Genomic DNA, 556,374 nt, shown 5'->3' with positions numbered 1-556,374 from the left:
TGTAGGAATTAATGAACATAATGAAAACGTGATTATCTGATGTTTAGCCTGGAGCTCAATATGAAAACAAAATTCAAACGTTTCCGGCTTGAAACCTATAGAACAAATAAAAAAGTCTCAACTTTGATCAAGTTAATGTTATTTTTCCCCATAAGCCAGCGCAGGTTTACATGTGTTTGTATTTCCACAGACCTTTCCCACAGCATCTTACTCCCACTGTTTGTACAGGAAGTGAAGGACGTCTGTAGAAACTATCATTGCCTTGGCATTGAGATATTTCAGGAATATCACGTTTACAGTGAGATAAGAGATAAGATAAGATAAGACTTTATTACCCGGAATGGGAATTCTTTTTACATTCACTTGCTCACAGAAGTAACAAATGTACAGCAGTTTCTCGGAACACAACACACATATAAATATAAATATGAATATAAAAAGTAATTATGACATTAAGATGATTAATTGAGATCATATTGTGACATTAAAATGGTATATATATTGTAATAACTTATTTATCACAGGTGCTATTTAAAAGTTTAATACAACTTGGAATAAAGGAATTTGTGGCACGGTTGGTTTTAAGTTTGGGAATCAGAAATCGGCGGCCGGAAGGTAAAAGGGAATAGTATGAGTTTAATGGGTGTGTTTCATCAGCGATAATCTTATGTGCAAGGGACAGAACACGGGTTTCATATGAGGAAGATAGATTTACAAGGGGAGTGTTTGCAATCTTCGAGGCGATGTTAGTAACTTTTATCAGTTTGTTTTTGTTTTTAAGGGAGAGGGATCTGTACCAGCACTGAATACCAAACGATAAAACAGAGTGAACAAAACAAGAATAAAAAAGTGATAACAGTTTGACATCGACATTAAAAGATCTAAATTTCCTCATGAAATATAATCGCTGTTGACACTTCTTGTAGATAGAGTCCGTATTATTGTTCCAGTTCAAGTACCCCATTAAGGGCTGGCATCAGTCGATATCCCATAGATGCAACTTTGTGATAGTCAGGTCTGTGTCAAGACCCAGAGATTATTTTTATAACACAGAGTATAGCATGAAAACAGCATTCCTTTCCCTCCCAGCATTGTCTCAGATCAGAGAAGTATTCTGGGAATTAGTATTGGATCAATGCATTTTGCCATTCCAGCATACATCCTGTAAAATCAGGAAATGTTTGATGGTGCCAAAGTATGATCTCATGATAAGTATAGTAGGTCATTACAAGAGAGTGTACCATTAAAAAAGTAAGCGATACTTCAATTAACGAGCATACCACTAGCCAATGAAAATGCATGTGAGAAAGAGTAATATATTATGTACACGTATACAAATGAAACCCTTCCAAAGGAGTGGAATTACGTGTCACATCTTCCCTTCATTTCTCTTCATCATCTGTTTCCTCCTTGCTTCATCATTTGCCTTTTATCAAGTTTGTAAATCCCACATCACCTGCTTTCTTAATGGTATATTACAGTGAGGAAGTGGAATAACGAGCAGTGTTATTGCGGGACAGTTGTATGGTATTTTCTGTTTGAAAAATGTGCAATAGAGAGAGAGGGAGAGTTAGGGTGAGAGAGAGAGAGTTGTTTGAGAGTACATTTACCATTGAGCTTTCAGGTTTTGACATCAAGTCATCCATCAAATGTAACTGTCATGTCCTATTTCAGTGTTTTGAAATTACTTTACACTTTTCTAGACATGTCAATTCCCCTTCTTCCATTTCAGCATGTATATAACAATGTCTCCTCACGGGATTGTCACAGCCTGTTTATTATAAGTATTTTACAGCTTTTGTTTTTAGTTTTTCCGACTATGCATGAAATGGCTGCATTAACTTACAGACGATTTTATCTGACTTTTAATACCAGTCGACAAACACTGTTGATGTTCTTATATTTTTGAGTCACACAATTTGCTTGTGTTTGTGGGGAATATTATCAAGCAATATCAGATGGTTGTGATTTGGTTGGTCACAACAGCTTAATTATTTCTGATGCAGGCAAGACTGGGATTTACTTTTAGGTTATATTAATGCAATTATCACAAGACACAAATAATGTGTATTATTATCACATGTACCTGTAGCCGTGTGTTGTTTTCACCCTGTTGAAAAAACATAAAAGTGTGGTATTATTTTTACATTGCTGGCAAATCTCACTTCATGCATATTTTAGTACATAACAAAACAAAATAAAAACCAGCAAAACATACACAATATAATTTTTGAAATATTAAATTACCTTGGGTGCCTGTTGAGTTCAGGAATAGAACCATATTATGTCATGTCTTTGTCTGGTTGGTTTATTAACACTGGCCACCATCTTGGATTTTCTAATTTTCATCTTTTACAAAATCACTTAAATTCTTCTTTTTCATCTCCATATCCACTTCCTTTTTATTATTTACCTGCCACTGATTGGCTTCTTAATACCAAACAATTGTATTCCTGGCTGCTCCTGTTGCTCACCTGTACATTGTCTCCCAATGTGTACCTGTCCCTCGCTGGGAGTCATTCTCTTTCTATACAGATGAGTCAACTCTTTCAATATTTCATTCAAAACACCAGTTATTTTAATCTGTTACAAGTTGAAATAAACGACTATGTCCATGTGCTTGATGTCAGCCGTGACAGTTGTTCCATAGCATAAGACATACTTGGCACATTTACAGTACTGTACTGTTAAATAGCTAATGCAATATCTATATTGACATACTGTCACTAGATATTTATGTTGGCCACATTGCGAAATGTTTTGTGCAGATGTTGTTAAATTTGATTAATATTGAGTGTGTACCTGTTACTGGGAATCATTCTCTTTCCCTCATCACCCTCCATTCAATAAAATAATTACATTGCTGGTTGTTGTTGACCATCTTTCTGGCAGTATCCAGCGACCGAATCCTCTCTACTCTGGATCACGGTTTCATACATTTAATCAGTGACCTCTGAGAGAGAAAAACATCTCAAGCAAGATTCTAATTCAATCAATCTGAACTGAGAAAAGTTTATAGCTTACCCATGAAGATTTCAGTTAGAATTGGTTTTCAGATACTCTTTCTTGTCATAAGAGGGGACTAACAGGACTAACACTTCAATCACTGTGAAAACTTCCAAAGGCCACCACTAATGTTTCAAAGTACCCATGAATATTGATGTTGGAACTGGTTTTCCGTAACTTGTGCTTGTAGTAAGAGGTAACTAACAGGAGAGGATGGTCAGACTGTCTGGCCTGGGTGTTATCGTATCTCTCTTGTGTAGATTAATTGATGCACATGCTGTTGATCACTGGATTTTCTGTTCCAGGCTGTTATTTACAGACTGCCATCTTGTCGCTGGAATATAGCTGAGGGTGAAACTTTTAAAATGTTATGAAATTTAGTGGTTCTCGGGTTCCTTTGTGTATTTTTTCATGTTCTTAACCTTTGCCTCAGTAAACTTAACTTGCCATACTGAGGAAGCTAAACTGTGACTTGTATACTTCTGATGATGACATTTATGTTGTGTGTATATTTTTATGTTTAAATACATCTGTCTGTATTTATGCACCAAATATTAATGTCAATGGTGGCCACATGTTTGTGTTGTGTGGCTGTTTTTTTGTTGCTGAAACAATCCCCAGGAACTATATTTAACTCACTTGTTTCTGACCAAATAAATACTGTAACACCACATCCTATTGATGGGTGAATAATATATTATGTTCATTAAAATGTGTGTTTCAGGTTTGTTAACTTTTCTGTTCCTCCTTTGTTGTGTGAATCAATGAATTGTGTGAACTTTTGAGACAATCAGTTGCTAGGCAACACAGTCATGGGGAGACAACTGATGACAAATGCTGATGACTAGACAAATTACAGCAATCACAAATCAACACCAGTGTTGTACAAATCATAATGGTCTGACTTTCCACTGAAATTTTGAAGTGTCAGCCTCTGTATTTTGTTCACCTCTAACACTCTAAGTGGGCTGAAACTTTAGCCTATGTGACACAGATATGTGAAATTATCAACTAGTCAAACAGCAGTCTGGTGGGCTAGCTGGAACCAGATAGTTTAACTGGACCATGCAGTCTTTACTCCTACACACGACAATCAACATCCACTTCCGGTTGCAATACGGGGGTACAGCAAGAAGTATATAAAACACTTGGCTTTACTGAAAACAAAAAATAATTAACATTTACGAAAAGAATCATTAAATATGGACTACACCACAAGTACCTGGGCTTCCTACAAAATGGTGTTTACAAATGTTCAATATAGAAGCAATTTTACCGATGGCACCTTTGCAGTCTTACTTTTTCCCCATATTTTTTTTTCTTTTACTGCAAAGAAATGTGTGTGTAATACCAGTTTAGCCAATCAGAATGTAGGAATTAATGAACATAATGAAAACGTGATTATCTGATGTTTAGCCTGGAGCTCAATATGAAAACAAAATTCAAACGTTTCCGGCTTGAAACCTATAGAACAAATAAAAAAGTCTCAACTTTGATCAAGTTAATGTTATTTTTCCCCATAAGCCAGCGCAGGTTTACATGTGTTTGTATTTCCACAGACCTTTCCCACAGCATCTTACTCCCACTGTTTGTACAGGAAGTGAAGGACGTCTGTAGAAACTATCATTGCCTTGGCATTGAGATATTTCAGGAATATCACGTTTACAGTGAGATAAGAGATAAGATAAGATAAGACTTTATTACCCGGAATGGGAATTCTTTTTACATTCACTTGCTCACAGAAGTAACAAATGTACAGCAGTTTCTCGGAACACAACACACATATAAATATAAATATGAATATAAAAAGTAATTATGACATTAAGATGATTAATTGAGATCATATTGTGACATTAAAATGGTATATATATTGTAATAACTTATTTATCACAGATGCTATTTAAAAGTTTAATACTACTTGGAATAAAGGAACTTTTGTCACGGTTGGTTTTAAGTTTGGGAATCAGAAATCGGCGGCCGGAAGGTAAAAGGGAATAGTATGAGTTTAATGGGTGTGTTTCATCAACGATAATCTTATGTGCAAGGGACAGAACACGGGTTTCATATGAGGAAGATAGATTTACAAGGGGAGTGTTTGCAATCTTTGAGGCGATGTTAGTAACTTTTATCAGTTTGTTTTTGTTTTGAAGGGAGAGGGATCCCTACCAGCACTGAATACCAAACGATAAAACAGAGTGAACAAAACAAGAATAAAAAAGTGATAACAGTTTGACATCGACATTAAAAGATCTAAATTTCCTCATGAAATATAATCGCTGTTGAGACCTCTTGTAGATAGAGTCCGTATTATTGTTCCAGTTCAAGTACCTCATTAAGGGCTGGCATCAGTCGATATCCCATAGATGCAACTTTGTGATAGTCAGGTCTGTGTCAAGACCCAGAGATTATTTTTATAATACAGAGTTTAGCATAATGAAAACAGCATTCCTTTCCCTCCCAGCATTGTCTCAGATCAGAGAAGTATTCTGGGAATTAGTATTGGATCAATACATATTGCCATTCCAGCATACATCCTGTAAAATCTGTAAATGTTTGATGGTGCCAAAGTATGATCTCATGATAAGTATAGTAGGTCATTACAAGAGAGTGTACCATTAAAAAAATAAGCGATACTTCAATTAACGAGCATACCACTAGCCAATGAAAATACATGTGAGAAAGAGTAATATATTATGTACACGTATACAAATGAAACACTTCCAAAGGAGTGGAATTACGTGTCACATCTTCCCTTCATTTCTCTTCATCATCTGTTTCCTCCTTGCTTCATCATTTGCCTTTTATCAAGTTTGTAAATCCCACATCACCTGCTTTCTTAATGGTATATTACAGCGACGAAGTGGAATAACGGGTGGTGTTATTGTGATCTGACTTGCCAGCAGCTTTTTGTTTGTTCGTGAGTGCGAGGCTTTGATACAGATTATTGTACCGGTGTCAAGCAGGGATGCTGGAAGAAAAAGAAGTTGCCATCCAAAGTTTGTTATATGTTGTACTTCTCAACTTCCAAAATGTCATTAAATGAATTAAACGAAGATGTGAATGTTTCTGAAAGCAACAACGGAATATAATGTCAATGGTCTGATCATTGTTTTGCCATAACAAGTCCTGGTGAGAAAACCTGTACCTGGTAAATCACTTCGCCATGACAAATCCAGGTGTTGTCGACAGTTGTGTTTGTGTAAGTGGGTCACCAAATGAGTACAAATAGGTGGATATTGCAGGTGTCGTCGAAATGTAGAACCATTTGAGCTAACTGCATCCACTGGCTCGTGTCCCGTCGTATGCGTCGCACCGTCTCACAACAAACACATTCTATTGGGCAGAGGTCTGGGGATAACAATGAAGCTTTGTCCTGCTGTCTCAAAATGTCAGTCAAATGGCAGCGCCTGGTCGGACATTATTCTGCAATGTGAGGGAACGTCCTTGCATTTACACAAACTGTAGAGCGTGATCTCCAGTTATATGGGCCAGCAACCTCAAGCTAAATTACCGCTTGAAATATGAATTGTCTCTTCATGCCATTACACATCCACCTCAAAACTAACAACCTCATCGCAATCGCCGTTGAACACCTTAATTACGATCTGTGATCTCCTGTAGAGCCTTGCACGACACTCGTTGAGTGAGTGAGTATAGTTTTGCAACGGTTTTGGCAATATTATGGCGGAGGACACCAGAAATAAGCTTCACACATTGTACCCATGTGCGGAATCGAACCTGGGCAAAGGCTTATCCACAAGGTTACCCAACCACTCGGTCGGAACTAACACCTTTGAACGTATTGTTCCGATGAACGTTTAGGATCTTCGAGATTCGACTCGCACCACGTCTGTTGACAGTATAAACGGTAATTTGGTGTGTTTCATGTTGAAAAACAATGCCACTCATAAACACGCAAAAATCCAGCCTCTGGGTCATGAATGAACATGCATATGTAAATTGTTAACGCATTAAAGTCTTTTTTCAATATTTTCAATATCCAGACAAATTCGTGGTTGGTTGAATCTACCGCAGCGAAATCGAAATATCACATACGGATCACGGATAAACGTTACACTCAGCCTTGCACCCTGCTTTGGTTGAAAGATAGACTAACACTATTTTCTGCAATGAACATATTTTACTGATATCATCAATGTGAATAAAACCCCTAAAATTAATACACAAAGTAACTGAACACTTACCAGCACTTATCCATACTCATCTTTATATGTGTATGGATATCAGTGTAGGCTTGTTGGACCCAGGATCGTATTATTTTCAGCAATACAAGCCCCTGTGTATATAGCAGGGAGTGGAGTCAAGCCACAGATGACATCCTTACCTTGTCAACTTGCTGATGGTGTTAACTAACCTCTTTGGTCATGTGGACAAGGAGTACAATGACAAGGAGCCAATTTCTGGTGTTCTCCGCCGTGATATTACTGGAATAATGCTAAAATCGTTGTAAACCTAAACTCACGCATTCACTCGGGTTTCATCAATCTCATTTCGTAGTAGCAGCAGCTATATTTTTAGCCTAACCGGGTTTGATTTTACATGGTACCGAGTCAAAATGGCGGCAACTTCGAAGGCAGCCAAGTTGGGAAAATGTTTCAAGGAGAAACTTGATGTTAGTTGATGTCAATCATGTACTCTTAGGGGCATCAGTGACAGTTTTGGGTAGACATTGATATTTGGTGGGTGTGTATATGAAAATGAATGAAGAAATCTATTTTGATTTTGTTGTCGGTGTAATCAAGACCTGTCAAAACATGTCATTTCAATTTGCTCAGGCTGTCCATTAAGTTCAATAAAGTATTTTCTAAATCAAGGGGCAATGTCCAGGGATTCAGGCAATTTATTGATTATAAAGAGGTGTATGTACTCAGTAGCTACTTCTCGCAATGGAGATAAGATAAATCTTGTGACAATTTATGAGCTTCACTCTTTCTCGTTAACTGGTAATTTTATGGTTATAAATACATACAAAAGGGAATCATGATTACTTCACAATTTCAGATTTCATCATCATCAACCCTATTAAGTATACATTCATTTGCAGTGATCTGTCAGTAAAACAAGTCTTGGGCTGTGTGCTGGTGTGGTTATGGGACAAATTGTATACAGATTTCAGTGCTAATAACTTGTTTGAAAAAACCCCAAAAGTAATCAGTGATCAGTACTGTCTGAGTAAATAGGAAATGAATACAAGTAAACCATTCTCTCCCAGTATTTTTTGTGTGTTCTTCAGTGTTTTTGCATGCACACTGCAATTTGTTTCTTGTATCATATTTAGTCAATTTATCTTCAACTGGAAAATTATTGATCTCTAATTGTCAGTCATCAATGAAATTGATTATATGGAACAACACTAGTAATGTGCTGTTTAATACCACAATAGATATATACATGACTGTGGTAATAACAGAGTAATAGCATGGCTTCATTATGAGTTTCCTCCCTTTCCCTCCCAGCAACTTGGCTGCCCATTCACAGAGGGTGTTGATGAAACTTGGATTACAGAGCCTCTCTTCAAACCTGGAGAACCAAGAATAAGGTTGCTACAGTGGCTGTTCTCAAAGTAAGTTTCCTTACCTCATGTGTCTTAAAAAAGGTATGCTTGTTGTTATCAGAAAATTGATCTAGAAGGAGTTCAGGCTCATACCTAAATGCAGTTCTCCTAAGTTTGCTTCAAGTGTGTTACTCCCACATGTTCTGTGGAGAATGTTTGAAATTGGACATAGTCACTAGTTTGCATGTCTTTTGTAGGTGTATTGGATTGTGATAAATACATGATATGCAGTGTCATTTGCTTTTGTTATGGGACCAAGGTTTCTTTGCAGAATAAAAAGCTGTCTGTGTCAGTATGAATACTCAAGTCAGATTGATTCCATAGAATTTTTTAGATGGCATCATCACATTATCCATCCTCCATTTTCATAACTTCACTCAGAATGTCTCATGTGTATGGTTTGTGTTAACAACCCCTCATTTTATATTGCTTTGTCCTCTCAATGGGCTCTCAGCTGAATATATTTAATAGGTTTAAGTTAATCATAAGATTATAAGAGGATGTTTATAACTGTTCATACACTGAAGTGGGCATCAATGTGCTGCATGATGTTCCCAGTCCTTCCCAGACAATGTAAGATAAAATATAGCCAAATGATATTGATATCTATTTCACTTGTGTAAGAACTTGAGAAATTATTATATGGCTATTTTCAGTGTCACGTGATGCAGACTGAAGTGAAACAGAACCTGTGGTAGATAAGTGATGTTTTTTTTGCAAGAACTAACCCAGAAACATCACTGTTGACAATACAGAAGTTTTTATTCATAGAATATTTCCTGGACATGAATTCTTTTGTTATTGCTGGTTTCCACATTGTTGCAGGTTTGATTCAAAGTTAGCTGAGGTTCTGGATCCAGATTATGCCCCAGTTGGATCCAAGATGGACTCAAGAATACAAAGTCAGTGTTCATACCAATCGTAGCATCTCAAACCAGGGTTTTCCTTGAAGCAAATCTGTCATTTACCTACCCAAGCTGATAAAATGGAAAAGTATTTCCTTTGAGTGATTGTATGATCACATATCATATGAAAGTACTTGGTAGAAATTACTACTTATTTGATTTCATACAAAAACTTTGCACTGAATAATTCTATGTATTCTTATCCTTATTGTTACCAAGATGTGTATATAAAATATACATTTGTATAGCTTATGAAACATTTGACACACTTAGAGTATCATATAAACAGATATAAATTAGAAGCTGCCTGAAACACCATGTTATGTAGAAAACAACTGTTGACTTATGAGGTTTCCTTAAACAATAGACCCTTAGGAGTAATGTAGCAGGGCGTGAAGTCATCCCACAGATGACATCCTTACCTTGTCAGCTTACTGATGAGGTTAACGTCTTTGGTCATGTGGACAAGGCGTCCAACTTTGGATCGGAATGTCCGTCATTCGAATCCCAGCATGGGACTCGGAAATTTTGTGGCCACTACAGTTATTAAATGCCCACAAAGAGGGGGGAGGGGTTTAAGCCACTGTGACTGATAACCTGTGCGTGAATACTCATCACCCAAAAATTTATTATTAATTCATTAGATTAATGAGAAGTGTTATTTTAACAAAGAGTATATGCCTAAAATATTGTGTGAGACCACCATCATGAGTTCCTTGGGGGCACACATGTCTCTGTTGCCTGGTGCTCCTTATTCGTTGTGTAGAGTAGTGTCCCTTGAGTACAGTAGAAACCTATCGATGATGAGGGGCACAAAACTCAGTCTGGGCCTATGGTATCTGTCAACTTTGTGATGGGTTTGGACTTTCCTTCCAAAATAGTATCACATGCAGTTATGCAAATTACATAGTGTTGAAAACAGTATTTGACCCTTACAGTGTTAGAAGTTTCCTAGAATTTCCAGCATACTTAGCATTGTTTTCCAGATCAGCACGTGCATCTTTTGTCTTTCCACAATGAACTTGGTCCTAAATGTTTGCTTGAAGTTGAAACAGACAAATGTGTCCTTCCTAAGATTCAGTGTAAGCATCCATTTATCATTGTGTTCTTGTAGGACTGCTTGATGTAGCCAGCACACTGGGACTTTGTAGATACGATGATGTTGACCTCATCAGGGTGAGTACTAAATGATTTGTAGATACATGGCATCCTAAAGATATTTATGTATGGTGTTTTATTTTCTACCTTAAACATAAGAAAAGTAAGATTTCAGGATGTCAACTTCTTTATTGTGAGTACTACATAGTGTATGCTTGCTCTTTCATCAGGTTTGTTGGCAGACTTAAGCTGACTTAAGGACAAGTATGTTGAAATATAATTTACTGGTCTTCAGACTAATGGATCAAATTACAAACTGTAGTTATTCAGTTGTTAGGAGGTTGGATACAAAATGTCAAAAAGTGAGTGAGTGAGTTTAGTTTTACGCCACACTCAGCAATATTCCAGCTATATGGCGGCAGTCTGTAAATAATCGAGCCTGGACCAGACAATCCAGTGATCAGCAACATGAGCATCGATCTGCGCAATTGGGAACCGATGACATGTGCCAACCAAGTCAGCGAGCCTGACCACCCGATCCCGTTAGTCGCCTCTTAAGACAAGCTGAGTCGCCTCTTATGGTAAGCATGGGATGTCAAAAAGTAGCTAAGTGTGGTATCATTGTGTAGAAAAAAAAGGATCCCAAAACTATTTACGTAATGAAAATAGCAAGTCACCACAGTGTCTATTTGACAGGTTGTACCATTGAAAGTATACTGTATTAAAAGTATACCGTTTACTTTTATTATGTAATGTATGTTTTTTATGGAGATATTTCATTATTGATATGAACTGTGGCAGGAAATCCATTTTCATGGCGTATGTAGGATTTTTCACATTAATGAACTTTTTAAAGAAAAACCAGGAATTTAAAAAAAAATCTTGATTCATCAATGAATGAAAAGATTTTTATAAGATTTTTTATAGAATGAATTTTCATACAGTAAATTCACACAGGATTAATGTTAAAAAATAAAAAAGATATGTTACCAGGGGATGTTGTACAACATTATCTCCAATTATAACAACATGTCTAAATTAAATTTGATAAGAGGAGATAAATACTTGTGGGGCCAAATTATCATGAAGTATGATTAGAGGCAAAATAAGGGGGAGCTAAAGGGTATATGCTCCTGCTGTTACATACAGTTTTACATACAGTATCTGCACAAACAAAGGTATCCAACCCCTCCAAGAAGATGTATATGTGAATATCGAAGTGGTCATGTGGAAAATGATGAGTATTCTGTCCATTCAGGGCGTCACATCCGTCTCCAAACAGGCATCTTTCATGACCCAACTCATAGACATGGTCAGCATCATTGATGCCTCAGAGGAGACAACTATGGCTGCCCTGCAGAGTCCAGGAGTAGTCAGGTACAAATAGTTGAATGTTAACTTTGTCAGAGAATACATGCATGGTTTTTTTTTTACATTTGCTATGATTTATAGTATATTTTAAATGTCAGAAATGAACTTGTCTGCTTTGTCAAGTCACTCATTGATTCTTTTTGGCACATAATCACAAATTTGATATACTTTTAAATCAGATTGAGTCATCTTTATATTAGCACACCTTTGCAACAATAAAAGTTTTTATATTCACATCAAATGCAGTGGCAGTACTGTATGTTATTTCACATGGAAATATCTGTACTTCATTTTCATAATAAAAAAAACACAATGCTACTGGAAAATATTTCAAAACTGACAGCATTTATATAAACAGCCCAAGCACTGGGTTGACAGAGCAGTTTGGTGCCGATTGTCTCCTGATGGATAGGCTGGCAAATCAGGAGAAGACAGAAGTCCTGTTCAACAGCCGTGTGAGTCTGCTACCATTAGACCTGCAGCGTAAACTGGAAGTCCAGTGGGTGGAGAAAGGATTCAACAAGGACAGGTATGTGGACAGTCACAAAGTATGCAACCTGTGCAGATTTGTGGACAGTTACAAAACCTTTCACCTGTACAGGTATGTGGACAGTCCCAAAACGGGTCAACTGTACAAATGTGGGCAGTTGCAAAATGTGTCACCTGTACAGCTATTTGCTTGGTATAGTATCTTCATCACCTGCAGGGCACCCGTGGCGAGCCACCTCCTCGTGGTGGGTGCTGGGTAACGCCAAGAGCTCGCCGACATCCCCGTAGTGGACCCGGGAGGATATTTGGTCCACCAACCCGTTTGCCGTGGGTTGCAGCCCTGTGTCGGCGGAGGAGGGGATCCTGGTGGTTGAGAGCAATAGGAGCTTGCAACCGTGTTCCTGTTGCTCAATACACCACTTCGGCCCTGACTTCGCCTAGACGGGTGGTCGAATAGGCCCGGTTCGACCAATCGGCTGGTCATGCCAAGCCCTGTGCATGGGGCATTATTATATTTATCAATGCACATATATCATTTGGAATCGTTGTAAATTTGGACTTGACTATATAATCTAAAACATTTTGAATTTGAAGTATGTTGTTCTGTAATTTGCCTAGAGTCCTATGCCAGAAGGCGGTGGCTCATGGGCCAATCTGGTAGAATTATTAATCTCTTAATTCTTCTGCTGGAGTATATCATCCGGGTATCCTTGGTGCTGCAAGCTGGAGGCCCGCTTGCTTTAGCATTGTCCTTGTGATACTCCATGGTGGGTGGGGAGCTCGGATGATGAATCATATGACACCAATCATGGCTTATGAAATACCCCCCAAAAAAACCAAACGTCCACTTGAAATTGATCCCGTTGATACTTCTCATAGACCGTCTCTATCGATTGAGTATTGGCCACGTTTCCTCGTTATTGAGACTCCGGACAAGACACCATTGAAGTTGAACCCTTTCGCAGTATCTAAGGGCATTCAAGGTATTGCTGGGGATGTCAAGAACATTAGACGCTTGCGTTCGGGTGCATTACTAATAGAGTGTGGCAAGAAACAGCAGACAACCAATCTGATGAACATTGAATCTTTTGTGGGCATTCCGGTCACGGTCTCTGCTCACAAGACCTTGAACACAAGTATAGGTATCGTCAGAGATCGTGATCGGTTGTTTGCTGACATGTCCGAGCTTGATATAGCATGCGAAATGAAGGATCAAGGTGTGCTGTATGTGAAGCGCTTTTCCACCCGAAAAAACAATGAAACAATCCAAACAAATACCTATCTGTTTTCTTTTTCATTGCCAAATGCTCCCAAATCAGTAAAGGCGGGTTACTGCAATATCCAAGTTGAAACCTACATCCCCAACCCGCTCAGGTGTTTTAAATGTCAGAAATATGGACACGGTGTATCTACCTGCACATTGTCTGTTGTGTGTGCTCACTGTGGTGAGAAGACACACACAACAGAAGATTGTGACAGTGACTTTAAAAAATGCACTAACTGCTCTGGCGACCATTCATCTTCGTCAAAACAGTGTCCAATATGGAAAGAGCAAATGGCGATTAACAAAATAAAGTTCACCCAAAATATCTCTTTTTCTGAGGCAAAGAAACTGGTGAAGAGATCTGACCTTCTAGAAAGTTATGCTACAGTAGCAAAATCATCATCTGAATCCAACTCTAAAATAACAAAATCATCCACAGGATGCCAAACTACCTTGACTTGGGTCAGTTCCGACTCCCCACAGGTTTTATACCCTGCTATATCATCCCAGACTGAGGAATCACTTCCTACTACATCAAAGTCCTCTGATCATAAGTCATCTTCACAGTCATGCTCTGAGTCTCATTCAACAGCTGATAGACAACAAATTGTTAAAACTAAACCCAAACCTAAGTCTGATGCTTCAAAGCAACAAAGTGGCAGAGCTCCTAAGGGGTCACAAAATAAAATTCAATTGTTTAATAAATATGGGTCTCTTGAAGATATGGACGTTTCTGAAAACGTCCATTCTAGGGCACATAGCTTGTCGCCCTCCAAAAGAGTGCGGGGTACATCCCCAAAAAATCCCCCCAAAAGATAGTTTATTCCAACAATATTGTACAATGGAACTGCAGAGGTTTGAGGACTAATTTACATGAATTACAGCTATTAGTCCAAGATTTCACACCTTCAGCGTTATGTCTCCAAGAGACATATTTAAAACAAACAGATGCATTTGACCTTCGCCATTTTAATGCATATCATTCTTTTTCACCTCCGGGTGATAGAGCCACTGGCGGGTCATCCGTTCTAGTCAGACAAAACGTTATTCAAAGCCCTGTATCACTTAATACTAATATGCAGGCTGTTGCTGTGAGAATTACTTTACATGTAGCGTTTACGCTATGCTCGCTGTATATTTCGCTGTCTTCAACGTTTGCCAAAACTGATCTGCAAGCTCTCTATGACCAACTCCCGAAGCCCTGTATTATAATGGGAGATTTAAATGGGCACAACCCTCTCTGGGGTAGTGTAAATATAAACGCTAAAGGTAAGTTGTTGGAGGACTTCTGTTCTGACAACGATTTATGTATTTATAATGATGGTTCCAATACGTATTTACACCCTGGGACAGGGACCTATTCTGCTCTTGACCTGTCACTCACAAATTCAGAACTACTTAATGAATTCGAATGGTCAGTCCATGATGACCTCTGTGGAAGTGACCATTTTCCTACTATATTAAAATCTGTAACTCCATCTGATGTTCCTCCATCATCAAGACGGAATTTTAAAGAGGCTAACTGGACTTTATATGAAACACTGTGTGCTGAAAAGCTTAAACCTGAACGTTTTACTGACGTTCCTGATGCTATTAAATGTTTTTCTGATGAATTGAACTCCATAGCTGATGAGTGTATACCAAAGTCCTCTGCAGTTCCACACATAAGAAAACCATGGTTCAATGATGAATGCAAACAAGCTAGGAAGGCAAAAAAAAGCAGAACATTATTTCCGTCGCCATCCTATGGTGCATAATTTGAATAAATTTAAAATTTTAAATGCTAAAGCACGGCGTACTTTTAAACAGAACAAACGCCAATCTTGGCAAAATTATGTATCTAAAATAAATTCTCGGACACCCATGTCCAAGGTATGGAATATGGTCCAGAAAATTAAAGGTAAAGGTACTAAATCTACTGTCAATCATCTTAAACATGGAGATCAAGTACTTACCGATAAATCAGATATCGCAAATAAACTGGGTGAAACCCTTGCTAAACACTCTTCCTCTTCTAATTATTTACCTAAATTCCAGCAGTATCAAAAACAACAAGAAAAGAAAACTATTAATTTCAACTCAGATAATGGGGAAGATTATAATGAAACTTTTTCTATTCATGAGCTCCATACTGCTCTTGATCAAGCTCATGATACTGCTACAGGAGCTGATAACATACATTATCAACTCCTGAAGCACTTACCAGAATCCTGCCTAGAAACTCTCCTAAATATTTTTGATGATATTTGGACATCGGGTAACTTTCCTTCATCATGGCGTGACGCCATAGTAGTACCCATACCTAAACCTGGACGTGATCATACCGATCCATCCAATTATCGTCCGATTTCGTTAACTAGCTGTGTTTGCAAGACCATGGAACGCATGATAAATAATCGACTTGTTTGGTACTTGGAAACAAATAACCTTATAACTGATATACAGTGTGGTTTCCATAAAAACAGAAGTACTGTCGATCACTTAGTGCGACTGGAATCATTTGTTAAAAATGCACTGATTAATAATCAACATGCTGTGTCTATCTTTTTTGATCTTGAGAAGGCATATGACACAACCTGGAAATATGGTATTTTAAGAGATTTACATGACTTCGGCTTGCGAGGTCGTTTGCCTCAATTTATTGCCAACTTTTTAAATAACAGACAGTTTCAAGTTCGAGTGGGTTCTACCCTGTCTGATCATTACAATCAGGATCAGGGTGTTCCACAAGGCAGTATTCTGTCTGTCACACTTTTTAGCATCAAGATAAATAGTTTATCAAAAGTTTTAAACGATTCAATTGATGGATCGTTATTTGTGGATGATTTTAATATTTCTTGTCGTGGGAAAAATATGCATACCATTGAACGGCAACTGCAGCTTTGTTTAAACAAAATAAATAAATGGTGTCTTGAAAACGGCTTCAAATTTTCTAAATCGAAAACTAACTGCATACATTTTTGTCGTAGATATAAACCCCATAAAGATCCTGAACTGTCTCTAGATGGGACGCCCATTAAAGTTGTGAAGGAAGCCAAGTTCTTGGGTCTAATCTTTGATTCACATTTAACTTTTTTACCACATATTAAATCACTTAAAACTAAATGCCTGAAAGCACTTGACTTGTTGAAAGTTGTTTCAAATTCAAAATGGGGAGGGGATCAAGCTACCCTTCTCCATCTCTATCGATCACTAGTTCGTTCTAAACTTGATTATGGCTCAATCGTTTACGGGGGAGCCTGCAAAAGCAATCTTAAACTTCTTGATCCTGTCCATCATCAAGGTCTGAGACTTTGTCTTGGATCTTTTAGAACTTCACCTATTGAGAGTCTCTATGTTGAAGCTGATGAACCTTCTCTTGAGCAGCGCCGTATAAAGTTAGCTTTACAATACATTACTAAATTATACTCTAATCATTCTAACCCTGCATATAACTGTGTTTTCAATCCCCTTTATGAGGATTTATACAACAAAAAGTCTTCTCTTGTCCCGCCTCTGGGACATAGAATTACACCTTTTCTTTCTGCTGCTGGGATTCAGCTGGAAAACATAGCTCCCTCCCGTCTTCTTTCTTCTACTCCCTGGCAGTTGGTCAGGCCTCAAGTAGACCTAACATTGACCACATTTAAAAAATCAGAGACTAATGAATTACAATATAAGCAAAAATATAATCAATTAAAACATAAATATAGCAATTATAAATCCTTATTTACAGATGGGTCCAAGGATGGTGGCGCTGTGGCTTGTGCCACTGTCATTGGATCCAGAACAATATCTTCTAGATTACCAGTTAGTAGTTCTATTTTTACAGCTGAAGCTAACGCCATATTAACAGCTCTCAAATATATTCAAAGACACCCTAAACGTAAACAATATATAATCTATTCAGACTCTCTTTCTTGTCTCCAGGCGATTAAAAATTTATCATGTAAACATCCACTTTTAATTGACATTATTGAATTGTATAATAATCTTGCTACTGGCCAATACGACATCGTCTTCTGTTGGTTACCCAGCCATGTAGGCATTTCAGGGAACACAATGGCCGATCTTGCTGCCAAGGCAGCACTCAACAAATCTGTGACACCGCTTCTTATTCCCTACAGTGATTACAAAGCCACCATTAGATCTTACATCCGTGATCTGATGCAAAAGAAGTGGGACACCCAAGTGGGTATAAATAAATTACATGAGATAAAACTTTACATTGGTTATACCCACTTGGGTTGTCAATCCAGATTTGAAGAGGTCATACTACGATGATGTCGTGTTGGCCACACTAGATATACTCATGCATACCTGTTGAAAGGTGAGGATCCTCGATTTTGCATCCCTTGTGATGAGAGAGTCACGGTCAAGCATATTCTGCTTGACTGTGTTGAATTCTCCATCACAAGGGATAAATATTTTACAGTTAAAACAATGAAGGATCTTTTTACCAACATTAATTCTCATTTTATTATAGGTTTTTTAAAAGAAATTGATTTTTTGGGTGAATTTTGAATAGTATGTTTCTGTAAATAGATGTATTTTAATGATTGGTAGTTTGAATTAGTAACTTGAATTGTTGGCGGCTGTACCCTCAAAGGGGGTTGAAGTATTGTAAAATTATTGTCCTCCTGAGAGGGTACGTAAGTCCACAAACATTCACAGTAAATTTAAGTCTGCCAGGTTTTTAATCGTAGTATTCATGTTGTTTTAATTTTGGCTAACCTTTCGTACAATCGCCAGCAGCTGAGGGGATGATGTAAATCCAACTAGGGTCCATGCAGGTAGCAAAGGTACTGTAAGTCCCCATGGTCCCTAGTGTGGTGATCTACCTTCAGTTGTTGGCGATCTATAGTCTGTTTTTATTATGTATTGTCTAAATAGTGCTATTAGTTTTAACTTTCCATACTAGTTTTACTTAAAACTGTGATATGCTAGTTGTTTTACTGTCCTCCGTTGACAGATTTTTCCATATGCATATATTTAATTTAAATGTTCTCGTCACAATATGGCTGAGATATTGCCGATGTGACGTTAAACATTAACTCACTCACTCACTCACTCATCACCTGCAGAGATATGTTGAGTGTATATATATTGTACCCATGTAACCGTTTAAATATATCATTTCGGAGTCCAATATTTCTGTGGATCATGTCTCTCTTGTAAAATCTTATTGATTTGGGCTTCACTTCACACTATTCAAGTAATGTCCATGTGTGCTTGCAGTCCTCCAGCCCCTGACCTGCCTGCCCTCACAGACCTGGCCACTCAGGTCACCAAGGACCTCCATCGCCAAACTGAAATACTCACAGACTTCAGGCAGAATGTAAGCATTTGTTTGTTTGTTTTACACTGCACCGAAGTAATCCTGCTGCATAACAGCTGCAGGTATGTATATCAGTCCCATGTAAGCAGTGATCAACTGATAAGCTTTATTGGTTTGACAGACTACATTTTATCTGTCGTGCATCATTCAATGCACATTTTGTGCAGATTTCCCTTTTCACCCTTGAATTTTAGAGACAGTCGTAATTCTGTGAAAATATTGTGGCATGCACTTTTCAACAACTAACAAATCAACTTATTTTACCTCACAAGTAAATGATGCTGTCTGATTGGCTGAGCACTCTTCTGTTATTTTCAGTGAACCCCATGTACAAGTGAGGTGCACTGCAATACACCCTGCTGCCAATAACTTATTTAGTACTTTGTGGTAGTTACAATTTTATCTCGAATAACATTAAATTATGCAAGATGCATGGAAATTACCAATACATGACAATTTTATGGATAGCAACTTCTTGGGTTATTTTCACGACATTTCAGGGCTTATCCTAGCCCCTTCATCAGGTTGAGCTGAACTAATGAACTGTTCATCTGAACAGTTCAGCTCAACCTGATGAGGGGGCTAGGATAAGCCAAAAAAAACACCGTGAAAATAAACCCAAGAAGTTGCTATCCATAAAATTGTCATGTATTACTATGCCAACTTCTAAATGCCTTTGAAGAATCACAGAAATTACAGATGTTTTGCAAATGGAAATCGATGAAAGGGAGACAAATCTAAATGTTTTTCTTGTGTCATCCACAAAATCAAGCAATTGCTATGCAAGCATCTGACCCTCTTTCTAATAACTTTGAACGTTCAAATGTAGTCCCTGTGAATATTACGAAGGGGAATTACATCACTGCGACTTTACTAAGAAGTGTAGGATCCGATAGCCATGGTGCAAACAGTTCAAAATATACATTGAAGTGTTTGGTAAGACAGATACATTGTTCAATAGTCCCTTGGGGACCATGTGTTAAGGTACCCTTGATCTTTGTGTTCCCCTCACCCCTGAGGTACCCTCGTGACCGGTGAAAAAATTATAATGTCCATAGGCTTTTAACTAGTTCAGAGCATGTTATGGTCACTCTAATAGAGAAATAAAGAGACCATTCATAATTTGTGGCTACGGGATGTGATGATGATTTTTATGGAGTTGCATATACAATAAGATTTACACACACACCCTAAATAATGTACACAATAACTGACCCCAACCCTCCCTGTCATGTACAAAAGAAATTAACCCCCCTTCAGAACGTGTATGAAATTCATTAACCCCTCCCCCACTTCCCTCTGAAAATCACCACCACCACTCCTAGCCATAGATTATTTACAGTCCCTAATTAGAAACAAGCTATGCCTTTGAAGTCCATCAAGTGCCCGTACATGGAGTACTAGTCCTAGCAGTATATCAGGTCATAAACAACTGATGCATGTATGCAAAACCTTCACTACATTGTTTACCTACTTCTGAGGAATAGGACCTGTGAAAGTCCCAGGGTAGAATAGGCTTTCAGCAACCCATGCTTGCTATAAAAGACAACTAGCTTGTCGTAAGAGGAGACTTAACGGGAGTGGGTGGTCAGGTTCACTGACTTGGTTGACACAGGTCATCGGTTCCTAATTGCGCCGAATGCTCATGTTGTTGATTACTGGATTGTCTGGTCCAGACTCCATTATTTACATACCGCCGCCATATAGCTTAAATATTGATGAATGCTGTGTAAAACTAAACTCACTCACTCACTCACACTCTGAGGAATATTTTTCTGTGTGCAGCACAAACACCAAGCCAGTACCGAGAATGACCAGTTGGACACTATGAGTCGGACATTGACTGTTGTGCTCTCAGAGTTGTCCCAGCTGATGGTCAGTTTCACCTACTGCTATGAGAACGAGATGCGACACTGGTGCAACAAGACTCCCCCGTCCCTCACAGGCCTTGGCAAGGCCTTCAAGAGAGTACACACTATCCTACACCAGTTTCACGAGGTGGGTTGTCCTTGTACAACATTTTGGGACCAAAGATTCAGATTATACAATAACGCACACTTTGATATTTGACCATTGCACTTTGTATATAGATCAATGCCAGCTAAGCAGCCCTTGATCTCGTTTCAGCTGCTGAGGAGCATCAGCCAAATCCGCATCACATACACACAACTTGGACAGGAGTCCATTGACACAGAGACTGACCACAAAGTGAACAGCTTAGGTACCATCACTGTTTATTCAATTGTATGTTCATGGCATCTCAAATACATGATTACTTACCTTATTAGAGGTATACTTCTAGCAATATGACGACCCTCGAGGAGAGAGGAATGGCTTTTAACTGGCAATAACACAGCGTATGACCTGTTCTTTGTATAAATTTAACGATGAATCAATAACACTGTCCCTGAGTTTTAGAGAATATGTGTTAATAATTGGCCAATCTTTTCTTCAGAAAAGAAATATTTATCAGCTGCCATAACGTATTTAATTCTCTGCGGTCAATCATTGATTTGCATGCAGTGGTATGCTAATATGAAACAATTACCTCACATATTACAGTATGCAAGATTTGTGTGTAAGATGATTAGTACACCATTTCATAATTTTCTCTTACCAAGTACTACATCTTACATACCCATTCGCTCAATTTTTTTCAGTTATATAGAGTAATTGGAATTTTCACCAAGTTAACAAATATGTGGTTGATGTGTGCACCGTTAGGAGGAAATCATGAACTGGTCTTAATGCAGTGAAAATGTATGGTGGAACAAGTCCCCTGATCAAACAAATGTAAACTGAACCTTTAACAAGAAATAATAACTTCTGTGTATCTTTACACACACAGGCAAGTGCGTTTGTGAGGGTTGGGTGTGATCTTGTCATCTGAATGTATGGCACCTGCCCTAATGAAACCGCTGAAGTTAGTCCTGAATACCCTTTTTCAGTATGTGCCAGCCAGTCTGCTAGAGACAAGTTCCAGGAGTACATCAGCATCCTGGAAGAGTCCCTTCAACGCCAGGAATCCTAGTCTTCATTCCTCTATGTTATCTACTCCTCACAAGATGTAAATACTAGCCATAAGCTGTTATTGTACATTCCTCGGCATCCTTGCAAAATGAAATATATATTAAATCTATTTTGCTTATATATCCATGAAATAAATGTTACCTCTGTCATCTATAACTCTTCATACTTCTCTTTAACAAAAATAATAAAATGGAGACAATAATGGACAAAGGTAATTAATTTTCCATTGTTGCTGGGCAACTGATAACACCATTATACTCATTTCTTTGCACCATCAGCCAGCACTGCTTTACTGTAGTAGGAAACCGCTGCAACACATATTGTTAATAGAATACAAACAGAATTAGATAATGAGAGGTTTGTGCACACAGGCAACTTCTGAATCTTAGATACTTGGACTGTACTGAAAAGTCTTATTGCCAAGCATAAAAAATTGAAAGCCATGTCCATCAAAAGTACGAACATGTAGTTCTTGTGTGACTTTGGTCGGTTATCATAAATTACAATGGCACAAGTGATGACAAGTCCATAACTGCATCAAGATTCTTTGATTGGGCCTATGCATCAGGTGTGTTTTGATCAAAAAACATTACCACAATGTTTTAAATATTCATGGTGATCTAAGCAATACAGAAAAATGTCTATGCAAATACAAAATCATGTTTGCAACACCTTCAGTTTTAACCTTGAGAGACGTTACTGCTTTGGCTAAAGAAAACTTTTCATTTCAACCCCATTGACTGGGTAAGACGTCCGCCTGTATCACCCCTAAATTTTGACAATGAGAAAACGTTTCTTTGCGTGGCATTTTCAGAAGTCTTTCATTATGTTAACATACGCCGCACTCAGCAATATTCCAGCTATATGGCGGACATACGATAAAAGAAACATGTTAAAACTCATTGTTATCAAATGAGAAGTATATATTCATGTGATATGATTGGACTTGACTGGAATTTCAGGGGGGACACAGGCGAAGTCTTTCCATTGTTTGAACTAAAGTTATAGCTACTTAAATGACACTCAAGACCAGTGTTACCTCCTGTCCACAGAGTGAATGACCCAGGTGGTCACTCGAACCCATGTCCGTAGCGGGACAGTGAACAGCTGCTGGCTCAGCAGGTATCTCGAGTGCTGAAAAGGAAAAACTCAACAGTAATAAGTAGTTCAGAACATGACAACAAACATATAATCTCATTCCAACATCATTTTATATACATAAAAGAAAAGCTTAACCAATGACAAACATTCACATCCATTGGGTTCACCATTCTTTACTACACATGTTAAGATCACAAAACAACCAATGTCTCATACATTATCACAGTGGTGATGATTGATCTTTAAATATTTATAGTTCTGTTGAGAAATGAAAGGTCCATAATAGATCTTCTTGCATCATACTCCTTTCAAATGTTTTGGTTTACTGAAAATGTTCTCAAATGATGAAAGGCTTCTGAAGCATTCATGAAAGAGTACTCTATCTTAAAATGTTACTTCCATGATCATATCACTAACGTAAAAGCAGAATAAAATCTTAAAATACATGATTGGTAGCAGACTGAAATGACTTATGACAATAATGAATCTTGTTTCTGCTTTAGGTTCCTGTTTTCCTCCTTTAGCAATTCCAATTCTTTTAGTAGACTCGACAGATGGTTTGTAGATTGTGGATTCACACTGACGTTCTGAGGTAATTCTGGGTTACACAATCCTGGTGATTTTGGTACATGTTTTGCTGGTGACAATGTATCGGCGTTCCTTTGCATTTTTTGCATCCTCTCCTCGAAACCGGAAACTTTCTCTTCCATGGACAATATTTCCTCAACGAGTTCATCCTTGGATAATTTCGACAGTTCTTCTGCTCTCAGCTGATTGTAAAATGACTCAAAGTCATTTGCCATATACTGCGTTGAAGTCAAATGCATATTACAGAGTTCGGTTTCCCAGGCACATGGACGAGGACTTGTGCAATCGCATTCAGAACGAGGAGATCCCTGGGCACTTCCTTTTGATGTGTCCTCATCATACATCAACATTTCATCACACCTTGAGAAGTCGAAAATGTGTTCACTGCTAACCAAACAATGATGCTGATCGTCCATTATAAACTGTGTTGAATTATGGGGAGCTTTGGGACTATACCTTGGTCTCACATAAAATCTTCTCCCTTTCACACTTTTTGTGTCCATGTCTGCACTGAAGGAAGATTCGGCCATTTCGTCAAAATTCTTCTCACCTCGCCTGGTCCGACGACCACATCGCTTTCCTCTACGGGTTTTCTTCGTTTTTACTTCTTCGGTATCAGCCATTTCTTCTATGATCTGCATAGCGTTGAGTTGGAGAAGATTAAATGATTAAAGGATCTACACGTCCTTCTTTCTCCCGCTGTCGTTTTTTCTCGAATGAACACAAACGTTGTTGCCACGCATTATATATAGCCACGTGGTCGTTACTACGTCAGCAGATTGTTTCCATATATAGAACCAATCAAAAGCCTTTGCTCTGTCACGTGGCCTATCGTCGTTTCTACGTTTTGTGCAACATAGTACTTCCCCAAAGACTTGTATTACTGAAGATTACGTACACAAACCAGAACTTAGACATTACGTTGGAAATATAGGGAGGATTAAATAACGCGTAATTAATCAAAATAGCCCCGAGGCTCATAAACACATTCAAACACGTTTCAGCTTCCACAGAACTGTTTACAAAGATACTCACTTCAGTGGAACATGCATTTGAGCAAGCTGTTCCCTTATGTTCGTGGGCTGACCATGATCATCTTGTACGGCGTTTTAGTCTGTGCTTTGAGAAATCGACAATGTATCACGGTCTTCTCTCTCCTTCAAGTGTGAAAAAAACATATTAATTATTCCCAAGGAGAATCTTAGACCATGTACCATTCTGTTAATGATTGATATCTTAGCATTCCCGTTGAAACAAGACTGCTGAGCGGTAGCGAGAATTAATATTCGTGTTCAGTGATAGTGTTATTTCATCCCGACTTTTACAGTCAGGAAACAGGTAGCTCAACTCATTTATTACTTAGGAAAACGCCAAAATGGCACACTGCCAGGGATAATCTACAACATCTCCGAGTTTTTTTTCTCATGTACACTTTATCTGCCATTGATTTAGTCAACATGTGTAAGTGTGTGATATATCTGTTAAACTATGTTCGGCCTAACTGCAGTCGCAATGGTAGGGAGAGAGGAAACGTAAATAAGGGACATGTAGTAAGGATACGGCTAGTATATATATCTCTCTGTGTGTGTGTGTAAGAAGTATTTTCCGAAATTCCGAAATGATAACACCACACAGATATTCTACGTGTTTCAGTCGTGTATCTTCACGATATGAACCAAACCCTTGATTTCTGTGGAAATTTACCTTTTCTTAGATAAAAAGTCAAAATTTTGACGAGGGAAAATTCATGCACATTTGCAGAGTCAAAGTTGCATTTAATCTAATTTGAAAAATATTAACGAAGAAACGATGAGAAATGGTGACAGCTACGTACATTATTGCCCACTACAACGTTTTGTTTTCCTAATGTACGTGTTTACATTGCTCATCTACCCATATACACACACAGATATATATATATATATAGAGAGAGAGAGATCCAGATGAGACTCGTATTTGCTTAGTTTACTCAATAAAATCACATTTACTCAATTAATAACAAATCTGGGAGTAAAATAAACACATTAGAATCAGTTTAAACCCAACTGGTGTATAATTTCTTGCGTATATTACTCAATTAACGGAACTGGCTTGCGTATGATTCGTCGTGGCGCACTAACTCAGTTGAAACTCAACTCTACAACAGCATTTCTCATCGTTTCTTCATTTATATTTTTTTCAAATTAGATTAAATGCAACTTTGACTCTTCAAATGTGCATGAATTTTCACACGTCAAAGTTTTGACTTTTTATCGGGGAAAATGTAATGACTGTCATTGAAAGTGATTTCGTGGGAAAATCTCCAATTAGTTGTTAAACACATAGTATGCGATAGTTTCCCCGCTACGTTACGTATGAGGCATGTGACCTCAAGTGAAATTCGTGAAAATTATTTAAAATGTTATACCATCCAGTATTCAATTAGCGTTTTATGGTATTGAGAAAAGGAAAGTTATTGGGTATGTATTTGTAAATTAAACACGTGTTTACATAGACAAACCTTATGACGTCACAAACATTACCACGGTTCTAAAGTTGGCAAATCTATCCCATCGTCCAATGGTATCCTCCACTCAGGTTGTGTGCCGGACGTCATGGAACAAGGTAAACCTATATATAGATTATTAGTGCAATCGCATTGCACTGCGCTATCTGACAATGTCCATGTGGTCACGTCAAAATTCTCTAGATACAACAATCTGTTACCATTTGGATTTTCATATATGTCGTTTTATGGGTATAGGTAATCGTAGAACTAATTGGCGGTTTAGAAAAATAGGAAAATAATGCCGAAGAACAAGAAAAAGGGTAAGTATGTGATGTCGAAACGCCCTTCTTATGTATGTACGCGGGAAGAGCCATGTGATTCATCCAAACATGGGTTGCCCTGTTGTGGCGATCGGTAACATACGGATGTTAAATATTTTTCTGATGATGGACTGTGACAATTCGAAACATAGTAATATTGTGTAATTTCTTGATCTCCCAATTTTAACAAACTCGCTTATGCTGTAATTACGCGAAAGAAATGATCAACCTGGGTAACGTTAGTGAATCGAGAAACCTGTTGAAATGGCACGTGTGAACCGCGTGAGCCACAACTGAAAATGTTCCTTTGATCCTTCAAGTTTTATCATTTCAGTATTTTCACACGTTTTACAGTGTCAGTCTTGTTTTACATGTTTGTGTGTTGGACCGTATAAGTAGATTTTTCGACATATCCCACTGCACAGCCATACAAGGCCCGACAGCTGTCACATAATATGTTAGTAAACAACAGGACACATCGAGAAAGGAAATATCAAAGCGTCATTTAAATTGTAATACAAACATCTGCATGGGTTACTTGGTATCGTCGTGGGTCAGTGTTCCTGTTTGGGAATGATGTCACCAATAAGTCAACTTTACAGATGGGATTAACACTGGATATGTCAGATTTAGATTTATTTTATCACATAAGTCCATATGTTATGATATTGATCTAAACTGTTGTGTAATAGTTTTGCTGAGTTTTCATTCTTAGTAAAGCTTCAATTGAACTGCATGTTATTTCCTCAAAATGGACATCATTTCATGTTCAGTTTCTGTATAATGTTTTGGGCAGTTTAGAGCTTGATAGAAGAATGGGTAAGGTGAGGTCAGTCTTCACCATAAGTTATTGTTTCAACCTTCTGAAAATGCTGGTCAGTGTTTCATTATTTCAGTGAATTATGACAGTACTGCCAACCAATCGCTATCTTTATTTTGTTTCACAAAATGCTGACAAGTGTTTTTTTCCATCACCTCACTATTCTTTATTGAAGGTTGATATCCTGTAATAAATGATGATGATTGGTTTGTCAGGTGGGTTGAAAGGTGCCGATAAGAGTCGGCAAGGTTCACGACCTCCCACTGATGATGAGTGTGATACTGGCGACAACTGGAGCACTGCCAGTGTCCTGTCAGAGGATGCAAACAGCCTACCTGAGTCAGGTAAAAAAAAGTCTTTTGTTGATTTATGGGTGTGTGATCACCCATGTAAAGAGGTTCACACTCTGAAGACAAAATTTGTTGGCTTATTTTTAGTGCTGCAATGATTCACCTAGACCTTGATTAGTTTGATTTTCGATATTGGACCTACAATTCGATCTTTTTCGATTTAACTTTTCATACAAGTAAAAACATCAGATTTCATTTAACTCTCGTATTGTTCAAATAAGTCGGCTTCTTTAGAGTGAAATCCATAATGTTCTTGGCAATGTCTACTAACAACAATTCTCAACAATAATTGGCCTGGGGTTAACCAGTCGTGTTTCTCTTTCTTCAGCATTTGAAACTGCTTGAGATGGAGTCAAAATTTTGTTGTGAATGTGTGGAAATAATTTGAATATTCAGTCAAAATTTTGATAGTGGTTATCAAAAATCGAAACTAAGGTGTCAGATTCGATTTTCAATGAATCAGACTGAATCGTTACAATCTTACTTATAAGGGTAAGAGCCATGTGAGTTAATTTCACCTATGTGACGAGGGTTTTGAGGATGTTTGTCACTAATGTCAGTATTTAGTTAATCTGATATGTGTCATAGTTCGTATGTGATAGTGGTGTTAGTTGTACATGTGTACATACATTCATATTTGTTTTTCTACAATTTTTATGTCACTCTTGCATACCTAAAAAGATTTTCATTGATAAAAGCATGTTCATGTTTTCACTGCCATACAACTGCCAACCTCATTTTGCAAAATTTTCTGTGGGAAAGCATAGTTGTTAAAAAATTCACTCGTAATGCTATACCCGTGAAGGTCCAGTGCAGAGTAGACCTTCAGCAACCCATGCTTGCCATAACTCTGCTTGTAGTAAGAGGCGACAAACAGGATCCGATGGTCAGGCTTGTTGACATGGTTGGCACATGTCATCGGTTCCCAATTGCACAGATCGACGCTCATGCTATTGATCACTGCATGGTCTGGTCCAGACGCGATTAGTTACATTGTGCTGCCATATAGCTGGAATATTGCTGAGCGCAGCGTAAAGCCAACTCACTCACTTTGCTCTACAGACCCAGGTTTAGTTCCCTACTTTTGTTCCTCAAATGGGAAGGTGATACAAGTGCATATGTACTGAATCGCTCTACCTTAACATCTTTCAAATAGTACCATTTGAAATGGAAGGTGTTAACTATGTCATCAAGTCGGACAGTTACAACAGGTCAGGGTGCATTTACTCCAAGTGTTGGATGTCAGAATGGCTGATGTGACGTTTTTCAAAGCTTGTAATAAGCTTGTGCCAGTTTTAAGCACAATGTTCATATCTTTCAGAGGTGATGATAAGGATGTGTCAAATAGATTTGGGGATTAAATTCATATATTGATGTAGACCGTCAGTGCCAGTCTAGACACGGATTATGTCGATAGTTCTGGTATTGATTTTTTCATGTGGATGCAATATATAGCTATTGTATTCATGAAAGAGCATGCAGTCAACATGGTCAAACTCTGACTTTTTCATATCTTGACTGAAATGATGAGCTGAAGCTGAAGGCCCAGGTTCTATTTCCCACATGGGCACAATGCGTAAAGCCAATTTACCATGTCTTCTACCGTGATATTGCTGGAATATTACTAAAAGCTGTATAAAAACATGCTGACATAGACACTCACTCACTCATTAATACAGTCTTATACAAATCTGTCAACATCAAAATGTCATGACTGACCTCCTGTCCAGCGCAAAAGATGTGTAACATGTAAACGACTCATTAAAATTTTACATTTCTGAAGTTATTTTGAGCTACAACCTAAGAAACGATATAGGGAGGGGTGTAGACTAATCTGATATTTCTGCCACCAGGTGGAGATGTCGAGTCGGAGGACACCAATACCCAGGAAGACTTTGAAGACAAACTCAAAGAGTGTATAGAAGGCACACTGTCTAAGAGGTAGGTTCAGACACTCCTGAAGCATGTTTTTTATTGTAGATAAAAGTGTTCATGGAATGTACTACGTACAATATTTCAAAACTGTAATTAAGGAATTAATAGATAGCAAAATAAATGGGGAGGACTTTGGTTCTTACCATTACAACTTACTTAGTTGTGAAACGCAGGCATAATGTGGGATTGGCAGAATTGTCAATAACTGTTCCCAGTGTGTTTAAATCTAAAACATTGTTAACTGTAAGCTGTCATTGGCAGATTCTCTTGTCTTCAAATTGAGATTACATATTACAAATTTCATATCAAATTACTCTATTTACTAATAAGCAACCCACGCTTGTCATGAAAGGGACTATGCCTGTCATAAGAGGTGACTAACGGGAATGGATGGTCACTCGCTGACTTGGTTGACACAGGTCATGGGTTCCCAGTTGTGCAGATCGATGCTCATGTTGTTTATCACTGAATTGTCTGGTCCAGAATCGTTTATTTACAGACCGCTGCCATTTAGCTGGAATATTGCTGAGTGCAGCATAAAACTCATCTTACTCACTCACTATTTACAAATAGTGTTGACTGATTTGATTTCTCTTGTTTATAAGGTTATCCATAAACAGATTGTTTAAGTGAAATTCTTTTGTCATTTCCTGTTCAGTGCTGTGACGAGAAAGAATTGCTTGGAGGGAATTCAGAAATCATTCAGTAAAAAGTACATCCTGGATTTCCTCGGAGACAGGTGTGTGTTGGTGTTGTATGCAGACAAGGAATAACAGATCATGCAGCTTTGTTAAGGAGTGATATCTGTTATTATTACACTAGTCTGTATCACATGTAGTTTAGCCAGTGGCACCTTCACAGATTATTGGTAGAGACAATGTACTGATGACAGCTATCAATACTTGTAAATAGTTTTTATGCACCAATAATTTTTACTCAGAGTTTTTGCATGTATCTTGATTTAGAAATTTAGAAAATGACTCCCCAAATCATTCTGACCAATCAGGATTTCTCTTTGCTTTGATGCTGAAAAGTTTCTTCACTTCAGATTTGAATAAAAATATGTATCTTTTGTTTTTATTTCTCAATTAAGGCTCTGCTTCTATTTCTTCTGGTTTATCACAACTAGTTGTCCATGACTTGATAGTAACCATGTTCCACAGGAAGGAGACAGTTGCTGACTGTTTGACCAAGTGTCTACGTAAGGGCAAGGGTGATGAGCAGGCCCTGGCTGCCTCATGTATAGCACTCCTCATCACACAGCTTGGGGAAGAGGCAGAGACATTGTTTGTAGAGTTGCGTCCCTTTATGCTCACCATCATGGCTGACAAGTCAACATCTGTTAAAGCAAGAGGAAAGGTGGGTAAAGTGATCTGTAGCATATGTCTACAACATGTTCCATTTACTTCCTTGATCTTTTTACAGTGGTTTGTTCTGAAAGTTGCCAGTGACACATTTCCCAAGATTGTCATTTAATAATTACTTTATCTTACGAAAGTCATGCTTTGAAGGTGTGAATTGACAAGTGTGGAACATTTTGATCATAAACAAAATTAGCTATAATATTGATTCTGCCAGGTTCTCTCTTTTTTTTTTTTTTTTTTTCTGTCGTTGTGGTTGTTTGGCATATAGTCTTGTAATCATAAAAGAACGGCTTACCATTTATTTGTGAGTCACATATGCTACATGCTTAATGCAATGTTTTCATAAACAAATATGCTGTCAACTAAAACTTCAAATGTTCAAAGTTTCTGTTTATTGTATGATATTGAAGTTTGTTAAATAATTGAGTGCTACATATATCTCACAACGCTATTGAGAGTTTCTAGGTTACTGTGCTTTGGTTAAATTGACTATCTTTTTAATCAAAACTGTTGGCCTAAATTCAGCCACATCTAAATTCAGTCTGTCATTGACCTTTGCGCACATTTTTCTATTGGTATTCTGGTTTCATGTTGAGTCAGTATTGTTCATATTGCAAAGTGTAAACGTCTGTTCTGGTTATATGTATAGTCAGTATTGTTCATATTGCCCTGTGTAGAAAAGTCTGTTCTGGTTACATGTGGAGTCAGTATTGTTCATATTGCTCTGAGTAAAAGTCTGTTCTGGTTATATGTGGAGTCAGTATTGTCCTGTGTAAAGGTCAGTCTGTCTGTTGTAGTGTGCCAATGCCTTGGCGATATGCAGCTTCCTGGCAGGGGAGGACCTTGAGGTGAGTGTCTCAAACATACGTAATCCTCAACTGCCTAAAATCATCCTTTTGGTGTAGCATAGTAGTATTGGTAACACTTCTGGCTTACACAATCAGTGGTTTCGTGAACATATGTGGTATTGTTGTACATAGGAAACATTGTTACTGTTAAAAGCAAAGCGATCTTGTGACAGTATTGCCTCTATGTTTTCAGCATGTTCGTAATGTGATGACTGCTCTAGAGGACATCTTTAAAGCATCATATGTGAAGGGAGATAACTCCTCACCTTCTCACTCTCCTGAGGTGTGTGCGATGCATTCCAAGGCTCTCTCTGGGTGGTGTCTTCTCCTCTCCATTGCACCATCCTTCCTTGTAGAAGAGATGGTTTCAAGGTACTGCAGAGTTTTGGTCAAAGTGCTGTTTTTACTGAAATTACATACTCATACTCCTGTTTGTTTAATACCTGTGATGATTCTGGTCAGAATTGGTCCTCCACAACCATGCTTGGTGAAGGTTTGGTGGTCAGATTGACTGTCCACCTAGATGTCTGAAATTGTACAGAGCTTCACAATACAGTTAAGATCGTAAACTCTCAGACTAACAGGTAAGTGCATGTTTCCATCCACTATGATGATAGGGATGTATTGTTAAATTGATTGTTTGTTTCTTCAGTCACCTTGATCGCATGACAGGACTCTTGCGGAGCTCGGACGTTGATCTGCGAATCACAGCAGGGGAGGCTATAGCCCTTATGTATGAACTGAGTCGAGAGGAAGATGAGGTACGTTAAATTCATATCATATCTCTGTAGAGCTATATCTCTATAGCTAGCTGGATATTGGTTATTTATGTGTCATTGTATCCTAGTGTTGAGGACTTGTTTATTTAGTCTATCAGTTATTTATCTACTTAATGCTGACTGTGGCATAAAGTTTTCAGTCTCAGGGATTTAAATACAAATCAAACAATCATGGACCCTGTTTGATTTTCAACTGAAATCACTTTCACCTGTTGCCCTCCCTGCAGTCTGTAGAATGAATACTGTCTGATTATAACAATGCCAAAACTCAACACAAGTATTGTAATGTCGACTTCAGTGACTGGGGATTTCCTATATTTTGTAGACAGATGTTCTTTTGTCGTAATTACTCAAGTGTATGATGACCTGATGAGGTATTGGCATTACAATATATTGGTAGAATCTGGTCTCTGTACATCACTTGTTTTAATTTCTTGTAACAGGAATTTGAAGGACCAAAAATGCAAGAATTATGTGAGTTATTAAAACAGCTGGCAACAGATTCAAATAAATTCCGTGCCAAGAAAGATCGTCGGCAGCAACGATCGAGTTTCCGTGACATCCTGCGTACTATTGAGGTAAATGTTTTTGCAGCAATGCCATTCACCAAAGTCACCTATTTCAGTACTGTGAAGAAATTGTGAAGCAATTTAAAATTGTGAATTATTTTGACAAGAATGGATAATATTTAAAAACTTTGTGTTTTGGATGTTTTGCAGCTTGAAGTAAAGGACTATATTGATGTTATAAGCAGTGCTTGGGTGGTAGGCTAGCTCAGTGGTTAAGTCGTTCACTCGCCATGCCAAAGGCCTGGGTTCGCTTTCCCACATTGGTACTATACGTGAAGTCTATTTCTGGTGTCCCCCACTGTGATATTGCTGGAATATTGCTAAAAGCAGCATAAAACCAAACTCACTCACTAAAGCAGTGCTCAGTCTATCTAATTAAAATGTTAAGCTTCGAAATCTAAACCACTGGAGATGAACCAATGAACAGCCATTGTCTAAGATGAATTCCAGCTGACATTTGTAACTAATGATTGGTATAAAGAGAATCTGTTGCCATGTTACAGGATTGGGATGCCCCTGATGTGTCGATCAAGTTTGGGGTTGAAGGACTACATCTTGACACGTGGGTCAGGAAAAAGCAGTATGACACCTTCTGTGATCTCCTTGGGTCAGGGATCTACCAGCACCTCCAGGTAACACTAACACATGTCAGTCTTCTTGTTGAGGGCAGTGGGGTAGCCTAGTGGTTGATGCATCACTCTGCTTCGGGTTCAAATTCCCACATGGGTACAATATGTGAAGCCCATATATGATGTTCCCTGCTGTAGCATTGCTTGAATATTGTTAAAGGCATTGTAAGACTAAGCTCCCTCTTGCTGGGGTGTTTGAGAAAACTGCTTTGGACTACAGCAGTCTCATGGTGTACATTTTTATTTAAACATAATGTTGTCAGTGAAATCTGTAGCCTGTAAGCACCTGCCATGTATTCTAAAGATGTGTTTTTCTTTCCAGGAGAATACACTTATTAGAGAGATCTTTGGCCTGGGAGCACCAAGGCCCATTGGAGCAAAACCACCTCAAAAACTGACCAAGTTTGAAAGGGTAAGCATTATTTTTCAGGTAAACAAATCATACATGTCATTAAATACATGTATTTACATATGCTAGATTATGCTCATGAACAAATAAACGTCCTATAAGAATCTTGCATAATGTTGTCATATTACTTCTAGATCAAGATGAAAGCATACCCACATTGACAGAAGAGAGTAGTTTGAATCTTGTTCACCTTGTGTTTTCAGAACATGTACAATGCGGCTGCATTCAAGGCTCGGACAAAGCTTCGTCAAAAGCATCGGGACAAGCGGTCTGTCAGTGTCAATGGGGTTTGATGACACTGTTCTCTAGCTTTTGTGTTTTGTACATCACATGTGGTGCAGTGTGATGGTAGCATTGTTATGGCCGTAGGAGTGACACTCAATGGAACATTTATGCTCAGCAAATAATGTATGTTTGAAACATATAGCCTAGATGGCTTCAAAGTCAAAGGAAGACAATATGATGACGCTAAACGATGTCTAAGTTTTAGTGAATATTTCCTTGCCAGGTGCTGCCTTAATTTCATTCCATCCTTAAGATCCGGGTTGTCACGTGTAGTCAAGGTCACCGTCAAGTTTATTTCTCGCCTCCATGAGGGTTACAAACTCTGCAGGGAGTATTACAAGGTTGTTGTGAGAAAATATACAGAATGTTACAAATGTCAAAAAAATGAAACATGGCAAGTCTATTTATATCTGTATATGGTTTTCTTAAGGCATGTTATTTGCCAATCTGGATGTATGTGAACATCAATGTTGATGAGTGGACTAGTGTTTATGCATAAAACTGCCTGCATTACTAGGGGCATTATAACCAGTGATCAGAGTTGGTGCATTATATTCATGTTGTTGTTTAGATTAAAGATAAAACCGTTTCAGCAACACGAAATATTGAAAACAAAACACTCTAGAAAAAAAGAAACAAAGTTAGCCAGGTAATGTAAGTTTAACACATAGCATATACAAGTGTGTTAGGATACATTTGTGTAGAGCATTTATGAATACTTGTTACTATTTGTTTGTTTTGTGTCAAGACTATATTTACTAACATATTTTCTTTATCCAGTAACAGGGTTTTCCCCCATGAGGTTCAATTCCCCATGAAACTTGTGAAACTATTGTCTGCAGTATTGCCATAACAACCATACACTGTCAGCCATGCTTACCTTATTGGTTATGTATATATATGTATTTATTGAGCTGCAAAGCAAAAGACCATGTTGATGTCGTGACTATATTGTACATCCGTACATTGCCTCTCCTCAGTATGAGTGACAATACAGACTGTTGGCTGTGATAGTGTATGTATCCTATACAAGAATTGTATTTCATATGCATTGATACTCGTCTTTTACAACCAGCTATGGGACTTTTTAAGGCAAAGCCCATTAGTACAATCAAGTGAAATATGTAGAATTTTGTCAAAACACATTGTCCATAACAATCTGTCTAAACAGTAATTGTATTTATACAGTCAGTAATCAATAGATAATTACATGGTTTGTAGATTTTCAGAAATGTCTGTGAATCATTTTCTGCAAAACCAGTCTTACATGCCATGTTGCGATAACTAGTTTACTTAAAGATACTTTTATTAGAAGCCAGTTACTGTGAGATTACCAATGGGTATTAGGTTGTTCTTATATCATGCTTGAGATTGTTATCTCATTGAAAAACTTCATCAATTCAGTAGCTGGAGAGATGTCATACTTTCATGGGATTAGTGGAAATGTTGTTCCATATTTCCTTAGATAGCTGCAAAGTGTCATTATTTTCTCATTATATGTACATTGTATGTCAGATCCTCTGCAGTCAATGCACATATCCTAAACATTCAACAGTGTCTGTATTGTACAGCAGCAACATGTCAGTACAGCTGCCTGAGTCACATCTGGGGTCCCTCCTATGGCTTGATGATTGCACTGATTGTTTTTACCTGCCTTGTGTTGTTGTTTACAGCTGTGAAGCTCACCTGTGACATAGTCGCTACGTCTGTGATGTTTGATAACGTAGACTTCCATCAGAACTAGACTGTTATGCAGGGAGGGGTAATGATAATGATGATAAGGGAATATATTTTCATATCTTCTTGCCTTCATCATCCCTTTAAAGTTAGTAAACAGATGTTGCTGGCACTCCGTTATGTACCTGGCTCTCTTTTTACTGTCACCATGGTTACCACAAGTACCCAGATCCAGCAAATTCATTCAAATATTTCATCTAGATCCAGATCCAGATCCAGATAATTCATTCAAATATTTCATCTTAAATTGAGCTTGATTATTAGAGTTAAGGACATCCAGTGGAATATCTTCAGCTGTTGAAGTCACCTTTTCTCAATAGTCAGGGTAATACTGTGCTCAGTTAATTCAGTAAAAACCCATAGAATTGTTTGTGATTATGAATGAACAAGCATAGATCTTGATTGAATATTGGAAGTTCTAGTTTCATCAGCTGGTATAGGATCAGCTTAACAATGTGTGGATATTATATTACTTTGGGTTTATTCTGTAATGTTTGTTTTGATTGGTTTGTGCATGCCTCAGAAGGATCACTGTTCAAATAATGGCAACAGTTACTTGCTATTTAAGTAATTTGATGTGAAAATTACTTTGTTGTGACTACTTCCTGTGAATCAATGCAAATATGGTGAAGTGCATTCTTCACCTACTTTGGGAATTGGGAACAAGGTCAGCATCTAGAAATTTGTTTTTGTTGATAAATGGTGCAGTTTTCCCTTCTATGCCAATGTTGACCAGACTCCAGTCATCAAGCTGTACCTGATATGGAGATTTTTTATTCCACGAGCATTAGATTTTTGTACTTCAATACTAGTAAAAAGTCATAGTCTTGAAAGGGAATCGGGTTGTTGTTGAGATGCTGCAACCTTCAAACCATGAAACATGCACAAGATTCCTACCAAGCTTGCTTTTTCAAATGGTGGAACTAGTAAATACACAGTATTCTTGGTTTGGAGGTGGAATACATTTGTAGTCCTGGACTGGTTGATTTACATCATTTCCTTATATTATGTGGAGGGCTACTCATGATTTAGAAGAATTTGGTTCCAATATTGTTGTTATTTGCTTGTCTTATAAATATATATTTTTCCATGAGAAGATAGTTTGTTGCTGCTACTGATTTCTTTGAAGAACTGCAGAGTTCCTTTGAGGATATTTCATCTTGTTATTTTTGGAAAAGGCATAATGATATCTTTTCATACTGATTGCTTATGGTGTGGGGACTTGTAAGAAAAGTCTTTATGTATATAGAATGGAAATGTTGTTTTAATCAAGGTGATTGATAACAAAGGGTCTTTTGTTCCGATAAATACCATTTGTGTGTCTATGTGATTGTTTCCCATGGAAAAGTGTATCACAAAATACAAATAAGATCTCACTAAACTTATGGGAGTGTAGAATTGTAAAATAATTTTATCCTGAAGGATTTAATTGTACATATTGAAACAATTGTTTTACATAAGCAACATTTTCTGGTTTATATACATATACATATAAAACCCTTGTCTTTTCAAATGCTCCATCTTTGACGTGTGACCCCCTGTAGGACAGTGCTAGTCATTATGACCTCCTACAGGACGCTTCATCTCCACAGGCGTCTTTACACAATTTTTAGCATTTGTAAAACTTTTAGCGGAACATGGGATAAGATGTACGCTTGTGTATTTCATTCTTTTAAGTTTGTTTTATTCATAGTGTATGGCAAACAAAATAAATAAAACTATCAATTGCTACAAATTCAAGTTATGTGGTGTGTTATGTGTGGAAGGAGAGTTACAAGAACTATTACTACAACTGCTAACAGCACAACCAAATCCCATATGATATAAGATTTAATTAGTTTTGTCTTGATTGTGGTTGAACTCAGCATTCCGCGGAGTGGCAGCAATCCTTAAATAATTGAAACTGGAACAGACAATCCAGTGATCAACAACATGAGCATCGATCAATGTAAATATGATACGATTACATGTGTCGACCAAGGCAGCAAGCCCGATATATCTGCTGTATACCAAACTCCTGATGCTGCTGCAGGTGCAAATACATGTCCTTACTGCTGCTGAACCTATTACTGAGTGGCTATAACCATCACAACACATGCAGCAGTTACTTCTACAGACTGCCTCAGCTGTCCAGTCGATACAGGGTCTGAAAATGTCAGCGGTTCAATCCCACCGAGTCAAACATAATGACCCTAAAACGTCTTACTTAATACTCTGATTGGCCCTCGTATTAAACACCGACTTTGTGACATCTCGTCAGTGTACGTGTCTGACTAAATTCAGGGAATACATATGCTATATCTTCGGTTACACTTCTTCAGTGAAGTGCAAAGTTTAGAACGTTTCGCGGCTGAATCCTATCTGGGATTCGAGAGCCACCGATTTAACTCACTCTGCCATCCACATGTGTACTGGACATTATGTATTTATATACATGCTGATGACAAGGTATAAAGAAACTTTAAAGAGGTAACAGACCATTTGGCCAAGCTACAGACCCATGCTAAAAAGTATTCGGACACTTGACGTAATTTCCTTGGACTTGCATGTTAATTTTGTGTAGCATAAATAATTTTCATGAAATTAATTTTCGTAGGATCCAAATCAAATTTTGAACATTTATGGGGAATCATCTTACCTACAATCACATAATTTCTGTTTAATTTTCCGTTGCTTATTTATCGAATGACGACAAGTTAATCAAGATGTGTACAGTGCCGTGAACTCTTAAACGCGGGACCCGTCAAGGTCCCGGGGTAGAATAGGCCTTCAGCAACCCATGCTTGCCACAAAAGGCGACTATGCTTGTCGTAGGAGGCGACTAACGGGATCGGGTGGTCAGACTCGCTGACTTGGTTGGCACATGTCATCGGTTCCCAATTGCGCAGATCGATGCTCATGTTGCTGATCACTGGATTGTCTGGTCCAGACTCGATTATTTACAGACCGCCGCCATATGGTTGGAATATTGCTGAGTGCGGCGTAATACTAAACTCACTCACTCACTCACTCTTTAACGCGGCGATCTATTGGATTGTGGAACCATGCATAAGTTGATAAATGTGACGTCATTAGTTAAATAGTGCTCTGGAAAATGAACTGAAATGATGATCGCAGAGCAAAGATGATTTCCAATGGGCCAGTCAAGTTTTACAAATATATACCCTAAACTCACTTCATGAAAATTATTTATGCTACACTGAAATAACATGTAAGTCTATGGAAATGACGTCAAATGTCCGAATACTCTTTGCATGGGTCTGTAGACTGGCACATGACTATACTCCTTAGCGCCCTGGGCCCTTATTCTCGAAACGTTCGTAGCACTAAGAATTCTTAACTTATCGTAACCAGTGTGTTAAGAAAGGACTTAAGAACTTCGTAGGGCTACGAACGTTTCAAGAATAAGGGCCCAGGTATCACTAACATTTGGCTGTTTCGCTTGTGCAGGCAGCTTGATTATAACCCTCGTTGCCTATTGTGATGTGTCAATATGTGAAATACTACGGTAGTACAAGTCAAGTTGTCAGCGGAAGCGCTACAGCCAGGTTTGGCGATAACTGGTCGCTAGCCAGTACAGGAGCAATTGTGTTGAGTACGTTGAACTAACGGATCTCACTTCAGTGTCGATGCTTTTCGAGTGTGACAGCTGAGGTATGAAAGTTGTTTTGCTCGTAGACTTATATTTAAGTAAGAAGGAATGTTGATACAGCATGTGACTCACGATGGATACACACCGAGGAGTGAAAGAAAGGCATGGAGGGGATCAGAAAATGACTGCTAGTGGCCATCCTGCTGGGAAAGTATTGTGGCATCTACTCAGAAACAATCGGAAGAACTTTGGTTTGGAATTTTTTGTATAAGCATAAAGTTGTTGAGCATATACATTTAAAGAGCTACAGAATGTGAACTATTCAGATGTGATCAGTGGGATTGCCGTGGGTCAGATATTTATATCCTACACAATAGTAAGTAAGAAATCGTGTACGTTCACCACTGTCTCGTCGTCATTCAGCAACATCTGCAATAGTGATGATATCATGCTGAGCAAAATCCACTCCCTTCGACGGATATCCTAGAGTGAGGAGAATGGACCACATAGCTTATACCACTAGAAGACATCACGTAGCCAAAGTGGCTGAATTGAACAGCACTGGTACGTGCACATATCTCGGTCTCATTTTGATCATCCTCTTGCTCCGCGCTCCAAATGATTTTCATCAGCTTTTGGATCCCATGTGCTTGGCGTCAGGGCCTTCGAAGCTTTTTTAGCGCTAAGAAAGTTGTAAGTTAATGTATGCCTCTTGCGACTGTGTCTCAAGTACTCTGCCTGTACCGAGAGTTCATCAAAGGTATGCAGGATCGGACTGTGTTACGTGTCATCATACACCGAGTCGGGGCTACAGTTCACGCTGTCAGTCATTGGATTTCCAGGTCCATTTTGTCCGTCTTGTTCCGACTCTTACATCACACCCACGATTTGTTCCAATGAAGGAGATTTGACAATGTAAAACATGGATTATCTATCACAATCTTGCTCCATCAACTGCGCGCAATACTCCACCAACTGTTCTCTTTTGTCATGCCGTTGTGCCCAGACCTGTTAGGGGTCAATGTCAAATGCACCAGCTTTGGCGAGGTGACAAGTACCTTGTGGAGACTAAGTACGATGGAAACCTAAGGAACATGGTGTGTTGTAGAGGTAGCCGAAGACAACCCTTTACGTACCCATAAGATGAAACAAGATGTACGATGTTCTCCTCTGGATATAAAGGGAATGAGGTCCGTTGACGGAGAAGCCCAACAGAGCAGCGTTAATCACCGTGACAGCTACACATTAGATGATGCTAGACAAATGTTCTTGGGGATGATGAGTGGAATATGGTCTGTTTACCAATACTTCTGCCGTTACACATTGCTTGTACACTTCCCAGTCTGCTCGCACCACCAGGTCGCCCTGTAGCCTTTCGTCACTTGGGTATGGAGACACCTGCATACAAATATACATGTATCAGGTAGTTGGTACAGAAGCTCACCTTGGGACACCCAAAATTCCCACAACATATTTATACAGCAGAACCCGGAAAACAACGTCAGGACGGAGACAAATGACAGCGGTCTCTCGTTCCCATTTTGAGCGTTAAACACAACTTACTCACATACTCACTCCATTTGGCTAGTCTGTCGTACAGACCCTGAAGTATATATATCCAAGAAAGTCTAGAAAATGGGGCAAGTAGATTTCCATAGCTTCAGGCTTCTGAAAATGAAGAGAGTCTCAGGGCTCCATTTCATTATATTATTTTTTTTCACTATGGACGTTTTTTTTTCAGTAAAATATGTTCTTTTCAGAGACTAGCTGTTAGTCTATCCATTTGGCATACCTGGGTCTTGAGTCGCCTGAGCAGCGCTGGTGGACAGTGGTCAAGGTAGAAGCGTTTGTTGATCATCAGACACTCGACGCCATTGCTCACAAGGCTGAGACTCGGCTGGTCACCAAGGACAACCTGCTCTAGGCCCTGTGTGCAATAGTAAAAAACGCGAGTGGTGAAGTTATTTGAATGAGAACCATAGGGTATCTGAAAGCACGAAACACCGTATCGTAGCGATGTAACACATTACCGATGCATTACAACTGTATAGAGAGACGGCTATGTAGTGTTCCCATGACATGAAGAAGGAACGAGATGACCCACAGCCGAGACAGAAGCAGATGTTCAGCTTAGTGGCCAACGCGCTTTCCTCGTCACGAGGATGGACCTACTTTGATACAATATCGCGTGTGAGTGAGTGAGTTTAGTGTTATGCTGCTTTTAGCAATATTCCAGCAATATTCCAGCAACATGACACCAGAAATGGGCTTCATACATTGCATCCATGTGGGGAATCAAGCCCGGATCTTCGCCGTGACGAGCGAACGCTTTAACCACTAGGCTACCCCGCCGTCCCTTAAAAACACCAACCCTGTACAATATGTGAAGTGCATGGCACATGAGGCGGCGATCGGTAGCCCAGTGGTTCAAGAATTTTCTCATTTCGATGAAGGTCCTGAGTTCGATTTCTCAAATGGGTACTATGCATGGCGCGTATTTCTAGTAAACAGATACATATTCGCTTACCTACTTGAACAGCGTGTCTTACGTAACAGGTCAGTTGTCCATAATATTTAGTGCTCTGAAATAATACTGCTTAAGTTCCAGCAATACTGAGCCTCTATGGAAGAGGTTTAATAACATACTCACAAACACCTGGCCCTTGGTGAGAGTCTGGACCAGCACGAACTCCGGGTTCTCATCTGCTTCTGTTACTGCTAATGGCTGAAGTAATTACACATATACATGAATCTATTGTGGCCAATATCAGAAGGCGCCAAGAGCAGAGCCAAGAATGAGTTTGATGAATCAGTATAAGGAATCAATGAAGCTCTTTACTCTGCTTCTTTGTGTGACGCCTAAGTCAGAAACAGTGGAGCTTTATTGTGGCAAACTGTAAACGGTTGATTTGGGTTAAACTCGTGATTGACATCATGATCATGAATAGAAAGGAGACAGGTTTTCAACAAGTCACCTAGTTTGAGCCCGGACAGCCGTCCCCTTGACAAGCAAAGTTACCGTGCGCCTGTATATTAATCCAGAACAAACGATGATGTATTGTGGAAACATTCCATCTGTAGGCCTCATAAATGGAAGCGACAAACCTCTTTCCACATTCATAAGAAATCTTTGCCCAAAACAGAGTCGATTGTACAATTATGATTATATCATGAGCATATATTTGATTAAGCAGTATTTCAGCTGTATGATGTTGTTTGTATACGAGTAGAGTCTGAACAATTCAGTGATTGCCGCCATGCGATGGCACGACAGAGCATGTGCTTATCACAATGAAACAGAGATGATACCAGGTGTTCGCTAAAAGCTTAGTGTATCCTGCCGAGCCGGAGGCACCCTTCAAAATCATATGCGAAGTCAGTCATTTGTGGAGAACTTGTGGTACAAGTCAAAATACGAAACTGCATCGGACATCATTTTGTCATTGATGCATCAAATTTGGAAATTTGTGGAAATCTCCACATGTCTACCATGAAATTTCTTGAAAGGTTTACTGGGGCTTTGAATGTTTTCACCTTGATGAAATAACGTCTGAGCAAGAGTCACGTGACTGTATTAATAACTCCTGATAGAAACAGCCTTCTCGATTGTACCACAAAAGTTGTGAAACGTAAACACCAAAGGCTGGAGCTGTCGATATATTGTTAATGTGTAGAACACGACTAGTATCAAGATGAGGATGACGTTACTGAAACATACGTATGAGACAACAGGGAGGAGTTTGGACATATCTGTCTGCACATAAAGCTGTGTCGTCGGTGGTTGATGATAAACCATAACTGTAGACAAAGATCCGAAATAGCAGTACAGTGGAATCTGTCTATTACGGACTGGGAACCGGATTGTTAACTCTTGTCCGTTAACGTGTTCACTACCACGATGACTTACCCCACTTTGTTAAGGACAACCAACAACTTGAACATCCATTTTTCATTTCTACGAAATATTGTATTTATACTTTCATTGGAAACAGTTCACATGAATTGCTTCTGCCTCTGTAAATTGCCACGTAATACAATGTATTAAATCAGTAACCATTGCCAACAGTAGTAACAGGGATGTTTTCCAACGTTATTTTTGTCAGCTGCGACCAGATTACGCAGAGCAATTTAACTGTCGGGGATGTTATTTTAGTGTGTAACTCGTAATTATGACAGTCCAGATTACAAAGCCGAGTTTAATAAAATATTAAAAACTGTGTAAAGTGTTTTATGCAAAAGGAAACCCTTTCAATATTTTTCTCACGAAACCAAAGTCTGATCTTTCATGACTGACCTTTGAGGAGACTCCACCGTCGAGGTCGTCTAGAAAGGTTCGGATCCTTCCTCTCTGACTGTCGACGTGGGCGTTGCCGTCATCGTTGGGGCCAGCTACACCACTGTCATCTGGGCAACCCAGGGGAAATTATTGAATGGCACAATATCACTACCCTCTTTTGCCGTGGGAGCTTTAGATTGAATAGCATGCAAATATATAATTGAGATACATTCAGAGGAAAACATGTTTAGCTCTGGTCTTAGGAGCTTATTGTTGAGAGAGTTATCAATGGCGATAATGGTGTCGACTTGTTATTTTATTAATTCATTGCTAATTGTTCACAACAATGTCAAACGTATCTGATTGGATTGGGGCTGTTTGCACATGCGCTGACGTCAAAATTATCTCAAGGCATCAATAGTTCTCAACTATGGATGAGCTGTGTTCCTTTGGAAATATGGTCAATTGATCAAGACTTGATCAGCGCAAACTTATATGTGCAGGATTTGAGTCTCATGTAACGTTCCGTACTTAAACTTTACAACGAACTGTTGAGAAAATGTATATCTGAGCACTAGATACTAGATTTGCCTAAATTTAAGAAATAATCAAGATAAAAAACCAAACAAAAATAACCAAACAAAACAAAATGAGAAAGATGATCAGTTACACACCTAGGACATAACCTCTAATATACCCTCTCATCCACAGGTGTGCAATGCAATATTCTTCTAGTCTGTCTTGTTATGCAAGACACCGCCCATACGTGGGTCGCTGCCCCCCATCGACGTCATAGTGAGGCACCGCGAGGCAGACAGCCATGCGATTGCACCAGACAAGCACTGCTCGTGGAGCGTTACGTCGTCATCACGACATGCAGCTGTGCAGATGAAACTGTATATGCTCCCATTAACATCTAATGGCTGCTCACTCCGGGTTGTGAACTCGTGGGGTCACACAATGATTAACTCATCTTCTCGAGCAGCCTATATCCTATATGTCCTATGTCCAGTAGCCTATATCCAAATCCTTCTTTTTTGATAAAACCAGACTTTGACATAAACTATAGTGGACACCATCTTGCTTCGGGAAGAAGTGTGGTATTTTGAAGTCTTTCCAATTGATTACCTCTCTGTTTGTGTCCTTTAGAAGATTTAACGACACGAGAGTGAACATAATTTGTCGCCACTGTTTATCAGAAATAGGCTTCATTGTACCCATATGGGGAATCGACCCCGGGCCTTCGGCGTGACGAGCGAACGCTCTAACCACCAGGCTACCCCACCGCCCCTTAAAGACACCAAGGCCACTGATGACACTAGCACACGGTCAGGGACAAGGGATTTGTTGGCATCTTTCGTTCTACAACAATAATATCAGCAGAACAGGCGATGAAGACCAACAGATGAGGTATTGTGTGTTAGTTCCTGCTTGTACTATCGTTGCATCGTCAACTCCTATCTTGACTTGAACCGTATAGGGCAGAATATGTCGGAGCTATTCGAGAAGGATGTGCCAAAATACAAGTCTGGTAAGCTTGGATGTTAATCACTGTGCTTCGATAGCATTATATTCTCATACCGTGATCCATACATGGAATGGTGTACAACAATACGTAGTGTTGACGGAGGTTGAGACGTTTTGTTTTTGAAATATTGTGCCATATGCTAGAAATTTCAGTAGATTGTTTCCGTAGATGCTGAAGCGCGGGAGACTGTTCTGTGTGTACAACTGTACCACCGGGAACTGTGAAGAGAATATCATTTCCAAATGGCTGATTGTACCAACATAAGAGCACATGTAGATCTTTGACGACATGACACTGTGATTCGTAATGATCCGATTTAGAATTCGTTTCCTGAAGCCCATGCTTGCAACTGTCGACGAACGGGATCGGTTGGTCATGGTCGCTGACTTGGCTGGGGCATGTCATGCAACCTTGATCGATGCAACTGCGTCATGCAACTGCGTAGATCGATGTTCATCAAGCATGCCATCCAACCTTAACTGCGTAGATCGATGTTCATCAAGTATGCCATCCAACCTTAACTGCTTAGATCGATGTTCACCAAGCATGCCACCCAACCTCAACTACGTAGATCGATGTTCACCAAGCATGCCATCCAACCTCAACTGCGTAGATCGATGTTCACCAAGCATGCCATCCAACCTTAACTGCGTAGATCGATGTTCACCAAACATGCCATCCAACCTCAACTGCGTAGATCGATGTTCACCAAGCATGCCACCCAACCTTAACTGCGTAGATCGATGTTCACCAAGCATGCCATCCAACCTCAACTGCGTAGATCGATGTTCATCAAGCATGCCATCGAACCTTAACTGCGTAGATCGATGTTCATCAAGCATGCCATCCAACCTCAACTGCGTAGATCGATGTTCACCAAGCATGGCATCCAACCTTAACTGCGTAGATCCATGTTCACCAAGCATGCCATCCAACCTTAACTGCGTAGATCGATGTTCATCAAGCATGCCATCCAACCTTAACTGCGTAGATCGATGTTCACCAAGCATGCCATCCAACCTCAACTGCGTAGATCGATGTTCACCAAGCATGCCATCCAACCTTAACTGCGTAGATCGATGTTCACCAAGCATGCCATCCAACCTTAACTGCGTAGATCGATGTTCATTAAGCATGCCATCCAACCTTAACTGGGTAGATTGATGTTCACCAAGCATGCCATCCAACCTCAACTGCGTAGATCGATGTTCACCAAGCATGCCATCCAACCTCAACTGCGTAGATCGATGTTCACCAAGCATGCCATCCAACCTTAACTGCGTAGATCGCTGTTCACCAAGCATGCCATCCAACCTTAACTGCGTAGATCGATGTTCACCAAGCATGCCACCCAACCTTAACTGCGTAGATCGATGTTCACCAAGCATGCCATCCAACCTCAACTGCGTAGATCGATGTTCACCAAGCATGCCATCCAACCTTAACTGCGTAGATCCATGTTCACCAAGCATGCCATCCAACCTCAACTGCGTAGATCCATGTTCATTAAGCATGCCATTCAACCTTAACTGCGTAGATCGATGTTCACCAAGCATGCCATCCAACCTCAACTGCGTAGATCGATGTTCACCAAGCATGCCACCCAACCTTAACTGCGTAGATCGATGTTCACCAAGCATGCCATCCAACCTTAACTGCGTAGATCGATGTTCACCAAGCATGCCATCCAACCTCAACTGCGTAGATCGATGTTCACCAAGCATGCCATCCAACCTCAACTGCATAGATCGATGTTCACCAAGCATGCCATCCAACCTTAACTGCGTAGATCGATGTTCACCAAGCATGCCATCCAACCTTAACTGCGTAGATCGATGTTCACCAAGCATGCCATCCAACCTTAACTGCGTAGATCGATGTTCACCAAGCATGCCATCCAACCTTAACTGCGTAGATCGATGTTCATCAAGCATGCCATCCAACCTTAACTGCGTAGATCGATGTTCATCAAGCATGCCATCTAACCTTAACTGCGTAGATCGATGTTCATCAAGCATGCCATCCAACCTTAACTGCGTAGATCGATGTTCATCAAGCATGCCATCCAACCTTAACTGCGTAGATCGATGTTCATCAAGCATGCCATCCAACCTTAATTGCGTAGATCGATGTTCATTAAGCATGCCATCCAACCTCAACTGCGTAGATCGATGTTCATCAAGCATGCCATCCAACCTTAACTGCGTAGATCGATGTTCATTAAGCATGCCATCGAACCTAAACTGCGTAGATCGATGTTCATCAAGCATGCCATCCAACCTTAACTGCGTAGATCGATGTTCACCAAGCATGCCATCCAACCTTAACTGCGTAGATCGATGTTCATCAAGCATGCCATCCAACCTTAACTGCGTAGATCGATGTTCACCAAGCATGCCATCCAACCTTAACTGCGTAGATCGATGTTCACCAAGCATGCCATCCAACCTTAACTGCGTAGATCGATGTTCATCAAGCATGCCATCCAACCTTAACTGCGTAGATCGATGTTCATCAAGCATGCCATCGAACCTTAACTGCGTAGATCGATGTTCATCAAGCATGCCATCCAACCTTAACTGCGTAGATCGATGTTCATCAAGCATGCCATCCAACCTTAACTGCGTAGATCGATGTTCATCAAGCATGCCATCCAACCTTAACTGCGTAGATCGATGTTCATCAAGCATGCCATCCAACCTTAACTGCGTAGATCGATGTTCATCAAGCATGCCATCCAACCTTAACTGCGTAGATCGATGTTCATCAAGCATGCCATCCAACCTTAACTGCGTAGATCGATGTTCATCAAGCATGCCATCCAACCTTAACTGCGTAGATCGATGTTCATCAAGCATGCCATCCAACCTTAACTGCGTAGATCGATGTTCATTAAGCATGCCATCCAACCTCAACTGCGTAGATCGATGTTCATCAAGCATGCCATCCAACCTTAACTGCGTAGATCGATGTTCATTAAGCATGCCATCGAACCTTAACTGCGTAGATCGATGTTCATCAAGCATGCCATCCAACCTTAACTGCGTAGATCGATGTTCATCAAGCATGCCATCGAACCTTAACTGCGTAGATCGATGTTCACCAAGCATGCCATCCAACCTTAACTGCGTAGATCGATGTTCACCAAGCATGTCATCCAACCTTAACTGCGTAGATCGATGTTCATCAAGCATGCCATCCAACCTTAACTGCGTAGATCGATGTTCACCAAGCATGCCATCCAACCTTAACTGCGTAGATCGATGTTCACCAAGCATGCCATCCAACCTTAACTGCGTAGATCGATGTTCATCAAGCATGCCATCCAACCTTAACTGCGTAGATCGATGTTCATCAAGCATGCCATCGAACCTTAACTGCGTAGATCGATGTTCATCAAGCATGCCATCCAACCTTAACTGCGTAGATCGATGTTCATCAAGCATGCCATCCAACCTTAACTGCGTAGATCGATGTTCATCAAGCATGCCATCGAACCTTAACTGCGTAGATCGATGTTCATCAAGCATGGCATCCAACCTTAACTGCGTAGATCGATGTTCATCAAGCATGCCATCGAACCTTAACTGCGTAGATCGATGTTCACCAAGCATGCCATCCAACCTTAACTGCGTAGATCGATGTTCATCAAGCATGCCATCCAACCTTAACTGCGTAGATCGATGTTCACCAAGCATGCCATCCAACCTTAACTGCGTAGATCGATGTTCACCAAGCATGCCATCCAACCTTAACTGCGTAGATCGATGTTCATCAAGCATGCCATCCAACCTTAACTGCGTAGATCGATGTTCATCAAGCATGCCATCCAACCTTAACTGCGTAGATCGATGTTCATCAAGCATGCCATCCAACCTTAACTGCGTAGATCGATGTTCATCAAGCATGCCATCCAACCTTAACTGCGTAGATCGATGTTCATCAAGCATGCCATCCAACCTTAACTGCGTAGATCGATGTTCACCAAGCATGCCATCCAACCTTAACTGCGTAGATCGATGTTCACCAAGCATGCCATCCAACCTTAACTGCGTAGATCGATGTTCACCAAGCATGCCATCCAACCTTAACTGCGTAGATCGATGTTCATCAAGCATGCCATCCAACCTTAACTGCGTAGATCGATGTTCATCAAGCATGCCATCCAACCTTAACTGCGTAGATCGATGTTCATCAAGCATGCCATCGAACCTTAACTGCGTAGATCGATGTTCATCAAGCATGCCATCCAACCTTAACTGCGTAGATCGATGTTCACCAAGCATGCCATCCAACCTTAACTGCGTAGATCGATGTTCATCAAGCATGCCATCCAACCTTAACTGCGTAGATCGATGTTCATCAAGCATGCCATCCAACCTTAACTGTGTAGATCGATGTTCATCAAGCATGCCATCGAACCTTAACTGCGTAGATCGATGTTCATCAAGCATGCCATCCAACCTTAACTGCGTAGATCGATGTTCACCAAGCATGCCATCCAACCTTAACTGCGTAGATCGATGTTCATTAAGCATGCCATCGAACATTTAATTGCGTAGATCGATGTTCATAATGTCAGTCACTGGACAGACTGGTCCAGAACAGATTATTTACAAGTTGCCGTAATTGCCAAAACATAATAATAAAATAATTAAATAAGAATATAAAACAAAATACCACTCTGGATATAGGAACAAATTCACTGAGACCCTTCCCTAATATATAGAGCAATTACCCACTGCTGTTGGCTCGAATATCACCGACTGTATTGTCCTTGGACATATAACTGTATTTTGCGATATGATATTGTTCATTGACTGACGTGTGTACGGTTATTTCCTGATATCACAATTCTGGCCTATATATCATAATTTCTACTATAAACAGTGTTGATTTGCAAATCACAAGGCAGCACTAATTTCTCTCATTACGTCCTAGCTGCAGAATGAATCATTACAAGGTAAGAATTCACATTAAAACGATATTCACTGTCATTTACGGTACTTAAGAATCATTATGAACTGAAAATCATCTAGCATTGGAGGATCCAGAGCAGATCCATTCCATTTTGTCCTGTAAGTTTATTAAATGACCACTGAAACTCCCGCAGGTGAAAATAATCTGTGCAGCCCCTTCCCCATTTCTCAAACAGTTGTATCCGTTCCTGTCTAGGTTTTGTTTGACATAAGAGACTCAACCGCCACGGACCTGTTATGGTAGTTGATGTCGGCGTTGATGCGTTTGAAATCGTCTCGGCACTCCTTGTCTGAAAAAAAATGTACAGAGCATGTTAGTCCTGGGACTAAGTTGGATCTATTGATCTATAATCATGGGCGAATCTGAGATTTACATCCAGGGTCACAGGATACGACACACATGAGACACGTCACTCTGACGTTCACTTCCGGTGCTCCTAACACATTAAACGTATGTGCAGTGATATATGACTGAATTATTGAAGGCGGAGGATATCCAGCTTGTGAAAGGGTCGAAAAGCCCATTTCTAGAGTCCCCATTATATTGCTGGCTTGCTTGGAAGAGGCGTGAAGACAAATACTTATATCCAACCTTCCTCTTCTGCACCCGACAGACAGCGGACTTGGACATCCGGGGACCGCTAGCTACTTCTAGCTTCCTTTGAGGGGAACATGTCATTGGCCGATTGACTCGCGTGGCACGTCGGAGAAAGCCGTCAACATCATCAGTGACGTCACTGGATTGTGTGACATCAGAGTCCGTGGTAAAACTTGAGTTGAGCGACAGAGAAAGAGGTGATGGCAATGTTCTGTTGTTGTAAGCGAGGTAACGGGAGTATGCGATGACGTTGCTTTGAAAGGCCAGGTAACCACTGGTATGGGCGACTTGGTGATACCGTCCTGTTTTCTTGTTCAGGGTTGGTTGAGCTTTGACGAGTTTCTTTAACACAGTCACTGAACCCTGCATCAATAATACACACAATATGAACCACACGACGCAGAGATTACCTTATATGGGCATGGTCTTGTCGCGGAGTATCCCTCGTTAAACAGCAGAATTGTGCCTAACACGGAGGTACGGAGTCTTTGAACGGAAGTATTGTCTTGCTTTCATAAAGATCCTAAAGACACACTAACTATGACAAAAGTAAAATTACAAATTACAGTAAATTATGTCCTGTCAGTAGAAAGTGTTGATAATGTTCAGCAGCAACTGATGATGTCAGTGACAAAATTATTGGGACAAAATGATATCTGCATTTGGTGGCTTGTCACATATACACATTTTACAATATGGCGTTTCAAAGTTCACCTGGATTTATCATGAAGATGAGGCTAGCAAAATAATACATGAATGCTTACCGACTTCACTACAAAAATCCAGTCAGAGGCGTTGCTGTCCTTCACCATGACGGTCTTGCACCTGTAGCACCAAAACAATGTTCACATACACATTTCTGAGCGAGAAATAGTGGGATTGTGCGAGATTTCACATAAATGGAGTGACATTTGGTGAAGATTACCTATGGCCGCAAGGGGTGTACTTCGACACATTATTTCACGTCATTGAGCTTGCACTAGCTAATTTAAGTCATCTCGATCGAGGCTGGTAACAATATGCATTCATTTCAGGGCAGGAATATCATGATTATCAACTGTTGGTTCCAAAGCGAAAGCAACAAACACTTATAATCGCAAAATATATTTTTGGGTGTTTATATTACGATGTATATTGCACAGATGGCACCGCACAGGTGGTCGTATGTACACGTGGAACTGGTGGTTACCGGAAGTAGCAGAATGTGACGAGCTTAGCATCCGCGCCTGTCAGCAGCTCTAATGGCCAGTCCTGGAGAAACGCCAGATTTCTGAAAATAAGTTAAAGTCATACCAGTGGATGTTTTAACAAAACTTCACAATCAAGTCAGAACCGACATTTTGTGTTGCTGCAGATATTTGTTCTCGTTCACCGTTATCAGGGCAAAAGCGCGTTAATTCAATAGATATTCCAAATACGGGATCATATATAGTCATGGAAACAAATATGGGAACACACAAGAGTACAAGTGTTCCCTTTGAATTTAAATTTTCACCCACAGGACAATATATGCCTTGTGAAGAAACCTGGAAATGAATATAGGAATACTTGTACTTTGATGTGTTCCCTTATTTGTTTCCATAAGCATATATACTCAGGAGTACTCATCGTCCGACGCACAACGATCGCGCTATAAGAAGGTGCAGGGCGTCACGCTTACCCTAGGAACTCCAGGTGGTCGGGGTCGTGAAGGCTCCGTATGCCTCCCACCATGAAGATACGTCTGTAGTTCTGTTATAGGAAATACTAGTACTCTTAGATACACACACTGGAGATACAATTCCAAAACACGCACTAGAAGGTATAGTAGAATATACATGCGAGAATACTGGAAGGATGGCACTCACATGCTTATATACGTGAACGCACGAGTATTATTGCATTATTGAATGAACGCACTGAAGAATATACTCGAATAAACGCACTCAAGAACATACATAAAACCCTGAAATTTACACTCGCCCAATGGTACATTCAGAGAAGCACACACCAAAGTACACTCAGGCAAGCACACTCAAGAGTACCCTCAGACACATTCAATACCTACCTCCTCGGTGACCGCGAGGAGCTCCACAGGAGTCTTGGTGATGATGGATGATTGTCTGGTGGTGCCACTCATGATAGCCAGTTCCTGACACACAATCACACGTAACACTTCACAACAAACGAGAATACTAAACACCATTATATATCTCTGTTTCGAAAATGATTCTCATTGAAGTGGTCTGGACCGTTCTACGAAATGAACTTTGTTATAACTGTTCGTAACTCCCATACTTTAACGATATCCTTCGGCAAAGAAGAGGTCTAGAATTTAAGGCATTATTATAGAAATCGAAACCCTTTTTAAATGAAGACTGACACTGTACATTTGTATTTGTTCCGAAGTGTTAAAGCAGCGTCAGCACTGAAGACATATGTAATTTGTTTACACGAATGAAATATGCCCCTACCCCAAAGCTGTGTCCTCGGGTGAGTTCCACCGCCGTCTTGGCGTATCCACTCTCCTGCAGGACGGCTACCATCACTGCGAAGCGCAAACACAAAACAGTTGTGTTATAAACGTCAGTGTGTTTGGTGTGGCCACTATGTACTCTTATAAAAGGCCAAAACCACTAAATGAGCCAATGTTAAACGTAGTTTCTAAGTTTGGATGTGTGCATGTGAGTGCAACTGCAGTTGTTTTCCTCTGTGTGTGTGTGCTGCGTGCGTGTGTGCGTGTGTGATGCAAGTATGTGGTATACCTGTGCCAAGAAGCAGGAAGTAGAAAAATTCGGGCTGGCGATGCTGCTTGACAATCATCCGTTTGGAACCAAATCTACAAGAAATATACTGGATCAAACATCAATCCATGAATGGAATATAACTGTCCAAAATGAAATTTCTTACAATTTTAGCCTTATGTCATTGCCCTTACAGTGTTTCACAATGTTTGTGTGGCCGACAGCCTTTCATTTCTCTTTCATTCCATCAGAAGGCTGTTTCTCCACTGTCCCATATAGGGAGTTGTACGTGCTACCCGTATTTGGCTCACCACCCAAATCACGGGCTTCTAAACCTGACTTCACATTCAGTTGCCATCAGTCATCCATCACACATGCATGGCTGACACATCTTTCTAATGTGACGGGTGAGCACTATCTCTATCTTTCTTTCTTTTTTTTCTATTATGTTAAACATCTAATTATCATTCAGCAAACATGTATATTTTAAACGATCGCGCATAAAATACACATATCTATCGCGTATCACTTTCTAACTTAAGCACGTTCCTCTTTTTCAGTAAGTTATGAGTTGGCCATGTGTCCTTCCAAATCAATAATAATCAGTAATCGCTAGAACAATTCTACAATAAGGAAATGTCTAATAAACTGCAAACGGTCGTAAGTAAGTATCACAATAATCTAACTCACGATTGAAAAGTACTGTATCTCGCAAGGTGTTTCTGCATCCTGATTGGCAGGTCTTCTATTGCCCTGATGCCCCGCAGTGCTATCATCACCTGAAGGTTGGGGTTAAAGATAAAGGGTGGTATAAGTGTTATAGTGCAGGGCCTTCTTTCATGGTGGACTAAGATGATCGCAAGTCACTATGCTTACTTTAGTGCAATGTAAAAGAATTGGACATAAGGTTATCCCTAGTAAAGTTTTGCTTCGTTAAAGGAACTCCAGGGATGTAGACAGGAAGCCATAAAACATACGGGATGACACAGACCTTGCAATGTGACGAAGGGGTGCTTACAGCAGGTGCAACAACTGCATAACAACGGATACTACACGATATATATTCGTTCAGAGGTACCTGTTACCCCCAGACGAATGTTTATCAGGCGTCAGCATGCTCTCTAGACTGATCGCCCGTTTGTTAGGCCTAGACTCGGACAGCCGGCAGTTAGCTGTAATAAAACTTGTACACAACCACGCGCATAGTGTCTCACAATATCGATCACTGGATTGTCGGGTCCAGATTTTGTTATCTACATGCTTGGACACATTTGAGTCATACGCTGAGTAACAAACAAAGAGATAACTGCAATAAATTGTTTAGACCGCTTATCCCTCCAAAATGTGTAAAGGCTAACATCAAAACCCATCTTTTCATATTGTACTCTTGAGGGGAGTCGTTCCAGGTCCTCAAAGTAACTCGTGAACCTTTCCATTTGATAGCACACCTCCCTCAATCGCACACTGAAACATCCATGTAAGGATGTCCAGTCTTGACTTGACATGGTCATTGTCCATTACAGAGTTAGTATACCTACATGGTGGATCTCCTCCTCTGTCCTGTCGTCTGGAGGCTTGGACAAAATCCTCTGACCATCTCTGGACATGCGCATCTGACAAACACAATGTTCATTACATATCCAAAGATTTTCTAGAGCTATCTTCGCCACTACAAAGCACATGTGATCTTACATGCTCTCAAGTGTTATGAGATTCCATCGTGTTTGTCCATCATCCTTAAACACAGACGGTCGCTTTGCAGTGTAGGCACGAGTTGAGGTTTACGCCATACTCAGCAATATTAAAGTGGCGGTTTGTTCTTAATAGAGTCTGGACCATGCAAATGCCGTGATCGACAGCATCAGCATCGCTCTTCGCAATTTTGATAGGATGACGTGTGTGAACCAAGAGAGTGAACCTGACAACAAGATCCTGTTAGTAGCCTCTTACGACAAGCACGGGGTACTGAGGGTCAGTTCTGATACCCGGCCCTGGTGCCGACGAAAGTGAACCGATGCGAGATCATCCCACATCGAACCACACAAAGCAGAATGTTTCGAGACGGACTTTGTTTGCAGTATTTATCATAACCTTAAGGTATTTGGTCTCTACATTGCTTTAATGGCAGGTAAATGAACGTGTTGATGTACGGAATAGTGATGAGTGACTGAGTATGATTTTACGCCGCTTTTAGCAATATTCGTCATCACACAGCTTCGTCCTGTGGAAATCAAAAAAGGTCACTCTGCGCGATGGGCGAACGCTTTAACCCCTAGGATGGTCGTCTGGCACCTATAGCTGTTCAAAGTCGCATCTCATGGGATGATAGAAAATAGTTACTTGTCCCGTTTATGCAAAGGGGGAAGCTTTGATATACCAACCTGAGTATTGGCCTTATAATCAGCGGGGTCAAAGAAGATGTAGTGATTCTTGTCAATGCCCAGCGAGGTCTTCTCGATGGTGTCCAACTGGGAATAGTAGGGGCTGTCGCTGCTGCGGGAGGAGAATACATGCAGTAAACTATCTGTATACTATATTCTTAACCCAGTCATGAGGGCATTGTTCACAAAACGGCAACCGTAGTATCAAAATGATTGGAAAAGTACCTGCCTCTCTAGGGCACTGCATCTTCTGAACAGGTTGCAGAATGCTTGGACCACGCGAGCCCACATCCTGAACTTTCCAAGCAGCTTCTGTAGGAGCGGTAGTTGAAGAAGATTAGTTATCCTGGTCTGGTCGCCCTAATCACGGTAGGTATGGTGAAACAGGACTAAGTGCGGCGTTAACTGACTCTAACGGTGACGGGAATGCAAGTACGTCGTGTCTAACTAAGCACTTCATTCACCCAGTGCCCAAAGAATAACCCCCATGTCTGTCTTAAGGCTGCCCGTCTGACCTTTCGTCTCCTCACCGGCAGTGGGGTATCTTAGTGGTTAAAACGTTGGCTCCTCACGCCCAAGATCCAGGTTCGATTCTCTACAAGGGTGTGAAACCCGTTTCTGGTGTCCCGCTGTGATTTTGTTTGATTACGGCTACAAACGATAAAACTAAACTTACTCACCCCTGCCACTATGACATTTACACACCCACACCCACACCCACACCCACACCCACACCCACACCCACACCCACACCCACACCCACACCATCTACCTTCGCCCTCTCCGCCTCCTCAGCCTCAGTGAGTCTGTCCTGGGGATGCGGCCTTCTCATCCACTGCCTCGTTCCAACCGACCCAAGGGGTAGTGAGTTTCTTTTCAGTGACCCACGGGAACCCCTCCTCGTTGATCCAGCCCCCCTCCAATCAGACGCACTGATGACACTAGACCCTGAGAGGCTTTGGCTGGATGACCCCCTCCTAATGGGTAACGCCTGGGGTATAGACAGCTGCTGTTTTGACATGGTCAGTCCGACTGCAGAGTGTAGCACCTGCCGGCTCACCTGTCGGTGTCTGTCCTCGTGCTCCTTATCTGCAAGTGTAACATGTAATAACCGCTCAGTCATATATCTGGAACAATGTTTGATGATCACTGCTACATCACATACCTGTAACTAACGTCTGATGATGATCAACCCTACGTCGTGCACCTGTAACTAATGTCTGATCATGATCAACCCTACGTCACGCACCTGTAACTAACGTCTGATGATCATCAACCCTACGTCGTGCACCTGTAACTAACGTCTGATGATCATCAACACTACGTCACACACCTGTAACTAACGTCTGATGATGATCAACCCTACGTCACACACCAGTGCCTAACGTCTGATGATGATCAACACTACGTCACACACCTGCACCTAACGTCTGATGATGATCAACCCTACGTCACACACCAGTACCTAACGTCTCATGATGATCAACCCTACATCACACACCTGTACCTAACGTCTGATGTAAAACTGTAACTAATGTAGGGCGGTGACAACTACTTGATCACGCACCTGGATGCAGATCCTGGCGTAAGCGTTGACGTGATGGCAGTATATTAGGCAAGGTAGATCTCTCCCGCAGATTCCCGTTAGAACGCCGTATAGCTGATCACAGAAAGTACCGAATTAATACGACACAAACATAAACCAGCAAATTAGAAATGGGAGGGGTGGTATTTCAATATGTGGGACAGTATCTATATTATTCAAGAGTATACATCTAGCGTTTAACTACCAGCTGTGGGCTGAATGAGAGTGGATTTTGAAATGGCAAAATCAAATCAAGAAATTAATAGTGTCATTTCAGTTCTTGTTACCTGTACTTACAAATAGAAAGTTCAGTAAAACAGATCAGGTCTCAGACTCGCCTTGTTTTGTGATGTATCGCTTTTCTTTCAAAGAAAGGTAAATACAGAATGCTATATTTTTTCATAGGAAGTTACTTTGAGAATTGATTTAAGAGTACAATAAAGAACATTACAGGAGAGCAGGGCACAGAGTATGGCTGTGTTACTAGAGCGAGGAGTCCTTGTGCCATGAACCCTCCCTCTGTTCAGTAACATACCGAGTCTGTGAGAATGTTATGGAGACGTACTGAATCACAACTTTAAAAAGAAATGCTTCTTCACGTCACTTATTTTGATACACCATTTAAGTGATTCAAAAATAATATGTTACTAAATATCTCCTTTAACATGTTATATTTCAGCGAAACCCTTGTAATCAGAACGATAAGGGTTTTTGTAAAACTTCATGTAAATGTTGAAGTAAAGAGCTACCGACAAAAAATATATTATCGGTGTACATTTTGTCTTAATCAAGGAACCGCCAGCATAAAACGTCTTTGTGTATATTTTGACATTCTACAACGTTCCGTAAGCGTGGTATCACTGCAAACGCATGAAGAAACTTTAAACAATAACGAAAATACAAATAATGAAAATATCAAAATAATTGTCCAAATATGTTCTCATATAGTCATGCATATAGCAAATGAACTTATAACCCAGTCAACGGGACAACGCATACTGATTCTCAGCTCCCTGGGAATCATGCAATATTGTCATGTTCAGTCGTAACTAACAAACATGAAGTTCATGTAGTTTGGTCAAACTTTTCAATACTTAGGAACATAGTGATCCACGCGCTACTAACCTACCTGTAAGATATATAACGCTCGTATATTCATAAATCCATCAAACTGCCCCGTAACCGTAGTTGATAATGACCGTTGTTCCCACCTGACCTGACTTCCAGTAACCCATAAATACCCCTACCACAGGTAGTCCTGCTTAATTAGTTTATTGATATCGTGACCTGGCTCAGGTAAGTATTTCACATACACTTACACCTTTATTGTCCGGAACGTGAGCTAGCAGTCACGCCAAGGATACCCTTGTATCACATTATGCTTAACAATCACTCCTACCGAATGTCTATTGTCCAAAACTATGTTTTTTCGCTATGCAAGAAGGCAAAATTAATTTCGATTTGGGCCATTTTTTTCGCTATAACGGTAAATTCGTTTTCAGAAAAACCTATAAATAATAAACAGATTTACAGTTTACCAAACTTTATAAATAATAAGTAATTACCTTGCATGTTGTCAGGCTGAACCGTTCATCTAGTTAGGTCAAGTCGAGTCGTTGTTTCAGGGATGTAATAACACGCAGTAGTGTCCACATCGAAATGTAAAAATCTCAGCCCCCGGCTTCTGCTACATCACAAAACAACTCAAAACGTAATATGCAGGATAAACGTTAAATTCAATTTGACCATGAAACCCCGTTCAACGAACAATGAGCCAGTAATCCATTTTCCCCTTAGCTTCTTAGACAGTTCATTTTCTTCAGAGTGAACATAGTAGCAATTTATGTTTCTGATTAGACTATTTGTCGGCTTATCATTCAATAATCTATGATCTCCCGAGCAATGTAACTAACTCTCGGAGTAAATAGAGACAAAGAACAAAACAAAACGGTGTTCATGGTTAAACGTTCATTGGGTTAAGTATATTTGTTCCCCGAGCCTCGACAGATACTATCTGAAGTGCAAAGTTGCTCTTTGAGATATGTGTGAGTTACACAGACGTACGTCAAGCTTTATGAACTTCGTGACAAATGGTCCCTTGCATAGCGGACAGATCACAGGAGAGTGAGAGAATGACTTGGGTTTTACGCCGCTTTTGGCAAAGTTACAGCAATATCAAGGAGGAGAACCCCAGAGTAAGACTTTCCACGTTGTAACCATGTGTGGAATCGAACCTTCGTCTTCGTCGAGACGAGTGAACGCTTAGCCACCCCACTGATCCAGCATACAAGAGATCAGAAGTTGAGTAACATCGGTGGCATAGAATAGCTAGATGAGGCCTGAACCGATTTGGCGAACTAGGAACTTATTCACCCAGCAGGAACATTGGGTACCCGTTAGGGTGAGATGGTATAGTGAGTGCTAACCACCACGGGCCTGTCAAGGCAACTTAGGTTGTATTATTCCGAGGGAGTCGAATGAAAATGCAGTGCAGATTTATCTCTAGACCGATATATATGCATAGTGTGTTGAGCATTTACATTGCGTATGGACACTGACCCTGGCCTTGTCATGACGCCGTCGGATTTCTGCGCGTCTGTAAATGTTGTCGCACTTACATCTTTCAGTCTTCACTAAGAAGGTGTTTTACTATACAGTCCAGCGTTCATTCCAAAAGTGGTCTCAGCGTTACACCGAGTGACAGGGGCGAATGTAATAAGGGTCCTATCATATACATACTGTTACACTGGTGTACCAAACTTAAGTTCATCGACTAACAAATTATTATTCATATGATTCAATTAACTGGACTGCTAATTGACCCGAGCCTAGGTTGAATTTATTGTTAGCCATTGGAGAGCCATTTCATGAATGGATGTGTACTTGTATCGGATTGGTAACGTGCTTAATCTCTTAATGAAAATCTCGTTTCGTAGAGATTAATTCATACGGTTTCATCAACGTTTTGCTTGTTACGCCCAATGAGGTCTGGTTCAGTTTATGATCGAGACTAGTTATTTTATGTCGTATATGTTATAGGTTTTAAGCAACTAGAGAAGATGCAAGCGGGAGCAACAAACCGGGCAGTGATTAATCATTCGGAGAACATGCACGTGTCACAACATTATTCGGAGAACATGCACGTGTCCGTGACAAGCCGTGTAACGTTTCCTGGGAGCATACATTTCAAAGCGAGGTGTATAGAGTTTATGTTAACCGAAAACATGCACGTGTCACAAGATTATTCGGAGAACATGCACGTGTCCGCGACAAGCCGTGTAGCATTTCCTGGGAGCATACATTTCAAAGCGAGTTGTACAGAGTTTATGTTAACAGAGAACACGCACGTGTCACAACATTATTCGGAGAACATGCACGTGTCCGCGACAAGCCGTGTAGCATTTCCTGGGAGCATACATTTCAAAGCGAGGTGTATGTTAACAGAGAACACGCACGTGTCATAACATGAAGTGAGTTGTTTAAGCTTTAAGAACGTACACCTGTTCACAACAAGACGTGTAGTGTTTTATTTACTAGAGAACAAGAATGTTTGATTGGCATGTGGTCTTTAAGCATCCCCTGAACATGCACATGTCCACAGCAACGCGGGTAGTAAATATGTCATAAAAGAACACGCACTTGGCCTCAAAAAGACGGGTAGTTTTTATATTATGTAACAGACCAAAACATGTACGTGTCCACAACAAGGCGGGTAGTGATTAAGTGAGCATGAGGCTGTAACTCCACGTAACTTAGAGGGAAAAGCACACATGTCATTCTATCCACCCGGATTCGATGCTGGGCAGGACGAGGAAATCCTCAGAGATCTCTAGGGTAAATGTTGTCATTGACATAACTCGGTCTCGCAGCTGGGAAGACATGTTTACCCCGCAGCTTACAGACGTTCTCTGCGGCTACCCAGCTAAAGCCCCTCTTTAATTAACCGCTTAGCAGACTTGTCAGCATATATAACAACACAGGTACTCACTTGGAGAACCTGTTTTCTTTAGATATTCCTGAATTTTTCAAATCGATTAGGAAGTGTTTTGTTATGAGTTCACTTCCTACCATGAGAACCAGAGTGTATGTTGAAAGGCAATTAGCATCTGAACCATAGTTGATGAATTCATGCAAGCTACTGGGAATGTTATGTAAGTGAGTGAGTTTAGTTTTACGCCACACTCAGCAATATTCCAGTTGTGTGGCGGTGATCTGTAAATAATGGAGTCTGGACCAGACTATACAGTGATCAACAGCATTAACATCGATCTGCGCAATTGAGAACCAATGAATATGTCAGCGAGCCTGACCACCCGATCCCGTTAGTCGCCTTTTACGACAAATATAGTCCCGTTTCGTGGCAAAGCATGGGTTGTTGAAGGCCTATTCTACCCCGGATCTGTTATTCTAGTAGCACCGGTCGCAAATGTAATCGTAAAAACTACGCGGTTATAATGGAAACAGGTACCCCTGTGTTTTACAGTATGCTGTATCGCATCGTATCATGCTATATCATTATTATCATATTACATTATATCATATGTTATTAACTATATATAAACTGAGTAAAACAATACACACAACAACGACATAGGGCAACACACCAACAGGGGAAAATGTAAATATACATATACATATACACCATGCACGAGCTATTTTCAGCCATGTACCTGTTACCACGCTCGCGACTTTACACGTAATCGTGTTTGTCAGTGTCATCGAATAACAACAGCATTAGATCGGCGAATAACTAGATTTGTCTTTTACGCGCACCTATCTGTTATTGCCATTTAAGTACCTACTGATCAATACTTTAATGTATTGATACCTCTCTAACCACATTAGATCCTTTTTTGAGAGATGCCGGTAACGCTTCATATTAACTGAAATCTCTGTTATATATTATGTACTATTCATAGGTCTCAATTATTTACGTAATAATGGCAAATGAATTATTATTTGGATTTTATGTAAACGTTCGCACCTGTGCTAACAGTCTGCTGACAAGGGGTATATCTGATACAGCGAAATCTGTGAATGTTGATGAGATATGAGACACGCTATATCAGGTAGGTACAGTTCCGGTATAGTTTACTGTCCATACATACATTCGGTTAGAAGTACCTGAGGAAATCCAGGTAACGTATTCAAACTTACCCGACCATCACGTTTGGTGAATGTCACGAAACAATCTACATCCAAATCCAACTTTCAGACAAGAGTTTGATAATTTGGTATGAAAGCACTTATGTGTACTCAGACATCGGACTCTTTGTTTCAGTGCTACACAAATGTAAGGTATGTAAGTTCCACCTTCTTCATATCTCTTAAATCCTACAGTTGACAAAAGCATGATATTGAGATCAGTAGACGGAGCCAAGTTGCACGCTTACAGTTGAGTGCACGTGCTGCATGGCCGCCGTTCTGTCATGCGCAATCCAGCGGTAACTAGGGTGCGGCCAAGTGGTGAAGTGTGAACTGCCCCCTGCGTTCGATGAGTGTTTCAAACCTGGCACTCATATATCATCGTATCAATAGATTGTAATAACGATGGAGCTGACAAAGTGCTTTGAGGATTTACGGCTCTTGGTTTCGCTGATAAAACTTGGCGTGTAAATATATTCATCTGAGCACACATACACAAGAAGTCCCAAGGGTAAAACATCTAGACGGGGAACTGCAGCCCGGGAGACGCACAAAAGTAATGCCAGTCAGATAAGCAAATCCCATTTAAGTCATAAATAGTGGGTACAGACGTACACAACGTTTTGGAAAATAGAGGGTGCTTTCAGTGAACATAAGTTCAGATACAAGCGATAAATAAATGTAGGTTTCTTTTAGAGTTGACAGTCGTATCCAGCAATGTTCCAGATATCTGAGACGGCGGTGTGGCAGCCTACCGGTTAGAGCGCTAACTCGAGACGCCGAAGATCCTGGTTCGATTCCCCACATGGGTACAATTTGTTAAGCTCATTTTTTGGTGTCCCCACCATGATATTAGTGACTGAGCATGAAATGGGAAACGATCTTCTTAGTAGTATAGCCTTTTCCTATGCCCCAGGAGCCAGGACATTAGGTGTAATAGATAAAGGGCCTGTCCGGAGAGGCGATAGTTCGATCCCCTGGTAGCGTCAACAGTAGTTACAAGGTGGCCTGATGTTCGGCTTTAAGGAATGCAACTAAGGATTTGAGTCACTGTTTTGTGTCTGAGTTTGGTTTCCCTGTTACTTGCGATACGGCACATCCAGGGGTTCAAAAATGCCAAGTGCCGGGATAAGTCAGTTTTCATTTCGGGCAATGAAATAATGGTATCTTAATTGTCCGTGGACTACTAGACTTATATCTTCAAACTACAAATAATCTTGGATTTCATTTCATATCTGCTCATAATGAATCTAATAAAGTACTCAATAATAATGAAGTAGAGCTAGTAAAGAGTGAAACGATCACTCATCAATAAATAGTACAGTAACCATTGACTTCACGCATTGTGTCATAAAATCAGGACAAGAGGAAAACGTGACAAGTGACTTTTCAAAATATTTTTGAACCCCTGCACATCATGGAGAAACAGAAACAGCAAATGAGTTTATACCTAAGGCCATAGAAATGTGACCATTTATATGGTAAGACTGAATACGTGCTTGTGTACGTGTACATGAGTGAGGCTGGTACACAACTCAAGTCTGTGGCTGTACTACAGTACAACGCCGCAAACTGACATTGATACCCCTTTCTGATACACTCTGCTGACTTCGAGCCGATCAGTCCTTGATCTATTCCTCGAATGTCGAGAACAAGGCAGGACAGCAACAATTTCTCATCTTTTAAAGTCTTTCGGTATGAGGACACCAGGGTTCAAGTCAACAACATTCCAATACGCCTTATCGACTTGACAATACGGGTGATTTGTAGTGAGCAGTCATGATTGTTTGATCCGCTACATTATATTTGACAGTTGATCAGATGGTTTGATATGCAAAGTTACACCCGACAGTTGATTAGGTGGTTTGATATGCTAGGTTTTATCCGACAGTTGATCAAGTCGTTTGATCCGCCAGATTATACCCGACCGCTGATCAGATGGCTTGATATGCTAGTTTTACCCGACAGTTGATTATGTGGTTCGACCCGCCAGATTATACCCGATCGCTGATCAGGTGGTTTGATATGCTAAGTCATACCCGACAGTTGATCAAATGGTTTGATCTGCTAGTTAATACCCGACCGCTGATCAGGCGGTTTGATCACCAACTTATAATTGACAGTTGATCAGGTGGTTTGATATGCTAAGGTATACCCGACCGTTCATCAGGTGGTTTGATCCCCCAAGTTATAATCGACAGCTGATCAGGTGGTTCCATCCTCAATAGCATACAGTTACACTTTTATCCGGTCAGTGATACCAGACAAGTGTCCGTGTGCTCCCCGCTCAGAGCAACCTTGGCTGTCCTAGTCTCGTTTTAGTTACATTTGGTAACATTGACAGTGTTAGATACCACGTAAGATTAGGGCATATTGAGATTGACATTCCAAGACACGTTACGTTTTGTATTTTACAAACTGCATTTTAACAAGTTTAACACAATCAGTGGTTTATTTTGGATATAAATATGTTCATTTAATATGAACACACTCTTTTCACCTGAATCTTTAAGAAGACTTGCACATGCAACCTACCTTCTGGGTTACCTCTAGATCCTCCCCTTCACACTCTCCCTACACGCACCTAGCGTCATCGTATACGGCGACTGTTCAGAGCAGATCTGACTTATCCGACCCTGCAGCACACACTATTAGCTGCCTTGTTGGCCTTGCGCTAACAGTTCATAGTGAACGCACGCCTCAAACCCAGGGCGAACCTAGGCAAACACTCATTGAATGCCTCAATCACGGGGGTTGAATAACTGTTTGATAACTAAATATGTATTCGTTTCAAAAACATCGTGTTTCTTGGTGCTCTTTAGCAATGGCATGTAACTGCCACTGTAGGGAGTTAATTTATGAAGTATCGTGTGAATGTTCACTATCGAGGGTAAGGTTTAAGTAGCAGGGTTGCTGGGTACTGTTTTTTTTTGTATATGCGCAGGACGACACATCGAGGACAACAAGGACAGAAACACTCTCGGTTTGCCAAAATATGGACTTTATTCTTTGACAGGTGTGTGACAGGGTTTTGGTATAACAAAATGTACAATGAGAAAAAAAGGTAAATGGGCGCTGTCATTTAGGTAGTAGTGTGGAATTTGAAACAACAGCGTTAAATACAAAATGTCGAACACACTGTTAAAAGCTGTCTATACAACCTTGGTTACGTTATACACCATTTGATATCATCATATAACGTAGGTGAAGTAGCTCTCTTCAAACACGATTATTGGTGTTAAAACCTGTGTTCGTGGCACGTTTCTTAAGTCAAGAAGTTAAAACGTTTTGCTCTTTACGTCGAAGTCTCGCAATTCATCTCGTGGTCACAACCTCTGACGCCAACGTCCTCCCGACGTGATATTGTTGGAAGATTGTCAATTTCCTGTTTAAACCAGGCTTAAAACAGATACTGGAGAGGAAAAGAAACGCAACTGTCTTTTGTCAAGTTCTTAAATAGATGACATAAACACGAACGTTTACTTTAATGAGATTTCATTTTTTTTGTCCTGCAAGGAGATATTCACGATAAAGTATTCACTCTAAATGAAAGTGGGTAGATGTCTCTGTTTAATTTCCGTTGCTTCGTATTTTGCCCGCACATAACCACAAATCCACTTGTCTGAAGGTCAAGGCCACTGAAACCGATGTGGAGAATATGGTGAAAGTTCAAAATATCACAGTTCTGCCCACTAGAATAAGTTGCAGAGGCCACCGGGTGTTCGTGGGAGGCTGGGCGTGACCATTGAACACCGTGAAATGAGGTTAGCAACAATAGGCCGTTAAAGAGAGATTTCTTTGTGTGGCATTGTAGAAGTTGCTGGTATAGGGATGACACAGCTTTATGGATGATCAGCATTTTTATTTTATCAATGGCGACGTTTCGGTATAGGTTCTTGTACCGCTTTCAAGCATATTCCAGCGGTATAGGACACTCGATAAATTGGCAATACCGTTACTGTTTCAGTCACGCTATGATAAATGAACAGGTGCATGGGCCATCTTCTCCTGATTGTATATATGTTTAACAAAACATAGGACACGTAATCAGCTCAAAGTGCACAACAGGGCCCACTTGCACAAAGCAATCTTAGCGCTACAATGATTGTAACTTCCATTCTCCAACGTAGGTTTAAGATAGTCGTAGCGCTAAGGTAGCTTTGTGCAAGTGGGCCCAGGTTGGAATGCGTATGTCATACATAAGCAGTAAAACCGAAGTACGATTCAGTCAGACCCGTCTGTTCTGCTTTCTGAGTAGAACAGGGTTAATTTTCAAATGGTTGTATTGAGCAATTCAACATTACACACAAATACACGTGTTACCTTTATGCTGTCGTTGTAACTCGCAATTGTAACTCGTTTATCAATATTCAAAGTGTTTTAGTGATGTTTCGTCATTAATAAAATCCTGATTTCTTAATCTATGCCGTTCAGTTTCGAGTCTTCCAACAAACAGCAAATGATGTTTGTGTAGATGATATACACAAATGCCCTCCTACCCATCCAGCGTTAAGTATGTGATAAAATGTAGTTAAACAGAAGATTCGAAGGACACATGTGACACATATGACACATTGGAGTGAGCTGTGCTACGTGACAGGTTTCCTAGGGACGCCCCCGCGCTCATCTGAAACAACAAAAGATTTTAACTTGAATACACTCGTAGTGTTAGAGGTGGATCGTGAGTGACTGAATATGGTTTTACGTCGCTTTTCGCAATGTTCCAGCAATATCATGGCGGGGAACACCAGAAATGGGCTTCACACATTGTTCCCATCCTGTGAATCAAATCCAGGTCTTCGGCGTGACGAGCGGGCTCTTTAACCACTACCCCGTACCCTGACGAGCAAGTAACGCTCTAAGTAAGACATGACGTCATGGCGGTATTCGTGATGGTTATTGACCAATGAAATGGATCTATATAAGTTATTATCTTCGTATGACCGACGGACGAGTTTCAAGTTACTATGTGTAATATTGAAACGTGGCAAAAGTATTGGTTCGCAGGCTCTTTATGGGAAATTGGTACTCCAGGACTGGACTTTGTGATTTAAAATAGCCAACATACCATGATAACAGGAGAGAAGAACTTACTCTGGACATGCTGTTCGTCCGGGAGCTGGAGTCAAAGCCTGGATTCTGAAAGCCAAGTTTGGCCTTCTCCGCCATTGGATCGATGACGAAACCCTGGACGTACTTGATCAGTTTTCTGTGTTTGACCAGCGCTGGACCCCACGAACGAGTCGGTATGACTAACAACTTCAGCTTCTGAAATGAGTGAGCGAGTATTTTTACATTTCCATGTAGCACTGACTGTAGCAACAATGAGGAATATCGAACCTGTGATACGGGTAAACACCATTAACACAAACATGCTGGCCCCACTATGTGCTATGGACTGTTAGCCTATGGCCAACTAGGTAGCAGATAGTCTGGGAACTGGTCCGTATATCCGAGGTTTCGGAGTAGACACTGTATATACCTCTATCAGTGAGTCTTCCTCGTCCTCCTTGTTGACTTTGTAGATCATCACGACCGGGATGATAAGGATGGACAGCAAAGCCATCATCCACCCCAGCGCCTCAGCCCACGCCGGGTAGGTGTAGGCGTCGTACCTCGCCGGGCTGTACTCGATCAGGGAAAATACGAAGATGAACTGAAATGAAATCATGTGATAGTGCACGGGTTATTGTCCAGATGTCCTGGCGCAATCGGTGCAAATTTCAACATCACCCACACGGTTATTGGTCAACTTGTCAGGGGGTGGTGAAGTAAAGGATCTCCCAGACCTGAGGGAAGACCAATGACTATGTTGACCGATTCCGATTCCAAATTCGTCAGACAATCCCATGATACATGCTGAAGAACTGCGCTAGCTATGTAGTGTCTGAGGCTGACTCATGCATAGATGATTTCAGGTTTTTCTATATTCCTCTCTGATTGCAAATACAATGATAGCAAATATAATTTTAGCTTTGTTTTTGTTTTAATCGGAGTGAAATATGCTACAGTTGCCATTTGAATGTGCTTAATTTGGTTTTCACACTCTGTATAACCATGGAAATATCACAACGAAGAGACGTCTGCTGTAACACACGTTGTCGTCTGCTTACCACAATGGCGCCTGGACTGAGGCCCATCCAGCAGATCTTCCACCAAATGGAGGGCGGCTTTCCCATCATGATCTCAAGGTCCTTGAAAAACCGGTTGATACCTGAGAGAATGTAATGACAGCTGTATACGTTGACGGAGATATCACTGCACCGCATCCCATTTGTTCGGACTGTGTTTCAGTGTCTGTATTTCCTAACGTAAACCATATAACACCCATTCAGTGCGCCGAACCGTACCCCGGTGTATTCTGGTTCAGTATTTTGTTGTGTTGAGGGATAAAATGAGAAATATATGTTTCTTTAACTCATGACATATGGTGTGCATCTGTACTAAGTCTCTGTTTGGCCGAAATACCGATGCGACTCCACATTTTACTCACATCACCGTTACACACTGGCACAAGTCATGAATTGTATCATGTGAACATGTAGACATCAATTCGTCATTGTTATTGTGAGAAAGTGCCTGATTCATAATCCAGCAATAATAATGGGGTGACACCAGAAACGGGATTCCAACCTGACCCTAAACGTGACGAGCTGATGCTTAAACCATAAGGCTACTCATGCCATTTTGTAACTGGACAACGAGTACTCTTATCTGAAAGTCTACGAAAGGTGTTGACAAAACAGACTAGTATACGAACCATATATGTAAACGATGGCGACATTCTCAGTGAGGCAGATCACCAACAGCGACCAAGATGCGGCGTAGTGATCCATCAGCTGCAGCCAGTACATCCCGCCCTGAACACACAAGGTCAAGGTCAAATACTGCCATGATGACGAAGGTTGTCCACGTGCAGCGGAATATAGAATATTACTAGGCGATAATGTGATTAAAATCATATTTGATTCTACTGCTGCAAAAAGATCTTTCCCGAACTTTGACCGATTAGTGAAGGCAGTTAGAAAGCAGTCTTCTTGAGGTTTTAATGGCGACTATCATTCCAGACAGTTGGGAATGTACTGAGCATAGATTGAACAAATGACACAATCCCACTTTCGCGGCCCTACGAACTTCTTAAGATCATTCTTAAAACATCGGCTACGATCAAAGTCTACAATTCGTAAGGCCACCAACGTTTCGAGAATATAGCCCCTGATCAGCTAAGGTACTCTTTGACTGATCAGGTGAAAAGTCGGACCAGCGAAAGTCACATTATATACGTGCTGGATGGAAAAACGGAGGACCCTCAATACTTGCTGGCGTGACATGTGTGTCACGCAACACTTACTGAAGTGAGACACACAATTCCTACAAGAAATACTAAAGTGACGAGCGAAAGTCAAGCACAACTTACAGGAGTGACAAGCGGAAGCCACACAACACTTACAGGTATGACAAGTGGAAGCCACACAAAACTTACAGGCGTGACAAGCGGAAGTCGCACAACACTTACAGGAGTAACAAGTGGAAGTCACACAACACTTACAGGAGTGACAAACGGAAGTCACACAACACTTACAGGAGTGACAAGTGGAAGTCACACAAAACTCACAGGAGTGACAAGCGGAAGTCACACAAGACTTACAGGAGTGACAAGCGGAAGTCACACAAAACTCACAGGAGTGACAAGCGGAAGTCACACAACACTTACTGGAGTGACAAGCGGAAGTCACACAAAACTCACAGGACTGACAAGCGGAAGTCACACAAAACTCACAGGAGTGACAAGCGGAAGTCACACAACACTTACTGGAGTGACAAGTGGAAGTCACACAAAACTCACAGGAGTGACAAGCGGAAGTCACACAACACTTACAGGAGTGACAAGTGGAAGTCACACAAAACTCACAGGAGTGACAAGCGGAAGTCACACAACACTTACAGGAGTGACAAGTGGAAGTCACACAAAACTCACAGGAGTGACAAGCGGAAGTCACACAACACTTACAGGAGTGACAAGTGGAAGTCACACAACACTTACAGGAGTGACAAGCGGAAGTCACACAAAACTCACAGGAGTGACAAGCGGAAGTCACACAACACTTACAGGAGTGACAAGTGGAAGTCACACAAAACTCACAGGAGTGACAAGCGGAAGTCACACAACACTTACAGGAGTGACAAGTGGAAGTCACACAAAACTCACAGGAGTGACAAGCGGAAGTCACACAAAACTCACAGGAGTGACAAGCGGAAGCCACACAACACTTACTGGAGTGACAAGTGGAAGCCACACAAAACTTACAGGAGTGACAAGCGGAAGTCACACAACACTTACAGGAGTGACAAGCGGAAGTCACACAAAACTCACAGGAGTGACAAACGGAAGTCACACAACACTTACTGGAGTGACAAGCGGAAGTCACACAAAACTCACAGGAGTGACAAGTGGAAGTCACACAACACTTACTGGAGTGACAAGCGGAAGTCACACAACACTTACAGGAGTGACAAGCGGAAGCCACACAACACTTACTGGAGTGACAAGTGGAAGCCACACAAAACTCACAGGAGTGACAAGCGGAAGTCACACAACACTTACAGGAGTGACAAGCGGAAGTCACACAAAACTCACAGGAGTGACAAACGGAAGTCACACAACACTTACAGGAGTGACAAGCGGAAGTCACACAAAACTCACAGGAGTGACAAGCGGAAGTCACACAACACTTACTGGAGTGACAAGCGGAAGTCACACAAGACTTACAGGAGTGACAAGCGGAAGTCACACAAAACTCACAGGAGTGACAAGCGGAAGTCACACAAAACTCACAGGAGTGACAAGCGGAAGTCCAAGGAGAAACATGGCGCTGCAAATAATGAGAATGACGAACGTCTTGCGGGCTCTCAGATGAGGGAACAGATCCAGTGTCCCTGTCAGAACTGTCTCCACCTGAGCAAACTGAAAACGTGAGAGCAAAGTTCAAAGTCCATTGGAACTTATAAAACTTAAAATAACAGATAAATGGCTTTTACCGTTATAAAGTGTTAACATTTGATCACTTAGTTTTAGCTACTACTGAAGAAGGAAGTGACTTTATCAGAGCAGCAAAGAGTTACATTTATGAAATCTATTACTGAATTTTACACATGCACACGAAAGCCACTGTATTTCCCTGTAGATGCCGCGATATACACGGAGGGAGGACAGAACTTGCCTGACTGTCAAGTCCCAAGGTGATAAGCATGCAGAAGAACAAGATGGCCCACAAGGGTGGAGCCGGCAGCGACGCAACTGCTTCCGGGTACACTATGAATGCAAGGCCAGCCCCTGGTGCACAAAATTTTTACTTGTAATTGCCCAGCTAGACATTTCATAACATGTAAAGAAGTATTATTTTTTTTAAGGTATTACAGACCAGAGACAAGTCCTCTATGGTCCCCGTTTTCAACTTTCATGACAAGTAGGAACAGGGTATAGTTATAACGGGTTATTTGGGTGACAATACAGGAACATACGTAGGAACATATCGCCTTCAACCAATATAACGTGGCTACATACTTTATGTATGGCCTGCTGGGGTTAATGCCGTCTCAGTCCTTATATGATCATATGATCCTGGACTGGAACAGAAAACTATTCAGAATGATCTCTATCTTAGTCTTTCCTTTCAAGTCATGGCGATAGGGTAGCCCAGAGGTTAAAACGTTCGCTCGTCACGAGTAAGATCCGGATTCGATTCCCAACATCAGTAGAAAGTGTGAAGCCCAATGGGGCATTATGGTGTTGCTGGAATATTGCCAAAAGCGGCGTAAAACAAGTTGACGCGCAATAATATGACTGAAATAGTGCTACATTAAACAAGCCTATCTCGCTCTGTATTGTGTATCTACTGGCAACCTATTGTCTACAGTCAGTAACACACCTACCGCTTTTCACGACATTTTCAATGCTGACATTCAGTTTTCCGGCCATGTATCCCAGATACGAAAATATAACAAAACCTCCGAATATACTTGTGAGACTGTCCCCCAATGATACGATCAGAGAATCACTGAAAATATACACAGGGCGGCAACATGATACGACTGACATTACGACTCATTACAATTAATGCAGCAATCATGAATTATGCAAGAAGAAATACGATCAATACTGAAAACTGTCACAAAAAGATGCAGATACTTATGATATTCGTTTTCAGATTCTGTGACTAGAAACAAAAACCTGTTCATCGACATCCACCTACGTGAGCGCGTTGTTGTGGAACCTGTTGTAACTGGACAGCGCAATGAGACCACCCCATCCGGGCCCCATCGAGTAGAAGATCTGGACGGCCGCATCTCTCCATACCTGCATTTACATAAGAGGAAGAAATTCTGCTTGAAGGTGTTCTGAATTGTGAACATCACGTCTATTGGTGGAAAAGGATTATTCTTGAAATCAGTACCGCTGCAGATTTGCCGTTTGTGTTAATCATGTACGATGTAAGCCTTAACCCATGCCATCAAGGTTTCAACCTGTCCCCTTTCTGCACACTCTCTCCCTCTGAACTGTCGTGCCACCTTCCCCGGAAAACGTTTTCTTTCATGAAGAATCACTCCCTTGATACTGTCATATCCTGCATCAACACATCTCCAGAACAACCTCCAACACCCCCTGGTTCACCCCTCTGCGGAAGGACAGCATCTCCTGACACATTCCTGAAAACGCCCTCTCCTGACTCACCTTGCCGTCAGCTAGCCTCTCCCAGCGAGGTACAATGTAGAAGTAGATGCCCTCCCACGCGTTTTCCAACGTTACCCCACGGAAGAACAGGATGATGAGGACGACATAGGGGAAGAGAGCTGTGAAGTACACCACCTGGTCGCAACAAACACCGAATTTATGGCCATGCGTGTACAAGAATGACCACGGTAAGCAAAGCGTTAATTGTCTGCATCCAATTATATTACACTGGTGGTACCATTACGCACGATCTATACCTAAAAGAGAGTTACCTACCTTGCCTGCTTCATTGATACCCTTGATGAGACAGTCAAACAACGACCCGAACTGATAGCAAGGTCAAGGTTAACGTTCACTGTGGACTGACAAGGTCCTCAACCACATGATCACCATCTCATGGAGAATTACCTACCTTACCAGTGGTCTTGATGCCTTTGATAAGACACAGAAAAACAACGATCCAAGCTAATAGCAAGGTCAAGGTCAACGCCCATCGTGGACTGCCAAGGTCCTCAACCCCACTGCTTAAACCCAAGACGTAGTTGCTGCAAAGGAAAGTGAAAGAATGTATTCATGATTGTTTTCATTTAATCATGTCTCTACTGTAATTTGTTTATGACAACAACTCGGAGAGGAGAATTCTGAAGGTTCGTTTGGAAATGTGTGCTTAATGGGAGCACAAAGCCGCCCTGAATTCTTACTTCCAGTATTCCTCGGACGGCGAGGTTCTTTTGAGGCCGGCTTTGGTGAACAAGGAGTTGTTCCACACTCCGCTGTAGGTGCCGTCCGTGTAGCAGGTGCCGTTGCTGTATCGTGTCCCCTGCTCTTTGCAAGACGTCAATGGGTGGTTCAGGCTGCAGTCTGTAATAGTTGTATGTGTGAGTGAGTGGGTTAACTTGTACGCCAGTTTTAGCGATATCACGGAGGGACAACACAAATGGACTTTGCTCATTGTGCCCATGTGTGGAATCGAACCCGGGCCCCAATATTTGTATGACAAGTATGACATCGTCAACCAGGTAGTGATGACTATGTAAGCCAGATTGGGTAGGGTGTTCAGGCTAGGTTTCTTTGTCATCGACGGAGTGGGACGGTGCTCAGACTATCCGCCACTGGTTTGTGCAGTTCCATTATAAACAAGCCATCCTGAGACAGCTTGAATATTGCCGGGAGAGACGTTTGTCACTTTGGCCAAAGGGCCAATGGTGATGTCAAACCAGGGAACATTTTCAGAGTAGTCATGGATTCCAACCGAGTATGTTCACGGGCTTAGGAGTTACCAAAGGGACGCAACTCGACACAATGAACAGATGTTTCTAAATTGACTTCACCACAGGGTGTATTTTTGATTACTGTTCGAACAGTCAAACAAACAGTTTGGATTTATTTCAGTCACGTGACTAAACAGTAATAATGAACTAAAGCACTGTGATCTCAAGCCAGGAAACAAACCCCTCCTTGAAGGTGGTAAACGTGACTTGGGCCTCCTTTCAGGAAGCAACCTTACCTAAGGTTAACCTTAACTCCCATTCTCTAACACTGCACTAAGGTTACTTAAGTCTAGGGTAACTTAAGTGCAATGTTAAAGAATGGGAGTCAAGGTTAACCTTAGTAAAGGTTGCTTCGTGAAAGGAGCCCCTGGACTACAGAGCTAACAGCCTGGATCCACAGGTGGAATATTTCACAGTTCATGTGTAATGGACAAGAAGGTGTATCGGGTTGTACCATGTGTGATCTGTGTGTTTCGTGCCCTGGCAACATTATTTACAGACTACCGTGATCAGCTGCAACACATCTGACGGCGACGTCATCTGCCACTACTACAGTATCTGTGACGTATGAATCTGCATCTCCTTACCATCAGTGTTCCAGTCGTTCCCGCAGCTTGTCCAAGGGAGACTACTCGTAAATGATGCAAACAGGTAGAAGAAAGAGTAGGTGAGTATGACATTGTAGTAGATGCTGACAAGACCCGAGCAGATCAACATGCCGAACCCAACACCTGCGGGGGAAAAGGAATTATTGCATTCTCTTCAACTGAACTGACAACGCCAGTCTTTTCACTTGACAATATCGTGTATATTGGATACAGTTGCAGGTTACCGTATTCTTCTGCCAAAATCTCTTCTGGTCAGGCTCGCTGCCTTGGTTGACACGTTGTCGTATACTACTAGTATTTGCATGGATCGATGTTCATGTGGTTGATCACAGAATTGTCAGACCTAGACTCGATTATTTATAAACTGCAGCTATATAGTTGGAATACTGAGGAGTACCGCGATAACCAACAAACACACAATAGCATCCTACCTACCTTTGAACAAAGGAGCAAAGTTCCAACACGTAGTCGGACCACAGCTGGTGAACTGTCCCAGACACACCTCCATGAAGAACAACGGCATGCCGACTATAGCCAACATGAGGATAAATGGGATGAGGAAGGCACCCCCTCCGTTCCTGTAACACAGGTAGGGGAAGCGCCAGATATTGCCCAACCCCACGGCGTACCCAAGCATGGACAACACGAAGTCCATCCGCCCACTCCAGTTGCCCCGTTCCTCGTTCTCGTCAACTCCATACACGATTCTCGGTTCCATGGTCTCGGAGGACACCCCGGACTTCACCGACAGCGTCTTTGGTGTGTCCTGTTGGGAAATGAAAGTGTAGGATGTTTAACGTCATGTCTGAGCCTTTGTGTATATATTGTTTTATCCAATTCTCCATAAATATTATGTATGTGTATATTTAGTAACTTCATCGAAAATATTTGTTTGATAATATGCAAGTAATATTTCTCCACACATGCAATACCCGTCAGCACCACCAACCGCATTTATTTAATATACAAAACAGCAAAAACAAAAACAAAATGAAAGCTCACACAAGTACGCGATTGTGTTTGTCTTCTATATAAAAACTTGATAAAAACAGTTGCGTTTCTTTTGCTGTTCAGTATATTAGCGATTATAGTGTCCAATTAGTTGTTTAACAGTTTTTTGCCTGTATTTCGATGTAGGTAGTTGAAAGTTTGCAAAAATACTACTCCTGAATAAAGAGCAAAGTTACAATTAAAATACCGAAAGATAACTTATTTTTGTTGTCTTGAAGATGAACATTATTTTCTGTATTATTCACCACAGCATACGTACAATTTTATAAGAATCGTTCCAAAATATTTTTGAAGAGATATAGAATTTCGTGTCTAATTTTGTAGTTTGCTTTTGACGGTGGATTAAAAGAAAATCTCAATGAAATCTAAGGCATGATAAATATCTAAAATTCCTTAATCTATAAAGTTGGGAACAAATTTCCCAATATGATAATAACGTTCACTTTTATCTTTCCTGATGAATATGTTAATATACATTTAGAGACAAATTGGTCTCATATAGATTAAATGTGATATATGTAAATTATAGATACTCCTGAGTCTTAGTCGTAGAAAACATGTCACGATCGACCTGCTGAGTTATCATTCTGAGTTAAGACATAGTCCACCCTAGAGAACTCTACTGTACATTGTCATACCTTGTCATACACCGACGATGACATGGATGACGTGTCTGTGACGTAAACATCGCGACCACGTGGGTTGCCGCTCACAGGAGGCTGGTCGCTTATCGTGTACATGGTCCACGTGCGTATAGCTCACTCGGTTGTCACTATGTCAAGATGAGTAGTTCTTGCAGATGAGAGCATGGTGTTGTTTGCTGCAAGTAGAAACATGGCTACTTGTCCACATGTAGAAAAACTACATACTGACAAGATAAGCTTAACAGAGTACGAACCATAAATGTAAAACTATCTAATTGTGCGTGGGCTACTATTAGGGGCATGGGAGGAGGTGTTAAAATATTCAAACCCCTCTTTTGAAATATGAAAAGAAATAGCATATGCCTCAAATAGTGGAATGAATATATAGCGTGACATTTTCTAGCTGGTACGTATTTAAAAAATACAGCCATTATTTTTATAGTTGAAATAATTCAGCTAAAAGTTAGAAACTTATAACCTGAAATAATTCTGATCCCAAACCAAATCCTGTCTTGAAACCTTAATTTTGTTGAAGAAAGGACTATGCCATTCGTACGTCTGTGATATAGTACGATGGGTCATAAATGGTTGCTCTACGACAGGAAGGGTACTTGTGAGATAAGGCTATTCATCCACGTTTGCGGTTCTTTCGCTTGTGATTTAAGACCGGTGACGGTCTTTCAAAGCAGAACGCGATCGTAGTCAGTAGTGAGTGAATTTGAGCCAATAGCGAGTTTCTGATAATTGCAGCTATATGGCGACGTATTTGTGTGTGTAGTTGGTAATACTAACACAGGGTCTGAACTAATGTCAGCGTCTTTCTGAAATACAATGCCCCAGTTTAACATGGATATAAGACTCAGTATGCTGACTCCGAGCAGACAGTAGTGACCAATGAGCTACTTTGTCAGGATAGGGGCGGCCAGTAGGGTGAACAACGAGCTACCCGTCAGGGTAGAGGCGGCCAACAGGGTGAAGAACGAGGTACCGTGTCAGGATAGAAGCCACCAGTAGGGTCAACAACGAGCTATCCTGTCGGGGTAGAAGAGGCCAAGAGGTGAGCAATGAGCCACCCTGCCAGGATAGAAGAGGTAAATGAGGTCAACAACGAACTTCCCTATCACGATGGAAGTGGTCAATAGGGTGAACAACGAACTGCACTGTCAGGATAGATGCAGTTATTATGAGGAACAACACGCTACCCTGTCAGGATAGATACGGTTATTATGAAGAACATCAAGCTACCCTGTAAGGATAGAAGCGGCCAATAGGGTCAACAACGAGCTACCCTGTCAGGATAGATACGGTTATTATGAGGAACAACAAGCAGTCCGGAAAGGATAGAACAGGTCAATAGGGTGAACAGCGAGCCACCCAGTCAGGATAGAAGCGGCCTGTAGGGTGAACGCGCTACTTTGTCAGGATAGAAGAGGTCAGTAGGGTGAACACCGAGCTACCCTGTCAGGATAGAAGCGGCCTATAGGGTGAACGCGCTACTTTGTCAGAATAGGAGAGGTCAGTAGGGTTAACACCGAGCTACCCTGTCAGGATAGAAGCGGCCTATAGGGTGAACGAGCTACTTTGTCAGGATAGAAGAGGTCAGTAGGGTGAACACCGAGCTACCCTGTCAGGATAGAAGTCGATACTACCAGCTGATACCATTCCAGACGACACAAGGGATGTGATGAAGGTAATATTTACTTGGACTACCAAACTGCAGTAATTACTAAGCTACTTTGGTGCACTGCGTCAGATGTTCTTCACATTCGGGACGTTGTTACAGTTCGCTCTCCAGTTCAAAGGACGGTAGAATTTTACGTCATAAGAGTGTTGCTTTCAGTTCTGACATAACGCCCGAGGCTTGTGTTTCACGGGTATACTGGCATCCGAATACAGTTCTATAAAAATCCCTCAAATATGTTGGTAATGTTCAGTCAGCGACTCATCAGCACAGTGGTGAGAAGGGTGTTAACTTCTACATAAAAAAAATTTCATAACAAGCTATTATAGAAAGCATTGCTATTTGTACAGAGAATTCTGATAAATCATCAAAGTTCATTTGAAATGACCCCGCTACATTGGGCGTACCCGGAACTGCTTATATCCGTAGACATATCGATTTTAGGACAGGCATATTCTTAAATTTTGACATGGGACGCCCTTTTCCCGACTGGTTGGTTATACCAATGAATTAGTCACTGCTGAAACATCGACTATCACAGCTTCGAGGTGTAGTCTCACTTGCCAGCTTGCCACCTGAAACTATCTTGACACGGACGAGTAGGTAACTACAACAGACGACCTTGCAACCGAATGTGAGAAAATTGCTTTTGGGTTACAGTGAGACCAGACATGGAACAAGCTGCTAACATTAGAAACAATAACCTGGTTTGATTCTCCGAAAGCTTTCCACATGAGATATTTGCAACCAGGCGATCAATTCAACTGTAAAATGAACAGGTCTTTTTTAGGGTACATTTTTTGTAAATCTGCACGTCACGATTGCTCATATCCTCGATATGACATAAGACATCGGCACATTTCGGCTTCTCCCAACTATCACCCATATCAGATTTTCCTGAACCATGTTATCAGCGTTGCCTGGAATGTAATGAAGCGGTCATCTGATACCGTTTCATCTCTTAACACAGGTGAGACTGTGTGTCCCACCGTGGGAATATCACAGATCGAGCGAGCCAAATATGTATATCAGTCCGATTGGGGTTATAGAGAATATCCACCTACCTGGGTTATAAGGTGTACTGAAGGTATATCACCTTGACCACCCCATCTCGCTTGTATTTGATGCACCGAGCCTTCTAAATACAGAAAAAAACGTTATTTACACTATCGACATTTCAAATGTCGTTCGTCTCGGCTGGGTACGTCACGGTTCAGCAGTCGGGGAACATCTCAAAAAGTGTTCGTCAGTGAGGCTATTCTTTTCCACACGTCGCCTTCCGTCACCTCTGACCGCGTGTGATTTGAACTACAGTCTGAGTGGGACTAACCACTTGGTCACCATGCCTCCAGTATAATCGACAATTTTTAACGCTGTCTTCCCTTATGTTTGGAACATAACCAATTACTTAGTGATAAAATAATGATATGTATATGCTAATTGCTCAGAGTTTAAAAATCAATTATAGTTACTTAAATAATTTAAGAATGCCAGCACGTGGGACGTACTTGAACCACATCCAATATCCGTAGTCGAAAAATATATTATGGTTGCCTTTAAGAAGATAAAAAACAAGTCCCAATAGAGCCATAGAATACGACAAATTCCACATCCGTATTGTTTTGAACAGACGGTTAATGTTTTTCTTTTTCCTTTTGATTTTAAGAAGAAACAAGTTCATTGACAAATCCAGTCACACGCTTCGTATAGTCATTCTGAATAAGTGCTCGCGGGTGTGAAAAATGGTGCAAGAACTGCATGTCTGCTGGCTGTCCCCTCTCATGGCTGACACTATTGGACATTCAAGTCCTCTATTTTAAAGCGACGTCAAGCGGTATCGACACACGGGGCAAGGACAGCCTTGCGCCCCCTACCAGCACAATTACTCACAAGAATATATTTTATTGGTACTTCTAACAAACATGCTTAATATGCATTTTCCAGAAAGAAATACTTTTATTTCAGTAAACTATAGCGTTTTACCTGCTACAAATGTACAGCGTAACCATGCTCAAAGACAACCTTGGATGTACATGCAGCAAAGATCTGCAGTCATCAAGCCGCAACACTAAGGTGGAATGATGACGAACAAGCTTTATGGATTGACAACTTCTTTGATGCAATAGAAGTGACGTCTGGTGCAGATGCTACAACTAGCACTGTTCTCAAGCAAGTGATACCCAGTACAAGAGAATAAATTCACGATTTGATTTTACACATTGACTGTAACATATATACATGAAGGATATTTGAAGAGGTTGATGACCACATTTAATACTAAAAGTGTTGTGTTTATTGATGGTTAAGGGTAGGAGAGGGCTGCTGTTGATCAGCCCTCATTGGATGACTGTTAAAAAAGAGGACCTTTATGACTGTTAGGTTCGGGTGGAGGAATTTGGTTGATTGCCTCTAACAGTTTTCTGCCCTCTTGTCAGACAACTCTTTCTTGGGATGTTATGGACAGGCTTTGCTGTAATCAGATATGACTGACATAGTGTCTCTTTTTACTCCACGGACGCCCGATGTTCCTTGATTCTAGTGGTTAGGGTTGTTTCACCTACATTAAAAATGTCACAGAAATCTTACATTATCCTCTGCAGTCTCGCTCACCCCCCATGTGATAAACTCCAACAAGTCTGTAACATCGACCTCAAGGGCCTGACAATGTTGTGGAGCTTGACTACTGCAGGGTAAAAGGGTGCAGTAGTGTTGGTTTTATGTAGAATTTATCCAGTTGTTTTTTTTTTTTTTGTAGTGCTGCATCACTAAAATACCATATTTACTGAGTAATTGCAACTACCCTAAGAAGGAAACAAACAAAATCAACCCAAATGGTTCATACCCTTTATTAAAATGGATGGTATCGTTTATATTATCTTGCAAATACACACTGGGATCACAGACTGCACCACTGAATAAACATACCAAGGTCAAAGATGGGGGACTGTTAACACACTGATCTTGATCTCCAATCTGATCCTGGTTCCTCAGAGTGCATAGTCTGTAGCATTGTACAAGAATTTTATTCCAAGCAGTAAATCGTCAAGTCTGCAGGCATGACCTTGAATCATTGAGATAAATCCAGCCTGTGTATACTGTGTAGTGCTTTCCAGTGTTCAGGGACATCACATCCATTCTAGCTACACAGGTACAGAGTCAAAATGGAATGACCCGGACCTGTCACACTACAACTGTGTCAAAGATGTGGTAGTTGACACCGCTGCTGCATGTGTAGGCAGCAATACAACATTCGACCCAAGGCTTGTCACCAATGTGGATGTCTGCTGGACAAATCTGGCTCAAAGCATCCTTGACTTCTGTGAAGGCTGCTGGCTGACTCAGCGCTTCTTCTGGTGAAACGTCCTTCAAGAATTTTGTCTGGAATAGAATGAACATCCCTTAAATGTTGTGTACAATCACCTCAGGACTGGATGAAACAAGAACCAAGATACCTAAGCTCACCTTTACTGTTGCATAGTAGGTGGGTTTTATACAGGTTTGATGATGACACAAAAATTTATAACAATCATCTACATAGGACAAGATGCTCCTGTACTTACTGCCTCTCCCCGCCAGAGATTAGCCACCAGCCATCCACTCCCATCATGCAGCAGCAGGCGAAGCACGTATGTCAGCTCAAGGTCACCCACATGATCAGCTGAGAAATCCACAAAAATATTCAACATTGGTTATTTCATAAGCAACACAACTGCTTTGTCTCTGAAGCCATGTGATGCTTCGATCACACAAAGCACAAACTGCACTGAATGATTTATCTCATTCTTGCGAGACATCTATCTGAACTGCCATTAATAACATGGTGTTCCTCAAATCAGACACAAATGAGAGATATGAATATTTCAAAAGTACCTTTCACTCCAGAATGGGGGTACATTACACTGATTACAGGGGTAGATACAGGATTTTGGAAATGGGGGTTCACATAACTCCCAGGGGAGAAGGGTATGTGTGTATCCCCACTCTGGATCTGCCCCTAGAAGTGTCAATGATACTGACACACAACCTGTCCCTTATGATTATTTCCATGGTTCCAAGTTCCAGGGGACAGAAATACCAGTAACTGAAACTCTGAACTGAAACTCCACTATCGAGGTCAACTCCATCACAAGCTGAAACTGTGAGGAGTTATCCACTATCGAGGTCAGCTCTATCACAAGCTGAAACTGTGAGGAGTTATCCATTATCGAGGTCAGCTCTGTCGCAACAAGTTGAAGCTGTCAGGAGTTATCTACTATTGAGGTCAGGTCTGTCACAACAAGCTGAAGCTGTGAGGAGTTACCCATTATCGAGGTCAGCTCTGTCACAACAAGCAGAACCTGAGGAGTTACCCACTATCGAGGCCAGTTCTGTCACAACAAGATGAAGCTGTGAAGAGTTACCCACTATCAACATCAGCTCTGTCACAAGCTGAAACATAAGGAGGTTATCCACTATTGAGGTCAGCTCTACTGCAACTCTGAGGAGTTGCCCACTATTGAGGTCAGCAACTACTGAGGTCTATCACCTCAATATGCTTGGCTCACTAGGCAGTTCAGACTCAGAGTGTCATACATGTATTACTATTAGAGTATTGTTATAATGGTTACCTGATTTTTCTGTACATCGAGGACACGTTCTGGAATAATCTGTCTCAAGATTCAGTGACCTGGAGAGAAAACTTTGACAAATCATCCGCTAAACTACATCCAACCAGCCCCAAGAACATCAGCTAAATTACACTCTAGCAACCTAGGACCATCTGCTCAGGAACAACCCATAAAATACAGATACAGTGCAATACAATGAGCTCCAACATGGACACATCACCAAGTAAATTTCTCAGTCTGACTGATTAAGGCCTTTCAGAACCATAGCCTTGCTTCTAGACTTCACCAAAGTGGTCAGTATCTCAAATATGATCCAGGTACTGAAAAATGCATCCAACTCATACATTTCAGACATTGGATATAGATGGAAGGAATCAATCAAAGTTTCCTAACTGGCTTCTTTGCCTCTTGTTTAATGCCTCAGTAATACAATTATATGACAGACCAGAGTTTCCTTGGACAGTTGAGTGAGTTGTGATTTACATCGCCTTTTGCAGTATTCCAGCCAAATCACGGAGAGGGACACCAGAAATGGGCTCCATTCCTTATAAACCAATCCTTTTGTACAGGACGAGGGTAATGGTGGTTAGTGAACAGGCACCCTGATACCAATAAACAGTCACTGGAGGGACTATATGTCACTTTACCACCATGTGAAGCCATCTTGTAAGACACACTGACCTGTCCTGTCTGCCATCACTGCAGCTTTCATCTCCAATCCTGTCCCTCATCTCTGCCTCGTACTCAGCCACATTGCACCTGTGTTGACAGAAACCACCAATCTTACCAAACTCCTTCACTGATAGTGAAAACATATCTCAGAACTATGATGATTCACTCTCCATTGTATCAGAAGTGTTCAGAGCTCCAGGTGAGTTTTAACACAACATATGCAAAACAAGTCACCATTACCCAAGTATGAGACCTCAGGTAAATAAATTACCCAGTGTTGCCTTTTCAGTTTGCTTTTACAACATCAGAATTTATCTGAATTTTGTGAGCTTATTAGACCACATAATCCTAGATGACATAAGTTTTTAAAAGCGGATTCAGGAAGAGATTAATAAAGGTTGCTTTGGAAAAAGCCCTATGCAAATGCTCTGTTTGTAAAACTGTTAAAATCTAAATATGCTAGATATTTAAATACTTACCTTACCATAGGTCTATAGCATATTACCTCATGCTTTTCTTAGTAGGAGATCTGACGGAGTTGAATTGCTATTCAATCTAGAATAGCTACCTCGCAATGGACGACTGTCATGATACGGAAGTATCTACATCTCCCCACTGTGCATGCGTGCAGACTCCACGAGAAACTTCACTTTTACTTCTCGGTCTGTAGAGTCCGTAGTGGGGAGGAAGTGAACTTCTCCCGAAGTTGGGAGAGAGTGAACCCCCTATGGTAAGGTAATTATTTAAATATCGAAATTATTTTGATTTTAACAAATTTTTTACTTACCTTACCATAGGTCTATAGCATATGGATACAACAGTCAGGACGGTGGTGTAGGACTCCAGAGGACCGTCAGCGTCTAAGATCCCACATATGTCTCGAGGCAGCCGGACCACTACTGATTCCCTCTGTATGCCAGTCTGCCACAACAATCTCTCGTGAAGGTCACTGGAACCAGAATCAGAGTAGTAAGTCACGACTAACCACCGGAGGGGTACGGTACATTATCTCATGTAAGTACAAGACCCCTATAGACCAAGGTAAGTAAGATCAATCCTTATAGGGCAGAAGGATGTGTGAGTTGCTGCGCAACTACTAATGGTCTGAAAGACTGCAGCCCCTCCACTGCTAAGTCCCGCAAGTAATGGCTCGCAAATACTGTCGAGGACCGCCAGAAAAATGTACAGTTCATGTGTAGGGCCATAGTCCTCTGGTCCGATAATAGCAGTAAGGGGCAGATGGTGAATAATCTGTCTGCTTCGCCTGGCAGCTGGTTCTTCGCCAGGAAATCCCAGAGGAGGCCGAAGTGTACAGCAACATGTCTGGATTGTTCCAACCGGACTCTGGTCACATCCACATCGCTGCTGTAGCTAACGCCAACCGAAACACTATTTTCCTAGTTAGGTTGTCAAACGATGCCCTGTCCAGCGGCTCGTAAGGGCGACCTTTCAGGTGCTGTAGCACAACGTTCAGGTCCCACACTGGCGGCTGGAACTTATCTTTTTGGTCCTCCAACTTGAACGCTTTTAACACAGCAACTGATTCAGGGATCTTTGAGACCTTCCTGACAGCTAACACTGAATTCAGTGCTGATAGGTAGGTCCCAATGGTACTGCCCCTGTGCTTCCTCAAGCACCGCAAGTAATGTAAAAACTCCGCCAAGAATTAGGGTGATGCTAATAGCAGAACTTCTCAAATGTAGCCCACTTATCATCGCAGAGTGATCGGGTGGAAACTGTGCGCCCAGGCAATGATCTTATCACTTGAGATGAGTATCCCTCAAAGTCCTTTGCAAATGGTCCAGGAGCAGTATCCAACTGTGGGGATGGCGCAGCAACTAATCCCACTCTGGAAGCTGGGACAGATTTCTTTCTGCGAGGCGGCACAACTCTGGGAGCCACGTCCTTGCTGGCTAACAGGGCGTGACCAAAAGCAGTCGGATCCTTATCGTGAGTTTGAGTTTCGCCACTACCGCTGGTACTAGCACTGGCGGCGGGAAGGCATACGCGTCTAGTCCCTCCCAAGACATCGACAGAGCGTTGACTGCCCAAACTGCTGGGTCTGGTATCGGAGGCACGTATACTGGAAGCTGAGCGTTGAACTGCGTTGCAAATAGGTCTATCAGTTGGCACCCGTGATTTTGACATATGAACTGAATATCTCTGGGTGAAGCATCCTCTCGGTCAGGGATGGCTTCCCTGGTCGCGAGAGCGCATCAGCTAGTATGTTTCTGCAACCTGGAATATGATGAGCTCTGGCTTCGATTCTTTTGTGTCTAAGATGTTGGCTAGGCGAAACATCTGATCCAGTAGGGACTTGGATCTGGTTGTCCCGTTTCAAAATCAGCCACACCACCATCGCGTTGTCTGTGACAATCAGTAGGTTGGAGTGGCGTAGCAGTGACTTACAGCTAGAATCACTGCTTCCAGCTCGAGATTGTTGATGTGCCAGTTTGCTTCTGCGTCAGACAGCCCTGAGGCTGTTTGATTGTTTAGGTGTGCACCCCAACCCTGGAGCGAAGTGTCGACAAATAGTTTGTGGTCCTGCACAAACTTGGTCAAACAAACTCGCAGACGTTCGACTTGATCGTCCACCAGTGCAGGTATTAGTGCAGATGTACTGGAAGCAACAGGTGCGTCGTAACATCGTTTGCCTGTATGTACGGGAGGAGGTATCTCCATAACGGACGTAGCATCAGACGCCCCCTGCGTTTTCAGTCCTGCGCAGACGTCATAAGGCCCAACAGAGACTGCCACTCTCTGAGAAGCAACAGTTCTGACAGTCCCCTCGCTACGAACTGAAAGATCTTTTCCCATCGGACGTGGGGGGTCCGAACACGGTGGTACTGTGTCTGGAACAGGCCTCCAATAAACACCAATCCTGCGAAGGCTGCAAATGCAACTTTTCTCTGTTGATCATCCACCCTAACTGTTCTAGGAGACGTTTGTTAATTCAGCATGTTCCTTGTAAACCTCTGAAATGGCATTCCCGACGAGGCCTGTGAGGAGAAAGGAGTTCTAATCAGCATCGTTTAAACTCTTCCTGCCATGAACATGTATCCAGAAATCCCATCCTGTGCACGACTGTCATCATCGCCAGTGCTGTCCGGACATGTCCTAATAGGTCATGCAGCACTTTGCTTTGCCATAGGAATAGAAATGACAGATGTTCCAATTGGGACTCGTTAGGCTCCATTAAGTCCACAGCGCTGGTGCAGTAGCTGATGCTAACACTGAGACACGTTTTAGGATGCGCCGCAACTCCGTGTCAGTGGCCTGTAATTTGGAGTCCTGAACCTTATAAGAGGTGGAGGAAGACAGTCTTTTGATGGCTTCGTCCAACATCACCCTGGAATCCGCAAAATCAAGACTATGCACCTTGTAGTCTTGCTTCTTTGACTTGGGCGCTCTGATTGTAGCATTCAAAGATAGCTTAGTAAAGTCATTATTCAATGAAGAAATGGCGTCAGCCACCATAGGATGTGGTGGGGTCATCAGTTCGGGTTCCACCCCAATAGCCCTGGTGCTGTCTACCCCTGATGTCGGAGGCACTCCAGGAGCCTATCAGCTATCCAATCGTAAATAGCAGACAATGGCAGGTACAATCCTTCTTCCTCTTCCAGTTGTGCAGGGTCCTCCTCATAATCTAGAGAGAAGTATTGTTCGTCATCAGTATTCCACAAAATGGTTGACTTGCGCTCCAGCGCCTGTGTTGACTGTCTGACACGAGGGGGTGATGCTGATTGGGACCACAAACGCCAACTCTTGCGTCTGCAGTGGAGGGATCTGCCCCTACGATCCGGTGACCTGGACGGCGAACGACGGCGCCGACAAACACTCGATGAACTACTCTGAGGACTTCTGGACTGAGACCTTCTGATGCCTGAACAACCTGTTTTCAATCTATCCCCAGACAAAGTCACACGGCCCCATGGCGCTCCAAACGCTAGTGCGCCCATCCCTGGTGCAGACTTCTCTAAGCTCGATGTGACAAGAGCTTGGGGTGTGTCCACAGGCGTCAGTGCTGGCAAACGGGTGTGCTCTGCCCTCTGTGTCGTCCCTGTAATATCCGGCATTAGCGGAGGAGCTGTAGTCGGAGGTGCCGCCTGTTCCGTTGCACCTCCGGGTGCGCCAGAGCGTCAGGTCTCCCCAAATTCACCCAACCTCCTGGCTGGGTGGTAGGCATCGGCATCGGTATCAGCATAGACGTCGGCGTTGGTATAGGCATAGGCGCAGGCGTCGGTATCTGCGTCGACATCAAAAGCGCTGAATGATTCTGGTTCAGTGATGGCTCCACTCAAGTCGCAGTGTCCAACGCCGCTCCAGGTATCTCCAAAGTTGACTGAATCTCTGGTGTACAAGGTAGAGATACCTTCGAACAAGACGAGGATGCAGGAGACCGTGACACTTTCTTCTTAATTTCTGTGTCCTCCTCTTTCTCACCACCGCCAAGTACGCCTTGAATTCGGGAATAGATAGTCTCGAGCACACTGCAAAACGCTGCAGGAGGGTGCAGGACACAGCAGCACAGTCCTGCCTGACTTCAGACCTTTACAAACTTCACAAACGTGAAACCCTGAAAGGAATCAGTGTAAAGGCATAGTAAAGTTTAAACTTTATTGGTTCTGAAAAAACTTTTAGCAACCCAAACACGTCTAGATCAGACGACGCTTGAAGTAAAAGTTAAGTTTCTCGTGGAGTGGGGAGATGTAGATACTTCCGTATGACAGTCGTCCATTGCGAGGTAGCCATTCAAGACTGAATAGCAATTCAACTCCGTCAGATCTCCTACTAAGCGAAGCATGAGGTAATATGCTATAGACTTATGGTAAGGTAAGTAAAAAATATGATTAACTGATTTTTAAGAGGTTTTTAATCACATTATTTTACTGCAAACTTTTAGCTTCCCATATTTGTTCAATCACTTCAGTTTTCATTCAGTTTTTCCTTCTTTTCAGAAGAATACATGTCAAGAACTAATGTTATTCTGTTAACTGCATAAATATATAGTTCATGTGCCTATATGTCTACAAATCATGCTACCAATTCTATAGAACATAACAGATGAAAACAAGGACAGCACAAAGGTTCAAAAACTATCTGGAGATATCTGAGGCTTTGACATTTAACCCATATACACATCAAACTTACATTTGCATGTTTCTAGTGTGAGGAGTTTTGATTCATCTGCAATACACCTGTATCATCGTGTGAGCCTGGGAGGATATGGTACAGATGGTTACCATGATATGAAAACATATGTATAGGTACACAGACAAAAGATCACCGGTTTCTTGTGCACCAAAGGGAGGTAACTCTGATAAAAAACTGCAGCAGCTACCATGGACATCAGGATGATGACTGACCACTTTAACCACTTAGCTACCCCACCCACCCACACCTTCTGAAGTCAACACAAGTGAATAACACGCTTTTGGTATTTCATTCTTCAGTGTAAAACTCACATAAAATGACAAGAGTTGCAATAAATGCAGACAAGGTCTGTGGCTTTGGTTGGTGTGGGCCTGCAGTCCACAACCTGAGCCTTCACACGGAACTTGAACGGGACAGTGTGCGTGAGTACGTCTTGTATCCGGGTCTGTTTCACATGGGGATGGTTCAGTATCACTGGAAAGAGGTAGAGTGAACATGTCCAGGAGGGCCAACCTTTTAACATGGATGATTACTGATGACTTCTGCCGCCAAAAAAAACTGACACTTTAAAGAGACATCACGGTTCTGTATCCCAGGCATCAAGCGTTCCTGTAGATTATTAAAGTGTGATGTTGTTTCACTAATGAAATACCAAATCTTTATATTTCTGTGCCATGTGAGTGATCTTGTGAGTGTGCTATTTCTTAATAATACATAATTGTATTTTGCAGAGGCTTAGAGGATGGGATGTACATAAACTTGGACAATTATGCATTGCAATTAAGATATTGAAAGTTTTAATCTTATTCTTGTGGGATCTGCACACTGACTTCCTTACTTAATTACTAGTCCACAAATTATGTGAGGCACCGGGCATTTAGGAAGGCAGTACAGTTAGGTACATTGGTGGTGATAAGCAGGCATTGGGAAAGGCAGGGGACATGTGCCATTTCGCACATTAGAATAAAAAATGGCCCATTAATAGCTAATAATCCTGAAAATGGTCCACTGTCAAAGTTCTGTTTCCCAACCCCTGGATAAGTAAAACTATCTGACACTTGAGTGAATTTTAACTGGCAAATCAAAATGACCATGTTCTTTGGGAAGTGATTTTAACCAAGAAGTGGCTGCTTGCTACCGTTTGAACAACAAAGCCTGGATGACAGAAATCCAGATATTCGGATATTTTGTTATCCAGATGATTTTCACAAAATGAAATGTGTCCAGATATCCAAGGTCTCACTGTAAATAGTAATTGATGTTTTCAAGTACTTATATTTTCTGAACAACAATCTGTAACTTTTGACAATTCTTATAAAAACTTTCATGTTTAAGTTTCCTCCCTTACCGGTAGCTGTCTCCTGCATACATCGTGACTCATCACACACTTGAGCTGACAAAGCATCACACGACAGTTGAATGGCAGACATGTAACATTCACCCTCTACACTGTCATCTGATTGGTTGCCATATCTGGATGTCTTGGCTCTGTCCCCTGCATTACGAGAATAACTGATTCCTTCCTGTGTCAGCCCCACATCAATCCCCTCATCAACATCTGCCCACGATGCATGATGCTGCATAGCTCCATCGCTAGAATTATTCCCCACTCCATTCCGAGTGGGTGTTGAGTCAAGTTGTCTCCCTTTATTCTGCTCACTTGAGGGCAGCTGTGGACCAGTAGGAACAATAACATTCAACTTATCTTGCAGAATTTTCACATCCCGTGATTGTTCATGTAGAATTAATAACCCCCTGCCATACATTGTCCCGCGATGTAACACAAGTTCAATTGTTGGGAGGGCCGACAGGCTGTCACAGTTGTCCCCGCTTTTGTACTCGGCAGCATGGAGGTTGTAGAACTTCAGAAACATGCCTGGCTGCAAGTGAATAAACATCAGATGGACATCCTCACAGCAAAACTGGTACACAGAAGACATCAAAGTGACAAGATCAGCATCACTAAATGCTAAATGATACATGACAACCTTGAGATATCACCTTCACATTCTATAAAACATTAGATCTTTGTCAGAGACACAATGAAAGATATCACAATGCCATGGTACAATCCTCTAGATATGAGATATAGCATACTTGCAACAGAACGGAAATAAAGGGTATCTACTACAGATTGGTGATATCGTATATATCCTACAGACAGAAGATATATTATCTAGCCTCATGTAAGAATGTTGAGTTTTGATTGGTCCACATGACTGATAAAATACCATGTACATCCATCATAAAAGTCGTATACTCCCACTGCGAAAGTGAGAAAAGTGTGCATCGACAAGCCTTTAGTAACGTGCGGTGCATTGAGGTCAAACAATCAGCTGGTGTCAACATGGCAGCCAGTCGATTCGATGCGTGTTGTCTTGTTTTGATTTAGTGAAAACATTCAGCTAGATAAATGCGTTATCACATAGTGTCAAGGGAAATACAGGGTTTTATCGGTCCCTCGTATGGTTGTATTCAACCTTACTCGGGACTGATAAAACCCCGTATTTCCCTCGACACGATGTGATAACTTATATCATATCTACTACATACAAGAGATATAGTGCATCTACTACAGACATGAGATATAATGGACATACATATGCACGCACGCACGCACGCACGCACTAGTGAGTACTACACACAGTAGATACAGAGTATCTACTACAGATATGCAAGCAAGTCCTGATCTAACCTGTGCCCTGATGGCCGTACTGAAGTGGTCATCAAACACACAGACATCGTACAGATATCCGTCTGCTCTCTGTAGCAGACATGGATCTGAGGTCACATCACGCTCATTTCCTTCAGTGTCCAACTCACGTACAGGGCTGGAATGGAAATCACAGTGTTTCACGTTCTACGGAGAAAAGGTGTGAAGATTCCCCACAGAATTCACACCAAGTGGATTGACACAGACAATGCTATACACTTTATCAATTCATTGATTTGTGTCTACAATATCAAGTTTCAAACCATCATGTGAAGGAAGTGTTGTAATACGCCAGTCTGATAACCATTACATGCATTTACAAAATCAGATCCGTCTTCACATTTCATAAATGCCGTGAAACCTTCCCACTAGACATGCTAGAAGTAGCCTTTCTGAACCATTCGAACTTCGCTGAAACCGGTGATGGCTGACCACACATTGTCTGTGTATTTCAGGGCCCATGTACTCTGACAGTCAAAAACTTTGAGTTAACAACTAGCAGAAACTTAAACCCAAAAGTGTAAGATCCAGAATGTGTTCTGAGCTCCAGATAATTATATTTTTTCAAGCAATTGGGTATTTACTCCCTTGTCTGTTTTATCTATGAGTAATTGCATTTTGTAAGTAGTAACTAGCATTTTGTCTACTCTCACTAGTTTAAAGAAATGAGTACTTTTGCTCAGAGAGGATATTATCCTTATTGGGTACTTAACTTCCCTAAATGTATAATAGACTAAATGTTTTCAGTAATTGTTATGCTGCCAAATATTTGGCAGCCATGTTTAAATATTCAACATGGAAGCCACGTGACAATTAGATTAAACTCCGGACAGTAGCTATGGCTATAATAGCATATGTACATATAGGCATCGCCTACCATTGAGTAAGTATGCAAAGTATTACACTTACAGACCTATTGAATTTTAAATCATTCGTATGCACTTTTACTCCCATATTTGTAAATGAGATTTTATTGAGTAAAATATACACATACGCGCATATCTGGAGCTCAAGTGTTCTGATGAAAATTGTGTGAAATTTTCACTAATTTCTAAAGATGAAAACACAAACACCTACTAGATGGGTTTGGTTCCATCCCACACCCTCAGCAAGAAGCAGACACCATCTTCAATGACGCAGGTGGAGACCACCTGAAACAAGAAACACAAATGTCACAACAAATTTAACATGATAGGTTTCTTGGTTCATACTGCTGCAAAATTCCCACTACATGATGAAGGCCTGCAAAGAATTTAGTCTGGATCAGACAATCAAGTGACTGATGTTATGACAAATGTTCCCTCATTTCACAGCCATGTTCTACATCAAGACAGTAATGTTACTTCTTCACTGGAAGTTCAAGCACACTATGTATTTAGTGTGGAGTAAAATATGTTTGACCTTCCATATTAAATAAGCTGGAAATAATAGCAAGATACTTAGTTTTTTTATTTGAATCAACCTAGCTTCATTCCATACTTTTGCACTTCTGAAAGACCCTCATTATCAAACCTAGGAAATGCATAAATAAAGACTATGAGTACAGTTCGACCGCCCAGTAAATAACCCATTTATATCATTGACAGGCACTGGCTGTAGGGGACCTGTTGTAACGTAGAATCCCCTTTTTAACTTGCCACAGTACAAAGCTTAATTGTAGAAATGTTTTTGATATGTCCAAAAAATATAAGTAAACAAGTAGTTGTCACTATGGTGACATAATCCCCTTTCGCAAATTATCAAATCAAACTTAAAAAGTAATGAAAGTGAAGTTTGTTGTTTAAGATGAAGTTAAATGTCAACAAAAACATGACAAGTCAACCTCTCCTGATATCTTACTCTGTAGCTGTTCAAACATAAACATTTTCAAGACTCACTCTGACCTTGAATCAACATGATTACTTTTAAAAAAAAGTGTTGAATGTCAATGAAGAAAATTCAATTCTTGAGCTATCTTAACATGCTGAAATCTTCGAACTGCTGCGTGTCCTTGAAAACTATGTGAAGGTCTCCAGAATCAACTGGGCCCTGCACATGAAGTTTGGTGTCAAATGTGAAGAAAATCAAGTGAATGGTTCTTGACGTATCTCGCTGACAAACTTAACTTGCAGGTTCACATGCTGAAATCTTCAGTGTTGCTGTGACCTTGAAAATTATATGAAGGTCACCAAAATCTGCTGCGACCTGTGCCTTCTCTAGATGGAGCTTGGCGTCAGTAATGAAGAAAATTCAGTGGACGGTTCTTGAGATAACTTGCTGAGAAGCTTAACATGTAGGTTAACATTCTGAAGTTTTGTTTGAAATTTAGCTGAAGGTCACCAAAATCGACTGGGCTCTGCACCCTCTTTAGATGAAGGTTGGTATCAAATCTAAGAAAATCCAGTGAATGAGATATTTTGCTGACAAAGGTAAAATGACCTTGAAATGAAGATAAAAGTCACCAAACCTGCCTGGGTCCTAACATAAATTGTGATGAAAACAAGTAACAAGTATGAAAAGAATCGAATCTACGGTTCTTAAGATATTCCACTTTGCACACTTGTGCCTAATACTATATCACCCACTTCTCGCTAAAGACATGGAAGGTAATAACAAGCATAATTCAAAGGAATTTCTATAGTTCTGCAGGATCACAGATATGGCATGAGAAATATACCATTTGTTGCCTAGTAGTGAACCAAGTGAGTCTTCTAATGGATATGAGAATACCATCACCACTTAGCTCCAGTCCTCCCCTCAAGAAAAACATTTGGTTATATGTTACAGATGTGGTACTCACCAGCACATTGGGCTCAAGGAGGACCTTTCCTGTGAATAATACAGTTGATTTTAAAAACAAAAGACCAACTTGGACAAAACATACCTGGCAGGTGAGGTTGAAGTAGCCATTGACAGCAATGTCTGAAAGTGTCGCTGCTGCATCCACCACAGGTGCATCACGGGAGCTGGACCAGTCAAACAGTTGCTTTACCTGACAAACAAAACAACACAATTCTCCTTATCCTTTTCTAGGCATATCGTAGAAGTTGAGAGAGGATAATATGGACACAATCCATGGATATTAACTTCTGTATTGATATCCTATCAAGCAAGGTGAGTAAGTGAGCGAGCGAGCATTGCTTAATGCTGCATCAGCAATATTGCAGCTATTTGTGCATACAGGATAGATGATTTGGAACACATATTGCGCAATGACTAGCAATGACATCATAACAGACTTATGGGATGAAATAGATTGTTAATTGAACGTACGGTGCAGTGAATCTACTGCTCAGCAAGGTCCCTCCAAGAGATGCTTTAGCAAATCAAAATGTAAGGACTGAAAGACACCATTAGGTGGCACATTTAACTTTATGCTATCAGACGATCAGCTTAAATAATCACCCTCTTCTTGTTTTCCTCGGAGTATGTGTAGTTAGGGGAGGAAGACTGAGGTGTTGACTCGGGTGTGTTGAAGACGAGCCAAGAAAACCCTGCTGATGTACCACCCTGCAGCTCCCCCTGGTGGGTCCCGATCTGTAACACGACATACAAGTAATCCATAACACATGATGGAGGTACAGTTCCGAACACAAACACATATTCTGTCCAAAAATGAATACATGACAAGGTCTAGTTCAATATGTTGAGGGCAAGTATTCCTCAGACATACTCAATTTAATTATTTTTTTAACTTGTGTATAATTCTGTCCCTTGTGGTTAAACATTACCTTCCCCCACTTATCCAGTCAACTGAGCACCTACCAGGAGATGATGAAAGCTGATGACACTGTCGACCTCCACTTGACATGTTCTAAACAGTCTCCTGTTACTAAGCACCTACTTGACATGATGAAAGAGTATGGCACTGTTGGCCTTTACTTGAGGTGTTCTGAACAGTCGTCTAACACTTGGGCACCTACCTTGAGACGATGAAAGCGTACAACACTGCCAACCTCCACTTCAGGCACATTGTTGGGTTTGAGAAACAGTACACACTTTAACTTCTGCTCTTGTTCAAACAACGTCTCATCTACGAGACTCAGGATCATGATGAGGTCTGGAACCAAGAACACACGTTAGACAACCTGCTACACAGTGTTGCCAATTGACAGCTTACTACCAACAGTGTATACCACTGCAGCTGAGACTTTCGGTGTTCATGCTAACCATGGTACAGAGAACCTGTGTCAGTGGGTATGCACTAGCACTGACAAAAAGTACAGTAGTATAGGGAATGATAGTTCTGGACCACTTTCAAGAAATGTCTCTACAAAGCCTTATTTACTAAATAAGGCTTTGGTTGGGTCATTAGCTCTTGCTACTGTATTACCCCTACTACAAAAAAGTTGGCGGTAATTACTGTGCCTTGGTAGGAGGTAACACTGTGCCGTACGGTACGATTAATAATTCTTCTCTTACAAATCCCCTACCCGGCCCATCCCTCAAGTAGTACAAGTTAGGTTCGTCGGCTTTCATATCCACTTTATCTATGTTGTAAGTTTTGACTGACCATATAGGATCGGTGGCTCGCTTACGGCTATCGCCCTCGTGTTCCCCCGGCTGGTATAGATACCTCACTAGGGCCCTATCTGGTATTTGTTTCTCCTTCCCACGCAATGGAGCGGCCGACTCTGCAACTATTGATTTTAGTTTGATAGCGTCTGCCGGTTTCTTACCGGTGAGACGGGTGACTTCATGGTTGATTGCCGACACCACCTTGGGTAACCTCGTGACCCATTCAGTCGATCGTTTTCCAGGGGTGGTCATCTCCCTAGCATACTGATAGCCGAACAAGCGCTCAGCCAAAGTCCTATTAAATCTCTCAACTATGGCTTGGCTGCGATGGGCTCCGGCCGTGCCACGCCTGACCTTTGTATCGTGTTTGGTTAGCAGTTGTGACACGGCACCCATGAACTCCCGTCCGGGGTCAACTTGCAGCTCTGTTGGCCACGTCAGCGGACTGCGTTTGTATATGCGTTCGAATCCTCTGGCTACCTGGGCCGAATCTTTCGTGGTCAAGGGTTCGGCTTCCTTGTAACGACTGGCTACGTCCACTACGGTTAAGGCATACTTGTACCTCTTGTCGTGGGGTAGGAACAGTAGGTCTGCCTGGTGAACGCTATTAGGTATGTTAATACCGAACCTCCTTCTAGGCACGTAGCGTGGTGCCGGCAAATAGATCTGCCACAGGGCTTGTTTTTCAAGCCACGCTTTGGCTTCCTCCGGGGGTACTCGCGCTATTTTAGCTAGCTTATCTACTGCGCTAGCTCCTTTCCAGTACCCACGCGGGCTGTAGTAAATAGCCTCAAATTTTTTCATGTCCATATGCATATGTGTTTATCCCATCAATAGCTATCCAACGTTTCGTGTCCATAGGCGACAGGGACGTCTTGTTTATAGTCAGTCCGTATATCTTATGTCCATCACTTCTAAGTGTGTTCATTTTATGCCTAAAGGTACGGGTCTTGAACAGGGCTTCCTTGAATCTGGCGTGTTTGATGTGTTGTTTCACCACATACTTCTTAACCCCCTTAGCCTTCCGGATCTCACTATTGTCGGCTTTCAGTATGGAGTACATCTTCGGTCTCAACCCTATGTACTCGGCTATGGGCGTGCCAGCACACTCGTCCTTCATCTTACCTAGGACCTTTTTATTTACAGTACTGTGTATGGCATGGGTCTTAGGGTAGTCGCTGGTGTCGTATAAATCGAGGTGTTTTTTCATGTCCTCGTACACGTCCTCGGTTCGAATCTCCATCAGCAGGGAATCCGTGTCAGTGTACAGCACTTCACACCTGTCGCCGTACTGTTTCTTGAGCTCGTTGTAGTAAAAGTCGTACATCAGGTGTTTGGATAAATCGAGGATGCTCATCCCCACGTAAACAGGCCGGTTGAATTTTATGTGACTTTTCTTCATGTGTAGGGCAACCAGGTTGTCTGTGAATATCTTACTACGGTTGAATGCCGGACTGGCTATCAATCTCCTGAGCTTGTCTTCCTCACTCGACCGAACCAGCTTCACGGTCACGCGTTTCCTCAGGTTCTCCATAGTCTTACCAAACACCGAGTTGTTCATGAGCTTGTAGAGATTTTTCTCAAAATCACTGGTGGCTTTTTTTCGTAGGTCTGTGTTCATTCTGATGTAGGGCTCCATCCATGGACTCTGGTCGAACATGAGCACCCTGTGTATTTTGGTCAGCCTCATACCCAACGACAGGTACAGCTGTAGGTTGCGATAGTGAACGATGTACTTGGTCTTATTCATTAAGTTAGGCACGAGTTTTTCAACGTCTGTCACACGCCCACCTGACAAGTTATGTTGGTACTCAGACATCCAGTCTGGGTTAACCCTCATACGTTCGGGGGCCAGGGGGTAGCTGTTGTGTGATGTGTGTAATTCCTTGGGATACTCTAAGTCAACCTCGAGGATATAACCTTTGTTCGAATCTGGTGCAACCTCCATAACATCAACGTGGGGTACCCATTCGAATCCCCCTGTAGGTAGATACTGACTCATGGCCCAGCCGTACAGGTTGTTTGCGTCGAGGTAGAGAATGTGATTGGTTGGTTTGTTAGGATCGTAACCTTTCACGTATTGATTATTTGCTTTCGCGTATCGTTTGGATGCCATGGAAATCCCACCTCGCAAGCCTTTCTCAATGAATAGGTGCATGTCGTAATCTGTGAGCAATTCCAAATTAACTCCGGTCTTTTTAAGCAAGGCGTCCCACGACAGACCTGGGCTGGTGTAATACCATGCGGGGTCGAGTTTATACTGCTTTAAACAAGTCCGCCTGAACGTTTCAAACACGTCGGCTAACAGCAGTACATCTGTCCTCAAGTACAGGTCGTGATAATCACCCAGGTTCTTACAACCCAGTTTATTCCATACGTTAGTCGCGTGCGAGTAATCATCTCGTGAGACGGACGCCTCATTCAGCTTGCTATAAAAGCAGTCAATAGGGGGTAGTCTGGTCTCGGTGAACTTGGCCCAACTATCCATGTACTCATAGGGGTACACACCCTTCCTCATAAGCAGGGGTCTAGTCTCGGCGTCTGTGTATCGATCGGTGATAGGGAAGGTATTGTTGGCCTTGACCAGACTGTCGAGTGACGACAGGAGGAACTGAAACGAGTCAATGAACCTAAGTCCGTTTAAGCTGAAGGAGATGTATCTCTCCATGTTGTTGGGGATGCACGTTATATTACCATCGATTTTCGCGATGGCCTGCATGATCAAGTGTGAGTCGTACCCTCTCAAGTTGTGAAAGACAACGGGGATGTTTATTGTCTTAGGGTTGATTTTAAGCTTGAGGTTGCACGCGTTGTGAGCGGCGCCTCTATACTTACCAGTTATGTGGCAGTGATCTCTCACCGAATCACCGTTAAGTGGTGAGTCGCACACGTGACAGTTAGTGCTACTAGCGTGAGCTAGCCTGTCGGCTCGGGTCATACGCATGGGAGCGATTCTATACAATGCATTCCTAATAATTTTTTCTTCCTCCTGCAAACACTTTAGAAACCTTTCAGCCGCGTCAGGGCCCCTATACACTACCGGAGCTTTCGTTTCCCCGTCACAACGGACGACAATGTATCCAAACGAACAGGCTTTATGCTCTTGTGTCTTGTGGGTGAAGCTACCCCCACTAGGGGGTGTGGGGGAATCCCCACCCACAACTAAGGCTTCGAAGTCGGCGTATATAATATAAGGTACAGACATTTGGTTCTTGTGGTTACTGAATTTTAGGATATTTTCACCTTCCTTAGGCATGTCGACTCGTATGGCCGTCTGCCCCACACCTTGGCAATCATCCCGGTGGGATTCTAATAAATCAGCTCGACTGAAACCGTGTAGGCATCATACACAAAAGTGTTTTTCCCCAACGTGTTTCGACTGGTCGTGCAACAACCGGCTGAGATGTTTTATCCACGTGTAGTGATACTTCTCACCTCGCTGGATCATGAATATATTGATAACTTGGTGATCCTTCACCGGGCTGACCCTGTGTACTATTGTTGTGTTACCTTCGTACCCAAAGACATTTATAGCCAGATTATTCTGTTTTTCTACTTTAGTGATCTGGGATATGGGGGTGGGTTCATCTATACCATCCCAGTTGAGCCCATCGTCTTGGGGATAGCTAGAAAGCCTATCTGAATGAGTGCCAGCTGGAAATAAGGCTGACCTGATAGCTAACCTCAGGCAATCGTTTCCTCTATTCTTAACGTTTACTATGGCATGTTTGTTCCTATAGTAGGGAGGCAAGGCTAGGTATGACCCGCCTCTGAACGGCACGTAGTTAGCTATGTCTAGATAGACATTATCGATTTTATCTACAACCCACCCGGACCCCAAGTGTGTATAGCGTTCTAGGTATTCTCGTATCTGCTGAAAACTTGTATCGATTGATGCGTCAATGGTCTCTGCATGTGTGACGACCTCTTGTTGACCTCGGAAGTAAGACTGAACATACTCAGTGGTACTCCCAACCTGCTTATCGAGCGACATTTTCACTGTGATCTGAAACTTGATACTTCCTAGATTATTTAGTTCCTGGTTGACCTTATCAGCTATCAGAGGCTTGATATCCGTAATGTCTATGTTTCTATCAACGTGCATGCGCCAACCTCCCAAATAGTTGCCTACGGCGTGCTTAGTGCGCACGAACTGTAGGTCAATAGCTCTATTCTGTCGTAATAATTCTACAAGCTGTGGTTTTCTCATACGGGAATACCCGCCTAAACCCAAATCGTGTGCCTCGGCTTTCAGTTGTTTTACAGTGGGACGTGCTACGGGGGCATGTGATAACAATGCGGTTAACCCGGCTCTCCCCAGGTTTGAATAACCCGTGTGTCCAAGCTGTTTTGCTTGAGCTTTTAATTGTTTTACCGTAGGAGGGGCTTCTAAACCTAGTAATCTCAACAATGCTGACTTCCGCATTCTAGAATACCCGATGACACCTCTCTGTTTTGCGGCCCGCTTGAGCTCGCTTACAGTAGACATCGTGTTTACACCTAAGAGAACCAATGTCTAATTGGTTCACAGTAAGGGGAGGTAACCCTTAAGTGGCTATCTTGAGCAGTCGCCTACGTTCTTTTATGTAGCCTTTTTTATTCTCGTAGATGAGTTGATGTCTGCCTACGTTCGCTCCGTGAGCTTTACATAGACAGTAGTGTCCTTTAACCCCGATACCACACACAGAACACGTGTAGTTAGGACTTCCCATATGGAAACAACAGAACCCCTGATTCCTGCATTTCCTACCACAGGCCTCGGTCTTCCCCATAAGTATGTATTCGCATCGGTATGGAGCGGGTCTCATGTTTACTTATATAGGTATTTTAATTTAATTGCTTCGCAACCAACGCAGTAGCTGCTATACCCAACACTATGAAGCCCAGTTCACGATTCATTTGTCCCTTGGATGGTGTGTAGTACTGAGCGAGTGTGGGTTTATTGAGCGGTTCCAATTGTTTACCAGTTAGTAGGTAGTATTCTTTCATTGCTTCATCGACATCGTTGAATGTTTGAACGGCATGGTTTTCACGCTGGAGTTGTTCATTAATAAAATCGATCCTCTGGAGGCGTTTTTTAGCGTACTCGGCCTGTGCTCTTTGTAATTTCTCAGTAGCGAGATCGTGCCGCTTCCTTTCTTCCTGTATTTCAGCCGCGTGATCATCTCGTAGTTTCGAGAAGAGGAAATTACTCCCGGAAAATGCCAGGGCATTCACTAACGCCCCACCAACCATCATAGCTATCGTGGCCATCCCTATATTTATTTCATTATATTATCAGGTATTATTCCTTGTTTTACTAGGATGTCTTTTGTGGCCATCGCCATACCAAGGTTCATTATGAGCATACCCATATCCTGCAGGTTGAAATCTAGCTTGATAGTTGGTTGTTTAAGCACCATTTTAGTCAACCGAGCGTACCCTACGGCTAGACTGGCGACCACTGTGGCGTGGTATGCGTCGTTGACGAACGTTTTCCCCTCAGACATTATGTATATGATATAAAATATTAAAATTATAACATGATATGCGGGTCTACCGTGGGGGTGGGGGGCTCACTGTTGGGTGGTGGCTCACTGTGGGAGGGTACCCCCACGTATAACCACGAGATAGCCAAGGCAGCAGTTACACCTACAGCCAACAACAGTCGGGGGTTGGTCACTTTATGTTGGTTACACCACCGTTTTTTACCGGCAGCTACTCTCTTAGGATTCTTCTGTCTGGTTACTGTTGGGGGTACCCCCACTGGGGTCACTGGTTCCTGTGAAGGGGTCTCCACCGTCACCTCGGGACTCACTGGTTCCTGTGTCACTTCCGTCACCTCGGACATCTATACTATTATTATTATTCTTTCTCTCAAATTGACAATGTTTTGCCGTGATAATCGCCGCCGTCACTGGAGCCAACAACATACCATATTTGTGGTACAGCCCGCAGCTGATAGAGCTCACGGCGTGTTCGATAAAAGGGTCTTTCTCGAGGTCCTCCCACAGGTAAAGTCGGCGCTCTGGTGGAATGGGAAAGAAGTATGACACAATACCGGTGCATATCTGGGTCATAGCCGATCCTATTGTTTTTGTCATTTCTGCTCCGAGCCGGGACTCGTATCTAGCGTACAGCTTATCGATTTCTTCGGCTGACATTTTGTTAATTTTATCCGGAGTGTAGTCTCCAAAGTAATGTTTGGCTTTGCCGCCAACAGCCAACGCCACCAGTTTCTCTCGCTTGTCATCAGTGGGGCCTGCGGGCGGCGTGGGGGAACCCTCCAACGACAATTGTTCGAGCAATTCCTCACACTCCATCTTATAATATAACAAGTAAGATTTAGTTTTAACTATATAATACCCGATACAGGCAAAACACAGAGAAATGAAGGTTAAGTTGCACACGACAAATACTTCAAATATCATAGCTTTGCTTAGCTTTTGCTTAGCTTTGCTTAGCTTTGCTTAGCTTTGCTTAGCATACTATATATGCTACTGGTTGGTCGGTTTTTAGAACGAGCTTAGCGTGTTTAGTTTCAGCGAGCTGTTTCTTCACCCGTTCCCGTTCTAATTTGCTCATCACATCGTTCTCTCTCAAACACTCCTCAAACGAATCCCTGTCCTTGCAGTGAAATAAGGCCACCCATCGCGTCTGCTCCCTGAGGTCTTTCAACACCGAGTTGAACTTCTGCGTTAGCACCCAGACGCTGTGATTTGCATGCCGGCCGGAGAAGGCCAGGTACGATAGCATGTCTCTCTTTTTTGTTATCTCGCGATTAGCGCTGCAGTCGTCCAGTATGAACAGCGTCGGTTCCCCTTTAAATTTCTCGTGAAGAGCTTTCAACCAGTCCTGCAGGCGTGTTCCAGGGTCGATTTTGTGTACGTCCGGGTCCGTCATCACCCAAGGTCGCGCGTACGTTTTATTCATGCTCAGAGTAGGGCACATGATAACGATGTTATCGAACACATCCTTGTAGTAACCCTCCAACATATCCAACACGAAAACGGTCTTCCCACAGCCAGTCTGCCCGCACACTATGGCGCAGTGTGGGTCAGTGGGTAGTTGTGGGTACCCCTGGGGGTCTACCCCACTAGTAGATGGCTTGCACGAATCTCCCATTGTCTATATTAAGTTGCGCGTCCATAATAACGTACAGATATAATTTCAACTTACCAGCGGTTTGAGCCTTCTTAGTAATCTGGATGGTTATCCCTTCGCTGCCGTTATCTATACGGCGCCCGCTACCGTGCAGTTTATCATCATGCGATCCACGGATTCGTTTTCTTGATGATAGCTCGACCCACGTTCCGCACTAGCTCGCGTTTGTCGTTGTCGGAGGTCAACGTGATATTGAACGCCAGTCGAACAGTGCCTGGTACAATGAGGTCATTCTCACCAAGGTTTGGAAATCTAACCAGCAGAGTTTGATTCTGGTCTATCTTGCTGGGATTGTTGGTGATAGTCACCGACTGGCGCACGGCTCTGGCTCCTAATGGCTCTCTCAATTTTCTGAAAGGATCTAATTTTCTGCCGTACATTGTTATATAAAAGAAATATATTTTTAATACTAATGGATGAAGACATACCTATGGATGAGATGCCGGGCGCTAGTGCCCAGGCATTCGATGAGCAGGAGACCTCATTTACTAGTTCACCATTGAACCAAGAACTCTTGGAAACAACGGTAAATGATTATTACGAAAGTTTAAGAAGAGATAAAAACTACGTTGAACCACAGGGTCGATACCATAAGAATTTTTTTATTGATACAAAGGGTGTTCTACGCCTTAAGTCTGACCCAGGGGTTGACCTCTTTAACAAGAGCAATAAAAAACCACTGGCCTTGTCAACTCTAGCCAGCCGCCATGGTGTCGAATTTATTCGTAAAAATCTAAACATGAATTATTACGGTGGTGCAATACCTAAGGCCGTTAAAGAAGATCTGCAAGCTACCAGATCCCACCTCACCACTAGAGATGAAATGACACCACAGCGTGCTACAGAAGCCTCAGACAGCATAGAAAAACTGTTGAGCACCTACTGGGACAAACCGTTACCGGGGTTTGACTTTCCGGTAAGGGAACTGCGCGGCTTAGACGAAGCCGTGAAACGCGTGCGTGAAGAACTCGTGAACAACATGGGGAAACTGAACGAAATCGACGAGCACATCGCTAGGGAAAAAACCAAACTCAACGAAACTGAAAACGATGATATGAAGCGTCGTATCAATGAACGACTACGCGATTTAGAAGACGAGAGACGTACACGATTGGAATCCGCTTCCTCGAATCGTGAACAGCTTCGATCCCAGATCAGTCGTATTCGGGAAACAATCGATAGAATACTGAATGAGGATACAACTTTAGCCAACAGGATTCGGATATTGTTCCGGGAGCAAGGGATCACCATCGCCAGCATTCTGACTGCATTGGGTTTCATCATATCAACCCTGGTGGTGTCACTGACAGGGGGAACCCCCACACCTGCCGGCGGGGGAACTCCCACAGGCGGTGGTGTTAAAGACTGGATAAAAAAACTCGGGGAAGGCCTAGCTAAACTGGCTGGTAAAGCCGCCGAAGCCCTTCCCGGCATCCTGGGTAGCATCGTCTCGTGGTTGTTGAGCGCTCTGTCTAAAACTGTCATGTGGCTCAGTCAAAACCTGTGGGCAGCCATCGTCGCCGTGGCGGGTCTGGTGTACGTAGCGGCTAAGAAATCTTTAACCAAATAAGTCCCAAAGTTACCCCACCAACCACCAGGGCCGTTTTATTATCGATGTGATTGGAGGTCTGAATATGGGGGTGTGTGGGGGGTACCCCCACATGAACTTTAGGCTCCGGGGGTGGCGTCACTATACCCTTTTCACGTGGTGGGATGTGTGGGATATAGGCGGTGTTAATATCGGGGTTGATACCCAACTTTTGATCCGCCGTGGCTATGACTATTTTGTTGTTATAACCCACCACTTTTTTTACTCTCAGTTGCATATCACTCGGAGCCATGTACAGCCCCACACCGAACACGTAATTGACTTTCGATCTGGCGTATTCTAACACGTTTTGGTAACGGTCGATGGCCCTCGGGAGATCAACTGGAGAATTGATAGCATCCTCAACGTTGGAAACGAACTGTTTCTGAGCGTCGTAAGCAGTTCCCTTACCGAGGATGTTGGAACGCGTCATAGACTGCGCACCCAACAGCGCCCACACGTACGTTCTAATCGAGTCGTTCAACCTGACTACCCCGGCACGAGTGAATCCTTTCGACGTGTCCAGCATGAACATTTTCCACCCGTCTGCGGTTGACTGCTCCACTTTCTGGACTGTGAAAGCAACACCACCTTTAAAGTTCATACGATCATCCCTCCATTCATTACTCGACAAAGCAAAGTCCTGGCGTAGTATATCTCGTTTCAGTAAATCATCACTGACTTCTTTCACTGATCGCGCGCCATCATAAGGAATACCCAACCCGTGGTTCGGCCCCGGCAAACGCCAATCCGTCTTCGGGTTTATTTCGAATTCATTGCAAATACGTTCGTAGACCCGTCTATCGTACGGGTTGTTTGTTGCGTCCCACGCTTTGTCCTGTGGGAGGGGGGCGCTGATCTCTTTAAGGATACGTCTGACCTGGTAGTACACGTGGAACTTGAACACAGACTGACTCAGCGGTCCACGCCGAGTGTCGGCCAATGTCACACCACACCCCGTTGTAGCGCACCACACGGCAAAGTTGAATTGATTCTGCCAGAACTGCATAGGGTTGTTGAACCAAGCGTGGACTGCCTCAATGTTAGTCACCGAAAGCTTATACTTATCGAACACATCTAAAAGCTGGGCATTGAAATACAACTCAGGAGCAACCACGATCTTCATGGGGGAGAAATCTACGTCCAGTTTAGGGTAAAACACACCAGGGGAATACATTTTAAAACTATTATATAATAAATATATATGTAATATGTACATAACACTTCCAGGAATAACGAGCGGTGAGGCCGTTCAGCTGACGCACGCGATCGATAACACGTCAGGTCAACTCGAAGTCGCACTCTGCGATATCACCTACCTACCGCAATGGACTAACATCAACGTCAGCAACAATAAGCTGTTCGTCAGTGGAACTCGCAGCCAGATAACTGACGGCTACTACAGCGTGTGCTCTCTAAACGACGAGGTCTTCAAACCCCTGGGAGCCGAACTCAAGATGAACGACTCAAACGGTACAGTGGTGTTAATCAACAACGGAAGAACCTCCTTGAGGCTCGGCCGACCATTAGCTAGGATACTCGGTATGTCTCCTGACGAGATAAAACCAACAACAACCGTCACAGGCACGAAGTTACCCGACCTAGTACCGTACCGAGAGCTGTACATTCATCTCGGTCAGGTGAGCACAACGTATAACATTCAAGGAGGTCACCCTTCCACTATACTGAGAGCAGTGCCGGTGAAAACTGAGAAATTCAACGACGGTAGAACCGAGTCGTTTTCACCACGGCAGTATAAGAGATTAACCCAGGGCAACATACCTGAGCTGACAATATCGGTGTTAGATATAAATCATAATCCTGTAAATATAGGATACCTCAGCTTAACACTTCATGTAACATGACCAGCGCACAAGGGCCCGGAGTGAAAAAATGCGTCAATATCGGGATCTCCGACCTCGGAGACACACGCGGTTTCGACGCTCCCGGAGTAGATGGTAAATCGTATGCCTTGCAACTGAAAAACAACATTTACAAACGCGTTGAAATCCCCTCCGGTGGAACCCTAAGTGATATAGTAGATACCACAAGAGCAACAGTCAACACTAAGTACACCCTTGTCAACACCGGTGATAATAATTGGGTAATATACCCATCGTTCGGAGGTAAACTGTTCGACTTAGACGATGTTGAGAGCACTACCGTCGCCCGAAACAAGCCATATATGCTCGTCTTCACCGAAGATGACAAGTGGGTGTTGTTACCCGATAACAACTGGTTTATCAATATTAGACTCGTCTCCCCCTACGTGTTCACTGATAACAAAGACAACCACCTAAACAAAGTCGTGAACAATGGAACCCTGCTCGTGGCTTACGTCCCAACTCAGAGACGTAGCTTAGTCGTCAGCCCAGTCAACACTATAGCAGCCCACATGCTATCGAGTAAACCGGCCATGCAAAACGTGAAATTGCAGTTGGTGTCTGAATTCGAAGGTGTGGTCAAGATACTAGAGAGTCTACCGGCAAACTCAACATTGATCATCAAAGTCTACCTAGGGGAACCATCGGTGAATGAGGTCGAGATCGTGAAGGGGATCAAACTCGGGTGGGTGAAACGACACCAGTATCAAGTTTGCAACGTTTACGTGCGGGTGGGTGTCGGCTCCAACACCAGTCTGCAGGGGGTCAATGTGATCGTGGAAAACAAGATATCACTAATCAATATCTTCCTGCCTGACAATATACACTTCATGGGTATGAAGTTAACCCCTGAATTATTATCAGAAAACCAGTTGGAAATTATATCGTAATAGTATAATAATGACCAGTCATCATCCCAACACTACACTTAACGACCTGGGAGATACGGAGGGATTCGATCAGCCTGGTGAGGAAGATGAATTATACATCCTGCAATTCAAAGACAACGTGTACAGACGGGTGCCGTTACCAGATTTTAAAAAGCCTAAATGGCTGATCAACTTAACACTCACCTCACCTTATATCACATTAACTGAATTGGGGCGTATTTCTAAGATTAGGAATAACGGTATCTGGCCCGGGGATTTCATTCCGGAGAGGGGATTAATAAGAACTAGCAAAAATGGGTTATCGGCTCCATTCGAAAATAAATTAACATTTAGTAATCCTGAAATAATATTCCCCCCTTTCACACTCATCATAGAAGTCTTCTTTGAGTATTCAGACAATGGAGACCCCCCAATAATACACAAAATTTTACCCGAGGTGTATATACACTGGTTTAGCATACACAAAGGCAAATATTGTCGTATTGTTATACAACAGGATACCACTGGTCCTATAAACCACTTAATAAGCCTCAGTGGGGTTTTTATTACAACAGGAAAGTCTATTAGCCTCTCACCTATTACCCTGACTAATAGTCTAGAAATTGTAGACTTCAAATTCATTGATAGACTTTTAACTGAAACCCAATTAAAATATCTTTCAAAATATATATTATAGGATGGGTCTGTACCCAGTCGTAGAGGAAGTAGCGAAGACGCTGGAAACCGTAGATGGGTTCCGCTTGAGGCAGTTATGTGATGTGAAACGTCAACTAGAACAAGACCGTGACACGCGGAAAGCACTATGTAAAAAATATAATAGAGCTTTCAATATCGTGGACGGGGCTGACACTACCCTTATGGCAACCAGCATGGGACTAGGGGCGGCAGGCGTTGGGTTGTTAGCTACCATCGTGGCCGCACCTATAGTGCTAGGTATTGAAATAACGGCAGGGGTGGCAGGGTTGGCAGGATTGGCGCTTAAGTTAGTATCACGCAGACTTAATCGTAAGGCATTGAAACACGACGAGATCAGGGTTCTGGCCGAAGCAAAGCTGAACACAGTGAGTGAGCGTATTTCCACGGCACTCTCTGACAGTAAGATCTCAGAAGAGGAGTTTCGTTCAATCCTCTCTGAACTCAAAAAATATAACGGAATGAAACAAGATATTCGATCCAAGTCTCGTAAGTCTGCTATCAGCGAGGACGAGAAAAAAAAGTACATAGAACAGGGGATACAAAAAGCCCAGCAAGCCTTTATTATGAACACCAAAGAGATCGTAGGCGGTACACGTTAAACTGTTTCATCGATATAAACATGACATAGGGGAACACGAGGGCGATAGCCGTAAGCGAGCCACCGATCCTATATGGTCAGTCAAAACTTACAACATAGATAAAGTGGATATGAAAGCCGACGAACCTAACTTGTACTACTTGAGGGATGGGCCGGGTAGGGGATTTGTAAGAGAAGAATTATTGATCGTACCGTACGGCACAGTGTTACCTCCTACCAAGGCACAGTAATTACCGCCAACTTTTTTGTAGTAGGGGTAATAGTAGCAAGAGCTAAGGGCCCAACCAAAGCCTTATTTACTAAATAAGGCTTTGTAGAGACATTTCTTGAAAGTGGTCCAGAACTATCATTCCCTATACTACTAGTACCATTGCATACTTTTTATTGTGAATGGTGCAATGGCACTTGCCTGTCTGAAATAATGGTATGACAACAAATGAACAGCTTCATACGCAGAGAAACTATAATGATTTTCTTAAACATCTTCGGAGGAGACTAGTTTGTACCAGACTGTAGTAAAACACCCAGTTCACTACAATGACAAATCATATCTGCCTCTTGAACTGTTGAAGACTTCACATTGTTTTGGGGACTGTGTTCTGGTTTTCTGATGGGTTATCTACCTCTTGCAGAGACCTAATTCAGTGTCTAACTGAACTGTTAACAATGAATTATGCGGTACTTTTTGCGAAATATTAGGTAGAACTATACCATGGAAAAATAACATAGTTTTACATAGTATATCATTTCTTCCATGTGTTTGTTTGGGTGGCTTGGGGAACTTGACTACACCAAACACACCCACGAGTTTTCAACTCGCCTGTTCTACGTGTTCGTTTGGGTGGCCTGAGGAACTTAACAACACCAAACACAACCACTACTGTTGGACTCACTTGTTCTACATGTTTGTGTGGGTGGCTCGAGGAACTTGACAACACCAAACACAACCACTACTGTTGGACTCACCTGTTCCACGTGTTTGTTTGGGTGGCCTGACGAACTTGACTACACCAAACACAACCACTACTGTTGGACTCACCTGTTCCACGTGTTTGTTTGGGTGGCTTGAGGAACTTGACAACACCAAACACAACCACCAGTGCTGGACTCACCTGTTCCACGTGTTTGTTTGGGTGGTTCGAGGAACTTGACAACACCAAACACAACCACTACTGTTGGACTCACCTGTTCCACGTGTTTGTTTGGGTGGCTTTAGGAACTTGACAACACCAAACACAACCACTACTGTTGGACTCACCTGTTCCACGTGTTTGTTTGGGTGGCTTGAGGAACTTGACTACACCAAACACATCCACCACAGTGTTGGTCTGCACATCTCCTAGTTTTGTGTAGAGGTATTTCCTCAACTGACAATTGAAAATAAAGAAATCCTGTAACCAGCAATGATGTACAGATTTGGTTCACAGAAAAACATATCACATGACAGTAATGGGTTGTCGTCCTAACCCTAACATTAAAATCTCAATACTAAATTCAAATACAGGCAGCAGTAATCTTCAAGGAACTGAGGGCTTTTCAATTTGACGTGGCATTTCATGTATGCCAGCTCATCAGTACAACTGCATGTAATGACTGATTGAGTGAGTTAAGTTTCATGTTGCTCTCAACATTATTCCAGCTGTGTGACAGGGGTTTGTAAATAATTGTGTCTGAAAAATGCCCACTTGCACAAAGTGATCTTAGCGCTACCACTATCTTAGGCATATGTTGGAGAATGAGAGTTAAAATCATTGTAGCGATGACACAATGACACTTTGATGTCATGAAAGTCAGCTAGTCTGACCATCTAAACCCATCAGTCACCTCTTATGACAAGCATGAGATGCTTAGGCTCAATTTTAACCAGAATGATTACAGGTACCTGCATCTAACCTCAGTAACTCAGGCATAGACCATGGTTTGGAGAATTTCTTTCAGTCTATAAAATAAGCATCTTCTAAAGGTAAATGATTATTGTATACTTATCCACTGCACCTACACAAGTGGAGGAAAGTGTTTGTTGGTGAGATTTTCCATATGAACGTAACATGGATTGTTTCCACTATATAACATAAACATAAAAATATGGTACACTTGACTTATGAAAGGGGAAAGAGAGGGGAAAAAATTCTAAGAACATCTGTACATTATCTTTGCTTTATACAATGAATACAGTACCCTTTGTCAGCCACGCTACTGGCTTAGACGTTTCAGTAAATATCTTTGCTCAGCTGGTGAAGAAAACAGATTTCATTCCTAAGCTTCAGTATACCTACATTTTCTCTACAGGGGAATCAGTCAGAGAAAATGTCAAAAGTCATTACCTTTGCCTTGGTGCCAGTGTTGGCTGTGGCCATTGCTGGCACTCGTACCCTGGAATGTAGATGAATAACAAGTGAAGTTCAAGGATACATCATACAATATTCCCAATTATCACCCAGGGCCCAAGAGTTCAACACACAATACTCATCTGAGAAATCAAACGCGAGTCACTACCGTAATTGCCCGTACTTAAGCCCTCTCAAAATCACACTCATGGGCTTCAAAATGGGATGTTTTCCCATTAAGCCCATGGGCCTAAATTTAGATTTCAATTTATACTGTTTAGAGTAACATCCCTTTGCAAAAACACATGGCAAATTGCCAATTATCAGCATATATAACATTTGTATTGCAGTTAGGGGTTTTCATGTGAATAGAACATCCTTAAACATTGCAAGTTTTGGAACTTTATACTTTTGTTAATGGTTGTTCATGTGTCAGGTGTTCTGTTAGTATTCTGTTAAAAGTTCATTCTATTTTACTATCTCAGAATCATTTTCTTCAGTTACAAGCATTTCCCGAATTTAGGGCCGGGCTTAATTATCAGGTTCGCATTAATTAATGAGCTGGGTCATTTTCTGTTATTAAGCCCAGGCCTTAAATCAGGGAAATTTTGGTACTGTGATGAGAAACTGGTTCAGCAACTAGCCTACACCGAGGGTGGAGTGAGTGAGTGAGTTTAGTTTTATGCCAAACTCGGCAATATTCCAGCTACATGTATATGGTGGCAGTCTGTAAATAATCGAGTCTGGATCACACAATCCAGTGATCAACAGCACAAGCATCGATCTGTACAACTGGGAACCGATGACATGTGTCAAACAAGTCAGCATCAAGACCATCCGATCCCCTTAGTTGCCTCTTGCGACAAGCATAGTCTCCTTTCATGGCAAGGATGGGTTTGCTGAAGGCCTGTTTTACCACGGACCTTCACGGGTCCAGCGGGAGGAATGTCCACAAACATGTATGCACTCTTGCCAGTACACTGTATAATGACCTGGAGTCTGTTATTCAGATTGTGAGAACAATGCTAGTTATAGTCATCAACAGACGACCAATGGCTTGACAGAACACGCAAAATTCCATTCCATTGCACAATCAGCCATATCACTGATTGTAACCAATCAACTCTCATTTTAGTGGTACCCATGGTAACATAGATACCTTTTCTGATGCATAAAATCACAGGATAATTGTGTGAGGGAACTGTTCCTGGCAGTGCTGACTTCCACTTGCTAAAGGGAATCCCTATCCTAAGGGATAGACAAAGTATATGTGATCTTTAGACTAACTGTTGTCAGACTTTCAATTTGTCAGATTTGCAACGGTGGTTGAGTGGGACCATCCTCTATATCTCCAGGGTATACGTTCCGATAAGTCTCTATGAATCTCGCATCTCCTATACATGAACATAAACTTACAACTGTTGTAGTGTTAAGATAGCTTTGTGAAACAGAACCAGGCACACAATGTCAGGAACCTGTCCCACTCCATCCTCAATATCTCCAGGGTATACGTTCCTATAAGTCTCCACTATACCCTGGACGCATCTACGGCTCTGCCAGATAAATTTATTACCTCCCTTGACTGTCTTTTGATCCAATAAGGTGTCTACGCTGGGAAGTTGAGCGAACCAATCACAACTCACTTTCGTTTTTTTAATTATCTAACCGATTATACTTGGCAACAGAAACAATGCAGAGGTTATCTGGAAGAGGTAGAAGGAGTTCTTGCATATGTTGTATTAAAGTTTCGGACCTGTGAATTTGTTTGTATGATTTCCCAAAAATCTGAGTCGCACTGCGAGCAAACCTTAGCAGTTGCGACCGCTACCTTTGTTGACACTGGCAAGCTCGGTTATAACGGCGGCCTAGCTGATTGGCTACTGTGAGAAGGCGGAGCCAGCCAAGGGAGGTAATAAATTTATCTGGCAGAGCCGTAGATGCGTCCAGGGTATAGTGGAAACTTATAGGAACGTATACCCTGGAGATATTGAGGATGGAGTGGGACAGGTTCCTGACATTGTGTGCTTGGTTCTGTTTCACAAAGCTATCTTAACACTACAACAGTTGTAAGTTTATGTTCATGTATAGGAGATGCGAGATTCATAGAGCAATGATTGCTTTTATGGAAACTTGTTACAGCAATGTTTAGTAGCTGACGGCACAATATAGTCAGTTACAGATACCTCGTGCACACTTCTGTTCAAATTTATTTCATTCATATTTGTTACAGAATAGAATGTATGTCAGCTCCATGGGTCAAGTACCTTGCAAATCTAGCAAACAGATATCATGCAATTTGAGTATTATCAGTCACTGATGATGAAAATCTAGCAAACAGATATCATGCAATTTGAGTATTATCAATCACTGATGACGATGATGATGATGATGATGATGATGATGATGATAAACATTACAGTAGTACTATCAGCTCAGGGAAATGGAGCAGTTCCGCTGAAGGGGTTGTTGTTGTGCTGTTGTACTACAGATGTGTACCCTAAGCATGTTTCTATATAAACATACCCTAGCCAAAATCAGAATACAGAAACATACCCAAGGATGATTCCATTCTGTACTGTGCAGTTTTCTTGATCAGAAATGTCATGCTGTTGTACTGGATGTATAATGGATTGCATCATAAAAAAAATGACCACACACAGTAACAAATATTTTTACAGTTCACAGTTGAACGGGGCCAACGACATGGTTTCGGTTTATATGGCTTGCGGAATATCGACTTGTAAGTGATGTAGGGTACAGGGTATGCTTCTGTATTTTGACGTTGTCTAGGGAGCATTTGTGCATACTGGGGTAAATATCCGTATTGCCCGTGCTGATGGCCCCTCCAGTGTCAGTTCTGCACAGCCCTTTTGTTTATTATCATTCTTTGCCTATGAATAGATTTTTTTCCCCATAAAAACCCTTACCCCTTGTAATAAGTAGGTGTTACGGGTGGAACTCTTGGCAATTGTTATGTGCTATTTCCGCAATAATATGATCTGGAAATGGCCCCATGCCCATGGTGCTCTGGTCTTGTTCTGTCTCCTCTCATGTCACTTAACATATCTTAATCGGCGCTCTCTGTCAATCAGTGTTTAGGACGAGTCATCAGTGGCGGGCTTGGCATTTATATCTGAAATTCCGAATAGAATGAACAGGAGTTAATGCGTAAAGACATTCTATAATTGAGACTTTGACTCGTAACAGGTCGAATTCTTATCACTATCAGCTGTTTTGACGTTTTGTAATATGGCGCTAAACTATACACTCTCAAAACATGGTGTTTTAGGATAATTACAAAAGTAACGAACTATTTTACATCAGCAATCATGAATTAAATTGATATTTATAATAATTACTAACACAAATTCCAAGATTCCTGTTTCTTCTTCTTTCGCTTATATATACAGACACATGGGCTGCCAAACTTTGCATTGCGAGTTTTGTTGATAGCATATGCATGACAACTAGTTTGAAAACGTATTCTGATTTGTGGACTGATAGTCAGAACGGGTCTCGACCCACTTCATTATTTGAGAAACAGCAAACCCACAAAAATAGATTAATATTCTTATTACTGTGACTTTTATTCGTTGTTTTTTTATTTTTTGGTACAATGTACTGTTAGCTCACGCAGCGTCTATGCGACTGGGTCGGTATTAACAATGCGATCTCTGGTAGAGTTCTTTGAACATGCATTGTATAGTTTTCAACCACAGATTTTGAAAACAGGTGTTCGCACTACATTTCATACATTTGTTAGGGCGAAATGCGTTGTTTTATCTCTGTCCGTGAAGAACTTCATACATGTTTTGTCCCTGTTGGTGTAAAATGCCATACATATGTTGTTTTGTCGATATTGGTGTAAAATGTACCTTTGTTACAAAGATATGTCTTCTAAAAAAGGACATACAAACTGCTATATATTTCAAATGTTTTATTATATTGCATCATAATGTTTTAAGAATGGCCCTTTCACCTGTTCCCGTCTGACTGCATTACAGCGTCCCTAGACTGTCCGTATACACATAACAGAGCGTCCTTCGTTTGTCCGTCCCTCCAAAGAGCAATGTGTTCTTAATATGTTCCTCCTCAGAACAGAGTGTACTTACATTAGCCTATCCGACCACAGAACAGGGTGTACATGTATTTGCTTTAGACTATCGGACCACAGAACAGGGTGTACTTGCTTTAGACTATCCGACAGCAGGGTGTACTTACATTAGACCATCCGACCACAGAATAGGGTGTTTTTGCTTTAGACAATCCGATCACAGGACAGGGTGTACTTACATTAGCCTATCCGATGACAGAGCAAGGCGTCTTTACATTAGTCCGTCCATGAAAGAGTCCGTCCCTGGTCAATCCTTCAGCACCAAAATATTTACGTCAAATGCTATGATTCGTCTCCGGAGACAAACTGTGTATAGTACTGTCAGAAAGAGAAAAACACTCTGCTTTTTTCGCATTGATATCTATAGCATACATGCTTAACATATGAAAGTGTGAAATATTTGTTACACTAAGTTCGACCTACCTACCGTCTCAGGGGTAGGGAGATCGGAAAAGTAGAGAGATGTTCGTAGCAGCAGCGTTCATTGTCATACCTAAGGTATCACATATACGTCTTTGCACTATCGATCTGAATAACAAAACTGTATGTCATTCTCGAGAGGTCTACATGTTGTCATAACCAATGAAACTAGTTCGTCGGGAACTAGTACATCAGTACAAGCATGGCCGACGTACAAGACGATCAAGCTGTGGAAGAAACAGCTTCAAAAGAAGATGCCCCTGTGAACGGCGTCGAAGATGATGCTGACAACGAAGGAGGGTCATCGGAACAAGCCAAGAAGAAGAAAAAGCGGAAGAAGAAGAAAAAGACAGGTGCGGCATTTCGTTTCAGTCCCAACTGTAATGACTCTTAAAAATGTTTCTTTGGAGTGTTGTAGCACAGGTTTAGGCATATCAGTTCGCATTGCTTGTGTCTAAATATAGACGAATGTTAGCAAATGTATTTGGAGGATGAAAATGCTATACATGTACATGTATGGCAAAATAATTCACCCATACACTTACTGGTAAGATATCTTATATACTTGTTCCGACCTTAGTCTGAACTGGCTCGCGACCAGTTATCGCCATGTTTAAGAGGTTTTTAACGATTTGCTCCATTATTTCGTAACAGAATGAAACAAAATGTATCATGATGATAGATCAGCTATTCACCGATGTTTTCCATTTGTTTACAGTCGTCGATCGTGTTTCTCCGAAACAGGGTCAACAGGAAGCATGGTAGTGTAGATTGTGCTTTCCCTGTAACTAACAAGACCAATTATCGCCATTTCAGAAGTTTTTATGCTATTCACCTAGTTTGACGTAAACTTGGTAATGAAACTATTGTGTTTCAAACCTTGACATATTGAAGAAATTTCATAATTGGAATTTGTTTAGAAAAAGAAGTTTAAAAGAACAAAACTCGCTCTCATTGTGAAAGTTGATGGATGCTGATTTTAGCTGATGGGAATATGGAGATGTCACCTTGGTCACCACAGGGTTGAACTTATCAAACTTGACATTTTGAGTCGTTTGCAGTTTTGGCAATGTTTGTTTTCTCGGGAGAAAAACATACAGATAAAGGTGAGAATTGACAGTTACATTTTGTCAGTATCGTCTGCATGGTATCTATAAAACGGAGATGGAAATTTAGGTCAATTCAAAGTTAAGTGATTGACTGTTGGCATTATGGGTATGTTCAGACAAATTAAAATCTGCTCCGTTGTGGACTGAATTGTTAAGTCATAGATTCACAACACAGCCAGGATGATTTTCATTCAGTTCTCATCATTTATGATTCATGAAATTTCATGTCAACACTAATGGTCACATGACATACCCCCCAATGTGTTTGGGTGTCTTCTTCCCAGGGATTCATATTTGTAATGGCTACAATGTAAAATGCTCTCAGTAATTCTAACTCTTGTAACCTTTGTTTTATTGGATGTGTCAACATGGTCAATGTGTGAAATACTATAGAAATACAAGAAAAACTGTCTGCTCAAGCACTACAGCCAGGTGTTGGCGATAACTGGTACACGGCGATAACTGGTTGCTAGCCAGTAGTTTCCGATCAACTGTTCATTATGTAACTTTAAGTTGTTAGAATATGGTTTTTGTGTGACATAACCAAATCTTTTTTTAATTTATTACATTTCTAACAGACTGCATTCTCTTCCCACAGTGGTTACTTGTCACATCTTCTTACGTAACCTCTGTTCTAATACAACCCTTTCATGGTGTGAGTGTTCAAGACTCATGATCGGAGGCAATCCGATTTAGTAGTGCAATCAGCGACCTTGTTTCAAAAGCGATCGTTCGAAAGATCTTGGTAATTTCCGGATGCATTGTGAAAACTAGAACCTCTTCCCAAGCGCCATACTCAAATGTTTCTTCTAGACAGAACTCAGTCATGTCATTTTTGTTTCTCCACATTGCTTGCATTTGTCATGTTGAATCTAAGTCGATGTAACACGTGTTCTGATTGCACAGAAAAAAGGGAGACAAATCTGCTGCCATTTTTTGCTGCTAGGGGATTTTATGAGAACCGAGAAATATGGCTGTATTAGAACAGAGTTTCATAGGAAGATATGACAAGTAACCTCTGTGGCAAGAGAATGAACAGACTAAAGCATGAGTCAGATCTGTTAGCATGCCATAACCACCTGCAAAATTTCATACATTGTACATGTTCTTTGGTTGTAATGAATATCCACTGATTGATTTGCTGCTTCTCATGTGATTTGATATGTTGATGTTAGGGTCAGTCTCATAATATCTTTCAGTATTTCGTTTCCATGCGACCCGTGAAGGTCCCGGGGTAGAATAGGCCTTCAGCAACCCATGCTTGCCATAACAGGCGACTCAGCTTGTCGTAAGAGGCGACTAATGGGATCGGGTGGTCAGACTCGCTGACTTGGTTGACACATGTCATCGGTTCCCAATTACGCAGATCGATGCTCATGTTGTTGATCACTGGATTATCTGGTCCAGACTCGATTATTTACAGACCGCCGCCATATAGCTGGAATATTGCTGAGTGCGGCGTTAAACTAAAACTCACTCACTCACTCACTCACTCGTTTCCATGCTGTCAAAATGTCTGAAGCAGACATAGCTGCATCTACCAGTGGCCTTGCATAATTCCATCAGGCTCCACACACTTGTGACACAATCATCGTGGGTTGAAGTGGCCATTTGTTGAATTTGATTATTCTCTCAGACAATATGACTAAGTTGAATTTGGCATATCGATTTGATGGGCCAACCCATGTGAGTCCGCATTAAGAGAGAAGAAAAACGGGAATAGATGCTTGTCTAGTCATAGGTTGTCAGTCAGAATGCATTAAGTTTGTTATCAGTATAATGTAACACGTAAGAAAAGTACCTAAAACCATATGGAAACATATTTTTGCAATGCGAATAAACTTGTACAGATGTAAATTGTAATGTAAAGAACTTGTGAGACGGCCATTTGACTGGAATGTTGTTGAGTACAGATTGATGCAACTTTGGCTGAACATGTTGTCAGGGAAGGTAGACCACTGAATCCTTCTGTTAGCATATTGCATGATACATAGCATCATATACTGTTGTAGGAGGTGAAGGGGATGGAGCAGTTGACGGTGAAGATGGCGATGAGGTTAACCTGAAAGAGGTTACAGAGAAGATTGAACATGCAAACTTAGATGATGACCAAGATGAAGGAGAAGGTAGAAAACTCATTGCAGGGATCTAAATTATGCTTTTTTCAAGTGTACCTCGTAGGCATTGTCATGATAATTTAAGTGTGCCATTTCAATTTTAGGTGTGCCATAGATTCATGGTCTGTTGAAGTGAACTTCAAAACATTACATGATTTGAAGTGAATGTTCAAGGTAATATTATATTGTAACATTCAAAATTAAATCATGCGTAATAAAACAATGCTAGGTATGTATTTTTGTATATTTACTGACCTCAAACTTTGAAAAGACATTCATGATTAGTGGCTGTCTGACCTGTAAACTTTATCATTAGTCATTATTCATAATGTCACTTTGAGTCATGAAAGATAGTAATGATGAAAACATACTTTAATGCACTTTGGCAAACAAATCATGTGTGCCATAAGGGCACGCTGGTAAGAATTTAACCATGCTATTTGAATTTTAGCAGTGTCTTCAGTGCAATGGCACGAATAATTTCAGTCCCTGTGTTGACTTGAAACATGTAACCTGTGTAATTGCCTGACTGGTGTATTTGTAATACTTCTTAAACTGGTGTGTTTGCTTGTGATTCCAACTGAAAATACAGTTAAGCAATGTTGTGTGGAACTCTCATAACTCTATATCGGGGAAAACGGTTTTCAAAGTGTCCAGATTTGACAGATTCCACTGTACCCATATGCATGCAACCTTTGTATCTGCCCAACGCATGAAACTTCAGTATTTGTATATTTGTTCATGTTTGTGTTGAGAATAAATAATTTTTCAATAGAGCAGATATATTCTGCACATCATGTCAAGGTACACCAGGAATGTGCTTACCACATTGTAGTCATGTAGTGAAACCTGCTCTAACCATAAGACTACCCCAATGTCCTGATTAGGAAATATTTGTTTTGTAGGTGAAACAACAGCTGTTGGGAAGAAGAAGAAGAAAAAGAAGAAGAAGAAAGGTGAGATAATTAATTTAATGATATCAGAATGTTATGAAGATAATTGTTGCTTGTTTCCTATATTTGGAAGTGCTGTATCATGTTTGCTGAAGGTTACTTATTGTGTGAAATTTTGTTGAATAAATTTCTGATAAGTAGATGCATAGTATATCCCGTTTGATAATTAAAGCTATTATATGGAATTAGTAGACTTTAAATACATGTCATTGTTATAAGTCTTTTTAATAGTGATATTTTAGGGCTTGATTTTTATGGATAAGCATGTACAGTGTGAATGGAACCACCCACACACCCACGCCACTGACTTTATGTATATAGTCATGTCGTGTCATGTATAAATGGCCCACCCCTCCCTAATGTTTTAATGTTAATGTGAAAAATTTCTGACACCATCTTTTACACCATCCAATTTAACACCAACATTCACTGACAAACTCATATGTTGATGTAGGTCCGAAACAGCAGACAGTGCCCCCATCCATCCCTATCTGTGAGCTGTTTATAGAGGACAACTACCCAGAGGGACAGATCATGGAGTACCCCATCCTTCAGGACAAGTATGTTGTTCTGTGTCATTATGGGGAGTGACACCAAGGTGTTTCTCACAGTTTAGAGCATAGAGATGCAAAGGCATCAATTGTTATACGTCTCGAAGGTATCCAAATGACTGTGTCTCTCATCTCCTGTGTCATTAGATGTATCAGTAGTATTGATGTATCATGTTACTATTGTACTTGGTAAATGCAAGTGTCATGCAGTATCTATATGGCTACTTTCAAACTGATAAACATAAAGTACATTCTTCAGAAGGTTCAGAGAAAGTATTAAAACAGTATGAGATTTTGAGAAAATGGTAAGTATTTTCATGCAGCAGACTGACGCTCAATGGTTATATACCAACAGATCCTATGTCCCGCTCACTCACTTACTCGCTCACTCGTCCCGTGAAGGTCTGGGGTAGAAAAGGCCTTCAGCAACCCATACTTGCCATAAAAGGTGACTATGCTTGTCGCAGGAGGAGACTAACGGGATTGGGTGGTCAGACTCGCTGATTTGGTTGGCATCGGTTCCCAGCTGTGCAGATCGATGCTAATGCTGTTGATCACTGGATTGTCTGGTCCAGACTCGTTTATTTACAGACCGCTGCCCCATAGCAGGAATGTTGATGAGTACGGCGTAAAACTAAACTCACTCACTCACTCACTCTTTCACTCACTCACTCACCGTTAGTCTAACTTTGCTCGTTTGTTCTGTTTATAATGTAGTCGTACTGCCAAGGATAGGTTCAGCAGTGAGGAAAAGAAAGCTTTGGACCAGGCTCATACGTCCCTGTACCAGGAAGTCCGCCAGGCAGCAGAAGCTCACAGACAGGTCAGTCACATGTTTTATTGATGGCATGGATACAATCCAACTTTTAGGCTGTCAAACTCCAAGTCCATTCTTGTAAAAGTTCACAGAAGAATGCATGTAACATTATTCTTGTAGATGGCAGAAAGAATGGTTTATTTGTCAGTTAACTGAGCTGGAATATGTTACATATTCTTTTGTAAGTATCCAGTAATATCGCAGCAGTGAGTGCATTCCTTAGGTTATCAGATAAATGACTAATAAGAGGATGCTTTGTGGTCTCTCATGCAGTACTGAATTGTAGGCATTTGGTTTTGCCATATTTGTTAGCACTCACTTACAGATCTTTCACACAACATGGTTGGTATACAATGTTTTTGTTCTCAGACAAGGCAGTACATGAGGGATTTCATAAAGCCCGGGATGAAGATGTTCGATATCTGGTGAGTACAGTGTCCCCTTCATCTAAGGTATCATTGAGGTCCTGATTAGAGAACTGATCTTCAGTAACCTGTGCTTGTTGTAAGCGGCGAATAAAGGGACTGGGTGGTCAGGCTTACTGACATGGCTGACACATGTCGTCGATACCCCGATGTGCAGATTGATGCTTATGCTTTTGATCACTAGATTGTCTTTCCCAGTCTTGATTATTTACAGACTGCCACCATATAGCTGGAATATTTCCCAGTGCGGAGTTACGCTAAACTCAGTGGGTCACTCAAAGTTTCTTAAAGCCTCTCACCAGTCCACATACAAATACTGTTCATACGATGTCTACTACTTCCACTTAGTGCGACTGATATACGACTGAAATCTTGACTCTCTTGGGATGTGTCTCTCACAATAAACATTTGCTGGTTGTCAATTGCATAGGTTATTGTGTAGGTTAATACTTGTGGTTCAGACTGAATTATGTTTGGCCCACTGGCTTATATATATATATATATATAAGGAAAGTTTCTAAGATCAGAACAATAAACAAAGGCTTGCTGCTTCCCCTAACCTGTTCAGAGAATTTACATACTATTGCAGTATTTGTACTTGATCAACTCCTATACTTACCAATGTATTAGCACTTCAGAACAGATAGAAACTGTAAAGATGAAAAGATGCGAAAATGGGAATGAGTAGTTAAGAGCATAATCAAATGTGCGATGCATGTTCTGTATGAAAAGACCAGTTATAGCTAGTGACCAACCCTGAAGACCAAAAGACCATAAGCCATTACCTGCGCCAAGTGTTTCTGTCCTTTATGGAATGTTGTCTTTTTCCAGGCACAGCATTATTGATGATTATAATGTGTGCATGTGTATATTTTACACAACACCCTGGTACCAATTTGAGCACAGTTTTGGCAATCTCATCTCTTTCTTACACTTGATATGACTCTTGTGTTATTTCACCTGTGTGATGGCAATATGTGAACCTATTGAGCAAGAATCATCACAGTTGGGGTACTAGGAGATGAATCAACCAAACTTATCCCGTTCATCACCTCTACAATCATGGGTTGGTGAAGATCAATTTTAATGCTGATATTTGCAGACATTATTTGTGCCATCACATCTTTGGAATACAGCATGACAATTCTGTTTCAGTGAAACCCTAGAAGGCATTGCCAGGAAGCTGATCAGGGAGAATGGTTTGGAGGCGGGGTTGGCGTTCCCCACTGGGTGTTCCCTGAACCACTGCGCTGCCCATTACACACCCAATGCTGGGGACCAGACTGTCCTGCAGTACGATGATGTCTGCAAGATTGACTTTGGAACTCACATAAATGGTACTTGCTTTACTTCTGAGAATGGTTTGGCTGAATTGCCAAAAAGGGTATGGACAAGGGGCATGCCTGGACACGTCGAATAAGATGGGTTGGATGTGTTGTAGACAAGAAGCGTGGCAGGTGTGGCTTGAATAAGATGGCATTACATTTGTATTTCGATACAGGGATTTCTTGTAGACTGTTCGGGTTCTACATTTGATGGCATGATTTGCAATAATTAAGTTAAGGCCTTGCTGTTATGCAGTATTTTGTTGGTGAGTGTCACATGTATCTTCTCTTTGGAGAATATTCGACACATTCTTATTTTGAATGTATAAAATGACAACCTTCACTGTTTTTCCTGCAGGTCACCTGGTAGACTGCGCTTTCACGTTGACGTTTAATGATAAGTACGACAAACTACTTCAGGCTGTGAAAGATGCAACAAATACGGGTATACGGGTGAGTGATGAAGATGAAAGTGTTCAAGCAGTTTACTGAGAAGAAATCTTGTGGAACATGGTTCTAGTTTGACTGCAGTGCTAGGATGAATTGTCAGGGTAAATGGAGGTGTCAGGTAAATGGAGGTGTCAGGGTAAGTGGAGGTGGTAAAAGGAGGTGTCAGGATAGGTGGTGTCCGGTAATGGAGGTTTCAGAGTAAATGGAAGTGTGAGGGAGGGGTGTCTTTGTGGATGTTGGATAAATAGGGGTGTCTGTGTGGGTGTCAGGGTAAATTGAAGTGTGAGGGAGGGGTATCTGTGGGTGTCCGGGTAAAATGAAAGTGTGAGGGGTGTCTGTGGGTGTTCATGTAAATGAAAGTGTGAGGGGTGTCGATGTGTATGTCAGGGTAAATGGAAGTGTGAGGGAGGGGTATCTGTGGGTGTCCGGGTAAAATGAAAGTGTGAGGGGTATCTGTGGGTGTCCGTGTAAATGAAAGTGTGAGGGGTGTCTGTGTGTATGTCAGGGTAAATGAAAGTATGAGGGGTGTCTGTGTGGGTGTCAGGGTAAATGGAAGTGTAAGGGGTGTCGATGTGTATGTCAGGGTAAATGAAAGTGTGAGGGGTGTGTGTGGGGGTGTCAGGGTAAATGGAAGTGTGAGGGAGGGTGTCTGTTTGGGTGTCAGGGTAAATGGGAGTGTGAGGGAGGGGTATCTGCGGGTGTCCGGGTAAAATGAAAGTGTGAGGGGTATCTGTGGGTGTCCATGTAAATGAAAGTGTGAGGGGTGTCTGTGTGTATGTCAGGGTAAATGAAAGTATGAGGGGTGTCTGTGTGGGTGTCAGGGTAAATGGAAGTGTAAGGGGTGTCGATGTGTATGTCAGGGTAAATGAAAGTGTGAGGGGTGTCTGTGTGTATGTCAGGGTAAATGGAAGTGTGAGGGAGGGGTATCTGCGGGTGTCTGGGTAGATGAAAGTGTGAGGTATGTGTATGTCAGAGTAAATGGAAGAGTGAATGAAGGGTGTCAATGTGGGTGTTAGGGTAAATGGAGTTTTGGAGAGGTGCCGATGATATATGGTGATGGTGGTAAACGATGGTGTTGGGAGAGGTGACAGTGTTGGTGTTGGTAAATGATTAATGAAGGTATCAGAAGGGGGTGACGGTGTGGGTATGAGGGTAAATGGAAGTATCAGAAAGGGGTTTCAGGGTAACTGGAAGTGTCGGGTTCAGGGTATATTGAGATGTATCATGTCATATAGGGGTGTTGGTGTGTGTGTCAAAGTAATTCAAGGTGTCTGGGTAGGTCTTGTCTGAGTGTGGAGATGTCAGATTGTGGTGTCACAGATTGGGGTTTTAGTGTGAGAGGGCAAGAAGGATGACTTTGCCATGTTTCTTTGTGAACGATGATCAGATATGTTTTCTTTGCTCAGGTAACAATTCTCGTCATCTACATGCATATATAATGTGGCCAGGTTGAGCTTACCTTTCTGGCACACAATGACACAAAGACCAGAACAGAATGACCTTTAGTAACAAACACTCACAGTTCATGGTTCTGAGGACTGAGGTCATGTAAATGTGGAGACTGGATTAAATGCAGGTAGATTTCTGAAGTCGAAGGCAGGAAATGCATGTGCTGGGAAGTGAGTGGCTAAATTTGTTGAACTGATGCAAGACGAGCATGCTGGAGTTGAACTTAATTTGTCAAAGTTAGTGTATGATGTACTGAAGGAGAAAGCAACGGTTGAATTTGTTTGAAACTATATGTATCAGCCACCATGTGGGGAGGGGAGTTGTGTGGGGTGAGAAATGTTATACACACGTGTACATGTTAAATTATATTTGAATGTATAAGCGATTGGCCTTTGGTCTAAATAAACATTCATCATCATGATAATATTTGTTTTGATGGTAGGAATCTGGCATAGATGTACGTCTGTGTGATGTGGGCGAACGAATACAGGAAGTTATGGAGTCATATGAGGTGGAACTTGATGGCAAGACATATCCAGGTATGTTGTTGTCGAACGTTACATTGGTCAACATATGGTTAAATTGGTCAATATCCCGACATATTGGAAGGTACCCAGCTGCAATGGTGATACTGCTGGCTGCATAACATTTAGTATAACTGTTTCACTGAAAACCAAGACTGGTGAGTTGAAATATTTGTGACCCGTAATTAGATTTGACTCAGTTGCATTGTAGTAGAAACCTCTATTGTGAATCGTAGTATTTGGCTCTTGTCTGCTCAGTACATGATATTGAATATTTTAGACTTATCTTTGTTATATTTTGCTGGTTCATCGGGGATTTCTTATACCTTTTGTCACGGCAAATTATTAACTTTAGCACAAGTTACATTGGTATTTATGATTGGTATCAAGCTACATTGGTTGATATCCAGTTAAATCTGATGATGTCAAGGTACATAGGTTGATGTCAAGATGCATTGGTCAATATCCAATCGCACTGGTTGATATCCAGGTATGCTGTTTGATATCATTCTACATTGGTTGATAGGTTTATGTACCCTCGATGTTTTTTTTTTCCCTGAGCCGAAGGGACCAGTGAACAACTTATTATATCAAGTTACACCAGTCCATATCCACTTACTTTGATTGATATCAAGGTCACTGGTCAATATCCACTTACGCTTGTTGATATCAGGGTTCACTGGAAGATATCCAGCTGCATTTGTCGATGTCCAGTTACATCGGTTGAAATGCAGCTGCATTGGCCGATATTTTAGTTATTGTGATCGTGTGGAGCATTCTTTATTAAAAGCCAACCCATCATGACATAGTGTAAGACTTGAACAAAGTCTTTACGATTTTGTCCTAAAACAAGGAATCAACAGCTGACTGTCAGTGGCTGCTGAAGGGACAATGTATGATTGTTTCAGTGAAGTCTATCCGGAATCTCAATGGTCACTCAGTCTCCCAGTACCGGATCCACGCTGGAAAGACCGTGCCGATTGTGAAGGGAGGAGATGCCACAAAGATGGAGGTATCTGCATCAAACATTGTGTTTTATCATGTGTAATTGTGATTATTATGAAAACTGGTAAACTTTTTTATGTAGATTTTATGAGGCAAAGTTGTTTATAACATCCATCATATTGGGAACAATTTAAGCATCGTGACTGTTGTATTATTGATGACTGTTCTGTGCCACGTTGCACAAAGTGATAGCTCATGTCTGACTTGTCTTCCAGGAGGGGGAGTTCTATGCCATTGAGACATTTGGCAGCACAGGAAAAGGCGTGGTCCATGATGATATGGAGGTGTCACATTACATGAAGAATTTTGAAGTTGGACATATTCCACTCAGGTTAGAAACAGTGGAGCCTTGACGGGCATGTAATTTCTAACTAGGTGATTGAGGTAGTGGTGATGAGAGTTAGTGATTAACCTAGGGTTGTAGCCATTGGATGTCTTTGGTACCTGAGTACAGAGGGGTAGCCTTATGGTCAAAGCATTCACTCATCACTGAAGACCTGGGTTTGATTCCCAACATGATTTCAGTGTGTGAAGCCCATTCCTAGTTCCCCTGCTGGAACATTGCTGGATTATTGCTAAAACTGGCATTAAACCATCCTCACTGACCTAGGTGATAACTGTTGTTACCTGGTGTTGGCAAGAAATAGAACTGGAATTGATGGAGTTATCTCCCCTAAGGTGTTGGAGCACCTTTTGAAGGAGGGTATGGGTGTATTGTAATAAGGGATTGGCACTGTATTCTTTGTCTTTAGTTTTGAAAAAGTTGAGGTTTGAAAAGTCAGCAAACAGAAATAATATTTTGAAATATAAGAAACTTCAGCTGCAGAGCTGTTTGGCAGTTTGTTGTAGAGTATTGTGTATGGTTCGTAGAGGTGAGGATAGATATGTAGTCAGTACGTATTAAGATGCCTACGGCATCTACATGTTCAGCCCATGTAGTAGTTCCAGTGGTATCGTCATGCATATCTCATAAAAAGAGGGCGGTGGGGTAGCCTAGCTGTTAAAGCATACGCACATGAGGCCAAAGACCTGGGTTTTATTTACCACATGGGTCCAGTGTGTCGAGCCCATTTCTGGTGTTCTCTGACGTGATATTGCTGGAATATTGCTTAAAGAGATGCAAAACTAAACCCACCCACTCACTCACTCATCACAAGGTCTCATGCCTTGCCCAGGAACTGTCCCTAACATGGCTAGACACAATTGATCCAGCCATCTTGCATTGTTGTAAGGATGGAAACTTTTCTGATGACATGTTTCTGATGGTCCGGACAATTTTCCAGACACTGATTTTCATTGTCTGCGCTGCTTATATACAGACCTGATTTAAATAAGACGTTACCCATGGTAGCATTCAGTCTAACACTCTAATACATTGATTGATAATGGGAAATAACTGGAAACATATTAATAACAGGAAAAATGTTAATGATTATTGATGTGAAGATTGTGTTATCAATCATATTGTACATTAATGTTTGTGATGGAGAAAAGTTTTAATTTTCTCACACAGTATACAAAAGCTTCTAATTTATGTTCAGGATGCCGATTTGGTAATACTATTAACTGGAAATATTTTGTGCCTTGAATACGTTGAATACATTGCGTCAATGTACTACCAGCCTGTTCTGCGACCTATTATTTTAGAGTAGAAGACATTGCAACATAGCTAACTAAAACAACATTGCTTCTTAATTCATAATATATCATCACTGTTTCGATATAATAATTAAACAAATTGGAAAAACTGAAAAATAAAATCAATTACAGTACTCATTAAAGTTGTTAAATGCACATCATTACAACTTACTATTTCATGCTCGGACACAATGTTTAATGCTAAAATATGTGCAAGAAGCAACCTAGCACAATATGTCTACTTCCATAATATACTATTGGTGGTGATTATGTATGCAGAACGATCAGAATAGCATGTTTTTATCAAAATCTTTTGTCTGCATCTAAAGGCTTTTCCCTGTTGTATCCCGTTACCGAGCGGAAAGACCTTGATATTATTAAATAGACGACCATGCATATCGTCTGAGAAATCAGTTTGTAATAAGTAAAGGCAACAGGTTGACTGGCATTGAAAGAGTGAATGTTACTGTACCAAATATTGTATTTTTTGCATGGGGAAGAGAAGCGCAAAATATAAACTGAAGCAGAATATTTCCGGTTACATTAATCCATGCAAAAACATGTCAGTTCTCACCAGTGATGAGAAATATGTTCATATATTTCATACTTTTTTGTCTTTTCTTGCTAAAAGTTGCGTCTATTGGTATTTATTTATGATCAGTCAATATTCAGTTAACAATTATTGATGTCTATGAACTATATCGATAGCGAGACCTAGTTCAGTTCTAGACTCGTTGATGGAGTGATTCAGTGTTTTTCTCTACACAGGTTGACGAAGTCCAAGCAACTGCTGAACGTTATCAACCAGAACTTTGGAACATTAGCGTTCTGTCGTCGCTGGTTGGACCGTCTGAACCAGACCAAGTACTTGATGGGTCTGAAGAACTTGTGTGATGTGGGGATAATTGACCCCTACCCTCCTCTCTGTGACATTAAGGGCTGCTACACAGCACAGTTTGAGCACACCATCATCCTCAGACCTACCTGTAAAGAAGTTGTAACAAGGGGAGACGACTACTGAGTGATGAGAATTCTCCACAGAGGAGGCAGCAATGTTGTAAATGACCAGAACACATGGTCACCACAGTCGTCAACAAAGATGAACTTGAAGTATGCATCAACTGTGAGCTGGTTATAGGTTTATTGGAGCAAAATGATGCTGTGAAGTTTTTCCCATAACAGTCTTGAAATTGACATTTATGAATGAAGAATTCTGACACAATTTCTGTCAACGATTTGTATCTAAATGTAACGGATGCAGCAGAGCCGTAGACTTCAGTACTGTGATCATCAGAATATCTCTACCCATGTTGTTTTCATAGGAGACTTATACTGTTAATGTGTTGATTAAATCAAAGGGTGACAGTTTTTGAAATTGATATCTTTCAAATGGATTATGTCCATGCAGAGTAAGAATGTCCATATCTTTATCACCAGAGATGATTCCTCATTGTGAATGGTACCATAGTTACTACTGTACTGTTACCATTGGTATTGCATCATTCAGACTTTGTCCCGATAGTGTGGAGACTGTCGAACATTTTGGAAATATAACTATCACTGATGTTTGAGTTGCGGGTTCTTACAGAATGCACCCACACAAGGGGAGATACTTTATGGATGAGGATGAAAATCCTTCATTTCTGCACCAGACATCTTGAAATGCGAGAAATAACTGCTTCCAAAATACAAAATGGTGTATGTATATATGTGAGCTCTTTACAGGTGGTGTAGTTTATGATTTGTAATCAGAAGTTACTAAATTACATGTTCGTTATCTTTTTTTGCATCCTTTATGAGTCACTGGGTCCTATCTCCATTCTATTATGAAAGTTGCCCTGCTCTGAAATGCTACCTTGGCATTGTTTTTGAATTAACTCTGGATTTATTAACTTACTGAAACAAGACATGTTCAAAATACACTGTTCTTTCATAATCCCAGCACATCTTGGCATCACTGGTGTCTGTACCCATGATGATTTGGGTTAGAGGTGGTCTTCAGCAACAACTACTTTGATTGGGAGGCAGGCTTGTTGACTATTTCACACATCTCTATGTATACAAATTATGTCGATCGTTGCTCAAGATGCATACTCGATATCTCCAGGGTATACGTTCCGATAAGCCTACACTATACCCTGGATGCATCTACGACTGCCTGTTAAATTTAATACCTCCTTGGCTTTTAATCCAATCAGGTGTCTACGCTCGGAAGTTGAGCGAACCAATCACAACTCACTTTCGCTTTTTAAATTATCTAACCGATTAAACTTGGCAATACAAACCATGCGGAGGTTCTCTGAAAGAGATAGAGGGAGTTTGTGCATACATTTCGGTTTAAAGTTTCGGATCTAACAGTTTGTCTGTATGATTTCCCACAAATCTGAGTGGCACTGCCAACAAAACTCTGCAGCTGAGACCACTACATTTGTTGACACTGGCAAGCTCGGTTGTGATAGCAGCTCAACTGATTGGCTATTGTGAAAATGCAGATCCTGCAAAGGGAGGTAATAAATGTATCGGGTCGATCTGTAGATGCATCCAGGGTATAGTAAAGACTTGTAGAGAATTGTATCTGGTTGAGTGTAAAACAAAGACCTCTTAATGTCACTCCATGGAATATAAAAGTCGTTACCTAGTCAAGGTTACTATATAATAGAATGGAGATAATGTACCTTTGATAGTCAAGGATGTCGTTCTTGTTTTTTTCACAAAGGGTTGATTGTAAAATGTTCTGCTTGAAGAAAACCTATTGTATTTCACAGTTCTGCAAGACACATTTTCAGGCAAGCCCAACAAGGGCAGATAACTCTAGAGGCATTAATTAACATAGTTACACGTATATATGTGATAAATTGTTCTTGAATAACAATTTGTCATCCATTTTAGAAAACAAACTCTCTTCACACTGATATTTCTCAAATTTGCTAGAAATGGAAATATTGTTCAGGTTTTGTTTTTCATTCATATGTGATAGTATGAAATATGGATTTTGTACTGCCTGTTGACAAAATAGAACATGTACTGGTGAGTTCATGTTGTTGGTTGCAAAATATTGTTGGAGTTAAAGATTTACACCTGAGCAAGTGCTATTATGGATGTACAGTGCTTTGCAGTATTGGGGTTGTACAAAGTGTGAATATTTTGTCAATGAGTTTGTTGTGATCTTTTGCTGAATCTCCTTCTCAAGTTTCATGTTGGCGAATAACTCGTATGATTCTTTTTCCATTCATCTTTTAAGATAATTCAAGTTTGATAACTTGTCAGAAATACTGAGATTGTGGTAGGATGTATATTTTAGACTGTGGGCAAATTCAGTACATCGATGATTCACTAGTAAAGACCCACTCTCTGTATTAGTCAGTAGCTTGGTGGTTAAAGTGTTTGCTAATCACGCCAAGTTCGATACCCCACATGGGTAGAGTGTATGAAACCTATCTCAGGTAGTCTCTTGCCATGATATTCCTGGGATATTGCTAAAAGTAACACTCAGTATGGGTACAGGGGTACAACCTGTGATTCCCATCCTGCTTTTGCTCTCTTCAATATGATACAAAACCATTCTCCTTGATTGACTAATATGGATTGACACATTTGGAATTTGCATTAAGACGCTAACGATGATGATGTTGGTGTACCTGGCTTCTCCAGGTGTTGCTGATGAAAGTGTGTTCTCTAATAGAGCATCAGAATACTATTGAAAGTCTGATGGTCTGAAATTATTTTGTATCATGTGACTTTCCACAGTGTTTTGTACTCACAGGATTGTACCTGAATACACTGTGTACCTTGTTCACAGTTGTGTTAGGGTACTGATATAGGAGGATACAATTAGCCAGTAATGTATTGGGATGCCTGATTTGGATCCCTGATGTACCACTACCAAAGTGCATAGTGTATTGGGATAAAAGATACATCTGGATCCCAAATGTACTAAGGTGCACATTGTATCGGGATACTTGATACATCTGCATCTCAGATTTAGAGTGATCTCCCTTCCATCGCTTTCCAATCACAAAACATCGGTAGTTTCCATGCCTGATGCGTGATTCAATGTTATTCAAGGCAAAGAAGTACTACCATGAAGAACCAGAAGAGTTCAGACTTCCCAGCGGTGTACACTGAAAATAATACATCGCCTGTAAGCGGAGTACATTGAAAATAATAGAATAGCACTTAGCCAATCAGAAAGCGACATTCATGTGTGAGGTAAGATAAAATGTATTGGGATACTTGTACAGCTGGTTTCCTGCTGTATCATGATAACAATGTATTGGGTCATGATTCATCAGGATCCCTGATGTACCAGGGTACCCAGCAGGGCAGACACTTCAGTAGTTGTGTGTGGAATAGCAGCACAATTACTATTTACCAGTCATTGTTCATTAAACTCTTCAAACTTTGCAAGTATGGAGAATGTATTTTGTGGAGAATGTATTTTTGAATGCAATATTTAAGTTCTGAATACATACACAAGTCTGTGAATTGTGAGATGACAACATAATCAGTGAGGACATGTAACTGTAAGGCATCTCCATTTGCTATAAGATAACCTATCGTAACTGTACACTTGACAAATGAATGACATAGAGCCACAACCACTCTTTGGATTGGCCCCAGAACTGATGCACATACAAGATACTGAGTAAAAATCATGATTACACTGTGCCATTTAGAAAGTGGTAAAATGCAACGTCAATGATATTTTGATATAAAACAAACACCTAACCATTTGTTTGGCTTTGAGACAAGCCCTCATTCTAAGAATCTGAGGTTTTTGCAAATCAAAGTTGCCATTAAAAATATTTGTCATTATCATATATGTGAATTAGCTGATCGTCAGTAATGTAGATCATTGGTGTATTGGTGCAGTCTCTATCTTAAGTAGAGATGTTTCTGTTTGGTAAGCTCATCAGCAACCTTCACAAAATATGAGCTTCGTTACTGACAAAGAGGCTGTTGATGAAAGTGTTTTAGTTTTGTGACTACAGTAACTCTCCGGTGGACTTGCAGTTGTCATGAGACAGGGATCTGGAGTTGGTCTGTCAGTAACAGTTTGCCTGGTCATGAAACCCTCTTCCAATGCGCACACTATTGTTGAGATTGACATGGAATGAAGACGGAATAAACTGTTCAATATATTCTCAGGAATGACTTGTTTTTGAAGGTGCTGAGAGTATGAGCATAAATAATATCACTGTACACCATTCACAGTTACGAGGGTATTAGTGGAGATGATGCATATGTAAAGTTTGCATGTTTGATTTTGTGTCACATATAGCATTAGATGAAAAATAGTCCAAATGCTGATAGGTCCAAATTTACTTGTTTGGTGGAATTAAATCATATTCCACCTGCCTGCACTGCTTGTTTTCTGGGAGAAATCTGCAATATCAACAATAAAATACGGCTTGTCCTTGGAAATACACTTTTTGTATGGGCCCACACAGAGATTGGTCTGAAAGCTGATGAGAGAGAGCATTCACTGAAATGGAAAGCACCTATGTTCCATAAGCTGAGGGTCAACAAACTGTTTTCAACACAACTATCATGTTATAGGACATAATTACCCTGCATTACTGGGATCACCAGCTTCACTAGGATGTCATTACTTGTCTATTTGTATAGGGCTGTTGGAGGCGTAGTGGAATGCGAGTGACAGCTTTAAGTTCCGATACATTTAATAGTAGTTCATTACTTATATATTTGTATGGGGCTGTTGGAAGCGAGGTGGAATGTGAGTGACAGCTTTAAGTACTGGTACATTTAGTAGCATGTCATTCACTGTTGCTGTTTGTGGTGCTTTCATCCATGAAAACAAACTAAATTTGTTGGAGCCTTGACACAATACCTTTGCGTTAATGTAGATGTGGAAAATGAAGACTGAAATGATGGATTATGTAAAACTTAGTAGTCATGGTAGGGTCAAAACTACAATATTATTCTGTAAGTTGGCTCTGATTTGATCATACTACTGACAGAAATGGGGAAACTGATGGCTCAGCATTGGAACTGTGGATGAAGTTCCGTCGTCTGGGAGCAACAGCTTCAATTGTCAAGGCTAAAGATTGAGTTTACTGAAGAAATTGTTGAAACTTGCCTGACTAAATTGTTCTTACTCATGCATTGATTTGTAGGGAAATAAAAAGTGTGCCCTGTAACTGCATGAAGAGTATATTGAAAAATATGATATATAAAAGGAACACCTGTTTGAATAAAAGATGGGCTTCAAAACATCCAAACTAGATATGCTGATCTTCAACCAAAGTCCTGAAAATCAAAAGGTTGCTCTACAGTTTGATGTATACCTTTAATGACTATGCTCAGCTGAAAAGCTTTTGTTCTGTTTGTTGGTTAATGCCACATCAAGCAATATTACAGCTATAGGTTAGTGAACTCTAAATAACTGAGCCTGGACCAGACAATCCAGTGATCAATGTCATGGGCATAGATCTCGGTGAGCCTGCCCATCTGACCCCACTAGTCACCATTTATGCATGGTTTCCCAAAGACCCATTCAGGCCCAGAACTTCTCAGGTCATGTGGAAAAGCATGACAAGTATGTAATTCATTGTGGAAAATGTACTTTATCTCACAATTTACATTCACAAAATGAATTACAAAAAACGTTCTACAGAATGTAGTGTTTTTCTCTCACCACTTGTCCGTATTTCTGGAACAAGTTATTAATCTGCTGATTCATCTTCAAGCACTGATTCACAACATATTCAAGTAAATTTGAACAGCTGTCATGCAGGAGTCTTGCTCTGTCCAGTGACTTCATGATTGTGATTGTCCAGAGCAAGACATATGCTAATCATGCTACAAGGCATGTATGCAGATTAACAGCTTGTCAGTACAGTCGGTAGTGCCAACAAATGTTCAGGAGTCAGTGTACTTCCACAAACAGTACATGGTGTCAATCTCCCTAAAATGCCACACCTACACTTACCAAAACAACATGTAAAACGTTATCACCATGTTTGTACAAATCAACTGTCAAGCACAACTGAACAGGTCATACTGGATCTGTGTCTAATTTCCACAAGTAGATGCTAGTTATCCCGAACCACACGCTACACAGTGCAGCAGTGAGTGTTAAGGGCTGTGGAGAGAACAGCTTCTTGAAGCGCTAACTCTCCACACTAAACAACATCTGAGTTTCACGATCAAAAGTGTTCAAACAATGACAAGATGTCCACTCATGGATCCACAGGCGCTTGTATTGCTGAAAATAAAACATCCTGGGTCCAACAAATCTACACTGATATCCATATACATATAAAGGACCGTTCTTTATATGTATATGGATATCAGTGTAGGCTTGTTGGACCCAGGATCTTATAAAGAAGGACCTTCTTTATATGTATATGGATTGCCATGTATGTAGGATGTTTTATTTTCAGCAATACAAGCCCCTGCGCATGGATCTAGAGGAGTGCTTCAGTGGATGTGAATCCCTGACTTTTCTGACGCCATACATTATGTCTTTGGCCAAGTCAAACAAGTATTGTGCACACACATTTCAATATCCTCCATCTGCATATGTTAGAGTGTACCATAAATGGGCTCCCATTATTTTACCCAGGAAAGAATTCATAAATGGAACGACAAGCAAGTGTCTACCATGGCAACGAACCTGCATGATCTTTTTGCCAAAAACTGAAAGAACAGCTGAAAACTCATCTCACTCACTCACTCTCTCACCCCTTGTGTTCAGTGTTGACAGTGAGGACAGGATACAAATGTACAAAAATCTGTTCCTTGACATTTAAACATGGTTCACATAACAGGGAAAATATATGGATGTCAACTTCTATATTATGAGGAACACAGTGTTTCGGAGTATGTTCATACCCTTTGAGAAGGACAAACAAAGCAGATGACCTCCATAAATGGCCCTACTGAAACACCTGCTCTGGCTAAATGTTGTGGACTAAAGGTCCTGCTGCCCCAGTCTTACTTCCATGTTCCATCGTGCAGCACAAGGGTAGGTATGCATGTGTGTGAAGCTATACATTACTGTATAAAATCAACATTAAGATAATGTGGTGAGGTACACTCAGAAATACTCTCGCTGTATGGCACTGTCTTCTAAATGAGGGACTGTTCGTAACTTATGGCTTAGGGTGTGATGATGATGATTATGGATTCTTATTTTAATGTGAATGACACGCATATAATGTACAAAAAAACACACACACTTCCCACAATTTTTAAGCCTTGTTCTTATAAATGTCCTGGTATGTACAAAATTGATTATCAATAATAACCCCCTACCTCCCTGAAACAAAATGGTGACAAGCTTACCATGAAACCAACTCCCTAACAGGGAATGGGCACATTTGATTACATGAGTACCGTGTAGCAGACGTACCTAAAAGAGTGTCTCATGTCCACCAGTCTCCAACAAGCAATAACAGACTTTGGATCTTATTTTGGTATTTTTAACAGTACTGAATTTATATCATGCTTGTCAGCATAACATAGCAGGTGGACAACACATGAAGTGATGGTAGATAGTATGTTTTCATTTATTATGCCCAACAATACAAGTCATAGCACAGCATCAATGGTAACAGTGAATATTTTAGCTTATCAATAATATATTACCATCAGGTCACTGGCAACAGTGAATATCTTATCAATAATACATGTATATTACCACTAGGTCATCGACAACTGTCATGCTTCCACTGACAATTGACATGCATCAACAGTTCCATCATCATCATCATCATCATCATCATCATCATCATCATCATCATCACCATCATAGTGAAATGGGCAACTCATAATAGACTGTCTTTCAATAATATACAAATTGCAACATGTTTTCATCTCAATAAAGATGTATCTAAGTTGTTGCTTAACTTTGTGTAGCAGCACAAAGATGTTATCTTAAAATGTATAAAGAAACAATTTGTAGTAATGATCTTTTAAGCCAGTTGGCTCATTGAAAAACTTCAGCTGTCCTACATGGCTTGGATTTGATATAGCATTACTTACTGCAAGATTACGAGATATTGCTTTTCATACATTTGTGACGTTATCAATTACTATAGTGTCAATGACTTTACTCAAGTCTCTACCACTTAAGATATGAGAAAGTTGGAACTACTTGGAATGCCAATAGAATTTCACCACTGTGTCTTTTGACATCCAATATATCAACCTTCATCGAGAGAGTTTAAAACTCCTCCACAAACCTCAGTGTGTGTTATGTGTTTTATCACCTTGTGTTAACATGTGCCATGCCAGATGACAATGAAGTGGAATTCTCTATACATCCCTTTGTACAGGCTAAACAATTCAAACAAATCTCAAAGAGGGAAAATTTGTAAGTTCAGTTTTGCATAAAGTAACAATACATACTACCCATCAAAAGGTTACACACATTTAAACCACTCACTATATGTCATGTATATATGGTTACACTGAAGATGAATGAATTGCACAAGGATCATGCATGACTTTGATGAAAAGTATGTGCAGATATCTTGCATGTGAATGGCTGTGTGTTGGTGTAGAGTGTTTGTATAGAATTCTCCAATTTTCACAGAGTTTCATCACTTACTAAACTCATGACAATAAAACGTTAGAACGTTACCAATTTGTTTTACAACATATTGGTTCATGTGTAAACAATACTTTTAAACAGTATGGAATATTTTGCAAAATCTAGAAAAGCTGACTGAATTAAGTGGCGACATTTACTGTAGTGAGTGTAAACTTTTGATGGGTATATTTGATAATTTTCACAGAAAAATACGACTAGTTTAGGTCATAACAATTCTGAAATATTTTAAAGCTCTTACATACAGTGATGAAGTCATACTATTACATAGCAACCTCATGTTTACAACATCAAACTAACAATCTGACATAAAAGATAAAATTTCATAGTCTGTAACAATTAACAATTAACACTTTTCACTTTCAGTGTTTGAGCATTGAGTATTCATTACACAGATTACAAAAGTACATCATTTTGACAGACTGCACATTAGTCTCAGGTGAACCATTGTTACGACATTTCTAAATGAAATTTACATATCAGTTTCATTTGGGCGGCACTGAAATAACAACATTGTAGGCTTGATTGTCAACATAATCTGAAATGCTCATCCTTAATCTAGATAGTTATGTTATTTTTTTGCATGATAGTAAAATAATACATTTGTCAAAAAATTATTGAACTTAACCTTCACAGATTCTTTCTAATCAGTCAGGACAAATTTTACACTTTACCACTAAAACTTTCTTTGATTAGACTCATATAATGGTATTCTGAAGATTAAGTCGGGATAAGAATTACTGTTTGTATATAATAAACAGATTGCATTACAGTATGACTCAGTAAGAGTGACTGACAATGAAGACGGCCTACTCCCAGTCATCTTCAGCTTCTGCTGCACCGTCTCCAGGTTTGGGTGGGGGAGGAATCATTGAGGAGATCTTGTCCATCACTCCTCCCCCTCCTCCATTAGAAGAAGACTCCGCCTTCTCTCCCCCACCACCTCCAGCTGCCTTTCCTGTTCCTGAGATGCCTTTACGTCGCATGGTCAGTTTGGCAAACAGGTCTGACATGAGGTCACCACCTCCTCCTCCTCCCCCGCCGCCTCCTGTCGACTTCTCCTCTTGTTTCTTCTTCTTGGACTCCTTTTTTTTGTCTTTTACATTCTTTAGTTTAGCCTTCCCTGCACCTCCAGCTTTGCGTATGGAATCCAGCAGACTTGCTCGTCCATCAGAAGGGGCAGCCACTTCAGGTGGAGCAGAACTAAGGTCAGAGCTTGGAGGGGGTGGAGGTGGGGGTGGTGGGGGAGGAGGAGGAGCACCACCACCATCACTTGGTGGGGGTGGTGGGGGTGGCGGAGGTGGTGCTGATGGCGGAGGTCCTGGCGGTGGTGGTCCTGGGGGGGGTGGCCCTGGTGGTGCAGGGGGTGGAGGCGGGGCTTCATTCCCCAGGGCAGCTGGTCCAGGTGGTACGGCCTCAGGTAGGTCCACAGAGGGCAGTTCAGGAATGTTTGAGCCCAGAACAGACGGAGCAATTGATGGACCCTGGTCAGCACTGAATGAGAGATCATCAGCAACACCTAAAACATAAAACATGTTATGTTCTTTATTTTGTTACAGCGCTGTGAGCCATCAGCCTTATGTACAACATGGTCCATACATTATAAGTAACATATGCAGGTAGAGCAAGGGGGAGATTTAGGTCATGAAGGATAGACCAAGTTATCTGGTAATACAAAGCTTATACATGTACATCGAAGTATACCAGTCTATACAGAGATACATCTGATTTTACATAGCACTTATAAAAGTGTATCACTAGTCTAAAGGCAGTGATGCATAAGTTTACACTGTACCATACAAGTACACGTTATTTCATTTCATTTTTAACTGCATGAATGAGTAATCTCTCATAAATCTGTCACTATCTTCGTCCTTATGATGCAAGAGATCACTAATAAATTGAAAGCCCTAAGGCATAATTCGAAGCAATCATGGTCAATGATCGTTCTATATCAAATTAATCATGGTCAATGACTGTTTGATATCAAATTAGTCCATTGAGCAAAGGGAAGCCCTAAATGAAGGGTAATTCATCTTTGTAGGGAACATTTTGTGTCAAGTCAAGCAACAACAATACATCGTAATCAGTGGAACCATACCCAGGAGATTTGGTAGGAAATCTGGTACAGCTATTTCTGGGACAGTGCCGATATCTGGGATATAGAAGAAGTTTTCAGCAGCCTGTCTCTGCAGCTCCTCACGCTGTACGATAGTACTGGGAGCTTCTGCTAGTCCTGCCTCCTCTTCCTCAATGGCTGCCCGTGTTTTGGTCACCACACCAAGAGGGTCTAGCATCACATATTTCTTGTACCTTCAAAAGCAGGATCACATATTGAATGATTTTGCTTTGTTAAAGAACTAGCATGAAGTATTCTGCCAAGAGTCTGAACAAGATGGGACAAGGTCCCTAATTACATAGGGTCCTTTTCTAAAGTTAAAGGACCACATTGAGACAACTCATACAGATCTTAAAACCTCATATCTTTTTGGAGGAGCTTACATATGTGACAACAATAAAAAACAAATTTGACTGATTCTGACTGTATTGTTTCGGAGATGTAGCCAATGAAAGGCACTTACAGTAAATTGAGACACAAAAAACTAAGAAAAATCAGGATGTGTACAATCGATAATTGAAGTACAGGGTTAGAAATACAGTCAAGTTTCATTTATCAAACATCGTCTGTTAAACAGCAAATTGTCAGAAATGAGTGTTGTGTCATATGTAGGACTGACTTCCAGAAAGCTATACTCTAAAACTGACAAAGAATCACAGAATCATGTGTATTATTTTAGCATTTTAGTCATGCTACCAGGACACACCCAAAATATTTCATTTGTGCCATTTTGGACCTTCACTGCTCTGATGAACATATGCTAGTGCTACTATGTTTTCTGACATCCATGATGCTTAATCTGTGACTAACCCATATCTACTGTCATCCATTCTCTTCCCTGAGGTTACTCTAGTTATATCTGTCTATGTAACCTCTGTTCCGATACGTCCATATTTCTTGCTTCTCGTAAAATCCCCCAGCAGCCAAAATCACAACACAAATTATCCCCCTTTTTTCTTTCCAATCTGATCACTTGTTACCTGGCAACCCATATGGTGATTGCCATGATCAACGTGCAAAGGATAGATATTTCTTGTTTAACTGAAAAGAAGGTTCTAGTTTTCCCAAAGCATATGGAAATTACTGAGACTTTTCAAATGATCACTTTTGGAAAAATGTTGCTGATTGCACAACTAAATCTGATAGCAGGCAATCATGGATACAGAACACTCGCACCCTAAAAAGGCTGTAGTATAACACAGGTTACGCAGGAAGATATAACAAAAATAACCTCGGTGGGAAGAGAATGATTATCATCAGGAAGTGTAAATTTTACTTTGAGAATTTTTCAGAATGTGAATACAATTTGTTTTCCTAAGACATATTTCTTAATATATCCTGTATGCTTGTTTTAAATGAGATATATACTAGATACTGATTTTCACAACTGAACATAAGGAAATTCACATGAAAAATCTCACCAAGATCAAATGACCTAATAATCAACAATTTCCATTCCTCCATCTCTTGTGCAAACAAATGCTGGAAGATCACAACAACTTACGGATTTTCTGAGGTATTAAAGAGAAGAAGAGAACTGATGGAGGGCAGGACTCTTGGCAATCCACCAAGTCCTTCTTCCTTATCTTCTCCACTTTTCTTTTTCCGCTTCAAGTCCAAGTGAACATTGTAGTACTGTAGCTTCTCTCGGATAACCCGATCATCCACAACTTGATGTTTTCCTTGTAATCTGTAGTGGCTGCGTTTGGGATCCTTCAGACCAGGCGTGCCTTCAAATACTGATTTATAGTCCTCAATTCGGTCCCCTGCTGGGTACTTAGCACATGCAAACACCTTAGTGGCCTTATTGCTGCCTTTCAGTTTCTCAACTCTGGCATGTGCCAAGTTCACTCGGTCATTTACCTTTAGCAATCTTGCTTTGTTGTCTGCTACACGACTGTTAATCCTGCTAAAGATGTCATTTGCTACCTTGTCTAAATAGTCCAGAGAATCTGCTATTTGCATAACAGTTTCTTCACGCCGCAGGTCGGGTGGAATTCCCGGGACGTTGAAGCTGTTATTATTCATGATCGTCATCTATACACATGTAAAGCAACGCAACTAAATATGATACATAGATATCACTGTGCTCCTACACATCTGAAAATAAAATGAAAAAAAAACAACATTACTTACGTATACATTCAATTTCAAGTGAATACGATGCTCGGCATTGACAATTATTCATTAGGCATTGTTTGTACACATTTTCATATACTTTCTCGAAATGGAATATTCTAGGCCAAAATGAATCACATTCAGTAAAAGAAAAATCCAAATGACCTTATTCCAGCAAACTGAATTTTAGTGAATTATGCCACTGCATAACTTGTCTTGAGGTAAATCTTACACTGCACTCAGCAAACTTCAGGCTAACTGGTGCCACTCTATAAGTAATTGAGTTTTGACCACACAACCCACTGATCAACAACATGAGCACTGATCTATGTAATTGTGTCACAAGCCTCAAGCCTGATTACCCAATCTCACTATTGCCTCTAACAACAAGCATAGCTGCTGAAACCAGTTCTAATCCCCATCTTCATCCGTACACAAGCTCAGTATACCAGTAAGCTGTAATGTAATGCACATAGGCAAAGACATAAGTCTGAGTGATCACGGGATGCCCATTCGAGTCAGCCACCCAAAAAATGGTTTTAGACCAGCAAGGGAATACCTCACTGAAGACAAAGTGCATACCGTTGAATTTTCATATTTGATCGGATTATACCTTCAAATACTTAAATCATCCAAAACTGTCTTCCAAAGGCGATATCGCTTGTGTGAGATCAGACTATATCTCTTAGGAGATATATTTGATACTGATATATTTGATATCAGTAAACACCTGGGTGAGATTCTCTATGTATAAATGTGTAAATACATGTGTGTAGTCATTGAGTTAAGTACTTCAACATGCAGCAATTACTTGTGCATAGCATTTTTGTAGCAATGAGGTTTAACTAATTCACTCGAAAGAGGCAAAATGCATATAAAACTCATTACAGCCTTCTTATCATCCATAATTTATCACATAAAACCCACACTTGTGTATTTGTGTTCAGTCACTTATTCTTCAGTTAAGACTCTATTACAAGTTGTAATTAAACTGGGATATATGCAAAATACTAAACAGAGTTCGCGTCTGTCTCTGAGAGTGTCTAGGATGTGTAACAGCTAGTGGTTCACATTTGATATTTCTTATGTCTGGTGTAATCATTCAATCTACAACTGGATCTTAATAACGTTTCACTCGTGAATGAGTGAGTGAGTGAGTTTAGTTTTACGCTGCACTCAGCAATATTCCAGCTATATGGCGGTGGTCTGTAAATAATCAAGTCTGGACCAGACAATCCAACTACATGAGCATCGATGTGCACATCTGGGAACCAATGACATGTTCCAACCAAATCAGCGAGCCTGACCACCCGATCCCGTTTGTCACCTCTTACAACAAGCACAGTCACCTTTCATGGCAAACATGGGTTGCTGTAGGCCTATTCTACCCCATCCTCGATATCTCCAGGGTATACGTTCCGATAAGTCTCCACTACACCCTGGACGCATCTACGGCTCTGCCCGATAAATTTATTACCTCCCTTTCCTGGCTCCGCCTTCTCACAGTAGCCAATCAGCTAGGCCGCCGTTATAACCGAGCTTGCCAGTGTCAACAACGGTAGCGGTCGCAACTGCGAAGGTTTGCTCGGAGTGCGTCTAAGATTTTAGGGAAATCATACAAACAAATTGACAGGTCCGAAACTTTCAAACAACATATGCAAGAACGCCTTATTCCTCTTCCAGAGAACCTCTGCATGGTTTCTGTTGCCAAGTACAATTGGTTAGCTAATTCAAAAAATGAAAGTGAGTTGTGATTGGTTCGCTCAGCTTCCCAATGTAGACACCTGACTGGTCAAGGGAGAATGAAGATTTTTATGGATATCAACTTCTTTATGAGAGAACACAACGTTTCGGAGTTAATGCTTAATCCTTCATCAGGTGATTGGGAAAGGGATACAGAGGTGTATTTATATGTACAGGTAAAACAATAACAAAGTAACAAGTGGAATGAGTTAACGAAGGCTAGTATAAACAAGCACTGATAGGAAGCCGATAGTTAAGATAACAATGATGGAAGCCAATGGTAATGCATTACAGTTGATTGGATATGTTTACATAACACAGATACGGGGTAAGGACGATGTACATGATTGGGGATAAGGATGGAAGCCAATGGTCCTTTACCGTTGGCTTTTAGGTAGGTCAACGGTAAAGGACCCAGCTGTGAACACCCTAACCCGAGAGGATGCATCTACCAGATCCCTTGCAACTGTGGCGACCTATACATTGGAGAAACGCTGAGACCAATCAACACCAGAATGAAGGAACATCAGACCTCAGTCAGGAAACTCGACCAGAAATCGGCCATCTCTGAACACATTCTCAAGAACCCTGAACACTCAATTCGATGGGAGGACACTAGGATACTATCTATCAACAACAACAACTGGCGCCAAAGGAAACTGCAAGAGGCCATCGAGATCCGGAGACAGAAACCAGCCATCAACCGCGACCAAGGAGTGTACCTACCAAGTGCCTGGGACTTATTGATAAATTAATCTCATCTACCTGTGTACATTCTATCTATGTAATTCATGTATAGCCAATCTACCCGAGTACATCCTTACCTACTTGTGTTTGTACATCATCAACCCTCATGTAAACATGCTCACCCCCTATCGTGTGTTATGTACATCATCCTATCATGCATAATGTATCACCATTGGCTTCCATCCTTATCCCCAATCATGTACATCGTCCTTACCCCGTATCTGTGTTATGTAAACATATACAATCAACTGTAATGCATTACCATTGGCTTCCATCATTGTTATCTTAACTATCGGCTTCCTATCAGTGCTTGTTTATACTAGCTTTCGTTAACTCATTCCACTTGTTACTTTGTTATTGTTTTACCTGTACATATAAATACACCTCTGTATCCCTTTCCCAATCACCTGATGCAGGAGTAAGCATTAACTCCGAAACGTTGTGTTCTCTCATAAAGAAGTTGATATCCATAAAAATCTTCATTCTTATGTATTTTCACTTCTAAATGACATTCAAAGACTTGGTCAAGGGAGGTAACAAATTTATCTGGCAGAGCCGTAGATGCATCCAGGGTATAGTGGAGACTTATCGGAACGTATACCCTGAAGATATCCAGGATGATTCTACCCTGGGACCTTCACAGGTCCACTCGTAAATATATTAAGTGGCATGTAACATGCCTACAGCTTCGATTAAAGGATCAACTAGTTACACATTCATTGATTTATCACTGTTATCTTGCATGGCATAATTTTTCAAAGTGTTTATAAATGTAGGTATACTAATCCAGACCATTTTCTTTAGCAACAATCCAGCAATACCAGGGCAGGGACACCAGAAATGGACCTAACACATTGTACTCATGTGGGGAATTGAACCTGGGTCTTTGGCTTGACAACTCTGGTCTTTAACACAGATGTCACATCAAATTTCACATAATATTCACATTTTTTTCTATTATCCTTGAAGGGATAATGTCTGCATTTTTTTCATTGTGGATAATACTTATGTTCACCACTAGCCTCTATGCTTTTGTGAACAACAAAAACCTATATGAGTTTGGCAGAATCTCTTTATCGATAGGTGTGTGCGTCTTGTTCCCCTCTAAAGATCTCATCACACCAATGACAACATCTCATTGTCTTGGCTTATCCAACTAACAGAATAAGTTTGTACATTAACATCCTTTATCTTTCCTGTGTCAAAATGAAACATGACAAGAAAATACTAATAATGTATTTCACATATATCTACTAAACATCATCTAGTCTTCTACAAGGGGCGTTGTACAAAGTACTTCCAGATGGAAATGTAACGGTAAAAAAATACTAATAAATTTTGCTTCCCACGTAAACAGACGTGTTCGGTAAACCTATTAGTTCACGTGGATGTTGCAGTTCAATAGACCGTTGAAAAGACAGCTCACAAACTGTTCGTGTTTGATAAAGTATTATTTTGTTTCACTAATAAATACTCACACTGCATACGACGCCATCTTTAGACTTTTGTGTCATGTGACTTATCACGTGAGTGTTTTTTTTCCCATTTGTATTGATTAATGTGAATGCTGAAGAAGGCGACATGCATAGTGTGGTGGTGTGTGCTTTATACTGAGCGAAAGCTGTTAAAATTTGAAATCATAAGTACTATTCCTTTCAAAATGCTTCAGACAAGAGCAACAATTACGTCACCCTTTAGGGAGCATTCATTGCAATATTTTGCCTGTCACAATGTTATGAGTAATTCTTAAGTTTAACTTCAGTCCGTACTGACAGCAAACAGTACTAAACAAGCAAGTAGCACAAACATATTTATCAAAATATATTTTACATGTGAAACAACGCATAACCTCAAAGAAGGAGAGCATAATTACAAAACACAGAGTTCTCCGTTTGTTCATCTGTAAAACTGATGAACAATTAACATTTGTGGAACAATATGTGTTATTGTAGCAGAACATATTTCCTCAAATGGTGTATGTATAGTAGCTGGCCACAAGTAAGTTATCATAAGTGAAAATTCCCATAGACTTTCAAGACAATATTCTGCCAGCTCACTGACTTTATCAGCTGACTGCCTAGCCAGATATGTTAATTATGAGGGTTTTTTATCCTGTCGATGTGTATTTGTTACGGGGCGGTGGGGTAGCCTTTAAAGCCTTAATTTGATTGTCACGCAAGAAGGCTTGGGTTCGGTTCCCCTTAATGATGTCCAGCCCATATCTGGTGCCCCCCGCCGTGATATTGCTGAATAATTGCTAAAAGCGGTGTTAATCTAAACTCACTCATTCGTTATGCTACATTCCTGCTTCATAACAGTAAAAGCACCTGTATCGTAACGTCGCACTCTCGAAATATAAGAAGTCGTTATCTATAAGGTTTGTTTCTAAGTGATCAATATTTGTATGTACCATCAATAACTATACTTGGTTAATGGTATTGACGTCCACATCCGAAGGATATACATTAAAAAAAGATGAAAAGTAGTTAACCTTCAGTGAAAAGTTCATAAGGAACCATGAGTCTCATTAACCTATTCAGATAATGACCTACTTTTCATTCAGCCTATCCGAATTTTCTCTTGTGAAAGTACGTGGTTGTGAAAGACTCTATACAAACAACTCTGGTTACACCGAATTCCGATTCCTTGTTTCATAAGAAATGGCATTGACAAATGAATTTTAATTTTACACTTTGATAACACTGTCTATCAATACCTTATGTCTTGGTTTGGGCAGCATACCTTCGGTATGGGAAAAAACACGCCTCCGAGGTTTTTGTAAAACCGGATGGGGAAGGACTTCTCGGATCCTGGTCAAAATGGCCACACGACAGAATGGCCACAAAACTTCGAAGGCAAAATGGCTACAGAAAAGTCAAAATGGCCACCAACTCTTAGTCAAAATGGCCATACTAAAAAGTCAAAATAGCCACACAAAAAAGTAAAAATGGCCATTCAATATTTTATTATATTTTAATACTCATAACATTTGTATTGTTTGATACCAAGGTGTAAAAATTGGAAAAGAAGTTATAGCAAACAAAACTTGATGTTTATTACACATAAACAAATCATTTTAAACAAATAACAAATAACAAATATGTATGTATGTATGTATGTATGTATGTATGTATGTATGTATGTATGTATGTATGTATGTATGTATGTATATGTGTGTGTGTGTGTGTGTGTGTGTGTGTGTGTGTGTGTGTGTGTGTGTGTGTTCTTTATTCAGGTCCAAGCACTTTTTTATTGTTTATTCTTACTGTTTATTAATTACACATAGTCAAAATCTTGATCTTCTAGCAGTCCAGTCAGCTGTTGAGCCTAGTCAAAAACTTGATCATTCCAATAGTCCTCCTGGAGATTGGCCATGGCTGCTTCCTTCACCTAAAAAGTATAGGAAGAATTACAAAAGACACAAGGATTAACAATTACTTGAACAATGGCATCTGGTTAACGAGGCACCTCTAGATTCACATATTAATTAAGGTTACACAATGTATGTAATCTTGTGTTGATGAGTAATTAACGAGCCAATGAGAGGATAAGTGGACTGATCTCTTGAAGACTACAAATAAACTTAATAAATATTATATAATTTACATTTCATTACAACGTATTTATACAGTTATATACATAGGTGTATCCACTAGACTCCATTAGTAGAGGTTCCCCTTCTGTGAGCCGGTCTCAAGAAGGGTGAACTTCTCTTCCAACTCAGTGGCAATCACAAAGTAAAATAGTGTATGACCATTGTGACTGTTTGGGTGGCCATTTTGACTTTGTGGTATGGCCATTATGACTAGGGGTTTGGGCCATTTTGACTTTTTGGTGTGGCCATTTTGACTAGGGTCAGTGTGGCCATTTTGACCTCTTCTCGGATTTCGTTACCTCGATGGAAGTGCGGTAGAGCGTCTGCCTACGAATCTGAGAGTTCCAGTCTCGCCAGGGAAAACGTTTGAACTCTGAGCTTAATCTTAAACCATATTTTTCAATTGATTTAAAAAACTTATGCATGTCATTTGAATGCTGATGTCCATGTAACGTTGGGAAAAGTAAAACATGGTAAGAGGTCTTACTAACGAAAAGTAAAACGTGGGAAGAGGCATTTCTGGCGAAAAGTAAAACCTGTCCCTCCAAAAATAAAATCTTCAAATGCGGTTATTCCTTGGAAACGAGATGAAATAATATATAGTGAGAAGCGCACTTCAAGTTTATATCTAAGAAATCACAGACTGCCCCTGTTTGATGAGGTCGTAAAATGATTTACAATATATCTGACTCACTGGTTACACCTGTTATGTGTGTTTGCACTTATTCATTGTGGCTCTGTAACGTACAGTGAGATTGATATGATACAATTCCGTACCAGACTGCCAAAGATGTCAAGCGACAGAACCTCGTTTTGAGATTTCACGAATGCCTGGTTTCTGTTTGTCAGAGCTCGCTGTACGACGATATTAGACTGAAAATTGTGGACTGGTTACCGCACTTAGTTGCACAATAGCAATAGGACGCACGCAACCCAGTATACAGGAAACCAGAGAGTTCTGTATAGTCAGTGTTTTGACATGACCCAGCATGTTCACGCGAAAGAGTGCTTTAGTGAAAAGACTGCTGGAATGTCGAAGTGAAAAGGGGCATATTGTTAAATATTTGGCGTCAGGGTTATTGCAACCATTGTCACCCATTCCCATGTTAAATGGAATCGTGAATGACGATTATATTAATCAGCTATTCATTTACAAGTAGAGGGACGTGAAATTTTAATTTGGACAGAAAGTATGCACCTTAACAAACTTTTCAAGGCTGGGTGGACTGTGACACATAGTCACAGTACCTTGTTAGTTTACTGCGAGTTACTGTACTCGCAACTATATATATGTGTTTGCAAGTCGTCATGTGATTCGCACAGGGTTGTGTACTGCATACTAGGGGATGTGACAACACTGGAAGGGTGTGCACGAATAGCTGACTCCAAGGTTTCCACACCTGATCACAGGTGGGCTGCTCTATTCCGGTGCCTCAAGCTCGGTGGATCATCTCAAGCACCTGGGGCCTTAGATAGTTCGCCCACCGTGCCCCAGCTATTACAAACATACAACGGTGGAATGGCAGGAAGGATGTTCAAACAGAGCATGTTTGACAGGCGCTTTTTCTGCGGCCATACAAATATAAGACAACCAAGTACAAACGGTAAAGTTATTTTTATTTGAAGAAAAATAAGAGAACAAGTCGAGAGACTTGTATATATACGAAGAAGCAATAATAATAATAATAAATAATTTTTAAAAATACATAAATAATTTCATATATAACCCTCTGGATGCCTAAATACGTTTCTTAAGAACACGATGACATGTTGCGCTTGTACGGAACACCGGAGCTATAAGGATCAAATATATTTCATTAATTACTGATTTAAACACATTTGAAACTCTTAGCTTTGTTGAAAAAAACTGACAATGCTGGGCACTGGCGACATAAGACATCCAAGGAATAGGGCTTCGCCTGAACACATTGGCTGAATTTCTAAGCAGCTGCTGTATGTACAGTTATGAAAACGGTTTTGAAAATGATAACAGAATATGTTCATGCATTTGACAAATTTATCCTGGCAACATGGTGGATGAGCTATCACCATCAACTCCGGGATGTCAGGATCTGAGCCAACAACAATGTTTGATTACATCAACTCCATGAAACAGAAACCTCATGAATTCTTGCTCAGCAGAAGTGCTTCTGTGTACCTCTCACGATGCATGGTGCTACAAAATTACTCACATAAATGTCGTTTTTATTGGCTGAACGCTCGTATTATTTTCAATATATCCCGCTTACAAACCAGTACCATTTTTATGTACCCCGTTGGGAATGGCGAACTCATTTGGAACTCTATGGTAGCAATTTGTATCTCGAATAGCATTGAATCACGTGTGATGTATGGAAATTACCAATGTTTTGCGAATGCAAAATCGATGGAACGAAGATAACTCTAAATTTGTTTTTCTTGATGTCTGCAAATTCTACCGGTGGTTACAAAAGTATTTGTATTGGTTCTTCAAAACAATTCAATTAAAAAGTAACTCTGAGGTGCTTGGTAAAATAAATGCGTTGTTCACTGGTCCTCCGGGGCCCATGTCCCCACCGTGACCAGTGGATAACTTCTATTATCTTACCTCACACATATATGTCGTTTTCTGAATGGCATTTTCCTGCTTACAGTGCAGTAACATTTCAATGTACCCGACTGCGAATGCTGAACTCACGTGTTACTTCGTGGTAGTAATTCTTTATCTCATACAGGAATTTTGAAAGAGATGGGGGGAGGATCCGCCAACGCAAAGAAATAGAGGGGAGAGAAAGCAAATCGATTGAAGGGGGACAACTCCGTGTAAGCCATATTTACCACACACACGCACACGCACACGCACACACGCGCGCGCGCACACACGCACACACACATACATGTATATGTCTGCGATATTCTTGATAGAATTCTGTTCATCATGGCTTGTCTGCATGAGTTGTTCTTTCATGTCAATTTACAGCAGGATGCTTTCACGTAGGAAACTTTATGTAGTCATGGTATAAGGTAACACACAATTGTTAGCTTTTTGACCCACATATTTACATGTATGCAATCATGCCAAAATCCGTCACCACAAAGAATGCTGGCATGGGGATATTTGGGCTTCACTAAGTTGTCAACAGGTTCAAGCGTTTGCATACACTTTAATGATCAAGCTCATGGTGACACAAGGTGTCCTTACTTCATATGGTATGAGAATAAACCCAACAAAAGATTGAGAAGACTTTTTAAAAAGTAGAGGTAAGTGTTAATTAGATGAAAAACATATTGGAATGAGAAGCAGTTATGCTTTGAGCATGTATGCAAGACAAGGGAATGCTGTGTACAAAGAAACATGTTGTATTTAAAACTGTTTTGTATATATTACGGTAACTATCTGTTTTGTAATTCGGTTGCTCGACCAGTGTTGACGAAAGCCTAACCACGGAAGTTCTCGTAGACAGTGTTGTTAGTCTTCTGGTATTCTTTAATCATCCTGTAGCAGAACTGGTACTGGACCTGTACACAGAGGGACGAACAGATATTAGCTTCATGTTCCTTCTTTATATCTGAGTAGCAGATATATTCATGTCAGGAAGCTGGGAAAGAATGCAGATGTCAGGATTCTGGGTGTGATTATGATTGAACAATCTGATTGTCAAGTAGTTACATCAGAAGTCAGGAAGATGGGTGTGATTGCAACAATCTGACTGTCAAGTATTTACATCACAAGTCAGGAAGATGGGTCTGATTGCAACAATCTGACTGTCAAGTATTTACATCACAAGTCAGGAAGATGGGTCTGATTGCAACAATCTGACTGTCAAGTATTTACATCACAAGTCAGGAAGATGGGTCTGATTGCAACAATCTGAATGTCAAGTATTTACATCACAAGTCAGGAAGATGGGTGTGATTGCAACAATCTGACTGGCAAGTACTAACACCGGAGGTCAGGAAGATGGGTGTGATTGCAACAATTTGTCTGTCAAGTACAAGCACCGGAAGTCGGGAAGCTATCCCTGAATCCAACAATCTGACTGTAAAGTACTAACAATGAAATTCAGGGAGCTGAGTCTGTCAGTCTGCATCAGTCTCCCTATCGTGTATTTACAAAGGAAGTCATTTAACAGTAATACTGTCCTGAGGGACGTTAGAACCACATTACTGACTCATGCGACGTATGCCCGTCAATCTGTCAATCTGTCAATCTGTCAATCTAATACTTACAAAGGAAGTCACGAAGCTTGGTCTGACTGTCTGCAGCAACCTGACTGTCAGATAAACGTCTATCTCCTGGTCTTGCTTCAGCCGTTGGATAATATTCAGCACAGCACACAGCAGTCCACACTTGCTAGCACCATCCCTGGAACAGAAGGCAACATCAACAGCCAGTGCGTTCATCTTCAACTCATTAACCTTCAGTGACATTAAATACAAGCTACGCCTCAATAACAAAACGTGCCCCCCCTCCCACTCCCGCCCGTTCCTGCATACAATATTACTTGTCAATTTAAACCAAAGTTTGGACTTATTTGATGGTGAGGGAAGGAACCTACATGCACATGACAGCGATGTTGTCGGATACGATTCTGGCGTCGAGGTCGTTGATGAGACACAGGAACTGTGACGTGTTTGTAGGCGTATCCACACCCTCCTCCCAGTCACTGACAAACATCAGCATGACTTCCCTTTTGGTGCTCTCATCAGTGTCCTGTGGGAACAAGGTGTATAACATTGTGAAATGTACGTTGTACAGTTCAGATCAGGTTAGTGGTTTGACTTGAGTTCTGATCCAGAAAGAGTTTCTGGATACCAAAGAAAATGATACGAGGGGATGTCAATAAGTTTTGAGCCTTGAGCATTTTTCATACCCAGGTGTCACAGCCTATGGTACGACATTGAACCTTGGGGTGTTGCTGATGTGATATGTAAGTTTTGGTATCCTACTCTCAGAAATTATTGAACAGCTCACATTGACAGAAAGAGACTCCCCTCACGGCAGTGAAAATGAATAAAATTGAGTATAGAGCAGTAATTAAGTTTTTCGTTCTTGAAGGAAACTCGCCGAAGAACATTGAAGAAAGGCTTTCAGCAGTTTATAGTAAGTCTTCCCCTTCATCTGCTACCATCAAACGATGGGTCAATGAATTTATAAGCATGGTGGAGAGAGTCTTGAAGATGACCCCCGTCCAGGTCGCCCAACAACAAGCACTAGTCAGGAAAACATTGACAGAGTGCATAGACTTGTGCTGGATAATCGTCGAATCACACTCCACGAGTTAGAGGAGACCACAGGCATTTCACACGGATCCATCGAGACAATTCTTCATGAACATCTCGTCATGTCTAAGGTGTGCGCAAGATGGGTGCCAAGAATGCTTACAGATGAAATGAAGCAAACAAGGGTCACCATAAGCAACTCCATGCTAACCAGATACAACAAGAATATAGAAGATTTTAGGCTAGTAACCTGTGATGAAACCTGGATCCACCACTATGATCCTGAGAGCAAACACGAATCCATGGAATGGAAACATGTCACTTCTCCCAGGACCAAAAAGTTCAAAGCCTCCAGCGCAGAAGGTAATGGCGACGGTCTTCTGGGATAGCAAAGGCGTCTTCCACATAGATTACTTACCAAAAGGAAGAACAATGAATGGGGAATATTACGCTAACTTGTTGAGGCAAGTGCGACAGTCAATCAAGGAGAAGCGCCGGGGCAAGATCAGACGTGGTATTCTTCTACATCAAGACAATACTCCCGTACACGCACACTTCTCGCGTTGCAGCCGCTGCTGTCCAGGAATGCGGGTACGAAATCTTGCTGCATTCCCCCTACTCTCCAGAGTGATTACCATCTGTTCCCAAATCTCAAGAAACACTTGCTTGGTCGTAGATTTCAGGATGATAATGAGCTTATTGCTGCTACGGAGGCTTGGTTTGAGGACCAAAATGGCGCTTTCTACAGAGATGGCATCAGCGACTGGCAGAAAAGATGGAACAAGTGTCTTGCCTCACAAGGGGACTATGTTGAAAAATAAATGTGGTTCATACCAATATTTTGTGTTTTTCTATGCAAGGCTCAAAACGTATTGACATCCCCTCGTATCTCAGCAACGGGATCGGCATCTGTGAGGAAAAGAGTCAAAAAGCAACGTGACAGTGGGGATGTTACAATCACATGCATGTGCGCCTATTTGATTCCTAAGTTTCCACTTTGTCACCACAACACTAATACCCTAGAGATAAACTGCGTACCTTTAACGAGACTTTCAGTGTTATAGCCTTGTTCTTTGGTTCCGACTTCTCGACACGAAAGGGTCCACACTCCAAAACCTTATTTGTCTTCGGCCAAAACAGGGCTTCATCAACCTGTCATTAGGTACATAACAAGTGTTAATGTATTCTTTTACAAAATGTTGATAAAGATTTACATGCCAGAATAGTTTATTGGAGAATGTAGGGTCAGTCTGGTATGCCTGTACTTGTGATATTTATCGCCATTGCTGATTCCTAGTTGACATTCCATCAAATTAACGTAAATAGCAATTTGCCTTCAAATGAAACTGTGGCATATTCACTGCGCAGTGAGAACGCAATAGTTTCATTCTAACCCCTGCATCTGTCTATGTATGATTCGTCATAGATAAAACAGAATACTGTATCAACATGAACTTGTATTAACACGAGCAGCCGGGGTGTGGGTGAGTTGGGGGTGTGGTGGGAGTAGTTAGTGTAGAGACGCACGGACATTGTCCCGAGCTCTCAATCACACTCTTTGACGATGATTACCCGTGTCCGCTACAGAAAAGCTTTATGTACGGAAGGCACAGCGGCACAAGTAACGTATAGAGATAAATCTTGAATCAAAGCGAGAAAGTAATGTTATTTTGTCTCACGAACGTAATGGTTAAATTAGCTAAGAGGCATCCATACAGCCTCGGGAGACAATGACCTGATTACCTGTGATGAGCATTCCTCTGAGACGAGAGACACGACGGTCTGGACTTTGTGGTCAAACACCATCCTCCAGAAGTCCACCACAGTCCACGGCAGAGGCAGCTGTGTAGCCAGTAAACTTTTCTGGCGGGTCTCCGTCTAGATACAGACAGTCCAGAGACGTTAGAATAGGATGAAATGTCTGTTCTGTTGGGGTAAAGAGACGTTAAAATGTGTGTTGTGGTAATGAGACATTGGGATCTGTGTTGGGGTGAGAAGACGTTGAGATGTGTCTCGGAGTAAGGAGACATTGGGATGTGTGTTGGGGTGAGAAGACGTTGAGATGTGTCTTGGAGTAAGGAGACATTGGGATGTGTGTTGGGGTGAGAAGACGTTGAGATGTGTCTTGGAGTAAGGAGACATTGGGATGTGTGTTGGGGTGAGAAGACGTTTGAATGTGTCGTGGAATAAGGAGACACTGAAAAACGTGATGACATAAGGAGATATTGAAATGCATGTTGGAGTGTGGAGATGCTGAAATACGTGTTGGAGAAAGGAGATGTTCAAATATTTGGGGGAAAGTGCTGCAGAAGCGATACCTAGATACACGTTAGGTTTCATTGATGGAGTGAGGAGCCTCTGAGCATTAGTGAGTGAGTGAGTGAATACTTCTGAACGCCGCGTCAGCAGTTTTGCAACTAATCGCAGCGTGTTGTCGATGAAAATTACGGGGACTAGTAAGAGAAGGAAGACGTTCATGCATACATGGGAGCACTTTTAAAGCTGGGCACAAATGTGAACGTAAAGAGACACTGGGACCTCCGATACTATCAGAAGTCAGTATGAAAGACTTTGTGAAATAAAGTGAGTCACATAAAGCGGGGAATTAGGGAGATATCATCCTGTCTGGTCGAGAACGGAAACTTCAAAGTATGTGTCACAACTTAGCATCTTAATTACTTCGATGCTGAACAATACATTTTTATCATTTTATCGGTTATTTCAAAACAGTTTAAAATTTAATTTTGACATTTTATGAGATTTGATATTACATGTAAATACATTGCCTCATCTTAAGGATATCATTCAAATTCATCCACATCCTTACAATAATATATAAGATACCAACTGAATCTACAGGTTTCAACAGAATCATTCTCTAGAGAATGGTACTTACAGGCACAAATACTGCGTTGATATAATCGTTACTTTCAGCAACTGGCAGAGTTAAAATCGGCCTGTGTGTATCAGCTGAAACAGTTATCACATTTGAAAACGTAAAAGGAAATTTAAACTTTCAAAGTTTTATGATTGATAATGAATTTACTCAACCAAAGTGGAAACAACTTGTCTTGTCTGGGTGTCTCGCTTGCGTTCGGTGGCGACGATAAAAAAATCTAATATAATAATCTGCGTCCAAAGTTTATCAAAGTCAGTTAGCAGTAGTCTTGCCATTGAAAGCAATCAGGTATATATATCTGAAAGACGACCTTAACATATATCAAGGTTATTGAAAATCAGAAGCCAAATAAGTTTTGGAACTACGAAATTGTTAGCCACAAAGTCTAGAGACTCTTGAAGAAAACAGGCAAACATGGATGTAACGTTCTTGAGGAACAACAACTTCCTATATGCAATATAGAAGCAACTGCAAATACCAGCCAAGCAGGAACAACAGCCACGGGAACAGTCTACCACCCCACATGGACTTGTGGGCTGGTTTATGAAGACGAAACGTCAAGACCACAGAGACTACCAAATTTCAGTTTGTAAATCTGACTCCACATCATCCCTATCGGACAACATTCGAGAAAATGCCGACCACATTATCCACAGAATCAGAGTCCAAACCCGAAGGAAATTCCAAGGTTATTTTCATACCTCCTGTATACTATCAACTCATCCAAGACCGCCTTCAGTCATAATCCCTTTGCCTTGTGAAGAGCGATCACATGCACGCTTCTTTCAAAGAACATGTTTCGGGTTCAGTGCTTAGGCACGGGTGGACGATGGAAAACTCATAACATAACATCACTTAGAAATGCACACCTGAAACTTCCTAAACCCATGGAATACCCAAACCAAACCAAACCAAACCAAACAATAAACCCCCAACAACTCAGCCATAGCATGTTCAACATTTGGCATCTCAGATGGATGGTATCAATGTTTAAAACACGACATGATACACACTTGTAGTGGGAGACATGGTACCTGGCAGAATGACCTTGCTACGGTTTTTCCGCGAGTTTTCTGACAGAAGAGCTCCCTCTGTTTCAGAGGCATTCAGTTGTTCCTTCAGTTCAACGAGTTTCTGAAAAAATGTAAGCATGCTAACGTATATTAATATCTGTTATCGAAAGGACAAACAGTATTATATATTATTTGTCTTGATATTCCATTACTCAGACACGGATTTATAATTATAACCATTCAAACTTGGTTATCAGATTTTAAGGAAATCACAGGGCTGTAAAATGTTAAACCAGGTGTCACACACAAAATTTCAAAACATGTTTTTTACAGCCGAAATGGCCACTGTTTTAAAAAGCCATTCACTGAGGTAAAGGGAAGTCTCTTTGCAAGCCAGAACTTCCCACGGTAGGATGGATTGCAAATTTGGGTATAGCTTAAAGGTAAATACGTCACCTCCCATTCTTTTTTCAAGATGGCTTCCTCTGATGCCGAAGCAAGGTTATCGGTGCAGAATCGGCTGTCAAACATGGTGGGCGTCATGTGCGTCATGTCGCTGTACAGTGCCTCCAGCACCACCTGGTGGAGAAACAGGTACTGCTCCTGGAAGTAGAAATCGACATTCAGCCGTAGTGTAGTACATGATTGATATATTTGGGAAAAGTGAGGCTATATAGAAGTGCTATGTTCAGAATAGGTGTCGAGGAGACACGTCTTTGGTGAATCAACCATGATGACCATGGAGAATGTTACTTACGCCCCTTGACAACTGATGCACATGTGGCCATGGGCAATCTTATTTTGTTAATATTCTGAATTCATTTTTTCACTGACTATCAGCAATAACTGGAGACACCATGGTTGCTCTCTGACCTTTGTTTGCACCATGCTGACCCGGTCTGCCCTCATCTTGAGGACGAATTCATGAACGTCCACCACTCCTTCACGTCGAGCTCGCTCCATCAGGGCCTCCAGAGCAATGAACGTCCCGGTTCTCCCAACTCCAGCACTGAAAATATGCACATTTCCGAGCCAGAATGGATATAAGGCTGCATAAAAAATACTTAATGTTTCTCCTGCACATTTGTTTCAAGGTATGTTGTTTATAAAAAAGGCAAGTGACGAGGGAGGAACACATTTATATTTTTTCTCTCAGAAGTACAGCTTGGAACGTTTAACACGCGTTAATAAGTTTAGATTCAGCCACACTCGTTCTTACAGACGTTAATTCTTAAAGTGGACACAATGAATGATCTGCACTGATGATCTGAATTTTTTTAATGTGGCACTAAAAGTTGTTAAGCGCACAAATAAAAGTGACGCGCCGATGCCCGAGAAACATTTCACTTTTTGTATTTAGCCTATTATAGTAATGTACCTCACCTGAGTGCCATTAAGATAGTCAGGGCTGTGCATTACTAAACTATGGTTAGAAGTTTTAAATAATCGAAGTCACTTCGGAGCATTACAACGGTTTTCATGACACACACATCTCAGTAGAATTGGATAAGTTGTTATCTACAGGGATGTGCACCCTTTTGTCTTAAAGTTTATTTAATGACCATTGAAACTCTCCTGAAATCGGGTGAAAATGAACTGTGCACACCCTTTGCTAAAAAAATGCATCAGCCCTACTGCAGTAGTTAAGGATGAACGCAATAAACCGTCGCAATAATATATTATTGTTTTCAACATTCCAGTTGAAGTGACCCATTTCATCTTGGCGTAAAACAGAGTGATCATGAATGATTATTAAAGAAATCATGATTACAGATAGTCAACTCTGGAATTTGTCACCCGAGTGTCTGTGGAGTGAAATACCCTACATGCATTCAAATCATCCCTGATCTCAGGTGGGTTTAATCCAGTTTTTACAGATCACGCTGAGAAGATGAGGAGGGTGAATTTGTCAACCTGCAGTGGACGACGACGGGAGCCTTGCTGTCCGACACCATGGACCGGAACACCTTCCAGAACCGGACAAGCGGAGGGCATGACGGAACGTCATGATCAGGCCATGTGACATAGTGCAGGTGCATCACTTGACGGCGTTCGTTCAGCTGTAAGAGAAAGTACGCTTCCTATTCAGATAATATGTCCCCTTGAATAGATACTGAACTCCTATATGTATGAATGTTACGTGCAGGTCTAAAGGGGAGGGGGTAATGCATAAGATGATGCACAATCCCGTTACGCATGAAGTACAAGGGCCTGATCTACAGGTCAGGGTTCATGTAATGTAATGTGAGAGATGATACACAGCCAGGTCACACAGGAGGTGCAAGGACCTGATCTACAGGTCAGGGTTAATGTACAAGATTATACACAGTCAGGTCACATATGAGGTACAAGGACCTGATCTACGGGTCAGGGTTAATGTATAAGATTATACACAGCCAGGTCACACAGGAGGTGCAAGGACCTGATCTACAGGTCGGGGTTAATGTATAAGATTATACACAGCCAGGTCACACAGGAGGTACAAGGACCTGATCTACAGGTCGGGGTTAATGTATAAGATTATACACAGCCAGGTCACACAGGAGGTGCAAGGACATGATCTACAGGTCGGGGATAATGTATAAGATTATACACAGCCAGGTCACACAGGAGGTACAAGGACCTGATCTACAGGTCGGGGTTAATGTATAGGATTATACACAGCCAGGTCACACATGAGGTACAAGGACCTGATCTGTAGTAGTGGGGTAATGTATAAGATGAACCAGACAGATCACACATGGGTTCCAAGAATCAGATGAACACAGGTGAGGTTAATGTTTTGGTTGATACATATTCCCGTCATGCATGTGGTACAAGGACCTGATCTACAGGTCGGGGTTAATGTATAAGATTATACACAGCCAGGTCACACAGGAGGTGCAAGGACATGATCTACAGGTCGGGGATAATGTATAAGATTATACACAGCCAGGTCACACAGGAGGTACAAGGACCTGATCTACAGGTCGGGGTTAATGTATAGGATTATACACAGCCAGGTCACACATGAGGTACAAGGACCTGATCTGTAGTAGTGGGGTAATGTATAAGATGAACCAGACAGATCACACATGGGTTCCAAGAATCAGATGAACACAGGTGAGGTTAATGTTTTGGTTGATACATATTCCCGTCATGCATGTGGTACAAGGACCTGATCTACATGGGTTGAGGTAATGCATGAAATTGATACTCAGTGGGGTCAGATATCCTGGCCTGAGTATCCTCTAGTCAATATGAACAGTATACAAAAACCAGTTGTTATATGTGAACCTTCTTATGCTGTATGGTAATCTGTGTGATGCAGTAGTCAGGTCTCTCGGTGACCCCATCGTTTGTGATGGTCATGTCTCCAAGTTTCAGAGGGGTCTTCTCCTCGGGCCAGTACTTCTCGCACTTCACCTGAACATACAGAAACATCGATCGATATTCACAACATACACATATTCACTGATATTCACAACATTTATTCAAAGCAGCATACAAACATTCTCAGTCGTGACCCTAGTATGTCTCATGCTGTGTTTCGAGGGACACACATCCACCATTGCATGATGAAAAAAGAAGACCTGGTCATCAGTATTTCCTGCCACATTGTTTTGTTATGATGGTACAAAGATGTTTCTTATAAAGATGAGAAGAAAGAGATATACTGTTCCTGTATTTTTGTTATAAATCCACTACGATGTTCATGTTCTGAAAACAGGTAACACATATGTATGTATGTATGTATGTATGTATGTATGTATGTATGTATGTATGTATGTATGTATGTATGTATGTATGTATGTATGCATGTATGTCTGTGTGTGTGTGTGCGTGCGTGCGTGTGTGCGTATGTATGTATGTTTGTGTGTGTATGTATGTATGTATGTATGTATGTATGTATGTATGTACGTACGTATGCATGCATGCATGCGTGTGTGTGTGTGTATGTATGTATGTATGCATGTATGTATGTGTATCTGCGTATGAGTGTGTGTGTGTCTGTGTGCGTGTGTGTGTGTGCGTGTGCGTGTATACATATGTAAATTAATTAGTATAATTATATATAATCAATTAGTAAAATTCTAAAGATAAGAAGAAAGAGATATATGGATGTTTGAGGTGCAGCATCACCTTTATTCCCTCCTTGAGTCTGGTGAGCATGACGATGATGTCGGTCTCTTCCTGCCAGACCATCCTCCAGAAGTCGCCCACAGTCCTGGGCATAGGACCTTGTGAACATACGTAACAATGTTAGTGTCGATGCTGACATAACAACTCCTAACAAGACATTCTAAAGGTCCCATTGTAGTTATTATATCACAGAATAACGTATTGACGCAAATGAACAGACAGGGGTCGCCATTTTAATTTCAGAGTTAACTTTGGGCTTTGATAATAGAACATTGTTTCAAAATTGACAGGAAGGTGAGATACCTCGACAGTTAGCAAAGTAACGACATATCTACAATATTCTGGTCATACTGCGAATCAGTTAGTAATGACAGGTGTTTTTACCTTACCTTGAGTGGCAATAAAGGCCTTCTTCCTCGCGTAGGTCTGTTGACAAGTGTGCAATCATTATGTTTTAAAACAGACTGTCAATGACTGTCGTATTGAGCAGCTTTGGTTTTATCATAGTTACTATTTAGTTTTAGTTTATAATGATTAACATGAGAAAATGACCCATAAAGTAAACATTGTGTCAACTGAGCGGGTTATAGTCATCTGTTTGAGGGACAAACACAAGCTCTGGTTACAAACAATGAGGGAGTAATCCACAAAGGCCTAACATTTTCATGTTCTTCCAACTTCTAAATGGCTATCAGAGACACACTGACTTATAACAGTACATGAATCCTGCTGAAACCCAAACACAACTTTCTATATGACGATACTACTTCACACGCTTATTGCTTGAGACATTTCAGACGTGCGACAATATGTACTGCGCATGCGTTCAGGATAAGAGAGACGTACGTCGATGTAGTTGGCGTTGATGTAGTCAGAGTGCTTGTCCCCTGGCGTCTTCTGCAGGACAACGCGGGAGTGGTCATCTGGAAAATATCATTACAAAGTGTATATATGAAGCATTATTTTACGCTGCGTTTAGCAATATTCCAGCAATATAAATGAGGGGGACACCAGAAATGGGTTCACACGTTGCGCCCATGTGGAGAATTGAACCTGGGTTTTCCACGTGACGAACAAACGCTTCAAACACTAGACTACCTCACTGCCCAAACAATACAAAGAGAGTGCTACTATAATAATACTATTACTGTTAAATTGTAAAGCATCAGTGGGTTTCATACACGTGCTACTGGCGGTGGGGTGATTTGTTGTTCTATTTCACCATGAAAGGTCAAAATATATATTTTCGTGGCATTTTACAGTATCTACCGTACGCCGTTGAACAAATTAAAAACAGGACTCGTACAGGGATACATGGCTTTGAATCTGTTCTTCGGCTTGTGTTCCGGGGTGGTGGCAGCTGTGTGAGGGTGGATCAGACCTCGTGGTACTCTCTGGAAATACAGATCAATAGTAAATACTTCTTTAAAAAATAAAGGCACCATATCACACCACACTTCTCTAAAAGCAAACAATGCATTTCTGTCACTAATACTGACTAGCTGCCCTCCAGGAAGCTACCATATATTTTACTCCCCTCAAAAGTATATATTTAGATAAGAATATCAAACAAAAACAATTAAAATAATTATAATAATAAAATGTATTAACGCAACATTGCACTAAATCAACCCATACGCCCTCTACGGGCTGAAAAAAATATTCCAATCGAAGGCCACAGACCATTCCATTCCAGACAGTTCCATTGGAACGCTCTTTACCAATATTCTACGGACAACATGTGATTGAAACCATGGCCAGTTCGGCAAACACGCACAACACTGCCCAACACAGTTTCCGATGTACTGATCAATTATTTACATTTCATATAAGAAGACAAAGTCATTAATATCCCCAGCAACGACAAAATACCCTTCATTAATATGTCTACAAGCAATAAAAATGGCAAATGTTTAGATGTGTATGTAGAAAAGTAGAGAGGGCGCAATTTACTAATACCAGCAATTTCAGTCTATCTGTCAGTCAGTCTAGGTCTATCTAAGTGGCAGGTCTGGTGAAGAAACACTGAACAGTTTTAGAGTTCTGCTCCGGGAAAGAGAACTACCAGCAATTTCAGTCAAACTTTCAGTCGCCATGGAAACAAACAAAAAATGTTTTATTCCGAAATCCAGAAAAAACAGGCACCAGTACATTACTAGGTCTGTCTATGTGCCAAGTATGGTGAAAAAAACATTGAACGGTTTGAAAGTTATGTTCCGGAAAAGACAAATGTGCACGGACGCACGGAGGGTGTGCATTTTAATACCCCACCAAAACGCGCTGCGGGGTGCAACAAGAGTTCCTTGTTTGGTGCTGTTCGCCTTGAAGTTTCAGTTATCGATTTCAGGCAAGTCGTAAGGCATAACAAGTCATTTATTGCATCAGCAGAAAGCTTAAGTGAGTGTATATACTCCAATATATAACAAAGGCCAGAATATTGTCGAAAATGCGAGGCAATATGCTTTTAGCATGTAGAACATATACAGATGTACGATGAAATAACGGCATGGCCCAGTACATACGTAGCTCAAAACACGAGGTCGTCAAAGTGTGCATTACATCAACTAAACTTCCATCAAGATTTGAGACTTACTTTGGACAGTGTCTGCTAATAGCCGGATGCAACATGTAGGTACCCATATTGACAGTAAGGAAATGCTCGACTACTCGAATCCATTATGTCCAGTGGATGCAGCAGGATATGGGACTATCACTAAATAATGCTGCAGATACCACTATTTATTTTGGAGTAAGTAAATGTTAGTTTTAGCGGAAATATACGCGACTAAAATATATAAAAGACACCTTACTTAGAAAATAATAGAATAGAAAAGGTACTGTTCTACGTACCCCATACTCTGACACAAACTTGTCCTCTCTCCTGGCAATGTATTCTCTAAGCTCAGCTACCTTCACTTTGGTCAGCTCCACATTGACATAAATGCCGTCGTCATCCCCTTCTTCCGACAAGCCCCTATCACCTTAAGAATCACAGAATATCACCGTGATCTACAGGATAGTAGGTGTTCAGAAAATATTTTGGTTATACCTTTCAGCAGAGGCAGCATGCAGTCAAAGTTTGATCCATGCAGTTGATAGTTCGGACACATTCATCAGGATTGTACGAGGTTGTACTGTTACATGACTATTCTCAGAGGTTCAGGAGCCATTCATTAGTGTTGTACGGGATTGTACTGTTACATGACTATCGTCAGAGGTTTAGGACATATTCATCAGTGTTGTACAGGATTGTACTGTTACATGACTATCGTCAGAGGTTTAGGAAACATTCATCAGTGTTGTACGGGATTGTACTGTTACATGACTATCGTCAGAGGTTTAAGAAACATTCATCAGTGTTGTACAGGATTGTACTGTTACGTGACTATCGTCAGAGGTTTAGGAAACATTCATCAGTGTTGTACAGGATTGTACTGTTACATGACTATCGTCAGAGGTTCAGGACACATTCATCAGGGGTTATACGAGGTTGTATGGTTACATGACTATCGTCAGGGGTTTAGGACACATTCATCAGGGGTGTACTAGGTTGTACTGTTATATGACTGTCGTCAGCGGTCCAGGATCGGAGGCATTGTCATAAATAAGTTAGTGAGCATGGTTGCTTTTAGCAATATTCCAGCAAAAGCACAGCGGGGATACTAGAAATCGGCTCAACGCATTTTACACATGGCTAATCAAACCCGGGTCGTAAGCGTGACGATTTAACCATTTGGCTACCCCACCATCCCGTGTCAAAAATGAGGGCGATCGCTTTCTGAAGGTTAATCAGCAAACAGTATTGGAAATAGTGGAAATAGTGTTTACATCAAAGTAAAGATTTGTGGCAAAACAGTACAAAGAATAACAGACAACCCGATCTTCATGCATCTGGGGCAATCACCACAAATCTAACAATGAACTGTGCACATACGATGTACAGAAATTGACGCATCAGTGACAGAAATGTTGTCTGATGCAGTTTTGATTGTACCTTACGTTCCCTTGTTTCATTCTTGGTGAACACTTCCTATGTGGTTGTAGTGGCCACCACAGGAGGAACGGGAACGCCTGGAACCTTTGGTACCTTCTTTGGAAACTGAGCTTTCTTGAAATACAGAACGTTTTTCTGTTTTTCTTTTATTGCAAATGTATTTATACTTACCTGGATATGTTGGATTTATGACGACATCGGGAGAAGATGCAGCATCCTCAGCGGTCGGCTTCATTTGTCTCCGTCTGTGCAAAGTGATCAAAGTGTTTTCAGATCACATTATCGTTAGCGTTACTCAACAAAAAGAACCGCAACATGTTCAAGTACAAAACGTACCATTTATAGATGAAAACTTCTTGTTTATTCTTACACCGTTATAAACAATAAACAGGAAGTTGTCATCCATAAAGAAAATGAACAAAAGGACTGTAACATTCCTGTACTGTTGCAGTAGCAATGAATGGCTTTTAGACTCTCGCACAAGGTTGTATTTCAATTTTGACTCACCAACTTTTAGAATGCCAATTAAACAATTACAAACTATACCTATTCCTACAGCAACAGATAAAATTTAAGACCATGTAACATTCTTTTACTACAGCACTATAACAGCATTAAGACGGTCGTACAAAGTTGTATTCCATTTGTGACTCACCAGCTTGTAGAATGTCGAGCAAACAGTTACAAAATATATCCACATCTGCATACATCTTAAGTGAAGTTTTGTAATACAATAAAGTGACATGTTTTGCAATGCAGTGAACTGACGTGTTTTGTAATACAAACAACTCACGTTATGTAATACAGGAAACTGACATGTTTTGTAATACAGGAAACTGACATGTTTTGTAATACAGGAAACTGACATGTTTTGTATTACAAGAAATTGACATGTTTTGCAATACAGTGAACTGGCATTTTCGTCAGATATTAAGCTGTGATTATATGCTTTAGCATTTTTGGTCAATGTGTTAATCTTTGCAACACAGCCATGCATAGTGTTGTAAGCTCATAGTCTTGTGTATTCAGGTGTTGTGATACATCTGTTTTGTGAAGTGAACTAAAATTTCAATTACCTCCTCAGGAAATACATCGCAATGATCATCGCCACGAGAAGGACAGCAACAAGCGTGTACGCCACACCTGCACCGACCTGACCAATTAAGTTCGAGGGTTCTGAAATAATACTTTTTCTGTAGATTTACAGTCGTTATTACTCTTGAGGAAGAATCAAACGAATCACACCCTCTGTGGTCTACACACCACTAACGTACACATACGTACATACTCTAGAAAAAGAACCGGACAAATTGCACAATCTCCGCAGTCTACACACAACTAACAAATACATACATAGTCTAGAAGAACAGCCAGGCAAGTCATCTGCACATTCTCTATAGTCCATGCACAACTAGGAAATGCGTACCTACTCCGTTAGAACAACCAGACAAGTCATCTGCACATTCCCTATAGCCTAAACACAACCAATCCAACCCAACTAACCAACTCTTGAACAAATACACACTGTTACCAGCTGATTCCGCGAAAGAAAAAAATCAATACTATTTACCTGGCATTGTACACGTCGCACCGACATATTTGGGTCTGCACCCACGGGGACACTCGCCTGTGATAGGGTCACACAACTCCTCGACGCACATTCCACATGTCTCGTTGCAGTTGTGGCCGTAGAAGCCGGTTCCGTTGCAGTCTGAGGAAAATACACATTATGAATCATCAATCATCCCTGATTCATCACAGGTACCACAAACTGGTGGGTTCTGAAAATTCGGACCGAATCGATGTATAAACAAAGCTCAAGAACAATTAAACAGATGTCGCATTACAGTGCAGTGTTGATTTCATTAACTGATCTAATGACAGGGCTGTAGTCCTTGATCGTTCCTCGTTCTGAACATCACACCTACAACTGTATGTGCAATCGTGATGTGACAACCCACCTGTTAAACACTGAAGCCCCTTCCATCCTCTCTCACACCAGGACCCTAGACACACCCCTGTCTCCTTGTCACACACCTGTCCACCCAGACACTGTCCACACTGTTCGCGGCATGCCTTACCGAAGGTACCGTCTGGACATGCTACATGTGAAAAATAAAAGATTGAATTTACACATTCACACTTGTTTTTTTCCAGTCAAGTCAAGGGTAAAAAACGTAAAAGATCTAACCTGAAAAAGCAAATGAATTTACGGGTCAAAAATGAAATAAATGACATGCCTGGCTTATGTTGGGTACGCTCCCAAATGTATACTTGCCTGTCTCGTCATCTGTATATAGTGAACAATCCATGTTATCGGAGATACTCATCAATGCTGTGGACATCGTGTGCCACTGCAGCAAGGAACTGGATCGGTCAGGTTAACAAAAAGAGTGTTTACTGAATATCAGCACTCGTCTGGTGCAGAAAAGTACATGTGTGTTTCAGTCGATCTAACCATAGCCATTCCAAGATTTGGTCGTCAAATAAGTTGTGAATAAGAATCACGGGTGGCTATCGTGACAAAACATCTCTAGTTGACATAGCTCAGGCTATTTCGAAAATTCATGCCTAAAGTTACACGTTAGAACATAAAACGAGGTCCAACAGTATTTGGGATTTGAATTGCAAACGAGTATATCGCAACCCGCACGCACGCCAATCGCAGAGGCACCAGAAGCTCACGACTGAATCCCCTCTGCAATTCTGGGGTCACATACATTGCTGAAACCCGCAGACCCCACAATAAAATACTGAAAGAACAACAAATCTGCTATTTCTGAGCTCATCAACAAAATCCAGGACCATGCCATCATTCGGGAATGAAAGACCTACAACATCAACTACTTGCGTCACAAGACATAGACTTCATTACTATTGTTGTTTCTCATGTACATATATACCAAAGGAACAATTCGACTTATCCGAATGTTCGACTCATCCATCAGCATAGCAATAATGATGAATATAAGGAAATCGATTGGGATCGAGAGATGAGTTCGACACAACAGAGAATTTGTTTCAACTGAGTTTGAGACATTAGGGGTCGACTGTAGGTGTCTGTTTCGTAGTCTTTCACTGAAACACTCTAAACGACTAACTAAATAATAACGAACTTAAAGAATTAAAGAATCACAGGCACACAACAAGGAACCTTACTACACACACTAACTGGCGAAATCCCGTTAAAACTAGGATGACACAAGTTTATCATAAATTTCTGAGCATCGACACAAACAATCTTCTTAAACAAATCTCAAATACAAATATAGCACAAACTGCAAGCGCTTTCTCGCAAAGTAACACTTCTAACTCCGATCTCGCAATGCATAACAAACCTCATTTCTGAACACAATCTAAGAAATCTAAACATAAACACGATCCCATTAAGTATCTTCAGACCTAAACTAACAATTCCTGAAAGAAACACAAATCTCTGCACCGAAATCAATAAACAAACCCAAACATCACAAAAATACCCACAACACCAAGAACCAATACATTTTTACGGCAGATCTAATACCCATGGTAGTAGCACACCATGACATCTCCACCTCGTTCACCCTCCCTGACATGACACTTGCCTACGTCACATCTCCACGGTGTTCACCCTTCCTGACATAACACTTGCCTACGTCATATCTCCACCGCGTTCACCCTCCATTAAAACACTTACCAGCGTCACATCTCACCTTGTTCACTCTCCTTGACATATCGACGTAACATCTCCACCATGTTCTCCCCTTGTGACTTCATGTCATTTACCTACCTTGTTCACCCTTCCTAACAACCTTTACCCTCGTCACATCTCTGTTCACTTCCCTTGTTAACACTTACCAACGTAACGTTTCCATCTTATTCATCCTCACCGACCACTCTTACTTGCCTCATATCCCTTAGTAACTGCGCTTACCTTCGTCTCCAGTTTGTTCATCTTTCTTTACTACAGGTTACCTTCGTCACATCTCTGCCCTGTCCATCCATCACGACATCCTTCCTGATCACATGATCCATTAACAGGGCCGCACTTCCCTGCACACCGACCACAAGCCTTAGCACACCCGTCGCCATATCTGCCTTCATCACATTCTGTCAAAAAACGTTTAGTTTTAGTGTCTTAAATCTAAATCTCCTCCAAGACGATCCAGCTAAGCAAATCTCACCATGCAAGTAGATTGCATGTATGAAATGCCTTCTACAAATACCATCAGGTAGCATGGGCTGTTATACCTTCCTACCGGACATTTGGAACTTGTCACGATGCAAACTATCTCGTTTCCATAACAGGTATAGTACAAACAACTTTAAATTGTATATGCGTGGGGGGTAGGCATACCAGCGCACAGAAGCATCTATAAATACCCCATAATATTGTACCAACATTGTTTGAAGCAAATTACTTTTCTTTAAGAGAAAGTGAAAGATTTGGTTACCTTGGTGACACGTCATCCCTTGCCATCCTTGTTCACATCCATCAGGGCACTCGCCTGACACGTTGTTGCAGTTGGCGTTGTCACGGCAATGGCCACATGTAGAACTGCATTGTTCCCCATAGAAGTAGTCCTCACACACTGCATGACAGACAATTACTTAACATTATGGAGGTAGTACACTCTGACGAAATTTGGTGTACTACCACAAACTGAGTTCGTGGTCTGATTGTTAAAAGTATATTGTAAATACTATCCTGCAGTATTGGTGCAATTTATTCCTAGCTCCTCACCTTGACAAAACGGTGGTTTGAATCCACGAGCACAAGTTTCACACTCTCCTCCTATTTTGGCACATGGCTGTCCACCCTGACACCTTCCACACCTGCCTGTACAGTTGAAGCCGTAGGTTCCGTCCTGGCACTCTGTGAAAATACACCAGCATGTCCGTGAAGGGACGATAAAATATTGCAGGTGCAAAAGGTAGGTGATAATCAAAATATACTGACGTTTCTGATCCGTCGGTTACAGGTTTATGATTTTATCCTGTGGAGTTAGCGTGAAATATCAAAGATATCATTTTGCTTTCTGCAGAATGTTGGTGAATCGCCTGTCAATCCGATGAAGGTCACAAAAGCATATTCATAGTACCTAGTCACGAAAGGTTTTGTACACGAAACTGTCTTCCGTGAATAAAATGCATTTAGTATGAAACTAGCTTCCAAATATTTTAGGTATTTCACCTTTATAGTTATGGTTGCAATTGGTATTGAGTTAAGGACTAAATTTATTTGTCAAGTCGCCTATACACTGGGGTTTGTATGTACCCATTTTCTGAAGTACTGCTAGTCAGTTATGAACTCTTAGATGAGATAACTTCATTAAGAGGCATTTCCGACATTTCGCCCTACTCTTCAAATAACAAATTACCAAATCAGTGTACATCAACTATTGTATAAATTCATTCTGCGTGTTTTAATCACTATTTCTGTGTACATCAACCTACTCTGCTCAAATTACGGATTAGCAATCCAATTTATACCATAAAATAGCAGAGGTTATTCCATTTTGCGAGCATATTACTAGCCAATGCCAATGCATACGAAAAAAGGAGAGAAGACCTGATTTTTAGTCAGTTGCTGTTATTAATCACACACTTATGCATCAGTATAATTTGTAATCTAATGAATCGCATTATGTACTGTCGTTCATGAGTAGTAGTCGATGTATTGTATTGTGTGGTATCGATAAACCAGTTAAGTGTCCTCGTACTTGAAGTATGATATTTCAGGGCAAAAGTGCACTTTTTACACTATACATGGTGGTAGGACAAACTATATTTCTCTTTTAAGGTGCCAAATGTAATACTTTCTCAAGTTCACTATGATTAATATGCTAATTTAACATGCCTTTCTCAGGCCTTTCCCAGTGTCATACACGGGTTGTCTCCCAATAGTTGCCCGTGCTATTAGGTAGACAATTTGAAATTGTCAATTGTTACACAGCTAGATTAGAGCGATACCCCGGGTCTTAATAGTCCCTTCCACACTGATGAGCAGGTGGAAGAGTAGTACCCAAGACAACTCATGCAATGAAGATAAGATAAGATAAGATAAGATAAGATAAGATAAGATAAGATAAGATAAGATCGTGTCAAAGAGCAATACAGTTTAGATCCATTGAATCCTTGCTCGTGAACAACGGCGAGCTACGCATATAGACAATCATATTATTATTATGTTTTACATATTAGAATGTAAATGCAGCAGAGAGGGTTCGGGTGACCCTGCCACAGTCAGGCTGGTAAGCCTCATTATCAGCCCAGGGACCTTGTCCCCTCTACACGCAGCCCAGCTTTATCAGAAAGGACAAGATCAGACTTGTTGCCTGGAATTCGTCTAATGCTGTGTATGGTCCCATTCCAGAGAAGTTTGAAAGAATCATTTTCCATGTCACCCTGGACATGCTCAGGGTCGTACCATAGATGGAACTCGGGGTCAAAGTTACAGGCATGGCGAAGAAGGTAGTAAAATCAGCGAGTCATCCCATCATGTCTTTTCAGATATGCTGTTTGTGCCAAGGAAGGGCATTTACTGACAAGGTGTTGGACAGTCTCTGTGAATTCATTGCAAGGACGACATTTCATATTGATATTTTCTTTAAGAATCACATTCTGACGATTGCAAGTGGGAAGTGACTGGTCCTGAGCAGCAATAGGGAAGCTCACAGATTCACATTTGGGACCAGCCGACTTCATCCAGACGACAGAGTCGGCTGGATTGCTGTCCTGTACACACTGCATGTACACACGATGTAATGGCTTTTTAGACAGCTTCTCCACAAAGGACCGAGTCTGAGCAGACTTGTTGAATGACTTCATCTGGTTTATTCCCATCACTGTACTGTCCAGCAAGTACATCGCCATCAACAAAATCAACTTCAAATTTCAGATTGTGTTCAACAAACTTGGCATGCTTAAAATAAATTTGGAGTTCCTTGTTTTCATGCGTCTTCACATGCATAATGATTACAAGAGGATCATCCGATAAATAAATGTGCAAAAGTACACAATAACAATCTTTCATGAAGAGGCTTGACATTAATGAAACTCCTAAATCCAGAAATGATAGGCATATATAAACGATTGAAAAAGGAACGAGGGCGGTGGGCTCTTTCATCAGACATGATCCTTATGGTCAGACGGTCAAGACTGTGGGTGTCGTTTTGTACAGTCAGCTACTCCAAAGGAATTGGAAAGGACTGATACAGCAAAAGCTTTGGTGGTTGTGACTTTGTTTCGAGCAATAAGCTCTGAACTCCACATTCTTTAAACGAGATTTATACTCGGCCCGAAGTTTACCTTGCATCTGGGTATTCTGAAGCATTCATGAAGAGATAGGTGTAGGCCTGATCTTCCCCAGAATGCACAAAAACTAAAATAAATGTGTGTGTGTGTGTGTGTGTGTGTGTGTGTGTGTGTGTGTGTGTGTGTGCAAGTATTTACAAGTATATATACAAATGTGATGATAACGGGTTAAGAGATAAAGCAGATTACAAGTATAATCATGGTAGCCGGTGGAAGCCAGTGATACACAGGGCGTGGGGTATTTTCAAGAAAAACAATGTGATCATAGATTACGGGGATATACACAGAAGCCTGTGAGGCACATACCAAGATTGTTTCTAGAGGAGACAGAAGAATTGATAGATTGAGCTCACTGGAAGCAGTGGGGATGAAGAAACTTTGATCGCTGTTAATCTGGGGTCGGTATTGTTTGAAATTGATTCTCTCCCGCTCCTTGATGCTGGTTTTGATGGGTCTGGATGCTTCGCCTATGTATGAGTACCCACAATTACAGTCCATTTTATAGCTTACACCTTCGGGGTTGGGTTTCATAACTTGTGGGTATTTTCTTCCACTGGCCTGCATGAGGTTGTTGATGGTGGCGGAGGTCGAAAAACTGTCTATGCCTGCTTGCTGCTTAAGAAGCCTGCTGATCTGGTATTATAGTTTACTGATGTATGGGATGGAGATCTTCATGGGAGCAGATTAAGATCGAGGAGGATTGGTAGCAGGTGGCTGTGATAGTCCGGTTCACTAAATGGGGTGGGTAGTGGTTGAGGTTGTCATATACAACTTTGAGGTGGTCAATTTTTTCATGAAGATTTGTGGAGCATATGTTCTTTGCCCTTCTGGTTTGGTATAGGGTAGGTTCTCAGGTATGCAGTGCAGTTGTCTTGAAGTTGGTTGGAATCGGAGCGGGATACAAGGACGTATAGGAATGGTATCTGGTTGTTGATTTCTGTCTTCTTGGTGATTTGACTCTCGGTCTAGCAGCTCAGGAGGGTCATCGTTGGGTTTCAGCACAACAAATGTGTCGTCCACCTTCCGGTACCAGCACATAGGTTGGAAAGGTGATGTGAGAAGGGCTTTCTCTTCTAGGTCTGTCAAACATATTTCAGTGAGGATAGGTGACAGTGGTGAGCCCACAGGTAATCCATGTATCTGTTCATGCATGTCGTCACCCCATATGAAGAAAGTGGAGTCAGTACAGGATGAGGTGGCATGCTCTTTCAAACTGGTATCTACTTTGGCAAGGAGCTCGATATCATCCATGTAGAGGAGATGAGTAAGAGGTGTTGGGAATCTGTGCTGATGAGGTCAAGGGTGGTAACCCTCCTCCCTAATGAACAGAAAACTCAAAGGATTTAAAGACAGACAAAAAAAGCAAAGGACTGAAAGAATCCCCTGAAACATTCCCCTTCTAACTGGAATAGATTCCGAAGTCTCCACCTGTCCTGGTGAGTACATCTCAAAGTTGAGTCGACCAGCATCTCATTAAAGACTTGAGTAAATCAAGAAGTCGCTCAGGGACGTCACTCCATTCATGAGAGACTGTGTCACGCGGTGGTACGTTTTAGCCTCTTCCAACATCATTTTCTGTACAAGAACTTGATCTTTGCATCCCCAACATCCCTTTCTCGCCCCCTTCTGCTCTCTATAAATTACTTCATTAGAAGAGCAGTATGACGACACGAGATTTGTCAAACATCGTGTCAATATTTTGTATTGCTTGTTTAAACATGTTTTCCAGAACCTTTCACATTCATCTGTGTGAGGTCGCTGATCTTGCTCACCACCACCGTCTGTTTTCAGTTGCCTGTTTTTCTTTGTTTCTAAAAGGTTTATTCTGTTCGATAAACTTATTTAGGAATGAGATTAGATAAGCATTTATTTGTAAAGTTGTTTGAATAAGGATACGTGTAACTAATGGGAGGATACACGCCCCCAGTAAAGTACTGATAAAGCACAGTCGGCGCCTTTGATCTTGAAGCAAATCTTCTAAGTACTGTTAGTTACAGTCCTTAATGTTTAGTGTGTATACGCATATTCCAGAACAACTATTCACTGGATATACTAAACATAAATAATATGACATCGCAGTCGGATATTAAATATACTTTAAAATTTATTTTCCCTCCATGCCTCACTCAAGTTTGCAACCTACACAGCCTACGTGTACAGTAAATGTGTCTGACAGTTGGCGGTGATCTCAATGACCACGGTACTCACGTGTATGACAGTCCAGTCCCGTCCACCCGTCTTCACATCCAGAGTCACACTGACCTGTCCTCTTGTCACACACTTCATATATGTCCTTGCATCTACACTCCCTGTCACACTGGTCCCTGAACCAGAAGTCACTGCACTCTGGAACATCACACAGCAGTCAACAGTCCACGCCAGTACATTTGGCACCATGAAGTCTATTTTCCAAGTTTTTTTATACCAAAAACAGTATAAAAGAGTTACAGGTTCGTGTGTATTTGACAATAATTATTCAACTATTCCACAATGGTACATAGAGATTACTAAACGAGTGTCTGTCAGATACCATTTATCTTACAACGAGCTGTTCCAAAACGTATCTAACGAGCGAAAGAGAGTTGTAAGATAACTGGTATCTGACAGACACGAGTAGAGTAATCTGTTTCTTACACACCTAAAATCTTACTACGTTGGATCAACTCGATGTATATTTCGCCATTTCTCTGACTGTAGTGGCGCATTGATACATAACGCATCGTCATGAAAGAGTGACGTCACTGGGCAGACTACTAACACCATATACATTTGTAACCCTCCACAAGAAAGAATCAGTCATACTTGTGCATTTTAAGGCAACAGCGATTATGCAAACAAGAAAAAATCAAACAACTTTTATTTAACACTTAAAGACCATGACTTTGCAACTGTAAGTGGTTCTCTCTCTAGTGAAATTACATTTCAACATGTGCTAGGTTACGCTCATTCAATTTGTACACAGTCGACATCGGAGGATGTCTTCGCAAAAGGGTGGACTTGCACTTCCGTAAAAGTTAATGTTGAATGTCCCACCATACACCGGAGCTGAAAATATTGAGGAAAGTTTGTCATCCAACCTAACCTTTGTGCTGCAGTTATTTACACCTTGTAGGTTACCGTGACCTGATATCTGCATAATATGAGTTGGAGGAATATTTTCATCGGAGAGTGTTTGGACAAGGAATTTTCTAGTTGAATGGTTCGTGAAGTGTCGATTTTCGAAACCAACACTTTTGGACATTCTTTTCATGACTGAACTCTGTTTATTAATACCTACCGGTTGTCGTTTAAACCAGGGACATTTGCAAGATGGTTCCTTGGCGTTAGTGGCAATGTAGAATGGAGTATCTGGACCGGAGTACCCTGCAGGACGGAGGCTCGAGTACAGCTTGTACATGGATACTGGACAACGCTCACCATTAGTTGCCCATGCTTTAGGCTGAATTTTACGGATACCTAAAGGATTATCCCCTTGGCATGTTTTCGACTGCCTGTCTGTGAATTCAAGATATTCTCTACCGTTGGAGTCAATTTTAAGTGCAACATCACCCCATCTCATGTCACTGTGTGGTTTAACACTACGGATTCCAAAATGAGTGGTGTTGTTCCGCCACATGGTGTTCAAAATCGATTCGGGATCGTGAGGACCAAGTTGTTTTGTTTCATACAGCTTGTTGATGTCATCGTCAGTGAGCGATTCAGCACGGCGAGGTAGGTGACCAATTCCATCAGTTTTTAGAACTTTTTCTTTAGTTTTGATAACAGTGGTCAACTTTTCGAATTCATCGATCATTGATGAGTGATGAACAGTAGTGTTTTGACTTAAGGTACCTGTCAAAGCTGGACAACATCCCACGAACTGTTGATGGTTCATAATTGCTACCATCTTCCTTTCTGAGGGAAATAAAAATGTACACACAATGTCACAAAGTTCTGTTGGTTGAATGGACGCGATAGGACGCGTGTCGCCATTTGCAATCATGAACCCTTGCAACCGCCTTTATGTTGTACATTGTTGTACGTTGTGTGTTTCTGTTCTGATTGTCTTGAACGAATTTGTCAATTTGCGAATGATCATATAGTTCTTTAGGGTTTGGGGGTCGATCCGTATCGTTACAAGCACCAGGTTCATCGGTGAAAAAATCACGCTTCATCCGCTCATCAATTAAGTCAGTAGGGAAATCGATCTCCCCAGATACTGGCACTGACGTTACCGTGTCAGGTAGTTTCGCAAGACGATACCTTGAAACCTGTCGCATCTCTCCTGCATAAGTTCTAATGTTGTTACAATGCAATCACACAATTAAGGTAGGCGACAGCTATACAGAGTTTTAAAGTATTGGTCACGAGTAACAGGTCTGCATTCGACTGAAGCACGAGAAACTTAGCAATGAAGTTTTATCAAGAAAGTAGTCCGTCATAACTTGACCTTAGGCCATCGCCATGGAGAAGCCAATCACGGGATTGGAAATCGATCTCACACATATGTGTGATACCAGTTATCTCACATGGGTTTCTCACCCACGGATGTGTAAGAATAAATGTAAAGGGTCAAAAGGAAATATTTGTCTCATATATACATCTAATTTGTGGATGTGGAGTTTGTAGATAAAAGAGAGATAATCAGTTATGGGAAACACATTTGAGTGGTATAATGGGTTATGTTAAGTGGCGACTGTGCGTGTTTTCGCCAACTAGCCTGTTTTTACAGAAATACCAAGTGCTGTCGTGGTCCAATTTGAACCAAAGTCGACTGTGTCAGTGGAACCGTTTTCGACCGGAACCTCTCTTGTTGTTTGCATCCAGTCTACATTGTACTATTCTACATTGAAAATATAGTTCATACCGATTAGTTATAGGGCGTGTTAGTTCTACAACCATGTATGTGCACCATAGAAACCTTGATACAAACCTTTACACAATGTTCCATTCCAGTTGTCCTGACAGCCAAGTGTACAATGCCCATCTACCTTGTGGCACTTCTGATCTCCCCCAGCACAATGTCCACACGTCTCCATACAGCCAGAACCATAGTGTCCCTCAGGACAAGCTGTAACGACATTGCATAGGATGAGCCATTTGGCTGAGAGCACGGTTACATGGAAACATGGATAGTATATCACAAAAAAGATAATAAATTTCATCTTTAACACACCTGATTTGTAAATCAATTTTTCATCGTGTCGTGTTGGACTACCAGTATATATATATATTGGTATTTAATGTGTAGTCTGTATACCCATATCAATAAAGGAAAATGAAACAAATTTTAAACCAAGCAGTACAACAATATGACGTCACACCGTCGCTCATTCTATTCCAAAATATATAACGTCATAGTTAGATTTAAAGACACCATTAACACTTTCTGTGTAACTTAAACACGACGCATATTGTCAAGCTGTGTTTTCAATGTATCTGTAGGATTAACGGATGTCGTTTTATGTGATCATTGGACACAAGATGTTAGTACTCAGCAGCTTTATGCATATCAAAATAGTATACTTACGCACATGTTAAGTCCTGACCGCGTGTTTCACAGCTACTTATTAAGCAACTACTTAATACATACACTAAAATTAAACTGGAGTCCGCATATTAATAATACATCATTTCAACCCAGTAGATATGACCTCATAGTCAGTATATTCAGTGGAGCCTTTTTCCTAAGTTCATTTCTGTCCTTGAAATATTCTATGTCCTGAATTAGTAAGTGTAACCTCATTCCAGCCTGCAACTTTCTTGTCTGTAACCTAAACAACATGCGTGTATAATAGTTGGGTCTAACAGCTGACGGTGACCACCACGACTGCGCTACTCACGTGTATGACAGTCCAGTCCTGTCCACCCGTCTTCACATCCAGAGTCACACTGACCTGTCCTCTTGTCACACACGTCATACCTGTCCTTGCATCTACACTCCCTGTCACACTGGTCACCAAACCTGTGGTCACTGCACTCTGGAACATCACACACCAGCTAAAAAGTCTGCCTTTTATCCTCAGGAAGGTAGTGTTTCACGTGTCCAACCCAAATATCATTACAAAAGAGTTACAGGTTCGTGTGTATTGCCAAATACTTGTTTAATGGACATTCTAGAAGTTGGTGAGTCAGAAATGAAACATACAGCTTTAAGGATTACAACTTGTTGTTTATTATGTTGAGTGACGTTTCGATGTAGATTCTGACAGTGTTATCAAGCTAAATGTGAATACAACCAAATAGTGAGAAGCTTTATATACATGGCATGTTGTGACAAACAGCGGATTAAAATTAACCACAGCATGTAATAGAATAAACAGGTGGTACATAATTGGGAGAGACCAGTAGGGAGGTAAACCAACAAATAGTGCTAGTGATCCATCTATCCTAGTCAAGAGGACCATCTCCACCAGGCTCCAGGACAAACCCAAACTGACCAAGCAAGAAACCGCCCCAATTAGAATTACCCTTCCTTATATTTGCAACACCCCTGTCAAATCAGCAAACGTCTAAAACACCAAGCAGGCATCGTCACCATCTTCTTTGACTCTCCAACCCTCGGGGCCATCCACCAAGCCAATGGCCGTAACCCACCCTCCAGCATGCAGCCCCCACAAGGAGTGATTTACAAGATCAACAGTGAATATGGTGATTCATATATAGGTGAACCTCCCGACCCGTTGACACTCGCATAAAAGAACACAAAACCTCTACAGCCAAGGCAGACAGCAAATACGCCCTCACAGACCATCAACAAAAATTCCCCACGCATCGAATCAAGTTTGAAGGATTCGAAGTCCTGTCACCCAAACTCCAGGACTTCACAAAAAGGAAATTGTTGCCAACAACAGTCGCTGCCACAAGAGTTTTAACGGTTATTGACAATAAGTGATGTTGAAATTGTGATCTTTTTTTGTAGATTAAGTTATTAAGTGAAATTTCATAAAGTGACTGAATTATATTGGTTGTTGTTACACAAAATGACACGAAATGACTAAACCTCTTAGTCATTCATGAAAATGACTGATTTCACAATCTGATAGTAACATATACACATCTAATTTGTTTTAGATTAAATAAAGTATACTTTTTTTCGCAGCTCCTTACCTTTACAAAACGGTGGCTTGAATCCCCGAGCACATGTTTGACACTCTCCTCCTATTTTGTCACATGGCTGTCCACCCTGACACCTCCCACATTGGCCTGTACAGTTGAAGCCGTAGGTCCCGTCCTGGCATGCTGAAAAATTACATCAGCATATCCGTGGAGGAAGAAGCATTTAGTATAAAACAGTTTCAAATACATTAAGGTATTTCACCAGTGCTTGGTAATGCTAGGTACTCCTTTAACTGACCAAGTATATTTTGTGAAGACGCCTTTGAATTGCTGTTTGTATATACATTTACCCATTTTCTGAAATGATCATAATCCATTGTCATCTCTTCATTCGATGTGATGTCAGTGTGATGTGAACTCGGTATAAAGTTAGAGTGACAGGTTAGTCACTGACGCCATTGAACCTTAAGTATACTTGAAGGTGTATGTAGGTATTTCATGAATGGAATCAATCTTCCATTATTAATTATTGATTCTAAGAGATTAGTTTATTATATATAGTTGATTACCTACACACACACACACACGCGCGCCCGCGAGCACACACACACATACACACACACACACAGTATTTGGAGTTAAGTGTATATATACCTGTGAAACCTACACAACATACATGTATAATAAATGGGCCTGACCACAATGACCAAGCTACTCACGTGTATGACAGTCCAGTCCTGTCCACCCGTCTTCACATCCAGAGTCACACTGACCTGTCCTCTTGTCACACACGTCATACCTGTCCTTGCATCTACACTCCCTGTCACACTGGTCACCGAACCTGTGGTCAATGCACTCTGGAACATCACAAGAGTTTTCATAATACTTTCTGTTCATCCCATGAATGGATGTCCACATGAAGAATCATCCAATCAACGTAGCCACAATGTGAATGGTAAATCTGTCACGACATATACCATTTTGTTTTCATTATGACAGATGAAAAGGGAGACACAGTCAATTATTTCCGCTGGTTATTTTGTAGGGAGTGGAGACCAGGTTTCTATGTGGTAGCTGGTGTAGAACTACCAAGTGCTGCTGAACAGCACCGCCGTCAAATGTGCCAATGCGTCGTTTGGGCCGTACGCCCCTGGATGGAATGACTTCTAGCAGGCTGGTTACAGCCTTACAAGAGCAACAATACGGAGATTTTGAAAATTAAGATCTCAGTGCCTACATGTAAACACTGAATCCGAGCCAGTTTTCAACGCCATTCCTGATTCAGGAACGGATGCCGATCTCCTTGACCATGAAGGTATTCATCATTGTCAGTATTCTGGAAGGTCGGTTATTCACATATACCAGTGCTTGGGCCTCTTACTGCTGCTGAGGATTATTTCAGATATATTTGTGATACTGATCCGAACTTGTTACTTGTTAAACACTGGTTTGCAGATTATAATTTGAGCGTATGTGGTCATATGCTACATGAACAATTTACAGAGGAACCTGTCAAAACCGGCATCTGTCCAATCCGCAAGGTGTCAACACCACCATAAAATCTCAGTCGGGTCTGTGGCTTGAACATTTATCATTAGCTCTACAATCCGGCACGTTGTCTAAACTGGATTATTTCCCCAGTCCTCGTGAGTGCCGGTTTAACCAGCTTCCACTGTATATATGTGCAATCAGATTACTGGTTAAGCATCACCTCTACTCAACAATACACTCGGTAATATAACATGGTTCCCGGCTACAGATACTAGTATGAGCACCGTTGCAGAACGACTTACTTACTAGTGTACGAGTTCAGCAATAGCAAAGGCATGTGTTCATGAATTACTATTAAAGATATGTTTACAAATAGGTAAACGCACCCTGGCCAAGGAACATGAAAAAATCACTGGTGGAAAGATACACATAAATCTTAGTACAAACCTTTACACAATGTTCCGCCCCAGTTGTCCTGACAACCAACTGTACAGTTCCCGTCTATCTCATAGCAGTTCTGATTTCCCCCAGAACAATGTCCACACGTCTTCATACAGCCAGAACCATAGCGTCCCCGAGGACAAGCTGTAACGGTATTTGTAGCATCTTGTTTTGAGGTTTTGTCCTCAAATAAGAAACCTCAGAATTGATTGTGACTAAATCATGATAGAATATAGGCTATTTGTTTCAAAAGTAAAGCAGAAAGCACATGCTTACAGAAGATATTTGGTAGAACTTGTTCCTGCATCCTGTCAGTCATGAGTATAATTTATGTTCTTTAAAGAAATTGTATAGGCTGGACCATTTGTTGAGATCATGATGAAATGAAAACGTACTTTATCACAATACAAGGTAACTAATTTCATCTCTCATACGTCCTATTTAATATGTTTGACAAAGTACACCGGTTATTGGCTGGTGTCCAGGTCATCATGGACTTACTTTCCTGACATCCCATCCCAGTGTATCCATCCTCACAGCCACTCTCACAGTGTCCAGTGGTTTTGTCGCACACCTCAGATGTGTTGCTACAGTAGCACCAGGAAGTGCAGCCAGGCCCGAAACGTCCGTCGCCACACACTAGGTTTCACAGAAAACAAATGCCTTTCCTAAAATACATACACCGACAGTAGCTCCATGCCAACATTACCTCTATGTCACCAGTCTACTTAAAGACTTACTTAAATACTCTACTTATTGTCAGTAATGACAACCTGTTATCCATTAGGAGGTCCGAGTGTTGTTTTCATCAACGGTTCACATCCTTCGAAACATTTTCTTAATACGGAAACATTGGTAAGTGTAATAAATGCTTATTTCCTATATGCCTTTCAAATCACCATTACTTCTACGATTCAAACATTATATTCCAGTGAAACGTGTGAACCGTTACCAAGATTAACGAAGTCAATGTGGCTTTCATGTGTAAGGACCGGGATACTGACTAGACAGTGGCTGATTGTTAACATTGAGTTTCATATTAGTTACTGAACAGTATGCCTATTTATTCTGTGGTACAGTTTTACACCCGAGGTATTCACAAAGTTACAAGGATACAACAGGTCATATGGACACTCTCACATTTCTTTGTCTCACAAGTTGTGAAGGTGATGCTGTCATTATCTATATGGAGTATCGAATGTAGGGGGCGCTGGGATCTGATTTGGAATCACATTGTGTAGCTTATCATCTTTGCAATGTTAGCCATTATTCCATTCGCGATATTCGAAGATTCTACAAACTGGATCAGTTTAAGGTAAAATATTCATGAAGGCCATTCAAAGACCACAATACTCATCCTCTTTGCTAGGACCAGCCATTGTGAAACGTGAACTCAGGGACCTTAACCCTGGTGTTGAACACAAATGCATGTTCCTGTGTCAGTATTTTCATTCAAAAACATCAACACCGTGCCAACAAGCATCATGACAATGTCAAGACCCGTGTTTGGTTAGTTATTCTTTGCAATGAAAAGAAAATATAAGGATAAATCTTTGTTACAATAACACAAGAATTATTATGTGATTCTTAAAGTAAATCCTTGCTTGAGAACACATCAAACATAATGCAAAATCTGTTGGAAATGACACTCTTAAAGCATTTCTCCCAGCATGAGATCGCCACGTCCCGAACTGAAAGATCGGGTGTAAAGCTTGCCGACTCGGTTGACACGTCATAGTAACCCAAGTTTGTAGATCGATGTTCATGCTGATAATCACCGGACTGTTTGGTCCAGACTCGATTGTTTACTTACCGGAATACCTGTAATGCTGCTGAATGTGGCGTTAAAAACAACCAACCAACCAAGGCTTTAAGCATTTGTAATGTGATCTCCATCACATATGCCACGTCCTTCCATATATACATGTTAAACTGGTGATTGTCCTGAGATATCCTTGAGCTCGTTTGTGACTTCCAGGACGTTTTTCCCTTGTGGGAGAACCAACATGGAAACATTCATATCCATTTTTTGTTAGCTTTAAAATATCCAAACCCATGCTACTACTCGTAAGGAAAACTGTGTAGTATTAAGTAAATCTTTCAGAAAAAAAACAGACCTAACTCTTTCAAGTGCAAAACTCAATCATTTGACTCTGAAGACGTATCTACTCACGTCTCTGACAGTCAGCCCCAGTACGGCCGTCAGTACACCCACTGTCACAGTGTCCAGTGGTTTTGTCGCACACCTCAGATATGTTCCTACAGTAGCACCAGGAAGTGCAGCCAGGCCCGAAACTCCCGTCTGCACACTCTGAAAAGAAACCAACAGACATTAACTGGTATTATTAACTGGTATCATTAACTGGTATTATTAATGGTGAACGTATTATAGTATCATAGTAAATGTATTGTAATCTAATAATAATTTTACGATTATTGTAGAAGTACCATCAGGTTACTGTGACACATATTATCCTAATCGGATATATATATATATATATATATATATATATATATATATATATATATATATATATATATATATATATATATATATATATATATATATAGTTAACATAGAACTCTTAGTAGTGGACAATGTACACAGACAGAAATTACTTTACATTATCACTCCACATTACAAAAATCGTGTTGTTATTGGCTGATAATCGTGGAAACTTTCGAGTACTTTGCTGACAGCCCGTCCATGCACTTTAATAAAATGTATGTATCTGTTTTGAACAGACGTCTCACATTTTGGACTAATGCCTATGACAAACTTGTGGAATCACGGGCCGGATTTCGTCAGGGATATTCTACCACTGACAATATTTGTATTTTACAATCAGTCATTCAACGGTATTTAGCAAAGAAAAGGGGAAATCTTTATGCCTTATTTGTAGATTTTTCAAAAGCTTTTGATTTAGTGAATAGGTTGAAATTATGGATGGTTTTACTAAAGAGAGGGGTTTCTCCAAAAATGTACGAGTACGTTCATGTGTCAAGTCTAATAATATGTATTTGGATATGTTTGAATGTGATCTGGGTGTACGTCAGGGTTGCGTCCTTAGCCCTTATTTATTCTCAATGTTTATTAATGAACTAGCACAGAAAATTGAATCCACGTGCAAACCTGGTTACTGTTTGCCGACGATGTCATTTTGAAATCTGACACAATATTTGGTCTGCAGAAAAGAATCGACACTCTGGAATCATATTTTAATAATTATCAGCTAAAAGTTATTTTGGATAAAACTAAAGTGGTTGTTTTCAAGAATGGTGGTATTCTCTCGAAAAGGGAAAATGGTATTACAGAGACGAACGTCTTGAATGCGTGCCATTCTACAAATATTTATCGCTTTTACTAAAACACTGTCGCGGGATAAACATACCAAAAGTGCAGCTACCGAGCTAGAAAAGTTCTGTTAGGCACATTAAGGACATCACACAGATTTAAACCAATTCCGTATGAATTATTTTTAGGGTATTTGACACGAAAATCACGCCTATTCTTCTGTGGATGAGGTGTGGGGGTTAGATAGTGTACGTAATATAGAAACCATTCATATGTTTGCATGTAAACGCTTCCTTGGAGTGAAGGCATCGACGCCAATTTACACAGTGCTGGGTGAATGTGGCAGATATCCCTTGTATATTTTTGCATCTAAACGCTCAATAAAATTCTGGATGAGATTGTTACCTATGGTTAATGCAAAATACCCCCAAAAGTGTTATAACATGCTTTTACAGACAACTGATAATGGTAAAAGTAATTGGGTTTCCAAAATGAAGTACTTATAGTTTTGACTTGGATTTGGTGATATGTGGGAGTCACAAACAATAATTAGTAAAGAATCCTTCATTACGGAAGTTATGGTAAGATTAAAATGTTCGTTTGAACAGGACTGGCACTACTCGCTATTCAATAGCTCTAAAACAAGAAATTATACTTTTTTAAAGGTACATTTGGAACAGTGTTATATCTCAAACGATTAACAATTGCAAAATTCAGCATGGCCATGGCACAATTCCGCTGCAGTTCTCATGGACTTGAAATAGAAACAGGCAGATATGTGAATACTCCTACAGATGAAAGGGTGTGCACTGTCTGTCATGAAGGATACATCGAAGATGAGTGCCATTTTTTATGGTTTGTGTACGGTATAAAATATTGCGCTAAAAGTATTTACCTACTAAATTTATATCATATCCTATGCGTGATAAATTTAACATGCCTTTCGGATCAGAGGATGTTAATATCGTTAGAAAGTTGGCCATGTATATCTATCATGCAAACTGTCTCAGAATAACCTGCTGATTAATTATTACTCCCTCTTCATTATGGGTATGTATGTATGGGTGTATATGTACATATGTATATGTATATGTTTAATTTATGTACATGTATATGGATAAGCATGAGTATATGTATATGTGCAAGTATGTGTATATGTTTAAGTGTATATATAAGTATATGCATATGTATGTGGATGTGTATGTGTATTAGTGTATGTATATGTATATGTATATGTATATGTATATGTATATGTATATGTAATGCCGTACACAACACACGATGTATGCTGACTTACCACATGTATATGTGAACATGGGCCTGGAGCCTACATTCTTCTTGAATAAAGATGTTAACATCCATCACAGCAGCCACTCACACAGTATCCAATGAGAAAAAAATATCAGCATGCATTATTTACCATATATTTCCACCTCACACAGATTGAGAATGTACTCCGAGTCGTCCAGTGTTGGCAGCTCTACAGTGACATATTGTCCACGTGTGGGTGGGTCACAGCTGATGTTGACGGGGGAAGTGGGACGGTAGGGCTGACTCTGTCGGTAGCAAAGGTGACTGTCAACATGTACCAAGAAACCTTTCATTCGTCCTAGAATTAAACAGAAACACAATGTAAATGAAGACGTCAATGTGGGAGGAAAACATGATGAATCAGATCTAGGCTGGTGAATGAACGATCTAGGTGTACAGTCAAGGCGCCGTAGTCTCAGCTTGCACAGTGGATAGTGAAAATATCTATATTTATTCAGACTGATATTTGACTGGAATGATCTAAGGCAATTTGGGTAGATTATTTACACAATCATGACAATGTCACCATTTGTGAAAGTATTTCTAAGGCAAAATGTATGAAATACTTAGATTCACTGAATACATGGTATTAACTGGGCCGGCATCGTATATGTAACACAATGATGTGAACAATGTGTGTCATAACATCGGAATACTTCAGATCTAACTGGTTCATCAGTTCACTGGCCGTTCGATGGACCGCTCCAAAAATGTACAGATTGATCATACCTCCTTTTACCAACGAAGACCATACTTCGGGCAAAGTATTAGTTGCCAGTATTGAAATAATATATTCCTAAAATCTTTGCACAGGTATTAACCACACTGACGATAACAGTATTTCTATGCAACTTGGTGTTATAAGATTAACACTCAGATGATGTGTTCATTGAGTAGTGAGTAATGGTTCATTACTGTAAAGTCTATTCATAATACTTGCCTGGATTTGAGAAGAATATACCAAGACTGGTGATGAGGTGAGTTTCTCCCAGGTCCACTCTCCACCAGGCGGATATCTGGCCTGTTGAGGTGTGTGTACAAGCCCCTGACCAGTAGTCGCTGCTGACCACACCGTCCACCGCCAGGGAGGAAGTCTTGTCTCCACACACCTTTTCCTTGGCCTCTGTGTACGCCCACTTACAGTCATTTTCAGTGCTGCTTTGTATTGTTGGTCTGTTCAGAGCTATGTTTCCTGGTAACAGACATATTACATTTGTTATATTATTTCAGCTAGGAAGTTATCATATTCTGCCTAGTCAGTCAGACCTATTCAATGATAAACTATAACAAAATACCTAATCTGACGTTTTACGACAGATAATTATTGTAACTTGACAATAGTCGCGAATGAAATACAAGTCCGTGACTGCTCATAAGACAACAACTATAAAAGGCATTGGGAGTTTTGTTCCCGTTATGCTGACTTAGCGTCTCATCCGCTACCTCCGTGTGAACGGTATCGTGTAGGTGTAGACATATGCATTGAGTGTCATCCCTTACATTCATTTTCCATGCATGCTACACGAAAAGGAACTGGTGTGATTCCTTCGATGAAACACGACAAAGCAAAAACTGACAAATAGTATGCCTGACGTCATGAATCACAGAATGGGTACCAGATATCTGCAACATCTGAAAATCTCCATGAAAGATATCAGAACCCAACCCACAACCCCAAACGGACTTGCACAGTATGTAGGTTGAGCACGTACCTTCAATCTACAATCAGAATCTGGAGTGTCCACAACACAAGTGTATGCTAATAGTAGTAGCCGCGCAAATGTTTAATTCCGGGTAACAACATGATCGTAGCATAGCTACACAACAAGCAACAGACATGGTGTTCTACTCACGTCTCTGACAGGTGGGGCCTGACCAACCCTGGAGACACTCACTAGAACACCGGACGTCGACATCACATCCCGTTGTACAGTGACACTCACGCACTAAAACAACAATGAAGGGTTACTGGATGAAACGGTTATATACAAACAAATGAATCAACTACAGTGCAAGACAGAACGTGCATTGACAGGACATATTGCACATGCTTTTAATCACAATGTATTGCGCAAATGTATTGAGAATCTCTGGTCAGTTTGCTAATAAGTGAAATGTCTATTGATATAGTTACGGTATAATTTACCTTAAGTTTCAAGAATTCTTGAAATGGGTCAGTGTTTCATAATAAACATGACATTCATCCATGTTGTGTCAGCTACAAACTGACAAAAGTCACAAAACCATTTTCAAATCCATGATGGAAGCGACAAGACCCTTCCATACCCAATATAGAAATGTCAAAACCCTTTCGCATCATAAAAGAAGCGACAAAAACCTTATAACACCTATAATAGAAGCGACTAAGCCACTTCAATAACAAATCTCTGCAATAAACTGAATTGATTGTACGATTGAGACTAAATTGACATGTGATAGAGTATATGTTATTTGTTCCAACAGTAAAGCAGAAAGAAATTGTTTAGAAAAGATATTTAGTACACCGTGTTCCTGCATCATGTCAGTTATGGGTACTGTTTATGTTTCTTAAAGAACGTTATACAGATGGTGCTCAGGAAAGAACTACAAACCTTTACACAATGTCCCATTCCAGTATTTCTGGCAGCCATGTGTACAAGTCCCGTCCACGCTGTGACAGAACTGATCTCCCAAAGCACAATGTCCACATGTCTCCATACAGCCAGAACCATAGCGTCCCCGAGGACAACCTGAAAGGACATTTGTACTATCTTGGGGTTTTATCCTTCACCCACACATAGCATTACAGTGGCTCCTGAAACTACAGCCGACTAAGTGTTCGTCAGCATGCTCTATATTTAAACACTAAATGAGCATATTTTTCTAAATTATGTGATAAACTGTGCCAATTTCAACTTTTAGTCTACACTGAAACGCAAAAAACGTCACTCCCTTTTAGAAATTGTAATCAGTTTACTTCAAACACATGTAATATAGATAATATTTGTCGGAAAGATTTCAAAATGGACATGTTTGATTATCAATACTTAAAGACAAATTTCAGACAGTGTGGTTAGAAATTCGATAACGTGTATGGCCTCCTTGGGCGTTGACAACAGCGTTACACCGTCTGTACGTGGAGTGGATGGGACAGTTGATGAAGGCCACAGGAACTTGCGCCCAGCCTCGGTGATACGTCTGGTTGGTTGGTTGGTTGGTTGAAGGTAGGTAGGTAGGTAGGTAGGTAAGTAGGTAGGTAGGTAGGTAGGTAGGTAGGTTGGTAGGTAGGTAGGTAGGTAGGTAGGTAGGTTGGTAGGTAGGTAGGTAGGTAGGTAGGTAGGTAGGTAGGTAGGTAGGTTGGTAGGTAGGTAGGTAGGTAGGTAGGTAGGTAGGTAGGTAGGTATGGGCAGTGAACATACCCGGAGTATGAGGTCTTGAGCAGTAGTCTAGTCTTGGTTGTGTACATAAACTAGTAAATAATCTACTCGTTACATAAAAAAAACTTTGTAAGCAGCATCTGACGCAGAGAAAACACAAAGTCTGGTTTACTGACACCTGTATGTCTGCCTGCCTAGCTGTCTGCTGTAAAGACAATATGCAATACACAGATTTTAGTGTGAATACATATCATTGGCCACATGCAATTTGAACTTAACACCTATCAGGCTATACGCCATAAACAAAATAAATTGATTTATGACTCGTGCACCCGAGTCTTGTCTCTGTCACTTTATGTAATTAGGCAGTTGTGACAGTTGTACATGTGACATGTTTTTATGTCTATGGGATGGAAACAAACTACACCCCTTTTTCTTTGGTGCCAGTGTAGCAGGGCGTGGAGTCATCCCAAAGATGACATCCTTACCTTGTCAGCTTGCTGTGGACAGGGCGTCCGACTCCGGATCAGAGGGTCCGTGGTTCGAATCCCAGCACGGGACTCGGAAATTTGGTGGCCGCTACACCTGGATCTGACGGAAACTGGCGCAAACTCTGGTCAGTTTCAAGTCCTGCTTTGTACTCGGACAAATGTCACTTTCCAGCCACGAACCATCTCCACTGAGATGATTTTGATTGGATCGAACGCAAAGAGAACGTGTATTTACAAAATCCAACATCTCCATACATATTCTTTATGGATAACAACTTCTTCTAGTGTTTATGATTTTGTCTGACAACGGTATATGAATCCATACTGAGACAACATATTAAGTACAATAAAAGAATTTGTTATCCATAAAGAATCTTACTTTCTTGTGACTCGTCATGCTTCTAAAATGCCCATCAAACAGATCATCTTTCCGAACACACTATGAGCCCTCAGCGTATCAGCAAATGAACCAGCCAATCGGAAGCCGTCGTTACACTTCGGTGCACCCCCAACCCGATAGACAGACAGACAGACAGACAATAGTTTATTTGTGTCTCACTTCTGTACAACATGATATACAACAGATATAAAACATATGTAAAAGTACAGAACCACTCAATGTGAGTTATGAGAGACAGTAGTCGTTTCAAATCGTAAAACCTATAAGCATATATAAGATGTAGTAAAAACATACAACTGGTAAAACATTATGAGTATAAAAGACGTTTCCGTCTCTGTAATATTAAAAAGCAGGTTTTGGCAAAATAATAAAAAATATCGGCACTTTGACATATCAGCATTTTTGCAGTATTTGTTAAATCATAAAAGTCCTCATCACGGGAATAGCAAAACGAGAAAAGTTTTTCTCTAATATCCTTATATACATCACAGTGAAACAGTACATGAAACTCGTCTTCGACACGATCGGCACAATTGAAACATTTCCTATCTGTAACAGGTAGGTTTTCATATCGCCCAGTTTCCATTCTTATTGGGGCTACACCACACCTAAATTTGGCCATAGCTGATCGGTAACACCTAGGCATATTACAGGTAACAAAGGGTTCAGGGTAAAAGTCATGTTTAAAAAGCCTGTATGTTCTTAGCTTGTTTAAACCCCTTCGGCCTTCTTCGAGATTTAACAGATATTTCCAATTTAAAATAATTATACTCTTCCATACATTTAGTTTTTACTTCTGTACAAATCAGGTTTTTACTTGGGCTATAGGATGGATTTAAAACATACCCCATATCAAGGTCACTGAGCTTTTTTCTAAGTCTAAAATTCCAATTTCTAATACTCATTCCCGCTTTAACTTCAGCCCACTTAAAAACAAAGCTGTTAATTCTGTCAGGCATGTGTTTAAAACGAATCCATTGCCTAGCAACACTTGTCCATTGTCTAACACTGGGTGGTATCCAACCCATATCCCCGTTGATGGCTACATTAGGGGCAAACTTTCCCAAGCCAAGGAAAAATTTAATGGCTCTATTCTGTACAGCGTTAACAGCCGAAACATCATAGGTACCCCATATGGCGGAGCCATAATCAAGAACAGACCATACCATACTGTCATACAGTTTGGTATATGTATCATAGTGCATACCGCCCAATAACTTAAACCTTGATATAAGTAAGCCGAGTGCTCTGCTAGCAGATTTGGCCGCTGTACCTGCCATTGCCTTAAAATCTAAATTTTCAGTTAAAAGGAGTCCAAGGTAGGTATAACGGTTGACAACTTCTAATATTTCTGGCCCAGTATTAAAGACAAACTTCGTCCTGTGTTGGGACGGGTTCCTAAAATGTACAATTTTTGACTTTTCACTGTTAATGTTAAGTTTATTTTCCAAACACCAGGTATGAAGAATATCTAATAACACATTAAGGTCATTTTCATTTTCCGCCAGGAGTGCTAAGTCATCAGCATATGCTAGTGAGGCTATCTTGGCATTATTTATGTCAACGCCGATATCACTGTCATTTAGCAAATTGAGGAGGTCATTAATGAAAAAGTTAAAAAGCACAGGGGAGAGTAAGCAGCCTTGTTTCAATCCTCGATTCACACCAAACCATGGCGTTAGATGCCCATTTAGCCTCACACAGCACTGTACGTCTTTGTACAGGGATTGTAGGGCATTTATCATCTTCCCACCAACGCCAGCAGTTACAACCTTGTCCCAGAGGATATTTCTATCGATACAGTCATAAGCTTTTCTGAAGTCAATGAACGCCACAAACGTTGACTGTTTGCGGGCTTTACGAGTTTCTATAATAGATGTGAGGGTCTGTACATGGTCTACGGTTGATCGTTTCTTGCGGAAACCATTTTGGGAGTCGTTGAGTATATTATTTGATTCTGTCCATAACTGCAGCCTGTTATTTAACACACCACAGTAGAGTTTATATACTGAAGTTGTGAGAGTAATAGCTCTGTATGATAAAGGATCCTTAGGGTCCAACGTAGAATTCTTCGGAATCGGGTTGATGATTCCCTTAGACCAGATATTTGGTATTTTTCCACTGGAAAAACAAACATTAAAAACCTTATGTAGTGCAGTAGCAATAATTTCAGATTTTAACACTTCCATAGGGATATTGTCGTACCCTGGCGCCTTACCCTTGTTAGCGTTATAGATAGCAGTTCTTACCTCAAACATACTGATTTTGTCATTAAACAAAACATGGTTACCTCCAGCTGTCAGTATGTTGTCATTAGTTACATTGTTTTCCCGTGAGTCACCATTTAAAAGTACACTATAGTCGTGTTTCCATTTCTCCAGTACGTCATCAATGACGTCAGACTCCGAACCATCTTCCATAGTTACGCACACTGGGATACTTTTGTGTCTTTCGCCACCAACACCGATTTGTCCGATTCGTTTCCAAAACTCATTGTCTTTTGATGCACACATTTCTTCCAGGTCATTTAAAGTGTCCTTTACGAATAATCGTTTAGCCTTCTGAACTCTTTTATCAAAATACTTCAGTTTGACCTTATAGTCATGTTTGAGTGACTGTCTGTTGGCCCTGGTTTTGCATTTACACCATGTCCTCTCCGCTTCACATACGGAATTCCACAGTTTTGTAAGGCAATCGTTCCACCATGGCTTTTTCGTTCTCCTACGCTTGTTTGATGAATGGGAATTGAGCAAGTAAGCTTTGCCCATAAGCTTTTCATTCATTTCATGCTTTATCAAATCAATCAAATGGTCTGAGGCTGCGTTAAGGTCCAGCTGGGATTGCTGGGAGTTCTGCAGGCGGTGAAGCCGATCACTTAGATCAGCTTGGCACTGTGTTGAGCTCATGAAATCACCGGGAATATCTGATGTAAAGTATTTCGTAACTTTAACAGGCTGCATCCCTACAGGTTTGTCATGTGTTCCTACAGCAACATCAATAGTACAGGTCCACTGTAACAAGGAGTGGTCAAGCTTGGTGACCAAATGTCCATCCACTTTGCCTATAGTACCTGTTTTGTCTATCACTGCTTTCGAGCGGTGTACTTTAAAGTCACTCACCTTTGACATTGATTCATGGGGGACAATACAATAATCCACCACAGATAGCCCTTTCGATGATACGCATGTAAAATCATTTTGTACACAATTTCTACCATTTAGGATACAGTAATTTGCATCAATTAAAAACTCAATAAAACGCCGTCCATGAGAATTACAGTTAAGGTCAATCACATTTCGTCTTGGTAGTTTGTCAACACCTTCAATGTAATCATCCAGCTCCCCACACCGACTGTTAAAATCACCACATATATACAGTATTTCACCACTAGCTTGGTATTCTAAAATCTGAGACAGCAATACATCGAAAAACTCAGAAGCATTTATGTTTCTTGTCGAGTGTTCAGGGGGTAAATAGCACACACAGGCATACACGTTTGACTGGTCCTGCCTGTTACACAACTGGATCCACAGTATACCTTCATGCGTATTATCTAACACGTTTATATCAAAAGAGTTCAATAGCCAGCATTTAACAAAAAAACCAACTCCCCCTGATCCATGTTTTGCTCGGACATGCAAAGAAGAACGGTTATGCCCGAACCACTCATAACCGTGGAGGTTAAGACCTTCGTTGCCACGGAGGTGGGTCTCCGCCACACCAATAATGTCGAAGTCCAAGAACTGCACTGCCTCACTGCGGATTATGGAGTTTTCAGAATCATGTATATTCGACCATCCTGCCACGTTCCAAAACCCGCAAATTACCTATCTCCTTCCTCGGCCGCCCCAACCTGTACCCCTTGACAACCGTGAACTCCTGTCCTCGCTCCGTATGTTGTCACCCCTCCGGCTTGGACGTTGAGTCTCCCAGCCTTCGCCGTCTGCACGTGCATTTTGTTCATTTCTCCTGTTGTTGTCTGTTTCAGAGTGGCCCACTTCCTCTCTGTGTCGGTCGAGGTAGCCTCGACCTCGTGTCAACTCTAAACGTGACCCTCTCATCTTCACTCTATCTTCTCCCAATACTGCTGCGATTGTTTTGAGATTTGTCTCATTCAGCCTTTGTTGGTACGACTTGTCGCCCACGATGTATACATCCTTAAAGTTCCTTGCATTTTGTAGTTTTGACTTTGTTTTCAGGATCTTTACCTTGTCCTCAACTGATCTGCACGTGGCTATGATGACACCGGCAAAGCGTGAATTTCCTGCTGGCTTTCTCTCTGCTTTTACAATATCTACATCACGAAGTTTAAGTCCATCTCGTATAACTCCAAGAACCTTGTTTTTTACATTTTCTCCCTGAGTTTCATTTTCTCCCTTCTTCTTTATTCGAGAGATCGGCCTTCATACCCAGGAGTTGTTTGTTTACATCGTCAAGTTCGGCATAGTGTTTATTTTCTATCTCATTGATGCGTTCCTCGAGTTCATTGTCCATGCTATCCCTAACTTCTCTAATCTTAGTGTTGAAGCTTTCTTCCATCTTCCTAATCACAGATTGTTCCAAGGTGTCTATACGACTTGTCAAAACATTTGAAAGTGAGTTCATGGGTTTCACTAAGTCCGCTATGCTAGAGTCGGGCGAAAAAAAAGCGGTAGCCCCAACCGATTCACTCTCACCTCTAGTTTTCTTGCACCTTGTATCCGTGTTAGGATCTTCTGATGTAAGAGATCGCTTTCTTCTCTGACTTATGTCGGTCACAGGTGAGAAAGCCGTGGTCGCCATTACCGCTGTCACAAAATCTTTACAAGTGGTCATCTCTAGGTCTTTTTCTGCCACCTCTGTCATTTTCTCGACTCTTCAGCCCACTGTAGGTCTTTATTTCACTTCTTGGTAGATCCAAGGCGCGATCTGCGGATGTTGGGGGTTCTCTTGCTCTTTTTCCCTTTTCTTTCTCTCTCAGATTTTGGATTTTGGATTCCGTCTCCCGAGGGCTTCGTTTCGAGGGATGTAAGCCCAAGTACAAAATATTGCACTTTTGAATCGCGATTGTACGCTTATAATTGTGTTTATTTGTTTTCTAACAAGCAGCAATGTATTTATATGTCATGAATAAGTGATAATTGTGTTTTAATTATGTTTGATTTTGGGGTTGCGTGTGACCTTTAACAGCATTTGGTGACATTTGCTTGTTTACGAGCTCCGATAAGTCATGAGAAATCGAGGGTTGTGTTAAAGTCCATGGAACTGTTTTAGGCAGAGACTGAGCAGCATTCAACTGAAGATTGTTCAGCTTGTACTGTGATGCAAAGATACGCCTGAGACAGTTTAGCTGCAGTTGTCGGCCTTGGTCGCATATCATTGAGCCTCCTCTGAATCTTTTTCCAAAAGTGTTCTATCGGGTTTCAGACTGGAATGAAGGCAGGCCATTGAAGAGTTTGTATGCCGCGGGGACGGAGAAAGTCTCCAGTTGGTCTGGCAGTACTGGCACGCGAATTGCCACGCTGGGAAGACGTGGTGTCCATGACGACCAAAATGTGGCCCGACAAACGGTATCGGCACTTGATCACTGAAGCGGGCAGATGTCACACCATTTCCTGTACCAAGACCAATATTCTGGAATAGCATACGGCCTAGTTTGTGACTGAGAGCAATAGGAACCAACACCATTATGTTCGGACCTGCCCAAAAGTCTCTGTCCAGGACAGAATCATCAGCAAAACGGCCCCCGCGCTGTTGCCACATTCTCACTCTGTCATCAGACGTCAAGACGCAATACCGACATGTGCCAACCAAGTCAGCGAGCCTGACCACCCGATCTCGTAAGCCGCCTCTTGCGACAAGCATAGTCGCCATTATGGCAAGCATGGGTTGCTGAAGGCCTATTCTACCCCGGGACCTTCACGGGTCTTTTTTTTTTTTTGTATCAAGTATATAATCTGAAACCATATTTTCTTGTACACTGGCTATACAAACCAGGTCTGGTTAACATATTAAGAAAAGTGAAAAAATAATTAAAACTAAGATGAAACATATCTGAAACTTTTGGTAGGATGCCGTTTATTTTGAGGTTCAGTATATTTCACCAGCGACCCATCAGAGAGGATTCGAAACTGTCAAAACGTTTTAGCACGGAAGTAAATACACATACGTTTATTTTAAAAAAAATAATGGTGATCTAGATAAACTTAATGCAGCAAGACGCAGAAGCCAGAAGTCAGAAGCAATTGGATTATCAACCATTTAAACACATATAAAGTCACAAAGCTTGAGTGCCACCAAAAGCGAACACACAACAGTTTGCAGCACAGAGAGTTACTGGTGAGTGCTTCTACCGAGCTACCTAATTATAATGTAAACAAAAACATCTGCAACTCACCATGATGTCAGTTATTACATACTATAAAATTCATGTAGATTCCAAACGTTTGGTGAAATGTAGATGGTGAAGAGACACCAACAGACAAAATCAAGGCAAATGGATACTCGAACCCTGTAACGGATTACGGGCGACTCCAAGGGACGCAACTCTTCGGGATGGATCTTTAATTTTTATAAGAGAGAAGGAGGACGATGGTTAAAGAATTAAAGACAAATTAGAGACAATGTACGTTTAAGTTTACCTCAACTGCACAACTAAATGAGAAAATATTAGAGAAAGTATGTTGTAAATCTGACATATTCTATGTGTGTGAAAAAAGGACGTACGGGCCAATGTCTGCTTTGTGGTTTTAAGGTTTCTTTCAGCAAGTTTTTTGACACAACCCCCACCCCACACAAATATTTTCTATTGTATTTATTTTTCATTTAGTGTGATAAAAACATTGCCCCAGTGTATGGTTCAATATCCAAAGATGACCCTTCAGCTACACTCCATTGCTGTAAGTTTCGGATTTAATTAAGATTTGGAAATTACTATTATTCAGTTAAGGAGAGACCATTCGTATCGTATCGTGATTTGTATTGTATCACCATGTTTACATCCGTCTACGTGTAGTCCTGTCCACCAGGTATGGTATAGAGAGTACACTTCTATGACGCTATCATGTACGCACATTCCACGAAATTGACCCGAAAATGAGTAGATTGAAGTTTATCAATAGAAGACGATGAGCATGTAATCATCTCCATGGCGATTTTGGTGTGAACGGAGAAGACTGAAACTGGGACTCCACCGAGGAGAAGCTGATGCATTTTCAGACTTGTATATATCTTCTTCAATAGGAGATGTTCATTTTTGTATTTACGATTAATATTGATATCATATTGTTGAATGTTTTGAGAGTGCATCACCAATTGCACTTCCTTACAACCATAGTTATTTGGAATGTAGTCGCTTTTGAAAGATGATTGGTGTATGACATGTAATTTGCATGCATACGATTTTCATTTTAAAACAAACGACTAGAAACATACTCTAACAAATGTGTGATGCAAGATGGGTGTCAAAATTAATATTCTGGAAAGTAATTTCCCGACCTTCTTGAAAAAACATCAAAATCATGCGCCTGTATGGGGCTACTGCGTTGTGCACGTGCACATCATTCGTTGTGTTGCGGGGTGGTAATTGAGGGAAATGGTGGTGCGTTCATAAGATGTCTGTCCTTGAAACGTTCGTTAATGTTTACACTTCCTATCCAAATTGAAAGTTCATTATCCCCTAATTTTTTGGAAGAGTATATACCATCATGGAGTTTGAAATCCATCTTTGGAGGGTGAGAATCGGGTGTTTCTCCGTTCGTGGCAAGCGACCTCGTTCATTTTGTCGCGGTACACAGGTACCTGATCGTTTACAGATACAGGTCTCCGCATATTGTCTGTTTGCAGTGAAAAGGTACAGGTCAAATACAGGTCAAAACTTAAGAATTAACAAAACACAGTGAAATTAAGATTGCGAATCGTTTTAATTCTACTTTGCTGATTGTCATGTTAAGTACCTCAGTAGCGACATTTTGCAAAGATATGTTGGTAGAATATCTCTTGTTGATTCATCAAAATGTCAATGCAGCTGTACACAAGCTCAGAGATAAAATTATTTTAAAATGTGGAAAGCCAACTGGTGCCATTTCCACTGAATTTATACTGAAGAAAATACACCAGCCTCCATAGTTTGATAAGGAGTGAGATGATTTGTTTAGGTCGCAGAAATACAGTTATTGAAACAAAGTATGGACCCGCAAAAGTGATTCTAACCTAATGGAATATATTACCCCACAAATATATAGAAGAATAGTTGCAAGCAGACGAAAAATAACTATCACTTACAGTTAAATGAGGAAATCAATTTTACAGTAAACACTTTTGGAAGACCCCCAGCTTGTTTTTGATTTTGCACGATCTCATTCATGTGCTACTTTAATTATGATGATGTACCCATTTCGAGTTAGCTTTTCTCGGATAAGATGACGGAACGTGAGATGAAACTATTTAATACTTTAGTTCTATACGCCCAAGGAAGTTGAGACTGATAATATGACGTGCCGTTGAGACTAACATCCAATGTCGAGGGAAACAATGCGCGCGCCCTGAGCAAGCACTTTGGTGTGGATTTGTGCGCTATATTAATATCCTGTAATGATTATGAAAGCAAAGCTACTGGCCACCAGAATTCCTTAAACTATCTGGTGATGTTTTTGTTTCATGCTTGAATGTGTTGTTTAATAATATAATATTAGATACATGCTTATTTCCAGAATCGTGGAGAATAAATATGAACATTTCGCTCTCTAAGTCTGGGTCACTATGCGATCTTAATAACTATTGAAGGATTTCACTACTAAATGTTACAGGAAAACTCTTCCCGTCCATCACTGAAAAACGACCCAGAACGTGGAAGCAAGTAAATGATTTACTGTACCGAAGTACTCGACTGTTAATAAATATAGGTTATCACGCTCGTGTGTTTGGGGATGGTTAATATCCTGCATTAGGAATATACATTGTATTTAGCGAGCATGATAACCTATTTATCATATAATGTCATTCTTACTTTCTAATTTAAAAAAAAAATGCGATTTTATTTGCCGCAGATCATGAAACAAAATTTCGTGGGATATGCCTGCATATCTATGACGTCACAAATATTTGCGTAGTGATACGTGACGTCACAAGCTCGGTGACGCAAGTTTGTACTGATCATTCATTTGGGCACGTTACCTAGTTCCCAGTAAGCTTTTATGATAAAGAGCGCATTGCTGTCAACAAATCTTAGCTTACGTTTGAAAAATAACGGAAAACCTCGTGTGGAATTTCAGAAAATTTCAATTACCCTTTTGAACACCAAATGCACTTTAATGTTCGCATGATATTGTGCACCTGGATTCCCATGCCGTCCTCTTGCTAACACTGACAGTCGGTCGGGAAACTGTCTTTGGCCCCTTCGGAAGTCAATGGATTTCTATCTTCGCTTCATAATCATAACCAGGCACGAATGTCCTGGGATCAAAGGACTGACAGTAACCACAGCCGCCAATCCGGACACGATCACCGATCCTTGACGCCATGTTTGTTTATATAAGTAGTCCCTAAAATGTGCTTATGACCTGTCATATTTACATCGGTATCCTATATATATGACCCCAAAGGATACCGAAAACATCCGTTGACTTTTATCCCGCCGAGAGCACTATCCATTGTATGATAATTTGTTTTACATGTTTTTTGTTCTAAATATCTGTGCAAAAGCAAAAGTCATATAGCTGGAATATTGCTGAGAGCGGCGTTACACAACACTTAGCCAACATCTATAAATACACCCGTAATGGGGTTCGTCTCTTGGTCAGCCTCCACTTACCTCTCTGACAGCCCGTCCCAGTGTATCCATCAGGGCATCCACTCTCACAGTGTCCAGTGGTTTTGTCACACACCTCAGACGTGTTTCTACAGTAGCACCAGGAACTGCAGTCAGGTCCGAATCTCCCGTCTGCACACTCTGAAAAGACACGAAAACATATATTCGTAGTTTCACTGATCAATATTACAATCACATATTATATCATAATCGGGATTAGTGTAACAGTAAACCTCATCTTTCATTCAACACACGTTACATATGTGAAGTGTAGTATACAGGAGCAGATTGTGGTCGACCATTTTGTTTTCATGACATCACATGGGTGTATGACCTGTGTGTGACCTAATCGATGTCGAACCCTAAGGTCCGCCCATGTAGATGAGTCCCCCATTCCGGACCAGGTGTGTGTATGACCTTTGGGTCGTAATAACCGCTAGTCTGTTTTTTTCTTGCTTTTTCTTCACACAGTTCAGAAGCGTACCTGTCATTAGGCACGTGCCTACACAAATGTATTTCTGCAATATTTTTGTACATTTATTGTGTTATGGACTTGAATGTGTTATTTTAAAATAACATATTAGACACATGCTTATTTCTAGAATCGTGGAGTATAAATATGAACATTTCGCTCTCTAAGTCTGGGTCACTATGCGATCTCAATAACTATTGAGGGATTTCACTGCTAAATGTTGCAGGAAAACTCTTCACGTCAATCACTAAAAAACGACTCAGAACATGGAAGCAAGTAAATGATTTAGTCTGAGTCGCAACCCGGTTTCCTTCCGAAGTACTCGATTGTTAATAATTTGTTTTACATGCTTTTTGTTCTAAATATACGTGCAAAAGTAAAAGTCATATAGCTGGAATTTTGCTGAGAGCGGCGTTACACAACACCTAGCCAACATCTATAAATACACCCGTAATGGGGTTCGTCTCTTGGTCAGCCTCCACTTACCTCTCTGACAGCCCGTCCCAGTGTATCCATCAGGGCATCCACTCTCACAGTGTCCAGTGGTTTTGTCACACACCTCAGACGTGTTCCTACAGTTGCACCAGGAACTGCAGTTAGGTCCGAAACTCCCGTCTGCACACTCTGAAAAGACACGAAAACACATATTGATAGTTTCACTGATCAATATTACAATCACATATTATATCATAATCGGGATTAGTGTAACAGTGAACCTCATCTTTCATTCAACACACGTTACGTATGTGAAGTGTAGTATACAGGAGCAGATTGTGGTCGACCATTTTGTTTTCATGACGTCACATGGGTGTATGACCTGTGTGTGACCTAATCGATGTTGGACCCCTAAGGTCCACCCATGTTGATGAGTCCCCCATTCCGGACCAGGTGTGTGTATGATCTTTGGGTCGTAATATCCGCTAGTTTGTTTGTTTTTTTTCACAGTTCAGAAGCGTACCTGTCATTAGGCACGTGCCTACACAAATGTATTTCTGCAATATTATTGTACATTTATTGTGCTATGGACTTATGTTTTTTATAGAGTAGTCTCCCTTTCCCGTGCTACCTTGATGCCAACATGGCGTCTTGCACTTCGACAACTCCCCAGAATACAGACTTTCATTTCGTATTCATCTACTTTGTTAGTCATTGTTAAAATCACATTTATACCCTGCCGTCTCCATTTTCGACGTTCTCTTTAGCATTTTTAACAAAATTATTTGTATATCAGTACACAGCATTTTATGGTAATGACTTTTGCTGATATAGCTGTTTTGTCACTGCTTCAATATGTTATAAAATATTTGTCAGAATACTAGAATAATGAGCTGAGTAATTTCCCTGTATTACTGAAATATGCATTTTATGAAATGACTTCGAATACGCTTTTTCAAGGAAATATAGCTGTCTACAAATGGCCCCTCCCCCAAGTCCCCCCATTCATTCCTAGATAAGAGACAATGAGGCTCCATCACCCCATCCCCCCACGACTCAGTATTAAGTGGTTCATTCAGAAATTCTGTTTTCAGTTATGTTTGCCGACTGCAGACTTCACAATATCTCGTAATATCCTTTAGTTTGCTTTATCACATAGATATACAGCGTGTGGCCAGATTATTACGTACAAACATGGCGGACCGACTGTTGACGACAAACTTACGCGAAAGTTCAAAGTGTCGTAACTCGTTAAATATAAACAGTCTTACCTCAATATTTTGTGATGTGTCCCTTGATACTTATTATTTTCAACATCCGCCTTGGAATCGATGAATAAAGACTTCTGATGAAATTGACGGGAATATTTTCCCAGATGTCCCGTACTTCGTGTTTCAAGTCTGCAGCCGACTGGATGTTTCTTCGGCGTCTCTGAAGTCTATTCTGCAGGTAGAGCCAACAGTTCTCAATGTTATTTGCGTCTGGACTCTGTGCAGGCCACAACATTCCAGTTATGCCATTCTGTCGCTTGTAATCTTGAACGACACGGGCCCGATGTATAGGGACGTTGTCATCTTGAAAGATATAGCGGATTCCGGGAAAATGTCTGGCTACATGCAACGGGCCATAGCATATCATCGAGGATTTGTGTGTATTTATGAGCATTTATGTTGCCATCAACAACACACATGGTACCAACACCATGCCAGGTGATGCAGCCCCACACCATCAAACTGACGAGTGTCTGTCGTCCCGGACAAAGGCATCACGGGAGGTATTCTTCTCCGAGCTGTCTCCAAACAAAAACACGATTGTTTTCCACAATGATAATTTTACACTCGTCAGAAAAGATTACTCGATTTTAGTAATTGTTCACTGTGCGATATCGTTGTCCCCTTGCCCAGGCTAAACGACATTATAGTCACGAATTCGGATGTTCTTTCTAACAACACGCCTGTGAAATTTATAATCGCCTCCTTACTGTCCTCGTCGATACAGATGTAGCCCTATTGTTGTTAAAGTTATCAGTTATTTCTCCCAAAGGTGAAATCCGATTGCCTCTGACCAACCTTAAAAGTTTACGATTGTCCCGAAGAGTCAGTTTCCTCATACGGCCTGTTCGGGGCGCATTTTCATCCACGTTGAATAAACCGCTTTACCACCGTATACACACTGCTTCGGGCATTCTAAAGAATCTTGCAATGGTAGAATATTTTTCGCCGCTTTGAAACTTTTGTACGATTCATTTCTTAAGTGACTCCGACAAATCAGCAGATTTCCCCATTGTTGCCGGAAATACTCAGAATATGTAGCAGACGACAAGTGGATTAAAAATAGAATCGCGTGAAAGACACGTGACATCGTGGTCGATCATGTGACAAAATATGGCGACTATATGATGTGTCGTTTTTGACCTACAGTATATTGAAAACGAGCATCGCTATACACGATGTTGACGCCATTACAATTGTACGTAATAATATGGCCATGCGCTGTATGTTCTTTTCTAGGTGTCTGAGCAAAATGTGCTCCCATTCCCCTTGACTCAATATTAGAGGGCCATTCACACATTAGTTTTCAGAGTTTGCCGAGCGTTCACAAATCTGTTGTGATTTTATACACCATGAACAATGGCTGTGAACAATACATGACAGCACTATCATGCGCTATGGCCGAGATCACCTCTGAGCCGGTCCGACGAGACGTGTACTTGTTTCATCAAATTTACCCCCATCCAGTCATTAACACAATTTTAAGTATTTTGTGCTACCATTCACCAAAACTTCTGCGTGTTTGTGTGTGAGTGGCTTCTCGTGGTCGCAAAGTTTGACCAGCAATATAAAGTTTGACCAGACTGTAATTATGAACATGACTGTTGATAATGTGATGGTGCTGTCACAAGTGGTTAGCCTCCGTTAAGTAGGGAGAGATCAGTGTCTGACCAGAACGACCGGAAATAGTAATTAATCAATTGATGGTCAGTGAATATCGCGTGGCAAGTGGGTGTACACGTAGCTGGACAGTGGACATTTGCCGTATTACGGAAAACAAACTTACATGTTGAAATCTCTCAAACATAAAAATTGCTATATTTCCCTGAGTACACTATATAACACTTACTGACATGTTGTTAACCGCCCACAGACAGTATAAATGAAATACTGGTGTAAACTTCATGTGTTGTGTGGGGTATGCAGACCCCATGCTGTAAAGAATTGTATTCTGTATATCCAGTTAAACTGGGTTGAAACTGGTATTCTGTAACCAAGAATTGTTGCAGTTGGCATTTTGTCAGTAAATAATCGAGTCTGGACCAGACAGCCCAGTGATCACCAGCATGAGCATCAACCTGTGCAATTGGGAACTGATGGCATGTGTCAGCCAAGCCTGAACACCCGATCCCATTTGTCTCTAATAGGCATGGGCTACTGTTCATGTACAGCTGTCGTTTCTCATCCAAAACGTCTATATTCAGCTCACGTGTAAGTGAATACATTTCTCTCATACCTTGCTCTTCAAGATCAGCCATCAACCATCATATTATCCTGCTGTCTGTGGCATCGCTTAAGGATTTACCATCATCATCACCATCATCATCATCATCATCATCATCATCATCCATTTCAGGACATTGTTTATCGTGTAAATGCATATGTCTTTGTAAGTTATGGTTATTGCTAAACACTCGGGCACAAAATCTGTCATCATATCTCAACAATCTCTCAGTTTCTGCCATTGTTGTTTGGATACCCTTAGCTGTAGGCACCACTCTTCCCAGTTCTTCATGTTTCCCCCACTGTCGGAGATTCACATCATTACCATCCAAGGTAGCATACATCTTCCCTCCAACATGTGCGTAGGAACCTGGTTGACCAGACTTCATGGCATCCTCAACTTACTGAACGCACTGGGACGTTCTAACCTGTGCTTTAGAGTTAACATAATGCCGTTATCGGTTGGCATCTGAGCAATCTGAAAGTACTTTCCTGACAGACTATCCCAGAGTATCCACCACGAAACCCAGTCACACATAATCCACACACGAGTACCTCGTACCCCACACAAGTGTCATGACCTGTGTCGCAACGACCTGACCTGAGATTTGACTGGATAACCGATGACCTCTCAGTTACGTCACGTTGTGACGGAATTACTTGAATTCATCCACAACTGACATGCATCGTGGGAATGTAAACACTGAGAAAGTTGCCATGTCGCTGATTAACTGTGCATTCTCTCGGTCAAATACAATAGGAATAACACTCGTTTCGCATAATTCGTATATGGTGTAATATTGTTTGTAGATCTCTTATTAGAAATTGACTGTATTAACAGATATGAAATATCAGCATGCATTATTTACCATATATTTCCACCTCACACAGATTGAGAATGTACTCCGAGCCGGCCAGTGTTGGCTGATGGACAGTGACATATCGTCCACGTGCGGGTGGGTCACAGCTGATGCTGACGGATGAAGTGGGACGGTCGGGCTGACTCTGTCGGTAGCAGAGATGACGGTCAACACGTACGAAGAAACCTTTCATCCGTCCTAGAATTAAACAGAAACACAATTTAAATAAAGACGTCAATGTGGGAAGAAATAACGACGACCGTCAACCCTCAACAGGAATTCGATCTAGAAACATACAGGGAAGTGTAAACGGTATAATGTAAGCGGTCGGTTCACAAGACAATTTCCAGTGTAAGTATTGGGTATGAAACCACGTGAAATAACGTCATTAGCATCAATGATGGTAAATAAGGTATGATGCCTGTGATACCTGAGGTAGAGTGTGTAATGACAACTGCACCATCTGCGTGAAAACTAAAAATCAGGTTCAATTTAATTCCCATTAGCGCAATCAGAACATACGGTTGGAAATTAATACACAACAGAAACTACACATAGCCGTCATTAATTGTTTAGTAAATTGTCAGTATAATATTCAAACTTCAGACCTGTTCCACACGAAATAATAAACATACTGACGTTATGCGTCAACGCTGCAGAATAACAACTCCCAGATATCCGCCCACACAAATTACTTTGGGTCCAAATTGGCAAATGGTTTGAAAATTATATGTATAGATCACTGGGAATAAGCGATGACACCGGGTGTTCACGTACCTCGCCCTACCGACTGGAACAACCACTCTCAATATTTCCATAAAACAAAAGTTGTTTGTTTTCTTACGATGTACATTATAAATCTTTACAAACGGAATATAATATTTCAGTTCTAATTTTTGTTGTCTAATTATCCTAGAGATAAAGCATTCCTGAAGTGGTCAGTCGCGAGTTATAACGGTACATTGTGTTTATGTTACTTGCCTGGATTTGAGAGGAATATGCGTAGACTGGTGATGAGGTGAGTTTCTCCTAGGTCCACTCTCCACCAGGCGCGTCTCCTACCTGATACCGTGTGTGTACAAGTCCCTGACCAGTAGTCGCTGCTGACCACACCGTCCACAGCAAGGGAGGAAGACTTGTCTCCACACACCTTTTTCTTGGTCACCGTGTACGCCCACTTACAGTCATTTTCAGTGCTGCTCTGTTGTGTTGTTTTGTTCAGAGCTATGTTGTCTGGCAAAAGAACACATTGTTTGTGATTTTCATTCCTTAATGGTTTACATCCGGGTCACTTTTATACACATACATACATAAAATCCTTGCAAAAGTGAATGTTCGCGTTTTTAAGATCACAAAGTGAGTTTAGTTTTATGCCGCCTTCACAAATAGTACAACACTATCACACCGGGAGACACCAGTTATGGACTTCACATACTATGCCCATGTGAGGGAATCGAACCCGGGTGTTCAGCGAGACGAGCGACTGCTTTAACCTCCAGGCTACCCCACTGCCTCCCACATACTAATTGAAATTTAGCGCTTTTCTACATCCAATTTTGACATTCCATGATACTCCCGCATTTGGCAACATATCAGTTATATGCCGGCTACATGTGAAGAATTAGCTGTGGACCAGGCAATTCCCTGACTGAGATCGTTGCCACTTCTAACTAACCAGAAGTTCTTTTTTATATTTTCTTGCGAATTGCATGGGCTGACTGTGAAGAGGTCGTGTTTTCTCTCTTGAGGGACGGTCTTCCCTCTTGGTTAGTTTACATTTATGTCTGTTTTATTACGTAGGGAATTATAGCGTTTTGATAAAACTACACGTTTGATAACATACAACAGCATCCAACTCTGATACCGACATAGCTGCTTGACCAAACAGGATAAACATTGTAAAATTTTATTTTATTAGAAATGCTACTTTTGTCTTACTTGACTTTTTGCAAATGTAGCTGTAATATTGAGCGACAATGTCATAGATGGGGTCTGCCATAAACTCATCAGAGTCAGCTAAGGAGCAGGTGGAGTACAGGATGGTTTGATCTTGGGTTTCAATGCTAAAATCAACTAAGGTAAAACCTATACTATTATACTGGCTCGCCGAATTACTGGGCGTAGGGCTGAGTAAATATTGAGTCGTGACGTTCACCCCGACACATCTGAACAACCGTTTCTCGATGAATCTTCACATGATGGTAATGAAAAAAGGATTAGAATCTTAAATAAGGGGGTACTACCGTGGGGCTTTTTGTAATTCTTTCAAGTAGTACAAGTTAGGCTTGTTGTCTTTGATGTCGACTCGGTCAACGTGGTACAGTTTCATGGACCATATGGGACTGGTGGGGTGTTTTCTGCTGTCTTCCTCGTATCAGTTAATTGTGTTTCTGAACAATGGGATGGCTTCAACAGTTTTTTTTGTCCACGAGTCTGGTGACTTCATTGTTGTTGGCATCCACCAAGTGGTAAGTGCACGACATACTCCGCATTTCTGTTGGAGGATGAGTTAAATCCAGCGCATACTTGTGTGAGAACAGGCGTTCGGTCGAATTTTCTCCTGGGCATGGTCTGAGGTGCTGGTAGGTAAACATTTTACAGAACCTGTTTTTGGAACCAGGCTTTGGCTTTCTGTTCCCGGACTCGAGCGGCTTTGGCGAGTTTCGTTGAGGGTGTTGGCGTAGATGTTATGATTATGACTGAGGAGCTGATTCATTCGACTGAACGTTTTACTCTTGAACAGGGTTTGTTTGTAGTGGTAATGTTTTGTCATTTCATGACATATTTCTTCACCCCTTTGACTACTTTTTAATTTCGCCGTTGTCAGATTTTATGAAGGAATACATTTGGATCATATGCCAACGTATTCCGCGATACCCGTGTCCACGCATTCGCCTTTCATTCTGCCGGGGACATTTTGTCGTTCCTTTGACTGTGTAGGGTGTGATCTGAGGGGTAATCAGGTGGATGTGTTTTGCCATGTCCTCATGTATGTCCTCGGTGCGAATTTCCATCAGCATGGAGGTGGTGTCGGTGTACACGAGTTCACACCTTTTGCCTTATTGTGTCTTTATTATAATAAATGTCATACACCAGGTACTCCGACAGATCAAAGATACTCATCCCCACGTACACCGGTTGGTAAAGCTTGATATGGCTTTTAGTCATGAGCAGCACTGCCAAGTCATTATCGAATAGCTTGCTTCGGTTAGAGGCCGTCCTTAGTTTTCCTCCTGGTGTGATTGGACTAATTTCATGCTGAAATCATTCCTTGCATTCTTCTTGTGTTTCTATCAAAATAACGATTTGTTCATTACTTAGCAGTTCTTCTTAAAGTCGCTGGTTCTCACATCTCGGTGTTTATTCCGATATAGAATTCTATCCAGTCTCAATGAATTTTGGTAAGACCATTAGTCTTCCAGGAGTGAGCAGATAGCTATTGTGAGACTCGGGTTGCAGATGGTGTCGGAATTTTACAGCATGGTTCTTGTCCTGAAATTCCACGGCGAATTCCACACTGATCACCCAGGTTTATCTCGGCAAAACACCGACTGCCAACACTGACGTCAAAATCGTGAAAGAGATCAAACCCCACGACAACAAAACCTTGTTTACTCCGTTTACGTGCAGGTGAAGCACAATGCATACACCAGTCTGCAAAGAGTTATCGTCACACCGGAAGACAGGGTATTGCTCACCAACATTTTCGCACCAGAAAACATACATCTCATGGATGTCTGTCTGTGAAATGTCTGTGAAATTATCAGAAAACAGTTGGAAACTATTTTGTAATTTACATACACGATGAACCATCAACCCAACGTCACACTCGGTGATCTGAGGGACAAGGAAGGATTCGATCTGCCCAGCGAGGAAAACATCTTGTATGTCCTGCACTTCAGAGACACCGTGTACGAGCCCGACTGGTTGCTCAACACCACCTCCCCCTCACCCTACCTTTTCTTGAAAAATGAAATATGAAATTATGAACCATGGGATCCTTCTCACGTCTTTTAGTCCATCAAAAAATAGTGTCATACAAGTATGGCGAATACTCGGTCACCGATTCAATATGTTAGCTCTAGTCAACAATTATGCAACTCTTGTCATGCACGATGTATCCGATTAACAACATTATTTTACAGATTGAAATTATGGCATCAAATTACACACCAACTTCGTCATAGCAGTATATCTGAAGTCTATGAAATTCCATGGTGGAATGATACCTCATGAACGCTTCAACGTCACAATCACTTTTGAATGGACTGTCCACAGACTGGAACTACAGACACCAGCATCAATGTTGTCGTATTATCTTACGATCGGGATCAACACTCTTAGCAGGCTCAATGGGATATGTGTTATAGTAGAAATTTCGATTCATGTCTTGACTTATTATTTGTACAAAGATCTCAACTTTATCAGCCTCAACCCCATCAATCAAAGATTAACCGACAACAAATAAAAAAAACCTTCCATAATACAGTATCATCATGGGTGACGTGTAAACCCTGAGTCGAAGCGCCACCATTGTGTCCTCTGATCTCGGGGACACACAGTGATTCGATCAACTCGGAATAGCCATAAGGTATATGCCATGCATTTACAAAGCAACGTGTACAAGTGACAAAAGGTGATACAAGGAGTTGGCTTGTTTATTAACATTGTATTTATTTACCCCTATATCAGTTTAGATATGTCTTTGAAGTAAAAAATATAGGGATTATTTGGATGACTTCCACTCCAGCACTTAATTTTATACAGCGTTTGCGAATACCAGTTCATACGGTAGCTCTATGTTAGCCCCCAACAATAAACAGGACACATTAATATTTAACACGTCACAATTTAATTCTGGACTCACAAAAGTCCAGAAACTCTCAGCACTCTGGCCACGCTCTCACAAGGGATTTGGCAAAATTAAACAGGCAGTTGTTATGTATATGTGCTAAGGATGAAAAAATGAAAAAAATATTTTTCGAAAACTCAAAATTTAAACTCGCTCGCCCATGGGCACACCCATGGGCGAACAGTGGCCAATGGGTAGGCCCATGGGCAGGCCCATGGGCGAAAGAGTATAATTTCATCCAGAATAAATGTTTTGGAGGTTGTAAATGAATGTAAAAATGATAATAAGTATCATGACACAAATTTCAGCTTGTTGTGACTTGACTCTGCTAACTGACAGCGATTTTAAAAAATCTCGCCCATGGGTGAAAAACATATTGGCCCATGGAAGAGAATAATTAATTTCATTGAAACTACATGTTTTTTCCAGGCTTTGCAGTTTTTCAATAAATGAGCGTGTATTTATTATTGTCTTGGCACGAAATTAAGCTTATTTTGACTTAATTCGGCTAATTTAGAGTGATTTTTCAAAAAGTCTCGCCCATGGGCGAAAACCATTTGGCCCATGGGTGAGAATATTTACTTTTACTCAAAACACACCTTTTCCCATGTTTTGGAGGTTGTGAATGGATGAAAGTATGTTCATAAGTATCATGTCACAAAATTCAACTCATTTTGAATTAATTCCATTAATTTAGAGATATTGAACAAAATCTCACCCATGGGCAAAAAACATTTCCTTTTACCCCAAACACTTCTTTTCCAATATTTGGAGGATGTAAATGAATGAAAGTACATTTATGAGTATCATGACAGAAATTTCAACTCATTTTTACTTAATTCCTCTAAATGAGAGCAATTTTGAAAACTGTCGCCCATGGGAGAAAGACATTTTGGCCCATGGGCGAGAATATTTGCCTTCACTCAAAATACATCTTTTCCTGTGGTTTGGAGGTTGTAAATGAATGAGGATATATTTATGAGTATCATGGAACAAAATCCAACTCATTATGACTTAATTCTGTTAATTGAGACCGATTTTCAAAAACATCTCGCCCATGGGCGAAAAACATTAGGCCAATGAGCGAGAATATTTCCTTTTCACTCCAAATACAACATTTCTAATGTTTTGGAGGATGTAAATGAATGAAAGTGCCATTATGAGTATCACGACACCAAATTTAATTGATTTTGACTTACTTTTGCGAATTCAGGAAGATTTTTTAAAAATATGCCAGAATAATTACTTTTACTCAAAATACATCTTTTCCTGTGTTTTGGAGGTTGTAAATGAATGAAGATATATTTGTAAGTATCATGGCACAAACTTCAACTCATTTTGACTTAATTCTGCTAGTTTGTAACAAGTACAAGAATTTTTTTATTGTCTTGGAAGTTGTAAATTTATGAATGAAAGTGTGTTTATAAGTATCATGACAAAAAAAATGAAATCATTCCGGTCTTAATTCGACTAATCTCGCTCGTGGACGAAAATATTTTCGTTTGCTTGTTTTCGTTATTTTGCAAACATGTGGTTTAAAAATAGATGAAATTCTAGTGACAATTCAGTTTAATTTCGTGTTTAGTTTTATGTCGCACTCAGCAATATCCCAGCAATATGATGGCGGTTTGTAGAAAATCGAGTTTGGATCAGACAATCCAGTGATCAACAGCATGAGCATCGACCTGCACAATTGGGAACTGATGACATGTGTCAGCCAAGTCAGCGAGCCTGACCACCCGATCCCGTTAGTCACCTCTTACGACAAGCATAGTCGCCTTTTATGGCAAGCATGAGTTGTTGAAGCCCTCTTCTACTCCAGATCTTCACGGGTCCCGAACAGAGCTTTAATTCCAGCAACATATACAGCACACTTAGAATACTAAGCCTGGAGATTCTTTTGAATTTATCTATTCTATAAATGTAACAAAATTCAACCTATAGCTATGAAGTTGAAGTTATTTGTGAAAGCCCTAATCAAGAGTGACCAAACTCCAGTGACTATGCTGGGACACATTAATAAACGGTGTTGTGAGATCTTTAAACTGTATTGAAATATGTCTTGTCAATTCCACTGACATTCACCAAATGTACCTACCTAGTAGTTTTAAGTGTACCTACCCAGTTTAGCATGTTTCGTTTTAATAGTGTGGTCTCCATTTTTAGTAATTCCCATTTGCCCGTCCCGGCTTTTCTTCGTCCGAGGTTTTATGGGGTATTCTCCTATTTGTCAGACCAGAAATAACCTACAACAGGGGTAGGTCGCTCGCTTGTTTTCTTTACCATTTGTACTAATTAGTATGCGCCTCGTCATGCTCCAATGCACAAAGTGACCCAATTCGTTTCCATCGCAACTTAGGCTGCGTTTAGCAGTACTTCAGCCAGTTTACTGTATCAGTCGAAATCTTACAATGAATGAATGAATGAATGAAGAGCAAGGAGTATATGTGAATGAATGAAAGAAATGATAAAAGAAAGAAGTTCATAAGTGAATGAATGAGAAAGATATAATAAAAGAAAGAAGTACATTGTGAATGAATGAAAGAATAAATGATACACCACGGCCATCCCTTCCAAAACATGCTAAAGAACGCAAAACTATCGTTAGATCACATGTGTTAACATCAGCTTGTTATTGTCTCCCTGGTCAGACGTAACAATTGTCAGACAGGTTAAAACAACAAACTGTCTGGTTGACAGCTGCCTGTTGACGCAGTATACCCACATCACCTTCTTTTCCTGCGTAATCTTCATCTACATCACCATCCTTAATATATTGAGCAGAGAGCACAGAAGGTCGTATAGATGTAACCACTGAACCGTGGCGTCTCTCTACTCCCAAGTTCCCAATTGGGGGTGTCCTTTTCTACCTCTTCCATTAATCTTTAAAACATCTAACAAGCTGAACGCATGCAACTTTTTACTGAAATGTGATGTTATACATATCATAAGAGTATTTTGCATGTATTATTCAGTTGATAAATTATTATTTCATGATCCATATATGTCCCATATTTTGCTTTGATTCTGTAACTACCCACATTATCACATTGAGACCATTCTGGTGTATCGAGTAAAATACGATTGTATAGTTTTGAGTTTGAATCTTGGCATATTTTACCGGTTTGCCACTTTTGCACTCTACCTTTTAAAAGGGGGCGTGCATATTTTGGTGGTTTTTAGTATTCCATCTATTCATTTGGATTTATTAATTTATTTGTTTTTGTTTTGTTTTGTCTTCTACTGCTAGTGGGCCTGTTAATCTGCTTTGATAACTGTACATTTATTCTGACGTTTGACGAGCGGAACATGAAGTGTTGTTGTCATGTATGTTATGTAATTAAATTATTGGTATGGAGCGGCATTGATATGTATGTTTATGCTTGCCAATCCAGTCCCGATTACTTGAGGAGATTGGTTTAAACTATAGATTAACGTATTCATACTATTAATGTGTAATCATTATATCGGGCTATGAGGAATACGTAATATAATCAAGATTGACTTTGCGTTTACTTTTCTATTTTTTTAATAAATTTTCACTATTTTTGCTACACTCGAAAAGATTTACTTTGGCTTTCGTGATTGTGGTCTCTAAGTATTTCAGAAATTATGTTGTTGAGACAACTGGAACTGTTGATCTGCAGTCTTTCAAAATTCATTTTCACAAGATATATTCTCCCTTTTTACCATTTCTCAAAATGAACATATAACCGTTTACACAAAGGTATCTTCCCGTAAAATAAGTAGGAAGAAACGTGAAGCATAGCAGTGCATTTGCCATATCTGAAGTTGTTAAAATAATCCTGAAAACTGTCATTTCCAACCTTTACCTTGCAAGCAATTTTATCAAGAAACTAAATAACTCATTACTAATGGAAGGAGTGAACTGAAAGCCCATTTTATTAACTGAAGTCACTGACTGAACTCGCTAACATCGATTCACTTACATTCTGGTACACGTGTCTTATTTCGTTTCCTGCGGACACACATTTTACTTTTTTTTATAGAAAATCCGTGTCTAATCCCATAAAACAACACCGTTGTCACTACACCAAACGATTTTGATCTCGACCCAAAACAAAGGTTTAACTTACAGGACTCTCCTGTAGATATCCCTTTCTTGATAACGAGTTTAACAGCTACGCCGAAATGCTGCTTACCCTATAAGAAGTTGTATATCCATAGAACTTTCGTTTTTTTTTCAAATGATCATGACCTGAAAAGATATTACTTTGTCAGAGACTTCATAAGTGATTTTCAAGTTCTAATCCACACACTGATTTCCACTTTTTCATCATTTTGACTTTTATCTCAGTTTGTTGAGTATCTCAGCATAACTCGCAAAGACAGTGGAAACTGAGCGGAACGATGACGCTTTGTTTCTTCCGCGTTCACTTACGTAATTTCCGCAAAGCGCCTACGACAATTTGCGCCGAAAACGTCATGTCTCGTCCGCTGGTCTTGTTTATTGGAGTAAAACAGCTGCCGCTTTCAAGTGTATTTTACTTGTCATATACAAAATTCATCCATGGATCACATTAGGTCATTAGGGGACACCAGCTTTGAAATGAACAGGTGTTCGTGAGTATATATGGATGAAAAAAACTGATTGCGCAAGACGCGCAGCCAAATATCTCACGTTCAAAGGAAATCTCGAATTGATTGTTTTATAAGGCGTCGAGCTGACCAGTTGGTTTTGGTGTTGTGTATAAACCTCCTTGGCAAGAACTTTGTCAAGCATACCTGCTTTGTCCTTTTGCAAGACCTGCACATATTAGTCTTTGAAAGACATTGACATTTATGTGCATGTCCTTTAAAAAAACCTTGTCCGGCACGATATTCTTCCAATTTAGTTATTGTGTGCATGCTGCATTTCAATTTTGGAAATGTGCTTAAAACATATTTTGATTCTCAAAGAATGTGGTTCGTTTAGCAAGCAAAATATTGCTTTGATTAACACTTCACCAGTACTATACAATATTACAGAATACACAAAACCGGATACACAAAAGGAGTCCCTTTTTATCCACCGAGACAAGTCCTACACGCCCTGGTGGGGTGTGGATTCGGGGGAGGGGGTAACGGAGGAGACGACCAAGACACACGTACTCCATACGCTATCATGGTCTTCCTTACTGCTTGAAGATCGACATTTCTCACTGTGGTCTATGATGACTTCGGTGAACGGAAAAGAACTTATTCACTGTGAAAACCAGAAAACAGTTGAATCCTAAGCTTGATATTTAATTTTTAACAGGAAACTAATTAACTTGTCAAAAACCTTCTCGCAAATGTTCAGTGTTTCTACAAAGAGCTAGTCAGACACAACAAACCATATACAACTTATATGAGTTGTATTTGATGTAATGATATGTATGCATATGTTATTATATGATAGTTCATATGGATGACGACACATGCTTCATTTATATTGTATTATATGCTGTATGGGTGAGGTACTGTAAAGCTTGTTCACCAGTCCCAATCAGAGTTACAAAACACACAAATATACAACAACATGGAGATGTGTGGAGAAAATAAAGACCTATGGAGAACATTAATGTCATAACTGAACAGAAATCATTCCGTCTATAGGTGAAGGCCGTGTGAGATTAGTTAAACAAAGAAATCTAGTCGACCATGCCTCCTAATCCTCTTACTCCTTAAACAATCAACTTGCCTGGGCTGTCTAAAATTGAATTGAAAATTTTGTAAATTCGATGTTTCGGGGATTACGTATGGAGGTAATCAGGTGTCAACACTCTGGCGTTCGACGCTCCGGACATAAAGGAAAACCAAATACGTTATAAAGTACAGTAATGTGGTCACTATGAGCGAGGCAGACAGTCTGATGAGCACAGCTCATTACGGAAATCTCTTGTCTTTGGAGCTGCTCGTTGAGACGCTGAAGCCTTGTCAAGTTTTTCTGTATTCCTTATTGTGGCCACTGTGTCACAATATGCAGTTTACATTGCTCACAGACCCTCGATTCACGATGACGCCAGCTTTCTCGACTACTGTTCGTATCATTCAGGAATTGGTTCCACAGCTCATTCTTTCACCGATGTCTTTGTGTATGTGTTTTAGATCGTTAATTAGCGAAGAGACGAGTCTTCTGCTTTTCTCGGGCACAAGTTCTCCAAGGCAGTCGACGCTCCGGGTGTCATTAGAACAGAGTTGAGCACTGTCACACTCCACTGCTTTTCCACAGTCCTGTTGTGTATTTGATAAAACATTCAACAATCCGGGTGTGAACCAAAAGAGGATACCACCATTCTCATCGGTGGATGAAATGGGATGAAGAAAACCCGCATACTCTTCATCACATTGCTACAAAGTATTTACCATAACGAATGTTTAAATATCACTTTATGTAAATAGAGCATCAAAACAAGCTGAAACCATGTATTATATTAACATGGTACTAACTATAGTCGATTCGAACCACTGCTTTACAGTTCACTGACTGCCGTGGATGCAGGCTTTTCCCACGTGGCGGGGAAAAACTTAATGATCTATTCTCCCTCGCAAGGCCACGTGAACCAATCAGAAATGGACATTCTTAAATGGGGTAGGAGAAATGTGCCCTGTACGTTCTTATGAACCTTGATCTTTCAGGTACATTTCATCATTTGTGTACAAATACTGGTCTAGTATAATGTTTCAAACAATTTAATACGTATTGATGCAGGGGCTCCATATATGTTCTTGTTTACGTCCCGCTCGTCAAACGTCAGAATAAATTTACAGGTATCAAAGCAGACTCACTCGCTAGGCCACTAGCAGTGAAAAAAACCAAACAAAGCAAAAACAGATAAATCAATTAATTTAAACAAATAGATGGAATACTAAAAACCACCTAAATATTAGTATGCACGCCCCATTTAAAAAGATAGAGCGCAAAAGTGGCAAGATTCAAACTCAAAACTATTCAATCGTATTTTACTCGATAAATCAAAATGGTCTCAATGTCATAATGTGGGTAGTTACAGAATCAAAGCAAAATATTTTACATGTTTATGTACGATTTATTTAGCAACGCCAGAAAAATCCCCGACAAACACGGTCGCTTCTCCTCAATATATGGGTTTGTGAGAGTGAGGGTTCTCCCTACAAGGCTCACTCCCATTTTATGTATTTTTTACTCGATAGGTACGGAAAATTAATTAGGCGATGTGGGTATGTCATGACTGGTTGATCTCTCAGGATTAGGTGAATTGGGTATGGGAGAGTCGATATACTATGATCATAGGGGATTTAGCAACCATGTTGGAGTGAAGGAATGACAAACTCTGTGATAGATTAATGAGTGTCTTTTTTAAGCATTATGAAAATGGTAAATTAAATGGGAATGGTAAATTAACACAAAATGCCCTAGACCTGTCCAGGTCTCAATGTGATAATGTGGATAGGTACAGAATCAAAGCAAAATATGGTACATATATGGATCATGAAATAATGATTTATCAACTGATTAATACATAAAAATACTCTTATGATTATGTATAACATCACATTTTAATAAAAAAGATGCATGCATTGAGCTTGTTAGATGTTTTAAAGATTAATGGAAGAGGTAGAGAAGGACACCCCCAATTGGGAACTTGAGAGCAGAGAGACGCCACGGTTCAATGGTTACAGCTATACGGCCTTCTGTGCTCTCTGCTCAATATATTAAGGATGGCGATGTAGATGAAGGTTACGCAGGAAAAAAGGTGATGTGGGTATACTACGTCAACAGGCAGCTGTGCAGTCAACCAGATAGTTTGTTGTTTTAACCTGTCTGACAATTGTTACGTCTGACCAGGGAGACAATAACAAGCTGATGTTAACACATGTGATCTAACGATAGTTTTGCGTTCTTTAGTATGTTTTGGAAGGGATGACCGTGGTGTATCATTTATTCTTTCATTCATTCACAATGTACTTCTTTCTTTTATTATATCTTTCTCATTCATTCACTTATGAACTTCTTTCTTTTATCATTTCTTTCATTCATTCACATATACTTCTTGCTCTTCATTCATTCATTCATTGTAAGATTTCGACTGATACAGTAAACTGGCTGAAGTACTGCTAAACGCAGCCTAAGTTGCGATGGAAACGAATTGGGTCACTTTGTGCATTGGAGCATGACGAGGCGCATACTAATTAGTACAAATTTTGTTATCTTTTATAGAATAGATAAATTCAAAAGAATCTCCAGGCTTAGTATTCTAAGTGTACTGTACATGTTGCTGGAATTAAAGGGCTTCAACAACCCATGCTTGCCATGAAAGGCGACTAACGGGATCGAGTGGTCAGGCTCGCTGACTTGGCTGACACATGTCATCAGTTCCCAATTGTGCAGGTCGATGCTCATGCTGCTGATCACTGGATTGTCTGATCCAAACTCGATTATCTACAAACCGCCGCCATATTGCTGGGATATTGCTGAGTGCGACATAAAACTAAACTCACGAAATTAAACTGAATTGTCATTAGAATTTCATCTATTTTTAAACCATATGTTTGCAAAATAACGAAAACAAGCAAACGAAATATTTTCGTCCACGAGCGAGATTAGTCGAATTAAGACCGGAATGATTTCATTTTTTTTGTCATGATACTTATAAACACACTTTCATTCATATATTTACAACCTCCAAGACAATAAAAAAAACTATGAAAATTTAAGTGGAAGTCCAGATTCTTGTACTTGTTACAAATTAGCAGAATTAAGTCAAAATGAATTGGATTTTGTGCCATGATACTTACAAACATATCCTCATTCATTTACAACCTCCAAAACACAGGAAAAGATGTATTTTGAGTAAAAGTAATTATTCTGGCATATTTTAAAAAAATCTTCCTGAATTCGCAAAAGTAAGTCAAAATCAATTGAATTTGGTGTCATGCTACACATAATGGCACTTTCATTCATTTACATCCTCCAAAACATTAGAAAAGATGTATTTGGAGTGAAAAGGAAATATTCTCGCTCATGGGCCTAATGTTTTTCGCCCATGGGCAAGATGTTTTTGAAAATCGGTCTCATTTAACAGAATTAAGTTATAATGAGTTGGATTTTGTTCCATGATACTCATAAATATATCCTCATTCATTTACAACCTCCAAACCACAGGAAAAGATGTATTTTGAGTGAAGGCAAATATTCTCGCCCATGGGCCAAAATGTCTTTCTCCCATGGGCGACAGTTTTCAAAATTGCTCTCATTTAGAGGAATTAAGTAAAAATGAGTTGAAATTTCTGTCATGATACTCATAAATGTACTTTCATTCATTTACATCCTCCAAATATTGGAAAAGATGTGTTTGGGGTAAAAGGAAATATTCTCGCCCATGGGCCAAAATGTTTTTTGCCCATGGGTGAGATTTTGTTAAACAGCTCTAAATTAACGGAATTAATTCAAAATGAGTTGAATTTTGTGACATGACACTTATGAACATACTTTCATCCATTCACAACCTCCAAAACATGGGAAAAGGTGTATTTTGAGTAAAAGTGAACATTCTCACCCATGGGCAAAAAACATTTTGGCCCATGGGCGAGACGTTTTGAAAAATCACTCTAAATTAGCCGAATTAAGTCAAAATAAGCTTAATTTCGCGTCACGACACTTATAAATACACGCTTATTTATTGAAAAACTTCAAAGCCTGGAAAAAACATGTAGTTTCAATGAAATTAATTATTCTCGTCCATGGGCCAATATGTTTTTCACCCATGGGCGAGATTTTTAAAAATCGCTGTCAGTTAGCAGAGTCAAGTCACAACAAGCTGAAATTTGTGTCATGATATTTATTATCATTTTTTCATTCATTTACAACCTCCAAAACATTTATTCTGGATGAAATTATACTCTTTCGCCCATGGGCCTGCCCATGGGCCTACCCATTGGCCACTGTTCGCCCATGGGTGTGCCCATGGGCGAGCGAGTTTAAATTTTGAGTTTTCGAAAACATTTTTTTTTCATTTTTTCATCCTTAGCACATATACATAACAGCTGCCTGTTTAATTTTGCCAAATCCTTTGTGAGAGCGTGGCCAGAGTGCTGAGAGTTTCTGGACTTTTGTGAGTCCAGAATTAAATTGTGACGTGTTATTTGGTATTCCTGCATATCGCTGGGGTAAAGAGCACAAACATCAACGTTATCGCATTTACATACAACCAAGTACAGTTCCCATGATCAGCGTCATGGGAGGTTTTGTTTCTATTCCAGAAAATACCAAACCCCTTATACTACCAAGGGTTTATTTATATGGCAATCTCAACCACATTAGCTATAAACATATCAATCAAAGATTGAGGGAAAACCAATTAAATATTATTTCCTAAACTTCTACATATGTTTTCAAGATGAAATTGTATCAAGTCATGGACGTAGTCTCTCAAACGCGCAAAACCCTGGATGGTTTTCGCTTGTGTTACAGTTAAGAATTTGCCGTGACAAACGATGTAAGAAACCCCCTGTGAACCAGCAAAACAGAACAAAGTCTGAAACATTCATATGTTTGATCACAAGATTGAATCCTTGCAAAGTCAAAGTCCACCTCATAAGTCTCTGTTTCTTGTTCTTCATTTTGTGAAGAAAAGTCAAGAGATTTTGATCAGTAAAAACTTCAATTGGCCTCGACCTCCTAACGTGCTCAACTGCTTGAGCCACAGAGGACTGAAGGTAAAACTTAGTGCTTATGCTGGAAAGCCCATCTTTCTTGACCCGTGAAAGTCCGGGATAGAATAGGCATTCAGCAACCCATGCTTGCCATAAAAGGTGACTATGCTTGTCGTAGGAGGCGACTAACGAGTTCGGGTGGTCAGGCTCCCTGGGGTTGCGCTGCATAGTCTATGACAATTGGGGCAGCGAAGCCTTATTTATTGAGCTGTTAATATGGAAGTAAGATTCTGTTGATTGGCACTTTTTTATCATGAGACATCACATAAAGCAGTATGGGAAACTGTGGACTGGCAATGCTTAAAGGTCACGTGGAACCAAAAAGATCACACATAACTAAAACACAGTTATCACTTATTCATGATATATAAAATGCATTGCTGATTATGACAAAGCGAGTAAACAAATGTATCAGCGTATAATCGCAAATCAAAAGTGTAATATTTATACTTAGGTTTACCTCCCTCTAAGCGAAGTAGCCGCTATACCGAGATACCGAACCCAGTCAGAGTTGGTGGGTGTGCACTCAAATGTAACGAAGCGTTTGTCATTGGCCATTGGTTCATTTGCAGTAATTGAATGAAGTTGTGCATTGCGTCACAATCAACATGTTTTGGGGGTTTGGGTTTTTCATGTAACGAGTAGATTATTTACTTGTAAGTGTACACAACCAAGATTAGACTACTGCTCACAACCTCATACTCAAGTTTTTAGTACCTATTCACTGCGCGTTCGTTATGAGCGCAGAATAACTGTTGAAACCACTTTTTCCCCAGCGCTTAGGGAAAATCAGTGAATCGTTTGAACTCCGATTTAGCGGGCTTTTATTTCATCGTGTTTTCCAACTTTATGAGCTGAAGGGGCATTTGCCATGATTTGTTTCGGTAAGGTATCAGAATCTGCAAAGTTGTGTTTTACGGTGCATGTGACCTTTAAGCAAGATGTTGACAGGTTATATATCCATTATTGCGTGATATATGCAGATTTGACCGCAAATGAGGGCGGTTTCCTGATTTAAAGGTAAAACGTGAAATATTTTCATTGAATTGTAGGGTCTTATTTAATAAGTTTAAACGGAAACAAGTTTTCAGATTTTGCAGAAATGCAAAGGCTCAAATTATTTATCTACAAGATGTTCGCTTTACAGCCGACCAGGGACAGCTGTAAGAAACAATGGGGCTATGGTGAATTTATGTCCATATACAAGTAATACAAGGGGGTAGTAATAATATTTAACAACAAATTTCAGGTTATGCAGGCAATAACTGAAACAATGGTGGCATAGATAGAGATCGTTCATTGGACCTAGGGGCTCCCGTCGGTATACATACTATTATAATGACAAGGTATGGACATTGTAAATAGTGGAAAACATCATAACATTGTTGAATTAGTTAACAGGGAAAATCAGACACTTCCTTAACGACAGCGAATGTATTAAACAGGGCTAATTTTACATGATGGTAACTTCTGAAGGAAAACTTCTAAAACGGTGACACAATTCTGTAAAATATACCCCTTTCTTTAATCGGCACAAGCATCAAATATGAAACAAACAGATGATATTCGTCTTCGATATCCGCCATACAGACAGGGCAAAATCACAGATGTTTGACCAGTGACTGTTTACGACCAGCATTGATCATTAGATCTGTCAAACCAACTTTAAATTTAATAACTGCATTTTTAAGTTTCTTGCTTGTAATGTTTAATAATATCTTTCAGGTTCGATGTTTTAAAGGATCTATGTACCTCAAATCCAGTACCTGAAAACGATCCAATTCTGCCCAAACATATCAGTGGCTCTTTGACGAAATTCGTTCACAAACAGCTACTCGTTAGAAACACTTTGGAAAATCCAAACATAGGACTGAACAAACTTTCTTCCTTCATACCCAATGGGCACTCAAAACAGTCGGTGAATCCCTATTGCTACGCACACAAGCATGTTAGCTGGCATAAATACCTTAAGTTGTAACATAAATAAATTTTCCCATCACATGCCACCCGCGTTAAACAAGACCATAATTTCTGTCGACTCATTGAGTCAAAAGCTTTCGTAACGTCAATAAACGCTACTTGTAATTCACGTTTTCTTCTCATAATTATGTAAATTTGTTAATAGCATACAACTCAAAAGTATGGTCAGACATAGAGTAACCTGTCTCTGTGTTTCTGGAATTTTATCATTAATATTTGCGCAAATGTTTAATGTTTTGTTGACGATAGATACAAACAACTTAGCAATACTACTCGACATAGATATGCATCTGTAATTATCAGGGTTATTATTGATAATTTTCAGTTTCAGTTTGTAAATATATACAATGGGTGTGATTATCAATAGTAAGATTTATTACTCGCCAGATGAAGATACTGCAGTGTAATATTTTTTACGGCAATGTTGCACTAGTGTAATACTTGACTCGCGGAAAGCTGAGAGTGATCACACTGTAGGGAATTTTGCGGCAGTTTCTGTCAATTTATGCTGGCGAGTAATAAACTGAATACTAAACTCGCTTCCGTGAAATATCATTTTTATTAAACTCGTTAAAGATTAAATATCAAACTCGCTTTCGCTCGCTTGATACCAAATCATTAACTCGTTTAATAAAAATGGTATTACACGGAAGGTCGTTTAGTATCCTCTATATATACTTTGAGTAACTCTTAAATGCCAGATTCCGATAAACAAGCCTCATAAAGACGATCAGAGAAACAGCTGAAGAATTAACGGGGAAAAAAAATTCATATACGGTGATTGGAATTCGGTGATTAATCCTGATAATTATACTTTTAATTAGAAGCTTATACATACCCCTAAAGCAAGGCAAGAATTGTTAGAGACAATAGATTTCCCGGATCTAAAAGACCCGAGAAGTGCATCCTTCAGCGAGCAGGCGACAACCAACACCACGAAATCAAGCTCGATTAGACTATTTTTAATTTTCCCCATAATCTTCTCAGTTCTGTAGAGGAAAGAGATACTCAATCAACCATTACTTCAGATCACTAGATAGTGCCTCTCACAATCACACGGTTTCGAATATACAAGGAGGGCACTGCTTCTGGAAGTTCAATAGCTTGCTGCTGATGGGTGATAAATATGCTGAAATATTTTTTACAAAGACATAATACGCGATACTCGACAACAATATGAAGACAAAACGATAGAAGATGAAACAGTTAATTATCCCCCACCGAGTGGTGAGCGCGAAGCGGGGAATATAGTTACTGTATTATTCTCTACCTTTAGAACCTCTGACTAGATTCTTTTCGTATTTGGTACCTTGGTTTACCACAATACGAAAGGTCCAAGTCAGTTTTGGTGACCTTGACCTTCATCTAAGGTCACAAGGGGACTTTTCACCCTTGTCAGTGAAATATCTCAAGCACTGTTCATTTCATTTCTTCGTATTTGACACCTAGGTTCACTCGGGTAAGGCATAGGGTCGAGTGGAGTAAAGTGACATTCAAGTAATTTTCAAGGTCACAGTGACACTTGATTTCAGCATGTTATCCTGCATGTTAAGATTGTCAGCAAGATATTTCGAGGACAACTCACTGGATTTTCTTTATAGACTTTCAAGACTTCTCTTTGATGTTTATAATATATTTATCTTACCTCACTTTCTGATTGGCTGAGCGCACTTCTGTCGCTTACGAGGGAGGTACTTTGAATTTATATATCCCGCTGCCAATAGCAACAGTTGAACTCATTCGGTACCTCGTGGTTGTTACTTTTTCTTTCTCGAATAACATTAAATGACGCATGGTAAATGAAAATTACCGATATTTTGCAAATGGAAATCGATGGTAGGGAGATAACTCTAAATATGTCTTTCTTGTGTCCTCCGCACAATCTAGCGATAGCTACGGACACATTTGACTGTCTTTCTAATAAATAAATTTGGACAAAACGTTCAAATGTTGTCCCTGTGAATATCAAGAAGGGGAACTACATCGCGGCGACTTTATTAAGACTATGCCCGTGAGGGAAAGATGCAAGATTCGAATCGTTCGATTCACACAGGTTGGCTAAAGTGTACGATCCGATACCCATGCTTCAGACATTTCAAAATCAACATTGATGCCTTCGGTGAGATAAATACGTTTTTCATTGGTCCCTCGGGGACCATGGGTTGAGGTACCTTGAATGTTTGTTTATCTTCCCTGAGCCCGAAGGGCTATATGTAAACAAGCATCGAGGATACCTTAACCCATGATCCCTTGTGTCCAGTGAACAACTTATACTATCTATACATATCACGAGTGGTTGAGTGGTCCTGTTTTTGTTGACATTTATTTCCATCTTAAACTTCACTTTCATTACTTTTTAAATTTTGATTTGATAATTTGAGGCAGGGGATAACCTTAGTGGCAATGCTTGGGATCAATTACCTTTGGAAATCTTCCTGTTAAACACAGGAAACACAGAGTCATTTTTTTCATCTACTCGTAAAAAGAAAATCTACCAATGGGATCAGAATTATGAAATGAATTAAACCAATTTGTGAGTAAGCTGGAGACCCAGTGTTGATAAGGAGACAGGGTATATAATCGAACATTATAAATCACTTGAACTTGAATAAACACAAATTAAGAACTAAAGGTTCCTTTCTAAGATCGAACATGGTTGAAACCTTCAAACTACTACCTCCAATTACAATACAGAAACTTTCTAATTCCAACCATCCCAATTCCGACAAGGGGATGGAGCAAAAGTTTTTTTTAAAAAACGTAAAATTATGCAGAGCTAAGAATTATATGTGAGATGTTTATGGACATGAGGAGTTGAAAGGTAACATAACAACGTATGGTATTGACTTACAACTTCTTTGTATTTACAAGTCGACACTCCTGGGATCCATCTTGCCCCTTCATCACATGAAAGAATCAAGTGACGTGTTGTAAATATAAAGACGTTGTAATCCCAGTCATACGTTGCTAAGCACATGTGTGTAAATATTTACAAAGCAGACAGATATTCTATCTAATTTCTCAGATGAATTTGTCTAAATAGTAATAGTATTCCGAAAAGGCAGAAACCTTGCAGTTAGAGAAAAAAGGACTTTTTGGAGATAATTAACTTAATCATACAATGGGTAGTGTTCTCGGCAGGATAAAGCGAACGAATATTTTCGGTATCCGTTGGGGTCATATACGGATACCGATGCAAATTAGAGAGGTCATATGAAGATTGTAGGGACTACTTTCACACTGTAAACAAACATCGTGGCGAAATGGGTAGGCGAACATGTCCAGCCGTAGTTACGGTACTATCAGTGCTTTGAGTCCAGACAATTCATGCCTGGTTATGCTAGATGGAGTAGATCACAAAGCGACAATAGATCTAGAACTGTACAGGTTTACGAAGATACGAGCATCAGTTCCCTGGCTGTCAGTGTTAGCGAGAGAACGGCACAGAAATCCAGGTGCAGAATGTCACGCGAACATTAAAGTGTTTTTCTTCTTCAAAAACTTACTTTATAAAGGTTACTGAGGTTCCACACGAGTTCGTTTATTATTTTTTCAAACGAAAACTAACATTTATTGAGAACAATACGTGCTTTAACATAATACCTTACTGGGAACAAGATGACCTGACGCAGTCAGCTGAGTGTTCAAAACAAAATTATGTCACCAGGCTAGCTATTCTCGAACGTTCGTAACCCTACGTACTTCTTAAACCCATTCTTAACACATTGGCTACGATCAAAGTTAAGAATTCGTGGGGCTACGAACGTTTCGAGAATAAGGGCCCTAACTTGTGATGTAACTATGGGTAAGTTAGGAAGACAATACAATATTCTACATGATAGCGATAGAATGTGAAACTGGGATTCTAATGTTACGAATAGTTTATGTACACAGTGATTTATGTTTGTGTGTTTAAGCAAAGGATGAAAACTATGTTCATAATAAAGTAGATAGAATGCCCAAGTTATAGAATTAGAATAATTCTAAAAGCATCTTTAAACCGGAAAGGTTTATCAATGTAAGTCGTTTAAATAAAGTTTTTAAAAAAACGGAGCGGTACTCTTCCAAAAATATGTAACTCGGTATAAAGGGTTTTCGCCTATGTAAGACGAAAAGTTGAATTCTATTTAAATTTATTATATTATCATTCAGGGCTTAAATTTTACTACACTTGGGCGATAAAAGATATACTGATCTATTTCACCCAAAATTATCAAGTGTTTCCTACAAAAATTGTGATGATGACATCGTATCGGCTAAACTGTTGCCCGCTCTCCACATCCAGGGATTTGGTGTGGGTTTTGGACAAGAGTCATACTTTTCTCTCTGTACTGCGGGGGAGTGTTGTGATCAGGTGGCTTCCTGTTTATATATACACAAAGAAAAAAGTTAAGCACCCCCGTTATTTACATGAATTCCAGCCTCTGAAAAATCGCAATAGTTAAAATTACAATTAAAAGTAAAATTGTGAGAAGAATAGGAATCGAACGATGCGTTGTAACCAGTGATGTGTGACAGCCGTGTAGGCATCGCCTGTGACGTGCACGTGCATCATGCTACCCTCGAGGATCACAAAAAGCTGTACGGAGCAAGTGAATTTGTAGGTATTTAAGGTGGTGCCAACTGGGTATTTGAGCATAATCATTGAACATGGCACGGAGACGATTGTCGTTGGAGATCAGAAATCAGATTATTGGCATGCATTCGGCAGGAATGCCCTTTAAGGCGATAGGACGAAATCTGGGCTACCATTACACTGTTGTTAGCCGCTTAGTCCGGAAGCATGCACAGACCGGAAGTGCAGTGGATCGTCCAAGGTCGGGAAGACCTCCTGTCACAACACTACGTGAAGACAGGCAACTGTTGCGACTTGTCCGACGAGAACCCTTCAGTACAAGTCCTCAGCTGAAAAGAATGTGGTTACCAAATCGACCAGTCAGCACCAGAACAGTTCGAAACCGTCTCAAAGCAGCAGGGTTAAAGGACAGAAGAGTCGTTAAGCGTCCCTTGTTAAGATACCACCATAAACGTGACCGTTTGGCATGGTGTTTGGCCATACGTAACCGGAATCTGAGGACCTGGAGGAAAATTCATTGGTAAGATGAAAGTCGATTTTTACTTCACGTTACTGATAGACGTACACGTGTTTGGAGACAGAAGAACACTGTCTATACCCCCAGGAACATTCAGCCGACTGTAGCGGATTGGGGTGGCTCTGGTACGGTGTGGGGATGCCTGTCCCATTATTGTAAGCTGGATTTGGTCACCATCACAGGCAACTTAAATGGAGGCACCCGTGGCGAGCCACCTCCTCGTGGTGGGTGCTGGGTAACGCAAAGAGCTCGCCGACACACCCTTTGTGGACCCGGGGGGATATTTGGTCCACCAACCCGTTTGCCGTGAGTTGAGTCCCGTGTCGGTGGAGGACGGTAGTCTGGTGGTTGAGGGCAGCAGGAGTCTGGAACCGCGCTCCTATTGCTCAACACACCACTTCGGCCCTAATTTCACCTAGACGGGTGGTAGAATCGGCCCGATTCTATCAATCGGCTGGTCACGCCAAGCCCTGTGCATGGTGACTGTATTTTGCACATTTTAACTATTATTGGATATTGGCCGTTTCTATGTCAAATATATACACTATTTATTGATTGAACTGCCTAGAGTCCTATGCCAGAAGGCGGTGGCTCATGGGCCAATCTGGCACTATTGACCTCCAGGTTCAAATTGTCATCAAATAAATGTAGGGTCTGAACCAACCTGACTTTTATTCTGTTTGGCAATATTTGCTACCTGTGTTGATATTGCTTGAGTATAACATCCTTGTAGCCCTAGTGTTTGTCGTTGGTTTCCACTACAGCACTGTCCTCGTTGACACTCGATAGCGGGTGGGGAGCAGGGATGTCGAATGTTTACCTTCAACATGGCTTCCCCACAAATCACTGGTTCTCGATACTCAACTAAAAGGCGTCATATATGATATAGACACTATTTCGTCTTCTGATGATGAAAGTTCTGTTTTAAAGGTAGAGTCATGGCCACGATTTCTGGTTGTGGAAGGTGCTAAGGGTCTCCCCCTTAAGATAAACCCTTTTGTTGTCTCTAAGGCTGTGGAAGGAATATGTGGCACTGTGCAAAATATTACTCGTCTCCGTTCTGGCTCTTTGTTGATTGAATGTGCTAAAAGGCAGCAGTCTCTAAATTTGCTCAAAGCAACCCATTTTGCTGATACTGAGATTGTAGTATCTGTCCACAAGACATTAAATTCGTGTCGAGGCATTGTTCGAGATCGTTCAAAATGTTTATCTGACATGTCAGAAGAGGAGATTGTGGCAGAACTCAAGACTCAAGGGGTGACATCCGTGAAACGTTTCACTAGAAAGGTTAATGACAGGGTTGTCCCTCCTACCACCTATCTGTTTACTTTTGCGCTATCCAAACTACCCAAATCCATCAAAGCTGGATATCTTAACATCGGTGTGGATACATATATCCCAAATCCACTCCGTTGTTTTAAATGTCAGCATTTTGGTCATGGGGCAAGTTCTTGTAACAACTCCCCAATTTGTTCCCGCTGCAGTGGAAATCATGAGAACACTGATTGTACAAATGCCATGAAATGTGCAAACTGTAGTGGTGAGCATATGTCTTACTCTAAGCAATGTCCAGTGTTTGAGAAAGAATCTAGGATTATTAAAATCAAATATTCAAACAACATTTCTTTCTCTGAGGCCAAAAAATTAGTTGCCGACCAGACACAAAACAACAATTTAACAAAACCATATTCTGCCGCAGTTTCTTCTTCTATCCAAAACGTGGATAGTATGTGCCAGACAGCCATTAGCTGGGTCACCGATCAGCAAACACTCCTCTACTCGGTCAGTGCAGTAACTTCAACAACTGACACGCAGACTGATGTACCATCTACCCCCCAGTCTCAAACAGTTGATCGTAGACCAGAATCTGTGCCAGAACCCCATACTGGGAAAAAAACTGAACCAAACAAAACTGTCTTTTCCAAAGCAGAAAGAAAACAACATAAAAGAAAAGAAGCAAAAGCTCTTAAGCACCTTGACGTATCTTTGAACGATTCTGTCGAGGTTCGTAACAGCTTTGAACCTCTGGATATGGAAACCTCTCATTCACGATCTCCTGTTAAACCACCATGACTTCCTCCACCTGTTTATTACAATGGAATGTTAGAGGACTTCGGAACAATTATAATGACCTCCAGCTATTAATCCAGGATTACAAACCATCAGCTTTTTGTTTACAAGAAACCTTCCTCAAGACAACTGATACATTAAATTTAAGACAGTACGACTCGTACCATTACTTTTCACCTGCAGGTGACAAAGCAACCGGAGGTGCTTCTGTTCTGGTACGACAGGGGGTAATTCACAGTCCAGTTTCTCTGAACACCCCTCTCCAAGCTGTTGCAGTACGTTTGACACTGAATATTGTTTTCACCTTGTGTTCTTTGTATATCCCACCGTCCTATTCTCTTCACCAGTCTGATCTTCAGGCACTTTACGACCAACTTCCCAAACCCTGTGTAATAATGGGTGATTTGAACGGTCATAACCCACTTTGGGGCGGTAATGACACTAATGCAAAAGGAAAATTACTTGAAGATTTTTTCTCAAATAACAATTTATGCCTTTTTAATGATGGTACTAAAACCTATCTACACCCTGGAACTGGCTCGTATTCCTGCTTGGACCTATCAGCTGTTGATTCCAATTTACTCAATGAATTCGAATGGTCAGTTCATGATGACCTCTGTGGTAGCGATCATTTTCCTACTGTATTAAAGTCAATTACACCATCTGATGTTCCTCCGTCTTCGAGATGGAATTTTGCTAAAGCAGACTGGGCTCGCTATGAAACTCTTTGTTCAGAAAAGCTAACACCAGATGTTTTCATTGATGTTCCCGACTCTATACAGCACTTTTCCGATAGGCTTCACAAAATAGCTGATGAATGTATTCCGAAATCCTCTATCATTCCCCACATACGTAAACCTTGGTTTACTGCAGACTGCAAACAAGCTAGGAAGGCACGGAAGAAGGCTGAGCAATATTTCCGTCGTCATCCAATGGTCCATAATTTGAATAAATTTAAAATACTCAATGCAAAAGCCCGGCGTACTTTTAAGCAAAACAAGCGCCAATCATGGCGAAATTATGTCTCGAAGATAAATTTACGAACGCCAATGTCAAAGGTATGGAACATGATCCAGAAGATTAAAGGTAAGGGTAGCAAATCAAGCATACACCATCTCAAATGCGGAGATGAACTGCTGACGGATAAATCTGATATCGCAAATAAACTGGGTGAAACACTTGCGAAACATTCTTCCTCAGCTAACTATATTCCTCAATTTCAGACATACCAGAAACAGCAGGAAAAGAGTATTCTCAATTTTCATTCAGATAATGGGGAAGATTATAACGAAATCTTTTCTATTCATGAGCTTCATACTGCTCTTGACCAATCCCATAATACTGCTACAGGAACTGATTGTATACATTATCAGCTCCTAAAACACTTACCAGAATCCTGTTTAGAGACACTATTGAATATTTTCGATGACATTTGGACATCAGGTAAATTTCCTCCATCCTGGCGTGATGCCATAGTTATACCTATTCCCAAACCTGGACGTGACCATACCGATCCATCAAATTATAGGCCCATTTCTTTGACTAGCTGTGTTTGCAAAACCATGGAACGCATGGTCAATAACAGATTAACTTGGTACCTGGAATCTAATAATTTAATCACAAATATCCAATGTGGTTTTCGTAAAAATCGCAGTACCGTTGACCATTTAGTTCGACTGGAGTCATTTGTCAAGAATGCCTTTATCAGCAAGCAACATGCAGTGTCGATCTTTTTCGATTTAGAAAAGGCTTATGATACCACCTGGAAGCACGGCATCTTAAAAGACTTACATGACTTTGGTTTACGGGGCCGTATGCCTCAGTTTATATCACAGTTTTTAACTGACAGGCAGTTTCAAGTCCGAGTGGATTCTACACTATCTGATCATTACCATCAGGATCAGGGTGTCCCACAAGGTAGTATTTTGTCTGTCACTGTATTTAGTATCAAGATCAATAGTTTAGCTAAAGTTTTAAATGATTCAGTTGATGGTTCACTTTTTGTGGATGATTTTAATATGTCTTGTCGTGGGAAAAATATGCATACTATTGAACGGCAATTGCAACTGTGCTTAAACAAAATAAACAAATGGTGTCTTGAAAACGGCTTTAAATTTTCTCAATCAGCAACCAATTGTATACATTTCTGCCGCAAATATAAACCACACAAGGACCCAGAACTCTTCTTAAATGGCACTCCCATCAAAGTTGTCAAGGAGGCCAAGTTCTTAGGTCTGATTTTCGACTCACATTTAACTTTTCTGCCGCATATCAAATCCCTCAAAACTAAATGCCTGAAGGCACTCGATTTATTGAAGGTCGTGCCCAATTCAAAGTGGGGAGGTGATCAAGCTACCCTTCTACATCTATATAGATCACTTATCCGTTCGAAGCTTGATTATGGCTCAATTGTATATGGTGGAGCCTGCAAGAGCAACTTAAAATTATTAGATTCCGTCCATCATCAAGGTCTAAGACTTTGTCTTGGCTCCTTTCGTACTTCACCCGTTGACAGCCTGTATGTCGAGGCTCATGAACCATCTCTTGAGCAGCGCCGTATAAAATTAGCCTTACAGTATATAACAAAACTACATTCCAATGAGTCAAACCCTGCATATAACTGTGTTTTCAATCCTCTGTATGAGGATTTATACAATAAGAAATCTCTTGTTCCACCTCTTGGTTTAAGAATAAAACCGTTTATTTCTGCTGCCGGCATTGATCTGGCTACTATAGCTCCTTCCCACCTTCCTTCTTCTCCTCCTTGGCAGTTGGTTAGGCCACAAGTGGACATAACATTGACCACATTTAAAAAATCAGACACGAATGAACTACAATATAAACAAGAATTTAATCAATTACATACTAAATATAAGGCATATAAATCCTTGTTTACAGATGGGTCCAAGGACGGTGGCGCAGTTGCTTGTGCCAGTGTCACTGGATCCAGAACAATATCTTCTAGATTGCCAGATAACAGCTCTATTTTTACTGCCGAAGCTAACGCCATCTTAATGGCTCTTAAGTATATTAAAAGACACTATAAACATAAACAGTATATAATCTATTCAGATTCTCTTTCTTGCCTTCAGGCTCTTCAAAATATTTGTTGCAAACATCCACTTTTAATTGAAATTATTGAATTGCATAATGATCTTGCTACTGGCCAATACGACATCGTCTTTTGTTGGTTACCCAGCCATGTAGGCATTTTCGGGAACACAATGGCTGATCTTGCTGCCAAGGCAGCTCTCAACAAATCTGTGACACCACTTCTTATTCCATACACTGATTATAAAGCTTCCATTAGATGTTATATCCATGATCTGATGCAGAAGAAGTGGGACACCCAAGTGGGCATTAATAAATTACATGCAATAAAACCTTCTATTGGTTATACCTATTTGGGTTGCCAGTCAAGATTTGAAGAGGTCATCATGCGGCGATGTCGTATTGGCCATACGAGATATACACATGAATATTTATTGAAAGGTGAGGATCCTCCATTTTGTATCCCTTGTGATGAAATAATCACAGTCAAGCATGTCTTGCTTGACTGTGTCGAATATTCCATCACAAGGGATAAATATTTCAAATCACCAACTATGAAAGATCTTTTTAGTAACATAAGTTCTCGTTTAATTTTTGCATTTTTAAAAGAATTGGATTTGCTAACGGATTTGTAAATAGATAAATATTTTATGATCGGAGGTTTAAATTGATAACAAAGATTGTTAGTGGCTGTATCCTCGAGGGGGGTTAAAGTAGTGTAAAATTATTGTCCTCCTGAGAGGGTACGTAAGCCCACAAACATTCCAAGTAAATTCAAACTCTCTGCTATTTTAATCGTAATATATGTGTCCTTTTAAATGCATGGCTAGACGTGCCTAAATTGCTAACAACTGAGGGGATGGTGTAAATCCAGCTAGGAACCATGCAGGTAGCTAAAGTAATGTAAGTCCCCATGGCCCCTAGAGTGGTGATCTACCTTCGGTTGTTGGCAATCTATAGTCCATTTTTATGTTGTATTGTCCTCTATAATTAAACTGTTTTATAACTCCTTACTAGTCTTAGATGGATATCTGTGATATATACTAGTGGTTTTACTGTTCTTCGTTAACAGGGTTTTAGTTTCTTATATTCTTTCATTCCACAATGTCATTCTTACTTGTTCCCGTCACGATATGGCTGCAATATTGCCGATGTGACGATAAAATTTAACTCACTCACTCACTTAAATGGAGCTCAGTACATCCGCGACGTTCTGCAGCCAGTTGTTGTTCCACATTTCGACAACCATCCACTTGCTACTCGTCCTCTGTTCATGGACGACAACACCTGGCCTCACCGATCACGTGGCGTATTGGCTTTCTTGAGGGCCAATGCAGTGACAACTCTACCCTGGCCAGCATTAAGCCCAGATCTGAACCCTTTGGAGCATGTTTGGGACATTATAGGGCGTCGAATCCAGGCACGGAACCCCCAAGTACAGAATTTACTCCAGTTGGAAGCAGCTCTGCACGACGAGTGGAAGTTATTGACCCGAGAACAGATCAGACGCCTAACTGGAGGCATGACACGTAGGGTGGAGAGTGTCATCCGGGTACGTGGCGGCTCCACCCGATACTGATCATTCATTCCATAAGACATAGCCTAGTGTCTTCTGGGAACATTTTTATGTGACATTAACAATGTTGACGTCTTTTCTGTGACCTGTATCCCCATAATTTGGAGAGCTTTGTTTCATGGTAAAAACAGTACTTGGAATAACATGATGTAATCTTTATTAAATAACAGTCATAGCTAGGCCTTGTTGTGTTTTCCTCTTACCAGAGGATTGTTCTTGCAGATGACATCAGCATTTTCGGGGATTTCATGGCCATTGTGGACAATAAGTGCTTTTCTCATTCGACAATGCAAAAATATCATGGGGTGCTTAACTTTTTTCTTTGTGTATATTTCCTGTCACTAGCAAATGACTGATCTTACCGAATTTGTTTTTGTTTCATAGATCATAGACAAATGATTTTGCATTTGAAGGGGTATTAACGACCTCGGGGAAATAGTATTAATGTTTGTTTGTTTCTAAATTTGTTATTAACTTATCATTCTGATATCCATTGTCACCAAAGCTCCTCATGACTGCCACTGGTCAACCGCCCTACCGATGAAACTGCTTGTGCACTCCGATCGCGTATGTACTTCCTGATATAGCGCGAACAAAGCGATCGTCGAAATCACCAGAACGTCGAATTCAGCTCGTTTTGGAGTACAAAATCCACCAATGCAACAGTTTGCACTTCTAACATTCTGTTACAGCTCTGATACAATACCAAATGTATCTCTATGTACCATGCCTGAAGGACTACGGAAACGTTTTGAACATCAGGAGCACGCACTCACTTCCGGTTTATTTTGTTGAATACAGAAGTACTGGGAAACCTGTTTAGACTACTGAATGGAATTCAAAGGAGTACCAGTAACCTTGTGTTTTGTATCCCGTATCCACCACAAAATTGCTACTCCTGTGTAAGCAGGTCCAAGAACAATAAAACTATACGTTTTCAGACAAAAACGTCTGTACATGAAGACAGAACACCATTGCTGTGGTGCGCATCTGCTACATTTTATAAATATTTCCTAGTACCGTATCGTGACAAGCATATTTTTATCCGTACATAGCCAATTATTTGGCTGTCTGAATGCTGTACCTACATCGAAACTGAAGCATGTACGAGAAGCATAAGCTATCTTCATAACATAAAGGAAGTGTCCTCCGCGGAGTGTGTGAGTGTGTGTGCTTGGTGAACTGCGGGCAAACATAAGAGCAACATAAATTGATTGGCAAACAATCCAGGTACTGAATACAGACATAGACTATTAGTGTTCTACTCACGTATCTGACAAGTGGGACCTGACCAGCCCGTGAGACATCCACTAGAACACCGGAAGTCGCCGTCACATCCGCTCCTACAGTGACACTCCCGCAACACTGATGCTGAAATATGGAATTGTATTACAGGTTGTGTTAAGGTATAGTCTACGCTTTGTAGACAAAAACACTTGTAAACATTTTTTTCGGTTATGACGTCGCCGAAATGTGCCTCTTACGTCTCTAGTATTTCGAAGCAAATGGAAACATTCATGTTTCATGTGTTAGATAAAATATCATAAGGCTTCAAGTGATATAACCAATCTCTATAGATGGTATCGCGACTGTCGAAGTACATTGCCCATGGAGTTGAGAACATGAAAACCGACTGAAACCCACAGCACAGACTATATGCCAGTGAGCCTAATGCATATTGCAAGGCAGCAGTGTATCATGACCTTGTCATTATTATAGTGGATGACTTTGTGAAGCAGGTATTCTTAATGATACACCCCTCGTCAGGTTGTGTTCAAATATTCAAATGCATATTTTGGTTCAAAAGTGTGGACAGTCCTCATAAATGCACGCCATATTCATATTCATTGATGTGGATATACACGGTGTATATGGTATATCACATCATCACATGAAAAACATCTGAATGTGGCTTTATTCATACAATGGTAGGCACAGCGTAATTGTGGTTCCATGATACAACAGAGAACGGACAGAAGGGCTTATTATACAAATATGTTATACCGTCCTACAGACATTTGACAGGGGGATGCACGCTACGATTCTCAGATCTTGAAATAAGATAAAAGTAAATAACTTACCGTGTTGAGAAAGATAAGCATGAAGGAAACAGACCAGCAACAGATACAGTATGCACGGAGCATTAGCCGTCGCCATGTCTCCGCCCAACACAAACACACACAAGGAAGTAGATTTACAAAGAGGATGCATGCATACAGCATTGTCAGTCGCTGGGCACTTGATAACATATTCCACGGGAGTTTGTGATATTGTTTTTTTTAAAAACAAATCTGAACGTGTACGAATCCGGGTCGCTCCTATATGTATTCAGGTTTGCTAGCACCATACCTTAGTCCACTCTTGGGTTCTCACAACTATTAACTGTCTTACTACGGCATGTGAAATATCTGGAACACTCCATTCAATACAAGTAATGATTTTTAAAAGAATGAGGTTTTACGCCGCATTAATGTACGGAGTAATGAAGGAATTGGAATTAACATGTAACATCATATATAAATATATTTGTCATCAACTCAGTGGATGAGTGTGTGCATGAATGAGTTTACTTTTATGCTGCCAATATTCCAGCGATATCACGGTAGAGGACACAAGATAATAAACCGGCTGTACATTGCACCCATGTAGGGAATGGAACCCAGGTTTTTGGCGTGACATGCGAAGGCTTTAAAAACTAGGTACCCCGCGTATTTTGAAACCGTTTCAAAGCTAACAAAAAGTGGATCCAGTAAATAGTTTTACTACAAACAAACATTTGGTGTCAAGACTGAAGCATGGAGACTATGTTTCCACAAACTTGCAGGATTCTGCTACAGATTTACAACATAATTACCTTGTGAAGTCGAAATAATACCAACTTTGTAAATAAGGAAATAAAGCGAAGTCAAATAACGCAAGTCATACTGTAACAGTTGGAAGACGTGTTATTCTAACGTGGGCAAAACAAACCTTACGCAACACTCGTCACTCTGTTGAGATCTGCATTATTTGACGCCTGTGTCATTTCACTTCTTCAATAGTTGACATTTGCAATACTTAGTCTAGTATTTGATGTTTGAATGCTTGCACTGTTTTATATCTGCTTTATATGATGATTTCACTTCTGCATTGTTTGACGTCTGCGTCATTCCACTTCTGCAATATTTGACGTCTGCGTCATTTCAATTCTGCAATATTTGACGTCTGCGTCATTTCACTTCTGCATTATATGATGTCTGCGTCATTTCACTTCTGCATTATTTGACGTCTGCGTCAATTTAATTCTGCATTATTTGACGTCTGCATCACTTCACTTCTGCATTATATGATGTCTGCGTCATTTCACTACTGCAATATTTGACGTCTGCGTCATTTCACTTCAACATTATTTGACTTCTGCGTTATTTTACTTCTGCATTATTTGACATCTGCATCATTTCACTTCCATTTCACGTCTGCATTATAAAACACTAATGTCCTTTTCGAAACAATGTCAGCATGTTGCAACCGAAAAGAAAGCATCATTCAAACAATGAAACAAGAGAGACAGTTCATGTCTATCACTGAGGGCTAAAGAGCAAGAGGTTCTATTGTACACGGACTAGGTATGTATGCTTATGCGTTATGCAAGACCTGCCCAGTCGACCCTTGCCTCACTCAGTGTGAGATGTGTATGATACTCTAATTCGTAACTGTAACCGACTGTTTTTCGATCCGCGATAGGAACTGAATTGCGATATGTAGAAACGCCCAGATTTTAGTATCCCTTGTCGGCTTGAATGACCTCGACAAGGCAGATGTTCTGATAAAAACTACATTCTATGCTTAAAGCAGGACAACTGATAACAACCGGGATGGAAGAATGTGAGTCAAAAAGTATAGTTTTACGCCCCTTTTAGCAATGTTCACAGCTTTGTACCATGTAGAGAATCGACCATGGTGCTTTAGCATCATGAACGACGCTATAGCCATAAGACTCCTCGGCTGGAAGATTTGTTGCGGTGGTCGCGTGAAATAGGAATGGGATGGAGACGGACGCCCAGTCGTCAACGACGCGATTTTCTGTGAAGAGTTAATACTTTTGACCTTCCATAAAACCGCGACTCGTTGTTGTTTCTTAGAGGTTTGCCAGTGCCCTACAGGTACTTGTTGCTTTCCTCGGAATACTTCCGACTTCGGCTTTGTCCACCGAATGCAGTTCAAAGTTAAGTGATCTGCATTCTGACAGCTCACCTATTCCTTCATTCAGTATAAATATGCTTGTGTTCAAATGGCTGTACTTCATGTGGACAATGTGAGAACCAACGTTGTGTTATATCTCAGTAGCTAAAAGTTAAGTTTTACACTTTATATTAATCATTGTCAAATGCCATACGATACATGTATACATCGCCAGCAGAACGTTCACCCGGAAGTAAATGTATTTCGCATGAATATACCGACAGTAACGTCATTCCCGAACAAAAGGACCCTCAACCATGTTACTTCTTCCGCTAATTTGTGGATGGGAAGCATCTGCGTCGTTATTATTTAAAAGCAAAGTGTGCTTGTGACGACCCAGCTTGATGTTACTGTCGGAGAGTATGGAGCAAGGCGCAATATTGCCTCTCACTGCATGTCCTGGTTAAAGTGTTGTGTAGAACGTACAGGACATCCTGGTCTAATTCAGGAAGACATGCTTGTATCGCATAATATGATAGAGAAAAAAACATTGCCTCCGTACTTTTTTGTGTATACACTAACAGTGGAGTGATCCTTGTCGTGACGTTTTTCTTTGTTTGTTTCGTATAACCAAAGAGTGATGTTTTACACCGCTTTTATCAATATTCCAGCAGTATCAGTGCGGGGCACACACGAAATAGGTATAAATAACGAAACTATCAAGTTCAACATTTTGTTGAATGCAGATCATTTACGCTTCTGATCAGCAGCGATATAATGAACTTTTTGAGGCATTCTAGAAACTGCTGAGCTGAGCGTTGAAGGAACAAATTATATGGATGATCAACTTCTATATTTTCACAATAGCGACGTTTCGGTATGGATTCCTATACCGTTTTCAAGCAAAACGGTATGAAAACGGTATAAGAATCCATACCGAAACGTATTGTGAAAATAAAGAAGTTGATCATCCATTCATCCATAAAATTTGTTCCTTCACCCTCAGTGATATGATGGCTTGTATAACAGTTCACTTTTGCCACTTGACAGCGAATGGCTGTAATGAGAACCGGATAGACGAGTTTACAATGTTTCCTATCCCTGTGCCCTCATGGATGAGTGTGGCTGACATACACATCACACGCCACCAATGCTCCAACACAATCTCATTCTGAAACGGACCACACATAGTTACAATTTGCGTCGTCATTCACTGACAGTGAGTTCGATGTTGTTTATGCCCAGCCACAACGTGACATAAGGGCATATATATATATATATATATATATATATATATATATATATATATATATATATATATATATATATATATATATATATATATACAGTATGGTTCAAAATTATTGAGAATAGCTAAAGCATTTCATATTATTAAACGAGAACAAATCAGATAATATTGAATGTATTGTGAAAGTGAACTGACCTTTTCATGTTGTGTAGGTAACAATTTAATATTTTATCAAGTCTCCTTGAGCTTCACGGCACAGTCTAAGACGGGTAGGCATACTTCCTATCAGAGAGGTTAGTGTCTCGTGAGTTATGCTGTCCCAGTATCGGACCACTTCTCTCTTCATGTCTTCAATTTTTGTCAACCCCTTTTGATTCACACATTCCTTCATCATCCCCCAAATGTTCTCAATGGGATTTAAGTCAGGACTATAGGCAGGAAATGGTAATGCAGTCACATTTTTCTCCTGAAACCACTGCTTGGCATGTTTTGTGGTGTGTTTAGGATCATTATCTTGCTGCAAAATCCAGTCATTTCCATAAAACACATGTGCACTTGGAAGGAGAAAATTATCTAATATGTTAGTGTAGCGTTGACTTGTCAGATTTCCCTCAAACACACACAGCGGGGTCGTTCCTAATAAGGATATCCCTCCCCATACATGAAACTTTGGGCTGTATTTAGGTCGTCGATACAACGGTGCTGACGCAGACTTTGTCCATATTTTCACATTATTGGGATATACCCATATTGAGCTTTCATCAGTAAAAATCACATTTTCCCAGTCATAGTTTTCATGTGCCAAACACCACTCAACACGCCTGTCTTTATGTTCTTGTTTCATGAGAGGAGAAGGAATTCCAGTCTTTTTCTCCCATCCAAGATCAATCAAATTTCTTCTAACTGTAAATTTTGATACAACTGTTGATCCCCTTTCTATCATTTCATACCTGATGTTGGAGATGTTTGCCCTTTGCTTTTTAGACGCTAAAATTCCCAGCCGGACGCGATCTGAGAAGTCCAATTTTCTGGGTCTCCCTGCTCCTTTCTGGTGCCCAAAATCCTTTCCCTCTTTAAAATTCTTCCTAATCCTATACAGAGTAGAAAGAGGAGTTCCTGTTCTCTCAGCCAATGTATTTACATCATCAATTCCTTGATTACACAACTCAAAAATCAACCTTCTTTTATCTTCAGCAGACATTGTTGACAGTGCTGAGGAAAATGACGTCTGCTACAAATTCATGGGAGGTAACTCTAATTGTACTATACTCAGTAGGCCAAGATGAGTTACCTCCCTTACTTAGTTTTAAGTATCAGTGAATCAGTTGAGGTGTTAGGATAGCTCAAAGAAAGAAGAAAAATTCTCAATAATTATGAACCAGACTATATATATATATATATATATATATATATATATATATATATATATATATATATATATATATATATTGAGAGAGAGAGAGAGAGAGAGAGAGAGAGGGAGAGAGAGAGAGAGAGAGAGGGGGCAGACGGAGGGAGGGAGAGAGAGAGGGGGAGAGAGAGAGAAAGAAAGAAAGAAAGACCTAAGGTCCGAATCCCGAAGACTTTTCTCACTGGAATGAGAGAACATTCCCACTGACGTCATCAGGCGCCTTTTAATGACAGTGAGACATCGCCTTTTTTGTGAGCATTAACTCTCGAGGAGGACACTTAAGATACTGACCACAACAGCATCCTGGAGTGTACATTGAACTCGATAACGAATTACGGAGGACACACAGGATACTGACCACAACAGCATCCTGGGCTGTACATTGAACTCGATAGCGAATTACGGAGGACACACAAGATACTGACCACAACAGCATCCTGGAGTGTACATTGAACTCGATAACGAATTACGGAGGACACAGAAGACACCGGCCACAAGAGCATCCTGGAGTGTATGTTGAACTCGATAACGAATTACGGAGGACACACAAGATACTGACCACAACAGCATCCTGGGCTGTACATTGAACTCGATAGCGAATTACGGAGGACACACAAGATACTGACCACAACAGCATCCTGGAGTGTACATTGAACTCGATAACGAATTACGGAGGACACAGAAGACGCCGGCCACAAGAGCATCCTGGAGTGTATGTTGAACTCGATAACGAATTACGGAGGACACACAAGATACTGACCACAACAGCATCCTGGGCTGTACATTGAACTCGATAGCGAATTACGGAGGACACACAAGATACTGACCACAACAGCATCCTGGAGTGTACATTGAACTCGATAACGAATTACGGAGGACACAGAAGACACCGGCCACAAGAGCATCCTGGAGTGTATGTTGAACTCGATAACGAATTACGGAGGACACACAAGATACTGACCACAACAGCATCCTGGGCTGTACATTGAACTCGATAGCGAATTACGGAGGACACACAAGATACTGACCACAACAGCATCCTGGAGTGTACATTGAACTCGATAACAAATTACGGAGGACACAGAAGACACCGGCCACAAGAGCATCCTGGAGTGTACATTGAACTCGATAACGAATTACGGAGGACACACAAGATACTGACCATAACAGCATCCTGGAGTGTACATTGAACTCGATAACGAATTACGGAGGACACAGAAGACACCGGCCACAAGAGCATCCTGGAGTGTATGTTGAACTCGATAACGAATTACGGAGGACACACAAGATGCTGACCATAACAGCATCCTGGAGTGTACGTTGAACTCGATAACGAATTACGGAGGACACACAAGATACTGACCACAATAGCATCCTGGAGTGTACATTGAACTCGATAACGAATTACGGAGGACACAGAAGACACCGGCCACAAGAGCATCCTGGAGTGTATGTTGAACTCGATAACGAATTACGGAGGACACACAAGATACTGACCACAACAGCATCCTGGGCTGTACATTGAACTCGATAACGAATTACGGAGGACACACAAGATACTGACCATAACAGCATCCTGGAGTGTACGTTGAACTCGATAACGAATTACGGAGGACACACAAGATACTGGCCACAATAGCATCCTGGAATGTACATTGAACTCGACCCATCTTCCCATTATGACTACTCCCAGTATGACTACTCCCAGTATGACTACTCCCAGTATGGCTACTCCCAGTATGGCTACTCGGGAACATAAAGAATGGAACACCCCGATACTTAATAATGCACTAGACCTGTATAGCTGATTACTCCCAGTTTGTCTACTGTTTAGTCCAATTACAACCCAAGCAAAGAACATCCCTCTACTCTGATTAAAACTATAAATGTTTTAACTGTCACATGTACATTTATCAACCAAGGATGTGATTGGCCATGAATACTCATGTTATAAACAGAAATACAGCAATTTCATTGTTTGGTTGTGGGCATGACAATTTAGACCAATGTGAGATCACACTTTCACTTGTAAGCACAGACCGGCTCTGGATAACAGTCTAGTGCCTCCTAATTTATCACATCTCCTACCAAATAATGTATAAGATTAAACCACTTGTATTACTTTGTTACAGCGTTTATTTATTTAAAATCTGTTCTTTACAGTCACTCCAGCTCAAACTGAAGATCTTTAAATGAAAATCTTTAAATGAAAATCTTTAAATCTTTAAATCTGTGTGTAGCAGGGTGGTGGATGTATCATCTGACTTCCTTCGACACCTGTCAGATGCCACCTGACTTTTCATTGGCCTTTTGGTTCCTCTTGTTTAACTTACTTCCTCACCCACCCTCCTCATGCATTCTGCATGAACTCTTACAGGAAGGGGGTTCTCTCTTTTCAGGTGAGGAAGATTTCATTATTCGTATCTCTGTATACTTTATCCTGCAAACGAACATTATTTAGTAAAAGAGTATCTCACTGCTTCATAATTGTAAATTTAAACATATTTAAACATATTTAATTACAATATTATTTCATTCAATATCTAAATATTTGCCAGCTATTGCAACTCTGATTTAGCACATGGTCTTCAAAAACGTGCTTCACCAATTTCAACTCTTTGTGTTATATGCTATAGATTCTGCATGAACCTTACGGGAGGTAGGTTCTCTCTTTTCAGCCTTCCTCCCAACTTTGAAACTACCATAAATATCATCCCTGACTTTCTGAATTGGCTCAGTCATATAAAATATTCACATACATATGAATATCTCGGACTCTGGCTGTAGCAATGTTTGGATTTAAATTGTACTGTCACGGAAATCGCTAAATGTGCAAGTCGCGCATTTGGTACTGTTATTAAATTTTTGTAAATTTATGGTGAAATCATACCCAAAGTCCTGGAACAGTATTACTATTGTTTCTAAGTTGATTGATAACCTGGATTTACCATTCGATCACAATGATATCTCAAGATCAGATTTTTGTTATACTGAAGCGTGGAATAAGTCTCTCGATAGTCAGCACTGGTGGAACGACCTGTATAACGACCGTGGTTAACTACACAGAAGTAAACTACGTACTTATCGGTCATATAAGTAACTGTTGTAGCCAGAGGAGCGTGTCACTTAACTGTTAGCAAGACCCCAACTTAATATAATGTACGGAGGAAGCGTCGTTGTGGCATTCTGCCGCTTGAGAAAGGACTAGGCAAGCATACCAGCTCGAAAACGATTTTAGAAAATAGGACTTGTAAAGTTTGTTGCAACAATTCGCTGTTCTGTTGAAGATGGGGTACATATTTTACCAGATAAACTTTATGGCAGGATATCTTCCTTATTAATCGTCTATTTTTTTAAATGTCTTCAGAAGCTCAATCTATATGTGTCTTACGTAATGAAAGTCCCTTGCCACAATTATAACAAAAATGCATAATAGACGAATGCTAGTCGCAATACGCCCACCAATTTGAAAACAACAACAACAACAACAACAACAACAACAACAACAAAACCATCACCAACTTATTAAGGACATGATACGATTTGTAACACAATTACGTTTAAAACCAATATGTTGTCTTTTTGTATTTCCGATGCATAAAACGAGACGGTGTGATTCTTCGTCAAATTTTACGTTAGGATTACGTTAGAATATACAGAATGTTATTAAAATTATACCACTGCCATGCTAAACTCAGGGCACTGACAATCACCAAACTGTAACAAAAAATTAATAACGTATCCTCCATATTGCCATACGCATAATTACTGTGGGTATGTCCGGAGGGGTTATTTGTCATTAAAAACAAAAGCACATTCATATTCCAATACAGCATTGCATTCCAATACTCTGTTCATCCCACTATGTACGGTTTGAATGGTCGACTAAGCAGGACATGAGCTCTATGTTAAACCGCAGACGTTGACTTCCATGGCGTAGCGTGAAATCTAGGGGGGGGGGGGGGGGATTGGGGTAGGGGGGGGGGGGGGTGGGGGGTGGGGGGGTGGTGGTAAACATTTAAACCTTATTTTTTGGAAGAAGCCATCAAAACCCCATATAAATATATTATACATCCAAAATATTGTGTCCAGTCCCTTTTTGTAAACTTAAAATGTATGTATATTTCAGAGGATAAGCACATAAACTCACGGGCAAAAGAAACTATACCAATACAAAATAGCCTCTGGGAAAATATAATAAGAAGTTCACAAGTTATGTAATTCATTGTTCAACTATTTATTTGTCAGTGGATATTCATAAAAGTTACAGCATTAGGGGTTGACATTAGAAATGTGCATGAGTTTAAATGAAGAAGGTGTGATTTGTAAATTTGCAGTTTGTTAAGAGACTTATTGGAGCTTGGTGAAATGATCAGATCAGATCAGAGGAGTCATTATCAGACACAATTCAATATGAGCAACGGGTATGTTCTCCATATGCATCGATGCATGCTTGAACACGATGTCTAACAGAGTTAATCAATGAATGCCACTGCACCATCAATGCATTTACCAAGTCTTGATGATTTGCAAGTGGTGGGTTACGTGAACAAATTTGTCTGTCCAGGTGATCCCATAAGTGTTCAATCGGCGAAACTGGCCATGGCAGAACATTCACGTTATTATCTTGGAGAAGGTCCGGTACAATCGTGGCAGTATGGGGCCTGACGTTATCTTGCTGAAACATGACACGCCGATGTTGCTGTAAGAATGGCAGCATAACAGGACGCAAAACTGGATCACTGTAACGCTGGGCTGTTAAGATGACAACGAAAACTGCCAGTTGTGTCGTCAAGTCGCCGCCCACACTATGACACTTCCTCTACCAAAAGGAATCGTCTCTTGAATACAGCAAGGTGCTGTTCTCTCACCTCTACGACGGTAGACTCGTACCCGACCATCTGCATGAAAACTGAAAACGGCTTTCATCTGTAAAAACAGAATTCGTTGCCAATTCCGATTCTGCCAATGCTACACAGCATGGGCCCACCACAGTCTGTCACGTCGATGACGAGGGGTCAGTGTCACCCCACGGAATGGTCGATAAGCACGAATACCATAATGTTTCAGTCGTACCTGTTCTTCGACTGACCACATGATTCAACGACGTTGATGCTGAGTTCACACTGATGAAGCGACTACGAAGATGCAATAAACGCAGGTGCCGGTCTTCACTGTCGGTGGTAACTCGTGGTCTGCCGCTCCTTGGCCTGTTAGCAGTGCTACCTGTTTGCCTCAGTCTTGTCTGCAGCCTTTTTGTTCGAGTCCAACCAAAGATTCTTGCCACATGATCATGTCTGGCCCCAGTTGGAGCATACCAATCGCCCTCTCACGCTGTTCTGCAGTTAATCTCGGTACGTCAGTTGACGTAATCTTCTTCTTTATGTTCTTGGAATACTGACTGCCGGGTTTTTATGCCGTTACCATCTCCATCATGTGATGCTTGTGTATGACATTTTTCATCAATAAAACTGATTTTCGCAGGAACCAGTGCATTTTCACATAACTCGTGCTCAAATTGTTGTGTGTTGTATTTTTGTGATATGTTTATGTAATCTGGAAACCAAATTCAGTTCAAATATTCAAAACACTGGAATCTGAAATTTGGTATTTTTCTTTTGCCCGTCATTTTATATATGTTTCACCCAATCTGTCAAACCAGTCATTTGGTCAAATTACTGAAACAATCAGTCACTTTTGTTTCTTGGTACCACATCTCCCGCTATCAGCGGTCCAATCAATGGTTTTATTTTCACTCATCCAAGCACAGATCATGTCCATGATATCAGACTTCGCTCCGCAGACCGATCCTTGACTGCAGTGTAAAATGATGACGAGGGGCATATAGCCCAAGTCTTCACTGAATAAAGACTCGAATCGAATTTCCGACATTTTGCGCGTAAGAAACAGTGATTAATCGGATAGCTTTTGCTGGCGAGTTGAAACCATAGCTTCTCCAGTCACTGAATATTTTGACATACTAGAGAAAGGCCATTTTGATCAATTCTTTGCACGTGTTGATACCCATTGTACTGGGAATGGTATTTTCGGTAAATTGTGAAGGAGTTGAAAAAATCAAATAACCTTTCAAACCACCCATATACTGTATTGATTTGGGGCAATTTCCCTCATATGTTGATACTAGTCTTATTTCGTTTAATCAGACCAATAAAGTAAGCGTGTAAATTAGACTCCCTCATTCACTCGGGAACGTTATGGTACGATCACGTGTAAGAGCTGTCAACCTATAAAACATATATTTACATATTTATACAGATTTCAGGCATTTTTAAAAAAAACAAATGCCACTACTTCCAATTTCGCATTTCATATTAATGAACTCAGTAACATACATTCAACCTATGAAAGATTGTTTGTTGTTAACTCCGCTCTCGGTAATACTCCAGCAATATGTCGGCGGTCTGTAAATAATCGAGTTTGGACCATGAAATACATCGATCAACAGCCTAATCATCGATAATTATCATTCTACCATGCCTTCAGTAAATACTGGATTGTGAGTGGTTAATGAATGTCATTCAGAGGTATACATTCACGTTATATGCCTCTGATTTTCCACTACTTCATGCATTTGTTTAAAATCTGAATAATGTGGTTATGGTAGAATGGAGATAAACGTACTGTGTTGGAAAATCAGTGGTATATAACGAAATTATATAACAGCTCTAAATTTTGTATTTAATTCCACGCTACGCGTTCGGTTTTAAATAAAATTTAGAGCTGTTACAATTTTTTTACATACCTCTGATTTTCCATCACGGTATGTTTACCTCCTAAATAAACCATAACTGATTTTGCTTTTAATTACTGAAGTAAGTTCTCGATGTTTTGAAAAAATAAACAAAAGAGCGGACGGAAATCATTTCTGTACGCACCAGGAACATGTAAGTAAAACAGTACGTGAAACCAAAACTGACATTTTGCCTGACAGAAATAAGAAGGTTAAAACGTTCCGCGCTCAGCAACAGCTGGTACCACTGAAATAAATGGACAGGAATATCCAATTGACTCTGTCCAGCTAAATTTATCTGAATAAACAATGACTAAAATTGTAAAAATCACTTGACACGAAGAGGCACGTCCGGATGTACCAAGCTCCGGTATAATAGTTGGTAATAAGTGAGGTATCGTTAGTGTTCTCATGTGAAAGTGAAAATAGATTCTATACAAACAACTCTGGTCACATTGAATTCCAATTCCTTGTTTCTTAAGAAAATGGATTTTAATTTTACACTTTGATAACACCGTATTTCAATACCTTATGTCGCCGTTTGGGCAGCATACTTTAGGTATGGGAGAAAACGCCACCGAGGTTTTTGTAAAACCGGAGGGGCTCGGGTCCTAGTCAAAATGGCCACACGACAAAATTGCCACAAATCTTCCACGGCCAAATGGCCACAGAAAAGTCAAAATGACCATATTAAAATGTGTAAATAGCCACAAAAAAGTCAAAATGGCTATTCAATATTTTATTATATTTTAATGTTCATAACATTTGTATTGTTTGATACCAAGGTGTAAAAAAGGGAAAAGAAGTTATAGCAAACAAAACTTGAAGTTTATTACACATAAACAAATTATTTTAAACGAATAACAAATATGTATGTATGTTCTTTATTCAGGTACAATCACTTTTTACTGTTTATTCTTACTGTTTATTAGTTCCTTCTAGTCAAAATCTTGATCTTCTAGTAGTCTAGTCAGCTGTTGAGCCTAGTCAAAAACTTTATCGTTCCAATAGTCCTCCTGAAGATTGACCATGGCTGCTTCTTTCACCTTAAAAGTATAAGAACAATTACAAAAGACACAAGGATTTGACAATTAATTGAACAATGGCAGCTAGTTAACGAGGCACCTCTAGATTCACAAATTAATTAAGGCTACACAATGTATGTAATCTTGTGTTCATGAGTAATTAACGAGCCAACCAATTAGAGGATAAGTAGACTGATCTCTTGAATGCTAACATGAAAATAGATTTAATAAATATTACATAATACATTATAATGTTTGTACTATATTTACAACATTACATTACAAAGGATTTATACAGTAGTAAAGAACTACAGTGAATTAACATCATTTACTAGACAATATAAATATAATATATATCAGAACAGGAGAAATACCTTTTCAACATAGGTGTATCCACTAGACTCCATTAGTAGAGGTTTCCCCTTCTGTGAGCCGGTCTCAATTTTGTCGTGTGGCCATTTTCACCTGTTCCCGGATTTTACTACCTCGATGGAAGTGCGGTAGAGCGTCTGCCTACGAATCTGAGAGTTCCAATCTCGCCAGGGAAAACATTTGAACTTTGAGCTTAATCTTGAACCATATTTTTCAATTGATTTCAAACATTCATGCATATCATTTGAATGATGATGTTCATGTAACGTTGGGAAAAGTAAAACATGGTAAGAGGTCTTACTAACGAAAAGTAAACCGTGGGAAGAGGTGTTTCTAGCAAAAAGTAAAACCTGTCCCTCCAAAACAAAATCTTCAATGCGGTTATTTTGGGTAAACAAGAGATGAAATAATATACTGTACAGTGATAAGCACACTTCAGGTTTTATCTAAGAAATCACAGTCAGACTGCCCCTGTTGGATGAGGTCGTAAAATGATTCACACTATATATCTGGCTCACTGGTTTCACCTTTTATGTGTGTTTGCGCTTATTCATTGTAGCTCTGCAACGCACAATGAGACAAATACTGTACCAGACCGCCAAAGATTTCAAGCGACAGAACCTCGTTTTGAGATTTTCACGAATACAAGGTTTCTGTTTGTCAGAGCTCACTGTACGACGTGTTTTGCAAGTATTGGAAGGAGAGTAGTGTTGCAACGTGCAAGTGCTTAGACGTTTCAGATCATACTGATAAAAAATTATGCATCCAGTTACATGAATATTAGACGAAAAATTCTGGACTGGTTATCGCACGTAGTTGCGCAAAAGCAATAGGACGTACGGAACCCAGTAAACAGGAAACGAGAGACTTCTGTATAGTTAGTGTTTTGACACGACCCAACATGTTCACTCGGAAGAGTGCTGTAGTAAAAAGACTGATGGAATGTCGAGGTGAAAAAGTGCATATTGTTAAATATTTGGCGTCAAGGTTATTGCAGCCATTGTCACCTATTCCTATGTTAAATAGCTGGATTATATTCAGCTATTCATGAAAAAGTAGGGGAACTAGAAATTTTAATTTAGACAGGAAGTATGCGCCTTAACAATCTTTTCGAAGACCGACGTCTTATAAACGCACAACCATTTCTCTCTCAGTTTTAACACAACACGTGCACAACACAGCAGCTCCATGCACGTGCATGACGTGTCGTTCTTGATTCATTCTGGGTTTGAAGAAGGTCGATAAATCACTCGATCTTGACCATTAACTTTGACTTTTATCTTGCATCTTCCTTTCATTAACTTGTGACAAACGCTCAACACGTTTCATGAATGTATCGGATTCGTTAAAAAAGAAGTGAACGAGCAATCGCAATCACTAACAACACCAGTGTGCCCACGGTCGTTTCACACAACTATGACTGGATATTTATATAGCGCACATATCCACACAACTAGTAAATGCTCAAGGCACTGTGCTTCCCCCCTCCCCTAATCCCATCAGGATCACTGGATGTCAGTCTCACCTCCACATAGTATTATCAATCTCAGCTCCATGGGGAACATATAACGCTTACAGCCACTAGGCACACCTAGATTTATTGCGGCCTCCCTCATCCTAACGAGGTACCCATTCACAGCTGCGTGGACTGTGACACACAGTCACAGTACCTTGTCAGTTTACTGCGAGTTACTGTACTCGCAACTATATATGTGTTTGCAAGTCTTCATGTGGCTATCTTCTGATCATTTACCAATGGTTGGGTTGTGTACTGCGCACTGCGGGATGTGACAACACTGGAAGGGTCTGCACGAAAAGCTGACTCCAAGGTTTTCACAGGTGGGCTCGATCCCGGTGCCTCAAGCTCGGTGGATCATCTCAAGCACCGGGCGCCTTAGACAGCTCGCCCACCGTCCCCCAGCTATTACAAACATACAATGGTGGAATGGCAGGAAGGATGTTCTAACAGAGCATGTTTGACAAGCGCGTTTTCTGCCACCACACAAATATAAGACAACCAAGTATAAACGGCAACGTTACTTTTATTTGAGGAAAAATAAGAGAACAAGTCGAGAGCCTCGTATATATACGATGAAGAAGCAATAAAATAAATAATTAAAAAAACATACATAAATAATTTCATATAGAACCCTCTGGATGCCTAAATATTTTTCTTAAGAACACGATGACATGTTGCGCTTGTACGGAACACCGGAGCTATAGGGATCAGATATATTTCATTGGTTAGTGAGTTTGCATACACTTTAATAATCAACTCATGGTGACTAAAGGTGTCCTTACTTCATATGGTGTGACAATAAACCCAACAAAAGATTGAGAAGATTAAAAATAGAGGTAAGTGTTAATTAGAGGGAAAACATGTTGGAATGAGAAGCAATTATGTTTTGCGCATGTATGCAAGACTTGGAAATGCTATGTTCCATTAAAACAACTGTATTGTATATATTACGGTAACTATCTGTTCTGTAATTCCGTTGCTCGACCAGTCCCTAACCACGGAAGTTCTCGTAGACAGTGTTGTTAGTCTTCTCGTATTCTTTAATCATCCTGTAGCAGAACTGGTACTGGACCTGTACACAGAGGGACGAACAGATATTAGCTTCATATTCCTCCTTTATATCTAAGTAACAGGTATATTCATGTCAGGAAGCTGGGAAAGATTGTAGGTGTCAGGATTCTGGGTGTGATTGTGATTGAACAATCTGAATATCAAGTACTCACATCGGAGGTCAGAAAGACGGGTGTGATTGCAACAATCTGACTGTAAAGTACTAACACCGGAGGTCAGGAAGATGGGTCTGATTGCAACAATTTGACTGTCAATTACTCACATCGGAAGTCAGGAAGATGGGTGTGATTGCAACAATTTGACTGTCAAGTACTAGCACCGGATGTCGGGAAGCTATCCCTGAATGCAACAATCTGACTGTAAAGTACTAACAATGAAATTCAGGGAGCTGAGTCTGTCAGTCTGCGTCAGTCTCCCTATCGTGTATTTACAAACGAAGTCATTTAACAGTAAAACTGTTTTGGGGGACGTTAGAACCACAATACTGACTCATGCGACGTATGTCCGTCAATCTGTCAATCTACTACTTACAAAGGAAGTCACGAAGCTTGGCCTGACTGTCTGCAGCAACCTGACTGTCAGATAAACGTCTATCTCCTGGTCTTGCTTCAGTCGTTGGATAATATTCAGCACAACACACAGCAGTCCACACTTGCTGGCACCATCCCTGGAACAGGGGGCAACACCAACAGCCAATGCGTTTATCTTCAACTCATTTACTTCAGTGGCATTAAATACGAGTTGCGCCTCAATAACAAAACGCGTTCCTCGCTGCACACAATATTACTTGTCAGTTTAAACCAAAGTTTGGACTTATTTGATGGTGAGGGAAGGAACCTACATGCACATGACAGCGATGTTGTCGGATGCGATTCTGGCGTCGAGGTCGTTGATGAGACACAGGAAACGTGACGTGTTTGTAGGTGTGTCCACACCCTCCTCCCAGTCACTGACAAACATCAACATCACTTCCCTTTTGGTGCTCTCATCAGTGTCCTGTGGGAACAAGGTGTATAATATTGTGAAATGTACGTTGTACAACAGAGTTCAGATCAGGTTAGTTGTTTGACTTGAGTTCTGATCCAGAAACAGTTTCCAGACATAAAAGAAAATGATATCTCTGCACCGGGATCGGCATCTGTGAGGAAATGAGTCAAACAGCAACTTGGCAGTGGGGATGTTACAATCATATGCATGTGTGCCTATTTGATTCCCAAGTTTTCAAGTGTCACAACAACAATAATACCCTATAGATTAACTGCGTACCTTTAACGAGACTGTCAGTGGTATAGCTTTGTTCTTTGGTTCCAACTTCTCGACACGAAAGGGTCCACACTCCAAAATCTTATTTGTCTTCGGCCAAAACAGGGCTTCGTCAACCTGTCATTAGATACATAACAAGTGTTAATGTATTCTTTTTTTACAAAATGTTGATAAAGATTAACATGTCAGAATAGTTTATTGGAGAATGTAGGGTCAGTCTGGTATGCCTGTAGAAGTGAGATTGATCGCCATTGCTGATTCATCATTAACGCTCCATCAAATTATAGTAAACAGCAATTTCCCTTCAAATGAAACTGTGGCATATTCACTGCGCAATGAGAAGGCAATAGTTACATTCTAACCCCTGCATCTGTTTATATATTAATCGTCATAGATAAAACAGAATACTATATCAACATGAACTTGTACTTGTATTAACACGAGCAGCCGGGGTGTGGGTGAGCTGGGGGTGTGGTGTGGGTAGTTGGTGTAGAGACGCACGGACATTGTCCCGAGCTCCCAGTCACACTCTTTGACAATGATTGCCCGTGTCCGCTACAGAAAAGCTTCATGTACAGAAGGCACAGCGGCACAAGTAACGTACGGAATCAAAACGAGAAAGTAATGTTATTTTGTCTCACGAGTGTAATGGTTAAATCAGCTAAGAGGCATCCATACAGCCTTGGGAGACAATGACCTTATTACCTGTGATGAGCATTCCTCTGAGACGAGAGACACGACGGTCTGGACATTGTGGTCAAACACCATCCTCCAGAAGTCCACCACAGTCCACGGCAGAGGCAGCTGTGTAGTCAGTAAACTTTTCTGGCGGGTCTCCGTCTAGATACAGACAGTCCAGAGATGTTAGAATAGGATGAAATAAATTTTGGAACAAGGAGACACTGAAATACGTGTTGGAGTGAGGAGACGTTGAAACGTGTGTTGGGGTAAGGAGACGTTAAAATGTGTGTTGTGATAATGATACATTGCGGTGTGTGTTGGGGTGAGAAGACGTTGAGATGTGTCTTGGAATAAGGAGACACTGAAAAACGTGATGCCATAAGGACATATTGAAATGCATGTTGGAGTGAGGAGATGTTGAAATACGTGTTGAATAAGGAGATGTTGAAATATTTGGGGGAAAGTGCTGTAGAAGCGATACCTAGATACACGTTAGGTTTCATTGATGGAGTGAGGAGCCTCTGAGCATTGGTGAGTGAGTTAGTGAGTGAATATTTCTGAACGCCGCGTCAGCTGTTTTGCAACTAATCGTGGCACGTTGTAGATGGAAATTACTGGGACTATTAAGAGGAGGATGACGTTCATGCATATATGGGAGCATTTTCACAAATGTGAACGTAAAGAGACACTGGGACCTCCGATACTATTAGAAGTCAGTATGAAAGACTTTGTGAAATAATACACTGAGTCACATGAAGAGGGGAATTAGGGAGATATCATCCCGTCTGGTTGAGAACGGAAACATCAAAGTATGTGTCACAACTTAGCCCCTTAATCACATCAATACACCTTTTTTCATTTTTTATCGGTTATTTCATAACAGTTTAAATTTCAATTTTGGCATTTGATGAGATTTGATATTACATGTAAATACATTGCCTCATCTTAAAGATATCATTCAAATTCATCCACATCCTTACAATAATATATAAGATACCAACTGAATCTACAGGTTTCAACAGAATCATTCTCTAGAGAATGGTACTTACAGGCACAAATACTGCGTTGATATAATCGTTACTTTCAGCAACTGGCAGAGTTAAGATCGGCCTGTATTTATCAGCTGAAACAGTTATCACATTTGAAAACATAAAACCAAAATATATTACAACTTTCAAAGTCTTATGCTTGATAATGTATTTACTCAACCAAAGTGGAAACAGCTTGTCCTGTCCGGGTGTCACGCTTGCGTTCGGTGGCGATGATAAATAAAATCTAATATAATCTGTGTCCAAAGTTTATCAAAGTCAGTTAGCAGTAGCCTTGACACTGAAAGCAGTCAGCTATATATCACAGAGACGACCTTCACCTTGACATATATCAGGGTTATTATCAGAAGCCAGAGTATTATAGTTAACTATGGAACTACGGAATTGTCAGCCCCAAAGTCTAGAGACTCTTGAAGAAAACAGGCAAACATGGATGTAGCGTTCTTGAGGAACAACAACATCCTATATGCAACATAAAAGCAACTGCAAACACCAGCCAAGCAGAAACATCAGTCACGGGGAACAGTCTACCGCGCCACATGGACTTGTGGACTGGTTTATGAAGACGAAACGTCAAGACTCCAGAGACTCCACATCATCCCTATCGGACAACATTCGAGACAATGCCGACCACATTATCCAGAGAATCAGAGTCCAGAAATTCAGATTCAAACCATGAATCAACCCTGACCAAGGTTATTTTCATACCTCCTGCATACTATCAACTCATCCAAGACCACCTTCCGTCATTATCCCTTTGCCTTGTGAAGAGCAAACACATGCACGCTTCTTTCAAAGAACATGTTTCAGGTTCAGTGCTTAGGTACGGGTGGACGATGGAAAACTCATAACATAAGCTCACTTAGAAATGCACACCTGAAACTTCCTAAAACCATGGAATACCCAAACCAAACCAAACCAAACCAAACCAAACAATAAACCCCCAACAACTCAGCCATAGCATGTTCAACATTTGACATCTCAGATGGATGGTATCAATGTTTAGAACACGACATGATACACACTTGTGGTGGGAGAAATGGTACCTGGCAGAATGTCCATGCTACGGTTTTTCCGCGAGTTTTCTGACAGAAGAGCTCCCTCTGTTTCAGAGGCATTCAAATGTTCCTTCAGTTCAATGAGTTTCTGAAAAATGTAGGCATGCTAAGCTACATTTATATCTGTTATCGAAAGGACAAACAGTATTATTTATTATTTGTCTTAGGATTTTATTAATCAGACACGGTCTTGTAATTATAGCCATCCAAACTTGGCAACGTGTCAAAAGATGAACCACAAAGTTTCAAAACATGTTTTTTACAGTCGAAATGCCTATTGTTTTAAAAAGCCATTCACTGAGGTAAAGGGAAGTCTAGTTGCAAGCCAGAACTTCCCACGGTAGGATGTATAGCAAATGTAGATGTAGCTTAAAGGCAAACACGTCACCTCCCATTCTTTTTTCAAGATGGCTTCCTCTGAAGCCGAAGCAAGGTTGTCGGTGCAGAACCGGCTGTCAAACATGGTGGGCGTCATGTGCGTCATGTCGCTGTACAGCGCCTCCAGCACCAAATGGTGGAGAAATAGGTACTGCTCCTGGGGGTAGAAATCGACTTTTAGCCGTAGTGTAGTACATGATTGATATATTTGGGGAAACTGAGACTATATAAAAGTGCTATGTTCAGAATAGGTGTCGAGGAGACACGTCTTTGGTGAATCAACCACGATGACCATGGAGAATGTTGCTTTACTTACTTCCGCCCCTTGACAACTGACATGTGGCCAAGGGCAATATTCTTTTGTTAATATTCTGAATTCATTTTTTCACTGACTATCAGCAATAACTGGAGACATCATGGTTGCTCTCTGACCTTTGTTTGCACCATGCTGACCCGGTCTGCTCTCATCTTGAGGACAAATTCATGAACGTCCACCACTCCTTCACGTCGAGCTCGCTCCATCAGGGCCTCCAGAGCAATGAACGTCCCGGTTCTCCCAACTCCAGGACTGAAATATGCACATTTGTTTGGGAGACTGCATATAAGACTGCACAAAAAATATTTAATGTTTCTCGGTCACATTTTGTTTTCAAAAGTGACGAGGGTGGTAGGGCTGTTCCTGTAATTTTTCATAGAAAAAACAAGTGTTTAGGAACACATTTATATTTTTTTCTCTTAGAAATACAGCTTGAAACGTTTAACACGTGTTAATACGTTGTAGATTCAGCCACACGCATTCTTACAGACGTTCATTCTTAAAGTGGACAAAATGGATGATCTGGACGGATAATCTGAAATTATGTTTTTAAATGGCAATGAATGTTACTCGCCGATGCCCGAGAAACATTTCACTTTTTGTATTTAGCCTAATGTACCTCACCTGAGTGCCATTAAGATAGTCAGAGCTGTGCATTACTAAACTATGGTTAGAAGTTTTAAATAATCGAAGTCAACACCTAACAATACAACGGTTTTCATGACACACACATCTCAATAGACTTGGATAAGTTGTTATCTACAGGGATGTGCACCCTTTTGTTTTAAAGTTTATTTAATGACCATTGAAACTCTCCTGAAATCGGGTGAAAATGAACTGTCCATACCCTTTCCTCAAAAGGATGGATCTGCCCTACTGCAGGACGTAAGGATGAACGCAATAAACCGTCATAATAATATGTTCTTGTTTTCAACATTCCAGGTGAGGGGACTCATTTCATCTTGGCGTAAAACAGAGTGATGATGAACGACTATTAAAGAAATCATTACAGATAGTCAACTCTGGAATTTATCATCCGAGTATCTGCGGAGTGAAATATCCTTCATGCATTCAAATCATTCCTGATGCCAGGTGGGTTTAATCTAGTTTTTTACAGGTCACGTTCAGAAGATGAGGTGGGTGAATTTGTCAACCTGCAGTGGACGACGACGGGAGCCTTGCTGTCCGACGCCATAGACCGGAACACCTTCCAGAACCGGACAAGTGGAGGGCATGACGGAACGTCATGATCAGGCCATGTGACATAGTGCAGGTGCAACACTTGACGGCGCTCGTTCAGCTGTAAGAGAAAGTACGATTCCTATTCAGAGAATATGTCCTATTGAATATATACTAGACGCCTACGCGTGCATGTATGTGTATGGATATTCCGTGAAGGTCTAAAGGGGTAATGCATAAGATGATGCACAGTCCCGTTACGCATGAGGTGCAAGAATCTGATCTACTACAGGTCAGGGTTAATGTATAAGATGATAGACAGCCAGGTCACACAGGAGGTACAAGGACCTGATCTACAGGTGTGGGGGTAATGTATAAGATGATAGACAGCCAGGTCACACAGGAGGTACAAGGACCTGATCTACAGGTCAGGGTTAATGTATAAGATGATAGACAGCCAGGTCACACAGGAGGTACAAGGACCTGATCTACAGGAGTGGGGGTAATGTATAAGATGATAGACAGCCAGGTCACACAGGAGGTACAAGGACCTGATCTACAGGAGTGGGGGTAATGTATAAGATGACACATAGCCAGGTCACACAGGAGGTACAAGGATCTGATCTACAGGAGCGTTGGTAATGTATAAGATGACACATAGCCAGGTCACACAGGAGGAACAAGGACCTGATCTACAGGAGTGGGGGTAATGTATAAGATGATACACAGCCAGGTCACACAGGAGGTACAAGGACCTGATCTACAGGTGTGGGGGTAATGTATAAGATGACACATAGCCAGGTCACACAGGAGGAACAAGGACCTGATCTACAGGAGTGGGGGTAATGTATAAGATGACACATAGCCAGGTCACACAGGAGGAACAAGGACCTGATCTACAGGAGTGGGGGTAATGTATAAGATGACACATAGCCAGGTCACACAGGAGGAACAAGGACCTGATCTACAGGAGTGGGGGTAATGTATAAGATGACACATAGCCATGTCACACAGGAGGTACAAGGACCTGATCTACAGGTCAGGGTTAATGTATAAGATGAACAGATGACAGATCACAGATCACACATGTGTTCCAAGAATCAGATGAACACAGGTGAGGTTAATGTTTTGGTTGATACATATTCCCGTCATGCATGTGGTACAAGGACCTGGCCCCGTGAAGGTCCCGGGGTAGAATAGGCCTTCAGCAACCCATGCTTGCCATAAAAGGCGACTCAGCTTGTCGTAAGAGGCGACTAACGGGATCGGGTGGTCAGACTCGCTGACTTGGTTGCCACATGTCATTGGTTCCCAATTGTGCAGATCGATGCTCATGTTGCTGATCACTGGATTGTCTGGTCCAGACTCGATTATTTACACACCGCCGCCATATAGCTGGAATATTGCTGAGTGCGGCGTAAAACTAAACTCACTCACTCACTCACTCACAAGGACCTGATCTACATGGGTTGACGTAATGCATGCATTGATACTCAGTATGGTATCCTGGCCTGAGTATCCCTAGTCAATATGAACAGTATACAAAAACCAGTTGTTATATGTGAACCTTCTTATGCTGTATGGTAATCTGTGTGATGCAGTAGTCAGGTCTCTCGGTGACCCCGTCGTTTGTGATGGTCAGGTCTCCAAGTTTCAGAGGGGTCTTCTCCTCGGGCCAGTACTTCTCGCACTTCACCTGAACATACAACATTCACATCTTCATTGACATTCACAACATGCACATATTCACTGATGTTCACAACATACACACATTCACTGATGTTTACAACATACACACATTCACTGATGTTCACAACATACACACATTCACTGATGTTCACAACATCCACATATTCACTGATGTTCACAACATACACAGATTCACTGATGTTCACAACATACACACATTCACTGATGTTCACAACATCCACATATTCACTGATGTTCACAACATACACATATTCACTGACATTCACAACATACACATATTCACTGATATTCACAACATCCACATATTCACTGATGTTTAAACAAAATGCACATATTCACTGACATTCACAACATACACATATTCACTGATGTTTACAACAACATCCACATATTCACTGATGTTTACAACAACATCCACATATTCACTGATGTTCACAACATACACATATTCACTGATGTTTACAACAACACGCACATATTCACTGATATTCACAACATCCACATATTCACTAATATTCACAACATCCACATATTCACTGATGTTCACAACATCCACATATTCACTGATGTTCACAACATACACACATTCACTGACATTCACAACATCCACACATTCACTGATATTCACAACATCCACATATTCACTGATGTTCACAACATCCACACATTCACTGATGTTCACAACATCCACATATTCACTGATGTTTACAATAACAGCCACATATTCACTGATGTTCACAACAACATGCACATGTTCACTGACATTCACAACATACACATATTCACTGATATTCACGACATCCACATATTCACTGATATTCACAACATCCACATATTCACTGATATTCACAACATCCACATATTCACTGATGTTCACAACATACACACATTCACTGATGTTCACTACAACATGCACATATTCACTGACGTTCACAAAAACATGGACATATTCACAGATTCACAGCAGCACACAGACATTCTCAGCTGTGACCCTAGTATGTCTACATCTCATGCTGTGTTTCGAGGGACACACATCCACCATTGCATGATGAAAAAAGAAGACCTGGTCATCAGTATTTCCTGCCACATTGTTTTGTTATGATGGTATAAAGATGTTTGTTATAAAGATGAGAAGAATGATATATACTGTTCCTGTATTTTTTTGTAAACCCACTACGATGTTCATGTTCTGAAAACAGGAACCACATCTGGCTTCCATATCTATAACAGTTTCTGAGAAAATGTGTCCCCATTTGGGATACCTTTCACTAAGGCAAACAAAAAAAAAAGAAAAACAAAAAAAACCCGAAAAAAACAAGGACCATAACCCTGTAACAAATTGTAACAAGGTTTCCCTGTTCGAACTCCATCAAGGCATGTATATCTTGGAAACACATACCAAATTGTGTTTCCTTATCTAAAAAGTTCTTCAGAAAATCTGTCCCCATCATCTCGGACGGATGGACGGACGGACGGACAGGGCTCAAACCAATATCCCCTTCCCAGGGTTACAGTGAATAATTATATAACATATATATTACCGATTAGTAAAATTATAAAGATAAGAAGAAAGAGATATATGGATGTTTGAGGTGCAGCATCACCTTTATTCCCTCCTTGAGTCTGGTGAGCATGACGATGATGTCGGTCTCTTCCTGCCAGACCATCCTCCAGAAGTCGCCCACAGTCCTGGGCATAGGACCTTGTGAACATACGTAACAATGTTAGTGTCGATGCTGACATAACAACTCCTAACAAGACATTCTAAAGGTCCCATTGTAGTTAATTATATCACAGAATAACGTATTGACGCAAATGAACAGACAGGGGTCGCTATTTTAATTTCAGAGTAACTTTGGGCTTTGATAATAGAACATTGTTTCAAAATTGACAGGAAGGTGAGATACCTCGACAGTCAGCAAAGTAACGACATATCTACAATATTATGATCATACTGCGAATCAGTTAGTAATGACAGGTGTTTTAAACCTTACCTTGGGTGGCAATAAAGGCCTTCTTCCTCGCGTAGGTCTGTTGACAAGTGTGCAAACATTATGTTTTAAAACAGACTGTCAATGACTCGTATCGAGCACCTTTGGTTTTATCATAGTTACTATTTAGTTTCAGGTTATAATGATTAACATGAGAAAATGACCCATAAAGTAAACAATGTGTCAGCTGAGAGGGCTATAGTCATCTGTTTGAGGGACAAACACAAGCTCTGGTTACAAACAATGAGGGAGCAATCCACAAAGGCCTAACATTTTCATGTTCTTCCAACTTCTAAATGGCTATCAGAGACACACACACTTATAACAGTACATGCATCCTGCTTAAACCCAAACATGACCGTCTATACGACTTCTAAATGGCTATCAGAGACACACACACTTATAACAGTACATGCATCCTGCTTAAACCCAAACATGACCGTCTATACGACTTCTAAATGGCTATCAGAGACACACACACTTATAACAGTACATGCATCCTGCATAAACCCAAACATGACCGTCTATACGACTTCTAAATGGCTATCAGAGACACACACACTTATAACACTACATGCATCCTGCTTAAACCCAAACATGACTATCTATTCGACGATACTACTTCACACGCTTATTGCTTGAGACAGTTCAGACATGGGACAGTATGTACTGCGCATGCGTTCAGGATAAGAGAGACATACGTCGATGTAGTTGGCGTTGATGTAGTCAGAGTGCTTGTCCCCTGGCGTCTTCTGCAGGACAACGCGGGAGTGGTCATCTGGAAAAGATCATTACAAAGTGTATATATTAAGCATTATTTTACGCCGCGTTTAGCAATATTCCAGCAATATAAATGAGGGGGACACCAGAAATGGGTTCACACGTTGCGCCCATGTGGAGAATTGAACCTGGGTTTTCCACGTGACGGGCGAACGCTTCAAACACTAGACTACCTCACTGCCCAAACAATACAAAGAGAGTGCTACTATAATAATACTATTACTGTTAAATTGTAAAGCATCAGTGGGTTTCATACACGTGCTACTGGCGGTGGGGTGATTTGTTGTTCTATTTCACCATGAAAGGTCAAAATATATATTTTCGTGGCATTTTACAGTATCTACCGTACGCCGTTGAACAAATTAAAAACAGGACTCGTACAGGGATACATGGCTTTGAATCTGTTCTTCGGCTTGTGTTCCGGGGTGGTGGCAGCTGTGTGAGGGTGGATCAGACCTCGCGGTACTCTCTGGAAATACAGATCAATAGTAAATACTTCTTAAAAAAATAAAGGCACCATATCACACCACACTTCTCTAAAAGCAAACAATGCATTTCTGTCACTAATACTGACTAGCTGCCTTCTAGGAAGCTACCATATATTTTACTCCCCTCAAAAGTATATATTTAGATTAGAATATCAAACAAAAACAATAATATTAAAATAATTATAATAATAAAATGAATTAACGCAACATTGCACTAAATCAACCCATACGCCCTCTACGGGCTGAAAAAATATTCCAATCGAAGGCCACAGACCATTCCATTCCAGACAGTTCCATTGGAACGCTCTTTACCAATATTCTACGGACAACTTGTGATTGAAACCATGGCCAGTTCGGCAAACACGCACAACACTGCCCAACACAGTTTTCGATGTACTGATCAATTATTTACATTTCATATAAGAAGACAAAGTCATTAATATCCCCAGCAACGACAAAATACCCTTCATTAATATGTCTACAAGCAATAAAAATGGCAAATGTTTAGATGTGTATGTAGAAAAGTAGAGAGGGCGCAATTTACTAATACCAGCAATTTCAGTCTATCTGTCAGTCAGTCTAGGTCTATCTAAGTGGCAGGTCTGGTGAAGAAACACTGAACGGTTTTAGAGTTCTGCTCCGGGAAAGAGAACTACCAGCAATTTCAGTCAAACTTTCAGTCGCCATGGAAACAAACAAAAAATGTTTTATTCCGAAATCCAGAAAAAAAACAGGCACCAGTACATTACTAGGTCTGTCTATGTGCCAAGTATGGTGAAAAAAACATTGAACGGTTTGAAAGTTATGTTCCAGAAAAGACAAATGTGCACGGACGCACGGAGGGTGTGCATTTTAATACCCCCACCAAAACGCGCTGCGGGGTACAACAAGAGTTCTTTGTTTGGTGCTGTTCGCCTTGAAGTTTCAGTTATCGATTTCAGGCAAGTCGTAAGGCATAACAAGTCATTTATTGCATCAACAGAAAGCTTAAGTGAGTGTATATGCTCCAATATATAACAAAGGCCAGAATATTGTCGAAAATGCGTGGCATTATGCTTTTAGCATGTAGAACATATACAGATGTACGATGAAATAACGGCATGGCCCAGTACATACGTAGCTCAAAACACGAGGTCGTCAAAGTGTGCATTACATCAACTGAACTTCCATCAAGATTTGAGACTTACTTTGGACAGTGTCTGCTAATAGCCGGATGCAACATGTAGGTACCCATATTGACAGTAAGGAAATGCTCGACTACTCGAATCCATTATGTCCAGTGGATGCAGCAGGATATGGGACTATCACTAAATCATGCTGCAGATACCACTATTTATTTTGGAGTAAGTAAATGTTAGTTTTAGCGGAAATATACGCGACTAAGATATATAAAAGACACCTTACTTAGAAAATAATAGAATAGAAAAGGTACTGTTCTACGTACCCCATACTCCGACACAAACTTGTCCTCTCTCCTGGCAATGTATTCTCTAAGCTCAGCTACCTTCACTTTGGTCAGCTCCACATTGACATAAATGCCGTCGTCATCCCCTTCTTCCGACAAGCCCCCATCACCTTAAGAATCACAGAATATCACCGTGATCTACAGGAAAGTAGGTGTTCAGAAAATATTTTGGTTATACCTTTCAGCAGAGGCAGCATGAAGTCAAAGTTTGATCCATGCAGTTGATAGTTCGGACACATTCATCAGGATTGTACGAGGTTGTACTGTTACATGACTATTCTCAGAGGTTTAGGACATATTCATCAGTGTTGTACAGGATTGTACTGTTACATGACTATCGTCCGAGGTTTAGGAAACAATCGTCAGGGGTTATACGAGGTTGTACTGATATATGACTATCGTCAGAGGTTTAGGACACATTCATCAGTGTTGTACGGGATTGTACTGTTACATGACTATCGTCCGAGGTTTAGGAAACATTCATCAGTGTTGTACGGGATTGTACTGTTACATGACTATCGTCCGAGGTTTAGGAAACAATCGTCAGGGGTTATACGAGGTTGTACTGATACATGACTATCGTCAGAGGTTTAGGACATATTCATCAGTGTTGTACGGGATTGTACTGTTACATGACTATCGTCAGAGGTTTAGGACATATTCATCAGTGTTGTACAGGATTGTACTGTTACATGACTATAGTCCGAGGTTTAGGAAGCAATCGTCAGGGGTTATACGAGGTTGTACTGATATATGACTATCGTCAGAGGTTTAGGACATATTCATCAGTGTTGTACGGGATTGTACTGTTACATGACTATCGTCCGAGGTTTAGGAAACATTCATCAGTGTTGTACAGGATTGTACTGTTACATGACTATCGTCCGAGGTTTAGGAAACATTCATCAGGGGTTATACGAGGTTGTACGGTTACATGACTATCGTCCGAGGTTTAGGAAACATTCATCAGGGGTTATACGAGGTTGTACTGATATATGACTATCGTCAGAGGTTTAGGACATATTCATCAGTGTTGTACAGGAGTGTACTGTTACATGACTATCGTCCAAGGTTTAGGAAACAATCGTCAGGGGTTATACGTGGTTGTACTGATATATGACTATCGTCCGAGGTTTAGGACATATTCATCAGTGTTGTACGGGATTGTACTGTTACATGACAATCGTCAGAGGTTTAGAACATATTCATCAGTGTTGTACGGGATTGTACTGTTACATGACTATCGTCCGAGGTTTAGAACATATTCATCAGTGTTGTACGGGATTGTACTGTTACATGACAATCGTCCGAGGTTTAGGAAACATTCATCAGTGTTGTACGGGATTGTACTGTTACATGACTATCGTCCGAGGTTTAGGAAACATTCATCAGTGTTGTACGGGATTGTACTGTTACATGACTATCGTCCGAGGTTTAGGACACATTCATCAGTGTTGTACGGGATTGTACTGTTACATGACTATCGTCAGAGGTTTAGAACATATTCATCAGTGTTGTACGGGATTGTACTGTTACATGACTATCGTCCGAGGTTTAGGACACATTCATCAGTGTTGTACGGGATTGTACTGTTACATGACTATCGTCCGAGGTTTAGGAAACATTCATCAGGGGTGTACTAGGTTGTACTGATATATGACTATCGTCCGAGGTTTAGGACATATTCATCAGGGGTGTACAGGATTGTACAGTTACATGACTATCCTCAGAGGTTCAGGACACATTCATCAGGGGTTATACGAGGTTGTATGGTTACATGACTATCGTCAGAGGTTCAGGACACATTCATCAGGGGTGTACTAGGTTGTACTGTTATATGACTGTCATCAGCGGTCCAGGATCGGACGCATTGTCATAAATGAGTTAGTGAGCATGGTTGCTTTTAGCAATATTCCAGCAAAAGCACAGCGGGGATACTAGAAATTGGCTCAACGCATTTTACACATGGCTAATCAAACCCGGGTCGTAAGCGTGACGATTTAACCATTTGGCTACCCCACCATCCCGTGTCAAAAACGAAGGCGATCGCTTTCTGAAGGTTAATCAGCAAACAGTATTGGAAATAGTGGAAATAGTGTTTACATCAAAGTAAAGATTTGAGGCAAAACAGTACAAAGAATAACAGACAACCCGATCTTCATGCATCTGGGGCAATCACCACAAATCTAACAATGAACTGTGCACATACGATGTACAGAAATTGACGCATCAGTGACAGAAATGTTGTCTGATGCAGTTTTGATTGTACCTTACGTTCCCTTGTTTCATTTTTGGTGAACACTTCCTATGTGGTTGTAGTGGCCACCACAGGAGGAACGGGAACGCCTGGAACCTTTGGTACCTTCTTTGGAAACTGAGCTTTCTTGAAATACAGAACGTTTTTCCGTTTTTCCTTTATTGCAAATGTATTTATACTTACCTGGATATGTTGGATTTATGACGACATCGGGAGGAGATGCAGCATCCTCAGCGGTCGGCTTCATTCTTCTCCGTCTGTGCAAAGTGATCAAAGTGTTTTCAGATCACATTGTCGTTAGCGTTACTCAACAAAAAGAACCGCAACATGTTCAAGTACAAAACGTACCATTTATAGATGAAAACTTCTTGTTTATTCTTACACCGTTATAAACAATAAACAGGAAGTTGTCATCCATAAAGAAAATGAACAAAAGGACTGTAACATTCCTGTACTGTTGCAGTAGCAATGAATGGCTTTTAGACTCTCGCACAAGGTTGTATTTCAATTTTGACTCACCAACTTTTAGAATGCCAATTAAACAATTACAAACTATACCTATTCCTACAGCAACATAAAATTTAAGACCATGTAACATTCTTTTACTACAGCACTATAACAGCATTAAGACGGTCGTACAAAGTTATATTCCATTTGTGACTCACCAGCTTGTAGAATGTCGAGCAAACAGTTACAAAATATATCCACATCTGCATATATCTTAAGTGAAGTTTTGTAATACAATAAAGTGACATGTTTTGCAATGCAGTGAACTGACGTGTTTTGTAATACAAACAACTCACGTTATATAATACAGGAAACTGACATGTTTTGTAATACAGGAAACTGACATGTTTTGTAATACAGGAAACTGACATGTTTTGTATTACAGGAAATTGACATGTTTTGCAATACAGTGAACTGGCATTTTCGTCAGATATTAAGCTGTGATTATATGCTTTAGCATTTTTGGTCAATGTGTTAATCTTTGCAACACAGCCATGCATAGTGTTGTAAGCTCATAGTCTTGTGTATTCAGGTGTTGTGATACATCTGTTTTGTGAAGTGAACTAAAATTTCAATTACCTCCTCAGGAAATACATCGCAATGATCATCGCCACGAGAAGGACAGCAACAAGCGTGTACGCCACACCTGCACCGACCTGACCAATTAAGTTCGAGGGTTCTGAAATAATACTTTTTCTGTAGATTTACAGTCGTTATTACTCTTGAGGAAGAATCAAACGAATCACACCCTCTGTGGTCTACACACTACTAACGTACACATACGTACATACTCTAGAAAAAGAACCGGACAAATTGCACAATCTCCGCAGTCTACACACAACTAACAAATACATACATAGTCTAGAAGAACAACCAGGCAAGTCATCTGCACATTCTCTATAGTCCATGCACAACTAGGAAATGCGTACCTACTCCGTTAGAACAACCAGACAAGTCATCTGCACATTCCCTATAGCCTAAACATAACCAACCCAACCCAACTAACCAACTCTTGAACAAATACACACTGTTACCAGCTGATTCCGCGAAAGAAAAAAATCAATACTATTTACCTGGCATTGTACACGTCGCACCGACATATTTGGGTCTGCACCCACGGGGACACTCGCCTGTGATAGGGTCACACAACTCCTCGACGCACATTCCACATGTCTCGTTGCAGTTGTGGCCGTAGAAGCCGGTTCCGTTGCAGTCTGAGGAAAATACACATTATGAATCACCAATCATCCCTGATTCATCACAGGTACCACAAACTGGTGGGTTCTGAAAATTCGGACCGAATCGACGTATAAACAAAGCTCAAGAACAATTAAATAGATGTCGCATTACAGTGCAGTGTTGATTTCATTAACTGATCTAATGACAGGGCTGTAGACCTTGATCGTTCCTCGTTCTGAACATCACCCCTACAACTGTATGTGCAATCGTGATGTGACAACCCACCTGTTAAACACTGAAGCCCCTTCCATCCTCTCTCACACCAGGACCCTAGACACACCCCTGTCTCCTTGTCACACACCTGTCCACCCAGACACTGTCCACACTGTTCGCGGCATGCCTTACCGAAGGTACCGTCTGGACATGCTACATGTGAAAAATAAAAGATTGAATTTACACATTCACACTTGTTTTTTTCCAGTCAAGTCAAGGGTAAACAACGTAAAAGATCTAACCTGAAAAAGCAAATGAATTTACGGGTCAAAAATGAAATAAATGACATGTCTGGCTTATGTTGGGTACGCTCCCAAATGTATACTTGCCTGTCTCGTCATCTGTATATAGTGAACAATCCATGTGTTATCGGAGATACTCATCAATTCTGTGGACATCGTGTGCCACTGCAGCAAGGAACTGGATCGGTCAGGTTAACAAAAAGAGTGTTTACTGAATATCAGCACTCGTCTGGTGCAGAAAAGTACATGTGTGTTTCAGTCGATCTAACCATAGCCATTCCAAGATTTGGTCGTCAAATAAGTTGCGAATAAGAATCACGGGTGGCTATCGTGACAAAACATCTCTAGTTGACATAGCTCAGGCTATTTCGAAAATTCATGCCTAAAGTTACACCTTAGAACAAAAAACGAGGTCCAACAGTATTTGGGATTTGAATTTCAAACGAGTATATCGCAACCCGCACGCACGCCAATGGCAGAGGCACCAGAAGCTCACGACTGAATCCCCTCTGCAATTCTGGGGTCACATACATTGCTGAAACCCGCAGACCCCACAATAAAATACTGAAAGAACAACAAATCTGCTATTTCTGAGCTCATCAACAAAATCCAGGACCATGCCATCATTCGGGAATCAAAGACCTAAAACATCAACTACTTGCGTCACAAGACATAGACTTCATTACTATTGTTGTTTCTCATGTACATATATACCAAAGGAACAATTCGACTTATCCGAATGTTCGACTCATCCATCAGCATAGCAATAATGATGAATATAAGGAAATCGATTGGGATCGAGAGATGAGTTCGACACAACAGAGAATTTGTTTCAACTGAGTTTGAGACATTAGGGGTCGACTGTAGGTGTCTGTTTCGTAGTCTTTCACTGAAACACTCTAAACGACTAACTAAATAATAACGAACTTAAAGAATTAAAGAATCACAGGCACACAACAAGGAACCTTACTACACACACTAACTGGCGAAATCCCGTTAAAACTAGGATGACACAAGTTTATCATAAATTTCTGAGCATCGACACAAACAATCTTCTTAAACAAATCTCAAATACAAATATAGCACAAACTGCAAGCGCTTTCTCGCAAAGTAACACTTCTAACCCCGATCTCGCAATGCATAACAAACCTCATTTCTGAACACAATCTAAGAAATCTAAACATAAACACGATCCCATTAAGTATCTTCAGACCTAAACTAACAATTCCTGAAAGAAACACAAATCTCTGCACCGAAATCAATAAACAAACCCAAACATCACAAAAATACCCACAACACCAAGAACCAATACATTTTTACGGCAGATCTAATACCCATGGTAGTAGCACACCATGACATCTCCTCCTCGTTCACCCTCCCTGACATGACACTTGCCTACGTCACATCTCCACGGTGTTCACCCTTCCTGACATAACACTTGCCTACGTCATATCTCCACCGCGTTCACACTCCATTAAAACACTTACCAGCGTCACATCTCACCTTGTTCACTCTCCTTGACATATCGACGTAACATCTCCACCATGTTCTCCCCTTGTGACTTCATGTCATTTACCTACCTTGTTCACCCTTCCTAACAACCTTTACCCTCGTCACATCTCTGTTCACTTCCCTTGATAACACTTACCAACGTAACGTTTCCATCTTATTCATCCTCACCGACCACTCTTACTTGCCTCATATCCCTTAGTAACTGCGCTTACCTTCGTCTCCAGTTTGTTCATCTTTCTTTACTACAGGTTACCTTCGTCACATCTCTGCCCTGTCCATCCATCACGACATCCTTCCTGATCACATGATCCATTAACAGGGCCGCACTTCCCTGCACACCGACCACAAGCCTTAGCACACCCGTCGCCATATCTGCCCTCATCACATTCTGTCAAAAAACGTTTAGTTTTAGTGTCTTAAATCTAAATCTCCTCCAGGACGATCCAGCTAAGCAAATCTCACCATGCATGTAGATTGCATGTATGAAATGCTTTCTACAAATACCATCAGGTAGCATGGGCTGTTATACCTTCCTACCGGGCATTTGGAACTTGTCACGATGCAAACTATCTCGTTTCCATAACAGGTATAGTACAAACAACTTTAAATTGTATATGTGTGGGGGGTAGGCATACCAGCGCACAGAAGCATCTATAAATACCCCATAATATTGTACCAACATTGTTTGAAGCAAAATTACTTTTCTTTAAGAGAAAGTGAAAGATTTGGTTACCTTGGTGACACGTCATCCCTTGCCATCCTTGTTCACATCCATCCGGGCACTCCCCTGACACGTTGTTGCAGTTGGCGTTGTCACGGCAATGGCCACATGTAGAACTGCATTGTTCCCCATAGAAGTAGTCCTCACACACTGCATGACAGACAATTACTTAACATTATGGAGGTAGTACACTCTGACGAAAGTTGGTGTACTACCACAAACTGAGTTCGTGGTCTGATTGTTAAAAGTATATTGTAAATACTATCCTGCAGTATTGGTGCAATTTATTCCTAGCTCCTCACCTTGACAAAACGGTGGTTTGAATCCATGAGCACAAGTTTCACACTCTCCTCCTATTTTGGCACATGGCTGTCCACCCTGACACCTTCCACACCTGCCTGTACAGTTGAAGCCGAAGGTTCCGTCCTGGCACTCTGTGAAAATACACCAGCATGTCCGTGAAGGGACGATAGAATATTACAGGTGCAAATGGTAGGTGATAATCAAAATATACTGACGTTTCTGGTCCGTCGGTTACAGGTTTATGATTTTATCCTTTGGAGTTAGCGTGAAATATCAAAGATATCATTTTGCTTTCTGCAGAATGTTGGTGAATCGCCTGTCAATCCGATGAAGGTCACAAGTGCATATTCATAGTACCTAGTCACGAAAGGTTTTGTACACGAAACTGTCTTCCGTGAATAAAATGCATTTAGTATGAAACTGGCTTCCAAATATTTTAGGTATTTCACCTTTATAGTTATGGTTGCAATTGGTATTGAGTTAAGGACTAAATTTATTTGTCAAGTCGCCTATACACTGGGGTTTGTATGTACCCATTTTCTGAAGTACTGCTAGTCAGTTATGAACTCTTAGATGCGATAACTTCATTAAGAGGCATTTCCGACATTTCGCCCTACTCTTCAAATAACAAATTACCAAATCAGTGTACATCAACTATTGTATAAATTCATTCTGCGTGTTTTAATCACTATTGCTGTGTACATCAACCTACTCTGCTCAAATTACGGATTAGCAATCCAATGTATACCATAAAATAGCAGGGGTTATTCCATTTTGCGAGCATATTACTAGCCAATGCCAATGCATACGAAAAAAGGAGAGAAGAATTGATTTTTAATCAGTTGCTGTTATTAATCACACACTTATGCATCAGTATAATTTGTAATCTAATGAATCGCATTATGTACTGTCGTTCATGAGTAGTCAATCGATGTATTGTATTGTGTGGTATCGATAAACCAGTTAAGTGTCCTCGTACTTGAAGTATGATAGTTCAGGGCAAAAGTGCACTTTGTACACTATACATGGTGGTAGGACAAACTATATTTCTCTTTTAAGGTGCCAAATGTAATACTTTCTCAAGTTCACTATGATTAATATGCTAATTTAACATGCCTTTCTCAGGCCTTTCCCAGTGTCATACACGGGTTGTCTCCCAATAGTTGCCCGTGCTATTAGGTAGACAATTTGAAATTGTCAATACTGTCAGCTAGATTAGAGCGATACCCCGGGTCAGGACCAGTCACTTCCCACTTGCAATCGTCAGAATGTGATTCTTAAAGAAAATATCAATATGAAATGTCGTCCTTGCAATGAATTCACAGAGACTGTCCACCACCTTGTCAGTAAATGCCCTTCCTTGGTACAAACAGTCCCTTCCACACTGATGAGCAGGTGGAAGAGTAGTACCCAAGACAACTCATGCAATGAAGATAAGATAAGATAAGATAAGATAAGATAAGATAAGATAAGATAAGATAAGATAAGATAAGATAAGATAAGATAAGATCGTGTCAAAGAGCAATACAGTTTAGATCCATTGAATCCTTGCTCGTGAACAACGGCGAGCTACGCATATAGACAATCATATTATTATTATGTTTTACATATTAGAATGTAAATGCAGCAGAGAGGGTTCGGGTGACCCTGCCACAGTCAGGCTGGTAAGCCTCATTATCAGCCCAGGGACCTTGTCCCCTCTACACGCAGCCCAGCTTTATCAGAAAGGACAAGATCAGAGTTGTTGCCTGGAATTCGTCTAATGCTGTATATGGTCCCATTCCAGAGAAGTTTGAAAGAATCATTTTCCATGTCACCCTGGACATGCTCAGGGTCGTACCATAGATGGAACTCGGGGTCAAAGTTACAGGCATGGCGAAGAAGGTAGTAAAAGCAGCGAGCCATCCCATCATGTCTTTTCAGATATGCTGTTTGTGCCAAGGAAGGGCATTTACTGACAAGGTGGTGGACAGTCTCTGTGAATTCATTGCAAGGACGACATTTCATATTGATATTTTCTTTAAGAATCACATTCTGACGATTGCAGGTGGGAAGTGACTGGTCCTGAGCAGCAATAGGGAAGCTCACAGATTCACATTTGGGACCAGCCGACTTCATCCAGGATTGGATTGCTGTCCTGTACACACTGCATGTACACACGATGCAATGGCTTCTTAGACAGCTTCTCCACAAAGGACCGAGTCTGAGCAGACTTGTAGAATGACTTCATCAGGTTTATTCCCATCACTGTACTGTCCAGCAGTACATCGCCATCAACAAAATCAACTTCAAATTTCAGATTGTGTTCAACAAACTTGGCATGCTTAAAATAAATTTGGAGTTCCTTGTTTTCATGCGTCTTCACATGCATAATGATTACAAGAGGATCATCCGATAAATAAATATGTGCAAAAGTACGCAATAACAATCTATCATGAAGAGGCTTGACATTAATGAAACTCCTAAATCCAGAAATGATAGGCATATATAAACGATTAAAAAAGGAACGAGGGTGGTGGGCTCTTTCATCAGACATGATCCTTATGGTCAGACGGTCAAGACTGTGGATGTCGTTTTGTACAGTCAGCTACTCCAAAGGAATTGGAAAGGACTGATACAGCAAAAGCTTTGGTGGTTGTGACTTTGTTTCGAGCAATAAGCTCTGAACTCCACATTCTTTAACCGAGATTTATACTCGGTCCGAAGTTTACCTTGCATCTGGGTATTCTGAAGCATTCATGAAGAGATAGGTGTAGGCCTGATCTTCCCCAGAATGCGCAAAAACTAAAATAAATGTGTGTGTGTGTGTGTGTGTGTGTGTGTGTGTGTGTGTGTGTGTGTGTGTGTGTGTGTACAAGTATTTACAAGTATATATACAAATGTGATGATAACGGGTTAAGAGATAAAGCAGATTACAAGTATAATCATGGTAGCCGGTGGAAGCCAGTGATACACAGGGCGTGGGGTATTTTCAAGAAAAACAATGTGATCATAGATTACGGGGATATACACAGAAGCCTGTGAGGCACATACCAAGATTGTTTCTAGAGGAGACAGAAGAATTGATAGATTGAGCTCACTGGAAGCATTGGGGATGAAGAAACCTTGATCGCTGTAAATCTGGGGTCGGTATTGTTTGAAATTGATTCTCTCCCGCTCCGTGATGCTGGTTTTGACGGGTCTGGATGCTTCGCCTATGTATGAGCGCCCACAATTACAGTCCATTTTATAGCTTACACCTTCGGGGTTGGGTTTCATAACTTGTGGGTATTTTCTTCCACTGGCCTGCATGAGGTTGTTGATGGTGGCGGAGGTCGAAAAACTGTGTCTATGCCTGCTTGCTGCTTAAGAAGCCTGCTGATCTGGTATTATAGTTTACTGATGTATGGGATGGAGATCTTCATGGGAGCAGATTAAGATCGAGGAGGATTGGTAGAAGGTAGCGACAGAGTTGCTGTGATAGTCCGGTTCACTAAATAGGGTGGGTAGTTGTTGAGGTTGTCATATACAACTTTGAGGTGGTCATTTCATGAAGATTTGTGGAGCATATGTTCTTTGCCCTTCTGGCTTGGTATAGGGTAGATTCTCGGTATGCAGTTGTCTTGAAGTTGGTTGGAATCGGAGCGGGATACAAGGACGTCTAGGGATGGTATCTGGTTGTTGATTTCTGTCTTCTTGGTGATTTGACTCTGGGTCTAGCAGCCCAGGAGGGTCATCGTTGGGTTACAACACAACAAATGTGTCGTCCACCTTCCGGTACCAGCACATAGGTTGGAAAGGTGATGTGAGAAGGGCTTTCTCTTCTAGGTCTGCCAAACATATTTCAGTGAGGATAGGTGACAGTGGTGAGCCCACAGGTAATCCATGTATCTGTTCATGCATGTCGTCACCCCGTGTGAAGAAAGTGGAGTCAGTACAGGATGAGGTGACATGCTCTTTCAAACTGGTATCTACTTTGGCAAGGAGCTCGATATCATCCATGTAGAGGAGATGAGTAAGAGGTGTTGGGAATCTGTGCTGATGAGGTCAAGGGTGGTAACCCTCCTCCCTAATGAACAGTAAACGCAAAGGATTTAAAGACAGACAAAAAAGCAAAGGACTAAAAGAATCCCCTGAAACATTCCCCTTCTAACTGGAATTGATTCCGAAGTCTCCACCTGTCCTTTTGAGTACATCTCAAAGTTGAGTCGACCAGCAACTCATTAAAGACTTGAGTAAATCAAGAAGTCGCTCAGGGACGTCACTACACTGAGGAGACATCAGAATCCATTCATGAGGGACTGTGTCACGCGGTGGTACGTTTTAGCCTCTTCCAAAATCATTTTCTGTACAAGAACTTGATCTTTGCATCCCCAACATCCCTTTCTCGCACCCTTCTGCTCTCTATAAATTACTTCATTAGATGTATGATGACACGAGATTAGTCAAACATTGTGTAAATATTTTGTATTGCGTGTTTAGACATGTTTTCCAAAACCTTTCACATTTGTGGGAGGTCGCTTATCTTCCTCACCACCACCGTCTGTTTTCAGTTGCCTGTTTTTCTTTGTTTCTAAAAGGTTTAGTCTGTTCGATAAACTTATTTAGGAATGAGATTAGATAGGCACTCATTTGTAAAGTTGTTTGTATAAGGATGCGTGTAACTAATGGGAGGATACACGCCCCCAGTAAAGCACTGATAAAGCACAGTCGGCGCCTTTGATCTTGAAGCAAATCTTCTTAGTACTGTTAGTTACAGTCCTTAATGTTTAGTGTGTATACCCATATTCCAGAACAATTATTCACTGGATATACTAAACATAAATAATATGACATCGCAGTCGGATATTAAATATACTTTATAATTTATTTCCCCTCCATGCCTCACTGAACTTTGCAACCTACACAGCCTACGTGTACAGTAAATGTGTCTGACAGTTGGTGGTAATCTCAATGACCACGGTACTCACGTGTATGACAGTCCAGTCCCGTCCACCCGTCTTCACATCCAGAGTCACACTGACCTGTCCTCTTGTCACACACTTCATATGTGTCCTTGCATCTACACTCCCTGTCACACTGGTCCCTGAACCAGAAGTCACTGCACTCTGGAACATCACACAGCAGTCAACAGTCCACGCCAGTAGATTTGGCACCATGAAGGCTACTTTCCAAGTTTTTTTATACCAAAAACAGTATAACAGAGTTACAGGTTCGTGTGTATTTGAAAATATATTCAACTATTCTACAATGGTACATAGAGATTACTAAACGAGTGTCTGTCAGATACCATTTATCTTACAACGAGTTGTTCCAAAACGTATCTAACGAGCGAAAGCGAGTTGTAAGATAACTGGTATCTGACAGACACGAGTACAGTAATCTGTTTCTTACACACCTAAAATCTTACTACTTTGGATCAACTCGATGAATGTTTCGCCCTTTCTCTAACTGTAGTGGTGCATTGATACATAACGCATCGTCATGAAAGAGTGACGTCACTGGGCAGACTACTGACTCCATATACATTTGTAACCCTCCACAAGAAAGAATCAGTCATACTTGTGCATTTTAAGGCATCAGCGATTACGCAAACAAGAAAACATCTAACAACTTTCATTAAACACTTAAAGACCATGACTTTGTAACTGTAAGTGGTTCTCTCCCCAGTGAAATTACATTTCAACATGTGCTAGGTTACGCTCATTCAATTTGTACATAGTCGACATCGAGGAATAGTTTGGATTTCTTCGCAAAAGGGGGGACTTGCACTTCCGCAAAAGTTCATGTTGAATGTCCCACCATACACCGGAGCTGAAAATATTGAGGAAAGTTTGTCATTCAACGTAACCTTGTGCTGGACTGTGACACTGCGGAGGTTACGTTCACATTTCAAGGGAAACTAGATCTACTCTTCGTTGAAACGGACTGCTTGCTTTCCCGGCGCTCGACATTACCACTAAGGATGTCACTGATGTTTCGCTGTTGGGAGCTTGAAATTGGACTGCAGTTATTTACACCTTGTAGGTTACGGTGACCTGATATCTGCATAATATGAGTTGGAGGAATGTTTTCATCGGAGAGTGTTTGGACAAGGGATTTTCTAGCTGAATGGTTTGTGAAATTCGATTTTCGAAACCAACACTTTTGGACATTCTTTTCATTATTGAACTCAGTTTATTAATACCGACGTGTTGTCGTTTAAACCAGGGGAATTTGCAAGATGGTTCCTTGCTGTTAGTGGCAATGTAGTATCTGGACCAGAGTACCCTGCAGGACGGAGGCTCGAGTACAGCTTGTACACGGATACTGGACAACGCTCACCATTAGTTGCCCATGCTTTGGGCTGAATTTTACGGATACCTAAAGGATCATCCCCTTGGCATGTTTTGGACTGCCTCTCTGTGAATTCAAGATATTCTCTACCGCGGGAGTCAGTTTTAAGTACAACATCACCCCATGTGTGGTTTGACACTACGGATTCCAAAATGAGTGGTGTTGTTCCGCCACCTGGTGTTCAAAATGGATTCGGGATGGTGAGGACCAAGTTGTTTTGTTTCATACAGCTTGTTGATGTCATCAGAGGTGAGCGATTCAGCACGGCGAGGTAGGTGACCCATTCCATCACTTTTTAGAACGTTTTGTTTAGTTTTGATGACTTTTCGAATTCACGATCATTGATGAGTGATGAACAGTAGTGTTTTGACTTAAGGTACCTGTCAATGCTGGACAACATTCCACGAACCGTTGATGGTTCATAATTGCTACCATCTTCCTTTCTGAGGGAAATAAAAATGTACACAAAATGTCACAAAGTTCTGTTGGTTGAATGGACGCGATAGGACGCGTGTCGCCATTTGCAATCATGAACCCTTGCAACCGCCTCATGTTGTACATTGTTGTACGTTGTGTGTTTCTGTTCTGATTGTCTTGAACGAATTTGTCAATTTGCGAATGATCATAAAGTAGGGAAATCGATCTCCCCAGATACTGGCACTGACGTTACCGTGTCAGGTATTTTCGCAAGACGATACCTTGAAACCTGTCGCATCTCTCCTGCATAAGTTCTAATGTAGTTACAATGCAATCACACAATTAAGGTAGGCGACAGCTATACAGATTTTTAAAGTATTGGACACGAGTAACAGGTCTGCATTCGGTTAAAGCACGAGAAACTTATCAATGAAGTTTTATCAGGAAAGTAGTCCGTCATAACTTGACCTTAGGTCATCGCAATGGAGAAGCCAATCACGGGATTGGAAATCGATCTCACACATATGTGTGATACCAGTTATCTCACATGGGTTTCTCACCCACGAGTGTGTAAGAAAAAATGTAAAGGGTCAAAAGGAAATATTTGTCTCATATATACATCTAATTTGTGGATGTGGAGTTTGTAGATAAAAGAGAGATAATCAGTCATGGAAAATACATTTGTATGGTATCATAAGTTATGTTAAGTGGCGACTGTGCGTGTTTTCGCCAGTTAGCCTGTTTTTACAGAAATACCAAGTGCTGTCGTGGTCCAATTTGAACCAAAGTCGACTGTGTCAGTGGAACCGTTTTCGGCCGGAACCTCTCTTGTTGTTTGCATCTAGTCTACATTGTACTATTCTACACTGAAAATATAGTTCATACCGATTAGTTATAGGGCGTGTTAGTTCTACAGCCATGTATTTGCACCATAGAAACCTTGATACAAACCTTTACACAATGTTCCATTCCAGTTGTCCTGACAGCCAGTTATACAATGCCCATCTACCTTGTGGCAGCTCTGACCTCGCCCAGCACAATGTCCACACGTCTCTATACAGCCAGAACCATAGTGTCCCTCAGGACAAGCTGTAACGACATTGCATAGGATGAGCCATTTGGCTGAGAGCACGGTTACATGGAAACATGGATACTCTGTCACAAAAAAGATAATAAATTTCATCTTTAACACACCTTAATCAATATGTTCGACGAAATATACCCGTTATGGTTTAGTGTCTAGTTCATCACTTTTGATAATAATAAAAACCAAACGAATCCGGCAATTAATATAGGCGAATACTGTCTTTGCTGCCATAGAAACTGCATTAATACACATTTGTACTGCCGTGGAATCGTGGAATTTCTTCTGCTGCTATGCTTTATACAGTCGTGACCATACCTTTGTAAACAGAATTAATTTTAGATCACAACTGTTAACTGCATAAACATTTCGTTGTTGTCAGTGTTATCTCTCTGAACTCGTCTTATGACAAAAATCTCTGGGGAAGAAATTGTTTCAACGTGGAAATCTTCACCTTACAAAATGAAGGTGCTGCACTACAAGTACGAAAGAATCGACCAACACTGATTCTTCATCATTTACTGTTATTCCTCACACATTTGCACATCAATATCACTTGTAATCTAAGAAATCCTATGTACTCTGATTCATGATTTGTAAATCAATTTTTCATCGTGTCGTGTTGGACTACCAGTATATATATATATTGGTATTTAATGTGTAGTCTGTATACCCATATCAATAAAGGAAAATGAAACAAATTTTAAACCAAGCAGTACAACAATATGACGTCACACCGCCGCTCATTCTATTCCAAAATATATAACGTCATAGTTAGGATTAAAGACACCATTAACACTTTCTGTGTAACTTAAACACGACGCATATTGTCAAGCTGTGTTTTCAATGTATCTGTAGGATTAATGGATGTCGTTTTATATGATCACTGGACACAAGCTGTTAACACTCAGCAGCTTTATGCATATCAAAATAGTATACTTACGCACATGTTAAGTCCTGACCGTGTGTTTCACAGCTACTTATTAAGCAACTACTTAATGGATACACTAAAATTAAACTGGAGTCCGCATATTAATAATACACCATTTCAACCCAGTAGATATGACCTCATAGTCACTACATTCGGTGGAACCTTTTTCCTAAGTTCATTTCTGTCCTTGAAATATTCTATGTCCTGAATTAGTAAGCGTCACCTCATTCCAACCTGCAACTTTCTTGTTTGTAACCTAAACAACATGCGTGTATAATAGTTGGGTCTAACAGTTGGCGGTGATGTCAATGACCACGGTACTCACGTGTATGACAGTCCAGTCCTGTCCACCCGTCTTCACATCCAGAGTCACACTGACCTGTCCTCTTGTCACACACTTCCTGTCTGTCCTTGCATCTACACTCCCTGTCACACTGGTCACCAAACCTGTGGTCACTGCACTCTGGAACATCACACACCAGCTAAAAAGTCTGCCTTTTAGCCTCAGGAAGGTGGTGTTTCACGTGTCCAACCCAAATATCATTACGAAAGAGTTACAGGTTCGTGTGTATTGCCAAATATTTGTTTAATGGACATTCTAGAAGTTGGTGAGTCAGAAATGAAACATACAGCTTTAAGGATTGCAAATTGTTGTTTATTAGGTTGAGTGACGTTTCGATGTAGATTCTGACAGCGTTATCAAGCTAAATGTGAATACAATGTGTATATGGTGATTCATATATAGGTGAAACCTTCCGACCCGTTGACACTCGCATAAAAGAACATAAAACCTCTACAGCCAAGGCAGACAGCAAATAAACCCTCACAAACCATCAACAAAAATTCCCCACGCATCGAATCAAGTTTGAAGGATTCGAAGTCCTGTCACCCAAACTCCAGGACTTCACAAAAAGGAAATTGTTGCCAACAACAGTCGCTGCCACAAGAGTTTTAACGGTTATTGACAATAAGTGATGTTGAAATTGTGATCCACCTTTGTAGATTAAGTTATTAAGTGAAATTTCATAAAATGACTGAATTATATTGGTTGTTGTTACACAAAATGACACGAAATGATTACACCTCTTAGTCATTCATGAAAATGACTGATTTCACAATCTGGCAGTAACATATACACATCTAATTTGTTTTAGATTAAATAAAGTATACTTTTTTCGCAGCTCCTTACCTTGACAAAACGGTGGCTTCAATCCCCGAGCACATGTTTGACACTCTCCTCCTATTTTGTCACATGGCTGTCCACCTTGACACCTCCCACATTGGCCTGTACAGTTGAAGCCGTAGGTCCCGTCCTGGCATGCTGAAAAATTACATCAGCATATCCGTGGAGGAAGAAGCATTTAGTATAAAACAGTTTCAAATACATTAAGGTATTTCACCAGTGCTTGGTAATGCTAGGTACTCCTTTAACTGACCAAGTATATTTTGTGAAGACGCCTTTGAATTAATGTTTGTATATACATTTACCCATTTTCTGAAATAATCATAATCCATTGTCATCTCTTCATTCGATGTGATGTCAGTGTCATAAAGTTAGAGTGACAGGTTAGTGACTGACGCCATTGAACCTTAAGTATACTTGAAGGTGTATGTAGGTATTTCATGAATGGAATCAATCTTCCATTATTAATTATTGATTCAAAAGTTGATTACACACACGCGCACGCGCGCGCGAGGACACACACATATATACACACACACAGTATTTGGAGTTCAGTGTATATACCTGTGAAACCTACACAACATACGTGTATAATAAATGGGCCTGACCACAATGACCACGCTACTCACGTGTATGACAGTTCAGTCCTGTCCACCCGTCTTCACATCCAGAGTCACACTGACCTGTCCTCTTGTCACACACGTCAGACATGTCCTTACATCTACACTCCTTGTCACACTGGTCACCGAACCTGTGGTCACTGCACTCTGGAACATCACACAAGAGTTTTCATAATACTTTCTGTTTATCCCATGATTGGATGTCTACATGAAGAATCATCCAATCAACGTAGCCACAATGTAAATGGTAAATCTGTCACGACATATACCATTTTATTTTCATTATGACAGATGAAAAGGGAGGCACAGTCAATTATTTCCGCGCGTTATTTTGTTGACAGTGGAGACCAGGTTTCTATGTGATAACTGGTGTAGTACCGCCGTCAAATGTGCCAATGCGTCGTTTGGGCCGTACGTACCTTGGATCGAATGACTTCTAGCAGGCTGGTTACAGCCTTACAAGAGCAACAAGACAGCGATTTGAAAAGTAAGATCTCGGTGCCTGCATGTAAACACTGAATCCGTGCCAGTTTTCAACGCCATTCCTGATTCAGGAACGGATGCCGATCTCCTTGACCATGAAGGTATTCATCATTGTCAATATTCTGAAAGGTCGGTTACTGACACATTTTAGTGCTTGGGATTGTTGCTGCTGCTGAGGATTATTTCAGATATAGTTGTGATACTGATCCGAACTTGTTACTTGTTAAACACTGGTTTGCAGATTATCGTTTGCGCATGTGTGGTGATATGCTACATGAACAATTTACAGAGGAACCTGTCAAAACCGGCATCTGTCCTATCCGGCAAGGTGTCAACACCAGCATAAAATCTCAGTCAGGTCTGTGGCTTGAACATTTATCATCGGGACGTTGTCTAAACTGGATTATTTCCCCAGTCCCGATGAGTGCCTGTTTAACCAGCTTCCACTGTATATATGTGCAGTCAGATTTACTGGTTAAGCATCACCTCTACTCAACAATACACTCGGTAATATAACATGGTACCCGGCTACAGATACTAGTATGAGCACCGTTGCAGAACGACTTACTTACTAGTGTGCGAGTTCAGCAATAGCAAAGGCATGTGTTCATGAATTACTATTAAACATATGTTTACAAATAGGTAAACGCACCCTGGCCAAGGATCATGAAAAAATCACTGGTGGAAAGATACGCATAAATCTTACTACAAACCTTTACACAATGTTCCATTCCAGTTGTCCTGACAGCCAAGTGTACAGTTCCCGTCTATCTCATAGCAGTTCTGATCTCCCCCAGCACAATGTCCACACGTCTCCACACAGCCAGAACCATAGCGTCCCCGAGGACAAGCTGTAACGGTATTTGTAGCATCTTGTTTTGAGGTTTTGTCCTCAAATAAGAAACCTCAGAATTGATTGTGACTAAATCATGATAGAATATAGGCTATTTGTTTCAAAAGTAAAGCAGAAAGCACATGCTTATAGAAGATATTTGGTAGAACGTGTTCCTGCATCCTGTCAGTCATGAGTATAATTTATGTTCTTTAAAGAAATTGTATAGGGTGGACTATTTGTTGAGATCATGATGAAATGAAAACGTACTGTATCACAATACAAGGTAACTAATTTCATCTCTCATACGTCCTATTTAATATGTTTGACAAAGTACACCGGTTATTGGCTGGTGTCCAGGTCATCATGGACTTACTTTCCTGACATCCCATCCCAGTGTATCCATCCTGACATCCACTCTCACAGTGTCCAGTGGTTTTGTCGCACACCTCAGATGTGTTGCTACAGTAGCACCAGGAAGTGCAGCCAGGCCCGAAGCGTCCGTCATCACACACTAGGTTTCACAGAAAACAAATGCGTTTCCTAAAATACATACACCGACAGTATGTCCATGCCAACATTACCTCTGTGTCACCCGTCTACTTAAAGACTTACTTAAACACTCTACGTATTGTCAGTAATGACAACCTGTTATCCATTAGGAGGTCCGAGTGTTGTTTTCATCAACGGTTCACATCCTTCGAAACATTTTCTTAATACGGAAACATTGGTAAGTGTCATAAATGCTTATTTCCTATATGCCTTTCAAATCACCATTACTTCTACGATTCAAACATTATATTCCAGTGAAACGTGTGAACCGTTAATCTTGGTAACGAAGTCAATGTGGCTTTCATGTGTAAGGAAATGGACCGGGATACTGAGCAGACAGTGGCTGATTGTTAACATTGAGTTTCATATGAGTTACTGATCAGTATGCCTCTCTTTATTCTGTGGTACAGTTTTACACCCGAGGTATTCACAAAGTTACAAGGATACAACAGATCATACGGATACTCTCACATTTCTTAGTCTCACAAGTAGTGAAGGTGATGCTGTCATTGTCTATAAGGGTTCAGAATTTGAGAGTATCGAATGTAGGGGGCGTTGGGATCTGATTTGGACTCACACTGCATAGCTTATCATCTTTGCAATGTTAGCCATTATTCCATTCGCGATATTCGAAGATTCCGCAGACTGGATTAGTTTAAGGTAAAATATTTTTATGAAGGTCATTCAAAGACCACATTACCCATCCTCTTTGCTAGGGCCAGCCATTGTGAAACGTGAACTCAGGGACCTTAACCATAACCCTGGTGTTGAACACACATGCATGTTCCCGTGTCAGTATTTCCATACAACAACATCAACACCGTGCCAACAAGCATCATGACAATGTCAAGACCCGTGTTTGGTTAGTTATTCTTTGCAATGAAGGGAAAGTATAAGGATAAATCTTTGTTACAATAACACAATAATTATTATGTGATTCATAAAGTACACATCAAACATAATGCAAAATCTATTGGAAATAACACACTTAAAGCATTTCTCCCAACATGAGATCGCCTCGTCCCGAACTGAAAGATCGGGTGGTAAAGCTTGCCGACGCGTTGACACGTCATAGTATCCCAAGTTTGTAGTTCGATGTTCATGCTGATAATCACCGGACTGTTTGGTCCAGATTCGATTGTTTACTAACTGGAATACCTGTAATACTGCTGAATGTGGCGTTAAAAACCTACCAACCAACCAAGGATATATTTATGGATAAAATACAGACGTGGATCAAATACTTCGAAAACTAAATTTCGTAAAGTTGGTTTTATGGATTTGTAATATGATCTCCATCACATTTGCCACGTCCTTCCATATATACATGTTTAATACGTGGTTGTCCTGAGATATCCTTGAGCTCGTTTGTGACTTCCAGGACGTTTTTCCCTTGTGGGAGAACCAACATGGAAACATTCATATCCATTTTTTGTTAGCTTTAAAATCTCCAAACCCATGCTACTACTCGAGTAGTATAGGGAATGGGGGTTCTGGCTCACTTTCACAAAATGTCTCTACAAAGCCTTATTTACTAAATAAGGCTTTGGTTGGGTCATTAGCTCTTGCTACTATTACCCCTACTACAAAAAAGTTGGCGGTAATTACTGTGCCTTGGTAGGAGGTAACACTGTGCCGTACGGTACGATCAATAATTCTTCTCTTACAAATCCCCTACCCGGCCCATCCCTCAAGTAGTATAAGTTAGGTTCGTCGGGTTTCATATCCACTTTATCTATGTTGTAAGTTTTGACTGACCATATAGGATCGGTGGCTCGCTTACGGCTATCGCCCTCGTGTTCCCCCGGCTGGTATAGATACCTCACTAGGGCCCTATCTGGTATCTGTTTCTCCTTCCCACGCGATGGAGCGGCCGACTCTGCAACTATTGATTTTAGTTTGATAGCGTCTGCCGGTTTCTTACCGGTGAGACGGGTGACTTCATGGTTGATTGCCGACACCACCTTGGGTAACCTCGTGACCCATTCAGTCGATCGTTTTCCAGGGGTGGCCATCTCCCTAGCATATTGATAACCGAACAAGCGCTCAGCCAAAGTCCTATTAAATCTCTCAACTATGGCTTGGCTGCGATGGGCTCCGGCCGTGCCACGCCTGATCTTTGTATCGTGTTTGGCTAGCAGTTGTGACACGGCACCCATGAACTCCCGTCCGGGGTCAACTTGCAGCTCTGTTGGCCACGTCAGCGGGCTGCGTTTGTATATGCGTTCGAATCCTCTGGCTACCTGAGCCGAATCTTTCGTGGTCAAGGGTTCGGCTTCCTTGTAACGACTGGCTACATCCACTACGGTTAAGGCATACTTGTACCTCTTGTCGTGGGGTAGGAACAGTAGGTCTGCCTGGTGAATGCTATTAGGTATGTTAATACCGAACCTCCTTCTAGGCACGTAGCGTGGTGCCGGTAAATAGATCTGCCACAGGGCTTGTTTTTCAAGCCACGCTTTGGCTTCCTCCGTGGATACTCGCGCTAGTTTAGCTAGCTTATCTACTGCGCTAGCTCCTTTCCAGTACCCACGCGGGCTGTAGTAAATAGCCTCAAATTTTTTCATGTCCATACGCGTATGTGTTTATACCATCAATAGCTATCCAACGTTTCGTGTCCATAGGCGATAGGGACGTCTTGTTTATAGTCAGTCCGTATATCTTATGCCCATCACTTCTAAGTGTGTTCATTTTATGTCTAAAGGTACGGGTCTTGAACAGGGCTTCCTTGAATCTGGCGTGTTTGATGTGTTGTTTCACCACATACTTCTTAACCCCCTTAGCCTTCCGGATCTCACTATTGTCGGCTTTCAGTATGGAGTACATCTTAGGTCTCAAACCTATGTACTCGGCTATGGGCGTGCCAGCACACTCGTCCTTCATCTTACCTAGGACCTTTTTATTTACTGTACTGTGTAGGGTATGGGTCTTAGGGTAGTCGCTGGTGTCGTATAAATCGAGGTGTTTTTTCATGTCCTCGTACACGTCCTCGGTTCGAATCTCCATCAGCAGGGAATCCGTGTCAGTGTACAGTACTTCACACCTGTCGCCGTACTGTTTCTTGAGCTCGTTGTAGTAAAAGTCGTACATCAGGTGTTTGGATAAATCGAGGATGCTCATCCCCACGTAAACAGGCCGGTTGAATTTTATGTGGCTTTTCTTCATGTGTAGGGCAACCAGGTTGTCTGTGAATATCTTACTACGGTTGAATGCCGGATTGGCTATCAATTTCCTGAGCTTGTCTTCCTCACTAGATCTAACCAGCTTCACGGTCACGCGTTTCCTCAGGTTCTCCATAGTCTTACCAAACACCGAGTTGTTCATGAGCTTGTAGAGATTTTTCTCAAAATCACTGGTGGCTTTTTTTCGTAGGTCTGTGTTCATTCTGATGTAGGGCTCCATCCATGGGCTCTGGTCGAACATGAGCACCCTGTGTATTTTGGTCAGCCTCATACCCAACGACAGGTACAGCTGTAGGTTGCGATAGTGAACGATGTACTTGGTCTTATTCATTAAGTTAGGCACGAGTTTTTCAACGTCTGTCACACGACCACCTGACAAGTTATGTTGGTACTCAGACATCCAGTCTGTGTTAACCCTCATACGTTCGGGTGCAAGGGGATAGCTGTTGTGCGATGTGTGTAATTCCTTGGGATACTCTAAGTCAACTTCGAGGATATACCCTTTGTTCGAATCTGGTGCAACCCCCATAACATCAACGTGGGGTACCCATTCGAATCCCCCTGTAGGTAGATACTGACTCATGGCCCAGCCGTACAGGTTGTTTGCGTCGAGGTATAGAATGTGATTGGTTGGTTTGTTAGGATCGTAACCTTTCACGTATTGATTATTTGCTTTCGCGTATCGTTTGGATGCCATGGAAATCCCACCTCGCAAGCCTTTCTCAATGAATAGGTGCATGTCGTAATCTGTGAGCAATTCCAAATTAACTCCGGTCTTTTTAAGCAAGGCGTCCCACGACAGACCTGGGCTGGTGTAATACCATGCGGGGTCGAGTTTATACTGCTTTAAACAGGTCCGCCGAAACGTTTCAAACACGTCGGCTAACAGCAGTACATCTGTCCTCAAGTACAGGTCGTGATAATCACCCAGGTTCTTACAACCCAGTTTATTCCATACGTTAGTCGCGTGCGAGTAATCATCTCGTGAGACGGACGCCTCATTCAGCTTGCTATAAAAGCAGTCAATAGGGGGTAGTCTGGTCTCGGTGAACTTGGCCCAACTATCTATGTACTCATAGGGGTACACACCCTTCCTCATAAGCAGGAGTCTAGTCTCGGCGTCTGTGTATCGATCGGTGATAGGGAAGGTATTGTTGGCCTTGACCAGACTGTCGAGTGACGACAGGAGGAACTGAAACGAGTCAATGAACCTAAGTCCGTTTAAGCTGAAGGAGATGTATCTCTCCATGTTGTTGGGGATGCACGTTATATTACCATCGATTTTCGCGATGGCCTGCATGATCAAGTGTGAGTCGTACCCTCTCAAGTTGTGAAAGACAACGGGGATGTTTATTGTCTTAGGGTTGATTTTAAGCTTGAGGTTGCACGCGTTGTGAGCGGCGCCTCTATACTTACCAGTTATGTGACAGTGATCTCTCACCGAATCACCGTTAAGTGGTGATTCACACACGTGACAGTTAGTGCTACTAGCGTGAGCTAGCCTGTCGGCTCGGGTCATACGCATGGGAGCGATTCTATACAATGCATTCCTAATAATTTTTTCTTCCTCCTGCAAACACTTTAGAAACCTTTCAGCCGCGTCAGGCCCCCTATACACTACCGGAGCTTTCGTTTCCCCGTCACAACGGACGACAATGTATCCAAACGAACAGGCTTTATGCTCTTGTGTCTTGTGGGTGAAGCTACCCCCACTAGGGGGTGTGGGGGAATCCCCACCCACAACTAAGGCTTCGAAGTCGGCGTATATAATATAAGGTACAGACATTTGGTTCTTGTGGTTACTGAATTTTAGGATATTTTCACCTTCCTTAGGCATGTCGACTCGTATGGCCGTCTGCCCCACACCTTGACAATCATCCCGGTGGGATTCTAATAAATCAGCTCGACTGAAACCGTGTAGGCATCGTTCACAGAAGTGGGTCTTTTCTCTGTGTGCCGATTGGTCGTGCAACAACCGGCTGAGATGTTTTATCCATGTGTAGTGATACTTTTCACCTCGCTGGATCATGAATATATTGATAACTTGACGATCCTTCACCGGGCTGACCCTGTGTACTATTGTTGTGTTGCCTTCGTGCCCAAAGACATTTATAGCCAGATTGTTCTGTTTTTCTACTTTAGTGATCTGGGATATTGGGGTGGGTTCATCTATACCATCCCAATTAAGCCCATCATCTTGGGGATAGCTAGAAAGCCTATCTGAATTCTTGCCAGCTGGAAATAAGGCTGACCTGATAGCTAACCTAAGGCAATCGTTTCCTCTATTCTTAACGTTTACTATGGCATGTTTGTTCCTATAGTAGGGAGGCAAGGCTAGGTATGACCCGCCTCTGAACGGCACGTAGTTAGCTATGTCTAGATAGACATTATCGATTTTATCTACAGCCCACCCGGACCCCAAGTGTGTGTAGCGTTCTAGGTATTCTCGTATCTGCTGAAAACTTGTATCGATTGATGCGTCAATGGTCTCTGCATGTGTGACGACCTCTTGTTGACCTCGGAAGTAAGGCTGAACATACTCAGTGGTACTCCCAACCTGCTTATCGAGCGACATTTTCACTGTGATCTGAAACTTGATACTTCCTAGGTTATTTAGTTCCTGGTTGACCTTATCAGCTATCAGAGGCTTGATATCTGTAATGTCTATGTTTCTATCAACGTGCATGCGCCAACCTCTCAAATAGTTACCTACAGCGCGCTCAGTGCGCACGAACTGTAGGTCAATAGCTGTATTCTGTCGTAATAATTCTACAAGCTGTGGTTTTCTCATACGGGAATACCCGCCTAAACCCAAATCGTGTGCCTCGGCTTTCAGTTGTTTTACAGTGGGAGGTTTTGCTACGGGGGCATGTGATAACAATGCAGTTAACCCGGCTCTCCCCAGGTTTGAATAACCCGTGTGCCCAAGCTGTTTCGCTTGAGCTTTTAATTGTTTTACCGTAGGAGGGGCTTCTAAACCTAGTAATCTCAACAATGCTGACTTCCGCATTCTAGAATACCCGATAACACCTCTCTGTTTTGCGACCCTCTTGAGCTCGCTTACAGTAGACATCGTGTTTACACCTAAGAGAACTAATGTCTAATTGGTTCACAGTAACCTTATTAAAAAATATTTCAATCCAGAAGAGGCCAAACTCGGGCAGCCGGGTCCAATTCTAGTAATTCTGTCAAATCGTCCCACGTACCTGGTAAAATATATAGTGTGGCTGTTTCAATCCAGCACTCGCCTTGGTTATAGTATTCACTTAGACTTGAAAAACGTTCTATATGGTATTGAGTCGCGATATCCCGCTCCCATTCGAAGGGGTGAGTATACTTAAAACCCTCTTTAATCCATACCACGTCCAATATTATCTTAAATCTGAAGCTTCCCCATAAAGCCAGTTCATATTTGAATATGTTTTTAATCACACTTTCCGCAGACATAGCTATACGTAGGTGTGTATAATCTCTAATTGGTTCACAGTAAGGGGAGGTAACTCTTAAGTGGCTATCTTGAGCAGTCGCCTACGTTCTTTTATGTAGTCTTTTTTATTCTCGTATATGAGTTGATGTCTGACTACGTTCGCTCCGTGAGCTTTACATAAACAGTAGTGCCCTTTAACCCCGATACCACACACAGAACACGTGTAGTTAGGACTTCCCATATGGAAACAACAGAACCCCTGATTCCTGCATTTCCTACCACAGGCCTCGGTCTTCCCCATAAGTATGTATTCGCATCGGTATGGAGCGGGTCTCATGTTTACTTATAAAGGTATTTTAGTTTAATTGCTTCGCAACCAACGCAGTAGCTGCTATACCCAACACTATGAAGCCCAGTTCACGATTCATTTGTCCCTTGGATGGTGTGTAGTACTGAGCGAGTGTGGGTTTATTGAGCGGTTCCAATTGTTTACCAGTTAGTAGATAGTATTCTTTCATTGCTTCATCGACATCGTAGAATGTTTTAATGGCATGGTTTTCACGCTTGAGTTGTTCGTTAATAAAATCGATCCTCTGGAGGCGTTTTTTAACGTACTCGTCCTGTGCTCTTTGTAATTTCTCAGTAGCGAGATCGTGTCGCTTCCTTTCTTCCTGTATTTCAGCTGCGTGATCATCTCGTAGTTTCGAGAAGAGGAAATTACTCCCGGAAAATGCCAGGGCATTCACTAACGCCCCACCGACCATCATAGCTATCGTGGCCATCCCTATATTTATTTCATTATATTATCAGGTATTATTCCTTGTTTTACTAGGATGTCTTTTGTGGCCATCGCCATACCAAGATTCATTATGAGCATACCCATATCCTGCAGGTTGAAATCTAGCTTGATAGTTGGTTGTTTAAGCACCATTTTAGTCAACCGAGCGTACCCTACTGCTAGACTGGCGACCACTGTGGCGTGGTATGCGTCGTTGACGAACGTTTTCCCCTCAGACATTATGTATATGATATAAAATATTTTAAATTATAACATGATATGCGGGTCGACGGTGGGGGTACCCCCCACACCCCCAACAGTGGGGGTTACCACCTCAGGTACCACCTCACGGTGAGGGTTTCCCTCACGTGTATATAACCACGAGATAGCCAAGGCAGCAGTTACACCTACAGCCAACAACAGTCGGGTTGGGTTGGTCACTTTATGTTGGTTACACCACCGTTTTTTACCGGCAGCTACTCTCTTAGGATTCTTCTGTCTGGTTACTGTTGAAGTGGTCTCCACCGTCACCTCGGGACTCACTGGTTCCGTCACCTCGGGACTCACTGTTTGGGGTGTGGGGGGTACCCCCACTGGGGTTTCCTGTGCAGCATCCATCTATACTATTATTATTATTCTTTCTCTCAAATTGGCAATGTTTTGCCGTGATAATCGCCGCCGTCACTGGAGCCAACAACATACCATATTTGTGGTACAGCCCGCAGCTGATAGAGCTCACGGCGTGTTCGATAAAAGGGTCTTTCTCGAGGTCCTCCCACAGGTAAAGTCGGCGCTCTGGTGGAATGGGAAGGAATTGTGATACAATACCGGTGTATATCTGGGTCATAGCCGATCCTATTGTTTTTGTCATTTCTGCTCCGAGCCGGGACTCGTATCTAGCGTACAGCTTATCGATTTCTTCGGCTGACATTTTGTTAATTTTATCCGGAGTGTAGTCTCCAAAGTAATGTTTGGCTTTGCCGCCAACAGCCAACGCCACCAGTTTCTCTCGCTTGGGGGAATCCCCCACACCCCCAGTGGGGGAACCCTCCAATGACAATTGTTCGAGCAATTCCTCACACTCCATCTTATAATATAACAAGTAAGATTTAGTTTTAACTATATAATACCCGATGCAGACAAAACACAGAGAAATGAAAGTTAAGTTGCACACGACAAATACTTCAAATATCATAGCTTTGCTTAGCTTTGCTTAGCTTTGCTTAGCTTTGCTTAGCTTTGCTTAGCTTTGCTTAGCATACTATATATGCTACTGGTTGGTCGGTCTTTAGAACGAGCTTAGCGTGTTTAGTTTCAGCGAGCTGTTTCTTCACCCGTTCCCGTTCTAATTTACTCATCACATCGTTCTCTCTCAAACACTCCTCAAACGAATCCCTATCCTTGCAGTGAAATAAGGCCACCCATCGCGTCTGCTCCCTGAGGTCTTTCAACACCGAGTTGAACTTCTGCGTTAGCACCCAGACGCTGTGATTTGCATGCCGGCCGGAGAAGGCCAGGTACGATAGCATGTCTCTCTTTTTTGTTATCTCGCGATTAGCGCTGCAGTCGTCCAGTATAAACAGCGTCGGTTCCCCTTTAAATTTCTCGTGAAGAGCTTTCAACCAGTCCTGCAGGCGTGTTCCAGGGTCGATTTTGTGTACGTCAGGGTCCGTCATTACCCAAGGTCGCGCGTACGTTTTATTCATGCCCAGAGTAGGGCACATGATAACGATGTTATCGAACACATCCTTGTAGTAACCCTCCAACATATCCAACACGAAAACGGTCTTCCCACAGCCAGTCTGCCCGCATATGATAGCGCAGTGTGGGTCAGTGGGTAGTTGTGGGTACCCCTGGGGGGTGTGGGGGTCTCCCCCACTAGTAGATGGCTTGCACGAATCTCCCATTGTCTATATTAAGTTGCGCGTCCATAATAACGTACAGATATAATTTCAACTTACCAGCGGTTTGAGCCTTCTTAGTAATCTGGATGGTTATCCCTTCGCTGCCGTTATCTATACGGCGCCCGCTACCGTGCAGTTTATCATCATCCGTGGATCGCATGTCCAACCATAGGGCGTACTTGGTGGTCAGGTATTCACCGATCTGCACGGAGCTTAGGTCCAGGTCCTTTATTATGTAATCCCCCACTGGTAGCTTTTTTATCTCATCCCACTGCTGGTGTGGTCTCATACCATGACTGAACAGCTGGTTGGGCACGCCCTCGATGGTCACTTCCACCTTTTCAATCTCGGGGTTGAAAAACTTCTCGCTGTCCCTCTGGAATGGCTCGTAATCCTCCACGGGGACGACCAGGATACCTTTCATCGATCTCGCTGGCACGTTCAGGTTGATATTCCACACAGTGTCGCTCTTATCTCGCACGACTGATCTATGTCTCAGTACGCGATCGTATAGTATAGCCATCTTCCCAGAGTACTGACTTCGAACCTGCCTGGCCAGCTCCGGGCTAGTGACCATGTCGAAATCCAGAGAGATGTTGTCTATGGCATAACTGGCCTCATCACCGTTCGGCGTACGCACTACTTTGCTATAGTCGTTAAACGTGAGCTCGTATTCGAGCCTATCACCCAGCGCGGCCTGGTAAAACGGCGCGTGTCCCGTGAGCAACTCGAAGTCGAGCGGCACGCAGAATCGATTCCCGTATGCTAGAGCGATGGCCTTTTCACCGGCCGATAGCTTGTCTTGTTGGTCTTGCGTGAAGACATACCCTATGCGCGCCCGGGTTGATTTGCTGATACCCTGGTACACATCATTGACTCGTTCTCCATCGCTTTTCCAGAGATCCTTGTAGCAGTGAAACACGTCGCTGTCGTCGATGCTCAGCACCTCGTTACCGCTGATCTTGACGGTCGTTTTCTTGATGATAGCTCGACCCACGTTCCGCACTAGCTCGCGTTTGTCGTTGTCGGAGGTCAACGTGATATTGAACGCCAGTCGAACAGTGCCTGGTACAATGAGGTCATTCTCACCAAGGTTTGGAAATCTAACCAGCAGAGTTTGGTTCTGGTCTATCTTGCTGGGATTGTTGGTGATGGTCACCGACTGTCGCACGGCTCTGGCTCCTAATGGCTCTCTCAATTTTCTGAAAGGATCTAATTTTCTACCGTACATTGTTATATAAAAGAAATATATTTTTAATACTAATGGATGAAGACATACCTATGGATGAGATGCCGGGCGCTAGTGCCCAGGCATTCGATGATGAGCAGGAGACCTCATTTACTAGTTCACCATTGAACCAAGAACTCTTGGAAACAACGGTAAATGATTATTTCGAAAGTTTAAGAAGAGATAAAAACTACGTTGAACCACAGGGTCGATACCATAAGGATTTTTTTATTGATACAAAGGGTGTTCTACGCCTTAAGTCTGACCCAGGGGTTGACCTCTTTAACAAGAGCAATAAAAAACCACTGGCCTTGTCAACTCTAGCCAGCCGCTATGGTGTTGAATTTATCCGTAAAAATCTAAACATGAATGATTACGGTGGTGCAATACCTAAGGTCGTTAAAGAAGATCTGCAAGCTACCAGATCCCACCTCACCACTAGAGATGAAATGACACCACAGCGTGCTACAGAAGCCTCAGACAGCATAGAAAAACTGTTGAGCACCTACTGGGACAAACCGTTACCGGGGTTTGACTTTCCGGTAAGGGAACTGCGCGGCTTAGACGAAGCCGTGAAACGCGTGCGTGGAGAACTCGTGAACAACATGGGGAAACTGAACGAAATCGACGAGCACATCGCTAGGGAAAAAACCAAACTCAACGAAACTGAAAACGATGATATGAAGCGCCGTATCAATGAACGACTACGCGATTTAGAAGACGAGAGACGTACACGATTGGAATCCGCTTCCTCGAATCGTGAACAGCTTCGATCCCAGATCAGTCGTATTCGGGAAACAATCGATAGAATACTGAATGAGGATACAACTTTAGCCAACAGGATTCGGATATTGTTCCGGGAGCAAGGGATCACCATCGCCAGCATTCTGACTGCATTGGGTTTCATTATATCAACCCTGGTGGTGTCACTGGTGGGAGGAACCCCTGTGGGGCCTGCCGGCGGGGGAACTCCCAGCGGTGGTGTTAAAGACTGGATTAAAAAACTCGGTGAAGGCCTAGCTAAACTGGCTGGTAAAGCCGCCGAAGCCCTTCCCGGCATCCTGGGTAGCATCGTCTCGTGGTTGTTGAGCGCTCTGTCTAAAACTGCCATGTGGCTCAGTCAAAACCTGTGGGCAGCCATCGTCGCCTTGGCGGGTCTGGTGTACGTAGCGGCTAAGAAATCTTTAACCAAATAAGTCCCAAAGCTACCCCACCAACCACCAGGACCGTTTTACTATCAATATGCTGCTGAGCCTGAATATGAGAGTGTGTGGGGGGTACCTCCACATGAACTTTAGGCTCCGGGGGCGACGCAACTATACCCTTTTCATGTGGTGGGATGTGTGGGATATAGGTGGTGTTAATATCGGGGTTGATACCCAACTTTTGATTCTTCGTGGCTATGACTATTTCGTTGTTATAACCCACCACTTTTTTTACTCTCAGTTGCATATCACTCGGAGCCATGTACAACCCCACGCCGAACACGTAGTCGACTTTCGACCTGGCGTATTCTAACACGTTTTGGTAGCGTTCGATAGCCCGCGGGAGATCAACTGGAGAATTGATAGCATCCTCAACGTTGGAAACGAATTGTGTCTGAGCGTCGTAAGCAGTTCCCTTACCGAGGATGTTGGAACGCGTCATCGACTGCGCACCCAACAGCGCCCACACGTACGTTCGAATCGAGTCGTTCAACCTGACTACCCCGGCACGAGTGAATCCTTTCGACGTGTCCAGCATGAACATTTTCCACCCGTCTGTGTTTGACTGCTCCACTTTCTGGATTGTGAAACCAACACCACCTTTTTTAAAGTCCATACGATCATCCCTCCATTCATTACTCGACAAAGCAAAGTCCTGCCTAAGTATACCTAGTGTCAGTAAATCATCACTAGCATCTTTCACTGGTTTTGGTCCAGATTTGTTAGGTTTAGGAACAAGATCAGCTAATGCATGGGAAAAACGTTCCGTACTAAACATTTTTCGTTGCATAAATTTTATTAGTATATGTTTGTCAAATGCTTTTGGCGAGAGCCCATGAGCGTAAGGAATACCCAACCCGTGGTTCAGCCCCGGCAAACGCCAATCCGTCTTCGGGTTTATTTCGAATTTGTTGCAAATACGTTCGTAGGCCCGTCTATCGTACGGGTTGTTTGTTGCGTCCCACGCTTTGTCCTGTGGGAGGGGAGCGCTGATCTCTTTAAGGATACGCCTGACCTGGTAGTACACGTGGAACTTGAACACAGACTGACTCAGCGGCCCACGCCGAGTGTCTGTCAATGTCACACCACACCCCGTTGTAGCGCACCACACGGCAAAGTTGAATTGGTTCTGCCAGAACTGCATAGGGTTGTTGAACCAAGCGTGGACTGCCTCAATGTTAGTCACCGAAAGCTTATACTTATCAGGCATATCTATAAACTTGGCATTGAAATACAACCCAGGAGCAACCACGATCTTCATGGTGGAGAAATCTACGTCCAGTTTAGGGTACAACACACCAGGGGAATACATTTTAAAACTATTATATAATGAGTATATATACTCTAACATGTACATAACACTTCCAGGAATAACGAGCGGTGAGGCCGTTCAGCTGACGCACGCCATCGATAACACGTCAGGTCAACTCGAAGTCGCACTCTGCGATATCACCTACCTACCGCAATGGACTAACATTAATATCAGCAACAATAAGCTGTTCGTCAGTGGAACTCGCAGCCAGATAACTGACGGCTACTACAGCGTGTGCTCTCTAAACGACGAGGTCTTCAAACCCCTGGGAGCCGAACTCAAGATGAACGACTCAAACGGTACAGTGGTGTTAATCAACAATGGAATAAACCCCTTGAGGCTCGGCCGACCATTAGCAAGGATGCTCGGTATGTCTCCTGACGAGATAAAACCAACAACAACCGTCACAGGCACGAAGTTACCCGACCTAGTACCGTACCGAGAGCTGTACATTCATCTCGATCAGGTGAGCACAACGTACAACATTCAAGGAGGTCACCCTTCCACTATACTGAGAGCAGTGCCGGTTAAAACTGAGAAATTCAACGACGGTAGAACCGAGTCATTTTCACCACGGCAGTATAAGAGATTAACCCAGGGCAACATACCTGAGCTGACAATATCGGTGTTAGATATAAATCATAATCCTGTAAATATAGGATACCTCAGCTTAACGCTTCACGTAACATGACCAGCGCACAAGGGCCCGGAGTGAAAAAATGCGTCAATATCGGGATCTCCGACCTCGGAGACACGCGCGGTTTCGACGCTCCCGGAGTAGATGGTAAATCGTACGCCTTGCAACTGAAAAACAACATTTACAAACGCGTTGAAATCCCCTCCGGTGGAGCCCTAAGTGATATGATAGATACCACAAGAGCAATAGTCAACACTAAGTACACCCTTGTCAACACCGGTGATAATAATTGGGTAATATACCCATCGTTCGGTGGTAAACTGTTCGACTTAGACGATGTTGAGAGCACTACCGTCGTCAAAAACAAACCATATATGCTCGTCTTCACCGAAGATGACAAGTGGGTGTTGTTACCCGATAACAAATGGTTTCTCAATATTAAACTCGTCTCCCCTTACGTGTTCACGGATAACAAAGACAACCACCTAAACAAAGTCGTGAACAATGGAACCCTGCTCGTGGCTTACGTCCCAACTCAGAGACGTAGTATAGTCGTCAGCCCAGTCAACACTATAGCAGCCCACATGCTATCGAGTAAACCGGCCATGCAAAACGTGAAATTGCAGTTGGTGTCTGAATTCGAAGGCGTGGTCAAGATACTAGAGGATCTACCGGCAAACTCAACATTGTTCATCAAAGTCTACCTAGGGGAACCATCGGGGAATGATGTCGAGATCGTGAAGGGGATCAAACTCGGGTGGGTGAAACGACACCAGTTTCAAGTTTGCAACGTTTACGTGCGGGTGGGTGTCGGCTCCAACACCAGTCTGCAGGGGGTCAACGTGATCGTGGAAAACAAGATATCACTAATCAATATCTTCCTACCTGACAACATACACTTCATGGGTATGAAGTTAACCCCTGAATTATTATCAGAAAACCAGTTGGAAATTATATCATAATAGTATAATAATGACCAGTCATCATCCCAACACTACACTTAACGACCTGGGAGATACGGAGGGATTCGATCAGCCTGGTGAGGAAGATGAATTATACATCCTACACTTCAAAGACAACGTGTACAAACGGGTGTCGTTATCAGATTTTAAAGAGCCCAAATGGTTGATCAACTTAACACCAGCCTCACCTTATATCACAATAGGCGAAAATGGGGTGATCTCTAAGATTAAGAACAACGGTAGTTGGGTCGGGGATTTCATTCCGGAGAGGGCATTAATCATGATAACTACTGGTCCCGGAAAAAATAGGTTAAGGACTATAGTAAAAAATAAATTACCATTTCGCAATAATCATTATAACGTATATCTTGATATATCCTCCCCTTTCACACTCATCATAGAAGTCTTCTTTTTCTATTTAGGTAATGAAAACACCTCAAAAGTACACCAAATTTTACCCGGGGTGTCAATACACTGGTTTGATGAACACACAAGCCAATATTGTCGTATTGTTATACAACAGGATACCCACGGGGCCCCTATAAACCGCTTAATAAGCCTCAGTGGGGTTTTTATTACAACAGAAAAGTCTATTAGCCTCTCACCTATTACCCTGATTGATGGTCTAGATCTTGTAGGCTTAAAATATATTAATAGACAATTAACTGAAACCCAATTAAAATATCTTTCAAAATATATATTATAGGATGGGTCTGTACCCAGTCGTAGAGGAAGTAGCGAAGACGTTGGAAACCGTAGATGGGTTCCGCTTGAGGCAGTTATGTGATGTGAAACGTCAACTAGAACAAGACCGTGACACGCGGAAAGCACTATGTAAAAAGTATAATAGAGCTTTCAATATCGTGGACGGGGCTGACACTACCCTTATGGCAACCAGCATGGGACTAGGGGCGGCAGGCGTTGGGTTGTTGACTACCATCGTGGCTGCACCTATAGTGCTAGGTATTGAAATAACGGCTGGGGTGACAGGGTTGGTAGGGTTGGCGCTTAAGTTAGTATCACGCAGACTTAATCGTAAGGCATTGAAACATGACGAGATCAGGGTTCTGGCCGAAGCAAAGCTGAACACAGTGAGTGAGCGAATTTCCACGGCACTCTCTGACAGTAAGATCTCAGAAGAGGAGTTTCGTTCAATCCTCTCTGAACTCACAAAATATAACGGAATGAAACAAGATATTCGGTCCAAGTCTCGTAAGTCTGCTATCAGCGAGGACGAGAAAAAAAAGTACATAGAACAGGGGATACAAAAAGCCCAACAAGCCTTTATTACGAACACCAAAGAGATCATAGGCGGTTCACGTTAAACTGTTTCCTCGATATAAACATAACATAGGGGAACACGAGGGCGATAGCCGTAAGCGAGCCACCGATCCTATATGGTCAGTCAAAACTTACAACATAGATAAAGTGGATATGAAAGCCGACGAACCTAACTTGTACTACTTGAGGGATGGGCCGGGTAGGGGGTTTGTAAGAGAAGAATTATTGATCGTACCGTACGACACAGTGTTACCTCCTACCAAGGCACAGTAATTACCGCCAACTTTTTTATAGTAGGGGTAATAGTAGCAAGAGCTAATGGCCCAACCAAAGCCTTATTTAGTAAATAAGGCTTTGTAGAGACATTTTGTGAAAGTGAGCCAGAACCCCCATTCCCTATACTACTACTCGTAAGTAAAAATGTGTAGTATTAAGTAAATCTTTCAGAAAAAAAGCAGACCGAACTCTTTCCAGTGCAAAACTCAATCATTTGACTCTGAAGATATATCTACTCACGTCTCTGACAGTCGGCCCCAGTACGGCCGTCAGTACACCCACTGTCACAGTGTCCAGTGGCTTTATCACACACCTCAGATGTGTTCCTACAGTAGCACAAGGAAGTGCAGCCAGGCCCGAAACTCCCGTCTGCACACTCTGAAAAGAAACCAACAGACATTTACTGGTATTATTACTGCTTATTAATGGTGAACGTATTATAATACTGTATTATAGTAAATTATTGTAATCTAATAACAATTTTACGATTATTATAGAAGTACCATCAGGTTACTGTCACACATATAATCCTATTCGGATATATATTTAACATAGATCTCTTAGTAGTGGACAATGTACACAAACAGAAATATAAATTGGCATTGGCTGATAATCGGGGTAACTTTCGAGTACTTTGCTGACAGCCCGTCCCTGCATTTTTAGTAAAATCTATGTATCTATTTTGAACAGACGTCTCACATTTTGGACTAATGCCTATGACAAACTTGTGGAATAACAGGCAGGATTCGTCTGGGATATTCTGCCACTGACAATATTTTTATTTTACAATCAGTCATTCAACGGTATTTAGCAAAGAAAAGCAGAAAACTTTATGCCTTCTTTGTAGATTTTTCAAAAGCTTTTGATTTAGTGAATAGGTCTAAATTATGGATGGGTTTAATAAAGAGAGGGGTTTCTCCAAAAATGTTAAACGGTGTACAAGCCATACATAATCGAGTACGTTCATGTGTCAAGTCTAATAATATGTATTCGGATATGTTTGACTGTGATCTTGGTACATGTCAGGGTTGCGTCCTTACCCCTTATTTATTCTCAATTTTTATTAATGAACTAGCACAGGAAATGGAATCCATGTGCAAAAATGGTATCCAGCTTCATCCAGAGATGATTAAACTGTTCATATTACTGTTTGCCGACGATGCCATGTTAGTATTTCACACAATCTTTGGTCTGCAGAAAGGAATCGACACTCTGGAATCATAGTGTAATAAATATCAGCTAAAAGGTAATTTGTATAAAACTAAAGTGGTTATTTTCAAGAATGGCGGTATTCTCTCGAGAAGTGAAAAATGGTATTATAGAGAAGAACGTCTCGATTGCGTGCCATTTTACAAATATTTGGGTATTACTTTTACTAAATAATTGTCTTGGGATAAATATACCAAAAGTGTAGCTACCCAGGCTAGAAAGGTTCTGTTAGGCATATTAAGGACATTACATAGATTTAAACCAATTCCGTATGAATTATGTTTTAGGGTATTTGACACGAAAATCATGCCTATTCTTCTTTCTGGGGCTGAGGTGTGGGGATTAGAAACAATAATTAGTAAAGAATCCTTCATTGCGGAAGTTATGGTAAGATTAAAATGTTCGTTTGAACAGGACTGGCACTACTCTCTATTCAACAGCTCTAAAACAAGAAAATAATACCTTTTTTAAGGTACATTTGGAACAGAGTTGTATCTCAAACGATTAACAATTGCGAAATTATGTATGTATGTATGTATGTATGTATGTGTGTATGTATGTATGTATGTATGTATGTATGTATGTATGTATGTATGTATGTATGTATGTATGTATGTATGTATGTATGTATGTATGTATGTATGTATGTATGTACGTATGTACGTATGTAATGTATGTATGTATGTGTATATGTATACATACATATGTAAATCATGTGTGTATATATATGTATGTGTGTATATATATATATGTACATGTGTGTGTGTGTGTGTGTGTGTGTGTGTGTGTGTGTGTAATGCCGTATACAATATACAATGTATGTTGACTGACCATATGTATGTGTGAACATGGGCCGGGAGCCTACATTCTTCTTGAATATCAGCATGCATTATTTACCATATATTTCCACCTCACACAGATTGAGAATGTACTCCGAGTCGTCCAGTGTTGGCAGCTCTACAGTGACATATTGTCCACGTGCGGGTGGGTCACAGCTGATATTGACGGGGGAATTGAGACTTTGGTTCTTACTCTGTCGATAGCAGAGATGACCGTCAACACGTACGAAGAAACCTTCCATCCGTCCTAGAATTAAATAGAAACACAATGTAATTCAAGACGTCAATGTGGGAGGAAAACTTGATGAGTCAGATCTAGGCTGGTGAATGAACGATCTAGGGGTACAGTCATGGCACCGTAGTCTCAGCTTGCACAGTGGATAGTGCCAAATCTATATTTATTCAAACTGATATTTGACTGGAATGATCTAAGGCAATTCGGGTAGAATATTTACACAATCATGACAATGTCACCATTTGTGAGAGTATTTCTTAGGCAAAATGTATGAAATACTTAGATTCACTGAATACATGGTATTAACTGGGTCGGCATCGTATATGTAACACAATGATGTGAACAAGGTGTGTCATAACATCGGAATACTTCAGATCTACGTGGTTCTTCAGTTCACTGGCTGTTCGGGGGACCGCTCCAAAATGTACAGATTGATCATACCTCCTTTCACAAACGAAAACCATACTTGTTCTCGGGCAAAGTATTAGTTGCCAACCCGTGAAGGTCCCGGGGTAGAACAAGCCTTCAGCAACCCGTGCTTGCCATAAAAGGCGACTCAGCTTGTCGTAAGAGGCGACTAACGGGATCGGGTGGTCAGGCTCGCTGACTTGGTTGACACATGTCATCGGTTCCCAATTGTTCAGATCGATGCTCATGTTGTTGATCACTGGATTATCTGGTAATATTGCTGAGTGCGGCGTAAAACTAAACTCACTCACTCACTATTAGTTGCCAGTATTGAAATAATATATTCCTGAAATCCTTTCACAGATATTAACCACACTGACGATAACTGTATTTCTATCCAACTTGGTGTTATAAGATTAACACTCAGATAAAGTGTTCATGGAGTAGTGAGTAGTGGCTCATTACTGTAAAGTCTATTCATAATACTTGCCTGAATGTAAGAAGAATATCCCCAGATTGGTGATGAGGTGAGTTTCTCCCAGGTCCACTCTCCACCAGGCGGATATCTGGCCTGTTGAGGTGTGTGTACAAGTCCCTGACCAGTAGTCACTGCTGACCACACCGTCCACAGCAAGGGAGGAAGTCTTGTACCCACACACCTTTCTCTTGGCCTCTGTGTACGCCCACTTACAGTCATTGAGAGTGCTGCTTTGTTCTGTTGGTCTGTTCAGAGCTATGTTTCCTGGTAACAGACATATTACATTTGTTATATTATTTCAGCTAGGAAGTTATCATATTCTGCCTAGTCAGTCAGACCTATTCAATGATAAACTATAACAAAATACCTAATCTGACGTTTTACGACAGATAATTATTGTAACTTGACAATAGTCGCGAATGAAATACAAGTCCGTGACTGCTCATAAGACAACAACTATAAAAGGCATTGGGAGTTTTGTTCCCATTATGCTGACTTAGCGTCTCATCCGCCACCTCCGTGTGAACGGCATCGTGTAGGTGTAGACATATGCATTGAGTGTCATCCCTTACATTCATTTTCCATGCATGCTACACGAAAAGGAACTGGTGTGATTCCTTCGATGAAACACGACAAAGCAAAAACTGACAAATAGTATGCCTGACGTCATGAATCACAGAATGGGTACCAGATATCTGCAACATCTGAAAATCTCCATGAAAGATATCAGAACCCAACCCACAACCCCAAACGGACTTGCACAGTATGTAGGTTGAGCACGTACCTTCAATCTACAATCAGAATCTGGAGTGTCCACAACACAAGTGTATGCTAATAGTAGTAGCCGCGCAAATGTTTAATTCCGGGTAACAACATGATCGTAGCATAGCTACACAACAAGCAACAGACATGGTGTTCTACTCACGTCTCTGACAGGTGGGGCCTGACCAACCCTGGAGACACTCACTAGAACACCGGACGTCGACATCACATCCCGTTGTACAGTGACACTCACGCACTAAAACAACAATGAAGGGTTACTGGATGAAACGGTTATATACAAACAAATGAATCAACTACAGTGCAAGACAGAACGTGCATTGACAGGACATATTGCACATGCTTTTAATCACAATGTATTGCGCAAATGTATTGAGAATCTCTGGTCAGTTTGCTAATAAGTGAAATGTCTATTGATATAGTTACGGTATAATTTACCTTAAGTTTCAAGAATTCTTGAAATGGGTCAGTGTTTCATAATAAACATGACATTCATCCATGTTGTGTCAGCTACAAACTGACAAAAGTCACAAAACCATTTTCAAATCCATGATGGAAGCGACAAGACCCTTCCATACCCAATATAGAAATGTCAAAACCCTTTCACATCATAAAAGAAGCGACAAAAACCTTATAACACCTATAATAGAAGCGACTAAGCCTCATCCACTTCAATAACAAATCTCTGCAATAAACTGAATTGATTGTACGATTGAGACTAAATTGACATGTGATAGAGTATATGTTATTTGTTCCAACAGTAAAGCAGAAAGAAATTGTTTAGAAAAGATATTTAGTACACCGTGTTCCTGCATTATGTCAGTTATGGGTACTGTTTATGTTTCTTAAAGAACGTTATACAGATGGTGCTCAGGAAAGAACTACAAACCTTTACACAATGTCCCATTCCAGTATTTCTGGCAGCCATGTGTACAAGTCCCGTCCACGCTGTGACAGAACTGATCTCCCAAAGCACAATGTCCACATGTCTCCATACAGCCAGAACCATAGCGTCCCCGAGGACAACCTGAAAGGACATTTGTACTATCTTGGGGTTTTATCCTTCACCCACACATAGCATTACAGTGGCTCCTGAAACTACAGCCGACTAAGTGTTCGTCAGCATGTTCTATATTTAAACACTAAATGAGCATATGTTTCTAAATTATGTGATAAACTGTGCCAATTTCAACTTTTAGTCTACACTGAAACGCAAAAAACGTCACTCCCTTTTAGAAATTGTAATCAGTTTACTTCAAACACATGTAATATAGATAATATTTGTCGGAAAGATTTCAAAATGGACATGTTTGATTATCAATACTTAAAGACAAATTTCAGACAGTGTGGTTAGAAATTCAATAACGTGTATGGCCTCCTTGGGCGTTGACAACAGCGTTACACCGTCTGTACGTGGAGTGGATGGGACAGTTGATGAAGGCCACAGGAACTTGCGCCCAGCCTCGGTGATACGTCTGGTTGGTTGGTTGGTTGGTTGGTTGGTTGGTTGAAGGTAGGTAGGTAGGTAGGTAAGTAGGTAGGTAGGTAGGTAGGTAGGTAGGTAGGTAGGTAGGTAGGTAGGTAGGTAGGTAGGTAGGTAGGTAGGTAGGTAGGTAGGTAGGTTGGTAGGTTGGTAGGTTGGTAGGTAGGTAGGTAGGTGGGTAGGTGGGTAGGTAGGTAGGTAGGTAGGTAGGTAGGTAGGTAGGTAGGTGGGTAGGTAGGTAGGTAGGTAGGTAGGTAGGTAGGTAGGTATGGGCAGTGAACATACCCGGAGTATGAGGTCTTGAGCAGTAGTCTAGTCTTGGTTGTGTACATAAACTAGTAAATAATCTACTCGTTACATAAAAAAAAAACTTTGTAAGCAGCATCTGACGCAGAGAAAACACAAAGTCTGGTTTACTGACACCTGTATGTCTGCCTGCCTAGCTGTCTGCTGTAAAGACAATATGCAATACACAGATTTTAGTGTGAATACATATCACTGGCCACATGCAATTTGAACTTAACACCTATCAGGCTATACGCCATGAACAAAATAAATTGATTTATGACTCGTGCACCCGAGTCTTGTCTCTGTCACTTTATGTAATTAGGCAGGTGTGATAGTTGTACATGTGACATGTTTTTATGTCTATGGGATGGAAACAAACTACACCCCTTTTTCTTTGATGCCAGTGTAGCAGGGCGTGGAGTCATCCCAAAGATGACATCCTTACCTTGTCAGCTTGCTGTGGACAGGGCGTCCGACTCCGGATCAGAGGGTCCGTGGTTCGAATCCCAGCACGGGACTCGGAAATTTGGTGGCCGCTACACCTTGATCTGACGGAAACTGGCGCAAACTCTGGTCAGTTTCAAGTCCTGCTTTGTACTCGGACAAATGTCACTTTCCAGCCACGAACCATCTCCACTGAGATGATTTTGATTGGATCGAACGCAAAGAGAACGTGTATTTACAAAATCCAACATCTCCATACATATTCTTTATGGACAACAACTTCTTCTAGTGTTTATGATTTTGTCTGACAACGGTATATGAATCCATACTGAGACAACATATCAAGTACAATAAAAGAAGTTGTTATCCATAAAGAATCTTACTTTCTTGTGACTCGTCATGCTTCTAAAATGCCCATCAAACAGATCATCTTTCCGAACACACTATGAGCCCTCAGCGTATCAGCAAATGAACCAGCCAATCGGAAGCCGTCGTTACACTTCGGTGCACCCCCAACCCGATATGACTGGATTCCGTCTCCCGAGGGCTTCGTTTCGAGGGAAGTAAGCCCAAGTACACTTTTGAATCGCGATTGTACGCTTATAATTGTGTTTATTTGTTTTCTAACAAGCAGCAATGTATTTATATGTCATGAATAAGTGATAATTGTGTTTTAATTATGTTTGATTTTGGGGTTGCGTGTGACCTTTAACAGCATTTGGTGACATTTGCCTGTTTACGAGCTCCGATAAGTCATGAGAAATCGAGGGTTGTGTTAAAGTCCATGGAACTGTTTTAGGGAGAGACTGAGCAGCATTCAACTGAAGATTGTTCAGCTTGTACTGTGATGCAAAGATACGCCTGAGACAGTTTAGCTGCAGTTGTCGGCCTTGGTCGCATATCATTGAGCCTCCTCTGAATCTTTTTCCAAAAGTGTTCTTCTATCGGGTTTCAGACTGGAATGAAGGCAGGCCATTGAAGAGTTTGTATGCCGCGGGGACGGAGAAAGTCTCCAGTTGGTCTGGCAGTACTGGCACGCGAATTGCCACGCTGGGAAGACGTGGTGTCCATGACGACCAAAATGTGGCCCGACAAACGGTATCGGCACTTGATCACTGAAGCGGGCAGATGTCACACCATTTCCTGTACCAAGACCAATATTCTGGAATAGCATACGGCCTAGTTTGTGACTGAGAGCAATAGGAACCAACACCATTATGTTCGGACCTGCCCAAAAGTCTCTGTCCAGGACAGAATCATCAGCAAAACGGCCCCGCGCTGTTGCCACATTCTCACTCTGTCATCAGACGCAATACCGACATGTGCCAACCAAGTCAGCGAGCCTGACCACCCGATCTCGTAAGCCGCCTCTTGCGACAAGCATAGTCGCCATTATGGCAAGCATGGGTTGCTGAAGGCCTATTCTACCCCGGGACCTTCACGGGTCTTTTTTTTTTGGTATCAAGTATATAATCTGAAACCATATTTTCTTGTACACTGGCTATACAAACCAGGTCTGGTTAACATATTAGGAAAAGTGAAAAAATAATTAAAACTAAGATGAAACATATCTGGCAAACTTTTGGTAGGATGCCGTTTATTTTGAGGTTCAGTATATTTCACCAGCGACCCATCAGAGAGGATTCGAAACTGTCAAAACGTTTTAACACGGAAGTAAATACACATACGTTTATTTTAAAAAAAATAATGGTGATCTAGATAAACTTAATGCAGCAAGACGCAGAAGCCAGAAGTCAGAAGCAATTGGATTACCAACCATTTAAACACATATAAAGTCACAAAGCTTGAGTGCCACCAAAAGCGAACACACAACAGTTTGCAGCACAGAGAGTTACTGGTGAGTGCTTCTACCGAGCTACCTAATTATAATGTAAACAAAAACATCTGCAACTCACCATGATGTCAGTTATTACATACTATAAAATTCATGCAGATTCCAAACGTTTGGTGAAATGTAGATGGTGAAGGGACACCAACAGACAAAATCAAGGCAAATGGGTACTCGAACCCTGTAACGGATTACGGGCGACTCCAAGGGACGCAACTCTTCGGGATGGATCTTTAATTTTTATAAGAGAGAAGGAGGACGATGCTTAAAGAATTAAAGACAAATTAGAGACAATGTACGTTTAAGTTTACCTCAACTGCACAACTAAATGAGAAAATATTAGAGAAAGTATGTTGTAAATCTGACATATTCTATGTGTGTGAAAAAAAGGACGTACGGGCCAATGTCTGCTTTGTGGTTTTATGGTTTCTTTCAGCAAGTTTTTTGACACAACCCCCACCCCACACAAATATTTTCTATTGTATTTATTTTTCATTTAGTGTGATAAAAACATTGCCCCAGTGTATGGTTCAATATCCAAAGATGACCCTTCAGCTACACTCCATTGCTGTAAGTTTCGGATTTAATTAAGATTTGGAAATTACTATTATTCAGTTAAGGAGAGCCCATTCGTATCGTATCGTGATTTGTATTGTATCACCATGTTTACATCCGTCTACGTGTAGTCCTGTCCACCAGGTATGGTATAGAGAGTACACTTCTATGACGCTATCATGTACGCACATTCCACGAAATTGACCCGAAAATGAGTAGATTGAAGTTTATCAATAGAAGACGATGAGCATGTAATCATCTCCATGGCGATTTTGGTGTGAACGGAGAAGACTGAAACTGGGACTCCACCGAGGAGAAGCTGATGCATTTTCAGACTTTTATATATCTTCTTCAATAGGGGATGTTCATTTTTGTATTTACGATTAATATTGATATCATATTGTTGAATGTTTTGAGAGTGCATCACCAATTGCACTTCCTTACAACCATAGTTATTTGGAATGTAGTCGCGTTTGAAAGATGATTGGTGTATGACATGTGATTTGCATGCATACGGTTTTCATTTTAAAACAAACGACTAGAAACATACTCTAACAAATGTGTGATGCAAGATGGGTGTCAAAATTAATATTCTGGAAAGTAATTTCCCGACCTTCTTGAAAAAACATCAAAATCATGCGCGTGTATGGGGCTACTGCGTTGTACACGTGCACATCATTCGTTGTGTTGCGGGGTGGTAATTGAGGGAAATGGTGGTGCGTTCATAAGATGTCTGTCCTTGAAACGTTCGTAAATGTTTACACTTCCTATCCAAATTGAAAGTTCATTATCCCCTAATTTTTTGAAAGAGTATATACCATCATGGAGTTTGAAATCCATCTTTGGAGGGTGAGAATCGGGTGTTTCTCCGTTCGTGGCAAGCGACCTCGTTCATTTTGTCGCGGTACACAGGTACCTGATCGTTTACAGATACAGGTCTCCGCATATTGTCTGTTTGCAGTGAAAAGGTACAGGTCAAATTCACTTTAAACTTAAGAATTAACAAAATACAGTGAAATTAAGATTGCGAATCGTTTTAATTCTACTTTGCTGATTGTCATGTTAAGTACCTCAGTAGCGACATTTTGCAAAGATATGTTGGTAGAATATCTCTTGTTGATTCATCAAAATGTCAATGCAGCTGTACACAAGCTCAGAGATAAAATTATTTTAAAATGTGGAAAGCCAACTGGTGCCATTTCCACTGAATTTATACTGAAGAAAATACACCAGCCTCCATAGTTTGATAAGGAGTGAGATGATTTTTTTAGGTCGCAGAAATACAGTTATTGAAACTAAGTATGGACCCGCAAAAGTGATTCTAACCTAATGGAATATATTACCCCACAAATATATAGAAGAATAGTTGCAAGCAGACGAAAAATAACTATCACTTACAGTTAAATGAGGAAATCAATTTCACAGTAAACACTTTTGGAAGACCCCCAGCTTGTTTTTGATTTTGCACGATCTCATTCATGTGCTACTTTAATTATGATGATGTACCCATTTCGAGTTAGCTTTTCTCGGATAAGATGACGGAACGTGAGATGAAACTATTTAATACTTTAGTTCTATACTCCCAAGGAAGTTGAGACTGATAATATGACGTGCCGTTGAGACTAACATCCAATGTCGAGGGAAACAATGCGCGCGCCCTGAGCAAGCACTATTTGCGTGGATTTGTGCGCTATAGTAATATCCTGTAATGATTATGAAAGCAAAGCTACTGGCCACCAGAATTCCTTAAACTATCTGGTGATGTTTTTGTTTCATGCTTGAATGTGCTGTTTAATAATATAATATTAGATACATGCTTATTTCCAGAATCGTGGAGAATAAATATGAACATTTCGCTCTCTAAGTCTGGGTCACTATGCGATCTTAACAACTATTGAGGGATTTCACTACTAAATGTTACAGGAAAACTCTTCCCGTCCATCACTGAAAAACGACCCAGAACGTGGAAGCAAGTAAATGATTTACTGTACCGAAGTACTCGACTGTTAATAAATATAGGTTATCACGCTCGTGTGTTTGGGGATGGTTAATATCCTGCATTAGGAATATACATTGTATTTAGCGAGCATGATAACCTATTTATCATATAATGTCATTCTTACTTTCTAATTTAAAACAAAATGCGATTTTATTTGCCGCAGATCATGAAACAAAATTTCGTGGGATATGCCTGCATATCTATGACGTCACAAATATTTGCGTAGTGATACGTGACGTCACAAGCTCGGTGACGCACGTTTGTACTGATCATTCATTTGGGTACGTTACCTAGTTCCCAGTAAGCTTTTATGATAAAGAGCGCATTGCAGTCAACAAATCTTAGCTTACGTTTGAAAAATAACGGAAAACCTCGTGTGGAATTTCAGAAAATTTCAATTACCCTTTTGAACACCAAATGCACTTTAATGTTCGCATGATATTGTGCACCTGGATTCCCATGCCGTCCTCTTGCTAACACTGACAGTCGGTTGGGAAACTGTCTTTGGCCCCTTCGCAAGTCAATGGATTTCTCTCTTCGCTTCATAATCATAACCAGGCACGAATGTCCTGGGATCAAAGGACTGACAGTAACCACAGCCGCCAATCCGGACACGATCACCGATCCTTGACGCCATGTTTGTTTATATAAGTAGTCCCTAAAATGTGCTTATGACCTGTCATATTTGCATCGGTATCCTATATATATGACCCCAACGGATACCGAAAATATCCGTTGACTTTTATCCCGCCGAGAACACTATCCATTGTGTGATAATTTGTTTTACATGCTTTTTGTTCTAAGTATCTGTGCAAAAGTGAAAGTCATATAGCTGGAATATTGCTGAGAGCGGCGTTACACAACAACTATAAATACACCCGTAATGGGGTTCGTCTCTTGGTCAGCCTCCACTTACCTCTCTGACAGCCCGTCCCAGAGTACCCATCAGAGCATCCACTCTCACAGTGTCCAGTGGTTTTGTCACACACCTCAGACGTGTTCCTACAGTAACACCAGTAACTGCAGTCAGGTCCGAAACTCCCGTCTGCACACTCTGAAAAGACACGAAAACACATATTCGTAGTTTCACTAATCAATATTACAACCACATATTATATCATAATCGGGATTAGTGTAACAGTAAACCTCATCTTTCATTCAACACACGTTACACATGTGAAGTGTAGTATACAGGAGCAGATTGTGGTCGACCATTTTGTTTTCATGACGTCACATGGGTGTATGACCTGTGTGTGACCTAATCGATGTCGAACCCCTAAGGTCCGCCCATGTAGATGAGTCCCCCATTCCGGACCAGGTGTGTGTATGATCTTTGGGTCGTAATATCCGCTAGTTTGTTTTTTCTTGTTTTTTCTTCACACAGTTCAGAAGCGTACCAGTCTTTAGGCACTTTAGGCACATGCCTACACATTTGTATTTCTGTAATATGTTTGTACATTTATTGTGTTATGGACTTGAGTGTGTTATTTTAAAATAACATTTTAGATACATGCTTATTTCTAGAATCGTGGAGTATAAATATGAACATTTCGCTCTCTAAGTCTGGGTCACTATGCGATCTCAATAACTATTGAGGGATTTCACTACTAAATGTTACAGGAAAACTCTTCACGTCAATCACTAAAAAACGACCCAGAACATGGAAGCAAGTAAATGATTTACTGTCTGAGTCGCAACCCGGTTTCCTTCCGAAGTACTCAATTGTTAATAATTTGTTTTACATGCTTTCTGTTCTAAATATATGTGCAAAAGTAAAAGTCATATAGCTGGAATATTGCTGAGAGCGGCGTTACACAACACCTAGCCAACATCTATAAATACACCCGTAATGGGGTTCGTCTCTTGGTCAGCCTCCACTTACCTCTCTGACAGCTCGTCCCAGAGTATCCATCAGGGCATCCACTCTCACAGTGTCCAGTGGTTTTGTCACACACCTCAGACGTGTTCCTACAGTTGCACCAGGAACTGCAGTTAGGTCCGAAACTCCCGTCTGCACACTCTGAAAAGACGCGAAAACGCATATTGATAGTTTGACTGATCAATATTACAATCACATATTATATCATAATCGGGATTAGTGTAACAGTAAACCTCATCTTTCATTCAACACACGTTACACATGTGAAGTGTAGTATACAGGAGCAGATTGTGGTCGACCATTTTGTTTTCATGACGTCACATGGGTGTATGACCTGTGTGTGACCTAATCGATGTCGAACCCCTAAGGTCAACCCATGTAGATGAGTCCCCCATTCCGGACCGGGTGTGTGTATGATCTTTGGGTCGTAATATCCGCTAGTTTGTTTTTTTTCCACACAGTTCAGAAGCGTACCTGTCATTAGGCACATGCCTACACAAATGTATTTCTGCAATATTGTTGTACATTTATTAAGCTATGGACTTATGTTTTTTATAGTCTAAGAGTAGTCTCCCTTTCCCGTGCTACCTTGATGCCAACATGGCGTCTTGCACTTCGAAAACTCCCCAGAATACAGACTTTCATTTCGTATTCATCTACTTTGTTAGTCATTGTTAAAATCACATTTATACCCTACCGTCTCCATTTTCGACGTTCTCTTTAGCATTTTTATCAAAATTATTTGTATATCGGTACACAGCATTTTATGGTCTAATACAAAAACTGACTTTTGCTGATATAGCTGTTTTGTCACTGCTTCAATATGTTATAAAATATTTGTCAGAATACTAGAATAATGAGCTGAGTAATTTCCCTGTATTACTGAAATATGCATTTTATGAAATGACTTCGAATACGCTTTTTCAAGGAAATATAGCTGTCTACAAATGGCCCCTCCCCCACGTCCCCCCATTCATTCCTAGATAAGAGACAATGAGGCCCCATCACTCCATCCCCCCACGACTCAGTATTAAGTGGTTCATTCAGAAATTCTGTTTTCAGTTATGTTTGCCGACTGCAGACTTCACAATATCTCGTAATATCCTTTAGTTTGCTTTATCACATAGATATACAGCGTGTGGCCAGATTATTACGTACAAACATGGCGGACCGACTGTTGACGACAAACTTACGCGAAAGTTCAAAGTGTCGTAACTCGTTAAATATAAACAGTCTTACCTCAATATTTTGTGATGTGTCCCTTGATCCTTATTATTTCAACATCCGCCTTGGAATCGATGAATAAAGACTTCTGATGAAATGGACGGGAATATTTTCCCAGATGTCCCGTACTTCGTGTTTCAAGTCTGCAGCCGACTGGATGTTTCTTCGGCGTCTCTGAAGTCTATTCTGCAGGTAGAGCCAACAGTTCTCAATGATATTTGCGTCTGGACTCTGTGCAGGCCACAACATTCCAGTTATGCCATTCTGTCGCTTGTAATCTTGAACGACACGGGCCCGATGTATAGGGACGTTGTCATCTTGAAAGATATAGCGGATTCCGGGAAAATGTCTGGCTACATGCAACGGGCCATAGCATATCATCGAGGATTTGTGTGTATTTATGAGCATTTATGTTGCCATCAACAACACACATGGTGCCAACACCATGCCAGGTGATGCAGCCCCACACCATCAAACTGACGAGTGTCTGTCGTCCCGGACAAAGGCATCACGGGAGGTATTCTTCTCCGGGCTGTCTCCAAACAAAAACATGATTGTTTTCCACAATGATAATTTTACACTCGTCATAAACGATTACTCGATTCCAGTAATTGTCCCCTTGCCCAGGCTAAACGACATTATAGTCACGAATTCGGATGTTCTTTCTAACAACACGCCTGTGAAATTTATAATCGCCTCCTTACTGTCCTCGTCGATACAGATGTAGCCCTATTGTTGTTAAACTTATCAGTTATTTCGCCCAAAGGTGAACTCCGATTGCCTCTGACCAACCTTAAAAGTTTACGATTGTCCCGAAGAGTCAGTTTCCTCATACGGCCTGTTCGGGGCGCATTTTCATCCACGTTGAATAAACCGCTTTACCACCGTATACACACTGCTTCGGGCATTCTAAAGAATCTTGCAATGGTAGAATATTTTTCGCCGCTTTGAAACTTTTGTACGATTCATTTCTTAAGTGACTCCGACAAATCAGCAGATTTCCCCATTGTTGCCGGAAATACTCAGAATATGTAGCAGACGACAAGTGGATTAAAAATAGAATCGCGTGAAAGACACGTGACATCGTGGTCGATCATGTGACAAAATATGGCGACTATATAATGTGTCGTTTTTGACCTACAGTATATTGAAAACGAGCATCGCTATACACGATGTTGACGCCATTACAATTGTACGTAATAATATGGCCATGCGCTGTATGTTCTTTTCTAGGTGTCTGAGCAAAATGTGCTCCCATTCCCCTTGACTCAATATTAGAGGGCCATTCACACATTAGTTTTCAGAGTTTGCCGAGGTTCACAAATCTGTTGTGATTTTATACACCATGAACAATGGCTGTGAACAATACATGACAGCACACTTATGCGCTATGGCCGAGACCACCTCTGAGCCGGTCCGACGAGACGTGTACTTGTTTCATCAAGTTTACCCCCATCCAGTCATTAACACAATTTTAAGTATTTTGTGCTACCATTCACCAAAACTTCTGCGTGTTTGTGTGTGAGTGGCTTCTCGTGGTCGCAAAGTTTGACCAGCAATATAAAGTTTGACCAGACTGTAATTATGAACATGACTGTTGATAATGTGATGGTGCTGTCACAAGTGGTTAGCCTCCGTTAAGTAGGGAGAGATCAGTGTCTGACCAGAACGACCGGAAATAGTAATTAATCAGTTGATGGTCAGTGAATATCGCGTGGCAAGTGGGTGTACACGTAGCTGGACAGTGGACATTTGCCGTATTACGGAAAACAAACTTACATGTTGAAATCTCTCAAACATAAAAATTGCTATATTTCCCTGAGTACACTATATAACACTTACTGACATGTTGTTAACCGCCCACAGACAGTATAAATGAAATACTGGTGTAAACTTCATGTGTTGTGTGGGGTATGCAGACCCCATGCTGTAAAGAATTGTATTCTGTATATTCAGTTAAACTGGGTTGAAACTGGTATTCTGTAACCAAGAATTGTTGCAGTTGGCATTTTGTCAGTAAATAATCGAGTCTGGACCAGACAGCCCAGTGATCACCAGCATGAGCATCAACCTGTGCAATTGGGAACTGATGGCATGTGTCAGCCAAGCCTGAACACCCGATCCCATTTGTCTCTAATAGGCATGGGCTACTGTTCATGTACAGCTGTCGTTTCTCATCCAAAACGTCTATATTCAGCTCACGTGTAAGTGAATACATTTCTCTCATACCTTGCTCTTCAAGATCAGCCATCAACCATCATATTTTCCTGCTGTCTGTGGCATCGCTTAAGGATTTACCATCATCATCATCATCATCATCATCATCATCATCATCATCATCATCATCATCATCATCATCATCATCATCCATTTCAGGACATTGTTTATCGTGTAAATGCATATGTCTTTGTAAGTTATGGTTATTGCTAAACACTCGGGCACAAAATCTGTCATCATATCTCAACAATCTCTCAGTTTCTGCCATTGTTGTTTGGATACCCTTAGCTGTAGGCACCACTCTTCCCAGTTCTTCATGTTTCCCCCACTGTCGGAGATTCACATCATTACCATCCAAGGTAGCATACATCTTCCCTCCAACATGTGCGTAGGAACCTGGTTGACCTGACTTCATGGCCTCCTCAACTTACTGAACGCGCTGGGAAGTTCTAACCAGTGCTTTATAGTCAACACAATGCCGTTATCGGTTGGCATCTGACGATCTGAAAGTACTTTCCTGACAGACTATCCCAGAGTATCCACCACGGAACCCAGTCACACATTATCCAAGCACGAGTACCTCGTACCCCACACGAGTGTCATGACCTGTGTCGTAACGACCTGACCTGAGATTTGATTGGATAACCGATGACCCCCCCCCCCCCCCCCAGTTACGTCACGTTGTGACGGAATTACTTGAATTCATCCACAACTGACATGCATAGTGGGAATGTAACCACTGAGAAAGTTGCCATGTCGTTGTCTAATTGTGCATTCTCTCGGTCAAATACCATAGGTATTGACACTCGTTTCGCATAATTCGTATATGGTATAATATTGTTTGAAGATCTCTTATTAGAAATTGACAGTATTAACAGATATAAAATATCAGCATGCATTATTTACCATATATTTCCACCTCACACAGATTGAGAATGTACTCCGAGACGGCCAATGTTGGCAGTAGGACAGTGACACGATGTCCATGTGTGGGTGGGTCACAGCTGATGCTGACGGGGGAAGTGGAACGGTTGTTCTGACTCTGTCGGTAGCAGACATGACCGTCAACGCGTACGGAGAAACCTTTCATCCGTCCTAGAATTAAACAGAAACACAATGTAAATAAAGACGTCAATGTGGGAAGAAATAACAATGTACGACCGTCAACCCCCACCAGGAATTTGAGGATTCGATCTAGAAACAAATATAAAACAATGTACAGGGACGTGTAAACGGTATAATGCAAGCGGTCGGTTCACTCGACAATGTCCAGTGTGGACTGCTGTTGTAAGTATTGCGTATGAAACCACGTGAAATAACGTCATTAGCATCAATGATGGTAAATACGGTATCATGCCTGTGATACCTGAGGTAGAGTGTATAATGACAACTGCACCATCTGCGTGAAAACTAAAACTCAGGTTCAATTTAATTCCCATTAGCGCAATCAGAACATATGGTTCGAAATTAATACACAACAGAAACTACACATAGCCGTCATTAATTGTTTAGTAAATTGTCAGTATAATATTCAAACTTCAGACCTGTTCCACACGAAATAATAAACATACTGACGTTATGCGTCAACGCTGCAGAATAACATCTCCCAGATATCCGCCCACACAAATTACTTTGGGTCCAAATTGGCAAATGGTTTGAAAATTATATGTATTGATCACTGGGAATAAGCGATGACACCGGGTATTCACGTACCTTGCCCTACCGACTGGAACGAGCACTCTCAATATTTCCATAAAACAAAGGCTGTTCGTTTTCTTACGATATACATTATAAATCTTTACAAACGGAATATAATATTTCAGTTCTATTTTTTGTTGTGTAATTATCCTGGAGATAAAGCATTCCTGAAGTGGTCAGTCGCGAGTTATGACGGTACATTGTGTTTATGTTACTTGCTTGGATTTGAGAAGAATATGCGTAGACTGGTGATGAGGTGAGTTTCTCCTAGGTCCACTGTCCACCAGGCGGATCTCCTGCCTGATAGAGTGTGTGTACAAGTCCCTGACCAGTACCTGCTGCTGACCACACCGTCCACCGCCAGGGAGGAAGTCTTGTCCCCACACACCTTTCTCATGGCCTCTGTGTACGCCCACGCACAGTCATTGAGAGTGCTGCTCTGTTGTGTTGTTTTGTTCAGAGCTATGTTGTCTGTCAAAAGAACACATTGTTTGTGATTTTCATACCTTAATGGTTTTCATCCGGGTCACTTTTATACACATACATACATAAAATCCTTGCAAAAGTGAATGTTCGCGTTTTTAAGATCACAAAGTGAGTTTAGTTTTATGCCGCCTTCACAAATAGTACATTGTCAACAATATCACACCGGGGGACACCAGTTATGGACTTCACATACTGTGCCCATGTGAGGGAATCGAACCCGGGTGTTCAGCGAGACGAGCGACTGCTTTAACCTCCAGGCTACCCCACTGCCTCCCACATACAAATTGAAATTTAGCGCTTTTCTACATCTAATTGTGACGTTCCATGATAGTCCCGCATTTGGCAACATATCAGTTATATGCCGGCTACATGTGAAGAATTAGCCGTGGACCAGGCAATTCCCTGACTGAGATCGTTGCCACTTCCGACTAACTAGAAGTTCTTGTTTATTTTTTCTTGCGAATTGCATGGGCTGCCTGGTACCAGTTGTGAAGAGGTCGTGTTTTCTCTCTTGAGGGACGGTCTTCCCTCTCGGTTAGTTTACAACTAGGTCTGTTTTATTGCGTAGGGAATTATAGCGTTTTGATAAAATTACACGTTTGATAACATACAACAGCATCCAACTCTGATACTGACATAGTTGCTTGACAAAACAGGATAAACATTGTAAAATTTTATTAGAAATACTTGCTTTGTCTTACTTGACTTTTTGCAAATGTAGCTGTAATATTGAGCGACAATGTCATGGATGGGGTCTGCCATAAACTCATCAGAGTCAGCTAAGGAGCAGGTGGAGTACGGGATGGTTTGATCTTGGGTTTCAATGCTAAAATCAACTAAGGTAAAACCTATACTATTATACTGGCTCGCCGAATTACTGGGCGTAGAGCTGAGTAAATATTGAGTCGTGACGTTCACCCCGACACATCTGAACAACCGTTTCTCGATGAATCTTCACATGATGGTAATGAAAAAAGGATTAGAATCTTAAATAAGGGGGTACTACCGTGGGGCTTTTTGTAATTCTTTCAAGTAGTACAAGTTAGGCTTGTTGTCTTTGATGTCGACTCGGTCGACGTGGTACAGTTTCATGGACCATATGGGACTGGTGGGGTGTTTTCTGCTGTCTTCCTCGTATTCACCCGAATTGTGCAGGTACCTCATGCTGACCCGGTCAGTTAATTGTGTTTCTGAACAATGGGATGGCTTCAACAGTTTTTTTTTTGTCCACGAGTCTGGTGACTTCATTGTTGTTGGCATCCACCAAGTGGTAAGTGCACGACATACTCCGCATTTCTGTTGGAGGATGAGTTAAATCCAGCGCATACTTGTGTGAGAACAGGCGTTCGGTCGAATTTTCTCCTGGGCATGGTCTGAGGTGCTGGTAGGTAAACATTTTACAGAACCTGTTTTTGGAACCAGGCTTTGGCTTTCTCTTCCCGGACTCGAGCAGCTTTGGCGAGTTTCGTTGAGGGTGATGGCGTAGATGTTATGATTATGACTGAGGAGCTGATTCATTCGACTGAACGTTTTACTCTTGAACAGGGTTTGTTTGTAGTGGTAATGTTTTGTCATTTCATGACATATTTCTTCACCCCTTTGACTACTTTTTAATTTCGCCGTTGTCAGATTTTATGAAGGAATACATTTGGATCATATGCCACCGTATTCCGCGATCCCCGTGTCCACGCATTCGCCTTTCATTCTGCCGGGGACATTTTGTCGTTCCTTTGACTGTGTAGGGTGTGATCTGAGGGGTAATCAGGTGGATGTGTTTTGCCATGTCCTCATGCATGTCCTCGGTGCGAATTTCCATCTGCATGGAGGTGGTGTTGTCGGTGTACAAGAGTTCACACCTTTTGCCTTATTGTGTCTTTATTATAATAAATGTCATACATCAGGTACTCCGACAGATCAAAGATACTCATCCCCACGTACACCGGTTGGTTAAGCAGCACTGCCAAGTCATTATCGAATAGCTTGCTTCGGTTAGAGGCCGTCCTTAATTTTCCTCCTGGTGTGATCGGACTAATTTCATGCTGAAATCATTCCTTAAATTCTTCTTGTGTTTCTATCAAAATAACGATTTGTTCATTACTTAGCAGTTCTTCTTAAAGTCGCTGGTTCTCACATCTCGGTGTTTATTCCGATATAGAATTCTATCCAGTCTCAATGAATTTTGGTAAGACCATTAGTCTTCCAGGAGTGAGCAGATAGCTATTGTGCGACTCGGGTTGCAGATGGTGTCGGAATTTGACTGCATGGTTCTTGTCCTGAAATTCCACGGCGAATTCCACGCTGATCACCCAGGTTTATCTCGGCAAAACACCGACTGCCAACACTGACGTCAAAATCGTGAAAGAGATCAAACCCCACGACAACAATACCTTGTTTACTCCGTTTACGTGCAGGTGAAGCGGAATGCATACACCAGTCTGCAAAGAGTTATCGTCACACCGGAAGACAGGGTATTGCTCACCAACATTTTCGCACCAGGAAACATACATCTCATGGATGTCTGTCTGTGAAATGTCTGTGAAATTATCAGAAAACAGTTGGAAACTATTTTGTAATTTACATATACGATGAACCATCAACCCAACGTCACACTCGGTGATCTGAGGGACAAGGAAGGATTCGATCTGCCCAGCGAGGAAAACATCTTGTATGTCCTGCACTTCAGAGACACCGTGTACGAGCCCGACTGGTTGCTCAACACCACCTCCCCCTCACCCTACCTTTTCTTGAAAAATGAAATATGAAATTATGAACCATGGGATCCTTCTCACGTCTTTTAGTCCATCAAAAAATAGTGTCATACAAGTATGGCGAATACTCGGTCACCGATTCAATATGTTAGCTCTAGTCAACAATTATGCAACTCTTGTCATGCACGATGTATCCGATTAACAACATTATTTTACAGATTGAAATTATGGCATCAAATTACACACCAACCTCGTCATAGCAGTATATCTGAAGTCTATGAAATTCCATGGTGGAATGATACCTCATGAACGCTTCAACGTCACAATCACTTTTGAATGGACTGTCCACAGGCTGGGACTACAGACACCAGCATCAATGTTGTCGTATTATCTTACGATCGGGATCAACACTCTTAGCAAGCCTCAATGGGATATGTGTTATAGAAGAAATTTCGATTCATGTCTTGACTTTTTACTTGTACAAAGATCTCAACTTTATCAGCCTCAACTCCATCAATCAAAGATTAACCGACAACAAATAAAAAAACCTTCCATAATACAGTATCATCATGGGTGACGTGTAAACCCTGAGTCGAAGCGCCACCATTGTGTCCTCTGATCTCGGGGACACACAGTGATTCGATCAACTCGGAATAGCCATAAGGTATATGCCATGCATTTACAAAGCAACGTGTACAAGTGACAAAAGGTGATACAAGGAGTTGGCTTGTTTATTAACATTGTATTTATTTACCCCTATATCAGTTTAGATATGTCTTTGAAGTAAAAAATATAGGGATTATTTGGATGACTTCCACTCCAGCACTTAATTTGATACAGCGTTTGCGAATACCAGTCCATATGGTAACTCAATGTTAGCCCCCACCAATAAACAGGACACATTAATATTTGGTATTCCTGCATATCACTTGGATGTTTTCAATGCAGATTTCAGCGTTTGTAAAGAACACAAACATCAACGTTATCGCATTTACATACAACCAGGTACAGTTACCATGATCAGCCCCTAGGAGTTTTTGTTTCAATACCAGAAAATACCAAACCCCTTATACTACCAAGGGTTTATTTATATGACAATCTCAACCACATTAGCTATAAACATATCAATCAAAGATTGAGGGAAAACGAATTAAATATTATTTCCTAAACTTCTAAATATGTTTTCAAGATGAAATTGTATCAAGTCACGGACGACGTCTCTCAAACGCGCAAAACCCTGGATGGTTTTCGCTTGTGTTACAGTTAAGAATTTGTCGTGACAAACGATGTAAGAAACCCCCTGTGAACCAGCAAAACAGAACAAAGACAAGTCTGAAACATCCATATGTTTGATCACAAGATTGAATTCTTGCAAAGTCAAAGTCCACCTCATAAGTCTCGATTCTTGTTCATCATTTTGTGAAGAAAAGTCAAGAGATTTTGATCAGTAAAAACTTCAATTGGCCTCGACCTCCTAACGTGCTCAACTGCTTGAGCAACAGACGACTGAAGGTAAAACTTAGTGCTTATGCTGGAAAGTCCATCTTTCTTGAGAATCAGACCCGTGAAAGTCCGGGATAGAATAGGCCTTCAGCAACCCATGCTTGCCATAAAAGGTGACTATGCTTGTCGTAGGAGGCGACTAACGAGATCGGATGGTCAGGCTCAGTGACTTGGTTGTACGGGGGTGGGGGTTTCGGTGCAAAGTCTGTCACACTTGGGGCAGCGAAGCCTTATTTATTGAACTGTTAATATGGAAGTAAGATACTGTTGATTGGCATTTTTTTTATCATGAGACGTCACATAAAGCAGTATGGGAAAATGTGGACTGGCAATGCTTAAAGGTCACGTGGAACCAAAAAGATCACACATAACTAAAACACAGTTATCACTTATTCATGATATATAAAATGCATTGCTGATTATGACAAAGCGAGTAAACAAAAGTATAAGCGTATAATCGCAAATCAAAAGTGTAATATTTATACTTAGGTTTACCTCCCTTTAAGCGAAGTAGCCGCTATACCGAGATACCGAACCCAGTCAGAGCTGGTGGGTGTGCACTCAAATGTAACGAAGCTTTTGTCATTGGCCATTGGTTCATTTGTAGCAAATGAATGAAGTTGTGCATTGCATCACAATCAACATGTTTTGGGTTTTTTGTTTTTGTTTAGTAACGAGTAGATTATTTACTTGTAAGTGTACACAACCAAGATTAGACTACTGCTCACAACCTCATCCTCAAGTTTCTAGTACCGCGAACCTATTCATTGCGCGTTCGTTATGAGCGCAGTATAACTGTTGAAACCACTTTTTTCCCCAGCGCTTAGGGAAAAAAAGTGAATCGTTAAAGATTAAAGATTCCAAATCATTAACTCGTTTAATAAAAATGGTATTACACGGAAGGTCGTTTAGTATCCTCTATATATACTTTGAGTAACTCATAAAGGCCAGATTCCGATAAACAAGCCTCATAAGGACGATCAGAGAAACAGCTGAAGAATTAACGGGGGACAAAATTTCATATGTGGTGATTGGAATTCGGTGATTAATCCTGATAATTATACCTTTAATTATAAGCTTATACATAACCCTAAAGCAAGGCAAGAATTGTTAGAGACAATATATTTCCCGGATCTTAAAGACTCGAAAAGCTTCAGCGCAGGCGACAACCAATACCACTAAAGCAAGCTCGATTAGACTATTTTTAATTTTCCCCATAATCTACTCATTTCTGTAGAGGAAAATAATACACAACCAACCATTTCTTCAGATCACTCGATAGTACCACTCACAATCACATGGTTTCGAATATACAAGGAGGGGAAGGCTTCTGGAAGTTCAATAGCTTGCTGCCGATGGGTGATAAATATGTTGAAATATTTTTTTACAAAAACATATTACGCGATACTCGAGAACAATATGAAGACAAAACCAAAGAAGATGAAACAGTTAATTATCCCACGCCGAGCGGTGAGCGCGAAGCGGGGAATATAGTTACTGTATTATTCTCTACCTTAAGAACCTCTGACTAGATTCTTTTCATATTTGGTACCTTGGTTTACCACAGTACGAAAGGTCCAAGTCAGTTTTGGTGACCTTGACCTTCATCTAAGGTCACAAGGGGACGTTTCACCCTTGTCAGTCAAATATCTCAAGCACTGTTCATTTCATTTCTTCGTATTTGACACCCAGGTTCATTCGGGTAAGGCATAAGGTCGAGTCGAGTTAAGTGACATTCAAGTAATTTTCAAGGTCACAGTGACACTTGATTTCAGCATGTTATCCTGCATGTTAAGGTATCTCAAGAACAGCTCACTGGATTTTCTTTATAGACTTTCAAGACTTCTCTTTGATGTTTATAATATATTTATCTTACCTCACTTTCTGATTGGCTGAGCGCACTTCTGTTATTTTCAATGTACCCCGTCTACGAGCGAGGTACATTGAAATATATATCCCGATGCCAATAGCAACAGTTGAACTCATTCGGTACTTCGTGGTTGTTACTTTTTCTTTCTCGAATAACATTAAATGACGCATGGTACATGAAAATTACCGATAGTTTGCAAATGGAAATCGATGGTAGGGAGATAACTCTAAATATGTCTTTCTTGTGTCCTCTGCACAATCTAGCGATAGCTACGGACACATTTGACTGTCTTTCCAATAAATACATTTTGACAAAACGTGACAAGACGTGTTGTAAATATAAAGACGTTGTAATCCAAGTCATACGTTGCTAAGCACATGTGTGTAAATATTTACAAAGCAATCAGATATTCTATCTAATTTCTCAGATGAATTTGTCTAAACGCAAATGTAATAGTATTCCGAAAAGACAGAAACCTTGCAGTTAGAGAAAAAAATGACTTTTTGGAGATACTTAACGTAATCATACAATGGGTAGTGTAAAGCGAACGAATATTTTCGGTATCCGTTGGGGTCATATACGGATACCGATGCAAATTAGAGAGGTCATATGAAGATTGTAGGGACTACTTTCACACTGTAAACAAATATCGTGGCGAAATGGGTAGGCGAACATGTCCAGCCGTAGTTACGGTACTATCAGTGCTTTGAGTCCAGACAATTGATGCCTGGTTATGCTAGATGGAGTAGGTCACAAAGCGACAATAGATCTAGAACTTTACAGGTTTACGAAGATACGAGCATCAGTTCCCTGGCTGTCAGTGTTAGCGAGAGAACGGCACAAAAATCCAGGTGCAGAATGTCACGCGAACAATAAAGTGTTTTCTTGTTCAAAAACTTTATAAAGGTTACTGAGGTTCCACGCGAGTTCGTTTATCATTTTTTCAAACGAAACTAACATTTATTGACAACAATACGTGCTTTAACATAATACCTTACTAGAAACAAGATGACCTGATGCAGTCAGCTGAGTGTTCAAAACAAAATTATGTCACCAGGCTAGCTTTTCTCGAACGTTCGTAGCCCTACGTACTTCTTAAACCCATTCTTAACACATTGGCTACGATCAAAGTTAAGAATTCTTAGGGCTACGAACGTTTCGGCCCTAACTTTTGATGTAACTATGGGTAAGTTAGGAAGACTTACAATATGTTAATATTCTACATGATAGCGATAGCATGTGAAACTAGGATTCTAATGTTACGAATAGTTAATGTACACAATGATTTATGTTTGTGTGGTTAAGCAAAGGATGAAAACTATGTTCATAATAAAGTAGTCATCCGCTATTGATAGAATGCCCAAGTTATAGAATTAGAATAATTCTGAAAGCATCTCTAAACCGGAAAGGTATATCAATGTAAGTCGTTTAAATAAAGTTTTGGCTAATTATCGGAGCGGTGCTCTTCCAAAAATATGTAACTCGGTATCAAGGGTTTTCGCCTATGTAAGACGAAAAGTTGAATTCTATTTTTAATATCTTTCAGGGCTTAAATTTTACTAAACGTGGGCGATAAAAGCTATACTGATCTATTTCACCAAAAAATATCAAGTGTTTCCTACAAAAATTGTGTTGATGACATCGTATCGGCGAAACTCTCCAAATCCAGGGATTTGGTGTGGGTTTTGGACAAGAGTCATACTTTTCTCTCTGTACTGCGGGGGAGTGTTGTGATCAGGTGGCGTCATGTTTATATATACACAAAGAAAAAAAGTTAAGCACCCCCCATTATTTACATGAATTTCCGCCTCTGAAAAATCAGACAGTCAAACAAAGTACAATTATGAGAAGAATAGGAATCAAACGATGCGTTGTAACCAGGGATGTATGACAGCCGTGTAGGCATCGCCTGTGACCTGCACGTGCATCATGCTACCCTCGAGGATCACAAAAAGCTGTACGGAGCAAGTGAATTTGTGGGTATTTAAGGTGGTGCCAACTGGGTATTTGAGCATAATCATTGAACATGGCACGGAGACGATTGTCACTGGAGATCAGAAATCATATTATTGGCATGCATTCGGCAGGAATGTCCTTTAAGGCGATAGGACGAAATCTGGGCTACCATTACACTGTTGGTAGCCGCTTAGTCCGGAAACACGCACAGACCGGAAGTGCAGTGGATCGTCCAAGGTCGGGAAGACCTCCTGTCACAACACCACGAGAAGACAGGCAACTGTTGCGACTTGTCCGACGAGAACCCTTCAGTACAAGTCCTCAGCTGAAAAGACTGTGGTTACCGAATCGACCAGTCAGCACCAGAACAGTTCGAAACCGTCTCAAAGCAGCAGGGTTAAAGGACAGAAGAGTCGTTAAGCGTCCCTTGTTAAGAGACCACCATAAACGTGACCGTTTGGCATGGTGTTTGGCCATACGTACCCGGAATCTGAGGACCTGGAGGAAAATTCATTGGTAAGATGAAAGTCGATTTTTACTTCACGTTACTGATAGACGTACACGTGTTTGGAGACAGAAGAACACTGTCTATACCCCCAGGAACATTCAGCCGACTGTAGCGGATTGGGGCGGCTCTGGTATGGTGTGGGGATGCCTGTCCCATTATTGTAAGCTGGATTTGGTCACCATCACAGGCAACTTAAATGGAGCTCAGTACATCCGCGACGTTCTGCAGCCAGTTGTTGTTCCACATTTCGACAACCATCCACTTGCTACTCGTCCTCTGTTCATGGACGACAACACCTGGCCTCACCGATCACGTGGCGTATTGGCTTTCTTGAGGGCCAATGCAGTGACAACTCTACCCTGGCCAGCATTAAGCCCAGATCTGAACCCTTTGGAGCATGTTTGGGACATTATAGGGCGTCGAATCCAGGCACGGAACCCCCAAGTACAGAATTTACTCCAGTTGGAAGCAGCTTTGCACGACGAGTGGAGGTTATTGACCCGAGAACAGATCAGACACCTAACTGGAGACATGACACGTAGGGTGGAGAGTGTCATCCGGGTACGTGGCGGCTCCACCCGATACTGATCATTCATTCCGTAAGACATAGCCTAGTGTCTTCTGGGAACATTTTTATGTGACATTAACAATGTTGACGTCTTTTCTGTGACCTGTATCCCCATAATTTGGAGAGCTTTGTTTCATGGTAAAACAGTACTTGGAATAACATGATGTAATTTTTATTAAATAACAGTCACAGCTAGCCCTTGTTGTGTTTTCCTCTTACCAGAGGATTGTTCTTGCAGATGACATCAGCATTTTCGGTGATTTCATGGCCAGTGTGGATAATAAGTGCTTTTCCTATTCGACAATGCGAAAATATCATGGGGTGCTTAACTTTTTTCTTTGTGTATATTTCCTGTCACTAGCAAATGACTGATCTTACCGAATTTTTTTTTGTTTAATAGGCAAATGATTTTGCATTTGAAGGGGTATAAACGACCTCGGGGAAATAGTATTAATGTTTGTTTGTTTCTAAATTTGTTATTAACTTATCATTCTGATACCCATTGTCACTAAAGCTCCTCATGACTGCCACTGGTCAACCGCCCTACCGATGAAACTGCTTGTGCACTCCGATCGCGCATATACTTCCTGATACGGCGCGAACAAAGCGATCGTCGAAATCACCAGAACGTCGAATTCAGCGTCTTGGAATACAAAATCCACCAATGCAACAGTTTGCGCTTCTAACATTCTGTTACAGCTCTGATACAATACCAAATGTATCTCTATGTACCATGCCTGAAGGACTACGGAAACGTTTTGAACATCAGGAGCACACACTCTTTATTTTGTTCAATACAGAAGTACCGGGAAACCTGTTTAGACCAGTAACCTTGTGTTTTGTATCCCGTATCCACCACAACATTGCTACTCCTGTGTAAGCAGGTCCAAGAACAATACAACTATACGTTTTCAGACACATACCTCTGTACATGAAGACAGAACACCATTGTTGTGGTGCGCATCTGCTACGTTTTATAAATATTTCCTAGTACCGTATCGTGACAAGTATATTTTTATCCACACATAGCCAATTATTTGGCTGTCTGAATGTTGTACCTACTTCGAAACTGAAGCATGTACGAGAAGCATAAGCTATCTTCATAACATAAAGGAAATGTCCTCCTCGGAGTGTGTAAGTGTGTGTGCTTGGTGAACTGCGGGCAAACATAAGAGCAACTTAAATTGATTGGCAAACAACCCAGGTACTGAATACAGACATAGACTATTAGTGTTCTACTCACGTATCTGACAAGTGGGGCCTGACCAGCCCGTGAGACATCCACTAGAACACCGAAAGTCGCCGTCACATCCGCTCCTACAGTGACACTCCCGCAAGACTGATGCTGAAATAGGGAATTGTATTACAGCTTGTTTTAAGGTATAGTCTACGCTTTGTAGAGAAAAACACTTGTAAACATTTTTTCGGTTGTGACATCTTCAAAATGTGCCTCTTGAGTCTTTACTATTTCGAAGCAAATGGAAACATTCATGTTTCATGTTTTAGATAAAATTTCATGAGGCAACAAGTGATATGACCAGTCTCTATAGATGGTATCGCGACTGTCGAAGTACATTGCCCATGGAGTTGAGAACATGAAAACCGACTGAAACCCACAGCACAGACTATATGCCAGTGAGGCTAATGCATATGCAAGGCAGCAGTGTATCATGACCTTGTCATTATTATAGTGGATGACTTCGTGAAGCAGGTATTCTTAATGACACACCCCTCGTTAAGTTGTGTTCAAATATCCAAATGCATATTTTGGTTCAAAAGTGTGGACAGTCCTCATAAATGCACGCCATATTCATATTCATTGATATGGATATACACGGTGTATATGGTATATCACATCATCACATGAAAAACATCTGAATGTGGCTTTATACATACAATGGTAGGCACAGCGTAATTGTGGTTCCATGATACAACAGAGAACGGACAGAAGGACTTACTATACAAATATGTTATATCGTCCTACAGCCATTTGACAGAGGAGTGCACGCTACGATTCTCAGATCTTGAAATAAGATAAAAGTAAATAACTTACCGTGTTGAGAAAGATAAGCCTGAAGGAAACAGACCAGCAACAGAAACAGTATGCACGGAGCATTAGTCGCCGCCATGTCTCCGCCCAACACACACACACACACACGGACACAAGGAAGTAGATTTACAAAGAGGATGCATGCATACAGAATTGTCAGTCGCTGGGCACTTGCTAACATATTCCACGAGAGAGATAAGTTGTGATATTGTTTTTTTTCAAAAACAATTCTGAACGTGTACGAATCCGGGTCGCTCCTATATGTATTTAGGTTTGCTAGCACCATACCTTAGTCCACTCTTGGGTTCCCACAACTATTAACTGTCTTACTACGGCATGTGAAATATCTGGAACACTCCAATCAAGTAATGATTTTAAAAAGAGTGAGGTTTTACGCCGCATTAATGTACGGAGTAATGAAGGAACTTGAAATGAACATGTAACAGCATATATAAAATTAATATATTTGTCATCAACTCAGTGGATGAGTGTGTGAATGAATGAGTTTACTTATATGCTGCCAATATTCCAGCAATATCACGATAGAGGACACAAGAAATTAAACGGGCTGTACATTGCACCCATGCAGGGAATGGAACCCAGGTTTTTGGCGTGACATGCGAAGGATTTAAAAACTAAGTACCCCGCATATTTTGAAACCGTTTCAAAGCTAGCAAAAAGTGGATCCAGTAAATAGTTTTACTACAAACAAACATTTGGTGTCACGACTGAAGCATGGAGACTATGTTTCCACAAAATTGTAGGATTCTGCTACAGATTTACAACATAATTACCTTCTGAAGTCGAAATAATGCCAACTTTGTAAATACGGAAATAAAGCCAAGTCAAATAACGCAAGTCAATACAGGAACATTTGGAAGACGTGTTATTCTAACGTGGGCAAAATAAACCTTACGCAACACTCGTCACTCTGTTGATATCTGCATTATTTGACGACTGCGTCATTTCACTTCTTCAATAGTTGACATTTGCAATACTTAGTCTAGTATTTGAATTTTGAATGTTTGCACTGTTTTATATCTGTCGTCTGTGCGATTTCACTTCTACATTGTTTGACGTCTGCGTCATTTCACTTCTGCAATATTTGACGTCTGCGTCATTTCAATTCTGCAATATTTGACGTCTGCGTCATTTCACTTCTGCATTATTTGACATCTGGATGATTACACATCTGCATTATTTGACGTCTGTGTCATTTCACTTCTGCAATATTTGACGTCTGCATGATTTCACTTCTGCATTATATGATGTCTGTGTCATTTCACTACAACATTATTTGACTTTTGCGTTATTTTACTTCTGCATTGTTTGACGTCTGCATCATTTCACTTCCATATCACGTCTGCATTATAAAACACTAATGTCCTTTTCGAAAAAGTCAGCATGTTGCAACCGAAAAGAAAGCATCATTCAAACAATGAAACAAGAGAGACAGTTCACGTCTATCACTGAGGGCTAAAGAGCAAGAGGTTCTATTGTACACGGACTAGGTATATATGCTTATACGTTATGCAAGACCTGCCCAGTCGACCGTTGCCTCACTCAGTGCGAGATGTGTATGATGCTCTAATTCGTAACTGTAACCGACTGTTTTTCGATCCGCGATAGGAACTGAATTGCGATATGTAGAAACGCCCAGATTTTAGTATCCCTTGTCGGCTTGAATGACCTCGACAAGGCAGATGTTCTGATAAAAACTACATTCTATGCTTAAAGCAGGACAACTGATAACAACCGGGATGGAAGAATGTGAGTCAAAAAGTATAGTTTTACGCCCCTTTTAGCAATGTTCACAGCATTGTACCATGTAGGGAATTGACCATGGTGCTTTAGCATGATAAACGACGCTATAACCATAAGGCTCCTCGGCTGGAAGATATGCTGCGCTGGTCGCGTGAAATATAGGAATGGGATGGAGAGGGATGCCCAGTCGTCAACGACGTGATTTTCTGTGAAGAGTTAATACTTTTGACGTTCCATCAAACCACGACTCGCTGTTGTTTCTTAGAGAGTTGTCAGTGCCCTACAGGTACTTGCTTTCCTCGGAATACTTCCGACTTCGGCTTTGTCCACCGAATGCAGTTCAAAGTTAAGTGATCCGCATTCTGACAGCTCACCTATTCCTTCATTCAGTATAAATATGCTTGTGTTCAAATGGCTGTACTTCATGTGGACAATGCCAAAACCAACGTTGCCTTATATTTCAGTAGTTACAAGTTAAGTATTACACTTTATATTAATCATTGTCAAATGCCATACGATACATGTATACATCGCCAGCAGAACGTTCACCCGGAAGTAAATGTATTTCGCAAAAATATACGTCATTCCCGAACAAAAGGGCCCTCAGCCATGTTGTTCCTCAGCTAATTTGTAGACGGGAAGCATCTGCGTCGTTATTATTTAAAAGCAAAGTGTGCTTGTGACGATCCAGCTTGATGTTACTGTCGGAGAGTGTGGAGCAAAGCGGGATATTGCCTCTCATTGCATGTCCTGGTTAAAGTGTTGTGTAGAACGTACAGGACATCCTGCTCTAATTTAGGAAGCCATGCTTGTATCTCATAATATGATAGGGAAAAAAAACATTGCCTCCGTATTTTTTGTGTGTATACACTAACAGTGGAGTGATCCTTGTCGTGACGTTTTTCTTTGTTTGTTTCGTATAACGAAAGAGTGAAAGTGTGATGTTTTACACCGCTTTTATCAATATTCCAGCAGTATCAGTGCGGGGCACACCCGAAATAGGTATAAATACCGAAACTATCAAGTTCAACATTTTGTTGAATGCAGATCATTTACGCTTCTGATCAGCAGCGATATGATGAACTTTTTTGAGGCATTTTAGAAATTGCTGAGCTGAGGGGTGAAGGAACAAATTATATGGATGATCAACTTCTATATTTTCACAATGGCGACGTTTCGGTATGGATTCTTATACCGTTTTCAAGCAAAACGGTATGAAAACGGTATAAGAATCCATACCGAAACGTCGCCTTTGCGAAAATAAAGAAGTTGATCATCCATAAAATTTGTTCCTTCACCCTTAGTGATATGATGGATTGTATAACAGTTCACTTTTGCCACTTGACAGCGCATGGCTGTGATGAGAACCGGATAGACGAGTCTACAATGTTTCCTATCCCTGTGACCTCATGGGGGTGTGTGGCTCCAACACATTCTCTTTCTGAAACGGACCACAAATAGTTATAATTTGCGTCGTCATTCACTGACACTGAATACATTTGGATCATATGCCACCGTATTCCGCGATCCCCGTATCCACGCATTCGCCTTTCATACTGCCGGGGACATTTTGTCGTTCCTTTGACTGTGTAGGGTGTGATCTGAGGGGTAATCAGGTGGATGTGTTTTGCCATGTCCTCATGCATGTCCTCGGTGCGAATTTCCATCTGCATGGAGGTGGTGTCGGTGTACACGAGTTCACACCTTTTGCCTTATTGTGTCTTTATTATAATAAATATCATACATCAGGTACTCCGACAGATCAAAGATACTCATCCCCACGTACACCGGTTGGTTAAGCTTGATATGGCTTTTAGTCATGAGCAGCACTGCCAAGTCATTATCGAATAGCTTGCTTCGGTTAGAGGCCGTCCTTAGTTTTCCTCCTGGTGTGATCGGACTAATTTCATGCTGAAATCATTCCTTAAATTCTTCTTGTGTTTCTATCAAAATAACGATTTGTTCATTACTTAGCAGTTCTTCTTAAAGTCACTGGTTCTCACATCTCGGTGTTTATTCTGATATAGAATTCTATCCAGTCTCAATGAATTTTGGTAAGACCATTAGTCTTCCAGGAGTGAGCAGATAGCTATTGTGCGACTCGGGTTGCAGATGGTGTCGGAATTTGACTGCATGGTTCTTGTCCTGAAATTCCACGGCGAATTCCACGCTGATCACCCAGGTTTATCTCGGCAAAACACCGACTGCCAACACTGATGTCAAAATCGTGAAAGAGATCAAACCCCACGACAACAATACCATTTTTACTCCGTTTACGTGCAGGTGAAGCGGAATGCATACACCAGTCTGCAAAGAGTTATCGTCACACCGGAAGACAGGGTATTGCTCACCAAAAGTTTCGTACCAGGAAACATACATCTCATGGATGTCTGTCTGTGAAATGTCTGTGAAATTATCAGAAAACAGTTGGAAAGTATTTTGTAATTTACATATACAATGAACCATCAACCCAACGTCACACTCGGTGATCTCAGGGACAAGGAAGGATTCGATCTGCCCAGCGAGGAAAACATCTTGTATGTCCTGCACTTAAGAGACACCGTGTACGAGCCCGACTGGTTGCTCAACACCACCTCCCCCTCACCCTACCTTTTCTTGAAAAATGAAATATGAAATTATGAACCATGGGATCCTTCTCACGTCTTTTAGTCCATCAAAAAATAGTGTCATACAAGTATGGCGAATACTCGGTCACAGATTCAATGTGTTAGCTCTAGTCAACAATTATGCAACTCTTGACATGCACGATGTATCCGATTACCAACATTATTTTACTGATAGAAATTATGGCATCAAATTACACACCAACCTCGTCATAGCAGTATATCTGAAGTTTATGAAATTCCATGGTGGAATCATACCTCATGAACGCTTCAACGTCACAATCACTTTTGAATGGACTGTCCACAGGCTGGGACTACAGACACCAGCATCAGTGTTGTCGTTTTATCCTACGATCGGGATCAACACTCTTAGCAAGCCTCAATGGGATATGTGTTATAGAAGAAATTTCGATTCATGTCTTGACTTATTACTTGTACAAAGATCTCAACTTTATCAGCCTCAACCCCATCAATCAAAGATTAACCGACAACAAATAAAAAAAACCTTCCATAATACAGTATCATCATGGGTGACGTGTAAACCCTGAGTCGAAGCGCCACCATTGTGTCCTCTGATCTCGGGGACACACAGTGATTCGATCAACTCGGAATAGCCATAAGGTATATGCCATGCATTTACAAAGCAACGTGTACAAGTGACAAAAGGTGATACAAGGAGTTGGCTTGTTTATTAACATTGTATTCATTTACCCCTATATCAGTTTAGATATGTCTTTGAAGTAAAACATATAGGGATTATTTGGATGACTTCCACTCCAGCACTTAATTTGATACAGCGTTTGCGAATACCAGTCCATATGGTAACTCAATGTTAGCCCCCACCAATAAACAGGACACATTAATATTTGGTATTCCTGCATATCACTTGGATGTTTTCAATGCAGATTTCAGCGTTTGTAAAGAACACAAACATCAACGTTATCGCATTTACATACAACCAGGTACAGTTACCATGATCAGCCCCTAGGAGTTTTTGTTTCAATACCAGAAAATACCAAACCCCTTATACTACCAAGGGTTTATTTATATGACAATCTCAACCACATTAGCTATAAACATATCAATCAAAGATTGAGGGAAAACGAATTAAATATTATTTCCTAAACTTCTAAATATGTTTTCAAGATGAAATTGTATCAAGTCACGGACGACGTCTCTCAAACGCGCAAAACCCTGGATGGTTTTCGCTTGTGTTACAGTTAAGAATTTGTCGTGACAAACGATGTAAGAAACCCCCTGTGAACCAGCAAAACAGAACAAAGACAAGTCTGAAACATCCATATGTTTGATCACAAGATTGAATTCTTGCAAAGTCAAAGTCCACCTCATAAGTCTCGATTCTTGTTCATCATTTTGTGAAGAAAAGTCAAGAGATTTTGATCAGTAAAAACTTCAATTGGCCTCGACCTCCTAACGTGCTCAACTGCTTGAGCAACAGACGACTGAAGGTAAAACTTAGTGCTTATGCTGGAAAGCCCATCTTTCTTGAGAATCAGACCCGTGAAAGTCCGGGATAGAATAGGCCTTCAGCAACCCATGCTTGCCATAAAAGGTGACTATGCTTGTCGTAGGAGGCGACTAACGAGATCGGATGGTCAGGCTCAGTGACTTGGTTGTACGGGGGTGGGGGTTTCGGTGCAAAGTCTGTCACACTTGGGGCAGCGAAGCCTTATTTATTGAACTGTTAATATGGAAGTAAGATACTGTTGATTGGCATTTTTTTTATCATGAGACGTCACATAAAGCAGTATGGGAAAATGTGGACTGGCAATGCTTAAAGGTCACGTGGAACCAAAAAGATCACACATAACTAAAACACAGTTATCACTTATTCATGATATATAAAATGCATTGCTGATTATGACAAAGCGAGTAAACAAAAGTATAAGCGTATAATCGCAAATCAAAAGTGTAATATTTATACTTAGGTTTACCTCCCTTTAAGCGAAGTAGCCGCTATACCGAGATACCGAACCCAGTCAGAGCTGGTGGGTGTGCACTCAAATGTAACGAAGCTTTTGTCATTGGCCATTGGTTCATTTGTAGCAAATGAATGAAGTTGTGCATTGCATCACAATCAACATGTTTTGGGTTTTTTTGTTTTTGTTTAGTAACGAGTAGATTATTTACTTGTAAGTGTACACAACCAAGATTAGACTACTGCTCACAACCTCATCCTCAAGTTTCTAGTACCGCGAACCTATTCATTGCGCGTTCGTTATGAGCGCAGTATAACTGTTGAAACCACTTTTTTCCCCAGCGCTTAGGGAAAAAAAGTGAATCGTTAAAGATTAAAGATTCCAAATCATTAACTCGTTTAATAAAAATGGTATTACACGGAAGGTCGTTTAGTATCCTCTATATATACTTTGAGTAACTCATAAAGGCCAGATTCCGATAAACAAGCCTCATAAGGACGATCAGAGAAACAGCTGAAGAATTAACGGGGGACAAAATTTCATATGTGGTGATTGGAATTCGGTGATTAATCCTGATAATTATACCTTTAATTATAAGCTTATACATAACCCTAAAGCAAGGCAAGAATTGTTAGAGACAATATATTTCCCGGATCTTAAAGACTCGAAAAGCTTCAGCGCAGGCGACAACCAATACCACTAAAGCAAGCTCGATTAGACTATTTTTAATTTTCCCCATAATCTACTCATTTCTGTAGAGGAAAATAATACACAACCAACCATTTCTCCAGATCACTCGATAGTACCACTCACAATCACATGGTTTCGAATATACAAGGAGGGGAAGGCTTCTGGAAGTTCAATAGCTTGCTGCCGATGGGTGATAAATATGTTGAAATATTTTTTTACAAAAACATATTACGCGATACTCGAGAACAATATGAAGACAAAACCAAAGAAGATGAAACAGTTAATTATCCCACGCCGAGCGGTGAGCGCGAAGCGGGGAATATAGTTTCTGTATTATTCTCTACCTTAAGAACCTCTGACTAGATTCTTTTCATATTTGGTACCTTGGTTTACCACAGTACGAAAGGTCCAAGTCAGTTTTGGTGACCTTGACCTTCATCTAAGGTCACAAGGGGACGTTTCACCCTTGTCAGTCAAATATCTCAAGCACTGTTCATTTCATTTCTTCGTATTTGACACCCAGGTTCATTCGGGTAAGGCATAAGGTCGAGTCGAGTTAAGTGACATTCAAGTAATTTTCAAGGTCACAGTGACACTTGATTTCAGCATGTTATCCTGCATGTTAAGGTATCTCAAGAACAGCTCACTGGATTTTCTTTATAGACTTTCAAGACTTCTCTTTGATGTTTATAATATATTTATCTTACCTCACTTTCTGATTGGCTAAGCGCACTTCTGTTATTTTCAATGTACCCCGTCTACGAGCGAGGTACATTGAAATATATATCCCGATGCCAATAGCAACAGTTGAACTCATTCGGTACTTCGTGGTTGTTACTTTTTCTTTCTTGAATAATATTAAATGACGCATGGTACATGAAAATTACCGATAGTTTGCAAATGGAAATCGATGGTAGGGAGATAACTCTAAATATGTCTTTCTTGTGTCCTCTGCACAATCTAGCGATAGCTACGGACACATTTGACTGTCTTTCCAATAAATACATTTTGACAAAACGTTCAAATGTTGTCCCTGTGAATATCAAGAAGGGGAACTACATCGCGGCGACTGTATTAAGACTATACCAGTGGGGGAAAGATGCAAGATTCGAATCGTTTGATTCACACATGTTGGCTAAAGTGTACGATCCGATACCCATGCTTCAGACACTTCAAAATCAACATTGATGCGTTCGGTAAGATAAATACGTTTTTCATTGGTCCCTCGGGGACCATGGGTTGAGGTACCCTGAATGTTTGTTTATCTTCCCTGAGACCGAAGGGCTATATGTAAACAAACATCGAGGATACCTCAACCCATGCGCCCTCGTGACCAGTGAACAACTTATACTATCTATACATATCGGGAGTGGTTGAGTGGTCCTGTTTTTGTTGACATTCATTTCCATCTTAAACTTCACTTTCATTACTTTTTAAATTTTGAGTTGATAATTTGAGGCAGGGGATAACCTTAGTGGCAATGCTTGCGATCAATTACTTTTGGAAATCTTCCTGTTAAACACAAGAGGAGAGTCAATTTTTTCATCTACTCGTAAAAAGAAAATCTACCAATGGGAGCAAAATTATGAAATGAATTAAACCAGTTTGTGAGTAAGCTGGAGACCCAATGTTGATAAGGAGGCAGGGTATATAATCGAACATTACAAATCACGTAAACTTGAATTTACACAAATTAAGAACTAAAGGTTCCTTTATAAGATCGAACATGGTTGAAACCTTCAAACTACTACCTCCAATTACAATACAGAAACTTTCTAATTCCAACCATCCCAATTCCGACAAGAGGATGGAACAAAAGTTAAAAAAAGAGCTAAGAAAGTAGAGAGCTAAGATTTATGTGTGAGATGTTTATGGACATGAGGAGTTGAAAGGTAACATAACAACGTATGGTATTGACTTACAACTTCTTTGTATTTACAACTCGACACTCCTGGGATCCATCTTGCCCCTTCATCACGTGAAAGAATCAAGAGACGTGTTGTAAATATAAAGACGTTGTAATCCAAGTCATACGTTGCTAAGCACATGTGTGTAAATATTTACAAAGCAATCAGACATTCTATCTAATTTCTCAGATGAATTTGTCTAAACGCAAATGTAATAGTATTCCGAAAAGACAGAAACCTTGCAGTTAGAGAAAAAAATGACTTTTTGGAGATACTTAACGTAATCATACAATGGGTAGTGTAAAGCGAACGAATATTTTCGGTATCCGTTGGGGTCATATACGGATACCGATGCAAATTAGAGAGGTCATATGAAGATTGTAGGGACTACTTTCACACTGTAAACAAACATCGTGGCGAAATGGGTAGGCGAACATGTCCAGCCGCAGTTACGGTACTATCAGTGCTTTGAGTCCAGACAATTCATGCCTGGTTATGCTAGATGGAGTAGGTCACAAAGCGACAATAGATCTAGAACTTTACAGGTTTACGAAGATACGAGCATCAGTTCCCTGGCTGTCAGTGTTAGCGAGAGAACGGCACAAAAATCCAGGTGCAGAATGTCACGCGAACAATAAAGTGTTTTCTTGTTCAAAAACTTTATAAAGGTTACTGAGGTTCCACGCGAGTTCGTTTATCATTTTTTCAAACGAAACTAACATTTATTGACAACAATACGTGCTTTAACATAATACCTTACTAGAAACAAGATGACCTGATGCAGTCAGCTGAGTGTTCAAAACAAAATTATGTCACCAGGCTAGCTTTTCTCGAACGTTCGTAGCCCTACGTACTTCTTAAACTCATTCTTAACACATTGGCTACGATCAAAGTTAAGAATTCTTAGGGCTACGAACGTTTCGGCCCTAACTTTTGATGTAACTATGGGTAAGTTAGGAAGACTTACAATATGTTAATATTCTACATGATAGCGATAGCATGTGAAACTAGGATTCTAATGTTACGAATAGGTTATGTACACAATGATTTATGTTTGTGTGGTTAAGCAAAGGATGAAAACTATGTTCATAATAAAGTAGTCATCCGCTATTGATAGAATGCCCAAGTTATAGAATTAGAATAATTCTGAAAGCATCTTTAAACCGGAAAGCTATATCAATGTAAGTCGTTTAAATAAAGTTTTGGCTAATTATCGGAGCGGTGCTCTTCCAAAAATATGTAACTCGGTATCAAGGGTTTTCGCCTATGTAAGACGAAAAGTTGAATTCTATTTTTAATATCTTTCAGGGCTTAAATTTTACTAAACTTGGGCGATAAAAGCTATACTGATCTATTTCACCAATAAATATCAAGTGTTTCCTACAAAAATTGTGTTGATGACATCGTATCGGCGAAACTCTCCAAATCCAGGGATTTGGTGTGGGTTTTGGACAAGAGTCATACTTTTCTCTCTGTACTGCGGGGGAGTGTTGTGATCAGGTGGCGTCATGTTTATATATACACAAAGAAAAAAGTTAAGCACCCCCCATTATTTACATGAATTTCCGCCTCTGAAAAATCAGATAGTCAAACAAAGTACAATTATGAGAAGAATAGGAATCGAACGATGCGTTGTAACCAGGGATGTATGACAGCCGTGTAGGCATCGCCTGTGACCTGCACGTGCATCATGCTACCCTCGAGGATCACAAAAAGCTGTACGGAGCAAGTGAATTTGTGGGTATTTAAGGTGGTGCCAACTGGGTATTTGAGCATAATCATTGAACATGGCACGGAGACGATTGTCACTGGAGATCAGAAATCAGATTATTGGCATGCATTCGGCAGGAATGTCCTTTAAGGCGATAGGACGAAATCTGGGCTACCATTACACTGTTGGTAGCCGCTTAGTCCGGAAACACGCACAGACCGGAAGTGCAGTGGATCGTCCAAGGTCGGGAAGACCTCCTGTCACAACACCACGAGAAGACAGGCAACTGTTGCGACTTGTCCGACGAGAACCCTTCAGTACAAGTCCTCAGCTGAAAAGACTGTGGTTACCAAATCGACCAGTCAGCACCAGAACAGTTCGAAACCGTCTCAAAGCAGCAGGGTTAAAGGACAGAAGAGTCGTTAAGCGTCCCTTGTTAAGAGACCACCATAAACGTGACCGTTTGGCATGGTGTTTGGCCATACGGAACCGGAATCTGAGGACCTGGAGGAAAATTCATTGGTAAGATGAAAGTCGATTTTTACTTCACGTTACTGATAGACGTACACGTGTTTGGAGACAGAAGAACACTGTCTATACCCCCAGGAACATTCAGCCGACTGTAGCGGATTGGGGCGGCTCTGGTATGGTGTGGGGATGCCTGTCCCATTATTGTAAGCTGGATTTGGTCACCATCACAGGCAACTTAAATGGAGCTCAGTACATCCGCGACGTTCTGCAGCCAGTTGTTGTTCCACATTTCGACAACCATCCACTTGCTACTCGTCCTCTGTTCATGGACGACAACACCTGGCCTCACCGATCACGTGGCGTATTGGCTTTCTTGAGGGCCAATGCAGTGACAACTCTACCCTGGCCAGCATTAAGCCCAGATCTGAACCCTTTGGAGCATGTTTGGGACATTATAGGACTACGAATCCAGGCACGGAACCCCCAAGTACAGAATTTACTCCAGTTGGAAGCAGCTTTGCACGACGAGTGGAGGTTATTGACCCGAGAACAGATCAGACACCTAACTGGAGACATGACACGTAGGGTGGAGAGTGTCATCCGGGTACGTGGCGGCTCCACCCGATACTGATCATTCATTCCGTAAGACATAGCCTAGTGTCTTCTGGGAACATTTTTATGTGACATTAACAATGTTGACGTCTTTTCTGTGACCTGTATCCCCATAATTTGGAGAGCTTTGTTTCATGGTAAAAACAGTACTTGGAATAACATGATGTAATTTTTATTAAATAACAGTCACAGCTAGCCCTTGTTGTGTTTTCCTCTTACCAGAGGATTGTTCTTGCAGATGACATCAGCATTTTCGGTGATTTCATGGCCAGTGTGGATAATAAGTGCTTTTCCTATTCGACAATGCGAAAATATCATGGGGTGCTTAACTTTTTTCTTTGTGTATATTTCCTGTCACTAGCAAATGACTGATCTTACCGAATTTTTTTTTGTTTAATAGGCAAATGATTTTGCATTTGAAGGGGTATAAACGACCTCGGGGAAATAGTATTAATGTTTGTTTGTTTCTAAATTTGTTATTAACTTATCATTCTGATATCCATTGTCACTAAAGCTCCTCATGACTGCCACTGGTCAACCACCCTACCGATGAAACTGCTTGTGCACTCCGATCGCGCATATACTTCCTGATACGGCGCGAACAAAGCGATCGTCGAAATCACCAGAACGTCGAATTCAGCGTCTTGGAATACAAAATCCACCAATGCAACAGTTTGCGCTTCTAACATTCTGTTACAGCTCTGATACGATACCAAATGTATCTCTATGTACCATGCCTGAAGGACTACGGAAACGTTTTGAACATCAGGAGCACACACTCTTTATTTTGTTCAATACAGAAGTACCGGGAAACCTGTTTAGACCAGTAACCTTGTGTTTTGTATCCCGTATCCACCACAACATTGCTACTCCTGTGTAAGCAGGTCCAAGAACAATACAACTATACGTTTTCAGACACATACCTCTGTACATGAAGACAGAACGCCATTGTTGTGGTGCGCATCTGCTACGTTTTATAAATATTTCCTAGTACCGTATCGTGACAAGTATATTTTTATCCACACATAGCCAATTATTTGGCTGTCTGAATGTTGTACCTACTTCGAAACTGAAGCATGTACGAGAAGCATAAGCTATCTTCATAACATAAAGGAAATGTCCTCCTCGGAGTGTGTAAGTGTGTGTGCTTGGTGAACTGCGGGCAAACATAAGAGCAACTTAAATTGATTGGCAAACAATCCAGGTACTGAATACAGACATAGACTATTAGTGTTCTACTCACGTATCTGACAAGTGGGGCCTGACCAGCCCATGAGACATCCACTAGAACACCGAAAGTCGCCGTCACATCCGCTCCTACAGTGACACTCCCGCAAGACTGATGCTGAAATAGGGAATTGTATTACAGCTTGTTTTAAGGTATAGTCTACGCTTTGTAGAGAAAAACACTTGTAAACATTTTTTCGGTTGTGACATCTTCAAAATGTGCCTCTTGAGTCTTTACTATTTCGAAGCAAATGGAAACATTCATGTTTCATGTTTTAGATAAAATTTCATGAGGCATCAAGTGATATGACCAGTTTCTATAGATGGTATCGCGACTGTCGAAGTACATTGCCCATGGAGTTGAGAACATGAAAACCGACTGAAACCCACAGCACAGACTATATGCCAGTGAGGCTAATGCATATGCAAGGCAGCAGTGTATCATGACCTTGTCATTATTATAGTGGATGACTTCGTGAAGCAGGTATTCTTAATGACACACCCCTCGTTAAGTTGTGTTCAAATATCCAAATGCATATTTTGGTTCAAAAGTGTGGACAGTCCTCATAAATGCACGCCATATTCATATTCATTGATATGGATATACACGGTGTATATGGTATATCACATCATCACATGAAAAACATCTGAATGTGGCTTTATACATACAATGGTAGGCACAGCGTAATTGTGGTTCCATGATACAACAGAGAACGGACAGAAGGACTTACTATACAAATATGTTATATCGTCCTACAGACATTTGACAGAGGAGTGCACGCTACGATTCTCAGATCTTGAAATAAGATAAAAGTAAATAACTTACCGTGTTGAGAAAGATAAGCCTGAAGGAAACAGACCAGCAACAGAAACAGTATGCACGGAGCATTAGTCGCCGCCATGTCTCCGCCCAACACACACACACACACGGACACAAGGAAGTAGATTTACAAAGAGGATGCATGCATACAGAATTGTCAGTCGCTGGGCACTTGCTAACATATTCCACGAGAGAGATAAGTTGTGATATTGTTTTTTTTCAAAAACAATTCTGAACGTGTACGAATCCGGGTCGCTCCTATATGTATTTAGGTTTGCTAGCACCATACCTTAGTCCACTCTTGGGTTCCCACAACTATTAACTGTCTTACTACGGCATGTGAAATATCTGGAACACTCCAATCAAGTAATGATTTTAAAAAGAGTGAGGTTTTACGCCGCATTAATGTACGGAGTAATGAAGGAACTTGAAATGAACATGTAACAGCATATATAAAATTAATATATTTGTCATCAACTCAGTGGATGAGTGTGTGAATGAATGAGTTTACTTATATGCTGCCAATATTCCAGCAATATCACGATAGAGGACACAAGAAATTAAACGGGCTGTACATTGCACCCATGCAGGGAATGGAACCCAGGTTTTTGGCGTGACATGCGAAGGATTTAAAAACTAAGTACCCCGCATATTTTGAAACCGTTTCAAAGCTAGCAAAAAGTGGATCCAGTAAATAGTTTTACTACAAACAAACATTTGGTGTCACGACTGAAGCATGGAGACTATGTTTCCACAAAATTGTAGGATTCTGCTACAGATTTACAACATAATTACCTTCTGAAGTCGAAATAATGCCAACTTTGTAAATACGGAAATAAAGCCAAGTCAAATAACGCAAGTCAATACAGGAACATTTGGAAGACGTGTTATTCTAACGTGGGCAAAATAAACCTTACGCAACACTCGTCACTCTGTTGATATCTGCATTATTTGACGACTGCGTCATTTCACTTCTTCAATAGTTGACATTTGCAATACTTAGTCTAGTATTTGAATTTTGAATGTTTGCACTGTTTTATATCTGTCGTCTGTGCGATTTCACTTCTACATTGTTTGACGTCTGCGTCATTTCACTTCTGCAATATTTGACGTCTGCGTCATTTCAATTCTGCAATATTTGACGTCTGCGTCATTTCACTTCTGCATTATTTGACATCTGGATGATTACACATCTGCATTATTTGACGTCTGTGTCATTTCACTTCTGCAATATTTGACGTCTGCATGATTTCACTTCTGCATTATATGATGTCTGTGTCATTTCACTACAACATTATTTGACTTTTGCGTTATTTTACTTCTGCATTGTTTGACGTCTGCATCATTTCACTTCCATATCACGTCTGCATTATAAAACACTAATGTCCTTTTCGAAAAAGTCAGCATGTTGCAACCGAAAAGAAAGCATCATTCAAACAATGAAACAAGAGAGACAGTATCACTGAGGGCTAAAGAGCAAGAGGTTCTATTGTACACGGACTAGGTATATATGCTTATACGTTATGCAAGACCTGCCCAGTCGACCCTTGCCTCACTCAGTGCGAGATGTGTATGATGCTCTAATTCGTAACTGTAACCGACTGTTTTTCGATCCGCGATAGGAACTGAATTGCGATATGTAGAAACGCCCAGATTTTAGTATCCCTTGTCGGCTTGAATGACCTCGACAAGGCAGATGTTCTGATAAAAACTACATTCTATGCTTAAAGCAGGACAACTGATAACAACCGGGATGGAAGAATGTGAGTCAAAAAGTATAGTTTTACGCCCCTTTTAGCAATGTTCACAGCATTGTACCATGTAGGGAATTGACCATGGTGCTTTAGCATGATAAACGACGCTATAACCATAAGGCTCCTCGGCTGGAAGATATGCTGCGCTGGTCGCGTGAAATATAGGAATGGGATGGAGACGGATGCCCAGTCGTCAACGACGTGATTTTCTGTGAAGAGTTAATACTTTTGACGTTCCATCAAACCACGACTCGCTGTTGTTTCTTAGAGAGTTGTCAGTGCCCTACAGGTACTTGCTTTCCTCGGAATACTTCCGACTTCGGCTTTGTCCACCGAATGCAGTTCAAAGTTAAGTGATCCGCATTCTGACAGCTCACCTATTCCTTCATTCAGTATAAATATGCTTGTGTTCAAATGGCTGTACTTCATGTGGACAATGCCAAAACTAACGTTGCCTTATATTTCAGTAGTTACAAGTTAAGTATTACACTTTATATTAATCATTGTCAAATGCCATACGATACATGTATACATCGCCAGCAGAACGTTCACCCGGAAGTAAATGTATTTCGCAAAAATATACGTCATTCCCGAACAAAAGGGCCCTCAGCCATGTTATTCCTCAGCTAATTTGTAGACGGGAAGCATCTGCGTCGTTATTATTTAAAAGCAAAGTGTGCTTGTGACGATCCAGCTTGATGTTACTGTCGGAGAGTGTGGAGCAAAGCGGGATATTGCCTCTCATTGCATGTCCTGGTTAAAGTGTTGTGTAGAACGTACAGGACATCCTGCTCTAATTTAGGAAGCCATGCTTGTATCTCATAATATGATAGGGAAAAAAAACATTGCCTCCGTATTTTTTGTGTGTATACACTAACAGTGGAGTGATCCTTGTCGTGACGTTTTTCTTTGTTTGTTTCGTATAACGAAAGAGTGAAAGTGTGATGTTTTACACCGCTTTTATCAATATTCCAGCAGTATCAGTGCGGGGCACACCCGAAATAGGTATAAATACCGAAACTATCAAGTTCAACATTTTGTTGAATGCAGATCATTTACGCTTCTGATCAGCAGCGATATGATGAACTTTTTTGAGGCATTTTAGAAATTGCTGAGCTGAGGGGTGAAGGAACAAATTATATGGATGATCAACTTCTATATTTTCACAATGGCGACGTTTCGGTATGGATTCTTATACCGTTTTCAAGCAAAACGGTATGAAAACGGTATAAGAATCCATACCGAAACGTCGCCTTTGCGAAAATAAAGAAGTTGATCATCCATAAAATTTGTTCCTTCACCCTTAGTGATATGATGGATTGTATAACAGTTCACTTTTGCCACTTGACAGCGCATGGCTGTGATGAGAACCGGATAGACGAGTCTACAATGTTTCCTATCCCTGTGACCTCATGGGGGTGTGTGGCTCCAACACATTCTCTTTCTGAAACGGACCACAAATAGTTATAATTTGCGTCGTCATTCACTGACACTGAATACATTTGGATCATATGCCACCGTATTCCGCGATCCCCGTATCCACGCATTCGCCTTTCATACTGCCGGGGACATTTTGTCGTTCCTTTGACTGTGTAGGGTGTGATCTGAGGGGTAATCAGGTGGATGTGTTTTGCCATGTCCTCATGCATGTCCTCGGTGCGAATTTCCATCTGCATGGAGGTGGTGTCGGTGTACACGAGTTCACACCTTTTGCCTTATTGTGTCTTTATTATAATAAATATCATACATCAGGTACTCCGACAGATCAAAGATACTCATCCCCACGTACACCGGTTGGTTAAGCTTGATATGGCTTTTAGTCATGAGCAGCACTGCCAAGTCATTATCGAATAGCTTGCTTCGGTTAGAGGCCGTCCTTAGTTTTCCTCCTGGTGTGATCGGACTAATTTCATGCTGAAATCATTCCTTAAATTCTTCTTGTGTTTCTATCAAAATAACGATTTGTTCATTACTTAGCAGTTCTTCTTAAAGTCACTGGTTCTCACATCTCGGTGTTTATTCTGATATAGAATTCTATCCAGTCTCAATGAATTTTGGTAAGACCATTAGTCTTCCAGGAGTGAGCAGATAGCTATTGTGCGACTCGGGTTGCAGATGGTGTCGGAATTTGACTGCATGGTTCTTGTCCTGAAATTCCACGGCGAATTCCACGCTGATCACCCAGGTTTATCTCGGCAAAACACCGACTGCCAACACTGATGTCAAAATCGTGAAAGAGATCAAACCCCACGACAACAATACCATTTTTACTCCGTTTACGTGCAGGTGAAGCGGAATGCATACACCAGTCTGCAAAGAGTTATCGTCACACCGGAAGACAGGGTATTGCTCACCAAAAGTTTCGTACCAGAAAACATACATCTCATGGATGTCTGTCTGTGAAATGTCTGTGAAATTATCAGAAAACAGTTGGAAAGTATTTTGTAATTTACATATACAATGAACCATCAACCCAACGTCACACTCGGTGATCTCAGGGACAAGGAAGGATTCGATCTGCCCAGCGAGGAAAACATCTTGTATGTCCTGCACTTAAGAGACACCGTGTACGAGCCCGACTGGTTGCTCAACACCACCTCCCCCTCACCCTACCTTTTCTTGAAAAATGAAATATGAAATTATGAACCATGGGATCCTTCTCACGTCTTTTAGTCCATCAAAAAATAGTGTCATACAAGTATGGCGAATACTCGGTCACAGATTCAATATGTTAGCTCTAGTCAACAATTATGCAACTCTTGACATGCACGATGTATCCGATTACCAACATTATTTTACTGATAGAAATTATGGCATCAAATTACACACCAACCTCGTCATAGCAGTATATCTGAAGTTTATGAAATTCCATGGTGGAATCATACCTCATGAACGCTTCAACGTCACAATCACTTTTGAATGGACTGTCCACAGGCTGGGACTACAGACACCAGCATCAGTGTTGTCGTTTTATCCTACGATCGGGATCAACACTCTTAGCAAGCCTCAATGGGATATGTGTTATAGAAGAAATTTCGATTCATGTCTTGACTTATTACTTGTACAAAGATCTCAACTTTATCAGCCTCAACCCCATCAATCAAAGATTAACCGACAACAAATAAAAAAAACCTTCCATAATACAGTATCATCATGGGTGACGTGTAAAACCTGAGTCGAAGCGCCACCATTGTGTCCTCTGATCTCGGGGACACACAGTGATTCGATCAACTCGGAATAGCCATAAGGTATATGCCATGCATTTACAAAGCAACGTGTACAAGTGACAAAAGGTGATACAAGGAGTTGGCTTGTTTATTAACATTGTATTTATTTACCCCTATGTCAGTTTAGATATGTCTTTGAAGTAAAACATATAGGGATTATTTGGATGACTTCCACTCCAGCACTTAATTTGATACAGCGTTTGCGAATACCAGTCCATATGGTAACTCTATGTTAGCCCCCACCAATAAACAGGACACATTAATATTTGGTATTCCTGCATATCACTTGGATGTTTTCAATGCAGATTTCAGCGTTTGTAAAGAACACAAACATCAACGTTATCGCATTTACATACAACCAGGTACAGTTACCATGATCAGCCCCTAGGAGTTTTTGTTTCAATACCAGAAAATACCAAACCCCTTATACTACCAAGGGTTTATTTATATGACAATCTCAACCACATTAGCTATAAACATATCAATCAAAGATTGAGGGAAAACGAATTAAATATTATTTCCTAAACTTCTAAATATGTTTTCAAGATGAAATTGTATCAAGTCACGGACGACGTCTCTCAAACGCGCAAAACCCTGGATGGTTTTCGCTTGTGTTACAGTTAAGAATTTGTCGTGACAAACGATGTAAGAAACCCCCTGTGAACCAGCAAAACAGAACAAAGACAAGTCTGAAACATCCATATGTTTGATCACAAGATTGAATTCTTGCAAAGTCAAAGTCCACCTCATAAGTCTCGATTCTTGTTCATCATTTTGTGAAGAAAAGTCAAGAGATTTTGATCAGTAAAAACTTCAATTGGCCTCGACCTCCTAACGTGCTCAACTGCTTGAGCAACAGACGACTGAAGGTAAAACTTAGTGCTTATGCTGGAAAGTCCATCTTTCTTGAGAATCAGACCCGTGAAAGTCCGGGATAGAATAGGCCTTCAGCAACCCATGCTTGCCATAAAAGGTGACTATGCTTGTCGTAGGAGGCGACTAACGAGATCGGATGGTCAGGCTCAGTGACTTGGTTGTACGGGGGTGGGGGTTTCGGTGCAAAGTCTGTCACACTTGGGGCAGCGAAGCCTTATTTATTGAACTGTTAATATGGAAGTAAGATACTGTTGATTGGCATTTTTTTTATCATGAGACGTCACATAAAGCAGTATGGGAAAATGTGGACTGGCAATGCTTAAAGGTCACGTGGAACCAAAAAGATCACACATAACTAAAACACAGTTATCACTTATTCATGATATATAAAATGCATTGCTGATTATGACAAAGCGAGTAAACAAAAGTATAAGCGTATAATCGCAAATCAAAAGTGTAATATTTATACTTAGGTTTACCTCCCTTTAAGCGAAGTAGCCGCTATACCGAGATACCGAACCCAGTCAGAGCTGGTGGGTGTGCACTCAAATGTAACGAAGCTTTTGTCATTGGCCATTGGTTCATTTGTAGCAAATGAATGAAGTTGTGCATTGCATCACAATCAACATGTTTTGGGTTTTTTTGTTTTTGTTTAGTAACGAGTAGATTATTTACTTGTAAGTGTACACAACCAAGATTAGACTACTGCTCACAACCTCATCCTCAAGTTTCTAGTACCGCGAACCTATTCATTGCGCGTTCGTTATGAGCGCAGTATAACTGTTGAAACCACTTTTTTCCCCAGCGCTTAGGGAAAAAAAGTGAATCGTTAAAGATTAAAGATTCCAAATCATTAACTCGTTTAATAAAAATGGTATTACACGGAAGGTCGTTTAGTATCCTCTATATATACTTTGAGTAACTCATAAAGGCCAGATTCCGATAAACAAGCCTCATAAGGACGATCAGAGAAACAGCTGAAGAATTAACGGGGGACAAAATTTCATATGTGGTGATTGGAATTCGGTGATTAATCCTGATAATTATACCTTTAATTATAAGCTTATACATAACCCTAAAGCAAGGCAAGAATTGTTAGAGACAATATATTTCCCGGATCTTAAAGACTCGAAAAGCTTCAGCGCAGGCGACAACCAATACCACTAAAGCAAGCTCGATTAGACTATTTTTAATTTTCCCCATAATCTACTCATTTCTGTAGAGGAAAATAATACACAACCAACCATTTCTTCAGATCACTCGATAGTACCACTCACAATCACATGGTTTCGAATATACAAGGAGGGGAAGGCTTCTGGAAGTTCAATAGCTTGCTGCCGATGGGTGATAAATATGTTGAAATATTTTTTTACAAAAACATATTACGCGATACTCGAGAACAATATGAAGACAAAACCAAAGAAGATGAAACAGTTAATTATCCCACCCCGAGCGGTGAGCGCGAAGCGGGGAATATAGTTTCTGTATTATTCTCTACCTTAAGAACCTCTGACTAGATTCTTTTCATATTTGGTACCTTGGTTTACCACAGTACGAAAGGTCCAAGTCAGTTTTGGTGACCTTGACCTTCATCTAAGGTCACAAGGGGACGTTTCACCCTTGTCAGTCAAATATCTCAAGCACTGTTCATTTCATTTCTTCGTATTTGACACCCAGGTTCATTCGGGTAAGGCATAAGGTCGAGTCGAGTTAAGTGACATTCAAGTAATTTTCAAGGTCACAGTGACACTTGATTTCAGCATGTTATCCTGCATGTTAAGGTATCTCAAGAACAGCTCACTGGATTTTCTTTATAGACTTTCAAGACTTCTCTTTGATGTTTATAATATATTTATCTTACCTCACTTTCTGATTGGCTAAGCGCACTTCTGTTATTTTCAATGTACCCCGTCTACGAGCGAGGTACATTGAAATATATATCCCGATGCCAATAGCAACAGTTGAACTCATTCGGTACTTCGTGGTTGTTACTTTTTCTTTCTTGAATAATATTAAATGACGCATGGTACATGAAAATTACCGATAGTTTGCAAATGGAAATCGATGGTAGGGAGATAACTCTAAATATGTCTTTCTTGTGTCCTCTGCACAATCTAGCGATAGCTACGGACACATTTGACTGTCTTTCCAATAAATACATTTTGACAAAACGTTCAAATGTTGTCCCTGTGAATATCAAGAAGGGGAACTACATCGCGGCGACTGTATTAAGACTATACCAGTGGGGGAAAGATGCAAGATTCGAATCGTTTGATTCACACATGTTGGCTAAAGTGTACGATCCGATACCCATGCTTCAGACACTTCAAAATCAACATTGATGCGTTCGGTAAGATAAATACGTTTTTCATTGGTCCCTCGGGGACCATGGGTTGAGGTACCCTGAATGTTTGTTTATCTTCCCTGAGACCGAAGGGCTATATGTAAACAAACATCGAGGATACCTCAACCCATGCGCCCTCGTGACCAGTGAACAACTTATACTATCTATACATATCGGGAGTGGTTGAGTGGTCCTGTTTTTGTTGACATTCATTTCCATCTTAAACTTCACTTTCATTACTTTTTAAATTTTGAGTTGATAATTTGAGGCAGGGGATAACCTTAGTGGCAATGCTTGCGATCAATTACTTTTGGAAATCTTCCTGTTAAACACAAGAGGAGAGTCAATTTTTTCATCTACTCGTAAAAAGAAAATCTACCAATGGGAGCAAAATTATGAAATGAATTAAACCAGTTTGTGAGTAAGCTGGAGACCCAATGTTGATAAGGAGGCAGGGTATATAATCGAACATTACAAATCACGTAAACTTGAATTTACACAAATTAAGAACTAAAGGTTCCTTTATAAGATCGAACATGGTTGAAACCTTCAAACTACTACCTCCAATTACAATACAGAAACTTTCTAATTCCAACCATCCCAATTCCGACAAGAGGATGGAACAAAAGTTAAAAAAAGAGCTAAGAAAGTAGAGAGCTAAGATTTATGTGTGAGATGTTTATGGACATGAGGAGTTGAAAGGTAACATAACAACGTATGGTATTGACTTACAACTTCTTTGTATTTACAACTCGACACTCCTGGGATCCATCTTGCCCCTTCATCACGTGAAAGAATCAAGAGACGTGTTGTAAATATAAAGACGTTGTAATCCAAGTCATACGTTGCTAAGCACATGTGTGTAAATATTTACAAAGCAATCAGACATTCTATCTAATTTCTCAGATGAATTTGTCTAAACGCAAATGTAATAGTATTCCGAAAAGACAGAAACCTTGCAGTTAGAGAAAAAAATGACTTTTTGGAGATACTTAACGTAATCATACAATGGGTAGTGTAAAGCGAACGAATATTTTCGGTATCCGTTGGGGTCATATACGGATACCGATGCAAATTAGAGAGGTCATATGAAGATTGTAGGGACTACTTTCACACTGTAAACAAACATCGTGGCGAAATGGGTAGGCGAACATGTCCAGCCGTAGTTACGGTACTATCAGTGCTTTGAGTCCAGACAATTCATGCCTGGTTATGCTAGATGGAGTAGGTCACAAAGCGACAATAGATCTAGAACTTTACAGGTTTACGAAGATACGAGCATCAGTTCCCTGGCTGTCAGTGTTAGCGAGAGAACGGCACAGAAATCCAGGTGCAGAATGTCACGCGAACAATAAAGTGTTTTCTTGTTCAAAAACTTTATAAAGGTTACTGAGGTTCCACGCGAGTTCGTTTATCATTTTTTCAAACGAAACTAACATTTATTGACAACAATACGTGCTTTAACATAATACCTTACTAGAAACAAGATGACCTGATGCAGTCAGCTGAGTGTTCAAAACAAAATTATGTCACCAGGCTAGCTTTTCTCGAACGTTCGTAGCCCTACGTACTTCTTAAACTCATTCTTAACACATTGGCTACGATCAAAGTTAAGAATTCTTAGGGCTACGAACGTTTCGGCCCTAACTTTTGATGTAACTATGGGTAAGTTAGGAAGACTTACAATATGTTAATATTCTACATGATAGCGATAGCATGTGAAACTAGGATTCTAATGTTACGAATAGGTTATGTACACAATGATTTATGTTTGTGTGGTTAAGCAAAGGATGAAAACTATGTTCATAATAAAGTAGTCATCCGCTATTGATAGAATGCCCAAGTTATAGAATTAGAATAATTCTGAAAGCATCTTTAAACCGGAAAGCTATATCAATGTAAGTCGTTTAAATAAAGTTTTGGCTAATTATCGGAGCGGTGCTCTTCCAAAAATATGTAACTCGGTATCAAGGGTTTTCGCCTATGTAAGACGAAAAGTTGAATTCTATTTTTAATATCTTTCAGGGCTTAAATTTTACTAAACTTGGGCGATAAAAGCTATACTGATCTATTTCACCAATAAATATCAAGTGTTTCCTACAAAAATTGTGTTGATGACATCGTATCGGCGAAACTCTCCAAATCCAGGGATTTGGTGTGGGTTTTGGACAAGAGTCATACTTTTCTCTCTGTACTGCGGGGGAGTGTTGTGATCAGGTGGCGTCATGTTTATATATACACAAAGAAAAAAGTTAAGCACCCCCCATTATTTACATGAATTTCCGCCTCTGAAAAATCAGATAGTCAAACAAAGTACAATTATGAGAAGAATAGGAATCGAATGATGCGTTGTAACCAGGGATGTATGACAGCCGTGTAGGCATCGCCTGTGACCTGCACGTGCATCATGCTACCCTCGAGGATCACAAAAAGCTGTACGGAGCAAGTGAATTTGTGGGTATTTAAGGTGGTGCCAACTGGGTATTTGAGCATAATCATTGAACATGGCACGGAGACGATTGTCACTGGAGATCAGAAATCAGATTATTGGCATGCATTCGGCAGGAATGTCCTTTAAGGCGATAGGACGAAATCTGGGCTACCATTACACTGTTGGTAGCCGCTTAGTCCGGAAACACGCACAGACCGGAAGTGCAGTGGATCGTCCAAGGTCGGGAAGACCTCCTGTCACAACACCACGAGAAGACAGGCAACTGTTGCGACTTGTCCGACGAGAACCCTTCAGTACAAGTCCTCAGCTGAAAAGACTGTGGTTACCAAATCGACCAGTCAGCACCAGAACAGTTCGAAACCGTCTCAAAGCAGCAGGGTTAAAGGACAGAAGAGTCGTTAAGCGTCCCTTGTTAAGAGACCACCATAAACGTGACCGTTTGGCATGGTGTTTGGCCATACGTACCCGGAATCTGAGGACCTGGAGGAAAATTCATTGGTAAGATGAAAGTCGATTTTTACTTCACGTTACTGATAGACGTACACGTGTTTGGAGACAGAAGAACACTGTCTATACCCCCAGGAACATTCAGCCGACTGTAGCGGATTGGGGCGGCTCTGGTATGGTGTGGGGATGCCTGTCCCATTATTGTAAGCTGGATTTGGTCACCATCACAGGCAACTTAAATGGAGCTCAGTACATCCGCGACGTTCTGCAGCCAGTTGTTGTTCCACATTTCGACAACCATCCACTTGCTACTCGTCCTCTGTTCATGGACGACAACACCTGGCCTCACCGATCACGTGGCGTATTGGCTTTCTTGAGGGCCAATGCAGTGACAACTCTACCCTGGCCAGCATTAAGCCCAGATCTGAACCCTTTGGAGCATGTTTGGGACATTATAGGACTACGAATCCAGGCACGGAACCCCCAAGTACAGAATTTACTCCAGTTGGAAGCAGCTTTGCACGACGAGTGGAGGTTTTTGACCCGAGAACAGATCAGACACCTAACTGGAGACATGACACGTAGGGTGGAGAGTGTCATCCGGGTACGTGGCGGCTCCACCCGATACTGATCATTCATTCCGTAAGACATAGCCTAGTGTCTTCTGGGAACATTTTTATGTGACATTAACAATGTTGACGTCTTTTCTGTGACCTGTATCCCCATAATTTGGAGAGCTTTGTTTCATGGTAAAAACAGTACTTGGAATAACATGATGTAATTTTTATTAAATAACAGTCACAGCTAGCCCTTGTTGTGTTTTCCTCTTACCAGAGGATTGTTCTTGCAGATGACATCAGCATTTTCGGTGATTTCATGGCCAGTGTGGATAATAAGTGCTTTTCCTATTCGACAATGCGAAAATATCATGGGGTGCTTAACTTTTTTCTTTGTGTATATTTCCTGTCACTAGCAAATGACTGATCTTACCGAATTTTTTTTTGTTTAATAGGCAAATGATTTTGCATTTGAAGGGGTATAAACGACCTCGGGGAAATAGTATTAATGTTTGTTTGTTTCTAAATTTGTTATTAACTTATCATTCTGATATCCATTGTCACTAAAGCTCCTCATGACTGCCACTGGTCAACCACCCTACCGATGAAACTGCTTGTGCACTCCGATCGCGCATATACTTCCTGATACGGCGCGAACAAAGCGATCGTCGAAATCACCAGAACGTCGAATTCAGCGTCTTGGAATACAAAATCCACCAATGCAACAGTTTGCGCTTCTAACATTCTGTTACAGCTCTGATACGATACCAAATGTATCTCTATGTACCATGCCTGAAGGACTACGGAAACGTTTTGAACATCAGGAGCACACACTCTTTATTTTGTTCAATACAGAAGTACCGGGAAACCTGTTTAGACCAGTAACCTTGTGTTTTGTATCCCGTATCCACCACAACATTGCTACTCCTGTGTAAGCAGGTCCAAGAACAATACAACTATACGTTTTCAGACACATACCTCTGTACATGAAGACAGAACGCCATTGTTGTGGTGCGCATCTGCTACGTTTTATAAATATTTCCTAGTACCGTATCGTGACAAGTATATTTTTATCCACACATAGCCAATTATTTGGCTGTCTGAATGTTGTACCTACTTCGAAACTGAAGCATGTACGAGAAGCATAAGCTATCTTCATAACATAAAGGAAATGTCCTCCTCGGAGTGTGTAAGTGTGTGTGCTTGGTGAACTGCGGGCAAACATAAGAGCAACTTAAATTGATTGGCAAACAATCCAGGTACTGAATACAGACATAGACTATTAGTGTTCTACTCACGTATCTGACAAGTGGGGCCTGACCAGCCCATGAGACATCCACTAGAACACCGAAAGTCGCCGTCACATCCGCTCCTACAGTGACACTCCCGCAAGACTGATGCTGAAATAGGGAATTGTATTACAGCTTGTTTTAAGGTATAGTCTACGCTTTGTAGAGAAAAACACTTGTAAACATTTTTTCGGTTGTGACATCTTCAAAATGTGCCTCTTGAGTCTTTACTATTTCGAAGCAAATGGAAACATTCATGTTTCATGTTTTAGATAAAATTTCATGAGGCATCAAGTGATATGACCAGTTTCTATAGATGGTATCGCGACTGTCGAAGTACATTGCCCATGGAGTTGAGAACATGAAAACCGACTGAAACCCACAGCACAGACTATATGCCAGTGAGGCTAATGCATATGCAAGGCAGCAGTGTATCATGACCTTGTCATTATTATAGTGGATGACTTCGTGAAGCAGGTATTCTTAATGACACACCCCTCGTTAAGTTGTGTTCAAATATCCAAATGCATATTTTGGTTCAAAAGTGTGGACAGTCCTCATAAATGCACGCCATATTCATATTCATTGATATGGATATACACGGTGTATATGGTATATCACATCATCACATGAAAAACATCTGAATGTGGCTTTATACATACAATGGTAGGCACAGCGTAATTGTGGTTCCATGATACAACAGAGAACGGACAGAAGGACTTACTATACAAATATGTTATATCGTCCTACAGACATTTGACAGAGGAGTGCACGCTACGATTCTCAGATCTTGAAATAAGATAAAAGTAAATAACTTACCGTGTTGAGAAAGATAAGCCTGAAGGAAACAGACCAGCAACAGAAACAGTATGCACGGAGCATTAGTCGCCGCCATGTCTCCGCCCAACACACACACACACACGGACACAAGGAAGTAGATTTACAAAGAGGATGCATGCATACAGAATTGTCAGTCGCTGGGCACTTGCTAACATATTCCACGAGAGAGATAAGTTGTGATATTGTTTTTTTTCAAAAACAATTCTGAACGTGTACGAATCCGGGTCGCTCCTATATGTATTTAGGTTTGCTAGCACCATACCTTAGTCCACTCTTGGGTTCCCACAACTATTAACTGTCTTACTACGGCATGTGAAATATCTGGAACACTCCAATCAAGTAATGATTTTAAAAAGAGTGAGGTTTTACGCCGCATTAATGTACGGAGTAATGAAGGAACTTGAAATGAACATGTAACAGCATATATAAAATTAATATATTTGTCATCAACTCAGTGGATGAGTGTGTGAATGAATGAGTTTACTTATATGCTGCCAATATTCCAGCAATATCACGATAGAGGACACAAGAAATTAAACGGGCTGTACATTGCACCCATGCAGGGAATGGAACCCAGGTTTTTGGCGTGACATGCGAAGGATTTAAAAACTAAGTACCCCGCATATTTTGAAACCGTTTCAAAGCTAGCAAAAAGTGGATCCAGTAAATAGTTTTACTACAAACAAACATTTGGTGTCACGACTGAAGCATGGAGACTATGTTTCCACAAAATTGTAGGATTCTGCTACAGATTTACAACATAATTACCTTCTGAAGTCGAAATAATGCCAACTTTGTAAATACGGAAATAAAGCCAAGTCAAATAACGCAAGTCAATACAGGAACATTTGGAAGACGTGTTATTCTAACGTGGGCAAAATAAACCTTACGCAACACTCGTCACTCTGTTGATATCTGCATTACTTGACGACTGCGTCATTTCACTTCTTCAATAGTTGACATTTGCAATACTTAGTCTAGTATTTGAATTTTGAATGTTTGCACTGTTTTATATCTGTCGTCTGTGCGATTTCACTTCTACATTGTTTGACGTCTGCGTCATTTCACTTCTGCAATATTTGACGTCTGCGTCATTTCAATTCTGCAATATTTGACGTCTGTGTCATTTCACTTCTGCATTATTTGACATCTGGATGATTACACATCTGCATTATTTGACGTCTGTGTCATTTCACTTCTGCAATATTTGACGTCTGCATGATTTCACTTCTGCATTATATGATGTCTGTGTCATTTCACTACAACATTATTTGACTTTTGCGTTATTTTACTTCTGCATTGTTTGACGTCTGCATCATTTCACTTCCATATCACGTCTGCATTATAAAACACTAATGTCCTTTTCGAAAAAGTCAGCATGTTGCAACCGAAAAGAAAGCATCATTCAAACAATGAAACAAGAGAGACAGTTCACGTCTATCACTGAGGGCTAAAGAGCAAGAGGTTCTATTGTACACGGACTAGGTATATATGCTTATACGTTATGCAAGACCTGCCCAGTCGACCGTTGCCTCACTCAGTGCGAGATGTGTATGATGCTCTAATTCGTAACTGTAACCGACTGTTTTTCGATCCGCGATAGGAACTGAATTGCGATATGTAGAAACGCCCAGATTTTAGTATCCCTTGTCGGCTTGAATGACCTCGACAAGGCAGATGTTCTGATAAAAACTACATTCTATGCTTAAAGCAGGACAACTGATAACAACCGGGATGGAAGAATGTGAGTCAAAAAGTATAGTTTTACGCCCCTTTTAGCAATGTTCACAGCATTGTACCATGTAGGGAATTGACCATGGTGCTTTAGCATGATAAACGACGCTATAACCATAAGGCTCCTCGGCTGGAAGATATGCTGCGCTGGTCGCGTGAAATATAGGAATGGGATGGAGACGGATGCCCAGTCGTCAACGACGTGATTTTCTGTGAAGAGTTAATACTTTTGACGTTCCATCAAACCACGACTCGCTGTTGTTTCTTAGAGAGTTGTCAGTGCCCTACAGGTACTTGCTTTCCTCGGAATACTTCCGACTTCGGCTTTGTCCACCGAATGCAGTTCAAAGTTAAGTGATCCGCATTCTGACAGCTCACCTATTCCTTCATTCAGTATAAATATGCTTGTGTTCAAATGGCTGTACTTCATGTGGACAATGCCAAAACCAACGTTGCCTTATATTTCAGTAGTTACAAGTTAAGTATTACACTTTATATTAATCATTGTCAAATGCCATACGATACATGTATACATCGCCAGCAGAACGTTCACCCGGAAGTAAATGTATTTCGCAAAAATATACGTCATTCCCGAACAAAAGGGCCCTCAGCCATGTTATTCCTCAGCTAATTTGTAGACGGGAAGCATCTGCGTCGTTATTATTTAAAAGCAAAGTGTGCTTGTGACGATCCAGCTTGATGTTACTGTCGGAGAGTGTGGAGCAAAGCGGAATATTGCCTCTCATTGCATGTCCTGGTTAAAGTGTTGTGTAGAACGTACAGGACATCCTGCTCTAATTTAGGAAGCCATGCTTGTATCTCATAATATGATAGGGAAAAAAAACATTGCCTCCGTATTTTTTGTGTGTATACACTAACAGTGGAGTGATCCTTGTCGTGACGTTTTTCTTTGTTTGTTTCGTATAACGAAAGAGTGAAAGTGTGATGTTTTACACCGCTTTTATCAATATTCCAGCAGTATCAGTGCGGGGCACACCCGAAATAGGTATAAATACCGAAACTATCAAGTTCAACATTTTGTTGAATGCAGATCATTTACGCTTCTGATCAGCAGCGATATGATGAACTTTTTTGAGGCATTTTAGAAATTGCTGAGCTGAGGGGTGAAGGAACAAATTATATGGATGATCAACTTCTATATTTTCACAATGGCGACGTTTCGGTATGGATTCTTATACCGTTTTCAAGCAAAACGGTATGAAAACGGTATAAGAATCCATACCGAAACGTCGCCTTTGCGAAAATAAAGAAGTTGATCATCCATAAAATTTGTTCCTTCACCCTTAGTGATATGATGGATTGTATAACAGTTCACTTTTGCCACTTGACAGCGCATGGCTGTGATGAGAACCGGATAGACGAGTCTACAATGTTTCCTATCCCTGTGACCTCATGGGGGTGTGTGGCTCCAACACATTCTCTTTCTGAAACGGACCACAAATAGTTATAATTTGCGTCGTCATTCACTGACACTGAATACATTTGGATCATATGCCACCGTATTCCGCGATCCCCGTGTCCACGCATTCGCCTTTCATACTGCCGGGGACATTTTGTCGTTCCTTTGACTGTGTAGGGTGTGATCTGAGGGGTAATCAGGTGGATGTGTTTTGCCATGTCCTCATGCATGTCCTCGGTGCGAATTTCCATCTGCATGGAGGTGGTGTCGGTGTACACGAGTTCACACCTTTTGCCTTATTGTGTCTTTATTATAATAAATATCATACATCAGGTACTCCGACAGATCAAAGATACTCATCCCCACGTACACCGGTTGGTTAAGCTTGATATGGCTTTTAGTCATGAGCAGCACTGCCAAGTCATTATCGAATAGCTTGCTTCGGTTAGAGGCCGTCCTTAGTTTTCCTCCTGGTGTGATCGGACTAATTTCATGCTGAAATCATTCCTTAAATTCTTCTTGTGTTTCTATCAAAATAACGATTTGTTCATTACTTAGCAGTTCTTCTTAAAGTCACTGGTTCTCACATCTCGGTGTTTATTCTGATATAGAATTCTATCCAGTCTCAATGAATTTTGGTAAGACCATTAGTCTTCCAGGAGTGAGCAGATAGCTATTGTGCGACTCGGGTTGCAGATGGTGTCGGAATTTGACTGCATGGTTCTTGTCCTGAAATTCCACGGCGAATTCCACGCTGATCACCCAGGTTTATCTCGGCAAAACACCGACTGCCAACACTGATGTCAAAATCGTGAAAGAGATCAAACCCCACGACAACAATACCATTTTTACTCCGTTTACGTGCAGGTGAAGCGGAATGCATACACCAGTCTGCAAAGAGTTATCGTCACACCGGAAGACAGGGTATTGCTCACCAAAAGTTTCGTACCAGAAAACATACATCTCATGGATGTCTGTCTGTGAAATGTCTGTGAAATTATCAGAAAACAGTTGGAAACTATTTTGTAATTTACATATACAATGAACCATCAACCCAACGTCACACTCGGTGATCTCAGGGACAAGGAAGGATTCGATCTGCCCAGCGAGGAAAACATCTTGTATGTCCTGCACTTCAGAGACACCGTGTACGAGCCCGACTGGTTGCTCAACACCACCTCCCCCTCACCCTACCTTTTCTTGAAAAATGAAATATGAAATTATGAACCATGGGATCCTTCTCACGTCTTTTAGTCCATCAAAAAATAGTGTCATACACGTATGGCGAATACTCGGTCACAGATTCAATATGTTAGCTCTAGTCAACAATTATGCAACTCTTGACATGCACGATGTATCCGATTACCAACATTATTTTACTGATAGAAATTATGGCATCAAATTACACACCAACCTCGTCATAGCAGTATATCTGAAGTTTATGAAATTCCATGGTGGAATCATACCTCATGAACGCTTCAACGTCACAATCACTTTTGAATGGACTGTCCACAGGCTGGGACTACAGACACCAGCATCAGTGTTGTCGTTTTATCCTACGATCGGGATCAACACTCTTAGCAAGCCTCAATGGGATATGTGTTATAGAAGAAATTTCGATTCATGTCTTCACTTATTACTTGTACAAAGATCTCAACTTTATCAGCCTCAACCCCATCAATCAAAGATTAACCGACAACAAATAAAAAAAACCTTCCATAATACAGTATCATCATGGGTGACGTGTAAACCCTGAGTCGAAGCGCCACCATTGTGTCCTCTGATCTCGGGGACACACAGTGATTCGATCAACTCGGAATAGCCATAAGGTATATGCCATGCATTTACAAAGCAACGTGTACAAGTGACAAAAGGTGATACAAGGAGTTGGCTTGTTTATTAACATTGTATTTATTTACCCCTATATCAGTTTAGATATGTCTTTGAAGTAAAAAATATAGGGATTATTTGGATGACTTCCACTCCAGCACTTAATTTGATACAGCGTTTCATACCAGTTCATATGGTAACTCTATGTTAGCCCCCACCAATAAACAGGACACATTATTATTTGGTATTCCTGCATATCACTTGGATGTTTTCAATGCAGATTTCAGCGTTTGTAAAGAACACAAACATCAACGTTATCGCATTTACATACAACCAGGTACAGTTCCCATGATCAGCCCCTAGGAGTTTTGGTTTCAATACCAGAAAATACCAAACCCCTTATACTACCAAGGGTTTATTTATATGACAATCTCAACCACATTAGCTATAAACATATCAATTAAATATTATTTCCTAAACTTCTAAATATGTTTTCAAGATGAAATTGTATCAAGTCATGGACGACGTCTCTCAAACGCGCAAAACCCTGGATGGTTTTCGCTTGTGTTACAGTTAAGAATTTGCCGTGACAAACGATGTAAGAAACCCCCTGTGAACCAGCAAAACAGATCAAACACAAGTCTGAAACATCCATATGTTTGATCACAAGATTGAATTCTTGCAAAGTCAAAGTCCACCTCATAAGTCTCTGATTCGTGTTCTTCATTTTGTGAAGAAAAGTCAAAAGATTTTGATCAGTAAAAACTTCAATTGGCCTCCACTCCTAACGTGCTCAACTGCTTGAGCCACAGACGACTGAAGGTAAAGCTTAGTGCTTATGCTGGAAAGCCCATCTTTCTTGACAATCAGACCCATGAAAGTCCGGGATAGAATAGGCCTTCAGCAACCCATGCTTGCCATAAAAGGTGACTATGCTTGTCGTAGGAGGCGACTAACGAGATCGGGTGGTCAGGCTCAGTGACTTGGTTGTAGGGGGGTGGGGGTTTCGGTGCATAGTCTATGACACTTGGGGCAGCGAAGCCTTATTTATTGAACTGTTAATATGGAAGTAAGATGCTGTTGGTTGGCATTTTTTTTAGCATGAGACATCACATAAAGCAGTATGGGAAAATGTGGACTGGCAATGCTTAAAGGTCACGTGGAACCAAAAAGATCACACATAATTGAAACACAGTTATCACTTATTCATGATATATAAAATGCATTGCTGACAAAGCAAATAAACGAAAGTATAAGCGTATAATCGCAAATCAAAAGTGTAATATTTATACTTAGGTTTACCTCCCTCTAAGCGAAGTAGCCACTATACCGAGATACCGAACCCAGTCAGAGCTGGTGAGTGTGCACTCAAATGTAACGAAGCTTTTGTCATTGGCCATTGGTTCATTTGTAGCAAATGAATGAAGTTGTGCATTGCATCACAATGAACATGTTTTGGGGTTTTTTTTGTTTTTTAGTAACGAGTAGATTATTTACTTGTAAGTGTACACAACCAAGATTAGACTACTGCTCACAACCTCATCCTCAAGTTTCTAGTACCGCGAACCTATTCATTGCGCGTTTGTTATGAGCGCAGTATAACTGTTGAAACCACTTTTTTCCCCAGCGCTTAGGGAAAATTAGTGAATCGTTAAAGATTAAATATCAAACAAGCGTTCGCTCGTGTAGTACCGCGAACCTATTCATTGCGCGTTCGTTATGAGCGCAGTATAACCGTTGAAACCACTTTTTTCCCCAGCGCTTAGGGAAAATTAGTGAATCGTTAAAGATTAAATATCAAACGAGCGACTCTAAATATGTCTTTCTTGTGTCCTCTGCACAATCTAGCGATAGCTACGGACACATTTGACTGTCTTTCCAATAAATACATTTTGACAAAACGTTCAAATGTTGTCCCTGTGAATATCAAGAAGGGGAACTACATCGCGGCGACTGTATTAAGACTATACCAGTGGGGGAAAGATGCAAGATTCGAATCGTTTGATTCACACATGTTGGCTAAAGTGTGCGATCCGATACCCATGCTTCAGACACTTCAAAATCAACATTGATGCGTTCGGTAAGATAAATACGATTTTCATTGGTCAGTCGGGGACCATGGGTTGAGGTACCCTGAATGTTTGTTTATCGTCCCTGAGCCCGAAGGGCTATATGTAAACAAACATCGAGGATACCTCAACCCATGCGCCCTCTTGACCAGTGAACAACTTATACTATCTATACATATCGCGAGTTGTTGAGTGGTCCTGTTTTTGTTGACATTCATTTCCATCTTAAACTTCACTTTCATTACTTTTTAAATTTTGAGTTGATAATTTGAGGCAGGGGATAACCTTAGTGGCAATGCTTGCGATCAATTACTTTTGGAAATCTTCCTGTTAAACACAAGAGGAGAGTCAATTTTTTCATCTACTCGTAAAAAGAAAATCTACCAATGGGAGCAAAATTATGAAATGAATTAAACCAGTTTGTGAGTAAGCTGGAGACCCAATGTTGATAAGGAGGCAGGGTATATAATCGAACATTACAAATCACGTAAACTTGAATTTACACAAATTAAGAACTAAAGGTTCCTTTATAAGATCGAACATGGTTGAAACCTTCAAACTACTACCTCCAATTACAATACAGAAACTTTCTAATTCCAACCATCCCAATTCCGACAAGAGGATGGAACAAAAGTTAAAAAAAGAGCTAAGAAAGTAGAGAGCTAAGATTTATGTGTGAGATGTTTATGGACATGAGGAGTTGAAAGGTAACATAACAACGTATGGTATTGACTTACAACTTCTTTGTATTTACAACTCGACACTCCTGGGATCCATCTTGCCCCTTCATCACGTGAATGAATCAAGAGACGTGTTGTAAATATAAAGACGTTGTAATCCAAGTCATACGTTGCTAAGCACATGTGTGTAAATATTTACAAAGCAATCAGACATTCTATCTAATTTCTCAGATGAATTTGTCTAAACGCAAATGTAATAGTATTCCGAAAAGACAGAAACCTTGCAGTTAGAGAAAAAAATGACTTTTTGGAGATACTTAACGTAATCATACAATGGGTAGTGTTCTCGGCAGGATAAAGCGAACGAATATTTTCGGTATCCGTTGGGGTCATATACGGATACCGATGCAAATTAGAGAGGTCATATGAAAATTGTAGGGACTACTTTCACACTGTAAACAAACATCGTGGCGAAATGGGTAGGCGAACATGTCCAGCCGTAGTTACGGTACTATCAGTGCTTTGAGTCCAGACAATTCATGCCTGGTTATGCTAGATGGAGTAGGTCACAAAGCGACAATAGATCTCGTACTGTACAGGTTTAGGAAGATACGAGCATCAGTTCCCTGGCTGTCAGTGTTAGCGAGAGAACGGCACAGAAATCCAGGTGCAGAATGTCACGCGAACATTAAAGTGTTTTTCTTCTTCAAAAACTTACTTTATAAAGGTTACTGAGGTTCCACACGAGTTCGTTTATTATTTTTTCAAACGAAAACTAACATTTATTGAGAACAATACGTGCTTTAACATAATACCTTACTGGGAACAAGATGACCTGACGCAGTCAGCTGAGTGTTCAAAACAAAATTATGTCACCAGGCTAGCTATTCTCGAACGTTCGTAACCCTACGTACTTCTTAAACCCATTCTTAACACATTGGCTACGATCAAAGTTAAGAATTCTTAGGGCTACGAACGTTTCGGCCCTAACTTTTGATGTAACTATGGGTAAGTTAGAAAGACTTACAATATGTTAATATTCTACATGATAGCGATAGCATGTGAAACTAGGATTCTAATGTTACGAATAGTTTATGTACACAATGATTTATGTTTGTGTGGTTAAGCAAAGGATGAAAACTATGTTCATAATAAAGTAGTCATCCGCTATTGATAGAATGCCCAAGTTATAGAATTAGAATAATTCTGAAAGCATCTTTAAACCGGAAAGGTATATCAATGTAAGTCGTTTAAATAAAGTTTTGGCTAATTATCGGAGCGGTGCTCTTCCAAAAATATGTAACTCGGTATCAAGGGTTTTCGCCTATGTAAGACGAAAAGTTGAATTCTATTTTTAATATCTTTCAGGGCTTAAATTTTACTAAACTTGGGCGATAAAAGCTATACTGATCTATTTCACCAAAAAATATCAAGTGTTTCCTACAAAAATTGTGTTGATGACGTATCGGCGAAACTCTCCAAATCCAGGGATTTGGTGTGGGTTTTGGACAAGAGTCATACTTTTCTCTCTGTACTGCGGGGGAGTGTTGTGATCAGGTGGCGTCATGTTTATATATACACAAAGAAAAAAGTTAAAGGTCACATGCAACCAAAAAATCAAACATAATTAAAACACATTTATCACTTATTCATGACATATAATATACATTGCTGCTTTTAAAAAAAAACAAATAAACAAATTATAAGCGTACAATCGCGATTCAAAAGTGCAATATTTCGTACTTGGGCTTACTTCTCCCGAAACGAAGCCCTCGGGAGACCGAACCCAGTCTTAGCACCTGGATGTGCACTCAAGTGTAACGACGGATTCTGATTGGCTGTTTCATTTGCTGATCTGCTGAGGGTGCATTGTGTGTACAGACAGATGATCTGTTTGATGGGCATTTTAGAAGTATAGCGAGTCACAAGGAAGTAAGATTCTTTATGGATAACAACTTCTTTTTGTGTACTTGATGCGTCGTTTCAGTATGGATTCAAATACTGTTGTCAAACAAAATCATACACACTAAAACAAGTCGTTATCCATGAAGAATGTATATAGAGATGTTGGGTTTTGAAAATACATGTTCTCCGAATTTGCGCTCGATCCAATCAAAAATGACATCAGTAGAGATGGTAAACTACTGCGTGGCTGGAATCTGTCATTCGTCCAAGTACAAGGCAGGACTTGAAACTGACAAGAGTTTGCACCAGTTTCCGTCAGATCCAGTCATCCGAAAAAAGTGAATGTAGTTTGTTTGCAACCCACAGACATAAAAACATGTCATGTGTATCACACGTGCCTAATTACATAATGTGGCAGGCACGGGACTCGGGTGCACGAGTCATAAATCAACTTATTTTCTTTATGTCGTATACTCTGATAGGTGTTAAGTTCAAATTACACGTGGTCAGTGATTGAAGCTGTGTACTGCATGTTGTCTTTAGCAGACAGGCAGGCAGACATATAGGTGTGAATAAACCAGACACTGAGCTTTCTCTGTGACAGAGACTGCTTACCACAATCAACAAGTTTTTTTACGCAACGAGTAGATCATTTACTTGTTTGTGTACACAACCAAGATAAGACTACTGCTCACGACCTCAGACGCTGGGCATGCATACTGTTTCAAGCTCCGCGAACCTATTCACTGCGCATGCGTTATGGACGCAGGGCAGCACAGCTGTTGAAACCAGTTTTCCCCCCAGCGCTGGGGGGAATTTAGTGAAACGTTTGAACTCCGATTTCGCGGGCTTTTTTTCCATCGCGTTTTCTTCAACTTTATAGGTTGAATTGGCATTTTTTATGATTTGTTTCGGTAAGTGCATACCGAAAGGTACCAGAATCTGCAAAGTTGTGTTTTACGTTGCATGTGACCTTTAAGCACCCCCATTATTTACATGAATTTCCGCCTCTGAAAAATCAGATAGTCAAACAAAGTACAGTTATGAGAAGAATAGGAATCGAACGATGCGTTGTAACCAGGGATGTATGACAGCCGTGTAGGCATCGCCTGTGACGTGCACGTGCATCATGCTACCCTCGAGGATCACAAAAAGCTGTACGGAGCAAGTGAATTTGTGGGTATTTAAGGTGGTGCCAACTGGGTATTTGAGCATAATCATTGAACATGGCACGGAGACGATTGTCATTGGAGATCAGAAATCAGATTATTGGCATGCATTCGGCAGGAATGTCCTTTAAGGCGATAGGACGAAATCTGGGCTACCATTACACTGTTGGTAGCCGCTTAGTCCGGAAGCACGCACAGACCGGAAGTGCAGTGGATCGTCCAAGGTCGGGAAGACCTCCTGTCACAACACCACGAGAAGACAGGAAACTGTTGCGACTTGTCCGACGAGAACCCTTCAGTACAAGTCCTCAGCTGAAAAGACTGTGGTTACCAAATCGACCAGTCAGCACCAGAACAGTTCGAAACCGTCTCAAAGCAGCAGGGTTAAAGGCCAGAAGAGTCGTTAACCGTCCCTTGTTAAGATACCACCATAAACGTGACCGTTTGGCATGGTGTTTGGCCATACGGAACCGGAATCTGAGGACCTGGAGGAAAATTCATTGGTAAGATGAAAGTCGATTTTTACTTCACGTTACTGATAGACGTACACGTGTTTGGAGACAGAAGAACACTGTCTATACCCCCAGGAACATTCAGCCGACTGTAGCGGATTGGGGTGGTTCTGGTATGGTGTGGGGATGCCTGTCCCATTATTGTAAGCTGGATTTGGTCACCATCACAGGCAACTTAAATGGAGCTCAGTACATCTGCAGCCAGTTGTTGTTCCACATTTCGACAACCATCCACTTGCTACTCGTCCTCTGTTCATGGACGACAACACCTGGCCTCACCGATCACGTGGCGTATTGGCTTTCTTAAGGGCCAATGCAGTGACAACTCTACCCTGGCCAGCATTAAGCCCAGATCTGAACCCTTTGGAGCATGTTTGGGACATTATAGGGCGTCGAATCCAGGCACGGAACCCCCAAGTACAGAATTTACTCCAGTTGGAAGCAGCTCTGCACGACGAGTGGAGGTTATTGACCCGAGAACAGATCAGACGCCTAACTGGAGGCATGACACGTAGGGTGGAGAGTGTCATCCGGGTACGTGGCGGCTCCACCCGATACTGATCATTCATTCCGTAAGACATAGCCTAGTGTCTTCTGGGAACATTTTTATGTGACATTAACAATGTTGACGTCTTTTCTGTGACCTGTATCCCCATAATTTGGAGAGCTTTGTTTCATGGTAAAAACAGTACTTGGAATAACATGATGTAATCTTTATTAAATAACAGTCATAGCTAGCCCTTGTTGTGTTTTCCTCTTACCAGAGGATTGTTCTTGCAGATGACATCAGCATTTTCGGGGATTTCATGGCCATTGTGGACAATAAGTGCTTTTCTCATTCGACAATGCGAAAATATCATGGGGTGCTTAACTTTTTTCTTTGTGTATATTTCCTGTCACTAGCAAATGACTGATCTTACCGAATTTGTTTTTGTTTCATAGATCATAGACAAATGATTTTGCATTTGAAGGGGTATTAACGACCTCGGGGAAATAGTATTAATGTTTGTTTGTTTCTAAATTTGTTATTAACTTATCATTCTGATATCCATTGTCACCAAAGCTCCTCATGACTGCCACTGGTCAACCGCCCTACCGATGAAACTGCTTGTGCACTCCGATCGCGCATGTACTTCCTGATATAGCGCGAACAAAGCGATCGTCGAAATCACCAGAACGTCGAATTCAGCTCGTTTTGGAATACAAAATCCACCAATGCAACAGTTTGCACTTCTAACATTCTGTTACAGCTCTGATACAATGCCAAATGTATCTCTATGTACCATGCCTGAAGGACTACGGACACGTTTTGAACATCAGGAGCACGCACTCACTTCCGGTTTATTTTGTTCAATACAGAAGTACTGGGAAACCTGTTTAGACTACTGAATGGAATTCAAAGGAGTACGAGTAACCTTGTGTTTTGTATCCCGTATCCACCACAAAATTGCTACTCCTGTGTAAGCAGGTCCAAGAACAATAAAACTATACGTTTTCAGACAAAAACGTCTGTACATGAAGACAGAACACCATTGCTTTGGTGCGCATCTGCTACATTTTATAAATATTTCCTAGTACCGTATCGTGACAAGTATATTTTTATCCGTACATAGCCAATTATTTGGCTGTCTGAATGCTGTACCTACTTCGAAACTGAAGCATGTACAAGAAGCATAAGCTATCTTCATGACATAAAGGAAGTGTCCTCCGCGGAGTGTGTGAGTGTGTGTGCTTGGTGAACTGCGGGCAAACATAAGAGCAACATAAATTGATTGGCAAACAATCCAGGTACTGAATACAGACATAGACTATTAGTGTTCTACTCACGTATCTGACAAGTGGGACCTGACCAGCCCGTGAGACATCCACTAGAACACCGGAAGTCGCCGTCACATCCGCTCCTACAGTGACACTCCCGCAAGACTGATGCTGAAATATGGAATTGTATTACAGGTTGTGTTAAGGTATAGTCTACGCTTTGTAAACAAAAACACTTGTAAACATTTTTTTCGGTTATGACGTCGCCGAAATGTGCCTCTTACGTCTTTAGTATTTCGAAGCAAATGGAAACATTCATGTTTCATGTGTTAGATAAAATATCATAAGGCTTCAAGTGATATAACCAATCTCTATAGATGGTATCCCGACTGTCGACGTACTTTGCCCATGGAGTTGAGAACGTCACGACTGAAAACCACAGCAGTCGACTATATGTCAGTGATCCTATTCGTATATCATGACCTTGTCATTATTATAGTGGATGACTTCGCGAAGCAGGTATTCTTAATGATACACCCCTCGTCAGGTTGTGTTCAAATATTCAAATGCATATTTTGGTTCAACAATGTGGATAGTCCTCATAAATGCACGCCATATTCATATTAACTGATATGAATATACACGGTGTATATGGTATATCACATCATCACATGAAAAACATCTCAATGTGGCTTTATACATACAATGGTAGGCACAGCGTAATTGTGATTCCATGATACAACAGAGAACGGACAGAAGGGCTTACTATACAAATATGTTATATCGTCCTACAGACATTTGACAGGGGGATGCACGCTACGATTCTCAGATCTTGAAATAAGATAAAAGTAAATAACTTACCGTGTTGAGAAAGATAAGCATGAAGGAAACAGACCAGCAACAGATACAGTATGCACGGAGCATTAGCCGTCGCCATCTCTCCGCCCAACACACACACACACACAAGGAAGTAGATTTACAAAGAGGATGCATGCATACATCATTGTCAGTCGCTGGGCACTTGCTAACATATTCCACGGGAGTTTGTGATATTGTTTTTTTCAAAAACAAATCTGAACGTGTACGAATCCGGGTCGCTCCTATATGTATTCAGGTTTGCTGGCACCATACCTTAGTCCACTCTTGGGTTCTCACAACTATTAACTGTCTTACTACGGCATGTGAAATATCTGGAACACTCCATTCAATACAAGTAATGATTTTTAAAAGAATGAGGTTTTACGCCGCATTAATGTACGGAGTAATGAAGGAATTGAAATTAACATGTAACATCATATATAAATATATTTGTCATCAACTCAGTGGATGAGTGTGTGCATGAATGAGTTTACTTTTATGCTGCCAATATTCCAGCGATATCACGGTAGAGGACACAAGATAATAAACCGGCTGTACATTGCACCCATGTAGGTAATGGAACCCAGGTTTTTGGCGTGACATGCGAAGGCTTTAAAAACTAGGTACCCCGCGTATTTTGAAACCGTTTCAAAGCTAACAAAAAGTGGATCCAGTAAATAGTTTTACTACAAACAAACATTTGGTGTCACGACTGAAGCATGGAGACTATGTTTCCACAAACTTGCAGGATTCTGCTACAGATTTACAACATAATTACCTTGTGAAGTCGAAATAATACCAACTTTGTAAATAAGGAAATAAAGCGAAGTCAAATAACGCAAGTCATACTGTAACAGTTGGAAGACGTGTTATTCTAACGTGGGCAAAACAAACCTTACGCAACACTCGCCACTCTGTTGAGATCTGCATTATTTGACGCCTGCGTCATTTCACTTCTTCAATAGTTGACATTTGCAATACTTAGTCTAGTATTTGATGTTTGAATGCTTGCACTGTTTTATATCTGCTTTATTTGACGATTTCACTTCTGCATTGTTTGACGTCTGCGTCATTCCACTTCTGCAATATTTGACGTCTGCGTCATTTCAATTCTGCAATATTTGACGTCTGCGTCATTTCACTTCTGCATTATATGATGTCTGCGTCATTTCACTTCTGCATTATTTGACATCTGCGTCATTTTACTTCTGCATTATTTGACGTCTGCATCACTTCACTTCTGCATTATATGATGTCTGCGTCATTTCACTACTGCAATATTTGACGTCTGCGTCATTTCACTTCAACATTATTTGACTTCTGCGTTATTTTACTTCTGCATTATTTGACATCTGCATCATTTCACTTCCATTTCACGTCTGCATTATAAAACACTAATGTGCTTTTCGAAACAATGTCAGCATGTTGCAACCGAAAAGAAAGCATCATTCAAACAATGAAACAAGAGAGACAGTTCATGTCTATCACTGAGGGCTAAAGAGCAAGAGGTTCTATTGTACACGGACTAGGTATGTATGCTTATACGTTATGCAAGACCTGCCCAGTCGACCCTTGCCTCACTCAGTGTGAGATGTGTATGATACTCTAATTCGTAACTGTAACCGACTGTTTTTCGATCCGCGATAGGAACTGAATTGCGATATGTAGAAACGCCCAGATTTTAGTATCCCTTGTCGGCTTAAATGACCTCGACAAGGCAGATGTTCTGATAAAAACTACATTCTATGCTTAAAGCAGGACAACTGATAACAACCGGGATGGAAGAATGTGAGTCAAAGAGTATAGCTTTACGCCCCTTTTAGCAATGTTCACGGTATTGTACCATGTAGAGAATTGACCATGGTGCTTTAGCATCATGAACGACGCTATAGCCATAAGACTCCTCGGCTGTAAGATTTGTTGCGCTGGTCGCGTGCAATAGGAATGGGATGGAGACGGACGCCCAGTCGTCAACGACGCGATTTTCTGTGAAGAATTAATACTTTTGACCTTCCATAAAACCACGACTCGCTGTTGTTTCTTAGAGGTTTGTCAGTGCCCTACAGGTACTTGTTGCTTTCCTCGGAATACTTCCGACTTCGACTTTGTCCACCGAATGCAGTTCAAACTTAAGTGATCCGCATTCTGACAGCTCACCTATTCCTTCATTCAGTATAAATATGCTTGTGTTCAAATGGCTGTACTTCATGTGGACAATGCCAAAACCAACGTTGTGTTATATCTCAGTAGTTAAAAGTTAAGTTTTACACTTTATCTTAATCATTGTCAAATGCCATACGATACATGTATACATCGCCAGCAGAACGTTCACCCGAAAGTAAATGTATTTCGCATGAATATACAGTAACGTCATTCCCGAACAAAAGGACCCTCAACCATGTTACTTCTTCCGCTAATTTGTAGATGGGAAGCATCTGCGTCGTTATTATTTAAAAGCAAAGTGTGCTTGTGACGATCCAGCTTGATGTTACTGTCGGAGAGTATGGAGCAAGGCGGAATATTGCCTCTCATTGCATGTCCTGGTTAAAGTGTTGTGTAGAACGTACAGGACATCCTGGTCTAATTTAGGAAGACATGCTTGTATCGCATAATATGATAGAGAAAAAAATTGCCTCCGTACTCTTTTGTGTATACACTAACAGTGGAGTGATCCTTGTCGTGACGTTTTTCTATGTTTGTTTCGTATAACCAAAGAGTGATGTTTTACACCGCTTTTATCAATATTCCAGCAGTATCAGTGCGGGGCACACCCGAAATAGGTATAAATAACGAAACTATCAAGTTCAACATTTTGTTGAATGCAGATCATTTACACTTCTTATCAGCAGCGATATGATGAACTTTTTTTAGGCATTTTAGAAACTGCTGAGCTGAGGGGTGAAGGAACAAATTATATGGATGATCAACTTCTATATTTTCACATTGGCGACGTTTCGGTATGGATTCTTATACCGTTTTCAAGCAAAACGGTATGAAAACGGTATAAGAACCCATACCGAAACGTCGCCATTGTGAAAATAAAGAAGTCGATCATCCATTCATCCATAAAATTTGTTCCTTCACCGTCAGTGATGTGATGGCTTGTATAACAGTTCACTTTTGCCACTTGACAGCGAATGGCTGTAATGAGAACCGGATAGACGAGTTTACAATGTTTCCTATCCCTGTGCCCTCATGGATGAGTGTGGCTGACATACACATCACGCGCCACCAATGCTCCAACACAATCTCATTCTGAAACGGACCACACATAGTTACAATTTGCGTCGTCATTCACTGACAGTGAGTTCGATTTTGTTTATGCCCAGACACAACGTGACATAAGGGCATATATGTATATATATATAGAGAGAGAGAGGGGGGGGAGTGGGGGGGGGGGGGGGGGGAGACGGAGGCAGGGAGAGAAAGAGGGGGAGAGAGAGAAAGAAAGAAAGAAAGACCTAAGGTCCGAATCCCGAAGACTTTTCTCACTGGAATGAGAGAACATTCCCACTGACGTCATCAGACGCCTTTTAATGACAGTGAGACATCGCCTTTTTTGTGAGCATTAACTCTCGAGGAGGACACTTCAGATACTGACCACAACAGCATCCTGGAGTGTACGTTGAACTCGATAACGAATTACGGAGGACACACAGGATACTGACCACAACAGCATCATGGGGTGTACATTGAACTCGATAGCGAATTACGGAGGACACAGAAGACACCGGCCACAAGAGCATCCTGGAGTGTACATTGAACTCGATAACGAATTACGGAGGACACACAAGATACTGACCACAACAGCATCCTGGAGTGTACATTGAACTCGATAGCGAATTACGGAGGACACAGAAGACACCGGATACAAGAGCATCCTGGAGTGTACGTTGAACGCGATAACGAATTACTGAGGACACACAAGATACTGACCACAATAGCATCCTGGAGTGTACATTGAACTCGACCCATCTTCCCATTATGACTACTCTCAGTATGGCTACTCCCAGTATGGCTACTCGGGAACATAAAGAATGGAACACCCCGATACTTAATAATGTACTAGACATGTATAGCTGATTACTCCCAGTTTGTCTACTGTTTAGTCCAATTACAACCCAAACAAAGACCATCCCTCTACTCTGATTAAAACTATAAATGTTTTAACTGTCACATGTACATTTATCAACCAAGGATGTGATTGGCCATGAATACTCATGTTATAAACAGAAATACGGCAATTTCATTGTTTGGTTGTGGGCATGACAATTTAGACCAATGTGAGATCACATTTTCAGTTACTTGTAAGCACAGTCCGGCTCTGGATAATAGTCTAGTGCCTCCTAATTTATCATATCTCTTACCAAATAATGTATAAGATTAAACCACTTGTACTACTTTGTTACAGCGTTTATTTATTTAAAATCTATTCTTTACAGTCACTCCAGCTCGAACTGAAAATCTTTAAATGAAAATCTTTAAATGAAAATCTTTAAATCTTTAAATCTGTGTGTAGCAGGGTGGTGGATGTAGCATCTGACTTCCTTCGACACCTGTCAGATGCTACCTGACTTTTCATTGGCCTTTTGGTTCCTCTTGTTTAACTTCCTTCCTCACCCACCCTCCTCATGCATTCTGCATGAACTCTTACAGGAAGGAGGTTCTCTCTTTTCAGGTGAGGAAGATTTCATTATTCGTATCTCTGTATACTTTATCCTGCAAACGAACATTATTTAGTAAAAGAGTATCTCACTGCTTCATAATTTTAAATTTAAACATATTTAAACATATTTAATTACAATATTATTTCATTCATTATCTAAATATTTGCCAGCTATTGCAACTCTGACTTAGCACATGGTCTTCAACAACGTGCTTCACCAATTTCAACTCTTTGTGTTATTTGCTACAGATTCTGCATGAACCTTACGGGAGGGAGGTTCTCTCTTTTCAGCCTTCCTCCCAACTTTGAAACTACAATAAATGTCATCCCTCATCCAGAACTGTACTTGTTGTCGCTAGCAGCCCAGTGGCTGGATATTATAAACCACACCCAGCTACATGTGCACAACGTTTTATTAGGAAGATTTCCTGATTTTGTTAAATACTAAGATATGGCACATATAACTCCATAATTTTACAAAGATATTATACATAATTACATAATTTTGCCCTATACATTTTAATATTATACTGACATAATGTTGTATGAACCTGGTACAGCTATTATTGTTTATAAGTGTAGACGGGACAGCCCAGGACAGTGTAGCTAGTAGTTTTCTATGGAAACCCTCTAGATCTACAGGTTGGAGCAGGTTGTGTATTGGACAGATAGACAGACTAGGAACAGTCACAATAGGGATGAACCGTTGAGTATTGTCCACTGCATTGCGTATTGTGCCTGCTGGTCGATTATGTGTTTACATATTCTTGTACTAGGCGTATTTTCAGCAGGATAAGAGCCCCGCAACAGAACGTTTCTTAATCGAATGCAAGTTCATTGTGTTAAATGATATTCTAAATAAATATCTCGGCTTTGAGAACATTTTGCTCACTTGCTCAAATATTCTGACTGTACGGCGTAGTTGTTGAGTCTCCCTTGACATCACGTGACAATGCAGGTGAACACCTGCGTGAAATATACAACGCTTTAAATCTAAGATAACATTTGTTTATATAAACAATCAGGATAGACGATGCCAGCAGTAATTGAGGCGTGGGGACGCAGGAGAGTTCGTGTTAATAAGGGTTTTACAGACAACTTCGGCTTCAACTCCAGCGTTTGACAGGGCTGCCCGATGTCTCCGATATTGTTTTCCATTTATATCAGTGATATTGCCAGAGACATTGATTGTCTACGTTGTTTCATATCCGCATAGACATAGATGTAGTATGTTATATCTGGTTCTTTGCGCTGATGATATTGTACTGACTGCCCCCGACGAGCCATCATTACAACCTATGCTAGACTGTGTTGACAGTGCACATGTTCCGACTTTCGGAATTTGCTCAATCATATAAAATATTCACATACATATGAATATCTCGGACTCTGGCTGTAGCAATGTTTGGATTTAAATTTCACTGCCACGGAAATCGCTAAATGCACAAGTCGCGCATTTGGCACTATCATTAATTTTTTGTACATTTATTGTGAAATCATACCCAAAGGAACAGTATTACTACTGTTTCTAAGTTGATTGATAACCTGGATTTACCATTCGATCACAATGATATCTCAAGATCAGATTTTGTCATGTCGAAGCCTGGAATAAGTCTCTCGATAGTCAGCACTGGTATGACGACCTGTATAACGACCGTGGTTAACTACACACAAGTAAACTACGTACTTATCGGTCATATAAGTAACTGTTGTAGCCAGAGGAGTGTGTCAATTAACGGTTAGCAAGACCCCAACTTAATATAATGTACGGAGGAAGCGTCGTTGTGGCATTCTGCCGCTTGAGAAAGGACTAGGCAAGTATACCAGCTCGAAAACGATTTTAGAAAATAGGACTTGTAAATTTTGTTGCAACAATTCGTTGTTCTGTTGAAGATGGGGTACATATTTTACCAGATAAACTTTATGGCAGGATATCTTCCGTATTAATCGTCTATTTTTTTTAAATGTCTTCAGAAGCTCAATCAATATGTGTCTTACCTAATGAAAGTCCATTGCCACAATTATAACAAAAATGCATAATAGACGAATGCTAGTCGCAATACGCCCACCAATTTGAAAACAACAACAACAACAACAACAACAACAACAACAACAACAACAACAACAACAACAACAAAACCATCACCGACTTATTAAGGACATGATACGATTTGTAACACAATTACGTTTAAAACCAATATGTTGTCTTTTTGTATTTCCGATGCATAAAACGAGACGGTGTGATTCTTCGTCAAATTTTACGTTAGGATTACGTTAGAATATACAGAATGTTATTAAAAATCAAACCACTGCCATGCTAACTCAGGGCACTGACAATCACCAAACTGTAACAAAAATTTAATAACGTATCCTCCATATTGCCAGACGCATAATTACTGTGGGTATGTCCGGAGGGGTTATTTGTCATTAAAAACAAAAGCACATTCATATTCCAATACAGCATTGCACTCCAATACTCTGTTCATCCCACTATGTACGGTTTGAATGGTCGACTAAGCAGGACATGAGCTCTATGTTAAACCGCAGACGTTGACTTCCATGGCGTAGCGTGAAATCTGGGGGTGGGGGTGGGGATTGGGGTGGGGGTGGGGGGGGTAAACATTTAAACCTTATTTTTTGGAAGAAGCCATCAAAACCCCATATAAATATATTATACATCCAAAATATTGTGTCCAGTCCCTTTTTGTAAACTTAAAATGTATGTATATTTCAGAGGATAAGCACATAAACTCACGGGCAAAAGAAACTATACCAATACAAAATAGCCTCTGGGAAAATATAATAAGAAGTTCACAAGTTATGTAATTCATTGTTCAACTATTTATTTGTCAGTGGATATTCATAAAAGTTACAGCATTAGGGGTTGACATTAGAAATGTGCATCAGTTTAAATGAAGAAGGTGTGATTTGTAAATTTGCAGTTTGTTAAGAGACTTATTGGAGCTTGTTGAAATGATCAGATCAGATCAGAGGAGTCATTATCAGACACAATTCAATATGAGCAACGGGTATGTTCTCCATATGCATCGATGCATGCTTGAACACGATGTCTAACAGAGTTAATCAATGAATGCCACTGCACCATCAATGCATTTACCAAGTCTTGATGATTTGCAAGTGGTGGGTTACGTGAACAAATTTGTCTGTCCAGGTGATCCCATAAGTGTTCAATCGGCGAAACTGGCCATGGCAGAACATTCACTTTATTATCTTGGAGAAGGTCCGGTACAATCGTGGCAGTATGGGGCCTGACGTTATCTTGCTGAAACATGACACGCCGATGTTGCTGTAAGAATGGCAGCATAACAGGACGCAAAACTGGATCACTGTAACGCTGGGCTGTTAAGATGACATCGAAAACTGCCAGTTGTGTCGTCAAGTCGCCGCCCACACTATGACACTTCCTCTACCAAAAGGAATCGTCTCTTGAATACAGCAAGGTGCTGTTCTGTCACCTCTACGACGGTAGACTCGTACCCGACCATCTGCATGAAAACTGAAAACGGCTTTCATCTGTAAAAACAGAATTCGTTGCCAATTCCGATTCTGCCAATGCTACACAGCATGGGCCCACCACAGTCTGTCACGTCGATGACGAGGGGTCAGTGTCATCCCACGGAATGGTCGATAAGCACGAATACCATAATGTTTCAGTCGTACCTGTTCTTCGACTGACCACATGATTCAACGACGTTGATGCTGAGTTCACACTGATGAAGCGACTACGAAGATGCAATAAACGCAGGTGCCGGTCTTCATTGTCGGTGGTAACTCGTGGTCTGCCGCTCCTTGGCCTGTTAGCAGTGCTACCTGTTTGCCTCAGTCTTGTCTGCAGCCTTTTTGTTCGAGTCCAACCAAACATTCTTGCCACATGATCATGTCTGGCCCCAGTTGGAGCATACCAATCGCCCTCTCACGCTGTTCTGCAGTTAATCTCGGTACGTCAGTTGACGTAATCTTCTTCTTTATGTTCTTGGAATACTGACTGCCGGGTTTTTATGCCGTTACCATCTCCATCATGTGATGCTTGTGTATGACATTTTTCATCAATAAAACTGATTTTCGCAGGAACCAGTGCATTTTCACATAACTCGTGCTCAAATTGTTGTGTGTTGTATTTTTGTGATATGTTTATGTAATCTGGAAACCAAATTCAGTTCAAATATTCAAAACACTGGAATCCGAAATTTGGTATTTTTCTTTTGCCCGTCATTTTATATATGTTTCACCCAATCTGTCAAACCAGTCATTTGGTCAAATTACTGAAACAATCAGTCACTTTTGTTTCTTGGTACCACATCTCCCGCTATCAGCGGTCCAATCAATGGTTTTATTTTCACTCACCCAAGCACAGATCATGTCCATGATATCAGACTTCGCTCCGCAGACCGATCCTTGACTGCAGTGTAAAATGATGACGAGGGGCATATAGCCCAAGTCTTCACTGAATAAAGACTCGAATCGAATTTCCGACATTTTGCGCGTAAGAAACAGTGATTAATCGGATAGCTTTTGCTGGCGAGTTGAAACCATAGCTTCACCAGTCACTAAATATTTTGACATACTAGAGAAAGGTCATTTTGATCAATTCTTTGCACGTGTTCATACCCATTGTAATGGGAATGGTATTTTCGGTAAATTGTGAAAGAGTTGGAAAAATCAAATAACCTTTCAAACCACCCATATACTGTATTGATTTGGGGCAATTTCCCTCATATGTTGATACTAGTCTTATTTAGTTTAATCAGACCAATAAAGTAAGCGTGTAAATTAGACTCCCTCATTCACTCGAGAACGTAATGGTACGATCACGTGTAAGAGCTGTAGTAGTATAGGGAATGGGGGTTTTAAAACACTTTCAAGAAAAGTCTCTACAAAGCCTTATTTACTAAATAAGGCTTTGGTTGGGCCCTTAGCTCTTGCTACTATTACCCCTACTACATAACGTGTGTTGGAGGTAACACTGTGCCGTACGGTACGATCAATAATTCTTCTCTTACCCGGCCTATGTCACGTTTACCTCGATGAAACAGTTTAACGTGAACCGCCTATGATCTCTTTGGTGTTCGTAATAAAGGCTTGCTGGGCTTTTTGTATCCCCTGTTCTATGTACTTTTTTTTCTCGTCCTCGCTGATAGCAGACTTACGAGACTTGGACCGAATATCTTGTTTCATTCCGTTATATTTTGTGAGTTCAGAGAGGATTGAACGAAACTCCTCTTCTGAGATCTTACTATCAGAGAGTGCCGTGGAAATACGCCCACTTACTGTGTTGAGCTTTGCTTCGGCCAGAACCCTGATCTCGTCGTGCTTCAATGCCTTACGATGCAGTCTGCGTGATATCAACTTAAGTGCCAACCCTAACACCCCTGCCACCCCAGCTGTTATTTCAATACCTAGCACTATAGGTGTAGCCACGATGGTAGCTAACAATCCAACACCTGCCGCCCCTAGTCCCATGCTGGTTGTCATAAGGGTAGTGTCAGCCCCGTCCAAGATATTGAAAGCTCTATGGTACTTTTTATATAGTGCTTTCCGCGTGTCACGGTCTTGCTCTAGTTGGCGTTTCACGTCACATAACTGCCTCAAGCGGAACCCATCTACGGTTTCCAGCGTCTTCGCTACTTCATCTACGCCTGGGTACAGGCCCATCCTATAATATATATTTTGAAAGATATTTTAATTGGGTTTCAGTTAATAGTCTATCAATGTATTTGAAGCCTACAAGGGATAGATCATTACCAATGATAATAGGTGAGAGGCTAATAGACTTTTCTGTTGTAATAAAAACCCCACTGAGGCTTATTAAGCGGTTTATAGAACCCGTGGGGGAATCCCGTTGTATAACAATACGACAATATTGGTCTAAGTGTTCGGTATACCAGTGTATTACCAACCTGGGTAAAATTTGGCGTCCTTTCGAGGAGTTTACCTGGTCAAAATACGTAAAGACGACTTCTATGATGAGTGTGTAGGGGGAGGATATTCTATCAAGAGACCCCGGGATCAAAAAATTACTGCTAAATGTTAATTTATTATTTGATCCAGAACTTAACCCATTTGTTTCGGTATACAAAAGTATCGGAGATGCTAAGTGATTCTCCGGAATGAAATCCCCGGGCCAGATACCGTTGTTCCTAATCTTAGAGATCCACGTATTGTTTATTGTGATATAAGGTGAGGCGAGTGTTAAGTTGATCAGCCATTTGGGCTCTTTAAAATCTGATAACGACACCCGTCTGTACACGTTGTCTTTGAATTGCAGGATATATAAGGCGTCTTCCTCACCAGGCTGATCGAATCCCTCCGTATCTCCTAGGTCGTTAAGCGTAGTGTTGGGACGATGACTGGTCATTATTATACTATTACGATATAATTTCCAACTGGTTTTCTGATAATAGTTCAGGGGTGAACTTCATACCCATGAAGTGTATGTTGTCAGGCAGGAAGATATTGGTTAGTGATATCTTGTTTTCCACGATCACGTTGACCCCCTGCAGACTGGTGTTGGAGCCGACACCCACCCGCACGTAAACGTTGCAAACTTGATACTGGTGTCGTTTCCCCCACCCGAGTTTGATCCCCTTCACGATCTCGACATCATTCCCCGATGGTTCCCCTAGGTAGACTTTGATGACCAGTGTTGAGTTTGCCGGTAGACTCTCTAGTATACTGACCACGCCTTCGAATTCAGACACCAACTGCAATTTCACGTTTTGTATGGCCGGTTTACTCGATAGCATGTGGGCTGCCATAGTGTCGAGTGGGCTGACGACTACGCTACGTGTCTGAGTTGGGACGTAAGCCACGAGCAGGGTTCCATTGTTCACGACTTTGTTTAGGTGGTTGTCTTTGTTATCCGTGAACACGTAGGGGGAGACGAGTCTAATATTGAGAAACCAGTCGTTATCGGGTAACAACACCCACTTGTCATCTTCGGTGAAGACGAGCATATATGGCTTGTTTCGGGCGACGGTAGTGCTCTCAACATCGTCTAAGTCGAATAGTTTACCCCCGAACGATGGGTATATTATCCAGTTATTACCAGTGTTGACAAGGGCGTACTTAGTGTTGACCGTTGCTCTTGTGGTATCTACTATATCACTTAGGGCTCCACCGGAGGTGACTTCAACGCGTTTGTAAATGTTGTTTTTCAGTTGCAAGGCGTACGTTTTACCATCTACTCTGGGAGCGTCGAAACCGCGCGTGTCTCCGAGGTCGGAGATCCCGATATTGACGCATTTTTTCACTCAGGGCCCTTGTGCGCTGGTCATTTTACATGACGAACAGCTTATTGTTGCTGATATTGATGTTAGTCCATTGCGGTAGGTAGGTGATATCGCAGAGTGCGACTTCGAGTTGTCCTGACGTGTTATCGATCACGTGCGTCAGCTGAACGGCCTCACCGCTCGTTATTCCTGGAAGTGTTATGTACATATTATAATATATAATTTATATATTATAATATGGACTTAGCACACTTGAAAATCGTGGTGGTAGGTAGTACGGGGTTTAAAACAACCTTTATTAATATCTTTGAAAACTATATCGTGTCCGTTAATAACGCGCAGGCGGTGGTAAACTGGAATCAAAACCCAATGCAGTTTTGGCAGAACCAACTCAACTTTGCTGTGTGGTGTGCGACGACAGGGTCGGGTGTGACACTAGACTACGGTATAGATGAACTGAGTAAGGCAGTCATTTTGTTTCATATTTATTATCAAACGAGACGAATATTGAAGGAAATAAGTGCTCCTCTTCCCCAAGATAAAGCGTGGAGTATGACGAATAACCCCTATGATAAACGCGCTTATGAACGTGTTTGTGGGGAGTTTGAGATTCCAACGAATAAAGACTTTCGCCTTCCTGGTGTGAACCATGGTCTCGGTATAGTTCTCGTGTACTTCTACAGGTCCGGAACATATATGGCCGGTTCTAAAGATGGTACATACAACCCAAACCGTCATACATTTACAGGCCCCACAACGAATGAAAAGATCCATGTCAGCTGCATAAAGCAAACCAATCCTGATGCAGCCACAGCCTGGACTAAAATGATCTCAAAAACATCGAAAGGATTCACTTGTGCTGGTACAATACGCTTGAACGACTCGATTCGAATGTACGTGTGGGCGCTGTTGGGTGCGCAGTCGATGACACGTTCCAACATCCTCAGTAAGGGAACTGCTTACGACGCTCAGAAACAGTTCGTTTCCAACGTTGAGGATGCTATCAATTCTCCAGTTGATCTCCCGCGGGCCATCGACCATTACCAAAACGTGTTAGAATACGCCAGATCGAAAGTCAATTACGTGTTTGGCGTGGGGTTGTACATGGCTCCGAGTGATATGCAACTGAGAGTAAAAAAAGTGGTGGGTTATAACAACAAAATAGTCATAGCCACGGCGGATCAAAAGTTGGGTATTAACCCCGATATTAACACCCCCTATATCCCACACATCCCACCACGTGAAACGGGTATAGTGGCGCCACCCCCGGAGTCTAAAGTTCATGTGGGGGTACCCCCCACACACCCCCATATTCAGGCCTCCTATCAGCAGCATATTGATAGTAAAACGGCCCTGGTGGTTGGTGGGGTAGCTTTGGGACTTATTTGGTTAAAAATTTCTTAGCCGCTACGTACACCAGACCCGCCACGGCGACGATGGCTGCCCACAGGTTTTGACTGAGCCACGTGGCAGTTTTAGCCAGAGCGCCCAATAACCACGAGACGATGCTACCCAGGATGCCGGGAAGGGCTTCGGCGGCTTTACCAGCCAGTTTAGCTAGACCTTCCCCGAGTTTTTTTATCCAGTCTTTAACACCACCGCCACTTGGGGTTCCGCCGCCGGCAGGCCCCACAGGGGTACCCCCTGTCAGTGACAACACCAAGGTTGATATGATGAAACCCAATGCAGTCAGAATGCTGGCGATGGTGATCCCTTGCTCCCGGAACAATATCCGAATCCTGTCTGCTAACGTGGTGTCTCGGTATTGATGGTTTCCCGCACACGGTTGACCTGGGATCGAAGCTTTTCTTTGTGGCCGGACGCTGTCTCCAACCAGACCTGCCTTTCATCTTCCAAATTACGTATTCGTGCCTCGATGGTGGCTTTCATAGACTCGTCCTCAGTTTCACCGAGTTTGCCCTTTTCATAGTCGATGTGGTCGTCTATCTCACTCATTTTGGCCGTGCTTTTCGCGATCTGTCCACGAATGGTTTGCATCAACAGGTCCAACCCCCGCAGTTCCCGAAAGGTAAGTTCGAAACCCGGGAAGGGCTTGTTCTTGCAGTCGTCCAACACCTTTTCAATATCATAAGTCATGTTTTGAACCGATGTGGCGTCCCTGATGTCTTCCAGACTTTGAACTAACTTCGGAGGATACTGCTTAGGTCGCGCGCCACCGTACTCTATGAAACCTAGTTCATCGCGGATAAAGTTACTCCCATGTCGACTGCCCAATGTTGATAAGGCAAGCGGTTCTCTCGTGCGTTTATTCACGAGATCGATCTCCGGGTGAGTCTTCAAACGCAGCGTGCCATTGCTATCGAGGGTAAACCTGAAATATTCCCTTCCCAACGGCTTGAGTTTGGATTTATTTTCAACTTCGTTGTAATAATCGTTGACAGCCTGCTGTAGAAGGCCAGTACTGAATGAGGTCTCCTGCTCATCGGATGCCTGGGCACTATCGCCCCGCATATCATCCATAGGTATGTCTTCATCCATTATTTAGTATTAAAAATATATTTCGTTTATATATAACAATGTACGGCAGAAAATTAGATCCTTTCAGAAGATTGAGAGAGCCATTAGGAGCCAGAGCCGTGCGTCAGTCGGTGACCATCACCAACAATCCCAGCAAGATAGACCAGAATCAAACTCTGCTGGTTAGATTTCCAAACCTTGGTGAGAATGACCTCATTGTACCAGGCACTGTTCGAGTGGCGTTCAATATCACGTTGACCTCCGACAACGACAAACGCGAGCTAGTGCGGAACGTGGGGCGAGCTATCATCAAGAAAACGACCGTCAAGATCAGCGGTAACGAGGTGCTGAGTATCGACGACAGCGACGTGTTTCACTGCTACGGGGATCTCTGGAAAAGCGAGGGAGAACGAGTCAATGATGTGTACCAGGGTATCAGCAAATCAACCCGGTTGCGCATAGGGTATGCCTTCACGCCACACCAGCAAGACAAGCTATCGGACGGTGAAAAGGCCATCGCTCGAGCATACGGGAATCGATTCTGCGTGCCGCTCGACTTCGAGTTGCTCACGGGACACGCGCCGTTTTACCAGGCCGCGCTGGGGGATAGGCTCGAATACGAGCTCACGTTTAACGACTATAGCAAAGTAGTGCGTACGCCGAATGGTGATGAGGCCAGTTATGCCATAGACAACATCTCTCTGGAGTTCGACATGGTCACTAGCCCGGAGCTGGCCAGGCAGGTTCGAAGCCAGTACTCTGGGAAGATGGCTATCCTGTACGATCGCGTACTGAGGCATAGATCAGTCGTGCGAGATAAGAGCGACACTGTGTGGAATATCAACCTGAACGTGCCGGCGCGATCGATGAAAGGTATCCTGGTCGTCCCCGTGGAGGATTACGAGCCATTCCGGAGGGACAGCGAGAAGTTTTTCAACCCCGAGATTGAAAAGGTGGAAGTGACCATCGAGGGCGTGCCCAACCAGCTGTTCAGTCATGGTATGAGACCACACCAGCAGTGGGATGAGATAAAAAAGCTACCAGTGGGGGATTACATAACAAAGGACCTGGACCTCGGCTCCGTGCAGATCGGTGAATACCTGATCACCAAGTACGCCCTATGGTTGGACATGCGATCCACTGATGATGATAAACTGCACGGTAGCGGGCGCCGTATAGATAACGGCAGCAAAGGGATAACCATCCAGATTACTAAGAAGGCTCAACCCGCTGGTAAGTTGAAATTATATCTGTACGTTATTATGGACGCGCAACTTAATATAGACAATGGGAGATTCGTGCAAGCCATCTACTGATGGGGGGTACCCCCCCACACCCCCCAACAATAAACAGTCCCCACTGCCCCACCTCCCCACTGACCCACACTGCGCCATAGTGTGCGGGCAGACTGGCTGTGGGAAGACCGTTTTCGTGTTGGATATGTTGGAGGGTTACTACAAGGATGTGTTCCATAACATCGTTATCATGTGCCCTACTCTGAGCATGAATAAAACGTACGCGCGACCTTGGGTGATGACGGACCCGGACGTACACAAAATCGACCCTGGAACACGCCTGCAGGACTGGTTGAAAGCTCTTCACGAGAAATTTAAAGGGGAACCGACGCTGTTTATACTGGACGACTGCAGCGCTAATCGCGAGATAACAAAAAAGAGAGACATGCTATCGTACCTGGCCTTATCCGGCCAGCATGCAAATCACAGCGTCTGGGTGCTAACGCAGAAGTTCAACTCGGTGTTGAAAGACCTCAGGGAGCAGACGCGATGGGTGGCCTTATTTCACTGCAAGGACAGGGATTCGTTCGAGGAGTGTTTGAGAGAGAACGATGTGATGAGCAAATTAGAACGGGAACGGGTGAAGAAACAGCTCGCTGAAACTAAACACGCTAAGCTCGTGCTAAAGACCGACCAACCCGTGGCTTATAGAGTATGCTAAGCAAAGCTAAGCTAAAGCTAAGCAAAGCTAAGCCAAGCTAAGCAAAGCTAAGCTAAAGCTAAGCAAATGCTAAGTATAGCTATGATATTTGAAGTGTTTGTCGTGTGCAACTTAACCTTCATTTCTCTGTGTTTTGTCTGCATCGGGTATTATATAGTTAAAACTAAATCTTACTTGTTATATTATAAGATGGAGTGTGAGGAATTGCTCGAACAATTGTCTGGGGATGATGACAAGCGAGAGAAACTGGTGGCGTTGGCTGTTGGCGGCAAAGCCAAACATTACTTTGGAGACTACACTCCGGATAAAATTCACAAAATGTCAGCCGAAGAAATCGATAAGCTGTACGCTAGATACGAGTCCCGGCTCGGAGCAGAAATGACAAAGACAATAGGATCGGCTATGACCCAGATATACACCGTTATTGTGTCATACTTCCTTCCCATTCCACCAGAGCGCCGACTTTACCTGTGGGAAGACCTCGAGAAAGACCCTTTTATCGAACACGCCGTGAGCTCTATCAGCTGCGAGCTGTACCACAAATATGGCATGTTGTTGGCTCCAGTGACTGCGGCGATTATCACGGCAAAGCATTGTCAATTTGAGAGAAAAAATGATAATAATAGTATAGATGGCCGAGGTGACGGTGGAGACCCCTCCCGAGGTGACGGTGGAGACCAGGGAACCAGTGGGGGAACCCCCCACAGTGACCCCTTCACAGGAACCCCCAACAGTAACCAGGCAGAAGAATCCTAAGAGAGTAGCTGCCGGTAAAAAACGGTGGTGTAACCAATATAAAATTATCAACCCCCGACTGTTGTTGGCTGTAGGCGTAACTGCTGCCTTGGCTATCTCGTGGTTATATAGTGAGGGAAACCCTCACCGTGAGCCCCCCAACAGTGAGGTGGTAACCCCCACTGTCGACCCGCATATCATGTTATAATTTTAATATTTTTATATCATATACATAATGTCTGAGGGGAAAACGTTCGTCAACGACGCATACCACGCCACAGTGGTCACCAGTCTAGCCGTAGGGTACGCTCGGTTGACTAAAATGGTGCTTAAACAACCAACTATCAAGCTAGATTTCAACCTGCAGGATATGGGTATGCTCATAATGAACCTTGGTATGGCGATGGCAACAAAAGACATCCTAGTAAAACAAGGGATAATACCTGAAAATATAATGAAATAAATATAGGATGGCCACGATAGCTATGATGGTCGGTGGGGCGTTAGTGAATGCCCTGGCATTTTCCGGGAGTAATTTCCTCTTCTCGAAACTACGAGATGACCACGCGGCTGAAATACAGGAAGAAAGGAAGCGGCACGATCTCGCTACTGAGAAATTACAAAGGGCACAGGCCGAGTACGCTAAAAAACGCCTCCAGAGGATCGATTTTATTAACGAACAACTCCAGCGTGAAAACCATGCCGTTCAAACATTCAACGATGTTGATGAAGCAATGAAAGAATACTACCTACTAACTGGTAAACGATTGGAACCGCTCAATAAACCCACACTCGCTCAGTACTACACACCATCCAAGGGACAAATGGATCGTGAACTGGGCTTCATAGTGTTGGGTATAGCAGCTACTGCGTTGGTTGCGAAGCAATTAAATTAAAATACCCATATAAGTAAACATGAGACCCGCTCCATACCGATGCGAATACATACTTATGGGAAAGACCGAGGCCTGTGGTAGGAAATGCAGGAATCAGGGGTTCTGTTGTTTCCATATGGGAAATCCTAACTACACGTGTTCTGTGTGTGGTATCAGGGTTAAAGGGCACTACTGTCTATGTAAAGCTCACGGAGCGAACATAGTCAGACATCAACTCATCTACGAGAATAAAAAGGGCTACATAAAAGAACGTAGGCGACTGCTCAAGATAGACTCCAAATAAATGTTTTACACAAGGAACACTATATCCAACAGTGCGTGAAACAGCCACATATTTTTTATTAAGGGTTACCTCCCTTTACTGTGAACCAATTAGACATTGGTTCTCTTAGGTGTAAACACTATGACTACTGTACGCGAGCTTAAGCGGGTCGCAAAACAGAGAGGTGTGATCGGGTATTCTCGAATGCGGAAGTCAGCATTGTTGAGATTACTAGGTTTAGAAGCCCCTCCTACGGTAAAACAATTAAAAGCTCAAGCAAAACAGCTTGGATACACGGGTTATTCAAACCTGGGGAGAGCTGGGTTAACCGCATTGTTATCACATGCCCCCGTAGCAAAACCTCCCACTGTAAAACAACTGAAAGCCGAGGCACACGATTTGGGTTTAGGCGGGTATTCCCGTATGAGAAAACCACAGCTTGTAGAATTATTACGACAGAATAGAGCTATTGACCTACAGTTTGTGCGCACTGAGCGCGCTGTAGGCAACTATTTGAGAGGTTGGCGCATGCACGTTGATAGAAACATAGACATTACAGATATCAAGCCTCTGATAGCTGATAAGGTCAACCAGGAACTAAATAACCTAGGAAGTATCAAGTTTCAGATCACAGTGAAAATGTCGCTCGATAAGCAGGATGAGTATGTTCAGCCTTACTTCCGAGGTAAACAAGAGGTCGTCACACATACAGAGACCATTGACACATCAATCGATACCAGTTTTCAGCAGATACGAGAATACCTAGAACGCTACACACACTTGGGGTCCGGGTGGGCTGTAGATAAAATCGATAATGTCTATCTAGACATAGCTAACTACGTGCCGTTCAGAGGCGGATCATACCTAGCCTTGCCACCCTACTATAGGAACAAACATGCCATAGTAAACATTAAGAATAGAGGAAACGATTGCCTGAGGTTAGCTATCAGGTCAGCCTTATTTCCAGCTGACACTAATCCGAATAGGTCTTCTAATTATCCTCATGATGATGGGCTCAACTGGGATGGTATAGATGAACCCACCCCCATATCCCAGATCACTAAAGTAGAAAAACAGAATAATCTGGCTATAAATGTCTTTGGACACGAAGGTAACACAACAATAGTACACAGGGTCAGCCCGGTGAAGGATCGCCAAGTTATCAATATATTCATGATCCAGCGAGGTGACAAGTATCACTACACATGGATAAAACACTTTAGCAGGCTGTTGTATGACCAATCGGCACACAGAGAAAAGACCCACTTCTGTGAACGATGCCTACATGGCTTCACACGAGCTGATTTATTAGAATCCCACCGGGATGATTGTCAAGGTGTGGGGCAGACGGCCATACGAGTCGACATGCCTAAGGAAGGTGATAATATCCTAAAATTCAGTAACCACAAGAACCAAATGTCTGTGCCTTATATCATATACGCCGACTACGAAGCCTTGGTGGTGGGGGATTCCCCCAGTGGTGCCGCCGGCGAGGCTCCCAGTGGTAGCTTCACCCACAAAACACAAGAGCATAAAGCCTGTGGGTTTGGATACATTGTCGTCCGTTGTGACGGGGAAACGAAAGCTCCGGTAGTGTATAGGGGCCCTGACGCAGCTGAAAGGTTTCTAAAGTGTTTGCAGGAGGAAGAAAAAATTATTAGGAATGCATTGTATAGAATCGCTCCCATGCGTATGACCCGAGTCGACAGGCTAGCTCACGCTAGTAGCACTAACTGTCACGTGTGTGACTCACCACTTAACGGTGATTCGGTGAGAGATCACTGCCACATAACTGGTAAGTATAGAGGCGCCGCTCACAGCGCGTGCAACCTCAAGCTTAAAATCAACCCTAAGACAATAAACATCCCCATTGTCTTTCACAACTTGAGAGGGTACGACTCACACTTGATCATGCAGGCCATCGCGAAAATCGATGGTAATATAACGTGCATCCCCAACAACATGGAGAGATACATCTCCTTCAGCTTAAACGGACTTAGGTTCATTGACTCGTTTCAGTTCCTCCTGTCGTCACTCGACAGTCTGGTCAAGGCCAACAATACCTTCCCTATCACCGATCGATACACAGACGCCGAGACTAGACCCCTGCTTATGAGGAAGGGTGTGTACCCCTATGAGTACATGGATAGTTGGGTCAAGTTCACCGAGACCAGACTACCCCCTATTGACTGCTTTTATAGCAAGCTGAATGAGGCGTCCGTCTCACGAGATGATTACTCGCACGCGACTAACGTATGGAATAAACTGGGTTGTAAGAACCTGGGTGATTATCACGACCTGTACTTGAGGACAGATGTACTGCTGTTAGCCGACGTGTTTGAGACGTTTAGGCGGACGTGTTTCAAGCAGTATAAACTCGACCCCGCATGGTATTACACCAGCCCAGGTCTGTCGTGGGACGCCTTGCTTAAAAAGACCGGATTTAATTTGGAATTGCTCACAGATTACGACATGCACCTATTCATTGAGAAAGGCTTGCGAGGTGGGATTTCCATGGCATCCAAACGATACGCTAAAGCAAATAATCAATACGTGAAAGGTTACGATCCTAACAAGCCAACCAATCACATTCTCTACCTCGACGCAAACAACCTGTACGGCTGGGCCATGAGCCAGTATCTACCTACAGGGGGATTCGAATGGGTACCCCACGTTGATGTTATGGGGGTTGCACCAGATTCGAACAAAGGTTATATCCTCGAGGTTGACTTAGAGTATACCAAGGAATTACACACATCGCACAACAGCTACCCCCTGGCCCCCGAACGTATGAGGGTTAACCCAGACTGGATGTCTGTGTACCAACATAACTTGTTAGGTGGGCGTGTGACAGACGTTGAAAAACTCGTTCCTAACTTAATGAATAAGACCAAGTACATCGTTCACTATCGCAACCTACAGCTGTACCTGTCGTTGGGTATGAGGCTGACCAAAATACACAGGGTGCTCATGTTCGACCAGAGCCCATGGATGGAGCCCTACATCAGAATGAACACAGACCTACGAAAAAAAGCCACCAGTGATTTTGAGAAAAATCTCTACAAGCTCATGAACAACTCGGTGTTTGGTAAGACTATGGAGAACCTGAGGAAACGCGTGACCGTGAAGCTGGTTCGGTCGAGTGAGGAAGACAAGCTCAGGAGATTGATAGCCAGTCCGGCATTCAACCGTAGTAAGATATTCACAGACAACCTGGTTGCCCTACACATGAAGAAAAGCCACATAAAATTCAACCGGCCTGTTTACGTGGGGATGAGCATCCTCGATTTATCCAAACACCTGATGTACGACTTTTACTACAACGAGCTCAAGAAACAGTACTGCGACAGGTGTGAAGTGCTGTACACTGACACGGATTCCCTGCTGTTAGAAATTCGAACCGAGGACGTGTACGAGGACATGAAAAAACACCTCGATTTATACGACACCAGTGACTACCCTAAGACCCATGCCATACACAGTGCGGTAAATAAAAAGGTCCTAGGTAAGATGAAGGACGAGTGTGCTGGCACGCCCATAGCCGAGTACATAGGTTTGAGACCTAAGATGTACTCCATACTGAAAGCCGACAATAGTGAGATCCGGAAGGCTAAGGGGGTTAAGAAGTATGTGGTGAAACAACACATCAAACACGCCAGATTCAAGGAAGCCCTGTTCAAGACCCGTACCTTTAGGCATAAAATGAACACACTTAGAAGTGAGGGACATAAGATATACGGACTGACTATAAACAAGACGTCCCTGTCGCCTATGGACACGAAACGATGGATAGCTATTGATGGGATAAACACATACGCGTATGGACATGAAAAAATTTGAGGCTATTTACTACAGCCCGCGTGGGTACTGGAAAGGAGCTAGCGCAGTAGATAAGCTAGCTAAAATAGCGCGAGTACCCCCGGAGGAAGCCAAAGCGTGGCTTGAAAAACAAGCCCTGTGGCAGATCTATTTGCCGGCACCACGCTACGTGCCTAGAAGGAGGTTCGGTATTAACATACCTAATAGCGTTCACCAGGCAGACCTACTGTTCCTACCCCACGACAAGAGGTACAAGTATGCCTTAACCGTAGTGGACGTAGCCAGTGGTTACAAGGAAGCCGAACCCTTAACCATGAAAGATTCGGCCCAGGTAGCCAGAGGATTCGAACGCATATACAAACGCAGCCCGCTGACGTGGCCAACAGAGCTGCAAGTTGACCCCGGACGGGAGTTCATGGGTGCCGTGTCACAACTGCTAGCCAAACACGATACAAAGGTCAGGCGTGGCACGGCCGGAGCCCATCGCAGCCATCAGTATGCTAGGGAGATGGTCACCCCTGGAAAACGATCGACTGAATGGGTCACGAGGTTACCCAAGGTGGTGTCGGCAATCAACCATGAAGTCACCCGTCTCACCAGTAAGAAACCGGCAGACGCTATCAAACTAAAATCAATAGTTGCAGAGTCGGCCGCTCCATTGCGTGGGAAGGAGAAACAGATACCAGATAGGGCCCTAGTGAGGTATCTATACCAGCCGGGGGAACACGAGGGTGATAGCCGTAAGCGAGCCACCGATCCTATATGGTCAGTCAAAACTTACAACATAGATAAAGTGGATATGAAAGCCGACGAACCTAACTTATACTACTTGAGGGATGGGCCGGGTAGGGGGTTTGTAAGAGAAGAATTATTGATCGTACCGTACGGCACAGTGTTACCTCCAACACACGTTAAGTAGTAGGGGTAATAGTAGCAAGAGCTAAGGGCCCAACCAAAGCCTTATTTAGTAAATAAGGCTTTGTAGAGACTTTTCTTGAAAGTGTTTTAAAACCCCCATTCCCTATACTACTGCTGTCAACCAATAAAACATATATTTATATATTTATACAGATTTCAGGCATTTTGTTTAAAAAAATGCCACTACTTCCAATTTCGCGTTTCATATTAATGAACTCAGTAACACACATTCAACCTATAAAAGATTGTTTGTTGTTAACTCCGCTCTCAATAATACTCCAGCAAAATGTCGGCGGTCTGTAAATAATCGAGTTTGGACCATGAAATACATCGATCAACAGCCTAATCATCGATAATTATCATTCTACCATGCCTTCAGTAAATACTGGATTGTGAATGGTTAATGAATGTCATTCAGAGGTATAAGGTATGAGGTATTTCAGAGGTTTTAAATAAAATTTAGAGCTGTTACAATTTTTTTACATACCTCTGATTTTCCATCACGGTATGTTTACCTCCTAAATAAACCATAACTGATTTTGCTGTTTTAATTTAGACAGGAAGTATGCGCCTTAACAACCTACGTCTTATAAACGCACAACCATTTCTCTCTCAGTTTTAACACAACACGTGCACAACACAGCAGCTCCATGCACGTGCAAGGCGTGTCGTTCTTGATTCATTCTGGGTTTGAAGAAGGTCGATAAATCACTCGATCTTGACCATTAACTTTGACTTTTATCTTGCATCTTCCTTTCATTAACTTGTGACAAACGCTCAACACGTTTCATGAATATATCGGATTCGTTAAAAAAGAACTGAACGAGCAACCACAATCACTAACAACACCGGTGTGCCCACGGACGTTTCACGCAACTATGACTGGATATTTATATAGCGCACATATCCACACAACTAGTAAATGCTCAAAGCACTGTGCTTCCCCCCTCCCCTAATCCCATCAGGATCACTGGATGTCAGTCTCACCTCCACATCGTATTATCAATCTCAACTCCATGGGGAACATACAACGCTTACAGCCACTAGGCACATCTAGAGTTATTGCGGCCTCTCCATCCTTACGAGGTACCCATTCACAGCTGCGTGGACTGTGACACACAGTCACAGTACCTTGTCAGTTTACTGCGAGTTACTCTACTCGCAACTATATATGTGTTTGCAAGTCGTCATGTGGCTATCTTCTGATCATTTACCAATGGATTCGCACAGGGTTGTGTACTGCGCACTAGGAGATGTGACAACACTGGAAGGGTCTGCACGAAAAGCGGACTCCAAGGTTTTCACAAGGTGGACTCGATCCCGGTGCCTCAAGCTCGGTGGATCATCTCAAGCACCTGGCGCCTTAGACAGCTCGCCTCCCCCTCCCCCCAGCTATTACAAACATACAACGGTGGAATGGCAGGAAGGATGTTCAAACAGAGCATGTTTGACAGGCGCGTTTTCTGCTGCCACACAAATATAAGACAACCAAGTGGAAACGGCACCGTTACTTTTATTTGAAGAAAAATAAGAGAACAAGTCGAGAGCATCGTATATATACGACGAAGAAGCAATAAAATAAATAATTAAAATAACATACGGAACACCGGATCTATAGGGATCAAATATATTTCATTAATTAGTGATTTAAAAACATTTGAAACTCTTAGCTTTGTTGAAAAAACTGACAATGCTAGGCACTGGCGACATAAGGCATCCAAGGGGTAGGGCTTCACCTGAAAACATTGGCTGTATTTCTAAGCAGTATGTACAGTTATGAAAACGGTTTTGAAAATGAAAATGTTCATGCATTTTACAAATTTATCCTGGCAGCATGGTGGATGAGCTACCACCATCAACTCCGGGATGCCAGGGTCTGAGCCAACATCGATGTTTCATTACGTCAACTCCATGAAACAGAAACCCATGAAATCTTGGTCAGCAGAAGTGCTTTTGTTTACCTCTCGCGATGCATGGTGCTAAAAAGTACTCGTGTTCTGAGTGGCTAAACGCTCTTATTATTTCCAATGTACCCCGCTTACAAACCAGTACCATTTTTATGTATCCCGCTGGGAATGCCGAACTCATTTGGTACTCTATGGAAGCAGTTTGTATCTCGAATAGCATTGAATCACGTATGATGTATGGAAATTACCGATGTTTTGCGAATGCAAATCGATGGAACGAAGATAACTCTAAATTTGTTTTTCTTGATGTCTGCAAATTCTACCGTTGGCTACAAAAGGATTTGTATTGGTTCTTCAAAACAATTCAATTAAAAATTAACTCTGAGGTGCTTGGTAAGATAAATGCGCTCTTCACTGGTCCTCCGGGGCCCATGTCCCCAGTGGATAACTTCTATTATCTTACCTCACACATAAATGTCGTTTTCTGAATGGCATTTTCAACGAACGTATCCTGCTTACGATCCAGTAACATTTCAATGTACCCGACTGCGAATGCTGAACTCATGTATTACTTCGTGATAGTAATTCTTTATCCCAAACAGGAATTTTGAAACAGATGGGAGGAGGATCCGCCAACGCAAAACAAATAGAGGGGAATGGTTCTAACCTCCTGAACAGCGGCTCTTTTGCTCCTCCCCCACCCCCTTGTGCATCAGCCCGTGTCAAATAACATTGAATCGGGTATGATGTAGAGATATTACCGACGTTTCGCGAAAGCAAGTGGATTGAAGGGGATAACTCCGTGTAAGCCTTATTTACCACACAGACACACACACACACAGACACACAGACACACAGACACACACACACGTGTGTGTGTGTGTGTGTGTCACCGATATTCTTGATAGAATTCTGTTCATCATGGCTTGTCTGCATGAGTTGTTGTTTCATGTCAATTTATAGCAGGATGCTTTCATGTAGGAAGCTTTATATAGTCATGGTATAAGTCAACATACAATTTAAGCTTTTTGACCCACATATTTACATGTATGGAATCATGCCAAAATCCGTCACCACAAAGGAATGCTGACATGGCGATATTTGGGTTTCAGTAAGTTGTTAAAAGGTTCAAGCGTTTGCATACACTTTAATAATCAACTCATGGTGACTCAAGGTGTCCTTACTTCATATGGTGTGAGAATAAACCCAACAAAAGATTGAAGAAGACTAGAAATAGAGGTAAGTGTTAATTAGATGGAAAACATGTTGGAATGAGAAGCAATTATGTTTTGCGCATGTATGCAAGACTTGGAAATGCTATGTACAAAGGAACGTGTTCCGTTTAAAACAACTGTATTGTATATATCACGGTAATTATCTGTTCTGTAAATTCCGTTGCTCGACCAGTCCCTTACCACGGAAGTTCTCGTAGACAGTGTTGTTAGTCTTCTGGTATTCTTTAATCATCCTGTAGCAGAACTGGTACTGGACCTGTACACAGAGGGACGAACAGATATTAGCTTCATGTTCCTCCTTTATATCTAAGTAGCAGGTATATTCATGTCAGGAAGCTGGGAAAGATTGCAGGTGTCAGGATTCTGGGTGTGATTGTGACTGAACAATCTGAATAACAAGTACTCACATTGGAAGTCAGAAAGACGGGTGTGATTGCAACAGTCTGACTGTCAAGTACTCACATCGGAGGTCAGGAAGATGGGTGTGATTGCAACAATCTGACTGGCAAGTACTCACACCGGATGTCAGGAAGATGGGTGTGATTGCAACAATTTAACTGTCAAGTACTCACATCGGAAGTCAGGAAGATGGGTCTAATTGCATCAATCTGACTGGCAAGTACTCACACCGGAAGTCAGGAAAATGGGTCTAATTGCAACAATCTGACTGTCAAGTACTCACACCGGATGTCAGGAAGATGGGTGTGATTCCAACAATCTGACTGGCAAGTACTCACACCGGAAGTCAGGAAGATGGGTCTGATTGCAACAATTTGACTGTCAAATACTCACATCGGAAGTCAGGAAGATGGGTCTAATTGCAACAATCTGACTGTCAAGTACTCACACCGGAAGTCAGGAAGATGGGTCTAATTGCAACAATCTGACTGGCAAGTACTCACACCGGATGTCAGGAAGATGGGTGTGATTCCAAAAATCTGACTGGCAAGTACTCACACCGGAAGTCAGGAAGATGGGTCTGATTGCAACAATTTAACTGTCAAATACTCACATCGGAAGTCAGGAAGATGGGTCTAATTGCAACAATCTGACTGTCAAGTACTCACACCGGAAGTCAGGAAGATGGGTCTAATTGCAACAATCTCACTGTCAATTACTCACACCGGATGTCAGGAAGATGGGTGTGATTCCAAAAATCTGACTGGCAAGTACTCACACCGGAAGTCAGGAAGATGGGTCTGATTGCAACAATTTAACTGTCAAATACTCACATCGGAAGTCAGGAAGATGGGTCTAATTGCAACAATCTGACTGTCAAGTACTCACACCGGAAGTCAGGAAGATGGGTCTAATTGCAACAATCTCACTGTCAGTTACTCACACCGGATGTCAGGAAGATGGATGTGATTGCAACAATCTGACTGGCAAGTACTAATACCGGAGGTCAGGAAGATGGGTGTGATTGCAACAATCTGACTGTCAAGTACTAGCACCGGAAGTCGGGAAGCTATCCCTGAATGCAACAACTTGACTGTCAAGTACTAAACAATGAAATTCAGGGAGCTGAATCTGTCAGTCTGCATCAGTCTCCCTATCGTGTATTTACAAAGGAAGTCATTTAACAGTAAAACTGTTCTGAGGGACGTTAGAACCACATTACTGACTCATGCGACGTATGCCCGTCAATCTGTCAATCTGTCAATCTAATACTTACAAAGGAAGTCACGAAGCTTGTCCTGACTGTCTGCAGCAACCTGACTGTCAGATAAACGTCTATCTCCTGGTCTTGCTTCAGTCGTTGGATAATATTCAGCACAGCACACAGCAGTCCACACTTGCTGGCACCATCCCTGGAACAGGGGGCAGCACCAACAGCCAATGCGTTTATCTTCAACTCATTAACTTCAGTGACATTGAATACGAGCTGCGCCTCAATAACAAAACGCGTTCCTCGCTGCACGCAATATTACTTGTCAGTTTAAACCAAAGTTTGGACTTATTTGATAGTGAGGGAAGGAACCTACATGCACATGACAGCGATGTTGTCGGATGCGATTCTGACGTCGAGGTCGTTGATGAGACACAGGAAACGTGACGTGTTTGTAGGTGTGTCCACACCCTCCTCCCAGTCACTGACAAACATCAACATGACTTCCCTTTTGGTGCTCTCATCAGTGTCCTGTGGGAACAAGGTGTATAATATTGTGAAATGTACGTTGTACACCAGAGTTCAGATCAGGTTAGTTGTTTGATTTGAGTTCTGATCCAGAAAGAGTTTCTGGACACCAAAGAAAATGATATCTCAGCACCGGGATCGGCATCTGTGAGGAAATGAGTCAAACAGCAACGTGACAGAGGGGATGTTACAATCATATGCATGTGCGCCTATTTGATTCCCAAGTTTCCACTTTGTCACCACAACACTAATACCCTAGAGATTAACTGCGTACCATTAACGAGACTGTCAGTGTTATAGCCTTGTTCTTTGGTTCCAACTTCTCGACACGAAAGGGTCCACACTCCAAAACCTTATTTGTCTTCGGCCAAAACAGGGCTTCGTCAACCTGTCATTAGATACATAACAAGTGTTAATGTATTATTTTACAAAATGTTGATAAAGATTTACATGCCAGAATAGTTTATTGGAGAATATAGGGTCAGTCTGGTATGCCTGTGATATTTATCGCCATTGCTGATTCCTAATTGATATTCCATCAAATTTACGTTAATAGCAATTTGCCTTCAAATGAAACTGTGGCATATTCACTGCGCAGTGAGAACGCAATAGTTTCATTCTAACCCCAGCATCTGTTTATATATTAATCGTCATAGATAAAACAGAATACTGTATCAACACGAACTTGTACTTGTATTAACACGAGCGGTCGGGGTGTGGGTGAGTTGGGGGTGTGGTGTGGGAAGTTGGTGTAGAGACGCACGGACATTGTCCCGAGCTCCCAGTCACACTCTTTGACAATGATTACCCGTGTCTGCTACAGAAAAGCTTTATGTACAGAAGGCACCGCGGCACAAGCAACGTATAGAGATAAATCTTGAATCAAAACGAGAAACTAATGTTATTTTATCTCACGAACGTAATGGTTAAATCAGCGAAGAGGCATCCATACAGCCTCGGGAGACTGTGTCCTGATTACCTGTGATGAGCATTCCTCTGAGACGAGAGACACGACGGTCTGGACATTGTGGTCAAACACCATCCTCCAGAAGTCCACCATAGTCCACGGCAGAGGCAGCTGTGTAGCCAGTAAACGTTTCTGGCGGGTCTCCGTCTAGATACAGACAGTCCAGAGACGTTAGAATAGGATGAAATAAATTTGGGAACAAGGAGACACTGAAATACGTGTTGGGGTGAGGAGACGTTGACATGTGTGTTGTGGTAATGAGACATTGCGGTGTGTGTTGGGGTGAGAAGACGTTGAGATGTGTCTCGGAGTAAGGAGACATTGGGATGTGTGTTGGGGTGAGAAGACGTTGACATGTGTCTTGGAATAAGGAGACACTGAAAAACGTGATGACATAAGGAGATATTGAAATGCATGTTGGAGTGAGATGTTGAAATACGTCTTGGAGAAAGGAGATGTTGAAATATTTGGGGGAAAGTGCTGTAGAAGCGATACCTAGATACACGTTAGGTTTCATTGATGGAGTGAGGAGCCTGAGCATTGGTGAGTGAGTGAGTAAGTGAATATTTCTGAACGCCGCGTCAGCTGTTTTGCAACTAATCGTGGCACGTTGTCGATGGAAATTACGGGGACTAGTAAGAAGTGGATGACGTTCATGCATATATGGGAGCATTTTCACAAATGTGAACGTAAAGAGACACTGGGACCTCCGATACTATCAGAAGTCAGTATGAAAGACTTCGTGAAATAATACACTGAGTCACATGAAGCGGGGAATTAGGGAGATATCATCCTGTCTGGTCGAGAACGGAAACATCAAAGTATGTGTCACAACATAGCACCTTAATTACATCGATGATGAACAATACACTTTTATCATTTTATCGGTTATTTCAAAACAGTTTAAAATTTAATTTTGACATTTTATGAGATTTGATATTACATGCAAATACATTGCCTCATCTTAAGGATATCACTCAAATTCATCCACATCCTTACAATAATATATATAATACCAACTGAATCTACAGGTTTCAACAGAATCATTCTCTAGAGAATGGTACTTACAGGCACAAATACTGCGTTGATATAATCGTTACTTTCAGCAACTGGCAGAGTTAAGATCGGCCTGTATTTATCAGCTGAAACAGTTATCACATTTGAAAACATAAAAGCAAAATAAATTCAAACTTTCAAAGTCTTATGCTTGATAATGTATTTACTCAACCAAAGTGGAAACAACTTGTCCTGTCCGGATGTCATGCTTGGCGATGATAAATAGAATCTAATATAATCTGCGTCCAAAGTTTATCAAAGTCAGTTAGCAGTAGCCTTGACACTGAAAGTAGTCAGCTATATATCACACAGACGACCTTAACATATATCAGGGTTATTGAAAATCAGAAGCCAGAGTATTATAGTTAGCTATAGAACTACGTAATTGTCAGCCCCAGAGTCTAGAGACTCTTGAAGAAAACAAGCAAACATGGATGTAGCGTTCTTGAGGAACAACAACATCCTATATGCAACATAAAAGGAACTGCAAACACCAGCCAAGCAGAAACATTAGCCACGGGGAACAGTCTACCGCGCCACATGGAGTTGTGGACTGGTTTATGAAGACGAAACGTCAAGACTCCAGAGACTACTAAACTTCAGTCTGTAAATCTGACTCCACATCATCCCTATCGGACAACATTCGAGACAATGCCGACCACATTATCCACAGAATCAGAGTCCAGAAATTCAGATTCAAGCCTGACCAAGGTTATTTTCATACCTCCTGCATACTATCAACTCATCCAAGACCACCTTCAGTCATAATCCCTTTGCCTTGTGAAGAGCAAACACATGAATGCTTCTTTCAAAGAACATGTTTCAGGTTCACTGCTTAGGCACGGGTGGACGATGGAAAACTCATAACATAACGTCACTTAGAAATGCACCCCTGAAACTTCCTAAAACCATGGAATACCCAAACCTCACCAAACCAAACCAAACAATAAACCCCCAACAACTCAGCCATAGCATGTTCAACATTTGGCATCTCAGATGGATGGTATCAATGTTTAGAACACGACATGATACACACTTGTAGTGGGAGACATGGTACCTGGCAGAATGTCCATGCTACGGTTTTTCCGCGAGTTTTCTGGCAGAAGAGCTCCCTCTGTTTCAGAGGCATTCAAATGTTCCTTCAGTTCAATGAGTTTCTGAAAAAATGTAAGCATGCTAACGTATATTAATATCTGTTATCGAAAGGACAAACAGTATTATTTATTATTTGTCTTAGGATTTTATTAGTCAGACACGGTCTTGTAATTATAGCCATCCAAACTTGGCAACGGGTCAAAAGATGAATCACGTGTCATACACAAAGTTTCAAAACATGTTTTTTACAGTCGAAATGCCTATTGTTTTAAAAAGCCATTCACTGAGGTAAAGGGAAATCTGTTTGCAAGCCAGAACTTCCCACGGTAGGATGTATAGCAAATGTAGATGTAGCTGAAAGGCAAACACGTCACCTCCCATTCTTTTTTCAAGATGGCTTCCTCTGAAGCCGAAGCAAGGTTGTCGGTGCAGAACCGGCTGTCAAACATGGTGGGCGTCATATGCGTCATGTCGCTGTACAGCGCCTCCAGCACCACCTGGTGGAGAAACAGGTACTGCTCCTGGAGGTGGAAATCAGCCGCAGTGTAGTGCATGATTGATATATTTGGGGAAACCGAGACTGTATGAAAGTGCTATGTTCAGAATAGGTGTCGAGGAGACACGTCTTTGGTGAATCCACCACGATGGCCATGGAGAATGTTGCTTTACTTAAGCCCTTTGACAACTGATGCACATGTGGCCAAGGGCAATATTATTTTGTTAATATTCTGAATTCATTTTTTCACTGACTATCAGCAATAACTGGAGACACCATGGTTGCTCTCTGACCTTTGTTTGCACCATGCTGACCCGGTCTGCTCTCATCTTGAGGACGAATTCATGAACGTCCACCACTCCTTCACGTCGAGCTCGCTCCATCAGGGCCTCCAGAGCAATGAACGTCCCGGTTCTCCCAACTCCAGCACTGTAAATATGCACATTTCTGAGGGAGACTTCATATAAAGCTGCACAAAAAACATTTAATGTTTCTCGGGCACATTTTGTTTTCAAAAGTGACGAGGGTGGTAGGGCTGTTCCTGCAACTTTTTATAGAAAAAACAAGTGTCTAGGGAGGAACACATATATATTTTGTCTCCCAGAAATACAGCTTGGAACGTTTAACAGGTGTTAATAAGTCGTAGATTCAGCCACACTCATTCTTACAGACGTTCATTCTTAAAGTGGACAAAATGGATGATCTGGACAGATAATCTGAAATTATTTTTTTAAATGGCAATAAAAGTGACGCGCCGATGCCCGAGAAACATTTCACTTTTTGTATTTAGCTGAATGTACCTCACCTGAGTGCCATTAAGATAGTCAGGGCTGTGCACTACTAAACAATGGTTAGACGTTTTAAATAATCGAAATCACCACGGACCAATAAAACGGTTTTCATGACACACACATCTCAAAAGACTTGGATATGTTGTTACCTACAGGGGCGCGCAAACTTTTGTCCTTAAAGTGTATTTAATGACCGTTGACTCTCCTGATATCGGGTGAAAATGAACTGTGCACCCCCTTTCCTCAAAAGGTTGCATCTGCCCTACTGCAGGACGTAAGGATGAACGCAATAAACCACAATAATATGTTCTTGTTTTCAACATTCCAGGTGAGGTGATTCATTTCATCTTGGCGTAAAACAGAGTGATGATGAACGACTATTAAAGAAAACATTACAGACAGTCAACTCTGGGATTTATCATCCGAGTATCTGCGGAGTGAAATATCCTACATGCTTTCAAATCGTCCCTGATATCAGGTGGGTTTAATCCAGTTGTTTATAGGTCACGTTGAGCAGATGAGGTGGGCGAATTTGTCAACCTGCAGTGGACGACGACGGGAGCCTTGCTGTCCGACGCCATGGACCGGAACACCTTCCAGAACCGGACAAGCGGAGGGCACGACGGAACGTCATGATCAGGCCATGTGACATAGTGCAGGTGCATCACTTGACGGCGTTCGTTCAGCTGTAAGGGACAGTACGATTCCTATTCAGAGAATATGTCCCATTGAATAGATACTAGACGCATACGTGTGCATGTATGTGTATGGATATTCCGTGCAGGTCTACAGGGGTAATACATAAGATGATGCACAGTCCCGTTACGCATGAGGTACAAGGATCTGATCTACAGGTCAGGGTTAGTGTACAAGATGATAGACAGCCAGGTCACACAGGAGATACAAGGACCTGATCTACAGGGGTGGGGGTAATGTATAAGATGACACACAGCCAGGTCACACAGTAGGAACAAGGACCAGATCTACAGGAGTGGGGATAATGTATAAGATGACACACAGCCAGGTCACACAGGAGGTACAAGGACCTGATCTACAGGAGTGGAGTAATGTATAAGATGATACACAGACAGGCCACACGGGAGGTACAAGGACCAGATCTACAGGTCAGAGTTAATGTATAAGATGAACCAGACAGATCACACATGGGTTCCAAGAATCAGATGTACAGACGCGAGGTTAATGTTTTGGTTGATACATATTCCCGTCACGCATGTGGTACAAGGACCTGATCTACATGGGCTGGCGTAATGCATGCAATGCTTCTCAGTATGGTATCCTGGACTGACTATCCCCTAGTCAATGTGAACAGTACACAAAAACCAGTTGTTATAGGTGAACCTTCTTATGCTGTATGGTAATCTGTCTGATGCAGTAGTCAGGTCTCTCGGTGACCCCGTCGTTTGTGATGGTCATGTCTCCAAGTTTCAGAGGGGTCTTCTTCTCGGGCCAGTACTTCTCGCACTTCACCTGAACATACAACATTCACATCTTCATTGACGTTCACAACATGCACATATTCACTGATGTTCACAACATGCACATATTCACTGATGTTCACAACATACACATATTCACTGATGTTCACAACAACATGCACATATTCACTGATGTTCACAACAACATGCACATATTCACTGACGTTCACAAAAACATGCACATATTCACTGATATTCACAACATGCACATATTCACTGACGTTCACAACATGCACATATTCACTGACGTTCACAACATGCACATATTCACTGACGTTCACAACATGCACGTATTCACTGACGTTCACAACAACATGCACATATTCACTGATATTCACAACATACACATCTTCATTGGCATTCACAACATGCACGTATTCATTGATGTTCACAACTTACACATATTCACAACAATATGCACGTCTTCATTGACATTCACAACATAGACACATCCATTGATGTTCACTACAACATGTACATATTCACTGATCTTCACAACTTACACATATTCACTGATGTTCATAACAACATACACACATTCACTGATGTTCACTGCAACATGCACATATTCACTGACGTTCACAAAAACATGCACATATTCACAGAATCACAGCAGCACACAGACATTCTCAGCTGTGACCCTAGTATGTCCCAAGCTGTGTTTCGAGGGACACACATCTACCACTGCATGATGAAAAAAGAAGACCTGGTCATCAGTATTTCCTGCCACATTGTTTTGTTTTGATGGTACAAAGATGTTTCTTATAAAGATGAGAAGAAAGAGATATACTGTTCCTGTATTTTTTATAAATCCACTACGATGTTCATGTTCTGAAAACAGGTACCACATCTGGCTTCCATATCCATATGTGTTTCTGAGAAAATCTGTCCCCATTTGGGATACCTTTCACTAAGGCAAAAAGAAAAACAAAAACAAAAAACAAAAACAAAAAAACCCCCCAAAACCAAGGGCCATAACCCTGCAACAAAATGTAACATGGTTTCCCTGTTCGAACTCCATCTATCTTGGAAACACATACCAAATTTTGTTTCCCTATCTAGAACGTTTTTCAGAAAATCTGTTCCCATCATCTCGGACGGACGGACAGACACAGCTCAAACCAATATCCCCTTCCCAGGGTTACAGTGAATAATTATATAACATATACATTATCGATTAGTAAAATCATAAAGATGAGAAGAAAGAGATATATGGATGTTTGAGGTGCAGCATCACCTTTATTCCCTCCTTGAGTCTGGTGAGCATGACGATGATGTCGGCCTCTTCCTGCCAGACCATCCTCCAGAAGTCGCCCACAGTCCTGGGCATAGGGCCTTGTGAATATACGTAACAATGTTAGTGTTGATACTGACATAACAACTCCAAACAAGACATTCTAAAGGTCCATTGTAGTTAATTATATCACAGAATAACGTATTGACGCAAATGAACAGACAGGGAGGGCTCGCCATTTTAATTTCAGAGTTAACTTTGGGCTATGATAATAGAACATTGTTTCAAAATTGACAGGAAGGTGAGATACATCGACAGTCAGCAAAGTAACGACATATCTACAATATTATGATCATACTGCGAATCAGTTAGTAATGACAGGTGTTTTAAACCTTACCTTGGGTGGCAATAAAGGCCTTCTTCCTCGCGTAGGTCTGTTGACAAGTGTGCAATCATTATGTTTTAAAACAGACTGTCAATGACTCGTATCGAGCAGCTTTGGTTTTATCATAGTTACTATTTAGTTTCAGGTTATAATGATTGACATGAGAAAATCATAAAGTAAACAATGTGTCAGCTGAGAGGGCTATAGTCATCTGTTTGAGGGACACATACAAGCTCTGGTTACAAACAATGAGGAAGCAATCCACAAAGGCCTAACATTTTCATGTTCTTCCAACTTCTAAATGGCTATCAGAGACACACTGACTTATGACAGTACATGCATCCTGCTTAAACCCAAACATGACCGTCTATACGACTTCTAAATTGCTATCAGAGACACACACACATTTATAACAGTACATGCATCCTGCTTAAACCCAAACATGACCGTCTATACGACTTCTAAATGGCTATCAGAGACACACACACTTATAACAGTACATGCATCCTGCTTAAACCCAAACATGACCCTCTATACAACTTCTAAATGGCTATCAGAGACACACACACTTATAACAGTACATGCATCCTGCTTAAACCCAAATATGACCGTCTATACGACTTCTAAATTGCTATCAGAGACACATACACTTATAACAGTACATGCATCCTGCTTAAACCCAAACATGACCGTCTATACGACTTCTAAATTGCTATCAGAGACACATACACTTATAACAGTACATGCATCCTGCTTAAACCCAAACATGACCGTCTATACGACTTCTAAATGGCTCTCAGAGACACACACACTTATAACAGTACATGCATCCTGCTTAAACCCAAATATGACCGTCTATACGACTTCTAAATTGCTATCAGAGACACATACACTTATAACAGTACATGCATCCTGCTTAAACCCAAACATGACCGTCTATACGACTTCTAAATGGCTATCAGAGACACACACACTTATAACAGTACATGCATCCTGCTTAAACCCAAACATGACCGTCTATACGACTTCTAAATTGCTATCAGAGACACACACACTTATAACAGTACATGCATCCTGCTTAAACCCAAACATGACCGTCTATACGACTTCTAAATGGCTATCAGAGACACACACACTTATAACAGTACATGCATCCTGCTTAAACCCAAACATGACCGTCTATACGACTTCTAAATGGCTATCAGAGACACACACACTTATAACAGTACATGCATCCTGCTTAAACCCAAACATGACCGTCTATACGACTTCTAAATGGCTATCAGAGACACACACACTTATAACAGTACATGCATCCTGCTTAAACCCAAACATGACCGTCTATACGACTTCTAAATTGCTATCAGAGACACACACACTTATAACAGTACATGCATCCTGCTTAAACCCAAACATGACTATCTATTCGACGATACTACTTCACACGCTTATTGCTTGAGACATACCAGACGTGCGACAATTTGTACTGCGCATGCGTTTAGGATAAGAGAGACATACGTCGATGTAGTTGGCGTTGATGTAGTCAGAGTGCTTGTCCCCTGGCGTCTTCTGCAGGACAACGCGGGAGTGGTCATCTGGAAAATATCATTACAAAGTGTATATATTCAGCATTATTTTAGCAATATTCCAGCAATATAACTGAGGGAGACACCAGAAATGGGTTCGCACGTTGCGCCCATGTAGAGAATTAAACCTGGGTTTTCCACGTGACGAGGGAACGCTTCAAACACTGGAAAACCTCACTGCCCAAACAATACCAAGAGAGCGCTACTATAATAATACTATTACTGTTAAATTGTAAAGCATCAGTGGGTTTCATACACGTGATACTGGCGGTAGGGTAATTTGCATTTCACCATAAAAGGTCAATATATATTTTCGTGGCATTTTACAGTAGACATCGTACGCCGTTGAACAAATTGAAAACAGGACTCGTACAGGGATACATGGCTTTGAATCTGTTCTTCGGCTTATGTTCCGGGGTGGTGGCAGCTGTGTGAGGGTGGATCAGACCTCGCGGTACTCTCTGGAAATACAGATCAATAGTACTACAATCAATAGTAAATACTTCTTCTTAAAGAGATAAAGGCACCATATCACACCACACTTCTCTAAAAGCAAACAATGCATTTCTGTCAGTACCGACTAGCTGCCCTCTAGGAAGCTACCATATATTTTAATCCCCCCAAAAGTATATATTTAGATTAGATTATCAAATAAAAACAATTAAAAATAATGATAATAATAAAACGAATTCACGCAACATTGCACTAAATCAACTCATACGGCTTCTGCGGGCCGAAAAATATTCCAATCGAACGCCACAGCGTTATGTCCATTGGAACGCTCTTTACTAATGACCCGTGAAGGAAGGGTAGAATAGACCTTCAGCAACCCATGCTTGCCATAAAGGGCGACTATGCTTGTCGTAAGAGGCGACTAACGGGATCGGGTGGTCAGGCTCGCTGACTTGGTTGACACATGTCATCGGTTCCCAATTGCGCAAATCGATGCTCATGTTGTTGATCACTGGATTGTCTGGTCCAGACTCGATTATTTACAGACCGCCGCCATATAGCTGGAATATTGCTGGGTGCGACGTAAAACTAAACTCACTCACTCACTCCTTACTAATATTCTACGGACAACTTGTGATTGAAACCAGTTCGGCAAACACACACAACCCTGCGCAACACAGAACGGATCAATTGTTTACATTCCATATATCACAAGAAGACAAAGTCATCAATATCCCCAGCAACGTCAAAATATTCTTCATTAATATGTCTACAAGCTATAAAAATGGCAAATGTTTAGATGTGTATATAGAAAAGTGGAAAGGGCGCAATTTACTAATACCAGCAATTTCAGTCTATCTGTCAGTCAGTCTAGGTCTATCTATGTGGCAAGTCTGGTGAAGAAACATTGAACGGTTTTAGAGTTCTGCTCCGGAACAGAGTACTACCAGCAATTTCAGTCAAACTTGTTGCCATGGAAATGAAAAAAATGCTTAATTCAGAAATCCAGAAAACCCGCAAGGAATCAGTACACTACTAGGTCTAACTATGTGCCACGTTTGGTGAAGAAACATTGAACGGTTTGAAAGTTATGTTCCGGAAAAGACAAATGTGTACGGACGAACGGACGCACGGACGAACGGACGCACGGACGCACGGACGCACGGACAGGGTGCATTTTAATACCCCCACCAAAACGCTCTGCGGGGGGTAACAAGTGTTCTTTGTTTGATGCTGTTCCAATTATCGATTTTAGGCAAGTCGTGAGGCATATCACGTCATTTATTGCGTCAATAGAAAGCTTATGTGAGTGTATACAACATAGGCCAGAATATTGTCAAAAATGTGTGCATTTTGCTTTTAGCATATAGATTATATGCATATGTACGATAAAATAACGGCATGGCCCAGTACATACGCAGCTCAAAACACGTGGTCGTCAAAGTGTGCATTACATCAACTGAACTTCCATCAACATTTGAAACTTAGTTTGAACAGTGTCTGGGAATAAACGGATGCAACATGTAGGTACCCATATTTACAGTAAGGAAATGCTCGACTACTCGAATCCATTATGTCCAGTGGATGCAGCAGGATATGGAACTATCACTAAATCATGCTGCAGATACCACTATTTATTTTGGAGTAAGTAAATGTTAGTTTTAGCGGAAATATACGCGACTAGTGTTCCCCATGAAGATATATAAAAGACACCTTACTGAGAAAATAATAGAATAGAAAAAGTACAGTTCTACGTACCCCATACTCTGACACAAACTTGTCCTCTCTCCTGGCAATGTATTCTCGAAGCTCAGCTACCTTCACTTTGGTCCGTTCCACATTGACATAAATGCCGTCAGCATCCCCTTCTTCCGACAAGCCCCCATCACCTTAAGAATCACAGAATATCACCGTGATCTATAGGATAGTAGGTGTTCAGAAAATATTTTGGTTTTACCTTTCAGCAGAGGCAGCATGCAGTCAAAGTTTGATCCATGCAGTTGATAGTTCGGACACATTCATCAGGATTGTACGAGGTTGTACAGTTACATGACTATCCTCAGAGGTTCAGGAGCCATTCATTAGTGTTGTACTGGATTGTACTGTTACATGACTATCGTCAGAGGTTTAGGACACATTCATCAGGGGTTATACGAGGTTGTACAGTTACATGACTATCCTCAGAGGTTTAGGAAAATTTCACCAGGGGTTATACGAGGTAGTATTGTTACATGACTATCGTCAGAGGTTTAGGACACATTCATCAGGGATTATACGAGGTTGTACAGTTACATGACTATCGTCAGAGGTGAGCATGGTTGTACGCTGCTCTTAGCAATATTCCAGCAAAAGCACAGCGGTGATAACAGAAATTGGCTCAACGCATTTTACACGTGGCTCATCAAACCCGGGTCGTAAGCGTGACGATTTAACCAATTAGGCTACCCCACCACCTCGTGTCAAATATGAAGGCGAGCGTATACTGAAGGTTAATCAGCAAACAGTATTGGAAACAGTGGAAATAGTGTTTACATCAACGTAAAGATTTGTGGCAAAACAATATAAAGAATAGCAGGCAACCCCATCTTCATGCATCTGGGGCAATCACCACAAATCTAACAATGAACTGTACACATACGATGTACAAAAATTTACGCATCTTTGACAGAAATGTTGTCTGGTGCAGTTTTGATTGTACATTAATTTTCCCTTGTTTCATTCTAGGTGAACATTTCCCATGTGGTTGTAGGGGCTACCACTGGGGGAACGGGATAATGTTACCCTTTCGAGACTATCCGGTACCATCTTTGGAAACAGAGCTTTCTTGAAATACAGGGAGTTTTTTTCATTTTTCTTTATTGTAAATGTATTTACATTTAGCTGGATATGCTGGATTTATGACGACATCGGGCGAATCTGCAGCATCTTCAGTGTTCGGCTCCACTTGACTCCGTCTGTGTAAAGTGATCAAAGTGTTTTCAGATCACATTAGCTTTACTCAACAAAAAGAACCGCAACATGTTCAAGTGCAAAACGTGCCATACACAAACGTCTTGTTTATTGTTACACCGTTATAAACAATAAACAGGAAGCTGTCATCCATAGAGAAAAGGAATAACAAGACTGTAACATTCCTGTACTATTGCAGTAGCAATGAATGGCTTTTAAGACTCTCGCACAAGGTTGTATTTCAGTTTTGACTCGCCAACTTTTAGAATGCCGATCAACCAAATACAAAATATACCTGTTCCACCAGCAGCAGATAAATTTTAAGACTATGTAACATTCTTTAACTATAGCACTATAACCGCATTACGACGGTCGTACAATGCTGTGTTCCATTTTTGACTCACCAGCTTGTAGAATGTCGGGCAAACAATTACGAAATATATGTATATCTGCTTATATCTTGAGTGACGTTTTGTAATACAAGGAAGTGACATGTTCTGTAATACAAACATCTGACGTGTTGTAATACAGGAAATGACATGTTTCGCAATACAGGAAACTGACATGTTTTGTAATACAGGAGACTGACGTGTTTGTAATACAGAAAACACACAGGTTTTGTAATTACGGAAACTGACGTGGTTTGCAATACCGAAAGTGGCATGTTTCGCAATACAGGAAACTGGCATGTTTCCTAATAAAGAAAACTGACATGTTTTGTGATACAGTGAAGTGACATGTTTTGCAAGAAAGGAAAATGACGTTTTGTAATACAGGAAACTAACATGTTTTGCAAGAAAGGAAACCGACATGTTTTGTTACACGGAAAACTGACATGTTTTGTCATACAGTGAACTGGCATTTTCGTCAGACAGTAAGCTGGATTTATATGCTTTTGCATCTTTGGTCATGAAATAATGTGTTAATCTTTGCAATGTCTGTAAGATGTTATGTAATTTGTCGAGTTTTGCAAAATTTATAATATTAAATGTTATAAACTGCAGAGAATTCTACACAGCCGTGCATGGTGCTGTGAACTGTTTACGCGTTGTTGTAAGCTCTTAGTCTTGTGTATTCAGGTGTTGTAACACACTCTGTTTTGTTTTGTGGTGTGAACTAAAATTTCAATTACCTCCTCAGGAAATACATCGCAATGATCATCGCCACGACAAGGACAGCCACAAGCGTGTACGCAACACCTGCACCGACCTGACCAATTAAGTTCGAGGGTTCTGAAATTATACTTTTTCTGTAGATTTGCAGTCGTTATTACTCTTGAAAAAGAATCAAACAAATCACACCCTCTGTAGTCCACACACCACCAACCTACAAACACGTTACGGTACATACTCTAGAAAAAGAACCGGACAAATCATTTGCACAATCTCCGTAGTCTACACACAACAAACAAGTACATACATACTCTAGAAGAACAACCAGGCAAGTCATCTGCACATTCTCTATAGCCTAAACACAACCAACCAACCAACCAACCCTTGGAACAAACACACACTGTTACCAGCTGACTCTGCGAAAGAAACCAGCAATGCTATTTACCTTGCACTGTACACGTCGCACCGACATACTTAATTCTGCACCCACGGGGACACTCGCCTGTGATAGGGTCACACAACTCCTCGATGCACATCCCACATGTCTCGTTGCAGTTGTGGCCGTAGAAGCCGGTTCCGTTGCAGTCTGAGGAAAAAAACCCAAACCTTATGAGTCATTAATCATCCCTGATTCAACACAGGTACCACAAACTGGTGGGTGCTGAAAACCCGGACCGAATCGACGTATAAACAAAGCTAAAGAACAGTTAAATAGAAGTCGCATTACAGTGCAGTGTTGATTTCATTAACTGATCTAATGACAGGGCTGTAGACCTTGATCGTTCCTCGTTCTGTAACATCACCCCTACAACTGCATGTGCAATCGTGATGTGACAACCCACCTGTTAAACACCGATGCCCCTTCCATCCTCTCTCACACCAGGACCCTAGACACACCCCTGTCTCCTTGTCACACACCTCTCCACCCAGACACTGTCCACACTGATCGCTGCATGCCTGACCGAAGGTACCGTCTGGACATGCTACATGTAAAAAATAAAACATTGAATTTACTACATTCACATTTGTTTTTTTTCCAGTCACGTCAAGTCAAGGGTACAAAACGTCAAAACATTTAACCTGAAAATGCAAATGAATTTAAGGGTCAAAAATGAATGATAAAACATGCCTGGCCTAGGTTGGGCACGCTCACAAATGGATACTTGCCCGTCTCGTCATCTAGGCCAGGAGCATTAGACACAAACAGTAGGTAACATTGGAAAAAAATAATAGAAAGCTGCATTTTTTTTAGGTAAGCTTAAGAACATCATTGCCATGTGTAAAGTACAAAGTTCTGCAAATTCTACCTTGTGGCATTTTCAAGATGGCCGCCAATTTCAAGATGGCCGCCAAAGTCATTAAGATGATTATACACACAGATATTTTGTCAATAATTATGTCATCTGATATATCAAATAAAAGCTCATCTTACAAGGAATCTAAATGTATTGATATCATGCATTTTGGCATTTTCAAAATGGCCGCCAATTTCAAGATGGCCGCCAAAACCATTAAAATGAATAGACACACGTGTATTTCGTCAATAATTATGCCATGTGACATATCAAATGAAAACGCATCTCACAAGGAATCTAAATATATTACTTTTAACACCACACATACATAAGACAATGAAAAATGCCATGATAACAACACATTAGATGCTAGTGCTTTTGGTCAAATTTATCAAAATGTCTACAATGGTTGACTTAATACATTTTCAGCTGTTATTGTTGAACAGAATTTCTATCCCCTCAAGATAGATGCTTTTATCTTTTTCTTGAAAAAATTACCATTGAACCCATATGAAAGTGATAAGCATATATGATATGTTGTCTGGTAAGCAGTACAGGAAGTGCATTTCTCTGAGAAAAACGTCACCGGTGGGACGAGAAATTATGGCTTTCATCATGATTTTTCCAAAACATTTAAGTAAATTTTTATTTTGAAACAATTCAGTGACATAATGGATCAAATAAACTAGATAAGATGTGATATTTGGGTGAACTTTATTGAAGTAAGATTTGAAAACTGACGGAACAACATAAAACACAGCATAAAGATGCTGAATGCCAACCTGTGGAAACGTCATTCAACCAATCGTGTTTAAGTTGGTGAAAAGGGTCTTCACATCATGCCTAAAGTTACACGTTAGAACATAAAACGAGGTCCAACAGTATTTGGGATGTGAATTTCAAACGAGTATATCGCATAGTCATATCTCACCTTGTTCAGTCTCCTTGACTCATTGACGTAACATCTCCACCATGTTCTCCCTTTGAGGATTCATGTCATTTACCTACCTTGTTCACCCTTCCTAACAAACTTTACCGTCGTCACATCTCTGCTGTGTTCGCTTTTCTTGATAACACTTACCAACGTAACGTTTCCACCTTATTCACCCTCACCGACCACTCTTACTTACCTCAGATCCCCTCCTCGTTCACCCTTAGTAACTGCGCTTACCTTCGTCTCCAGTTTGTTCATCTTTCTTTACTACTGGTTACTTACCTTCGTCACACCTCTGCCCCGTCCATCCATCACGACATCCTTCCTGATCACATGATCCGTTAACAGGGCTGCACGTCCCTGCACACCGACCACAAGCCTTAGCACACCCGTCGCCATATCTGCCTTCATCACATTCTGTCAAAAAGAGTTTAGTTGCCCATAGTCTCTTAAATCTAAATCGCCTCCAAAACGATTAAGCAAATCTCACCATGCAGTAGATTGCGTGTATGAAATGCCTTCTACACATACCATCAGGTAGTATAGGCTGTTATACCTTCCTACCGGATATTTTGAACTTGTCACAATGCATACTATCTTGTTTTCATAGCAGGCATGATACAAACAACTTCACAATTGTATACGGGTAGGGGGTAGGCACGCCAACGTAAACAAGCATATATAAATATCCCATAATATTGCACAAACATTGTTTGAAGCAAAATTACCTTTCTTTAAGTGAAAGTGAAAGATTTGGTTACCATGGTGACACGTCATCCCTTGCCATCCTGGTTCACATCCATCCGGGCACTCGCCTGACACGTTGTTGCAGTTGGCGTTGTCACGGCAATGGCCACATGTAGAACTGCATTGTTCCCCATAGAAGTAGTCCTCACACACTGCATGACAGACAATTACTTAACATTATGGGAGAAGAACTCTCTGACGAAAGTAGGTGTATTATCACAAACTGAGGTCTGATTGTTAAAGGTTTACTGTGAATGCTATCCTGCAATGTTGGTGCAATGTAGTCCTAGCTGCTCACCTTGACAAAACGGTGGTTTGAATCCATGAGCACAACTTTCACACTCTCCTCCTATCTTGTAACATGACTGTCCACTCTGACACCTCCCACACCTGCCTGTACAGTTGAAGCCGTAGGTCCCATCCTGGCACTCTAAAATTACATCAGCATGTTCGTGAAGGGACGATAGAATATTACAGGTGCAAAAGGTAGGTGGTAATAAAAATGTAGACTAAGTCATGTTTCTAGTCCTTCGGCTACAGGTTTATGATTTTATCCTTTGGAGTTAGCGTGAAATGTCAAAGATATCATTTTGCTTTCTGTAGAATATTGGTGAATCGCCTGTCAATCCGATGAAAGTCACAAGTGCATATTCATAGAAGCTACATGAAACATGTACATGAAACTGTACATGTACATGAAACTGTCTTCCATAAATAGAATCCATTTAGTATGAAACTAATTTCGAAATATTTCTGGCATTTCACCTTTATAGTTATGCTTGGTATTGAGTGCAGGACTAAATTTATTTAAGTCCCCTATACATTGTAGTTTGTATGTACCCATTTTCTGAAGTAATGCTAGTCAGTTATGACTAGATAAACTTCATTAAGAGGCATTTTAGAAGTAGCATAGGTGAAGAAAAAAAACAGTTCTGTGGATAGACAATTTCTTTATTACAAGTCCGACGTTTCGGCCTACTCTCTCCAAATAACAAATTACCAAATCAGTGTACATCAACGTATCTGTTATATACTCATTGTCCCCGTTTTAATCACTATCTCTGTGTACATTAACATTCTCTGCTCAAATTAAGGAATAGCCGTCCAATTTATACCATAAAATAGCAGGGGTATTCCATTTTGCGAGCATACTAGCCAATGCAGATGCGTAAGAGAAAAAGAGAACTATATATCCGTACAGATTGAAACATTTCCCCTTCATCTGTCTTCATCATCTGTTTCCTCCGTTGCAGTTAACATTGGCAAAACTTTACCATTACAGTCTTCATTTCCATAAGTTGGAAACTGACATATCAGAAGACCTGATTTTTAATCAGTTACTGTTATTAATCATATAGTTATGCATCAGTATAATTTCTAATCTAAAGGATCTTATTATGTACTGCCGTTCATGAGTAGTCAATCGATGTATTGTATTCTGTGGTATTGATAAACCTCTCTCAGGGCTGACTGACGCGTTGTTTTATTGACGTGTCATACATGGGTTGTCTCCGATTAGTTGCACGTGCCATTTAAAATTGTAAGTTATTACACAGTCAGATTAGAACGATACCCCGGGCCTTGATAGACCCTTCCATACTAATGAGCTGGAGGAATAGCACCGAAGCCAACTCATACAAGGCAAGGCAAGGCAAGGCAAGGCAAGGCAAGGCAAGGCAAGGCAAGGCAAGGCAAGGCAAGGCAAGGCAAGGCAAGGCAAGGCAAGGCAAGGCAAGGCAAGGCAAGGCAAGGCAAGATCATGTCAAAGAGCAATACAGTTTAGATCCATTGAATCCTTGCTCATGAACAACGGCGAGCTACGCATATAAACAATCATAATATTATTATGCTTTACATATTAAAATGAAAATACAGCAGAGAGGGTTCGGGTGACCCTGCCACAGTCAGGCTGGTAAGCCTCGTCATCAGCCCAGGGACCTTGCCCCCTCTACGCGCAGACCAGACAGCGAATGGGACTTCTCCCACGAAAAGCCGCCAAGTCAAACCAACCAACAATGTCAAAAGGGACAGAAACTTCAACGATGTAAATAAACTCATTGGCTTTGCCAGAAAGGACAAGATAAGACTTGTTCCCTGGAATTCGTCTAATTTTGTATATGGGTTCATTCCAGAGAAGCTTCAAAGAATCATTTTCCATGACGCCCTGGGTATGTACAGGGTCGTACTATAGACGCAGTTCGGGGACAAAGCTACAGGCATGGCGAAGACGATTGAAAAAGCAGCGAGCCATCCCATCATATCTTTTCAGATACGCTGACCACTGACAAGGTGTTGGACAGTCTCTGTGAATTCATTGCAAGGGCGACATTTCATGTTGATCTTTTCTTTAAGAATCACATTCTGACGATTGCAAGTGGGAAGTGACTGGTCCCGAGCAGCTATAAGGAAGCTCTCCGATTCACATTTGAGTCGGTTGGATTGCTATCCTGTACACACTGCATGTATACACGATGCAATGACTTCTCAGACAGCTTCTCCACTAAGGTGAGTGAGTGAGTTTAGTTTTACGCCTCACTTAGCAATATTCCAGCTATATGGCGACGGTCTGTAAATAATCGAGTCTGGACCAGACAATCCAGTGATCAACAACATGAGCATCGATCTGCAAAATGGGGAACCGATGACATGTGTCAACCAAGTCAGCTAGTCTGACCACCCGATCCTCTTACGACAAGCATAGTCACCTTTTTATGGCAAGCATGGGTTGCTGAAGGCCTATTCTACCCCGGGACCTTCACGGGTCTCTCCTCTAAGGACCGACTCTGGGCAGACTTCGTGAATGACTTCATCACGAAGAGCCTTGACATTAATGAAACCCAGAAATCAAGAATTGATAGGCACATATAAACGGTTAAGAGAGGAACGAGGGCAGTGGGCTCTTTCATCAGACATGATCCTTGTGGTTAGACGGCCAAGACTGTGGATGTCGTTTTGTCCAATCAACTACTCCAAAGGAATTGGAAAAGGCTGGTACAGCAGAAGTATCGGTGGTTGTGACTTTGTTTCGAACATTCAGCTCTGAACTCCACATTCTCTAAACGAGATTTATACTCGGCTAGAAGGTTATCTTGCATCTGGGCATTCTGGAGCTTGTCTCGAACTTGTATTCAGAGATAGGTGTAGGCTTGATCTTCCCCAAGATGCTCAATAACTCCTTCCCCTTCTTACTTGACCGATCCATCATTAGTTACCTTGTCAGGTTTCAAATGAATCTGTTTGTTAATCATACCAATATCGTTAATAAAAGATGGAGCAAGTATACATGATGACAACTTCTTTTATTCAAGAGCACAACGTTTTGATACAGGCTCTGGTATTGTTTTCAAGTGTGAATGGTGCATGGGAGAATAGGTAATGCATGTATGTATGTATGTATGTATGGGTGGGTGTGTGTGTGTGTGTGTGTGTGTGTGTGTGTGTGTGTGTGTGTGTACAAGTATATATAAAAAGTGATGATAACGGAGTAGGAGATAAAGTAGATTACAAGTATAACTATGACACCCGGTGGAAGCCAGTGGTGCACAGGGCGTGGGGTATTTACAAGATAAACAATGTGATAAGTTACGGGGATATACATTGAGGCCAGTGAGGCGCATAGCCAAGATTGTTTGTAGAGGAGACAGGAGAGATGAGCTCATCAGAAGCAGTGGGGATGAAGAAACCTTGATGTCTGTTAATCTAGGGTTGGTATCGTTTCAAGGTGATTCTTTCCCTTACCTTGCGTTTGGTAAAATCTGATGTCCGATGTTTGTGGTGGCGAGTGGTCTTGTGTGTAGGACTCATGTCACCATCACTTGAAGCTAAGCTCCGTCGAGCTCGGACAGTTCTTGGATGGGCTACCGTGTTTGGCAGGATGACTCCTGAGAGTTTCTTGGACTTCGGTCCTGCCCCGCCACGAAACACGTGGGAAACATTTGGTCTCACCTTAGGCAAGTGATTTTGTTCAAATTTGCCTCGCAGCAGAAAATGGGTACCCGGTAAGATAAAGTCCTGTGACTATAACCTTCTAGCGCATAAGAGGCAGCTTTGGTTATCCGGGTTAATGATAATGAGATTCTGGTTACAGCGTCCAGCGAGCAACTAGTCAGATGGATACTAGGCGCTATGTAAGTGAATTATCATGTTTTACACATTAACATTCATATGCAGCAGAGAGGGTTTGGGTGATCCTGATACGGCCAGACTGGCAAGGCTCGTCATCAGCTCAGGGCCCTTGCCCCCTCTACACGCAGACCAGACAGCGAATGGGACTTCTCCCAGGAAACACTGCCTAGTCGAACCCACCAAGAACTATTATCATTATTATCATTTTTATCCTTCAAGCTGGTTTTGACGGATCTGGATGCTTCTCCTATGTATGAGTGCCCACAATTACAGTCAGTTTTATAGATTACACCTTTGGGGTTGGGTTTCATAACTTGTGGGTATTTTCTTCCATTGGCCTACAGGAGGTCGAAAAAGTGTCTATGCCTGCTTGTTGCTCAAGAAGTCTCTTGATCTGGTGGGATAGTTAGCCAATGTATGGGAGGAGTGGTAGCAGGTGTCGATAGAGTTACTGTGATAGTTCTGTTCACTAAATGGGAGGTTGTCATATAACTTTGAGGTGGTCAATTCATTCATGAAGATTTGTGGAGCATATGTTCTTTGCCTTTCTGTTAAGTGGGGAGATGATACCTGACTTCACTCGTGGAGGGTGGATGGACTGATAGTGGACATACTGGTTGGTATGAGTAGGTTTTCGGTATGCAGTTGTCTGAAGTTGGTTGGAATCGGATTCTCGGACGTCTAGGAATGGTATCTGGTTGTTGGTTTCTGCCTCCATGGTGAACCTGACTCTGGTACTCTCGGTCTAGCAGCTCAGGAGGGTCATCGTTGGGTTTCAAAACTACACAACAGAAGTGTCGTCCACATTGTGGTACCAGCACATAGGTTGGAAAGGTGATGTGAGAAGGGCTTTCTTATCTAGGTCTGCCAAACACATTTCTGTGAGGATAGGTGACAGTGGCTAGCCCACAGGTAATCCATGTATCTGTTCATGCATGTCGTCACCCCGTGTGGAGAAAGTGGAGTCAATGCAGGATATGGTGAGGTTAATGATCGACAAGGACTCGATACGGAGAACCTGCTCTTTCAAACTGGTATCTGCTTCGGCAAGGAGCTTGCATTCATCCATGTAGAGGAGATGAGTAAGAGGTGTTGAGGATCTGTGATGAGGAGGTCAAGGGTGGTAACCCTACTCCTTATTGAACAGAAAACTCAAAGGATTTAAAGACAGACAAAAAAAAAGCAAAGGACTAAATTAATCCCATGAAATATTCCCCTTCTAATTGGAATAGATTCCGAAGTCTCCACCTGCTCTTGTGAGTACAACTCAAGTTAAGTCGACCAGCAACTCATTGAATACTTGAGTAAATAAGGTAGTCGCCCAGGGATGTCAATACACTGAAGAGACTTTAGAATCCATTCACCAGGGACTGTGTCGTATGCCTTTTTGTAGTCAATCCAATACATGGAGAGGTTGCGGTGGTACGTTTTAGCCTCTTCCATTTTCTCTACAAGGAGTTGGTCTTTGCATTCCCAATATGCCTTTCTCGCACCCTTCTGCTCTCTATAAATTACTTCATTAGAAGAGCAGTATGGAGACACGGGATTTGTCAAACACTATGTAAATACTTTGTATAGCGGGGTTAAGCATGTTTCTCCAGAACCTCTCACTGGTACACAAACACAACAATTACCTTCATGTTATTTCCGAGAGAGAGAGTATATGTGTAAAGGTTTAAGCAAAATAACAATCAAAACTTTGTTTCTTTCATGTAAGATATAATAAATACACTTGGCTTTAAATACTTCCAAACTGTTTTTAGCAAATGACAATTCAATAAACGTACACATACTTATATTTTCAACAGAATATTACTTATAATGCAAAGCTCTTTACACGTGATTCTACTCAAAGCGAGATTATCTCTTTCATTAGCTTTAGATACACATTACTTACAATCCAAAACTCTTTACATGTTTGCGTGAACATCCATACAAGGCGAGATTACCGCTTTCCTAAGTTTTGCATACATTTTTATTGAGTTAACTCAGTTGTACTGTGTAATGGAATTGTGCTTTAAATGTTTGCAAAATTGCCATGTACCTTAAACATGGTCATTGTGCAGCCAGTAGAGTGACATTGCAACGCGGGACGTCACAAGTTGGATAGTAAAAAGATGACCCCACTGTTTAATGATGTGCTGTCATTCTGTAGCGCTTTGTATTAATCTTATTTAGCCCCTGCTTCTGGTGTTGTCTTATTCTCAAGTTCAAGCTCAGATTGTCCACATTGTTGCAAATATTTTGATAAATCTTAGTCCAGTGCTCATAGTGCTTTGTCTTATTTGTCATACATAAGTATGGGTCATTCCATTCTAATAGATAATAGGAAGGAGATAAAATGTGCATTCTAATCAAAGTAATAGAAATGAGATTAGATAGGCAATCATTTGTAAAGTTGTTTCTATAAGGATGTGTAACGAGTGGTATGTGTAACTAATGGGAGGATACACGCCAACAGTAAAGTACTGATAAAGCACAGTCGGCGCCTTTGATCTTCAAGCAAATCTTCTCAGTACTGTTAGTTACAGTCCTTAATGTTTAGTGTATACTAGTATACCCATATTCCAAAACAAATGGATATACTAAACATAAATAATATGACAACTCAGTCGGATACTAAATATACGTTATAAGTTATTTAACTTCCATGTCTCACCCCAGTTTGCAAACTACACAGTCTACGTGTACAGTAAATGTGTCTGACAGTTGGCGGTGATCTCAATGACCACGCTACTTACCTGAATGACAGTCCAGTCCTGTCCAACCGTCTTCACATCCAGAGTCACACTGACCTGTCCTCGTGTCACACACTTCATACGTGTCTTTACATCTACACTCCCTGTCACACTGGTCACCAAACCAGTAGGCACTGCACTCTGGAACATCACACAGCCGTCAAAAATCCACGCCTGTAACTTTGACATCATGAAGGCTATTTTCCAAGTTCCTTAACCCCCAAACAGTACAAAAGAGTTACAGGTTCGTGTGTATTTGACACTAATTGCTCAACTATTCCCCAATGGTTCTATATACTTCACACATCATGTATTCTTCTGTTATTTGTCTGTCAGGAATCATCCAACCATTGTAGCTAAAATGTAAGGGACAAAATGAGAGATTTGTCTCATATATACATCTAATTTGTGGATGTGGAGTTTGTAGATAAAAGAGAGATAATCAGTCATGGAAAATACATTTGAATGGTATAATGGGTTATGTTAAGTGGCGACTGTGCGTGTTTTCGCCAATTAGCGAAATACCAAGTGCTGCCGTGGTCCAATTTGAACCAAAGTCGACTGTGTCAGTGGAACCGTTTTCGGCCGGAACCTCTCTTGTTGTTTGCATCTAGTCTACTTTGTACTATTCTACATTGAAAATATAGTTCATACCGATTTGTTATTGGGCGTGTTAGTTCTACAGTCATGTATTTGCACCATAGAAACCTTGATACAAACCTTTACACAATGTTCCATTCCAGTTGTCCTGACAGCCACCTTTACAATGCCCATCTACCTTTTGGCAGTTCTGATCTCCCCCAGCACAATGCCCACATGTCTCCATACAGCCAGAACCATAGCGTCCCCAAGGACAGGCTGTAACGGTATTTGTAGCATCTTGTTTTGAGGTTTTGCCTTTCGCTCAGACATATGAAATCTCAGAGTTGATTGTGACTAAATCATGATAGAATACATGCTATTTGTTTCAACAGTAAAGCAGTGAGCAGATGTTTAGAGAGGATATTTGCTAGAACGTGTTCCTGCATCCTGTCAGTCATGAGTATAATTTATGTTCTTTAAAGAAATTGTATAGGCTGGACTATTTATTGAGAGCACGATGAAATGAAAATATACTTTATCACAATACAAAGTAATTAATTTCATCTCTTATACATCCTATGTTTGACAAAGTACACCGGTTATTGGCTGGTGTCCAGGTCATCATGGACTTACTTTCCTGACATCCCATCCCAGTGTATCCATCCTCACAGCCACTCTCACAGTGTCCAGTGGTTTTGTCGCACACCTCAGATGTGTTGCTACAGTAGCACCAGGAACTGCAGCCAGGCCCGAAGCGTCCGTCAGCGCACACTAGTTTTCATAGAAGACAAATGCATTTCCTAAAGCACATACACCGACAGAAGGTCCATGTCAACACTACCTCTGTGTCACCTGTCTACTTAAACAGGGGCATTCTGAGTTTAGGTCAAGAATGTTTATTTGATTCATAAAGTAAATCCTTGCTTGAGAACACATCAAACATAAAGCACAAGTTTTTGGAAATAACATTTTTTGAGCATTTCACCCAAAATGAGATCACCGGGTCCCGAACTGAAAGATCGGGTGGTAAAGCTTGCCGACTCGGTTGACACGTCATAGTATCCCAAGTTTGTAGTTCGATGTTCATGCTGATAATCACCGGACTGTTTAGTCCAGACTCGATTGTTTACGTACTGGAATACCTGTAATACTGCTGAATGTGGCGTTAAAAACCTACCAACCAACCAAGGATATATTTATGGATAAAATACAGACGTGGATCAAATACTTCGAAAACTAAATTTCGTAAAGTGGGCTTTAAGCATTTGTAATATGATCTCCATCACATTTGCCACGTTCTTCCATATATACATGTTAAATGCGTGGTTGTCCTGAGATATCCTTGAGCTCGTTTGTGACTTCCAGGACGTTTTTCCCTTGTGGGAGAACCAACATGGAAACATTCATATCCATGTTTTGTTAGCTTTAAAATCTCCAAACCCATGCTACTATTCGTAAGGAAAACTGTGTAGTATGAAGTAAATATTTCAGAAAAAAACAGACCTAACTCTTTCCAGTGCAAAACTCAATCATTTGACTCTGAACACATATCCACTCACGTCTCTGACAGTCAGCCCCGATACGGCCGTCAGTACACCCACTGTCACAGTGTCCAGTGTTTTTGTTACACACCTCAGATGTGTTCTTGCAGAAACACCAAGACCTGCATTCATGCCCGAAACTTCCGTCTGCACACTCTGAAAAGAAATCATCTGGTATTATCACTTCATATTAATGGTAACCGTATTATAGTATAATAATGATTTTACGATTATTGTACAAGTACCGTCAAATTACTGTGACATATGTTATCCTAATCGGATATATATTTAACATGGCTCTTTTAGTAGTCGACAGTGAGAAATATAAAGGTCACATGCAACCAAAAAATCAAACATAATTGAAATACATTTATCACTTATTCATGACATGTAATATACATTGCTGCTTTTAGAAAAACCGAACCCAGTCGTAGCGGATGGATCTGCACTCAAGTGTAACGACGGCTTCCGATTGGCTGTTTCATATGCTGATATGCCGAGAGTTCATTGTGTGTACAGAAAGATGATCTGTTTGATGGGCATTTTAGAAGTATGGCGAGTCACAAGAAAATAAGATTCTTTATGGATAACAACTTCTTTTTGTGTACTTGATGCGTCGTTTCAGTATGGATTCATATACTGTTGTAAAAAAAAATCACATACACTAAAAGAAGTTGTTATCCATGAAGAATGTATATAGATATGTTAGGTTTTGAAAATACATGTCAGGTCCAGTCATCCGAAAAAAAATGAAATTAGTTTGTTTGCAACCCACAGACATAAAAGCATGCCATGTGTATCACACCTGCATAATTACATAATGTGGCAGAGACGGGACTCGGGTGCACGAGTCATAAATCAATTTATTTTTTTATGTCGTATAGTCTGATAGGTGTTAAGTTCAAACTGCACGTGGTCAGTGACTGAAGCTGTGTACTGCTTGTTGTCTTTAGCTTTATGTGTGAATAAACCAGGCACTGAGCTTTCTCTGAGACAGAGACTGCTTACCACAATAAACAAGGGTTTTTTTTACGTAACGAGTAGATTATTTACTTGTTTGTGTACACAGCCAAGATTAGACTACTGCTCACGACCTCAGACTCTGGGCATACGTTATGGACGCAGCGCAGCACAGCTGTTGAAACCCCTCAGCGCTTGGGGAAATTCAGTGAAACGTTTGAACTCCGATTTCGCGCGCTTTTTTATCGCGTTTTTTAACATTATAGGTTGAATTGGCATTTTTTTATGGTTTGTTTCGGTAAGTGCACACCGAAAGGTACCAGAATATGCAAAGTTGTGTTTTACGTTGCATGTGACCTATAAGTTACCTTATGATACCACTCCACATTACAGTCCTGCTGTTATTGGCTGAATATTGGGGATCTTTCGAGTACTTTGCTGACAGCCCAACCAAGCACATCCATCACAGCACCCACTCACACAGAATCAAGTGACAAAAAAAATATCAGCGTGCATTATTTACCATATATTTCCACCTCACAGAGATTGAGAATGTAGTGCGAGTTGGCCAGTGTTGGCAGCTCGACAGTGACATTTTGTCCACGTGTAGGTGGGCCACAGCTGATGTTGACGGGGGAAGTGGGACTGTCGGACTGACTCTGATAGCACTGACGACCGTCAACCTTCACCAAGAATTTGCGGATTCGATCTAGAAACAAACATAAAACAATGTACAGGGAAGTGTAAACAATATCCAGTGTGGACTGCTGTCGTAAGTATGGCGTATGAAACCACGCGAAATAACGTCATTAGCATCAATGATGGTAAATCCGGTACGACTCCTGTGATAACTGTATTATATGCACATTGAGCGAGAGATAGCGTTTCACGAGATATCGCGGTCAACACGTACCAAGAAACCTTCCATCCGTCCTTGAATTAATTAGAAACACAATGTAAACCAAGACGTCAGTGTGGGAGGAAAACTTGATGAGTCAGATCTGGGCTGGTGAATGAACGATCTTGGGGTACAGTTATGGAACCGTCGTCTTCGCTTGCACAGTGGATAGTGCCAAATCTATATTTATTAGGACTGATTGGAATAATCCATTGCAATTCAGGTAGATTATTTACACAATTTAGATTTACTGAATACATGGTATTAACTGGGCAGGCATCGTATATGTAACACAATGATGTGAACAATGTGTGTCATAACATCGGAATACTTCAGATCTAACTGGTTCATCAGTTCACTGGTCGTTCGGTGGACCGCTCCAAAAATGTACACATTGATCACTCCTTTTGCATACCTCCTTTTGCAAACGAAGACCAAAATTGTTCTCGGGCAAAGTATTAGTTGACAGTATTGAAATTATATATTCCTAAAATACTTTCACGTGAATTAACCAGACTGACGGTAACAGTATTTCTATCGAACTTGGTGTTATAAGATTAACACTCAGATAAAGTGTTCATGGAGTAGTGAGTAGTGGCTCATTACTGTAAAGTCTATTCATAATAATTGCCTGAATGTGAGAAGAATATCCCCAGATTGGTGATGAGGTGAGTTTCTCCCAGGTCCACTCTCCACCAGGCATATGTCTGGCCTGTTGAGGTGTGTGTACAAGTCCCTGTCCAGTAGTCGCTGCTGACCTCACCGTCCACAGCAAGGGAGGAAGTCTTGTACCCACACACCTTTTTCTTGGCCTCTGTGCCCGCCCACGCACAGTCATTGAGAGTGCTGCTTTGTTCTGTTGGTCTGTTCAGAGCTATGTTTCCTGGTAACAGACATATTACATTTGTTATATCATTTCAGCTAGGAAGTTATCATATTCTGATTAGTCAGTCAGACCTATTCAATGATACACTATAATAAAATAACTAATCTGACGTTTTACGACAGATAATTTTTGTAAATGGTCGCCAATGAAATACAATTCTATGACTGTTCATAAAACGATAACATAGATAATAATGAAGCATTCAGTTCAGTATGTGTCGCTGAGCAGGAAACACAATTGAAATGCATTGAGAGTTTTGTTCCCGTTATGCAGACTTGTCGTCTTATCCGCCACCCCCGTGTGAAGGGCATAGCGTAGGTGTAGAAATACACATTGTGTGTTTTCCCTTACATTCATTTTCAATGCATGTTACACGAAAATTAATTGGTGTGATTCCTTCAATGAAACACGACAAAGCGAAAACTGACAAATATTATGCCTGACGTTGCCACCACTCAAATCATGAATCACAGAATGGGTACCAGATATCTGCAACGTCTGAAAATCTCCATGAAAGGTATCAGAACCCAAACCAGAACCCCAAACGGACTTTCACAGTATGTAGGTTGTGCCATCAACCTACAATCAGAATCTGGAGTGTCCACAACATCACGCGGTTAGGTCAAGCTGCTCGTCAGAAGTCCTATTTTCAACATTTCGATTCAATGCTCTTCCGGTTGCATTGACTTGGTCCGCTGATTTAGAGTTTAGAACTAAAGGACCTCTCGCTTACGCGTTCGTTTAGCCAAGGTTATACAAAGGACCTTTTGTTGAGTTCGATCGGAGTTCTCATTGTTTTAATGAAGTGGATTTGTAGTTACTGTATAAATGACATTTGTGTATTTTAATAAACAGACAGAGAACAAAGTTTTTCCTTATTGTAAGATAAACGAAATGTTTACACGGTTCAGTATAGACGGCTTGCTTTTGTTGATGTTGAAGAGCGGGCTACTGGCGGCACGGATACGCTCGTCATTACCTGAACACTCATTATCAACACTGTTATGCCTTCGCTAAATTACATCTCCATTGATGCCTGACCTAATGCGAAGCCACGGGTGATTGTAAAGCTTTAAAGTGTGTATTGTGATAAGCTAAGGCCCCGTCAGCGACAGTATGTACGTGGGTGCCAGTAGTCTGCGTTACAAGCCCGTTTGTGTGAAGTTAGATACTGATTGTTGCACATAGACGTTACCACAGCAATACTGTCCCATAACCTTGTTTAGGGGAAGCTTATGTGGCTTTGATCAGATTCCCAGAAGACAAGGTTGATGTCATGCTTCTTTGTGAAAACTGAAAGTCGTACCAAGCTGACCTTGTGTCATTTGCATACCCCTTTATGATCCCATTGGAAGCGTTTGAAATGTTGGCGTTGTCCTACCGAGAAACCTAGTACAAAAGTGTATGCTAATAGGAGTAGCCGAGCAAATGTTTAATTCCGGGTAACAACATGATCGTAGCATTGCTTCACAACAAGCAACAGACATCGTGTTCTACTCACGTCTCTGACAGGTGGGGCCTGACCAGCCCTGGAGACACTCACTAGAACACCGGACGTCGACGTCACATCCGCCTGTACAGTGACACTCACGTACTAAAAATATAATGATGTGTTACTGGATGAAACAGTTGTATGCACACAAATGAAGTAACTACACAAATTGGGAGTTATGCGCCCCTAGCGTGAAGCGGCGAAAAGCTGCCGAGAAGAAAAAAAGCCTGGTAATTATAACATTCCCGCATCCAATATACACAAAAACTGTCGCAAATACCCGGCAAGGGCTGTAGTACAGATTCTCATTCATAATGATTGACATTTCGCTCTACAGAGCGACGTTTTAAACACACGAGCGGTACATGGCAGGTTGACCAGGTAAACATCAGGTACACACAATATCGGACAGCTCGGACATGCCCTATCGACTCACCACATGTGCTCTGCTGATATCTGTGCACCTTATTTTCTCATTCCCACTGATTACATACTGTGAACAGTGTGATACCTTGCCTCTCATCTCACCCATGTTATCCACAGATCAATGTTTACACCTGTGTGATAGTTGTGACGTCGCTAGTCCCAACATATTGTTTACATATCGACCAATTCTACAGTGTGTTTCATCCCTCCCATCAACGATACATCTAGCAGGGGATGTAGAACTGAATCCAGGACCTCTGAGTAAAGAGTTAGAGGGAATGCAAAACAATATTTTTAATCGTATTCAGGATTTAGAAGACAAGGTTCGTGGAGAGATGAATTCGGTTAAAGAGGACATAAAATCTCTCCTAAACCTAAGTAAACCTAAGACAGGTATCGACAACACCAAGGAAGAACAGAATGTACTCAGGCTGGACATAGACACAATAATTGAGAGGGTGACGAGAATAGAAGACCAGGAGCAGTGAAGTAGGAGAAACAAGGTGGTGTTGTATGGTATTCCAGAATCTTCAGGTAAAGAGGCATTCACTGACAGCAATGCCAAGGTTCTGGAAGTGCTTAACACGGCAAGGGAAGTGAAAGAATTACCACCACTTCGACCCAGAGACATAGGGAGGGCCCACAGAATAAATACTAAGAAACCAGATTTAAACAGACCTGTTGTTGTGAAAATGCTTCATTGGGAGGATAAATGGCATAGTGTTAAAATGAGGGATGTTCTGCAGGAAAAGAGTATTGGTATCGCCAATGATCTCAATGTGGAGCAGAGACAAGAACTTGCTAGGAAAAGAAGTTTACACCCGGACAGGAGATTCTACTTCAAGGGCAACAAACTCGTTGATGAGCCGAGAGGGGCCGCACAAAGGGAGACACCCATGGCCAGAGTAAGTGAGAACGACCCCTCCCAAACTGTCAGCGATACCCTACAACCCCGACGACAACGACAACAACCTCAAGCAGACAGGACCAGGACTGCACCCCGCCGTTCTAGCAGAACATATAGATAGGTATTAGGGCAGGCTGAGAACACTGATAAAAACTCTACAGAACACTACAGTGACCATAATAAGGATAATGATCTGGAAAACACACATGTGTCAGATCAAGAGATCAATTATATATTTTGGAACATTTCAGGAATTCTTCATAAACTCTGCGAATCCCACTTTATAAACTACTTGCAGACTTTTGATATCATACGTCTAACTGAGACTTGGGTAGATGATTTGAATATACAAGATGTACCTCCAGACTACCTTTCGATAAGTAAACATGCAGAACGAATTGCAAACTGCGGTAGATTATCTAGCGGAATATCTGTCCTGATAAAAAAGAGTTTGAGAACTTTGTATTAAGGTCGAAAATTACGGAAAATTCCATATATATTAGGTTCGATAAAAAACTGCTTGGTTTAAAGCATGATATTTTGTATGCGTGTGTTTATGCACACCCAGAATCGTCTACCTGGTACAACAAACCATTGCTACCACGTGAGAATGGCATCAGTATATTCCAAGATAGTCTCCTACAAATATATAGTGACATTCCCGAAGATGTTTTGGTCTTCTGCGGTGGAGATTTTAACGGTGCAGATGTTGTCAAAGATGATATATTTGAACAAGTTGATGATCACAACTGTACATTCCTAGACTTTAGTTGTGACAATTTCAATCAAATGCGCTACTCCGCCGATAAGAAAATAAACAACTTTGGAAAATGCCTGCTTGATCTATGTGCAGTACCTAACATACACATAATGAACTGGCGATGTGGGTCTGATACTAAAGTTGGAGATTTTACTTTCATCGGCAATAACGGCGCAAGCATTGTCGACTACATTATATCCTTTGCACCTTTTCTTGATTATGTATCCGACTTTGTGATACCATCTCGAGCCGAGTCATCACATCTGCCGCTCTCTATGAAATTACGTCCGCTTCATGTGAAATCGTCGCATACGCAATCTGATTGCGAGGATACTTTTAGATTTGTTTCGGATAATAACAATCTTGGTTCTTTTAGAGAAAATATTCTTTCGGACTCTGTACAAAATATCTTAGACAAATTTGTGGACAGTGCTTTCACAGTGTATAGATACCGGCGTTAACCTTCTACCAGACGCCCTCTGTCTGGCAGCATCAGATATGAAAAGAAAGTGTAGAGGTACGAGAAAGGATTTGAACGCATGGCAGGAGAAGAAAACATAAATGTCTCAAAACGATTTTGGCAGGAACTGAAATCCCTAAATAGGAAAACATATTCTTGTAACAGTATCCAAACCCAGGAATGTTTTCATCATTTTCGAGATTTATTTTCGGGGCAAAATACAAGTAACGAGTAAGACACAAAAAGAAAAGATTATACATCAGAAGACATTGATCCAACCAGTGATGTCACAAAAGATATTCTTGACTCTCCTGTATCCAGACAAGAGATCCTAGATAATATCAATAAGCTTAAACTTAACAAATCTCCGGGAATAGATGATGTATTCCCCGAATTCTTTAAACACTCTGCCAATGTTCTTCTGCCGTATATAGAATTGATTTTTAATCAAATACTAGAAAGAGGGACTTTTCCTACATGCTGGTCGGCTGGGATGATAGTGCCTACACATAAAAAGGGAAATTTGAATAAAGTAGATAACTACAGCGGAATCACATTGTTGAGCATATTTAGTAAACTCTAAGTGTTCACATCCATTATTAATCAAAGATTAATCTTTTGGGGAGAATCAATGGACAAATTAAACGAAGCCGAGGCAGGTTTCAGGAAGAGTTATACAACAACTGACAACATGTTTATACTGCAGAGCGTGATCCTAAGATACTGAAATACTCCAAGTGGTAAGTTATATGCAGTGTTTGTTGATTTCTCTTAGGCCATCGATTCTGTTCAAAGACACAAATCATTACTTAACATAAACGGACTTAGCCCCCAAATGAGTACTTTGCTAAGTGACACGTATGAAAATGTGAAAGCCTGTGCTAGAAATAACACCGTAGTGTCAGCAACATTCGACTTTAACTTTGGAGTTAGGCAAGGTTGCGTACTCAGTCCATTTCTGTTCTATTTGTTCATAAACGAGCTAGCCGCCCAGATTGAGAGAAATTGCTCACGTGGGATCCAGTTGCATCCCGATATGTTCCACCTTTTTCTCTTATTATTTGCAGATGACATTGTACTCATTTCTAGCACTATGAATGGCTCACAGAAACAAATAAACGAATTAGAAACCTATCGCCAAAATTATTGTCTGACTGTAAATATGGATAAAACAAAAATAATTGCATTCCAAAAGGGAGGAAAACTATCAAAAAAGGAAATATGATATTATAAGGGTAATGTCATAGAGACAACTACATCATACAAATACCTTGGAGTATATTTTACAAATATTCTTTCATGGTCGACTCATGCAAATTATGCATCTGTGCAAGCACGTAAGGTTCTACTTGGCATATTAAGGAATCTAAAAGTACTAGGAGATATAAATCTAACATCATTGTTTAGAATATTCGACACCAAAATCAGTCTGATTTCACTTTATGGTGACGAAAGTTGGGGCTTAAAATACTCTGAATGTATAGAAAAAGTTCATCTATTTGCCTGCAAAATATTGCGCGAAGTAAAGATGAACACACCAGACGTTATGGTATATGGAGAATGTGGCAGGTTCCCCCTCCACATATCCCAACAAACTAGTGTAATCAAATATTGGATAAAGTTAATAAAAATGCCACCCCACCGTTTACCGAAAAAACGTTATGATATAATGTTGTTGAGCCACCAAAGTGGAAAACAGAACTGTGCATCGGATGTCAAAAACCTTTTATCAACTGGATCTAACAACATCTGCTACGACCAAAAGGTATTCTCGCCGCCACTGCTGTTAAGAACATTCACACGAAGACTAATTAAAAGATCTCTATCAACAACAGTGGTTGGGAACTATTTCACTATCAGCAAATGTAATTATTATTCAATGTTAAAAACCCACATTTAGACTGAAAGTTGTTTATCATGTGTAAATGTCAAGAAATTCAGAATATTATTGTCACGTTTCCGTTGCTCATGCCATGACCTATTGATTGAAAAAGGGAGATTTATGAATATAAAAAGAGAAGACAGAGTATGTAAATATTGCACTAGCAATACTATAGAAGACGAATATCATTTCCTTCTTGTCTGTCCAGTATATGATACTCTCGGTAGCAAATACATGAAAGATTTCGATGTTGTGCATCCGTCGATTGATAAATACTCCTCACTGTTGACAAGCTCAAATGAAAAGGTGATCCAGAATATTGCAACTTTTATTCACAAAGCTAAGTTATCCAGAGAACTATTCCACAAATGAGGTGGACACACACACACACACACACACACACACACACACACACATATATATATATATATATATGATATTTTGAAGTGAGTAATTTGGCATGATACTATAGTATACTTAGTGTGATCTATGTATATGACTGATATGCCATGATAAATGTTACAAGATTTGGTATTTAATATGTGATATGATATATTATGATATATAATTAACTACAGTAACGACAGAACGTGCTTTGACAGGACACACTGCACAGGCTTTTAATCACAATGTATTGCGCAAATGTATTGAGAAACACCTGAATCTATGGTCAGTTTGCTTATATGTGAAATGTTTATTGACATAGTTACTGCATAAACTACCCTAATTCTCAAGAATTCCTGAAATGGGTCAATGTTTCATGCTAAACATGGCATTCATCTATGTTGAGTCAGCTACAAATTGACAAAAGTGACAACAAAATTCATATCCATGATAAAAGCGACAAGACCCTTCCATACCCAGAATAGAAGTGTCAAAACCCTTTCCCATAAAAGAAGCGACAAAAACCTTATAAGACTCATAACTGAAGCGACTAAGCCTCATCCACACCCATAACAAATCTCTGCTATAAACTGAATTGATTGTGTATGCTATTTGTTCCAACAGTAAAGCAGTGAGAAAATGTTTAGAACAGATATTTAGTACATGTCCCTTCATCATGTCAGTTATGTTTCTTAAAGAGAGCTATACAGTGGGTGCTCAGGACAAAAACCTACAAACCTTTACACAATGTCCCACTCCAGTATTCCTGGCAGCCATGCGTACAATGCCCATCTACCTTGTGGCAGTTCCGATATCCCCCAGCACAATGTCCACATATTTCCATACAGCCAGAACCATAGCGTCCCCGAGGACAACCTGAAACGACATTTGTACTATCTTGTGGTTTTATCCTTCACCCACACATAGCATTACAGTGGCTCCTGAAACTACAGCCGACTAAGTGTTCGTCAGCATGCTCTATATTTAAACACTAAATAATTATATTTTTCTAAATTATTTGATAAATTATGGCAATTTCAACTTTTCGTCTATACTGCACCGCAAAATTCCGTCACTCACAGAAATTGTAATCAGTTTAATTCAAACACATAGTATAGATAAATATATAATATAGATAATATTTGTCGGAAAGATTGCAAAATGGACATGTTTGATCATCAATACTTAAAGACAAATTTCAGACAGTGCGATTAGAAATTCAATAACGTGTATGGACTCCTTGGGCGTTGACAACAGCGTTTCACCGTCTGTGCATGGAGTGGATGAGACGGCTGATGATGGCCATAGGAACTTACGCCTGAGAAGTAAGTAGGTAGGTAAGGTTTTGGGGCGACTTTGGGCCTTAAGAGGCTGTTATATTTTTGTCCAGTTACATTACGTCGCACTTGTCCGTTTCAAAGAGGAAGTTTAATACAGCTCTTTATATGCAACCATGCATTACATTATCACCAAGCATTGCGTTCAGTGTAAAATTATTTTCGTTTTCGTTAAGCACAGTGTATGTAAGAGCCTTGCATGGTTTTCCATCTGCTGGACATTCGATGAGATAGTGCTGAACTGTTTCTGGGCAAGTGTAAGTTACAGCGTCCCCAAAAGGGAGATAGGTCTTAATCTAAAATGCTTTTATATGCCTTTAGTCCACACTGTCCTAGCATGAGGCGACTTATAACTTCATTTCTGAGACTTATCTTCATTTCTGAGACAACGCCGACGAATATTTAAATGTTTGTTTACTACAGGACGCAGTTTAATTGCCCCATTTAGTCTGCCAAGAGGCATTTATTGACGATGAAATGACAAAACAGTAATCCCTTGGAATGGGCTTAAATTTAGTGAATATCTGGCTGTGGGCTGTTGAAAACCATCTTAGCAAGTTCGTCCCCAGCTACACCAGCATGTGCAGGAATCCAAACAATATCACAACTGATGTAAATAGAGTTTAGAACGGTATCAAAATAAAAGATGTCGTACAGAATGAAACTGTGTGGACCTTGGTCACCTGATTGACTTGCTTGTATAGCTGACAACGAATCAGTGAAAAATATTGCTTGGTGTCCACTATCTTTTACTCCTTCTAAAGCGTGAAGTATGGCTGTCAAATCTGCGGCAAACACAGACAGATGATCAGTCACTCTAAATATTGTGGATAAACCAAGATCAAGAATATAAAAGGCTCCACCAACATGACCAGTACCGGGATCCTTTGAAGCATCAGTGGAAATATGAGTAAAATACTATATTTGGTGTGAATGTAGTCTTGGGTTAGGATGTTAATAGCACTTGGTGGCATTTGTTTGTTTACAAGCTCCAATAAATCCTGAGAAATCGAGGGTTGTGTTAAAGTCCATGGAACCGTTTTCGGGAGAGACTGAGCAGCATTCAACTGAAGATTGTTCAACCTGTACTGTGATGCACAGATACGCCTGAGAGAGTTCAGCTGCAGTTGTCGGCCTTGGTCGCATATCATTGAGCCTCCTCTGGACCTCGTCCCAAAAGTGTTCTATCGGGTTTCAGACTGGAATGAAGGCAGGCCATTGAAGAGTTTGTATGCCGTGTTGAGGGAGAAAGTCTCCAGTTGGTCTGGCACGACCAAAATGTGACCCGACGGCACTTGAGGGCAGATGTTACGCCATTTTCTGTACCAGAACCAATATTCTGGAACACCACAGGGCCTAGTTTGTGAGTGAGAGCAATAGGAACCAAGACCATTATGCTCGGACTTCCCCAAAAGTCTCTGTCCAGGACAGAATCATCAGCAAAACGCTCCCGCGTTGTCGTCACACTCTCACTCTGCAATCAGACGTCGAGACGCAGACTACGGTTGGCCACTCACCGTGACGCCAATTCCGATGATGTGTATGTAGACGAGCACGACGATGTCGAATAGTGAGGATCGGACCCCGACAAGGCCTACGACATCGGACATTTCTCTAATCCCAAAAAATGATTTACAACATGCCTTGCAGTCTGGTCAGCGCTCGGTCTTATTTAAGCATGATCCCTCTGTTCCCTTGATAATCGTGGCATGTCGGTACTACCGAACAATAAAAAAACAATGATTCGGTGCATGTCCGGTGGCTGTTCCTATGAGGATGGCACATCGGGATGCACGTGCATTGTAATTCTTAGGAAATACACACAAATACTTCGTCCCACCTCTAGCAACTGCGTTGTGATGTATTTTGTATCAAGTACAGAATCTGACACCAAATTGTCTTGTACACTGGCTATACAAACCAGGTCTAGCGAAGATAGGAAAAGTGAAAAAATAATTAAAGTTAAGATGAAACATATCTGGCAAAATTTTGAGGTTCAGTATATTTCACCAGTGACCCATCGGAAAGGATTCGAAACTGTCAAAACCTTTTAACGCGGAAGTAAATACACATACGTTTATTTAAAAAAACATGGTAATCTAGATAAACTTAATGCAGCAAGACGCAATGTCAAAAGCAATTGGATTTTAAGGTATTATTGACACTAGAAAATATCAACCTTTTAAATCACAAAGCTTGAGTACCACCAAAAAGCGAACATACAACAGTTAAGTGCAGCACAGAGAGTAAATGGTCAGTGCTTCTACCGAGCTACCTAATTATAATGTAAACAAAAACATCTGCAACTCACCATGATGTCAGTTATTACACACTACAAAATTCATGCAGATTCCAAACGTTTGGTGCAATGTAGATGGTGAAGACACACCAAGAGACAAAATCAAGGCAAATGGGGACTCGAACCCTGTAACAGGTTTCGGTCGTCTCCAAGGGACGCAACTCTTCGGGATGGATCTTTATTTTTAATAAGAGAGAAGGAGGACGATGATTAAAGAATTAAAGACAAATTAGAGACAATGTACTTTTAAGTTTATCTCAACTGCACAACTAAATGAGAAAATATTAGAGAAAATATGTTGAAAATCTGACATATTTTTTGTGTGTGAAAAAAGGACGTACGGGCCAATGTCTGCTTTATGTTTTTATGTTTTCTTTCAGCAAGTTTTTTGACACAACCCCTATCCCACACAAATACCATGAAGGATAAGTTGTCTCTCTTTACGATCTTCCCGGTGTTTATATTCACCTTGAGCGTTCCCCAACATATAGTTCATGTGAAGAAAGTGGCATTGGGTATTTAGAACAAAAGCTGATGCACATCATTCATGACTACAGGAAGGCATGAACATTTACATCATATCTAGTGCCTTAATGCTAGAACTAAGTGTGAACTGGGCCACATCTTAGATGATGCTGTTGAGTATTTGCCATTTTGAAAATCTTAATTCTGATTATTTGAATATTTATATTTTGTGTCCTAGGTTTGTACGGAACTCATTTACATATATTTACCTATTGTGTGTACTTTCAAAGATACTGTTCCTGGTGGGGAGTATAAAGAAAGCACAGTTATTAGAACTTTCTCATGTTTCCATGTTTTTGAATTAAATCCACAGCCGTTTTCTAAATCCTAAACAGCAGTGCTCTAAATATCTGTGCAAAAGTAAAAGTAAAAAATTCATATAGCTGGAATATTGCTGAGAGTGGCATTATACAACAACTAGCCAACATCTGAAAAATACACCCGTAATGGGGTTCGTCTTTTGGTCAGCCTCCACTTACCTCTCTGACAGCTCGTCCCAGTGTATCCATCAGTGCAACCGCTCTCACAGAATCCAGTAGTTTTGTCACACACCTCAGACGTGTCTCTACAGTTGCACCTGGAATTACAGCCAGGTCCGAAACTCCCATCAAGGCATCCACTCTCACAGTGTCCATTTGTTTTGTTACACGCCTCAGACGTGTTCCTACAGTTGCACCAGGAACTACAGTCAGGTCCGAAACTCCCGTCAGCACAGTCTGGAAAGACACGAAAACACATATTGTTATTTTGATGTAACTGATTAATGTTACGCTCACGTATCATATCATACTCGAGATTATTGTACTAGTAAACATCAATATCCACACAACACATACCACATCTGTCAAATATCTGTATAATTTGGCCCAAGCTAGTCCTGTTGCTGGGCCATTTCCATTGGTTTTAAAACGAAAAAAACATACCAGCCTTCATGGTTTCATAAGGAGTGTGATACAGTGTGATACAAATGAAATTGCAACTACGTATTGCTGCCAACAATATATACAAAAATAGTTGCAAGCAGAAGAAAATGCACCACCACTTAAAGTTAAATGAGGAAATCAATTTGGCTGCAAACAGTGACTGTAAACACTTCTGGAAGACCCTAGCTAGGAACTGGCTTGTTTGCTTGAGAGTAATACTCAGTGGAAGTGTCTGTTCGACAAAGGAAGAAAAAGAAGCCATTCCTATTAATCAGCCAAATGACAAGACCAGATGCAGTCTTGCGTTTCTGAGATCTAATGTATCGCCCTCAACTGTTGACACAGAACATCCACCAGATTTCCCCATATTTTCATACCGTTATTTACCATATATTTCCACTTCACACAGATTGAGGATGTAGTCTGAGCCGTCACGTTCTGGGAGCTGGACGGTGACATGTTGTCCACGTGTGGCTGGGTCACAGCTGATGTTTACTGGGGAAGTGGGAGGGTAGGGCTGACTCTGTCGATAGCAGACGTGGGTATGGTCTACTTCTACCAAGAAGCCTTGCATTCGTTCTAGAAACAAACATTTACTGACAGTGTACATTTCGTCTAAATGGTTTAATTTGGTTGGTTCAGTTGGCAATTACAAGTGGGGATAGAACTGCTTAAGTTAACTGTGTACGTAACGCCAGTAGGACTAAAAATGGTAAATGAATGACAAACGATTTCATCTGTGTATGATGCATGTGAAGATAAAAAGCGCTGTGCACTACAGATGGCGCTCGTAGATTGTGATTCATCGTTATCATTTTGAACTTAGCAGAATGTCTGCAGCCTGACGGAGATAAGTTCAAAATCCAACGTGAACTGAATCCAAAATACACATGGACAAAGCATCGCAACGCCACATATTCTTTCTTAGTATCAATATGATACCATTAATCATAGCCAAAGAATGTATCTTTACCGCAGTTACCAACTACATTGATGCATTGATTCTTAGGGAATAATGAAATGGCAAACGTCAAAAGAGTGAAAAAATACTTTGGCCAAAAAACTACCAAGCTTGTCGTGTTGCTATGTGTTCTGGGGTTAATAAAGGGCATCTTTTCGGTTGTCTTATTCTGTGTACGGCCAAATGTACGGCAATCGAGGAAGCCAATCTATTTTAACCTGCTACTTGACATAAACAAATGAGGCCTTGTGGCTCTGAGAATGGAGGTATATTCCCTACCGGTTGTCACTTGACATGAACGCTGACGGTCGTTAACGTCATTAGTTTCCTGACGTGTTCTGTCAGTCGCCAACCAGCGTATCTTAATATAGCCATTAATGCCATTCACAAGATTTCTACACACCAATATCTTGCTATCTTTAACCAGCAGTCTGTTGAGGAGGTCCCTCATTCGTTATCAACAAACAAATCAACATATAGACAGTATACCAAGTTTGGGTGCTTTACGAATACGTAACAGAAATATGATATAACAAAATTTGGTTAAAGATGGGTACAAGAATTGCGGGACATGCTCGGGTTTGATCATAGCAAGTGCACATGCAAAACCAAAATACGTTGTGCATACAGCATCAAATAATCATACAAACAAACAGATAATATGAATATAAATGATTACTATATGTAGGTAAAAAGTCATAGATATTGCAGTACGCTTGTCCATGTGTACATTTCAGTCTTCATCGTTGTTGTTTAATTATCCTTTGGCGTTCAGTTGCGATTTATTACTGTAAATGTGTTAATAATACTTGCTTTTATCTGAGAAAAATATTCTCAGATTGGTGATGAGGTGAGTCTCTCCCAGGTCCACTGTCCACCAGGCGGGTCTCATATCTGGTACCGTGTGTGTACAAGTCCCTGACCAGTAGTCGCTGCTGACCTCACCGTCCACCGCCAGAGAGGAAGTCTTATTTCCACACACCTCTCTGTGGGCCTCTGTGGACGCCCACATACAGTCACTGACAGTGCTGCTTTGTTTTGTTGGTCTGTTCAGAGCTATGTTTCCTGGTTAGAAAAGAATTTGGGGAGATTCACTGACATTTCCTCCTTCATTAAACAATGTTTCAACGTTATTTGTGAAGGTACTCATAAAATCCCATTTACCAGCAGAAAGCATTATACAATCCCTGAACTTCTAAATGAAAAAAATCCTCAAAAATTGCTGGTCATTGTATATTAATCAGGAATTGTAAATGGACTATGTGATTGTTGGGAACCACGGGCATGTAGTACAAATTTCGTGCTTATCAGCATCCAATCCGAACGTCACACTTTATGAGTCACAATGTTTGTGCACGTGTGTTGTTGATGACGTACGTAGCAGCAATGCAGGTATAATAGTGTCCTGAATGAGTGGAGCAGACAATCACCTGATTAATGTCACCATCAGTCAATCAACGTGTGTGTAAGTGCGTGTCGAAGTTTTGCTCGTTTGGGCACAGCACACTATGCCCATCTCATATTCGATCAGCAAGCCACTAAAAACATGGGACTTAACGAATTGTTTAGATTTTCCTGGCACAATATTTCTGTTTTGGCAGTCTAGTCTGAATTTCCTGTATGTCGATTTCTAGTTAATCTGCAATTTTCAGTACTGTTTTCTGTTAAACCTGTGCATTTGCATCTGAATCTGCACAAAGCCTACCGAGCATATCTTCTTGCCAGTCTACACTAGCGACACAGGAATAGTTTGCCATGCCTGACTCTGGTACTTCTTTGCCTTTCCATGCAATCCGAGGTTTATACCATTATATGGACGAATGAATCATTTCCTTCATGGACATTCTTTTCCATGGTAATGAACGGTCTACCCTCACACAGGTTGGAGGTGCATGTGAATGAAGTTAAAAACATAGCTTCCATTGAACTGTCATAAATATGACGTCAGAACATATTGTGTGCTGCACGCAGATTTGACTGCAAGTGAAGGCGGTTTCCTGATGCAAATGAAAATATTGTAACTTATTGAATTTTTTAGTCTTAAATAAGAACTTTAAAAGGAAACAAGTAATACAAGCTGATAGAAACTATTTAACAATACCTTTCAGCCTATGCAAGCAAAAACTGACAAACATGAGATAAGGGCTCCGACCCATATACATGCAAGCAATAACTGACAAACATGAGATAAGGACTCCGACCCACATACATGCAAGCAACAACTGACAAACATGAGATAAGGGCTCCGACCCACATGCATACTGTTATAATGGCAGGCAAAGCATGGACATAGCATCATAACATTGTTTAATTAGTTGACAGGCGAAATCAGACTCTTCCTTAACCGCAGCGAATGTGTTACAAACAGGACTAATTCTACATGGACACTTCTGATGATAAAATTCTAATAGGTGTTTTCCCTTGTAGGATGACCAAAATATTTCTGCAGAATATACCCGGCATAAGCATCACACATAAATAACAGATGATATTCGTCTACGATATCCGCCAAACAGAGCGGGCAAAGTCATAGATGTTTGACCAGTGACTGTTTACAACCAGTATTGATCATTATATCTGTCAAATCAAGTCTAAATCGAATAACTGTATTTCTATGTTTCATGCTTGTTATATTTGATAGACATGTCTCAGGTTGAATAATTATTTTAAAGGATCTATATACTTGTACATCACATCAGGAACTTAAACTAAGGGCATTCATCCAGTTCTGCCGAAACATATCAATGATCTCTGACAAAATTCGTTCAAAAACAGCCACTCTTTACCAACACCTTGGAAAAGCCACACATATCCAAATGAAGAAAGAAAACAGCATAGGACTTAACAAACATCCTTGCTTCACACCCAGTGGGCACTCAAACTAGTGAGCCCCCCTTTGCTACGTACACAAGCCTTTACGCTGTACCATCTAAGTACCTTGTACCATAAATGACACTGTCCCATCAAATCCCGTCGTCTTTGACAAGACCGTAATGTATGTCGATTTACTGAGTCACAGGCTATCCTAAAGTCAACAAATGCTAAATATAATGTTAATACAATGTTAATACAATGAAATACAATTTAAAAGTAAGATCAGACGTAGAATAACCTGTCCTCAAGTCAGCTTGTGTTTCAGGAATTTTACCATTAATATTTGCCCACATGTTTTTTTGGGGGGGTTTGTATGTTTGTTTTGTGTTTTGGGTTTTTTTTGTTGAGGACAGATGTAAACAGTACATATGTAGTACAGTTTTTATGATAGATTTGATATTTGTACTATAGATAGCGTTACGGTATATATTTATACGAAACTGTGTCAGGAAAACTGTGGAAACTGTGTTTACAAGAAAAAAGTAGGATGTACGCAGCGTTTAATGGTTTAAGCAAACGTTTGATACGGTGCCTGTCACTGCCTGTCTTAGAAACAATAACTTGTATACTGTTTGAATGTCCTATGTATGGAATACTGTAAGGGACATTCTCGCAATCTCGCATTCTCGCGATCTCGACCTTTGGAAGCAAGCCTAAAAAGCCAAAAGTGCGAGAATGCGAGATCGCGAGAATGTCCCGATGCGATCTCGCATTCTCGTGTTTTTGGTACAGAGCACGTTTCTGTCAAAAGTCGATAACACGAGAATGCGACATTTGTACATGCTGTCAAACCTCGCGAGTGTGTTAATTTCTTTATGATCCCGAAATCGCAAGAACACGAGAATGCGACATTTCCTTTTCTCGCGTTCTCTCGCGTTTTAGACGTTGGCGTTGCGCATGCGCATTATCCCGAGGTCAAGGCGCATGCGTATGTTAGTAGCGTTGTGGTCATGCTTCATTCACGCTTTTCACTGCCCAAGCAGCATTTAACAAATTTGTGACAATGCTTGAAAATCCTTTGTAGTCTATGTAAGCCCGCTCCCGTTGTTATAATTTCTTATGTACTTCAAAATCCTGAACAATTGGTGTGTTAGAATTTTGCTTGAACGTATATGTTAGCCTAGCGTCAGACAAGGATGTATTATGAGTCCATTGCCGTTCTCCATTTGTATAAATGCGTTAGCAAGTGATACTGAATCCCCAGTTTAGAAGTTGAAAGGTAGCACATAGAGGACACTAAACGACCTTCCGTGTAATACCATATTTATTAAACGAGTGAATGGTTTGGTATCAAAGGAGCGAAAGCGAGTTTGATACCAAATCATTCACTCGTTTAATAAATATGGTATTACACGGAAGGGAGTTTAGTATTCTGTTTATTACTCGCCCACATTAATCAAGCGAAATCGCCGGAAAAACGATCCTAACAGTGTGCAGACATTTGCGGCGAGACAATCTAGGTCACGCGTATGAATAATTTTCTTTTATATAACCGGTGAAATAGTGGAATTTCCATCTGCATATAGTTCGAAAATAAAAACACAATAGAAGGTGTCAGTTGAACAAATTAACAATTTATACTTTGGTATTACACGGAAGGGAGTTTAGTATTCTGTTTATTACTCGCCCACAGTAATCAAGCGAAATCGCCGGAAAACGAATGGTGCATCAGGTGCACTGAATCCAAGAGGTCTGAGTCCTGCATACGTCTTGTAGACTAACACCGGACATCGGTCATCGCCTTTAGCCCAGGCCTTCGGTGTGACAGTACGGACACTACGGGTGTTGACCCCGGTGCGTGCTTTTGTCTGACGCTCGGTGAATTCAAGATATTCAACACCATTCACATCAGTTTTTAAGCAGACGTCCCCCAATTCATGTTTCTGTGAGGTGTTACACTGCGGAGGCCAAAGCGTGTTGTGTTGTGCCACAACAACGTATTCAAAATGGATTCAGGATTATTTAGCCCCAACTCGCCGGAATCCCATAGTGCCTCGATATCTACATCGCTGAGAGACTGAGCCGGCTTGGGTAGGTTCCCTAATCCATCTTGTTTCAGAAGTTTCTGTTTAGCTTTCAGATTATTGAAATCAAAATCGAACAGGATCGATTTTCCGTAAGATTTGGAACGAAGATGTCGATCTATACTCGATAAAATGGTCCTCAGGCTGTTCGGCTCGTAGTTAGACCCATCCCCTTTCTTGACCACCATCACAAAATTATTAGTAATTTGCAAAGATCATCTGGTGAGATACACTCAATCTTTCTGTAATCGCCATGCTCATGCATATACCGGTACAGTATCTTCATGTCATAGGATGTTTTCCTTGCTGTGTGTACATTCATATTTCCCACAATGAAATCCTCAATCTCAGTCTGATTACAGTATTGAACCTCTTCACTAAAGAAATCATCCTCAAAGATCCTACTGATCATATCATCATGAAAGATATTTTGGCTAGGTGTAGCGCTTACAGTTTCAGAAAGTTTTTGTAATCTGTAACGTGAAACCTGTTAAGTGGATCCATCTTCTAGGTTCACGTCGTACACCTTAAAAGTTCCCAAAGGTTGTACGATGTTAATTACTCTTCCGCGCATACAACCGTCAACTCTCACGCAGTCATTAACTTTCATTGTATCCATTTTGATTGTCTCGTGAATGTATCGTCCGCAAGGTATTGTATTATTATTATTAGTTTTATCTTAATCATTAGTTGTGTTAATAAAACATAAAGCTACTGATTTGTTTGTTTATTGCTTCAAACGTACAAAATCATTAAAAAATATGTTATATAACAATGTGTTATTTATGGTCTTGAACTGACGGGACTAAAAACTTTGACAGAAGCCATTTTGATTTGTCATGTGGTACATCACGTGACCGAAAGTAGTTCCATTAGAACTGGTTTACGTGTGGCCGTATTATACTAGTTAGATTTATAGAGATTAATACACTCGCGAGTGTGTCATATTGTTTTTACGAAAAGAGTGCGAAAGCTCGGGAAATATGGATTTTTCTGACACGAGTTAAAAACAATATGACACACTCGCGAGTGTGTTAATTTCTTTATGATCCATTTGTATCTGACTTTTTGTTTCTAAACAACAAAGTCCACGTAAAATGAAATCAGATGTCGCCGCTTGACGTAAAGGTCAAGGTCGCGTAAGAATACAATGATACGTCACTATGGACGTAAACCCCCTGTGTAATGTACTAAGTAAAGAGCGCAACATATTAACTAGCTACTCTTGCACGAAGACAAAAAAACAGAAACAAATTTTGAAATGAAATTTAATATTTATCAACTTAAGTAACTGTTAGAATTGTATAACTGGAAACATTGTTAATGAGAAAGTTACTCGTCGTCAGGAGAGTCACTGAGAGGAGAGCCAGCAACACGGCGACGTTTTGTAACGGGCTCGGTCTCACTCACTGCCATAGAAGACTTGCCAATATTGATGTGGAATGTACCCCCGGATATTGGACCTCCGAAGATAGTGTGAACAACATCACTAGACAAGGCTTTGCTTGTGTTTGTGTACGACATGCATTGGGATGTGGAACTTCAGATGACGGAACGACTGAAGACGAGCATGGAAGAGAGCATGGAAGCATGGCAGGTTGATTTCCGGTTGAAGACAACAGATTTCCCACTTCCCTGTGTTGTGCTTCAGAAAGGCGTGAATAATTGTTCACACTCTGTACATTTTTATGTCCAGACACTTGCATGATATGCGTTGGAGCTACATTATTGTCGTGCAACTTCTGAATCAAATGTTTGCGGGTACTGTGGTTAGTTAGCCGTTTGTCGCCAGTGATGTGTGCTCCACTTGTCATCCTTTTCATTAACGAGTCGAGTTTATTTTTACCTATGGGCTGTCGCTTAAACCATAGTTGACCAGGACGCCGTCTACACTTACAAGCTGTGGCAAGATAATAAGGTGTGCCGGAATTGCAGTGATCTGATGGTCTAAGAGATTTGTACAGTTGGCAACCGGACATCTGCTTGGATTTTCGTCATTGGCCCACGCCCGAGGAGGAAGGACGCGCGCATTTCTTGGATCGGCCCCAGTGCGTGTCTTCGTTTGCCTCTCGGACATCTCAAGACATTCCCTTCTATCAGTGTCGGTCTTAAGTGAAATGTCACCCCCAGCATACATTGCGGTGGGGTGTACAAGACCGCATCACACAGTAGATTGTTTTTTGCCACCACAAAGTGTTTATTATGGATTCGGGATTGTCACCACCCAACTGCCCAGAATTCCATTTGTTTACTTCGTCATCTGTCAAGGCCTCAGATTTATTTGGTAAGTTACCCTTTCCATCTCTCTTCAATTGTCTTTGTTTTGACACGAGTACCGTTTTCATTTGTCCAAAACCGGGATCAGTCGCTAGAGACCTACCATAATTGGCTTGCTTTAAATGTCTGTCAAAACTGGCAAGCATGCCATGTAATGTAGCTGATTGATACTCTTCACCATTAACTTTTCTGACACTCATGAAAAACTTTGTTAAAATTTCGTTGAGCTCCGTGGGAGGAATGTCATGAATTTGTCGGTGTTCATTGTGCATGGAAGACATGTACGAATTCAAGATAGTAAGGTAATATGTCGTCTTTTTAGCAGTGTTTTCGTTTTCGTTTTCCTTCAGAAAATTATGTATTTCAATGTCAGATACATCCCGAAATCTTTCGACGTTAGGCTCATCAAAGAAATTGTCATTAAGGAGATCATTGAGTACTTGCTTGGGTAGATGCATGTCACTGTTTGCTTCACAATGCGGTGATGTTACAGTCTCGGGTAACGTCCTAATTCTGTATCTTGGAACTTCTTTAACATCACTGGCAGTTTGCACAACGAACACGTTAAAGGAATTCAGGGGCTGTGTAACACTGATAACACGACCCTTTAGCTGGCCATCTATCTGAACAAGACTGTTGACTGGGATGGGAGAAGCCATCTTGTTGTCGTCTGCGATTGTGTTAACTTATCAAATGTAAAAAGATAATGAATGTTTACTCATGAGGTTTGTATTTTTCACGAAATCTAAAATCAATAAACACGGTGTGTGAAAATTTGTTTGTTTGTTACGTTTTGTATTTGATAGCATTTCATTGGTTTGTTCTCGTAGTAGCGAGACCGAACATTCGTAGTAAATTTGTAGTAAAAAGTTATTAAGGAAAAAAGTAGTTCCACATTCCAATGGGGTCATGGAGGTCATGGTCGGATAACTGACCAATGAAATTCGTTTTAGGGTTTATTACACGTGTGCAACAATTGATTTTTATGTACTCGGTTATGTTTCACTGTATGGATAATAATGCCGTATAAATATTACACTGCGATACCTTCCACGGGCGAGTAATAAAACAAAGTATGGAATGAATCCACAACTTCTTTATATTTACAACCCCTCTTGCTCCTTCATCAAGTTAAGGAATCAATTCACCTTATTGTAAATATATAGAAGTCGTTAATCTCTATCACACACTGCTAAGCAGATGTGGGCAAAGATTTACAAAAGCAAGTAGGTATTCTGTCTAATTGCTCTGCTGAATTTGGTCTAAATGTAAATATGAATGGATCCAATATAATTGTATTCCGAAAAGGCGGAAACCTAGCAGTTAGAGGAAAATTGCTTTTCGAATATACTGAACTGTCCATTGTAAACAGATACAATATTCAAGGAGTTTATTTTACTTCATCATTGTGATGGAAATATGCGGTTAGCCAACGTGCTGTGGAGTCAAAAGGGGCTTTGGGGAGTATCTCACACAGTTATGATAACGTCACTCACAGTAACATCGCAATCCATACTTTCTATACGAAAAGATTGTCATTCCTGAGTTACGAGAGTGCAAAAGACATCTACAGGTGGACAGGAAGACACCTGCTGAATACAGACGCTACTCTGTGTACATATACACAAGTCAAAGGATAATTATATATCAGCTAAAATGTTTAATGATGCCAGAATATAGGTATGTTAGAAAGCCATAATATGTTTTTATTATACATGATAACGATAGTAGATGAAAGTGGGTTCTAAGGTTAGGAATAGTTTATGTACACAATGGTGTATGTTTGTGTGGTTAAACAAGGGATGAAAGATATATTTATAACAAATTAGTCATCCGCTATTGATAGTATGTCAAATTTAAAGAACTAGAATCATTCTAAAAGCATCTTTACACCGGAAAGGTTTATCATTGTTTTTTTTAATATTTTTTGGGCAAATTTTAGGTGCGGTGTTCTTCCAAAAATATATATCTCGGTATCAAAGGGTTTTCGACAATGTCGAAAAAGTGATTTTTATTTTTGATAATATTCAAAGCTTTTGTTTTACTAAAATGGAGAGATAAAAGATATATTGATCTATTTCAAGATAAATTCATTGATATATTTCACACAAACATATCAAGTGTTTCCTGCACAAAATGCATTGAAGAGGAAATAATATTAATGTTTGCTTGTTTCTATATTCATCATCATGATATCCATTGCCACTAAAGCTTCTCATGACAGCCACTGGTCCCCCGCTTTACCGATGAAACTGCGTGTGCACTCCGATCGCGCGTGTTCTTCGTGATATAGAGCGAACAAAGCAATCTTCGAAATCAACATAACGCCCAACTCCGCGCTCGTTTTGGGATACAGCAAGGCAACAATATGTACTTGTAATTTTCAGTTACAACTCTGATACAATACAAAATGTATGTATATGTACCATTCTTGAAGGACTGAAAACCTGAAGAGTATATATAGACTACTGAATGGAATTCAAAGGAGTATCAGTAATCTTGTGTTTCGTATCATATAACCACGGCAACATTGCTGTTGTTGTGTAAAAAGGTTAATGAACAATAAAACGATACTTTTTTTTCAGATAAATACGTCTGTAAATGATTGTAAGGCCTTGCACCATTGCTGTGGTGCGTGTCTACTACGTTTTATAAATTGTGTCCTACCGTTTCCTGTACGGACGTAATGTCGGAAATAGACAAAAAAAAGGGTTTTAGGTTGTTACTCTGTATCCCTCAAATTTACTCAACTACAAATAGGATATGTCGAAATAACTCACTTCGGCATAACTAACTGGGCATTCAGTGGGATGCGTATGAGGATATCCCGAAAAGCATGTTACTCGTAAAATCGGGCAAACATTAGATCAGACTATAGATGGCAATCAGGTCGCTCAGTCGGGTAAGACGATGGACCGTCGACTCACCTAACATGAAATGCATGCGATGCCTTGCTGGAACAAGGGGTCTTCTCAGAGATAGTTTTTGCCTTTTCACGTGTGTTGATCGACATGACTGGATAATGTGTTATATAAAATATATATATGTTAGGACATGTTTTGCACTTCCCTACTTTGATTCCCGTGTGGAATCATCATATCTTAGCTGACATCGCTATCCCCCAGCAGATTTCTGCACTAATCTCTCATCAGTCAAGTCGCTTTTCCACGTTTCCTATCTCTCTACCACAGGAACTGTACTTAGGCCGAACTTAGTTGAACAGGTATTTCACATTTTCACACATTAACTACATAAACCTACATAAACGTGAAAACCCAGTTTTTCGTATTTCCGACAGTGCTTTAGAATATTTTATCCGTACACACGCCCCTTATTTGGGGCCATGAATGCCTTTAAATCTTTACCTACTTTCAAACTGATGCAAGTACAAGAAGCATAAGCTACGTTCACTCATTAGCAAGGAAATAAATATATGTGTTTGTCTATGTTGTAATGGGTTGGTGACCTGTACATACACTGAAATAAAGTGTCAAAATGACTACGATAGTGGCAAAATCTATTTATGATTAAAGACATACTGTGAAGTTATTATTTAGTTCTTATGTTTTAATAGGAATGAGCTTCAGAATGATTATACGTTGATGGAGTTCTAAACATGAAGGAAAAGATTGTTATAATATATGTTTTATAATATATGTTATTAATATGTTTCATCAAGAATCTTATGGCGTTCGACTTTAGAAAATAGTTCAAGGTATGATCTATATCGATCTTTTAAAAGCCTTATACAACCAGAAATATATTTGTCTGTTTTGACATCAAGAAATATCAGACGTACATTTGTTCAGCTCAGACTAGGTCTATTAGATTTAAGGATTAATAAAGGAAGAAGATTGTCCATTGAAAGAAATTTGAGAATTTGCCCACTTTGCATTTCGGCTATTGAAGATGAAATCCATTTTATATTTGTATGTCCATATTATGATAATCTTAGAAGAAAATATATAACTATAAGTAACTATCTATCAAAACACCCAACATTATCCTTTGTTTCCATTCTCACTTCCAGAAATGAAACTGTCATCCGTAACCTTTCTTTGTTTGTGAAACACGCTGTTGTCATGAGAAATAATGTGTTATCCATGTAACTTCATAATTGTCATTGCATTATATATTATAAATATGTATATGTACGTAATTCCTTGTATATGGGCCGGAGGCCTTGAATACAATAAATTTCACTTGACTTGACTTGACTTGAGTGTGTTACTTGTAGGACTGCCCAAGGTTTACTGAAGGGTGTCAGCCCAATATTAGAGGAAAGTCCGACATAAAATCCATGTACTGAATACAAAGAAAGTATTCTACTTACGTGTCTGACAAGTGGGACCTGACCAACCCTTGAGACACGAAGCATAGCACCGGAAGTCGACGTCACATCCGCTTGTACAGTGGCACTCCCGTAAGGATGATACTGAAATATGGAATTGTATTACGAATATTCAGTATTTCGAAGCAAATGGAAACATTCCTGTTTCATGTGTTAGATAAAATATCATGAGGCATCAAGTGATATGACCTGTCTCTATAGATGATATCGCGGCTGTCGACGTACATTGCCCATGGAGTTGAGAACATCACGACTGAAAAACACAGCGGCTGACTACTTGCTAGTGATCCTATTCGTATATGCAAGGCAGCAGTGTATCATGACCTTGTCATTATTATAGTGGATGACTTCGTGAAGCAGGTATTCTTAATGATACACCCGTCGATAAGTTGTGCTCAATTATTCAGATGTATATTTTGGTTCAACAATGTGGACAGTCCTCATAAATGCACGCCACATTCATGTTTATAGACACGGATATACACGGTCATCACATGAAAAACATCTCAATGTGGCTTTATACACACAGTGCTAGGCACAACGTAATTTTCTGTTATAGTGATCATTTCAGGACAGCCATCGTCAGAATATTTCTAAAAAAACAAAAACCATGTAGCCAAGCCATATGAAAATTATTTATTATTATTCAATATGCATTCTTAATCTTTATCACTACCGCAGCGTACACTGTCTTGTCAGCTTCCCTGTTCCTCTTTGTCATTCCCATTAATCACTGTATATGACATGATGTATGGCCTTTATTGGTCATCCCCCTTTGCGATGTCTGTCATCACAGCAACTGTAGAAGGAAGTGCTATTGTTTCTCTGCCTGTCCATTGTTGAATCTTTGCCTATCCATTGTTGTTAAAAACTGTATATATATGTATGCTCACATCTATAATGTGAGTGTGGAGTCCGGTATTCCGACTGTCTGTGTAGGGACGACCGCCAGCAGGATTATGCCGCTCGCAGGAAAGGCCCTGGGGTTGGGCTGGAAGTCCGCTCACGTCATTCATGTATACTTGTTTGTCCTGTCTTGTGAAACCACCTGAGGAAGGTCGATCTAAACTATGCCTTTGCCTTCATGAACGTTTTCATTCATCATTTATCATCAAAGCATTGCATGTTCAATTCTCTGCGGTAAATCAGTCGACACACTATATACTAGGCGTCGATAATACAATAGAGAATGGACAGAAAAACTATTACACAAATATGTTACATGTATATCGTGGTACTGACATGGTGTTTGACCGGCGGATACACGCTACAATGCTGGACACAGATGAATTGTGATTCCATGATACAATAGAGAATGGACAAGGATTATTACACAAATGTTATATCGTCCTACAGACATTTGACAGGGGGATAAATGTACTTATTACCCACGTGGTACTTCGTAAAGGTGTTTCATTACAAAGTGTTATGGTCATAACACCTTCGAGTGATTTGATTGGCTAATACGTGAACTTTGACATCACTGGTAGTACTGTCATCACTCATTCCATTCATCATTTTCATTCAAAGGTTTTCACACCTGAGAGCACGTGAAACGAAAACACATCTATGGAATTAGATAAAATCTATTTCATTTAGTGTGGTTACTAGCATTATTTTCAATTCAACTCAAGTTTCTGTAATAAAAATAAAACAATCTATAAAAATAAGTAAAACAAATACGTCTAGTTGGTCTCTCATGAGCGCAAACAAATATGGCGTCGCCCGTAAAGTTATTGATTTCGTCAAAATTGACGGACAATTGGTTGGAAGTGTTGTGAATATAATCAAGGGATTGAATACCTTCTGCGTGTAGTTGTCAGGACTGCAAAGTAACACACAACATCAAAAGACGAGCGGCGCTCTTGTATCTCTATGACTGCCTCCCATGGTTTCTTATGTAGGGGTCAAAAGCACTTCCCAGAATCTGAACACAATAGGCCTGAAATTGAGGTTGTAGTCTGTGTTTTCAGACCCAACTTTCGGTGGAGTCTTCAACATAAACATCGAATCTAGATAAGTGGGAATTCCAAGCCGAGATGAGAAGGCGTCACTGGCATCTTGCGCAAAGCCTCGCCGAATTATTTACAGTAACTCGTCCTCCGATGAAGAACATTAAGCTCAACTATTTGAGATATACAGTTCACTTTTATTCACATTCATCTTTGCTGTTGAGTTTGCCGCTCCTAATTAAATGCTCCCTATAATCGTCTTCTTTGTGAACACTTCTCAACGTGACGACTAGCCCGACAGTGATGGCCGACCGACGTTCAGGCAGGATTTAGTCAAGTTCAAAATATGTACACTACACAAGTGTTTTGATGAATGTCACTATTGCTTTTGAAAACAAATCTTCAACCTAAAAGAATTAAATTTTGATTACGACATATTTTCTTGTGATTAGGAGCCGTATAGGAAATACGTTGCCTCTGCGCGGCGTACGTTTTCCTGGAGTGAGGCGGTTGACATTCTAATCACCAATATGACGTATTAATCCGCGTTACAAGGTTCTATGCAGGAAAGCAAAATATTACTTTATTTTAATGATATTTTCATTTTTTAGAACATGGATAATAAATAGAATACAAAACTCGTTCTCCTTTCATTCGCTAAAGCTCGTGACGAACCAAAATTATTTCACTCGGGACATAAACTTGATATGAAAGGGGAAGGTCGTTTAATATCCTGTAAATAACTTACCGTGTTGAGAAAAATAAACCTGAAGGAAACAGGCCAGCAACCGAAACTGTATGCACGGTGCATTAGTCGTCGCCATGTCTCCGTCCAACACACACACACGGATACAAGGAAGTAGATTTACAAACAGGATGCGTGCATACAGCATTGTCAGTCGCTGGGCACTTGCCAACATATTCCACGAGAGAGAGATGTTGTGATATTGTGGGGTTTTTTTTCAAAAACAAATCTGAATACGAATCCGGGTCGCTTCCGTATGTAGTTTTGCCAGCACCATACCTTAGTCCACTCTTGGGTTCCCACAACTATTAACTGTCTTACTAGGGGATGTCCTCCCACATTTAGCGACACGTTGTGAAATATCTGGAACACTCCAGTCAATACAAGTAATGATTTAAGACAGAGCGAGGTTTTACACCGTATTAATGTAAGTGAATTTAGTGTCACGGCTGAAGCATGGAGACTATGTTTCCACAAAATTGCTGGATTCTGCCAACTTTGTAAATAAGGGAATAAAGAGTAGTCAAATAACGCTAGTCGTACAGTAACAATTGGAAGACGTGTTATTCTAACGTGGGCAAAATAAACCTTACGCAACACTCGTCACTCTCTTGAGATCTGCATTATTTGACGCCTGCGTCATTTCACTTCTCCGTTATTTGACGTCTGCGTCATTTCAATTCTGCAATATTTGTCATTTTCATTGCTTAGTCTAGTATTGGATGTTTGACGTCTGCGTCATTTCAATTCTGCATTATTTGACGTCTGTGTCATTTCACTTCTGCAATGTTTGTCATTTGCGTTACTTAGTCTAGTATTTGATGATTGATGTCTGCACTCTTTGATATCTGCATTATTTGACATCTGCGTCATTTTACTTCTGCATTATTTGACGTCTGCGTCATTTTACTTCTGCATTATTTGACATCTGCGTCATTTCACTTCTGCATTATTTGATGTCTGCTTCATTTCACTTCAACATTATTTGACTTCAGCGTCATTTATATGAAGTCCTCGTCATTTCACTTCCATTTCACGTCAGCATTATAAAACACTAATGTCCTTTTCGAAACAATGTCAGCACGTTGCAACCGAACATAAAGCATCATTCAAACAATGAAACAAGAGAGACAGTTCATGTCTATCACTGAGGGCTAAAGAGCAAGAGGTTCTATTGTACACGGACTAGGTATGTAACTATGCTTATACGTTAAGCAAGACCTGCCCAGGCGACCCTTGCCTCACTCAGTGTGAGATGTGTATGATACTCTAATTCGTAACTGTAACCGACTATTTTTCGATCCGCGATAGGAACTGAATTGCGATATGTAGAAAGGCCCAGATTTTAGTATCCTTTGTCGACTTGAATGACCTCGACAAGGCAGATGTTCTGATAAAAACTACATTCTATGCTTAAAACAGAACAACTGAAAACAACCGGGATGGAAGAATGTGAGTCAGAGAGTATAGTTTTACGCCCCTTTTGGCAATGTTCACAGCTTTGTACCATGTAGGGAATTGACCATGGTGCTTTAGCATGATGAACGACGCTATAACCATAAGGCCCCTCGGCTGGAAGATTTGTTGTGGTGGTCGCGTGAAATAGAAATGGGATGGAGACGGATGCCCAGTCGTCAGCGTCATATTTCCGACTTCGGCTTTGTCCACCGAATGCAGTTCATAGTTAAGTGATCCGCATTCTGACAGCTCACCTATTCCTTCATTCAGTATAAATATGCTTGTGTTCAAATGGCTGTACTTCATGTGGACAGTGCCAAAAGCAACGTTACCTTATGTCAGTAGTTAAACGTTAAGTTTTACACCTTATATTTATCATTGTCAAATGTCATACGATACATGTATGCATCGCCAGCAGAACGGTCACCCGGAAGGAAATGTATTTCGGATGAATATACATCATTCCCGAAGAAAAGGACATTCAGTCATTTTACTTCCTCCGCTAATTTGTAGATGGAACGTCATAGCAAAACCTGCGTCGTTATTATTTAAAAGCAAAGTGTGCTTGTGACGATCCAGCTTGATGTCGCAGTCGGACAGTATGAAGCAAGGCATGACATTGCCTCTCACTGCATGTCCTGGCTAAAGTGTTGTGTAGAACGTACAGGACATCCTGGCCTAATTTAGGAAGGCATGCTTGCATCTCATGATATGATCGAGAAAGCCACATTGCCTTCAAATTTAGATTAGTCAGCGTCTGCAGAAAGCTGTTGTTAACGCAATTTCGTATGCGTTAATGCTATCAGTTAGTTGAAACAGGCCAGTCATTGGGGCGAAACTGGGTTTTATATATGAGTGAGTGAGTGAGTGTGTGAGCGTAATTTAGTCAAGTGTAGATTACCAGAAAATGAAGTGGATCAATTTTAGTTAGATTTTAAGAAGCTGTTGGTAGTAGATAATAAAGCAATACCACGGAGGGGGTACAACAGAAATGGGGAATCGAACCCGATTGATGAACAAATTAACCACTACTCTAACCCACCACCCCTAGAAAAAGAACAGGGTCACTGGGTTCTATTTCATAATATGAATTCATTTTTTTCTGTTACAGTATTAAATGTTCATTTCAAGGACTAGATGCTCGTCAAACACCCATGTAACATGCTTGAAATATATGCTTGACGATCCCGCTTTTTGCTTGGAAACATTGCTTTCCGTGGCGTGCAACAACAGTCATTTAACCCTCTACTGAGTGTCGATGGAAATTTCGAGTGAAATAGGACCCTTCGTATATGCAAACTGTAGAATTGGCTTTATATTTCAGCAACCGTCTCGATTCATCACACGTTTTTCTTTGTTTGTTTTGTATAACCGAAGACTGAGTGAGTGATGTTTTAAGTCGCTTTTATCAATATTCCAGCAGTATCAGTGCTGGGTACACCCGAAATAGGCATAAACAAAGAAACTAATAGTTCAACATTTTGTTGAATGCAGATCATTTACGCTTCTAATCAGCAGTGAGAGAGAGAGAGAGAGAGAGACCTAAAGAATGAAGAGAGTCAGACTCTGGAGATGTGAGTCTCAGGTTTGTTACATCACGGTCATTTTAAGAGAAATCCAACTTATAGAAATCTTAATTTTTTACCAGAAAATCAGACTGATAGGCTGTAAATTTAGACTGTCCGTCAGAAATCATACCCGTCTCCGGCAGACCAAACTGGCAGACCAAAGGTCCGAATCCCGAAGATCGTTATCACATGAATGGCAGTACATTCCCAATGACGTCATCAGACGCCTCTTGATATCAGTAAGACATCATCCTTATGTGAGCATTAACTCTCGAGTAGAACACACAAGTTACAGTGGACGTTGAACTCGACAACGAGTTACGGAGGACACACAAGATACCGACCACAAGAGCACCCAGGAGTGTATTGAAGTCGTTAAGGAATTACGGAGGACACACACGATACTGACCACAAGAGCATCCTGGAGTGTACATTGAACTCGATAACGAATTTCAGAGTCTGTGATTTAAATGGTGAAACTGACATCATCCCCGTGTGAATCATCCCTCTGTAAATTTAATAAGTTTGTTTTCTTAAGCTGTCAAACTATTGTAAATACGATGGAAGTCATCCATCCTTCCAAACCAAATGCATTTTTCTTCAGTACATTTGGTTATGTTTTATTATAAAAGGGGACCCTTGCCTTTGGCATTTAGTTTTCTCAAACAGCGCGATGCAATGTCCGAAAATGTGGTTTCAAACGACGTCGATTTACGACCCATCTTCCCATTATGACTACTCCCAGTATGGCTTCTCCCAGTATGGCTACTTGGGAACATAAACATATAATGGAGCACCCCGATACTCAATAATGTACTAGACCTGCACAGCTGAGTACTCCCAGTTTGTCTACTCTTTAATTCAATTACAACTCAAGCAAAGACTGTACATGTCCATCTCCTCTGAATAAAACTATAAATATTTTAACTCTCACGTGTACATTTATCAACCAAGGATGTGATTGACCATGAATATTCATGGTATAACCAGAAATAAGGCAATTTCATTGTTTGGTTGTGGACATGATAATTTAGACCAATATGAGATCAAACTTTCAGCTACTTCTAAGCGCCGTCGGGCTCTGCTTAATTCGCCGTAAACCATGACATTTGTGTAGACATCTTTTACGTTCCTGCCAATTTTAAGAACTTCAAAACACTCTAGCCATATTGGGGACAATTGTGGAAACGAACAAAAACTCATCCTTTAAAAGTTACACCACGATGCAGTCAGAACTGTATGTGGAGTTGTCCGTGGCACCAGTCACGATAGATTATAAGATAAAACCAATCTTACCTCTTTGGATAAAAGGAGACATTCTCAAGAGCTGCGTATGTTCTATGAAACAGATAACAATCTAGTGCCTCCTTATTTATCATATCTCTTACCAAATAAATTATCAGATTAAACCATTTGTATTACTTTGTTGCAGCGTTTTGATTTAAAATCTGTTCTTTACAGTCATTCCAGCTCAAACTTAAAAACGAACGTGGACATCTTGAAATCTGTGCACAGCGCCATAGCTTTATCAGGAACATTTCCTGCTTTTGTTAAATACTAAGATATGGCACTTATAACTCCATAATTTTACAAAGATATTAAACACAATTACATACTTTTGCCATATACATTTTAATATTCTGCCATAATTTATACATGTATTGATATACGACATTATTACTGCTATACTGATTACACTTGCCAACAACATTCAAATGTTGTGTGAACCTGGTACAGCTATGATTGTTTATAAGTGTAGGAGGGACAGTAAACGTGATGAAAGGGAGAGCTAGTATTTTTCGAAGGAAAAAAAACTCTACAGGTTGGAGCAGGTTGTATATTGGACACAAAGGCAGACTAGGAATAGTCACAATGAGGATGAACCGTTGAGTATTGTCTACTGCATTGCCTATTGTGGAGGCTGGTCGATTACTTGTTTACATTGGCGTGCACTAGGCGTATTTTCAGGAGGACATGAACCCCGCAATTATACGTTTCTTAATCGAATACATCTAGTTAATACGCGCTCATTGTGTTAAATGATAACCTAAATAAATATCTCGGCTTTGAGAAAATTTCACCAACTTATTCAAATATTCTGACTGTACGGTGTAGTTGCTGAGTCGCTCCTGATTGGTCACTATGACATCACGTGACAATGCACGTGAATACCTGCGTGAAATATACAACGCTTTAAATCTAAGATAACATTTGTTTATATAAACAATCAGGATAGACGATGCCAGCAGTAAATGAGGCGTGGGGACGCAGGAGAGTTCGTGTTAATAAGGGTTTTACAGACAACTTCGGTGTCAACTCCAGCGTTTGACAGGGCTGCCCGATGTCTCCGATATTGTTTTCCATTTATATCAGTGATATTGCCAGAGACATTGATTGTCTACGTTGTTTCATATCCGCATAGACATAGATGTAGTATGTTATATCTGGTTCTTTGTGCTGATGATATTGTACTGACTGCCCCCGACGAGCCATCATTATAACATATGCGAGACTGTGTTGACAGTTAGTGCACACGTTGGCGTCATATAAAATATTCACATACTTATGAATATCTCAGCGTCTGGCTGTAGGAATTTTTGGATTTAAATTTTATTGCAACGGAATTTGCTAAATGTACAAGTCGTGCGTTTGGTGCTATTATTTGTAAATTTAAAGCTTTAAGAGGCTTTCCTTATGATGTTTATAACACCCTATTCAGAAACTTAGTTCAGCTCATCCTATAATATGGTGCTGCAATATAGGGTATCAAAACGGTGGTATCAATTCTGTCTAGAATGTTCTGTTTCTAAATTGATTGATAATCTGGATTTACCATTCGATCACAATGATATCTCAAGATCAGATTTTGTCATGTCGAAGCCTGGAATAAGTCTCTCGATAGTCAGCACTGGTATGACGACCTGTATAACGACCGTGGTTAACTACACACAAGTAAACTACGTACTTATCGGTTATATAAGTAACTGTTGTAGCCAGAGCAGTGCGTCACTTAACTGTTAGCAAGACCCCAACGTAATGCACGGACTAAGCGTCGTTGTGGCATTCTGCCGCTTGAGAAAGAACTAGGCAAGCATACCAGCCCGAAAACGATTTTAGAAAATAGGATTTGTACATGTGTTGCAACAATTCGTAGTTCTGTTGAAGATGGGGTACACTTTTATTCAGATACCAGATAAACCTTATGGCAGGATATCTCCCTTATTAATTGTCTAGTTTTAGAAATGTCTTCAAAAGCTCAATCTATATGTGTCTCACGTAATGAAAGACTTGTGAAGCCCCTTGCCGCAATTATAACAAAAAATGCATAATAAACGAATACTAGTCACAATAAGACAATAAGAAACTTTATTTTTTGCATGAAGCCACCAACTTATGATCCATCCAAATAATATTAAGTTGTCCATATATATATATATATATATATATATATATATATCTGTGTGTGTGTTTGTGTCTCTGTGTGTGTTTATGTGTATGTATATATATGTGTGTGTGTGTGTCTGTCTGTGTGTTACACCCAATCTGTCAAACCAGTTAGGTATTTGGTCAAATGACTTAAACAATCAGTCACTTAGTCAAAAGACTGAAATTCACGAATTCATGATAACGAGGGGCATATAGCCCAAGTCTTCACTGAAAAAAGACTCGAATCGAATCGAATTTCCGACGTTTTGCGCGTAACAAACAATAATTACCCGGACAGATTTTGCTGGCCAGTTGCTTCACCAGTCACCAAATATTTTGACAAACTAGGGAAAGGACAACTGACTTCCATCCAAGTGCCCATGAACCACACTCGCCTAGTCGAAGTCGAAGTCCCATTTGCTCTTTATGCTGAAATATTGCTAAAACAGCATGGCTAAATTCACACACTCGCTATAAGAAAGTTAAAGAAGACAGACGTGTTAAGCTCATCGTAACTTACTTGTGTGTAGGTAACAAAGCATGTAATCAATTTTCCTGGGCTTCCTCTGCAGGACATATTCGCAAATCCATTACAGCCAAGCAATTGACAAACAGTTATTAATTCACCGTAACAATCAGATTGCAGAAAGCAATGGGAATGGTATTTTACTGAAAATAGTAGACAAAGTCAGAAAATCTTGTGTAGGGTTCAATCTGTATCAATTTTGAGCAATTCCTTGCACGTGTTGATACCAATCACAATGGGAATGGTATTTTCGGTAAATTTTGAAAACGTTGAAAAAAATCAAGAAATCTTTTACGGGTTCATCAATATACTGTATCGATCTTTTGCAATTTCCCTCATATGTTGATAGTAGTCGTATTTAAATTTAATCAAACCAATAATGTAGCGTGTAAATGAGACTTCCTCACTGACTCGAGAACGTAATGGTACAAACACGTGTAACAGCTGTCATTTTACAAAAATGCCATTACTTCCAATTTCACATTTCATATTAATGAACTCAGTGACACACATTTAACTTAAAAACGATTGTTTGTTGTTAATGCCGCTCACAGTAATACTCGCTATCGGTACAGTATATCGGCGGTCTGTAAATAATCGACCATACAATCCACTGATCAACGGCATAATCATCGATAATTATCAATAATCGATAACTGATTTTGCTGTTGTTTGCTGGATTACACCAGCTCTTGCTCTTTCACCCCAAAAAGTCACATACTTCTTTGACTTGTAACTCTCAGTTTTACACCTCTGAGCTCTTTGTACTGTTCATAGTTTGAACTATCTCTTTAGAATATTTCTAAATTATTTACAGGAACTTTGTTCCTACGCTCAAAATGTTCTCGAAGTTTTGAAAAATATAAACAAAAAAAAAGCGGACGTAGATCATTGGTGTACGTACCAGGAACATGTAAATAAAACAGTAGGGGAAACAAAAACTAACATTTTGCCTGACAGAAGTAAGAAGGTTAAAACATCCCGCGCTCAGCAACAGCTGGTGCCACTGAAAAAGATGGACAAGAATATCCAGCTGAATCAGTCCAGCTAAATGTATCTGAATAAACAATGACGAAAATTACATAAATCACTTGACACGAAGATGCACACCCGGATGTTTGATTCACCAAGCTTCCGTATACAACTGAAGAGCTCTTTATACTGCTTAGGATTGTACGACACTTCGCTCAGTTTGTATGACTTTCAGAAGTGACAAAACAGTCACGTGACCTTGCGCCATCTTTGGCGGAAGTCGTAAACGCCGGATTAAAGCATTACACTTTGTGTACATCAAGTACCTGTCAGTATTTATTAATCGACAGGGGTGGGACGATTTTAATCACCCCGTTTAGCAAATATACAATATTTGATAACATCATCCCAGCTTTATTATGTTCTTGTTATAGTATGTGAACAAGTTGTCGACGAGCAGTATCTCAGGTGTAGGAAATGTTTACGCAATGCTACGTTGACGTTCGATCACCGTCACATCAGGTAAGTAGAATGTCGCTTCATTTCTTGACACAGTGCAGGTGTTGCAAGTGTACATTAATACTTTCTGTCTATTTTGATTCGATAATTGACCAGCTGTGTGAGAATGCGGCTCAAATAGCTGTATGCATGGGAAGGCAAAACGAAGACACACAGACAGTAACGTCAACTTACTGCAGTGGCTCGTACTATAGAGCAATGCCAGTTAGCACTGCAAACTGATAATTTGACAAACACTGGGCATATTAAAACGCAATGTCAAATCGAATATCTGGATTCAAGTGAGTTAACGACGATTAATTTAGCAACGGAACGCCATCCAAGGGTGGCAACTTTTGCTGAATTTTTATGTAACATACTTTGTGACAACGTATCCTGATATTCGTTGCTTAACCCCCTGGATGCCACAGGGACACATACGTCCTTCCTCTACATACCTCACTTAGAAGTCCAATAAAATTCTAAATATACCACGCATATATAAATACTTCACAGTTTTCAATTCTGCGGAAAATTCCCAGTTTCTTGATACCATCCACTATTACCAAGCTAAAGTGCTTAAAATCGCCTTTCACAATAGGCTTCATCGTAAATGTCGCCATTTTTCAAACTGTACAAAATCGAGATTCACAGCGTTATTTGCAGTATGTTTTGAAATGTGAAAATCGGATAATTACTGGGAGTAATGAATTTCAAAAATAGCATATCAGTGATCACTGATATCAAGTTTTCGTGTAACCAAGAATGATAATTCTGAAACGTCACCGATGTACCCAGAATCGGTTGGGATGTTTTCGAAAATACACTTACACGAACGCCGAAGTGCGCTTTCCGCCATATTGGATAGTGTTTACAAAATCACGTTTCGAGAAGGCCGATATTGAGAAGCCTATTACATCATGTATAATTCATAGCTAGCTGCGACAAATGCATAATTGAATTCACCAAGCATGTTAGAATCAAATTACAAATGGTCTTTGTCACCAATACCAACTGTCTAGACACAACGAAACGAAATATACTTTATATGAAAACGAACGCTGTGCTCGAAAGACAGCGCTTGACTGAAATGTAAACAAAGAAAAATTCCAATTTTACACTGCGTAGCATTTTCGGAAATTTTCCAACATCCAGCCCTCTAATCATTGCTTACAATGGCTCAATACGCTTAGTATATTCAGGGGAAGAGTATCGTGGCAAAAAATAGCAAATTGAAAATAGATACAATGAAATAATTTGGTAATTTATAAGAAACTGTCAAACGTTTAGTGCAGCGTGACGCCATGACTGACTCAAAATCACGCAGAACGACAACGGTACTTATCGGCATTTCTGGCTTCTTCCGTCATTTACAATGTAAACGATAAGACCATATAACAATACACAGATAGTCAGAATAATTCTGATTACTTACATCTCACATTTATATACAAAAGATCCCTGAATCAAGCAAAAAGTCCTCGCAAAATCCTGTGTACCCTTCTCAGTGAAGCCGCCATTTTGAAAGAAATCGGTCATCGGTAGTGATGTCACACGTCAACATTGTTGCACATATTAGGCAATTTCTTTGAGGTGAAGGTCGGTTGAACAAGAGTAAACACAATGCCCATACCATTCCGATTGCACTTTTAGTATTGTGATGTATATTTTGCGCATCGTTCAGATATTTTTTCATGAAATTGATTTCAGTATCTACAAATATCCATGTTCAACACCATATCATGTGTGGATATAAGGTATCCGATTTTATTCTTTGAAAGCTTTTGATTGTTTGAATAATATTTACATGGGACATTGACTCAGTAAGTGTACTATACCACATTTTAAGCCTCTACACAAGTGTTGGAAGATCACACGTAGCCATCACTGAAACATGTGATTTAGTTCCCGTGATATTCAATACTTTGGGACAAATATTGAAGTTTCATATGAACAGGTTAATAAACAGCGATTTAATTCCAACTTATAAGTAAAACGGATAATATTAATGAAAATGATTTGTACATTTTATGAAATTTAAAGGAATTGTCTTGTTCATTGTATTGGTTTGTGTCGTTTTTATAGACAAAACAATTATGAATATTAATTGAGCATGGGTGCGAGTTTGTCAAAACGTTTCATGATTCATTGTCATTGTTTTTCGATAATAAAGTCAATTCAAAGGCGATTAAAATATATCTGATGGCAGAATGTCTAACTCAAACAATATTTATACGAAAATTGTTAAAAATATATAAATCAGGTCATGTCTTAATTTGGACAAGCCTTGCGTCCATTTTCTAATAATTCTTTACTGAAAAAGCGATGTCTTTGTACCTTTCATTGCATACTTATGAAGGGAATTGATTTCATAATCATAAGAAGAAAAGTCTATTTCCTAAATTAATATTCAATTAATATTCAGGTGTTGTGAAATTTTCATTTACGCTAAATTGATGCTAGGCAGGTGTGCGTGTTGCTCACAATAAGATATGTAGTAAAACCGTCTAATTGTTGATATATTCAGGACACTATTTCAGTGATAAAACCATTCATTTTATATTTTGGCTAAAAAGTGTTGAATTCTGACACAGAAGCCGAGATCTTTTATACATTGAGTGGAAATTAGGTTAGATATATACTAATCAGCAACCAGAGTAGTCTTTTTCCGACGTCACAAAATGCACAAAACATGCCGTGACGTCAACTAATATGTCGCATTATTTTCAGTTATTTCATTACGTTTGAAAATGTGGCTGTTACTCCGTTAATAATGATGGAAAATTAATAAAAATGCATATACACAAACAGGAGAATATGGGAATCTAAGAACTAAAATATGTATCGGATAGGGACATCCAAATCTCTATTACCTGCTTTTTGATGTAGTACACTTGCATCTTTTCTTACAAATTGTGAAACTACCAAAATGTATCCTCTCACATTGGGGAAATTTGTATTGGAATAGTTTGGTTCACTGTTAACAAAACATCACGAAAATATAGTGTCGGTATCCACAGCAAATTCTCTCCATGTGAACTGAGTTTCATTGACCTAATGTAAACCACAGCTGAGTTATACCCCCTTATCTTTATACATGCATGCCCTCTCTGTCGACGTTTGACGTCATAGAAGAAAATCGATTTTTGACATTTATTGCGGGTCATTTTTGATTTTGTGAGTATGACGTTATGCATTAGCACATACATCCATTTCATATACACTTATGTCGTTAAGATATCAAGCTGTATTTTCTTCGCTCACATTTTCCGTAAAGATGCCAAATTAAAAAAATCGTAGCAGAGTGCCTTTATTGGTGCACGATAAAAAACTGAGAAATTTACTGTTTTTGAACGCACACAAAAGTTTTGGACAACTTTTAGCAGTGTCTGTTTCTCAAACCAATGAGGTAGCCGCAATTATATTTATACCAACGGATAGGAAATTAAATATTCTACATGTCAGTGCAATTTCATGCCGTACGCGGCACCCGTGAAGAGCCACCTCCTCGTGGTGGGTGCTGGGTCACGCTAAGCGCTCTTCTCCCGTGTGGACCCGGGGCAGAATGTGTCCACAGCACCCCATTGCTGTTTGCCGTGGGTTGCGTCCCGTGTCGGTGGAGGACGGTAGTCTGGTGGTTGAGGGCACTGGGAGCCTGGGACGTGTTCCTTTTGCTCAACACACCACTTTGGCCCTTACTTCACCTAGACGGGTGGTAGAATCGGCCCGATTCTATCAATCGGCTGGTCACGTCGTGCACTGAGCATGGACACATTCATCTTGACATTGACAATTGTGAAAATTATTTTGAATGATGTGACTGAATATCATCCATAACCTGTTCTCTTCAAGTTGCCTAGAGTCCTATGCCAGAAGGCGGTGGCTCATGGGCCAATCTGGCAATAAAGACCTCTGAATTCTGTGTTTCTCCAGAAAGGTGTCAAGGGCGAACCAGCCTGGCATTCTTCTGTTTGATTCCATAGCTTTTCAAGTTTTTATTAGCTGGAGTATAACATCCCTGTAGCCCTGGTGGCACAGACTGGTTTCCGCTGTTTCACCGTCCTCGTTGACACTCCATGGTGGGTGGGGAGCAGGGATGTCGAACGCTTTTCCTACACCATGGCACTTTCTATTCCTTCTGGTTCATCCAAACATAAACGTAGATATGTGGAGTCTACATCGTCTGATGAAGGATCTTCTGATATTGTTGACACGTGGCCGAGGTTCATAGTTATCTCATCTCCAAACGATATTCCGTTGAAACTTAACCCCTTTGCAATATCTAAAGGCATTCAAGGTGTCTGTGGAGAAGTGAAGGACGTTACACGTCTCCGAAATGGTTCGCTTCTAGTGGAATGTGCACGGAGACAACAATCGGACAATCTGTTGAAACTAAAACAGTTTGTGAATACACCTGTTGTTGTCTCAGTGCACAGAACCCTGAATTCCTGTAGAGGTATAGTCAGAGACAGGGCACGTTGCCTTTGTGACATGAATGAGGATGACATTGTTAATGAACTGAAAAGCCAGGGAGTAACCGGAGTAAAGCGTTTTACTAAAAAGAAAGATGATGGCACAATCATGAAGCTGAACACTTATCTGTTTACGTTTTCACTTTCTTCCCTTCCAAAATACGTTAAAGCTGGATACTTTAATATCGGAGTTGAGGTTTATGTACCATCTCCACTCCGATGCTTTAAATGCCAAAAGTTTGGTCATGGGGCCAAGTTCTGTCGTAACAAGACGATATGTTCTCGTTGTGGTGATGCACATGAACTCTCTGAGTGCACAAATGTCATCAAGTGTGCCAACTGCAATGGTGATCACTTGGCTTCATCCAAATCTTGCCCTTCTTATGAACTTGAAAGTAAAATCCAAAATATCAAATACACCAGCAATATTTCATATGCTGAAGCTAGAAAATTGGTAGCCATTTCAACCACTTCATCAGTGTCATATTCTAATGCAGTTTCATCACGTGCCACTACTTCTAAACCTCCCATGAGATCTACGTCATGCCAAACGTCAATATCATGGGTACACAAACAACTTACAATAGGTGAAACAGATGAGACCTCTCACATGGTCGAATCCAATACTTCAACATCGGCCTCTCAGACAGATACTATCACATCGACTCCTTCAGCTGATCCTTTGTCTGTAACAGAATGTACCACAGATTCATCGAAAATACAACATAAATCATCTAAAAATGTGCAAAAGGAAAAGAAGCAATCGAGAAGAACCAGAACCATCCAAGACTTGGAGGTGCCTTCCTCTCAGTCGTCCCCCATACATGTTCAAAATCAATTTGATCCTTTGGAGATGGAGGTCACCCCATCTCCCCCAGTCTGTGGGAGTAGATCCCACACCAACTCACGAACTCCGATTGAGCCTCCATGAGTAGTTTAGACACCATTGTTCAGTGGAATTGTAGAGGACTGAAGAATAATTTTAATGATTTGCAACTACTAATACAGGATTTCAAACCATCGGCATTTTGTTTACAAGAAACTTATTTGAAAGCAACAGATCAATTTGATATACGACAGTATGCTTCATATAACTTCTTTTCTCCTCCAGGATTTAGAGCTACTTGAGGATCTTCCAGTTTGGTGAGACAGGGTGTCATTCACAGCCCTGTTCCTCTTAATACAACACTTCAGGCCGTTGCTGTCAGATTGACTTTGAGCATTGTTTTTACATTATGCTCCCTATATATACCACCATCTACTCATCTTCACCAAACTGATCTTCAGGCGCTCTATGACCAACTGTCGAAGCCATGTATCATTATGGGTGACTTAAACGGTCATAATCCACTTTGGGGCAGTTCTGACACAAACCAAACTGGAGGGATACTGGAAGATTTTCTTTCAAACAACGATCTGTGTATATTTAATGATACTTCGAAAACATCTTTGCATCCTGGTACAGGCACATATTCATCTCTTGACTTGTCCCTCACTGATACAGATCTGTTAAATGAATTTGAATGGTTTGTCCATAGTGACCTGTGCGGCAGCGATCAGTTTCCAACCATTCTTAAACCATCAATTCCGGCTGATATTCCTCCATCATCACGATGGAACTTCAGCAAAGCTAACTGGCCTTTATTTGAATTACTATGTACTGACAAACTGAATCCTGCTCGTTTCATTGGTGCTCCTGATTCTGTACAATTATTCTCTGATGAGCTAAACAAAATTGCCGATGAATGTATTCATAAGTCCTCTACCAATCCCCACATACGTAAACCGTGGTTTAATAATGACTGCAAACAAGCTCGAAAGGCACGGAAAAAAGCTGAACACTATTTCCGTCGCCACCCAATGGTACATAATTTGAATAAATATAAACTCTTAAATGCTAAAGCACGGCGTACCTTCAAGCACAATAAGCGCCTGTCGTGGCAAAATTACGTTTCGAAAATCAGCTCACGTACGCCAATATCTAAAGTATGGAACATGATCCAGAGAATTAAAGGTAAGGGTAACAAATCAAGCATACATCATCTCAAAACTGAAGATCAGGTATTAACAGATAAATCTGATATCGCAAATAAACTGGGTGAAACACTTGCTAAACATTCTTCTTCATCAAACTACGTTCCTCAATTTCAAAAATACCAAAAAACTGCAGGAAAAGAAACAGATTAATTTTCATTCTGATAATGGGGAAGACTATAACGAAATCTTTTCCATCCATGAACTTCAGACTGCCCTTGAACAAGCTCATGATACTGCAACAGGAGCTGATAACATACATTATCAGCTCCTGAAACACTTACCTAACTCCTGTTTAGAGACACTATTGAATATTTTCGATGAAATTTGGATATCTCGTACATTGCCTTCCTCTTGGCGTGATGCTATAGTTGTGCCCATACCTAAACCTGGACGTGATCCTACAGATCCATCCAACTATAGACCCATTTCCTTGACTAGCTGCGTTTGCAAAACCATGGAGCGCATGGTCAATAACAGATTAACTTGGTACCTAGAAACTAACAATTTAATTACTAATATTCAATGTGGTTTTCGAAAAAATCGCAGTACCATTGACCATTTAGTCCGATTGGAGTCGTTTGTTAAAAATGCCCTTCTTAACAAGGAGCATTCTGTGTCAATATTTTTTTATTTAGAAACAGCTTATGACACAACATGGAAGTACGGTATTTTGAGAGATTTACATGACTTTGGTTTGCGGGGCCGTTTGTCTGAGTTTATAGCTGAGTTTTTAACTGACAGGCAGTTTCAAGTGCGTGTGGGTTCTACCCTGTCTGATTATTATAAGCAGGACCAGGGTGTCCCCCAGGGCAGTATTTTGTCTGTCACTTTATTGAGTATTAAAATAAATAGTCTTTCAAATGTTTTAACAGATTCAATCAATGGCTCCCTTTTCGTGGATGACTTTAATATTTCTTGTCCTGGCAAAAACATGCGAACCATTGAGAGGCAGTTACAAATCTGTCTCAACAAAATTCATAAATGGTGCCTTGAGAATGGGTTTAAATTTTCTCAATCTAACACAAATTGCATTCACTTTTGCCGAAAATACAAACCTCATAAAGACCCTGACTTGTCTTTAAATGGTGCACCCATCAAAGTTGTCAAGGAAGCTAAGTTCCTTGGTCTCATCTTTGACTCACACTTAACCTTTCTGCCACATATTAAATACCTAAAGACCAAATGCTTGAAGGCGCTTGATTTGTTGAAAGTCGTTTCAAATACAACGTGGGGAGGAGACCAATCAACCCTCCTACATTTATACAGGTCACTTGTCCGTTCTAAACTGGATTACGGCTCCATTGTTTATGGTGGAGCCTGTAAAAGCAACCTCAAACTACTTGATTCTATCCACCATCAAGGGCTAAGACTTTGTCTCGGATCATTCCGAACTTCCCCTGTTGACAGTCTATACGTTGAAGCAGATGAACCTTCCCTTGATCAACGCCGTATTAAATTATCTTTGCAGTATCTTACTAAACTGTATTCAAATACGTCCAACCCTGCATATCATTGTGTCTTCAATCCCCCGTATGGGGATATGTACAATAAAAAGCCTTCACTTGTTCCGCCTCTTGGACTAAGAGTGAAACCTTTTCTCTCAGCTGCTGGCATTGAGCTAGAAAATATAGCCCCTTCTCGCTTGTTTTCTTCACCTCCTTGGCAACTGGTTAGACCACAAGTTGACCTTACATTAAGTAAATATAAAAAATCAGAAACTAATGAATTACAATATAAACAAGCATATAATCAATTAAAAAGTAAATATAGTACATATAAATCCTTATTTACAGATGGGTCCAAGGATGGTGGCGCAGTTGCTTGTGCCACTGTCATTGGATCCAGAACAATATCTTCCAGATTACCAGACAGCAGTTCAATTTTCACAGCAGAAGCACATGCCATATTAACAGCCCTAAAATATATTAAAAAACACCCAAAATATAAACAATATATCATTTATTCAGACTCTCTTTCTTGCCTTCAGGCTATTAAAAATGTATCTTCTCAACATCCACTTTTAACTGATATTGTTGAATTGTATAATAATCTTGCTACTGGCCAATACGACATCGTCATTTGCTGGTTACCAAGTCATGTTGGAATCTCTGGTAACACAATGGCTGACCTTGCTGCAAAGGCGGCACTCAACAAATCTGTAACACCACTTCTTCTTCCATATTCAGATTACAAAGCTTGCATTAGAACGTATATCCGTGATCTGATGCAAAAGAAGTGGGACACCCAAGTGGGTATCAATAAATTACACCAAATCAAGCCAACAATCGGTTATACTTACTTGGGTTGTCAGTCCAGATTTGAAGAGGTCATTATGCGACGATGTCGTATTGGTCATACAAGATACACTCATGAGTATTTGTTAAAAGGCGAAGATCCCCCGTTTTGCATCCCTTGTGATGAAGGAATCACTGTCAAGCATGTCTTGCTTGACTGTACTGATTTTGCCATCACAAGGGATAAATATTTCAATGTTAAATCAATTAAGGATCTTTTTAATAAAGTAAGTTATCATTTAATAATTGGATTTTTAAAAGAAATAGAATTGTTGACTAAATTTTGAATAATATGTTTTGTATATAGAATAAAGTTGTTTTATTAATGGTAGTCTAAATTAGCAACTGCGATTGTTGGTGGCTGTGCCTTCAAAGGGGGTTAAAGTATTGTAAAATTATTGTCCCCCTGAGAGGGTACGTAAGTCCCAAAACTTTCAAAGTAAAATTTTCACATACCAAGTTTTTAATCGTAGTATTCTTGTTATTTTAAATTTTGGCTAACTTGTCTTACAATCGCCAATGACTGAGGGGATGGTGTAAAACCAGCTGGGATCCATGCAGGTAGCGAAAGTATTGTAAGTCCCCATGGTCCCTAGTATGGTGATCTGCCTTCAGCTGTTGGTGATTTATAGCCCGTGTTTTATATTGTATTGTCTTCTCTCATTACAGTGTTTTAGTTTTACATGCTAGTTTTATGTTCATACCTGTGATAGTCTAGTAGTTTTACTGTCCATTGTCGGCAGGTTTTACTCTTCCCGACGTTTTCATTTTATAAAGTGAATTGTTCTCGTCACGATATGGCTGCAATATTGCCGATGTGACGGTAAATTTTAACTCACTCACTCACTCATTCATGCCGTACGCAGATCCAGGACCACGCGAGCGCAAATCTCGCACAACGTTCACTTTTCAAACCTTACGAAAATGTGCGCCTGAACAAAAACTCGACATCCAGGGGGTTAAGTGGACATTAACTGGACGATGTAACAAAAATATGTATTTATACATAAACTTTGCACATGTCTGTGATGCTTCTTTGAACACAGCTGTAAGATTTCTTGTTGACCAAAATGTTGTCTTCTGTTTATAAACAAAACATTATGATTAGCGAACAGGTCATGCCATGAAATATTAATCCCATGCTGTTGTCATGGTCAATGGTGAAACTCACACTAAGTTTGCTTACTTTCAAATGGTTAACACGTGTTTTAATCCGGTGGCAAAGGCTAAAACAGTACACGTGTGCTCACTGTGCCATAAAAGGTTTATTAACCCTTCGACTTACCTGAAATTGTTATCTGAAAATTCGATGCGAACAGCTTTCAGAGAACTTCACATCGATATGAAATATAAACAATTGCTCCGTACATCGACAACTGTCACACGCGGTGTTTGTCGAACAATCACAAGTTGATCGTAAGATATTCGCAAAGAGGCTCAAAGGCACAGTTTTATTGGGTTCGCCTGTGGAGGACGGGCGAGTCTCCGGTTTCATGCGACATTGTATAATTTCATTCGAACCTTTTAATTTGATATTCTAATCTAAATACTTAATAGTTTTCAATTCATTATAATGCTTGCTTCCTCGAGGGCTGATAGGTAGCATTACTGAGAAAAACACAAAATATGATTTTAGAATAGTGTGGTGTGATGTAGCGCCTTTAGGACACTTGTTAATACTATCTAATCATGTATCTATGCAGGACATTATTCGAATGGTACAACCATTCATTTCATATTCTGTCAAGGGCATCCCAAATTTTAAATGATAAACCGAGAGTTTCTACACCATGCTCATAAGGTGAGATAAATACCAATCAACATACATCTTTCTACGAAGTTGCCAAATACAAATAACAAATAAACAGAAATGGAGCAATTGTTTTAGTAATTTCATCACACTTGATGCTGGTTAAAGGTTGTGCAACATTAGTCAACAAACATCGTAACGATCTAGAGAGTATGAGAATCTAAACACTATCTACAGAATTATCTAAAACGTATAAGTGGATTTTTGTTTTGAAGTAGTTTAGTTCACTGTCAACATAACATCACGAAAACAGTGACCATATCCGAATCATAGTCTCTAACAAGCAGCCCCAGGCACAGTGACATAGTGAGGTAGGTAGGTAGGTAAGGTTTTAGGGCGACCTTTTGCCTTAAAAGACCTATATGCGCCCAACACTTAACAAACAGTTACATTCTTGTCCATTTGAATTACATCGTACTTATCCGTTTTGACGAGGAAGTCTAATACAGCTCTTTGTATGCAACCATACATTAAATTATCGCCAAGTATTGCGTTCAGCGTAACAATAGTTTTGGTTTTATTAAGCACAATGTTTCTAAGAGCCTTGCGTGGGTTTTCATGAGCTGGACATTCAATGAGGTAGTGCTGAACTGTTTCTGGGCAGTGTAAGTTACAGCTTTCTCAGTGACATAGTGATACGCATAACGGAGTTATGTCCCCTTATCTCTAGCATCAGTCGTCTCTCAGTTCTAATCTGATGTTAAAGGAAAATCAGTTTTCCTCCTCCTCATCATCATCATTAGGTATAAGTATATATGGATAAGCAAATATGTTTCATGTATTGTTATATATGTCGTTCAGTTATCAGGCAGTATAATTTTATTCGTTTTCAGTTTTCCTTAAGATAAGATCGTCTCACTGTGCTTTTTCGGTAAGGACCCGTGTAGGTTCGGGGTAGAATATGCCTTCAGCAACTCATGTTTGCCATGAAAGGCGACTATGCTTGTCGTAAGAGGCGACTAACGATTAGGCTCGCTGACTTGGTTGACACATGTCATCGGTTCCCAAACTGACTGTGACAGTATGCATAACGAAGTTCCGGAAAACATTTGACAACGTCAGCTTTTCTATCCTCCTAAGTATTTGTACTTAATCGGCATCATCGGATAGAACCTGTGAAGGTCCGAGTTAGAATATTGGGACTTCAGCAACCCATGCTTATCGTAAGACTAACGGTATCGGGTGGCCACGCACGCCTACTTGGCTGACATGTCATCAGTTCCCTGCTCATGCTGTTGATCACCAGACACGATTGTTAACACAACGCAGCCATGTAGGTGGAATATTGCTGAATGCTGAGTGCGACGTAAAACTAAATCCACTCACTCACTCATCGGATGAGCGTTGTGTTATAGTCGTAGATAGGCCCAGGCCGAGAGAACGCACATTTGAGTATAGGAACTTATGAAAATGTGCGTCCAAAACATCTTTGCATTCTGGGGCTTATGTGTTCCCGTCATTGTTAATCCATATATTCTTATCCATCATGTTTATGCCGGTTAAATGCTTTTGGGGTAACACCTGTGACGAACTATAATGTAATTATAGCGAATATGGCATATTTCCTATGTATTTAAGTTATCCAAGCCCGATGGAGTATTCTCGTCAAATAATACAGACAATGCTGTTATATGATGGTCAATCAAATCTGTATATGACACTTTTTGGTAACTGCAAAATGCAGATTTTCCTGGCACGTTTTCAAACCGTTGTGATCTGTTCCGAAAGACATGTACGTGGCGTGCTTCGTCATCCACCTCCGCAATACTGCTATCTAACTGATGATCCTAGCTTTACCGTTAAACTGTCTGATAAACGCAGACGATAGTTTAGGACAGCCCTTTCACGATTTCGTTCTATCTCGCCGTTGAAACCGACGGGCATTCAGGCACGTTAATACAACTGTTTGTATAAAAATTGTTCACACCCGTACGTGGAATGTATAATGATATTGGAAAACCTACACACGGAATATTCTTTGCTAAACCCCATAGTAACAGGTATCGTTGTTGAAAGTATTATTAGAAAAGCATCCATGTGCATATTCAGTGCAATGGATTTAATAAAAGTGACAATTAATTATCATGCAACACAACCAGCGTTTGAATTGAACGTTAGTCCTTAGGCCGAACCCGACTGAAAAGCACTCGTACCCAGAGCTGTTGATTTCTGCAGGTCCAGCTTTTCCATCCCCTATAACTGAACGTATTATATACGTAATAAAATATAAGGCCAACACATTCTGATGCGGATCTATAACCTTTCATTGTTCTAGGTCCTTAGGGCCTGCGCCCTTTTCAGGGTTAAGGGCAAACCCCAAACATATCCCACATTCTGCACATTAGAATAGGAGTAAGTAATGCATGTCTGAGTAGGCTATCCGTGTGTAACTACGGGTGATATCTGCGTAAGCTACCACTGTGAAACCGTGAAACTGCTACAGTAAGTCCTTGTGTATTACTTTCCTGTTGATCTTCCCTTGACTTGGGGGCGGCAGGGTAGCCTTAAAGCGTTCTCTCGTCACTCCGAAGACCCGAGTTGGATTCCCCACGTGGGTACAATGTGTTAAACCCATTTCTGGCGTCCCCTGCCATGATTTTCCTGGAATATTGCTAACAGCTGAATAAAACTATACTCACTCACTCACTCGACTCGGTGCACCTGCACTGATTGAATTGCGGGGCTTTATCATAAGTGTCTTATGTCGTAATTCATCCTCAAGCCGTATTAATAGCTTACAGAACACTATCCCGTTCCCAACGTACAGCACATTACTAAACATGCCGACTATAAAGTGCACACGCACTGTTGGGTGACGCTTGAACAACCTCCAGTAGTGATATTGATTTGCGTTGCTAATGACAGTAATCTTTGCGGTTTTTTTACACACACACATACCGCATTTATATATAACCAATAGTGGTCCTACTTCTCGCTTATCAAACAACCAATGACAAGACACTAAGCAAGTCTACCTGCAATCACGACACATGACGTCACGACTGATAAAGGAGTATGTCCTGCGCGCATGTGACAACCGTACACCAACCATAGTCTTGTAGCTCGGGTACAGGGAGACGGAATTCCACTCAAGTCTCTTACACTGGCATACTGCTGTCAGTAAACTTAAGCCGATTTGTTCAATACCAGGTACATACAAGTAAGTACACTTTCGTTTTGAACTCCGAACACCTGACTTAGTATTCATGCTGCAGTTTGATGTACATGAAACAAACCGATGTTATACTGGTATGACATAAGTCAGGTTGATTGTTAATTTTAATACTTTCAGATTTTATTTTAAGTGCGGACACTGCTCTAGACTTTGGAATCTAGGTGGAGCCAGGCGGACGGAATGGGATTCTTCAAACAGCTCGGCTTGTTAATGTGGAAAAACTGGTTGCTGCAGAAACGGAAAGTGTGTGTGACGGTTTTTGAAATAATTCTCCCCCTGTTGTTTGCTATCCTGCTTCTTGTTGTGAGGTTCCTGATTGAAACCGACCCGAAAGACGCCCCAACCGTTTATTCCGATTTTAGTGTGGATTCCAATGGAACTCGGTTCGTGGGACAGAACGCCGGGAGATTGGTGTTGTATACACCTAACTCTACTATCATCACAGCTTTAATGGATGACGTACAACTTACTATGAACCAATCTATAGCAGGTAAGCGAATTTGATATGTGTTGTTGTCAGTGATCGTTTGTCATGCTATGTTCTATAAGGCAGAAAAAAAATAGTAGGTCAGGCAGATTACACACACACACACACACACACATACACACACACACACACACACACACACACACACACACACACACACGCATACACATACACACAAGAATGACAGTGTTTGGCAGCTTGATTTATGGGAGAATCTAGGACTTAGTCATGCCCCACACGAAGTACGTATGGTATATGGGGTTTCCCCTTAGGAAGGTGAGTTTGTTCAAATTTGTCTCTGTTCACCCAGCAGAAAATGAGTACCCGGCGGGATAAAATCATGTTGCTATTAACCATCTGGCAGCTTGGGTTATCCGCGGTAATAATAATAATCAGATTCTGATTACAGTGTCCATTGAGAACTAGCCACGTGTATACCAGACGCTATTTGAATAAATTATTATAACATATTATTACCAGTGTTAAAACTAAAAAACATATTTAGGGTCGGGCGTTAATGAGTGAGTTTAGTTTTACGCCACACTCAGTAATATTTCAGCTACCTGGCGGTGGTTTGTAAATAATCGAGTCTGGACCAATTAATCCAGTGATCAACAGCATGAGCATCGATCTGCGCAATTGAGAATCAGTGACATATGTCAACTCGGACGTTAATGAGAAACAAGAACTTATTTTCTATGTGGGCTAACAATCTCACGACGCCATGTGCAAAATATTTTAATCGAAACGGATACGCCTATTGATGTTGTGTTAGGTCCCTCGTAAAAGTTAAAGTGATACGACAAATGGTCTTCAGTTGTAAGAAAATATACCTATAATGTTTGCTTGTACATAAGTGTATTTTAAGTCAACAGAGAAACAATGACAAATTTGGTGTGGACTAATAGTCTCCTTTCACATATAACTTAGTTCCCTTTTAACGAGGAAGCAAAATCAATATGCAACAAACACTGGTTCACACAGGGTATCATGACATGACTGTATTGTTCTCAGAGTAGATGCGGAAAAAGCATTTCAGTATGAAATGCAAGAGATATCATCAACGTAGATCGACAGACTGGAACAATCTGTCATCATCAAACTTCTTACAGACTGTAGCTCGTGTGTAATGTCACCAAACATATATCGATTCCAGGTTATAAAATACATACCACTAAAAAAGTAGGGATGTTCCATTTTCCGAGCATACCAGTAGCCAATACCAGTACACTTGAGAAAAAGCAATTTACAATGTAAAACATGGAGTGAAATTCATTGTCACGATTTCCCTTCATTTCTCTTCATCATCTGCTTCCTCCTTGGCTTCATCATTTGCATTTCATCAATCTTGTAAATCCAGTATCCCCTACTTTTTTAATGGTATATATAACAAGTATACGATCTAACACATTTACGCGAGAATTGTGATTCTTTCCAAGTTAGGAATAAGTGATACATAATCTCACACTTTCGTTTCCGAATGAAAAAAATATAAGAAAAAATAAAACAATCACGAGTATCTGGAACAAACACTATTCAGAAAAAAAACAGGAAATGCTTGTTACAATGTCGTTTTGATTATAATATAGCCATATAACCATTAACTGAAATGGGTATGGAAATCCAAAATGCGCATATGCCGGATTACGATGCTGATAGCCACACAGATTAATAAGTCAGAGAAGATGTCCGCTCAGTTTGTAATGTATTTTTAAATTCTGTCTGTCTAAACTCATTGTGCCACCCTGGTAATTTGAAAGTAGTTTCTGCACAATGTGTCATTTTAATCAGTATGAGAATTATATCATATTATTAAATTTGCAAATAACTACAATATTTTTCAGCAATTCCTTCATAACATGTGAATAAATATGAGTTATTGCCTACTGCAAACATATCTACAAATGTATTTTGGTCAGGATATGTAATATTCGTCTTTGGTGAAGTCATGAACTAGCGTCCGTTTCCCCACGAACACAAGGTTGTGGCGTGATGTCGTTGTCAGTCGGGCGGAAGGTTACAGAACTACATTTGTGGAATATCCTATTTGTTTTGTGCTTAGTGATTAAATATTGTATTTTTGTAAAACCAAATAGCATTGATAACCCACGTCCATTCTGCCTACTGGTGGTCTTCAGAGAAAGATCATGAAAAGCAGAATGAAAGCCATTTGTATTTTCTTGTCAAAGCGACAGTTAACATTTTCACTCAAAACATAAACCTTTTTCAGATCGCTGAATATAACAAAACATAGGGACAAGAGTGCATCCATATACTCTGTCGTTTTGCTAAAACACAAAACCAGATACTCTAAACGTGTATATCAGGTTGTGTGTATTGTGTACGGGGAGACCTGCAGCACGCCATGTCTGCCTGTCTGGTTTTGTCGTCTCATGTTCACGTTTATTGTTCTATTACCACCCAGGAACTCGTATATCACCGTTACCGGACTGATCACAATAAACGTATCCAACATCGTATATTCTCATTAGCAAGCCAGAAAAGCCACATACAGATTGGTAAATGTCCACTCAAGGTGATAATGGCCCTTATACATAATATTATCCATGTAAAGGCAACACCCCAAAGAGCAGATATCGAAGCCAGAAGGGTCACACTGAAAATCCTAAGAGCCACAAACACAAATTTGTATCATTACAAATGTCACATGTATAATTATTCTAAATGCATTACATGCACTTCATGCACAACATGCACATTAAATGCACTACACGTGTGTTAAACATTAAAGGTCACATTGCAACCAAACAATCAAACATAATTAAAACGCAGTTGTCACTTGTTCATGATATATAAAATAGATTGCTGATTAAGGAAAAAACAAACAAACAAAATTATAAGCGTGTAATCAAATTCAAATCAAATGCAACATTTTGTACTTGGGTTTACTTCCCTCGAAATGAAGCAGCCGCGATACCGCACCCAGTTAGAGCCGGTGAGTTTGCGCTCAAGCGCTCAACGAATAGATCATTTACTTCTTTGTCTATGCGTTATGAGCGCAGCGCAGCATAGCCCCCAGCGCTTTTGCAAAAATAGTGAATCGTTCGAACTCCGATTTCGAGGGGTTTCTTTATAGGTTGAGTTGGAACTTTTTATGATTTGTTTCGGTCAGTGCATACCGATAAGTTTCAGAATCTGCAAAGTTGTATGTGACCTTTAAGCATAAATTAGCACCATATATCGCCCTACACTTCGGAGCAAAGTCTTGTTTTTCTAATTACAGTTAAACTGTCATGGTGACGTTTTGCAAGTCAGACGAACTGAAAATTCCAGAACTGAAATACCAAGTGTACAAATTAAAACACTGTTTATGCTTTACACGTATAGACATATGAAGATCCTGGTTAGAATGATCTTTATCAAGTTGAACCCTTGCTTGTCTCCACTTGAAGATCTGGGTTTGACCCCGTCTGCAGCAACCCTTGTTTGTCGTAAGAGGCGACTAATGGGATCGGGTGATCAGCCTCGCTGATTTGGTTGACACATGTCGTCGTATCCCATGATCGATGCACATGATGTTGATCACTGGATTGTCTGGTACAGACTCGATTATTTACTGACCGCCATCTATAGCTTGAATATTGTCGAGATTGATGCTAAACAACTAAACCAAACTTTACACTTTTCATGTGTCCATTATGACTATTGGTGTCACCATGTTGAATAAGGTTCGCTGGCATTTCAGTTATGACTGGCTACCCTCCAGACTTTATGATGTAGTCTTTTGACAAGGGTATCTTGGGCCCTGTTAACACATGCATGTACGACAACTATAAAACCTGAGAGCTCTTCTCTGAAGAGAGCCTGGACCTATGTCAGATAATAGGATCTGTTCAGTCGGAATATATAGTTTTGTGTGCAAATCGGAAATGGACGGGTTCTATATGAAAATAGGAAAAAGAAACAGTTAGGATGAAGTCATGTCGACATTACGATAAATAAACATTAGTCTTTATGCACAGCAGTGACCATGGAATGACCTTTAATCCACGTGATACAGTAAAAGGGCGTGTTGATATAATGGCCCATCGGCAAATAGTTTATGACCTTTCTGCTTGCTCTTTAATGACATACACACTGACACAATGTTTGCTGAATATTGGGGTGTATTTGTGGCTATGTATCCGAGGGAATATCAGCTACTTTAACATATTCTAGGAAGGTCGTGGGCGTAGCCTCTCGAGAGGGACATTTTGAATCTCTCAATACATACCCAGAAGACAAAGTCATAACTACGATGTGGTGCTGTGGGAATATTAGGCTAATATAATTGGTAAGACCAATCGATATTTAGGGAAGGTTCATATTGTAACTGATTAATGAATGTCAGAATCATTATGATTACAATTAAAGGAAACATTTTAAAGTTATGATGGTACTTTTAAAATCAAAATAACCATTGCTATCCTGCTTATACAACACGATAAACCTTTCACTTGTAATAAATTACAATCACGTAACCATATAACAGTTATTTCTGATTTTCACTTTTCAAGAGAAGGTAACTTGTTTCAGGGAAACAAAATGACAATTTTCCAAAAGCTCATAAATGCCTGTTTAAAGTACAAGCGACTTTCGGTTATAGTGATGTTTTAAAAATACAAACCATATTACGATAGTTGTATTTTTCTAAAAGATTTCCTATCAGACAACCCATACTGGTAAAATATTCTGGATGGCACTTCAGTTTTTATTCGAAGTATACTTTCAGTCATCTGCGCCTTTTACCTTGAAAATACATCCATCACATGTTTGTCTTCTAAAGGATAAGCTCCCCTGTATGTTCCACGTTGGTGTAGGTCCCCGAGCTACTCTTCTAGCTGGAGTCGACACAATTGATCGGGTAGTCAGATTGGGTGACTTGTTGGCTTATCGGAAATCGCCGTTGTGCATTCTTGTTCCCAGTATCAATCACTGGATTGTTACGAGAGTGTCTGATCTGGTCTCGATCATATGCAAACTGTCTACTTATTACTGGAATATTGCTGTAGCATAACAGACAAAATGTCATTTCTTGATCTACTGATGTTCTTTTTTTCTCTTACCCATGAAAAACCGACTACAAACATTACACCCATGTGCCCATGCAATAATCTCTGAGACATGTGTATTTTAGTTCAAGCTGAATGTGAACAAGATTGTTCTGACAATATTTTTGTATATTATCATCAATAACGAGCAAAACAAACGAATATATATATCAATAGATTTAATGAGCCAACAAAATTAATGTTTGCAAGGTATTAGGTGATCATTTGTAGAGTATTGGACAAGGTACTACATTTTGTATTACAACGGTACACAGGAACAAATTCACGCGGCAAAATGCCCGCCGCAAATTTATAGGTGCTGTTAAGATATCCACCAATCAATACATAAGAATTGTCAGGTGATGACCTACTTTGATCAACCCTGGTAGGAAAACATTTCCCAAATACTTGTTGTTAGCAATGCTTACTTACAAGTCTCTTGTAAATCTGGTAGCAACATACTACACCTAATGTAGAAATGTATCGTGGACGAAGGCGCCGCAGTTAGCTATAGAGTTGCGTCCCTTGGCCGCGTCAACCGATAGTCGTTGATTGAATGCTTAATTCATTCGCTCACAGAGTTGCATATTACCCGAAGGTAACCGGTCTATATAGAGTCTAGATAAGACAGAAGTTTTCAAGATTGGTCAGTCTACTTTACTAGCTTTCCTGAAACCTTTATTTAACGCAATATTTGACACTGGAATATTCCCAGAATCATGGAACTCTGCCTTAATTATACCTCTATTTAAGTCAGGCTGTGCAACCGACCCCAACAACTACAGGGGTATATCTCTTTTGAATGTATCAGGAAAAATATTTGCATCAATACTAGATAAGCGCCTGCGAACATGGATAGAACTGAATGATATTCTTACAGAAGCACAAGCGGGGTTCAGACCCGGGTATGCAACTACTGACAACATATTTACCCTCCAGGCTTTATGTTCTAAGTATTTATCAAAGTCTAAAGGTCGATTCTTTTGTGCGTTTATTGATTTTAAAAAGGCTTTTGACTCTGTTGACAGAACCAAACTTTTATATCTATTACTTAAGTCAGGTTGTCATGGTAAATTATATAATCTTCTCCACAGTATGTATTCATCTGTAAAATGCTGTGTGAAAGTTGGAATTGTTACAGAACTAATATGTTTTCTACAAGTACTGGGGTGCGCCAAGGCTGTATTTTAAGCCCCATTCTCTTCATCTTCTTTATAAATGAACTTTGTTCAGAAATTTGCAAATCTTGTAAACATGGTTTACAGGACACAGGACATTGATGATATTATGATGGTATTATTTGCTGATGATGTAAACATGTTTTCCTATACTGTAGTTGGCTTACAGCAGCAACTCAATGTGTTACATCAATTTTGTATAACCTGGGGTTTAAGTGTTAATATTGAGAAAACGGATATTATTGTATTTAGAAATGGAGGTGTATTAAAGAAAGATGAAGTTTGGTATTATGGTAATACAAAGCTTAAATGTGTTTCATATTACAAATACTTGGGGTTGATATTCTCTTCCAGACTGAACTGGACAACAGCCTGTAAAAGTTTGGCGACTCAAGCAGCTAAGGCTACACAATCTGTTTACCAGCTTTTTAAAAAGAATCCCTTTATTTCATTTAAAATTGCCTGTACCATATTTGATTGTAAAATGTTACCTATGCTTTTATATGGATCCGAAATTTGGGGAACTAAATATTTTCACTGTTTAGAAAAGGTACACGCTTCATTTTTTAAACATTTCCTAAAGCTTGGAAACTTTGCCTCTAATAAGGCTATCTTGGGTGAAACTGGGCGCTGTAATATATTTGTGTCAAGTAGAATAAGAGTAATAAAATATTGGCTTAAATTATTGAGAATGGAATCATTTAGATACCCAAGGCAAAGTTATATTTTCTTAAAAATGCAGGATGATAATGGCAAGCGAAATTGGACATCAGAGGTTAGACAATTACTTTTTTCAACTGGCTTCTCTTATGTGTGGATATCGCAGGATGTTGGAAATGAACAGAGTTTTCTATGTATGTTTAAGCAACGTCTTGAAGATATTTTTCGACAAGAATGGTTGATATCACTTAATGACTCGATTTTTTTAGAATTTTATTCCTCCCATAAAACTTTGTTAGAGCCTGAATTTTATATCACACACTTGCAAGATAAAGGTCTGATGAGGGCGTTTTGTAAATTACGAATAGGTTTCCATGATCTGAGAGTTAATCATGTACGTAAATCCAAAAGAGACTTGCCAGATCTAAGTGTATCCATTTGTAGACACTGTAATCGAGGGTATATTGAAAATGAATTTCATATATTGTTTGTGTGCACAATGTACTCCGACTTAAGAGCCAAATATCTGCCATTTATTTCATTGCCTGTTACAGATAAGCACACACTGTCCAATCTTATCAATAATAGAAATATTGATGTTATTAAAGCAACCGCATTGTACTTAAAACATGTATTCAAAGCAAGAACTGTAAATCACAACACGTGACCTGCATAAAATGTACCTGTATCTGTACTGTAGGCCTCATGGCCCTAAATACTGAATAAACAGAATTGAATTGAATTGAATTGATAAGACAGATTCCACTGTATAATACCTAGGTAGCATCATTCCTGTGGTCGAGGGATTCAGCTTACGTCTATAGCATTTATATTACTCTTGAGTTTTCCTCGAACACCACCGCGTCCCGTCGTAATGCACTTGTCAATTAAATCTGTTAAAATGGGGCTAGGTCAACGTTTAGTATATTTGCATGTTGTTTATCAACGTACCAAACACTATAGAAGCCGCACCCTGTCATTAATGAACCATGTCACCCAGTGACGATCGAAATTTTTGGAACCAGTGGTCGATATTGTGAGTATCCTCGTCATAGATCATGTGAGCAACTCCGTCAGGACCGAATACCGCGGAGGGTAAACCGAAGCCACTCACTCGTCACTGAGTGGATGTTATTTTTTTTTTTGTTTGGTTGTTTTTTTCTTTTTCGGAGGAGGTGGGGGTGGGGTGTCTTTGTATCCAGGGGATTAACACGGACCTTTCAAGACACTTGTAACAGGACAATACCTTATGTGATGAATCTCAAGCCAGTATGATGTCGCTATTCCGTCCTTTGTCCCAAATGTGTCCATATTTGTTGACTTGCCTTGCAAGTGTTTGTGACATGATACTCTCATGAATGGCTAACACCTGTTGTCAACACTTTAATTCACAAGGGTTGATAGGGTTGAATTTGTACAACGGTCCCTCTCTCATAGCTGATTTCTTTGCATATTGATCAGACTTCGTTATTTGTACGTTGGTTAATTCCATAACCTCCGCCTAAATTTAGTAGCAGGGATATTTGATTTTCCTGTAATGTAATTCAATATGATTAACCTGTTTGAGAAAGGCGTTATACGTGTTTCAGCGAAGAGATCAATCTTTACAAAATCGTCTCATATGTACATATGCCTTATAACATGGAGCATGCATGGCATATTTATTACCTTTGCCAGAAACAGTCTTTACTCACCTGTCACAAGTGATTTGTTGGTGTTCCCCACATGACGTGACCAACCGTAACATGTCTTCCAAAAGCAGTCGTGTTGTATAAACCTGTGGACACATTTAGTACCCTAATGCAGTTAGCTGACAAGTAAACTCTCTACTTCCTGTGTGGGGTTAAAGGGCAGAATGGAGGACATGTCACAGTGTTTGCAAGGAGCAGTGTTTTATGTAGACTCAAGACCCGTGAAGGTCCGGTTTAGAATAAAGCTTCACCAACCCATGCTTGCCAAAAAAGGCGACTGTGCTTGTTGTAAGAGGAGACTAACGGGATCGGGTGGTCAGGCTCGCTGACTTGGCTGACACATGTAATCGGTTCCCAATTGCGCAGATGTCGATGCTGTTGATCACTGGATCGTCTGGCCCAGACTCGATTATTTACAGACCGCCGTCATATAGCTGGAATATTGCTGAACTCACTCACTCACTCAAGTATAACTAGTGACGTTATTTTCGCTATATTGTATTGCGACATAAATATTGTATTGCGACATTCGATATCTGTTCGTAAATTCAATCTTCAGGCAAACAGTATGTAACATGCGGCGAAAAAAATGCGGCACACCTGCGGGGAAATAACAAATACAGTCATTCGAGAACAAATATAGAGAAATTTTCAGCCAGTACGTAACATTATTTCAACAAATAGAAGGTATAGAATGTTTTCTACTTTGGGAGGACGGGATTTTTTTCCTTTTATGGAAGACAGGAGCTCTTGGCTTGTTTTAATACATTTTAAGTCTCACTGCTGTTGTAATTAAATGTGCTTAGTTTTGTAGATTCAGATGTCCATTTAAACACCCACCCAAGCCGTCTCCACAATGATGTCTAATAGTGAGTGAGTTGACAATCCAGTGATCAACAACATGAACATCGATCTGCACAACTGGGACAACCAAGTCAGCGAGCCTGACCACCCGATCCCGTTAGTCGCCTCTTAAGACAATCATAGTCGCCTTTTATGGCAAGCATGGGGTGCTGAAGGCCTATTCTACCCCGGGTAGACCTTCACGGGTCTATCATATCTAATAAGGCATGCCATTACTTTAAACAACAAACCAACAAATAATACGGTTTCAGGATGCCGCCTCAAGGGACAGATCAACAGCTCAACATTTTCCAAATGTCACAAGGACCCTCCTCCTACATGTGTATCAGCAGTAAGATTCCTACATTAAACGTTGCCACAAACGTCGCATGTAGCTGAATGCATGATCATAGGATACAATTAAATAACCTAGTGCATGAGTGCTTGGTGTCGAAAGTGACTCATTTCTGTCCCATTTAATGACCCCATTGTCTCGGGTCATTTCCTATTATTCCGTGTCGTGATTAATATACCACATGTACTTCAATAACTTATAAGATTGACACGGGTGGATGGCTCTGAGGACGTTTAGATAAGTGTCCAAGGACTGGTCAAGGCGATGTATGAGGTTTATGGTCAAATTTAGTATTTAGGTCACCACGTCGTAGGCTCGAGGCAACCATATAACCGTGCTGTTATGTTGATAACCTACCTGCACCACTGATAGCTGTTTTCATACATGGGCGTGATACGGGAACAGAGCTTAATATTTTGTAATGGAGCTTCCGGGTTACATTTTGCTTGTTTACGGGTTTTTGTTATACGACCTCAGGTCTGGAGGGCCACAAACAAACCATCATTAAAATTCCGGCGAACCTTATTCAAAATGGCCCCACAAATAGTGAAAACGGACACACGAAAAGTGTAAAGTTTGGCTTGAATGTTGTTTAACATGGCACTGAGCAATATTTCAGATATACACAGCGGTAAATAAATAAACGATTCTGTGCCAAACAATCCTGTGATCAACAGCATGAACATCGATCTACGTAACTACGTATCTGACGTAGGATGCCCTGTGTCAAACAAGTCAGCGAGGCTGACCACCTAATCCCTTTAGTCGCCTCTTACGACAACATGGGTTGTTGAGGACCAGTTGAGGACAAAACTCGCTTGTTGAGGACCCACCACCACCACCCCACCCCCACGAAAAACGATAAAATACCACCGGAAGGCGACTGGCTGTTTAAACGCATGACAACAGAAGTGACTGCAATGAAAGCAGATTGATAAGATTAAACCCCAAACCCAAGACTTGCACATCGGCCATTCTTCTTCAGCGTCGCAATCCAGCGAACACGAGGTAGCTTTAGTAAATCACATTTGTAATGTAACTGTAAATCATTCTTTCGGTAATCTCCCGTGAAGATGGAAAATGTCTTTATTACACTGCCCATATATGTATATGTCGTCATTACTATCGGAATATGCTGGTTAGAATCGATCTTTAGCAACCCATCCTTGTCGTAAAAGGCGACTGACGGGATCGCGTAGTCACGCTCGCTGACTGCGATGACACATGTCATCGTGTCCCAATGGTCTAGACTGATGCTTTTGATCACTGGAATGTCTGGTGCCGATCCGAATATTTAAAGACCGCCGCCACATAGCTGGAATATTGCTGAGTGTGGCGTAAGACTAAACTCTCTCACTCATTAAATAAGGCAATTAACACATAATCATCAGATTCTTATGAGGCTGAAACGTGGTATGCTTTTATTAGGGTGAGTAGGGTTCATTTAACCACCCACCCAGCTATTCCAATAAAGATGGTTTCGATCCTTCATCACGTCTAATTAGACATCCCGCCATGTAGCTGGAATATGGCTGTAAACGACTAACAAAAACCCTTGAAAACAGAAATAATGAATGGGCTCAATTCATCAATATAATCAAGAGGAGAAACGAGAGGGTACATGCAAGGGCCACGACGCCAGAGGCATGCTCCACTACCTAACCTAACCTATTTACATTCAATTTTTAATTGAATTATTCAATTTTGGTGTGTGCGTGTGTGTGTGTAGAGTCGGTGTGGGGAGGTCACGTTTTGAACTTCTGCGCAGCTCAAACTGTGATATTCGGGTCATATTAACGACAACTATAATAAATAATTTTCACTAAAATGTTATCCCGACTGAGTATTTCTATGTAATTATGGACGCTTAATACCCCTCGAAATATAATAATCACTTATCTAACGCTTATTTTACGACTGCCGCAAAGCAAATGTTTCTGTTCCGGTAGCGTTGTTTGTAAACAGTGGTAGCAATGGCACGACTGAAACACGGCTTCAAATCCAAGAAGCAAAAGCATCGCCTTTAACAAGAATATGACCGTTAAAACACGATAAATGTTCTTTTGCTTATACTGATGAATAGCAAGGCAAGTTATTATGCAAAGCATAATGCAAGAATCTATCTCTGCTTCAGCAGAATGGCCAGAGAGGCGCGTGGTTCCAAGGAAACCAGTTCTCAAATAGATGTGTTAGACAGGGTCCTTAGATCTCATCACCCATTCCGCCACCTGGAATATGAATATAATCTGCTGTTTCTGCAGCTAAAACCGATCTTGAAAATAAACCCTAACTCTACTCCGCTATGGCAGTTAGTACGGCCAAAAGTGGAACTGACATTAGATAAACGGAAATCAGAAACAAACCAAGTTATTTACCAATATCAGTATTATGAATTGGGAAACATGATACCTGTATCTCTCTCTTTCGGATGGATCCAAGGATGGTGACAAACGTTGCTGTCACTTTCATTGACTCTAGAGTAATATGTACAAGAATTATCGGATGATAGCTTCAGTTTTACAGCAGAGGATAATGACGTCGACATACTAAGGTCTCCTAACTATAAAAATAACCATCGGATAAATAAACACAGTTCGTGATGTTTTCAGATTTTCTCATCTGTCTTCATGCTAGTAAGACATGTCTTCTGAACAGCCACCTTCTGCTGAAATTATTATAAAATGTAACGTTCTTGCTACTGGCAAGCATTTCTTAATTTTGTTGATCACCCAGCCATGTTGGAATTTCTCAGCTTATGGTTGAGGCCGCAGCTAAACCACTCAACAAATATGGAACACCAGTTCTACTTAATAATGCTGGATATGATACATACGGTCTCTCATTGTGCGATGTCAAACCGATTATTACGACTTATAACCGCTACGTAATGAGAAAAATGTAGGACACACAAGTGGGTATAAAATATCGTTCTTGCTACTGGCTTACTACTGGTTACACCTACATGGGATGTCCAGATTTGAAGTTATTAAACGGCGATGTCGTAATGGTCATTCTAAATATACTCCTGAATATCTGACGAGAGGTGAGGTTCCTTCAGTCGGCATCCCCCGTGATGGCATTGTCGTGTTCAAACATGTCCTGTTTGACTGTAGTGATTCTTCCATCTCCAGGGATCAATATTCATTCCACTGTAAAGACAATAAAGGCTATTTTTTGCCAGATCAATTATCATTGTTTGGAGTCTTTTCTAAAGAAATTGATTTGTTTGAAATGTTTGGATAAATGCTAACCTAATAATATATGTTGTAATACTTTGAACAAGTCACAAGATATATGTAATATTCTACAAAGTGTAATTCATAGCATAGCATATACTAAAATGTTGAATTTGTTTTTAGTATTGCCAGTCTGAAGTTAAAACGTACCGATGAATTTCACATAATGCCGAAACATAAATCAAGAAGAGTGAAATTAAGAATTCTCATGACTTTAACTTGCCGATAAACATTAAAGTCTCAGAATTTTATTTAACTTAGGATAAAAGTTGTTAAACAAACAATGATAGTTACAAATCGCTATTATTGATTTGTATAATTACAAGAGAGTATGCACGTAAAATGCAACCCCCGAGAAGAAACAGGAAGGGTTGGTTTCTACGGTAGTCCAAGTTAACGTGCAATCATCACAGACCGCACGTGTATTTGTTTCACTATTCCAGCAACTGTGCTTACCCCCCGTAATCCTAACCAATACCAGCGATTTGAAATTATGATCGTTAGTTGACTAAAATTCTGACATTTTAATGCTCAGCTGGCTGGGCGAAATTATGAGGATTTGCACTTTTAATTTCACTTTATGTGATATACTTATTTTAAAGTTAAATTCACTGCAAATAGACAATAGATAAGATTAGTTCAGAATACTACAACTACATTTTTTTCGGTTTGTTTCGTTTTTCCTTTAATAACGATGGTGTCTTTCTTTTCTCAGTCGAAATGATGGGATTTTCAACCGAGGAAGCCATGTTGAATTATTTTTCCTTCAACTCCCGAAACCTCACATGCGCAGTACAGTTCAACGTTGCCATTGACGACACTGCTCTACCCCAAAAGTTGACGTACGCTGTGCGACCCCGGATACTGTCGGAGGACGACAGATGGCAGACGCGACAGACCTTCCCGTTTTTCCAGACAAACTCTCCCAGAAATGACGCTACTCCAGGTTAGTGGTGCTGTGTTGTTGTTTTAGGCCGCAGTATAGTTTGGTACTTGGACATCCTGCAAACATTCGAGACAAATCAGTGATTCCAAGTCAATATCGATGTAGCCGGATCGTTGGCATGACAAGTGAACGCTTTAACTAATAGTATATCCTTTCTGGACATCGTTCTTAAACTTAATTTCCGACAGTAACCCCGAAAAGATGGCATTGGTCTATCATAACTGGAGTACTGGTGTTCGTATTAGGCTCGTGTTAGGACTTTGCTTTTATTTGTTAGCAAACAGAATTGTGAATTTTGATATGGAGTGATGGGTTTAGATTCCTGTATGTGCTTACAGATTATCGAGGGTCCGGATTTCTGTGGGTGCAGCGTCTCGTGGATGAAGCCATCATCAAAACGCACAATTCTACCGCATTCAGCACACTAGATGACCTTGACATTCGCCTAATGCGCATGCCATATCCGCCATACATCGTGGACCCCATGATTCAAGTCTTGCAGAACCAGTTCCCGATATTTCTCCTCCTTAGTTTCATCCTCTGTACAATACAAACGACTAAGGGCATTGTCTACGAAAAGGAGAAAAAGCTGAAGGTGGGTTTTTCAGATTATTTTGAGTGACACTGACCCGTAAAGATCCTAGTTAGAATTGGTCTTCAGCAGTCTATGCTTGGGGTAAGAGGCGACTTTACCCCACTTGCGTAGATCAATTCTCATGTTGTTGTCTGGAATATAGCAGGACTATTCTGAGTGCTGCGCTGAAAGCATACAATGTGTCATTGCGTGGAAGCTCAACTCTAAATGTGAGAGAGTGAGTGAGTTTAGTTTTACACCGCACTCAACAATATTCTAGCTATGTGGCGGCGATCTGTTAATTTTCGAGTCTGGACCAGACAATTCAGTGATCAACAGCATGAGATCTGAACCGATTAAATGTGCCAACCAAGTGAGAGAGCCTGACCACCCGATCTCGTTAGTCGCCTCTTACAACAGGCATAGTGGCCTTTCGTGGCAAGCATGGGTTGCTGAATGCCTGTTCTACCCGGACCTTCACGGGTCTACCTCTAAAGATAGCTTGTATCAGGTGATATCGTAACCAAAGGTTAATTGTCTGCAAAACGCCCTTCGTGTTTCGACAGTCATGGGATTATGTTAAGGTTAATGTTTCGAGGACCCGTGCACTAAAGCGTGTCGTTTTCTGAACAAGTCGTCTTAGCAGTGAGAACAATGTGTTTGAGTTAGTGAGAGATTTTAGTTTAACGCCGCAATCGGCAATACTCCAGCTATGTGGCAGTGGTCTGTAAATAATGGAGTCTGAACCAGACAATCAAGTGCATAAGCATCATTTGGACACGTGTCATCCCAGTCAGCGAGACTGGCCACCCGATCCCGTTAGTCGCCTCTTACGACAGACATGGGTTACTGTAAATCGGTTCTAACCCGGATCTTTACGGGTTCCCGATTATTCCAACCATAAGAGCACACTCCACTGGAGGCGACATGAGAAATAAATGTTTTTCAGTGTGACCTTCTAACCCGATGCTAAACACTTAACGATTGGTTTATCTGGTCCAGATTCGATTAGTCTGAGCTCGCCATCAACGACAGGAACATTGATGAATACAACATTTTGTAACAAACCGACAAAGTACTTACACTCTCAAAAACAGACATGCCTTCTGTTGCCATTAGGAGTCCATGAAGTTGATGGGCTTGAGCGCCGCTGCACATTGGATGTCTTGGTTTCTGACTGTCTTCATCTACATCGTGTTGGTCATGGCAGTCTACACGTTGCTATGCGGCATTAGCATCAGCGTGCACGGTCCGGTCTTAGCCCAAAGTGACCCCTCTCTGCTCTTCGTGTTCCTCCTGTGCTACGGCGTGTGTGTCGTTTCATTCTGTTTTATGATCAGTGTGTTCGCGCAGAAAGGTAAGAAGGGGACATAACTCTCAGATAAAACAATGCCACCTTATATTTAACACTACATAATACTACATAAACAATCTATACTGCTTGACATGACCATAGCAGAAACACAATATGCAGATTTATCTTGAAATTAAATCATTGTCCAGAAAATACTTTTTTTAGGTAAATTGCAGAGTCAATATGAAATTTAGTGAGAGAAATGAATAAGGGATCTCATAAAATTCCAGATGTTAATCACGTCAAACATAACAGACTGGGTTCATTGCTTTCAGTTTTTAATTTAGAAAGCCATTATCAAGAAAGTCCCCTCCTGCCCCCACAACTGTCTGGCAACGTCTGGGCATACTTCCAATCAGTGTCTTCATTATATATCAGAGAATAGAGACCGTCATTTATTTTTTCTTTCAGTATATAAGTCGTTTCAATAATTCTCGCTGTTACATGTCTCACATAAATACTGTATTTGATCAACATGATTTGTACAACAGTAAATAGTATGTTGAAAACGATTCATTCCAGTTGTACAAATATAATTCTATAACTATGTGCCCATTTGGGATTTGTTTATAATAAATTATATAGTATAACTTTTTTTTTTTTGTGGGGGGTGGGGGGGGAGGGGAGGGGAGGGGGCATGAGGCATATCACATCATTCCTATTTGTAATGAAACATTGAAAGCAACTGCATTCAACTTTGAACAACGAGCATACACGGCGAACAAATACACACATTATTTTGTTAAGAATATTCGTGTACTGGAATATGATTTCAGCCAACGTGGGTGCCGCTATTGCGGGTATCCTCTTCTTCTTCACCTACTTCCCCTACTTCTTCCTCCAATCCCGCTACGAAACTATGTCTCGGCCCGAGAAACTTGGTGTCTCCATCCTCATAAATATGGCCATGGCCTATGGGGCGAATGTCATCGCCTTGTACGAAGGAACTGGTGAGTAAGCTTGAATGAGTGAGTGAATGAGTTTAGTTTTATGTCGCTTCAGTAGCAGTATTCCAGGTGGACTCCATACGTGGCATCCATGACATGGGAATCGAACCCGAGTCTTTGGGTGACGAGGAAATGCTTTAACCATCAGACTGCCCCACCTCCCCACTGCTGAGTGTTGCCCTTAACACTGCATCAATATCAAGACGATGCCTCTGTTATAGTGATGATGCATCATTGCTTTTGAACTGAACTTTAATTTACACTCAGATCGTAGATATATAAGACATTTCAACAACAGAGTTCATATACAGGATAGAAGGAAAACAATACACATCCTTACTGAACATACGTGCATTAATTATAATTCATTGCAGAAATAATATTGGACAATGTCCAGCTCAATGACGAGAGAGTTATTCTATACGTTAAACAATTTCACAATGATTTGTCAAACATATGACAATGTGGGTCAGGAACGTCGGAATGGTTGAGGAGAGAGCGCGTGTACCTGCGTGCACGTGTGTGTGTTCAAGCCCACGATTTAAGGTGTCTGGTACATCTACATTACATAGTCCCATACTGTCACGTGTGTCACCTCAACTGCTGTATACGTCAACCTCAATATTAGATCATGGTTCCCGTTACTGCTGAACAAAGACCCAAGATTATCCTATACTATGGCATCCTAGAGGGTTCATTGTCTTCGTTGTCTCGCTTTGGTTAAGTTTGCCTCTTTTCGCTTGTTTTTGAGCGACAACATGACAACGCGACAATGCCTCTTCTAGGATTCCATACATTCCAGAACTTGCCTCAACGGTATCTGTTAAATTTACCCAGATACCCGACATCAGATACCCGACACTGAGTATTAAAAAACCTCGTCTCTGACAGACATATGTCGGATTTCTTTCAGGTGCGGGGGCTCAGTGGAACAACTTCACCAGCCCGGCAACTGTTGACGACAACTACTCCCTCCTGGACGCAATGATTATGTTGCTAGGCGACACGGCCATCCATCTGGTCATCACGTGGTACGTGGACAATGTCCGACCAGGAGAGTTTGGCGTACCCAAACCGTGGTACTTTCCCTTCACCGTAAGTGAACCATCCCATTAAAGAAATTGCACAGAAGTTGTTTTATGCAATGTTCAAATCAGCGTTGGGACAGATACACGAGTGGTCGATAGCATGAGCGAATGTTTGTGTCGTCACCTTTGTTACATATGATATTCACCTATTCAGCCGAATTATTCGATATTTCATTTTCGATATTTCACTTCAGTGAATTCACCTGTTTGATTTATTTCCCAATAATCAAGATATATGTGCATCAAAAAGAGTAAAGCTGAAACTTCAAAACAAATAATACTCTTCAAAAAAGAAAGTAGGGGAACCTGAACTTTCATGGTCAAATCACACGCTACTGACTGAAAATTGTAAACCTGAAATTTTCATGTCATACTACAGTTACCTAACACGGGGCATAACTGAACGGACAGCTTAACTTTGAATGAAATCCATGTGGTGATGCATTCTCAAAACATCCATTATTATTGTATCAACTTTGATTCAATCCCAAATATCTCCCAATTTCGACATCCGTACATTGAAAGTACAGTTCCCCTACTTTTTGAAGAGTATATATACTTTGAAAAGTCATGTTCCACTGTTATTATATTTCATATTACTGTGTACTGTCAAAATTACTATTCACCAGTTTTATGAGATGCCATGTGCACACCCTCTGATGTGAGGTACTCATTGATGTATGCATTTAAATTTAATATCGTATAATCATATTATCAATATAGGCGAATATCTAGATTTAATATAAGACACATTCAACTTCTTTGAGTGGCAGTATTGTGATTGGTTTATTTTGCCTCTTGTGCACATATATATGACACATTCAAATATGGATGTATACTTTCATTACGCCAGATGTTCAGACTACCGTAAACGACAGTATTCTCAAACAATGACAGTTCACACGAGTTGTGTCATGTATAGAGTGCATTACATGAGTGCCCATGTCATACTGTTTACGAGTGCCTAAATTTCCCGAGCGAGAGCTAGGGATATGCCGATATTTAGGCACGAGTGTCGTAAACATAGCATGTTATGCGCACGAATATAATATTCTGTTTATTACCAAAGTCGTTAAATTGAGGAAGACAAACCCAAATCTACTTTCACACATGGGCTGGCTACCCGCCATTGCCGCATGTAAAACACAACGCCACAGAAGAGCCGTCACGTCATGGCATTTTTCATGACGTTACGTTACCATGAAAAAGTAATACTTGCCTTAGGGAATCGTATGAAAAATACGAACACCCGATATGTTCGCCCTTGTAGGCAATAAAGTTTCATATTTAGACTTTCATGTATTCTCTATTCGTAGAGTGGCTATTACGAAACAAATGATTACGATTAATACGAGGACCAATAAAACCACCATTCATTAATCAGAAAATGGGCCAATATGAAGTCTTTATTCAACAACAGGTTACAGTGCATGAAGGATGTCATTCGAAAAGTTCTTTTTTAGCTTGACATAATATCTACTTTTCAAAATAAATATCTATCGAAACATATTCCATGGGCACAGGCAAAATGTGATAAGCGTTAGGAATGGAAATTCGTCAGGTTTCACGTATTTTCGTTTGCGTTATAAATAAATGTTATAGCCTTCATTGCACGCGTGACAGATTATACGACATCTAAAATATGGTTCTGTCATCTCACGTGGTGATAATGAAAGAGTGTGCCAGAGTATACATTATCTCAGTGTCATACACGGGTAGCTAGCGACTTTCATAACACGGATCGCACTGTGTCACTTGTGCCGAGACATACCTAGGCATACATAGAAACACTGATAAAGGTCGACCACTCCTCACTCTCCGTCATGATACAGGATTTATCTCACTGTCAAAGAATGCTTGTCCAGTGACCTCCTTCAACTCAAAGATTATATTCGTATGACCTGCTATAGATTGTACTCCGTTATGTATCACAATTCACGTGACATGCTGTTTATGGCAACTGGTGTACATCACGTGTCAAATCACTGGTTTTGTCACGTGTTTATTCCATCACGAAATGTTCTCTGTCATGCAACGTACGTGCAATGAGCATTTTGAACGATTCGTTTTATTTTGTAGTTTTACTTTTATGTTTTTTCTAGATTTGGCGATCACAAGATGTAATATATATATTTTTTTATTTGAACGTGTGGTTTCTTATTTGTGTGTTTGCTTGCATTTGGTTGTAACAAAAGCACTTCAAAATATTATTGCACATTATTGTAAACAGATTTTACTGGCTCAGAGTTCTCAAAACACATCAAGTTACAGATACAGTATCCATTAAAATTAGTTTTACAGGGGAAGAAATAATATATTCATCAAATATTTGATTTATTCTTTAAAGGATATACGAATACCCATAAGAGCATGGATATAAGTGACTTATTTTGAGTAATTTTCTTTGAGGATTGCTTAATGCTAATCAGCTGATTTACACGTAAATGGGTATATTATTACATTGCTGTAAACAGTTTCATATCGAAATGACGACACTGGAACACATATGCATCAATCAAATAACTGGTGAAAATGACATCATCTGCAGCTCTCATGTCACAATTATCTGTCCCTTACAACACACGCTCAGGAATTAAGAACAAAAAGTATTCCCAGGGCGAATAATCCATGATTACGATGATTGTTACAACTATACATACCTTATTTTTCTGGAATACAAATCTGTGCGTGGCTCATAAAAAAAAAGATTATTTATAATATACTTTGAAGCCTAAATATTGTAATAACGGCGTAATCCAAACATGGACGCATGCTCAAAGTGCTGCTCGAATTGAGGCCAAAAATAACATATGATGATACCATATGCATTGCACAACGAACGTAAATACGTAAATGAACATTAAATTTGACTTGATTAACATTTATAACTAACATGTTCTTATCCTTCGCCATATCTAACACTGCACTTCTATTTGCTGTCTATGTTCACAGTTAACTCAGCATTTCTTTTTCTAAAAGTAATTGAGATGTCCACTGAAGTATATTTACAGACAAGTGGTTATTATAATCGATTCTCGCGGTATTGTCATGCATATTATAATTATTATGATTGGACGCTTTACGTGTGTGAACCATATCCTTCAGCTGCCTTGCGTACCAATGTATGCATCTCTCATGTAGTTCCACAGAATAACATTCGGGTTTATGTATTTTCTGTCATTGGGGTAAGGTGTATTTTTTAATCAAGCATTACGGGAATGTTATTCTGATCCTAGTGTGTTTGCATCACTCTCTCCTTCCTCAGTTCAATGTGATCAAGTATGGAATGACGTTTGTATTATTCAATTTTAGCCTTGTCTTTGTACGTCTGTTGACCGCGGGTCCGGTTGTCCAATTTTGCAGCGCAGAGTTGCGTCCCTTTGGCGCGATAGGAACCTATGGTCGTTCATTGAAATCTCGTGCGCGCAAGTATTATAGGTTTATCTTGACCATAGTATTGTCATATTCAGTGAGGTAGCCTTGTTTTAAAGCTTTCGGTTGTCACATCAAGAGCCTGGCCTCGATTCTTCAGAGAATGTGTTAAGTTCATTTCCGGTGCCCCCCCTCCCAACGTAATATTGCTTGAATATTGCTAAAAGCGGCGTAAAACCAGACTCACTCACTCACTTACTGAACACAAGGAAAGCAGAACCAGGTTTCTGGTGACAAGGAGTGTCGCTGTCCTCACGATACCTGACCCTTTGACAGAGATTTTACGTGGGAGTGTTTAAACTGATCGTTCGGATGCATTCGGTTCATTCCGTTGCAGCCATTATTGTTCGACTCGGACGATTTGCATGTATTTGTATCTCCAATATCTGTCCCCACTTTACTACAACATGTGAAGGCCAATTCGGGTTCTCCTGTACAGATATTGTGATATATTGGTAAAACCATCCTCACTCAAGGATTTTATTCACAAACAAATAGGGAGTCATCGACTGGTCTATTGGCGAATATTCCTAATTGAAAAATATTTATGTATAAGTGTAATGTGACATATCTACACCTTAAGCTCTACAATACTGCCGCGCATAATGCGTCGCTTTTGCACTGAACTCCATTTTCAGCTTCCTGGAGAGAGTGTACAACCCAAGCTACTATATGTGGCGCCAGAATGGATAACAGTGCCTGCGACAAACGTCACTCAACGATAATATTTACGCGTTAAATCTGTGTATTTATTTTTTGTTGTTGATTGTTTGTGTTGTATATACACACTTGGGATATGCGTGAATAGCATTATTCATTGCCGTCATGATGTATATGAAGTAGTCGTGTTGTTAAAGTGCTCGCTTGTCTAAATGAAAACCCGAGTTCGATTCTCAGATTCATGTTCCGAGGGTTGTGCAACAAGCGTCGCTTAGTTTCTCACGGACTCTTCTTAAATCAACTTTGTTTCTGACACGACGATAGGCTCCTCTCCGGCGGAGTCATTATTTCTAAATAATAACGTGTGTGAAATTGTCTTGAACGAGTCACAAACAATATATTTTACTGCATATGAAATACGTCATGTTCTTCAGTAAGTAGTAGAGGGTTTCGTTGATAAGTAAAAGCAGTACATGTATAAGCAGTGAATTCTACTCTGATTATATTCCAAAATGTATCCGAAAGTTTTAATTCAAAATAATCCTTACAAATAAACATCGAAGATTCTTCTTAGCTACTGTATACTGTTACAATCATTGATCAGTACTGTTTATCGATTAACCGGATACTTCAGTCTGTTGTTTCCTTTCCGAAGGCATCTTATTGGTGTGGCACAGACAAGGTCAAAGTTGATGCTAGTTTGGTCAAACACGCCGACGAGAGACATTTTGAGAAGGAACCAAGTGGCCTCCGCCCAGGTGTTTGCATCAAAAACCTAAGGAAGGTCAGTAGTAAAGATATGGAATCGGTGTATCGTGGGCTAACACTCTGTAATATAATGGAGATACTGCCAAACTCAACTCACCCAACAATTGGGTAAAATCCTCAAATGTCCTGTTGTTACCCAGCAGTGCACCAACTATAAAAACGGTGGTCTGGAAATAATTTTATCTGAACCAGACAGTCCAGTGAATGACATCATGAGCACCGATCTGCTCAAATTGAGATACGATGACATTCACCTACACGTCAGCGAGTCTGACCTCTTGATTCCGTTGAATATCTCTTACGACAAGCGTGTTTTGTTGTAACACAGTTCTAACCCGATCTTTACGGGTCCGAATGACCTGTAGTGCTACGACTTTTGAAATTGGAGTTTCACTGAACCAATGACTGATCTGATAGAAACAGCCCTACACTCACACGCACACGCACACGCACGTACGCACACACAATGTTCTTTGACAGTTTGTCAGTGTAATGATCTCCCAAGCGACCCTTCGTCTCTATCATCTACTAAGCATATCAATAGTATTTTACGTCCGCATCATTAGGTAGACTGCTCTTAAACGCGATATGTAAACACGAATAATGTTTTCTGCCAAACAGGTATTTGGTTCCGGGTCTAAGCAGAAGGTGGCTGTGGCTGGGATGAGTCTCAATATGTATGAGGGTCAGATCTCAGTTCTCCTGGGCCACAACGGTGCAGGGAAAACAACGACAATGTCAGTTCTCACTGGTGAGTAGGAACCTCATGTACCCTACACACTCAAGCACTCATTTTCTGTCTACCCTATCCTATCTACCCTAAATTACGGGGATGTGCCTCAGATGTCTATACACAATACCGACAGCAAGGATGCGGAGCCAGAGAGTTCATCTACACACCGTAGAGGGACAAAAGGATAGTCTAGTGGTTAAAGCGTTTGCCCCATAGGCCCTCGATAAACTCAACCCCGGTTTACCACGAGCGTAACTAAGGAAAAAGAAATTGTATGCAAATGGTATAAGTCGAAGTGACTAGACCGAAAACGCGTAGTGCTCGACCCATTTCGACACCAGTTGGGATGCAGTTGTTGGCTTTAATCAACTCGCTGTGCCGGAAGTTTACAAAATTAGGTCGTGTGCTGGGTTTGTGTGTGCGTGCGTGCGTACGTGTGTGTGTATGTGCGTGTGTGCGTGCGTGTTGGATAGCAACCCAGGACAGTTCCTGGACCATAAGAGCAGGAAATCACAGGGTGTCGGTAACACTTTGTTTCCCTGAATTTTGTAAAATCGAACTTAAATTTCCGAGGTCTCGTTACAACCAGGGACGTCATGTTCAGTACCTTTAAAAAGTCTTCGTTCCTTTTCGTAGGTTTTATTCCACCATCTGGAGGAACGGCAATCGTCAATGGCCATGACATTCGAACAGATATCCAAAGTGTCAGGAAGAGCCTTGGGTTGTGTCCACAGCACAACATCCTGTTCGATACTCTTACCGTACAGGAACACATGGAATTCTTCGCTGATGTACGTACTTTATTGGGGATGCCAAAGTCGGGAAAAGCCAGCCATATCCATAGCTCCATGTAATATCATGTTGAGACTTCATCATGAGTTGTTTTGTCATTTCAAACTAAGATCTTGAAATTTTAAGTTAATATTTCTTAAATTTCAAGACTAAAAATTACATGTTTGTATTGTAATGGTTATTGCTCCGCTATAAAACACGACTGAGAGCTGGCGATACATGCATCCATTTTAATAGGAAGATCATTGGGGTACCTGCTTGTCCCTGATTTAATTTCCCAAATGTGTACAAAGCCCGAATGACGCTCAGCAGAGACAGGGTCACACAATCATGTATTTTATGTTGCCTTCGACACACTGGTATTAATGTAGCGCGGTCCCTCATCTCCCTGTATGTTTCCAGTTGAAGGGCTGCCAGAAGCACGAAGCCAAATCAGAAGTTGATCGCATTATCCACGAAGTGGGATTGGACTTGAAGCGACACACACAATCCCAGTATCTGTCTGGGGGACAGAAGAGGAAACTGTCGGTGGGGATCGCCCTTATCGGGGGGTCGAAGGTGAGGCATATCAATATTTAATTATCAATACGTAAATTGAATTAAATCAGTTTCTGATAGTGACAATTGCTCACCATGGTGTATTGTATTATGCAAAATGTGTTTGTTTTTCTCTCGTTTAACACCACACACCCGGCAGTATAACAGCTACATAAATATCATGGACAAGTCAACTCAGTGGTTAACACCATCTGACCATGCGAGCAAGCATGACCACCTATTCCAGTTAGTCGACTCTTACTACAAGCTTGGTGTTCCTGAAGAAGATTTCATGTGTGACCTTTCGTGTAACACTGGATCTTCCCCCATGGCGACGTCACATGTAGTGAAAAACGTGAGATACTGATTAGGGTTGGACATATATCTCAGAAAACGGTTAGTATTCGAACCATGGCTCTTTCAGACGCAGTCAGGTCAAACAAGGTCCAGTCTTAGCATCTGCTTTTCCAAACGGTACGTTTGCATTATTGTTTCATTGAGAATACATTGGGTCACTATTTTGTCCATATTTTGTTCATGTATTTATTCTTTGTTCAGGTTGTTATCCTGGACGAGCCGACTTCCGGTATGGATCCTGCAGCCAGAAGACAGACATGGGACATCCTTCAGAGGAACCGACAGGGCCGGACCATGTTGCTGACCACTCACTTCATGGACGAGGCTGACCTTCTGGGTGACCGCATCGCCATCATGGCAGAGGGGGTAGTCAAATGCTGTGGAACATCGTATTTCTTGAAGAAGCTTTATGGTAATATATTGTGTTTTCTTTGACCTTAAGCAGTCATGCACTTATTTATGCACACATGATGCCATATGTCTTGAATTCATCACCAGATTGTATACATGCGTGGAAACGAGGGCCTGATGTTGGTTTGTCAATAACGTGTTATTCTGATTAAGAATAACAACAACCCATGAAGATCGGGTTAGGGTTGGTATTCAACAGCTCATGACGGTCGTTAGAGGAGACTAAAGAAACGGGTGGTCAGACTCGCCTCTTTGGCTGCTCCCAGACATCGGAGAAGATAAGGATTAGAACTGATCTTCAACTCATGTTTGTCGCTGGGGGAGACTGATGAGATCGGGTTGTCATACACGCTGACTTGGCTGACATATGTCATTGTATCCCTATTTCGTAGATGATACTGTATTGGTTGCAGATCATCTCCCCTCACCTCTCCCTGGTGCAGCGTCACACAACAAACAAATATAGCCAAATGTATGTTCCGACAGGTGCTGGCTACCATCTGGTGATGGTGAAGGACCCCACCTGTCAGGTGGCATCAGTGACGGCAGTTGTTCAGCGACACGTCCCAACAGCGGTCATGGAGAGTGAGATCAATGCTGAACTCTCCTACCTGCTGCCTGATGACCAGTCAGCAAAATTTGCTGCTCTCTTCACGGAGATTGAAACCAAGGGGAAGGAACTCGGTATATGTAGCTTTGGCACAACCGCAACCACAATGGAGGAAGTGTTCTTGAAGTAAGTGGGAATGTGTTCAACACTTGGTAACGCTTGTGGCTTTCAGCAAAGTGATACGTGTCTTAGGTGTGGAGATCAGCACCATTTTGGGGGTTTTTTTCACCGTCGTTAAATTTCAGGGTCAGCAAGCCAAAGCACGTTTTGCTTCATGTAAGGCATATTCACTTTACTCGTCTTTATAACAAAACAAAGTGTACTTAAGGAGTCAGAAGCACCCAGAAGGTGCTGGAGCGAGTATAGTGCTATAGCCATGATGTAGCATTAGAGATGTGCTTCAAGGTCGGAGAGTCTGGAAGAAGCAGCATTCGCAGCAACGATCATTTGCTATTAATAACCCCCTTCGTAATACAAATACCCATCCTTCAGCACCGGCGAGGCAAAAACACGTTGGATTGGTGTAACCGTAGAGTGTACCCCATAGTGTGTACCCCATAATCATCGTGTAACTGCACCCTTGTCTGACATCATGACTATTCGCTTTGCCCCACGCGTCATACCAAGCGTTTTACTTTAGGGTCAGTGAATAAACACACCCTTGTGTGATAGATCGATACCCGCTTTCTCCCCTTCGTTATATCAAGATGACATAATCATCGGGTAAAAGCACCCTTGTGTGATGTGATACTAGTGTTATTCGCTTGTATTCGCTTGTATTCGCTACTTCATATCAAGAGTTGTACTTCAGGTTCGGAGTATCAGAAACAGCTAAATGGAAGTAACTGTTAGATATTGTAATCTGAAAAGAGAGTACATCTTTGTCATCGAGTAACCGCATCCTTGTGTGACATAACGGCTATTCGCTTTGCCCCACGCGTCATACCAAGAGTTGCACTTTAGGGTCAGTGAGTAAAAGCACCCTTGTGTGATATATGTATTATCCGCTTTCTCCCACTCGTCATATCAAGACTTGTACTTCAGGGTCGGCGAGAGCCAGGTGGACACTGGGGACGACGTCGCCGTCAGGCCGTCAGCCTATGGTAGCATGTCTTATACCAACCCAGCGATGGAGACAGAGATAAATGGAAGCGTGAAGGTTCTGAATGGAGACGGACTGAACAATAGCCCGTCATATGGAAATATGGCCAATGCCGCAAGAGAGGAAAACTTCTTAGGTAAGATGCTATATCATTGTTGTATTGTCTGTAGTATTGACATGGTTCTGACGCCGCTTCTATTATATACCATATTGGCATCAAAGGACATGAATTTTGGTAAAATATGGACATCAAATTTCCTTGAACCTAGTGATTCGCTCATCACGAAGCCCTGGGTTCGATTCCCAACATGACTATCATGTGAGTATTTATGGTGTCCCCCGCCGTGAAGTTGCGGGAATATTGCTGCAATATAGCTAAATGCGGCATAAATGTAAACTCACTCGATCACTAGTAGGGTCCTCCCTCAATGGAATGCTTACATAATGCTTTCATGAAGTAGATCAACTCACTTTATAACATAATACCCTCCACCAATAAAAGGTTAGCATTAACCACATGTGTGTATTATGCATGTGCATTATAAACTAAACGTCAACTAACGCAATTCATATTTTATGTTGTGGATGTAGCATTCAACAAGGGCTTCAAGAAAGCTACCGGAATACACCTGGAATTGTCCCGTTTTAAGGGCTGCTTTGTGAAGAAGGCTCTCCACACGTGGCGAAACCGACTCATCTCCATTGTTCAGCTAGCCCTACCTGTCATAGCTACCATCCTTGCCCTGGTGGTTGAGAAGACTAGGCCAGGCGTGTTATCAGAGGAATCCCTTCCCCTCAACCTCAATCCCTTCGGGGGATCCCAAGTTCCTTACCGAAACGGTTCTGTGGCGCTCACAGAGAGTTTTGCTAAATCCTATATTGGCCAGCTTGGCGATGGTGACACAGCTGAGTATGCAGAAACAAGTCAAGGCAACATGACAACGTACCTTCTGACCAGGGCAGACCAGCTTGGCGTGTCCACGTACAACAAAAGAGTGATCATTGGGGCAGAGTACGAGTCGGACACAGTTGCCAGGGGCTACTACAATGGTCAACCTTTCCATGCAGCTCCTATAGCCCTTTCGTACATGATGAACGGGATCCTGAAGTCTTTCACATCCTCTGACTATTCCATCACAACCAATAGTTATCCTCTTCCGAAAAATGTATCAGATGCTTCTGAACAAACTGCTCTTCTCGCCTCTAGCTTTGGATTCACTATAGCCTTCAACATCCTCTTTGGAATGGCCTTCCTGACGTCGTCCTTTGTTTACTTCCTCATCAAGGAGAGGCTGGTTGGCGCAAAGCATCTTCAGGTCGTCAGTGGAGTTGGACCCTCTGTTTTCTGGCTGTCCAATTTGGCCTGGGACTTCATCAACTACATTATTCCATGTTTGGTTCTGTTGCCCGTGTTTGCTGCTTTTCAAACTGACGCTTACGTCCTTGACCACCGACTCGGCCTCGTCTTCCTCGTGTTCATCGTCTACGGCTGGTCAGTCCTGCCCTTTATGTACCTGCTACAGTATGTGTTCAAAACCCCAGCCACCGGAATGGTTATCATCATCATCCTCAACATCTTGTCAGGTGAGTCATTGTCTGCACCAGCCTCACAGGTTGAGTTCGTCACTCCGCGTCATGAGACTGGTGTATTTTCCTGCTGTAACACTGTTCAGAATATTATGCTTGTCGTAGTTAATTCGGTAGTGTTCAAGCTCTATGCCGTTGAGCCGTAAATAATACGACATGGAACAGACAATCCAGTAATAAATATCATGAACATCCATCTACACAATTGGGATACGATGGCATAAGTCAATCAAGTCAGGGAAACTGACCACCTCATCCCGTAGGTCGCTTCATACAAGCATGGGTTCCTGGAAGGCCAAATGTAACTCGACTCTTCACGGGTCACATAATACCAATGACATGCACTTATCTGTCTGCAGCAGATTGTTAACACGTCGCTGTCACGAGGTTGGAATAGTTTCGAGTTTAGTTTAACATATATAACAAAAACAAATCAAAAGCAATCAAAGTCCTTTTTAGAAGTCTGTATTACCTTTGCGTGGCCTCTAGTAGCCAAGTGTTTAAAGCGTTCAAAGACACGGGTCTTTCCTACATAGACACAATTTGTGAAGCCTATTTCTGGTCTCGACCGCCGTGATCTTGCAGGAATATTGTAACAGAGGTGTAAAACAACTGACTCACTAACTCTCTCTCTGTTTCTGTGCTAGGTTTGCTGACTCTCCTTGCGACGTTCGTGTTGATGATCCCAGGACTGGGGACAGAGGACGTTGGGGAGGCCCTGGACTGGATCTTCTCTATCGTCTTCCCCCACTACTGTCTTGGGAAGTGCTTCTCTGAGATGTATGTCAACAAGGTGGTGGCAGATACCTGTATCAAGCTGAAGTATGACATATTATGTCCAATGGGCGTTCCCATGCCTTGTTGTAAAGGTCAGTCAAACATTTGATTGGAACATTATATACTGAACAGCAAAAGAAACGCAAGTATGTTTTTTTGTCAAGTTTGTAAATAGAAGACAACCACATTTATGTCTAATCCTTTATTCCATAGAAGGCACTGACAATTTAATAAAAGTTGCCGTTGACACTGAATTACAATAAGCTGAAAATGATCATAGTCCGTGAAACGAAGATACTCCTGAACGCGAAAGGTGACAGTCTCTTTAGTAGCGCGTATAGCCACGTCGAGCTTCCCTCATTCACTTGAGAGTCTGAAGAATGCCGGAAGTGAATGGTTCCACTTAAACACCCATATCTGTTCCAACTGTCCAAAATTTGATTGTCTGTCTACTGTCGCCTCAGAATGAGCTATGGAAACCATATCCGGGGAAAGAGACGGCAATGGAAGAACGTTAATGTTGTCCTTAGCTTTAATCCAATGGCACCCTTGCTGTGGTAGGGCTATCAACGTCGCCGGCGTTGTTGACGTGTCAAACACTGGCCCCACATGTGGCCGTGGACAGTGATTTCCAGCACCCCGAAGATGGCGAGTAATCTGATCGCTGGACACTGCTCCCCTTCACCCATGAACTAAGGCTGTTGTTTGAGTTGCTGTCTGAGTTCGGTTCTTTACATGTTACCCGGATGAACCTATGGCAGTCCCCATGTACAGTCGTTAGTCTAGGTATCTATTGTGTGGCGTATACACCTTCCTGTGTCAATACTGAACTGTTTGGGACACAAACCTAAGGTTTATAAAACGATACCTGAAAGTGTGAAATGCATGCTTTCCATCCAGAACCGTCGATGCAGGTGCTTAAATTATGATTTTGCTGCACTGTGGGTGCAGACGTTTTGTATGGGCGTCAAACTGCATGACATCATCTATCTGGGATGATTCCGTCACTTTACAACGAACCTTCCAGAAACAAAATGGCAAATATATCATTGAATAAAATATTAGCTATGTTTTCGATAGTGATTTCCCCAACCTTACGTAAGAATGCATGCTCATCTTTTAATTGATTGATTTTACGACTCACGCTGCAATATTCCAGGGTTTTTTTGTGTCAGTTTGAAATAGAGTGGCAAGCAAAATATATGATCTAGGCCTCCAGTTCCATTTCCATTTTCGTGGAAGCCTTAATACCTGTGTGGGTTAGATCTCTTAATTTATGTTCTGGCGATTTGGTGTGAGACTCAGAGAGTGTGGGTTCGAATATCCGATGTGACTAAACTCCCAAATGCACTTCAATCTATACCTTACCGAGAATGTGTTTTCCCATATATGTATAACGCATGTTACAGTTGACCGTATGTCCGATGTGACAAAACTCACAAACGCACTTAAATCTATACCTTACCGAGAATGTGTTTTCCCATACATATAACACATGTTACACTTTCCCAAAAGCATTGTATTTAAAGTAACATGTTGGTTATAGATAGTTAGCACCGAAACTGTGACAAAATATTAGAAATCGGTGGAGAATGTGATTGTGTTCGGTAAGGCTTAACTAAGCATCTTGTTTCTCAAATCTCCACATCTCCACAAGACCGAGTTTGCAAGAAAAACCTTTTGACATTTCCATTTAAGGTTAAATAATGAAAAATGCCGACCATTTGCAAACACTGACAGAACCGACGAGCGCTTAGCCAACAAGTTCAATCCTGTTTGAAATCACTTTTGAATATTTGTATTGGGGGTCTGTAATGACCATTCATGTGTTATTCTGAAGCCTCGTGTTGTACTCTCTCCAGGAAACTGTGGTGGCGACACCTGTCTGAAGTTCTACTCCAACTATCTCGAATGGGACACCCCTGGGATCGGTCGGTTTCTCATCTTCATGCTCCTGCAAGGCTGTGTGTTCATCGCCCTCACTCTGTGTATAGAATACCAGATCCCACAGCGTATATGGTACTTTCTCCGTCCGAAGGAGGTCAATGCGGATGACATCGTGCATATGGAAAACGTTGAGGATGAAGACAACGACGTTGCAGCCGAGAAACAGCGCGTTGCGTCATCATCTCCTACCAAAAGTGAAGCAGATGATGCCCTCGTTTTGAAGAATCTGTACAAACGCTATGGGAACTTTGTGGCCGTCGACCACATCAGCGTAGGGATACCGGAGAAGGAGTGCTTCGGTCTTCTTGGTCAAAATGGCGCCGGGAAGACCACGACGTTTAAGATGTTGACGGGAGATGTGATGGTGACGAATGGGAATGCTTATCTCTGGTCATATGACATCAAGAACAATACACAGCAGGTTTGAAATGCCCTCGTGCACAAATCCATACTACTAAACACGTATTTCGTATAATATGTAAGTAATGACCATTCAATTCTTTCACATTTTGAAGTATATGTGTAAACAATTAAATTGGACCTTTTAGTGATATAGACCAAAGACTACCCATATTAGCTAAGGCATTAAACTCTGTTAAGTGAGACCTTAAGTTAAACTCATCACCCATGAACACAATCTATGCTTTAAATTACACGGAGCAGCGTACCTGCCGAATCAATGATCCAAACGCTTGTTCCAAAGTAAAATATAATGTGTCTTGAATATTTTCTACGTATTTGGTACCCCTTTTCCAATAGGTGCAGGAGAACATGGGCTACTGTCCCCAATTCGATGCCCTGATTGACCAGATGACCGGACGAGAGACTCTCACCATGTATGCCAGACTCAAAGGAGTTCCCGAGAGATGTATTCCCGGAGTCTGCGACAAACTGCTGGAAATCATGATGCTGACCCAGTATGGCGACAGACCAACTGGGAACTACAGGTAGGTATAGGGACGTTAGTTGGCCCAGTGGTTTAGGTGATATCTGGACACATCGAAACTGGATTTGATTATGATAAAAACATCAATCGTCCTGTTATATGTCTAAACATAACATGAATCGGGATCAACAGAAACCCTTTAACTCATCACAGGCGAATGCAAGCTGGAATAGAACAGGAGCATGCATACTCTGAAAGAATTTAGCTTGTTGCATTGTGGAGTTCTGATGTAGGCGTCCGTAGGTAGTGTGTGACTACGATAGGGTGGGCAGCAATGCTGTGACCAGACATCCATTCTATCTGTTCCAGAAATCAACTTTAGCGTCATTGATGTTGCAAGTCATATTACAATTTATTGTGTGTAGTCATGGTTGATATGTTAACCCGATGCATCTAGCGTCTTTGTTGATATTATTAGTAGCCAGAAATCATGTGTGTGGTGTCTGTACATTACTAACGGATGAAGACAGGCAGGTGTATTTCATTCAGAAAACCAGAACCCAGAGCAGTAGCTAAGCTAACACGATGGTCATCTCCAGATTTTTTCGGCTTTACAGTGGTGGCAACAAACGGAAGCTAAGCACCGCCATTGCTCTGGTTGGAGACCCAGCCTTCATCATGCTGGATGAGCCGTCAACAGGGATGGACCCTAAGGCCAGGAGGCAGCTCTGGAACGTCCTATCAAAAGTTAGGGAGTGCGGCAGAACACTTATACTGACATCCCACAGGTTTGTGTAGAATAAGAAGTTATTGAATGATATCCCCATCTGTTGATTGCAAAATAACAACTGCCTGAACTGCACTAATCTAGACTGAATACTTTCTGGTGGTGACGCTTCATATGTATTCTGTATGAGGGACCGTGGGATAGCCTTGTGTCTAAAGCGTCTGCTCATCTCGCTGAAGGTTCGGGTTCGATTCCCCTAATGGGTACAAAATGTGAAGCTTATTTCTGGTTTTCCCCGCCGTGAGATTGCTGGAATATTGCTAAAAGCTGTGCAAAACCTACTCACTCACTGTTTTGTAAGTCCAGATAGACTGAGTGTCTCAGAAATATATTGTACGGGAAGAACGTTATTTCTTCCTCACTTAGGTCTCTGTTGCCAAATGTATGTTGAAATTCTAATTCAGTCCTGCTTTCTGTTGACAGCATGGAAGAATGTGATGCCCTGTGTACGAGAATCGCCATCATGGTCAATGGGCGCTTTGTCTGCCTGGGAACCCCACAGCATCTAAAGAACAAGTTTGGTCAGGGTTACACCTTGATAGCTAGGATGGGCGTTATGGACAATGGACTGACGAACGCCCCTACTGAGCCCCTAATCACCTTCATTAAGGCCAGTTACCCCCACGCCCAGGTGTTCGATGACCATCAAGGATATGCCCACTTTCAGATCCCGGATGCCAGCGTCCGACTGGCTCAGGTGTTCAGTCTGATGGAGGACACGAAGGCACAGTTCGGTGTGGAGGACTATTCTGTGCACCAGACTACCTTGGAACAAGTATTCCTGACCTTCACACGCGCTCAGAAACCTTCTAAAGAAGATAAAACAAGTTTCTGCAAGAGAGTATGTTGTTGCTAGATATTGCTAGCATGTGTGATACTACTTATGTGAGTTCTTGCTACTGACTCTCTCGGATTGACGCTGTGATCTCGTTGCTGTTGACAGTGTTTCATTGCAATAAATCATCAGTATATTCGGGCGTTTTCTCCAAGGGACGTGTTCCTGAATAGATCTATCTGATAATACTGTTGCAAAATGTTGTGACACAAAGAGTAAACTACATATTTTGTCTGTGGTGAAAGTTCAACCTGTATCAACAACTCTACCGTCTACCGTCTACCGTCTACTTTCGTGAAAGGAATCCCTTTAAGGTTGTACAAAACGGTCGTAATCACTTTTCTTGGTAATCAGAACATTCCCATTATGCATTCACTAAAACTTGTTGATGTACGTAGCTTATCCTGTGGGACTCTACAGTTAGTGATTCTTATTGTCACGGAATTATGCCCCCTTTCTCGTTCCTGACATATATTAGAAAAATCGAATATTTGGAAATATTCCCATAACAGATGTTAGTATATTTGTCTGCATTGACATAAGAAATAAGGAATTGATAACATTAACTTGGACGCGGTGGGTGGCATATAGTGGTTAGTACGATTCGGTTGCCGAACGGTTAAAGTGCTCCTGCGTTATGCTGGGGCCCGGGTTTAATTCCAATATGGATGGCTTACCATCCCCTACCTCCGCAATATTGCTTGAATACTGGTAAGAACAGGGGAAATTGTTCACTTACTGGTATTACGTTACCTCAACAGAATGTCAAGTTTAGGGACACGTGGCATATCCTGTTCCTATGAACAGCTTTGTAATCTACGGCATGTGATTTTGATGTCTCTCATCGCTAAAGAAGTCCGTACCCAACTGCCGTCGTATGCTGTGTATATCAGTGACACTTTCTGATCGTTTGTCATGGTTGAATTGGAGTTTATATATTTATATTCATTACAACATTGTTTCTGTCACTGTATTATCTTTTGCAATTGTGCATCACGTGTATAAAATACGTTTTCATTTAGATGAATTTGTTGACATTTGAGTTGTTCATATGTGGACAAGTGTGGTCATGTTTGTGGTATCTGACTCAAGTTTAAAACAGCTTTTGCGTTTCACTGTTATTGGCATCTATGCTATGATTTTATGGCTTAATAACATGAGTTGTACTGATCCATAATTACAATACACTAGGCTCGCATCAAAGAGATCTACCAGTGTGGTTAAGTGGATCAAATCGGCTTGATAGTCGGCATATTTGTCTTCTGCTCGTGGTAGGAGTCTAAAGATTTCATTCAAAACAAAGCCGTATATAGCGGTCATCACTCTTTGCTAGTGTGAACCCGGTTTTTCTTGTAATTTTGCCATTTTTAGTCATTTTCTTGATTTCCTTGACCGATACTTTTCGGAAAAAACAGTTTCGGTAGTAAATGAATAAATCTGTCGTAGATGAATATTTCATACTGGCCTTCGTGTACGTCATCGGTTAGTCGTAGTGGCAGTCATTATGACCGTAGGGCTATAAGGAGGAAAATGTATAAACACCCATATAATAATAAAACATTGTAGATTATTGTTTAACCAATGTGCCTTGATAAATCTGCATTGATCACAATGTGACATTCATATATAGAATTACCGTGTTTTCCGTGGGCTGTCTAGCTACCAGCTGTAAATGAATTATTTCAAACTTAATTGCGCGAGCTATTGCGACTTTGATGTCCCGGATTTTTAATTTGGATTTCCCCACAGGTAAATGTACATTCATGGTGATTGGTGACCACCAAGTACTTTGTCATTCAAGTCTCTTGTAAGCATGCATCTGACAGCGCGTCAGGATCAGCTGATCATCAAATTATTGAGCGTCCTTAAAGTCTGAATTGTTTAAGGATTCAAAACAAAGTAGGTAAGAACAGTGGTAGGTATGACCTCTGGTCAAACAATGTGAGTTTTATGATTTATTTGGTGTCTTTTCTAAAGAATTCGATTGAGTCATATTCACAGCAACACTCAAGCTTACATTGAGCTCAACACTGAAAATTGAATCCGGTAAGCAAACATATACTGTAATTTCTCGTCATATATTGGAATTCCAAGCAAGTTTAACATTTGTTGAGCCCCGGGTTTTTTTTACGTAATTAGTTACGAGTAGCTACTGTGGTCGTAGTACAACTTTCTAATCTTCATGAAGGTGCTCTCTCGTTCTTTGATATGGTTCATGGGCTCGCTTTACAAAATCGATCGTAAACTACGACGATCGTAACTGCTATATTCTAACATAGACTAAAACTAAAAAATGCTTTTAGTGCTAAGATCACTGTGTGAAAGTGGGTCCTGGTCGTTGTGTCTCATTTTAAACGACATTTAAAAACGACAGGAGATAGAGAGCCGCCTCTGCTGTACTGGGCCACGTTCTCCGAACCGATGTTATTATTTGCGCTTCGGTGGTCGTAACTGCTATATTAGGTCGCTGTGTGGAAAGAGACCAGGTAACATCAGTCATATGTTGGAGGAATGTAGACGTGACCGTTCGAATCAGAGCAAATGTGTTTTGTTTATCCGTTTTGTTCTCCATTTATATTTTAAGAGACTGACTGTCTAACAATTTTGACCTGATCAACATGTATTTAGTATGCGTTATAAACATTTGTTTCAACAACCTCATAGGAATGGGTTCCATGTTGGGTCTGTTTTTATTAATACTATATTACGAATATTTACTTTAAAATGATTTTAATACAAATATGGAGTAAAACTATTTTTAAGTTATTAATGTTTTAGTTTTCTTGAGAGAGATTACGAACTGCTTCCTTCTATTTATATTTGGTATGGCTATGTCTATAATGACGTGTTCCATATCCATTATCCTCATTCATTAAGAGATGAAGCATCAGCATAAATCTACAGTCTGTGAATTCCGTTTTAGCTGCACATTGATATTTTCTGTGATATTTTTAGGGTTATTACCTTCGTTAATGTTTTCAATAAATGCTCCTGTCACACTCGTTGTATTTGTGTTTTTCTTAATCTGCAATTACATGTTACGAACATTCAAAGTTACGTGCATGTCTTATATGGGAGTGTCCCAACTAACTATGGGCATTCTATGCTGTAGAACGTTAACATGATTTTTTGTGTGGATACAGTCACCTCTTACTCAAATATCAACTAAAAAATGAAAGCAGAACTTTATTCTAAATCGACAGACATTCTGTTGTTAACATTAATAAGTAAGGGCTAAAACTATCTCCATGAACACCACCTATTCATTTACTGCTGACAAGTTTCACGGGTGCAATATATGGCCATAGGGTTAAAGGACGGTAGTATTTACGCTGTAGGTATGCTCATTCCATGCACAGTCTCTTCGTTGTAGAAAACGCCACGTGCTTATTGAAGGATTACGCTGACGATCTTCACATTGCACAGGGAATTGAAAAACAACGTTCTGTTGATTTTCGGATTTCTTAAAAATTTGCAGAAGTAATTAAAATAGTGAAGAAACAGCCTATTTCCCTTAAGGTATATGAGGTATGGCCCTGATGTCTTGACTACAGGTGTGTGTATACTGTAAGTGAGGGCGCTTTTCACAGACTAAGCTGGCCTTCTTAAAAAATATATGCGCTGTATCTCAACCAGTGGAGGAACACGTTCTGGGCTGCATATCCAATCATCTTGACAACACAAACGACATTGACGCTAGCCGGAACGTCTCAAATATCGCTGTATATTGGACGTCGCGAACTCATATCCGTTTGTAAACTTAACTTGTTTAGGGAGAATTTTGGTCTCAGAAATTTTAAACTGCGTGCAAACAATAACGCTGGTTTGCGAGAAGGAAAGAAGAGACTGTTCAAATAGGAAAATAAAACAGGGGGCGCAAGTACCCACCACTAATCCTAGAGGTTTGTTTTTGAGGAATGAAGCATCTCGCGGCATTTACTGTTATGAAGGCAAGACCTTAACTGCTTCCAGTTTAAATGTACCTGTGATTTTCTCATATTTGTATATGTCCCTGTGAATTATGTCTAGAATAAGGCGAGGATTATATTGGTTTTATATTACAAGCGTTACATTAAGGCACCTGTTCTGAATGACGACATGACACCCGTCACAATACCTGAAGTATTGAAATGCACATATTTCTAAATGCGTACGTAGTTAAATGTTGCCAGTATTCATAACATCGTCCTCATCACTTGAATTCGGTTTAATACAGGGTTATATCAACGTTCGATATATTAAAACAAGTTATTCATCTGCAAAAACAACAACAACATTAAAACTGAAAATAAACACAATTTATGGTGTCTAGGCACGTAGAACTATAAGTAAAATTTGTTTATGTAGGTAGAAACAACTTTTTTTTCTCCTCTTCACAGAATTCAGTCTTGACAAACAAACAAGTCTGTTCTTGAAGGAAACGTTTCTCTTGGCACGCAGCTTTCTGTTGTCTTGACCTTATGACGTAGTCTCGCGAACACGGTCTTTCATTGGTTAAATTGAGTTTGCCCACGCGAAAGGATTTGTATATGTAAATATCAATTAGTAGAGAAAATCACCCATAAGCCGCTTTCCACCTCCGGCCAATTTGACTTTGGTTGGACACTCCAGGGGCTTCGTATAAAACGAAAGAACGGAGTTTTTCTCAGCCTTTACTTAACTTATTTGAACACTGGAAGCATAACTATGTATAAGGTATGTAGTAGCATGGGGTCTTTACCCGGAACTATACTGTAATTGCTTTGTTAACGTTGATCACTGCGCATTGATTTAAGTTTGGACGACAATGTATGAGTAATTGTTTCTTACTTCCTTTGTTTTGTATCTAAAACAGTATAACTTTTCTGGTTTGTCCAAAACAGTATAACCTTTCTGGTTTGTCCAAAACAGTATAACCTTTCTGGTTTGTCCAAATCAGAATAATCTTTCTGGTTTGTCCAAAACAGTATAACCTTTCTGTTTTGATAGAGATATTTTTTCGTGTCCAAAACAGTATAATCTTTCTGGTTTGATGAGATATTGTTTCGTGTCCAAAACAGTATAACCTTTCTGGTTTGATAGAGATATTGTTTCGTGTCCAAAACAGTATAATCTTTCTGGTTTGATGAGATATTGTTTCGTGATCACGCTGCTTACTACGTCATATCTGTCTGTCGAAACGGTTTTGATTCTTTAAGTGAAAAAATAACTTGAAATTGTGGGTTTTAGTAATGAATAGAACTACTCATTAACGTTATAATTATATTCAAACTTAATCGTTTTGAATTTACATGAATATTCCTGCCACTTGTTAATTTCTCAAAGGTTTTTATGCGACACGTTTTCTTGCATTTTCAGAATCCAATTTGTTTTTTGTTGGTGACTTTATTTGTCGTGCTAACTAATGGACAAATTTTAAATGGTATGTATTTGGTAACTTTAGTTGGCTTAGATATTTTCTCTACTGGATGATATCAAGTGTCGTTTCGTTTTTGCCTGCAATGGGTTAGCGTTGATATAAGTTAACTCATATGGGATATTGATGGGATTTGCTCCTTTAACTTCACTGCCTCTGCTTTCTAAGGTCTTTTTGCACCCATACATCCATAATATGTTCCGGACATAAACACTATTTACAATACGGTATTGGCAAGGCGATGCAGTGTTTTGTAATAGGCATGAGGCGTTTGAGGGTATAAATTTCAATCAATTAACAATGATTTCATGTGGTAAAGGTCAGCAAAAACGAAATGACTCCCACTAAAAAGATGAAATTTCGTTTCTCATGTATATGAATTCGTTTTTGTCATGTACGAAAAAAATATTCATCACATCCTTTCTGTAACTGAAAGTAATATTACTTAGAAACCAAAATTGCACGTAAGTAAAACAGCTAAGTTAATGGTATTAAATACTCTGATCCTTATTATGAGTCAAATAGTGAATTATTTCAAAAATGGTAATTTCAGTAACTTTGTCATTCAGAATGCCGTAGGGGGGTAAAACGACCTCACCCGACTCAGGAAAACGCCTATCAGATTTTCTCTCGGAACGGTTGGAGATCGCAATGGATCGACCAAGAGTGTAACCTGTACCAGATATACGACCACGATGCTTGTCAATGTAGGGACGGGATACGGAGGACCACCACCCCTCCCCCACCAACTACCACTGCTGTTCCTACCACGCCCGTCCCGGATGAAGACCAAGAGGTGGAGGGCCCCAACTGCAACTTCCACCAACCACACCCAGAGAACCCCAGCATGTATGCCAGGAAGACTGACAACGGGTGGATCACAGAAGACTGCAACTGGCCTTTCTACACCGGTCTGATCTGGGACCAGAACACCTGCAGGTGTGAATGGGGTCCGGATAGGACCTTCCCCCCTCGCAGAGTGGAACAAAATCAAGGTAGGACCTAGGCATGGCATGGTTTTATCAAGATCAACTGAATGAGATGCTTTGATCACTTCGAATTCGGTTAACAGTATTTCAGCTGTATCAGAGTGTTAGCTTCATGTGGGAGGATATTTAAGATATTCCTTGTTCTGGGTATAGTGTTGACAAACACAATCGAGGCTAACGGGGCTTAACACCCGCGATCGCAGGTTCATGACCCATGAAGATTCGGGTTAGAATTAGTCATCAGCAAACCTGGGCCGTTGGAGTGACGAAAGAACTCTTTAACAATTAGGCTACCCTACTGGCCCCTATGGGTACCGAAGCATATATTCTCCAACAATGAGAAGTCCTAGAAAAGATATTTCATATTGGTATTTGATTTTACAGAAGAAAGTGCTATATTTTCTATATTAATGTTTTACTGCGCCTTTTTCAATCGATATCGATTTCTGTTATTGCTTATACACAAATGCACGTGTTTCTACACAGGATATTTAGCAATGAATGTCGCTCTCTTTTAATTTTTCTAATAGACAGGTGAAACGCAATCTGAGTTGTTGTTTTTTGTAAATGATTACTTGAAGAACTATATAACCAGTTTATTCAATATACTTGAATATTTAGTTGTCCCTTATTTTGTTTTGAATGATATTCCGGCAATTCTGAATACGTCTGTTGTAGCATAAGCTTGGGTTGTTTTCACACAACGTGGATGTAAGATGATAATCCAATATTAAGACTGTGAACTGCTGCGAATGCATGTGCATAGGGGTTGAACCAGGTGGCAGTGATTGTTGTGAGGCATCAAAACGCCAGGCAGTAACGATGGCCCCACTGCAAGATAGTATCAATATGGTGCCTTAGCTAATATAAAGCTATCTTAAAAATTGTGTCTTCCTTGACTGTTTTTTCCGTTTTGCAATTATTCAGCATTGTATGGGACGTAGCAAAACTTGACTTCACGAATGCCCATGTAGGGAACTGAACCCGATGTTTTGGCGTCCCGCGCTAACGTGTTCGGTATAAACAAGGGAGGTGGATAGCCTAGTAGATAAAGCTTAAGTTCGACAAACCGGAAACCCGCGTTGGAGTCTCCACGTGGATACAAATTGTAGAGCCCATTTCAGGTGACCTGCTGTCGTGATATTGTAATGTTGCTAAAATCTCAGTCACTCTTTCGCCCACTCCCATATGAGCAAAATGTGTGATAATGAAAACTGATTCAGAAATGTTGTGTCAAATTAGTTATTAAGACTAGCAGTCAATAAATAAACAAACATATATATTAGATCTAAATGGTCCCATTAAGATTAGCAATATTTAATGAGTATGTATTTCTTACAGCTGTTCCTTCACCATGCCTCGTGATGTTAAACATGACCTTTGACCAAGCTATAGAGGACCTGTCACGTGGTCTATGGCTCAAACGAACCAGGCCCGACAGCGCCCGCATCGTCCAAGATCCCACTGCTGTAGGCGGGGGCTGTGCCTTGTTCGAAGATTCCAGTGTCGCAATCCCTTTCTTCAAGAGCAACACTCTGGGCAAGTCTTTCCACATCACCTTCCGTTTCAAGCCCTGTGACAACAACCCATCAGGGGAGATAACTGTGATTCACAACGGCTGCTCCGATGTAAACAAACTGCCCCCAACACTCCGAGTGTCGTACAGACCCTGGTCCAGAGAATTCTCAATGGAGTTTGAATCCGAAAATGACGTTCAACCATCAAGGGAGGGATGCACCTTGACACAAACGGTAGGAACGATATCTGATACCGCGGTCGGAATGATGGTCTGCTATATAGCGATCACATTGTTCCACTAGGAACGATGATGATGTTTTGCATAGCTGTCAGGACGATACTTATACAACATCACTTTAGGAACGACCTTTGTACAAAATCAAAGTACGAATGATAAATTTACGGAATAGTTGTAGCAACCGTTACGACATCTCCAGAAAGTGGCGATAAAAGTGATAGTGTAACTCGTTTTGGACGGATCTTTCTTCATCATTTGTTGCCTGAATAGCAACATCGACCCTTGTTTCATTAGTATCCATCTTATGAACATCTCCCAGTGGACGTTCTTGTCCAGGTAAGACGTTCATGAGTCGTTGGAATAACCTTTCCATACGCCATGTTTCTGTAAATTCTCCAGTAAGTTCAGAAAATAACAACGAAATCTGAACAACCTCGCGTTGGCATGCCCATTGACACTTGCCTGATGCCTATTGGACTCTACACGCACTGTCACTATAAGTTGCATATACTGTTACCTATTGGACTCTACACGCACTGTCACTATAAGTTGCATATACTGTTACCTATTGGACTCTACACGCACTGTCACTATAAGTTGCATATACTGTTACCTATTGGACTCTACACGCACTGTCACTATAAGTTGCATATACTGTTACCTATTGGACTCTACACGCACTGTCACTATAAGTTGCATATACTGTTACCTATTGGACTCTACACGCACTGTCACTATACGTTGCATATACTGTTACCTATTGGACTCTACACGCACTGTCACTATAAGTTGCATATACTGTTACCTATTGGACTCTACACGCACTGTCACTATAAGTTGCATATACTGTTACCTATTGGACTCTACACGCACTGTCACTATAAGTTGCATATACTGTTACCTATTGGACTCTACACGCACTGTCACTATAAGTTGCATATACTGTTACCTATTGGACTCTACACGCACTGTCACTATAAGTTGCATATACTGTTACCTATCGGACTCTACACGCACTGTCACTATAAGTTGCATATACTGTTACCTATTGGACTCTACACGCACTGTCACTATACGTTGCATATACTGTTACCTATTGGACTCTACACGCACTGTCACTATAAGTTGCATATACTGTTACCTATTGGACTCTACACGCACTGTCACTATAAGTTGCATATACTGTTACCTATTGGACTCTACACGCACTGTCACTATAAGTTGCATATACTGTTACCTATCGGACTCTACACGCACTGTCACTATAAGTTGCATATACTGTTACCTATTGGACTCTACACGCACTGTCACTATACGTTGCATATACTGTTACCTATTGCACTATACAGTCACTGTCACTATACGTTACATATACTGTTTCAGGGCAGTGGCTGGTATGATGTGGACATCCGGTATGAGGATAACTTCCTGGAGGTCAGCGTCAATAACGCCATCTGTATCAGATCCAGCCTCTTTTCAGGTCAGTGAAAACTCGCGACACAATGAATCTGATTTATGACCCATATTTGCGATCATTCTGTACTTGATGTGAAAACACGGGAAGTCGTGCAAGTGATTTGTGTGTAAATTCTAAGTTACCGTAAGGTTGCAGCGTGCAAGTGGTTTGTGTGTTGTTATTGTTGGCTGCCTTTAAGTTGCACTGCATATGGTGTTTGTATGTTGTTGAACGATGTAACACATCCCTCATAATTGTAGGTTGTAGCAGTTCTTGTTATAATGTGTTACTGGAGGTTTGAGAGAGGCTGCTTTTGCGAGTGAAGCTTATCAGTTGTACGTTACACTGAGTGCTGCACCTAATGGTGCTGTATTGGTTCAGGTGAACACTTGACATGTCTGTCACATGGTAATATCAACATATTACGAATTGTTTATGATTCAGACGGAATCGAACACTGTGCTTAATGCAGATATTTCTTTGATTACGTAAACGTTTTGTCACATATAATACTGGAAGGTGAAGTCGAACCACTCTGAGTGGTAACTACTCTTTGAATGATCTTATCAAGTACCATTTGCAACTCACCTTCTGGTCCCATTTGGTCAATGTTATTATTGATACGTTTCAGGAGACATCAAGACAACTGACTGCCCCTTGACGCTCCCTGGGGAAAAATCATGTGTTCACCTAGACGAGGTCTGTAAATGTGATGCTTACTTTGTTTTAGGGAAGAGTTAGTGAGTTTAATTGTACGCCGTTTTAGTAATATTCCACTAATATTACGACGGGGGACACTAGGAATGGGCGTCACGCCCTGTAAACATGTCGGGAATCTACGGCGTGACAAGCCAACGCTTAAACCATTTGGCTACACCACCGTGACTCATTCGGGTAGAGTAAGTGAGTATGTGTTAACCGTTTTTATCAATATCCCAGCACTATCACTTTTGGGGCAGCAGTAAATTGGTTTCACACATTTCATCAATTTCGGCATCGAACAAACCTGTTCAGCTTACTGGAGTGATCATGGACGAACTTTATTTAAAAGAATTGGTATTAGCCTGTCATATGTTATCTTCAACATGTTATAAGCACACTGCACTGTCACTTAACAAATAATTGACTGTAAGTTTATTCGGCTAAACAGATTCCTTGATGGATTTGGTGGATCTTGTTTAAACTTACGCTTAGTCTGTGACTATGAGCCCTGTTTTAACTGAAAACAAGCCCAAAGCAGAGCAGAGCTACAATGGGAAGTTTTGAATTACTTTATTTAGTGCTTTAGCACTTCAGGGAGGACTGGGCTGTAGGGAAAATAGTATGATTCAGGTGTGGTGAGGCAGACCAGACTAGACCTAGTTATAAAGCACATTCAGGTGATTACTTCTTTGTCGAGGCATGGACAATGCTGCACTTGTATATGTATAAAGGTAGGAAATGCTTTTGTATGTCATCATCTCTTTACAGATGGTAATCACGCGTGGTTGCCCGCAAGTATAAAATACTACCAGAAAGTGTCTCATATGGAGTCCTATATCCGGGGTACTGGACCAGTGGCCTTGACCCTTGATTTTTCAAGATGGAGGAACAAGTCATTTTATTCCGTTCACAATGTGACTTTTGTCGTCCAGTGGGCCAGAAGTTATTCCCTCCTTTTGTCCCCCCTCTCCACAAGTATTTCATGCATGTTGTTTTCTGCATGTGTGAGTTATTTTTGTCTTGTAGTTTATAGTATTAGAATCACCATAATGTACAAATAATTTAAACGTATTTGTCGCTATTAAATCCATGCCACAAGTGAGATGTCACTGTCTTATTGTTTATCCAAGGTGGGCAATAAAGGTTTGTCAACCGAAAGAATCCTGCCATAAATAAAGAAAAAAAGAAAAGAAAAAACCTATAAAAACAAACAAAAAAAAAGAAAACGAACAGTTTAGAAACTTAAGAAAGGTTTGTCAGTAGTGACGAGTTTTTCACCTCTTTCTGTAGTATTCACCAGAGGGTAATGACAAGGATTTATTGACGTGTACGTCTAATTGTCCAGTATTGGGACTTGTCCAAATGATGACCCACACATTACCACTGCGCTTGCCAGAGAAAGCTTGTTTACTTGACTAGTAAACGCAGTCATACCACACCTGACGATCCCAATGTACGGTCAACATGAACTATTTCCTGTGTTTGATGAAGCCGCCGGCGGCCTTGTCGTCTGAGGCGACGTAACTCGCCCTGTAGAGGCCATGGGTTCGTCTTGCATCCTTGTGCCATTCTTGGTTTACCAACATCGTTGTCGCAGATTCCACATGTTCATCATCCCGCATCACGTCGTGCTCGCCAACATGATAGCACCGTGATAGCACGGTGTACTGTTCGTTGCGGCTATTTTAAGTTCACTGATCGTGAGGGGAACACCAACCCACTGGACCAGTGAACAACGTATTTATCTTACCGAACACTTCAATGTTAATTTGGAATTGTTTGAGGCACCGTTACAAAACGTTATGTAACCATCGCTAGACAAGAAAATCAGATTTAGAGCTACCTCCCTTCTATCGATTTGCATTCGCAAAGCAATATCAGTAGATATCGGCAATATCAGTAGATTGTGCGTGATTCGATGTTATTCGTGATAAAGACCTACTACTACAAAGTACCACATGATTTCGGCATTCCCAGTGGGATACATTGACATGTTACTCGCATGTAAGCAGGCACATTGAAAATATTAGAAGAGCGTTCAGCCAATCATAAAACGACATTTATTTGTGAGGTAAGAAATTACTCACTGAAGTTCGTTACAGCTGTTTATGAATGCAGAATACCACACGTTAACATCCCTTTGTAACGTTATTCAGATTGTATTAAAGTTTCTCTGCCTTGTATACACGTCTTCAAAACATTGATGAGGAGCTAAAGGCGGTCGGTGTAAAACTATATTCATTGACTCATTTACTTAGTTTGGTTTTGTGCACGTTCACCGACGACCCTATGTCACACATGTCCAGTCAATATTTGATTTTGTTTTGCGCCTCAAGTCAAAGATTATCAACTATGTGATCTTTCGACACCTCCAGAGAATCAAAATCCGTTTGCATTAACTTCTGTTTCATGTCACCATCAACCCTAATCTCAAAACAAACACTTCCAATGGCGGTTGACTGCCTTCAACAAGGATGCTAGGTTTGTTTAAACGATTCTGTGGCAATGGTAATTAACAAATGTATCTTGCATTTTCGAAACTTTTTTTAACTTTTAAGGGGAGATATAGTGAGCCAAATGTCACCACTGCTTATTCAAATCTGATAATTATGTTTGGCTGGTTTTCCTCAATTTAGGCATGTCAATAGACCTTAGGCAAACTTGTATTCGTACATAACTCAGTGCTCAAGGGGTACACTCAATGACTCCCGCACTCACTAAATCAGAGTGAAAGGGTAAAGATTCAGAAGTGTTGTAAAGAGATGTAGGACATATGTCTGTGTTATTGTCGACTTCACAGCAAAATATACACCAAGAGATTTTATAGGGACACAACTCTTGTATGCATCTTGTAATATAACTGCGTGAGACGTGTAAACGTGTGAATGTAGAAGTAAGGAAATCAGATATTGACTCTGCACTGGTATTGGTCTGGTATCACTGGTATGATATACTCCGAAACGTTGTGTATATCCATACATGTACTCCTTCGTCATTCACCTGATGAAGGAGTAATGATATACTCCGAAACGCTTTGTATATCCCTACATGTACTCCTTCGTCATTCACCTGATAAAGCAGCAATGATATACTCCGAAACGTTGTGTATATCCCTACATGTACTCCTTCGTCATTCACCTGATAAAGCAGCAATGATATACTCCGAAACGCTGTTTATATCCCTACATATACTCCTTCGTCATTCACCTGATGAAGCAGTAATGATATACTCCGAAACGTCGTGTTCTTCATAATAAAGAAATTGCCATCCACAAAACTCTTCCTAATGTGCATCACTTCTAAACATCATGTCGCTAGAATATTGCTGAGTGCTCTAAATTCTAAGTGTCAGGATGTATGAACGTTTCAGAGGGTAAAGGCCTCCAAACTTAACCTCCCATGTGATTGCTGGTCGCATTAAAACACACTTTTACGTTGCTCTTAGTAGTATTCGCACTATATCACGTTTGGGGTCCCCAGAAATGAGCTCTGTTCGATTCATGCCCATTTAGAAACAAACATCGCCTTTATTGTAACGAGCAAGCACTTTACCAACGCCTGTTGACATTTAGAATTATGTCAATGTGATTTCCCATTCATGTAAACAATAGCAGTGATGCTGGGAATTATCATAGTTCTTATGACAAATTAATATAGTACTCATATTCATTAGCTTGAAGTCTTGGGACCAGTGGGCAGATGGTCGAGAAACCGTGAGCGCCGATACTAGATAAACGTTAACGTGACATGGAATGATTTCAGTGACATCCTTTGGAGAATGTTTTGGGTTCAAAAGACTTTTAGAATAGTCTGCGAAACGAACAAGTTCGACCTGCCAAAACTCGGTCCCCGATCCGCCTGTGCGATCTCTTCCCCGATGATCGTTACGTCAGGTCATGTGCCTGGGGCTCATGGTGGGGGCGTTATGATCTATCGTACGCTATCAGCTCTAGGAAGGACATCAGTGACTGATTGAGGGAAACGTGACGCTGTGGAACGGAACGGATACGATAATTTGTAAATGGCCAAAGAAATCAACAGAACGTTGGCGACAGACCATATTTGTTAGAGCAACACTGCAGTATTTTATTCAGAGCAATGCTAATGTGATATGCCGTGGTCTGCCCACCTCCCACGAAACAGAGCAGCGTCCGCGGCGACATTCGAATCCTCAAACAACGCTGCAGGAACACCTCAATATCCTTCTCCCGATATGGAATCGTTTTCCGCGGGACTTTCATCAGTGTTTAGTGACCTCAATGAGGCAAAGGGGCGCCAGTCCTGCATCAATGCGCAAGGTCGACACGCTTGCTACTGACAACATGAACATGTTTGTGAACCGACTGTTCTGTTACAGTTACATTTCCACATGTTAGGTGCAGTGTCTTATGTACAACTGATCGGTTCGTGCTTGTGTTTCACAATAACTTTGTGCCAACAAAAATATATCAACGCCGGAGAATAATCTGGCATATTCTCATGGGCGCAAAAGCAGAAAAATAATATGAATACATTGAAAATCGGTGATGTGTTTTGGCGAAAGGTTACTACCAGTTAGCTTGTGAGAGTTGGGTTAACTTTACCGTTCAATTATACAAATACTTGAATTTTTTTAACAGTTTATTCCAGAAAATACATAAAAAGACCAATATATATTATAAAAGGGCATGTTCTACATCCGACGACAATAAATAAGAATACACATCGGTGCTCATGAAACACAGCTAGCCAGGCTACGCGAAGCCACGCAACGCATGGCCTCTACTTGGCTATGGCGGAAGTCACGTTGCAGGAAATCTCGCGAGATGTCCAAGAGACTACAACTAGTTGGTAAACATACTTGCAAACGTCCCACTGTTTGTGGTAAAATACTCAGCGCACGCATCTGTCACTGTCTGCTGTAGGTAAACGTGGTTTTAAAGCAATGCTTTGAATCCGACGTCGATGTTTGAGAATGTGTCAATCAAGTTCTCTGTGTCGTCTGTCTCTTCTTCGTTGTAGTCATGGAGATCAAAGTCGTCAAGTGGTACTTGTTCCACAAATCGTCTGCAGTATCTGGCGACGAGGATCTGGAAGATACAAAATGCGACTGATTTACTCAAAAGTGATTTTTGAGCCTAAGGGACTTCCATTAAACAATGATACTTTATACAGTTTCTAAGTGATCGCTATCGATACAAAAAGATCTTAGGATCGATGTTCCATTACAAATCAAATCAGAGGAAAATTCATCTGATCAAGCAAAGCTTGCTAAAGATCTTGCTGCCTCGGAAGAGTCTTCTTGTTATAATCATCCCTTAACTCATTTCAATACAAATTAATAAGAAACTTATTTCAAATTATGTATGTATGAAAACATGGTCGTTTCGGTAACTCAAAGCTACACAAAATCAGTTTACTTATCACAGAGGTTCCTTGACACTGTCTAGTGGGATTCACCACCTCCCATTTAAAATGTGTAGGCAAATACAACAACAATTATTATTTGAATATCACAATACTCACATCGTCGATGTAACCTCTGTATTTCGTCTCCTTCTCCAAAGGATCAGTACCCACGGTCAGCGGGCAAGACGTCTTCTGTACCGGACCTGGTCACAAAGCAAATGATTGCTGAAGATCACAGTAACCTGTATTCACGGATTTTGTTACTGTACCTAATCAAAATATTTTCTACATAGACGGAAGGATGATCCTCGACGATGAGGGTATGTCCTACCTTCATGTAAGTATATTCTACGAAAATGACATTTTTTTCTAGACTGTGGCACGAATATGTCTCCATACATTTCTGTTTGAAACGACCGTAAAATCCTTCCGTCATTGTCGCATTATTCTGTTATTCAAGTCAGATCTGGAACCTGTCTCACGTAACTATCGTTGCTAACTGTCGTAAGTCTTTTTTTATAGTTAAGACAGGTGTTATGCTGTTGTCGTTTTGGGGAGAACATGAATTAACATACACATGTGAAATATTTCCCTGGGTTTTCAATTCAGGAAACATATAATCAAAGTCTTTGTGATCGGAAGATCAACTTTCCACTCAACGATTTGTAACTGTATGGGTAGTACGCACCAGTGAAGTCTTCTGAAATGATGCATGGCTGGTTGTCCACCCTCAGTAACAGCGTGCCGTCCTCGTAGATTAGGGACACCCGGTGCCAGTCATACGGTGACTGCAATAGACGGAAATAATAGGACACACAACAGAACACTGCGACAGTTGATAGTTGCACTTTGACAAAAGACCATACTGACGTGTGGGACCAACACAATGACTATAGAACAGGTCTGAAGTGATGACTTGTCCCGTATTCCGTGACAATGGACCAAAGAAGCGCTTGAGGCTTAAATCATGATAATAAAACACAAAGGAACTGAAGAGGGAAACCCTAACAGAAAGAAATGACCGGAAACCCTAACAGAAAGAAGGGAACTGAAGAGGGAAACCCTAAAAGACAGAAAGGACTGGAAACCCTTTTGTTGGAAACAGAGCGCACCAAATATTTTTCAGCACAGATCCAACCATTTATGAAATAATGAATTGACGCCCGAGGTCAGGTTTCAGTGGTTGTAGAAGAACATTTGTCAAAACCATGCTGAATAAGATAGATTTGGGTAATGCCGTTTGCGCATATTGAAATGTAAAGAGTGATATTTGGGAACTATTGGGATAACCTTATTTGAACTCACAAGCTGATGCGCTACAGGTGCAAAAGTGATTTCAACACTGCTGTGATGAAGGCAGCTTTTCCCTTTAACATCAGTTTGAAATGTTTGTATATTTCCAACCAAACTGCCTTGAACAGAATTTCAAACAAACGACAACGTTTTTATTTGTTTTGTTTTTCCTACACTCACCAGTTCGCGTGTGCAGACAATGGCTTTCCTCACGTTGATTGTCTCGAAGGCGAGAAGAAAGGATTCGTCTGCTGCCCTGTAGCCAATGGCAAGCGACGGGGTCGTGTAACCTAGGGCAGTCACGTTGCACCCATTGGACAAGATAATCTGGTATTTGTCACGTGTTGTTGGATTATCTTCAGCTTTGAAGCTGAATTCAACGCGGAGGGATTCGCTGAGTTCATTTCCGGCGAAGTACCAAACGTTCATATATCCATCCTCCAAGTATGCGTACTTATTACCCTTTTGGGTGGACTCGCGAAGGGATATCTTTGCACTAGGCGACAACTCGATGTAGGAGCTTTTGGCGTTGTCAAGGATGCCGTTGTCAAATGTAACATTGAACATTGTGTCGCATGGTGTGGCTCCTGTAAGACAAGACAATCATTTAGTAAATAGTAAACATATCCATTTGCACTCCTTCCGAAAACGTATACCGGTGAGAGACCTACTTCATAACTGTCAGGTTACTAAGATTGTTAGCAGTCATTAAGTCATTTAGTTTCCGCTGCTCCTCGTTTTCGTTTCTGTTTTGTTTGTACCTTTTCTCAAGTGAACTACAAAGAAATATCCCATGATTATAAACTGTTATTTTGGTCACTACCGGAAGCATAACCACTTATCGTATATATGGCTAAAATGTAATTAACAAGACATGACACAGGTGTCATAGTTTAAGACCGTCCGTTTCCAGTTTTGTGCGTTAGGAATATTAAGGTCTGGTAATGTTTGTAACCTTGGGGTAAAATCAGTCCAGTGTATACTTTCTGTGTCTGGCAGTGTACGTTGTGAAGAATATGTTACAAGCGCAAGGCACTCCTATATAGGTAGGGGTATTGCCTTTTGTGGCGTTAAAGGAAAAAGCACTCACATCTTTATGTAAACTGGAAAACGGAAATGTTTCGTTCGCGTAAGCCATTCCCTTTTTGCAACAAAAGCGTATAATCCAATTTCCCGAGCCAAAATGAAACATACGATGTGGTAATCATGTGGTTAAAACGTTCGCACATCGAGTCAAAAGACCCGGATTCGCGATCACCCATATGTGTGAGCCTATTTCTTCTACCCTCCTACCCTATCCCCCTACCCCCAACCACCCCCACCCTTCCTTCACCTCTCATATTGTTGGAATATTGACTAAAGACTGCTTGAGAAAGAGGTTTTATATTTTGTATGATGGATTCGAGTTTATTGTGTGATTATAAGTCCTACTTGTCATGACACCATAATGCCGTTTTCAATGTGAAAGTTTTATTTCACGTTTTGAAACTTTGCATATTTTTCCCTGCACCCTAACAAATTCTGTCTGTAAAACTCTCGTGACCTACTTTGGCGAGACAGGAAGTCCTTTTCACCATCCGGGCCCCACACACATCTGCAGGCGGTCTGGTTCCAGAGTAAACCGGTCACAGCCAGATTGCACTCTCTGATGATCCACTTGCCGTTGACCAATTGTTCGTACTTGCTGGTATCGTTGCTGTGGGCCCGGTAGTCGGGGCACTTAGGTATCCTCTTTAGACCAGAGGAGTACTCGCACCTGCAAAGGGTCTGGTTCCAGATGAGACCGGTCTGACACACCTGGTCCCACCAGACGTTGTTGTGGAACACCTGAAACTTGTTGGTGTCGTTCTCGTGAGGTCTGTGGGAGTCAGTGCAATCTGGAATTAACAATATAAATACTTTGATGACACGTAAACGAACACCTGGTGTTCTAGAACAAAAATGATGACAGGAAGGGGTGTGCGATGACAACTAGCTAATGCAGATCTATCCCTCGAGCGTTAAGAATCCGATCATTGAGATACTGCTCAACTTAACCCACGCATTCACTTCAAGACTTATCATCTGGGTCCAGTCCGACAGTCTGCATTACATTTCTATGTAAAATTTGCTATTACTCTTTGATAATAATAATAATGATAATAATTCACTTATATAGCGCCTAGTATCCATCTGACCAGTTGCTCACTGGGCGCTCTAATCAGAATCTGATTATCATTACCCCGGATAACCCAAGCTGCTCTCTTAGGCGCTAGATGGTTATAGCCACAGGACTCTATCTCACCGGGTACCCATTTTCTGCTGGATGAACAGAGGCAAATTTGAACAAACTCACTTGCCTAAGGTGAGACCACATGTTTCCCATGTGCTCCGTTGTGGGGCAGGACCGAAGTCCTAGAAACTCAGTGGTTAAACTGCCAAACACGGCCACCCATCCAAGGAATGTCCGAGCTCGACGGTGCTTAACTTCAACTGATGGTGACCTGAGCACTACGCACAGGACCACTCGCCACCACATGGCATGGTGAAAATGGTAAAATTATGTCATAGTGAAAATAAATTCTTCCCCTACTCACTTAAACACACTCTCGAGCTGATTAGTCCCAATTCTTAACAGAACCGTAAGAAATGAAAGAGCTACATGTTGCATTGTAACAGACATAACTCAAACCAGGCGACAAAACGTAATGCAAAGCTCATACACTGATATGTTTTCAAGCGTTTGGCATTAATGGCAGATGGATGGTCGGCCTGGAGTCAGTATAACGCGGGTGTGCTGTCCATGTAAATTTGCGATAGTGGATCCGACAGTGATCCAAACTATTACAAGCACACACACACATACGCACGCACACGCAGACACACAAAGCAAAATAGCAGACACACAAACACACGCAGGTTTATTCACTTCCTTTTATGTGTGAGTAATTTTACATGCATTCATAAAATATAAAAACACCATTATCACCTTCGTCGTAAATTGTGTCATTGTAGCTGTCACACATTATCGTTTTAGCTATTACACATATTATCTGTTAAGACGTAAGTATTATCTATGTAATTGTTACACATATGTAATTAGGTGTTTCAGACATTATTTATCAAGCTGTTAACTTGAATTATCATTTAGCTGTTAACTTGCATAACAGTTATAGGTGTTAACGTATATAACAGTTATAAGTATTAACTTGTATAACAGGTATAGGTGTTAACTTGTATAACAGTTATAGGTGTTAACTTGTACTATCTATTTCGCCTTGACACATATGATTTATTACCTCTGTAGAACTTCAACTTATAAAGAATTTCACGATAGACCTCATGTGTACACTGCGTTCCTAAAAGTCATTTTCCTGAGTATGATTATTGACTTCAAAACATCCAGCTTGTATCAATCAGTTTCTAACGTTTGACGTTCTGAGGTGTATCCGACATCACTCATATCAAGCTGCAGTGAGCGAGTTAACTTTTACGCCGCGGTCAGCAATGCTCCGGCTATATGACGAGGGTGTGTAAATAATCGAGTCTGAACCAGACAAACCTAAGATCAACAGCATGAGCATCTATTTACGCTACTGGGATACGATGACATGATCTTCGATCCTGGCCACCAGATACCGTTAGTTGGTAGATTAATGTCACTGTAACCTGCTTGTTGGTGCTCACGAATTTAATCACTGGATTGTCTGGTCCAAAGTCGATTATTCACGGGCCGCCGCCGTATAGCTGGAATTTTGCTGAGCGCGGTGTAAAACAACAAACACGTCATCACGTCCCAAACACACATCTAGCTTTGTAGATATACCGTATTTCCTCTAATAAGTCCGTTCCAACGGAATTACAGGCCCAGCGCTTATTAGATCCCCGGGACCTTTGCGATTGTTGGGTCTAATTGTCGCAATTGTTTGTGAACTGCTTTACCACCGGCGTTAGAGGCTCGGTGCTTATTGGAGAAATACGGTACATTGGTTTTAAACAATACATCTGTGTAGTTTCAGCAAAGATGATTTGCAAATCATTCAACTCACTGAATCGTCGACGTTTCACGTAGGCTGGAGATTCCGTTGTCGTCGATGTCTCCACGTAGTTCGCTGCCCTCATATCTAAGCTGCCGTCGTTAATTTCATTGTGGTCAGATGGAAATGACTGAACATAACTGACCAGTATCACCATGGCAACACTCAAACAGGTGATAAAAGATTTCATGTTGGTATTTTGCAGTATATCTAAAAGTAGAAATAAAAAGCTTAAGCTAGTAGTAGTAGTAGTAGTAGTAGTAGTAAGCTAGTAGTAGTAGTAGTAGTAGTAGTAGTAGTAGTAGTAGCAGCAGCAGCAGCAGCTATAAATGACTGAGTAGTTGTAACAGTAGCAGCAGCAGGATCTCAACTTGAGTTCTCTGTGACCAGCAATGAACTATTTCAGCAGGCGAACAGATTTGATCGGAGTAAGATCTGTATTAATGAGTGAGTGGTTACGCCTATATAACAGAAATGTTCCAGAAATACAACGTAGGTCTCCAGACGATGGACTAGCACCCAATATTCCTAGATGGGGAAATCGAACCCGGGTGTTTAGTACGACTCATTAACCAGGAGGCTACCCAAGATCATCACGACTTGTACATGTTTGCTTAGAGAGCAGGGAAAGCTCTAGGTGATTCAGCCCTGGGACTTTTACCACATTGGAAAAACAGAAACATTATCAAGGTTTCTGTAATTCGAATCTCGGGTTTCTGATATGCTAAAGGGACGCAACTCTTCACATCGAATTGTCGCGCTTTAGCCCACAGGGTTGTTGCATCCCCCTGGGAAGAGCCCCCTGAGGTGAAACTAACGCGAGGCTCAGATGGAGAATGAAAAAGAACATGGATTTAACGAAATATGTCCACACTATAGCTACCCAACGGTTATGAACACTGAGGTAGGGGATAGATCTCATGATGAAGTGCATGCGAACACATGCTCATAAGATCTTTAATTAAGGTTATTTTTCGGTTGGTGTGGGTAGCTTATTCTGAACCAGTCATTACAATCTGTGCCTAAAAATGAAAGTAATGGAGAATATATTCTCTAGCGACTCCCTCGGTAATTCGCATAAAAAGACAAAATGTGATGTATAACAATTTGGATTAAGACTAGAATGTGAAGTAAAAACTAATAGCACTATTTGAACAATACATAATCTAAAACAGACTATAGATCGCCAACAGCTGAAGGTAGATCACCATACTAGAAACCATGGGGGCTCGATTGAGACCAAAATTCCTCGAGCGGTTCCGTAGTATATTAAACAGAAACTTATCCTGGCGCCATAATCTACGGGTTGGCCAAGGAAGTTACATGATTTAAATCAAGGTGGTTTAAAAATGTTCTGAAGCCAAATAAAGTTTCATCACCGAGGACAACGAAACGTAATGTACATGTCATGTATTTTTCTCATCTCATGCATTATATCTCCAAATGTAAAATGATACCACGACCAAAGACGTTACAGATACTCATAAAGGATGGTGCCGTTCATATCAAAGAACACAACTCACCTTAGGATGATAGGTCCCTAATGTTCCATATCTTGAGCACTTATGAAAACTTTCCCTTGGGGGACAATCTTTATAAATGCAGGTTTGTTTGACTTTGGCGGCAACGCAGTAACGTAGCAGACGACAAACAATAGCTTCGGCATGAGACTTCCGCAAATGATCGACAAACACGATTCTTTGCTTTGTATCGCGACTCACAACAACAAACAAGGTAATCCTCTATCATTGTTGCCTCAAGAAATTGAGGTAAAGGTGTCGTGGGCCGCTAAAATACGGCCGGAGTTTGTTCGAACAACCAAACGATTTACATAGGGGGACAAAATATGGCCACCATCCAAAGGGCTTCTTTTGACAAGAGAGTCGTCAAGGCGGAAGCGGTTGTATTTTCAGAAAAGAACGAGTATCAAGCGGCTTTTCGCTAGCTCGGAAATCACGGCATTGTTTGGAAACAAGTTGCTGTTCTTGTAGCGTGCCAAACAGATTCTTTGAAAATTAGATTTGACTCACTTTAAAGGTTTACCTGTTTTGGCAATGTCCTCAGGATTCTATTTTAGAAATATCCTGTTTCAAGTTTGGGAAACAATGTTATAGGCTTGATATTAACAATAGTTTTCATATGGAGGCTTGATCAACATATTTATTCTCGATCGACCTATTTGAGATCAGGTGCAGTAAAGGTTAGAAGAACTTTTGAACGGACCAAAGAACATTCAGAAACTTCTTTTAGCGTGATGAGAGAAAACAGAGACAGAGGTCCGATCACTTTGTTTGAATCCCCTATTAAATGTGTATAAAAGACCTCGTGTGATCATACAGAATTTGTCTGCTTTCATTTTTATGCCATTATTCATGCGACGAAGCAATTTCGAAATTTGCCGTTACATGTCTGTGAAAAGACAATGGACCCAAATGAAATCGACTGAATTAAGAAAAGACTGAGTAAAAATTCATTTGGATGGGTTAGTAATATATTGTGATTGTGAACCCCCAAGTTTGTATTTACAAGCACAGTAAATTAACACAGTTGTTTCTGGAGTCTGGGAGAATTTCATGTCAAGTGTAATGATACTTCAAACATATTAAGCCAGCATCCCCTGCACAAACATTAACGGCTGATTTTATAAGAAGTGTAAACTTAATTTTTTGGGTTTTTTTTTTTTTTTGGTCAGAGGCTACCTGCTTTAGCCACGCAGCTTAGATACTTTTAAATATCTGCTGAGCTTAACCTGCCCTGAAAATACAACATATCTAAGGCACTTTTTTCGACTCCCCAAAAAGGTCTTGCAAGAAGTATTACAAACATGTTGTTTCTGTCTTATGGGGTTCCGACCACATGCCGGGGGCTTATCGTGATCTGTGTGTTGTAGATTAGATCAGCTCAGACAAAATCATGTTAGACAGTATGTTAAACATTTCTTTTTAGTATAACAAGGTTCTTCTAAGAACAATTTCACTTCTTAGCTTTGTGTTCTCCTTAAATCTGCGTGTGTCAACTTTATGCTTGTACCGGTGAAAGAACAAAACATACTTCTTTAAACAACTGCACGTTTTGGACTTGAACCAACGCTAAATGTCAAGTTAGGGCTACAGTGTAGCAAAATATTTATTTTGTTTGTCCTTTCTTTCACGAAAGGTGCTTTTCTCAGGTGTAGAGAAAGAATGCACAAATATGGTAAAAAGGTTTTCATGGTAAAAAGTCATTTTAGTAAACAAATTTACCTAGAGATGTTTTTAATTTGGAATATATCGGCTGTGCGGATCCTGTTTCCCCCACTTAGATATTTGATCAAATCTGAAACCCAACACTTGTTTGAGTTTTGTGTAAGAGTACTTGTTTTCAGCCAATATGGAGAAGTCTGATATTGAAAAACCAAAGCACTAGTTATACGAAAATTGGATATGTAATTATCCCCTATTTTGTCTCGTCCATTATTACCGTTCTGTGTTGAAGTTGCTCTCGGCACAATTATTAAACTTAATAATTATTTTCTGAATGTAAGGGAACATTAATTAATGTAATTTAAAACGTAAAAAGCTCTTAAAGAGAGATTCATTTAACTGAGGATTTCGGATCATTTTGAATAATCATAGATTCGAGATGATGGCCTGGTAGCCATGTGGATTAATGCATTGACTGAGAGCCTGGGATTGATGGTCTAGGTCTGAGTCTGTGCCTCTGTGATACAGGTGTTTAATAAGGTGTTTAAGGACAGTAGGCGACGCACTACAGGCTACAAAGCTGTATAGCAAGTCCATAACTCCGGCCTCTCACTCTGTTTACCGCTGCCTTGAACACTGCCACATCTATTTCACTACCACTGAGCATGATGTAAGAGGAAAACCGATACGGTCACTTTGGTGATGCTGCGGACAAACTACTGGGGCAGTTTGGTAACCTAGTGGTTAAAGCGTCCCCTAGTGATGTCGATGAACCGAGTTCGATTCCATACACGACAACAATGTCTATGTGAAGTCTGTTTGTCTTGTAATGGAATTGTTTTACGAAAAACAACGCAAGACCATAGTCATTCATGTAGCAAGGCGAGAAAATATACAAACAACCAATAAGAGTAAATCTGGAATTTGACCGCATAATCCTCACATGCCTTCTGGCCAGTAAACTGCAGGACCGTAGGCGACAGAGGAAAGACTCATTTTGTAAAGTCTCTGTAACTGGTTTTATTGAAAGAGAGTATCGTATTGATCTGTAGTTTTGATAATCTATGGCAATGATACACTGTAAAGAAATATTACACATATCCTACTGTGACAAAACTTGATATACTTATGTCTTCCAAGCAAACATCTGTTGTTAGAAACTTAGCCTACTTTATTATCATGCCTTGCAGCGTAGACATGTCATTGTAAATGAACTACCCTACACCTCGTGTACATCTCTCTAACACATGTACATGTATTCAGCCATTGACGAAAGCAGTTATCTTAGTGTACAAAGGAATTGAAGAATTTGTAAAGTCTTTCGCTGTGGTTATATTGGGGCAGAATATAACCTTTTACTAATCTGTACAATTTTGTATAATCTATGTTACCGATATGTGGCTTAGGAACGATTATTCGTACATGATAGAAATTGGTATAATTAGTATGCTCATGTCACTTAACCAAACCTTTGTTGATAAACACCTAACCTCGTCAGTGAGACATGCTCTAGTGAAGTATGTAATACTTATATGTGATGGACCAATCAATGTTGTACCAGGGGCTGTTGGCCCACATCTGTAATGAAATAGAGAAATTTGACAGCATTGCCACAGTCGGCCTTCACGAACAGTGAGATATGAATATTACTTTTCCTCTGTTTATGTCCATTGTAGTTTTTCTGTGACGAAAATATAACATGACAAATATGTATTTCCCATTGTTCAAAGAAACATGACAAACATGTTCAAATATCCTAACTTGTCTCTGTGACCTCGACGTATGTAGGACTGTTTGATGTGTAACGGTTAAACTGACTCTCCGATCAGTCCTCTATCCAGCAGACAGATGGTCTGTTGTATCAGACTTCAAGGGTAATTTCACAATGTATCACGAAATTAATACATTCAAAAAGCAAACGTACGACTATAGGGATACAAAAACATTAACTTAATTATTATGACATTATTGACTACATGACTCTAAATGATGAAATGAAATATTTAGTGTAAAGACACCTTTTTTCAAAACATGTTTCATTTAAAAAATATATAACCACAATGTGACAATGCGATCTCTCTTCACTTAGTACTGTTATGTTTACACTGACGTGCACTGCGAAAGCGTCACGCCAAGGGGATATTCTCTCAACTTTTATTTTTTTTTACCAGTATGAGTCATTTGATGAACAACAGGTAACCATGTGGCAGAGACATAGTTCAAGGCAAAATATTTTTAATTGTCTATCATTGTGCCCCGAGCTTCGTCATTGTGTGATGAATGTTATATCATTATCACGCCCATTCGTCTAAGTTGTCGTATCTAATTGCGTTAATATTTGATGTTGAAGTCTCAAAAATACAAAGATTGAAATTGAAGGGCAGTGTGACAGTCTAGTGATTGAAGTGTCCGTGTCCCTTGTAATGATGCTGCAGGTATGTTCCCAAAAGAAGCGCCGTAAAACTACATTCACTATCACACACCACTGAATGTATCGTTAATGTAGGTATGATTTCACCTTGCATGTTTTGTTGGTGTGTTTGTTGTTTTATATGGTATACGGTCTGTAAAATAATCGAATCTGAACCAGACAATCTAGTAATCGACAGCATGGACATATAGATCTACAAAACTAGGCTACGGTGTCTCTGAACCGCAGCCGTCACTACTATAACACTTGCGCTCTATACCAACACAATTGTGTGTTTCATGGCTACGCCCATCCTCGATACTCTCGGGTACACGTTCCGATAAATCTCCACAAGTGCGTTAATGACAATATGGCATCTATATGATGGATAACTGTAAATAATCGATTCTGGACCACACAATTCATTGTCTGACATCGTGAGAATCGATCTGTGTCATTGGGATACGGGGTCATGCACCAAGAGAGTCACCAAATTTGACCAACCGATCCCATTAGTCGACTGTTACGACAGACATGGGTGATCGAAGGTCATCACTAATCTAGATCTTCACGGGAAGTAAACGCACTAATCCGCTTACACTTTCAGTAATATATCTAGCGTATCTTTTTCAGAAAGTAATCATTATCGCCTTTTTGCCATGTAAAATATAACATCCTCATCTTCGTTTGTCACACTTAGGCATTCCGGGCTGTAGGATAGCCTAGTGGTTAAAGCGTCCGCTCGTCACGCTGAAGACCCGAGTTCGATCCGCCACATAGGTAGAATGTAAGAAGCCTTTTTCTGGTGCCCCATGCTGAAATTGCTGAAATATTGCTAAAAGTGGCGTTAAACAAGACAATCAAACTATGTAAAGAAGATAATCTGTAATTTCAAACCTCCGAACAGTTTTCCCTGACGCTGAACCCTTTTTGGTATTTAATGGAATCACTTAAACCCAAACAAGTTTCATCTGCACTACTGCCCAGAAGTCCAGTCCACGTACACACAGAGAGTATGCGCCGGTTTGGTAACTTGTGAGAAACCTGTGCAAATGTCATGGCACATTTGTTTGTTTTACAACAATGTATAGATCTTTTCGTCAATTCATATTTTTACTCTCTTTAAATGGTTTTAATTTCAATATAGCACATTTTGAAATTTTACATGGCATAATTCTCCAGCATTTACATGTATACGTGTGATTTCTGAATTTTGTATCTTATTTGCTGCTTGTAATTAATTTTATTTTTTACAGCCTCTCATAACATTTACACAGAATGGCTCCTTTCAGCTCATGGCTCTTTTCAGTTCATTGTTTATTGGTTAGGTCTGTCAAAGTCAAACTGCTATACGCATGGAACACGCGTGCGCAACGGTTTGCACAACGCACGCAAAGTGCATGAGCTCATAGGCACGATACTCAAGCTGTGTTATCAATGCGTTTAACCTCCCAACGCGTTGGGAATGTAATGCAAAGTAGAAGTGGGTCGTTTTATTCAAGATCCGTGGTCCCTTTGGGGATTTCATCTTGGATTAGGAGTCTACATGTTGGATAGGATTGTCATGTCGGGTGGTGCACTGTCATGACTCGTTTGTTTTTAGGTAAACTTAAAAAAATAAACATCAGAGTAACACATGCACCAAAAGAAAAACATAGGTAGCTACTGTATATCTGACTGACAACTACACTGTGTTTTACATCACGTATACTGCCTGCTTGTAGACACAAACTGAAGGTGGCGTGTCATGTTGACCTACTCTCTGCACTCAGCCATGACGTATTGACTCACCTCACTTCATCGCGTGGTGGGTATAGAGGGTGCAGCGGACAATCTGTATCTGCAGACAGTCATGGCGAACAACTCCCGTAGACGTGAAATCAATAACATCATACCACACACCAGCTAGAATATATTTTTGTTTGTTTCTTTATTTCTACGTGTTACGCTGCTTTCCGTAAGGTGCCCGTTATATCACGGCGGTCTGTACACAACTGAGTCTGTACCGAACAATCCCGTGATCAACATCATGAGCATCGATCTACGCACATGAGATACGATGACATGTGGCAACCAAGTCAGTGAACCTGACCACCAGATCCCGTTAGTCGCCACTTATGCCAACTCGGGTTTACTGAGGATCAGTTCGAACTCGGGTTTTCACGGGGTAGGGCATTTAAAGTGCAATGCGGAAATTAATATATGCTTCAATATTATTAACAAATAAGATAAGAACTGTCCACTATGCACAAGTTCTGTCTAATTACAAAGATAAAGACTACATCGTTGGACAACTTTACATAACCGTCAAGGAATAAAACCACTGGACGCATTCCCACACTTATATTTGACATTAAGGAACAAACATGATAAGAAATACGTTGATTTGAAACCACTTTTGGTATAGACGCCTACATATGATGTAATCGGGGGGATAATTTGCATAATGAATTCTGTTTTGCTTCAAAGTCACGTCAAAGATGACGCCTACTAGACAGGATGTCAAACGTTCTGATAGACTTGCACTTGTATTACCATCCTGGTTCTTAAACGTCTGGGTGTTTTAAAACACATGCTAACATTATTTCTTGAAAGGGCAGTGTTTTTGAACCTCCATGTCGGGTTCGTTGACAAAAGGAATTTAAGAGAACACGCAACTTACACATTTCCCAGCTAGCAAATCAATCAAACGAACGTATGTGCTAGATCCTAGATTACAACGTGACGACATTCAGCCAGCAGGTTTTCCCAACCGTCGTTATCCTGTTCTCATCACAGTTGGTTGCTGGGTGATCAGGACCATAATGTCTATGTTATTTGATCACGTTCATGCATGTTTTGGGGGACATCATGTATGGGCTTTAAACATTTTATCATTGTGGTCACAAGAAGTTTGGTATTCAGGTCTGATAGGCGAATGCCTGAGAAGGTGTGATCGATGAAGTGAATATTACCACCACGCATTTGAAAAACAGAAGTATATACATACCGTCATTTATCACCTAAATACGTCACGTGATTCACCAATAAATCTCTTCATCAGTTACACAACGACGTATATAGTAAAATGAATCTGCTTTGTCCTCACATTTTATATGACACGACCATACTCGCCCAGACCGGGGACTACCAAATCCGACAAAACAGATCAGATGGGCGTAAAAATCACATTTTAAAATCTTACGAACGGATCAAAGGTCCTACAGCAAACAAGCGCCTGCCACTTATACAATTTTGTAAAAAGATTGTGTGTTTGATGCAATTAGTGCCACACGCTGATAATAACAGGCTCCAATGTTCAGCAATATCAAAGCTAAATCTCGAAATAGTGTTCTGCCAAAATACGTTTCCTTTCAAAGACACATGCAAGAATAAAAGAATGAATTCGTGCCTGTAAGTTTGACTTCATTTCCGCAGCCTGTCAGTCTGTGTGACATTGTTGAGAAACCTACTCTTTCGCCTCAATGGCATGCTATACGCATAATGCATTGATATTGTCACATGTAAATGTTTATAAAATATAAAACTGGAATGGAGTATATCAAAGATGAAGTTTTGCTAAGGTCTGATTTCCAGTTGAAAAGTTCTATTAAGATCATTTTACACCAGCGTCATTATTGCGTTGAATTATGATATCATGCTTCAACTAAGTGTAAACTGTCGAAATCCCGGGGCAGTATGTCAGTGTGGGGAGCTTTAGATATTCCAATATGGCGTCAAACCCGTTTCCGTCTAGGAACTAAAGGAACAAGAAATCGAGATAATTTTTACGCTCTGATGTTGAGGTTCCTAAGTCAGCGAAATGAGTTCAAGCATAAATACACGTATATAGATTATCTGAAGTTTTTCAGTAATTATCAAATAAGTAGTGATTTATCCACCGGAACTAGGAATAAAATAGATCAAATGGCATCACCTGTTTCATATTTAGAACTATGCATGAAGATTCATACTGACCAAACAAGAAACTTAACACAAGTGAGTGGGTGAGTTTGGTATCACGTCACTTTTAGAAATATTGCAACAATATCACGGCTGGGAACACCGGGGACTTCACACATTGCACCCTTGTAGGGAATCGAAACCGGGTTACCGGCTACCCCCACCTCCCCCAACACAAAACATATTGCAATAGGGATGGTAAACATCTACAACGTGTCTCGCTGGGTATATTTCAATATTGATCTAAAACTATATTAGCACGCAAACTGAGCATTGTATGTATCGGTGCTTCAAGTTACAATGAATTGTGTCATGGGGTCCTCGACACGAAAGCACGGCAACCGTGTCAAGATGAAGAAATTGCAGAAAGTGTGTTCGTGCTAAAAGTTTAAACTTTGATCGTTTATCTTTTCTCTTAAATCTATTAATAAATAATAGGCGCACAGGACTTGTTATGATTCAGAGGAACACATTTCAGCAACAGACAACAGTACTGCCTTAATGAAATAGCTGCGACGTTGAGTGTAGATGCACAGACCGCTATCATCAATGTTAACCCTCCCCGAAACGTTTCATCTATTATAATCGCAAAGTTCGTTATCCATAAAAAGTTATGCTCTCCATTTGTCTTTTGTCACCATGAAAACGTGTTCTTGTCCTCAATCTGCACTGAAACCACTGAAAATGGAAACGTGTTATCGTATTAAATAGGGAGACAATGTTCTCCAATCCTCTTAGTCTCATTTCCTGCATAATCATAAGACTTTGTCATTCAACATAATACAGGTAAAAGAGGTAAAGACCTTTAAACCTAAATAGAAAAAAACTCCGCTGCACCCATAGACGATTGCCGACTGTATCCTGATCAGAAGTTTATGATCAGTGATTAATTAAGTAGAAAGGCCCCGCCTCCCAATACTGCTGGCATGTGTCCATTTCTCAAAGCCCACAATGAAAACTCATGGGTGAGTACTGTTGGAGTATGGGTGATCGTATGGGCAAGGTAGGCAGTCACCAATCACAGGGATTCTTCTGTGTGTCTTCCGTATCCTCCACACCATCCCACTATCTCGCAAGTCTACACAGCTGAGTTAACACTACAGTGATGTCCTCATGTTAGAGAACGGTGACTAATCCGAATCAAGCAACGATCAGCTCCACACCCATTCCTATAGATGCAGTAGCTGATAGACCCACTGAACTCTAAATGGAGGCTCAACATTAGGTCTCACCCAGTGCATTTTTAATGTATGGATACAGAAATACACAACACACCTTTGGAATTGTATGAAACAGTTGTCTAAACATTAAAAAACGTGACTTGTGCCCTGTTTGTTTCTGAACTCACGCGCCTACTCACACAGTGAGTGAGTCGCTATCTACACGGCTGCAATATCCCAAGCACATAAAGGTGTGTGGCATATACGCATGGAACCAATAAAAGAACACACAGAAATACAAGCAATCTTTCATATACTCTTCAATATAACAAGTGGAACAGTACTCTCAATGTACGATTGTCGAAACTGGGAGATATATAGGATTGAATCAATGTTGATACAACAATAATAGATGTTTTGAGAATACATCACCACATGGGTTTCATTCAAACCAAAGCTGTTCGTTTAGTTATCTCCCTTGTTAGGTGACTGGAGTATGACATGAACATGTCAGGTTTACAGTTTTCATCCAGTAGTGTGTGATTTGACCCCGAAAACCCTGACCGTGCGCAGATGCAAGAAAATTATCGGGAAAAATGGTCTACGGTGACATATCGACCTCAAGGTACATAATGACACCATATACACGCCTAGGAGGCTCCCACACGTGTACACATTGTACACGTGCTTCCCATGCATTGTGTTTGCGTGTGATGATAATGTGAAATGATGTTGCATACACAAGATGTATGCCATTGTCACGTTCCTCTGTGGGTTTACTTTCTAGCAGTTCGGGTTCCCCTACTTTTTGGAACAGTATACAATTCCACATTTTCACCTACAGTGCTAACACAACTTTGCGAAGAAACCTGGAAAAGAATAAAGTAACAATTGCACTTCCATCTGTTCCTTTGTTCATTTCCATGAGGATTTGAAGGAAAGAGATAATCGTTGTTAGATTATTCAGAAATATGGCAATGAAGGAAATTAACATCTCCTTCACCCACTTCATCCACCTTCAACACTGGCCCACAGACCCAACCACCCAACCACTAGCCATAATAGACTGCAGCAAGGAAAGACATCTGGAACCTGTCTTGGATGTAAGGAACTGTGAGAGTCTAGGGCTGTGAGGACTTGCGATGTCCCAGGTGCTGGAATATTCTCATCTAAAGATACTTCTTTCACAAAATCCCCAGTCATGAGAGCCTCATTTGGGATTTAACGCATTATTCTTACAGATGAGGTGTTTTGCCGAGCTATCAGTCGCGGAGTTGAACAGGCATGCATCATTTGTGTTTGGCATTAGTCTTGCTTGTGTGTTCGTTTCACCAGACGTATACTATTCCCTAGTTATGTGACTGCACAGAAAAACGTCATTGAGATACGTGACCTCAATTAACAGATACTTTATTGTGAATATCAGACTCGTTACCATCAGAATGATATGAAAACATGTTTTAATCATTTGTATTGATCTACAAATACCCATGGAAATGTACAAGTCAAAGAGCGGTCGGTAAACCAGAAAAGTAAGTATCGTCACATGAAAGTCATGGTACTTTCTATTTCCATAAGAATCGCCCAGAAATATCTTGAAAAACCATCTTCCTTTGTATTTTAGATGGTTACATGTCAAATGATCAACTATGCAAATAACGCGCGATTTAATTGTGACTTCAGAGGGAAATTCTGAACTTCTACAGATAACGCGTAATGTAACTGTTGGTAACGGATCTGTTTGGCAAGATCGCGTCTGTGTTCGTTTAATATGGGTGCAAACTGTAATAGGCAATGTTCAAGCTGTATGTTTCGATATGGTCCCTCATCGTGATATTGCTGGAGTATTGCTAAAAGCGGCGTAAAAGTATACTCACTCACTCACTCACTCACTCACTCTTACACGGCCATAGCTTTAAACCGGAGCATGAATCATTATTATCTTATGCCAAACCCCAGTACACCGGAAACTATATATTCCGGGTTTTAAAAGGGGAATAAACTTGCCTCAGGCCTATTCCCCATAGTAAATCCGGATTCTTTGCAATTGAGTTCATAATTAGCATTGAAAATGCACGAACGTTCATTTTTAAACACATATTATCTTATAGCTCTTCATTATCTTTGCATTTGTTAAAAATTATGAATGCTTTTAAATCTTCGGTGAATCTGTTGACAGAATGTCAACGTTACAATACACCTGCAAACCATAGACATTAATTCAAATATAATATTTTTTGCATCCATCAGTCGCCCTGTTTTAAGTAAACCCTAGTAATCTCACAGTTAACCTCACAGTTAACCTCACTGCAGTGCTTTACATTCTGGGGCCTAAATTCTGCTTGTGCGTTAACTGCATTTCATATATGGTCTTGTCCTTTAATCACATTTCATAAATAAGTGCATGGTGCAGTTTGATATTTCTGGTATTTATTATTATTTTTCTTCTGTATGTGTTTGGCAACTAAACACGTCTCGGAAAAATGAAAACAAAAGCTCTTTAATGAAACAGTATGATAAAATGGAAATGCTAGTGGGGATGGGACAGAAATGTCTGTAAATATCACATACTGTTCTCCCATTCATTTGATTCATCTAGGTCCTGTACGGAAATTGTATCGTTTGGACAATTCGTCACTGACGGACGCAGAGTTACGTCACAGCGCGAGCTCATTATCATATACCTACGTATGGCCTGAGGGTTTACCTGGATATATAAATACATAGGTGTTCTCCGGCAGACGATCACACATCTGGCTACTACCCAAAGCTTACGGACCTGCACAGGTAAGATAATCTTACAGACACATATAAGGGCTCAATGTTAGCCGATTCATTTCAATTTCCTAAAACATTGGGTATCCATGGTCTTCAGGGGTGAATCAGCTGGACCGTACATACGTTATTGTGTAAATGAAGGTAATTTGGTTACACCTCATGGTCTTTTAATAGTGAACCATGACAACAGAAAATGCAAGAAGCAGGTGATTACGTTTCTGCCAAGGTAATCTTCAAGATAATCTTTGAAACGTGAACAATGGTAACTATTAACTATCAGAATTTATAATATTAGCTACATCAAACTGCCTTTGAAAAGTGAGTTAGCGTAACATACTGATGCCATTATGTAGATGGCGATGCTTCAGCTGAGTTTCCGAGTACTATCAAGAATCCGTTTTCTTTTGCACTGACGTTTTATATCCATACTAAATATTCTTCGTTAAGTGAATCAAGATATGCATTCTGATATTAACTTTCAGAATAGGACATTTTCAAGTTTTAGTAAATGTTTCTCATGAAGTGAATCAAGATATGCATATGAATCATGAACTTGCACAATAGGAGAAAATTCGTTGTAATACATGCTTCTCGTGAAATAGATCAAGCTACGCGTTCTGTAATCAAGAGGAGATAATTCTGGCATCATATCATCCATTGCATACACAAAACAATCTAATAATTTGGAAAATAAGTTCGCAGTGACAAGTTACTCACAGTCCCTTTGATTCAAATTATTTATTGCAACTTTACAATAAGGACTATGCATGCGTTCCGGCCGTTATCAAGCCATGACTTATCATTCATCACCATTGCTTAGTTATCATCACTAGTTCTAATAGTCATTCGTTACAAAGCCTAACTAGACAACTGTTTATTCACGTCACACTGAATTCTCATTATTAAATTATTAGATGATTATATATAATTAAGTGGCAAAAATAAATCGTTTCTTAACTTAAATGCACAGTGACCTTTCAATGAGGTCCTTTCTGTGGTCGGTTCACGTCTACAGAACAAAATCAGTGTGCCTCAGTGAGGCACCAGCCGCCGTGTTGCTTTGGATGTTAACGCCACCTTGTGATATTTGTGAACTGGCAAGAATCGGTGTCGTCTTTCCATTGACGTCAGTGATTAGCGACACGTTTGGTGTAACACAGGTAAATAGCACTGGCGATTCAGGTCGACCTGGTCATCTGACACTCATCAAATATTCGTTAATGGGGCAATGGCTAACAAACTGTGCTAAGGTCAACAGCTAACAAACTGTGCTAAGGTCAACAGGTGTTTTCAGACTGATTCGGTAAAGGGTAATATTTGATAAAGAAACAAGCAAAGGCCAAAAAGTCCATTTATTTATTTATTTATTTATTTATTTATTTATTTATTTATTTATTTATTTATTTATTTATTTATTTACAGATGAGAATTAATACTGAATGACGTTGACGAACGTGAAGTTAATATATATCATTGTATTGCCCTGTTCTGTCAGTCAGTCGAATGGGAACTGGTATTCAGTACAATACATACAGTCATATGTTTGTACGTAATAGCGTTTCACAGGATCCGGTGTTGAGGCTTTGCTGACTTGACTTATTGACGTCATTGTACATGATGTGATCGTATCCCAAATTGATGCTCATCAAGTCAAGCTCTGGATTGTATGGTCCAAACTCGATTATTTACGAACGCTGGCACATAGTGGAGTTATTACTGCACGAAAGGTTATATAACATACGGAATGTTGTTCTGTCATATAATCACATTTCATCCAGTGTATCATATACTCGAATTAATTTATACTTAGATGGTTCTGAAATATCCGTATGTGAAATTATAGTGTTGGAATAGTCAGTTAATTCATATTGAACTTTGCGGCATTAATATATACCATTTCAAAAAATGCAATATATCTAAAAACAAATAACAGAATTCGGGAGATGGATGAAGATAACGGGATGCTCACATCCCGCCTAAAACGAGTGCACGATCATATTATACGAGCAGTATGGTTGTGCAATCAACGGGCAAATACTCCAACCTAACGTACATTCTTCCGCCATACATCCACAACAACACAACAACAAACAATCCCGTGTTCCATCTCAAACTTCGGGAAACAACAAACGGTTCAAGGTAAATACAACGTAATTGTTCTGCAAGCTGTATGTGCAATCCCCTTTTGTAATTCATCCTCGTCGCGGAATGTAAATGTTTACCATACCCACAACATTGATACCAGTTTGTAACCGAATTCCAGCTGTTGAGAAAACTCAATATTTCAAATAACCAAAAAACAAAAAGAAAACAAACCAAAAACAAGAATAACAGTAACATCATCAGAAATAACAAACATGTTCTGCGTTTCTGTTTCAATAAAGACCTTAAAATGAAGAAAAATAACTCACTTAAATTTGTTTTAAGATAAAAACAAATACAGTTTAAATTACTTCAAGTAGCCCATGATAGTCTCGAATGTTAGCTATCACAGATACAAAATATACATCCACTACAGCCTACGATTTAACATGCTGTATGCATCTGTCCATATGCATATGCAAACTATGTGCAGGTATTTAAATATACAGAAAGAAACTATAACGTTTATAGCACGCCCGTGTTATGATCTTGCAAAAGCGTCTAACACTTACTTGAGGGAAGGTCACGATCAACTTACGACCAACTGGTGTCATCGCGTTGGTGCCTGTTTCAGCGGTTGGTCGAGACTGATTATTTTCTGACGTTGAGATAGTCCATTGTAAAACCCATGGCGTTAAAAGTGATTGTCGTATTATCAACTTTTATAGACACAATGTTTCACTTTTCTGTAGCCAGACCACATTGATTGTATCATTGGATATTAAATTCCCATCACTAATATGTACTGAACAGCAAAAGAAACGTAACTTTCGAGAAAATATAAATTAGCTTTCGTGTTTGCCTTCTATTTGAAAACTTGACGAAAAGGTGCATTTCTTTTGCAGTTCAGTATCCAGCTTACTAATAACTTAGTCTCCCAGTTGACACGGAACATAACTGACCAGTGATATTTGCCTTTTCGGGACACGCTCGGTCACGTGTCACGTAATATGTTGCATAACCTGCTCGAATTGCGGTAAAGCACACAACAATGCGACGTTCTTATACTGTCACGGTGCTAGCAATAACCATCTGTCTAGATCTCCCAGAGGTAACCTGACCACTCAAAGCACAAAAACACGTCACGACGAGTCAGGGTCACTCTCAAAAGTGTTGTCTCTATTTCACGAAATGAGACCAGTCGGTGAGAGTTACCGAGTGAATGAAAGCCAATCATAGGGTCAATCATGGGTATGTAATCACGCGAGTGTATGGTTTGTATTTTCATTAACACTGATAAAGATTTTTTTTAAAAAATAACTTTATTTTGAAATCATTTTCATAAAAGAGTCAAGTAAAACATTTTGCCTTTTGGAAACATACCTCTCAGCTGTAACAGTACACAATTCCATAAAATAACTCATTATCTAAATATATACCGAGGGAAAAGAATATGGGATCACAAGAAAGGGGAAGTGTTCCTTTAGTTTTTTTCAAGGTTTCTTCACAAGCTGTGTATCGCATACATTGTGATGAAACTTGGAAACAAATAAGGAAACACTTTGTGCTCTCACGTCATCCCGTATTTTTTTAACCTGAACCAAACTCCTAAATCGTATTGCTGATTCATGAGATACTCCCTATCTCACGACAAAAGAAAACGTTCACCACGTTTCCGTTAACGTTGTCGTCAGACATGTACAAGTGAAGTGATGTATTGCTCTGGTCTGTGTGGAAGTGACACGCCCATTCTCAGTCACTGCTGGCTTTCAGTACTCAGGTCCTGACTCGCTCGGAGTATTTAATACTCAATACATCATTCTAAGGCTCGAGACGTTCTCACTTTCACAAGAAACCATTGTCATCATATGATCGATTCGCATTTTATGGCTCTCCTGTATTTGTTTTTACCACCACCTCCAGCTAACTTTTATCTTTGGGTATTTGATAAATCCTAAAATAACTCATTTTAACGATAAATTACTAGAAGTGTCAAAGTGTCTTTTTTCGATGGTTAGTCAACTTCATCTGACGTTTTTCCGCGGACCAAAATGTGTCTATAAAACGCTGTTTAAAGTTTGATGTTTAGATAATGAATTATGAGAGAATACTGAAAGTGTGAAACCTGTCACTAGTCACATATTTCGTGATCTCTGGTTTCAAGTGGTAACTATCACTGGTGTCATTTGGTATTTTATTCATACACCCAAATCGACATTTTCATTGCAGTTGCAAAATGGCTAAACGAACAATCCTCGCTCTTGTGATCGTGTGTGCTCTACTCCGTGGGTCGTTACAAGCAACGATCTTCCAACCACTCTCCGATACTTCCTCATCCAGTTCAGCAGCTGTCACAACAACCGGAGAACAAGGAACAGCATCAGCGGATACAGCTGCAACATCGGCACCGACAACAACTGGAAGTGCAGAAACAACATCAGCACCGACAACAACTGGAAGAGCAGCAACATCAGCACCGACAACTGGAAGTGCAGCAACAGCCGTTCAGACCGCGGAATCTGCTTCAACAACCGCGGAACCAGCTTCAACAACCACGGAACCAGCTTCAACAACCACGGAACCAGCTTCAACAACCACGGAACCAGCAACAACAACATCCACAGAAAACACAACCATGGAGCAAACAACGACAACTGCTGCCACTACCACAGCCAGCGACAACGCAATCGAAGGTATGAGAAAAAGTCTAGTTCGTGAACAGTGAGTACATTTGTATTCCAGAGCATTGAGAGAGAGAGAGAGAGAGAGAGAGAGAGAGAGAGAGAGAGACAGACAGACACACAGACAGAGACAGAGAGATACAACAGAATTTAGATTGAGATAGCGAAAGAAAGAGAGAGACAGATTGCTGTTATTACGTTTGCTAATTTTAAAATATGAATCCCAGAACATTTAGATTCAGAGAGATTACCGCTGTTATATCACTTTTGCTATTTTTCAAATCTTAAAACCAGAGAATTTACAATGAGAGAATGAAAGAAAGAGAGCGAGAAAGAGAGGGGGTCAGAAAGACACAGAGGGAGACACAGAGAGAGGTTACTAAAAAACAAACAAAAAAACATTCAAATCCCCAATAACGGAGAGAGAGAGAGAGAGAGAGGAGTGAGTGAGTGAGTGAGTGGTCAACTGGTATAAATTTTGCTTTTTTCTACTGCAGTGTGCGAACTGGAACCGAAAGACTGCCGAACCATGTCTTTCAACATGACCGGGTGTTTCTGCTACTGCCCCCACAAGGCCCATACAAACGCCGGGATGTTCATTATGTCGGTGGGTCACGTTCAGTACGCGATGCACTGCCCCTGGGGACTGGTCTGGAGTCAGCCCAAGTGCATGTGTGACAACCCCCCTACCAAGCCCTCGGAACCGGATGCTATCAAGGACCTCCCCGTCTTCTCCAGTGCGTATATATATTCACGTATCTAAAACAAATTCTTCAGTAGCCATAAGAACATTCTACTACAATTTGAGTCGATATGATTCCGACCGTATCATGACATGTTATCACTGATTACCATCAAGCAGTGCCACCCATGGTAACCGTCTCAAATACACGCACAGGCGTGTCAACTGGAGAACAATGTAACTGCATCGGAAAGCATTGCTTAGATTTCTGATAGGCCGATTTACGTTACCCTTGTTGCAATAGTTAAATGACGTCTTACGTTACGTTTTCTGATTCAGACGTCAGATGCGAAAGTGTGCCTGCTTCAATTTCTGATTTGGTCTCAGAAAATGTGCGAAACATAGAAATTCAAACATAAATTCAGAAGATGAAATAAACTGATATGTGCATATGTTCTCGCTCGCTATAAAAAGTATAGTGTATTACCGGTAAGGTTTAAGTTCCGCACACAGTGTTGTCTAATTGGAAAGTTCTAAAATACGTATTTTATAGTATATTTGTATAGTACTTGTGCACTGAACGACCTTTCACGGGTGTTTTTAGTGTGTGAATAAGCAGTCCTATTAACAAGTTGTTACTGTCGAAACGCATATATTTTTATAAACTTCGAAAAACAATAAAGTATGTCAAAAACTAGCTTTTCAAATAACTGACATCAGTATGTGTTACGTCAATGTAACCATTTGTTCAATGATCTGGTGTTGCATAATTGGCTCACAATATTCACACAGGTTTGTTTTGCTTACGCCCGTAACCTAAAAAGGACATCACATACTGACGTCATGTCTCACGTTAACGTTAACTTATTCAGTATTGTTAAGCGTTCCATAACAAGACACTTTTCAGACCGGTCTTAACGTGTCTAGTCAAATAGCACAATATCGTCAATTATTAATGTTAACTTATTCAACGCTATTTAGCCTTGCATAACGATAATCAGATTGATCCGGGCCTTCAGCAACCCATGCTTGCCACAAAGGGCGACTATTCTGTAAAAGGAAACTTACTGGATCAAGTGGTCAAGCTCTCTGACATGTCATTGGTTCCCGTTTGAACAGATCGATGTTCATGTTGTTGTTCTTTGGATTGTCTTGTCCAGAGTTGAACACTGCCGCCATATAGCTGGAATATTGCTGCTTGCGGCGTACAACTAACCTCATTCACTAACTTACGTTAACGTTAACTTTTCCAGCGCTATTTAATATGATATAACAAGATTCACACTTTTCACATCGATCCATAAGCAATTAAATATTCGATTTATATACCATAAGCGTTCATAAGCAAATGTTCCTATACATACTAACGTCAATTTATACGTTATGACAACCTTTCCAGTAGTCTTTAACATTACGTGCGTGCATTGATATGGTGTTTGGACTAGTTTATCTACTAGTACTACTATTGCCAATACATAATGTGACTTGATAAATCATTAGTTTGAAGTTGTTTTCATGTAAGTAAACGTGAGTGAGGTTATACGCCGCATTAAGCAATATTCCAACATCATCTCTGCCGGGGACACCAACAACGACTCCATGCTTTTTACACGGGTATGGATGTGCCACGAGGCTACCTCAGCTCCAATTCGTGAATGCATGACACTTTTGTATGGGAATCAAAATCATCAGTATTGTTAGTAACGCAATTTCAGTGAAAACCTTCCGTTTCCATACGGTGAAAACAAGTAAAGAGTATTGAGTTCATGTTTACACAGGCTGATGTGTTAGCACACGTTTGATTGAACAGGTGGCTGCAAAACATTAGTGAACTACGCATATAATGCTACGAGCAAATCCTTCGAAGACGGCAGAAACTTCGTCCGCCAAGAAAACACGATCAACAAAGCATTACAAGTCGTGCAATCAGAGGGTGCAACGGTGAACAACACAGCTGCTAACTTTATCAACAACTCCATCGACATTCCCTACCTCAATGGCAACGACTTAACCGACACAGCATTTATCGAGGTCCGCATCAAGCCAGTTGCTGCTATCGACAACGTCACAAGGGTGATCTTGTCCAACGGCTGCATCAAAAACAACAGCGGCGAGACGTCGGTGATGATGTCGTTCAACGCTGAGGAGGGCAACTTCTATGTCGCTGTCAGGACCGCCTACTTGTCCAATGGTGTTTGTGAAAATATGCAACCGGTAGGACCATATTTTAAATGAATTCAGCATTTCGTGTCAAAATATTACAATCGGTTATCGAAGTCAAATTAGTAATTTGCATAGAAAAAAATAAAAAGAAAGTCAAAAACCACCCACAAACACATGAATAGTGTTTTAGCGCCATTCATATATATATCCATATATTCAATATATTCAGTAATCAATATTTATATACTTCCTGTAGATATATTTATAGTTTATCAGGGTGGTTGGATAGCCTAGTGGCTAAAGCACTCGTCGTGCAGAAGTCGTGTTCAGTTCCTTACATGGTGCAGTATGTCACGCCCATGTTTGATGTTCCCGAAATATCAAATATGTATAATTACAAATATATTTTCAGGACAATAACGGCTGGTACAAACTGACCCTGTCGGTGAAGAATTCGAAGTCTAGATTCCTCGTCAATGATCAGGAGTGTCTAAAACTAAATGGTAGAGGTAAGCTTAACACTGTCTCTGTCGGAGCAACTAGTCTAATATCTTGGACATGTAACCTTGGGGACACTGAACATTGTCCTTCCGGTGGGGTCAGGAGCAACAGATGGCGCCGTTGTGACCTATTGCCATCACTAGCTTCCATTCATATGGTTATCACCACTTTCTAGTCTTTTAGGAATCAGGTGACAATCGAGACTGACTATTGTTAGACGCTAATGTTTAACACCGATAGGATTTTTGTGTTTTGGATCTAACTCAGCAATCCGGGGTTTCAAACCATAAACCATTTTCCGATAACAGGAACGATGCATTTATAATGACAAACTGTTTGGCACTGATTCAATCCAAAACAGTTTATATCAAATATGTAAATATCCTCCGTGACTACGTTTAGTTGTATCGGTCCAACAGTTAACAATGTTGGCCTAGACCTCTATACACCTACGTGTTACCTGTGCTTAGAACAGCTCCTAAACCGAAACACTAGTTTTTACTGGAGCTGGTTCTTTTTGAGATTTAACTCTTCGTAGAATGCCTTTAGGTAGACTTGTTGGTAAACAGTACAAAACTTGTGTATCGATGTTTCTTTGATTTGTTTATAGGAAGCATTGCCAAGACGACTTGCAATCTGTCCATTGGAGGTGACCCTTTCATGACCGACTACAGCCAAGACTTCAACGGTTACATCGATTATGTAAGTCCTACGCATAACATAAGTGATGAGGATCTACATCCAAACAGACTTTGGAAGTTTGTTTTGCTTGAAATGTTTAGCTGATTGTTTAACAAGACACACTTTTTTAACTTACCCGGATGAACAGCTAATCCAAATGTTGATTAATGACTGATTGATGTTCTGTGAATTTTTCAGGTAAAGGTAATCAAACACTGTTCAAAGGAGCCGCCAAAGTAGAAGTGAAACACGTGCGGATCATTTGATAAGAAAACCATCACACTGACGCTTAGATGTGAACTCCATGAACAGCAGATAAACAGATCACAACATATGCATTTCAATGTTTCTCATTAACATCCATCAAACACATTGTTCACAACGACAGGCAACATAAATTCACATTCGGATTGTTCTTAACGTATTGCATAATACAGCTTGGATGATATTTAAAATATGAATATGTATATGAATATCATTGCCTTAATGTAAGCCTTTGTTTAATTATTTCAATGTAAAACGAATATTCGTGTTTGTAGTATTTTTAGGATGAATTGTGTCGATCGTGTTTTACTCTGAGCTTGGGGCGGGCCCCTGTGTTAGTTTGCGTTGTTACAGTTGCGCTGTTGCTTCTTAGTTATAGATATAAGTAATGAAATATAAAATAACGGATACCAGTCTGGATCCAAAGCGACCTGTGAAAGGCCCATACGACCGTTCTTTTTTTTTGTTGTTGTATACCGTGCTCTTGTTCTCTGCTATCCTTGTTTTGTCACATGTGTTGTTGAATGTTGCCGAAGATGTTCGAAGTTGGATGTTTGTCTATTATTAAATTATTTTCTTAACTGCTATGTACATAAATGAGAATAAATTTGCTTTCTACATGACCATTCTTCTCCTTGTTGGTTCAGCATTCAGTCTGACAAATTCCATGTAAAAGGTATAGGAGTAACTACATCACAAACAAATGCAGGATCAAGTGACACATACAATCATTTTTGTTTCAATAATCATCCTCATCTGTGAGAAGTTTTGGAACTGCAACTGAAATGGCAAATGTATTTGCACAATCCTTTGAGAACAAAATCTGTTCAATCCGACATGTCAGCACAGAACAAGTCCTGAGTTTGAAGGCCCATTTCCCCTCCACCTTAATGGTGAAGCTGAGCTTAGGGCAGTTTCTATGGAGATGGTAATGAAACTGATTCAAACATTCTAGACAATTTGGTCACTGTTCTGTCTGTGATTGTGAACATGGTGAACTTCCTGTGTGTCAGGTCTGGAACAAGCCATTGTCAAACTCATGTTGAAAGAAATCCCCCTTCGAAAGTGAAGAAATCATGAATTTTAAATCACTGTCCAATCTGTCTTTTCTATCGAAACTGAATGAAAGAGCAATGTGTCTGAGACTCACCCCTTTCAATCTGCGTATCGCCAACATCACAGCTCTGACACTCAGACGGTAGAGCATAGCATAACGATTTCCCACCTTAACGTGGAGTTTGGAGTCCAGGGAATGGCGTTGAGTTGGTATGTGTCGACTAAATGATAGGT

At 40.8% G+C, this 556,374-nt stretch overlaps 15 protein-coding genes across 15 annotated transcripts; 6 read left to right on the top strand and 9 right to left on the bottom strand.

Moving 5' to 3' along the window:
- Positions 1-7,533: 7,533 nt before the first annotated feature.
- Positions 7,534-22,259, top strand: LOC137296252 (HAUS augmin-like complex subunit 7). The gene is made up of 10 exons (XM_067828000.1): positions 7,534-7,639; positions 8,484-8,590; positions 9,407-9,483; positions 10,601-10,662; positions 11,843-11,961; positions 12,314-12,484; positions 18,926-19,025; positions 20,811-21,023; positions 21,153-21,246; positions 21,974-22,259. The coding sequence occupies exons 1-10, from the start codon at positions 7,583-7,585 to the stop codon at positions 22,054-22,056; spliced, it is 1,083 nt and encodes a 360-aa protein (XP_067684101.1). The 5' UTR covers positions 7,534-7,582; the 3' UTR covers positions 22,057-22,259.
- Positions 22,260-23,247: 988 nt separating this feature from the next.
- On the bottom strand, positions 23,248-24,472 carry LOC137296254 (protein HEXIM1-like). The gene has a single exon (XM_067828002.1). The coding sequence runs from the start codon at positions 24,383-24,385 to the stop codon at positions 23,627-23,629; it is 759 nt and encodes a 252-aa protein (XP_067684103.1). The 5' UTR covers positions 24,386-24,472; the 3' UTR covers positions 23,248-23,626.
- A 1,892-nt stretch (positions 24,473-26,364) lies between these two features.
- On the top strand, positions 26,365-38,012 carry LOC137296140 (interferon-related developmental regulator 1-like). Its single transcript, XM_067827841.1, has 12 exons — positions 26,365-26,552; positions 27,588-27,716; positions 29,576-29,663; positions 30,316-30,396; positions 30,821-31,016; positions 31,819-31,869; positions 32,063-32,241; positions 32,522-32,630; positions 33,092-33,226; positions 33,721-33,849; positions 34,169-34,258; positions 34,459-38,012. Exons 1-12 carry the CDS (start codon positions 26,531-26,533, stop codon positions 34,546-34,548), a joined length of 1,299 nt encoding a protein of 432 aa, XP_067683942.1. The 5' UTR covers positions 26,365-26,530; the 3' UTR covers positions 34,549-38,012.
- A 2,104-nt stretch (positions 38,013-40,116) lies between these two features.
- On the bottom strand, positions 40,117-57,477 carry LOC137297351 (cyclic nucleotide-binding domain-containing protein 2-like). The gene is made up of 17 exons (XM_067829360.1): positions 57,127-57,477; positions 56,584-56,666; positions 56,355-56,466; positions 55,512-55,586; positions 54,664-54,752; positions 53,995-54,068; positions 53,704-53,777; positions 53,298-53,381; positions 52,911-52,981; positions 52,440-52,520; positions 52,015-52,075; positions 51,245-51,613; positions 50,885-50,942; positions 44,164-44,273; positions 42,520-42,594; positions 41,662-41,796; positions 40,117-41,267 (listed from the first exon to the last, which is right to left on the bottom strand). The coding sequence occupies exons 1-17, from the start codon at positions 57,475-57,477 to the stop codon at positions 41,115-41,117; spliced, it is 2,055 nt and encodes a 684-aa protein (XP_067685461.1). The 3' UTR covers positions 40,117-41,114.
- An 8,585-nt stretch (positions 57,478-66,062) lies between these two features.
- Positions 66,063-80,249, bottom strand: LOC137295974 (sodium-dependent proline transporter-like). The gene is made up of 16 exons (XM_067827587.1): positions 80,096-80,249; positions 77,345-77,526; positions 76,131-76,461; positions 75,675-75,818; positions 74,518-74,677; positions 74,229-74,361; positions 73,817-73,951; positions 73,338-73,441; positions 73,018-73,142; positions 72,306-72,418; positions 71,921-72,049; positions 69,845-69,944; positions 69,198-69,298; positions 68,567-68,740; positions 68,179-68,352; positions 66,063-67,711 (listed from the first exon to the last, which is right to left on the bottom strand). Exons 2-16 carry the CDS (start codon positions 77,444-77,446, stop codon positions 67,616-67,618), a joined length of 2,121 nt encoding a protein of 706 aa, XP_067683688.1. The 5' UTR covers positions 77,447-77,526; positions 80,096-80,249; the 3' UTR covers positions 66,063-67,615.
- Positions 80,250-81,861: 1,612 nt separating this feature from the next.
- Positions 81,862-115,264, bottom strand: LOC137295976 (protection of telomeres protein 1-like). The gene is made up of 15 exons (XM_067827588.1): positions 115,163-115,264; positions 114,727-114,932; positions 111,797-111,845; positions 110,731-110,839; positions 96,080-96,216; positions 95,562-95,693; positions 95,041-95,148; positions 93,255-93,328; positions 92,160-92,295; positions 90,813-91,344; positions 89,776-89,938; positions 84,320-84,397; positions 83,639-83,697; positions 82,592-82,689; positions 81,862-82,409 (listed from the first exon to the last, which is right to left on the bottom strand). The coding sequence occupies exons 3-15, from the start codon at positions 111,827-111,829 to the stop codon at positions 82,212-82,214; spliced, it is 1,857 nt and encodes a 618-aa protein (XP_067683689.1). The 5' UTR covers positions 111,830-111,845; positions 114,727-114,932; positions 115,163-115,264; the 3' UTR covers positions 81,862-82,211.
- Positions 115,265-116,503: 1,239 nt separating this feature from the next.
- On the top strand, positions 116,504-133,837 carry LOC137295882 (methionine aminopeptidase 2-like). The gene is made up of 12 exons (XM_067827444.1): positions 116,504-116,686; positions 119,455-119,568; positions 120,465-120,515; positions 120,967-121,072; positions 121,781-121,886; positions 122,250-122,305; positions 123,461-123,642; positions 123,989-124,083; positions 125,972-126,068; positions 126,962-127,065; positions 127,274-127,389; positions 129,465-133,837. The coding sequence occupies exons 1-12, from the start codon at positions 116,536-116,538 to the stop codon at positions 129,715-129,717; spliced, it is 1,431 nt and encodes a 476-aa protein (XP_067683545.1). The 5' UTR covers positions 116,504-116,535; the 3' UTR covers positions 129,718-133,837.
- Positions 133,838-137,206: 3,369 nt separating this feature from the next.
- Positions 137,207-146,523, bottom strand: LOC137296308 (WASH complex subunit 1-like). Its single transcript, XM_067828079.1, has 4 exons — positions 146,479-146,523; positions 141,897-142,492; positions 140,375-140,586; positions 137,207-139,792 (listed from the first exon to the last, which is right to left on the bottom strand). Exons 2-4 carry the CDS (start codon positions 142,427-142,429, stop codon positions 139,083-139,085), a joined length of 1,455 nt encoding a protein of 484 aa, XP_067684180.1. The 5' UTR covers positions 142,430-142,492; positions 146,479-146,523; the 3' UTR covers positions 137,207-139,082.
- A 3,672-nt stretch (positions 146,524-150,195) lies between these two features.
- On the bottom strand, positions 150,196-439,979 carry LOC137296249 (multiple epidermal growth factor-like domains protein 6). Its single transcript, XM_067827995.1, has 48 exons — positions 439,900-439,979; positions 439,069-439,305; positions 435,167-435,304; positions 429,619-429,711; positions 427,863-428,114; positions 426,857-427,042; positions 425,392-425,529; positions 424,466-424,603; positions 423,971-424,108; positions 313,261-313,398; positions 312,295-312,432; positions 301,052-301,189; positions 284,444-284,581; positions 283,949-284,086; positions 279,886-280,023; positions 201,690-201,827; positions 200,735-200,872; positions 184,265-184,402; positions 182,593-182,730; positions 182,098-182,235; positions 180,879-181,016; positions 180,211-180,342; positions 178,944-179,081; positions 178,034-178,171; positions 175,330-175,467; positions 170,549-170,680; positions 170,259-170,396; positions 169,780-169,914; positions 167,787-167,927; positions 167,396-167,536; positions 166,902-167,001; positions 165,997-166,070; positions 164,682-164,812; positions 163,138-163,225; positions 162,678-162,754; positions 162,221-162,257; positions 161,832-161,929; positions 160,986-161,114; positions 159,624-159,769; positions 158,583-158,718; positions 158,166-158,312; positions 157,731-157,830; positions 156,694-156,767; positions 155,541-155,675; positions 154,836-154,949; positions 153,134-153,288; positions 152,805-152,940; positions 150,196-152,093 (listed from the first exon to the last, which is right to left on the bottom strand). The coding sequence occupies exons 3-48, from the start codon at positions 435,270-435,272 to the stop codon at positions 152,013-152,015; spliced, it is 5,898 nt and encodes a 1,965-aa protein (XP_067684096.1). The 5' UTR covers positions 435,273-435,304; positions 439,069-439,305; positions 439,900-439,979; the 3' UTR covers positions 150,196-152,012.
- Positions 318,604-357,652, bottom strand: LOC137296468 (protein jagged-2-like). The gene is made up of 5 exons (XM_067828256.1): positions 357,577-357,652; positions 356,767-356,868; positions 343,008-343,109; positions 329,239-329,340; positions 318,604-318,867 (listed from the first exon to the last, which is right to left on the bottom strand). The coding sequence occupies exons 1-5, from the start codon at positions 357,650-357,652 to the stop codon at positions 318,608-318,610; spliced, it is 642 nt and encodes a 213-aa protein (XP_067684357.1). The 3' UTR covers positions 318,604-318,607.
- Positions 396,006-423,860, bottom strand: LOC137296467 (receptor-type tyrosine-protein phosphatase epsilon-like). The gene is made up of 24 exons (XM_067828255.1): positions 423,776-423,860; positions 423,254-423,391; positions 421,243-421,293; positions 416,686-416,817; positions 416,402-416,539; positions 415,923-416,057; positions 414,254-414,394; positions 413,857-413,997; positions 411,109-411,239; positions 409,271-409,358; positions 408,830-408,906; positions 407,324-407,360; positions 406,930-407,027; positions 405,556-405,684; positions 404,737-404,882; positions 403,699-403,834; positions 403,284-403,430; positions 402,872-402,971; positions 401,827-401,900; positions 400,771-400,905; positions 400,066-400,179; positions 399,640-399,794; positions 399,330-399,465; positions 396,006-397,910 (listed from the first exon to the last, which is right to left on the bottom strand). The coding sequence occupies exons 1-24, from the start codon at positions 423,858-423,860 to the stop codon at positions 397,794-397,796; spliced, it is 2,781 nt and encodes a 926-aa protein (XP_067684356.1). The 3' UTR covers positions 396,006-397,793.
- A 15,851-nt stretch (positions 439,980-455,830) lies between the features above and the next one.
- On the top strand, positions 455,831-511,742 carry LOC137295924 (phospholipid-transporting ATPase ABCA3-like). The gene is made up of 20 exons (XM_067827502.1): positions 455,831-455,885; positions 477,050-477,422; positions 491,149-491,379; positions 491,718-491,974; positions 493,073-493,310; positions 494,084-494,257; positions 495,168-495,349; positions 500,090-500,218; positions 500,824-500,953; positions 501,572-501,726; positions 502,130-502,285; positions 502,823-503,033; positions 503,519-503,768; positions 504,687-504,880; positions 505,336-506,328; positions 506,979-507,200; positions 508,971-509,476; positions 509,815-510,002; positions 510,559-510,729; positions 511,152-511,742. Exons 2-20 carry the CDS (start codon positions 477,113-477,115, stop codon positions 511,582-511,584), a joined length of 5,130 nt encoding a protein of 1,709 aa, XP_067683603.1. The 5' UTR covers positions 455,831-455,885; positions 477,050-477,112; the 3' UTR covers positions 511,585-511,742.
- Positions 511,743-516,249: 4,507 nt separating this feature from the next.
- LOC137297350 (uncharacterized) lies at positions 516,250-522,662 on the top strand. The gene is made up of 7 exons (XM_067829359.1): positions 516,250-516,258; positions 516,901-516,964; positions 517,528-517,953; positions 519,289-519,698; positions 521,087-521,183; positions 521,791-521,858; positions 522,630-522,662. Exons 1-7 carry the CDS (start codon positions 516,250-516,252, stop codon positions 522,660-522,662), a joined length of 1,107 nt encoding a protein of 368 aa, XP_067685460.1.
- A 3,829-nt stretch (positions 522,663-526,491) lies between these two features.
- Positions 526,492-532,748, bottom strand: LOC137297029 (uncharacterized). Its single transcript, XM_067828979.1, has 6 exons — positions 532,571-532,748; positions 530,090-530,419; positions 528,717-529,129; positions 527,938-528,037; positions 527,367-527,452; positions 526,492-526,930 (listed from the first exon to the last, which is right to left on the bottom strand). Exons 1-6 carry the CDS (start codon positions 532,746-532,748, stop codon positions 526,778-526,780), a joined length of 1,260 nt encoding a protein of 419 aa, XP_067685080.1. The 3' UTR covers positions 526,492-526,777.
- A 13,227-nt stretch (positions 532,749-545,975) lies between these two features.
- Positions 545,976-555,707, top strand: LOC137296923 (uncharacterized). The gene is made up of 7 exons (XM_067828823.1): positions 545,976-546,039; positions 550,342-550,805; positions 551,291-551,530; positions 553,286-553,689; positions 554,051-554,147; positions 554,750-554,841; positions 555,019-555,707. Exons 2-7 carry the CDS (start codon positions 550,349-550,351, stop codon positions 555,058-555,060), a joined length of 1,332 nt encoding a protein of 443 aa, XP_067684924.1. The 5' UTR covers positions 545,976-546,039; positions 550,342-550,348; the 3' UTR covers positions 555,061-555,707.
- Positions 555,708-556,374: the final 667 nt, after the last annotated feature.

Source organism: Haliotis asinina, chromosome 9, assembly GCF_037392515.1.
Source record: "Haliotis asinina isolate JCU_RB_2024 chromosome 9, JCU_Hal_asi_v2, whole genome shotgun sequence".
NCBI classification, from domain to species: Eukaryota; Metazoa; Mollusca; class Gastropoda; order Lepetellida; family Haliotidae; genus Haliotis; species Haliotis asinina.
The sequence above is the reverse complement of the archived record's forward strand: the minus strand, read 5'-3'. Positions and strand labels throughout refer to the sequence as shown.

Excerpts from the sequence above, each read along its gene's own strand:
- LOC137297029 (XM_067828979.1), bottom strand. The coding sequence starts at position 532,748 with ATGAAATCTTTTATCACCTGTTTGAGTGTTGCCATGGTGATACTGGTC. Across the intron at positions 528,038-528,716 it reads GCACACGCGAACTGGTGAGT|TCACCGTATGACTGGCACCG; the intron begins GTAGGAAAAACA and ends CGTCTATTGCAG. Across the intron at positions 527,453-527,937 it reads CATTTCAGAAGACTTCACTG|GTCCGGTACAGAAGACGTCT; the intron begins GTGCGTACTACC and ends CTTTGTGACCAG.
- LOC137296308 (XM_067828079.1), bottom strand. The coding sequence starts at position 142,429 with ATGACGATCATGAATAATAACAGCTTCAACGTCCCGGGAATTCCACCC. Across the intron at positions 140,587-141,896 it reads TTTAATACCTCAGAAAATCC|GTACAAGAAATATGTGATGC; the intron begins GTAAGTTGTTGT and ends CTGCTTTTGAAG. Across the intron at positions 139,793-140,374 it reads TTTCCTACCAAATCTCCTGG|GTGTTGCTGATGATCTCTCA; the intron begins GTATGGTTCCAC and ends TTTATGTTTTAG.
- LOC137295924 (XM_067827502.1), top strand. The coding sequence starts at position 477,113 with ATGGGATTCTTCAAACAGCTCGGCTTGTTAATGTGGAAAAACTGGTTG. Across the intron at positions 491,975-493,072 it reads AAAAGGAGAAAAAGCTGAAG|GAGTCCATGAAGTTGATGGG; the intron begins GTGGGTTTTTCA and ends TGTTGCCATTAG. Across the intron at positions 501,727-502,129 it reads ACATGGAATTCTTCGCTGAT|TTGAAGGGCTGCCAGAAGCA; the intron begins GTACGTACTTTA and ends GTATGTTTCCAG.
- LOC137295974 (XM_067827587.1), bottom strand. The coding sequence starts at position 77,446 with ATGTACACGATAAGCGACCAGCCTCCTGTGAGCGGCAACCCACGTGGT. Across the intron at positions 74,362-74,517 it reads CCGTCCGAGGAATACTGGAA|CAACTACGTCTTGGGTTTAA; the intron begins GTAAGAATTCAG and ends TTTCCTTTGCAG. Across the intron at positions 68,741-69,197 it reads TCAGTCCAGGCGCCATTGTG|TTCATCTTCGTATTTTCCCT; the intron begins GTAAGCAGACGA and ends ATTTCATTTCAG.
- LOC137295976 (XM_067827588.1), bottom strand. The coding sequence starts at position 111,829 with ATGGCCACAGCCAACACTGGCACCAAGGCAAAG. Across the intron at positions 96,217-110,730 it reads CAAACAAACACGTGGAACAG|ACCTCATCATGATCCTGAGT; the intron begins GTGAGTCCAACA and ends TCTTGGTTCCAG. Across the intron at positions 89,939-90,812 it reads TATGCAGGAGACAGCTACCG|TGATACTGAACCATCCCCAT; the intron begins GTAAGGGAGGAA and ends ACCTCTTTCCAG.
- LOC137296254 (XM_067828002.1), bottom strand. The coding sequence starts at position 24,385 with ATGCAGATCATAGAAGAAATGGCTGATACCGAAGAAGTAAAAACGAAG.
- LOC137297350 (XM_067829359.1), top strand. Across the intron at positions 516,965-517,527 it reads TAATGGACAAATTTTAAATG|AATGCCGTAGGGGGGTAAAA; the intron begins GTATGTATTTGG and ends TTTGTCATTCAG. Across the intron at positions 521,184-521,790 it reads CAGATCCAGCCTCTTTTCAG|GAGACATCAAGACAACTGAC; the intron begins GTCAGTGAAAAC and ends GATACGTTTCAG.
- LOC137295882 (XM_067827444.1), top strand. The coding sequence starts at position 116,536 with ATGGCCGACGTACAAGACGATCAAGCTGTGGAAGAAACAGCTTCAAAA. Across the intron at positions 119,569-120,464 it reads TGACCAAGATGAAGGAGAAG|GTGAAACAACAGCTGTTGGG; the intron begins GTAGAAAACTCA and ends TTTGTTTTGTAG. Across the intron at positions 121,073-121,780 it reads TACCCCATCCTTCAGGACAA|TCGTACTGCCAAGGATAGGT; the intron begins GTATGTTGTTCT and ends TTTATAATGTAG.
- LOC137296467 (XM_067828255.1), bottom strand. The coding sequence starts at position 423,860 with ATGCAAACAACAAGAGAGGTTCCGGCCGAAAACGGTTCCACTGACACA. Across the intron at positions 421,294-423,253 it reads AGGACTGGACTGTCATTCAG|TTTTGAAACCCAACGATGAC; the intron begins GTAAGTAGCGTG and ends TCTGTTGTGTAG. Across the intron at positions 411,240-413,856 it reads TGCGACGTGTACAGTGCAAG|GTGATGGGGGCTTGTCGGAA; the intron begins GTAAATAGCATT and ends GTGATTCTTAAG.
- LOC137296249 (XM_067827995.1), bottom strand. The coding sequence starts at position 435,272 with ATGGAAATATGTGGACATTGTGCTGGGGGATATCGGAACTGCCACAAG. Across the intron at positions 200,873-201,689 it reads TGGGACGGGCTGTCAGAGAG|AGTGTGCAGACGGGAGATTC; the intron begins GTAAGTGGAGGC and ends GTGTCTTTTCAG. Across the intron at positions 182,731-184,264 it reads TGGGGCTGACTGTCAGAGAC|TGTGTGGCGACGGACGTTTC; the intron begins GTGAGTAGATAC and ends TGTGAAACCTAG.
- LOC137297351 (XM_067829360.1), bottom strand. The coding sequence starts at position 57,477 with ATGACTGAGCGGTTATTACATGTTACACTTGCAGATAAGGAGCACGAG. Across the intron at positions 52,982-53,297 it reads TCCTCGCGGTCACCGAGGAG|AACTACAGACGTATCTTCAT; the intron begins GTAGGTATTGAA and ends TTCCTATAACAG. Across the intron at positions 52,521-52,910 it reads GACCACCTGGAGTTCCTAGG|AAATCTGGCGTTTCTCCAGG; the intron begins GTAAGCGTGACG and ends ACTTATTTTCAG.
- LOC137296140 (XM_067827841.1), top strand. The coding sequence starts at position 26,531 with ATGCCGAAGAACAAGAAAAAGG. Across the intron at positions 31,870-32,062 it reads TGGCAGGGGAGGACCTTGAG|CATGTTCGTAATGTGATGAC; the intron begins GTGAGTGTCTCA and ends CTATGTTTTCAG. Across the intron at positions 32,242-32,521 it reads GTAGAAGAGATGGTTTCAAG|TCACCTTGATCGCATGACAG; the intron begins GTACTGCAGAGT and ends TTGTTTCTTCAG.
- LOC137296468 (XM_067828256.1), bottom strand. The coding sequence starts at position 357,652 with ATGGCGGCGACTAATGCTCCGTGCATACTGTTTCTGTTGCTGGTCTGT. Across the intron at positions 329,341-343,007 it reads AGGCCCCACTTGTCAGATAC|CATCAGTCTTGCGGGAGTGT; the intron begins GTGAGTAGAACA and ends TCCCTATTTCAG. Across the intron at positions 318,868-329,238 it reads AGGCCCCACTTGTCAGATAC|ACAACATAGCTCTGAACAAA; the intron begins GTGAGTAGAACA and ends TTCTTTTGACAG.
- LOC137296252 (XM_067828000.1), top strand. The coding sequence starts at position 7,583 with ATGGCGGCAACTTCGAAGGCAGCCAAGTTGGGAAAATGTTTCAAGGAG. Across the intron at positions 12,485-18,925 it reads AAAGGATTCAACAAGGACAG|TCCTCCAGCCCCTGACCTGC; the intron begins GTATGTGGACAG and ends GTGTGCTTGCAG. Across the intron at positions 21,024-21,152 it reads TCCTACACCAGTTTCACGAG|CTGCTGAGGAGCATCAGCCA; the intron begins GTGGGTTGTCCT and ends ATCTCGTTTCAG.
- LOC137296923 (XM_067828823.1), top strand. The coding sequence starts at position 550,349 with ATGGCTAAACGAACAATCCTCGCTCTTGTGATCGTGTGTGCTCTACTC. Across the intron at positions 550,806-551,290 it reads CAGCGACAACGCAATCGAAG|TGTGCGAACTGGAACCGAAA; the intron begins GTATGAGAAAAA and ends TTTCTACTGCAG. Across the intron at positions 554,148-554,749 it reads TCTAAAACTAAATGGTAGAG|GAAGCATTGCCAAGACGACT; the intron begins GTAAGCTTAACA and ends ATTTGTTTATAG.